Consider the following 576,716-nt stretch of genomic DNA (forward strand, 5'->3'; position numbering starts at 1 on the left):
GGGAGCAGCTGCAACTGCATCCAGTTTCCCCTGGAGTCATCATCGCCTCCTCCCTCTGGTAGCCCGTCTCTGTGGTAAAAACACAAAGTGGATCACTGCCCATCCTAAAACCTTCAGTGGCTCCCTATCCCCCTTAGGATAGTGTCCAAATCAATTAACAGTGCTTATAACTAGAGTGACTGTATAATTTATTGTCCACACCAGACACTGTGGAGAGTGAAAGGGGCACTGGTGGTGAAAAGGCCAGGACAATGATTATAAAGCAAGACTGTCCATTTGATCAGGCTACTAACGAGGCCCTCCAGGACCCAAGCCCTCTCTGTGGGTGTCTGTCCCCACCCTCCAACTGCCAGGCTGTGGCAGTGAGGACTTTCCTCATCTCCTCAGTTGTTCTCTCACACCCCTGGCCTCCAGCCACGCTTTCCCACTGCCTCTGGCCTGAAAGCCCTGTTTGTTTTCAGGGTTCTCTGAAAACATCAAACTGTCGTTTTGTCTAGAAAGCGTGGATGTTGCTCATTTAATTGCCTCTCTTCTCTCTCTTAACTGCGTCCCATTTGTACCGAATCTCCAGCACCTGGCACAGTGCCCAGCACACAGTAGGCTTTTGTAGATTACAGCTTTGTTGAGATATAATTCACATACCGTACAGCTCCCTCATTCGGAGTATACCATTCAGTGGTTTTCAGTACATTCACACACATGTGCGACAATTACCACTGTCAATTTAGGACTTTTTTTTTTAAAGATTGCCACCTGAGCTAACAATTGTCGCCAATCTTTTTTTTTGTCTGTTTTTTCTCCCCAAATCCCCCCAGTACACAGTTGTATATTCTAGTTGTGAGTGCCTCTGGTTGTGGCACGTGGGATGCCGCCTCAGCATGGCCTGATGAGCAGTGCCATGTCCACGCCCAGGATCAAAACCAGTGAAACCCTGGGCCGCCAAAGCGGAGCGTGTGAACTTAACCACTCGGCCACGGGGCCAGCCCGGGACGTTCATCACAATGGTTAATTCTTTTTGTTGTTTTTTTAAACTTTCATTTCATTCTTAGAATTTTTTAAACTATTTTAAATATTTTTAAGCATATAATTCAGCAGCACTAAGCACATTGACAATATTCATTAAGTACATTGTGCAACCATCACCACCATCCGTCTCCAGAATTTTTCATCATTGCAAACTGAAATTCTGTACCCATTAAGCAACAATCCCTATTTCCCTCCCCCAAGCCCCTGGTAGTCTCTATTCTACTTTCTGTCTCTATGAATTTGAGTGCTCTAGGTACCACAAATAAGTGGAACCATACAGTATTTGTCCTTTTGTGTCTGGCTTATTTCACTTGGCATAATGTCCTCAAGTTTCATCTATGTTGTCAGAATCTCCTTCCTTTGTAGGAGTGAATACTAGTCCATTGAATGTGTCTGCCACGTTTAGTTCATCTGTTCATCTGTTGATGGACACTTGGGTTGTTTCCACTTTTTTGCTATTGTGAATAATGCTGCTGTGAACATGGGCCTACAAATATCTGTTTGAGTCTCTGCTTTCAATTTGTTTGGTTGTATACTCAGAAGTGAAATTGCTGGACACACAGGTTTTTAAAAAATATTTACTGTATGACTGAATGAATGGGAGTTGGGCAGGGACCAGATCTCAGAGAGCCTTAAGTGTGGCATTTGAGTTGGGACTTCGGGAAGCCTTGTGAGCATGGGAGTGCCACTTGTCTCACTCTATCTGATAATAGAATCTAGGGACGACCATGTGAAGTCAGAAGCCCAGGACATGCAAACATGCAGTGGAATTTCCAGTTGTGCCAACTCCTCATCAGCGCCATGACCCTGCTGAGCAGTACCTTCAAAATGAACTTGAGAAAGGAGGCACAGTGTCCTTGCTGACAGTTCAAAGAGTGCCGAGCAATGGCCATTGTTCTTGAAAAAGCAGACAAATTTTACTGTTCCTGACTCTCCTGTAACTTTATGGAGTTCAAATCAACTTGTGATTATCACCCAGCACTACAGTTTCCAGCAGAGACTGAGGATAGTCATCATTTATTCATTCAAAAATAATGTATCAACCGTCTATATTATGCTAGGTAGGAGTCGGCTGACCGTGGCTGCCCTGGCAAATAACTCAGCTGAATGAAGGCAGGTCAGACCCAACCACAAAGCTGTGGGACTGAATGGGATCCCACTGTGGGAGGTGGGAGGTAGCGCTGACTAGCAAAGACCACAGGCTTTGCAGTCAACAAAACCAGGGCTCAAATCACAACTTGCTGTTCACCAGCCATGGATGCTGGATAAGTTATCTGACCTCTTTGAACCTCATCATTTTCATTAATGAATGTCCTCACCAATACCTTCCATACTTACCAACACCTACCTGTAGTGGATATTTGCTGTTTGATCACCCATCTCCACACCCCTTCCTTCCAACCACGGCTCCCCAACTTCCCTTAAGGGCACCATCTTCCTTCCTCATCCCGTTCGTTTCCAATGGGCTCTGAGCTCTAGGGGTGGAGTGAGCATATTACCTAGGCCTGGCCAATCGTGCACCAAATCCCCCGCCATAGTGACTGGTCCTGAGTGGGAATGTGATCCAAACTGTTCAAATCATCATAATATACCTGGGTCTTGTGCAAGAACAGCTCTGTGCTTCAGCTGGACTTGGAGGCTCTGAGCCTGGGACCATCAAGGGTTACCATATGCAGCCTGAGAATGAAGCCAACACAGAGAACAGCTGAGCCAAGGGATGCAGAGAAACCAAGGCCCGTTGCCATTGTGTGCACTGGGACCAAGTCCCGTCTGAGGCCACTCTGAGTCCGGGCTTCTTGATTATGTGGGCTGATACCTTCCCTTTAGGCTTAAGCCAGTTTGAGTTGGATTTTCTGTCACTTGGAATAGGAAGCTTCCTAAGGGATGCATATCCACGTCTCTCACGTTCTCATCACACCACCTTAGTGAAGGGATTGCTCAGAGGGTATCACCAAGGATTTGTTGTGGTGGTGCTGGTACACGCTGGCACAGAGGACTAGTTGACACACACCTGCTTAATAAGTCAACATTCCTATCTCGAAATACTAACTCTGAGTCCTCCTTCAAAACTCACCACTGTCACCTCTACCTAGAAGCCTTCCCTGAACCCCCAGGCTGGGCCCGGTGATCTGGGCCCTCCACATTCTGTCATCACACTTGAGACTCCTACTTGTACTGTGTCTACTTGTTTGTCTCCCACACATTAGGAGGAAAAAACCTGCATATTAATCACTTATGTGTGCATGGCACAGCAGATAGATGAAGAATAAGTGACTGATGAATGAACAAAATTGATGAGAAAAATTCTCACGCATGCACACCGGATTCACATGACTCCACCATCGAATATATAAAGTATATGTTGCAGAGGATGTTAGTTGCCTCCTCAATATCCAACTTTGCATTCTGGCTTAGACATGGAACCGCAGTATGGCCAGATTTAAAAAAAGAAAGAAAGAAAACCTACATGTTCCAGCCTCCCCTGCAGAGGTGTGGCCTCAAGTTCTGGCTAACAAGATAAACAGGAGCTGTTGGGTCAGACTTCTGGGAAGACTTTTAAAGGGATGACAACCAGGTGTGGAGCTCCCTTTTGCCACTCACTTTGTTTGCCTTTCTGCTGTTTTTAGTGCAGATGTGATGGCTGGAGCCCCAGCAGCAGCTAAAATCATGAGGCATCTTTGAAGATAGAAGCTATGAGCTTAAGTCTGGCAGAGCAGAAGGAACCTAGGTCTCTGATGATGGGGGACAGACTACATCAGCTCCAGACTGCCCCCTTCCATTCCTTTTTTATATTAAAAAAGGAAAAAACCAATAAATCCTTTGTGTTTAAGGCACCATTACTTTGAGTACACTGTTGTATGTCACTGAACCTAATCCTAACTGGCGTCACCAAATTTTTATATTAATATTCATTGATAATAGATACTTCTTGTACTCTAATTATAAAGTGAAATTTTAAACTCTACGTTCAACGTTTTGAATAGTGCACGTGTGTCAGCTATTCTGGTGGCGTAACAGTAGGAGACACACATACAGACGAGAGGGGAGGGAGATCTTTTATAATTGGTCAAAAGGCAAGTCGCAGTTCACCACCTTCTCTGAAGAAAAGGTATTGTATTACTGATTTTATGGTATGGAAAACTGAGGTGGTTCATTTTAAAGCTAGAACTAAAGCTGATGTTTCCTTATGTTTAATTCCAGTCCCTTCCCTGGATCAACAGCAGGTGGGAGGGCCCCGGGTGATCAGGGTAGTTCCTCACGTCTTCCTGCCACGGAGCCCGAGTGGATCAAAAGGCCAAGAGAATAAGGAGACTTTTCTCCTTCAGAATAGCTCCTCGGCCCCTTGAAATGAATGAGCAGCTCCTTTAACAGACTTTTCCCCCGGCTCACATTCCCCATGGTTGGTGAGGCAGAAAATTCACAAGAACAAAGCTCTTGCCCTAAAAAGATCTTCTTTTCAATTTAGGGTCAATTCCACATTTGGGGCTTCCAGAAGAGTCACCTTTAAATTAAGAAAAAAAGGGGGCTGCTGCATATAAGCCAGGGAAATCACACACATGAATGTGCACAGCAGCCGCCCTCCCACCCCGCACCACACACATACCCTTCATGGGAAACTCATAATTACGGAGTTCCTCCAGCGGGCTCCTAAGAGGCAGGGGTGTGCCAGAAGGCACTGGACCTGGGAGTCCAAACAAGGGATTCATTTCCCTGCTGGCTGTGAGTCCTTCGGCAACTTCCAGGGGCCTCATCTAGTCCTTCTGAAAAATGGGCAAGCAGACTGCACTTTGCCTTCCTCACATAGCCGTTGTCTGGTGGAAAAGCTGTGCCATTTGTGAAGGCCCTCTGCATCCTCCCCTGTCCCCCAGGACAGGTGGCCTTGTCACTCCAGCCTGAACATGTGGTAGCACTCTGGCATATAATCTACCTGGGATCACCTTCTCCCCCGAGCTTTTCGGGACGTTTCAACATGCACTTGGGTTAATTAAAGTCAACATTCTTTACATTTCACCCCTTATAAAATGTCAGAAAGCTAGACTCCACATGGAGCCCAGTCTGGCTCGGCTAGGGGGCCATCGCTGAACCCTCGTTCCTCATCTATCAGTCTGGGGACAAGATTTGCATCTTGGGCTCTCTGGGATCAGCTGCTGCCTCTGAGCTGTGAGTGCTCACCAGGATGGGTAGAGGGGCAGCCAAGCACGCACTCTGCACCCAGGGGCCAGATCAAGGTGATCGAGTTTCTCTCTCCAGTCAGAAACTCCATCACCCCTGACTCCAGGGTAATAAACTCAATCTTGGGGCTTGAGCTGTAACACGGTTCATTTCTGGGCCAAATCCCTGAAGCTGAAGGGTTTATTTTTAAGGACAAGCAGTTTGCTGTTTTCAGCGTTTCTCATCAGAAATAGTGCAATTCAGCCTGATCTGCATTGGAAGCATAATTTATCATTTCACACAGATGGTTGACTAAGGGTGGGGAGGAGGTTTACTTTCCATTTTAGTTCAGCAAACATTTCCTGAGCCCCTGCGTGTGCCAGGCACAGAGCGAAGCTATGGGAAGCACAGATGAATAAGGCAAGCTCCTGGTCCTTGAGACACTCACGGCATCAGACAATCCTAGTTCAGAATCCTGGCTCTGCCATTTACTATGGGAGTCACACTGGGAAAATTACCTTACCTCTCTCTAGCTAAGGTTTGTCAACTTTGTTGATTTTTTCAAAAACCCAACTTTTGGGTCTGCTGATTTTCTCTATTGTTTTCTATTTTCCATTTCACTAATTTCCACTCTAATTTTTATGATTTCCTTTCTTCTGCTCTTTGGGTTTAGTTTACTTTTTTTCCCCAGTGTCTTAAAGTGAAAGGTTAGGTTATTGATTTGAGATCTCCCTTCCTTTTTAATAGGGTCACTCGCAGCTATGAATTTCCCTCCAAGCACTGCTTTACCTACATCCCATAAGGTTTCCTAACTTGTGTTTCTGTTTTCGTTCATCTCAAAGTATTTTCTAATTTCCCCTTTAATTTTTTCTTTAACTCGTTGGTTGTTTAGTAATGTGTTGTTTAATTTCCACATACTTGTGAATTTCCCAAAGTTCTTCCTGTTATTGACTTCTAATTTCATTCCAGGTGATTGAAGAACCTATTTTATATCATTTCAATCTTTTAAAATGTATTGAGGCTTATTTTATGGCCTAGCATATGACCTACTTTGGAGAATGTCCATGTGCACTTGAGAAGAATGACCTATTGTGCTGTTGTTGGGTGGAGTACTCTAGTGATGTCTGTTAGGTCTAGTCTGTTTAGAGTGTTGTTCAGGTCTTCTGTGTTCTTGTTCATCTTCTATCTAGCTGTTCTAGCCATTGTTAAAAGTGGGGTATTGAAGTTTCCAACTATTATCATTGAATTGTTACCTCTACCTCTTAGAACCTCTGTTTCCTTAGAGAAAAATTATTCCTGCCTTGCAGAGGCATGGGAATAAAGAATGCAGAGCATGGCAGCACAGGCTGCCACTCAGTGGATGTTGCTGCTGTGTCTCAGAACAACTTGACAGAGGTTAGGGCATTGGCAGTCAGGATTTCCTCCTAAAGCCACCTGGTGCTTTTGGGTTAAGCCAGCACAGCTTCAGTCTGAAAAACACAAACCCTTCCTAAAGAGAAAGATGAGGCTCAGAGCCTGTCTAGTCCTGTGCCTTATATTCAGGATATGCAGATCTCCTGTCCAAAAATTAAAAACTAAGTAGTTTGTAAGTCCTAACTTCTGATCCTTATCTTGCTAGCTGACATTTAAAATTCCTTCAAAGAACTTTCTTGTGATAATCCAGTCACTCATCCATCCATCCATTTTGCCTTCCTTCCTTCCCTGCTTCCTTCCTCCCAACTCAACAGATAGTTACTAAGTCACCTTCTCTGGGCCAGACCCTGCCCCAGGTACTGAGGATACTGAAATCAGACCTGCTGGAAAGGACTGAGCCTATCAAGGAAGACACCCTGACAGGTAAGCAGGTACACAACATGTAGGAATATAAATGCTAGAATAAGGGAAGGAACAAAAGGTTTGGAGGGCACAGAAGAGGGAAGGGACCTGCTGGTGGGGGAAGGAGAAGAGGAGATCAAGACGGCTTCCCAACAAACAAAACTGAAAAGAAGCCGTCAACAGTGGCTCAAGTTTCGTAACCCTCCCTGCCCCTGCAAAGCCTCTCAGGTAGGAGGGGGCCCATGGGAGGAAAATGAGGGAGACAAGAGGATGTTACACAAAGTGAGTCATCCAGCCTCAAATAACCGAGAACTGCAAAGACAAAAAGTGCTTGACTTGGAAGTTTGCCAGCTTCAGTGCTGCAAAAATAACCATGATGAATTCACATATTTCTGTGCAAGTATCGGTCCACCATAATGCTGAAATCTCAGCCATAGGAAATTGGAGCTTTGGGCCCCATATGTTCAAAATCATACTCATATTTTGGTCAAGATTTTCTTGAAGAAGCTAAAAGCTATATTTTCCTATTAAAACTGGTCCTAGTCTTCCATCCTGTCCTGGATGAAACCACGGAATGTTTCCTGCTCAGGGTTAAAAGTCACTAGGTACCGTTCTGTTTCTGGCTTCAGCCTCCACAGAAGAATTGTTGCTGTCCGGTAAGTTGATAGACTTTCCCCATAGTATGAAAAATAAGCTCATCAATAATATTTGTTGTACGCCCTCTATGTACACTGTAGGGAGAGAAAAGGAAGTGTATGCGGCGCAGAAATCCTTCACTGGAACTTTTGATCCACCTGAAAACATGAGGGGAAAAAGTCATGAAACACTTTTTAAAAATTAAGAGCTATCTACAGTACAAGGGTAAGACAAAGAGGAATGTGCTGGAAGGCTTCCTAGAGGGAGAACACAGACAGAAAAGCATGGGCTCCGGGACCAGACAGACTCAGACTCACAGACTTGGACTTACTCGCTCTCGGCCTTGGATTCCTTATCTGTGAATAAAAGGGGACATTGGCTCTTACGTGAGGCTGGGTGTAAAATATGTGGCTCATGGTTGATGTTCAAAAATGTGGTGTTGCCTTGCCCTGACGAAGGAAGTAGAAGTGACTGAGCTCCCTAAGGATGGGCGGGATCCTCGCAGGCAAAGGGAAGGCGGGAAGGTCCTCTTGCAGACAGCAGCAGCGCGCAATCCCACAGCAATGACACATGGGGTGGTGAAGATGAGTGCCTGCCTTCCAACTCTGGCTCCACTGCTGACGAGCCAGGTAGCCGTAAGCAAGTCACTAACCTCTTGGTGCCTCAGGTTTCTCATCTGTAAAATGGAAACGCTGATAGATCCTATCTTCTGGGGTTGTTAGGAGGATTGAGTTAAGATGAGCTAACACTTAGAACAATGCCTGGTGCCTAGCGAAGGGTCAGTGAATGTCAGCTGTTGCTATCATACATGGAGGGCAGCGAGGAGACCACGTTCAAGACAAATTGAGGAATAATGGAAATCGGAATAGGAAGGCTGGGACCAAATTTTAGAGGGCCCTAATTGCCCAAGTTAGTCTGGACTTAATTAAGGCAATAAAAGCCCATTGCAGGTTCTTGAATAGGGGTTGACATGGATTAATTATAAATTGAAAATGGTAGAACAAATGAGTTCCTGTCGTAGCTTTGAATTATACCAGAAAAGGTTGTTCCTGAACAGTGACTTGAGTCTCCTCCCACTTCTACCCCAAGATGGTATTCTTTGGAGAAGAGCTGAAGGCAAACGACAGATCACATATCTGCTCGTTTTTCCTCACTGATATCTCTCAATTCACAAGCCCATGAAGGCATGGGGTCAGCAGGGAGACTGGCACTTGGGGTGTCCAATCATCATTTTGGCTTTTCAAATAAGTAGCCACGAGCTACTTCCTGAAGTGACGAGCCTCCTTGTTTGGGCTGTCTGTCGAAGCCCACACATCCTGCCCTCACCCCCACCCGTACCCACCCACAGGCAGGCAAAGTCAACTGGGGATCATTCCACAGATCTCCAGCATCCTCTCAAAGGGCAATGCCATAATTCCTAGGATCAGCAGCTAAGTGGCAGGAAGATGAGTGGGTGTGAACATGCTACCCCACCTCACTTCATTCAGATCTGGGCTTTTAGAGACAGGCAGAATCAAAGGAAATGACTGAGCGAAAGCATTCCACGTTCCAGAGACGGTAATGAGAATGGCAATTAGCATAAATGCAATTTTGACATGTGTGGAAGTTCTTTGTACAGAGAACTCTCAAATGCTGGGCCCAGGGAAAGCGGGTGCAGTGGTCCTGTGAGTGCTTTGTGACAGGAGAAACCACTGGAGCACAAACTGTGTGGGGCCGACACGAGGAAAAAAAATCCTAACGCACATTTCTTGGCCTTCAGGATCCAGAAAAAAAGACCACAGATTCTGACAGATGTAACGGGAAACAATTCCTTTGAATCTGTGATTTGCTTAGCAGAAAAAAAGGAAGTCAGGTAATCCTTAAGTGACCCCAAGTGGTAAAAATACACCAGCATAAGGGTTTCGTTCTTTGTGGGTATTCACAGTGTGACATTAGCGCCACCTGGTGCACTGAACCGGGAAATGATAAACCACAGACCCACAGAGCTGGCGTAGGTAGGCCCTACTGCATTTGTTATTTTGTAGGAAAGTATTCTCTTGCTGCTGGATTGTGAGCCAACAGTGGGAAAATGAATAACAATTTATGGATGGAAACATATCACAGACTTTGTTATTACAACCAATAGAACTCACAGCAATATTTTAAGTGAACAGTATTTAATGATATGGGTATAGTCCAATGTCTCCAAATTGAGAGCCTTTAAGAGCCAAACAAAATACATCAAGCTTCCAGCCTGTGACTGCAGGTTAGCCAATTCGCTCCCAAATATGTCCTAAGAATTCTTGGGAGTGCCTGCCAAACCTGACTGCCACTAAGCCTGACTGTCACCTTTCTGAGCTTTGGTTTGGATGACTGCTCCAAAGAGTGTTCTGGTCCCCTGCTGCCATGATGGAACAAGCTCCCACAGGACAGAGTCCTAACCAACTCCCACACCCCTCAGCATCACTTGTTCAAACACGCAGAGCCCTCCCTTTAATATCTAAGTCAGACCGACATCCCTACTTGCTAACACCCGGGCGCAAACACTCGAGGATTTCAAGGGAAGAACGATGTAGAAAAGAAAAACCCAATGTCAGCGCTCTCATGTTCAGCTGACTCCATCGCCACTGGCCATCTCTCTGACTGCAGCCTGCATCCTGGCAATTCCTATCCTGATCAGGATTTCCCATGCTAGACTCTTCCTTGATACCTTGACCCGCCACAAAAAACTGGAAAGCCCTTAACATCCCGTTATTGCCCCAGAGAAACACCACCTCTGGCTGCCTCTTCAGAGTCCTTTGGCAGTAGCAAATATTTATCCTTCAACTGGGATTTAATTTAAGGAAACATATGGCTTATAGCCTTTTCTGGTGAACAGGGTGAATTACCTAGCTGGGGAACAAGATTTGAGGTAAAATAATGGGTTGAACCAAGGATTTCCAGAGGCCTATAAAGTGGCTCTGTCTAAAGCAGTGGAAATATTTTAAATAAAAACAAACTCACCTGGCTCCAAAATTTTGATATTTAAAAAATTTCTTTGCTGAGGAAAGTTAGTCCTGAGCTAACATCTGTGCCAATCTTGCCCTATTTTATATGTGGGTCACAGTCACAGCATAGCTGACAAGTGGTGTAGGTCCATGCCCGGGATCCAAACCTGTGAACTTGGGCCACCAAAGTGGAGCACGCTGAACTTAGCTACTAGGCCACAGGGCCGGCCCCCAAAATTTATTTTTTAAATAATCTTATTAGTTTCTTGAAAATGATATATGGTACCATTTTTATCAAAGTTTTTCTCTACAATAACCTCCACTGCATAGTGTAATAGCAAAGCCTCCAGCTTGAACCCAAACTGTATTTAACCTTAAGACGCGTCTCAGCTGGGGCATGTGCAGAGGGTAATGATGTGGAACAGGATCAAGAGACATCTAGAGCCAGGCTCAGCTCAAGGCGGCAGCTCTCAATCCTGCAGCACATCTGCATTTCCTGGGGTCCCCAGGCCCCACTCCAGAACAACGAACAGAATCTCTGGAGGTGGAGAGCAGATACTGGCATTTTCTTTTAAAGCTCCCCAGGTGATTGCAATGTGCAGGCGGGGTTGGGAACCACTTACCTGTGGGAAGGGTAGGAGGTGCTCGTTTCTGGTATAAACACAGTGGACCAGCACTGAAGACAGGCGGTTCTCGCATAGCAAGCAACTCTCTCAGACGTCCTTTTGAATCATCCTGCCTGAATCTTAGGGTAAAAGATGGCAGCGAGAACTAAAGCTCTAAGAGCCATTTCTCTATAACAGTGCTTCTTGATTTGTGGTTCAATGTCCACCTGCATCACGGTCTTCTGATGAATTTGTTAAAATGCAGATTCCCAGGTCCTGCCATAGACTGATGATCTCTGTGCATGATTTAGCTAAGCAGAAGTCAGTAAATATCACCGGGGTCAGATCCAGGCCTATCTGACTCCAGGTTCTTTCAAATTCCTCTCAACACTCTTGACCAGTAAGAGTAGAATCTCTGTCAGAAAAAACAGAACTCTAGGTGCTTTTAAATGAAAGGTAATTAAAGCAATAGATTGGAAAACAACAGCAAAAATCCCCCCTTCTACTCCTGCTTCCAAAGGAATCCTCTATCAATTAGTTTGGAGCAACAAAACCATATCCCTCCCTTTCCTTCCTGTTCTACATTTTTTCCCTTCTAACAAATATTCCTTTTTCCCCCAAATAGGGTCACTTGGAAAAAATCCTTAGTAGAAGCCAGCATCCATAGGGAAATAATACAATTACTATATAAGGGAACCTACCCCAGATCTCATTTTATATTTACCTATACATTTTTCCTATTTTACACATCTCATTCAAATTGCAATAAAGTGCATAGTTCCCTCTTAAGTCAGAAGAATAAGGTGAAAAATGTGACTAAATGGTTTTGCCCATTTAGAATTGGCTGGGAACCAACTTTTTTTCAATCTGGGCTGTTCTCAGTCACTGCCGCACACACTTCTACTCTAAAAAAACATGGAAATGAAAAAGAAAGAAGCCTTGTACATCATTTGCAACAAGTCTGGATCCTCATTTGTAGTACAATGCTGGGGGTGGGGCACGAGCGGCCGAGGGCATGGGGGTAAGGCGGTATGTACAAAGAAGTGCGTGTGGGATGTGAGACGACCTCCGCTCACCAGCACCAATTCACACACCCTAGGAAGAGACAGTATGAAAACAAACTTTAAAGGCAACAAGTATTATTCCACTTGTAAAATCAACTGTACAGAATTCTTCCTATATTGTTAGTGTGAAGATCAACCAGTACAATCCTTTCAGAAAGCAATCTGGTAACGACCCTGAAAAATGTTCATAAGGTTCATTTGTTTTAATTCGACAATCTAGCTTCTAGGAATCCAGTAGAAGGAAACAACCCAAAAGATAGAACAAAGATGTTCATAGGAACATTATATGTAACACACGAAAAATGTAAACAGTTAAATCCTATAAAATATGGTATGAGTGTCTATCTGCTGGACTTCTGCTGAACTCTTAACATAACCCTGAATGATGAGAATAATTCTTACCATTATCATCAACCAAGGAAGTACAGCTTAAGAGGCTCAGGACCCTGCCTTCCGTCATCCTGCTAGTGCGGGTTAGGGCCAGATTTGCATCCAGCCTTGTCGTGCTGAAGTTCACTTCCTCTCCAAGTCCCCTCAGCGCTCATGAGCAGTGAAAGCACAAGGGGCACACAAACCACAACACATTCAATGGATTATGCAGCCATCAAAGTGTTTATAACAAGAAAAAATATTTATGTTAAATGAAGACATAAAATTCTATATACACTATTATTGAAGCTGTATACCAAAAAATTTACAGAAAAAGAAATGAACCAAAATGTTATTTAGCAGTGACTTTCTCTGGGAGTGGGAATATAAGTCAAGAGTGGAGATTACTCTTAACCTGAAGTTTCCACTTCTGTTTATAATAGGAAAATACATATTAAGAATGAGGTACAGAAAGGCTTTGGCAATTGTCTAACTAATGCCCGTACTTAGAGGCCTTTAGAATCAGTTCTCTTCAGGAAGCATCCCCAGGCAAGGAAAGCATTTGGTCCTTTTACTTGGTTTCCTATACTCTCTCAGGTGGTTCTGTCCTAATGAGAGGCTCAAAGTACCTTCCAGATTAGCAGTACAGTGAATACATAAACCAGAGTTAGAGAAGCTCACTTCAGTTTGTTAAAATTTGAAAAAGCAAAAAAATCCCCCAAAAAACCACTTCAGTCACTATGAATGTATAACTCTAGCAACCAGAGCCTGAAGGAAGCTTTGAGGAGAATGCATGGCAAATGAAACACCACACAGGCAATAAGGAGGAATGTGCCAGGACTCCTAAGACCATAGGCCGTATCTGCCATGTGCTGAAGGTGGGGCGAGTCTTGGCATTTCTCTGTAGAGGGGAGGCTGACATAAGAGCTACAGGCATGAGACTTGTGAGTACACTTAGAAATTCTTACACTACAGAGTGCACAGAGCTGAAGCTGAGTCAGAAATACTTACATTTCATAGTTAATACTGAACATTTTCTGGACTTTTCAGTGCCTCTAGTGTCCTGTATTAGCTGGAGCAGAGACCTAGACATACAGTGGTTCAGATAAGATCAAGTTACTGTGCCAGACAGCCCAGAGACAGCTGGCAGCTCCTCTACAAAATCATCCAGGTTCCTTCTGTCCTGATGCTCTGCCAGTTCCTAATTATGACACTTTTCTAACGATGAACATGGCTCACTGACACCACATCCAAGTTCCAGCTTGAGGGAAGAGGGAAAGCACAGGGGTAGGACGTGCCCCAGAAGTTGCACACATCACTTCAACTTGTAGCCCACTGATCAGAACCTGGGAAAGACAGTCTCTAGCGAGGCAATCCAGTACCAACTAAAACTCAAGAGGTTCTATTTCTAAAAGGAGGAAGGGGGCAGGGGGAAATCAGATCTCTCATGGCTCAGTGCCCACAACTTAACCAGGCTTTAACAATTACTCACACCCTTAGCATTAATCCAGAGACCTGAAGGAATGGGTATCTGAAAGCAGGGATGAAGAGTGAAGGGAAAGATTACCAGTGACGTGAGTATAAAGAAAGGGCAACTCAGGTCTCCAGGCAACCCCTCTGCCGGTCTGGTTACATGTAGCTTCCTGTTTTAAAAACTCTGTTCCCTAGGTAATTCTAGTTGGGCAGTAACTTGAAGAGGAAAAACCAAATAACTGCTTCCAGAGTTTCCCAGTTCTATCCAGCATTCCTCTCTGGCCTACCCATTCGGACCTAAGGATCATCTTCCAAAGGGAGACCAAAGAGGAAAAGCTGAAAGTAGGAAACCCAAGTTCTAGTTCCAGTTCTACAAACCAGGCCGTGGGAACATGTATTCTTCTAAACTCAGCTTCTGCACCTAAAAAACAAGGACATGAACAAGATCAAGAGGATCTCTGCCAGCTCCAATATTGGTCTGAATCTCATTTTATCAATTAAAATCTCATTTCTAAAGCAGTGATGAATGTGTGTGAACACTGCAAAGGCTGTCGTCACAGAGCTTTGAGATTGGTATGGTAGTTCTAGGAGATCTCCCAAGAAAGTGGTCCAGACATAAGTGAAGGAATGGCATCCTTGTAATCATCTCACACAAACTAGGACGCACCACACTAAGTCATGGTTTTAACGGTATTGGTTTTTCCGTTTATATACGGAGTTTCACTCAAGATTTTGTTTAAAGAAAATATCTCAGTGCTAAAAGATTTGAAAATCATCATATAAGAAATTATAATAGCCTGCACTCTTAAGGAATCTCTAGGGCAAGAATAATTTTCCCAAAGAAACTACTTTATAAACTAAGAGTCAAAAGGCAGAAAATAACAACTCAATTGTATCTATTTAAATTCTTCCTTTTCCTTCTGGTATTTTAGGCAATAAGATTTGAGGAAATATATTCCAAAGAACTGTGTTTAATTTTAAGACCTAGAAGGACAACAAAATAGTTTTATCTTTATGGGTATACATCATCTGGAAAGAAAGGTTCTTAAAACAAGGTAAACCTTCAGCAACACAGCTTCACTGTCGCCATCACCAAATCAGTCATCAATCCTTCAACACAGAAACTTTCCGAACTCTCTAAAAAGATCCATGCTTCCAAACTAACCAGACTGTCCTACTTTGGGATCATCCAGTTTTCTTTCATGTCACGACTCTCCTCTAGCTTCAATATACACCTAGACAACCATAACCATCTCAAGATTATCTCCATTCAGGACCACTTCCTGTGAAAAACTCTACTCAGAATTTTCACTAGTGGTCCCACATAGGTCCTCTGCCAAGTTCACATATCCATAAACTTTACTTCATGAACCCACAGCTCTCTTGAAAAAGAACACTATCAAGTAACTTCAAAATAAGACACAAACCTTCATGAAAATATAGTCATCAGGTTTATTTTCATCAAGTTGCCATTTTATGAAGAATTCCTACGACTAATGTTTCTTGACATGCAAGAGTTAGCATTAATAGCTTAAGTTACTATAAATACTGCTGCTTGGAAGCAGTACAATATTTTTAGAGTTTTAAGACTACAGACTTTTATTATTCAAATCTTATTCAGTGTTGTTAAAATCAGAAGGTTCTGAACAGCTGGTTAGGAAGGTAGCCAAGATGCAGGAAAGATGTCTGTGCCTCCTTTTCAAGGGCAGCCAACTCTTGAACTGTAGGTGCCAAAATATCCACATGGCCTTTATAGTTTCCACCTGCATCACACACACAAATTATAAAGTAATGTAAATGACATGCTTGAAATAACTTGTCAGCAATACTTTGGCTCAATTATATCAGTTTAAACATTGCTTCTAACAATAAAAATGTACTACTGGGCAAGTTATCTCCAAAACTCTGGAGTTTTAAAATTGATAAATCAATACAAATAAATGATTAGGCCTCACTAACAGCTGTCCCAGTACCCCTACCAACTCCTCCCCTCTCTCTTCCATGGTTTGGAAACCACTACTTAAGCCTGAATCTCAAAAACAAATTTCAGAAATAAGCTAAGGAAATAGTAGGCTGGGTTACCACATGAATTAAGTCAAAGGCTCTCAATTCTTTATTAAAAATTACCATTATACTCGTTTCCTAAAAATTCCATAAATGTTCAATTACTTTCCTGACATTAACACAAACAGCTAAGCTGCTGCGCTTCACTCACATCCAGAGCACACAGTAAAAGAACGTGACACGATACGCATGGGCAAAGTGCTCTGACAGTATAAGGAGGGAATGCTTCAGATGCTAAAAATACACTGAACAATAAAATGAAATTACTCTCTTCTTAAACTGAAGCTCAAAAACAACACATTCAATTTAAAATAGAATCACAAGTAATTCAAAGCTTACCTCCAATGGCCCTTTTTTGACCATAGGTAACTTTCCCATCAAATTCATCCACGGGTACCTTTATATCTGGCTCGACCTGAGAAATGGTACAGTTCAGGTGTTCTTCTATCTCAGACAGCAACTAAGAAAGGGAGAGGAAATTAAAGTATTTTCAAATAAAATTTTCATTTTGACAAAGTTGCATTTTATCAGCATTAAACAAAACCAGGAAGGCTAGAATACTCAGTGTAAATGGAAGTTAGATTTCTGAAGAGATGAACTCACAAGCTACAATGTATAGGTAACATTATAATCAATTACTACTTTTTCCTCATAATCGAAAAATAGATAAAATCTGAGATTAACTTTTGTAGATAAATGCAGTCTATTTTGACCGATTTTAATAAGCATGTGGTCAGTCTTACCTGCATCTCATTGTACCATATGGTGCAGCCGCCATCATCCTTGAGTCTCGTGTTATAGCACCCTTTTCCACGGCTGCTACACACATGGTACCAAACCTGCATTAAAGAAGCAGAATATATTAACACATATGGCGATTGAAACATGCTGGATATCTTTATTCTCAACTAGTTTTTTAATATTTTCTGTCCTTAAGGCACAAGAAAAATAGATTACAGGTATGGTAGGTCATCCAATTACTACCACCATTCCATAGCGCATTAACTAGGTCTTCTGAAACAGTTCTTTCTGAGAACAATGCAGAAGTTTTCCAAAACGATGTCAATTATGGAAAGGAATTCTCAGATAAAAATAAGGATGGAAAAGTAAATACTGGAGAATGCTATATTCACAATTAGTATCAAAAATAAAGTTCAGGGGGCAGGCCCCATGGCCGAATGGTTAAGTTCGCACGCTCTGCTTCGGCGGCCCAGGGTTTCACCGGTTTGAATCCTGGGCACAGACATGGCACCACTCATCAGGCCATGCTGAGGTGGCGTCCCACATGGCACTACTAGAAGGACCCACAACTACAGCTGTGTATCGGGGGGCTTTGGGGAGAAAAAGGAAAAATAGAATCTTTAAAAATAAATAAATAAAGTTCAAATGTTTTCTATAGGATAATAAAACAAATAGAAAAAATTAAAATGAACAACTAGTTTGGGCAATGACTTTGTGGGAGTTCCTTATTCTTTTTTTTTTTTTTTTTTAAATATTTTATTTTTTCCTTTTTCTCCCCAAAGCCCCCCCGGTACATAGTTGCGTATTCTTCGTTGTGGGTTCTTCTAGTTGTGGCATGTGGGACGCTGCCTCAGCGTGGTCTGATGAGCAGTGCCATGTCCGCGCCCAGGATTTGAACCGACGAAACACTGGGCCGCCTGCAGCGGAGCGCGCGAACTTAACCACTCGGCCACGGGGCCAGCCCCGGAGTTCCTTATTCTTGCAACTTTTCTGTAAATTTGTACCAAACTAGATCAAAATAACAAGTTACTCCCACTTCCATAAAAAGTCTTCTACAGCATGATGCCGGAGAGGGTTTAAATATTTTTTGGTGAAAATAATTATATTAAAGCTATTAGGAAAAATTACATTGCGTATTTTTTCCTTTCTAAACTTTGTCCTAATATTTATTTATCAATTCAATGAATATAGAGAAAAAGATGCTATTAAAAAGTTCATTTATATTCCATATGCAGCTGAGTTCAATGTGAATGGAAAAATCAAACGGCCTTTATTTCCAACATCTAATAAGACAACATAAACAATGACTATAATACAGTATTGAAAAGATTACCTTCTCTTTTTCTGTTGCCACCAGGGAAATAGCCAGACCCATCCTGAAAGATTTTAAAAGTCTTTTTTAGACTTTATTCCTGAAGCACAGAAGCTTAAAAAGAAAAAAAGTTACATCAGTACCTTTCAGCTCTTCCCACTCTGCCAATTCGATGTACGTAGTTTTGCTTTTCATCCGGCAAGGTGACATTTATAACTGTAAATAAAAACAATTCTCATCAATCACTAAGAGTTTCTAAAATTTTCAAACATATTAGACGTTTGACATTCTAAATACTTCAAACATATTAGATGGTTTACTTTAAATTCCATAAAATTCAAACTGTAGGCATAAAAACTTGCTTCTTACCATAAGGAACACCATGGATATCAATTCCTCTGGCGGCTACATCTGTGCAAATCAAGAATCTTACATCTCCTTTCTAAAGAGAAAAGAGGAGAGAGAAAGGAATTTATTAGTACGTACACTAAAAAATAAACACAAATACTATCTTTCCACTAAATGAGACCTCTAATCACTAACGTGTTACTATCAGATTAGAGTTCCAGATAGTCATAATTCACCAGAACAAGTCTTGAATTTTTAAGTTATGATCTGCTGAAATATGACATTTAACTGAATAAATCAATGACTGGATTCATTTTTTTTCTTACATCAAAGATAGAAGATATTAAACTATTGCTAAAATTTGGCTTTATCTTTAGAAATCCTGACTGATAATTCAAAAGAAAGATAAAATAGAACAAAATGTAAAAACATATGGATTATCTTTACCCGTGTATTAACAGAGAGTGGGCCCCTGGTGCTCTCAACAAGGAAGTACAAAGTAGCCTTTAGATGTCATTTGTGCCCCAAGGCAGAGTAAAGGTAGAGATTCGGAGGAGGGGAGAGGGCATACTGACTTGTGCTCCAGCACAATGCCCAGGATAGAGAAGGGTGGCACGCATGCTGAAATGAGGCCATGTGATATTTTTTGTTAAGCCAAAGTCATTTTTTTTCCCCCAAAGATTGGCACCTGAGCTAACATCTGTTGCCAATCTTTCTTTTTTTTCTTCTTCTCCCCAAGGCCCCCCCAAGTACATAGTATATTCTAGTTGTAGGTCCTTCAGGTTGTGCTATGTGGGACACCCCCTCAGCATGGCCTGATGAGTGGTGCTAGGTCCACGTCCAGGGTCCGAACTGGTGAAACCCTGGGCCACCAAAGCAGAGTGCACAAACTTAACCACTCGGCCACAGGTCCAGCCCCCATATGATATGTTTTAACATCTCTGTCAATTATGCTCAGCATGGAAACACAATCCAAAGTTCCTAAGCCCAGGACTTCCCACCTTTGTTCATATTACAGCTCTGAGAGAAAATGATATTTGTACTCTACACTGAGGCGAACACACAGTGGTAAGTGGAAGAGGAAACTGCTTGGGGGTAGAGGTTACCGACTTCGAGTTCTCAATGGCTGAAGCCCCACCCACGTGCACCCAGAATTCTATAACTTGCTCACGTGCTGCAAGCACACAACTGAGATAGTCTGCCCCAAAGAATTAAAAATATATTCAATTCTACAAAACCATATTCTGATACCTGTCTTAAACTGATCTGCAAATTAAATTTTCTATTGGTATTACCACAAACTATTAAAAAAAAAAAGTTCCCAGACATGGTTTAACTATCCAATGACGCTTCTCCTAAAAATATCTACCAGAAAGAATTTAACTAAAACTTCCTTAAATTGAAAATTCTTATTACAGTAGTGTTGTGCTAATAGAGAACACTTAATTTACCATTTGACTGTTAAAGGTGACTAAGCCCTGCCAAGATGAGGATACACCATACGGTAGAAATATTTTGAAATTTCTAGGACAAGAATTGCTTATTAATACTAACTGGAATTGATTAAAACTACATACAATGCCCCTTTTAAGTATTAAGGAAATGCAGTTAACTAAATATCAGTACCTTAAACCTTTCCAAGTTTTGCTTCCTCTCATGAGGTTTCCTGTCACCATGAAGACAAACACATGAGAACTGGTGTCCTTTTTTATCAGGTCCTAGTGAAAAACACATTAAACAGTTAACCTTGGAAAACATTATGCCTAAGACTATGTAAAAAAAAACCAATAACATTCACACTACAATGGTACCATGTAATTCTATGGAAATCTATACCCCAACTTGCCATGAACCACGGTACACACAATTTCTGTCATAGCTGAAATGTCATTAAAATGACTCCATAAGCATTAAAATTGATTTGCTTTGAAGGACATTTGAAACCACCCTTCCTGATCTACAGGAGTAGATAAAGCAGTGTGCCAACTAAAATGCAGTGGGGCCAGCCCAGTGGCATAGTGGTTAAGTTTGCATACTCCACTTCGGCGGCCCAGGGTTCACAGGTTTGGATCCCAGGTATGAACCTACACACTCATCAAGCCATGCTGTTGTGGCATCCCACATACAAAATAGAGGAAGATCAGCACAGATGTTAGCTCAGGGCCAATCTTCCTCACCAAAAATAAACAAACAAATAATAAAATGCATTGTGAGGAAAATATATGTGTACCAGGAACCTCACCTATCCCAGGTAAAGTGAAGAACCAAAAAGTAGACAAAAGAGATCACTCTTAGAAGAACCAAAATGGGCATTATTAAGTTCATGCCCTTACTAAAAGGCCACATTCACAAGCCTGCTCTCCTCAAGATGTTCTAAGCAACTTAGTTATCTGCTTTCCTGGCCAAAGCAGATTAGAAGGAGCAAGTTAGAAGGATGGAGAGGTGTTAGAGGCAGGTGCAGTGGGAGCCAATCCTAAAAAAGAAACTTCAAGTGGATACAGTTGTAACAAAAAGCAGTGCAGTCTGGACCATTGGTTCAAAATTCTAAATTGTTCAAATTTTCCATATCCTTTTTGAGTTTTCTAGCTCCTTGCCATGTATTAATTATAAAAAGAGATATGTTAAAGTCTTCCCCACTACAAAAGCAGGATTTGTCTATTACCTTGTACATCCGTCAAATTTTACTTTATATATTTTTTCAACATTATTTTTTCAAACATATAACAAAAGAATTCTAACAATGAGTAACTATACAGTCATGCGTCGCTTAACAATGGGGATTTGTTCTGAGAAATGTATCATTAGGCAATTTTGTTTTTGTGCAAACATCATAGAGAGTAGTTACACAAATCTAGATGATAGAGCCTACTACAGACCTAGGCTATATGGTACTAATCTTATGGGACCACTATCATATTATGTGGTCCATCGTTGACCGAAATGTCATCACGCGACATGACTGCATTCTCACCACCTAAATTCTACCATTAATATTCACTGTACTTGCTTTACCACATATCTATCTATCCCTCTGTCAATTCATTTTTATACTTTTGATGCATTTCGAAAATATGGCAGATATCAGTACACAGTTTAGCATGCATATCATTATCATTAACTAGAGTACAGTATTTGTTTGGGTTTCTGTTTTCCTTTTGAGGTAAAAGTTACATACAAAGAAATGTACAAATCTTAAGTGTACATTTGCTGAGTTTTGACAAATGCATACACCTATGTGGCCCAAAGCCCTATCAAAACACAGAACATGAGTATCACCCCACATGGTATCTTCATGCCCTTTCCCAGTCAATCCCCACTCCTATCCTCCTAGGGACAACCACTGTTCTGGCTTTTTTTTACCTTCACAAATTAGTTGGTTAGTTTTGACTCTTCTAGAAATTGAAAAAAACGCAATCATATAGTATATACTCTTGTGTGAGAATTCTTTCATTCAGCATAATGTTTCCGAGATTCATCCAGTTATTCTATCAACAGTCCAATCCTTTTCATTGCTCTGTACAAGCATCTCACATTTTGTTTAGCCATTCTCCTATTGATGGCCACTTAGTGTATTTTCAGTTTTGGGTCATTATAAATAAAGCTGCTATGACCATCCTTGCACACAGCTTTTGTCAACAAATGCTTTCCCTTATCTTGGGCGAATATTCAGGAGTTGAACTGATAGGCCATAAGATAGCAATGTTTAATTTTATAAAAAACTGTAAGATCTTTTACCAAAGTGGCTATACACCAATAATGTATGAGTGCTCCAGTTGTTCCATATGCTCCACAAAATTTGGTGTATTTTTAATCTAGCCATTCTAATCAGGCTACAGTGGTACCACGTTGTGATTTTATTTTGCATTTCCCTAACAACTAATTATGTTGAGCATTTTTTCATGTTGGTTTATATATTTGATGTCAATATAAGGAGCATAAAATTAGAATCATTCTATCGTCATTGTAGATTATTTATTACATAGCAGCTATCTTTATTGTAGTTATACATACGTGTGTGTGTGTATATATATATACAGTAAATATTACAGTAATATTTTTGTATTAAAATATCTTGTATCTCTTATTAATAGAGCTAGACCAACTATGATTAATATTTTAGCAGATATATATAAATATTTTGTCATTCCCTTTCCTTTCAATCTTTCCATGTCACCAGGTTTTAGAAATGTTTCTTGTAAACAGCATATAGCTAGATTTTATCCAGTCTAAGAATCTATGCCTTTTAACAGAAGACTTCAGTTCACTGATACATGTTATAATTTACTCATGTACTCAGATTTTTCCACCAGCCACCTTACTCTGTAATTTCTAACCACTCTCCTTTTTCTAATTTTTTCTTCTTTTCTTAGCCTTTTTTAGATTAAGATTTTTTCCTCATTTACTGATTTAGAAGATATACATTCTATTATTTAATGCTCACACTTAAAATTTTAGCATTAAATAAGTTAATCAATAATTTTACCCTTCTTCGAAATGATATAAAGGCTTTAGAATGCTGTGATTCATGTTCACGGCAATGAAATCGTACCTAGGTGGAAACTCGTTCCTTGTTTTTCCTAGGGCTTGGAAAAGTGGTGGATAAACACAGATACTTAAATGCACCATAACTGCTTTAAATTCTGTGCATGCATTCTAGACTCCATCAACTTGAGACTAATAATCTATTAAATGAGGAAAGAAACACAATTTATTTCAAGCGAGGAAACATTACCTCCTCCTTGTTGCATAAAATACTGCTCCAAGTTATCACAGTCAATTTTGGTTCTACAAAAAATAATTGCTTGATCCATCTTGTGTTCCTTGATTGCCCGGACAGCATACTCCCCCTTCAGGATTTTAATAGCTTCAGACCACATCTCTTGAATACCAGATAACAACAACAAAAAAACAGAATTTCAATTTTAAATTGTCATAAACACACCTAATTACAGTCAAAGACTTACTGCTTAACTCACCTAAAAAAACTCTGCTTTAATACAAGTGTTATAGACAAGAATAAGAAATACTAAATAGGGTGAAATGGTGAGATAATCCATTTGCTCATTTATTTTTGTTTCTGTTAATGTTTTTTACGCCAGTTTATGGAGTAACAAAACACCTATAATCGTACCTCTTATGAGGGAAAAACACACATATACACACACACAAACAGAAATATATACAACAAAACTTTGTTCTTATCTCTCATGGAGGATTAATCATACTCTGCCTTGCTTACTAACTCATTAGTTCATTAACTTCCCTAAATGCTTAATAAATGTTTACTCAATTATTTAGCACCTTTAAAAATAATTAATGTACTTCCTAAATCAATCTAAACATCAGAAAGTTCATACTTCACTCTATGGAATAAAAACTGTACATCAAACTTAGTTAGTAATTTCTTTGTGACCATCCTCCAAATCTCTGTTTTTCATTATGAAGCTGGGCTATATTACTCCTCAACTATCTAATGCAAAATTTTAATTCTGTAATCCAACATATTTCTAAGGTCTCTCTGGTCACCTTTAATTGTATTATAAACCAAGCGAAACTTTTACAAGAAAAACATATGAAACAGTAAAAATTTTTATTTTACAAAATGCATTCACAAACAGCGGGATATCAATTTGAACTAGCAGTGTCTCTGTTCCTCTCCAATAATAAGGCTAGTAGAGCACACATCTCAGGGATTTGGAGCTGCACATAAAACTGAGTTCAAAGGAACTCTCTTTAATCAGGATTTCAGATAATTCACCTTTTAGATACTTGTCAAAAACCTACCAATGAATCCAGTCATGGACCAAATGCAGTCGAACCCTTGCCAATGATCCACTTAGGACATGTGATGTCAAGACATGCAGCATAACGGGTTTAAGATCTGTTCTAGGTTCTCCAAGCACTACCCTTACATCAGGCATTACATCTTCGTGTATCTCTGAAATATTTTGTACCTGAAACAAACCATCTCAGCTCTGCAGAGGAGTGTCTTCACTGAATCAGGATTTAATGTTAGGCTTTTAAAAAAACTGGTATATATTTAATGAAATGGAGTTTCAGTTTGGGAAGATGAAAAGTTCCAGAGATGGATGGTGGTGATGGTTGGACTGTAAGAATGTACTTAATGTCATTGAACTGTATGCTTAAAAATGGTTAAAAAGGTAAATTTTATGTTACGTATATTTTACTACACACAAAAAGAACCAATAAGCTATTTCAAGATCATTTCTGTATCTTTCACAAAGTTGTAGCTAAAGACATCTTTCTTTGTTACCCAATTCCCTGATATAAAGAATCTACATAACATTTCTCCTGGAATTCAGGGCCAATATAAAATCTGTTACCAAAGAAATTTGCTGGTTTCCTATGATTGATGAGAATTCTATAATCCAAAATATTTGTGACTTAGATGCTAAGAGACTATCTTAAATTCAGTGATTAAAATTCCTCTAAGTTGACTGCTATCAGCTTTTTCCCCATTTCTTTATTATCTTCGCTGCTTTTACTTTCAGATTTCCTATTCTAATTTTGTAGGTCACCTCAAATCCTTCATGAGGGTAAACAAGGGATAAATTCAATAAAACAAACCAATTCATTTTTAAAATCCTCCAACACATTTTATTGGTTGCTTTAACTTACCCGGACTGTTAGCACCAGGTCTTGTGTTATCTTTCGCATGTACTTCATCAGTCTTTCAAAAGGAAGGATAAGAAGAGGCAGGGAGTGGTTAAGCAAGGATTCAGAATAGGTGTCATTTTTTTTTTTTTTTTTTTTTTTTTAAAGATTTTATTTTTTCCTTTTTCTCCCCAAAGCCCCCCGGTACATAGTTGTGTATTCTTCGTTGTGGGTCCTTCTAGTTGTGGCATGTGGGACGCTGCCTCAGCGTGGTCTGATGAGCAGTGCCATGTCCGCGCCCAGGATTCGAACCAACGAAACACTGGGCCGCCTGCAGCGGAGCGCGCGAACTTAACCACTCGGCCACGGGGCCAGCCCCTAGGTGTCATTTTTTTTAAAGGGAGAGTTGTATCTAACTTTACACCACATCTCAGACATACGTCTTTATAATCTGTAGGCAAAATGATTCTTCCAATTCAGAAAAACCCTTTATTAACTGTAGATCTAAGCCTAATCAATTTTAAATGGAATAATAAAAATGCAAAGGTGGTTTTTAGTATATTGTGTATTTACAATCAACATATCCTTATTATGTAAAAAGAAATCTATTAACAGTGGGAAAAATGACAAGATGGACACATAAAATTGATTTTTAGGAAAATAATACACATCAAGAGGACACCAAAATACTACTAAAAATGGAAATCATTGTATCTTAAATTATATCTATATATCCAAATAATCCTATTTATTTATTAAAATTGTATCAAAGAAGATGATTACAAAAGTAACTTTATCTAGAGAGAAAAATAAACGATGAGTCCATCACTTACTCTGTGCCTTAAAGGCCTAAACTCTTCTGGTCAATGCGCAGGACTTCTTTTTCTTAGAGAGAACATCTGGTTGCTTTAGGCATCACTAAGAGCTCAAGGTGAGGCTAGTTTATGAATGCTTTATTCTACACAAATGTTAACATTATAAGGTACTTACTCTAATGTGGTTTTTTCCAAGCCTTTCCCAGAGTCTGTCAGTTTTAGGATTCACTGGGACAACAACATGGTGTACAGTATCTGGAACAGAATCTTCTCCTTTTAAATCAACCCACGTGGGAAAATGCATTATCTTCTCAGACAGTTTCTTTACATCAAAAGAATGTAAAGTAGCAGAGCAAACAATCACCTAAGAATAGAAAAATCAAAATTTAGATAAACATTTTATAATAATAATTCTACCATATGAAGACTGATGCGGGGCACAAGGATGCTAACCCTGGAATCTAAAGACAAGGTCGATCCCTGACTCTAGCAACAACTAGCGGTGTGACCCAGGGCAGGTTACTCTCTCTGAGCCCCTCACCACCACAGAAACACACCAGCTACTCCTCAAGGTCCTCCAAAAATTAAGTCAGATGAAAAGGTTTTTGAAGATCTAAAATCATGTTACTATTTATCTCCTTCTCTTAAAAACCTCTATTTCTCAAATTCTTCCTAAGAAAGAAGGACAAGAAAAAGAAGAATATTTTAAGAAATAATTTACTAAGGAAACAACTGTTTTTCAACAGGTCAAGATATTTTTCCTTCAAACAGTAAGTAGTACTCATAGTCTGGAATATAAGATCCAAACACTCTGTATAAAAAGAACTAATGGGCTGGCCGGGTGGCGCAGCAGTTAGGCGTGCACGTTCCGCTTTGGCGGCCCAGCGTTCACCATTTCAGATCCCAGGTGCAGACATGGCACCGCCTTGCAAGCCATGCTGTGGTAGGCGTCCCACATATAAAGTAAAGGAAGATGGGCATGGATGTTAGCTCAGGGCCAGTCTTGCTCAGCAAAAAGAGGAGGATTGGTAGCAGTTAGCTCAGGGCCAATCTTCCTAAAAAAAGAAAACTAAGAATTTTTTACCTATCGTCTTCTGTAACACCTAATTTCCTCAAATTCCCTTCTCCTTTATTTCTAAAAGCAACTTGTAAGACTGTTTCCTCTGTGTGTACTATTTAATCAGATAATGAAGAAAATGTTTCATATGGTAGTTAACTTAGTCATAAGACACTAAAACAAATTATAAATGTAAAACAAAAAATTATACGCATTAATACACAGCAATCATCTCCACGTATTTTAAGATGCTTCGGTCATTTCATACCTGAAGTCTCTTTCCATCAGAGGTGATCTGAGGAATCTGATTGTGAATCCTATTAATGAAATCGGAATAACCCTGAGAAAGAAGCCCATCCTGTATGAGAAACAAAGAAAACCATAAGTTTTTTCATCAGGATCTAAATCTTTCTTTTCTAAATCAAATATAAAATTTAAGGTATGGAAACTAATTCATATACATGTCCCGACATTTTCAAAATGATTGTTTTCTACTGGATATTTAAAGATGAGTTGTAAACTCACCTATTCCTCATTTAATTTAAACTCAACTTTAAATTCCACATGACTAAATTTTGAAAAAGCTGACAATAACCTAAAAGCCATACATTAGTATTCTAGAATGAATATGAGAGTTAATACTCCTACCACATGTCCTTATGAATATGATTTTAATGTGGAAAACAAAAACCCTTAGTGCTGAAAAACTACTTCAACCCATCTCGAAAATTATTTGGAAGTATGTCTCAAGAGCCTCAAACACATTAATGTCCTCCCATACAGTTCACATTTTGCAACTATGACACAATGAAATAATCTGTAACATGTAAAAAAACTTACGTACAAACAAAGACAGCCATTTGGAGTAAAAAAAACCCTACTTTATCTAAAAATAAGAGTGGTTAAAGCATGAAGTATCCATATAATAGACCATTAGACATCCTTTAAAAATTATTTACAAAGAATGATATGAAATACTCATGATACTACATTTAAAAAAAAATTTCCCAGATTCCACATAGCTTGATTTCAACAACACAAAGTAATATTTACATAAATGTAAGAAATAAATGAAAATATATCAAACTGGTAACAATGATTATTTCTGAGTACTGGAGCATGACTGAATTATATTTTTTCTTCATCATTTTACATATTTTATCTCCAAAAACATAAGTAAACATTTTTTTAAAGCATGACTATATTTCAACATACAGCTTCATCCAGGACCAGGAATCTAACTTGGGATAAGTTCAGCTTTCCAGTTGACACCAAATCATCTAGTCTTCCCGGAGTGCCAACGACTATATCTACCTGAAAAATATCAAAGAAACACCTATTGAAAACTGAAGAACTATTATAATCATCTTAAAATGGTAACCAACAGTGGTCTACTTACAATAAAAACATGCATATTGCAGTAGTCACAGTCAACTCTAAATTTGCAAAAAAGGAGTTACAGATAATGCTGTATTATCAAACTTGTATTTGGTCTGAAATTGTGAAGATTGTGGCAACTGATTCTGACACCCTTAACTGTTACATATAGATTAATATATAGAATTAGTATTTTCCAAACAAAAATCAGACAGATTTATAGGAACTCTGAAAATAAACCAGGATTCAAATCCCAGTTCCGCCATTACCTAGCTGTGTGACCTCAACTTATATAATCTCTTCATTTCAATTTTCGCATTTTCGAAATGGGTAATACCTTCTGCTTTGTAAGATGGCTGTGATAGTTAAGAGTTAGATACATAAAGCACTTGACACCTAGTACACTGGGTGCTAAATAAATTTGGTTATAATTCATAATACTGATGATCTGAGTATCCAGGAAAACAGTAATAATTACTGTTTGTCAAGTGCTATAATGAACAGGCACTGTGCTAACGTTTTACAAGTACTATATCATTTCATGTTACCACTAAAGAAAACACTACTATTATTATTCCTGCTTTTAAATGAGGAAGCTCAAGTTTAAAATACTAAAAAGTCATGAGCCAGCCCTGGCAGCCTAGTGTTAAAAGTTTGGCACACTCAGCTTCGGTGGCCCAGGTTTGGTTTCTAGGTGCAGATCTATTCCACTCATCTGTCAGTGGCCATGCTGTGGCAGTGGCTCACATACAAAAAGAGGAAGATAGACAACAGATGTTAGCTTAGAGCATATCTTCCTCAGCAAAAAAAGAAAAAAAATTATAGTCATAAGAACTTAGATGATACAGCCAGTAAGTACCCAAACTGGGATTCCAACTCAAAGTCTAAACATGAGAAAAGATCTAATTCAAAGAAGAACAAGTTTTACTTGACTTTTTATTATAAAAATTGTCAAACATACACAAAGAGAATAGTATAATGAACCCCTATGCCAGTACAAATAATTAACAACATTTTCCATTCTCACACACACACACACATATCTTTTAATAAAGCTCATAGGTATAGTGATTAGGAACACACACTTTGAAGTAAGCTCTACCCATAAGTTGTAAGATCTTGGGCAAGTTATTTAATATTTAGTATAAGCCAGTATAATGGGGAAGAGGACTGGTTCAGAGGGCTATTGTGAGAACTGAATAAGAAAATATATATAATGAATTTAGCAGGACCTGACCCATTTCTATAAAGTAGTTAATAAAGTATTTTAAACGTGTGTAGATGGATGTACGTGTATGAGCACAAAAAAGGTATTATACAAAATCATTCAATAAATTAGACAATTCAAAACTTCTCCTCTTTATCAATAGGCATGAAAAATCACTTTTATTCTTTCTTCCTTGTTTTCTCCACTCTCGACTAAAAATATAACTTTCTCCTAGCAAATTTATCCCTATAGTCTCATTATTTCAGTATCTCACCCCTCGAAAAAGTAGAGTACTGTGTTGAATGGACTTTTAATTTGATCCTGTAGGAGGCATTTATATTCCCATGAAAAATAAAAGACATTTCTGAAGCCATTGTTTCATTTGTATTGATAACTATAAGCAAGTCTCAGTTCAATCTAGAGAATATCATCCAAAAATATGAAGATACAATCCATTCAATGTATTAAGAATCTACTGTGTGCCAAGCACTGTGACAGGTACCATACACACCAATGAACAAAATGCCATCTGGGTCTATGTGTAATCTCTCTTTACTATAGGATTCTAACCCACCATGTGAGTTTCCTCCCGCCTCAATTTCAGTAGGTAAAGTCAGCATGAAAATAGATACAAGGTCTCTCAGGTTTCAAAAGAAGAGTCAGTTAAACTGGAAAAGCCTGAGAGAAACATTTATATGACTTGTCTAATAGCACCAACGACTCCTTCAGGCCTCAACTGTACATGTTGTCAAATTGTGCAACTTTAAAAGACTACAAAAATTAAATAGTTCTACTCTCTCATTCCAAAGCTGACTTCTGCCCCAGCATAAGACACAACACAGGGCTAAGGATTAGCTAGAAGATGATGGGAGATAATAGAAGTAGAAAATACAAGATGGAAACAAGAGCAGAAAGAGAACATACTAGATCTCCTGAGAAGAATGGAATTGAATCCTGCCAAGAAAGCTATGAAATAACACTGCCTTTACTTTGCTATTGGCTTCAGCCAGTACCAAATTTTAGATATGACTGATGAAAGCAGATATAATTCCCTAAAAGCTCTATAGCTGGAAAAAATGAATTAAGAAACTTAACTTATGGCAGAAAAGGATTTGGGTTTAAGGAACCAAGAATGGGAATGAACATATTAAATCTACAACCACTAAAATATAACACCCCAAATACAAACATATCAAACCAATATTACTATCTTAGAATAGCATAAACAAGTACAGTAATGTGATTCCTTGCTCAAAATAGGCCATACCAAATCAAATTGAAACCATTCAGCACAAAATTTCATAACAGGGGCACCAAGAGAACTGGAGGGGGGACATATTTGCTTGCCATGACTCAGTATCAAGTAGTTAAGATTAAATGAGAAAACACTTAGAGAAGGAAACAGAAGAGAAATATGTAAGGAAAAAGTCAGTTTGTACAAATAAAATATTTTATGAAGTCCCACCTATATTTAATTAGCTTCATAGAATTGATGAGCACAGTTAAGAATTTCTCAAACTTCTTCCCCAATAATGAGGATCCATCTTAGCTTTGTCCTTTATAACTGCATGCGTGAGCACAGCTTTAAGGCTTTCCCTGACACATATCTGAACTCAGCTCCCTCCTACTGGAACCCCCATCCTGTGGTCCTTCATCCTTCCCAAGGATCACTGCCAAAACTCCTACATTCTGTGCAATCTGCTCGGTGACGTTTTTATTCTTAACTTCTTCTTTCTCAATTATTCCCAAAAGAAATGACTCAATTCATGAAAGTGAGAAGGAAATTCTCAGACGCTCAAAAGGGAGAACAAAGGACCCTCATGTATGCTGGAATTTTACAGGAGGGGTTTGGAAGAGACTACTGTGCTGCATACTTTTGGGAAAAGAAAAGGCATACTTGCAAGATGTTTTTGAACAAATATATACTTTTTCACTTTGCTCTAATTTCAGCCTTATTTGATTTTTCTTGAAACACAACAGAACTATATTGCCAAAATGACAATCCACAATGTTACTTTTTAAAAATTAAAAGCACAGCTTACCCCATTATCCAAAACAGAGAGCTGATCCCGTGCTGCAACACCTCCAATTATCAGAAGCTCCCTGAAATAAACACCAGAATAATCAAGTAGAAAAAGATTAAAGTTTGCTTTATGGTTTGATTTGTATCCATTTCTTTTAGGTAGAAATCAAGGTTGAGTAAGTAATCGAGAAAGAATCTACAAGGAACGTTTGGAGAAGGATGGAAACAAAGCACTTCATTCCCAGTAGCCATATAAACGCTGCAACGGCGTAAAGTCACTGAGGAGAACGTGAAACTTCCAACACAGGAAACATTAGCCCTCATCTACATATCCTTCTATATTAGGATAATTCCAGGTGCTCCAAAATCTGGTTTCAATCTACCTTTCCGGACATATGTGGTCGTATGTGGATGAAATGTCTCCAAAAGAATATGTAAATACCAATTTTAAAAAGTTGCCTCCAGGTAGGATAACTAAAAACTGGGAGGGTAGGGTGAAAGGAGACTTACTTTTCACAGAATACCCTTTTGTGTAGTTTGAATTTTTCTCATTCCAAATACTTAAAAAAAAAATGCTTAGGTTAAAAAAGAACGCCTTATGCCAAGACAATTCAGTGGGGCTGAAGAACAGTCTTTTCAACAAATGGTGCTAGAACAAATGCATATGAACACACAAAAGAATGAAGTTAAACCTCTTCTTTATAGCATACACAAAAATTAACTCAAAATGAATCATAAGAGCTAAAACGATGAAACTCTTAGAAGAAAACAAAGGAGTAAATTGTCAGGACCTGGAGTTAGGCAAAATCTCCTTATAAATAACACCAAAAACAAAAGGGCCAAATGAAAAAAATAGATAAACTGGACTTCATCTAAATCTAAAACTTTTGTACTTCAAAGGACACTATCAAGAAAGTGAAAAGACAGCCCACAGAATGGGAGAAAATATTTGCAAATCATATATCAAACACATAATACTACATGTATATATATCTCAGAATATATAAAGAACTCTCACAACTCAACAATAAAAACACAACCCAATTGAAAAATGGGCAAAGAATTTGAAGAGACATTATAAATGGCCAATAAACACAAGACAAAATGTTCAACATCATTAGCTATTAGGGAAATGCAACTCAAAATCACAATAAGATACCACTCCACACCCATTAGGATGGCTACAATCAAAAAGATTAAGCACTGGTGAGGATGTGGAGAAAGTAGAACCCTCATACATTACTAGTAGGAATGTAAAATGGTGCTGTCACTTTGAAAAACAGTTGGGCAGTTCCTGAAAATATTAACCATGAAGCTACTAACTGATCCAGCAATTCCACTCCTAGGTACACACCCAGGAGAAATGAAAATGTATGCCCACACAGAAACCTGAACACTAACATTCACAGCACAGTAGCCAAAAAGTGGAAACCACCCAAATGTCCATCAACTAGTGAACAGACAAACAAAAATGCGGTATATACATACAGTAGAATACTTTTTGGCAATAAAAAGGTATTGATACACAGCACAACAAGGACAAAGCTTGAAAACATTATGCTAAACGAGAGAACCCAGTCACAAAAAAGCACTTATTGTCCAGCTCCATTTACATAAAATGTCCAAAAGAGGCAAATCTATAGACAGAAAATAAATCAGTGGTTGCCTAGGGATGGGAAGGCTGGGGGAAATGGGAGTGACTGCTAAGGAGTAGTGTTTCTTTTGAAGGTGGTGAAAATGTTCTAAAACTGGTTTTGATGATGGTCACACAACTCTGTGAACATAATAAAAACTAAAACTACCTGTACACTTGGCAGAGTGAATTGTATGATATGTGAATTATATTTCACTAAAAAGCTATTTACAAAAAGATTGTCTCCTTTTTATACATAGCAGACAAAATTACTTCCTGAGGCAGCCAAATAACTGTCAATCCAAAGTATCTACCAAGTCTCTTCCTTTAATAATTTTATTCTCATTTGACCAGTCATTTAAAAAATACTAGAAAACACTGTGAAAGCGAATGAAGTTACACAGAGTCTTCTAATTCCATGATTCTGATTAAAAATCAGCTTTATGATTGCCTACACCTTCATCTTAAGCAATGTAGACAGTAAAAATAAGCAAAACAAAAAGCTTTCTAGCCTATGAATGTGCATTACCTTGGCATACTCCCTAACCACCTACCAGTCCAGAGCCATCATGTTTCCTAAATCAGGTAATACTAAATGCCAGATTGGCCAGGTAACAATCACCTGGAAATGCTGGCCAGTGTCCTGTAAAAAAACAAACAAAAATGTTCTAATTCCCATTCCCTGGAAACTCTGATTTGGTATATCCAGAGTAGGAAACTAATAAATTCGTAATTTCAAGTAAGGTCCTCAAGCTCCCAGCTTCAGAAACCATGGTCCTAAATCTATCATTTCTTCTCCTACAATACTTTACTGCTATCCACCTTCCTAGTCAGATATATTTACCCCTATAAATTTAGCAGCAGACAAATACACATACACACAACAATCTATGCTTGGGTGCAAAGCACTATAGAGTTGAGGACTATAAAAGAACAGCCCCTGCATTGAGGAGTGTAATACTAAGTTAGGATGAGTAAAGCTATGCGTATTGAAAACAAAGAACACTAACACATGACAGTGTGTAAGGATTAAGGCGAGGCACACACAGTCAATGGTACAGGAGGAGGGAGAAAGGACTGGGCTGGTACAGCTAGGCTAGCTCCACAGAAGACCAGGACGAGAACTGGGTTTTCAAGGAAGGAGAAGGCTCGTTTGTACTGAATACCAAAATGAGTAACACACAATTTTACCATCTTAACAAATAAATTGATTTTATTATTCATTTTCCCTTCCAGCCTTTGTCCACAGGCATATTAATCTTTATACATAGTTATAGGACAAAAATGAATTCACATTAGCATTTTACATTCTTCCAGAATGCTCTCTTCTGAAGAGTTCCAAGTCTCTTATACTAAGCAGATGCCCTGGTTATGACCTTCTGTGGTGACTCTTCCGATCATATCCTCAAGGCCTTTTATCACACTTGTTTGGTTGTTTCTCTTCCTCCACACTATCCCCACACTCCCACACTTAATTCTATGAAAGCAAGACTATCTCATTGTTATATACCTGACCCCTAGCCTAAGACTTCACACACAGTATGTATTCAGGTAGTTACCGAATGAGTGACATGCACCAATCCTCAGAACAAAATTGGGAATTATTTTACCTAAAAAGTTTTATTAAGTATAACTTATCCCTGAATAAGTTTAACTTGTAAGAAAGATCAATGTCAAAAAGACAGGCCTGCATGATGTCAATAATTCAAAGTTTGTGAAATGAGATACTGTAGTGGTGATGGCTGCACAACCTTACGACCATACTAAACACCACTGAATGTACACTTTAAATGGTGAGTTTTATCGTATATGAATTATGTTTCAATAACAAAAGTAACTGAAAGCAAAATTAACAAAAATCAAGTGGCAAGTCAACTGACAGAGTAGTTTACTCATATACTATGACCTTCCGTAAATTAAAAGGGATTGCTACTGGGGCCGGCCCGGTGGTGCAGTGGTTAAGTTCACACACTCCACTTCGGCAGCCTGGGATTCACAGGTTTGGATCTCAGTGTTTATCAAGCCATGCTGTGGCAGGCATCCCACATAAAAGATAGAGGAAGATGGACACAGATGTTAGGGCCAAAAAGGAGGCCTGGTGGTGGACGTCAGCTCAGGGCTAATCCTCCGCACCAAAAAAGGGGGATTGCTACCGAGCAAGAAGTTCCACGAGATCATTTAACTCATGGTCTCCCTCCAGTGGCAGAAAAAGCCGTCCACCTAGTGACCAGTCTGAAGGCCCAAATGGAAGAAAGTCACCAGTGTGAGGTAGGCTAGAATCAACCTCACCCAGCTAAGTTTACCAACATGCTAGAAACAGAGTGACACATTTGCTATGAAAATAAAGTTATAAATCTAACACTGAGTGAAATGCTCCCTTTAAAAAATTAATTTTACTCTGATACTGTTTTGTATCAACATGACTCAACATGAGAGACACAGGAAAAAATCTCAATTTACTTTTTTTAATCAAATATCACTTAAATAGGAGTTTTATACAGAAACTAATTGCTACTATATATCAAAGTTAAATATATTTACACACTCACACAAGTATCTATACACATGGAATTTCTACTTCACTTTTTTCTACGTTACAGTTCTTTCAAACACCTCAAACCTAAAGACAACAGGCATTTGAGCACACAAGGAAGCCTTACCTCAGTTTAGGATTATCAATATATTTCTTAAACTGCTTGACGTTATTCAAAGTTTGTTCAGCTAACTCTCGGGAGGGTTCAACAATGAGAGCTTTTGGAGCGTTGGGGAGAAACTTTGTTTGTGCCACCTGTGCATTACCTTAAAAGAATAAAAAAGGTTAGAACATGTACAAATCACACCTCAAAATACCTTTATTGTAAAACATAAGCACAAATATTCCAATGTCAAAATTTTAAACAACAATTCTCAGAGTGTAAGAGAGAGTCAAACAAAATAAAATAAAGCTAAGAGTCCTAAAATGAACTAAGGCTTCTTTGAATCTACTTGCGTTAACTGCAATAGATTATATGCTTTGTGATAAAGCAAACAAGCTCTGAAATGTCCTTACTTTAAATAACTGAAATAGCTTAGGCAGCACAAAGGGAAGAGCATGAGCTCTTGAGTCAGGCCGCTTGGGTTTGAATTCAGCTCTGCCACTTACTTGCTCCGTGGCCTTGGGCAAGTTACTTCAAGTCCCTACCCCTCAAGTTCTTTGTCTGTAAAACAGGAAGAGGACTACCTTATAGGGTTGTTGTGAAGATTAAACAATCCACGTAAAGCACTTAACACAGTGCTGGGGCACACGTTTGAGAGATACTAGATACCATCCTCATCATCATAGATCAGGTTCCCCAAAGTGCCTAAACTGAAACCAAATATTTAGTTTATGAATTAGGTTTTGAAACTGAGTTTTACCGATGTGTTAAAGATGTGTGACCAAACCAGTAAGGGGAGTGCATGTAACTAAGCCCTACAAGAAGCCTCATTTACCAGAGTGTTCGCCAATACCCCATTCTTGAAACCCTTACCCGCTCAGGTGCAATACCTGTGTGCTGCGATTTGACAACGTAACTGTCCAATGCCTTGGAAAGAGCAACAAAACCATCTTTTGGTGGAAACTTAAACTCTTCTTCACCAAAGTTAAATTTTAGTTCAGCATTCTAGCATTGAATAAGGGAGAGATGAAAATTCTTAACCTGACAGCAAACTAAACAATACAAAATAATGCAGATCAAAGTAGCTTATAATCATTGCAAAATTTTTCTAATTACCTTCAAAACACAGGCAGGAAAGAGAGCTTGGTTCTTCATATGTTGTGGTATTTCAAATGCCAGACCAAGGTCTTTCCCTTTAAAAAAAAAAAAAGAAGAGAATTGCGACTACCAGAAAACAACTTACACATGCTCACACCACCAAACCCACCCACCCAACTGCAGTCACACTTTCCCTCCTGTTACCATGGATGAATTGTGCGGCCTCATGCCGACCTCTTTACTTTACTCCTGAAATTGTCTCCTCTCCCTGTCAACATTTCTAATTATCTGCTTCCTACTGGATCACTTCCATTAGAACTTCAATCAGACATTCCATGGCATACAAACATACTGTAATAGCGCCCATATGAAAACACAGATAAACCTCCTTGAACCCACATCTTCCTCCAATGACCTTCTATTTCTCTTCTCCTTTTTGTAGTAAAACGCCCTGATTTCCATTTTCATGGTGCGCACCTCATTTCATTCCATTCTCTGGACTGAGTCCCAAGCAGGCTCACTCCATTCACCCCTCACTCCACCGAAACAGCTCTTTGTCAAGCTCATTAATGCTCTCCACTTGCCAACCATTGGTTACTTGTCAGTCCTCATCTTTCTAGACTAGACTCATCAGCAGCACTGGACACGATGAGATTGTTCCTTCCTCCTTCAAACACTTTCTTCACCTGGATTGCAGGACCTCAGTCTCACTTGGTTCTCCTCCTCCTGGCTTTCCTCCTCATTCACTTCTGTTAGATTCTCCTTAATTTGCTGACCTCCAGCCACCAGAATACCGCAGACCTCAGATCTCACCCATTCTTTACTTAATCTCATTCCCTAGATGACCTCATCCAGTCCTACAGCTGTAACTATCATCTATGAGCCAATGACTCCCACAGATACACTGCCAATCCCGATCTCTCCCCTGAACTCCTGAGTTGCACACTGAACTACTTACTTGATTTCACCACTTGGATGTGTAAAAAGCATCTCAAACTTATTATGCCCTAAATAGAACTCCTAGCATCCAGGTGGTTCCCTGCCTAGTGCCACACCCACCCACTTGCCAGTCTGTTTTCAACACAGCAATCATAATGGTATTGTTAAACTAAAGAGAGATGATGCCAATTCTCTACTCAAATCCTAATGGCTCCCAATCTCACTCAAAATAAAAAGTCTGGGGGCCAGCCCTGTGGCCTAGTGCCCTGCAAACAGAGGAAGATGGGCACAGATGTTAGCTCAGAGCCACTCTTCCTCAAGCAAAAAGAGGAAGACTGGCAATAGATGTCAGCTCAGGGTGCCTCTTCTTCAGCAAAGAAAGAAAGAAAGTTTGTATCATGGCCTATAAGGCCCTATATGACCGGGGCTCACTACCTCACTGACCTAACATTCCATCATCCCTGCCATGTGCAGTGGGCTCCTCACTGTCACTCAAATACCCTAGGCACGCTTTCATCTCAGGGCCTTCGCACTCTGTTCCCTCTGCCTGAAATACTCTTCTAAGATATCTGCTTGGCCCACCACCCAACTCCTTTGGATTTCTACTCAAATGTCGCCTTATCAGAGAAGGCTTCTCTGACCATCCTGCATAAATTATCACACCCCCAGAGGCTCTCACTCTCTCCTCTCTCTTCTATAATGAGACAATCCATAGAAAGCTTACCATTTTTGGAGAATTTGATATGTCCTTTATCTATATCTAGATAGCATCCAATGGTATCATGCATAGTGAATTCCTAGAAAACCAGAAAGTCAAGTGCTGTTAATAAAAAGCAAAATTGTTAAGTTAAAAGTTCAAACACAGCTGCATAAAAAGTATGTGCTGTCTTTCAAAATAATTCCTTAAAGCTCTAATGTAGGTGTTAAAATGCCCATTACAACATATCATATATAATAGTAGAAGTATCTGGCAGGCTTATTAAAATCAACATGGTATCCAGACTTGTCCACACTACTATAGATTCAGGCTCACCAGAACAAGTGTACTTAGATTCACCAAGATTAAACATAAGAAATCAGAATAACATACGCATTAAAGTAAAAGCCAAAACTAAAATGAAGTGAAAACAGAAGACAAAGTAATATACTTCAGAGAGGCTAATAAATGGCATAAAAGAAAAATATTTATCTCATTTTGTAACATTTCTTCACTGAAGTCCAAATGTGAACTTTCTGTGGAAAATATTCAGAAAATCCACTTGCACTTAAGAATCATTTCTATACCCTCAGTCATGTCATGAGTGATCCTGTAAGCATGCAAGGAAACTTACTAATGCTATGAAGAAGTCAATAATACAACTTACCTCGCCATAATTATCAAATTGTTTATTATGGGATTTCTTTCCTGTTCCACCAAAGCCAAATCCAAACTTGTCAGTACCTAGATTTAAAAAGTAATTTACTTATGTAGCGAGAGTAAATGTAAAATTAAAAGCCCCATAAAAAGTTCACAAATTTACAATAATTTAAGCATCTAAGCAGTACTGTGTGGTGCCTATTTATGCATACTAACTTTGCTCTGACTTCACTCATATTGTTAACCTTATTCCTGCTGATTTTATACTGTTATAATACGTATTTTGGGGTACTTCAAATCTTTTTTGAAACAGGGTGGGGTATAGATAAATATTATTTCTAGGTCACTAAAATATAAACTTTGTACAGTTAAGTTGATTATTTTGCTCCCCATTATAGTAAAGAGTGATAAGTATAAACCAATCAGTTCCGTTTATTTTAGAAACACTTACCTAAGTCTAAGGAAGCCTGCATGGAAGACCACCCAACTCTGCATAACCCTTGGTCATGACAGGATACTTCATAGTAGTGTTTCCCTACAAGGGCAAAACACTTTGAGATTTACATAAATTACACATGTATGATGTACACAAATACATACTCATGTATGTTTCAAATGAGGAACTGCAGATCTTGTTGTAACATTAAAAAATCTTTTCTGATCCTTGATTTAAAGCTATTTAAAGAAAGTTCACGTATTAATACGTTACCTCAAAAGTTTATGCAAGTACAAATGCTTGCATTGGAATACCTTTCGTTAATCCTTTAGTAGCTCTACATCCATGCCATTCCTTTACTTCTCTGCTTTGGCAACAAAGACCGTCTGACCCAATTGCTGGATTTGAGAAAAACACAGAAAACCATGTCAGTACAGATTACATCAATCATGCATTCTGAAATAAGGGTTGTTCAGTCCGCTGAGATAATTCCTCACTTGCTGCGGTGTTCGAGACTGAGATTTGTTGAGCCATGAGTGACAGGTATACCTTCCCCAGGAGTAACTGCCCTTCTTCAGCTCCTGCAGGGCCTTGGCCACGTTGGGGACTAGTTTCTATAGTGTCACCTGCTAACTGGGACAAGATTTTACTGCAACAAATCTAGAAAGGAATCAACACAGCACCTAATCTGACTCGCCCTAAATAGTAGCTGCATGACCAACACAAATGTGTTTAGACAACTATTCTCTAGAGTCCTTTAAAGAAATGGATACTCAAGGATGACGCAGCACCGGCTCATCAATACTTGTAGCTCTGATTTTACGCTTAAATTAGAGCCTGAGTGAATAGTGTACTAAAAGGAAAACAGGAACTGTCTCTGGCTTGTTCCTCCATCCATGGATCCAGAAACCATAAAGGGAAAGCAGGAAAAAATATAAATAAATAAACCTATAGTTGTTATTTGCTAATACTAGGACTCCAAAAGATGAAGTTCTACATTATACCCCTGGGCAGTCACAGTGTTTACTGGTGCTTACTGGCATTAAGGAAAGGATTTGGCTTTTGTCTATACTGGAAAGAATGATAACTTCTCTCCTGGTTCACATCTGCAACTCATATTCAGCACCTGAATGTAAAACGAACTTTAGAAGAAAGCACCATATCACCCATTTCACTTCACTTATCAGAAATTAAAGTTTTTAATCAAAATATAAATTCTTACTCATAAGGGTACTACATTATATAAACTTTGAACTTCCTAAAAAGTTCTCCAGCAATGGCAAATCCTTAAAATTTTTATGTTCAAAATGCTTTATGCATATATAAATTTTCATAAAAATTAGGTATCATATGGTGGTGACAGCAGTTCGGGGTTTGCTTGTTTGTTTTTGGCATGATTCCTCATGCCCACTCTACGTTTCTCTGCATCCTGCTTTTCTTACTCATCAACAACCTCTGGTGAAAATTCCTCCAAGTCACCTCTACAGTTCTGACTCATTCCTGGTAATGGTTACACAACAGTCCTCGGATGCAGCCTAATCTTTGTTAACCATTCTCCCAGCACCAGCATTCACTTTGTCGGCAGTTTTCATCATTACAAATAAAGCTGCACAAACACCTCGCATACTGGTGCTTTCATTCCAATCAGGTAGACCTTCTAGGAATATATATATTTCTAACTGGTAACGAATGCCAAACTGCTTTCTAGAAAGGCAACATCCATAAGCTGGTTATCACTCTTTTGGATTCTTGCCAATCAGATGGGTATAAAACAACATCTCACTGTAACTATAGCTTCCACTTCCCTACTGCCTGTAAAGCTGACCTTTGCATCTTTACTGCCATGTGGACCTGCTCTTCTGTGAACTGCCTGTTCAGACCTTGTGCCCCTTTTCCTTACTGGCTTTTATCTCTCCCTTTCTAAAACAAGTAACATTTTATCTGCTAACTACACAAGAATCCCTCAGAGTACATAAGGATTCTTTATCTTTCGTCAACATTGCAAGTATTCTTTCTATATTTATTTTTGTCTATTGACTTCTATTTCTTTTCCACATATATTTTTGTTCAAGTTTAAACAAATACACTTTTCTTTTCCTTTACAATTTCTGAGCTTCCTATTTTGAGGTAGGAAAATTCCACCAGCCCCAAATTGTACATGTAGTTTTCTATTTTTTAAATTATACACACACACACACACACACACACATATTTATTTAAGTCCCAAATACATACAGAATTTGTTTCTAATTATGATATAAATCAACTTTATATTGCTTCAGATGGATCAATTGTGCCAGTGCCCTTACTGAATAAATCGTCCCTTCTCCCACTGAAATGAAATTTTTTCTTCTGACTATTAACTTCTCATATATACTGGGATTTATTTCCTTTATATTCCCTGACTTATCTGTCTATGCCTATGTCAGTACTAAACTGTTTAATTGTAGTGACTATATTCCAACATCTGGTAAATTAAATCTTCATTTACTATTCTTTTTCGTAATTTTCTTGATATTCTCAGCTATCACTAAAAACAAGTTTCTGAGGGGCTGGCCCGGTAGCACAGTGGTTAAGTTTGTGCATTCTGCTTCAGGAGCCCATGATTTGCGGGTTCAGATCCCGGGTGCAGACCTACACACTGCTCATCAAGTCATGCTGTGGAGATGTCCCACATACAAAACAGAGGAAGATTGGGAGAGATGTTACCTCAGGGACAATCTTCCTCAAGCAAAAAGAGGAAGACTGGCAGCAAATGTTAGTTCATTGCCAATCCTCCTCACCAAAAAAAAAAACATGTTTCTGAATTACAAATGAGCTGCCAAAATTAATCCACTTACCAAAAGCAGATCCTCTGTCATACGGATTCATTTGCCACTTGTTGAGCACTAAATAAATTAAAATGAGAAAAGTCACCCACAAACGTGAAATCAAAAACACTCGATAAAAAATAGAGCAAAGATTTAATATTTTATACAATACCTTAATGCCTCTAGATTCAAAATGGCTTTACACATTATTTGAAATGTACAAGTAAAAGTTGCTGTTTGTATTAAAGGCAAAACTGAAATTGAAAACTGAAACATGTCAAATATGATAATCACTGGCCCATCTGGGGCTAGACCCTTTGCTCCTCACTTGCTTCAGTGCACTTTGTATTAGATGGTACTCATCTATGTTCTGAAGTCAGACAAGGACAACACAAAGAAGGAAAATTACAGGCCAACATTGTTCATGAACGCACGTGCAAAAATCCTCAACAAAATATTGGCAAACCGAATACAGCAATACATCAAAAACATCATACACCATGATCAAATGGGATTTATACCAGGGATGCAGGGTTCAACATTCATAAGTCAATGTGATACACCACATGAACAAAATGAGGAATAAAAACCACGTGACAACCTCAACAGACACAGGGAAAGCATTTGACAAGATCCAACATGTATTTACGATAAAAACTCTCAATAAGGGCTGGCCCCGTGGCCGAGTGGCTAAGTTCGCACGCTCCACTGCAGGCGGCCCCGTGTTTCATTGGTTCGAATCCTGGGCGCGGACATGGCACTGCTCATCAAACCACGCTGAGGCAGCGTCCCACGTGCCACAACTAGAAGGACCCACAACGAAGAATATACAACTATGTACCAGGGAGCTTTGGGGAGAAAAAGGAAAAAAATAAAATTAAAAAAAAAAAAACTCTCAATAAAATGGGTATAGAAGGAATGTGCCTCAACATAATAAAGGTCACATATGACAAACGCAGAGCCAACATCACACTCAATGGGGAAAAACTGAACACCATCCCCCTGAGAACAGGAACAAGACAAGGAGGTCCACTCTCACTATTCTTATTCAACATAGTACTGGAGGTTTTGGCCAGAGCAATTAGGCAAGAGAAAGGAATAAAAGGAATCCAAATAGGGAGGGAAGAAGTGAAACTCTGTCTGCAGACGACATGATCTTATATAGAGAAAACCCTAAAGAATCCATAGGAAAACTATTAGAAATAATTAACTACAATAAAGTTGCGGGGTACAAAAACAACTTACAAAAATCAATTGCATTTCTGTACTCTAATAACAAACTTACAGAAAGCGAACTCAAGAACACAATTCCATTTACAACTGCAAAAAAAAATAAAGTACCTAGGAAAAAATTTAACTAAGGAGGCAAAAGACTTATACAATGAAAACTATAAGACATTATTGAAAGACACAGATAATGGCATAAAGAGACGGAAAGAGATTCCACGCCCATAGATTCGAAAAATAAACATAGTTAAAATGTCCATACTACCCAAAGCAATCTACAGATTCACTGCAATCCCAATCAGAATCCCAATGACATTCTTCACGGAAACAGAATAAAGAATCCTAAAATTTGTATGGGGCAACCAAAGACCCCGAATTGCTAAAGCAATACTGAGGAAAAAAAAAAAAAGAACAAAGCTGGAGGCATCACAACCCCTGACTTCAAAATGGACTACAAAGCCAGAGTGATCAAAACAGCATGGTACTGGTACAAAAACAGGCACACAGATCCATGGAACAGAACTGAAAGCCCAGAAATAAAACCACACATCTGCAGACAGCTAATCTTCGACAAAGGTGCCAACAACACACAATGGGGAAAAGACAGTTTCTTCAATAAATAGTGCTGGGAAAACTGGACAGCCACAAGCAAAAGAATGAAAGTAGACCATTATCTCACGCCATACACAAAAATAAATTCAAAATGGATCAAAGACTTGAAGGTAAGTCCTGAAACCATAAACCTCCTGGAAGATAAGATAGGTAGTACACTCTTTGACACTGAGCTTAAAGGATCTTTTCGAATACCATGTCTTCTCAGACAAGGGAAACAAAAGAAAACATAAACAAGTGGGACTTCATCAGACTAAAGAGCTTCTGCAAGGCAAAAGAAACTAGGATCAAAACCAAAAGACAGGGGCCAGCCTGGTGGTGCGGCGGTTAAGTTCGCATGTTCCGCTTCTCGGCGGCTCGGGGTTTGCTGGTTCAGATCTCGGGTGCGGACATGGCACCGCTTGGCAAAAAGTCATGCTGTGGTAGTTGTCCCACGTGTAAAGTAGAGGAAGATGGGCATGGATGTTAGCTCGGGGCTAGTCTTCCTCAGCAAAAAGAGGAGGATTGGCGGTGGTTAGCTCAGGGCTGATGTTCCTCAAAAAAAAAAAACAAGGAAGAAAAGAAAAAAAAAACAAAAGACAACCCACCAATTGGGAGAAAATTTTTGCACATCATATATCTGACAAGGGGTTAATCCATAATACATAAGGAATTCACACAACCGAACAATAAAAAAAACAAACAGCCCAATCAAAAAATGGGCAGAGGATATGAACAGACATTTTCCAAAGAAGAAGATAGACAGATGACCAATAAACACATGAAAAGACGTTCAGCATCACTAATCATCAGGGAAATGCAAATCAAAACTACACTAAGATACCACCTGATGCCTGTTAAAATGGCTATAATCACTAAAACTAAAAATAACAAATGTTGGAGAAAGTGTGGAGAGAAGGGAACCCTCATACACTGCTAGTGGGAATACAAACTGGTGCAGCCACTATGGAAAACAGTGTGGGGATTCCTCAAAAAACTATAAATAGAACTACCTTATGACCCAGCTATTCCACCACTGGGTATCTACCCAAACAACGTGAAATCAACAATCCAAAGTAACATATGCATCCCTATGTTCATCGCAGCACTATTCACAACAGCCAAGACATGGCAACTATCCGAGTGCCCAGTGACTGACAATTGAATAAAGAAGACGTGCTATACATACATATGCAATGGAATACTACTCAGCCAGAAAAAAAGACAAATTCATCCCATTTGCAACAACATGGAAAGACCTGGAGGGAATTATGCTTAGCGAAATAAGCCAGACTGAGAAAGACAAACATCAGATGATTTCACTCATGTGTGGAATAGAAACAAACACACGGACAAAGAAAAGAGTTCAGTGGTTACCAGGGGAAGGGGCCCGGGGGATGGGCACAGGGGGTGAAGGGGAGCACTTATGTGGTGACAGACAAGAAATAATGTCCAACTGAAACTTCACAATGACGTAAACTATTATGAACTCAATGAAATTAAAAAAAATTTTAAAAGTCACAAAATTTTTTCCTCCTTTTATGGGATCAGTATTCTCCTTTTCTAAAAATCTTAATAGTTTACGGACAACCAAGGAATCGTAATAGCTAAAGAGAACTCTACATGTTTTCAAGCCTAACTTCCCAGCCAAGGTAGAAATCTTTTCTGTATCATTTCTGGTCAAAAGATACCTATCATCTGCTTAAACACTCTGAATGATGGAGAAGTAACTTTCTCTTGAGGTTCTCTCTTCCACTGTGGGCTCGGTCTAGCTAGTAGGAAGTTAGGGTAATCTTCATGTCTTAAGAAATCTTCATCTAGATTATTACTAATTAGTCCTGATCCTACTTTAAAGAACAATTTTGTCTCCAGATCCCTTCAACGACTTCACAACTATCCCGTCTCCTTTTTCACTTGTTTCTCCATGTTTAAATATATAGTTTCTTTTTTTTCTCACAGGACATGATCTTGTTACCCTCTGGAAGCATTCTCTTTTATCATCTCTCATAAATGATGGTTTATGGTTGTTACAAGTCTGATACCATTTTTGAATACGCCAATAGTCTAAATAATTTATATCCATTATCTATCTCACAATTCATTTACAAACGAGTTCATTCCATGAACTACGTAACATTGTTACTTTCGAACTACCGAGAAAAATATGTTGATATGCCAGGTTCACTCCACTTACACTTGCAATTTTGTCACAATCCTGTTTTGTATCATGAAACAAAAGTGACTTAAAATATGGAGGAAATCTTGCTAAAATATAACAAAACCAGAGATTACTCAAGATAGAATGGAATTCTGAAACCATTTAATAAAGGTAACATAATTTAAAGATGCGAAAATTGAGGTAAGATTGTTTATTTTACAGACAGGACAAGAAACCCCAGCAAAGGACCAATCTCCATGTAGATAGGACTGAAAATCAGAAACTGACTTTAAAATTTACACTTTACATTTTAACTTCTTAGGCTCCTTCTTTCTTATAAGAAAATGCACGCCTCTTCTCCCTGTGGAAGGCAATTCTTTCACACCATCATGGATTTTCACTCCATCAATTATTCGTAAAATCCTTCTTTAATATCTTTATAAACCATTTTACCAACTTATCTTTAATTTAGACATTAAAAGCTATCAAGTTAAGAAAAACATTAAAATAAACATAATTTCCAAAATGTCAGTCCTATCTCAAAGGGAACGCTATCAGTATTTTCGGAGGGACAACCTTTTACCCTTCAGGCTTTAAATGACATTTAGCATCTCTGGTTTCCAGAGCACCAAATGCCAATGCCACCCTCCAGATACTGACAATAAAAATGCACACTCAAATCTCACACCTGTAAATGCCAGGGAAGAGAATTACTAATTTACACAAAAGGGAAATATTAATATGCAAAAATTACCTGAAGCACCAGTTTTAATTGTTGTTTTTCCTTTTTTGCCTTCCTGTTGGTCTTTCAGAGTTTCATAAACTATCTGAATAACTGGAATACTGAAAGCCTATCAAAGAAATAACAGTTCTCTAGATTAATATTCAGGTATTAATGACAGTTTATTAATCAATCTAAATTACAAAAGTTATGCATGCACATTAAATAATTACACATATTTCAGACTGCTGCTCCAATTTCATTTGCCCAAATCCAAAATACTAGTAAGATAATAGAGAGGTGACTGAATGAAGGAATTAGGAACCAGCTGACAACCCAAAATAATAAACAAGTGGAACCTGTACAATGAACCTAAACTAAAGAGGAAAAACATCACCCAGGCTGACAAACTGTTTCTCTAGTCTCTGCCAGCAGGAGATCAAACCTCTATTTGCAACCTCTTTATTACTAGAGCCACTGCATTAAAATTCAGAAGTGAGTACAAATACTAAACATACTGTAACTCTTTCTCCAAGACCAGTTTAAAACTATACTCTTAAAGCCATACTCCTGTAGATCTTACTGCAGAATTAGCTGGCAACAAAAATGCCCGTCTCAGTGGCAAGCAACCAATTCCTTACATTTTGGAGGTTGTTTTATTAAATATTTCAAAGTAAAACCTACAGTTCAAAGCTTCTTTAAAATCACCTCTCACAAAGTAAGTCAATTTCAATTTATTACTTACACCAGTTTTTCCGCTTCCTGTTTCTGCAGCCTGAATGGGGGAAAAAAGTTGATTTTACTGATTAAGTTGTCAATGTAAGCAGTCCAGTTAACAGGACAACATGTAGAAACCTCTAGTACTTGCTTAGCCATCTTTATTGTCACAGCTCCTCCAGATTACTCAGCTTCCTCAGTCAACTCCATTGCCATCTTGTCACTTCTCCCGCATTCGCTCAAGAACCTGTTCTCTCCTTTCTTTTCCCGTTGCTACCATTCAAATCTAAGACCTCATCATTCTAACCTAGATTATTACAAAAACATCCCAACAGTGTCTAATCTCTCAGAGCAGTACTACAGGCTGCTACCAAGTTAGTCTTCATAAAAACACAATTCTAACCAAGTAACATACGCATACTGAAAAATTTCCAATGATCCCCACTGCCGACAAATACTCAAATTCTTTAATATAACACTTAAGAACCCAAATAATCTGACCCACTATACATTTACTATCTCATCTCAAGTTACACCCCACCAGTCACACATATTTTATGCTTCTATCTAATTAAACTACTCTGGGATCATATTCTGCATTCTCCTATTCACTGTTTTTGTTGATGTGCTCTCTACCTAGAGAGCATTTTTCTTTCATCTTCCTTTGTCCAAAATCATCTTCCTCTAAGCAAAGTCCCTTATGGTCCCTCAAGCAGGATAACTGGACCCCCCTCTGCACCCTGCAGTACAGGTGCCACATTCTCTCTTATATGACATTTATCTGTGTACGTCCTACTGTGCTACTGGGTTTAAGCTTCTTAAGGGCAAAAACCGCACCTTATTCACCTTTGTGTCCCCCACAACTTCTACCTAATACTGTGTTATGTATCCTAGATGTCTGTGAATAAATAAAATTAATTTGGTGAAAATATCATTTTTAAGCCTATGGAGCTCTTCAAGTGGCTTACAAACAGCCCCAGAACCATGCCCCCAGCTCCCAACCACCTCATGAAATGTAAACATACCATAAGTACATCACCTCCTCCCAGGATCAGTGGGATAGACTCAGCCTGGATATCAGTTGGGAGACTAAAAGAATCATATTTTGAAGAATTTTAGTTAGTAAAAAACTAATTAAGTCACATTAAACTATAAACCTAAAAGACAATTTTATTTGGTAGATACTACCAATCTTTTTCAGCAAAAAATATCTCAAAGTTTAAAAAGGAAACTTTATGTAATTTAGAGAATCACAAGAAAAACTGAATTTCAGTTACTAAACTAGACCCAAAAATCTGCTAAAATCAGATAAAATTTGATAAAATCACTGACAAGTGTTTAAATTATAAAATGTTGTTACAATTTTTTTTGTCAAAGTTCAGCTTTATGTACTTACAGCCAATCCATCTCTTCCACAGCTTGTGCAATCTCAGGCATAACACCCATTTCTAAAAATAAAAATTTTAAAAATCATACATACTAAACTTAAATCATATTGCTCTTAAAATTACTGTTGCTAGAACAGGGAGAAGGCCCTGAAGCACAGCTCAGTCATATCGCACCTCCTGAGTGTGGCACCGTGAGAAAGGCTAAGTTTTAGAGAAAGACAAGTTCAAATCAAGCTCTCACTTACCAGCAACGTGACCTTGGACAAGCTAGAAACCTGTTTTCTCCACACAAAATGGCACTAATACTACCTCCCTTGTAAGAATATAGGAAGATTATAGATAATAAGATGTAATGCATCTGGCACACAGTTGTCACTTAACACCCAGTAGCCTCCAGTGCGTGTTTCCTTCCCAAGACTAGTGAAAAATCTGCCAGAGTTGGAGAGAGGGTTCTAGACCAGCACGTAGTTGTTTCACCTAGAGATAATACAGCAGGCATGTGCCTTGGCTAGTCAAGGACCATGGGAAAAGCCTCACCGAGAATGAGATGATAATGAGAGAAAATGAACAGGCAAGTGGAGAGAACCCACGTTTACTGGCAGCCGTAATCGAAACTAACTGAAAAGGGAGGGGCCAATGGTGAAAACTTGGGTAAGTGGATACGTCAGCTGAAGAAGTGCTGTTCTTAAGTGTTCACAGATCTAAATAATTCTACTTCAAAGCCAATCCTAAAGGAATAGATTGCGTTATTTCTGATTAGTTCTGTCTATCATTTCTCAAATGAACTGTAGAGGGTAGTTATGCATGGAGTAGTTAGTCTGATTACTTAAACCTCTTTTCCAAATAAGAAGTGATTTTTATTTGAAGTCTGCATGTATGAAAACGCAGATTTTATTATTGTTATCATTGCGAAAGTATACATCCCTCTTAAAGAAATTAACAATACTCAAATATTCCCAAGCCTCAGAGACAACCAATTTGGAAATTTTGTATTTTTTTTAATTGTTTGCAAAAAGGCATAAAACAAATCTAAAAATTGAATATATCCATTGCAAAGCAGCTTTTTCTTTGCATCGGGGAGAATGAGACTAGCAATAACAATAGATACAACACTAAAATTTTATATAGTAAACTAAATATAACTATATTAAACTATAGTTAATATAAACATTTATGACATGGGAAAGTATAAAAATCTTTTTCAAAAAGGAAGGCTCTCCTGCCTCTAAATCTCCCCAGGAAAATCCACAGGTTGAAAAACCAATCAAGATCTAAAGGAGTATGTCCAAGCAGACCCTTCTAAGAACCGCCCCCATCAGAGTCTAGCTGTATTCTCGCTCCTAAAATGCACCTGCTTGAAAAAATGGAGTGATGGTCTTAAATATGCTGCAGACAGAAGACTGCAAGCTGAAGTCGCTTGGGCAACTGCTATATTGCAAGGAGTAACCACAGACTGCTTTCAGCAAATTCCAGATAACTTCCTGTCCCATTCTGGTCATGTTCTCTGCATGTCTGTTTTGAAACCATGTTTTCTTTAAATATAACATTTTTAGCACTTATGGGAAAAATAGGAATATTCGTGTTCTTTAATTCTATCTTTGTCTTTATTTCATATCACAGACTCTTCTAGACCTTTACCCTAACATTCCTGAAATTTGTGCACGACTCCCAAAGAAGTGAACGGATAAAATAACAATCCTGAAGTGGCCTACACACCTTGGCTCTAAACTCTCGTTTTAGGAGAGAGCTGGGAAAAGAAAAACAGCTCTCTCTCTAAATAGATTTCCCCTTGCCTCCTGTTATAAGATGCAACTAAAACAATCAGAAATCCTTTCTGACAACTCAAGACTTGGAATTCCTAATGTTCTTAAAGAGGAGAGAACTGAAGGCAGCACAATACTATGTTATAATATCTTTAGTCATCTTAATAAGTTAAGAACATTAAAAGATAGTAGGCCTAACCTGATACATTTATTGCTATATAAATTTACCACGTTTAGGCTTGCTATGTAAGCTTTATTGCGGCTTAGTAAAACTGGATGTATAAAAGGAAGATGACAAAGGAAGAAGAAAAAACAACTGTTAGGTTAGAGAAGCCACCTAAAATTCCTGTTTGGAATAAAGGAGGGTATGAGACAGCAAATAATTTTCAAAATTTATGCTGGTCTAGCGTGTATGCGAATGAAAATGCTTTCCCTTTAGCTTCACTATTTAACGTTAATGTTGATACAACAGCGTTTAACAACAAATAAGCATCATCAGGTTTGTGCCTGGAACTTTTATTCGGGAACGGCCTGAAAAAGTGGACAGAGGCAGGACGGTCACCCTCCCCACGGCCCAGCCCCGCGCCCTGCTGCTCCCGGCCTGGCCAAGCCCCTACCCGAGCAGGCGCGGGCGGAAAACCGCTCCCAGCACCACCGCCACGTCAAGCAGGCGGGAGGCCTGGGCTCCGAGAGCAGCCAGGGCCATCACCGCAGCCCTGCCGCAGCCCGGGTGCCCTGGCAGGACCGCCGCGGGGAGACTGCGAGCAGAGAAAGAAGGGAAGGAGCCGGGGGGCCCGCGCCTGGAGAGAAAGGCCCTGCCCGCGACCCCGAGCGCGCCGCCCGGGCCTCTCGGCCCCCGCGGTCGCCCCGCAGCGCAGGGACCCACGGGACCGCTGCGGACAGGGCCCTCCTGCAGCGCGAGGCACCTGTCCGCCCTGCCCCGAAGGTCCCCGCCGCTGCCCGGGGGCCGCAGCATGGACCGAGCAGCCCGCACCAGCCCCGCTCCACGGACGCACCGGAGAAGGCCGCCATCTTCGCCCCGTCCTCCGCCGCTCGCTCGCTCGCTCGCTCGTTCGCCCGCCCTCCCTCCGCACTGACTCGCCGCGCCGTGCAGGGCGCGCTTCCGGCCCTCGGCCTGCGGCCTTCCGAGTCCGGGCAGGGCCCCAGCCCCGGGAGAACGGTTCCGGCCGAAGAAATGACCCGTCCTGGAAGACCGCTGCCCGGACCCAGTTCATTTGGACTTTAAGGGCCTTCCATCAGTAGCCACTACTGGTCATCGTTGACAATAACTAATAGTTACTATTTATTGAGTGCATGCTGTGTGTCGTCAGGACCACTTTTCCACACATAAAGAAGCAGACATTACATGATGAGGGTCACACAGTAGCCCAGGCCGATGTGACAGCACAACTGTGTCCTCTGGGCCCCTCGCTCAGTCCCCCAACCTCTGACACAAGCAGGGCTCTGTGGCTGTGAGTGCCCGGGAGAGAATGTCTGAATGCACTGCCCAGCAAGCCAGGACTAGTGAGCGCCTGCCACCCAACAGGCATTTACTAAATTTTTTTGATTGACTTAAGTAGCGATTTAGGTCTCCCTTCCGCGATGTTTGATGTAGCATTGATAATTTCAGGGTTATTTGACCTCCGTGAAGCTTTGACACCTTTCTCTTCGCACAGAGAGGGAGGAAAAAAATAAATGAACGATTAACCGTCCCAACAACCCCGTCAGGTAGTATTAGGATCTTTAGGTGAGGACACATATTCAGGAAAGTTAAATGACTTATCTAAAGCCATACAGCTACTGAACGCCAGTGTGTGATCTGAGCCACGTCTGCCCAGTTCCAGGGTTCATGCTGTACCGTCTGTAGCCTGCCACAGAACGACGACGCTGGGAAAGGTGAAACCCTCAGGCAAGATATTGTGGACAGAGTTAGAAGTAACTTCGGGAGCCATACTCCCAGGGTGTGAATTCTAGCTCTACCGTTTCCTGGCTGTGCCATCTTACGAAGTCTGGGCTTCGGTTTACTCATCTGTAAAACAGCCATGAATAATAGTCCCTATCTTGTAGGATTGTTCTGAGAATTAAATAAAATAGGTGAAGCACTGAAACAGTGCATAGTACATGGTAACAATATATATGTTAGCTGTATTGTTGCTGTTACATGTAACAGGATTCACCTGAAGCTCCAAGGGCTGAGAACAGTACCCTCAGACCTGCAGCCTCATACCTCCAGGGGGCACCATTCACATTAGATTCTATAGTCTCCCTATATTTTATATAAATTTATAGAAATGATACCCCTGAAAGCTATGCAACATAGCAGTTCTGAATAGATGCACGTACCCCACATTCTAAAGACAGGCACAAGATCACCTATTGTGCAGCACTCACAAAAGGGAAATCTGTAATCTGATTTTTGTACCTTTAGCCAATCCCCAGCTTGAACGTACAAAAGGTTTGAGGGTGCAAGTTAAAAGATTTCTCTGAAGAGAGCTGCTGAAGTGTCATGGCATTTCTGCTCTCTCAAGGGAGAAAGTGTTTCCAGGGGCCTGCCCAAAGAACTTTTGATCTCTGGAGTTTGGGAAGCGTAAGGCACGCTATGAGGAGCTGTGGCTAGAAAGCCCTGAGGCAGCATGGCAGGAAGAGACAGAGGGAGGGAGAAGGCTGCTGGGAGAGCAGACCGTGTTTCCAACAACTATGGGGGAAACGTGTGACCTCCCCCCCAGGCTAAGTGGACCCATGGAGAGTGAACTTGAAGCTATCTTCAAAGGGAATGTGCCCAAGAGAGCCGCCTGAAGAAGCCAAATGATGCAGCAGACAGACCCCCAAAGGACCCTGTTGTGTTCATGCTTTCTAACTGGAGGAGAGAGATCACTTGCCTCATGTGAGTTTCACTAGGAAGATACCAGCTAAAGAATCTCCAAGATACTCACAAAGAATACCCCATGAGTGAAAGAATCAACTTGGGACATGATTGAGCCAGACAACACCAGAATCAGATCACCACAGCACCAGGCAGATAGAGGTGGGCACTGCACACACATAAATACACACAGGGCCAGATTTTATTCCTCCCCAGGGTCAGAAACAACAGCTAATTGGAGAGGGGAGAGCAGAGAAGACACCGAGCACACCCTCCACCCCGTTGCCATGCTAGGGAGCGAGGAAGCTATAATTTTGGCTGAAGACGTGAATTTTGATCATTACACTGGACTTGATAGTTTAATTACAGAAATGAGGCTATCATTGTGGTGAAAGTAACCAGACAACTTTTCGTTATCTGAGAGTGACCAGAAAAGCTCAGGAAGATGCCAGAGACTCCATCTAGGTCAGGGAAAGAAATAGCCTGTAGAGAAGGTTTCAAGGTAACAGATAATGTTTTCTAATTATAACCTAAGTTTAGCTCATTTAATATACTGCTTTAATAAATAAAAGTACATAAGTGTGTGTGTGTGTTAATACCCTCAATAATGTGAATTGGGATAAAATGTGATTGGCTACCCTCCTTGGCAGGTAGGACAGGCTAGGCAGAGAAGTGGCAGGCAACCCTTTCACCAAACCAAGAGATAGAGGATGGATGCACCCAGCCCAGTATCCTGCTGGTCCACTCTTCTCAGAACAGGCTGATTATTAAATGGGTGCCTACCAACAGGGAGAAAGTCCTGGAATCCATGCCTGATCCCAGAAACCCAGCTACACAGTTAGGCGGGAGGGCAGCTACCACTAGGTGGCACCAAATGCAGCTGAGCCTGCTACAGTTTGAAGCGGACTTAAAACTCCCAGCTGGGACTTTCCCCTGCCATTTATTTCTATAACCTCACGTTTTATGTAATTGGATCTTTTGGACCCCACCAATCAGGTTATGGTGGAATTTTGCTATATTGTGCATGCACCCAGAGAGATTGTGCTGAGTATTTTCAAGTTAGCTGTGTTATAGCCCACTCCATACCACATGGTTTTGCAACTGCTAAGACAGGCCAAAGAAATATGCCCTTCAGGTACAGTGTAGCGAGGACGGTGTGGAGAGGAGTGGTCCTAGGGAGGACTCTGTAGACTGGCCACCCAAAAGCCACACACAGTCCCCTTCCCCTTGCCTTTCTCTGAAATCCAGGCTGGGATAAAGAAAAAAAACCAATCACCTTTCCAGACTTCTTTGCAGAGACAGAGAGCCATGAGATCCAGTTCTTCCTAGAGAGATGTAAATGGAAGTCCGAGGTAAGGAGTATTTAAAAGGAAAAGACCTGACCAGCATGTACTCGCTTTCCTCCTGGAACATGGACATGATGCCTGGAAAGGCAGCAATGAGTTATGAAGACAGAAGCTTCCTGCTAAAGCTATTGAAGCAGAAAATAGAAGGAGCTTGGATCCTTGAGGACGATAGTGAGCTAAGTTACCAGCCCGGGTCTATCTCCCTGTAGAACTCTGTGGTTTGAGAATTCCTTATGTAGTTAAGCCACCGTAAATTCTCTTTTGCTTGCTGCCCAATACATTCCTAACAGGTACAGAAAAGAAGGAGATGAGGGGCCAGCCCGGTGTCACAACAGTTAAGTGCGCACATTCCGCTTCGGCGGCCTGGGGTTTGCCGGTTCGTTTCCCGGGTGCAGACATGGCACCACTTGGCACACCATGCTGTGATAGGCGTCCCACATAGAAAGCAGAGGAAGATGGGCATGGATGCTAGCTCAGGGCCAGTCTCCCTCAGCAAAAAGAGGAGGATTGGCAACAGTTAGCTCAGGGCTAATCTTCCTCAAAAAAAAAAAAAAAGAAAGAAAGAAAAGAAGGAGATGAAACATTCACCATTATGGATTTGGTGTAATGAGTCACTCAGAAAAAAATTTTCAAATGTTCTAGAATCGAGCCATAAGCAACCTATTGTGGCTACAGGAGGAGGGGATATTTGAGCTGGGTCATGAAGGCACCATCAAAAATAATCCTTGAGGGGCCAGGCCCACTGCCAAGTGGTTAAGTTCATGCGCTCCGCTTCCACAGCCCAGGGTTTCACTGGTTCAGATCCTGGGCATGGACATGGCACTGCTCACCAAGTTGTGCTGTGGCAGCATCCTGCATGCCACAACTAGAAGGACCCACAACTAAAAATACACAACTATGTACCTGGGGGCTTTGGGGAGAAAAAGAAAAAATAAAATCTTAAAAAAAATAATAATCCTTGAATGTATGGTCATTTCCTCACAACCAAAAATGGAGATGAAATGTGCCATTACAAGGGAGGTAGTGACCCTGAATCCAGCCTAGGGAACAGAAGTCAAATCAGCTTGATTACTTCATCCTTTCATTGACACCCAACCCCTCCCCAGTCCCCATTCCAGCTCCTTCTGGGACCAGATAAAGCAAGCTGCCTAGTTCCTAAGGATCCAGCCGCCAGACAAGGAAGCAGGAAGAAAGAGAAATTATTTAAAAAAAATTTTTTTTTTAAAGATTGGCTCCTGAGCTCACTGTTGCCAATCTTTTCTTTTTTCTGCTTTTTCTCCCCAAATCCCCCCCAACACATAGTTGTATATTTTAGTTGTGGGTCTTTCTAGTTGTGGCATGTGGGATGCTACCGCAATGTGGCCTAACAAGCGGTGCCATATCCGTGCCCAGGATCTGAACCAGCAAAACCCTGGGCCACTGAAGCGGCGGGCGGCAAACTTAACCACTGGGCCACGGGGATGGCCCCTTGAAAGAGAAATTATTTTAATGTAAAAGAAGTTGATTAGAAAGTGCAATATCTTCATTACATAAATGCACCAAAGTCCTTGCTCACAATACATGATACAGACCCACCTATCATTCCACGCAAATAACCACAACTTCTCCCTCAAATGCTGCCTGGGAGGTTTGCCCTCAGATCTACATGTCAGGAGAAGAGAGGACTCAGAGTGCTCGCTCAGGATCCAGAATCCTGCACTGAGTGGACCTCATGTGGCAAACCTTCCATCAACAAACCCTCTCCTCTTTGATTCAGCTCTTAGTTGGGAAGGATCCTCAATCCACTCCCCTCAGGATGGCACACACCGGACCCTCCACCTCCAGCCTCCTGCTTACTTCCAGCTTATACCCTGGGCTCCTTTTACCCTCCAGCATATGGACCTGTGTAGAGTTCCTTGCATGCACCACATTGCCTCTCACACCACTGTGTATTTCCTTACGCTGTTTCTGTAAAAGGGGAAGAGCCTTCCCCTTTTAGTTTCAGTTATCAATTGCTGTGTAATAACCCCAAAACTAATATAACAACCAATCTATTTGCTCACGATTCTGTGAGTTAGGAGTCAGAGCAGGGCTTAGCTGGATGGTTCTTCTGTTCTCCATGGCCTTACCTGGCATTGTTCCCTCGGCTGCATTCAGCTGGTGTCTGGGTCAGGCTGGAAGGTCTGAGAAGACTCCATTCCCATGTGTGGTGTCACAGTGCTCCCATACATGGTCTCACTCTCTCCACGTGGCCAACTTGGACCTTCTCACAGCAGGATTAGCCCCAGAGAAGACAGACTTCCTACATGGTAGCTGGGTTCCAAGAGAATATGTCTGCAAAATGGAAAGCAGAAGCTGCATATCTCTTAAGTTTGCCTTAGAAGTAGCACAATGTCACTTCTGTTAAATTCTGTTGGTCAACACAAATCACAGGACCAGCCCAGATTCATGAGGAGGGGAAATAGGCTCTACCTCTTGAGGCAATGAACGGCAAAGAGTTTGCAGCCATCTACACTATACCACCTCTATCTTCTTGGCAAGTCCTAATTATTATTCAGATTCAGCTAAGCTAGCACCTTGCAGCAAATCCTGCTCAATGCCAATCCCCAGCTAGCAAATACTGCAACTTTACTCTGATCTCTTCTTTTCCTTAAATTTCTGACTCTTAGCTGGACATATGGGTGCCCAGAATAAAGACGCCACTTCCCAGCTCCCCTGGGACTTAGATATGGCATATGCCTGTGTTCTGGCCAGTGGCATGTAAACAGAAGCATCCTTAAGGGAGATAGTACATCCTTCTTCCTCTTCCTCCTTCCTGTAGGCTGAAATGAGGATGTGATGGCTGGGGTTTGAGCAACCATAATGAACCATGAGAAGACAACCATATACTGAGGATGGCAGAACAAAAAGAGAGAAGTAGCTTGAGTCCCTGACATGAAGGAGCACCATACTAGCCTAAATTGTGAGTCTAGATTTCTTATATGAGAGACAAATAAATATCTTCTTTGTTTTGGGTTTTCTGTCCCACATAGGTAAACCTAATTTATTTATATATATATATATATATATATATATATATATATATATATATATATATCCCCATTAGTTATCTCCTACTACAAAACAGGATTTTGCTACATTTCTGCTAGATTTTGCCCCAAAATCTAGAGACTTAAAACAATAAACATTTATTATCGCTCACAGCTTCTGTGGAGCAGCTTGGCTGGGTGCTTCCACTCAGAGCTGTTCTCGCTGTTGTGATCAAACTGCAGGCTGGGGTCACAGCCATCTGAAGGTTAGCTAGGGAAGCAGCTTATAAAGGTAGCTCGCTCTCGTGACCATGTGGAAGTTAGCCGGAGGCCTCCGTCCTTCTCCATGTGGATCTCTTCCTGTGCTGCTTGAATGTTCTCAGGATGTGGCTGCTGGCACCCCCACCCTACCCCACCCCACACCCTCTTGCCACCAAAACAAGTGATCCTAGAGGACAAAGCACTGTGAGTGATATCTTTTATGGCCCAGCCATCAGAGTCACGCACTGTCACTTCTGCATTATCTCCTTGGTCACAGAGGCCTATTCAGTGTGGAAACTCACACAAGTGTGGGTAACAGTGGACAAGGATCTTTTGGGGCCATCTGAGAGGCTGGCTACCACACCCCTCCTGCTTCCCCAACAGAACCCCTATTTGTTCAAGTAGCAGGTGGTGATGCCTCAATATCGGGAACAAGTATCTTCGTGCACCATCCTTGGGGATAAATCATGTTCCTTCTAGACCAGCCATTGTTGTCATTAAATTTGTTTGCTCAGCTTACCCTGTTTTTCACAATTTACCTGACTCAGAGAGCAGTCTGAAGACAGGGAGGCTCACGTTTAAACATCCTCTTTTTTCCCCCTGAATTTCCTACAGCTTCTGAGCTGAGCAACACTCATTGAATTTTATGCTTTTGTCAAAATAAGCTGTCAGAAACTGGTCCAGATCTATTAGGATGCAGCATCATTCTCACTGCCCCAGCATTCACCTTACGGAGCAGGGACCAGAGGGGGCCTGGCAAACAGACATAAATCCAGAGATCTATAATTCTCTATCCCCTGAAGAAGTGGCCATAAAGTCCATCACTCCAGATATATGGGGAGAGGGAGACAAAGGACAACCCGGATGAGTTTCAGAGGGACTGTAAAACAGAAAAAGAGATCTCACTAACTGTGTCGGTTTCATTATAAGCAAGCCAGGCAGGGACACAATTTACGGCTGGGTGCTGACTGGCCGGCAGGCGTAAATGTCACTCTCTCTCCCACGCCCGCCATCTTGAGTGCTCGTCAGCTCCTGTGAGTGATGCTGATGGCTCTTGGGGAAATGGTGCTGCCCTTGGAGTCTGAGCAAGAGAACATGGCCTGGAGGCTGTGGATATTTAAGAACAGACTGTACACCAGAAAAATGGTCTGAATCCAGCCACCCAGACTCTGCCAGGACCCCTGAGTTCCATTTCCCATGGAAGAGAGCCCTTTTGCATCTGCACACGGGGTTCAGGCTTGCTCTCTCAGTCTCCTTCCCAGTGTCCTTGCTTCACTGTACCTCCTTTCTGTCTATGAAACTGATCACAGGTTTTCTTGTTAACAAGGTTTGTGATTTTTATTTAAAGCCGACTGAAATAAGACAACTTGCTACATTTAAAAGGAGGGGGTGAAAAAAGGATGGTCAAGAATTCTTCAAAATGCGTGCAGAAAATAATTCTGATTATGGAAATTGATACTGCCTGGTTATAGGTTCCTATGATGTTACAATAATAAGACTGGGAATTCCTGAAGGCTTCTTCAAGTGTAGCTCTGAATAGTGATGTTCCAGTTACTACGGCTGCATAACAAATTACCCTGTAACATAGTGGCGTAAAAATCCATTCATGATGCTCACAGATTCTGTGGGTGGGGAAGCTATACAGGTCACAGCAGGAATGGCTTATCTCTGTTCCTGAATACTTACCACCTCAACTGAAAGACTCGAAGACTAGGCATTGGAGTCATTTGAAAGTTCCCTCACTCACATGACACAGTTGCTCATGTCGTTGAGACCCTAGATAGGGCTCTTGGGCAACTGTGGCCTGGGCTTTCCCACAACATGATGATTGTATTCCAAAGGCAGTATTCCAAGGGCCATACGGCCTTTAGTGACCAGGCTTCAGAAGCTAATCACTGTCATTTCCTCCGTGTTCTATTAAGTGAAGCAGTTAAAAGATCTGCCCAGGTTCAAGGGGAGGGGTCACAGAATAGTTACCACTGCTTCAAGGGGGAGTGTCAACATTTTGCTGTAAGAAAAGTATGTAGGACAGGGTATAAACTGGTGTGGCCCTGCATTAGTCAGTGTTCTCCAGAGAAACAGAACCAATAGGATGTGCATGTATAGAGAAAGAGATTTATTTTAAGAAATTGTCTCATACGATTATAGAGGCCAGCAAATTCAAAATCTATAGGGTGGGCTGTCAGACTGGAGAACTAGGAATTGCCGATACTGCAGTTGAAGTCCAAAGGCTGTCTGCTGGCAGACTTTCCTCTTGCTTGGGGGAGGTCAGCCTTTTGTTCTATCAAGGCCTTCAACTGATTGGATGAGGCTCACCAACATTCTAAAGGGCAATCTACTTTACTCAAAGTCCATCAATTTAAATGTTAATCTCATCCAAAATCATCCTCACAGAAACATCCAGAATAATGTTTGACCAAATAGCTGGACACTGTGGCCCAGACAAGTTGACACATAAAATTAACCATCGCAAGTCCAATCCTTGTCAGCTTGGTACCCAGTACTTCTCCTTAAACCATACTTAATCTCCAAATAAAGACAATAACAAGGTCATACTTCCACTTAACATGATACAACTACCCTGCATACAACTGAAAACTCACTAACCCTTTACCCATATGAGGATGCAAAATCCTTACATGATGTTTACTCTTCTCCTTGATATATTGTAACTTGAATATGATGTAAAGTTAATAGTACTTAAGTATTATTAACTTAAAATAAATACATCTCATGTCGCATGATAAAGGGATAAGAGAAGGAAATAAAGAGATTTGCTCTGTATGTGTATATATACACACACGCTTTCATAAAATAAGAAAGAAATACTCATGACAATTGTAGTCCATGTTTCTGAAAGTGGTCACATGGTCGTAGCTGGTATTTTCAACTGTCTTCTTCCATTCCCTTGCCCTTGTGCCTCATGCTGTCATCCCCACAACATCCTGCTGGTTACACAGACCAGTCCTGTTCAGTGTGGAGGGAACTACACAAGGGCATGGATACAAGGAGGCTGGAATTGTTGGAGGGCCATTTTGGAGAGAGGCTACCACACCTGGAAATAACAAATATTTCTCCATTCCTCAGATGTCAAGTTCAAATCATAAAATGGACAGAAATAAGGCTAAAGAGTTTGGACCTGGACTAGATCAAGGAGGACTGCATATGTCAGATTACCTATAGATCTGGTAGGTCAGTGGTTCTCACCCTTCAGTGTGCATCAGAATCACCTGGAGGGCTTGTTAAAATTCAGATATGGAGCCCTTCTCTCTGAGTTTCTGATTCTGGGGTTAGACCTATCATTTGCATTTTTCACAAGTCCCAGGTGATGCTGATGCTGCTGGTCTGGGGACTACAGTTTGAGAACCACTGTTGTGGGTGAAGCAGATTTTAAGCAAAACAGTGATGGGATCAGATTTTCATTTTATATAACTTGTTCTGGTGATTTTTGATGAATAGATTTGTGTAGTCACCATTAACAAGCTATCGCAGTAGTACATGTGAGATGTAGCTGAAACTTAAACTAGAGCAAAGAAAGTATGTTAGACAGGAAAGCACAGGTGTGAGAATACCATTAACCTGGTCATGGTTGGTGACTTGTTGGATTTGATTGGGGGTGGAGGCAGGGAAGTGTAGGAGAGGAAGACATTTCCTCTACCCTCTCTGGGTTTGTCTGGCCAGAGAACTAATTAAATTCACATGAGACAGAATAGCAGGAGAAAATTAAACAAAGTTTTATGAGGACCATGGCCCAGGGCCCTTCCTCCCGAAGGAAGAAAGGACACCGAAGAACCAGGGTGCACAGAGTTATATACCACCAAACAGGATGTTTCACATAGGACTGAAACGTCCCTTTTACAATAGTCGCGAGACTGCTCTGTCGGCACAGCAATTGATGGAAACAGCAGGTAGGTCTGCTGTCTTGGTGAACACAGCAGGGTGGCAGGTCTGTTGTCTCGAGCTGGGTGGTCACAGGTGAGCTGGGTGGTCAAAGGCGAGTGCAGCAATCAGTTGCTAGCCCTAAGGAAACCTGCTTATCCTTAAGGAAATGCCAATGGCATGGGGGGGGGGGGTGCGAGTTTGCACCTTTATCTTAAGGCCATTTGTTCTTGCCATAGTAAATGTTTTAAAGCACATATACACTGTGTGCTCAATGGCCACAGTCAGGCCCTTTTGGAAAAAAGCAAAGTCAGGCCAAATTAGGTTTACACCAAATGGCTTCCTCATGTACTCCAATATATCCTATTGCTTGCCATTTCTATTTGTCAATGTATAGATGGGGGAGGCTCAGGCAAGCTGAGCAACTCGCCAAAATGGCTGAAACCACCACCCCAACCATCATATCCAGCTAAAGACAAAGGAGGATGTTGGGGATGGGGGGAGTCAGTGACAGGAGGTTACCAGACAAGCACAATAAACAAATGCAGATTTAAGTCCCTGCCTTCCCCATTGATTAAGAGTTTCTAGAGATAAGGTCATCTCCTCTTCTTCCTGGTACAGAGAGGGAGATATCTTTACAGATGGAGATTTCCTTTACAATATAAATATCTCTTACAAAGGGCAAGTAAATTCTACTTTTCAGTTGCTTTCCTGTCTGCAAAGTAACCAGCCTCAAATAATCATCATGCCAAAGAGACATATCGTGGGGTGGCCAATTCCAGGCCCCATAGAAGGTACTGTGGAAGTGGAGAAAACAAGAGACAAAGAAAGGCATTAGTACAACTCCCAAGTTTCTAGTATGGATAACTGGGTGAATGGTGTTAGCATCAATTGAGAAAAACCTTAAAGGAGGGGCAGAGGTTGGCAGATTGTGGCTATGCTGAATTTAGTTTGAATGCAGGACTTTCCACTGGAGATGACCAGCAAATAGTTGGCTATAAGAGTCTGAAGTCTGGAGGAGGTACTTTGATAAAGATACAGATTTGAGAATCATCAGTAAACAGGGAGTGAGCCTGGGAATTGATGAGCTCACCCAGCAGGTGTAGTGAGAGAAGAGCAGGGAGCTAGGACGGAGTCCTGGAGAAACGCTCCTCACCCTTTACTGTGCATGGAAATCACCTGGGGATTCTGTTAAAATATGGATCCTGATTAAGCAGGTCTGGGGTGGGGCCTGAGATTCTGCATCTCTAACAAGTTCCCAGTGATGTGAAAGCTGCTGATCTGAGCCCACTTTTGTAGGAATAAGGCTCTAGAGAACCCCAACACTAGATGGGGGCAGAGCAATGCAGAGGACAGGAAGAAAGTCCTGAGGAGACAGCTGAAGTCAGAGAACTATACGGACAATTCAAGGGCATGTTATCACAGAAGCCAAGAGAATAGACGTTCCACAAGTTTCAGTAATTGTTAGTGTTAAATGTGCAGGGGAGGGAAAAAAATCTCTTCCCTCTACCCATCTTAGGTTCATTGCCTGGGGCTTTGTAAACAAGACCTACCAAAGACAGATTAGCAAGAGAAAAGCGGTTAATTAACATGTGCATCATGCACACACATAGGAGCACTCAGAGATGGGTAACAAAGGGATGGTTAGAACTTGGGCTTATACAGCATCTTAACAAAAGAGCAATACACTTTTAGAATAGTGACAAGACAAAGGAAGAGGACTTTGAGTTTCTAGTGGGGCAAATTGTGGGGAGGTAAATATATGAGGGAACAAATGGAAGATAAGGGCTAGGTAGCAAAGTCTGATGCAGATTCCTCCAGTGCGCTCTCTGGGCTGACCAGGGTGTAGAGTTGTCTCCAGTAATTAACTTCTGTCCTTCATGGTAGAGAGAAGGGGGGCATCTTTGCAAATTTATGTCCTGCTTTTAGGCGAATAGCGGGAGGGCAAAGACCTTTTCTTGGCTTGGCTCCTTCTCAGTTGCCTTCACCTGAAAATAATCCTTAGGCCAAAGTGACCTATTTTGGGGGTGGCATATTCTGGTTCCTACAAATGTTTGGACAGTTTGGTGGGGAGTGGAATTAGAAGGCAAGGTGCAGTGGTTAAAGGGCTGAATGGAAAGTGACTACTTTGTGAGCTTAGACTGCTATTGTGAGGATGAGGTGAGGAGACGTTGGGTAAAAATTAGGAATGGATGTCACATGAGGGGTTGGCTTTATTATTTAATCATGAAGGAAACCTGAATGTGGTTACAGGCTGAGAAGAAGTAGCCAATAAGGAGGGGGACACAGAAGGGATGAGGATGCTCAAAGCTTAAGCCCAGCCTCACAGAAGGGAAAAGGAATTAAGATGGGCAAAGGGAATGGTTTTGATCAGGAGAAAGAGAAAACCCATCTCTTCAGGCAGTGGGCATTAGCCCCCCAGACCTGGAAGTCTGCAGTGATGGCGGCGTCTAGATATGTACCTCGATTCATGTCTCATGGTCCAAAATCCAATCCTAGACAGGCAGAGACTTGCCCTCAGGTCAGGATGATCACTTGGGACCGGCTTAAATTAATTCATACCTACAGTCAAGTTTGAGGATCGCTGGCTTAAACAATACGTTATAAATGAGATCCTGAAAAATTTCCTCCAAACAAATGATGATGGGGTATAACACAGACGCTGCTTGTTACTGTATGTTAATGTTGAGGCAGAAAAATGGTATTAACATCCAAAGGAAGAAAAATGTCAAGAGAAAGATGACTGAAGTTTTGAACAAAGATTCCTGGACTGCTCTCTTGGAGGGCTTTTGAGAGGCTGGGGCTGCTGCCGGAGGGGGATGTGTGGTCCCTCTCTCCAACTCTGTCTCCACCAGGCCTCTCCCTCCAGTAGGTTAGCCTGGCCTTCATGGCAGCTCAGGAATCCAACAGGGAGGAAACAGAAGCCGCTAGGACTTAAAGTGTGAGCTCAGATGTAAGAGCAGTCACTCACCCTCAGGCCCGGCACAGATTCACGGGAAGGGGACATACAAGCTCCATGCATTTACCCACCACAAGGGACCATTCCCCTAGGGAAGGACTGGAAGGTCCTTGGCCTAGACCCCCTTTTTATTTATTGGTTCTGATTGAAAGCTGACAGAGTTCTATACCCGCTCCCCTCCCACTCTACCCTCTACCCCTAGTTTTTATGAGACATCTTGCCTAAAAAATGCTAGCGCCAACTGAATATGTGCTATGCCCTAATCACTTGTTTGGGAGAAAATTTTCAGCTGCCCATTTGTACTTAATTGATTAGGCCACCCACTGATCTTTAAATTGAAGTAGATGTGAATTACTCTGGGGAGCTCTTTCAAATGCAGATTCCTAGGTCAAGCCCTCAAGAGTTTTGGTTGCTCTCATCTGTGGTGGAGCCCAGCAATGTACATTTAAACAAGTTCTGATGCAGGTAGGCCTCCCTGGGTCACATATGGAGACAGATTATTTTAGAATAGATTGTTCTTTTAGGGCTCGCCAACTTGGTCATGTTGATTTCATGGCTTTATTCTTATATGTCAATTTTATTTCTCACTTCTTGAACTGTCAAAGATAAAGCTGGACACTAGTTAAGGTGGTCAGGACAGATTTCAATCAGTGATATACTACTGCAATAGGGAAGAGGGTCCAGCATGAACTGAGCTCAACTTCCATTTGCACAGAGGTGACTGGGTATCTTAAAGGGAAAATGAGGCAGTAGGGAGGGGGGACCAGTGGGGTCTTGAGCAGAGTCCGGGAAGTGAAAAATTACAAACAGTTGGCCAGTTTAAATGCCCATTAGGCCAGCTGTGTCAGGTATGTGGCAATTACAGAAGTTAGGATTCTATCCTCCTACAGAGACTAGGCGACAGAGGGCCCATCTTTCCTAAGGATTATATTTCAAAGGAATGGCTTTCAGGTCCTAGAGAAAGACACCCCTGAGTTACAGGAGATACATATACATCTCAAAGGGACAGAGGAAGGATTCCACAATTGTAAGCCCTTTTTAGTAAATGTTCTAAGAAAGGGCATTTGGGGCCTATGTCAGGTGTTGGCTAGAACAAACAGTAAATTCTTCTGGCAGCCTGGAGCTTTCTCAGGCAGGCACTTTACACAGGGTTAGGGCCATCCTGGGGATGCATCTTGAGCTGTTAGAAACTATGTTAGTGTTCAAGTCTTTTAACGTAGGGAGTTAGGAATGGATGAAATCATTTTGTACTGAGAATCTGTGGTTTCTAATAGGCCAAGGTTGAGGCCTGGTTGAGAAGATGGCTCAGAAGATCCCGGCTAGAGTTTGGTCAAGGACAGAGTCTTTGTCAGAACTATGCCTTACTTTAGGTCCCCCCAAACCCCATTCTTAGATCAGGAAACCGAGGCACAGAGAGATTAAATAATTTGTATGAGGCAACAGAACTAGTCACTAACAAAGCTGTGATTCAAAACAAGGGCTTTGTTCCAGACTCTAGAGTCGATGCCAGAGGCAAGAGAAGGAACTGGAAGACAGTACAAGTCAAGATCTATGGGGGTAGAAAAAATGATGTTCTAGAAATGTGCACCCACTCCAGAACGACTGAGTTTTCTCTCTTAGGTTCAATGTAAATTCTAAAGCAATTTCTAGCATAGAGGTACATTTGGCTTCCACAAACTCCTTTCTTACTTGGCGACTTAAGTTTGGTAAAGATTTGTGTCCTCCTTAAATCCCTTAATTTTTCTTTTAGTTAATCCCTTCAGGGCTTAAGTTGCAAAGCTTCTTTTTTAACCATTAATCTCATGTTTGTATCAGAATATAACAATGTAAGCTTTATTTTTTTTATTTTTATTTTTTTTTTAACAATTTAAGCTTTAAAAACTTTAAGAGTTTAACATTGGGTATATACTTTTATCTAAAGAGAAACCTAAAATGGTAAGGACTTCAACAGGAAACAGTTTATTGCATTAAATTCCACTGAAGAGCTAAAATCATTAAAATTGAGAGACATTTAATAATTCCACTATAAATGGTCCTTAATCCTTGGTGTTTAATTTAGCTTTTCCAGAGTGTCTGATCCTGATGTTTTAATAGCTTCCACATTTTCAGTTAGTACTTTGCCCTTTCAAAACACGTTATTAATTCCTCATCAGCTTCATTGCATCCTTGTTCTGTTGGTTAATATTTCCATTGTAGTTTTTCATTAGAGGAAACTCAAGGGTAAACTGAAGGACTTGGCCATAATTTCACTACAACAATAGGAAAAAAAATCGTAGCTCATGAATGGTTTGTTTATTGAGAGAAATTTTCCTTGAGCTTGTATTATTTTGCTGGAGAAAATAAACTATTTTTTAAATCTTTCTTTTAAGCAAAAAGGGTTAATCTATAATAGCATCAACATAACCATGAATAATTCATGCATTCAGTAAAAATGTATTCAGGGCCTACGTTCAAGCTGGGTTTACAGAGATTAAAAAGCCATTGTCCCTGTCCTCAAAGAATTACAGTATTTTGGTTTTGGAGCTGCCTTTTAAATTTTTGAATTATTGGTGTTATTTGAGACTTCCTAGGCATCCCCAGTCTGTGGACATGAACGGTAGTCATCATCGGAACAGGAAACACTGTAATTTCACTGGTCTTGCTCCCAGCTGGTGACACAAGACTCTCAGTCATTTGTAAAATTCCCTACAAATACTTCTGGAGACCCCCAGAGGTATCTAATTCATGTTGGCAAACAAGTCCATTCCTTTTGGATGCTGCCAGCCATCTCCCTTTGGAGCCATTGCTGATCTGCTCTCTGTGGTCTGTGCAACTGAGCTGCATGGTTGTTCGTGGGGAGAGTGACTTCCCCCTTTGTATTTTCCTCTGGGAGGTTCAGAGTGTTTCATTTCAGGCAACTTGTCAGACAAGACATCCTGAAAGACTCCCACGACCCCCAAGAGTGCTAACTAAAAGATACAAACAGAACTGCAACTTTTAAAATGAATGGGTGATTTTGTCAGAAGGTAAAGGAAACCCTGAGTCCTGGCAACAGGCAGGAGAATCCACAGAGGAAGTAAGCACTGAAGTCACCAGCTGCTTTGGGGACTGAGCTCTGATTTCAGGGCTGACGATAGAGATGTGGTGGGCCGGGGGCAGGGGTCCAGCCCGGGGCCTGTGAAGGGAGGAGAGCTGGATCACTGATGACCCCATATAAAATCAGGACCCATGAAGAGCTACATACTTAAAATAAAATCTCATAAAATGGAAGCAGACAGCAAATCAACGTGTCTGGTCAGCCTGGAATCTGAGTGGATAGAAGTCTCCTTTGAGAATTTGCAACCACGGCCTGACCCTCTTGTGAGTGTGGGCCTGAATTTACATTACTGGTAACATCTGAGAGAATTTAGGTTCTTAAAGTAAATCATGGTCTCACAGGAACCTTGCAAAAGTGAAGGGAAGTCTTCCCGGGGGGAAGGTACCCTCTCACCCAGGCCTCAAGAAACTGCTCACAGATTGGATTCCAAAGCATATGAGCAAACAATAAGACACACAGACGTGCGCGTGCGTGTGCACACACACACATCCACCCACCCACACACACACTCTATAAACAAGCCACCATGAGCAAGAACCAGCAGGAAAAACATCTTTAAAGATTTCAGGTATTAGAAATATCAGGTAGAGAATATAAATTATGTTTGATGTGTTTCTAAAAGTAGGAATGAAAACATGAGTAAGAAGTAAGAAACTAACACAATGACCAGAATAACTAAAAAAGAACTTCTAGAAATAAGATGTATATAATAATCCATATTAAAAACTTGATGGAAAGATTAAACATAGACTAAGCTGAAAAGTGAACTGGAAGAGAGATTTGAGAAATTATACTGAAAACAGAACAGAAACTGAAAGAGATATAAAGTATGTGAGGGAGGTTGTGACATAGGAGGCTATGAAAGTTCATAGTGTGTCTAAAGAGAAGGGCGTAGAGGCAATATTTGAAGATGTAATGATGGAGAATTTCCTATAAGTGATCAAAACAAATGATGGGAGCAGGGGAAAAATAATATTCCAAACTTCTGAAATTACTCTTTATAAGACAAAGTGAGGTTGGAAGAGAGTATGGTGTGTGTGCGCACAGTGTATCTATGGATGCATATGTGAGTGTGTGTGTCATTTAGCTTAATGATTATTGTACCAACTTATTCCAATGGGAGAATTTTTCTCCTTATCCAGATTTATATTTGCTTATTTATTCTGTTCTTCCCTACCTCACATGGATAGTCTTCTTTATTTCCTTTAGTCTATTCTATGGTTTGGAAGACATATACTGTATCACTTTCTTTTCAAGAAAATAGATAATTAACAGTATATTTATCTATCAACGTCTGAAGTTATTTAGTATCTCAATCCCGCTCCCAAATCAGAAGGGACTTTATCTCACTAGTCATTAGAATCCTTTCTCTCATATCCCTGTTTGTGCTGTCTAAAATGGTAGATATACTTTTTTTCCCTTTCCCTTTATTATTTGTTTTTCATTAATTTTTTAAATTGTGGTCATAACAGCTTATAACATAGTGAGATTTCGGTTGTACATAATTGTTTGCCATACACCATATAAGTGTGCCCCTTCACCCCTTGTGACTACTCTCTACCCCCTTCCCCTGGTGACCTCTAATTTATTCTCTTTGTCTGTAAGTTTGTTTATATTCCACATATAGGTGAAATCATATGGTGTTTCTCTTTCTCTGCCTGGCTTATTTTGCTTAACATGATGCCATTAAGGTTCATCCATGTGCTTGTGAATGGGACAATTTTGTCTTTTTTATGCCTGAGTAGTATTCCATTGTATATATATACCACATCTTGTTTATCCATTCACCAGTCAGTGGGCACTTGGGTTGCTTCCACATCTTGACTATTGTGAATAATGCTCAAATGAACACGGGGTGCATAAGTCTCTTTTAATTGTTGATTTCCAGTTGTTTGGGTGAATACCCAGTAGTGAGCTACCTGGGTCATATGGTATTTCTATTTTTAATTTTTGAGAAGTCTCCATACTGTTTTCCACAGTGGCTGCACCAGTTTGCATTCCCACTACCTTTATTATTAACATTTTCACATGTAGCAAAGTTGACAGAATTTTACAGCGAGCACTCATGTGCTAGCTGCCACGATTCTATCAATATGTTTCCATATTTGCTTTATCACATCTTTTCATTTAGTCACCCTCAATCTATCCATTAGTCCATCTTATTTTTTGCTGTTTCAAAGTACACTAAGGTTATCTACTTTTGTTTTTAAACAAAATAAAACCAAAGAGCTATTCTTATTTATAATCAGTAATTGATTAGTTTACCAAATGTATTTTTTACCAATTTATTCACTCACCTCTTGCAGTTGCTGCTCATTTTTGCACTTGTCACTGGTGCCTCTGGTAAGGCTAGTCCCCAGTTTATTGTTCTAAATGATTTGTGAGTGAGGAAAATGGGGGAAAATAACCTGTGTGAATTTTGTAGCAAATTAGAGTAAATGACCTTTAAGTAAGCGGCTGGAGATTTCTTCTTAGCTAATACCCTGCATGAACTTTATGACATCTCTTTGGCTGCCAAGAGATATTATGGCAGTCTTAGAATATTTATGGAAGGATTGACTGGGATTCTCCAGGCTTTCTGGAGGAAATAGAATTTCCTGAGTTGCTCGCAATATTATTTTATTATTACAATTAAAATTTATATGCTTCATAAAGAGCTAGTTTACCATTCAATCAAGTACAAATGTATGACACCTATAACAGGTAGCGTTTAAATGTCCAACTTGAATTTTATTATGCAATTTCAAATTTAAAACGGAAGCAACTTCATATGATCCACTAATCTCTTTGGTCTCTAATATGCAGAAGCATAAAAGGGTTAAATGTTGAATCATTAATGGCTTTTGGTTTAATGGGCTTTTTAGCTGATAGAAGCTAAAAAGCTGAGCTCCTACAAAATGAATTTATCAGTTAATGATAGCTCTACATGGAAGAATTAAAAGGGGAAAAAATGAGTCTTTTATGTGAGATATTGTTAAATAATTTCTGTCTGATAAGGTAGAAATGTCTATGGCCATTAGCAATATGAATGAGAATTTTATTTTAGTTTAGTTGAGGCATACTTGGTATGCTATGAGGATAGAAAGAAATGGGAAAATTTTTCTGGATTTTTCCTTCCTTTCATCAAAGCTTATAAAAACATCAGATTACTTCTCGTTAAAATGTATATATCACAGTACCTTCTCTATGACTAATCTGAACACTAGACAAAAGCTGTGTTTCAATTCTGGCTTCACCACTACCAATGTGTAACCTTGTTTGGGTCACAAGGATTTAAAGCCTCACTTTCCACATATACAGAGATATGAACCCTTTCCTTGAAGCACTGTAGAGAGGAGCAGAGATAAGGTATAACAAAGTATCTGTACAGTGCTGGAGCGGAGTAGACACACAAAATGTAGCTATTATTATTATTATGAAGCCTATTTTGGAATTGTCTCAATTTTTATTTCAGTCTTATTTCCTTAAGCAGTTCACAGAGTTACCGTTTGTGTTAGTTATTTGGAAAACATAATTTTTCTCTTAGAATGGCTTACTCACGACTTAAAATCTCTTCAAGCCAGACCTGGACATTCAGCTAAATTAAGAAGTCAGTTAGATGACCATTATAGTACATGGCAACCAAACTCTTAGCTATACTTAATTTTCCTCCAATAGAAGAGGTTGATAATACTCCCATTCTAGATGTTGGTACTTCCGGTCATCGAAAATAGTTCATTTCCACTTTCAACCATCTAAGTGCTCCATCCATATTCCCTGGGACGTGCTGTGGTGTGAAGAAAGGAGCACAGGATCAAGACCTGAAGAACTGTGTTTGAATTTTGGCTCTGTTGTGATCTTGGATTTCTCTAAGTTTCAGTTTTCTTATCTGTGAAATGGAGATCTGAGTCTCTCTCCTGAGTTTCTCTCTGTCCATCTCAGCAGTGGCTAAGGATGAAAAGAGCTTAGTAAGTCATGAATACTGTCAATGTATTAGTGTAATAATACTATCAATGTATTATTAACTAATAACAACTCCGAAGCAACACTGCAGAGATCCATATACTACAGGTTCTAAATCTGCAAAATTCACTTGTAGAAATGTCAAGTGAAGTGTGGTTTCAATGTATTGAAACACAACTCAAATTAGCTTAAGGGGAACACACTGGTTCACTTAACTATGCAGGTAGAAGCACACAGACATCACTGGCTTTGGGCATGCTAATGTCAAATGAAGTCTCTGTCTCTCCTGTGTTTTTCTCAATGTGTGGTTTCATTTTCTTACCATTGCAGACAGGCTTTTCCTATAAAGCGAATAAGATGCTTGCTGACAAGCCCCAATTTGTATTTTTCAAAATCTATGATCCAAAAAAGAAATGTGACTTTTTTCTTTGCTTCCATGGAAAACCTCCTCTGAAATCCCAGGGAAGCATTCTCAACCCAATGTTTGAAGTCAGGGGAATGGAGCTCTTCGAGTGGGAAGACTTGGATCAAGGAAGCAGAGTTTGGGGATTGGCAGACCCACAGGAATTACACAACTTGGGTGAAGGAATAGCAGTTGGAACAGTTCTCCAAAGGAAGCAAAAGGCCTGGGCGGACAAAAATGATAGCTGTCATTGTAAGTACGAAGGAGGAGAGGAGAAGAGAATGATGACGAAGAGTCTGGCTGTCCTTATGAAATGCCCAAGGTCTCTTCATTAAATCAGTCACTCTTCTGTTTAAGATTAGTGTGACCATCACCTCAGTTTGCCCAGGACAGTCCTATTTCATAATTCCTAGCATAATTATTAACATCTCTTTTTATTCTCAAAAGTGTCTCAGTTTGGACAATTAACTATATAGTCACTGTAGATAAGACCAATTAGCAATTTGGCTTAAGCCACCCAACCTGTCTTAAATGAGCCTGTTCTTTTGACTCAGCTGAACTTTGACTTGAACTCTGATCCCTGCTTTGCTTTTTCTCTTCCAAACCCAGTGTCTGATATTCTACAGTTAGAGTTCTTCTCATGTCATACATATTCTTCCCACCTTCTTCCCTTTTATCGGTCGCATCACATTCTTGCTTTCCTGGAACACTTCCAGATTTTAAATAATGGTGAAGAAGGCTTCATAACCTGCCCATCTGCATCTCTTGGAGTAGAATTTTCCTTCCAGGAATTGCTCCAAGTTAAATGTACAGTCACTCTTCCAGTAATGCTGTGTAGCCTACTCCTTTTTTATTTCTTTAGAATATAAGCTCCCCAGGGTCAGCCAGGCATGGACTTATGTTTCCTGTTCTGTTGTACAAACTATGGTAAATAGGGTAAGGGTGAGGATGGATAAAGAAATTAACATAGTGTGATGACGGTAAAAGTAGAAACAATTCTTGGTGATGTATTTGCAGTTGTCCCCTTCACATACCAGGGGAGAAGAAAGCATCCTTTGCCAGCTTGGCCAGCCACCTCCTGGCTGTGCTTGTGCTGATCAGGTGGAGGTGATGAGGAGAATGGATGAAGCAGAAAGCAATTCCAATTTCTATCAGAGAAAGGATGAGATAGGGAAGGGAGTAAAGAGCCAAGGAAACTTGGTGTGCAGAAATTGGAGGGGGCAGTACTGAGGCCCTATACCACTCCAGAGGCCAGTCTTCACATTGCATTCCAAGTGAATGGTGCTCCTACCTCTCTACATTCTACAGCATGCGATGTGAGATGTCTACCCTGGGGCTGTGCAACTTGTCAGCTCTGGTGGGATGGGGAGAGGAGATGTCTGCATCTGCAACTAAGGATTGGATAAAAACACATGGCTGCTATGAAGAGAAGTACTTTGGGGATACAATGTATACAACTATTTTTGGGAAATTTTTTGTTTATTCAACAAATAATATATATTTTGTCCTCTGCTCTGTGCCAGGCACATGTATAAACTCTGGGGATGTAACAGGGATGTATATAGCATCTATGTATATAGTAGAGCGCTCTGTTCTGGTAGAACCTACATTTTACTGACTGAGGACAGACAATAAACTCATATAATAAATATAAACTATAAAGCATTTTTGGTGATGATCTAAAGTCTAATGGGAAAAAAATAGAGCTGGTAAGGGAGATCTGGAGTTGGGCAAGGTGGTTGCAAATTTAAAAATGAGCAGTCAGGTTAAGCTTCAGAGAGAAGGTGACATCTGAGCAAAAATTTGATGACGAGGGAGAGACCCAGACAAATACCTGGTAGAAAATCTTCCACGCAGAGGGCACAACTCATGCAAAGTCCCTGAAGTGGATGTGTGTCTGGTGTATTCAGAAACGGCAAAGCCACTTGTAGCTGAAGGTAGTGGGGGGAAGCAGGAGGTGAGTAAGAGGGAGCAGGCAGGTGATGGAGCGCTTGCTTTGAGGTCATTGAACTTTGAGAGAAATGGGAGCCCTCAGATGCTTCCCAGTGGAGGCTTTTAATTGCATTAATTGCCTAATGCATCTTGACAGATATTATGCAATATAATTCCTGCAAGAAATCTTCAGTATTTGTGTTTCTTTTGAATGTAACACAGTGCTAATTCCTTGTACACTGTACATTCAATCAGGTTACAACAGGCTCTGCTTATAGTACAGGGCTTCCCACATAAAGGCACTTGCTCAATGAATGAATGGACAAGTGAATGAACAAACGAGGCTGACATTTTAGCTCCCTCCACTGAGGTCCTCAACCTATCATTTCAACCTTACTGCCCCACACCTTTTCTTAACTTGGGTTCTATTCAGCTGCCTGCTCTTTCAACTAGATATTTGTCTTTGTCTTTGCTCACTCCATTTGCCCCCAATTGAAATGCTCTACCCAACCTTCTCCACTTGATTCAAATTCTACCTGTTGTTAAAGACCCAGGACAAGCTCCACTTTCTCCAGGAAGCCCCTTCAGACCCTCTGGCCTTCTGCGCCTTTTCTGAGCTCCTATAGCATCATTCCTCTGATACCTTTCATTGGCTTAATCTGTTGCATTGGATAACTTTTTAGCGTTTGTTTAAAAAACCATTATTTGTACTCCTTCTGCGCTCTAGGCAACGAATACATAATTTAGCATTTCCTTCCCAAGTCCAGTCAACTCTACCTCCTTCCCTGCGAAACAAAAGCGGCCGCGGCTAAGGAAGCTTGTCCTTTGCGAGATGCCGTAGTGACCCTGCCTCAGCCGCTCGGTCCCGGGCCAACATGGCGGCCTCCGAGTCAGCGCCTGCTGTGGTTCCAGGCGCTGCGGAGGGCGAGGAGGAGACGATTCTCTATGACTTGTTGGTCAACACCGAGTGGCCCCCGGAGACAGAAGTACAGGTGAACCAGGCCCCTCCAGAGCTGCAGCCAGCTTGGCGCGGCCGTTGCCCCGGCAGAGCCACGTAGCAGGAGCCACGCAGGGGAGTGGAGCCGGGTGGGCGGGGGAGCAGGGCTCTGCAGCTTCTGCGGTCACCCTGGCAACGGCACCGCGGGCTCGCCCGGGTCTGGGTCCCCTAAGAGAAGGGTCCCAAGATTCCTCCTGGGCTCCGAATTCGGTTTTCGGGGGTCGGAACCCCGGGCTCTGGGACACGTACCTTCCCACCTTGGTTGTCAGTTTCACCGCTCTTTACTTGGAGGGGAGGCACAGCGTTGGACGGGAAGGTCTTTTTTATTTCTAGACTCTTCGGTGGTCCCTTTCCGTGGGCCGACAGGGCTGGCCAGGGCTGATTCTCATCTGCGGTGGGAGAATTTTCCAGGTCCCTATAGGCGTCTCAGCATCTGGGGGGCTGCCGCAGGGTACGGCATCTAACGTTTACTCCTACTTGGGGCTGAGTTGCGCCAGTTCTTGTATATTTCAGTCAACAAGCATTTAATAAGTGTTTGTGTGTGTCCATCTGTATCCCAGATTCTGTGCCAGGCGCTGGGCATACAGAGGCGAATAACTTTCGTGGTGCTTGTAGTCTAGAGGGGAGACGAGCCAGCGAACAGTTCTCATAACCTGGTGGAATATGCGCTATAATAGCGGTGCGAGCAGAACGCCTTGGGTGTGAAGAGTAAGGAGCTACTGACCGGGGTTGAGTTCTCTGTTAGAGAAGGGTTTGTAACCTGAAGTGGACCTTGAGGTTATCAGTTGTTCCGTAGAGAGGGCCTCTTAGGCACGAGGTGAAGAGTAGGAACCAGGAATCCACATTTATTCAACAGATTTATTGAGGGCCTAACATGTGCCAGTCGCTGTTTTAGACTCAGAGGATGCAGCAAGATCGAAAAGGACTTTTATTAAAGATCACGGAATCCTGCCCATACGAAATCTTTTTTACAGCATCTTTCCTGAGTGTTGCTTTACTGGAGAAACTACTCATTCTCCTAGAAAGTTAGTAGTTTTTCTTTAACCTCCTCACTGCAATTTCTGCTTGTCTTGAATAATATATTTGGTAGGCTGGCAGAGATCTGCATATATTATCTTTTTTCAAGTGTTAGTTTCTGTTTGTCTTGAACAATGTGAATATTTTGTAGGTTATGCAGCTAGGTAGCTGTTGCTGCTGCTGTTGGTTGATAAGGATATGTTTCCACCGGTTAGCACTCACTGGTTAATTACAATAATGTTTCCGAATGCTTAACATTATAAATTGATTTGTGAAAAAACAAGGCCTGGGGCCTGCCCAGTGGCATAGTGGTTAAGTTTGTGCGCTCTGCTCCGCTGCCACGGTTTTGTGGGCTTGGGTCCCAAGTGTGGAGCTACATACTGCTCATCAAGCCATGCTGTGGCAGCATCCAACGTACAGAATAGAAGAAGATTGGGACAGATGTTAGCTCACAGCCAATCTTCCTCTCCAAAAAAAACCCATATATATATTTATACATATATCTCACAACATCAACTTATGTTGAAATCTCATAGCTCTTGTTTGGTTCTACTGATTTCAAGTGTTGAACTACAAGCTCTTGGGGGGCAGCTACATCTGATTCATCTTTGTATCCCTTCCCAGGACCAAATTGTGTCTTACACGAAGTGTATAATCAATTTATGTTTGTTGAATGAAGTAACTTTCCTGTGCTTTTAAGCCCTATCTGTCTGCACTTACGGCGTGTGCATTGTTCCTTTCTTAACAGCGCATTAGTACATCTTACTCATTATTTGTAGTGCCTAGTATTGTTTAGCCTACACAATGTTTCCTCTGTACTTAAGGAACTATTTAATGTAGCAATTATATATCAGTGTGTGTGTTAGTAGCATTTTCTCTGTGGATATACAACAAATATTCAATAAATTTACCTCAAGACCTGACTTTAGTAATCTGTGATTACTTTTCCTGTAAGCAAAGCTTGTTTTAAGCCCACCCAAGTAGGCTGTGCTGAACCGGCAGCCAGTGTGGTCTTTGCCCTTGGCTTCTCTTGTCTTTGGAGTGGTGTTTTGATTTGGAAGCAGTTTCCAGCTTCAGTCTTTGTCCTCCCCTCTAACATCATCCTGACAAGTGCCTGTGACCGTGCCATGCTCACTTTTACACCCGCCGTTCTCAGTCCTGCTTCTGCTTGTTTTGTTTGTATCTGTAAGTAGTTTTTAAATACTGGTAACTTGTACCCAATACTCTGAGTTTTAGCAAAGAAATATAACTTTATGTATTGTATAAGTATTACTAGAAAATTCTCATATGAAAGTTTTTTTGTTTTTTGTTTCCAATCGTAGCCTAGAGGCAGCCGGAAACATGGTGCGTCCTTTCTCATCACAAAAGCAATTAGAGGTAAGTGTAGCTTATTTATTTTTCTGCGTATACTGATATAGTTAGCAGATAATTTTTTCCCGTTTCATTCATAACTGTATTGTTGTAGAACGTTTAGGAATTTTAGAATGTGTTCTTTAACCTTCTAATTTACAGCCTGATAAATATGTATATATTTTAATTATAGATATGATATGTATCTATACATATGTGGGTGTATATATACAGAAATATACACATACATATGTATGTATATGTATATAAACACACACACATTTTTAATGCAGCTTAGAAGTAAAGTATGGCCTGAGTTTAACTATTTTGGATGTGTTCTAGAAGAAATGAAGAAAATCAAACCCAGTATGAGTCTCAGAGTCTGTGGATATTGAAGATGAAAAGACTGCCACTACATTTTAAGAGGTTTACGTGATGTTTCAGATACATCTGGTCAGAGTTACTCAAATTACAAATTTGATTAACTGGGCATTCATTTAACTCCTGATGGATTTGACATAGAGCTCCAGGATCTGAGAGAGTATTGAGCACTGGCCACATTAAGCTGGTGTTGTGAGGGCTTTAAGTATATAAATTCATGTCATCTTTTACCAGATCGGCAAGGTAGGTACTGTTACAAGTTTATGTTTATAGATGAGGAAACTTACCCAAAGGCATTCATTTGGAATGTGAGTGCATGTCTTTCTGCTCCAAAGCCCATCTTTATTATACTGGTGAATTTGAACTACTTATAAAGACAAGATTCGGTTTCAAAGGAATTGAGTATTTAAAATTAAGTATAATTTTATCTTTTGATAAAGATAAAATAATTTTATATTCTGATATAGGAAGCCCTTGTATATTCAATTTTCATTGTCACAAATGCTTTGAAATTTTGAAAATTTAGAAAATGTACCCAAGTAATAAAATTTGTTAGAAAATTTAGACAATATAAATAACCACAAATTAGAATAAATTATTCCTCATTTTACCACCCAGAGATCATCTGTTATCCTTCAGACTTTTTTCCATTGATATATACCTAACTGTGTACACGTGTTCACACATACGTATACGTTTTAAGTGAGATTATATGAAATGTTATTTGTCAATAGTGTGCTAGAGATTTTGTTTCTATGAACTTTCCCATTTTAGGTATTATTATTATTTTTTAAATCTGTGCCATATAATGTAAAATGGTATCTTAATTTTTATACAAAATACTTTGATTTTAAAGGGTGATTACTATGGCTTCTTTATGGTTTATTAAAGCCACTTAAGTGAAACTTAGCACCACTTTTACTTTTTGTACTGTTAGGAAATCCTTCAAAGTTTTGAATACCACAAACTTGGGACTTAATATGAACAAATATATGATCTGGTAAGAGTTGTAGTGTATATTAGATTGTATTTCTTCTCTTATTTTGAATTATATTCTCCATGGTTTGTTTTGTAATGACTGTCTACAGTATATTTTAGATTTATTGTCAATAAATCTAATTTGAAAATGATTCCTAAAGAGTAGTTGATTCATATTTGGCTTTGCTATTTCTTTTTGTTACAGATCATTTATTATTTTTATGCCAATACTTCTGGTACAGGTGAGTCATCACTTCTTCAGAGAAACAGTATGAACTTCAAGTACAAACACTATTATCCTGTTTATGATTTAAGTTTTCTGAATTGAATGCCAGATTGTGATATAGATGCTGACTGGTGAACCCAGTCTATAAAATAGGCATTTCAAGCATTTGGCACAGACCTTGACAGGGTGTCTCAGGGTAATTTTTGTCCCTTTGGTCATTACTAAGAATATCTCATGACGCCTTCTCCTTTCTCTGGTGAGTGTCCTCGGCCTTATCTTGAATGCTCACACGATGGGTCTGTAGCTTGTGTATCTTTTTCAGAACGTTTTTGTTCTTGTTGTTGTGTCAGCTCTTGTGGTCAACGTTCAGTTGCTGTACATCAGGGAAGGTTCTCTTGGTTTCGGTTCTTGGGTACTTTTTAATTCTTTTGAGTGTTAAGTATGTTTTTAGGCATGCTGCTAATTTTCAGCCTTAAAAGGAACAAAGAAATGATTATTCTGACAAAGGATATAATTCTGCTTTTAGAGATGTGTGTAAGAATTGTTTTATAGAATTATTTACCACAGATTGCTTTTTCCTTAAAGACATCTAGTCTGAAAATTCCAGAGATAATATATATTGTTCTGTAAAAGAGACCTTTGGCTCTTCTCCAAGATTAGCTTCACTGTTTTTCTGCTTTTTCTCTGTGTGTTTGTGTGTGTGTGTGTGTGTGTATGTGTCCATTAAATTTACTGATTTAATTTTATCTTGTATTTTGGGAGTGTGGGGTGTGATAGAGTAGAGAGAGAGAGGAGAGAGAGGAGAGAGAAGGGAGAGGAGTTTGAGAGGGAGGGCTGTTTTCCTGAGCTCACTGGGCCCCAGCTTGCAGTTCTGAACCCCCTGGGATAGGATGGGCAGCAAATATGGCTGTTTAGGCTACTGCTTGGCAGTCAGGCCTTTTGTTGTTTATTGAGAAGGAGGACTCAGCAAGAGCTCCTTCTGGGACAAGCCTTGTCTGGTGTGTGAGCACGTTAAGATGAGGCATCACGAGCTGCCTTTCTCCTGAGAAGTCCCTTTCCTTGAGTTGACCCCATTGATTGGTGTACAGCCTGTGAACGCACGATGAGGTGATTCTCTGTCTTCCCCATGATATGTTATTTTCAAAAAGATTGTAGTTAAATTTTGGCTCTTGAGTTTATGGTAATTAAGCCTAAAGGTTTTGGGGTCAATATTTGTTTCAATTGGACTTTTCTTTTAAAGTTGTTTTCTTTTAATTAGGAAATATAAATAGACTGAGAATTGTAGACAATAGTACAATAAACCTGTTATGACTTATATCTATAGCTGAATTAAAGTTGTTGCTCTTCTGCCATATTTGCTTCAGGTAGCCCTCTCTGTTTTTATACAGCTCAGGGTCCCCCATCCCACCGTAGGCTTCCCCTCCCACTATCCTTTTCCTGCCCCTCCCCCTCCAGAGGAAATTATCATCCCCATGTTGATGGTATCATTCATGTGCCTGTTTCATATCTTTATTATATTATTTCTGTAACTATCTCATGGTATTAAATATTTTGTATTTTAAAAAATGAACATAATATACTAAATGTATATTACAAATATTTTTTATCCTGTTTTCTGTTTTCTAATTTTCATAATGTATTTTTTCTTTTTCATATATTTTTATCTAATTCTTTTCTTTATCCTTCTTTTTCATCTGTTTTCTTGATTTCTTTGTGCGTTACTCCTCTAATTTGTTTTGTCTGCTGATTCGCTTATAGGAGATCATTTCCTCATGTCCTTTGTGGATGATGTTACTGTGAGCTTATGCTTGGGAATGCTTGCATTGCATGAGTAAAGTGAAATTGCAGTCCAATCTTACACATATTAAAGGCTTAGCGTTTTGATTTTTCATAGGGGATTTCCTTCCCGTCCCCCACAGACCAGAATTCCAGACGGAGATGAGGCTCCTCACAGTCTCCCTGGGCCCATGGTGGGGTTCATGCACTTCTCCTTTCCTTGATAGCACAGTCGTTTGAGGGTCCTGGCCGTTGCAGGAGTCTCACTGCCACCTCCTGTCCTTTCTGTGGCCCACAGCTCATTTCCTGTCTCAGGTGTTAACTCCTGTTTTGAGTTGTTGTCCCTCCCTTTGTTGTGTGCCCAATTCTAACTTTCAGTTCTCTCTTCATTTCTAGTACTTGGAGAGTTCTTTCTTTCTTGTGAGTTTAGCTATACCTAGGATTTGTTTTTGTTCGAGGTGAGCCAGAATTTCTAGGTGTGCAAGCAGGAAGGGTTTCTTGTAAGCTCACTCTGCTATGTTACTGGCACCCTCGATGTCTTTTCCTTAGAAAGGTCATAAAATTTATACCTTTGAACATAGCAACATGTTTTTCTGGAAATAGAAAAGTGTATGTGGTCAAATTTCAGGTATCCAGTTGGTAACTTTTGGTTTTGTGTTTGCCAATATTCAAATTTTATATTCCAGTGGAAACAAAAGTCCATATCTCTCACTATAGATCTATGTGCTGGTGATAATATTAACCTATGTATATGTGGCTTTCCTGATTAGATTCTAAGTTGGCTGATGTGTTGTGGTTTCAGCCCTGCACCTTTTTTGCTCCCTGACGGACTGGTTCGCTTGGTTAATAAACAGATAAACTGGCATTTGGTACTTGCAAGGTAAGGATGTATAAAATTCAGATAATGTTTCTCTACCTGGATTAGCACTTAATTTTATTATGGATGTTAATTTTGGGGTCCTGAAGCTTGCAGTCTTGGTTTTTATTGTATATAAATTCCCTTTGTCACATGTGATTAGTGTTGTTTAAACATGTTAATTCACCTGTATTGAATCATTTTGTATGCTTTTGTACCTTTATACTCATGAAATTGTAAGGTCAAAAGTAGGATAACTAAAGATGTGAAAAAATTTTTAAAATGATTTTAACTTCTTAAAATAATTCCATCTGTGTTGAAGATTGCTACAAATATTCATATAGAATTTTTTTATCTCTTTCTCCCTAATGAAAGCAACGGAAAACTTTTGGCTGCTGTTCAAGATCAGTGTGTGGAGATCAGGTAATTGTTAATATTATTCATATTCAGAATTTCCCTTGAGAAAAATTTTACTTGATTTGTGGGAATTAAGATTTTTAAAGGGGATATATTTATAGGGATTTTTCTATTAACTCACATAATTTTGTGAGGTGTCAAACACCAATTTATGCCAATTAAAGGGTGAAGGATACTTTATCAGAGTAGCATGTTCTACTTCCTCAGATCACTCTGCTTTGTCCTGACAAATTTTACTTTCTCAGAAGACAAGGCGTATCTTCCAGAACTCTGGAAATCACTTTTGTTTGACTAGTTGCTGCTGAGTCAACTAAGCACGTGCTCAGGAAGATGTAAAAAAAGCAGGGGCTGCTTTGCTCTGTTGATATACAGCTGTAGATGGAATGTGAGTCTGCAAAAGACCAAGGTTGCCTGTTACTTGAGACCAGTGATATTCTCTCTCCTCTTGAGACATTCAGTGGTACACATACATGTCTAGAAGATTTCTCTCAGCTTTCCATGTAGTTCCATGTAGTTTATTTTTAAGTTATACGTCAGTTGTGAAAGAAATAGCAACAATAGCAGCTAACTCAGGAAAACTAGTTCAATTTTTGGGAAATTAGCAACAGCAGACTAAAATGTGTTGCACCTCTAAAATTGGGGGCTACTCCTTTCTCTGGCCAAGGCCTAACTCTTGGTTCTCAAAAAATAAGCAATAATGCAGAAACGTTGAGATGTCCAGATGCCAGTCAAAAGGTTTTTCTGCTGCTTCATTATTCTTGACTAAAAATAGTATTAATAAGCTTTTAGTTGTTATCACGCTGGTTTTAGCTTTCTGTTTGTGAAATTTCTTTCTTTTTCTGTTTATCCAAACAGAGCTGGACCCTTCAACTTTCTGGGGAGTCGACAGAGGGTTTGCCCCCATTGGGGTATTGACTTCAGAGGGGGAGGCTTCGTGATCCCTCTTGAAACCATCAGGGTAGAATTAATTGGCAATAATGCCAGCCTTTCAGAACTACATTACTTAATTTGGCATGGCTTTCAGGCTTTCATAGGCAGGTCCCTCATTTTTAGCACCATCAGTAAGTGTCAGGTTGGCACAATATTTGAGCTTGAATTGTTCATAGGAGTGGGCTAGCACTTCCTATTCTATTTGTTGCAGTAATGTAAAATGTATCTTTTTGAGAAATGTGCTCACAATATGACTTCTTCATAAACAGTAGTCAATAGTCAAAGTTTCCATCTTTTTCCCATGAAATGAGAACATGAATGGGATGATTTTAGGTATTAGGATCAGAATGTGCATGTGGGCATGGGATTGATATTTAGGTCTGTGGCGGAGGGTTTGACCGAGGGTTTCTGGTACTTGTTAATAAAAATTTTGATGAGAAGAATAAAAAGAAAAATTATTTGCTTGTATAAAAAGATTTGCTATTGGATTGTTAGAGTGTAAAATACTATTTGTGAAACTTACATCCAGCTCTTTAGGAATGCATTCATGCATTTGAGATTAAGTGGTGAGGGGAGATTTCTGGGCAACAGAAGTGATACTCATCAAGATCTTATTTATCTGGTCTGTAATTTGCAAAGGCTTTATAATATTAGTATAACTAAAGACTCTTATGTGGTGAAGAGTCAGTTCCACCATGAAGCCTTTCAGGAACAACCTCCCTATGGATGCCCCCTCCCCTCATTGCTTAGGTGCCAATCCTTTATGTTCTTGTATTAATCAGCGCATTATTATCCTTAATGGTAAGAAGGTGATGCGAACAGTTTTGGGTACTATTTTAAATGCTTTACATATGTTAACTCATTTAATCCTTGTGAGGTAGGTTTTGCTATTTTTCTTCATTTTAGAAATGAGGAATCTGTCACAATATGGTTAAATAACTAGCCCAAGGATGTGAAATCAGCCTTCCGAGCTTCAGTGTTCGTGCTCTTAACTACGAATCTGTACTACCTTTTGATCATGTTGTTTAGCCATATGTGCTTGTATGTGGGTTTCCCCAGTATATTTAGGGCCACTGCTTTGCACAATTCCAGAGTATACCGTTTACCTAAAACGCCATGTGAATGGCTTTTAGAGTCTGCAGCTCCAAATATATTGTGTTCCTTGGAGGCAGGGGCTGTCCTTTTTTCCTAGCAGTCTGTATTTCCTTGAACTTCATAGGTGCTTAGTTTATGTTTGATGAATAAGTGGGGTGTTTGCAAGTGGGATGGGGAAGCGGGTGCTGGGAGGGCATTACAGGGTATAGCCCACTGACTTGCTCAAGTTGGTACTCATTTGCTTTCGTTGAATGAATATAGACACACAGAGTTAGTTTGCATTAACCTGAAATGAAGTGTCTTTGAGCAAAGATGTGGAACGGTCATGAAAGAAAAATGGCAAGGTAGATCCCCAAAGCAAACCCTATGAATAGTGGCTGTGCCTGAATTTTTAAAACATTTTTTCTCACTATTCCATATGTGTCTTTTCTACTACAGTGAAGAACGTATACAATGCAGGATTGGCTCCAGTAGTAACAGTAGTAAGCATCCAGAATTCAGTAAATATTTGTTGATTGGATTAGAAAATGAAAGATAATGCTAGTGTCTGGGGCCATTAGTCGATATTAGGAAGCAGTTATAAATAGGAAATGGAAAAAAAAAAAAGATAGGAAATGGTTTTTGAGGAAAAGAAAGGAAAAGCTGAGACACACTTGAGTTTTAAGAGACAGCTCTGCCTTTTGCGAGACAGTGCTAGGGCTGCTGTTCTCCAACCTTATTTTGTAATGAGTGGCAAAGGCCTCTGGTCATTTGCTCTAATATGGTGTACTTACCCTGCTGGTGTGTGGGGCTTGCATGGATAAAAAAATGACTTGTGAATTCCTACTTTAATTTGCAATTTGGCAGTAGTTAGGGATTATAAGTGGTGAATATGTTTCCTTTTTTCCTAAATAATAAAGTAATAATTTCTTATGATTATGGGCTGTTATAAATATGGGAACTAATGAGAAACCATCACAGAATACAACAAAAAGCATTAAAATAAGGGACTCTTATACAAAAGGCACCTTTCCAAATTTGCTTAATTATCTTAAGTGAATAAATTCTATAAAGTTTTGACAAAACCAAATTTATATCTCCCTCCCTCCCCTCCCCCAGCAAAAAGAGCAGCTGTTATTTGTGATTATATTAAGGATGAAAGTAATGAACGTTTACTTAGGTCTAGTTCTTGCTAATTTCTACATAATGTCTCATTTAATCCTTTCCCTAAGCTATGAAATTGCTATTACCCATCCTATTTTATTGAAAGGAAAATGGAACTCACGTTGAATATTTTGTCCAGGTTGCATGCATAGAGCTGAAATCAGGTCAGCTTTACTTCAAAGCCCATCTTTTTTCTGCTCTATTCTGCTTGGAGGCTGAACAGTCCAATTTCTTGAGGAAATTTATTTTTATATTTATAATTGGCTTTTGTCATAATATTTTAATAAATGGCTAGAAATATTGAAGTCTTTAAAATTTGTTGTAAAAGTAATGCTTAGTCATTTTACAAATATTATAAAATACAGTTAAGTATTTCAGAAAGAAGAACTACAAACTACCTGTAATTCCACTATCCAGAGTTGTGTATTATTAACATTTTGATATGTGTTCTTTGAAACTTTGCTCTGTGTGTGTGTGTAATATATTTATATATATGTAGAAGGATGATACTGTACATTCTATTTAATACCTTTTTTCTTCATAAGTTTTGGAAATTAATATATTGTGAACATCTTTCCATGCCACAGATAGTAATTCCATATTTCATTGAGTGCATATAGCAAAATCTAATAACCTCCTTATACTGGGTGTATTTTTCTCTTTCATAAATTAGGCTGCATTAATTTCCTTGATATCTGCGTATATCTGTAATGATTTCCCAGGGATAACTTTGTAGAAATTGAATTGCTGGATCAAATGTGTGGACATTAAAGCATTGGATAATTGTTACTAAATTATTTTTTAGAAGGTTTACTTATTTTCATTTTTGAATATAAAATAATTATACTGTGCTGGTATGTATTTTAAGATCACAGATTTTAAATAGGTCACTGATATGGATATGGTTACCTATTAAAGCTATTTGATTTATTAAAACAAGACTTTTACCTAAGTGATTAAACTTTGTGATATGGAATAGACCAGTGATTGTTAACCAGGATTAATCTGTGGAGCTTTAAAAAATATTTTTGCTTGGGCCCCATCCCAGATTTATTGAATCAGAACCTTTGGGGATGGGGCCCAGGCATCTCTGTTGTATTAAAAGAGCATGTTTAAACTCACTTATGCTTGTATCGCTATATTCCTAGTTTAGCTCCATTTCTGGTGATATAGGAAGATTGGAAGGAAACATTGTCACCAGTGAAAGCTTCTTATTTGAGGCACAAAACCATCTTTGTGAGAGAAGGAATGATTTAGTGTTGTGTAGAAAAGTTGTCCAGTCTCTAGTGTTTGTGGTGTTTTATGGTACTACACAGTAGTGTTGTTATAGTAAAGCTGTTGTCTTAATTAATTTTACACATTTTGCAGGTCTGCAAAAGATGAGTTTACATCTATTATTGGGAAATGTCAAGGTAAGAGTTTCCAAAATATTTAAAAAATGAAAATTTCAAATCTGCAACTGTTAACAATATTTCTTAAAAGTCAGAATAGATATTAAATATTTATTAATAAGTATTATTATAACTTTATTAAAATAATTTTAAAACATCTTAAATTGATTTCTCTTATTGCCTTAAATGTTTTGCTTTGAGATGTGCATTTTGGAGATATTTGAAATTGAAACTGTTTTAAGAAGTCTAAGCCAGTTTGGGGATAAAGTATTTGCAAGTGTCTATAGTCTTTTATTTTGAATTCGATGTGGGAAAAAATATTTAGGTATAAGTCAAGAGTTGGTCAGATACAGACTGGTAAAAAAAGTCTGGGATTTGATCATTGTTTTTTATATTCAGCAAACATTTACTGACTATCATTTATCTATGTGAACCATTTTAGTGGATACCAGGAGTATGATTGTGAGCAAAAAGGCATGGTCCGTTATCTCATGAGGCATGTAGACACTCAAATATATAGATATAAACTTTGACATATCCCATGAAGGAAAAATGCAAAGCACGGTGAGAGTTTAACCAGGGGTGTGAGATGAGATTGTTGAGAAAAAGTGGCTTTTGAAAAGCAACGTTAAGAATGAGTAGAGGTTAGGAGAAGATGAGTGAGTGATCTGCAGGAGCAGTATTTGAAAAGTCAGGGGAACCTTACAGGGGGAAAATAAGAGGGCGCTATTAGGTAGATACATCAATTGTTATGTTTTGTTTAGAGGACCTGCAGTTCCATCTGTCTGACTTTGTGTTAGTTTAATAGTGTAGTAGTTGTAGGAATCGTAATGATGATAATCATGGTCATTGTGATGCTGACAAACATTTATAGCGTCCTTACTGTGTGCCAGGCACTGTATTTAGTGCTTCACATGCATTTCCTCTTTTAATTGGAAGAACATGGTATATGTGTTTTATCTTAAAGCAGCAGTAGGATAAAATAAATCATTGACAGTGAAAGAGAGCAAGGAGAAGGGAGGCATCGATGGTTTTGAAGTCTACAAAATGGTGGTAATGCAGAGGATTCTGCCAACTCCCCCGTGGAAACACTGGTCTTCAGCTCCTTGTCAAATGCACCATTAGGGGCCTAAGGCCAGTTTCCTTATCATTTTTCTCATTCTCAGCTATCTAGATGTGTTCAGAAGATTAAGGATCAAATATTTTAAAAATGTTTTGAGTTCCCATGTGAATGGTGATAGTGATTTTATTAGTATGTCAGAATCATTATGGGCATAATTTTATAGGCTGGGGTGGGAAACAATTATATGAGCTAATATATGTAAAGCTCTTAGCATAATGTCTGACACCTACGAAGTATTTAGGCAACATTAAGCTATTGGTATTAGTGCTTCTACTACTAGTACTGTTATGCTGCCTATAAATCTTTCCATTGTTTGCCGTGGACCTTGGAGTACAGTTCATATTCTCTAATTCAGGACATAAGCCTTTCACAGTCTGCCTGTCTGTCCTGTAGTAGCCCTCTGCCTTACAGCCTGTCTAGTACAAAGCAGCTTCACTTTTCCACCCCCAGCGTGCTTTTCATGCCTTGGTACAGATACTCCTTTTGCCTGAAAGCTCCCGCCTTTCTGTTTAATTAATTAGTCCTGCATATTTGACTTCAAGCATTAGCTCTTTTGGGAAACCCTTCCTCTCTGTCCTCTCCCCATCGTTTGTATATCTTAATGTCTCCTTGGGACTTGTTTGTCCCTGTATCACCACACTTGGCCTAATCTACTTCCTTTTTAATTGTTGGTTTGCTTGTCTGATTCCCACTTAACTGTGAACTTTTTGAAGACAGGGCTCCTGTCTTACTCAACTTTTTTTTTTGTCCCTAGTGGCTAGCATGGTGTCTGACACATAGTAGGTCACAATTTTTGACCCTGTTGAGTGGGTAATGGCACTTGGGAACTATTAAAATTATTTTTATGAATGAATCTGTGAACAAAATATATTTGCCTATTTCTTGTAAGTTAGTTTTATAAATGATGTGTGTATATATATCTATTATGTATATTATATATATCATACATACATGTAAATTTATGGATAATTGTCATGATATTCATGTTTTTTTATTGTAATATACACAAATGTGTATGCATATGGTCAATGGAACAATAAACTTGGATAAGAAGCCCTGTTTGCTTAGTGTCCTTCTAAGAATAATAGAAGGGAGTAGTAGAGTTTGTGAATTTCTGAAGCTTGGGGCTCTAGCATTTTCTGAATTTACTTCCTATAGTTTCCTCATCAGTGCTTATTAAAGTAGACCAGACCTGGCTTAAATAATGTAAAACGATCAAGAAGTTCCCAGAAGAATAATTTGGGGATATTCAACTGCCTCTTTCCCAGTGTTGCCCTTTGGGTGAGGGCTTGGGAAGTCTGAAGTGTGCTCAGAATGTTGGAGCGATTCAGACATATAGGGTCCTATTTAGCTTTGACATTGGACACCTGCTCTGAGGCATTAAGTAACCTGAGAAGTCTACAAGTTGACATGAAAATGGAACACTTACCCCTTCTGTATTTCACACAAATTATAATATTTGTTTGCATTTTTAGTGCGTATAGTTAATGTAGCAGCATAGATGAGATAATAGTGCTTTGAGACCTAATGTGTTATTTTGTTGGCTTCTGAATGTGTGAATTTATGACCTTAATGCTGCATTAATGGCTTCTTTCCATTTCATATAATGTGAGGTAATGATCATTTGCTTATTATCTGACTCATCTTTATGGGCATAAGTCTCATATGCCAAATGATATTTCATGTGGATGCTTGGAGAAAAGGAGCCAGATTGTTGTTAATGCATTTTTGAAACTACATATTGCAGAGTCTGCAAATTGAAATAGGAGCTATTTGGTTCCACTCTGATATTTTTCAATTATTGTTTTATAAAATATATGCCATTCGAGAATGTTTTAAATGTGGCTTGCAGCTTGTTTTGGCTCTTTTTTGCCAGGCCGTAAATAGTAATGCGGTCTTGTTTTTTCTATCTTGAATAGTGACCTAAAAATAGCACCTGGAATTAGACTTTTTAGAGCTATACTATGTTAATCAACAGATTTTTCTCTTATTTCTGATTTTGAGATACTATAAACCAGAGCTTCCTAATGCTAAGTAGCAGCTTGCCTGTGGTAGCCGTGCTGAGATCCCATCAGCCCTTCAGTGGCCTGGTGGGCCCTGTGATAATCCGAGCTCAGACAGGTTGCCTCTGCTTTCCAGCAACTTCATCAATTTACTGTTAGGTGCATACAAACATGATTTTCCATGTGTGTCTTGACATGAAAAAGGTTAGGAAGCATAGACTATTTGAAGCACTTAGATATGAAATGACATTTCATTCTCGAAGTGTGATTCAGGAGCCTCAGATTATATGAGAACTATTTCTCCCTTTTTGTATTTGTATTTTTATTATTATTATTATCATTTTTTTTGCTGAGGAAGATTTGCTCTAAGCTAACATCTACTGCCAATCTTCCTCTGTATTGTATGTGAGCCTGCCATCACAGAATGGCCACTGACAGTGGTGTATTTTGCGCCCAGGAACTGAACCTGGGCCACTGAAGTGCAGCGTGTTGAACTTAACCACTAGGTCACTGGTGCTGGCCTCCTTTTTGTTTTATCTTTAGAGAAAAAATTTTATCGTTGCAAAAATAATATACATTCTTTCTTTTTTTTTTTTTTTGAGGCAGATTAGCCCTGAGCTAACATCTGCTGCCAATCCTCCTCTTTTTTGCTGAGGAAGGCTGGCCCTGAGCTAACATCCATGCCCATATTCCTCCACTTTATATGTGGGAGGCCTACCACAGCATGGCTTGCCAAGTTGTGCCATGTCCGCACCCGGGATCCGAACCAACAAACCCCGGGCTGCTGAAGCGGAACATGCGCAGTTAACCCCTGCGCCACCGGGCCAACCCCAATAATACACATTCTTAGTAGAAACTAAGAATGAGCAAAAAGTAGAAAATAAAAATAAATACACCATCCAGAGATAAGTACCATTAATCTTTTATGATCTGTTCTTTCAGATATTTTTCTGTAAGTACCTGTCAACTATTATAGATATGTTCTATGAAAGTAAAATGTTTTATAATATGCTTTCTTCACTTAAGAATAGGCTTTTAAGTCTTTCAGGTTGAAGTTTAAGAAGAACTTTACAAAATATCTTTTTTGTTCTTTTTTACTGGGTAACATACTGGTGTTAGGACATAGGTCTCCCAATTAGCCAAATCATTTAGAAAGTGCCTGTAAATTTGATCTCTGAGCAGGAAGCAAGTCTCTGTTTTACTTGATACCACAAGCAACGTAGAACCATCATTAGGCCTTTGTGCAGATAATTTTGTGTAACATAGGTAGCAGATTATTGTGTCTATGTTCATGGGGATATTGGTTTGTAGATTTTTTTTTGTAATTATTTCTGATTTGGTGTTGGAGTAGTGCTGGACTCAAAACATGAATTGGCAAGTGTTCCTTTCTTTTTTGTTTTCTGTAAGAGTTTGTGTAGAATTGGAACTATTTCTTCCTTAAATGTTTGATAGAATTCACCAGTAAAATTTGGAGATTTCTTTGTGAGTAGGTTTTTAATTCCTAATTAAGTTTTTAGAATAGATATAAAGCCTTTTAAATTTTCAGTTTCCTCTTGCTTCAGTTTTAGTTTTTCATGGAGTTTTCCTCTAAGTTGTAGAATATGTTGACTTAAAGTTGTTTATAATATTATTATGTCTTCAGTGTTCCCTTATTACTGTCTGTTGGATCTGTACTGATGTCCTCTCTTTTGTTCTTGATGTTGGTAATTTGTGTTTTCTCTCTTTTCTCTTGATCAGTCAGCCAGAGTTTTATCAATTTATTAATTTATTCTTCAGTAAAAAACTTTAGATTTTGATTTTTCTTTCTATTTTTTTTTTTGATTTTTGCTTTTATCTTTATTATTTCCTACTAGGTTTAATTTGCTCTTATTTTTCCAGATGAAAGATGAAAGTTTAGATCATTGACTTTAAACCTTTTTTCTTTTCTTCTATAAGCCTTTAAGCCTGTTCTAATATAAGCATCTTTTCATTACTGGTATCTAATTTAATTCTATTGTGGTCAGAGAACATTTACTAATGATTTTAACCTTTTAAATTTATCGAGACTTGATTTATGGTTCAGCATGTGGTCTGTCTTCATGAATCAAATTCTTTTAAAGTAATTTAATTAAAAGAATTTAAAAGAATTTGATTCTTTTAAAAGAATTTGATTCTTGGGTATGGTGCAGTTATTGAGTATAGTGTTTTATAAATGTCAGCTACATTGAGTTGGGTGTCAGAGCTGTTCAAATTTTTATATCCTTATTGATTTTCTCTCTAGTTGTACTGAGTTTTATTCTGGGGGCTAGTTGATTTCTTTGTGCATCAGCTTAAATTTTTAAGGCTTATTTTTTTTTGAATTGAAGTATAATTGACATACGATATCATATTAATTTTTTGTGTTGTAAGATATGGTTTAGAACAGCTTTTACTTTAGGGTTAGATTAGTCCTACTTTAAGGTGAGGCCTTTCTGGGATCTCTTAATGCTCAGAGTGTTCAGTGAAGTCTCTCCACTGTGACTGGGTGGAACTCAGACATTTCCAAATCCTCTCTAAGCTCTGGTAGTTGTTTTTCCCCCCGATACGTATCCTCTCCTTGGCATTGTGAAATCTTTCCGTGTGTGTGCAGCTTTGTGTTCTGCCAAAGACCGAAGGGTTCCTCTCTGCAGGTTTTTAAAGCTCCTTTTCAGCCTCACTTCTCTCTGCCATGCTGCCTTGCAAATTCTAGTCAGCTCAGTAGCTCCAAACACCAATCTTTATCGCCTCACTTCAGTGAGACTTCCGGGTCCTGTCTGCGGTCCTTCATGAGGCGTGGTCCAGAAAGTGTTTACTGGCAGACAGCAAGGGTGGTGCTGGGCCTCATCTCATTTGTTTCCCTTCTCCCGGTGATCACAATGTCGCACGGCCTGTAGAGTAATGTATGAAAACAGTTCTTTGACAAATTTTTCTTTTATGGTGGGAGGCCTAGTATGAAACTAGTTAAGTACTCTGTTTTTTTTTTAATTGCAAAAGCAGTACATACTTGCAAAGAATTCAAACAATACAAACATAGAAAAAGTAAAAAAAGAAGTCCATCCTTTCTCTTAATTTGCGTTCTATGTAGGAACTTATATTAATGATTTAATATAAAACCTTCTATGCCTATATGAACCTGTGTATACATGGACTGACTGTTTTTCTTTAACAAAACGAGATCATCCGATATAGTTTGGTTTCCACCTCGCTCCCACACTTACTGCCTTGATGAAGTCTTTCCCAGTCATTGTGTATAGCTGTGTTTCAATCTTTTCAAGGTAGCCGCAGCATTCCATCGTAAGAAGGTGAACTGCGTTTTATCTGTCTACTTGCCCTCTTGATGGAAATTTAGGTTGTTTACTGTGGCTTGTTTTCTTCCTTTCTCTTACTCATCTTTGTCCTCTTCTCCCTCTAAGCGCTGGAAGAGACATGCTGTTTGTCTTTGGGTGTAGTATTTAAAATGTGATAGCTACTGCTGTAATTCCTTCCAGAAACTTTTACCTGTTTATACAACCATGAAAAGGGTATGATTGAAGACTTTTCTTTTCTTCGTTGTCAGCACCGTGTGTTACCTATTTTAAAAATATTCATGAGGTTCACAGACAAAGGGAAAAAAGCATCTCATTTTCCATTTGCATACCTTTGGTTATTAGGCAGAACATATGTTAACTGGGTATTTTCATTTTTTTGTGACTTGTTAGATCATATCCTTTTGCCTGTATTCTTCTTAGACTACTTGACTTTTTCTTACTGGTTTGTAGTATTTCTATATAGTGAGTATTAACCCTTTGTCATATATGTTGCAAATATTTTTACCCGGTTGATTTGTCTTTTAAATTTGTTACAGTGTCTTTTTCCCCGTGTCTTTTTTTTTCCAGTGTCTTTTTTTTGGTAACAGCATTTGTCATTTTTTTCCCTTTATAATTTTATGGCTTCTTATCTTCTTAGACTGTTTTTATTCTAGGATTGTAAAATTTGTCTCATGCGTTCTACCGACACTATTATTTCAAATATTTAAATATTTAGCTTCTCTGCATGTCTTTCTAGCTCTGCTAGTTTGCTCTTGCTCACTGGTTCTTGATTTAAAAGTGAAAGAATGTATGTGAGAGATTGTTCATTGAACCCTTCATTTTGCAAATGAGGAAACTACACCTTGGCATCTCCCCAAGGTCACACTCAGTTGTTTCATGGCAGCTGAGAATAAAACCTTGTGTTTCTTAATTTTTAAGTCTATTCCCATTTCCATTTCTAATTTGGATAAATGAGCACTGGCTCAAAGTGTTTTCCTTTAGCACTTGAGTGCCTGTTGTGTGCCACCAAAGTATTAGGCACTGGTGATAAAGTTATGGAAACAGCACCTGACATTTTGAAACTTATAGTTTAATGACTAGGGCAGAGAATAAATAAACAAATATGTAATTCTTATGTGGGATAAGACTGTCAAGGAAATGGAATCATTGGAATGGTGGAGAATAATGGGGCCTTGAGGCTACTTAGGATGATCAGAGAATACATCCTAAAGAAGTGACATTTAAACTGAGACCTGAAAGGGGAAAAGGAGCAGAGAAGGGTTCAGGGAAAGACTTCCAGGCAGAGGAAACAGCATTGACCAAAGCTCTGAGCTGGAAAATAGCCTGGCAACTAGGCAGGTTGAAGGGGCTGCCGTTGCTGCAAGCTGTGCGCTACCGGGTATAAATAGTTTCACCGTGAACTGGCAGTTGATAAACTGCTGGTTAACTTTACCACCAGCCTTTTTGAATACTTTTCAGACAACTCCATTGACATTTGCTTTGTAAAAATCTGTACTGTTCATTTCTCTTCAAAACCACACAGGCAGCTGGAAAAATCCAGTGATAAAGTCTTTATTTGCACATTGTTATGTGAAATCTTATCTTGTAATGAAACCATATCTTTGTCCGGGTCAAAACACATTCTGAGTTTTCTGGAGCTACTGATTATAACTAGAAGTAGTAGTAAAAACAAATCCCCTTCAGATAGAACTTATTTCAGACAGATACAGAATGTGGTGCATAAATCTCTTTATCCTATCAAGATGAAGTAAGAGGAAAACAGTAAAATGGGAAATGTTGCTGTGTTTCTGTAGCACATGAATATTTTTCAGGGCATTAAGTTGTCCTCTTGCTGGTGTTACATAACATCTGTGTGTATGTGGGTCTTGTGTTCTTGTGTTGTTTATCATTTTGTGCCTTTGTTTATTTCCAAGTTTGATTTTTTTTTTGCTATCTGAAGACAGAGAACTAATCTTTTTCTTTATTTTATTCTCATTTTTGAAAACTCGCTTTTCCAGAGTACATAAATATCTTGTTAGGCTTTAATAAAATCCACTAGACCCTCCTGTGGTCAAGGGCCTCTCTTGGATTTTTTGGTATGTTTTATACCTGTAGATAATAGTCAGAATGGTGAAACTCATTACATCTGGTATACTTTCCCCATTACAGAACATATGTACACATATTACAGAGAGAAGAAGGAAGTCTGAAGTACCTCTTTTAGGTGGAGAGATGTTATATAATTCATGTTTAATTGTTGCGTAGTCCTTGAGGGATGGTAAACTCTTCCCATTACCTTACCCTGTTAATATAGACTTTCCTGAGAAATTCAGGCTTCACTCATTAGTGAAACATTAATCGCTTTTTGTTTCAGAAAACATCAGAAACCTCCAGCAAACCTAACACAGTTTACAGTTTCACAGCCCCTTTTTCTTTTGTAGCTGATAGCCTTTCTCCTTATTGTAGTACTGAAAAATTCAGAACAGAAAAAAATATAGGGGCTGGCCCCGTGGCCGAGTGGCATTGTTGAATAAGACATTGTCTCTGATTCCAAGAAGCTCAGAGTGTTGTGGGGCAAATAGTCATGTAAACAACATAATATGATGTGAGGAATGCTCTGAAAGACTTTCGTGCAGCATATTTGGGGGCAGAGATAGGAGAGGAGTAGGTTTTGAAGAATCTCAAGGAAGGAGGAGGTAACAGTTTGTTACCACAGAGTGTTGTAATAAACAAGAAGCCTCTTGATAATGTTGGAGATGAACATTCTAGGTAGAGGCAGCAATGTGTATGAAAGACACACAGACTCCAGTATGCATGGTTTGCTTATTTGCCAGGTAGTTGTTTTATTGGTGGGTTATTAGATGTGTGCTGGAGGAAGTGATGGGAGGTGAAACTGCAAAGCTATGACGGAGCCATTTGTGAAGAGCCTTCCATGTATTTGGAGGAGTTTAGACTTGATGTTGTTGGAAATGGAGAACCATCAGGGCTTTTAAAGCAGCAGCAGGATGAGATCTGTGCATTTTTCTATTTTAGAAAGATGTCTTTGAATAGTACTGAGGAAGGACTAGGAGGGAAGAGCCTGAAGGTAGGAAGGAAGACTAGTTAGGAGGCCGTTGTGAGAGTCTAAGCAAGAGATGGTGAAGCCTGAACTTGGGATATTAGCGGAGGAACAGAGAAAGCCATAAATTTTGGAAACTTTCTGAGGCAGTCCTAGGGCTGGATCCACGCTCCGACTGAGAGGCACTGTGCTGCGATGGGCCGCGCACTGTGCGAGGTGGGACACTTCGGCTCTGGGCTTTGTTCTGCTCTGATCACAGTTTCATCTTGAGTCCCCTACTCATTTGGAATTCTTGTTGGTAAAGGGAGGTCACTGTTCCTACCTGTCTCTTCAGTTCTGGGATTCTAATAAGGGGAAACTGAAGCAAACAAAACATCAGAAACCTCCAGCAAACCTAACACAGTTTACAGTTTCACAGCCCCTTTTTCTTTTGTAGCTGATAGCCTTTCTCCTTATTGTAGTACTGAAAAATTCAGAACAGAAAAAAATATAGGGGCTGGCCCCGTGGCCGAGTGGTTCTCATGCTCTGCTTCCCGTGGCCCAGGGTTTCGCTGGTTCGGATCCTGGGCGTGGACATGGCACCGCTCGTCAGGCCACGTTGAGGCGGCTTCCCATGTGCCACAACTAGAAGGATCTGCAACTAAAGAAATACACACCTATGTGCTGGGGGGATTTGGGGAGAAAAAGAAAGAAAGAAAAAATATAGGTGTTGGATTATTAACGTCTTATAATTGTGTGATTGACTAAGAACAGTTCTTGATTCACCTGCCTAATATATTATTACATACTTACATGTATATGTGTGTGTGTATCTATCTATCTATCTATATGTATTTCTCTTTCTAATACTGTGTCAGTATAATCCCGCTTTGTATTTCCTTGGCATCTATATTTGCTATATTTAAAAGATCTCAGTTGAAATTTTCTTTTTTTGCTTATAGGAGAGCTGAAGTCATTAGATTGGACTTATTTTCTGCCCATTCTCTTTGCCTTTGATCTCTCTTAATTTCCTAAGTATTGTGAAGTATATGATTCCTGAGCCTTTACCAGACTAGGGCATGCTTAGCATTCAGCAGACCCCTGGTGTCAGTGGGCTCTGCTCTCACAGAAGTGGGGCAGAGCTGGCTGTGGTTTATACTTCCCACTCTTACTTGAAATGGGTTTCTAGGAACCGTTCTTTGCTATTGAACTGAAGCATTAGAGATCCTTAGAAGATGATGTAATGCAGTCGAATACGTACTTTAGTTAACTGTTTTTATAATACATTGTTAGAAGCACTTCTTTTCTTTTCATTCTAGTTCCAAAAGACCCAAAACCCCAGTGGAGGCGTGTCGCGTGGAGTTATGATTGTACCCTGCTGGCCTATGCGGAAAGCACAGGAACTGTGAGGGTGTTTGATCTCATGGGAAGTGAACTCTTTGTTATTGTCCCAGTACGTACATACCTTCAACTGATACTGTATTTTTTCGAATGCCTGTCATGTATAGGTACCTGAATGAATGAATATGATGAGAGAGGAAATAGAAATGTAAATCAGAATCATAAGTTGTGAACTTAAGATGCTCAGAATCTAGTTAGAGATCTGTATGTGAAGTAGTTATCTTTGTATTTCCTAGTGCACTATGCAGATGTAATCCACCATTATTAAAACATGGTAGTAAGTAAGTTCTAAATCGAGGTACGGAAAGCTGCTAAAAGGTTCCAGTGAGGGAAAGAAGTCAGTGAGCTGTTGCAAGAGGAACAGCTTCAAGCGAAGTTAGAATTTGTTAGCCTAAAGGTGTTAGATATTGAAAGGGAGAGTGGAGAAAAAAATGAATGATACTAATAACTTGTATTTATGTAGTGCTTTGTACTTTGTTAATGACTTTGGTATATATTCTTGTATAATGCTCACCATACCCTTTGAATAGATTGGGTAGATGTTACTCTCATTTTACAGTTTAGAAAACTGTAATTGAGAGGGAGTGAAATGACTTTTCCAGTGGCAGTCCAGTTAGTGTCTCTTAGAAATCCAGTGCTTTTTACTTCCTATCCTCCTTCCTCAAATGAACAAATATAGGGGCAGGTAGAACAGATTCTGGCTGCATCTTAGAATCACCTGGGAAGCTTTATACAGAAAAGAAAAACAAAAACAAAACAAATTACCAGATTGCCCAGGCTCCACCCACAGAGTCTGACTTAGTTGATCTGAGTGGGCCCTGGGCATTAATATTGTTTCAAGGTTTTTTAGCTGATTCTTATGAGAAGCTAGGGATGAGAACCAGTGATGTAGAGAATGATTTTTGTTCAGACATAATGAGTGGAGAAACGTGAAAAAATACATTGAGCTCGTATTGTGGAGTCTTGGAGAACCAAAGTAAGAAGTTTGGATTACTGTTTTCTTGACTAGCACTGTGTAATAGAAATGTGAGCTATATAAGTGATCGCATGTGTGGTTTAAAATTTTCTAGTAGCTGCATTAAGAAGAGCTAATCATAGCTTGCTTGCTTCTTCAGGATACAGATCAGTTCCAGGGCTGTCTTATTTAAAGTGCACCTGGCAAGGCCAATGTCTCGGACATCCTCCAATTACCTATACATATGATAACTTCTATCTAGTCTCTTTTTAGTAACTTAATCTCTCCTCTTCTCTAGGCATCTATTTTAGCAGGTGATTTGAGCTATGCCATTGCTGGCTTGATATTTTTGGAATATAAAGCAAGTGCGCAGTGGTCTGCAGAACTCTTGGTCATCAATTACCGAGGAGAACTTAGAAGTTACCTTGTAAGGTAAAAGTATGCTTTATTTGGGAAGTCCTATTTGAAATAATGTTTATTTCTCTGGTTTAGTGTCAGATTTTGGTGTTTCTTTTTTTTCCTTCAGCATTTTATTATGAAAAATTACAAATATAATAGGAAGGTTAAAAGAATTGTATAGTATATTCACTCATACCTCCACTTAAATTCTGTAATTAGTGTTTTACTATTCTTGCTATATCACATTTCTGTCCGTTCCTCTATCCAGCGTTTAATCAGTCTTCCTTTTTTAATATATTTGTCAGTACTTAAATACTTCAGCATGCATATCATTAATTAAAGTTCATTATTTGCTTATAGTTTTCTTTCTTTTGAGATAAAATTTGCATACAATGCAGTGCACAGTTCTTAAGTATACCAGCCAGTGAGTTATGACAAATACATACACTTGTGCAATTCATACCCCTATCAGGAGACAGAAATGACTATCGTGCTAGAAAGTTCCCTCATGCTTCTTCTCAGTAAATCTCTGTCCACACTCACCCCCAGAGGAATTGCTGTTTATAATTTTTTTCATCACAGATTAGTTTTGGCTGTTCTAGTAATTGACATTAATGGACTCATATAGTGTGTGCTATTTTGTTGAAGTCTTCTTTTGTTTAGCATATTTTGAGATTTGTCCATATTTTACATGTATCAGTAGTTAATTCCTTTTTATTGCTGATTAGTATTTCATTGTATGAATATCTCATGTGTCTTAGTCTGGGTTGCTATAACAGATGTAATAAACTGGGTGGTTTATCAACAACAGAAATTTATTTCTCGCAGTTCTAGGAGGCTGGAAGTCTGAGATTAGGGTGCCAGCATGGTCAGGTTCTGGCGAGAGCCCTCTTCTGGGTTGCAGACTGCCAACTTCTTATATCCTCACATGGTGGAAAGAGAGCTAGCTAGCTGTCTGGCCTTTTCTTATAAGGGCGCTAAACTCGTTCATGAGGGCTCCATCCTTATGACCTAATATCTCCCAAAGACCCCACCTCCAGATACCATCACATTGGCATTAGGGTTTTAACATATGAATTTTGAGGAGACACATTCAATCCATGGAGGTAACAAACATTCGTTCCATAGCACTCATGATTTGTTTATCCATACTTCTGTTGATGGACCTCTAAGTCTTCAGTTTTTTCGGTTTTTTTTTTTTTTGAGTAAGATTAGCCCTGAGCTATCAGCTGCCAATCCTCCTCTTTTTTGCTGACGAAGATTGGCCCTGAGCTAACATCTGTGCCTGTCCTCCTCTATTTTTGTATATGTGGGACACCTGCCACAGCATAGCTTGATAAGCTGTGCGTAGGTTCACGCCTGGGAGCTGAACTGGCAAACCCCGGGCTGCCGAAGTGGAGTGTGCGAACTTAACCGCTGTGCCACTGGGCCAGCCCCTAAGTTTCCAGTTTTGGGCTATTGTGAATAAAGCTGGTATGACCATTCTTTTACAAGTCTTTATGGATATGCATTTTCATTTCTCTTGGGTCAATGTCTTTGAGTGGAGTTGCTGAGTCATAGGGTAGATACACTTTATTTTTATAAGAAACTGCCAGACCATTTCCCAAAGTGGTTATATCGTTCATATTCCTTCTAATAAGCTATCAGGGTTCCGGTTGTTTTACATCCTCAGCAATATTTGGTGGTGTCTGTCTTTTTAATTTAATTTTAGTGGATATTTAGTGGTATGTGATTGTGATTTAATAGTATTTATTTCTTATTTACCTTCTTAAATTTAGTGTTGGAACAAATCAGAGCTATCAAGAGAGTCACTGTTTCAGCTTCAGTAGTCATTATCCTCATGGAATCAGCACAGCTATTTACCATCCTGGTCACAGGTGAGCATCCATTCGTTCTCATATTTGGTGGAGTATTAAGTGGATGTAGAAATCTTACCACAGTTTCAGAGACAAAAAATTGTCCATTTTGATTTTTATTGTGGCTTCTTCATTTCCTCCTCTTGTGTGTAGTTATGTTAAATATCTGTAGTATCATTGTAGTCATCTTCTGAAGATTCCTGCTCATCTGTCTGGCTGACTGGACTTCCCTGAGCCAGGTGGGGCACTGGGAATATTCACCGAAGAATTTCTTCTTCTCTCTTAACTCTCTGAATCTTAATTTTCTCATCTCTTAATTGAGTATGATATGTAACTTCTAGCATTGTTGAGAGAATTCATAAAATATTGCGTATAAAGTGCCCTTGCATAGAAGGGTCTCAGTGGAAGTTACTTTCCTTTTTTGTGAGTTAGGGCTACATTGATACTTGCATAGTTGCTTCCTACAACTCTATCCCATTCTTTTTTTTTCAAAGATTTTTTATTTTTATTTTTCCTTTTTCTCCCCAAAGTTCCCCGCTACATAGTTGTATATTTTTAGTTGTGGGTCCTTCTAGTTGTGGCATGTGGGATGCTGCCTCAGCATAGCTTGATGAGCAGTGCCATGTCCGCACCCAGGATCCTAACCAGTGAAACCCTGGGCCGCCAAAGCGGAGTGGGCCAACCTAACCACTCAGCCACAGGGCCGGTCCCTATCCCATTCTTCAGATATGCCACCTCTCTAGGTGTTTGCCATCTCCACTGAGGGTTACTTGGAACCTTGAGCGTTTTCTACTCCCAGTGATTTCTCTTTTTTTAATTTTGTTAGTGAGAATGAAATTTGCATATATTTTATAAGTTAGCCAAGCTACCTTTTTGGTTCTCTAAATGGGAAGAATATCAAATTGTGAAGTCAGACAAACCTAGCTTGAGTTCTGAATTTTGAGATTTACTCTGTTCCTGTTGGCAAGTCCTTAAACTCTCTGACCCTCAGTGTACTTAGGTCTTTTTGACTGAAAATGTATGCATATTTTGTATTCTGTTCAGTTGTAGGTTTGTCCTTGTATTTGTACAGAATTTTATTCTTATGAAATTTTTATATTAGAAAAGAACACGTGTCCACAGCCACACCATACCCCCACCCACTGAAGTCCCCTTTGTGCTCTTCCTTGAGCCTATGCTGGCCCCTGGAGATACCCACTGTCCTGAATTTTGTGTTTATCGTTCTCTTGCTTTCTTTATAGTTTTACCGCTTACTCATATTCAGTTTTGCTGTTTGACTTTATGTAAATGGAGTCACACAAAAGACTCAGAAGAATTGCTTTGGGATGCATGTTTCTCCAGTTCACTCATTTTTAACTACTATTAGCATATTTTGTTTTATGAATATATTGTAGCATATTTATTCATTCTCCTGTAGATGGAAATTTGGTTTGTTTCCAGTTTTCTGATTATAAAAATAGTACTGTGGCAGAAATTATTGCGCACTCCTCTGATGCATTGTTCAGGAGTTTCTATAGGATATCTATAACTAGGAGTGGAGTCGCTGAATTGTCGGGTAAGTACATCTTCAACTTTACTAGGTAATACAGATGTTTTCCGGAGTGGTTCTACCAAATTACAGTCCTGTCAGCAGTGTATGAAAGTTTCTGTTGTTTCACATTCTTGTGAGCACTCTTGATGAAGTCAGATTTTTAAATATTTGCTGATCTGGTAGGTATAAAAGAATATCTCATTGTGGTTTTAATTTGCATTTCCCTGAGCAGTTTTTCGTGTTATTGGGCATTCATGCTTCGTCATCTGTGAAATGCTTTTTTATATCATTTCTTACGTTTTTTGGGTCTTTGGTCTTGACATTCTGTATGTGACCTGGATATTAATCCTGAGTCGATTGCATGCATGGTGAACATCATCTCCCAGCACATGACTTGTCTTTTTTTCCTTTGTAATTTACCTTTCAGGACTTATATTTGCATGTAGTTCCAAATGTTAAATAGTTTGAAAAACTGACTCTGCCACCCAATTCTTGCTTTCCAAAGATAACCATTTTTAGCTCTTTTAGTTGATTCCTTTGGATGTTATCATATATATAAATAAAATGCCTATGTTGTTACTTCTTGATTTCCCATTTTACATGCTACCTATTGACATGCCTTTATGGGAGATGAGGATTTATTTAGATTTCTCAGTCCACCACACATGTATACACACAGCCTTCTCTCGTTCTCCTGTTAATTTATATCATAATTTTATAGGATGAATATCATTATGGTTATGTAGATGCTATTCACAAGTGAGACAAGAAGCTTCTGTGGTGTTACCTTATTGCTTTTCCATTCTTATTTATTCATTCATTCACACAGCATTTATTCATTTCCTGTCCTGAGCCACGTACTGTTCCAGATGCTTGTGGTAATATCTTCCTTATGGAACTTACTTCTAGAGGTGGTAACAGACAACCAACAATGAACGTAAAGTATTTGAAGAACTGACAAGTGCTATAGGAAAAAATTGATCATGGGTTGGAGGACAGAGAGTGGCAGGGTGGGAGAGTAGGGTGTGGGTTGTAATTTTAAGTAGGGTAGCAAGTTACTCTCATTGAGAATGTGACATTTGCGTGAAGACCTGTATGTGCTCCAAGATCTGTACGAGATGAGGGTGTTAGTTATTTGAATATCTGGGAAAAGAGTATTTTATGAAGAGGGAATAGCCAAAGCAAAATGATTTGGGAGTGTAGTGGGCATTTTCTCGAAACAGCAAGGACGCCAGTTGGCTGAAGCAGACTGAGGAGTAGAGTAACAGCCAATGCCTGAGAGAGAGTGGTGAGAGCTAATCCTGCAAGGGCTTAGTGGGCTATGTAAGCCTAACTGGTGACTTCTTACCTTTATGTATTTGTTCTTCTGGTTAATAATCCTATTTTTTTTTAGTTTGCCAAGTTTTTAAGTATACTTACTATAGATTTAACCCTAAACTCATCCCCATTAGTGTAGATCTCTTTTTTAGTACATCATATACCTTAGGTATTCTCTAAGTTTCATCTTCTTGAAGAAGTATTTTTCAGAACTTTCTGACCTGCCCCCATTTGGCTTTGCACCTGCTGCATAGCCGTTTTCTTATAATTTCACCTCACTGTCATCCTGAGGATTGCTTTCATATTTCTCTTTTGCTGCATCATCTATTTCTTGGATCCCATGTTTATTTTTCTTTTTGCTTTATTTCACTGTTTTGGTGAACTTCTGTAACTTCCTGAGGAAGAATACATGAGAACCATATTTTTTGAGACCTTCTATGTCTGAAAATGGCTTTATTCTGTCTTCATGCTTAATTGGTAATTTGCCTGGATAAAATTGTAGGCTGGAAATAATTTTCCCTTAGAATTTTGAAGGTATTGCTCCATTGTCCTCTAGCTTTAGTATTGGTCTTGAGAATTCTAATGTCACTCTAGTATAAAACCCATTTTTCTTTTTTCTTTTTTTCTTTTCTTGTCCCCCTTCTCTCTGCAAGCTTTTATTTTTTATCCCCCAAGGTTCTCAAATTTGACCATCTTATGTTTTGGATACTTCAATTTGGATACTCACTTTTTGGAAAATTCATTAAATTACTCCTTTTTTTATTTTTGAGGAAGATTAGCCCTGAGCTAACTACTGCCAGTCCTCCTCTTTTTTGCTGAGGAAGCCTGGCCCTGAGCTAACATCCATGCCCATCTTCCTCTACTTTATATGTGGGACGCCTACCACAGCGTGGCATGCCACACGGTGCCATGTCCACACCCAGGATCTGAACTGGCGAACCACCGGCCGCCGAGAAGCAGAACGTGTGAACTAAACCACTGCGCCACCGGGCCGGCCCTAAATTACTTCTGAGCTGTTTCCTCCCCTCTGTTTTCTCTTTTCTCTCTGGAAAGTCTGTTATCTAGATACAGAATCTCCTGGACTCACTTTTAATTTTCTCAGTCTCTCTCTTTTTTCCTTTTTGTTTTTGTTAAAAAAGAGAAGTAGAAGATTATTTGAGTTTTTCCTATATAAATATATATATTTAATGAAGAAAGTTTGAAGCGTTTTTGAGATCTATTATAAATATAGTGAATTAATGATACATGTGATCCTATTTAGGAAAAAAGTCTGTGTTCTGGTTAATTTTTTCTGATATATTTTCTATTTTATTAATTCTTCTGTTCCTCATCTCTCTTTTAAACTAGTGTTTTTTGTTTCAATTGTTATATTTCTCGTTTCCAGAAGTTCTCTGTAGTTTTTTTTTGAGGAAGATTAGCCCTGAGCTAACATCTGCTGCCAATCCTCCTCTTTTTTTGCTGAAGAAGACTGGCCCTGAGCTAATATCCGTACCCATCTTCCTCTACTTTGTACGTGGGACGCCTGCCATGGCATAGCTTGACAAGCAGTGTGTCTGGCCACGCCCAGGATCCAAACTGGCAAACCCCAGGTCACCAAAGCGGAATGTGTGAACTTAGCTGCTGTGCTACTGGGCCAGCCCCTCTGTGTAGTTATTTTTAAGAATCTCTCTTAAGAGGGGAGAAAAGGTGGGCTGGCCCCGTGGCCGAGTGGTTAAGTTCACGCGCTCCGCTTCAGCAGCCCAGGGTTTTGCTTGTTTGGATCCTGGGTGTGGACATGGCAGCACTCCTCAGGCCCTGCTGAGACGGTGTCCTACATAGCGCAACCAGAAGCACTCACAACTAGGATATACAACTGTGTACTGGGAGGCTTATATTGAAACATTTCATTATATTTAAGCAAGGTTTTGCTCTTTGCTCTTTTAAGGACTTTTTTGATTTATTTAACTTGATTTTGTTTTTTTAAAGCATAGATATTAATACCTTACTTTCTTAGCACATATATACACTAAAAAAATTTTAATCTATTGCCCCTTAAAAAGTGTGTGTGTTTTGTCAGAGGAATTGTCTCTATTAGCAAGATTGATGAAGTAGAAAGTCTATTCTATCTTTAGCTGGCCTGCTTTCCATTACTTTCTTATTTACTGTGGCTTACTGAGTGTGACACACCATGTTATGTGTTGTGGGAGACGTAAAGATGGAGAGCAACCCTGACCTCAAGATCTCATATGCTTGAATGGGAAATAATATACACATATATTATATATGTATTTATATATCTAACATATGTAATGTCTAATATACATTTTTCTCTCTTTAAATATTTGTGTGCATATATATGTGTGTGTATATATTATATATGTGTATGTATATGTGTGTATACGTGTGTGTGAATGCAAGCTAGAAAGAAGTAAGGGCCTTAAAAGGGTGCAGATATAGTGATGTGGGGGTCCAGATAAAGGAGGTTATTACTTGAAGGATCAGGGAAGTATGGCAGGTGGCTTAACTTAAACTTGCTTTGGAGAGTGGATATGATCTGTCTGTGATGGGCATCTCAGACAAAGTAGCAGTGTGAACAGTGACAAGTGGAAGGAGATCTCAGTGTATTTTTGGGAAATTGAAAGTGGTGTAGCTTGACTGACACTGTAGAGTGTGTGTGGGAAGGGATGAGAGGTGATGGTCGTGGTGGGAGATAGGGCGTTGGAAAGGCAGGTTGAGGTCAGATAATTGGGAGCATTAAGTGACAGCCTATTCTTTAGGGAACTCAATTTATTTTTATTTTTATTTTTTGCTGTGGAAGATTAGCCCTGAGCTAACATCTGTGCCAGTTTTTCTCTACTTTATATGTAGGTCACCACCACAGCATGGCTGATGAGTGGTGTGGGTCCATGCCTGGGATCTGAACCCATGAATCCGGGCTGCCAAAGTGGAGGGTGCTGAACTTAACCACTATCCCACAGGGACAGCCCTGGGAGCTTAAATTTTTGAGATGAGGAAATATAATCAGTTATGCTTTGAGGAATGTTGATTCATTTGGGAGATACTAGAGGCTGAGTGATTCATAGATAGTAAATGTACTAGTTCAGGCCACATGCAACAGGGTCCTATTCATTTTCTTATGTAGAATTGTTATTCTATGTTTGTGCCACATTTTGGGCACTACTTATATATATATATGTATCACATTTCATTAATTTTCTTTTTCTATTTTGAAGAATAGGTCCTATTTCTCCAATTAGAATTTCAGATACTTGAAGACAAAGAATGTGTAGTGTAGGTCTTTGTAAAAGCCACAGCATCTAGTATAAGAGCTCTCTTGTTAATTGATACCTCTCCCTCTGTGGGCTCCTTGACTAAGTAATTCTCATTTTCCAAGTGGAGAAGAAAAATTATTATGTTTCTTTCTTTTGATTTTTCTCTGCCTCTTTTATTCTCTTGCATTTTATATTCTTGTCCATCACCCACATTTCTGTTTTATTTTTCTTTCCCCTTTTAAAAGAAGTGTATTTTATGTTTGAATCCTTTGCTGACTACTCCATTGTCTTGATTTATTACAGAGGTCAATATTTGATTTCTTTTTTCCTAGCAGTATTTCAAGAGAGTGAGTGGCGTTCACTTGGGACCATAGGTTTGAAATTATCACGCATTAAATAGTTATTACATGGTAACAATTTGTCATCAAGCAGACTACATTTATTACTTTTAATGCGGTCACTTTTGGGCCCAGGATCTAAGCAAATGAAGGTATTTTTGGGGGGTGGTCTCTAAGTAAAAATTTTGGAAAGGTAAATATATTATCAAGCCACAGAAGGAGGGCCGCTTCTTGGTTCTGCAGTCATATACAGTTCTCGATAGCAGTCAACTTGGAGATGGATGACTGCATTAAGGTTTCTGAATAAAAATTGTTATAAAGCAAGGAGTATGTGTAAGTGTCCTGTTGTGCATGACAATAATATTGCTAGGTTGTTTGTATTTTCCGTTATATGGTCTTTTTTAAATGAAAGAAGCTGAAATATTCATCACTTTTTTATTTATTTTCGGTTACTCTAGTAATGTGAGCCTGTGATATTTATCATCCACAAGGATTTTATGAATGTGAAATAAATCAGCCAGAGTGTAGTTGGGATAAATTGATAATATACAAACTCAGGGCTCTATGAAATTCATTGTTTTGCCTGATGCTGCGAGCACTGTTGAAGAAGAGAAATTGAGGTGGTAAATTGGGTAATATGAAACAAAAATTAATTGAGAAGTTTTGGGATAAGCTCTGCTGATTTTGACTGTTTTCTTTTTCGCATATCCTAACTCACAGCCTAGTGAACATATTTTATCCTCCCCGGACTTTCCCATATTCCAGTTCTGCTCCTCTTCTTACACCCACCCCAACACTTCCCTGCCTTCTCTTTTCTTTTTTTGGTGAGGAAGATTCTCTCTAAGCTAACATCCATTGCCAATCTTCCTCCTTTTTGGCTTGAGGAAGATTAGCCCTGAGCTAACATCTGTGCCAATCTTCCTCTATTTTGTTTGCGGGATGCCATCACCACATGGCTTTACGAGTAGTTTGTGTCTGTGCCTGGGATCTAAACTGTGCTGCCAAGATGGAGCACACTGGACTTAACCACTACACCATGGGCTGGGCCCTGCCTTCCCTTTTTTGTTCTTAGTATTCTCTTTGTTCTGTTAATTTTGGCTTAGATTGTACCCTGTTTCCAGCAAAGAGGAATCTCTTACTTCCTCTGTGTTCTTAGAGGGGACGGCATTAAACTTTCAGTACAGGTGGGTACCATGCTTGGTGGGTGGTGGACAGATGTAGTACCTGCCTTCTGGGAGTGTGCAGTCCGTTTGGGGAGTCATCACAAATAAGGGCACTTAATGTGAATTAAGTTCAAATACAATACTTTATCTGTTGTATTTACTTTTACGATTTTTTTCCTTCTTCTTCTCCCAGAGTCCCCCAGTACATAGTTGCATATTTTAGTCGTAGGTCTTTCTAGTTCCTCTCTGTGGGACACCGCTTCAGCATGGCTTGAAGAGCGATGCTAGGTTTGTGCCTGAGATCCGAAGTGTCGAAACCCTGGGCCACTGAAGTGGAGTGCGTGAACTTAACAACTTGGCCTTGGGGCTAGCCCCTTTTGTATATATTTTTAAATGACACAAGTGCTTTCAACAGTATTTAGCTTTCTAAAAAAAATTTTTATTTTTAAAAATTGTTTTACTTTTTAAATTTTTTAGTTGAGTTCATAATGGTTTACATCATTGTGAAATTTAAGTTGGACATTATTTCTTGTCTGTCACCACATAGATGCTCCCCTTCACCCCCTGTGCCCACCACACATCCCCCTTCCCCTGGTGACCACTGAAGTGTTTTGCTTGTCCATGTGCTTGTTTCTATTCCACATACAAGTGAAACCATTTGATGTTTGTCTTTCTCAGTCTGGCTTATTTCGCTAACCATAATTCCCTCCAGGTCTTTCCATGTTGTTGCAAAAATGATGAATTTGTCTTTTTTTCTGGCTGAGTAGTATTCCATTGTGTGTGTGTGTGTGTGTGTGTGTGTATGTATATATATACACACACCCCACATCTTCTTTATCCAATCATCAGTCTATGGGCACTTGGATAGTTTCCGTGTCTTGGCTATTGTGAATAGTGCTGCGATGAACATAGGGGTACATATGTTACTTTGGATTGTTGATTTCACGTTGTTTGGGTAGATACCCAGCAGTGGGATAGCTGGGTCATAAGGTAGTTCTATTTATAGTTTTTTGAGGAATCTCCACACTGTTTTCCATAGTGGCTGCACCAGTTCGCATTCCCACCAGCAGTGTATGAGGGTTCCCTTCTCTCCACACCCTCTCCAACATTTGTTATTTTTAGTCTTAGTGATTATAGCCACTTTAACAGGCATCAGGTGATATCTTAGTATAGTTTTGATTTGCATTTCCCTGATGATTAGTGATGTTGAACTTCTTTTCATGTCTTTATTGGCCATCTGTATATCATCTTTGGAGAAATGTCTGTCTATATCCTCTGCCCATTTTTTTGATCGAGTTGTTTGTTTTTTTATTGTTCAGTTGTGTGAATACCTTATATATTATAGAGATTAACCCCTTATTGGATATGTGATTTGCAAAAATTTTCTCCAGTTGGCAAGTTGTCTTTTGGTTTTGATCCTAGTTTCTTTTGCCTTGCAGAAGCTCTTTAGTCGGATGAAGTCCCACTTGTTTATGTTTTCTTTTGTTTCCTTTGTCTGAGAAGATGTGGTATTTGAAAAGATCCTTTTAAGCTCAGTGTCAAAGAGTGTGCTACCTATCTTATCTTCCAGGAGGTTTATAGTTTCAGGACTTATACCTTCAAGTCTTTGATCCATTTTGAATTTATTTTTGTGTATGGCGTGAGGTAATGGTCTACTTTCATTCTTTTGCATATGGCTGTCCAGTTTTCCCAGCACCATTTATTGAAGAAACTGTCTTTTCCCCATTGTATGTTGTTGTCACCTTTGTCGAAGATTAGCTGTCTGCAGATGTGTGGTTTTATTTCTGGGCTTTCAGTTCTGTTCCGTGGGTCTGTGTGCCTGTTTTTGTACCAGTACCATGCTGTTTTGATCACTGTGGCTTTGTAGTCCATTTTGAAGTCAGGGGTTGTGATGCCTCCAGCTTTGTTCTTTTTTTTTTTTCTCAGTATTGCTTTAGCAATTCGTGGTCTTTGGTTGCCCCATACGAATTTTAGGATTCTTTATTCTATTTCCGTGAAGAATGTCATTGGGATTCTGATTGGGATTGCACTGAATCTGTAGATTGCTTTGGGTAGTATGGACGTTTTAACTATGTTTATTTTTCGAATCCATGGGTGTAGAATCTCTTTCCATCTCTTTATGCCATTATCTGTTTCTTTCAATAATATCTTATTGTTTTCATTATATAAGTCTTTCGCCTCCTTAGTTAAATTTTTTCCTAGATACTTTATTTTTTTTTGCAATTGTAAATGGAATTGTGTTCTTGAGTTTGCTTTCTGTAAGTTTATTAGAATACAGAAATGCGATTGATTTTTGCAAGTTGGTTTTGTACCCCGCAACTTTACTGTAGTTGTTAATTATTTCTGATAGTTTTCCTATGGATTCTTTAGGGTTTTCTCTATTTAAGATCATGTTGTCTGCAAACGGAGTTTCACTTCTTCCCTCCCTATTTGGATTCCTTTTATTCCTTTCTCTTGCCTAATTGCTCTGGCCAAAACCTCCAGTACTATGTTGAATAAGAGTAGTGAGAGTGGACCTCCTTGTCTTGTTGCTGTTCTCAGAGGGATGGCGTTCAGCTTTTCCCCATTGAGTATGATGTTGGCTGTGGGTTTGTCATATATGGCCTTTAATTATGTTGAGGTAATTTCCTTCTATCCCCATTTTGTTAAAGAATTTTTATCATTAATTGCTGTTGGATCTTATCAAATGCTTTCTCTGCATCTATTGAGGTGATCTTGTGGTTTTTATTCCTCATTTTGTTAATGTGCTGTATGACATTGATTGATTTGTGGATGTTGAACCATCCCTGTGTCCCTGGAATAAATCCCACTTAATAATGATGTATGATCTTTTTGATGTATTGCTGTATTCTAGTTGCCAATATTTTGTTGAGGATTTTTGCTCTATGTTCATCAGTGATACTGGCCTGTAGTTTTCCCTTTTTGTATTGTCCTTGTCAGGCTTTGGTATCAGTGATGTTGGCCTTGTAGAATGTGTTAGGAAGCTTCCGTCTTCCCTAATTTTTTCGAATAGCTTGGGAAGGATGAGTGTTAAATCCTCTCTGAAAGTTTGGTAGAATTCCCCAGGGAAGCCGTCTGGTCCTGGGCTTTTATTCTTTGGGCTGGTTTTGGTTACTGTTTCAACCTCTTTCCTTGTGATTGGCCTATTCAGATTCTCTATGTCTTCTTGATTCAGCTTTGGGAGGTTGTAAGAGTCTAAGAATTTATCCATTTCCTCTAGATTGTCCATTTTGTTGGCATATGGTTTTTCATAGTATTCTCTTAGAATCCGTTGTATTTCTGTGGTATCCATTGTTATTTCTCCTCTTTCATTTCTAATTTTATTTATCTGAGCTTTCTCTCTTTTTTTCTTTGTAAGTCTGGCTAGGGGCTTCTCAGTTTTATTTATCTTCTCAAAGAACCAGCTCTTTGTTTCATTGATCCTTTGTACTGCCTTTTTTGTTTCAATAGCATTTATTTCTGCTCTGATTTTTATTATTTCTCTCCTTCTGCTGGCTTTGGCCCTTGTTTGTTCTTCTTTTTCTAATTCAATTAGGTGTAGTTTGAGATTGCTTATTTGGGATTTTTCTTGTTTGTTAAAGTGAGCCTGTGTTGCGATGAATTTCCCTCTTAATACAGCCTTAATGCAGCCTTTTGCTGCATCCCATATGAGTTGGTATGGTATGTTTTCATTTTCATTTGTCTGCAGATATTTTTTGATTTCTCCTTTAATTTCTTCAATGATCCATTGATTGTTCAATAGCATGTTGTTCAGTTTCCACATCTTTGTCCTTTCTCAATTTTTTTCTTGTAGTTAATTTCTAACTTTATAGCATTGTGATTGGAAGAGATGCTTGTTATTATTTCAACCTTCTTAAATTTATTGAGGCTTGCCTTGTTTCCCAATGTATGGTCTATTCTTGAGAATTTTCCATGCACACTTGAAAAGAATTTCCATTCTGCTGTTTTTGGATGGGGTATTCTATATAAGTCTAAGTCCATCTTATCTAGCTTTTCATTTAATGCCACTGTTTCCTTGTTGATTTTCTGTCTGGATGATCTGTCCATTGATGTGAGTGGAGTGTTGAGATCCCCTACTATTATTGTGTTATTATTAATGTCTTCTTTTAGGTTTGTTAATAGTTGCTTTATGTAGTTTGTTGTTCCTGTGTTGGGTGCATACATATTTATAAATGTTTTCTTCTTGATGGAATGTCCCTTTGATCATTATATACTGCCCCTCTTTGTCTCTCTTTACCTGTCTTATCTTGAAGTCTACTTTGTCTGATACAAATATTGCCACACCTGCTTTCTTCTTTTTGCCATTAGCTTGGCGTATCTTCTTCCATCCCTTCACTCTGATCCTGTGTTTGTCATTGGAGCTGAGATGTGTTTCTTGGAGGCAGCATATTGTTGGCTCTTGTTCTTTAATCCATCTTGCCACTCTGTGTCTTTTTATTGGAGAATTCAATCCATTTCTGTTTAGGGTGATTATTGATACATGAGAGCTTAATGCTGCCATTTTATCACTCATTTTCTCCTTCTCCTGCCTTTCTTTTGTTTCTCAGCCTGTGTATTTTGGTCTACCAATTGAGTTATGTAGTTTTTTATGTTGTGTTTCCTTATTTTCTCCTTATTATCTGTGTCTCTCTTCTGCTTTTTTATTTAGTGCTTTCCCTGAGGTTAGTATTCAAGATCTCGTGGATAAGATAGTCCCTTTTCTGATGGCCTCTAATTTCCTTTGACTAAACCAATTCAGTCCCTTTCCTCTTCCCCTCCTAAGTTGTTTTTCTCATGTCTTACTCTGTGTTACGAGTTTGTGATTAAAATGACAAGATTATCTTTGTTTTTGGTGTTTTCCTTCCCTTTGTCTTTAATGCTATACTTGAGTATTTGCTATCCTATTATGATTCTGTCTGCCTATTTAACTCCTTACTCCATGCTTTGTAACCCCTTTCTACCTTTTTTGTTTTCTCAAATATGTGGGCCCTCTTGAGGATTTCTTGTTGGGGGTGTCTTGTGGCTACGAACTCCCTTAGCTTATGTCTGTCTGGGAAAGTTTTTATTTCTCCATCATATCTGAAGGATATTTTTGCTGGATAGAGTATTCTTGGCTCAAAATTTTTGTCCTTCAATGATTTAAATATGTCATTCCAGTCTCTCCTATCCTGTAAGGTTTCTGCAGAGAAATCTGCTGAAAGTCTGATGGGGGTTCCTTTGTAGGTTATTTTCTTTTTCCTTGCTGTCCTTAATATTTTTTCTTTGTCATTCAGTTTTGCCAGTTTCACTACTATATGCCTTGCAGTAGGTCTTTTTACATTGACGTAGTTAGGAGATCTGGTAGCCTGTTCCACATGGATTTCCTTCCTAGGTTTGGGAAGTTCTCTGCTATTTTTTCTTTGAACAAGCTTTCTACTCCATTCTCTTTCTGTTATTCTTCTGGAATACCTATAATTCTCATGTTGCGTTTCCTAATTGAGTCGGTTATTTCTTGGAGATTTCTTCATTTCTTTTTATTCTTAGTTCTTTCTCCTCCTCTATCTGGAGCATTTCAGCATGTCTGTCTTTGATTGTGCCGACACGCTTCTCCATGGTGTCTGCTCGAGCATTCAGGGAACCCATATTTTGTTTTACTTCTTCCATTGTGTCTTTCATCTCTAATATTTCTGATTGATTCTTCTTTATAGTTTCAATCTCTTTTGTGAAGTAGCTCCTGAACTTGCTGAATTATTTCTCTACATTCTCTTTTATCTCGTTGAGTTTTTTGATGATAGGTATTCTGAATTCTTTGTCATTTAGATTACATGTTTCTGTGTCCTCAGGACTGATTTCTGGGTACTTGTCATTTTCTCTCTGGTCTGGAGATCTAATATAGTGTTTGATATTGCTAGAGGGAGGTCTGTTCTTTTGCTTCCTAGTGTTATTTGGTTGCAGTTACCACCTATTGCCACTGGGTAGGGGTCAAGAACCATGTATTCTGAGCCCTCTGCTTTCAGCCAAAATCCCAGGGGCTGTAGCCACGCTGAGCAGGTGGCTGGGAGGGGCACTTTCTGCTGCATGTTCTTGGTGCTTTCTGCTTCCACTCTCCTGGGGTGTTGACTGGAAAAGGTCACCCCCTGCAAAAGCTTTCACCCTGGTAGAGGGCTTCCCTCTAGGCTGCAAGGGTCCTTGGGAGTTCTTGATGTTCCTGGGAATGACCGTCCCCTCCTCCATTCCTTCCCTCTCAGAGGCCTCCTTTGTTCCTGGATCACAGTCTTTAAGGGGAGGGAGCGAAGTTCTCTCTTACCCCATTCCACTTCCTCCAACGGGAGGTCCAGTCTCTCCCCCTTCTGTCATATGGCTGTGTGGGTCTCTCCAGCATTTTTTGTGTTGTGTTGGGATGTACTCCATTGGATTATGGACATTTTTTTTGTTGTATATAGGAGTGGAAAGATTTCTGTGAGACCTCACTCTGCCATGATGCTCATGTCACCTCTTTGTTTTTTTTAAGATTTTGTTCCTAATTTCATTGTAAGTTTCTACAAGCAAAATCTGCCTTATTCAACTTTGAATGTCCAGCAGTTCCTTGATAACTACACAAAGATAATTAGTGTTTGAAGGTAACTTCTTCTAGACCCTAATTTACATCTCAACGAAGACAAAAGATAGAAAACATGCATTCTTTTTGGGCCCTTTTCCACCCATGCTCAGAATCCTGGATGACTCTTTGATACTGACTTGAACTGTGTAATTCCATGATTTTTAGTAAATGTATAGAGTTTTACAACCACTACTACAATAAAGTTTTAGAATATTTCCATTACTCCTAAAAATCTCACATGCCTGTGAGTTTTATGGAATGTAAATCATACTTCTGTAAAACTGTGATAAATAAAGGGATAAATAGGAAGAAACAAAGGCCCTTTAAACAGGCTTTCATTTGAACGCTTTTATCTTTACGTTAAAAAAGATACTGAGGTTTATGTTAAGAAAGGCACTCATGGTTCATACAGTCTATGGAGAAGAACTGTGATTGATAAATACTGTATGTCATGGTTGTACAAAGGGAGAATCCAAACATCTGAATGATTAAAAAAATTTTTATTTCTCTTAGTCAGCTGTGCTTTAGGCCAAATACAGATTCGACAGAAAGAACTTGAGACGACATTTATGGGAAATAATAAACTATGGTGTCTGATCACCTTAAAGTAGATTACAATCAGATTACAAACTACTCTGGCTGAAGAGTAGTTAAGTAGTTGCATTCCAAGCATGCACTCATAGGGCCTGCTACTATTCTGGGGAAGGCTCAGAAGATGGAATAGGACATGCCTTTAGAAAGCTGTTCATTTTAGGGGAGACTGAGGAATGCCTTTAAGTAATGGCATCCTGAAATGTTAAAGGGCTGTGCTTTATGTATACATACTGATTTGATCATCTCATGTGGGTTTCTGATTTCCCCTAAACAAAATCTTAAGCTTTTAAATATGTGAGTTCTTTACCCTCATGGAATAAAGGGATTATTCCAAATAAGTAGCTAGTACTTAGTGGGGAATCAGAAATGCTTGTTGTGTGAATGAGCTCTCAGGTGACATGATGATAACTTCACTGGCATGAAATGGAAGGCAAACAATCTTGGGCATGGAGTGGGAAGGGGATGCAGTAGAGGATACAGAAAGGACACAGTGTCTTCTTAACACATCACCCTTGTCTAGGGAAAAGTAGCTTGGCCCCACAAATATTTAAATTTGATCCAGTGGAGAAGATAGTGTTGAGAGTTTCCTACCTTAAAGGTTTACCCAGGGGCAAAGGCAAATTTTGTTCTCCTCCTATGAGGTGTAAGTTCCATCTACACTTATGATATGCTTTCCGAAGCTAATCAGTGAACTTTCACAGCCATTACATTGCCATAAAATTGCCTGTCTTTCTCCCTGGTTCCTAAGGTCATATATATTCTGTGAAAATCAGAGTATTGATATGTGCAAAGATACACTATATTGACAGCTGGAGGAGCAGTTAGGTATAAATTGCATTAAGAAATTTTTCAGCAGTCCTAACTAGATAAGATTAATAATTTTGTGAAGGATTGCTTCTAGAAAAGGAATGAGTGCTGTAGTCATGAGCATTGCTGATTATCTCCCACTGCAGTGAGAGAGTGCATTTGGCCTTTGATAATGTAGGGGCTATTGGCATTTGAGAGATTAATGTGCAGCCTTGTACCTGGGAACTATGAATGTCAGTAGTCTAGTTGACCTTATATTAATGAGTTTTTCATTTTGCCTCTCAATTTCTCATTCCTCCAGTGTGAGAAAATTCTTCTTTCCATAAGCTCACGTTGGTTTTTTGGAGAGAAATGAAGAGGCACTGTTGTCTGTGGAGAAAGCTGCATTGTCTTGGTAGAGGTGACAGCCCTTAGGTGTGAATTAAGGGACTTGCTGAGCTCACAGACTTAGTTTTTTGGTTTCACAGGCATTTATTTCTGGGGAGGCAGGGAAGTGGAGAGTCATGGCTACACCCTGTCATCTGTTTTTGTCCAGAATGTGTTCCTGATAGGTAGATAAGTGATTCAGTAGTATCTTGGTTCTTAGCAGCCTCAAGGTGGCTATCTTTCAAGTAGAAGACAATGCCTTATAAGCTTGACCCTTTTTTGCCTAGTGTTGAAAAGGATAAATTATTGGAAATCAGCTTTGACCCCTCCATCACTCCTACGTTTGGAGAATCTTTGATAGGAGGGGCTAGTTCTCATCAAGGTACGGTTACATTTAAATGCACTTTGAAGACCTTTATAAATTTTTGAATCTCTTCAGCTGGTAAATCAGTCAACCAACCAATCAATCTCTTTCTCTCTTTCCGAGTGTTTTGGATGTAGTTTAACTTGATATGGTGACTTTATATGTCAGTGAATTTTATTAATCATAGGCAAGATATTTTGTACTTTGGTTATACTTTTTCTTTTTCCTCCTGTCTATAAGAACTATTCCACAATCCCTCTGCAAAGATTTATGGAAATACAGTTTTAAGAAGTAACTGGGGCCAGATTGAATTTCTTCTATTTGGAATGGTGCTAACTGTTGTGGATCCCTCTTGGGAATAGAGAGCTGAAAGAAGACTGTTGAGTTACTTCTAGCCTATTTTATAGGAATGATGCTTAATTATGTTTTATAGAAAAATAGAAAATTTCAAAAAGTTATATCTTTGTCGTAACCAAATGAATACTGGATTAGGAGGCAGATCTGAATTCTTTTCTTGGTTGTGCTACTTATTAGCTGTGTAACCTCGAGGCAAGGCATTCTTTCTGGACCACATTTTGCTGGCACTGCACTGGGCACAGACAGTAGATGGTGTTTTAGCAAGCTGCTCGGCTCCTAAGGAGGTCTAGGGTAGACTAGTAGGTGGTGTTTAACAGAGATGATTGTGGTAGGGAGTTTGGTGGCAGGCATCCTGGGAAGACCACTGTCAGGGGTACCTGGAAGGCACCAGTTAGCAGGGTTCAATAGAGAGGGGAGCTAGGGTTCAAAGGCAAGACTCTTTTCCTGGGAGAACAAGTTTGAGAAGGACTTCAAAAATTAAACTACTGGTATTAGAATAGAAGGTGAGAGTTTGGTTTCAGAACCTGGGCAGTTCTGAAATCAAGATACAACGTAGACATGGAATGGGGCAGAAAGGTGGATGCTGAACATGTGCTCTTACCATGAAGTTGCTTAAGTCCACCATAAGGATTGGGGGGGAGCCAAGTCTTCAGCTGATGATCATTGGTATCAGCTGTGGGGTGAGGGAAGGAACCAGGGGTGAGAACAGTTAAGAAATCTGAATTAATTTATTCGTTAGTATTTTTATTGATATTCTCTTTGCCAGGCTAGTGGTTCTGAACAAGGTGTGGACAACAGAATCACCGATTGAGAATTTTTTAAAAATATGCATACCTAGGCTGTACTCTCAAAGGCTTGATCAGGTGTGGGATGGGATCCTAGCATCTGTTTTGGTAAGAGGTTCTGTAGGGGATTCTGACATGAACCCCTGCCGCCCTGCACCCCCCCCCCCCCCCCCACCATGCTTTCCCCATTCCTTGAGAACCCTTGTGCCAAGGTTCTGGGAAATTAAATAAAATAAATAAGCTATCCTTGCCTTTGAAGTTGCCCTAATGAAGGATAGGAATAAATTTCATTTTACAGGCCGCCTCCCTTCTGTTGGTTGTAGCTGCCTAGAGTACTGTGGGGCCAGGTCTGAGCCCATCAGGAGCTGACTGGTGTGTAACACAGGTATAGAAGTAGCAGAGCTGGCTGTTTTTCTTCTCTTTCTATGCATGTTGGTGTGTGTGTGTGTTTATTCTGTCTCTATAAATGTTCCTTGGAAGCCTATGGCTTGCCGGTCAAACTGCTAAGGCATGGGCAGGGTGTATGGATGACAAAAATGAGTGAAAAACAAGTTCATGCATCAAGATTTGATGCTTAGAAAGAAACGGTTTTCTACAACTTAGCATTTCTTTATCTCGGTCCATAGTCTGGCTTTGTAGACCAAGAAAACAGAATTTGTCAACTTGCAGAGAGTGTTACCACCCTCAGGAGCTAACCAAGCTCGAAAGATTGACGTAAAAAAAAGCTCCACATAAATATAATCAACTGATCTTTGGCAAAGGAGCAAAGGCAATAGAGGAGCAAAGATAGTCTTTTCAACAAATAGTGCTAGAGCAACTGGGCATCCACATGCAAAAAAAAATCTAGATAAGCCCTTACACCCTTCACAGTTATTAACTCAAAATGGGTCACAGACTTAAATGTAAAACACACAACTATAAAACTCCTGGCAGGTTACATAGGCGAGAACCTAGATGACCTTGGGTATGGTGGTGACTTTTTAGATATAATGCCAAAGGCATAAACTCTGAAAGAAATAATTGATAAGCTGGACTTCATTAAAATTAAAAACTGCTGCTCTGCAAGTGACAATGTCAAGAGAATGTGAAGATAAGCCACAGACTGGGAGAAAATATTCACAAAAGACACATGTGACACGCGATAAAGGACTGTTGCCCAAAATAGACAAAGAACTCTTAAAACTCAACAGTAAGAAAACAAACAACTCAATTAACAGATGGACCGAAGACCTTAACAGACACCTCACCAAAGAAGATATACAGATGGCAAATAAGCATATGAAAAGATGCCCTGCATCATATGTCATCAGGGAAATGCAAATGAAAACAACAATGAAATACCCCTACACACCTATTAGAACGGCCAAAATCCAGAGCTGTAATTGACAAATAAAATTGTAAGATATTTAAAGTGTATAACGTGGTGAGTTGATATATGTATACATTGTGAAAGGATTCCCTCATCGAGTAAATTAAAACGTCACCTCACACATTTACTTCGTGCCATTAGAACTTTTATGCTCAAATTCTACTTTTCATGAACTTCTAATTGACATATGTATTCGTTCTTTATATATATGTTAGCTAAAGAATGTGTGTCTACATATGTTAAAAACACCACGGATGCAATACTGCCAACACTCCTGTACTCTAGTTTGATGTGGGACAAGTAACAAGGGCATGCACTCAATCCGTAAGAGCACGTTTATTCAAGAGCATCTGCCCTTCCAAAACCTGTGTCTGTCATTTTGTAGCCCAGATGACAGTTAAGGGTCACCGCTATGGTCTTGGCAGCCCGGAAATTACTCCTTTCTGATGTTATTTTTTATTCTACTTACTCTGTGTCTCCCCAAAATGTGGCAGGTATGTGTGTGATGGTTTTAGGTAGTATGTACATAAGTCGTTTTTCTTTTCTTCTTTTTTTTTTTTGAGGAAGATTAACCTGAGCTAACGTCTGCTGACAATCTTCCTCTTTTTTTCGCTGAGGAAGACTGGCCCTGAGCTAGCATCTGTGCCCATCTTCCTCTACTTTATATCTGGGACGCCTGCCACAGAATGGCTTGCCAAACAGTGCCATGTCTGCAGCCGGGATCCAAACTGACGAACCTTGGGCCACCAAAGCGGAATGTGTGAACTTAACCACTGCGCCACTGGGCCGGCCCCCCGTATATAAGTTGTTTTTATTTAATTTTAATTTTAATTTGTGTAAAAAATCCATGATGTCACAGAGAGTAGTGATTACAACAAAGCTAAATTGAAAAGAAAATTGTGTTGACTTTAAATAAATGAATAAAGAAAAAGATGTTATGAATAATAGTTTTTTTTTCTTTTTCTTTTTTTCTGGTGAGGAAGATTGGCCCTGAGCTAATATCTGTTGCCAATTTTCCTCTTTTTGCTTGAGGAAGATTGGCCCTGAGCTAACATCTGTGCCCATCTTCTTCCATTTTGCGTTTGGGTGGCTGCCACAGCATGGCTTGAGAGGTCTGTGCCCGGGATCTGAACCTGTGAACTCTGGGCTGCTGAAGTGGAGCATGCCAAACTTAACCACTATGCCACTGGGCCAGCCCCTAAATAATAGTTTTTGTATGCGAAAAATCATTTGAAAGTGGTACACCAGTGTCTGAAGTTTGGGACATACTTCCTGCCTTAATTTTTTTTCGAGTGTTCATTGCTAGAATATAGAAGTACAATTGATTTATGTATATTGATCTTGTATCCTGCAACCTTGCTGAACTTGATTAATTCTAGTAGATTTTTGGTGGAATTCCTTGGCCGTTTTTTTCCTTTCCTACTCTGTATATTCTTTATAGGCGACCTTAACCAAACTCTTAAATGCATATGTGATATCTCCGAAATTTGTATCCTATAAGTTACTCCTGGGCCACAGAGCTATTTTATCCATCTGCATACAGAACACCCTTTCCTGGATAGCTCACAAGTACCTCATACTCATTATATTCTAACTGCATTAGTCATTTTTTACCTCCAAATCTGCATTTTCTTCTGTATTCCCAAATCTCTATACAGAGCATTTCCACCAGGCCAAAATCTGAGATTCACCTTAGATAACTCTCTTAACTTATTCTTATGAATCTTTAAGACTTATTGATTCTTCTTCTCTAATATATCTCAAGTCTATCTCCTCGTCTCCATTTCTGCTGCCGTCCTTATAGTTCGGACACTTATCACTTTTTTATCCAATTTGTTATCAAATGTGTTCCCTCCTTCCTGTCTGATCCTCCTTTACTTTGTTTTCTAATATGTTTCTAGCAAGGAATACAGATCTTAAAATGCAAGTCTGATTATCTAATTAAAAAATCCTTCTCTAATTTCCTTAGCCATTGGGATAGAGATATAACTCCTTAGTTCAGTATTAGAGACATTTTCTAGTTTGGCCTTTAACCTATCTAGCCGCCTGTCACACCCCCTCATGCTTCTTTGCTATAGACCCACCATTGGCACACTTTTTCTGTAAGAGGCTGGATGGTATCTGTTGGAACTACTCAACTCTTCCATTGTAGTATGAAAGCAGCCATAGACAATAGGTAAATGAATGAATGACTGTGTTCCAATAAAGCTTTATTTACAAACATAAGAGGTGGACCAGATTTGGTCCATGGGCTGTAGTTTGCTGACCCCTCCTCTAGATGACTCTAGACGTTTGTGAATTCTTGCATTTCTCAAAATGTCCTTGTTCCTTAAGGTCTTTATACTTGTTTTCTCCTCTGCCTGGAACATTGTTCTTGGTTTTTTCCATCTGTCTATCTGCTATATAATGTTTGATTGGGCTGACCCTTTAGACTCCATCTTTATGCTGCTAAGAAAGAATACATTCATTTTGTTCAATAGGTAATAGTTTATTAGGCTGTGGCCTCCCTGAGGGCCAGCACCCTGTCTTAGTGCTGTATCGTCAGTGCTCAGCGCCATGCTTTGCATGGAGCATCTCAGTAAATTTTGATTCAATTGTTAATGTTTATTTGGCTTGGCCAAAACATATAACGAAGGGAAAAAGCAACACTGATATGCACTGGAATGTAAACTTATGAGGGCAGGACTTTATCTGTGTTACTTCTAGCTCTATTTTTATTACTTAGAACAGGGTCTGGCACATAGGGTGCTCAGTAAATATTTGTTGAGTAAATGAGTGAAAGCCTGACTTTGGAAGAATTAAAATTTAAGAGCTCAGGTTGAACAGTTGCATGGATAGAAGTCCTGAGACAGGTTTTTTCCAACTTTTCTTGGGTAAAATTACAGTCTTCTTATTAACCCACAAGACTAAATTTCTTGAGGCAGAAAAGTCAGTTCCCTTATACAGTATTTCCTACACTGCTGGCACAGTACCTTGCAAATGTCAGGCACTCCCTAAATAGATATTGAATTGACCTGAAGTTAAGATTGTAATAGAGGAAATTAACTTTATAGAGCCTTCACTGATTACCATTACTTACATATACTGAATCCCAGTCTTCGCTTTCTTTAAGAGGGTGTCATAACTGCTCTTGTGTTGATGGAGAAACTGAAGCTCCTAGAGGTTAAGAAACTTTTCTAAGATAGCATGACTGTTAAGTAGTAAACTCATGTCATCTGATACCAATGCTCAGTAGGCTTTTCTCTGTACCAGGGGTTGGCAGACTATGGCCTGTGGGCCAAATATGGCCTGTTTTTGTATGACCGATAAGCCAAGAATGGATTTTACACTTTTTTAAATGTTTGAAAAAAAAATCAAAAGAATATTTTATGACTCATGGAAATTAATGAAATTCACATTTTGGTGTCCATAAATAAAGTTTTATTAGAACATAGCCACACGCTCTCTCTCTTTTTAGCATAGTGTCTGTGCTTTTCTGCACTTTGACAGAAACTCGTTATGAAAGAGACCATATGGCCCATGGAGCCTAAAATATTTATTGTCTGGCCCTTTACGGAAAGTGTTTCCGACTTCTGTTCTCTGCCAGCCAACCCTCTACCTGAGTGTGCGTCCAGTTCTGCTTGGCAGGCGTAAAGTAAGGAGTATTGGACTCTATAGATTTTCCTATACCTCTTGATTCTAAATTATGAATTGTATTTTAAGCGCTTTATAACCAGCTGCCACTCAATTTTAAAAACATTAAATGCCAATTATCAAATTGCCAGGAAAATGAAATGACTTTTTTACTGAACTCACCAGTCTCTAATAGTGCTTTTTCCATCCAAGAAAAATTCTCATGTTTTGTCTTTAACAATTAACCTTTCAATATAATCAGTTTCCTGTGATCATCCTTAAGCATGTGTTGACTAAAGAGTGTGATGCTTCATAATCTGATTTATAGTGACCCGTGTTCTCTAGAGCTCAGATTATAGATTCAAGCACAGTGTAAAGCTGTGCATTCTCGAAGTGTGGTCCCTATGCCAGTAGCATCAGAATCACCGGGAGAGGTTGCTAGAAATGCAGATTCTTGGACTCGACTCTAGACCTCCTGAGTCAGACCCCTGGAGGAGGGGCTCAGCAATCTGTGGTTTTACAAGTCCTCTTGGTGATTCTAACGCGTACTTATGTTTGAGAACATTGATGTAAAGAGTCACTATTTTGTATGTTTTCTTCTTATAAGCTCTTGATCTGATAATAAAGATAACTAGAATTTTAAATATTGAGCTAGTAAGATTTTTGTAGTCACGAATGCTTAAGATATACTAACATGAATTAAAATTGGGAAAATTTCAATTATCCCAAGAGATGAATGGCTTCTAGTTGTGTGGCAGTTAGGTAACATTTTCTTGAGCCCTTATTTGCAGGCATGATCGTAAGCATTTTTAAATTTTGGGACGTGTATTTTTCTTCTTGCTTGCTTTCTTCTTCTCTTGTATTTTTTTTCTTCCTTGCTGGTTGTATGCCGCAAGCCCATTGGTCATTAGGCAGAGTATAATAATAGTATCTTGCTCTATTATTTCAAACCAGCTTCCTCAGCTTTAAAGAGTTTTAGCCACTAGATGGCAGATTCTTCCAACAATTGCTAGATTGGAGAACATTCTTAATAAACCATTTATAATTCCTGGAGTGCATTTGTAGTGTCACGTCTAGCTCTCCCAGTGCATCAGTAGTATCATGTCTGGTGTGATCCTTTGGGGCAGGCATTCTGTCCCTACCTTCCTTTCCTCAGATGGCCTTGACCACCCCCTTATTACTGCCTTTGGTCTGCTCTGGCCTTTGCCTTTCCCCCTGCTCATTTAATTCACGGCTCCTTGGGGTTTTTGCCACATCAGTCACAGTTTGTTTTTGTTGTCTGATACCTATGTTCCTGCTTTGAGTTTTAGACTCTTCGAATGTCAGAGCTGGAAAAGAGTTTCATCGGTCATTTGGCTCATCCTCTTCATTTCTCAGGTGGGAGAACTGAAGCCTGGAGAGGTTAAGCCAAGGACAAGGACTGTGTCTTATTTATCTTTATGCCCCTGTACTTCTTCGCACATAGTGCACAGACAGACGTTTCCTGAGTGAAACGACTGGTACATGCTGTGAAGGGTGCACACACCATCTCTGTGCCTGGGTGGCTCAAGTTTAACAGTGGAGGCAGGCTTTAAACAACTGTGATAGGACAGAAGGAAGAAGGTGATGAGTGCCCAGGAACGAGCAAGGTAAGCCATTTGCATTGTTAAGGGCCCCCTGGAGCTTCTGTCCTGCTCCTCCTGCTTGTCTTTTATAGGCTGGTAACACTCACTGCATTTCTTATCATTCTCCGAACACACCGTTTACAAACTCGTCTCGGTGCTCTTGTATATCAAGTTCCCTTGGCTCAGAATGCTGTTTACCTGACCTCTTTACCTGTCTGGGAAGTTGTTTAAAGGATAAACCTTCCGCTGGTGTTACCCTGTGAAGGCTTCCTTGGCCTCTTCCTCCATGCAGTTAATCTGTCCTTTAGGCGTTTTTGCCCCTAACTCAAAGACCCTTGAAGAGGTTCTTTGCAGCAGTGGTCTGTGTTGGCTTGTCCTTTCCCCCGGAGTGGACTCTACTCATTTTCATTCCTGTGTATGACTATATGTCCAAGGCCATCTGAGGAAATGAAGGTAGGGATAGAAAACATGCCCCTTAGCGTGACACCGTAGGTGATACTGATGCACTGGGAGAGCTAACTATGACACTATGAATTCATTCCAGGAAGAACTATAAATGGTTTACTACGAAGGTTCTTTAGGGGCCGGCTCCGTGGCCGAGTGGTTAAGTTCACGCGCTCCGCTTCTGCGGCCCAGGGTTTTGCCAGTTCGGATCCTGGGCGCTGGCATGGCACTGCTCATCAGGCCATGCTGAGGCAGCATCCCACATGCCACAACTAGAAGGACCCACAACTAAAAATACACAACTATGTACCCGGGGGCTTTGGGGAGAAAAAGGAAAAATAAAAAATCTTTTTTAAAAAAAGAAGGTTCTTTAGTTGTCTAGCACATTCCTCATTGCTTAGCACACAGTTTGCGTTTAGTAAATATTGATGGGATGAAGGGAATTTCTTAAGATTATATAGTTACTTTGTTGCAAAGGTATTTGAACCTGATACCTCTGATTCCTAGACCCGTGATTTTCCTCTTTTCCACAAAATTTTGAGGTTGAAGATTATTGGGAAAATTAATCTCTCTCTCGTTTTTGTTAAGGAGAAGTAAAGTTTTAACTCCCACACATCATGAGCTTTAGTCTAGAAAATTTAATTGGTACTGTAGAAATTCTGTTTTGCTTTGTATCTTTATAGAATAATTTAAAAACACTTGTTTGCTTCAAAATGTGATTCTTGAAGTGAACACTTAACAGCTGAATATCCTGCATATTTAAGGAGGTAATGATTACCACTGTGTGTAAATATTCTGGGTGGGGGAAGTTACTGCAACAGAAAGGAGCATTCATGATATGTTATTTTCTACATTATTGTCTGTGGACTTGATCTTTCCTAAAATCCAAAAATCCTTTCAGTAGTAAATCACAGAATGCTTAAGATATACCCATTAATGTATAAACAGCCTGAAAATGTCACAAAGCAAATTATATGCTAATTTCATTTTCAGTATTTGACAAGACTTGTGGGTTGATGCTAAGTGTTAAAGCCGATTCACTGAATTTCTTTTCGTGGACTTCATTAACTGTAAAAATTTTTGTACATCATTTGAGATACTGTATCTTGATGTTCCCCTTTTTAAGTTAAAAAAAAAAGAGAGAGACAAGTACAGAGTATGATGTAATGAACACCTAAGTACTACTACCCAGAATTAACAAATATTAAGATTGTCTTTTTTTTTTTTTTCCTGAAGAAGATTAACCTTGAGTAACATCTGTTGCCAATCTTGCTCTTTTTTTGCTTGAGGAAGATTAGCCCTGAGCTAGCATCTGTTGTTGGTCTTCCTCCACTTTATATGTGTGTCACCGCCACAGCATGGCTAACGAGTGGTGTAGGTTGGTGCCTGGAATCCAAACCTGCACACCCAAACTGCTGAAGCAGAGTGTGCTGAACTTAACCAACAGGCCACAGGGCCAGCCCCAAGGTTGTCTTTTTTAATTAAGATATGTGAGTGTGTACATACACACAAATATATAAATGTGAGAGAGAGACAATAGTACAAACAAAATTTCCTCCCTCCATTTCTTTGTCTTACTTCTCCTTTCTGGAGGCGACTGCTCTCATATTGGTATGTGACTTTCCAATATGTGTTTTTGTATTTGTTCCTTGTATACTGTATATATTTCTCTGAACAATTTATTGAATTTATTTATGCATACCTTTTAAACATTTAAAATATTTCTAATTTTCTTGCATTATAAATATTGCTGCACAAAATGTTCTTTTCCCAGAGATAAATATTCCTGTGTTAGACTTTTTCCAGAGTTCTCTTAGAATGCAGTTTGTGGGATTGTTGGGTTTGTGCATCTATTAGATGTTGTCATGTCAGTCTCCAAAATGATTGCTCCAATCTCACCAGTAGTTTGTAGGAGTTACTGTGTCCCTAAACATTCTAGAGTGTGCGTGGCATAAATCTATGCTGTTTTGGTCTGCATTATTGGCTTTTGGATTCCTCCTTTTGTGACTTGCTTATTCTCTGTCTAGTTTCCGTTTGGGCTGGTTTGTGGGGAACTTTATAGATTCTGTCTGCTAATACTGTTAGTTTTACGTGTTGTAAATAACTTCCCCTGGTGTGTGGTTTGTCTTTTCACTTTGTGGATAGAAGTTTAAGATTTTAATGTGGTCAAATTTGAAGGAGAATGTCTTAATGACAGTAGAGTAGGGTGGTATTTGCAGGTCAAGATGCACAAAGCACAGCTCATAAAGGGAAAGATTATCAGTGTGAGTCAAGTTGACTCTTCTCAAAGCTCTCCTATCCTGTACGAATTTTATGTTTGTCTAGTTCCGTTACGTCAGTTTGTTCAGTTCTTTGAAAAATTCTGTTGGGATTTTATTTGAAATTGCATTCAATTTATAGATTAAGAAGAATTGACATCATTAAGATATTGAGAGTCTGTCAAAGAACATGATATTTCTCTCTCTTTATTCATGTCTTTTATGTCTTTGACAAACATTTTGAAATTTTCTTCCTGATGCTTCCCTTTACTGAATTCTCAGCTTAGCATTGTCTAGTGCCCTCTTTCTTGGTTTGTGACCCCTTTCCCCCATTTCTCCCATCTCTGTTGCCATGCCCCTTCCCTTCTCCCTGCCTCATCTTATATCTTACCACTCAGATCAGCAAGAATAAGGACGGGCAGGGGAAGAGGAGTCTCTCTAGCACTTTTCACTCTGTGCGCCTTAAGGAGAAAGATGGAGCTTAAATTCATGAGTCACTCAGGAAACATTTATTGCATATACTGTGCTGTGCCGCAGACTTCTCCCCTCTTTTCCTGCTGACTATTTTCATTTCAGTTACATGGTTTTACCAGTGGAACTTGATTCCTCTTCACTTTGGCTGGTGTTGCCCAGGAAGCCTATTCTGACACTGCGTTCGTGATGGAGGTTTATTTATGAGGCCAGGTATCACTCTCAACCTGCTTTCCTTTTCTTAGTCACTTGTAGATTAGCCCTAGTCTCATATGAGTCCTGTAAAACAGTAAGGTAATGGGCCAAATTAACATCTTGAATTGGGGTTGATACCCCTTGGCATGTGTAACTGAAGATAACCCTTCAGTAAATGGAGACTGGGTTATTGTCTTCAGATAGGGCTGTCATCTTTTGCACGAGTTAATTCCAGACTCCCAGCTGTTCTTCCCTTTTATTTGCCCATAATTAGAGAGCAAGCATTCTGAATGCAGAGAGCATACTTGTGCATCTCCATGGACTTAGGGCTCTGCACATTGTCTGACACACAGTAGCTACCAGTTACCCATGTTGTGAATACGTTGATCAAGTTGTCTCTGTTCCTCCCGTTTAAACACACATAAGCACACATGCCTGCTTGCATGTGTGAACACGTGTGCATTCTTGTAGTTGGAGCGTCAGTGTCCCAAAGCTGCCATACCATCTGGTGGGAACAAGACTTGATTAGTTCCATCATTCTGCCTCTTTATCCACCTACCCTTCAGTCTGGCATGAGTGGAGGAAAGGTTGTTTGGAAGCAGATATTGAATCATTTTTGTTATTAATGGAGCTTATCATGTTGTAGCCAATTTGATCTATGCATGGCCATGATATTTATCAGAATTCATAGAGAGGAAATGTATTCTAGTATCAAGACCAGGAGATAATAAACTGAAATCTCAGTTAGCTCTGTATCTCTTTCATTAGTCAGGCAACTTAAAGTTTTATATGTATATTTTTTAATCTTATAATTAGATAAGACACCCATCCTCTCCATGACATAGTAATGCAAATGAAATAATAATGCTCAATCCCTTGAGAAAAGAATTATACTGTTAATAGAAATATATATGTTGCACATTGAACAGAGGAAAACTATTTTAGTTATCAGGATCTGTTGTATCCTGAGAATTGTCAATTAGTTTTTATTTTTATGATAATTATAGGTTACTGATTTTTAAAGGTGAGTTTGATGAATCACATGATTTCTGTTTGAAAAAATGTTGTGATTAAATTTGGAAATGTAAATATTAAAATTTACCTGTTTTGTTCTATTTATTCAGAGGACTTTTTCCTAACAAATTGAGTTTTGAAAAAAAAATTACTTATGAGAAGTTTGAAGCATGTTCATAGAGAGAATAGTATACTGACTCCCTTGTTTCTGTCATTCAGTTTAACGATCAGCTCATGGCCAATCTCATTTCATCTCTATCCCCAGCCATTCCTTCACCCACCTGTTCCTGCATTATTTTGAAGTAAATCCTGGACAGCATACTATTTCATCTAAATATTTCAGTGTGTATTTCTAAAAAATAAGGACTCTAAAAAACATAAACATGAAACCGTTATCACATCTGAAGATAATTAACAGTGATTTGTCAATATCCTCACATATCCAGACTGTGTTCTCTTTTAATCTGCTCTCCATTTTCTCCTGTCTTTTGCTCTTTTGCTCTGAGTGAGTGTATGTGTGCATGCATATGCATGTGACTGTGACTGTGTTCTGAAGAAACCGGGTCATTTTTTCTGTAGTTTCCTACTGTCTAGATTTTTTAGATTTCCCATTGTTTAGATCGCATCTTTGTAGTGTTGTTTTAAAGTGTTTTTCTTTTATCAGCTGTAGTGTCTTCAGATTGGTAGTTAGATCCGGAAGAATAATGTGATTTTATCTGCACTAGATATACCCTTTTTTTGGAAATTATTTTGGTGGAAAAGAATCATTTGAGCAGAACGGGTGCTCTAGGCAAGTAATACTCATATTTCTAGCTTGACTGTGGACCCAACTCTCTTTTGCCCTGGTGAACAGGGTCAATTATGTGTTAGCTCTGAGGATTGGCCTAGGGTAGAAACAGCACAAATGGGTTGCTGTAAGGCATCTTCTCAAAATTTGTTACTCCGATGTGCTGTGATGTACAATTGTTAGAGCCATATGGAAAAGCAGTGGGAGAAAGGCTTTGAGTGAAGGCTCAAGTTCTGTTTCTGTGAATAAACCACATTTATATTACACTATGAATTTTGAGATTTTGAATTAGGCTAAGCTCCATGGCTAAACGTAGAGGGATTTTATGCAGTTTTGAAAGTTTTACGTCTGGCTGTATGTGGTAGAGATGAGGTTTTTGTTGTTGTTTTTAACTTAGTTCAGAAACAGGTGTTAGAAAGCAAGTGGTCAAATGAGAAGAGAGCAGTTGGTGGAATTAATCTGACCGGTCATCTGAGTTCTAGGGCTGGGAAGGAAACAGGTGTATATTAGTTTCCTATGGCCTAACAGTTTAGACCATCGTGCTTAAACAAACTTATTATCTTATAGTTCTGGAGGTGGGAAGTCTGAAATGGGTCTCACTGAGCTAAAGTCAACAGATTTTCATTGATTTTAATCAATCAAACACAGCAGAGCTGTGTTGTTTCTGGAGCTCAGGGGGAGAATCTGTTTTCTTGCCTTTTCCTGCTTCTAGAGGCTGCCCCGCTTCCTTGGCTCGTGGCCCCTTCTGCCTTCAAAGCCAGCAGTGGCCAGTTGAGTCTCTCTCACGTCACATCACTCTGACACTGACTCTCTGCCTCCCTCTTCCACTTTTAAGGACCCTTGTGGTGATACTGGGCCACCTGGATAATCTTGGATAATCTCCCTGTTTTAAGGTCGTTGATTAGCAACCTTAAATCCATGTAACATACATGTTCATAGGTTCCAGAGATTAAGACATGGATATCTGTTGGGGGGTCCATTATTCTGCCTGTCACACAAGGCGAGCAGAATTCACAGGGGACAGGCGTTGCTTTCTGCACTAATACAGTTCTTTACAACTACCCTTGAGCATACACTTCTACTGGTCTTGAAGGGGAAATATTGAGAGCTCCTGGTGTTACATCATGAGGTACTTATATTTATAATTATATAACTTTAAAACTTAACATTGGCTAACATAACCATATAACTGAGTCAATCTGTTGATATGCTAGCTCTAAGGAACCTTATGAAGTGTTGTTTTCTTTCACCTTTTGCTTTCTATGCAGAGACTGAAAGTTTTTATCTTTTTGCTTTTCTATGAGCGTGGCCTAGAAAAAGGTAAATACTAATATATGTGGTGAACTGCATCCTCTTTTTGACAAAATAGGAGCCCGATGATGACAGATTTAATATACATATTGACGTAAAGGGAGTTTGATATAGTTTTGTGTCATTTGGACAGTGGTAGATTGTGTGTGGGGAGCATTATGTGGACATGACTGGTGAAACCTCTCTTTTGAAGTCTTTTTCTCTCTCTTAGGCAGCAGGAAATTTCCAAAGCATGGGGGAGGGACTTTTCAAAAAATTCAGACATTAGGAAGTCTGTGGCTTCTCTCTTCTGTTACTCTTACCACCTTATTGTCATTGGGAACAAGAAATAATTCACTGGTAATTGTAGTATTCCCTTTAATATAACAGAATTTCTACTTTCAAACTTTTTTCTTTTTCAGACAGGGATTACGATATCTCTTATACAGTTTCCTGCCAGATTTACAGAATATAATTTTAAAAACATAACTTTAAAAGCCATGATCGTTTGGGTTCCATTATTAATCAGCTTAGTTTGTACAGTGGTTGCATAGTCTTTGACTTTCGGTATATGTTAGGCTCTTTGCTCTGTTGGTAACTGACCTCTAATTGCTGATGAAGTATAGCAAACAGGAAAGTGAGCCTGTCCTAATGTGCAGCTATCCTCCTGCAGTCTTGTTTCAATATCGTGATTACTGCACAGTTGTGTTCCCTCCGCAGTGTTCCCAGTTGTCATTTCCTCCTCACATCTGTAATCGTGCCCTCACTGCATCCACTGCACTGCTGTAGTTAATCTACTTGTATCTGGGGGAGGCGACCCATCTGTTTATTAAAGTTTATTGGTGTGGATGCTCTCAGTTTCTTTGATATTCAATGGTCAACTTTAAAGCACTTTTTCTCATTTCTAAGTTCCTGTCTGGGTTTTAGGTGCTTGAATACTTAAGCCTTGCCTCTGTGTGAGTGAAGGTGAAATTCTAGTTGAAAAACCATCTCATTTCTTTTTGATTGTTTCCTCTAAAATATTTTACCCTCTAGGTTGGTATATAGTAATTTGACTGTAGTTGTCCTTGTGAAGGTGACTGTTTCTGCTCTCTTTGTTTTAATGTAGTTCATAAATGCAATTTATTAATTTTTTATTTTTCTCTTTTAGACTTTTACTGGTTGGTGGTTGTGAAACTGCTGAAGTGGGCACATCAAAAGCTTCTAGCTCTGGCCTTTCTGCCTGGAGAGTTCTTTCAGGATCACCGTATTATAAGCAGGTTACTAATGGTGGAGACAGGGTCACTGCAGTAAGTATTGGTTATGGCATTTCACTTTGCTAAGAGGTCTCAGACAGGGAATCTCTTTGTAAGATATAGAGAAGGAAATCATTTGTTTTAAATGAGGAAGGTGACTTCTTGCTAGCAAAATTTTAGTATTTCTTTCAAATATCTAGTGTATCCAAAGCATATTGTATTTAACTTGGTCTCATTTTTAGTAACAATATTTGCACATATTAGAAAAGCAACCTAACAGTCCTGTTACTCGCATTTGCTTATTTAGACATTAACATTTATCAAGCACTTTTTATGTGCTGGCAACTGTTCTGAGTGCTGTTACGTTTATTAGTTCGTTTAACTCTCAGTAACCCTTTGAGGTAGATATTGTTGCTAGCCGGAGTCTATTGATGAGGGAAGGCAAGTGTAATTAAGTAACTTGCTCTGGGTCACCCAGCTAGCAAGGGGCAGAATTAGGGTATAAACTCTGGCAGAAGTTCCCCTGTTAACAACCGTGGTATACTTCCTTCCATTTTGTTACATATTTGTGTGGACTCTTCATCCATCCATTCACTTATTCGTTCTGTAATCGAGCTTCTCTTTTGTATCAGGCACTCCTTTATGCTGTGTCAGTCAGTATAGGCTAGGCTTTGATGTAATAATAAAACAGTCACATAAATAAATGGAAAATCCTGACATTTCTGTAGGTGACAACGTAAAAATTTATTCCTTATTTGTGGCAGATCCTACTGTTGCTACCATGAATCCCTGGACAGCTTGTTCCAAATGATGATTAAAGCATCAGTGGAGGCTAGTGACCTCTTGAGGTCTCACTATGTCAATTTATGGCTTTAGGGAGGGGAAGAGAGGGCTAAAGGTACAACTTTTTACTGTCTTACACCAGAACCAACATTGCTTTTGCTCACAGTTCGTTTGTTGTAACAATCATGTGGCCCCTCCTACCTTCAAGGGACCTGGAAAGTAGTTTTCTCTGTGTCCAGAAAGGTGAGAAAAACTACATAAAGGTGAATACTAATTGTGTCTACTGTATTGGCCATTCTGTAACATTATATATCTTCGTTTCTTGTGTAAACTGCATGAAAACAAGTACTTGCTCATAATTATGCACCTGTGCTTAGCACACTGCCTGATTTGTAACGGGCACTCAAAGAATTTTTTTTGAGTGAGGGAAGAAACCAAGAAATTAAAGAGAAACATAACACAAGTGAATGTGCTATGCTGTTTCTTCCTATAATGAATGTTTTTGTCCATTATTTCTGTCTTAAAACATATTGATTTAAAAATAATTCTCTAAAACAATGAATGGTTAAAGGTTTTGAGGTTGAAAAGGAAATAATGAAGTACTTTTGAAAAGAAATCATTAGCGATTATAGAAAGCTTCCACTATTTTTTTCCTTTAGCTTTTAGCATATACTCAAATATGAGATTGTGAACTTAACCCAACAAAGTAGTTTTTTCAAAAAATTAGGTCGATTTATTAGTTTATAGGGCACCAGACCTTAAAACAGTTTGTATTTGTAGATAGAGTTATATAGTACTGAGCTCTGTGCTTTTTCTTCCATTCATTATCCATCTATTCATTCTAGCACCCATTTATTCTCTCTGCAGGACCCAGTGAGGAGTCCAGTTTGAGTAGTATTAGCCACATGTCTCAGATAAGGAGCCTAAGGCCTTTTGAGATCTCAACAACTGAAAATAGGGACACAAGTGGAACCAGATCTTCTAGCTCCTTCCCCCACTCCCCAGAGGGAGTTATATTCATGTTATTGGCACTGTCAAATTCATGCTATGATGTTTACCCCATCATTTCTTAAAAAAAGAAGTGAGGTAGGAGTTGCTGATGCACATTCGACATACTATTTCATATTTGCAGGAATTTAGTCGTGTCTCTCTAATTTAGTTCGTACCCAGCTTGTAGTTTTGTATGTGAGATATATCAGGGCAGATCTTGGAAAGAGTTTGAACAATTTTATCTCTTGACTCTGTCTAAGTGTGAAGTATGCAGCTTATTTTTAAATGGTTCAGTCAAAGACTAATTTTAAAAAAAGTATGTATACATACACACAGATACAGCAAATGTGGCAAAAGTTTAATCATTGGTGAACCCAGCTGAAAGGTATACCGGTGTTTCATGTAAAATCGTTTCAGCTTTTCAGTAGCTATGAAATTTGTCATAATATTTAAAGGTTGAGGGAAAAAAAGAAAAAGTAGCTAAATGTGGAGGATACAAGGAGATAAAGTGGGCCAACTCTGGAGTCTGTTTCAGGACACTGTACTCAAGTGTATTTGTGACAGAGTGGGCTGGGGAAGGGAAAGTCGCAGAGTACTGTCGCATATCATGAAGTCTTTTTTTCACCTTGACTTCCTTGAATTCTCTTGTGTTTTCACTTTGCTCCTTACCGAAGTATTGGAATCTGCTCTGCTATATACGGTTCTTCCCTCTCTGGCCTGAAGCTTTCGTGTTGGAGTCTCTTAAAAGAAAATTGCTTGTGCTCCAGCAGAATAAGTGGGGGAAAATATTGAATTGCAAATTGAATGCTCTGCTGTCTGATTCACTTCTTGAAATGCTGCAAGCATATTTTAATTACGTTAGTAGCTTTTAAATGTGTCTTGCAGCTAAACTTATGATCATTCTACATAGCCTTGCGCTAGCTCAAAGCAATTCGAAGTTATAGGATTACTTCCTTTTGTCAGGTGGAAGATATTGTCCTCCTTGAACCTCCTCTTGTTGTTTGTTTAAGGTTGCTATTGCGTTGGGGTGGATATTGACTGAAAAATGCTGCTGACGTATATGTATCTAGTCTCTCACAAGGCTGCTAGGTTGTAAAAGAGACTATGGAAAATCCAATATATGCATTGACCAAAGTTTCCAAATTAAAATGTGAGATAGTTTTATTTATTCATTTGTTCAACATTGAACCACAGCTCCAGGTATTAGGAATATAAAGGTAGCAGCCCTCAAGGGGTTTACTGTATTGGAAGAGACAGCGGTGTTCACAAATAAGGGCAATAAGCTTAACAGATACCAAGTTAGAGTTCAGTAGCTGGGAGAAAGGAGAGAACCTGAGCTCAGGAGTCGGAAGCCTGGGACTGGAATTCTAGCTCTTCACCTACTACTTGTGTATGAAGGCTTTTACCAGGGTCAGATGAGGTCCTCTATGTGAAGGCAGTTGATAAACGGTGAAACGATCTACAGTGTTAATCATTAGTATCTATTTGTATTTTTAAGGTTAAAATTTTAGAAAAAGTATAAAAATGAACAAAACTGACTACACTTTATGTTATTGATGCTGCTGCTTTTTAGACTGTTGTTGTGGAAAGAACACAAGCTTTTTGGAATCCTTTTTTTCTGAGGAATCCTCTTTCCCTGAGAAAATAGAGGTAATCTGAAGAGTACTTCCGTAAGGTCCTGCCTGCGTCTGTGCCTGCACACCATGTCTTTTCGCTGGCTGTGGATGAAGTGTCCTTGCACAGCTAAGCCGCCCGTCCGTGCGTCCACTAGATCTCGCACTTGCTTGTTGAAGGGTATTTGTCCTACATCATGAATTTTGCTGTCTATTAGATTTATCAGCAGACAATATTCTATTTTTTTCCATCGTAAAACTCTTTACTTTTGGGGGGATTTCGACCCCACTAAGTCCTACTCCCACCCCATTTCCTTCCCTTTGTCCAGCATATTCCACAGTTGTCTATACTTGTTTCCAGTTCCTCTCTTTCCGTTCTCTTTGGAATTCAGTTCAATGGGGATTTACCTCCATCATTTCTTATTTTACCTCCATCATTATCTTATTGATGTTATAGTGCCTCCAATATTTTTACCAGCTTATCAGTTTTATTGGTATTCTTTGGTTCCTACTAATTGCTCATATAAAAATCAGTTTATTTTCCTCTCCTTTCTCCTCCCTTTTTAAGTTGTGTTATTTCTACTTTGTCAAAACACAGAATATTTACACATTAGTTTAACCTGGTCCTCACCTCTCTTTAGTCTTAGATGTCCATTTATACATTTTTAAATGCTCCCTGTCACTTCTTTTGTTGAAATTTTCCCAGTCATCTCTTGCTTGGATGAAATTATCCTCTGGTAGATGTTTTGAGAAAGGCTCATAGGTGAAGAGTTCCTTAGGTTCTTATATGTTGAAAGTTGTTTTTCCATAGCCTGCATATTTGAAGCGAAAATGTGTCTGGGTATAAAATCCTTGGTTTACCCTTTCTTTCACCAAACTTTAAAAAACCACTACTCTCTTATTACTTTACTTTGTATGTGGAATTTGAAAAATCTAATGTAACTCAAATTGTTTCCCCTTTGTATATTATTTGGCTATTTTACTTGGAGGCCTTGAAGATTTTTTAATCTTTGAAATCTAATAGCTTTCTAGGATATTTCTTGGAGTTGATTATTCTGAGTTAGTTTTCCCAGTTACCCACTGGCTCTTTTAATGTATAGATTCAGATCTTTTTCTATTTCTGGAAAGTTCTCACGGGTTACAGTTTTTGGCAGTGGTTATAGCTAGACCTCAGACCCCTTTGCTAGCTTCCCTCGTCTGTCTTCCCTTGGCCCTGCAGTATTTTTTCAGTCTGCTTTTGCTTGCCTTGTGGTCGGCCTGGGTGGGGTGGGTGGGGATATGGGGTTGGCAACAGAAGTGGAGGTGACACCCTGGGATTTGGTGATTTTTCTCTTTCTACTTGGAGTTATTTTGAAGTTTGGTTATCCTCTATCTTTAAGTTAAGCTGAGGGTGTGGTTTTCATATAGATTTATTTTTTCCTTCTTGTTCTGTCTAGTTTTGGAGGAAATGTTAGGACATATGGAGTTAGGCCATCACTGCTGTCTTCAGCTACTCAAAAGTTTTGGTAGGAAAATTTTTAACCTCAACAAAACAATATCCTCCTTTGCCTTTTTCTTTTAAATTAAGGTAAATTATTGTAACATGAAATTAACCATTAACCATTTTAAAGTGTACAATTCATCGGCATTTAGTACATTCACAATGTTGTGCAACCATCACCACTCTGTTAGTTCCAAGACATTTTTTCCATCACCCCAAAGAGGAAACCCCATGCCCATTAAGCAGTCACTCCCTATTCTCCTCTCCCCCTAACTCCCGGCAACCACTAGTATACCTTCTGTTTCTATGGCTTTACCTATTCTGAATGTTTCATAGAAGTGGAATCATATAGTACATGACCTTTTATATTTGGATTCTTTCATTTAGCATCATATTTTTGAAGTTCTTTTAAGTTGTAGCATATATCAGTACTTCATTCCTTTTTATGACTGAATGCTATTCCATGGTATGGATATAACTACATTTTGTTTATCCATTCTTTAGTTAAAGGACATTTAGGTTGTTTCCACTTTTTGGCTTTTGTGAATAGTGTTGCTATGAACATCCTTGTACAAGTATTTGTTTGAATACTTGTTTTCAATTCTTTTCGTAAAAACCTAGGATGGAATTGCTGGGTCATATAGTAAATCTATGTTTAACTTTTTGAGGAACTACCAAACTATTTTCCACAGCAGCTGTACCATTTTATGTTCCTACTAGCAAAGTTTCAGGGTTCCAAATTCTCTACATCTTCAACAACACTTGTTATTTTCCTTTTTATTTTTTATTATACTCATTGCCCCCTCTTGCTTTTGTAAGTGTATTTCTTAAATCTAGAGATAAAAATAGTCTTGTGTTAGATTATTTCAAACAGTGGTTTTTAAATGATGACCTTTTTTTCTGGTAGTTTCCAAGTATAGGGTAGGGTCAATTCCATAATGTATGAAATTTCTGTTGGAAGCTTTGACCTTTTCCGTGGTGACGTTCGGATAAAATGGTAACCTGGGACAAGCTCATTTGAGAAGAGCTTGAAGTGGATTCTAATTTGAATAGATTGTATTGGACGTGTTATTTGTGTATTTAAAAAGCATTTGATTGTGGCTATATTTTGTAAAATTTACTACCTGGTGGATTTTTTTTTCCTTCAAATAAAAACAGCCTCACCAAGATCTTTGACACTTATTGATGATTTTCTTAACCATTTCTTAAAATACTAGGTTTGCTTTAGTTTTTATATCATGATAAAAGGACTTTTTACAATGAGGAAGCATTCCATTAATCTTTCTTTGTATGATCTGCATTTATTTTGTAGGTACCAAAGACACTGGGATTATTAAGGATGTTAAGTGTCAAGTTTTATAGTCATCAGGGACAAGAACAGGTAATGCCAATCGGCTTAACTTTGTGTTTCTTAAACATTTGCTCAGAGTACCTTTAAGGGCAAAATGGAATGAAGCTTGAATGTTACAGAGCTTCATCTGGGTGTGCTCGTAGATACTGTGTGGGTATATGCAGTAGTAAGAATTCATGGAGCTGTGCGCTGAAAATTTGTGTATTTTTACTATGTATCATTCTTATCTCAATAAAGAAAATTAAAAAAAAAATTTAAAGAATGAACCCAGTCCTCTTGGGTCTGGGAAGGTAGCCCAACGAAATCTTCTGGAAATATTATATATCTTGGAAGTTTCTAATTTTATCTTGTGAGTTTTGTATCCTTGTCATAATATATCCTTTTCGTTTGTTTTAAAATTTAAAAAAATTTCTCCCTAAATCTGAGATTACTGATGCATCAAGAGGAAATGAGCCACATTGATCCTGGGCTTCAACTACCATTATTATACTCTTTTGTTCCTCAGTGGGAAAGACATGAATCCATGGCAAGGACATTTGACGGTTTCGTCCTGAGTATAAGGGATCCGCTTAGGAAGTGCCTCTGAGGGAGATGGTTATATTTGCTCTCTCTGTATGGCTCTCACAAGAGCTTGACCTACTTGGGAACATCAAATCATACTCTTTCCAGTTTTGGGGAGAATCAAAAACCTAATTTTTCCATTTCTTCAGTTTCGTAACTAAACCGAGAGAAACTGTAAGAAATATAGAAATTGTAAGAAATATAATGAGCGTTCTATTGTTGCATTTGTATTTAATATATTTTAAATTTGGAGTTCTACTTAATTCTCTTCCACTGACTTCAACTAAATCATGTGTTCTGGTTTGATTTGGCAGTCTATCTGGAGACTTGAGCAATAGCACTGCTCTATATGTCTACAAAGTCATTTTCATTTTTTTTTTTTTAAAGATTTTATTTTTCCTTTTTCTCCCCAAAGCCCCCCGGTACATAGTTGTGTACTTTTAGTTGTGGGTCCTTCTAGTTGTGGCATGTGGGATGCCGCCTCAGCGTGGCTCGATGAGCAGCGCCATGTCCGCGCCCAGGATTCGAACTGGTGAAATCCTGGGCCGCCAAAGTGGAGTGCGCAGACTTAACCACTCAGCCACGGGGCGGGCCCAGTCATTTTCATTTTTAATCCGTTGTATGTCTACACTGTTTTCCAGTTAGCATTCTCTTAGTCATTTCGTGGAGTTGTCTTCATTTTGTAGACTGACAAACATATGCAAGACTAAATGACTTGGCCTCTGCCATGTACTTTGTTCTTTCTAATTTACTATGTTGCCTCTTTTGGTCTTTCTGTTACCGTATTAATGCTTGAGAGCATTACTTTGCTTTTCTCTATGTATGTTTTCCCCATTATCCTTAATACTATCTAAATAATAACTTTATCTTTAACAAATTTTAAAGGGTTCACTGCTTTTTTAAAAATCCTGTTGACTATAGTTAAGCAATAATGTGGAGTTTCAGTATTCATTTATTCTTTTAGTCAGTCAACAAGCACTTATTTTGAGCCAGGCGTGGTGTTAGAGCTGAGAATAAATAGATGACTAAAATGCAGTGCACTTCCTCCGAGTGCCCACGGTGTAGCAGGGGGACAGATAGAGAAGCAACTGTAAACAGAACAGTATTACACATTTTGTAACCTCCTCTGGAACGTAATACAAAGTGCCGTGGAGGTGCCGAAGAGGGAGCATTTACTTCTAGATTTGGAAGTATGAGTTCCTCAGTTCCTCAAGCAGAAAGGGAAAGGCTGGGCGTTGCCAGCCTGAGAGCAGCGTGTGCAAAGTCCTGGAGGCATCGGAGGATACTGCGGGAGCACTCCAGTTTGCTGGGGTGTAGGATCCAGAGACACTCGTTTTTTGTTGATTGTTGTCACATATTTAGAACAAGAATTGTTTGGGGATTGATATCCATGCTTCCATTTGTGCCATATCCTTCACATATTAGATACTGTTTTTATTAGTTGGTTTGCTATATTAATAGGCAAATCTAGCTCTGTTGAATCAGTATAAAATGACCATCTTCCTTTGACTCTTTCTTACCCCTGGGCACTCCAGAAGGTGTGTCACCTTCACTCACTGCTGTTGGTTATTCTCTTGTGTGGAACTTGGCTCTCTCTCGTTCTCATCAGTGTCCTCTGTGATTGAGCAGAAGGAGGGGGAAGGAAGCAACTCATTTCCTAATGGTTAGATCTTTCTTTGTGACATATTGTACCAGAATCTTTAACTGTTTGGACTTTTTAAAAATACTATGAAATTAGTATTCTAAAATCAATGCCCTACAATAAAATATCTGAATGTTATGTGTGTTATCTTATGTGTACCCAATGCTTCCTGGCCCTAGCAGTAATTATGGGGTATAGATTCTGTAGTGCCATAATTTTAGAGCTGAAGGGCCTCATAGAGATGATCTAATAACCTCTTATTATTGTGAACACTTTGTAGCTTACAAGTGTTTTCACGTGCTCTCACAGGAAGCTTGCATGACTGGCATTATGCTGCCTGTTTTATTGATGAAGAAATTAAAGTCTCAAGAGAAATGGCTTACCAAACTCCCCTCGACAGTGTCAGAGATGGCTTTGGGCTTGAGTTAGCAGGTGATCTGGTACCTTTTTTTACTACCTCTTGTTGGCTTTTGTCTAAGCGCTTAGTTGGACAATTGAAGAAACAGAAACCAGGATATAGGGTACTTAAAAGTAGCCAGGTTACAAATTATTTATTATCTTAGAAAGAACCTTCTTTTTTACTACTCAAATTTGGCAACAATTATATTTCTCTTTTAAAATGTGTATCTCTTAAGTGCTACTATTTTCTAAAAAGGGATCTACTTTCCTATATAGGAGCCATATGGCTAATATTTAGGTCATTTTGTTCTCTTCACTTTTCAGACTATAAGGCAGCAACACTGATTGGACAGTATTAGAGGGAATATATATGATATAACACAGCTCAGGCAGTGATTGTCACTTTGTGGGCACTCGATAAGTGATAGCGGTGGCTGCTGTTCTGTTAATTTCTTTATATCCATAATCACAGAGCTAATAATTAGTGGTCTATGGGTTCTTTTTAAATTATGGTTTAGTATACCCAAAACTTACATGATTCAACATAACCAACTCCTGGTTGTTTGGCATATGATATCTTTCAAAGAGTATATTGATAATAAAAATTACTTACTTTCTTTTATAAAGGGTATTGGCTTAGAAAAAGTGTTTTTCCAGAGGCTGTTTTCTGTCCTACATTCTTGTGCAGTGTTTTTTTTTGCCTCATGCGGTTAACCACGTTTTTGAGGATGTCTTTCTCTTGATTTGAGAATGGATTTCTATTACTTATTTATTTTGAGGGGTCAGACTTCTAAACCACAGTGGGCTAGAATGAACCCTAAACTCCTTGAGGGCCGAGATTTATGCTTGTTTTGCTCATTGCTGGCTCCTCCTACTGTACTGCAGTGCCTGGCGGGTAATATGTAGCATAAGGATGTAATATTCAGTAAATAATTGTTGAATGTTGGAAGAGCAGTGTTTACAAATTCATCTTTTAGTGAGTTGATATTTTTTCTTTAAGAATATGTATTAATCCAGAACATTTTGAGTGTATGCACTAGAGTTTGATACTTTCATTTTAATACCACTTGTACATTTGAAAGATATAATGAAATAGGAAACCACTCATTTTTAATTATTCTATATAGATGTAGGCAGTTGAAGAAACTGAGACAATTTAAACTAATTTCGGTACAAAGATCTGATATTTAACATTAAAAAAATCTCTGTTTTAGAAAGGGCAGTTCAGAAGTTTTATTGCGGTGTTTGGAGAGAAGGCACAATTCCTACTCTAAATATCGCTGCCAGTAGGAGAAGCCTTTAATTAGTGTTTTTAATTAACAAAAGATAAATGGACATTTGAGCTGGTGCTTTAATATAAATGAGAAATAGAGATGGAAGTTAAAGTCATGTTCCTATTATTAATGTAAATAGTATTTTGTTAGTTATCACATTGCTACACGAAAGATTCAAGGAAGCAAGAGGAAAGTATCTTTTGAAAAGTTTTGGGAAGAGATTTGAGACAAGAAGGTAAATAGAATCGATAATGTGGTCAATTAAAAGGGCCACAAGTGAATTACTGGTGTAGGCAGACCGTCTGCTGCGAAAGCTCTTCCTCAGCCGTCTTCCTGTGGCCCGTGCTGTCTACCCAGTGACGCTAACTTACCAAGTAATTATTTAGCTAGGCTGCTTTTCAGTGTAGTTAAAACCTCATGCAACAGAGTAGACTGAAGCACATACTAAGTGATATTCACCTTTTTCTTTTTTTTTTTCCTCATCTTCATTGAGGTATAATTGTAAGATATTTAAAGTGTATGTGATGATTTGCTGTACATATACATTGTGAAAGGATTTTCCCCCATTGAGTTAATTAACACAGTTATCACCTCACAAATTTACCTTTTTTTGTGTGTGAGGACATTTAAGTCCTGCTCTCAGCAAATTTCAGTTACACAATACAGTATTATCAACTGGAGTCACCATGTTATACATTAGATCTTCAGATCTTATTCGTCTTGTAACTGAAAGTTTATACTCTTTTACTAACCTCTCTCTATTTTCTCTGTTTCTATGAGTTTGCCTTTTTTTTTTTTAAGGTTCCACATATAAGTGACATCATGCAGTAGTTGTCTTTCTGCGTCTGGCTTATTTCATTTAGCACTAGGTTCATCCATGTTGTCGCAAATGACAGGATTTCTTTCTTTTTTTAAGGCTGAATAATATTTCACTGTGTGTGTGTATCACATTTTCTTTATCCATTCATCCATTGATTGACACTTAGGTGTTTTTCATACTTTGGATATTGTGAATAATGCTGCAATAAACATGGAAGTACAGGGGTCTCTTTAGATTATGGTTTCATTTCCTTTGGATATGTACTCAGAAGAGGGAATGCTGGATCGTGTGGTAGTTCTGTTTTTCATTTCTTCAGGAACCTCCACACTGTTTTCCATAGTGGCCGTACCAGTTTACATTCCTACCACCAGCACACAGGGTTCCCTTTTCTCCACGTCCTTGCCAGCATGTGTTATCTGTTTTCTTTTTGATAATAGCCATCCTAACAGGTATGAGGTGATACCGCACTGTGATTTTGATTTGCATTTTCCTGATGATTAGTGATGTTGAGCACCTTTTCATGTACCTGTTGGCCATTTGTGTGTGTTCTTTGGGAAAATGTCTGTTCAGGTCCTTTCCACGTTTTTTGAGTCAGTTGCTTTGTTGCTATTGAGTTACAAGTTCCTTGTATGTTTTGGATATTAACCCTTTATCAGATCTGTGGTTTCCAAATATTTGCTGCCATTCCATAGGTTGCCTTTTCATTTTGTTGGTGGTTTTTCTTTGCTGCGCAGAAGGTTTTTGGTTTGATCTACTCCCACTTGTTTATTTTTGCTTTTGTTTCCTTTGTTTTTGGTGTCAAATCAAAAATATCGTTGCTAAGACCAATGTCAAGGAGCTTCCCCCCCTGTATTTTCTTATAGGAGTTTTAAGGTTTCAGGTCTTATGTTCAAGTCTTTCATCCATTTAAAGTTGATTTTTGTATATGGTATAAGTTAGGGGCCCAGTTTTATTCTTTTGCCTGTGGCCATCCGGTTTTCTCAGCATTATTTGTTGAAGAAAGTATCCTTTCCCTGTTGTATATTCTTGGCTCCTTTGTTGTAAATTAATCAACCATGTATGCATGGGTTTATTTCTGGCCTCTCTATTCTGTTTCATTGATCTGTGTTCCTGTTTTTATGCCAATACCATACTGTCTTAATTATTATATCTTTGTAATATATTTTGGAATCAGGAAGTGTGATGCTTCTAGCTTTGTTCTTCTTTCTCAGGATTGCTCTGGCTACTTGGGGTCTTTTGTGGTACCATATAAATTTTGGAATTTTTTTCTATTTCTGTGAAAAATGGCATTAGAATTTTGGTAGGAATTGCATTGAATCTACAGATCACTTTGGATGGCATGAACTTTTTTTTTGTTTTTTATTTTGCTGAGGAAGATTAGCCCTGAGCTAACATTGTGCCAGTCTTCCTCCACTTTATATGTGCATCACTGCCACAGCATGGCTGACGAGTGGTATAGGTCCATGCCTGGGATCCGAACCCGTGAATCGGGGTTGCTGAAGTGGAGTGTGCTGAGCTTAACCACTACATCATGGGGCCAGGTCTCATGGACATTTTAACAATATTAATTCTTTCAATCCATGAACATGGAAAATCTTTCTACTTATTTGTGTCTTCTTCAATTTCTTTCATCAGTGTTTTAAATTTTTAGTGTACAGTTCTCTCACCTCTGTGGTTAAATTTATTCCTAAGTGTTTTATTCTTTTTGATCCTGTAGTAAATGGGACCGTTTTCTTAATTTCTTTTTCTGATAGTTTGCTGTTAGTGTATAGAAATGCAACTGATTTTTGTATTTTAATTTTGTATCCTGCAGCTTTGCTGAATTTGTTTATTGGTTCAAACAGTTTTCTGCTGGATCCTTTAGGGTTTTCTGTATATATCATATCATCTGTAAATAGAGATAGTTTTACTTCTGCCTTCCCAATTTGTATGCCTTTTGTTTCTTTTTCTTAACTAATTCCTCTGGCTAGGATTTCCAATACAATGTTGAATAAAAGTGGCAAAAGTGGGCACCTTGTCTTATTCCTGCTTTTAGAGGAAAAGCTTTCTACTTTTCACTGCTGAGTTACATATTCTTGGCCAACGTTCCAGCTGTTGTAATGATGATTAAAATAAAAATGATATTCATAGTTGAGGAATGTGAAAGAAATTCACAGACACATTTTAACCAAAGTGAAAATTATAGCTGCACCTAAATTTTATTGCTTTAGAATTGCTTAATTCAAATGGAGAAGAGAACAAGATTATTACTCGTTTATGCTGAGAAATCTTAATGCAATATGAGGAATTATGATTTGAATGTTTGAGATTTACTTTTATTCTGATGTACACTTGATGGAAAAGCCATTTCCTTCTATTTCCAAAGCACACCCTCTGGAATTGCCTCTCTTGCCAACCAGCAGATTCAGACTTCTAAATACTGCAGACTCTGCTCGCAGAATTTAGCATGGAATTCCTAACTGTGGCTTTAGATCTTGTGTCACAGTTACTGTCAGGGTAATAAATTATTCCCTGGGCCAGAAATACCCTGCATGCTTTAGACACTCAGAAATGTTTCTCCAAATAAAAAGCACAGTTTTTATTTCAGAAGGAAAACACCGTGTTTCTAAAGGAACATAGGTGGCTTGTCTGTTGTTGACTGGCTGCAATTCTGTTGCTGCTAGTAACGGCCTGTTCTCACTGTGCCTGTATGTGAAAGACAGCAGATAACTTGGGACTTTAAAGAAATGTATACTTAATGTGTGTACATGTAATATCTGGGATTTGATTTAAAATACTCCAGGGGAAGGAAATCCCTGAGGGCATTGTGGTGATTGGGGAAGAATATACGAAACAACCTTGAAATGTTGGTATTTATTTAGGCTGGTTATTGGGTCCATGGGTATTCATGATACTATAATTTGTACTTTTCTGTGTGTGTGTGTGAATGCAAATTTCTACAACAAAATGCTTAAAGAAAGAAAAGGTAAGTTTGCAGTGTGGATATCATGGTATCAGATGACACTAAGGGGATCAAGAACCTGTCACGTTAAAAGCAAGTGATAACATTTTAATGAATATATTTATCACTTAAGTGTCTAGGAGGGAAGGAGGGAAAGAGGGAGGGAGGGATTAAAAAAAGAAAATATAGCATATTCGTTCATTATTTTCCTGTTAAATTATTCACATTTTTCAGTATATGTTTTTTGTTAGTTTTTTGTTAAAGAATTTCTAAACGTCTTACTTGCTTTCAGAGCACTTTTAGTGGAGTTCTTTAGTAAAGCATTTGTAATACCTGGGAGTTACCATACAGATCACACATGACTAATTATTTAGGTGACAAAAACAATAAACTATACTTGAGTGTAATTTCTACCGAGAAGCATGCCTCAAACTGCTAGAAATCTAGGCCATGGCCCAGGTGAGGGCAGTGCTCATGGTGCAGTGGAAGTGACATGGACTGGGATGGAAGACTGCATCTAGTTCAGGTTCTGCTATCTACACTTGAATGACTGGGCAAGAATCTTAACCCTTTGGGTCTTCAGTTTCTTCTTCTGTAAGCTCTACTGGATGGATGGAGAGTTCTTTTAGCTAATAAAAATCTGTGCTTCTGAGGCCCACCTTATGCAAGACCGTGGAGCTTGTTGGCTTTAGAGTTGTGAAAGGAAGATGCCACTCCTCCATCTTCTACCCCTTCCCCCTCCATCACGGAGGAAGGGATGTGGTATACTTAACACTTTGCTTGAAATGCTTTTTCTTCTGTTGTTTCTCTTTCCCAGGCATTTGTATTTTAATCTTTCTTGCAGTTAATTGGCATTCTGGGATAAACGTGTTATATCCAGTTAAAGAGATTTTAGTCCTCAGTGAGGAGATTAGAGGATGCTAATCTTTTCATCTATCGCTCATCCAACAGTGTTCCTCACTTCTTAAAATTATTCTGTTTATTTTTGATGGTTAATGTGCCTTATCATTTTAGACCTGAGGCCTTAAACTCTCATGTCTACAGGGGCCAGGTAAATAATATGGTGAATTGAGCCAGGTGTCAATTCTGTTTTTTTAGTATGGTCATATTGAGTTTTCAGTTCTGTAGCTGATGTTTGACCTTAATCTTGGGGCCGTAAAAGGGAGTGGTGGGGGCTCTGGCTAACTGGAAAGCTTATGACATTTCTGAGGGTGCATATGCTGCCTAGTCCCATGTGATTATTGCCATTTGGGAATGGTGGGCCCTGTGTCACCAGATTTTCTAAATGTTCAGGAGAAATATGGTTGTGGGCTGCCATTTTCGGATCTCTCTTTTATTCTTTGTGGGTTAAGTACCTTAGACGTTGTCCTTAATAAGTGCTTGAATGGGTAAAGGTCCACTGAGTGTTTGTTCGATTCTTCTGGTTCTGTTGTAGGTGATAGGCAGGTGCCGCCTCTGCTTGTGTGGTTTCTCTAATTGTGGTAACCCAGCAAACCTGGTATTCTTGTCGGAAAGGATTGAGAGATTATTTGGACAAGTAGAACTTGAAAGATAAGGCTTTCTCTCTGTGTTCTGAGGTTGGCTATGTAAAATCAGTATATTACAAAGTTTCTCTTCTCTATGACAACAGTTAGATTCCTTAAATTGGATAATTTGCAAACAAATCTGGAAAATCTTCAACATTCAACAATGTTCTTTAATTTAAGGAATGCATTTTCTTCCTTGCCTTCTTCTGTTCCCATCACCCTTAGACTCTCCTTTCTTCCATCTCTCTCTTCCTCTCTCTCCCTTTCCTTCTCGTCTTAAAGCATGAATTTGTGGCCTATCTGTGATGTATGGAATATTCCAAGCATTGTGTACATACAGAATCTTGCAAAGATGTGGACTTAAAATTCAAGAAATTCACAATTTAGTCATCATCAACCCATAAAAGTTATTTAGAACTTGTGGAAATTGATGTGTGATATAAAGGAATATTTTGATAATGCTCGTATATTTGGGTTTGGGGTTATATGTAACTTATAACACTATAAAATAGGTTTTAAAAAAACTCTTTAAGGATAAGAGTCCTCTTTCTATATGCTGGAGCACAGTTATATGTTATGGAGCTGTTGGAACTCTTAATCATGAGAGATCATTTATGACATAGCACCTCTAAAGAATATTATTAAATTCTGGAAGTTATTTCTATTTGGCTGCACGTATCTTGCTCTGACATTAATGTAATATAATTATTGTATAGGATGGAATCTTTAAGATGACCCTTTCTCCGGATGGGACCCTCCTTGCAGCCATTCACTTCTCAGGGAAACTAAGCATCTGGGCCATTCCATCTCTGAAGCAGCAAGGGGAGTGGAATCAAAGTGAGCAGGTATGTCTCTTGATTATGATTATTTTTAGAATGATTCTCTCTTAAAGGTGAGTACGGACCATACTAATTTCATTTTGTTGATATTTTGCTGTAGTGCATAGCTATTATTTCTTCTTATTTCAAAGTGATAGTTAAAGTATAATATTATCAGTATAGTAGGGCAAATTAAGACTAGAGTACTAATTTTAATTTGTAGTGCAGTATACTCTCTATACTGAGTGTAATCTGTCCATCAAACTCTCCATTTTTTCCCTTTTCTCATTGTAAAAATACAGGATGGAGATGTTAATTTTTCAGCAAAGGTCACCAAATATAATCAAGGCTTTGGAGGGTCAGTATTCTAAAAGGGTTGCAATTCTTTCCAAATCTTGCGATGCTAGTAATATTGGGCTTACTCAAAGTTTGAAGGGAGTTGTCTTCTCTTCACTCAGAAGGTAAACAGTGTAGATATAGCCAAAGATAGAACTGTTAATTTTTTTAGTGTCTTGAAATGACAGGTTTTAAGAATGAAATGATTTAATTGTTTAGTAATAGATAGAATCAGAGTCTATTAAATTTAAAATCATGATGGGCAAATAAGGTTTGTTCCTATAATGCCACATATTGTGATACAGTAAGCATTTAAAGAAAAACCTTCTTAATTAAATAGAGCTTATGTTATAAATCTTTTACTCTTCCTCTGATGTTTTTGCATTTCGGGACTTGAAGAGTTACTTTGCTTTCTCTCACTTTCCCCTTCCCATTCTACAGGAGGAGTGTCTTGTCACCAGCTTTGTGGATAGTTTTGTAATTCTAAGATTGAAGTATATTCCCTTAATGATCTGAATGGATCAATGTCTTTTTTCAGAATTCTTTTTAGTTTCATTTCATCAGTTAAACTGCACTATTAAAAGCATTCTTAATCAGCAAACAGCATTTTGTTTTTTTTTAGAAAAGCAGAGGAAAAGAGAATGTGGCTTCATGTTTTCTATCCTTTTCACAGCCTGAAGTTTATTTTGGCTGTCCTTCAATTTTTTCTCTCATACACAAGTTTAGGAAGATTTTTTCCCCCTAATTTCTACTTACCTTGAATTTAATTTGGTTTCTACATCTCTACCACTCTCTCTCACTTCTGGATCTAGATTTGTTCTAAATAGAAGAGATATTCCTCGGTCTTCAACCTCAATAGCTAAATACAAGGATATTCTTTCTCTATTTTGTATGTGGGATGCCACCACAGCGTGCCTTGACGAGTGGTGTGTAGGTCCACACCCGGGATCTGAACCTGCAAATTGTGGGCCACAGAAGCGGAGCATGGGGACTCAGACACCACACCATTGAGCCGGTCCCACGATTTTTCTTAAATGGTGAAAACTTTGAATATTAAAGGCATTTTCCCTTCTGGCTTTATGTTTTCTTAAATTATCTTCATTCACCTAATAGAAATATTGATCAAGTTCTGAAGCACACTTAATATTTCATTTTGTGAGTATCCTAGAATGTCATACATAGAGTATAAGGGCTATTTGAGCAAAACCCATGAGTATGCTCTTTGGTTTACTGAAACTCTGGATACCGTTTTTTTTTGCCTGCAAAGGTAAATTGTGTCTGTTTTAGTCTTTATTGACTTAGGCTCAACTTTTTAACTAGTTGGACACTTTTTGTCATTAGTTCCAGTCAGTGTTGTTATAATTCATTACTGTTTAGCTCATTGATGTTATTCATTAATTAGATTTTTATAGTGATTCTATTTAAAAAACTTAACAATTGTTTTGAAATCTTGAAACTCGGGAATGAAGAGTATGGATATCTCAGTAGTTTGGAATAGGCAGTCAGAAAAGTAAGGGATGGAAAGGGAGGGAATTCAGAAATGGCAACAGAGGTGCATGGTGGGCAGAGATGAGTTCAGGCCAGAAGTTTGTCCCTAGTGTTGTCCGAGTGTGAGTCTTTTGAACAGAAGCCCTCTGGGAGTTTAGAAGGGCAGGTCGTCAGGAATTGGTGCAGCCTGATTTTTCCGTTGCACCTCAAAGAGCTTGCACCTCCCCTCCTGTGCCTCTAATCCAGTGCCCCCTGAACAGGCTGCAGACAGACCATTTCGTAATGCAGCTTAATTCCCAAGCTAGTTGTATCTTTTATTACAAAGTTACAAATTTTTAGCATTATATTTCAGTTTCTTCTGATTTGGTTGGCATAAATTATTTACCTTGAATGCCTGAGCAAACTGGAAAAAATAGGTTTTTGGGCTCACAAAACTGAAAACCATGGACTTGATTGCCATCACCAAGGACGTTTTGCAGTAGTGGAATCCTTAGCTGAGGGAAGAGTGGCTTAGTCATAGTTCCTGAACCGAATCCTGCTGCCATAGCCCTTCCCACTGCTGCTCAGCACACCGCCTCGTTCCAGAGTTCGTCCCCTCACCAGCCTGTGGCTGCCAAGCTCTCCCTTGGCTTTGTGCTGCTCAGCACATGGAACAGAACAGGCTCTGCCCTCAGAGATGCCTGCCAGATTTAGCCTCAAAAGACGTTTTTGTCCAAAGTTGAGAACACAGAGAACATTTAATTTTATCCATTCTTATCTTTAAAATTCTAAGATTATGGTAAAAATGGAAACTTCTTTGTGGACCTGCTGGCTTTCCTAGTCTGATCGTTATGCTGCTTTACACTGCTTCCTGAGCCTTCCTCTCCCTGCTCCCTGCTTTTGTCTAACCCTTTCTTCTGTGCTTTCTGAAACTTCATTCCATCATAAACAACTCCTATGAGGCTTCACCGTTTTCACTGGTTTCTTTCACTCTGGTCTCTTTCAGTGCGCTTATTTCAGGCTTCTATAGCTCGGTAGGATCCAGGTGCATGTATACAATATTCTTGCAGCTTGTACAAAATTTACTTTAATAACAACGTATTATTATTTATTAAGCACTCATCTTGTCCCGGGGTTATTCAGCGAGTAAGCAGTAGAGCTGAGATTTGATTTCATATCTCTTTGACTCTGATGTCCATGCTCTTTCCATGACTGTGGGAAAATAAATACATTTTTGAAAAGGTGGAAAAAACCATATTTATTAGGCTTTATATATCTGATGGCCTTTAAAAGAACAGAGACAAATCCTTTTTTTCAGTAACTGTAACACAGATTTCTTTAGCCCTCTCAGATGTGTTGAACTCTTGAGCTAGTTAGTATGTACCAGGTACTGGAATACATAGTTGAGATAGCCTCTGATTGGTAAATCCTTAATTTTATAATAGATATTTACAGTACTTATGACATGGTGGGACGTGAGGTGAGGGTGGTAACTCTTTGTCCACCAAAAGGAATTTGAACAACTGTACTTTGCTTGAGTCTTTCACCTATGTCTTGGAGATTAATGACATTGGATCAGGCATTTTAGATTTGGACTTTAATATACGAAGGGAGTCATTAAAATCTAGCATACTAGAGTAAGTGCTATAAAGCTTGTATGTAAGAGTACTGTAAAGAGAGGGTTGTTAGTATATTCGTAACAATAATCATAAAATAAAGTTCAACTATTTATTGAATCTCTACCAAGTGCTAGAGTAGAAAATGCAATAAGTCACAGTCCTTGCCCTTAGGATGTTCATAGTCTTACAAGGGAAATTACAAACAAATCAATATAAAATAACATGCTAGTATTATGAAAAGATAAGCTCAGAGGAAAGGCACATAAATTCAGTTGGTAGTGTCGGCAAGAAGGATGGTGGGGAATAAATAGCATTTGTATAGTAAGGCTTGGCTATCCACAAAGCAATTTTCATCCATTTCATTTGCTTCATAGCAGCCCTGTTAAAGAAAAAATGTTTTGTACTCGTTTTAATAGATGGAAATAGTGCTAAAAGATCTTAGATCACTAAATGCTAGAATCAGGCTTCTGTTTTGTCCCAGGTCCTTTGACTTCATAGGTTAAGCTCTTTTCAGAGTATCTTCTTATAGCGCTTACATTTAGAAATACTGATTTTTATCTGGGCAGGTCAGGTACTAGCTGTGAAATTAATGGAAAACTAGGGGGAGAGAGGCTGTGCAGCTTATATGAATGACACCTCCTGGAGTTGTGCGCTTCATTAGGTAGAGATACTGGAAATGTGAAAATATTAAGTAAGAGGTATCTTGTCATTTACCAGATATATTGGTGGTTTGTATCCTCATCACTGGGTGAGAAACACTTGAACAGCTGCTCTTTTCTCGTTCGTTTAGCAATAGTCCAGTGACCTTGGGTCAGCCAGGTAGCACAGGGCTTTGCCTGTCTTTACAACTGCTTTAGGAAATGAATGGACAAGCCAATTCATTTAAAATAGATTATATAGTAATATATAGTCAGCTTATAATTTTAGTTTAAATATTGCCTGAGAAGAAACTAATGTTACCATTGCCTTATACAAACTTAAACCCTTTTGCCAAATTGTGAATTCAGCTCATCTGTGGCTTTCTTCATGTAATTCGCTGCTTTATTAGTTTTCATAATGTGCTTTGTGTGATTGAGTATTTTCTCTGTAAAATCTAATGATTAAAGATAGTTGTGGAAGTGCCTATTCTGATTTACTTCTATCCGGTTTTGAGTTGATTAAATACTTCAGCTTTCATTGTCAATATGAAAATCCATCTGGCTAGAAATCTGTGAGTATTAGGTTTTTTTCATGTCTGGAATATAGTAAAATTGCTAAAGTGATTTTCATTTCAAACATTTCCCATATGTTATGTTTATATATTTACATCTCATTTTTTGCCTTAATTTTTCCCTGAGGAAGTTTTATTACTTGCCTATTTGTACTTCGTTAGATGTAGTAGACACAAAACTTGTCTTTTCCACTTTAATTTTATTTTCTCTTTGACACATAGTAGGTACTGGGCTAATTTTGTTAGATGGATGAATCAGTGAAGGATAAGGGAGAAGATTACAGTTCATGTGATTAATCTTGGTATAGTCCACAGCTGTTTCCACAGCTTCCCTGTGGACTGTGAGCTCCTTTAGAAAAGGCACTGAATATACCTTCCTCCATTGGCTCTAACACAGGGCTTGGCATATGAAATACTGCTAAATGTTTGTGGACTAAATAAACATTTGAAACGTTGCTTTTATGCTGTCAGAGGCAGGGGCTTCGTTATATTTAGCTTCTAGCTGTAAAAACAAAAAATCAACAAATAAAATCCTTAAATCTGAAGAAAATTTTGTTTTAGCCATAATAGCCTTTCTGTGCAGAATCTTTAACTATCTTCTTAGGACATCCTCTTCTAGGCTACATGACAGTATAAAGCAAGGGCACTTTAGGCTGTTTTCAGACATGTGGTAGCCTGCCATACAAAGAGGAGTGACATGGAGGTTGCTTCTTAGGATATGTCAACATGGACCCCTGGTGTGCTCTCCTTAGGTCATGGGAGCTTGGTGATACTGCCCTCACAGCATCAGCCTACAGACTGTATCAGATGTTGTAAAGCATGGCCAACTCACAGTTGTCCTCACACATAGAGAGCCTGGAGTCCAAGGTTGGGTTTTGTTCATGTCGTGTTCTCTGACTGGAATGTCTCCTCCACTCCTTTTCCATATCTAAACCTTATCCAGTATAATACTATCAGGCTTTCTGTGTGCCTCTTGATCTCCCTTCGTCTTTCTCAAGCCCATATCTGGAGTGATCTCTTCATCCTTTGAAGACACCTAGCACTTGTATCTATATCTCTTTTGGGGCAGTTGTCAAATTAGACCTGGGGTTATACTCATTTATATCCATTTCTTTGCCCTCTACCTGCTTGGGTGTGGGGTCTGTAATGTCCGATGTTTTCCTCCTCTCTCTCACAGCGCAAGTGCACAGTATTCGTTGACCAGGAAACCACACTTTTGAGAAGGTGTAGGGAGACCTATGTCAGCTAATTTTCATATTGGAACTCAGTGATTTAAACAATTGATTAATTCATTTACTCATTTAACGTTTAGCTACTGTGACATGTGGGCGTTATGATGGATCTGAGAATACAAGGTTGACTGTTATAGAGTTCTGGAAACAGAAGAAAAAGTTCTTCACCTTGTGTTTAAAACTGAATTTGCAAGAGACACCCATTGTTTAAGCAATCTACATGCAACAGTCTAGTCCCAAAGTGTCTGGAGACTGACTCTAGTAGACTGTTACAGTTTGCTCATGGTGCTGTTTCTCGTCATTAGCTTTGATGAAGACAAGAACACTTTGAATTCTCAAAGTACTTATGCTAATGAGATGATTTCTTTTAAGATTTTTTTCTCAAGATTTTTTGTTATATTTCATTGTGATCTATACATTCTTAAATTTGCCCAAGGCTGAATCATAATTATGGTGCTGGTTGTTTGCTGGGCTTGAAGTTTTAAAGTGTTATTCCATACTCCCCTTGTGTTTTCCAGAATGTGAGTAGGGAGACACACTTATCATCATACAAATGAATGGTGGTGTGCACATGGTGCTGCCGGAGCATGTACAGCTGGTAATTCAGAGGCATTGAAAACTTCTAAAATTCCTAATAAATGACCAAATAAGATTTGTTTGGTTGATTATTTTAAGTAATATGTACCTTATTGTATTCTAATTCTTTGAAAGTTAATCTTCTTTTTATGATTATGTAAACTAGAACAATCCATTTCTTCGCTTAGTATGTAAATAGCCTTTTACTGTAATTTTTTTGGGATAAAGTTTAAAGAATTATATCTTCTGTTCTCAGAGACTACTCTGAGTGACTAATAGTAGCGGAGAGCAGGAAGTTCTTTCAGGTTGTTGGAAGAAATATCAATTTTAATAGTCTAAAGTGTTAGCCGCTGATAAATTGGTAATAAAACATATATGTTTATTGTGTTACACTAGATGAAAAAGCACATTTTGACTTAAGTATAGCATCACTTTTTTTAGGCTTAAGTTTTCAGATAAATATTCAAATGATTTTTTGCTGGTCTCTTTCCTGTCCTATTGTAATTCTGAAGATTGAGTAATTAACAGTGAGCCAAGAGGGTGTCTGGTAGTGGCTTAATCTCAATTGCTTTTTTAAAGGTATTTGAGAGAGATTGATGTGTCTTTATGTTCTCAAAGGTGAATGTGATATTATGTTCCATGAGATTAGAGAATGAATGGATTCAGTCTGAGGATTGCATGGTTATGTTTTTTTGTTTAGTAAATTTTTAGTCATAGAAAGTTAGACCTGAAGATAACTTGGAGGGTGCAGAGTCCAGTCTCAGAGCTGCAGAAACCAAGGCCTGGATGGGTTGCTCAGCTCACAGGCGGTCGGGGTGGGACTCGTGTTCAGGCTGGTGTTGGTTCACAGCAGCAGAGTTGTTCTCCGGCCAGTGTGAAAATGTGTATGTGTGTGTGGAATTTGTTGTTGGTGTATCTTGCTTTCATTTGTATTAATCCTGTACTTGCTGTCTGATTCTTATGCACAGTTTTTTCTTCATTAAATATTGAATCACCGTACTTGCATGTACACATTGTAAGTGTAAGAATAATTGCTTTTCGTGATTATGGACAGGAGTAGATTTCATCTGGGTATAACTAAGAGATCAAAGGAAATAATCATCTCTATATTTTGTTATTTTAAAACATCCCTAGTTCTTGATGACGTACTTGTGATTTTCTCACATTGTTTACTCACGAAGTCATGTGTGTATTTTTTATCTTTAGCCAGGCTATGATGACCTTAATCCTGATTGGAGACTCTCTACTGAGAAGAGAAAAAAAATCAAAGGTGAGTTGTATGAAATATGATAATTAAAACCTTAAGAGACTCTCACTGTATAATGAAAATGCTCTTTAGTTGATATAATACATGTAGGGGAGGAAAAAATCATTTTCTTTCTACCCTCCTAGGTTCTCTTGCTGGGGCCCTATAAAATTAGATTGACAAGAGTCAGATTAACAACAGAAAAACAAACAAGTTTATTAGCATGTACATCGAGCTTACACTTAGGAGTACTCAGAGATGAGTAACTCAGAGGGTTGGTTGGAACTTGGACTTATATAGCATCTTAGCAAAGAAACAATAAAGGATTCGAGAAGTGACAAGACAAAGGAAGAGAACTTTGAGTTTCTCAAATTCCTTCAGCTTAAAATATTTCTTATGTCTAAGTGGCATATTTTGGGGTGACATATCCTGATCCACTTCACAAGTTTAAGAGGAAATCAGCATTGAAACTATTATATATCTGTCTTATATTTTTAAAAAGATTATATGTCTCTCATACATTTGTCTGAAAAGTGATATATGAATGCTTTCAAAAACCTTTTATAACCTTCTTAATATGTACACTTTATACACACCTACCTTTCGACTTATATTGAAAATGGTGACATATCTGTATATTCTTTGTTTTTTGAGAGGAGAGACCTTAATATATTTATCTCCGCATCCCTAGAATTTTGGACTTTGGCAAATTGTTGGCACTCAGGTGTTTATTAAATAAATTACCATTTTGTAAAAATTTGAGTGATGACTTAAATTTTATTTTTTCTTATTATTTAACATATCGTTAGGGCCCAAATAGGGTTTTTATTTTTTAATTTTTTTGAGGAAGATTGGCCCTGGGCTAACATCCACTGTCAATCCTTCACTTTTTTGCTGAGGAAGATTGGCCCTGAGCTAACATCTTCCTCTACTTTATATGTGGGACACCTGCCACAGCATGGCTTGGTAAGTGGTGCATAGGTCTGCTCACAGGATCCGAACTGGCAAATCCCAGGCTACCAAAGCGGAGTGCGTGAACTTAACTGCTATGCCACCAGGCCGGCCCCTTAAGTAATGGTTTTTAAATTGATTATTGGACTAAATGTATTGTATTTAAACCATGTTGACAGATGCATTTGATTTATCTTTCTGCATTAGATAAAGAGTCCTTTTACCCACTGATAGACGTCAATTGGTGGGCAGACACTGCAGTGACTTTGGCTCGCTGCTCTGGTGCTTTGACTGTTTCATCAGTGAAAACTTTGAAGAATTTACTGGGGAAATCTTGTGAATGGTTTGAACCATCACCTCAAGTCACTGCTACCCATGATGGGGGATTTTTAAGTTTGGAGGTAATCTTTTCTCTTTGAAAGCAGCCAATGTGTTTGAAAGTACATGTGTATTTTACCTGTTAATCCTGGAGTGAAAGTTACCTTTAGCAGTCGGGCTTTCAGACTCAGAACTTTGTGAAGTTGTTAGATGTTTTTAAAAAGGGGCAGGTGGGAGAGCTATTCTCAGTAAAGCAAATAAATACCTTCATGTTCATTTTCTGAATAGATGAAAAAAATCAACGTTTTATTTTTTCACAGCAAGTAAAAAATATCAAAAAGTGAATAAATTAACACTCTCAACTCCTTTATATCTGTAAAATACTTACCAGGCATGTATTTTTGAGACCACATTAATGACCTACTGAAAAAGAGGCTTTAATTTTGGAGATTTGGAGCCAATAACGTCATGGCGTATTTCTGGAGCTGTAGATGTATATAATGTTTTCTGTTGGGTTCCTTTGAATTCCATTCTTGGTCTTAATCACATGGCTGATGTAATGAATCAAACCAGAGAAGAATTAAACAATATTTTTCTCATTAACTCTAAAATCTTGTCTTTAGTTCCTCACTTTTAATTTCACATCTCCTTTTTCAATTTAGTGTGAGATTAAACTTGCCCCCAAACGATCTCGTCTGGAGACTAGGGGTGGAGAAGAAGATGAAGGGGAGGAGGATTCGGACTCTGATCAGGAAGTATCTGCCAAGGCTCGCTACTTTGGTTACATAAAACAGGGCCTGTACTTAGTGACTGAGATGGAGCGGTTTGCACCACTGCGGAAACGCCCACGAACCATCACCAAAAACTACCGCCTCGTGAGTTTGCGCTCCACAACTCCAGAGGAGCTTTATCAGAGGAAGGTGAGGAAGTATCATAGGACTGTCAGAATTCATAGGCATCCAGATGTTTTTTTATTTTACTGAGAAAAAAATAATTTTTTGATAAAGGAAGAAATTTAAAGGGGGATTGTTCTATCATCGACATGTTAGCAATATCAGTATTATAAAGCTTTTGAAAATAATGCTGATCTTCGTGCCTGAGTAATTGAAATAAAAACAGTGGATCAAAGATGAATTCACTTAGAGTGATTGTCCACTTTGTGGCTTAGCCTGGGTTTTGCTACCCTTCATGTGGCTGTCAGCTCTCACCTTATCAGTGTTTAAGTACAGCTGTCTGCTCAGACTACAAATGCTGAGGGAAGAAATGCAGACCTATTTTCTAGTCAGGGGTTTGCTTGGGAAACAGATTTGACCAACACTGTGTTTTATGGTTACTTGTGCTGTTTCTGCAGGGTTATGGGCGGAGCCCCGGCCTAGGAGTCGCAGTGCTGTCCCTGTTGCACTGCTTGTCCTGATATTGCCAACGTTTTACTCTGTAAACACAGTCAATTTCACCTACTGTCTTTCATCTTTCTGTTAAAGTGCTAAAAGAAATTCCTGATCTATCTGCCTCTCAAAGTGTTGTGAGCCTCTGCCACCACAGTGCACACGAGGACAGTTAGAAATGTGTAACAAGCTGTATAGGTCGAGGGATTATCATCACTCACAACGTCATCATAGTGACTCTGTGGACAGTTCAGCAATGTAACATTCCTATTTCCATTTCCTTGTCCAAAGATTGAAAGTGAAGAGTACGAGGAAGCCTTGTCTCTGGCTCAGACCTATGGCCTGGATACTGATCTAGTGTATCAGAGGCAGTGGAGGAAGTCGGCGGTCAACATTGCTTCAATTCAGAATTACTTGGTATGTTTAAATATTTTGGTAATGTGGTAAAATTCAAATTTATGGAATATCTTTTGGTTATAGGACTTCATATTAGAGTACTTTACGTTGCTGACTTTTCTGTAGCTAATGAAGTGTTTTATTCAACCAGGAAAAATTATCTTATTATCAGGTTCTGTTGGCCCTGCAGCTAGACTTTGCTGCTGAAGACATATGACCAAAATACTCACTGATGAACCAGTCGACTGCCTGGTCTCCACCTTATCCTTTCTCTTACTCTACCTCAGTTCTCTCTCTCTCAACCTACATCAGTCAGGGTCCCATCAGGAGCCAGAAATCACACAGTCACTTGAACAAGGACAGTTTTAATAGGGAGAATTATTTTCTAGTAATGAGACATTAACTAGAAAAGGATGAAGAGAACTCTTAGGGATAACCTAGGACTGAAGGGACATAAGCAAGGAGGGAACAAACTTGGAAGATAGGCCTCCTTCCCTGGGCTGGGATTCAGACTTCACTGGACAAAGTGTGGTTGCAGCGAATTGGATGGAGAGTTCTCTGGGATGCCTCGGGCTGGGGCTGGTTCGTAGTTGCCGAGATTGTCAGGCAGGGAAAGGTGGGATAGACAGGGAAGTTGGATGCCTGTTGCTAGGGTGCCAGTGAGCCAAGGTTGGGAGTCGGAAAACCCCAGGGACTGGTAAGCAGGAAACCCCCACCAGCATGTATGCAGCTCAGGTCTGGTAGATAAGGAACCATGGCCAGGACTGAAAAGAAAAAACACCCACTGTAGTGCCGGCAGGCCTAGTCTGGGAAGCTTTTCCCTCAGGTGTCTAGGAGATTCACTGGGAAGGAGTCTACTCATGGGAGTGCAACTGAAACTCGGTGGGAAGTTGTCCTGGGTGGGAGGAAGGGGGGAACTAAGCACCACTGGATGTCCCCTACATGCGTTGCTGGCTGTCAAGTCATAGAAGCAACAAGAAAAGAACCAGAGAACGTGAGGACTAGAACCCAGAGCCTCTTCGTCTGCAGTGGCCCTGCAGCGCCCTCTGTTGACAAAGCTCAATATCATGTCAGCTGCAAAGGGGAAATGCTATCTATCCCATAGGTGCCTCTGAAGAGTACTTTTGAAGCTGAGAGGTGATAAATGGATAACTGACATATCAAGCTTGCAAGATACCCCATTGTTTGCTTAAATCTTACAGTTGGATCTGTTCTGCTACCTGCTACCACAGTTGAAGTTGCTATGCAGCCTGTTTATTTGAATCCTTGGCACCTTTGTGAGAAGTAGTTGGACTCATGGCATGCTTTTAAAGGTTGTGACTTCTCTTCTGTCCTTTAGAAAGGAAAATACCTTTGCATTTAGGAAGATTCTAAGAGATGTTGGGAAAATTTCACGATACTTGTTTTCCCCCAAATTTTATGTACGTGAGTAATTAAAAATAAACAAAAACATAATCTGAAAAAATTGTATGTTAGAAGTTGATCATTCAACCAAGTAAGTAAGATGTCACAGATGAGAGAGCATGAGAGGGAATGAAAAAAAATGGAAGAGGACAAAGCTACTTGCATTTTCTTTAGAATAGCAGAACACCAAACCTGTGTTATCTTTCTTCTTTTGTGACTCAGGACAGTGAGCTTATGGGTTCATGTGTACCCATGTAATGGCTTTTTCTGGGACACAATAAAGGACAATTTTTGTCCCTGAAGGAGCTGACAGGTGTTAGAGCAAGTACGTTTTTTATTGGGGGAAATGCTCAGTTCGGCTAAATAAACAGGCAGGAGTGAAAGCGCTGTGCTAGGGGTGTGAAGGGCACAGGAGCGACATAGACATGGCCTTGCTTTGAGGGAGCTTTTAATCTGTCTGAGAAGACAAGCTTCGCGCCTGACATATCTATACACATACAAGATTTCAGATAAAGGCTGGGGGAACCCAGTGAAGGTGGCAATCATTATAGACTCTGGTTATGGAAAGCTTCATATAATGAAGGTGTTTTGAGCAGGGATTTGGAAGGATTCAAAGTAGGCCTTCTAGAGTTGGAAGAGAGGAAGGCATTCTTAATGGGATAAATGGTATTGGCAAATTAAAAGAAAACGAGCCATGAGGCCACTGACTAAATCTGTCTTACTTGTTGCTGTATCTTCATGTCTAGTTCAGTGCCCCGTAAATATTTCTTGGATGAGTAAATGAGCTCTGTAAGTACACTTCTCTGCTGGATCTGATATTTGATGATGGTGAGCATTGGGAAATACGATTAGAAAGATACATTGATTTGGGTTCTGGAGGATGTTGAAAGCTTGTGATGACTTAGGCTTTTACCTTTAGGGTAATGGGGGCTTGTTGTGGAGTTCTGACTGTGGAGGTGGAGAGGAAGGTGGCGTAGAAGATGAACTGGAGTGGAAGGAGGGTGGTGGTGGGAAACCCTTCCAAGGGCAAGGGACTCCTGCAGTGTTACGTGTTGATGATTAGACTAGTATGGAGGCCATAGATATGGAAGAGGGGAAATAAGTTGAGACATTTGAAGAAAGAATTGATATTTTGGAATATGTAGGGGAACATAGGATATAAGTCAGATTTTACTTTAAATTTGTAACCATAATGACTCTTTCTAAGACAAAGGCTAGCCAGGGATTGTGAATGGAGTTGGGAGGGAGGACTAGGCCTTGGGTCTTTCCGAAGAACGGCACAGCAGGACTTTTCATGATTAAATTATCATCTGCGCTTTGTGATGCATCTCATGGTCAAGTAAATGCAGAATCTTGATGTGCCATGCCTCATTAGTTTTGTTTCAATATCAAGCTTGCTTGTTACAGCGGGATAAATCTTATCTTGCCTTTCTGCCTTATTTTCTACTCTATTGTATAGCCCAAATGCAAACTACAGAGCAACTACAAAAGTTTGGAGAGATCTTTCTGTGTTTCCAAAAGAGCGTACTGAGCTTTGCGTTCCAGTGTGGCTCATTAGAAGGAGAAAGAGAGCAGTTGGAATCCCATTCCCTACGTCCAGTTCTAATCACCATTAAGGAACTGGCTTTTCTCTGTTGAGCTTCTCTAGCCTGTGGGCAGCTTCTTGGGTAGCTGTGCTCCCTCAGGTTTAGCCTTATAATTCCAGAAGACAGTTGTCAGGGGCTATCAGATGTCATGGATTCTTAAATGCCTCTGTTTTTTCTTTTCTTTGTATCCAGAGTAAAATAAAGAAACGATCCTGGGTTCTTCATGAGTGTTTGGAAAGAGTCCCTGAAAATGTGGATGCTGCGAAAGAACTGCTTCAGTATGGGTTGAAAGGCACAGACCTGGAGGCTCTTCTAGCAATAGGGAAAGGAGCAGACGACGGCAGGTTGGTTACAGAAAGGTTTCGACTCGAAAGTAAAGGTGGCTTTGTGAGAACTTTTAAGCTGAGACATTGGAAAGAGTAAACTTCTCTTGATTTAGGTTATTGTGTAACGAAGCAGTTGCTTTTCATCAATGCTTTCTTATCTCAGGTCACAGCTTTCTTTCCTTTAAATTAAATATGTTTACATGTGATAGCTTGATGCTAAGGAAAGAGCAATCAGTATGACCATTTATTGGATGCTGGCCATTTCTAAGCTGTGGGTTTAGGGCACTTACCTGGGTGTGCTTCATAGTCACATGAGCGCCTGAGGCAGGTCTGAGCTTCAGTCACTTTCTTTATCTGTAGCATCATACCCTTCACAGAATTACTTTGAGTGATTAAATTATTTATCATGTGAAAGTACCTCACAAACTTTTAAGCAGCTTAGAAAACCTCAGTTAATAATAAAGTTAATTGACAAGAGTCATTGCTCATCAGACATTTGAAACTTTTTCTTGAGGTATAAATGTGATCGTATATCTGATAAATAATGTGAATGAGACTGACATTTGTTATCATTTTAAGACCTTGAATAGAAGTGATTCAAATTGTAAACTCTGGGCAATGTTTTCTTCATGCTTGTTTCACACTGGGTGAGTATAACACGTTTTCCTACGTACTTTTCATTTTCTTGATTTTTAAAATTTCTCTATATGATGGTTACCGATGACTTGAAGACTTTTTGCCCAGCCTGTGGATAGAATGAGTGAATCACTTTGCTTACAATAGCAAAAGCTTTCTTTCAAATAATTGGTTGTTTCTGTCACTGTGGAAATCAACTTAATAAAATCAAAGTAGGGGAAAGCATCTATTCACTACCTGAAATTTAAAAAATTAACATAGATTTGGGTTTCCGTTTTTCCTTGTAGATTTACATTACCTGGTGAAAGAGACATTGACGGTATTGCCTATGAGGAGCTTTCATCACCTAATGAAGAGCCTGCCAAAAGGAAAAGGGAGAAAGATGTCAAGAAGAGACGAGAACTACTTAAATTAGTGAACTTTTCAAAGTAAATGACTTATTACTGTTCATTTGGTAATTTCTTTAAAATACCTAGTCATTTAAGTATGTTCTTTACTAGTGGTAATTGCTCTAAATTATATTGGCAACTTAAAGCAAATCCCTTTTAATATTCATTTACCCTTGTGCTTTTGTGTACTGTTCCATGATTTTTGAGCTCAGTGGAATGTTGATCATTTTTCTTCTGTTTTAACTCTTAGAGAAATGTGCTTTTATGTAAATATGAGTGGCCTAATATAGTTATTCAAAACAGGTTAACACTGGAACAAAAGGAACTTTGCCGTTGTAGATTGAAATTATTAACTTACTTAGATCGGCTTGCAACATATGAGGTAAGGAGTAATTTTAATCAATCCAATTGTGTTCATTTGGTCTGTCATTATAAGTGCTAATGTCTGATATTAATATCTAATATCTGATAATCTTGGTCTTTAGAACTCTTTATGTGGGGAAAATTCGTTTTGTATGCAAGCAGTTTCTCTTGTATACCAGCTTTGGTAAAAGTTAGAGATCGTGAAAGGCCAGAGGTTGTTTTGTTAGTCCAGGGAATAGAAATGCTTTAGCCGTTTCAGAGCATCTGTGTTTCCTAGATTTATGATCCTTTTCATTTACTTTTATTTTACATTTTGATTTTAAGGTTATGGCATATAGCTGTCTATAGTACAGTATTTCAGTATACACTGGATTTTAATAACCCTAATATAAATATTTCTGACGCATTTTATTTTAGTGATTTGTTAATAAGTTGAATTTAATTGCTTAACTTTGATCCTATTTATGGCCTCAATCTGTGTCACACCTCCCTTCTGTGGGCATACCTCACTTAGCGCTTGGTATGGGCATATAGTAACGCACTCGTAAATGTCACATCTGATAATGTGATGCCTATCCCCAGAATAATGGAGGTATTTAGAACTTCTGATGCCTGCAGGCAGATAAAAGCATTTGATTACGCATCTGATAATATAATAAAAATGTTTTCAAACAAAACATTAGTGGCAAAAGAGGTCTATTTCTATGGTTATTAGAAAACATGATGATGAGTATATCATCTCATGCAAATAAGTTACAAAAAATTGATAATAGTTTTATCTATAGGTACAACTAGTTTGCTGTTGTGTGGTCATATTATTTTAAAGCATATCCTTTTGTTATGTCTGAGTTCCGTGATATTTTGAGGTAATATATAAAAGCACGTTGTGAACTGCAGAAGTCACGTACAGCTATAATTTATTATTTTTTATACCTAGCCTTAGGTTCACTGATGATGAGGTCTTAAAAAGCAGAAGTCCCATTAGATGTTTGGAGTTTGACTATCCCGTTAATTTTCTTTCATTATTTTTTAGTTATTGAATTGCTATTTCTTATTTGACAGTAATAAGTACATGTATTATTACATGGTAATAGTGACATTTAAATTATTTCAGCCCATTTTTGTAGAGAATCAAACTAAGCTTTTGAAAAGTAGGTGAAGTTGATGAATTTAGCTGTTAAAACTTAGAAACGAAGATGTTCAGATATAATGGGTAACCAGCTAGATAGTGGTGGAGATAAGCATTGCATTTTACTCATAGGACATGACTCACTTTATTAATTCTGTAATAAATGAGATAAAAATGGATTCATTTAAATTTTACATGAGCGCCTACTGTATGCTAGATATTGAGAGATGAACAAGGAGCAGTCTTCATGGAGTTCTCATTATATTGGCAATAAGTGATAATAATGAAGATATGAAGAATTGATGAGGCAGCATAATGGGGAAAAACATTAAATATTTCCTGGGGATGTCTGAGAAGACTCTACATAGGAAGTGATATTTCAACTAATCCTTAAAAAAAGAAAGGCCGACTTGGGGGCTAGGGGAGTACTACATGGGGGACGTGAGAATGGAAGCTCCATAAAAGGAGGGACTTTGTCCTGTTTACTCAGTACTCCCAGAGCTCAAGATGACACCTGGCTCCTTGAGGAGCTTGGTTGAAGGAACCCATAGGTAGGAGAATACCTTAAGAAAAACCAACACATTTGTTGGGGACTTACTTCTTGTCAGCCAATGTCTTATGTGTTTCATCCAGATTATTTCCCAACAATTCTTTGAGCAAGTACTATATCCTCTCAATTTTATGGATATGAAAACTGAGGCTTAGAGAAGGTAAATAATTTGTCTAAATAAATAGGAAGCAAGAACTCACAGCTAGGTCTCTCTGATTCAGTAGCCTGTGCTGATAACCAGTGAGCTGTATAAAGAAAGACCTGTGGGTGTGAAAGAAGACTGAACACTCCTGAAAACGTGAGCTAGTCAGGGTAGCTGGCCTAGAGAGGGTTGGGGAGGGAAGGGCGCAGAATAAAGGTGGGAGAGATGGTTGGAATAGTTTGTGGCCATATTTTGAAAGGTCTTTCATGCAGTGTAAGGAGTTGAATTGAATTGGAATTTTTGTTAGAGGTTGAGTGAGTTTAGGGAAAAATGAGAAGTGGGAAAGTGGAGACTGGTTGTGGGCAGCCCTTTCAAGAAGTTTTATTGTTAAGGGGAGTGGAGGAGATGGTGGTAGCTAGAGGAGTATATGAGATTAAGAGATAGGAGGAAGGAATTCCTTAATAGAAACAAGAAGCATTGTTTGTATGCTAATTGGAATGAACCAGTAATGGACGAGGAGGAATTTACTGAACAGAAGAAAGAGGCGATAATTGCATGGTTATAGAAATGGAAGAAACGGCATCTGGAGTGTGAGTGGAGTTTGGGGCTTTTTTAGGAGCACATATTTGTAACTGAAGGAAGGAAAATCACATTGTTATAGTTACAGGTAGATATATAGTTTTGGTGGGTTGGCAAATGAGGGACTTCTTATCTAACAGTCAATTAAAAAAGAATCTGTAAAGCAAGGTTTTCAGCAGACAGTGGGGCAGGGGCATAGGGTGTTGGAGGTCTGGACAGAGTTAGAGTTTTGGAAAAGTTCCTGACAGAATTGGAAAGAGAACTTGTTAGGGAAATATAGTAGCATTGAGGGACAGAATTAAGCATTGAATTTTGTTGTTTTGAATTTATCAACTTTTAAGCTTTTTATTATGAAAAATTTCAAACCTTCGTAAAAGTATAGAGAATAGTATGATGAACTCTGATGTACTCACTGCCCAGCTTCAGCCATTTTCAACATTTCGCCAGTTTGGTGTCTTTTATTTTCCACCTTCCCACTGCTGCCTTTTCTTTCACTTAACTATTTTAAAGCAAATCCCAGCGAGCTTATCATTTTACCCATAAATACTTAAATATGTATCTCTAACTGATAAGGACTTACAAAAACATAACCACAATAACACTGTTATTTCTAACAAAATTAGTAGTAATTCCCTAATAGCATCTGATACCTCCACTCATGTTCAGATTTCCCAGGTTGCTTCACAAATCCTTTTTAGTTAGGTTGTTTTTTGGTTCATTTGAATCAGAATCCAAAAAAGGCTGAGATCTGGAAATTAAAATGAGAACTGTCAGGTTGGTTTTGTGATATTTCTCCAGTGACTTCCAGTAACTTGTATTCAGGGTTCAGAGTTGAATTTGACGAGAGCTGAGGTTGTCCCATGATAAGGGAAAGAGGCAAGGGATTAAAGAAATCCCTTTGTAATGTTGGACCAGGGACTTTAAGCTCCTTAGAAGGGAAAAGAGACTTTGAGGGGAGAGAGAAGGTGAAAAAAGAAGTCGAGTCAGTGGATTGGGTGTCTTGGCGAGGTAGAGAAATTGTTGGAAGGCCGTGTACTGGGTGAACGGGGAGAACAGGAGCCGCTGGTCACAAGTCCCGTGCTTGCCATTGCTATCCCAGAGAGTGCCTCCTTGGTGATGAGAGAGATCCAGAGTGTGGTCATGGGATGTGTAACAAATGAAATACAGGAAATGATCATTGTGGTTGAGAAGTCAAGAAACTGAGAACATTTTTGAAATGCTCTCTTCCTTTGGTTGCCATGAATATGCAATTCAATTCTGTTTTTCCCCTTACTTCTCTTGCTCCTACTCTTTCTACTTTTCAGATGTAGATTCCCTTTTCCTTGGTCCTCGATTAAATGATGTTGCTTCTCAGGCTCCTTTCATTTGATTCTACATAATCTCCCTTGGAATCATATTCACTTCTGTATTAATAACGCTACGTCATATAGCTAACTCATAGCTTATTCCAGAACTCCTGACCTTGTATTCACCTGGCTTCTGGGGAGCTCCTGTTAGCAGTGCTATAGTTCCAAAGTCAACATGTTTGCAAGTGAACTTCTCACTGTCCACCCTCCCTCTCTCACCTCCTCTGAACATGCTCATTCTTCCCTCTTTCCTATCTCAGTAAATTGATTCAGTTAGCAAACGTTTAGTGGTTATTTTTTATGTGAAAGGCAGTATGCTAGGTATCTGGGGTTCAGCATTAAACATGACAGACATGAGCCCTAAGTCATACACCGCAGTGGGAAGACTTACACTTGCAATTGCTGTGGCTAAGTCTTATTTGTCTTTCATGTTTCAGCTTCCATGCCACTTCTGGGAAGCCTTCGCTGTCCTCTTAGAACTAGGTCTCGCATCCCTCCCATGTGTTTCCCTTTAGCTCTTCCTATTGGCTTGTTTGTCTTCCCTGCTAGATTTTAAGCTATTTGGAGAGCAGGGACAGTGTCTTGTTCCTTGTATCCCCGCTGCCCATCACAGTGCCCCGAGCACATAGTGGACACTCAGTAACTATTCGAGTGAATGAATGATTCAGTCTACATTTTACGTGGGTCGCTCCAGCAGCAGTAAAGCTAATGGGAAGTTCTCATACAGATGTGGCAGGCGCTCAGAATGCCAGCCTTGTATCGCTGTTGCTTATTTGTTTTTACAGGTGTTGGATTTTGGTTGTCCTGCTGTAATTAGTTCAATTTTTACTGCCTATTTCATTTGCTTCTGGACTTTTTTTTTTTAAATTAACAGCATTTATAAATGTGGCCATTTTCAAAGTAAAGGTGAGAATGCAGGTATAGTACTTTAGTTAGCAGTTGATAATTTAATTAATTCAGGCCTTATTTATTTAGGTAGGCAGAGTTTGTAAAGGTTTTTAATATTTTCTTGTCACCCATGTTTGAAAGCTTTTTCATTAAATCACCATCTCCCCTCAGGAAATCCTAGGAGTGCCTCATGCATCTGAGCAGAGATATGATGCTGAATTCTTTAAGAAGTTCAGGAATCAGAATATTGTTCTCTCAGCAAGAACTTATGCTCGGGTAATTTCTTTTTCGTAAATAAAATAATTATAGTTATTAACACTCCCTAAATCTTTGAGCTGAAGTTAATGTAGTATTGCATGCATGCATATATAAATTTCCTTGTTGTGTTGTAATATTAATAAATGTAGAGAAATTAGAATCATATTTAAAAAAATTTTATTCATAATTGTTTTAAGAATAAATAATTTTTATAGCATTATATTGAGAAAAGTGATCCAGATTAGGAAAAATCAGAAATATTTCAAAGCACTTCATATCAGAAATGCATAAAAAATTAATTTTAAGTTTTTTGAATGTTGTCATACCAAATCACCCCTTTGTTTCTGAGGTTCCCGTTAGAAATTTATCCCTTGCCTTTTGTACAGGAAAGTAATGTACGAGCCCTGGAAATCCTGTTTACTTATCACGGATCTGACCTGCTTCCTCATCGCCTTGCGATTCTCTCCAACTTCCCAGAGACCACTTCTCCACACGAATATTCTGTTTTGCTGCCCGAAGCTTGGTATGTGACTATGTTAACTGAATTTTACCTTCTTTCTAATAAAAACTATTTTTGTTTCATACTGAACACCTTAAATTAAAAACAAATAATTTTAATGTAATCTATGTAAACTTTTTTTCTGATTATAAAATTATTTCTAACTTATTTTTAAATAATCCTGAAACGAGTGTGTATCTAGCAAAATGAGATTAATTTAAGGAACATGAACTTTCCTTTTTGTTGAAAGCTATCTGCTCAATATGTACTATTTTATGGTTACAAACAGTTTTTAGGGTAATAATAGCTGTTTGAATTAGTTGTATCTTTTAGAGACTGAAGTGTAGTTCTGACAATATTAAGTAGTAGATCCAGGGGACCCGGGAATGTCTGAATCCTGCTTTTCTCAACGATGCTTTTTCTCTATGAAATTCCAGAGGCACAAAGACAAATGGGAAATCAAAGTATCACTTTACTAGTAGGTAGACTAATGCTCCTTATCTCAGTTCAAGGCTATTTGATGATTGGGCTGTAACTTGTGACAAATTCTAAGCCCAGTGGAACCATTAAGTCCTAGTTGTACCACTCAGTGGGTTTCCAGAGGCCAGAACATCTTTTCTTGAGAATGCAGAAAAGAGAGTCTATTTGCCTTAGTGCATAACTCAAGGATGGGTAGGCCATCAGGCCCTGGCCTGAATGGCACCTGGGAGCAGAGAGGACTGCGGAGCGTACCCTGCTTAAAGTGTCCACTTGGGAGACCTTTTACATCCAGTGAAGTAGCCCATTAGTAAATGTGGCGCAGTCGTTAATTGCATGATTTATCCTTTCTGAATTTGAGTTTACTCATCTTTAAAATGAGTTGATAGTCCCTGTCTTGCTTACTCATATTGCATATTTTTAGTATCAGGTAAATTGTTATATATGACATCTGCTTGTAAATTTTAAAATACTGTGAGGGATTATGACAGTTCTGATTGAAATCATTGTTACATACTTGAGCTACCGGCAACTTGCTGTGTTAAGGGACGTTACTGGAACTGGGGGGTCATTTGGCTTCCTTGTTCCACGCCTGTCACTTCCACCTAATATCATAGCTGTAGGCTTAGGTGTTGATGATGATGGCCAACATTTGTAGGCTAATTACCATGCATTTCGCACATACTTAGACTTGGGCTCCAAATGCTTTTGGTATTAGCCCTGTTACTACAGAAACCTGAGATTTACAAAGGTTTGATAGTATATTAAATTTTATATAAGTGCAGCTAGGATTTAAGCCTATGTTTATTTAGAGTTGTAGGTCAGTAAGCTCTAAAAATATGTTGTAAACTCCTTATTCCACTCTTAGTACTAAAGAAGTCTTTGTTATGATGAGAATGAACAAAAAGAAAAAGCCTGGGATGCCCTTTTCCATTTTCAGTTTCTTTTAGATCTGAATAGTCTGTAAATGTATTTTATAAATATTTCAGAATATAATTCATTTATTGGTTTTTGCCTGTTTGCAAAATGGATCTAATCTGAACGGAAATGACTTTTTTTAGTGTGAATTGTTAGTATAGAGAAAAGGGCTACTGTCTTACAGTTTGTTTTAAAGGTAATTTCTCCTTAGATTTGGATGCATTGATTGCTAGTCTTCCCATGATTGCTTAGGCAAACACTTGATTTTAACCTGAAATTTCAGAATTGATTTGTAAAGTAGTTTTACAGTGTTCAACCTTGTCTTATCTTTGAATGCCCTGTGGGTTTCCTAATGGGACCTGCCGTAACAGATTTAAATTGCGATAAATACTTTTCGTATTTAGACCATATTGCAGCAGAGGGAAATTAGAAGATAACATTATTTTGAGTTTTTGTTGTGGTATATGGAAAGACTATGATTTCTAATGAGTCCTTAAATTATATTCATTTTAAACACATTGGGAAAATAGAGATTTCTTTTGTTGTTGTTACTTTGTTTTTCAAGAAACTCTTTCACATTGAGAATATTTTTGCTATAGTTAGAGTGAGAAAAAACAATAGGTTTGAATAGTAACGTCTCTATCTCCTTATAATTTTATGTGACTATGAAGCAAAACCACAATTATGTTTCAGGCGTAGCCTTTTCTATGAGGTCTTCCATAAGTTATTCCTTTCCCTATATTCTCATAATTCCTTGTTCTTGTAGTGTAACACTTTTCACATTGGCAGTCACTTTTATTTCTGCCTTTCTCCTTGTTCCCTTCTCTAACAATCACCCAGCCTTAAACCTACTCACTCTAAAGGCAGAGAGGACAGTCTCTTTCTTAGTTTTGGATTCCCAAAGCCAAGGGTTGTGCTCTTGTAGTGGGTTCTCAGAAGATGTTTGCAAACTGGATAAATTAGGTCCATCTTGTGCCCATTTAAAAAAGAGATTATAGGGGCCTGCCCACTGGCCTGGGGTTCGCTGGTTTGGATCCCGGGTGTGGACATGGCACCGCTTGGCAAGCCATGCTGTGGTAGGTGTCCTACATATAAAATAGAGGAATATGGGCACGGATGTTAGCTCAGGGCCAGTCTTCCTCAGCAAAAAGAGGAGGATTGGCAGCAGTAAGCTCAGGGCTAATCTTCCTCAAAAAAAAAAAAAAAAAAAGAAGAGAGATTATAGGATGTCCTGAGGGAGCACAGCAGAACAGATGGACTTTCACGTGTTACCATGGGAGGCACCCAGGTTAGTATTTCACCATGGCTCTGGTGGCCCTACAGACAGAACTGCTCTTTTAGCCCATAGTTAAAGCCTGCACTCTTTTACTCTGTTTGAAGTTTTACTCTCATGGACATATAGATCAATAAGTTATAGAAATTATTTCCTTTTTGAGGAAATGTGTTCTTCTTTGAATGCTTGGTATTCATTTTCAAATCACTTGGAACAATTAGGTCAGGTGAACACAAAGTGTCTGATTTGTTGGAACGTGAATGCATTTCTCCGTTTACCTGCTCACTGTCTGCTGAGCACTCTCCATGTGCCTGGCACTGTGGTAGGAATTTCGAAATGAATAAAACACTGTTCCTCTTCAGCAGGAGTTGTCTGATATGCTTTACAAACTAACAGAAATTCCTGCTTACAGCATAGCATCCTGCTTGCAAACTGAGGAACAAAGAAGAGTTGAAAAGACTCTAAATAAATTTGCAGCCTTTTCTGCTTTCTTTTTTTCCCCTCAGTTGCAGTGTTTGAAAACTAGTAAAATAATCTTGCTGCTTCCTCATTTAGTGCCTTGAATTGCTGTGGAACTTTCTGGGTGCCTGCCTTGTTTTTCTGTGAGAGTATCCATCGCTCAGCGGCAGAGCTGTGGTTCATCCTGCTTTATCTTACCTTCAGCCCTCGACTTGTATTTTGCAAGTAATAATGGCTTTTTAATTATCTGTCGAATTGATTTGAAACAAGTCACTAAACTCTAAATGCATGGCTCCCAAAACGCAGAATAGCTGGGTGTGTCTGCACAGTCTTCAGTTTGCTGTTAAGACAATTGCGTACAGTCCCCTGTACTCTCCACTGCTGCCACACGGGCCTCTTACTGTCCCTTGAACATGCCATGCCTGCTTCCACCATCGAGTTTTTGAGGTTAGTGTGCCCCTGCCTGGTGTGCCCTTTTCCAAAATGTTTCATGTGATGGGCCTCTTACTTCATGCAGTCTCTACTCAAAGGCTGCCTCTTCAGCAGGCCTCCCCTGCCACTCTTTATATCGCCTTCAGTCCCTCCTCACTCTTTTGCCCTTATGTCCGAGTTTACCGTTCTTCATAACACTTACTCCTAGCATATTATATGGTTATTTGTCTTCTCCACTTTCTCTGACCTTCCTTGGCAATCCTATTTACAACTTTACCCTCACTTGAAATCCTCCTTTCCTGCTTTATTTTCTTCTAGGCATTTATCACTATCTACCTTACTGTGGGTTTTCTTTATTGACTGTTTGCCCGTCAGCCGCAGTAGGACAAGGATTTTAGTGTGTCTTGTTCCCTTCCTTACCCCCTGCCCTTAGAATGGTGCCTGGCATGTTGTAGGCACTCAGACAATAATTGGTGAATGAATGGATAAGTGAATGCATCAATATGAAATCCGTAAGGGAAAGACTCTGTGTCTCGTTCACTCATGTGGCCTCAGTGCCTAGAAGAGTGCTTCGTACAGGGCAGAAACTCAGTAAGTCATTTTGAATGAGTGAGTGTAATGGAAGGGCAGGTAGGGTTTTACATTTTAGAGTTCAAGCTATATAATGTTTTAGAAAGCAATAGGAAGTTATACGAACAAGTTGACCTTTACCTACTCTGTTTTGAGGTCCCATTGGCAAAGCTTTTGCCTTGGCATTTAACCAGTTTCATACCAAATTTTATGATTATGATTGCTGGGAAACGTCTGTGGTATGTGTTATTTTTGTGTTTTATATTGTCACTTTAAATCATCATGTGTATTTGACAGTGATGAAATGTGACCAAGTTTTCTAAAACTTTGAAATTACCTTTTATGTCATAGGTGATACATCTTTTTATTAGCTGCCTGTCCTTAGTTTGTCATTGCTATAAAATGTTTACACTTTATGTTCTTGTTGACTGCTTTAGTTTTAAAGTACAAAGGTGATATTTCTTACCATCTTTATTAGCTTCCACAATTTTTGATATTTTTTCATAAAAAGGAATATATATTTTTTGACTTTTAGTATTTTTGATGCTTATAACACATTGTAGAAAGATTATTTAGATTCATCATTTATGCCTCTTTGCCAATGGTAAAACCTTTCCAGAACGATGAGAACAATCTAGTGTTTTGAACAGTTGTCTTTGGAACAGCTGTCTGTTTAATAGTGTGGCACAGGGGTGAGAGAGTGACTCTAGAGCCGAGTTGCTGAGATTCGTGATCTTGGAAAAGCTTCTCAACTGCACCTCAGTTTTCTCACCTGTAAAATGGGGATGATTATAGCACTCACTTCATAGTGTTGTGAGAGTGATTAATGAGTTAATGTGTATAAAACACTGAGCACAATGCTTGCACCAAGTAAGTGCTGCTTTACTGTTAGCAATTATTGTTAATGCCGAACCCCATGCTATGGCCTTGGCCTTATTACTTATATATGTCATATTCTTATTGTTTTAAACTTCTTATTGTAGTAATTTTATAGCTACAGAAAAGTTGCAGAGATAACACAGAGTTCCTGTATACCCTTCACCTGGCTTTCCCTTCCTTCTTACATAATCATAGCACATTTGTCAAAACTAAGACATTACCACTGGAGTAGTAAGTTCTGCATATAATGTGACACATGCATTCCTAAAAATCACCGCACTGTGCAAAATTGCACGGTGAAAACCAGAAGGCTTGTGGGAAAGATGGGGTTAGGGTCCAGCACTCAAAACCTTTGTTCAGTGGAACAAAGTTGGGTACTTAAAAAAAAATCGTACCATAGTTTTACATATGTTAAATGTTAAGAAATATTAACATGTTAAACGCATAAATATTAAAACATGCCACTTTACCTTGAAAAAGACCTGAAAAATGCTTCGCTTGTGCCTGAGTTTGGAAGACTTGCAGCTTGTGCTTACTGGGAAGTGGAAGGAAAGGGTGACTAGAAGTCCGATGGAAAGTTGTAACACCGGATGTGGTGGGAGTGGGTTCTAACGCACTCGGTGAACCGAGGTTGCTGGCAGACTTGGGGAGTGTGTGTCCATGCGCAAGTACTCTGACATGGCTTGGTTCAGCTGAGTGTAGTTTTCTGTGTTCACCTAATGTTTCCTGTGAATGAAATTGTGCATCAGCAAATGCAAAATTTGTGTTATGCTCAAGTGGTTCCCAATTTATCAATTCATTAGAACAAATTTGCATTCTCAAAACATTAATAGCAGAACTGAATGTACAATACTATTAACTACGCTACATATTTTTTTGGATTTAACTGATTTTTCTACTAATATCCTTTTTCTATTTTACTGTCCGATCCAGGATACCACATTGCATTAAGCTTCATTTACTTTTCATATATGGTTAAATAAACTGTCGTTCAGTATCTGTGAGTTAAGAAATTCTTTGACACATGTATTTACTAAACAATGAAAGTTGATACTCATATTTATATTCCTGGATTATCTCCAGAATCAACAAGGAAAGATTGAATTATATTTAGTGTGTTTTGGGGTGTTGCAATATTTAAAATATTTTATAGTATAAGTGGCAAAACTGTGTTGATGAAAATAGAATATCTGAAACATCTCATTCTTTTCATCAGCCTAGGAGAGCCGTTACTATAGTAACTTGGCAGTTTGTTTGTTTGTGAATATCTCAGCTTACTTAGATTATTTGATGACTGAAAGTTTAACTGTGAAAAGCATGCTGTAGCATGCAGATGGACAGTACTTGTGGGAACCATGAAAATGTGTTTTAGGTGTTTCCATTTTCTTTTCTCAATTTGTGATTGTATAAATTATTTGTTGGCTAACTTCTAATCATTCTCTACCTTTAGTTCCACAGTAATTTATGTGACATATCATTAAGGCTAAAACTCAAAAGTGGTTGAGTGAAAAATTTTATATCATGAGTTGTTTAGATCACTTAGCATGTCAACCTCACCTTATGTCAGTGATACCTGGTCCCATATTCAGAAACTGCTATTGTCCCAGAGCATAAAAAGCACTTTCACCTGCCTTCATTTAGAACAAGCTTGCAAAACAGTATGATAAATGGGATGACGAACCAATTGGCAGAAGTATTCCTCCTTGTCACCTGCAGACCCAGGGCCTCTTTGTGCTGTGCACACTTTAACTCATGTGTTTGTCCCTGGCATTTTATTCCCTTGCCAACCCTAAATCATCCCTGCTTTTTTTAGGCCTTTGTCCCTTTGGTGCTCCCTGACCCGCTTGATAAAGCAACACAAACTCCAGGGTCCCCAGGAATTTTCCCATTCCCTTTTTTTGTTTTTTTGTGAGAAAAATTGGCCTTGAGCTGACATCTGTGCCAGTCTTCCTATGCTTTGTATATGGGACACCACCACAGCATGGTTCGATGAGTGGTGTGTAGGTCCACACCTGGAATCTGAACCTGTGAACTCAGGGCTGCCGAAGCAGAGTTTGTGAACTTATCTGCTACGCCACCAGGCCAGCCCCCCCCCCCCCCCCCCCCCGTTCCCATTTTTCACTGGGCAGTGACATCAGATAAATAAGTTTTACATCCTCTGCTCCTCACTGATAAGTCTTTGTCACTCAGCCAAAACTAGAAGGCCTTTGGATGACCAATTTGGAGGATATTTTTCTGTTTCCAAAGGCTGCTAGTATCCTGTGGCAAGTTTTTTCTTTTTATGACCAGACCAACACATATCTCATAGTAAATTGCTGTGAATATAGTGACAATGCATTGATGGTTAGTAACTGTTGAATGAGTAAATGCTTGCGATGTGAAGAGATTTGGAAGACACAGGGGCTGGTGTGGCAGAGTAAAATGAGATGCACTCAAAAGCCATTCTTTTGAAACAATCTGGAAAAGAAACCTTTCTTGGACTTTTCAGACCACAAGCAAAATGATACACTAGTTATGTTCTCCTGCAGTCCTTTTTGGAGTGAATATATATGTCTTTTGTGTGTTTATAAATCATGTTTTTGACTCTGTGTTAAACATAGGAACCAGTAGGACCATTTGGCTTTGATACAATTTTTATTTTATTAAAAATATTTTTAAAATCCTTTTTATCTATTTATTTGTATATAAAATACACGACACAATTTCTCATCTTAACCGTTTTTCAGTGTACAGTTCAGTAGTCTTAAGTACATTTGTGTTGTTGTGCCACCAATTTCCAAAACTCTTTTTGTCTTGTGAAACAAACCCCGTACCCGTTAAACAACAGCTCCTCATTTTTCCCTCCCCCAGTGTGACGACCACCATTCTACTTTCTCTCTCTATGCATTTGACTACTGTAGGGGTCTCGTGTAAGTGGAATCATACAATATGCGTCTTTTTGTGACTGGTTTATTTCGCTTAGCATAAAGTCCTCAGGGCATGATACACTTTTAGTGAAATTAGTATTACAATGAAATAAGATGTAGAGTGGCTTGCCACCTGTGGGTCATGTTTCTATTTATGCTGCTAAAGTATTTCTTAAATAGAGTAAAGGATGAAGATGAAGTCTGATTCTAGACGGGAGGCGACATCACCATTGTTGCCTGACTCCTTGTAGAGCACCTCGTCTTCATGCTTTGGTGCTAAAAAAGGCATCAAAACTGAAGGGAACTTTTGATATCTCTTTTATTACTTTGTTTTTTAAATCTTGGATTTAAATAGCCAAACGTGGAGACTTTTTCTGTTATTAAAACAACATAAAATTTATGTCATAAAAGCAAACATCAAAGTGCATTTTAGTAAAAGTCCCATTAGGACAAATTTGATTTAGGTCAAGTTGATTTACCTTATAACTTAATTGTTAGTAGAGAATTTACCTTTAAAAAGGTCAGATGGCATTATTTCTGTTCTTCATAACTGAAAGGTAGCTTAGAGTTTACTTTTTACTACACTTTCACTTTCAAATTGGTGATGTTTTGATATTTTACATTAATTTGTGTTTTTTTCAGAGGTGAAATAATTTGAACTATCTTTTTCATTGAAGTCAAATTTGACTCTAGGCAGCTTTCAATTCAGAAGGTCGATTATTGTTTGGTTGAAGACAGTACCAAATCAATTATTGTTGGTTTAGTTTCATAGTTTTAAGGATATTCTGGAAGTTTTTCTCCCATAAGAAGCATATTAATGTTTCATGAAAAGCCAATGTTGATTTTTGAATTTTAACTTTTTTTAGTGAAATTTATAATTAATCATGAGTACCTGTGATTTAAAAATTGAAGCGTTTTTAAATTGTTTTATCTTAGTTTATTTTCAGTGAAAGAACACTTTAAAGAAGAAGAATGAGTCATATAAAATTTAGTGTTATTTTGATAAAAATTTAGGGATTATTTATGTTCCATATAAAGGCATTATATTAGATTAAATAGGTGGGTACAATATGAGTCAGATCAGGTCCCTGTCCACAGACAAATTAAAATCTTTTAGGGAAGATCAGATAGGGTAGGTATAGATATAACTACCATAAAATTAAAATCTGTGTCATAGGAGGAGTATAGATAGGTTGAGAGATGGGAAAGTTTACTTTCTGTTACAAGGGAGGCCAATCAGGAAAGCCTTCTTGGAAGAGGTAAAGTTTGATCCAGACCTTGAAGGTTGAGTCTGTTTTTGATGTTGGGAAGTTTGAATAGGAAGGCGCTGTCTGAATAAATATTTAACCAGAAATTGTTCCACCTACTCAGTCTTCACTTATATCATTTAGTCACAGAATCCAAAAGATGTTCCCAGTTAATTTGTTAGTTGACAATGAATTGGTGCAGAAGATTTCCAATAAACAATTATGAACCTCTTTTTACTTGCATTTTTATGTAGCCTGGTCTTGTTAATAAAGATTTCTTTTTTTTTCCCTGAAATTTTTAAAAAAGCGATTTTTATTGGGCATTCTATTCCTGCCTTAATTTTGTTGTTGTAAGGAAATATCATCTAAACTGTAGCCTAGATGATGAAATAATTATGGAAAGATGGGGGCATTGCATTCACTTTTTTGATTCTCATGGGAGACATAAAAGTGTTTCTTCTCCCTTTAAAATTGAAAAGTTGATTAGCTGGTTAATCAAAATTCAATTCCCACATGTTCAGTTTATTTCTGAACTGCTGTGAGCAAAAACGAATGCATTAGTTTGTATTTTAGGCTTGGAATAAGCATTTGGCCTTCTGCGGTGACTGTCAGTAGGGAGGAGTACAGAGAATACTTTACAAAATGGCATATGTTGGCCATTTCTGAATCCAGGAACTACCTGGTGTTTGGATCAGGAAAGAAAGGTCTGATAGCCTTGACTGTCTTGGGGCAGGGTTGGGGCTGGCAATGGGATAATTGTTTGCGTGTCTCCTGGCACTGTGGGCACGTTAGATCTTGACTCTATTAGTTCCTGTCTTTCTGTTTATTTAAAGCAACAAAATGGACTTAGGGCGATTTCTTGAAGACGGTAGAAACAATTATTATTTCAGAGTAATTTTTATGGACCTTGGGAAGTATGTTGATGTTGATATTTGTTGTGTATTTGATACTCTGAGAAGTACTAAAGAAATGAAGGTGTACTGATTGATTACTTCATTTCCTCTTTTATTCAACAAACCTTTCATGATTGAGTATGAAATGCTTTTTAAAATTTATGAATGTTTTATGTCTCACATATAATTCTCATCACATGTTTGTGAGATAAGCAAAAGGGCTTATTATCCTGCTTTCAGGGCAAAAAAATTGAGAGGCATTTGTGAAATATGTCATGAAATGGGGATTTACATTTAAAATAATGTGAATTATATTATCATTTTAGTGTGTATGTAACTATTATCAAGTGTTTTTAACGTGGCTTAATACAGTTTAAAGTTTCTGGTTTTATTTGAAATTAAGAAGTCTTTGAGAGGGTACTTTTTCTTTTAAACTAATTCGTTCCCCCGAAAATCTGTTACTTGGTTCAGCATTACCTACTGATACCAAATGACACTCTTTTCATAGAGATGAGATTTTTCTTTCATTATTCATTTTCTTCCAAACTTTAAATACCTTGACCAATAATTTCAGAACATGTGATCCTTAAGTAGATTATTATATCTTCTGAATGGTTGAATTACCTCAGGGAAATAGTCCCTATAATTCTTTTTGATCACACACTGTCTTTTCCAGTCAAGATTTCATTAATATGTAAATACTTGTCTGTAACAGCAGTGAATCTCTTTATCACACTATATATAATTAACATATAAATAACTCTGTGAGGCGCTTTTCCCAATTTCTGATAGAGGCAAGCCTGTTTAAATATTGTATTTGTAATAAGGAAAATTCTATTAAGAATCAAATTCATATTTTGTAGACAAACCATATGCATTATTTTAAGAAATGTTTTGACCTCAATGTGTACCAATTTCATTTACTTCTAAAAGTATAGATGCTATATGTAAGAAATGTGAAAAAAGACCCATGACGGACATAAGCGTTGGGATTGCATGACATGGTCTGACACATACTTGATATGGAGAAGCCATAGTATGGCACCCTGGAAAGAGCAAAGGCTTTTAGTCAGAAATATGAGCATAAATCTTAGTCTTGATACTTGCTAGCTGTGTAACTAGGGGAAGTCACTTAGCTTCTCTGAACTTAAGTTTCTTCACGTGTGAAATGAGGAAATTGAACAGTTAGGTGATGATTAAGTAACCTAAGAGATATATCACCTAGCACAGTTCCCAGCTTGTAATTGGCATTCAGTTTACAGCGAGGGTTGTGTGTGGTCATAGAGTATATGGCTGTAGCAGTGGCAGCAGCAGCAGTTTTTTGGAACATGTTGATAGGAATGTCATATTATAGATATCTTTTAGTTTCAACTACATCAAGTAGACTTGCAAAAGACTGATAAATAAAATGCAAAATTATAATAGGGAATATTCCTCTTTGATGGCACCAATGCTTTGATTTCTCATCTGGGACAGCACCCCTTCCGTGGTATCAGCTACCTAAGATTCCAAATTATTAATTAAAAAGCTACTTAGTGAGCATTGTCTCAAATACAGTTGAAGTTTCTTATTTAAATTTTTAATGAATTATAGATACAGGGTAATGAATGAATCATAAATGTGTAATTTGATGAATTTTCAGAAAGTGAACAAGATTAAGAAACAAATGTTGCAAGCATCCGTTGTGTCCTCTCATTTTACTCTCTTCTAGTCACCTCACCCCAGAGAACCACTCCCCTGACTTCTAACAGCACAGCTTAGTTTTGCCTGTTAAATAAGTGAGATGGCTTATGAGGGCTGTTTTCCCTAAGCTCTGGAAAAGTGTAAAGAACTATTCTTACCTCTCAAAAGAGATCAGATTTCTCATGTCCTTCAATTGAATGCTCCTCTTACTTTTCTAATGCTGGATGTACATTAACATTTTGTTTTTTTATGTTTAAAGTGTGTTTCTTATAGACAGACTATAGTTGAGTGTTGCTGTTTAATCTGGCAATCTCTGCCTTTTAATTGGCATGCTTATTAGACCATTTATATTTAATGTGTAGTTCAATATGGTTCAGTTTAAAGCTAACATTTTAGTATTTGTTTACTATTTGTCCCATTTATTCCTTGTTTCCCTTTTCTTCTCTTCCTGCCTGCTTTTGAATTTTTATAATTCCATTTAATCTCTTTTATTGGATTAATAGTTTTACTTTCTTTTTCTTTCTCTTTTTTTTAGTGTTTGCTCTAGGGTTTATAGTATACATCTTTAACTTATGATAGTCTACCTTCAGATAATATAGTAGCACTTCATGTATAATGTAGAACTTTACACAGTATTTTTCCATTTTCCTTCTCTGGCTTTTGTACTATTGCTGTCATACATTTAACTTTTACGTCTACTATGAACTCCACAATAACATTTTTATAATTTTTTCTTTAAACAGTGATTTTGTTTTAAATTAAAAGTATGTTTTATATTTACTCATTTATTTGCCATTTCCAGTGCTCTTCATTACTTTGTGTAGATACAGATTTCTCTCTGGTATCAAGTTTCTTTTGTCTGAAAGACTTTCTTTAGCATTTCTTATAGTGCTAGTCTGCTGGTGATGAATTCTTTCTGCTTTTGTATGTCTGAAGAAGTCTTTATTTTTGAAAATAGTTTTCCATAGTATAAATCTAGTCTGCCAGTCTTTATTACTCTAGTACTTTAGAAGTTTGCTTCACTGTCTTCTGGCTTGAATTGCTCTTGATGATAAGTCTGTCGTCATTCTTATCTTTGTTTCTCTATGTGATGTGTCTTATTTGGATGCTTTTAAGATTTTCCCTATAGCTAGTTTTGAGCTATTTGATTATGGTGTGCTTTGATGTGGTTTCTTCATGTTTATTTTGTGGTTTTCTCTGTATTTATTTTGATGTTGCTATTGACTTTCTTGAATCTATGCCAAATTTAGGAAATTCATGCTTATTATTTTTTCAAATATTTTTTCTCTCCCCATTCCTATGCCCAGGATGCACACTCTTTTTTGGGACTCCACTTACTTGTATGTTAGCCACTTGATCTTTTCTCACAGTCCATTTTTTTCAGTCTTTTTTTCCCTGTGTTTCATTTTGGATAATTTCTATTACAGTATCTTTATAAATTTACTAATCTTTTCTTCTACAGTGTCTGCTTTTAATTCCATAAATGTGTTTTTCATCTCAGCTACTGACTTTTTCATTCCCAGGAGTTAGATTTGGGTCTTTTTTATTTTTTATGTCTCTCCTTATCATGTTATTGGTGGTGTTTCTTGGTCTGTTTTAAGAAATTGATTTTTCTCCTGGTTATGGAGCATAAATTCCTGCTTTTTTGTATACCTGGTATTTTTATTGGGTGCCAGATGTTTAGGTTTGTTCACCTCTTTAGTTGAGTTCCTATCCCTGTTGTTCTAGAACATACTTTGTCCTTTCTTATAATATATTTATTTAATCACACTGTATGAGTTCCACCAGCCACCTTGCTCTGTATACTGTAAGTTTAGCTTCTCTGTGTAGTTGATCTAAGTGGATTTCTGAATTTATAGTGGATTAAAGGCTTTCCTTAATCTGACCATTATAGAAAGTGATCTAGACATGTAGGCATAGGGATATTTATTTGATATTGTTTCTTTTTTGATAATCTGGAGCCTGTTTTTATTCTAGGCTCATTTCCTTTACCTCTTCATCTACTTCCTGCCTTTGGTTTTATGAATGAGTGTTTATTAAATTGAGATCCATTTCCTGCAAAAATTCTCCAATGTTTTGCTTTCTTTCTCTTTCTATAATCTCTAGTTTAACTTTGAATCTCATCAGCAATGCGGATGTGTTAGAAGTACTTGGACTGCAGATAACCTAGGCCATTATCTTCCCAGGTACAGCCTGTGAAATTCACAGCAGGACCTCTCACTTTTCATTTTTGGGATTTTCATTTCTTCACTTGTGATTGTATGACCATCTGCAGTGTTATTTGGCCTAGACTCAGAGAACTCATGATGAAAAGTCTGTAAATAGACTTTTACCACAGCATCTCAGAGCAAATGACCTTTTTTGCTTCTGTGTTTATTAAAAGCTTAGGACATTCCATATTTCTTTGTGCTCATGCATGCTCATCCACACAGGGAAGATCACCTGCAGTGTACAATATTGCAGTGTTTCTGACAGCACAGGTGTAAGACAGGGAGTTGTACAGTCTGTTTTAGAAATTTTAAATCAGAAACATTTGAAAAAACCTCAGGTCCATCCTCTAAATCTTTAGCCACAGGGAAAGCGTATTGATCTTGAGCTGTAAATAACCCAATGGTTTTGGGGTACTTTTTGTTTTTTCAGTTATTTTTTTTCATCTTCATCTATCCATTCTTCAGTCCGTCTAGCCTGCCATCCACTAAGTATTTCGTGAGGTTTAAGTGAATGCTAGGTATTGCACTAAGGCTATAAAAATGATGGAAACTTTGAAGGCGCTTATAGTTTACTAAAGGAGCACACAAATAAATAATTATAATTCAGTGTGATGACAGCAGTAACAGAAATACACACAAGGTTTGGTAATATGGAAAAAAGTCTGGTAAGCTTCATCTGGGAACATCACAGAAGTTTTCATTTTTTTTTTCCTCTAATGAACACTAGATTGATACAGTTAAAGGCAATGTTATAAATATACATGTTATAAATATTCTATCCATTTAGACGAGGTTAAAGTGCTCATTTGTAATTTTTATGTTTCTTTTTAGCTATCTTATATCCACGTTTTTTCTTCCTATTGCCATTCCACAACTTGGTTTTTGAAATATAATTTTTTTCTTTCTTTGAAGAGTTTTTCAACAGAGTAACACAGTGCTTCCAATTATTTATTCATATTATTTATGTTTTCTTTAAGAAGCTTGCTAATTAACTGTCTGACTGAATCATTTTGCTGAGGTCGCTCTCTGAGTTAGGTGCTGAGGATGTGAAGCGCCTCTGCTCTGAAAGATGTGTATTCAGGTCATTATGTTAGCAGAGGATGAACGCTGGAAGAGTTAGCTACACAGTCTTAGATCTGGGTCTTCCTCTTAAGTTGGCGTTTATATATTTCGTTTATTGTTCAGGTAAGTCTTACAGCTTACTTAAATCTTATCTTTGTAGTTCTTAAGAGTTTTTTGTTTGTTTTTGAGAGCTTCGATTTTAGAATTAAGAGAATACCAATGGATCTGTTTCTCCTGATCATTATTCATTTATTCGTTCATTCAGTGAGTCAGTGATGATTTTTAAGCTCATATAGTTTACTTACCTGCAAATTTATAGTTGTAATATGTAATTTATGGCGTGTTTGAGGATTAAATTAAATAATGCATTTATATAAATTTGTTAAAATGATTATTTATATTTTATTGCTGAGCATGTAATACAACTGGGAGTTGTGATGGATGCTAAGGAGTATTTACAAGAAAAGAATATTTACTTTTAGTGGGGATACAAAATATGTACTAGGAACTTAACAAAGTAATAGATAAGAACTCTGGGAAAACATGAGAATATACCACCTTTATTATCATAAAGTTAAATAGGAGTAAATGCCAGATGAATTGTCCAGTTATAAGTAGTGAGGATTTAGAACAGGAAGAAAGCAGTCTGGCCTGGAACGATCATAGAAATGTCTGTGAGAAGTGGGACTTTGAGCTGGAAAAGGGGAGATTCAGTTAAGTAGGACATCATAGTGTCTGAGAACACAGACTCTGGAACCAGACTGCCTGGGGTCACATCCCAGGTGTAACTTTTTGGCTGTGTGACTTTGTATAAGTTAGTTAACATTTCTGTTTCCTCCATCTCCTCTACTGTAAAATGGGAAGAATAATGTTGTTTATCTATCAGGACTGCTCAATACACACACACACACACACACAACATTAGTTAGAGCTTTATATTTATGCTCACACATAGTAAGGACTATATAAGTGTCAGCCGTAGGCTGGGCAAAGTTGGATAGCTTTATAGATAGCATGTGAAATTCCCATTCACCACAGGCCTAGCGGCAGGAATAATGCAAGGACTTTGAAGGGTAACAATAAGGAAATCAATCTTTCTGTGGCTTGGGGTCTGCATTGTCTGTACCGTTTTTTTGATAAAAGGGGAGATAAAAATATTCTTTTCCTTCCTAATCCTTTTATTCAAATTCCGTCAGCACTACAACCTTGTATAGGGTCAGGATTTATAATGTACACAGATACAATTCATGAACATTTTGGTAAGTTTCATTAATTTTGTAGTTGATAACTTCAGATGTCATATACTTTTATCTTTGACCTGGCAGATTTTTCTGGTTTAATTAATGGACCAAAGGAGTTTTGTCATGATCTTGTTGTCTTTAAGTAGTGTGAAATAAGGGCCTCACTATTATTCTCTCTACTGGTTCTCTGTCGGTTTAGGTAACAGAGAATAGGGAGTGAAATTGACTGGATTTCCCTCATATTACTTCCCTTTTGGTAGTTGTGGGCACGTACTTTTGGGCCTCCCCAGTATGAGGATAGTCCCCATTAATCCTTAATTGACTCTTAGACCTTAGATTTTTCATCATCACGTTTAATATGTATTCTCACTCGCTGAATGAAATACTGGCCACCGAGAATCTATAGTTTAGTTAATTACTATAAGTGAAAGTTGTAATTCACCAATTTTAAGTTGAGCCCCTGTTTTCCATAGGTGCAATATTATAAATATGAAAATCATCACAAAAATAAAGAAAAAATAAAACATGCATTTATAAATATGTATATAACACCAAATGCTGAATGTAAAAATTATTACATAAATATTTTATTTTATTTTTTTTTTATGTTTCCCATTTTAACTTACTCTTGTTAAAGTATAAGTGGCCACTGAAATTGGGTTTAAGAATGCCTTTTTTTTTCCCTAGTAACTTTTCTTGTAGCAAGCATGGGTATTCTTCATTATTCTGATGACCTTCAGTGTCTCTTCTTCAAAATCAGTCATCTGTCCAGGAGGCAGGTGATAATGGTGGTGGTCTAGGGGGTCAATTTTCATATCATTGACATTTCTATTTATCCATCCCTCCTTGTTTTGTTGACATCAAACACCTTTGTAAAAAGCAGCCTTTCTCAGTTATTTAACTTTCTGGAAAATTCTTCAGTAGCTCTTTATTAGAGTTTATGACTTTCCCTTAAACTTTAATGATTTTACAAATTAGTTCTCCTCAGAAATAATCAAATCATCCTTCATTCATGGTCAAAAATCTATTTTCAAACTTGGTTTTAAGCATTTGAGAGAGAGAAGATGGCTTGTGGAAATTGTTGCTTATTTCTACCCCATAAATCAGCTCATCACTGTTTCTTATTACTGTTGGTTGCATTGGCCTGGTGCCATGTACAAAGGATGGTATCAGTGGAGTTTATTGCATTTGTTAGGTATTTGTAAATATAATCTTTGATGTTATTAATATGGTGTTACTATTTATCATAAAGTAGTCTTAAAATGCCAGCCAGTCACATGTATCCTTTATTTCGCTAATCATGAAAAACCTTGCTAGTATTAATAACAATGCTTTTTTTGACAGTTAAATACTGCTGGTTTCGTTTGAAGGTAACATTTTTCTGTCAGCAGGAAAGCAATGAATATAACAAGTTCTATTATTTTCAACTATTCTCTCACCAATTACTTCTCACACTAAATATAAATGTTTTATTTCAAAGAAATCTTATCAAGAATACACTGACAAAAAGTTATTTTATTCATGTTCTATGTGTTGGAAACAAAAGTCTTGTTTTCATTTTGGACAGGTAAAATTACCAAATTTACTAAATAGATGATGCAGCTGGGTCCTAGAGATTAAGCTAGTTGTGGGAGGAGGAGAATCAAACGGTGGGTGGTGGTTTCACCCTTGTCTCTTTTACATGTGGGTAACATCTGAGAATATTAGTAAGTTTGAAGATATCTTAGTCTCTGCTCTATTTTCTAAGTCATTTATTAATAAACTCAAACCCACTGGTCCTGAAGAGAACTTTGAATGATACCTTTAGAGAGCTTTTTTCCGCTTGGTGTTCTGAGGGATAAATAGCTTTCTGATTGTTTTCCCGTTGAGTTTCAGATCACTTTGGCTTGTTCAGTGATGGTCCCCACAGGGTAGTTATACATATAGGCCCAAATTGTTATTATTTTTTGGCCTTTATTTGCTAGAACATTTTCTTCTATGCTAAATAATAGAAATAAGTATAACTCCACATTTTAAAACCCAGTGCCTAAAAGGTGGCAATTAGTCATGATACACTGTCTATTTAGCCTTTTGTTTCCAACACATAGAATATGAATAAAATAACTTTTTGTCAGTGTATTCTTGATAAAATTTCTTTGAAATAAAACATTTATATTTAGTGTGAGAAGTAATTGGTGAGAGAATAGTTGAAAATAATAGAACTTGTTATATTCATTGCTTTCCTGCTGACAGATAAATGTTACCTTCAGATGAAACCAGCAAAGTTTATTGTTTGGAATAAAACAATGAATAGGGTTCTAATATAAAGAATCCTAAAATTAAGCAAAAGCGGCTGTTATTTTGTAAAGAGATAATTTAAGTTTACCATGTACTTCCTTTTTTTAGCAGGGATGATGCATTTAGATTTTAAGACTTCCCAAGCAAAGTGGAAACAATAGGGGAAAAAGATGAAATAAAGTATATGTAAAGGTTGTTTTGTGTTTGCAGAACTTTGGATTCAAAGTGTAAGTTTTGCAGCTAACCAAACTTTTTATAGTTCTTTGGAACGAGCACTACGTTTTCTAGGTCTTTTTGAACACAATTTCACCTAACCCATTTAGGGATTAATTTACATGACTGATATTTTTCTTGTGAACAGAATTAATGAAAAACATTTTCCCGGAATTTTATTAAGCATTCTGTCATTCTGCTTTCCTAATGAAAGAATAAGTAGCTAAAATTTGGGCATTTTTAAAAAGGTAATGACAGAACTAATCAATTATTTTGAAGTGTAGAGAATGGTGAAATTTAGGGAAATATGTATTCTGAAATATTTTTTCCACTGAAGTATAATGACATGTCCAAGTATCTAGATTGTAAATGGATACCGTTACTAGTATAGTTTGCTCTTCTGTCAGTTTAATTATCTATATTAGGAAAGCATTCTTCTTTCACTCAGATCTGTAGCTTCCATATAAATCTACCTCCTTGATGTATCTGATTTTTATGAACAGACTGTCCCCTTTCATCACTCTATTCCAATTTTGAACTTTTGTGACACTCATCAGATCACTTAGAAAACTTTGTTTTGCTGTCAGTTAATTCAACTGACACATATTAGTTTAGCGTCTGCTAAATGCCAGATAGTATTTTAGGTGCTGAGGGTGTGGCAATAGACAAAACAAACGCAAATTCTCTAGTCAAGGAATTTATATTCTGACTGGGGAGGAAGTCCTATCTATTTCTTAAATGCTGTTGTTTGAAGCATGATAAAGACTTTATGGTGGTTTTTTTTTCTTCTTTTTTTCCTGAGGAAGATTAGCCTTGAGCTAAGATCTGTGCCAGTCTTCCTCTACTTTATATGTGGGTCACTGCCATAGCATGGCTGACGAGTGATCTAGGTCCATGCCTGGGATCTGAAGCTGAGTGTGCTGAACTTAACCACTGTGCTCTGGGACCGGTCCCCTCGTGGTGTTTTTACAGCAAGCATTTTAAACTCCTAAAATTTGCTTTAAAATAATGTGCTTTGTAGAAACATCCTGTAAGAAAATGAAAGAGCAGGAAGGTTTTTTGTTTTTATGGTGATCAGGCCTAAGATCAAGCCATATTTGGTGAAAGTTATTTTCATGAGATTAGTAATCTACTGTTGTTGAGGTTGGTTTTATATCTTAGTTTGATGCATCCTTTAACTGTGCATGTAAATGGTCTTATTGGCTCGTCTGAATTAAGTTTGGGGAAGGCTCCAATTGCCCTCTACCTGCTATGCACAAATCTTACCTGGTGGATCTGAGTATGAAGCAGGGGAATATGGGAAATGAGGATGGATTTGTGCTTGGGGGCTAGAGTGTAGCCCCTGTGTCCTTTCTGGAGGCAGTATAGTACGCTAGCTACGAGTGTAAGCTTTGGATTCTAACTGTCGGGTTGTGTTCAAAGCCTGGCTCTGTCGTTAATTAGCTTTGCGAGGAGGGGCAAGTTAACTTAGGCGTCAGTTGTCTCAGTGTAATATGAGGAAGCTAATATCACCTACGACATTGGATTGGTAGGACTGAATGAGACATGTATGTTAAAAGCATTTCACACTGTCTGGTCCAGAGGAGGAGATCAGTAAATGTTAAAAGATTGTTGTTGTTGCTGATCATCATCGTTGATATACTATTGCTAATACTGTTGTTACTGCAGTCATGTGTTGCTTAATGACAGGGGTATGTTCCGAGAAATGCATTGTTAGATGATTTTCTTGTTCTGTCAATATCATAGTGTACTTACACACACCTAGATGGCATAGCCTACTACACATCTAGGCTATATGGTACTACTGTTGTGGGACGGCCGTTGTAGATGCAGTCTGTTGTCGACCAGAACGTCGTTATGTGGCTAATGATTGTATATCAGTGGTGTTCAGCACATTGATGAACATTTAGTTGTGCTTTGCCTTGAAATTGCAGCAAAAATACTTTATTATCCGAGGACTCTTCAGGCCTACCTTTTGGAGTGGACCTCTGAGCAGAACTTGTCTTTAATATGTGTTTTGATAAAAAATAGGTATGTTTTCTTAACCATTTCTGTTCAGTGAAACTTAACAAAGTTTTACAACTTTCTGGTATTTAAATACCAAATAAATATTATTTTTCTGAGGGCCCCATGCCATTACTAATCATTTTAGTAATAACCCTTGTATCTAAAATGTACTTTGTATAGAAAATACAAATCTGAACTTGTGATGCATTTTTCTAAAATTTTTTAAAACATTGTGTGTAGCTTATGGAACCATGTCTGCTTTAGTTAGAAAAGGCAGTCATAGTTTGCTAGGTTTATTTTCTTCCCTGTTCCTCAATTCATTGCTACAATTTGTTCTTATGTTGGAGGAGTGAGCATTCTCATCATCATTTTATCCAAATGTTCTCTTGTTTACTTTTCATTTCAGTGGTCTGTGATAAAATATTAGTTATTGACATGGAAGAAAATAAAAAATTTTTTACTTGGTAAAAAATGAAATATGTGATTGTGGCATCCATTCTAAATAATCATCTGCGTGATTCAGAAATTTTAAAATATGAACTGAAATGCCTTCAAAAATGTGTCTCTGGTACATATTTGTTAGGACATTACATGCTAGCTGAAAAGTGGGTAAAATACTGTGTTTTAAAAATATGGTATAATACATTTCTTATTGAATATATCTAATGGAGAACTTTGACTTTGGATAATTTGCACCAATAATAATAACTACAAGGGGGGTGCTGTTGATCGATGACTCGGCACTTCCCATTCCCAGACCTTTGAGCTCCCATCTTCTGCTCTAACCCCCCGTGGTCTCCTGTGACCTTTTCCTTGAGGATTGTTCTCTTCACCAACGTAATTTTTAAACATTTTGAAGTGTTTCTTGTGTAAGGCATGTCTTATAACCTAGTAAGATAAGAAAGTGCAGAATATAGCCTCATAATATAAAAAAGTACAATCTTTTCTCTGGGGCTATGATAAATTTTAGGAAAATGCTACTACTGATGCTCAGAAATATGAGAAGAAATGTTTTTTGAATCATGAAAGCAAAGCAATTGAAATTTGTTTTTAAAATTTTTGTCTTTATTGTTAATTTATAATGTTTCAGTTGTTTTCACGGACTTATGGAATATTAGAGCCAAAGGGGCTCTTAGAAATAATATCTGAAGTGCTTCACTTTAGAAAGTCTCGTGCCAAACACTGTCTAACTAGTTAAACGACAGGTGTGTTTGTGTCTCCCTTGCCTCCCGGTTCGTAGGGCATTGCTCTGCTCTGTTACCGTATTGTCTTCACCTCACTTTTCCTTTTCAATTTCTTCTTAATTCCATCCAGTCAGACCTTATCTTTGCCTCTTTTAGATTCTCTTGCTGTCATCTTTTAGTGATATTTTTACCTTACAAAATCATTTTTCCACTCTTGCTATTACCTGTCCTATAGGTCTGTGCCGTCTAATATGGTAGCTGCTACCTGCACATGGCTATTTAAATTTTAATTAAAATTAAATAAAATTAAAGTTCTCTTTCTTAGTATCAGTGCCACATTTCAAGTACTTAGTACATGTACACATAGCTAGAGTTACCGTATTGGATAGCAGTTATAGAACATTTCTGTGACCCCAGGAAATTAGATTGTAAGCTTTTTGAGGGCAAGGGACCATTTATGTTGGTATTAAGAACATAAAACGTGGGCTCTTGATAAATGTTTTAGAATGTGTGAATGAACACATACCCATAATGTCCTTTAGTTCCTTGCCAAAATTTTGTTTTGAATTCTTTTCGTTCTTTTTTTTTTTGAGGAAGATTAGCCCTGAGCTAACTTCTGCCAATCCTTCTCTTTTTGCTGAGGAAGACTGGCTCTGAACTAACATCCATGCCCACCTTCCTCTACTTTATGCGTGGGATGCTTATCACAGCATGGCTTTTTGCCAAGTGGTGCCATGTCTTCACCTGGGATCTGAACTGGCGAACCTTGGGCCGCAGAGAAGCAGAACATGGGAACTTAACCGCTGTGCCACCGGGCTGGGCCCTTGAATTCTTTTCTTTTTAAACCATTTTATGATCAAGGAGAAATCAGCAAGTTGCTGGTTTTTATTTATGTATTGTATAGGATATGTATTATGTACCACTTCACATACCATAAGTAGAAATCCTGGGGATTTAAGGTTATAGAGATACTTTTTGCATCGTGTTCCTTGTATAGCCAGTCATTGAGTAATGTGTATTTTAAATGCTTATGTATTTTTTTTTTAATTTAAGTTATAATGGCGACTCCCTGATGATCATTCCTTGGCATGAACGTAAACACCGAGATAAAGATTGGTGCGAGGAGTTGGAGTGCAGGTAAGAATGAACCAGCCCGGGGGGGTGTCTTCATTTCTCTGTGGGATGGATGAATAGAAGGCCTGTGCAGGTGATGTGTGCTGTTTGGTCACTTACTTGATGGTGGTCCCTGATTTAGGGAGTTTGAGTGAAGTTTTTTCAAAAACTTGACTCCATTATGTTAAAATTTTTTAATGGAAAAATATTAAATGCTACAGAGGAATTATTCTAAATATGATCCTGATACAAGAAATCTTCATTTTGAGATATTCGCTTTCAATCTTTGCCATATAAAGGTAGATTTTTCATATTTGTTATTATGGTATGCATGCGGTTTTGTTCTTGATTCAGTTTTAATTTTCAGTTTTATAAGACTTAACCTTGGAAAGAAGGTGGGGGCATCCAGTACTGCAGAGGAGGGTAGGAGATGAGGTGTGGGGCTGAAAGTTCATGTGAGCAGCATTGTGTCCCTTTATCCCGCACTCCTCAAAGTCAGGCAAATACTCCTTCACTGTCTCTTCTTCCATATTTTCCCTACCTGAAATCAGAGGAGTTTTTGGATTCATGAATTGAGCCAGAGAACCTCCAGATCGAGCCAGGAAGTCTCCAGATTCCTGGACATTAGGCACAGCATAGGTTGGGGGTGGAGTGATGGGGTTGAGAATCTGGGCATTTTGTGAAAATCTGTTTCTTGTGTGTTGGAGCTCTGATTCCCTTCCCCCTCGGTGCTCCCAGAATGCAGGCATGTTCCCCAAGTAGAAGTTTGGAGAATTCTTTTCTGGAGAAGTAATAGCCTCAGAGAAGAGGCCTCGGGATATTGAGACACACTCCCAAAAGTTGGTGCACTATCAGGTCACAGTGAGGCCAAGAGATGAACAGGTCCTGCCGCACCTACCTGGCTTCCTGGACATCTGAGGATTGCCTACTGCAGGCAGAACAAATGGATAGGAAAGGCCAAACAAGCAGAAAATGGAACTGAAAGAGACCACGCAAAAAGAAGAAAACTTAAGAAATTATAATTCCTGTTGCCCAGGGGATAAGAGAAGATACTGAACTTGTGAAATTACAATAGGATTTTATAAAATAAGAACATAGAGCTAAAAGAAATTTGGGAAATTAAGAAAAAAGATGATAGTTGGTATTTAAAAATTGGATAGAAGATAAAAGTAAAGAACTTTCCTAGAAATTAGAATAAAAATATAGAGTTAGACAATAAGAGAGCAAATATGAAAAACAAGTCTAATGTTCAAATTATATATATTCTTGTAGGTGATGATGGAAAATAGAGGGGAGGGAATTATAAGAAATAATTCAAGCTTATTACTTATAATTGAAAGTTTGAGTTTCAGATTGAAATGTCCACTCCACAAAACCATACTATCATGAACCTTCCAGAATATCAGAGTAGTAGTTTTCCAAAGTGAAAAACATGTCACATAATAGGAATTTGGAATCAGAATGTCATCAGACATCTCCAGAACATCACTTGAAGCTAGAAGACAATGGAGCAATCCTTTCAAACTTTTGAGAGAAAGTATTTTTTATCTAGATTTCTCTATCTAATTAAAGTCATCAGTCAAGTGTGAGGATACTCATGTAAGGACTCATAAAATTTACCACTGGTGTTCCTTTTTCTTTTCAGGAAGCCATTATGAGATGTGGTTTATTAAAATGAGTGAGTAAATTGAGAGAAGAGAAAGCATTGGATTTAGAAATGGCTCTACCATAGGTAACCATAAAGGAAAGGCCCAGGATGACAGCTGTGCTCTGGTTGGGGAGAGAGAGCAGCTGGTACAGACTGTGGAGGGGTGCGGATGGCTTGAGAGCCAGGTCTCTCAAAAAAATTGTAAAAATGGGACTGATATGTTATCTGCTATATTTAACTGTTTGGAAGAGACTTTTATGTTTTGCTATTGATAGGCCTTTTAGAGAATTTGGCAAAAAAGAACAATGGATGCATATAAGTAAGTGGGAGGGATGAGGGGATAACAGCCAGTTATTAAGTCAGAAAATAAAAAGTTTTTCCAGAAGAGGAATAATTATAATATACTACTTGGCTCAGGAGTAGATAGTTTTCACAAAAGCATAATAATATAAATAATTAGTAGTTTAATACAACTTGTGATATATCCATAATGGGAGGAAGAGGTGTAGGGGAAATGGATAGTTGTGGTTTAAGACCACTAAATAATGTCTAAAGGAGATAAATCAGGAAATAGTCACAAACACAGATTTAGACACACAGAAGAAAAGCCAGGAAGAAAACTGAAAGACTTGAACATGGTGTAGAGGGTGGCAAGGACGTGGGCAGTGGGATTGTGTGTGGGATTGTTGGCTTGTTATTTGATATGTCTTTTCATTCTTTCAGATTTTTAAAAGTATGTACTTATCTGTTTGATGAATGATAAATAAAAGCCTAACTGGTAGTGTGATCATTACCAGTGAAATTTGGAAGCTTTCTTCACATCAGCAGTAATGTTGGCAGTTGCCCTTAATATCACTATATTAACGTTGGTTTATAACATTATATAAATTTCACCTGAACCATATCATTATAATTTGACTTCTGTATAGACCACATTGTATTCACCACCAGAAGTCTAGTTTTCATCGATCACTGTAAAAATGTCCCCCTTTACCCCTCTACCCTTCTCCCCACCTCTCTTTCTCTATAGTAACTGCCAATTTGTTCTCTGTATCTATGTGTTTGTTTTTTTATATTCCACATAAGAGTGAAATCATATGGTATTTGTCTTTGTCTGACTTATTTTGCTTAGCATAATACCTTCAAGGTCCATCGATATTGTCGCAAATGGCAAGATTTCATCATTTTTATGACCGAGTAGTATTCCATTGTGTATATATACACACACACCACATCTTCTTTATCTTTTCATTTGATGATTGGCACTTAGGTTGTTTCCATGTCTTGGCTATTATATTATAAATAGTGCTGCAGTGAACATAGAGGTACCTGTATCTTTCCAAGTTAGTGTTTTTGTATTCTTTGGATAAATACTCAGAAGTGAGATACTTGGATTATATGGTAGTTCTATTCTTAATCTTTTGAGGAATCTCCATACTGTTTTCTATAGCGGCTGCACTGATTTACATTCTTATATCAGCAGTACATGAGGGTTCCCTTTTCCCCACATCCTCTCTAACACTTATTATTTCTTGTTGTTAGTAATAGCCATTCCGATGGGTGTCAGATGATATCTCATTGTGGTTTTGATTTGCATTTCCCTGATAATTAGTGATGTTGAACATCTTTTCATGTGCGTGTTGGTCATCTGTGTATCTTCTTTGGAAAAATGTTCACATTCTCTGCCCATTTTTTAAATTGAGTTATTTGTTTTTTTGTTGTTGAGTTGTATGATTCTTTATATATTTTGGATATAACCCCTTAATAGATATATGATTTCGAATATCTTCTCCTAATTGTTAGGTTTTCTTTTGTTTTGTTGATGGTTTCCTTTGCTGTGTAGAAGTTTTAGTCCCATTTGTTTATTTTTTTCTTTTGCTTCTCTTGCCTAAGGAGACATATTCAAAACGATACTGCTAAGACTGATGTCAAATATTGTACTACCTATCTTTTCTTCTAGAAGTTTTATGGTTTCAGGTCTTGCATTCAAGTCTTTAATCTATTTTGAGTTAATTTTTGTGCATGGTGTAAGATAATGGTCTATTTTCATTCTTTTGCATGTAGATGTCCAGTTTTCCCAGCAACATTTATTGAAAAGACTTTCCTTTCTCCATTGTATGTTCTTGGCTCCTTTGTCGAAAATTAGCTGCCCATAGATGTGTGGGTTTATTTCTGGGCTCTGGATTCTATTCTAATGATCTGTGTGTCTGTTTTGATGCCAGTACCATGCTATTTTGATTATTATAGTTTTGTGGTATAGTTTGAAGTGAGGGAGTCTGATACCTCCAGCTTTGTTCTTTTTTCTCAGGATTTCTTTGACTATTTGGTGCCTTTTGTTGTTCCATATAAATTTTAGGATTCTTTTTTCTATTTCTGTGAAAAATGTCATTGGGATTTTGATAGGGATTGCACTGAACCTGTAGATTGCTTTAGGGAATACAGGTGTTTTAACTGTAGTAGTCCTTCTAATCCATGAGCATGGAATGTCTGTCCATTTGTTTGTCGTCTTCGATTTCATTCAACAGTGTCTTACAGTTTTCAGTGTATAGGTCTTTCATTCCTTGGTTGAATTTATTCTTAGATATTTTATTCTTTTTGTTGCTATTGTAAATGAGATTGTTTTCTTCATTTTTCTCTCTGCTAATTTGTTGTTAGTGTGTGGAAACATAACTGATTTTTGTATGTTGACTTTGTACCCTGCAACTTTAGTGTATTTATTATTTCTGATAGTTTTTTGGTAGATTCTTTAGGGTTTTCTATGTATAAAATCATGTCTTCTGCCAATAGTAACAGTTTTACTTCTTTTCCAATTTGGATCCCTTTTATTTCTTTTTCTTGCCTAATTGCTCTGGCTGGGACTTCTAATAGTGTGTTTTAATAAGAGTGGTGAGACTGGGCATGCTTGTCTTGTCCCGTTCTTAAAGGGATAGCTTTCAGTTTTTTACCATTGAATATGATGTTAGCTGTGGATTTGTCATATATAGCCTTTATTATGTTGAGGTACTTTCCTTCTGTACCCATTTTATTTGGAGTTTTTATTGTAACTGGATGCTATGTGTTGTTGAATGCTTTCTCTGCATCTATTGAGATGATCAAGTGATTTTTATTCTTCATTTTGTTAATGTGGTGTCTCATGTTGAGTGATTTGCAGATGTTCAACCATCCTTGCATCCCTGGAATAAATCCCACTCGATTGTGGTATATGATTCTTTCAGTGTATTGTTGTATTTTATTTGCTAATATTTTGTTGAGAATTTTGACATCTTTGTTTATCAGTGATATTGGCTCATAATTTTCTTTTTTTGTGTTGTCCTTGTCTGGTTTTGATTTCAGTATAATGTTGCCTTCATAAGATGAATTAGGAAGCATCCCTTGCTCTTCAATTTTTCAGAAGAGTTGTACAGCATAGACATTAAATGTCTTTTGAATATTTGGTAGAATTCACTAGAGAAGTCATCTGGTTCTGTACTTTTAATTTTGGGGAGGTTTTTGATTACTGTTCCAATTTTCTTACTAGTGACTGGTATATTCAGATTCTCTATTTCTTCTTGACTCAGTTTTGGAAGGTTATATGATTCTAGGAATTTATCTGTTTCTTCTAGGTTATCCAGTTTGTTGGCATATACTTTTTCATAGTATTCTCTTAATAATTCTTTGTATGTATGTGGTATCCATTATAATTTCTCCTCTTTTGTTTCTGATTTAATTTATTGAGTCTTCTCTCTCTTTTGCTTAGTGAGTCTAGCCAAAGGTTTTTCAATTTTGGTTATCTTCTCAAAGAACCAGCTCTTAGTTTCATTGGTCTTTTCTATTTTCTTTTTGTCTGTATTTTCATCCTGATTTTTATTTCTTTCCTTCTGCTGATTTTGGGTTTCTTTTGTTCTTTTTCTAGTTCCTTTAGGTGTAATGTTAGATTGTTTATTTGAGACTTCTTTTTTGTTTCTTGAGGTAGGCCTGTATTACTATTAACTTCCCTTTTAGAGGCACTTTTGCTGAATCCCATAGATTTTGGGATGTGGGTTTTTATTTTCACTTGTGTCCAAGTGTTTTTTGAGTTCTCCTTTGATTTCTTTCTTCATTCAGTAGTTGTTTCAGTAGTATGTTGTTTGATTTTCAGATATTCCTGGCTTTTCCATCTTTCTTCTTGTAATTGCATTTCTAATTTCATACTGTTGTGGTTGGAAAAGATGCTTGATGTGATTTCAGTTCTTAAATTTATTGAGACTTGTTTTGTTTCCCAGCATATGGTCTATCATTGATACTGTCCCATGTGCACTTGAGAAGACTCTATTCTGTTGCTTTTGGGTGGAATGTTTTGTGTGTATATCTATTAAGTCCATCTGGTCTAATGTTTCATTTAAGACCGATGTTTCCTGCCTTGCTTTCTGTCTGCATGATCTATACATTGATGTAAGTAGGTTATTAATGTCCCCTGCTATTACCATGTTGCTATCAGTTTCTCCTTTTAGGTCTTTTAATAATTGCTTCTTATATTTTGGTGCTCCTATGTTTGGTACATATATATATTAAGAAATGTTATATCTTCTTGATGTATTATTCTTTTTATCATTATAAAATATCTACCTTTGTCTCCTGTTATGTTTTTGGCTGTGAAGAGTATTTTGTCTGATATAAGTATGGCTACACCTGCTTTCTTTTGGTTGTCATTTTCTTGTAGGATCATCTTTCATCCCTTCACTTTGAGCCTATGTTTGTCTTTAGAGTTGAGATAGGTTTCCTAGAGGCAGTATGTTGTTGGGTCTTATTTTTTAATGTATTTAGCCATTCTGGGTCTTTTGATGGTGAATTCAATCTATTTACATTTAGAGTGATTATTGATGTATTAAGACTTAAAAACTGCCATGTTATCTTTCGTTTTCCAGGTGCTCTATATTTCCATTTTTTCCCCTTGTGTTATGTCTGCCATTTCAGTTTGGTTGTTTACTTGATGTTTTTCTGTTTCCTCTTTTTTTATATTTTGTGTCAATGCCCTGAATTTTTATTTTTTGGTTATCATGAGGTTTGTATAAAAGGTCTCATAGATAAGATAGTCTCTTTTTCTGCTGATAGCATCTTATCTTTATTTGCCTATACAAGTTCTGTTGTTTTTCTTTTCCCCTGCTATGTGGGGTTTTTTTTTTTTGGTGAGGAAGATTGGCCCTGAGCTAACATCTGTTGCCAATCCTCCTCTTTTTGCTTGAGGAAGATTGTCCTTGAGCTAATATCAGTGCCACTCCTCCTCCACTTTGTATATACGATGCCGCCACAGCATCACTTGATGAGCAATGTGTAGTGCACACCTGGGATCCAAACCCACAAATCCTGGGCCACCAAAGTGGAGCACGTGAACTCAAACGTTATGCTGCTGGTCCGGGCCCCTCCCCTTCTTTGTTTTTGTTGTTCCAAATTATGTTTTTATGTTGTGAGTTTGTTACCAAGTTGAAGTGCTTATAGTTATTTTTAATGCTTTCTTTCCCTTACCTTTGTGTTATAATTAAGTGTTTACCATCCTATTCTGATACAGAGTTGCAGTATTCTGATTCTGTCTGTCTATTTATCACCTTGTTCAAAGTTTTGTATACCTATGTCTTTTCATTTCAGGTAGGAGAGCTCCTTGCAACTTTTCTTGTAAGTCCATTGGTGATGAACTCCCTCAGCTTTTGTCTTGGAAAGCCTTTATTTCTCCTCATATCTGAAGGATAACTTTGCTGGATAAAGTATTCTTGGCTGACAGTTATCTGTCTTCCATTTTTTGAATATATCATACCACTGTCTCCTGGCCTGTAGAGTTTCTGTTGAGAAATCTGCTGATAAGCTTAGTGGTTGTTCCCTTGTAGGTTATTGTTTTTTTTTTTCTCCCCCTGGCTGCTTTTAATATTCTTTCTCTGTCATTGAATTTTGACAGTCTTATTATCATGTGTCTTGGAGAAAGTCTTTTTTTGTGTATGTGAGGAAGATTGGCCCTGAGCTAACAACTGTTGCCAATCTTCCTCTCTTTTTTGCTTGAGGAGGATTGTTCCTGAGCTAACATCTGTGCCAGCCTTCCTCTGTTTTATATGGGATGCCGCCATAGCATGGCTTGACGAGTGGTGCTAGGTCTGCACCCATGACCCAAACCTGTGAACCCTGGGCCACCTATGTGGAGCATGCAAATTTAACTACTATGCCACCAGGCTGACCCTGAAGAAGATCTTTTTACATTGAGATAATTAGGTGTTCTCTTAGCTTCATGGATTTCTATAGACAGTTCTTTCCCCAGGTTTGGGAATTTCTCAGCTATTATTTCTTTAAATAAGCTCTCGGCTCCCTTGTCTCTCTCTTCCCCTTCTGGGATACCCATTATTCTCATGTTGCCCTTTCTAATGGAGTTAGATAATTCCTGTAGAATTTCATTTCTAAAAAAACCTTAGTTCTTTCTCCTCTTCTCCCTGCATCATTTCTAGATTTCTATCTTTGAGCTCACTAATTCTCTCTTCCATATGGTCTGCTCGATTTCTGGTGCTTTCTACTTTATTCTTCATCTCATTTATTGAGTTCTTTAGCTACAGAACTTCTGTTTGCTTCTTTTATAGAGTTTTAATTTCTTAGGTAAAGTATTTCTTCTGTTTATTAATTTTATTCCTGAGCTTGTTGGACTGCCTTTCTGAATCTTCTTGTAGATTGTTGAGTTTTTTCATAACAGCTAATTTGAATTCCTTATCAGTTAGATCACAATCTTTCATGACTTTATATTTGGTTTTTGGAGAACTGTTATTTTTATTTTTTTGATGCTATGTTAACATGGCTCTTCTTGGTGCTTGATGAGTTATTCCTCTGTTGGCACATTGTCATAGGGAATACCTTTTTTATTTAGCTATTGCTTTGTTTCTTTTGATCCTGATTATTCAACTGATTGGAGATTAGAGGCCTGCCTTTTTTTGTTTTTTTTTTCAGAAGGTAACGCTATATCAACAGTTTTTGGTTTCTCTTACCTGAGCTGCCTCTTGCTGTATTTGGTGGTTGGCACTTTCCACCCTCCACTACCTCTATTCGGAGTGTTGCCAGAACTCTCGTCATCACTGTCTGCAATTCTAGGGGTCACTGATGCCTTGCTGTTGCTGGTATGGCTGCAGGCATTGGCTTTGTTGCTGGGGGTATAGGGATGGCTGATGCCTCTCTTGTGTCTGGGATCGCCTGGATCAGAACCACTGCCAGTGTGATGGGAGAAGGGAGAGAGGTGGGAGTGAGTTGGGTTGTTGGGTACCATCTCCACTGTTGCTTGTTTCCTTGTGGCTGCATGCACTGCTCTGTTTGCAAGGCTAGAGTCACATGCATGCCTCTGCTGCTGTTACCAGGCTCTGAGTTGTGGCGTGGGGCTCCACTTTTGTGGCTACTGTGCTCCACATGGGTGTGGGCACTGCCGTGACCAGGACGCTGGAGTTATTTGTGTGCCTCCTCTGCTGCCCACCAGATTCTCTGTGGCTGGGTGGCTGGGCGCTGCTCTGCTTTTCCCCCCGTTCGCCTCCTCTTTGTGCTCCGATCCACCAACTTCATATGTACTGATGTTCTGGTGTGTTGGGCAGTGTAGCCTTTGTTGGGTTATGAATGTTTTATTTGCTGTAGGTTGAAGAGGAGAGACAAGTGGATCCTCTCACACTGCCAGGATGATGACATTGCCTTCCCTTAGTTTTGTTTCTTTCAGTTTTGATATCTGAGTTAATAGAATATGTAACTCTTAGTTACCTTTTTCACTTCAGTGAGTTTTAGTGTGATAGCAATTGAATATCCTGCTGTGTTTTTGCTATTATTTGATTTTAAAATATTATTTTTAATTTTTATTAAAGTTGTATATATTTGCAAATAGATTATAGAGTTAAAGTTTCTGCAAAACTTGTTTAACAAAAAAATGAGCAAACACCAAAACCCATAGTCCTTTGTTTTGCTTCTTCCATATCCTGCCCTCTGGAAGGAACTACTTAAATTATTTTAAATGATTGTTTTGGTCTTTACTCCACTCTCTGAGTAAGATAATTGCATAGCTACTTCTTGATGTTTTAGCTCCAGGCGTTAGCTGTGGACTTCATAGAAGGGAAGATAATGGTTTAGTCTCTTTTTACTCCAACTATCCCGATCCTCCTTGAGTATTTACCTTGCCCCTGCTTCCTTTTAAAAATATTTTACTGTTGTTTCAGTGGTGTTTCAGGAGAAAGTGTAGCTTAGTGCTTTGTATGTGTCAGCCATATTTAACTAGAAGTCCTCATTTACCAATTGTAATGAGCGATTGAAAAGGTAGCTACGTTTGAAAAGGTGGGAGTTGATGCCGGTGGATATGGAGGCAGGGAAAGGTGTGATGATGCTGTTGACTGCATGCCTCTCACTTTAAGATGGTGCCTTTGACAGAGTCCACTGTCCTGTTTGTCTGATACTTCCTGGTTCTTCTTAGCCTGTGCCTTTTAATGATTCTAACAAGTAGATAAGTGGAATGAGGACATTTCTTCTCAGACTGGGCACAGCAAGCTAAAATGTAAGAAAACTTGCTGTGCTGGAACTCATAAAACTATAAAAATGAAAAGCCTGGAAAAGTTTGACAGAAGAAAAGGTGCTTCTGAAGATGATACAAATTTTCAGTAGTACAGGCCGTATCTTGTTGCCTTTTCTTTTAATTAATGTCTTTCCTCTGTTAGATTCAAGAATATTGAAGGAAGAAAAACATGCAGTATCTATTCTTATGAAGCACATAATCTGGCAGGAAAGATGCTGCCACTGTCAAGTACTAACGTGACGAGCGCTGTGAGAGAAAAGTGCAGGGTTCCCTGGGAGCATGTGATAGGGCAGCCTCAACTTGGTGGAGGTCAAGGAGGCTGCTCCCGGGGCAGTGATGTGAAATCCTAGATTTGAAGGATGAGTAAGATTTAACTCAGTGGAGGATGAGTTTGGTGAATGAGAGGAGTGAGCATTCTAAGCAGAGCGAAGAGCACGTTGGAAGGTTCAAGGCAAGGCCCCCTTCAAGGACTGAAAATAAGATCTGTATTGTCGAAGTATACAGAACAAAAGTGAGACCGACACCAGGGTGAGGCTAGAATGTTTTAAGGCAGATTACAAGCTATAAAAGTGTGGGCATCGAGATGACATAATTAGGTTTCTGTTTTTAAAAAGATAGCTATATTACCTGAGGATATCATGAATTTAGTTTTGATCTTGTTGCATTTGAAATCCTTGTGAAATATCTAAGAGTAAATAGCAGGAAGATTTTGAAGATTTTGGAGCTTGTAAGTGAAGTCTGGGTTGGGGGTAAAAATATGGTAGTTTTTGTAATGTCTGTGGTAATTTATATGTAGAGCTGAAGGGGAGACCTAGACGCATAGAGTGAGACGAGAGCTGCGCTCAGCATTTGGAAGAGCTAGTATTTACTGGTCGGCTAGAAGAGGATATTCTAGCAAGAGGACTGAAAAAAGAGCAACCAGAAAGATGAGAGAAATGTTGATGCTATATGGCATACTGGAATGAAAGACAAGCATGTTTCTGGAAGGAGAATGTGGTTAAATTCTCTCAAATGGTACTGAGGGAAGAGAAGTACTGAAAAATGTATCAAAGGAGGGCCTGGCCCCAGGGTCAAGTGGTTAAGTTTATGCACTCCACTTTGGTGGCCCAGGTTCATGGGTTTGGATCCTGGGTGCAGACCTACTCTACTCACCAGCCATGCTGTGGCAATGACCCACATACAAAATAGAGGAAGTTTGGCACAAATGTTAGCTCAGATCTAATCTTCCTCCAAAAAAAAAAAAGAGGAGGACTGGCAGTGGATGTTAACTCAGGGTGAATGTTCCTCAGCAAAAAAAAAAAAAATACATATATATACGTATATATATATACATGTGTATATATATATACGTATATATATCTCAAAGTTGCTTGTGGCTATTTTTCTCTGCTGAAATGGGTTAACCCTTTTTTTCTTTTTCTTGTTTTGGTGAGGAAGATTGGCCCTGAGCTAACATCCATTGCCAGTCCTTCTCTTTTTGCTTGAGGAAGATTGCTGCTGAGCTAACATTTGTGCCAGTCTTCCTCTATTTTGAATGTGGGAAACCACCACAGCATGGCTTGATGAGTGGTGTGCAGGTCTGTGCCTGGGATCCAAACCTGTGAACCCTGGGTCGCTGAAGTGGAGCATGTCAACTTAACCACTATGCCACTGGGCCGGCCCCTGGGTCACCTTTTCTAAGGGGAATATAAGGGGGAGGTGCTGGGATTTTTGTGTGGCAGTGATGGGGAAAAGTCACTGGTCAGAATGTCCATGACAGTAGTGAGACTGTGAGTAAAGGACTGCCAGTCGTAAGCACAGCAGCTTGTGTAAGACGTGGGTAAAATGCCCAAATATTTATGGGGTTTGTGTCTGGTCATGTGTTACAGCCACTAGTAATTCTAATAAAAATAATACCTATAAATAGAAATTAAGCACCTGCTCTGTGCCAGACAGTGTACTTTCTTAATGTGATTTTGAATATTTTTGCATAGTATTATTCCCATTTTTATATGAATAACACAAATCTTAGTCTAGTTTTAGCTAAGTAATTTATGCAGGGTTTCACAGCTTTTAGTGATGGAATTGTGCGTCAGCTTCAGTTATGATTCCAAAGCCCCTTGCCTTATAATAGTAACAATTATGGCATCTGTCATTTACTATTGACTTACTTTAAATAAATGAATGTCCCTAATGGGACACAGCATTTTCCCATATGTCTATCCAAGAAATCTTAGTTTAAATTTTTTCTGTTTAGTCCTTAACCATGGAAGGGAATTGGCCAGGATCATCCTCATAAAAACTCATAATCTGTGATCCGTGTGACATTATCCTTGTGTCTGTTCCTCTAGATGTTGTTTCTCTTTCACTCCTGATGGTGAATGGTGTAGAGCTGTTCCGTATTTTGCAAATGTCAGTGCAGTGCTATGTTACTGACACCTAGTAAAGGGATATTAACAACATAAATCAGGTGTATTTTCTCTTACTTTTATGAACATGTGAAACAAGATTTCTTAATTTATATTTGAATTGGAATCTCCTGGGAGTGTTTTCCTAAGCTATCCTGGCTGGCCATCACTGGTCGTTTTGATTTAGTAGGTCTGTGGCAGGCACCAGCCACGTGCATTTTGTAAAAGCTTCCCAGGGTGATTTTGATTTTGTTAATACTTATTTGATTGATTTGTGGCGTAGTTGTTTTGATTTATTGTCCCATTCTGAATTTTTAAATTGGGAAACTAATAGGAAAATAAATTAAACATCCTAAAAAATGTCTCATTTGTCTTCTAAGTGTGCACATATATACAAGAAAACAAACACACCCCTCAAGACGTACGTACATACTCCCTGTCTCTTCAACCACTCTCTCCCTGTCTCTGTCCCTGTCTCTCTCTCTCTCTCTCTTTCTCTTTCATAAAATTATAACTTTTCCCAGCATTTCAGTAAGTTGTTAATTGTTCTTTTTGTGCTTTGCAGAATGGTGGTTGAACCAAGTCTCCAAGATGAAAGTGAATTCTTATATGCTGCCCAGCCCGAGTTGCTGAGGTTCAGGACAAGCCAGCTTGCAGTGGAGAAGGTTATGGACTGGTATCAGAGCAGAGCAGAGGAAATAGAGCATTATGCCCGACAGGTGAGGGGAGAATGACATCTGCTCAGCGAGGCAGCGGGGCTGCGTGGGATCCTTAGGATTCAGTGCATGTAGAGGCTGCTCACAGTGTTGCCAGGAATCATGTCTATGGTTTGCAAGGGATGAAATGAATATTTCTTATTACTTTTGTTCATTTATCCTTTGCCTCAGAAGCTTTTGTCTCTTTTTTTTGATTCTTAAAGAGCAACTACATACAAGAAAAGTTCAAAATCTTTTTTTAAAATGTAAGCTGCAAAATATGGTATATACTGTCCTAGATTTTCTGTATATTTTTAATAGGCTTAATACCCTGTTCATTTAAAAGATTGCATCAACCTAGAAATGCTTGGCTAGTCCTCTGTCATATTGCAGTATTGTAGTTGATTGTTATTTTGCTTTTCAGGAGCCCCTTTCAAGGCTCTGTTTCTGGTGTCTTCCTTTAATTCCAAGCCTGATTTTCCTCAGTCTCCATATGCCTTTACTGAGATGCATCAGAGAGGGGGTGTGGAAGAGCGAGATGAGGATTGTACTGAAGCTTAGGATACCTCAATACTAATCTTGACTCTTCCACAAACAGACCTGATAACTCTGGACCTGCTACCTACCTTTTCTGTACCTTGGTTTTCTCATGGAGTTAGTTCTTGTACCAGAGTCTGTGAAAACAAAGCAAGTATACAGGGGATGACATTAAAAATTCTGCTAATTGAGTGCTCTGCCACTGTAAGGAATAGTTGTCTTCATCTTAGAGAACAGAAGTTGTTAATTCAAAGCCAAGAATGGCAGAATGCTCTTTGAAATCTCATTCAGGGTCTGGCCAATGGATGGCTTTTTCTTTCTGCTCACAGTCTTGGCTTTGGACCACCTGTCCTACCATCAGTTTTTCGTTGATGGAAAGGGTGATTCCAGGGGGTCTGATGAGCAGCAATACCGTGGGAAGGAATATGTCCCCTTTGTTTAAATTTCTGCTTAGTGTGTTTCCACAACCCTGTATCTCCAGTTGATAGTCTTCTTGAATTCCTATTTAATCTAATTTCTATTTTCAGTATTCGTAGAATTGAAGATGAATTGTTTGCTGGAGTTGATGGCAATCTTATAAACCACACTTTTTGGAGGATGGTCAAGAATATTTGTGATTGGCTATCTAGGTTTTTGAAGATGGCTGAGGACCATAGCACATTTGAAAATGTTTAGAATCCTAAGCTATCAGCATGAAAAGAATCTTTGGTGATGATCTAGTCAAATTCTCTCAGTTATAGATAGTTAAATTTCCCAGAAAGGAAAGTGAGCGACTTGCTCAGCGACACACAGTGGCAGAGCCAGACAAAACCCAGGTCTCTGGATAATCTTTCCTATAGGGTCCCTATAAAAATGGACTATTACACAAATCTTAATGACTGAGAGTAAGATGAATTAATCTAAAAAAAGCGGTTCTCGATTTTCAGACCCATAGTATCTTTTTTTGTAGCAAATATTTTGTAATGCTTCCTTATTATCCTGATGTGAAAATCATAGACAATTCTTATTTACAAAAATAATTTCCAAAATGGTTAATGTTATGACTTTACTTCAATATGTAGAATAAATAAAATATGTAAATGCTTGATCATGACTACACTAGGAAGTAGTCAGTGAGAAATCACGTTGAATAAGACAACTGAAATAGACAGATTTAGGTATGTTGTATTGTTGAGTCAAATACCACAAATTGTTGTCTTGGATGCAAACAACTCATGGTAAAATTTTGAACAAAACAAAGTAAAATCTTCCCTTGATTATACAGTACCTGCATTCCAAGAAAATTCAGTGTAAATTAAACCATACAAAATAGAATTTTGTGCAAATGTTAAATGAAGTTGAGATCTGTCTGGACTCTGATCATTGTAACTTGGTTTTCAGGACATTTGAAAGGTCGGCAGGAATTAGGATGAGTTGGTTTTGCGGAACTGCCCTGCACACAGCATGATGTCTGGCATTCCTGGCTTCCACCCACTTAATGTCAGTAGATGCCACTAATTCCTGTGATGGATGAAATGCTTCCTCAGAGTGTCAGAATGCCTCTTGGTGGACAGCTCTGCCGTTGAGAACTGTAGTCTTAGCAATATCACGCCTCTGGAAATGACCAGTTCATATTGGTCACCTTAAAGAAAGTCATTATTACTTTGCCATTACAGAAGAAACTCACTTGGTAATAATTGATGAAGAAAGCTCTTAAGTGAGCCAATGAAACACATTTTTGTACAGGCAAATGTAGGTTGTGTAATCATGCATCTAGACATCTTTTAAGACTCCAGTGGCATCATGTGATTTACCGAAATTTTACAAATGCATGTAGTTTACTATTTATTGTCTCTGGCTAACAAGACAAAGGATCCTGCTTTATGGACCAGTTTTGTCTGAGCACTTTGTGGTTTTTTAGCTGAACTTCTAGATATAGCTTCTTGAGAGTAAGGAGAAAAGTGTATGTACATGTGTATTTATATATACATTAAAAAAAACTGATTTCTAGGTTGTTCTGTCAAATGAGCCAAGAATGAGAATTAAAAAAATTTCTCATGCCTTTAAAAAGTCCTGGGCAACCAGCCTCATGCATTTCAAGAGATCAGTAATGACTCCTCAATGTTTAGTGTTTAAATATTTTGTAACCCAAATTTTAATCATCATTCAGGTCTTTAAGAATAGCTGTAACAAAAAAAGAAAAAGGGCCATACTTGTATGCGAAATAAATTATCAATTTTCTTTACACTAATCTGTTCTTGTTTATTTACTTTATATACATTTTTTAGAGGCGTTTAGGTTTTAGGTATTTTTAGAAAGTACAGAGAGTTTCCATATTCCCCCTCTCACCTCCACCCCACCCGCTAGTTGTCCCACACACTAGTTGTCCCTATTATTATTAACAGCTTACATTTGAGTGGTACCTTTCTTATAGTTAATGAACCAAGATGTTCTTCAGTAGGTGAATGGATAAATAAACTGTGGCATATCCATACAATAGAATATTATCCAGTGCTAAAAAAGAAGTAAGCTATGGAGGCATGTTAAATGCATATTGCTAAGTGAAAGAAGACAACCTGAAAAGGCTATGTACTGTATGATTCCAACTATATGACATTTTGGAAAAGACAAAACAATAGAGACAGCACAAAGATCAGTGGTTGCCCGGGGTTGGTGGGGGAGGGATGAATAGGTGGAGAATGAGGATTTTTAAGACAGTGAGAGTACTCTGTACAGTACCATAACGATGAATACATGTTATACATTGTCCAAACCCATAGAATGTACACCACCAAGAGTGAGCTCTAATGTGAGCTGTGGACTTCAAGTGATTATGATGTGTCATTGTAGGTTCATTGACCGTAACAAATGTACCACTCTGGTGGGGGACGTTGATAATACAGGAGTTTGTGCATATGTGGGGGCGCTCTATGGGAGATCTCTGTACTTTCTGCTCATTCTGCTGTGAACCTAAAACAGCTCTAAAAAATAGTCTATTAAAAAAAAAACTATTCTAGTAATAATTCCTAGACATCTTGAATTCTTTTTTGAGTAATTAGGAATAATTGTGAAGAAAGAAAAGTGATTTGGGGGTGCTTTATTTAGCTTATTTGTGGTCCTTCTTTTATCTCTTTCATTTATTTAAAAATACTTATAACAAAGGTATTGTTCTTTAGCTTCATTTTAGATATCGATGTTTCATGTGCCTTATGCTACAATCAAAGTGATAGCTGTCATGGTTTTATCTTTTACACTTTTAGAGGTTTAACTGATGTGAGACTTTTTCCTTAGTGTCTACAAATGCCTTTAGCAAAACTTGTTTGTTGATGTAAGAATAATGTATAGTGGTGAATTTATCCACTGAGGGCTCAGAATCTGTGGTATAATTCTCTAGGTTGTATTAGAGCTTGTTTTCGTTTAAGGTGTCAGTAATTTGATTTTAAAACATTTCTACTTCAGTAACTTTTAGGAAGGTAACAAATTCAAAGTTGGTATTAGAAAAATGAATCTGGGTCACAAAATTAGTAGTGTATTACACGCTGATAATGTATATGTGTTCAAACTATTACTTGCACAAGGTTATGTTTTGCGCATTGTTTTCTTCATGCTTTCTGAAAATTCATCTGGGGGAGGGTTTTTTTTTAATTGGTATACTGGTAGATGTATTCTTCCAGATGTGAACTGTATTGTTATTACTAGATATTAAGTTAAAAACATTTATCTGTTGAAGTATTAGCAGATCCCTCCTGTTTGCCTCATGCCTTACCTGCCTCTAGCTTTTCCCTTTGTAGTTACTGTGCCACTCTTTCCAGCTGCAAATGCGTTTCTTCTTTTTTCACCTTGTCTTCACTGGTGAGTCCCTGCGTCTTTGAAGGGCTTTGGGCGCTCCTCGAATATTGCTTCGCATTTTTTCTGTGCATCGCCTGGCTATCCTCTCCTCCTGTCTTCTACCCCACCACCTCCTCATCCTTCTCAGAAAAGATTTTGCTTTGTATTTCATTGGAAAATTTGAGAATTCCCTTCCATTTGTCCTTACTTTTTCCAGTTTTTCCCAGGGGAAGACATCTTTCTTCTTGCGTTCAAGCTACTTGTTTTCTTTACCTGTACTCTGGATTCCACACTCCCATGCTCAGAGTTGTTCTCTCGGTCATTTCTTCGCTGTCTCCTGTAGCTTCAACCTCTCCTTTTCTACTGTGTCTATTACCTTTTTTCCTTTTTTTTTTTCATAAAGTTCAAATCACTCCTATTTTATAAATACAAAAAACATAAATCAGAGCCATATTCTCCCTGGCTTCTGTTATAGTTGTCTTCTTTCCATCATAGCTCGGCTCAGAAATAGTCTCTTTGCTCTTCATAATCACTTTCTCAGCGTTTGCTTACTCCTCGTTCCCTGGAGCCTGGCTGCTCTTACTACTCTCCTGCAGCTGCATCAGTGAGGCTCCCAGTAAGACATTACCACCTCTTAACGTCAGAGTCCCCTCCTTTGTTATTTAACAGCACTGTCCTTCGACACCACTGCTTCCTCTTTCCTGCAGTCTCCTCTGCTTAGCCTTCTGTCGTACCATTTTCACTTCTTCTTTCTTCTTGTCTTAGCCATTCATGTTAGTCTCCTCCGTGTGGCTCATGTTCTTTGGCTTACCCCTTATATATTGCTGTCCCCCATTCCAGTAATTGTGGTGCTCCTAACTAGTCTGCCTGTTTTCAGTCCGGTCCATTTCCAATTCATCATTCACATTTCATTCGTCATTCAATAAATACTTACTAATATTCTTTCTGAAGCATGTAAACCTATTTATGACATGCTTCAGTTGAAAATCCTTTGGTAGTGGTTCCGTTTCAGGATAAACTGCAAATTCCTTAGCTCAGCAAGCAGCAGTCTTCATTATCTGGCTCCTCCCCCCTGCTCTAGCCGTGCTTCTCATCTCTTCACCTCGTACCTTCTTTTCAGTCTTCTGGAACCAATTGTACTTTCACCACACATTGTGCATCTCTGCCTTCCATGCTGTGCTCCTGTCTCTCTTCCTTCTTCACCTACTAATATCCATTCATTCTTGAAAGTGCATTGTATGTGTTCCCCGCTCTGGGAGACTGCGACACTCTCAGGTTGGGCTACGTGCCCTTTTCTTTGAGATCCCAGTCATCCACAGCACTTACCTCGCTCTACTTCAACTGTGGATTTATCGGATTGTGTTTCACTACGAGATGGAGAGATCTTTGAAGGAAGACGCTTCGTCCCATTTATTTTTATATTCCTAACACTTAGAATGGTGCTGAATTCATAGTAAGTTCTCAATAAAGTTATTAGTCTAGGAGTAGGGGAGTAAGTAAGGAGCGGTACGAGGCACTATGGGTTAAGGCCACATTAGATGATATTGCCCTCAGTCAGAATATGTCATTTCATAAACCTGATCAAGTGATAGGAGTCAAATTGCTGTGTGCTGAGCATCTATGGGGAAATCATTCTTCATTTTAGTCTAAGTGAGGTCTAAATATTTTAATTGAGACAGAAAAAGTGTCCATCAGAGTTAGGCGTTCGCCAAGAATTTACTGAATGCCTTTTGTGTGAGAGGCACTGTGGAAGGTAGGTACTGAACACGAATATAAAAGCCAAACATTCTTTTTGGAGCAGAGTGGTATAGTGAAAATAGGATTAATTTGGCAATAGCACTCACTAGCTATGTGGGTTTTTTTCTGCTTGTTAATGTGAGAATTAAATAGACAAACTATATGTAAAACTTCTCTGTAAACTGCAGTGCTGTGTGAACTTAAGATGGTTGTCTTCCTCTGAGTATCTTTATCTTCAGTATTTCTTGCTGATGGTTTGATTCTTTTGATACAGTTTAAGGCTGATATATTTGATAAAGAACTCTAATGTTTTTGTACTGAATAAAACATGTATGTTACTGATAATGTGATTTTATAGAAAATGATTACAAGAATTAGATTCTGTATTGGAGGCTTTTATTTTAGACTATATGGAAAAGATATAATAATCAGAGACTTACTATGACTTTTCCATTTTAGGTTGACTGTGCTTTGTCACTTATTCGACTTGGAATGGAGCGGAGCATTCCTGGGTTGCTGGCTCTGTGTGATAATTTGGTTACTCTGGAAGCATTGGTTTATGAAGCCGGCTGTGACTTAACCCTAACCTTGAAAGAACTCCAGCAGATGAAAGACATTGAAAAACTAAGATTACTGATGAATAGTGTAGGTTTTATTTTGACTTTCTTTTTAAGCATTCCTTATGTACTGTGATTAATGTGTGTCTCAAAGCCAAAGATGAAATGTCCTCCAAGCCTGAGAACTTAGTAAATAAAGGAAGGTTTCTTGACTTCAAACAAAAACCAAATCAGGTGCTGGCCCCATGGCCGAGTGGTTAAGTTCGCGCGCTCCGCTTTGGTGGCCCAGGGTTTCACAGGTTCAGATCCTGGGCGTGGACATGGCATTGCTCATCAGGCCATGCTGAGGCGGCATCCCACATGCCACAGCTCGAAGGCCTCACAACTAAAAGTATACAACTATCTACTGGGAGGATTTGGGGAGAAAAAGCAAAAAAAAAAAAAAGAAAAATTGGCAAGTTGTTAGCTCAGGTGCCGATCTTAGAAAGAAAAAAAAAATCAAATTTTATGAATAAATTACTGAAGGCATCTAAATCCATTTTGGCTGTTTTTGTACCTTGCTTGCTCTTTATTCATACTCATCTGTATATAATTTTTTTCCTTCCAGCTAGGCATATTTCTAAACTAGTTGTCATTCTAGTAATCATGTTTCTAATCCTTCACTGCGTTAGAATTCCCAACCACTTATATATTTCAAGGTCTTAGAGAAAGAAAGTGCTGGAGTTCAAAGGGCTGGTTGAGTGTCTGTGTGAAGACAGCATCTTGGCTTGAGGGTTGCTATGTTTTAGAGAATTTGCCCAGCCATTCTTAGATTTTTCCTTGGGTCATCCTGGAGAGAAAGTACACTTCTCAAAGTTAGAACCTGGGTTCTACTAAGTGAGACACATTGAGATGAGAATGATGGGCCAAGGAGGTCCAATACTCTTTTTAGTCTTTTGCTCTTTGGCAGCCTGATGTGAATGGGCCGTATAAGGGATGGAGTCACAGCTGCCTGACATGTTTTCTCCCTCGATTCTTCCCTCTCTCTCATTCTGTCTTTTTCATCTCCTTTTCTCTTTCCTTCTCTTTCTCATCATCTTTCTCCCTCTTATCAATCCCCCTTTTCTCTCTCCCTCTGTCACTATCTTCCCTTTCTCTTATTTCTTTCTTTTCCTGATAATCCAACCCATGAAAATTAATCTACGTTACATGTAACTCCTCTTAAGAGATTTAAGTATATCTCCTGGGGTAATTAGGAGAAGAGATTGTATAATCTCAGGGATAATGAGTAAAATTATGTGTGTCATTTAGAGTTTTGTGAAGGTAGATATAAAGGGGCAAAATGAAACAGAGGAAGAGGAAAAGGAAGGGAGAGAATCTGGGATTTTATACATGAGACTATTCTCAAGTGGCTTCTTTCTATAACTTCTTCATGCTTCTCTCTCTTTCTCTGCTTTTTTCTGTTTCACACTTTCTGTTGGCCTATGGTCTCTGACTCTCTTTACACACACACACCCCCCCCCCCCCCCCACTTTTGGGGTGGACCCTCTCTTTGTTCTGGAAGACCTCATGAGCGAGTAGTAGTAGCAGCGTTTGTCTTCCAGAGCTGGGCCTGGGCTGTGAGAGACCCCAGAGTGATCATGGTGCTCAGGAGTCTGTTGTGCTGTTAGCTGTCCTAGCCCCAGGCAGAAGGGGACTCTCCAGCTGCCTGTCAGTCTCCATGTGAGGGGTGAACTGGAGTATCTGTTTTAGAAAGTGTTGGGCTTTCACTGTTTAACGTCAGTCTGATTATCTGTGAGCTTTAGAACTTGTTGTCTGGTATAATCAAATATTTAATGTGTGTGTGTTTGTTTTGGTTAATTATATTTTCAGTGTTCTGAGGACAAGTATGTGACAAGCGCCTACCAGTGGATGGTTCCCTTTCTCCATCGTTGTGAGAAGCAGTCTCCCGGTGTGGCTAATGAGCTGTTAAAAGAATACTTGGTAACTTTAGCTAAAGGAGACTTAAAATTTCCCCTCAAGATATTTCAGCATTCCAAACCAGATGTAAGTAAAAGCTCTAATTCTTAAAAATCTTTACATAATTGGGTTTTATTTCTCAATTTTTTATGATAGGTTTTGCAAGTAATTTCCCTTTAAACAGGAAAAGAGATGGTTGTCTTTTTTTTCTTTAAAAGTGTTTCAACAGTTCTGTCCAAAAAGTTTTTTAGAAGTTTATAAAACTATATGTTTATTTTGATTGATTTACTCCAAAGTTTGTTGACTGTCTACAATATTTTGGAAACTGGCAATACCAAAATGTCTTAATAGTTGATAGGTATTGAATTCTTACTATGAGCAGGTGCTTTACAAGTGTTAACTCATTTAATCCTTACAACAGTCCTATGAGGTAGATATTTTTATTATATGAATATTATAGGATAAGAAAATTGTGATATAGAGTGGTTGGGCAAGCCTAGGATCACACAGTAAGGAGTGGAACTTGAGCTCAAACATAGGTGTTCTAATTTCAGAGCTGTGTTCTTAACCATTATGCTTTACTATAACACCCCAATAGAAGAAGAAAAGATTTCTGCCCTTGAGGACCTTCAAAATATTTATGAAATTTTTAGGCTCTCATAGGAGATCTTGTAATTATTCTTAACTTATATCTGCTTAAGACTACTGTATTTATAGCTCTGTATTTCTGTAGGGTTCAAATAGTTGTTTAGATTTGCTGGTGGTAAGTCGTTTGTTAAGTGAAACATACTGTTGCCAAGTAAATAACCTCTTAATTTAGCTATAGATCTAATTGCTGTTTCAAGACATAGTGGCTTCCTTTCCTTTGGAGGGGACTCAAGCACGATGGCATAGTCACTTGAGGCGCTGACTTTGTAGTGAGATTCAAAGCATTAGAATGGGATTCAGCAGAAGCCGTTTAAGAGGCCTCTTCTAGTCCTAGATTCTAACTCAGTGTACTTTCTTGTCCTGACCTTTGTTAGCCATCTGAAGTCCTCTAAGGTGTATGGTCACAGACCAGGGTAATCACGGTAAAAAGAAAAGCTTTACTTAGTTAACCTTACACATTTTGTTTCCAGAAAGGTTGTCTGTCAGAAATATATCTGTTCATTGGCTATGTAAAATTTTCCATCTTCTCATAAGCAGTTTCTGCTTAGTATTCTGATTTTAAATTTGGGGTGGTTTACTGTGAGCCAAGGGTGGCTTGCTTATGACAGCAGAATACTATGTGAGAAGCCGGATGGATTGAATATGAATGTTTTATGAGGAAGAAAGAAGTGACTCTAAATTCTTTCCAGTAATCTTGTTTGTGATACTTCTTCCTTACAGACTCTTGTAAACCTTTTGTATATAGTCAGCTTTTTGTTGTTTTTACTTGGCAATTTAACAGGTGCCTTTTGAATAAAACATAGCCATTTGCCTTTGTTGAAATGTGTAAACATCAAAGCAGAGAACAGTGGTGTTTCTGGGCTCTTCTTTTCCAATCCAGGCTATATAATTCTATCGGTGTTATCTTTCCACAACGCAAATTTGATCACGTCATGATCTATGGAAAATCTCCAGTGGCTTACCCTTGCCTGAAGGGTGAACGCTGGGCTCTGTAGAGTGGCTTGGAAGGTTCTTGGCGGTCTGCCTCTAGTCTGCCTCTTCAGCCTCATTTCCCTCCATGAATGCAATAGTTCATTCACCTCTTCACCCTACCAAGTTCTTCCATGCCTCTTTGTGTTGTTATAGGCTAATTCCTTTGTCTGGGCTGGTCAGCCCCCCTTTCGTTCATTTAACGCATACCTACTTATCCTTCAAGATCCTGCTCTCTAAGAGTCTCTCTGTGAAACCTTCCAGGACTTACCTGTACTGTGACAGGGCTTGTACCTGCCTCTGTGATAACCCGAATCACACTGTGCTGTAATTATTTGTTTGCATGTTTGCCTCTCCCTCCCTTTGTTTCCTATACGTGTCCTCTATGTCTCATGTGTCTCTCTGTTACCGGGGGCCTTGTAGAGAGCAAGTGCTCAGTAAATTTTGGCGGAGCAGATGAATGAATGATTGAAACTGGGTTTCATTATGATGCTTTAGATCACTTGATTACATTTGTTTGCTTTACCAGTGTTGTGCTTGGAACATTGTTTTTATTTTATTTTACTTGACTGTTTACAAAAAGAATGTCCTTTGGATCTGCCATGAATCATGCACAAAGTATTTTTAATAATATAACAGCAGCAATGATTTCTGTATCAGACAGCTTAGACTAAGTTATGCTGCATTAACAAATGACCTCTAAATCTTAGCAGCTTACAACAGCAAACATTCATTTCTCACGAGTGTCATATAGGCTGTGGTTGGGCTTCTGCTCTGTTCCATGTCTTATTCATTCTAGGACTCAGGCGGAAAGAGCAGTCCCCTTTTCTAACTTGTGGCATAGGAAAAGGGACAAAGTAGAACCACACAGTGACTCTTAAAGCTTAGCTCAAAGTGTCTCAAGTTACATCCTCTCACATTTCACAGGCAAAAGGAAACTTGTGGCCAAACTCATGTTACCGGGGCAGGGAAGAATAATCCTCTCTTAGGAAGCGGGGAGCGGATAATTGGGAACAATGTTACAAGTACGAATTTGTCTTTTTAACTGTCCCATGTGCTTCAAACTCTTCCTCTCTTTTAAACATCCTGATTTTAAGCCATTGCTCTTTGCTTGAATCCCCCTTTTGAAGGTGTTACTTGTTAAGAAACTTGGGCAGGTCTGGATAGAGATGATTTGGGAATAAAATATTCTTCCTTCTCATATTGTTCTCTGTCTTCTATACTAGTATCTTTTGAATGTATCTGTGCATCAGAACTTTGCGGATTTAAAAAAAGTATATAATTTTTTAGGCCCAACCTAGATATAATTGATTAGAATTTGCAGGGTAGGTTTCTGGAATATACATTTGACAATTTATCCAGTGATTCTGATGGAAAGCCAGTTATATGTGTTGCAAATAATTCCCACTCTTGCTTTGCTATTCCCACCATTCTCTTAATGGTGAAGATCACTGTATCTGACAGGGGATTGAGCTGTTTCAGGTTTCAAAAAGACTGTCCTATTTCTAGCTCCCCTATTCGTGGGGTGTAGTCCTTCAGGGGTCTGAACTGGAAGCATTGGATGCTTAGTAGGCCCTTCCTCTGGTAGAGCCTGGACTTCGATGGGATAAATCGAAACATCTGCTTAACACTTTAAACTGTTGGCTGCAGTTTCCTGCTTGCCTACTTTTGGCCCAGACTCCTTAGGAAATTGAAAAATGCCTCTAGAATTGTGCTGTTCCGTATGGTATCCCCTAACCATGTGTGGCTATATAAAGTAAAATATAATAAAATTAAAAATTCAGTTACGCAGTCTCACTAGTGTTCTATGTTATTCCCAGTATTTTGCATTTAGAAACAGTGCTACAGTGAATAACCCTGTTCACATTTGTTTTTGTATAATTGGCGTATCTTCAGGGTATGTTCCTACAAGGGGATTCCGGGTCTAAAGGCAGGGTTGTATTGGTATTGTCAAATTTCTTTCCACTGCAGTTGTTCCAGTTTACATTTCTACCAGCAAAGTATGAGCATACCCGTTTCTCCCCAACTTTGCAGACAGAATTTGGTGTCATATTTAAAATTTTGCCCGTGTGATAGGTGAAAAATGGTATTGCAGTTTGTTTTAATTTGCACTTCTCTGGTTCTGAGTGAATTTGAACATTTTCTCATAGTTTGAGAGGCATTATCTTTTTTGTGAATTGTCCATTCCTGCCTTTTATTCATTTTCACTTGGATTTTTGTTCCTTTGTGCCTTAACTTTTAGAAATTCATATGTTAGTATAATTCACCCTTTTTCTGTGGTATATATTGTGAATATTTTTTGGTTGGTAGGTTGTCTTTTGATTTTGTTTGTGGTGTATTGTGTCAAGCAAAATTTCTGTGTTTTGTTTTTGTGTAGTCAAGTTGATCCATCTTTTTTTTTTTTATTGCTTTTGTATTTTGAGCCATGGTGAGAATGCCTTTTCCTACTACATGATTAAAAAAGAAATCACACATGCTTTCTTCTAGTACTTGTATGGTTTTATTTTTATGTTTTGGTCCCTAATCTCTTTGGAGTTTATTCTTTTGTATGGTGTGAGATGTGGATCTAAATTCATAATTTCCCAAATAGCTACCTGGTTGTCCCAGCACCATTTATTAAAACATTTATCTTTACCTGAGTGATCTGAGATGCTACCTTTGTCATATAGTGCATTTCCATTTGTTTTGGGTCTCATTCTAGAGTTTCTATGTTGTTTTACTGGTTTGTTTGTCCATGCTCTAGTACTACGCTCTCTTAATTATAGAGTGTTTTTAAAGTCTGGTAAGGGTAGTGTTCTCTCATGATTTTTTTTTCCAGTTTCTTCTTTCTGTTTGGCCATTTTTGTATGTTTGTTTTTCTATCTGAACTTTGGTATAATGTTTAGTCACCCTCTTCAAGAATAGGGATATCATTCCATTTGTTCACGTCTTTCTCAGTGTCTTTCAGGAGTGTTTAAAATTTTTCCCCATGGAGGTTTCACACATTTCTTGTTGAATTTATTCCTAAGAATTTAATTTTCTCTCTTTATGATATAAATGGAAATTTCTTTACCCTCGTTTCCTCTAACTGCTCTGTTTACTGTTTGTGTGTATAAAAGCTATTGCTTTTGTATGATAATTTTGTGTTCTGCTACTTCACTAATTTCTTTTATTGCTTGATTCTCTGGGGTTTTCCATGCATCCTCTCTTGTCATCTGTTGTTCTTTTTCTAGATGTCTGTACTGCATAATTTGGAGATTTTTTAAAGAAAATTATGACTTTCTTACATTTTACCTTGATATGCAATATGAAAGATAATCTGCTGCTCGTGGTGGGAAGACTTCTTTCACTGACATCTTAGCAAGTCCTACATGGGCTTTCTTCTATTAGCTTGAGCTGGGGCAAATGATGGTTTTATAGTCACCACTAGGAAGGTAGGACAGCAGTGGTGGAAATAGAGGAAATATGTCTTAGACTATATGAAGTTAGACATCTTGTAGAGAGTCTAACAGGACAAGAATGAAAAATGTCTTAAAAATTTGATCATTACGATTCATGTATGCAATAGATTCTGTTAGGAAAGATTTGCTGAGTGGCGTAGGAAGAGAACAAATAGGTACCATAGGAATACAGAGAGGAAAAAGGATCTATGTATGAGAGTAGTATGAGGATTTATTCATTGGACCAGCATTTATTGAGCATATGCAAGATGCTATAGAAATCTGGGAAAGTCCAATCAAAGTCAAAGCCAAGTGGAGGTAAACTTGGCTTCATTTCACACTGAAGGACAGCTAACGAGTTTTCAGCAGAGGATTTTGAACATAGATGATCAGATATGGACTCTAGAACATTTAACTTTCAAGCGACTCTTTAATGTCTCGGGGAGGGAAAGACAGGAAGCAGGAAGAATAAGGAAAATATCAAGGACTTTGGCTTCTGTTTTAGCTGATTTCCCAAATTGTTCCCTGACCGAAACTGGTTTCAGTTTTTTCTTCTTCCTCAGACACTTGCTTACTGTATGTGCTTCGTTTCTTACCAGAGTTTCCTCTGTCTCTTCCGTTCTTCCCGCATGTGCAGTTCTTCGGCAGGGTTGGGATTGCCTGTGTTGTCAGCTTAGGCCCTGGAGCCGCTTGCCTGCATTTGAATCCTGGCTGGACCACGACCAGCTCTGTGCCTTGAGCAAGCTGTTTGTCCTCTCAGTGCCTCAGTTTTCCCTTTATGTAAAATAGAAATAGTGCTATACTAACCTTACAGGATTTTTTTTGAGGATTTATGAATGAATGCATGTGAAGCACCTAGAAACAGTACCTGGCAACAATAAGAAATTAGGAAAAGTTAGCTATTTTAATTAATTTTTAATAATGCTTTTATTGTGCCCTGCTTGTCCCTGTTTCACCAGTTTGTCACTTGGCAGCCTTGGTTGACTCTTTGTCAAATGTTGATGTCAAATTAATGCTATATATTTTTCTGAATACCTTGAAGAAATGTGTGTAAATACTTTAACCCAACTACTTTAGAAAACTTTATTTCCCTGGTAACCTTGAATGTTTATTCTTCCCGTCCATTGATATGATTTTTCTACAGAGAAAATGCCTTTGTTTGGCAGCTTCTCTTCATCACTTTCCTGTCTGTTTTGTGAGTTTCTACTAAAATGTTGAAAAACAATAGATCTTTATTATGGAAATTATCTTCAACTTATTTTGTTGTTGAAAAGAGCTCTAAGAAAATAGTTTCAAAGTTCCATTTTTGTTTCTGTGCTGGTAATAATGTCAGCATTCTACATGTATTAATTCATTTAATCCTCACAACAATGCTGTTAGGAAGATGTTAATTTCCAAGTTTTATAGATGAGAAAAACAAGGCACAAATCTGTTATTTTTATATCCCAGAAAATACTCTAAAAATGGGAATCTGTGATTTACAGTGGGAAATGGTGTATCCAGTATAGAAAGTGACCTAAAGTAACCATCTTTCTGCATCAGAAATATGGAGTATATTCTGTGATTTGAGTATTACTGCATTACAATGCAACTTCTTTTGAATAGAATGTCAGTACTGTTTAAAGTGACTAATATATAATGCATACTGAAAAATAGTAGGTTCAAACATCTCTGAATGTTAGTTAAGGAATTTTATATATTTTTGTAATTGAAAAACATAAAATTTGGCTTTAGGGTTAGAAATGTTGCTTTTAATGAATTGCCCTTTTAATTCAGTGTGTTTCTTCTATATACTTTGTCTTGAATGGGTCATAAATTGAAGAATCTGTTTTCAGCAGATGCAAAGCTTATGGGTACAAATTATCTTTTCTAGCTGGTTCTGTAATTAAAATGTGATTTCATTTAGAATTATTAAGGACCCCAAAAGTCTGTAAGTGAAAGAAAAATCAAGATTTGTTTCTGCAGCTGATTAATTGAGCTATTTAATATTCTACTGACAGTGGTACTGGGATATGAAAAACTGTAAATCTATTGACATTTAGTACAGTATGCTTTATTTCTTCTAGCTGCAGCAAAAAATTATTCCTGATCAGGACCAACTGATGGCAGTAGCGCTAGAGTGCATCTATACCTGTGAGCGAAGTGACCAGCTCTCTCTCTGCTATGACATATTGGAATGTCTGCCACAGAGAGGATATGGGTAAGAATCCACTGTGTGACAGTCTTAGTGTTGTGTCTTTATTCTAATGGTTCAAATGAAAACGTTGCTTCCCTGAAAATTCATTATAGAGAATTCTGGGAATATAAAAAAATGTAAAGAAGAAATTGAAATCATCCGCAAACCTGTTGCCTAGAGATAAACTTTTGTTTTTCTAACAGTGTACAGGAAGTCACTGTACTTTTCTCAGTGTTGATAATTAATTATCCATTAAAAAACAGACAAAAATACCACTACCTCAACAACAAAAAGTACCTTAAGTGAATAGACAGTGATATCTCTTCATTTTAAGCTGTGTTTCTAATTAAGCATTCTTCCTATTTATGCGCTAGTTGTATTTCTTCTCTGAATTGTTTGTTCTTGGCCCTTGCCTGTAGCAATCCTTTTAAGTAGTAATGTATGAATATAAATCATTTATCTTTTCTTTCAGTTTTATTGAGATATCATTAATATACAGCACTATATAGGTTTAAGGCGGATAGCATATTGACTTGACGTATATATTCTGAAATGATTACCTGGATGAGTTTAGTTAACATCCATCATCTCATACAGATCTGATAAAGGAGAAAAAAAGTATTTTTTCCTTATAATGAGAACTTTTAGGATTTACTCTTAGCAGCTTTTAAATATAACTTACATCAGTTGTTAACTATAGTCATCACGTTGTACATTACATCCCCAGTACTTATTTATCTTATAATTGGAAGTTTGTACCTTTTGACCACGTCCTCCAATTCCTTCTCTCCCCACCCTCTGCCTTTAGTAACCATAAATCTGATCTCTTTTTCTATGAGTTTGGTGTGTTTTCTTTTTTAAATTAGATTCCACATATAAGTGAGATCATACAATGTTTGTCTTTCTCTGTCTGACTTATTTCACTTAGCATAATGCCCTCAAGATCCATCCATGTTGTTGTAAATGGCAGAGTTTTCTTCTTTTTTATGGCTGAATAGTATTCCATATATAACATGTATTCCATAATAGTATTTCATATATATGTATTTCATATATGTATGTATGTATATACATACGTGTACATATGCCACCTTTTCTTTATCCATTCATCTGTTGGTGGGCACTTAGGTTGTTTCTATGTCTTGGCTGTTGTAAATAATGCTGCAGTGAACATGGGGGTGCAGATAGCTTGTTGAGCTATTGATTTCGTTTCCTTTGGATATATACCCAGAAGTGGAATTGCTGGATCAAATATTAGTTCTATTTTTAATTTTTTGAGGAATGAGTATATATATATAGTTCTTATCTCAGCTTGTATTTAAGTAGAAATTTATGTAACTTTCTTTTGGATCATTTAGTTGTATGCCAATCAGATTTGTATTTTCTCTTTGGAAGTCAGGAAACAATCATCCTTTTAATCAGTCTTTTAAAATCTGGTACATATTATAAATTTCACATCTGGAGAAGTTAATAACGTCACATGAAAGAGCACTGAATGAAAAATTAGTGGACCTGTTTCTAAGCTTTTGTGACTTCAGCTGAGTCACTTAATTTCTCTGGTCGTTAGTTTCCTTGTTTGCAAAAGCAGATCTTTAGACAAGAAGGCCTCCTTATGCTCTGTTTTCTTTTTCCTTTGCTCTGTCTTTTTCTCGTCTCCTTCTCTTTTCCTTCCAAGCAAATTTTTATTTTTTGTGAAATGAATGATAGAAATCACCAGTTTTGCAACCCGCTTGAAATAATTGTATCATGCAGTTATTAATGGTACTAGATTCAGGTTAAAGATTGATGGGAAAAGGATATTTGCATGGTACCAAAGTATTACCCTAACATCTATGTTTTACTTTTTTGTAATTTCAAAGAGGAAATTTACCTTTATGTAGTCGAAGTCTGACTGCCATGACCTTTAATGAGGTTATCAAATAGGGCATCACTAACAGTCAGACAGCCTGGCATTATGTGCCTCGTGGTGAGAGGCAGTATGAAGTAGAATGGTTTACTCTGAATCTAATCAATCCTTTTAGCCGAACTTTTAGTTTACTGTAAATGTAGGGAAATGGGGAACAAGTTAAATAACAGCATGAAGAAAAAGCCAGATAAATACAGGTTGTGAGATACTCTACAAGTAACCTGGTCTTTCATTTTGAAAACTCAGTGTCATAGAGAAGAACAGATTGGTGGGGATGGGGAGGTGCTGTTCTAAAATCATGGAGTCCAGGGGGACATAATCCCCTTTTAATGTTTAATTACGAAGTAACATACGAACTAGTTGAAATTAGGGAATTGGAAGACTTGTAATAGGTAAACAGCTGCTGGCTGCCCCTCCTTCCCCATCCTTGGATACTTACTTGTCTTCTAAAAGCATGCACTCATTAGAGATAATGTTTTTCTTCTTGCCTTTGCCTGCCTGCTTTAAAATATTATGCTCTCGTTGCTATGTGTTGATTTTGCAATTTTAGATGATTATTCACTTCCTTTTATGGAAATCTACCTTTCTCCCATACCTACTTCTGCTACCATTTTTTTGGTGTAGTTAAAGCAGTATTTCTATCAGTATGATTATGTAAATATTGTTTATACAGAGCTGGGTATGATCATATTTCCTTTTTATGCATTTTTTTTGTTTTTCCTGGATTGGATAATTTCCTTTTTTGTTGTTTTCTTTATTTCCATTTATCTCCCTCACTCTTCTGACGGAAGTGTAAAATTCTTTCCATGATCACAAATATCTAATAATTTCTTTTTTCCTTTTTCACTCCCTCTCTCTCTTCCTTTTGAAACCTCTTTCTTGGAATTGTCTTTTCTCTTGCCTCAGTATGGATTAACTGTTCTCTGTTCTGCCGCACGGCTGTCATACTGGGGCTTTTGTTTGCCTCTCTCTTGGGCTGTAGTTGCATTTCTGGGATTTCTTATCTTCTCCTTTCTTTACTTATTCACCTCATTTGATTCCCTTATTTCAAGACAATCTTGAATAGCTTCCTGTCAAAGATTGCTTGGGAGGCATTTTTATCTAAGACTGTCACCTGTCTGAAAAATAGCATAATTGCACCGTTGTGCTTGATAGAAGGCTTGGCTGTGTGTGGAATTCTATGTTTATAGTCCTTTTCCTTGTGAATCTTGAAGGCATCACTCTTGTCGTCTCCTTCTAGTATTGAGAAGTCCAGTGCCATTCTGAATCTCTGCTTCATATATGTTTTTTTTTCCTTCTTGGAATATTTCAGTACTTCCTCTTCATGTCGAATGTTCTGAAATATTTATTTAGAGTCTAAATTCACCCTGTTCTTCATTTAAATAGTGTGTTCCATTGTGGAAAGTCACGTCCTTCAGACCTTTGGAAAATTCTGTTATATTTTTCCCTTGATAAGTTTCCTTGATCAGTTTATTTGCATTTTTGTCTTAAAAAATTTCTTTGCACTTCCTTTTTTGTTTACTGCCTTTTTTATTCTTTTTCCACTTTTTGATCTTTTGTTAAATGATCCAGAAGATTTCTTCAGTTTTATCTTCTAATCCATCTTTTGAATTTTAAAATTTATTTTGGCTTTCTTATTTAAATTTCAAAAACCTTTTCTTGTTCACTTTAAAACAAAGTAGCATTCTAGTCTTGTTTTACAGATGCATAAATACCCTAATATTCCCTGCGTTACCATCACCCCCACCGTGATTTCTGATTTCTCATCTTCTGTTTGCATCTCTGCCTTTGCCGTTAGGGACTTTCCTCCATGTCTAGTGATCCTTGACCATTAATTTATGTCTAAGACACAAAAAGCTGATGGGAAGCCTTGTGACAAGCTGAAGCCTTTCTTCATAGGAGTGCTTGGGAAATTGCCTCATGTGAGCAGCTAGATTGTCAGTCTTGTTTTAGTTTTGATTTTTGGGGATAGTATCGTCTTAGATTTTATTGTGTTGTGGGAATGTTAGGCAGTTTGTAGGTCCTGACCATTCATCTCTCCACATCAAGGGTGTAAGTACTGACCACCAGGAAGGAGAGAAGCTATTGCCTTGTTAATGGCAAAGCTGAGTGCAGACTATAGTAGTGCTTAATGCTGTCCTGCCTCAGTCTGGGTTTAGGGAGTCTTCATGGAGGGGAAGGCATCACAGAGTGGACTCAGCGTCTATTTATTACTCAACCTGTACAGTTATGACCTCAGGCTACTTCACGTCCGTAGTAAAGAGCCGCAGGATACAGCAGGTGTGCCTCTGGGACCTGTGGGCCTCTGAGAGCCAGGGGGCTTCAGTAGGCAGCAAGCGGCCAAATGGATCGTATTAACAGATTTTGTAGCAAAATGTCGTTACTCATCATTTAAAAACCTCAACCCAATGGATATCAGGGTGTAAGTAGTCAGATTGCTCTTCCCAGAGGCTGGCAAGATTTAGAGTCCTCTCCTTAACGTCTACCTCAGGGGGCAGAAGTGGTGGGGGGTTCTTCCCTTAAATGGCTCCTCTGTCAGCTTGAGGACTTCTTTGTTGTCCCAGAGTCAACTAGGTAAAATCATTGACTTCCACCTGATGTAATTTTTAAAAATAAATATATTAGACTTTGTTTTTCAGTAAGATCAAGTGAGCATAAATATCAATTAGAGCTTATCTATTAATTTTTAAATGGTAATTTGCCTACCATGAGGAGATAGTCATGGTATCAATACAGTGATGTGATTAAAAGAACATTTTCTATGTGGGCATTACAGTTAGGGAACTAGTATATTTGTTTTCAAAGAGTGTATAGGCTAAGAAATATCTCTTTTGTGTATGTGGGGCTGAAAGCTTTTTTGATTTCAGATTAATGATTGCTAATCTATCAGATTCTTTTGTAAACACAAAAAATAGCTCAATACACTTTTTGTTCTTCTACTTCTTTCTTTTTTTTGTTTGTTTTGTTTTTTATTTTTTAATGTTTCTTTCTGGTGAGGGAGATTGGCCCTGAGCTAACATCTTTTGCCAATCTTCCACTTTTTTTTTCCTCCTCAAAGCCCCAGTACGTAGTTGTATATCCTAGTTGCAAGTCATTCCAGTTCTTCTCGGTGGGATGTTGCCACAGCATGGCTTAATGAGGAGTGTGTAGGTCCGCAGCCAGGATCGCAACCGACAAACCCTGGGCCGCTGAAGTGGAGTATGCAAACTTAACCACTTGGCCACGGCGCTGGCCCCTACTTATTTCTTAATGACTGTATTTCACAATTAGAATTATCTAAATAATTTGTAATGGTAAATTAGCCTAGGATTAAAATAAAGGGCTTCAGAATATTTTGCCCTTCTCTGTGTTCTTCATGCTAAGTTTGTCAATTTTTCTTCTCCTGGTGATTAGTTTATTTTTAGTGCTTAAATGATTGTTATTTACCAAATGGTAAACTATGTATTTTTTCTCCATTTAGGAAATGAATGATCACTTATTTAATCTAATTAAATTTTGTGTATCTTACCTAGGCAGCATATTCTATCTGGCTAAAAAAAATCTTTAGCCATTATGTTTGTGAATGTTAATTCACAAAGGAAGAACACTGTATTCTTAAAAATCAATGACAAATGTTTATTGTAGAGCTACAGAATGGTAATTTAAAAAATATTCTTCCTGTATAAGTAGGTTAATGGAAGTTATCTCTGACAAATGATCTTTTGAAGGACTTCAAGTGGAATGTACCCTAATTTATCACTCTAGTCCAAGGCCTAAAACTTGGTTTACACAGATAGTATAATCTTTGTAAATTGCACTGAATAATTGCCAAATAGATTGATAGTTTTAAAAATGTTCAAGTTAAGTCATTTTTAATTTTCAAAGTCCTGAAAAGGTTTTTATTTGGTCTTCTTATTAATAAAACTCTAAGATCTCGCTAGAATTCAGTTGCATCGTTGGTTGGAAGACGCCTGAGTGCCAGGTGCAGTGGCTCTCGGTTGAGAGGGTTCCCTCCATGGTTGGGACACAGAGTTGTATAGGGTGGAAGAGGGCTTTCATAACACTTGCTAAGCTTTTCTGCAGAATCTCTGCATTCACTAGTATGTGTCATGCTAGATCTACCCTACTAGGTACATTTTTATTAGTTTATGATCTTTTTCATGATAATGTTTCTCCTAGTCCCCTGTCCACTTGCTTTCTCAGAGTTTGCTTTTTTCGCCAGTACCTACTAGGGATTGTATATATATAATGGCTGTACTTCTCCCGTGTTCCTTAGCATTACAGTGGATGCAGAGGGAGTGATGACATGGAACAAGTCTCCTGAGTATGTAGAATCCTAATGGAAACTTCCTAGGGGATCACAAGTGGTATAGGCAGGTCTAGGAGAAAGCCAATGCGCAGGGCCATGCTTCCTAATCTGTTTTATTGGTTAAAAGAACAGAAATAAATGATGGTTTTACCTTTACCTCTTCTTAAAAAAAAAGACTATAATTGATTTATAATTCTTTTTTGCCTTTTAGCAGAAGTGAACTAAAAGTTCTTTGGAAAATAGTTGCCCATATCTTGCTAATCGGTAAAACAGAATATTATTCTATTCCACTATTTTTTTATCTTAATCTCTTGAGTCATGAAAGATGCTGAGTGAGTAGGAGATAAGACTGAAATTTTACCTGGGCAGTGTAATATTGTTATTTATTAAGTACAAGGCAAACATCGTTTTTTTTTTTTTTTTCCAATTAAGTGAGTTTTTTATTTTATGTAAAAAGCTGCTATTAAAACTTAATTTTTATTTTTTTCTCTTTAATCCTTTAGTCATGAGACAGAGGTAACCACAGCTCTTCATGACTTGGTGGACCAACTGGAACAAATTCTCAGGTGAGAAAAACGACAGTCTGTTGGCTCTACGTTGGTTAAGGGGGTCTGTCCAAGAAATATTACCTTAAATATGTCAAATAGTCTTTTCCAGTTTGATCTCATATTTGTTTGATTCTCTTGGGAGTAAATTTTCTTAATAATGAATGTACTTCTAGCTTATGTTAGCAGAATGCTGGAGTAATAAGAACAGGGACTTTGAAGACTCATAGATCTGTGTTCAAATTTACATGTTGCCACTTACTAGCTGTGTGGTCTTTGAGCCTAGGGTTTTCTTATGGATAGTATCTAACTCATGAGATTGTGGGATTAATGTTAGATTAAGCATTTAAAGTGCCTCACATCTAGTAGGTAAACAAGAAATATTAGTTCCTATGGCAATTATTGTATTTATCAGCAAACATTGTTTATTACACTCCTGGCTTTTCTTTTTTGGGGCACAATATATCTGATTGATTATCTGGATTATATCAGTGACTCTGTAGTAACAGTCTTTACTGTCAAAATGAAACATTAAACCATCTCTTTTGGAGGCTTAAATTTCCTTATTTGCCATTTAGAAAGTCTAATAATTTGTTTACTAGTATTTATTTTTATATGTGTATATCATTGTGCTTGTGTGTAGTTTTTAAATATTTGTGTTAAAGATAAAATTTTAGGAGTAATAAATTTTGTTCTTCCAACATATAATTATAGAAACTATTGGTAATAACATCACTTTATAGTGATAATATGTATAGTAAAGTATAATAATTTGGAATCTACTAATTAGAAATTTTATTAATTCAAGTTAGGGGACTTTATAAAAATATTTCAAATTGTATTTTAGGAATAGAATGTTTTTATGTACCATAATATGTGAGTTTAATGAAGAATTAACTCTTCAATTTTCTCAGGACCTCTATTTATTGTTACTTAGCCTGATTCTTGTTACCCTATGTTCTGAAAGTTATAGTTGTTTTTTTCTTGAAAAATGTTTAATAAATCAAGCTTTTCCTATTATATGTGGGCTTGTATCTCTCCTTGCCCCCAGCCTTTCTGAAAATTGAGGGTAGTTTGACTAAAGCTTAGTGGGTTAAGTCAATATAGATTCACTCCTTACAAATCTGCATGGTTACCTTTGTTTCTATAATGAAATTGCAAAGAGCAATCTTGGAGAGATACAGTAAAATAAACATAGTTTATTTCACCTCATGTTTCTGGGTGTAACCGTGGATGGTCCTGATAGTCACATTATGCTCTCCATAGCTCGAGGAAACAGTGACACCCTGTAGGTTTCTGGGTGGATCTGATACCCAGATCCTTCACTGTTCAGCTTAATTTACTGACCTTTTAAAAGAAGAACTTTTTATTCATGTTCCACCTCCTAGCCGTTAATAGTTGATAAATGTTTTAGTGTACATAATGTCAGGTGACATGACCCTGAAACCTATATTTATGAAGACTTATTGAATTCTATCCAGCCTCTCTGTAAACCCAGTAGTAGTTAATTCATGTATCTGGGACTTAGTGAGACAGACTAGGTGTATATATGATGCTGGTGATTATGGAATGGTATACATCAAGAAGATTCAAATGAGACCAGGGAAATTTGTGACATATCTTGTATTTGTATGGAATGGATTCTTGAGGGAGGTTGAGCCTTATGTGTCTATGGTTCTCCAAATCTAAACTTCTTTGCTTATTGCTTTTCTAGCAGCCTTGCTTATAACAAAATACTCAATAGGATTGTTAAGAGTTAAATCTGGGTATTGAAATGATAGATTTGGCTTATTTTACTTACTTGATGCTCTTAGAGTGCAGGAAAATTGTTAAAAAGATTTTGAGATAAAGGTGTCATGCTTTTTAAAAAAATGTTACTTATTCCGAGTATATTGTAATAAAAGTCAGTAGGGGAAATAAGATTTGAAATATAACGATTAGTTTTTTTTTTGCTGAGAATTAATGTAATATGTAAAATTGGGTTATTCTGTGTGCTGTTTTTTGTTTTGTTTTGTTTTGTTTTTTAAATACTAAACACCTAAGTGCTACTTGTATTTTTAAGATTGTTAGACTTTTTTTGTTTGCTAGCCAGACTAAAAAATTCTTCTTTCACTTATAGTGTGTCAGAGCTTTTGGAGAAACATGGACTTGAGAAACCAATTTCATTTGTTAAAAGCACTCAGTCTAGCTCCGAAGAGGCACGCAAGCTGATGGTTAGATTGACTCGGCACACTGGTCGGAAGTGAGTAACAAAATTAATTGATACTTGTATATGATTAAATATAAGGACTGCTTTTTTTCTTTTCCTGACTTCATTGAGTTTATAATTGACCAACAATCAATTACACATATTTAAAGTGTAGAATTTTATGTTTTGATATTTGTATCAAATATATCATATATGTATTTGATATATGTATGCCCATGAGACCATCACTACAATCAAGATAATGAAGATATCCATCACCCCTAAAAGCTTTCTCTTGCCTGTTTATAATCCCCTCCCTCCTGCTTCCCCCCATCACACCCTCATCCCCTCCCGAGGCTACCACTTATCTGTTTTCTTGTCCCCATATGTTTCTTTGCATTTCTTAGAATTTTGTGTAGAAGGAATCATAAGTACATACCTTTTTAAAAATTTTGTTTTGGCTTCTTTCATTCAGCATAATTATTTTGTGGTTCGTCTATGTTGTATTATGGATCAGTAGTTTATTTTATTTGCTGAATAGTATTCCACTGTTTGGATTTATTCATACTTCGTTTATCTGTTCACCTGTTGATGGACATTTAATTTGTTTTGAGTGTTGGCTTTTACAAATAAAGCTGCTATGAATATTCATGTACCAGTCTTTCTATAGACATGCTTTCATTTCTTTTGGATAAATACGAGTGGAATGGCAGGATCATATATTAAGTGGATGGTTAACTTTTTAAAAAACTGCCAAACTGTCTTCCAAAGTATTTATACCATTTGATTTTCTAACCAGTCTTATAGGAAAGTTCCAGTTGCACTACATTCTCATCAACACTTGGTATTGTTGGTCTTTTTAAGTTTAGTTATTTTAGTAGATATGTAGTGGTATATAATTTTGGTTTTAATTGCTTTCTCTAGTGAATAATAATGTTGAGCATCTTTTTATGTGCTAATTTGTCATCTATCTGTCTTCTTTGATCATTTTTAAAATTGGTTGTTTTCTTACCGATTTTGAAAGTTTTCTTATATGTTCAGGATATAAGTCCCTTATTAGATGGTCCTTTATTTAATAGTCCTTTATTGACTGCTTTGTAAAGATTTTCAGCTGTCTGTGCCTTATCTTTTTATTCTCTTACCTGTGTCTTTTGAAGAGTATGCTTTTCAAATTTTGATGAAGTCCAGTTTATCAACTTGTTCTTTGTTGATTGTGCTTTTGATATCATGTTAAGAAAATCTAACACAGATTTCTTCCTACTATTTCTAGAAAAATTTTATAGTTTTATATTTCACAATTAGGTCCATGGCCCATTTTGAGAGTTCATTGTTGTTTGTTGTTCAAGGAATAGATCAATTTTTTTTTCATATCTAAATATTCTAGCACATAGTGTTCAAAAGACTATACTTTTTGTACTGAATTGCATTTGCATCTTTGTTGAAAATCAGTTTTCTGTATATGTGGGGGCCTATTTTTGGATTCTTTGTTCTGCTCTATTGACCTATGTGTCTATCTTTCCTCTAATATCATATGCACTGATTATTGTAGATTTATAGTAAGTCTTAAAATTTGATAGTATTAGTCTCCCAACTTTTTCTTTTTCAAAGTTCTTTTTTCTAGGTTCTTTGCATTTTCATATGAATTTTAGGATCAACTTGTCAATTTCTACAACCACCTTTGGGATTTTGATAGAGGTGGTATTGAATCTGTAGAAATTGGGAGAGAATTGCTGTCTTAAATCACTGTTAAGTCTTCCAATCCATGAACACAGGATGTCTTTCCATTTACCTTAGGTCTTCTTCAGTTTCTTTCAGTGATCTTTGTAGTTTTCAGTGTACAAGTCTTCTACTTATTTTCTTAAGTTTATTCCTAAGTATTTTACTCTTTTTGGTGTTACTGTAAATGGAATTGTTTTCTTAATTACATTTTTGGATTGTTCATTTCTAGTGTTTAGAAATACAATTGAATTTTGATGTATTGATCTTGTATCTTGCAACCTTGCTGGACTCATTTACTGGCTGCAATAGATTTTTTTTCAGATTCCATAGGATTTTCTCTACACAAGATCATGTCATCTGTGAATAGAGACAGCTTTACTTCTTTTTTTCCCAACGCATGTGCCTTTTATTTATTTTCCTCTCTTTCTTTTTATTGATGTTAGCATGATGTATTGTTTGGTATATAGCATGGTATACCTTTTACTTTTAATTAATTTGTGTTTTTGTATTTGAAGTGCATTTCTTTCAGGCAGCATATAAGTTGGGTCTTTCTGTCAAGATCTGAGCTGGAGAGAGCTGAGTTGCCAGGTGCCCTTTAGTTATGCTGGGATTGTAAGGGAGTTAGCACCCATCAGACTTGCCCTCAAACAGTAACAGCCATGAGATGATAGGTGAATAAATTTGCACCTCCCAGATGACTCCAGCAATACTGAGCCCCAGTTGACAGTGGTAAACTGCTTATGTAATGTAACCAGTGTTGGCTTGTTCAAGGAACTCTCCTTCCTAAGAAATCCTCTAACATTTTGTATCTGCTTTTCTCTCTCTCTCTCTCTGGCTCTTTCAACAGTGTATTATAGTTCTTGACATATGTGCCTTATGTTACCTTCTAGATCATAAGTTTCTCCAGGGAAAGTGTTATAGTCACCATATGTTTAATATGGGACCTAACATTTCAGTGGCCCTCTCTCAATAATTCTTAAGTGAATAACTTAGAACTAGGTTTTGACAACTTGAGTTTTAAGATTTCTTTACAACTATAAGTGAATGGTCAGTATTTCCCATCATGCTGACTCTATCGTAGAGCCTACTCTTCAATAAGAAAGCCTAGCTGTCGCTGCTAGGTTACCTGCTGTCTTTCCATTGAGCCCCTCAAAACTTCTGAAGTCCTTGAAGATAATTTCTGCTTATGGCTTTCTACTTACTGTGAATATATAAGAGAATATGGCCTCTTTTTGCAAAGTAGCCAACTTGAAATGAATCTTCATTGTTTCATATATGCTTTCGTGGCTTGGCCTTGAGCACATATAGAATATTCTTATGCATATTCTAACTGGTGGCAGATTTTGTTGAATCTGTCACAAATCAAGTTTTACCATCTTTACCATTTCTCCCTGGGAAATATACCTCCATTCCAAAGCTGTAACTGATATATCATGTTTGTATTCAGGGATCTCTGTTAATTTGCAAACCTCTTGTATAGTGCCTTCAAGTTCTACTCTTGTTTCTTATTTCCTGAATGTATTCTGAAAAGGCCATTGTAAATAATGTCTTATAATATGTTTTAATTAGAACCTGTACTTAATGGCAGCCATGTGTGAGAAAACATTAATACCATCTGTCCTGGTGTTCATGGCTTCCAGAAAAACAGCTGGACCATGAGAACTTGAATTCAACCAGGCAATGCCTAGGTCTGATTTCATCAAGCTGGAGCAAGGTGGACACTCACTTCCTCCAACATTTTGCTACTTCTCTGCTTGCAGGCCAGCTCTGAAAGAGCACTTCAATTCTTTGAAGCCCACCCAAAGAGATCACATACCAAGGTCTAACTAAGAGAAACATTTCAGGGATTATTCTGGAAGACTTACAAATATATCAGTTTGTTTTGTGTCTTTATATGCTGGGGAAAAAATGTGTTTTTTAATGCTTTATTGCATATGAGATAGAAGTAATTGTTTATTTTGTGTAATAAATATAAAATGCTATAAGCAAATGAAGCATGCTTATTTAAAACTTTTAGGTGAAAAAATTCCTGAAGACTAGAATTTTCACAGAAATGATCTCAAATACTTACTTTTTCCACAGCAATACTTTTATACACAGTCTATTTGCCGTGTTTTTAATGCATAAAAAAGAAAGAGATGCATGGAAAGGAAACATCCAGTTGGTGTTTGACAAACACAAAACAAAATCTACGCTTTTTGAGCAATGAGCTTTGTGATTATGTAGAACTTCAAGAGTAGAAAGTAAACATGAATGATGATTCCAAACTCATATATATTCAACAAAGATGGACTTTAAGAGTGGCAGAGAGAATTACTAGTGTCCCTCCTACTAGACAATGTTAGTGATCATGTATGTGACTATAGAAAAGCCAACAAAATGTGCTTGTAACTTCCAGATTCATTCATTCACATTTGTTGAATACTATTTTATAGCAGAAAAATGGTCTGGGAGGGTCTTTTCAGACATTTTAGTGTACGTTAACCTCACAGTATACAAAAAGGGAATCTGCAGTTCAGAGAAATTAAGAAATGTATTCAAATTTGTGCAGGTAATTGCCCTTGTTTTTATAGTTACGAACATCTTGCTTCAATGCCTATGTTTTATCAAAATTAATCTCATCCACTACTAATCACTCTCTGACATGGGCTTTAAGTGAGGAAACTGAAATTCAGGAATATTAAGTAACTTGCCTCACGATCATGCAGCTAATATGTGACTGTGGGTGAAATTGTTAACAAAACCCTTTTCCCTGCTGCAGGAGAGTCTCGGCTGTTGATTCTCAGCTCGGTAACCCTGGATACCAACATGAAATGGTGTTTGATCAGCTAGATTGCATAGGCCTCACTGCGTGTGTGAAACTAATCCCAGATTGGGAAATTGCCTCTGACCTGGGGGAACTGTGGAAGGACTAGAAAACCTGTTAGGGGCTTTGTGCTTTGGGCTTTCCTGAGTGTGGTCATGGCTGTGCTTGAGGGGACCCTGAAAACTGTGCCTTTGGAATTGTTACAAAAGATATTGGCTCATGTGCGATGTGAAGCTTCTTCCTAAGCCAGACAGGGCAACTCCTGCAACTACCCTGTGAGGCTCTGTCTTCTTGTACCTGGGCTGTCACCTGGGAACAACGTAACCCCTTCAGTGCTCTATCCGTTGCTCTGTGGACTGCTGCGGGGACTCCCAATGGAAGGAACAACTGAGGCTCCCCTGCTGGCGACCTGTGGCTCGCAGCCTCTAGACTGATGCCATGTGTGGCCTGTGGTTGCCTTATGGGTCTACATGGGTAGATGAAGTTAAGAAGGTACCCTGCCGAGGATTGCAGAGTGATGAAGACGGAACTTGAAACAAATTCTCCTGTCTCCAAGTGCTTTTTCTGCTATATTCCAGCTGCTTTATCTTACCGTGCTTTCTTTTACCCTAGAAACTCGTAGTGTGTCTACCTTCGCCACTGTCATTTAATATGATTCCAGTTTTGTCTCTAGGCAGCCTGTGAAAGAGACAGCTTTGGCAGTATCTCTAGCATTGATGTATAGCTGCCCAACTTTTCTGTCTATCTTTAATCTAGGTTTTTTTCCTGGAAATTCAAATGAGATATATTCCTATTGATCATTTGGAACTTGTGTGGCATATAGAATGGTAGTAGAATTTTTTTTTTACTTTTGGCCAGTTGAAGAAGGTTTCAAGGAATTATTTTCTATTTCTTTTTTTTCTAGGCAGCCTCCTGTCAGTGAGTCTCATTGGAGAATGTTGCTGCAAGACATGTTAACTATGCAGCAGAATGTTTACACGTGTCTGGATGCTGATGCTTGCTATGAGGTAACTCTATGTATGTAAATTAGTTTTTTCATTTAGAAATTTTGGTTTTTACAGTTTGTTTATTGGACACAAAAGTGATGATCATAAACTTCACCGTAAGTAATACTATTGAATAATAGTTGGTAATTGAGTAGTGCTTTATAGTTTGAGTACTTTCATACCTAACCTCCTGTCTTCTCCATCTTTGTTTGTTACAATACCATTTATTTAGTGGGTTAATCCTCAGCTAGGAAACTGAATCATCCTTGACTCATTCACTTCCACAGTTTTGCTGATCACTAAAAGTTGTTTAACGTACCTGAGAAAAGTCTTTCAAATCTATCCTGTGTTCATCTCTGTTCAATTGCAGTAGTCCTCTACTTGTCCCTGCTTCCCTACCTCAGAAGAGATCTGTGCTTCTCAGCATGGCATAGAAAGCCTCAGCAGGTTCCAGCCTCCCTATTCCCTCTAACCTTTGACTCTCTCCACCGTGTGTCCTGTGCTCCAGTAGTTCATCAGATCTCTCATGAATCCCTCCACGCATCATGCTGTTTCATGTTTCTGTGACTTTGCATACATTGTTCCCTTTGCCTGGATACATTCCTCTTTCCTTTATTTGAAAATTGCTGATAATTTTCAGGACTCAGCTCACTAACTGCCCTCCAGGATCCTTCCTTTGTCCTGTCATGTCCTGTCATGTAGCTTGTCTCTATTACAGCCTTTCTTTCAAATGCAGTTACTTGTTTCTGTGTGCGTTTCTTCCATTTGGTCATGAGCTCCGAGGTAGGCGTTATCACATCACGTTTATCCTCATCTCCCCCAGTGCGTGTTATGATGTCTGGAACATAAAGTATACTTAAGAAATGGTTGTTAATTGACTAGAAGGGTACCAAGGGGGATTTAATCATCATTTTGAAAGGTATGTGTATTACTACCAAATTACTCATGGTTTGTATGGAAAAATGATCCAGCTAACCCACTTTTAATGAGATACAGTCTAAAAGAGGGTTTCCATTTTAATATTCCTGTAAAAGAAACCAGACACAGAAGTGTATAGAGTCTTTCTTGTGTTGCTCTGCTATGACATTATAAAGCAGGACCACTGATAAAATGAGAGTTAGAAAAATAGGTCTCTATTTTTTGAAACTGGTTGATATTTTAATTCAAGGTGATTTTAGCAAAAGAACACTAATATAGACTGTTGAGAAGTGAGTGGTTTTATATTTGAACTTTAGGTTTTTAAATGCTTGGATGAGTTTAAAGTTTACGTTGATGATTACAGTCTCAGACCATGTACAGCTGCCAGTAACTTCGCCTTTTGTATCTAAAGTGAAACTTGAAGTCCAATTTCAGGAGAAAATAATCTGTATGCACATGGGTTCCAAAACCTATCATTAGTATGTGTGGAGTGCTTTTGAGTTGTAATGGCATTATTTTGGTGTCTCCTGTTTCTGATTCTGATTGAAAAATTGGCAATATGTATATTATACTTGAACTAGCTTCTGTGTAATCTGTCATAACAACTTGACATATTAAATTTTGTTATATTTTAACTCCTTTTTATTAGGCTTTGATATTTTAGTGACCCCTGGCCATTAGTCTCTCTCCTTTGAGAAAACAGTTGAAAGCATATGATAACAGTTTTGAAATGGTTCTAGAAGAAGGTAATTTAGATTTGGCAAACTTACATTTTTACGTATTATTTTAATATATCTTGTTATACTATGTTGTCTTACTGACTTTTGGCCATATTATTAGGTTTTTCTGTCCTTAGAAAATAATTGGAAAGCTCAGTGATACAATTTTGAAAATGTTAAAAATTTCTATAAAGCTTGTAGAGCAGAAATCTGTACCGTTCGTTTTAGCAAAACCTTTTAAACTTTAGAGTGAGTGAATTGTATTTTTCAGTATTGAGCATTGACTCTCTATGGCTTACTTGAGAAAAACAAAGGAGTAGAGAAACTGTTACATCGAAGTCATTTGGGTCACTTGGAGAAGGCCATTTTCTCCTGTCAGATGTGGTGATTAGGGTTGCTTATTGATAATTTGCTTTCTGTCATAATAAGTATTTTATAGCAGATCTCTCATAGATATTGGTGATTTTATTCTCATCAGTCATTTTAATACAGTCTTGTCTAAAAATACCTTCCCCAAACACCTAGAAACTAGTGAAAATAAGGGGATCTTATGAAAATCAGATAGTCTTCTTAGTTATAAGGAAACTTTTCCTTCTCCATGAAATCTTCCCTTTTTTTGTGAGGAAGATTGGCCCTGAGCTAACATCTGTTGCCAATCTTCCTCTTTTTGAGGCTTGAGGAGGATTGTCACTGAGCTAACATCTGTGCCAATCTTCCTTCATTTCGTGTGTGGGATGCTGCCACAGCGTGGCTTGATGAGTGGTCTGTGGGTCCATGCCTGCAATCTGAACCAACGAACCTCAGGCTGCCAAAGCAGAGTGTGCAAACTTAACCACTATGCCACCGGGCTGGCCTCTGAAATCTTTTTTCGTCTCTTGCTTCTATTTCTGTGCTATCCTCATCCAACAGTGGCATGATAGGGAAGAGCATTCTTGGGGAAGTTCTTGTATTAGTTATATATTGACGTTATTAGTGCAGGTTTAAAAGGATCTCTTTGTGTAAGACTTTTCTGGAGTAAGTAAATAATCTCAATTATAAATTTTATGTTAATTATGCTATTAGTTGCCTAGTGGAATACAGTGATATTTGCACAAATACCTTCCATCAGTGGCTCTTGTTTTATTTAAATAGTTTTTAATTTGCAGATTGGAAAAAACCTCAATGTTATATGATATGTGGTACTTTTAATGACTAGATATAAGTATAACATTTGTAGCTTGGCTATTTAGTTTATAAGACTGAATTCATATACTTTAAGCAGTCATGAATCATATGTATCATATTCAAAGATTTTCTTTTAAAAAATTGAAATGGTTATAGTTTAAGTAGAGTGGGCCCTGTCGAGTGTGGGACAGTATGTCTAATGGATCTTGCTTTTAATGAGTATGAACTTGAGATATTTTACTCAAGTATTCATTGTAACACTTTAAAATATTATGCTTAATATTGATTTGTTCGGTTAATTGTTTCTTCTTCCTAAAAGATGGATTTTTTTTAATTGAGGTGAAATTTACATAACATAAAATTAACCATCTTAAAGTGTACTTCATTGTCACTTAGTACATTCATAGTGTCATGCAACCTCCATCTCTAGGATGGATGTATTTTCAATTTATTTCATTTGGATATCAGAGCCTTCATTTTACTGAGAACCGAATCCTCCCTTTTTAAGCACTAATGCCAGTTTCTTCTTTTTCCCAGATATTTACAGAAAGCCTTCTGTGTTCCAGTCGCCTTGAAAATATCCACCTGGCTGGGCAAATGATGCACTGCAGTGCGTGTTCAATGAATCCACCGGCTAGTGTAGCCCATAAAGGGAGAACCCAGTACAGGGTCAGTTACCAAAAAAGTATTGACTTGGTTTTGGCTGCCAGCAGAGAGTACTTCAATTCTTCTGCCAGCCTCACCGACAGCTGCATGGGTCTGGCCAGGTAGAGTACCTATATTCTTCCATAGACGGGGCAAGTCAGAAGACTCAAACTCCACTGTTGGTCTTCTTCTTTACAAAATATACTGTCGCAAGTACAGATTCACTATACCGTATGGGGCACAGTTATTTAGGGCTTGAAAATAGAAAGAAAACTTAATTATGCTATGAATATTCATCAACTTCTTTGTGACCCATGTTCTCCAGCATGCTTTCCCACAGTCGTTCTTTCTGATTATGTGCAAGACTGTACCTCTCTTCTGTTGGAAGCGATTCATGTGATAGCCTGCAAATTCAAGTTCTGGAAATTTTCAGCACGATTAGGGGATGTCTGTATCTTTTATGTGTCTTCTGCTCTGTTTAGGGACAGGAGACCTGATTAGATGATAAAGCTCAGAAGTTTCTTCCAGGTAGAAATTTCTGGAGTGTGAATTCAGTTCCTCTCTTGGGCTGTCATACTGGAAATTTAGTGTTCATCTTTTTACTCTTGACTCTTAGGAGTTTTTTTGAATATGGAACATTTGCCCTTTGCCTGTCTTAAATGTTTTAATTGTGTTGCCAAGTTTTTATTATATATGATTTATCTTTCAAGTTGTTATTCAGAATTTTTTTAAAGTTTGGTTGTTATTCTTTTCTCTTATGTTTTCTGTCTTTTGTGTCATCTTTTGAAAGACCTTTAATTCCCAAGAGCATTAAAATATTTTTTCATAATGTTTTTACTACTTTGATGATTTTATTTTTGCATTAAAATTTTAGGCCCATTTGGAATTTGTTTTGATGTAATGATTATTGTAGCTTTTTAGATTTATTTTTTCCCCCGAATGACTACTAGTAGTTTCAACTTGAGCAAAACTTCAAGGTAACTTTTTTTCCCCAGTGAGATCTTACCACAGAGAGAATCATGTTTCCTCAAACCATGTTATTGAACTTGACAAAGTAGTTTAAAATAGTAAATTTTTTTCTTTTTTCCCGAGAGGTGTATTTCTATTTCAGATGATGAAAATATCAAATAGAATAGCCTTTGAAATTGGGAGTTGTGTTTGACCTAAATCTTTTTGGCAGATGTTCTCAGAGATTACTTTAAAAACTATGCTTCCTGTATTTCCCCTTCATTCCACCCTTTTTTCTCCCACAAGGACACACCCTAATTTTAAAAAGATGTCAAATGGGTGTAATCTGGCACCAAACTGATTGCAACCTGTGAACCCAGATGTATTTAAATGTTCACAGTTATATTGACTATAGACAATAGTCCATACATTCTTATTCATTAAATTGTTATCTAACTAGTATTTTTTGATTGAGGAAGCAATGCAACCACGAGATAAAATATTCAAACAGTCTAAAAAGGATATTTATTGATGGTGTCTCTCTCCTCATTTTAATTTCCCTAACTTTATCCCTCAGCAATGTTTTTTATCACTTTCCTGTGTATTCTTCTAAAATATCTTATTGTGTTACCCTCTTCTTTCTTAAATCACAAATAAGTGCTTACTACTTGTACATACCTTTCTGTATCTTGTTTTTTTCATTTATGTCTATGTTGAGGGTTTTTCCACATGAGTACATATAGATTTGTTTCATTCCTTTTTGATGGTTGTAGAATATTCTGCTGCTTGACATCTATAGAATTGATTTCATTAGTTCCTGATTTAGTATTTCTTTTATTTTAAAAACGATGTGGTATTGAATGTCCATAATTATGTCTGGGCATGTGTGAACCTATCTGTAGTGTGGGTTCCTAGAACCGGAATTCCTGGCTTCAAAGGTAAGTGCGGTTAGAATTTTGGTAGATACGCATAGAGGTTATACTTGAATCAGCAGTATTTGTTAGTGCTCATCTGATTTAAATCGTACACTTCTGCAAGAGCAAGCTAGGCCTGTCTCTATCACTTAGTCATTTAGGTGCTTACAGTGGCCTGGATATTTTCATCTGGTGAGCCATGATTTTAGCATTCAGTAGCCCTCCTGGCCTGATCTCTACCTCTCGTTTTCGTCTCATGTCCTAATGTTGCTTTACGTGCACCTTTCAGAAAATGTTTATTCGTTAATTACAGTATTTATTACATACCTTTCTCTGGATTTTTAAAAATTTGATTAAAACATTCCATAGGTGTCATAAATTCTTAGATTAGGAAACCGCAGTCTCCTGTGTTTGTCTCAGTACTGCATCACCAACTGCTTTTTCTCTTTTTGATCACAAAACTCTCTTGTGCAGTTTCTTAGGTTACTCTGTTTTCCTTTGGAGGACAAAATTGTGACTGAATCAAGATATTACTATTTTTCCTAGAAGAATAAAGGAAATTATCTGAATTCTGTTTTTTAATTCTTTCTAATATGAAATTACTTTTGGAGTCAACAATAAAAAGGGCACTAAACACAGAGTTGACAGAGCTTGCTTCATTTTGTGGTACCGTTATGTACTATCTGTGTAACCCTGCGCAGATCCCTTCACCTCTCTGAGCTGTAATTTTAGCTTCCTTAAAAAGCAGATGATGATATTTGCCTATCTCACAGGCTTGCTGTGAGGATTAAGTAAGATAACAGAAAGCGCCTGGCAGAATACCTGGAATGTAGTAGGTTTTTGATAAGTATGTGTTGGATCTCATGTTATTGAATGTAGAATGGTGGCTTAGTGAACATAGGTTACTTCTTTTTAAAAATTTATCTTATTTCTCCTAGGTGTTGTTTACAGCTGATAACAGATAGACCCACAGCCATTCAAGAGGAGCTAGATCTTATCCAAGCCCTTGGATGTCTTGAGGAATTTGGGGTAAAGATCCTCCCTTTGCAAGGTGTGTTTTCAGCTTAGTATTACACTCTTATTAACTTATTTTGCATTAATTTACTAGTATTTCTTTTTAGTTTTTTAAACTAACGAGGACCTTTGGTTATTTAATCCCTTAGCCATAGATCCTGGCCTCTGCCCCATTTTTCAACTGAAATCTTAAGTGGAAACCCAAAAGAAAAAATAAAGCCAACATTTTATCATAAATTGGCAGTTTTAAATTCACAGTTATGACATTAAGAGAAATAGCATTAGTAACAGCAGTGAGGCTATTAAATAACAACAAAAAACTTGGGGATTATAGATGAGAGTTTAAAATTTACATCAGTATGGTATGCAGTTTATTTCTGTGTTTTGTTTCAGTTGCATAGATTTAAAAGTAGCTGTAAATAATAATAGTTTCTTTTTATGCTTACTGCAGAATATTTTTAAATTAAGAATTAATTACTGTTTTTTTAAAGAAATAATAATAGGAAGTTCTTGCTTAAATTACTAAAATATTTTAAATTGCTCAAGTTCTTCTGCCTAAATGTAAAAGTCAGATAAGTACCACCCGAAACAAGCATGCTGTTATGCAGTCACTTGTCATCATCTCCTTTGTGCTTTGAGGACAGTGCGCATCTCCCGGTGCCCTGAACCTTACCTCACAAGTGGGAGGTAGATTTTCTGTTGCTTCAAACCCTGGACCTCAGTGCCTAACTGTAGTCGGTAGCCTGGTTGTTAGCAGTGTGCTTGGCTGGCTTCCGTGTAATCTTCTATCTTTATTCTTAACTCTGGACGTATTTGGAATTGGGTGTAGGGAAGGTATAGCTGAGTTCCTTCCATCTCTCTGGTTTTTGATAAATTTTCACCAGAATTGTCTCTTGTCTCACAATTGTCTCAACTCCCAGATCCTTCGGACAATGGTGACCTTTTACAGGTTCCTTGGTGTCTTTGTTCTTTGTAGTGTTTTAAGTCAGATGGATCTTGGGGAATGTGAGCCAGTAGAGGCTTTCTCGTGTTTTCGTGTGGGTTTCCATTGCAGTTTTACTAAAAATTAAAGTTGTACTTGTCAGACAAATTTATTATATTTGAAAAGGTCACTGTTACCTTGAATAAATATTTTGGAAATAATTCGTGTGTGTTTATAAATATCCTGCAGCATCTTAAACAAGTATATTTAAAGTGATTGTTAAATCACTAGAAAATTCTATTTGTTTGTACTATTCATGTAATTTTTGAGCCCAAAGCTTCTTAAAATTGTGAAGATTAATCAGAGTTACTAAGAAGCATTTTCAGTTTATTTTCAAATGTCAAGTCATTAACTGCCTCCCCCCAAACACTTATATTTTTTTTCTGTTTTATTTTTTATTGAGATTATGATAGTTTACAGCCTTGGAGATTTCAGTTGTACATTATTATTTGTCAGTCATATTGTAGGTGCACCACTTCACCCTTTGTGCCCACTCCTCATCCCTTTTCCCCTGGTGTAACCCCTAATCTATTCTCTTTGTCCACGTGTTTAACTTCCACATATGAGTGGAGTCATACAGAGATTGTCTTTCTCTATCTGGCTTATTTCACTTAACATAATACCCTCAAGGTCCAGCCACGTTGTTGTGAATGGGACTATTTTAGCCTTTTTATGGCTGAGTAGTATTCCATTCTATACATAAAACATATCTTCTTTATCCAGTCATCGGTTGATGGGCACTTAGGTTGCTTCCACATCTTGGCTATTGTGAATAATGCTGCAGTGAACATAGGGGCATGTGAGTCTCTCTGAATTGCTGATTTCAAGTTCTTTGGATAGATACCCACTAGTGGGATGGCTGGGTCATATGGTATTTCTCTTTAATTTTTTGAGAAATATCCATACTGTTTTCCATAGTGGCTGCACCAGTTTGCATTCCCACCAGCAGTGTACGAGGGTTCCTTTTTCTTTACAACCTCTCCAATATTTGTTATTTTTTGTTTTGGTTATTTTAGCCATTCTAACGGGTGTAAGGTGATATCTTAGTGTAGTTTTGAGTTGCATCTTCCTGATGATCAGTGATGCTGAGCATCTTTTCATGTGCCTATTGGCCATCCATATATCTTCTTTGAGAAAAGTCTGTTCATATCCCCTGCCCATTTTTTGATCAGGTTGTTTGATTTTTTGTTGTTGAGTTGTGTGAGTTCTTTATATATTATGGAGATTAACCCTTTGTCAGATATATGATTTGCAAATATTTTTTCCCAGTTGGTGGTTTGTGTTTTTGTTTCCATCCTGTTTTCCCTTGCCTTGAAGAAGCTCTTTAGTACGATGAAGTCCCATTTCTTTATTCTTTCTATTGTTTCCCTTGTCTGAGAAGACATGGTGTCTGAAAAGATCCTTTTAAGACTAACCAAACACTTACATTTTTAACTGAAGTTTTCAAGCACAGGAGAGTACAGAGCACTAGGAAACTTTTGTCCTTCTGATATCTCTTGTTAGGCCAAGTTGTTATAGCTTTGACTTTGTGTGTGTGTGTTTTAGCTGGTTATTTAATCCAAGCAGGTTAATATAATATGCTAATTTTTCTTGCAGTCCACCACATGCTATTGAATTTTGAAACATTAAATTGAGCTCTGATTTTCTGTGGTGCTCAATTAGCAGTATTTTTATTTATATATTTATTTTTTGGTGAGGAAGATTCACTCTGAGCTAAATCCGTTGCCAACTTTCCTCTTTTCTTTTTTTGCTTAAGGAAGATTAGCCCTGAGCTAACGTCTGTGGCAATCTTCCTCTATTTTGTACATGGGATGCCTCCACAGCATGGCTGGTGAGTGGAGTAGGTCCATGCCCAGGATCTGAACCTGTGAACCCCGGGCCACTGAAATGGATCACATGGAACTTTAACCACTTGGCCATGGGGCCAGCTTCCAATTAGCGGTATTTTTGCTGGCTGTATTTGCACTTCAGCTGCTGGGTTTGAATATCTGCAACCAAACCTAGTATCCTGCTGTAGTTTCTGAAAAATTTTCTGCGTGAAGAGTGTTTTAAGATAGACATTTACTTTCATGTCTTGACAGCTTTCTGGCTTCATAGATTGGTTTGGAGTTTCCTGTTAGAATGACTGTGAGAAAATCTTCTGGATGTGGACAGGGAGTATTGTCTTTGTATACTGTTTGTTGTATTTATCTTACAGATGCAATTTAGGCTTAAGCTGCTTCTGTATTCATCAGTAATACTGGACAAAGTCACTTGAGGTTTAAACATTTATGACCCAAGTGTTTTTACTGTAGTCAGTGTCTAATAGTTTGTTTTGTCCCTTGCTTTGTTTTGAAGCCTTCTTTGCCTGCTCTCCAGGAGTTGCTGTTTCTCATCAGGTGAAGGCTGGTGGTGCAGCTGCATTATGATTAATGAGTTAGTAGAAGCTAGGAGCAGAAATATCGCGTACAAATGATTCCTTATCTCTGAGTCTCCTATGAAGTGTGTGTGTGTGTGTGTGTGTGTACATATGTGTGCTTTTCTATGTCACTTGGGTGTTTGTGTAAATTATATAACTTTCTCATGAGCAGATGTAGGATATTTCAGTTGACCCCGTATCTTTCTATAACAGGATGTTCTCCAGACCTGCAGTGTTGTGCTTAGTGCAGCCTGGAGCCAGTTTTGCTGCTTATTGCTGGGTAACTGGACAAGTGTCTTAATCTTTCTTTGTGTTTAAGTTTTCTCATTTACAAAATGGGAATATTCATAAGCACCTTATGGAATTGGTTATACAGATTAAATCTCTGTATTTAGAGTACCTGGGATATAGTAGGAGCTCTACGAGTATCAGCTGTCATTTTTGTCATTTTACTTGAAGGTACTTTCTAAATGATGGTCGAGTTAGAGTGATCTTACCTCCTTCTCATCCCTCCCTCCCCCCACCTGTCTTCATTCTCCTCTTTTCACTCCCCTTTTCCATTCAAAGAACGTTAATTTAAGCTCTTACTCTGTTCCAGAAACTGAAATGATGAAGGGAATAAGCACACTTCCTGACTCTGAGGGACTGACACACAGAACTAGACAGAGTCACACCCAGTGTCATGTATGAATTCAAATTCTGATTTGGCCACTTTGAGCTGTGTGGCAACTTAATGTATTTGAACTTCGCCTTCCTCAGGTGGAGATAGTAATAAAATATTCCCTAGACAGTTCTCAAAGTTATATCCTGAAACTTTGAGAATCCTTGCGGTAGAGGATCTCATACTTCATAAGCATTTCTGTGAATATGCCAGTAGTTATAATAATAATAATAACTAACACTTATTGAGTGATTTTTATGTTCTAAATGCACTTTATATGTATTCATTAATTCTCAAAAGTACCCTGTGAGGTAGTGACTAGTATTGTTTCCTGTTTCCAGATGATGAAATCAAGGCATAGTGAGATTAAGTAGCTTACTTAGGGTCACACAGCTAGTTAGAGGTGGGGCTAGAATTCAAGTCTAGTAGTCTGGCTCGAGAACCTGTGTTTGTAAATGGTAGATGACACTACTGATGAAGAAGTGTGAAAGTAAAGATTGTTTGAGAAGGAAGCTCTGGCTTGTGCTCTCGCTCCTCAGCTGAGTGACTGACTTCTGCATATTATCACCTTCTTTGCCTATACAATTCAGACTTGTACTTCAGCAAACATCACAAGTAACTCTATATGTTGTGCACCTTTGATACAATTCATGAGTGACTAAAATTGATATTTTTCATTTTTCATTTGCTCATCATGCACTGTCCCTGCCTTATAAGGTTGTGGTCAGTGTTTGGCAGGTGAGTAGCTGGTCAATAAATGCTTCTTAAGTCTGAGACCTCTGCGTGTCTGTATTTTATAGTTTTTTTTTTAACACTTGAAATAATTTTTGAGATCCACTGGAAAATGAAAGATCCTCAACTATTAGAAGATACGTACATGCGTATGTTTTTCATGTTCATTCATTCTGTTTTGAAAAGGAATTTTAGGAGTCAAAGACCCCATCCCTTCATAGAAAGATAATAACATCTAAGGCTTGAATTTATTTAACTGTGAAATCACATTTTGAAATAGAATTTAGCGTGTCCCATGATAAGCAGTAAAAGAGAACTGATGTAGTGATTGTCCAGAGGCTCAAAAAATAGGTTAAGGGGCCCGCTCCGTGGCCGAGTGGTTAAGTTTGCGCTCTCCGCTGCGGTGGCCCAAGGTTCGGATCCTGGGTGCGGACATGGCACCGCTCGTCAGGCCACGTTGAGGCGGTGTCCCACATCCCACAACTAGAAGGACCTGCAACTAGGATATACAACTATGTACAGGGGGGGTTTGGGGAGATAAAGCAGAAAAAAAAAAAAGATTGGCAACGGTTGTTAGCCCAGGTGCCCATCTTTAAAGAAAAAAAAAATAGGTTAAATATCATTTGAACATGACAATTGCACTCTCTTATAATTCTCCTCTCCAAATTTATTTTTTATTATTATTTTTTGGTGAGGAAGATTAGCCCTTAGCTAATATCTATTGCCAATATTCCTTGTTTTGCTTAATGAAGATTGTCACTGAGCTAACACCTGTGCCAGTCTTCCTCTGTTTTGTATGTGGGGTGCCGCCATGGCATAGCTTGATGAGCAGTGTGTAGGTCCGTGCCTGGGATCCAAACCCATGAACCCTAGGCTGCTGAAGTGGAGCAGGTGAACTTAACTGCTACACCACTGGGCCAGACCCCTACAAATTTATTTAAGGTACCTGAAATATTAATACTATGACTTGCTTAGGGCCGGAAGCAAAGAGCCAAACTTGAGTGTTCCGTTAAATGGAAGTTTAGAGAAAATGATGATCCATTGCTATGTGTGGTTTCAGTTTTCCACTTTGATTTTTTCAGTAGAAAGAGAGTGGTAGTAGTAAGGAAATCAGCTTACTAGAGTTTCTAAAACTAGAGCTTCTCTAAGAATACAAGGACTCATCAAATAAGGCCATAAAAGCGTCTATGAAAACCCCAGGTTTTTACATATGTAGAATGACGGTAATATCTGTGACAACTGTTGTCTTGAAAATCAAATTAGAAACGTTTAGAAAGTACCTTTGTCATAGTTATTGAATATGACATATTGAAGTAATGTTACACATTTTCTTAAAACACATAGTAGGAGAAAAACCCATAAAGTAGTAGCAGATGTCAAGGGAAAAACCTAAGTTTCTGATTGAAAAAGTTATGGACAAATTTGAAGTACATTGCATCAGTTAGCGTTTGCTAGACCGTGCTGTAGTAAACTAAAATCTCAGGGGCGTATGGTAACAAGTTTATTCCTTGCTCACAGTCATGCCTGCCCCACCCCTCCGTGAAACATGGCATTCTCACGGCAGAGGGCAAAGATCAGTGGTGTAGCCTCCTGATGACTCCTAAGCATTTGCTCAGAAGTAGCACATGTCACTTCCACTCACATTCATTGCCCGTGGAAGTCACACGGCCAAGCCTAATGTCGGTGAGGCAGGTGTTTGTGATATGAATAATTGCAGTAGATACTGGGAACACTACAGTCTACAGAAGCTGTACTCAGAGATAGATATGGGTTGTCATGATTGTGAAGTAAGTAACCAGTCTACATCTACCTTACATTTTATAATAAAGGCTGTATTTTATAGTAAAAGCCACAACAGGATTACTATACCGGCAGTTATGTAAATAGCCATCCTAAAGTAGTTCAATATACACTAAAGTATTAGGAATAAAAAGACATGACATTTGCAGCTTATTGTCAGAAGGTTCAGAGAAAATAGATGTGTGTGTATGTGTATGTATTTGCATATATGTATGAATGTGGGGGAAGGAAGGTGCGCATACAGTATTGCACATGTGCATGTGTGAATGAAGCAACTTATTAACAACTGGTCGATCTTGGCAAAAATTATAGAGGAATTTCTTGTACCGTTCTTGCAACCTTTCTGTAAGTTTGAAATTAAGTAATAATAAAAACTTAGCGAAAAAGAGCCCATTCCGAAGAAAAACCACCACCTCTCTCCTTTATCTCTCCAACTCTTGGGCCCCTCCCACCTACTAGAAGTAATTTTAGGAGAACACAGGATATATGGGAGATAGCCGTGGATTTAGAAATGGATAAAGGAGTGAAGTTGTGAAAAACATTTAACGAGCTGGGTTGAATTCTGGTTTTTTCACTTTTCACTGACCTTGGCCAAAGGACATAACCTGTCTGCACTTTAGTTTCTTCCCCTGAGGGTCATAGTACTTGCTTTGTAGGGTTCATCTACATAAAGCACCTACAACAGTGCCTGGGACGTAGGTCATATTCATTTAATATCGCTGCTGTCGTTATAGTAGTTATTGTTGTATTTATTGGGGCCCAGCCTCCAGGGTAGTACCTGCTTCTTAAGTGTTGATGTCTCTACCCTAAATAGATACCATTTCTTTCTAGCATGTTCATATGGTCTTTAAATAAAGGGCTTTTTTCTCCCCTTATTTTAAGTGTTCTTAATTACCTCATAGGATGAATTGGTATGATCAGACATGTTTTATTTTCCTAACATCTAGCTTAAGTGAGAGGATTGGATCTGTTGTTTTTGGAGAAAGGTTAATAAATTAGAACAGTAAGCACTTTGGGGGCTCCTCCCCTCCAAACTGGGGTGACGTGGTGGAGATAGAAAATGGATATTTGGAACGTGGAACGGATTTTGGGGAGCTGAGGGGAACTAGTGTAACAAGAAGGTTGTGAAGTTTTCAAGCAGAAATATTATCGTCTTTAAAATTTTCCTAAGTCCTGACGTGGTACTTGAAAAGGTGACACTTTTTCCTAGCTTTGGAATGCCAGTTCATTTGCTGTTTCAGAAGTTTGGTGACAAAGAAGAGATCCATGTTATACATTTTTCAGTAGCAACAATAATTTTAATTTTTTTTAAAAAATTTTTTTAAAAATTAAAAAGATTTTGTCTTAATTCTTATTGACCTGAGGACTAACACAGTTTTCATTTTGTTTGGTTGCCTTAAATTAGGAAGATCTGACACTCTTTTGTGGTTACGTGTCTTTAGTATGTCTTTCTTTTGTAGTGCGATTGTGCTCTGATCGGATCGGCCTCATCAAGGAGTGTATTTGCCAGTCCCCCACATGCTACAAACAATCCGCCAAGCTTCTGGGCCTTGCTGAGTTGCTGAGAGTAGCAGGTGAGTTTTGAATGCTAAGCTGCGGAGTAAGGTTTCTGTGTTAATCTCAATTATTCTAGGTGAACCTCAGAATATGTGCTTACAGGTATTAGAAGAGCTGCTTTTGGGCTCTTATAACCAGAAAGCTTAAATATAGAACAAGCCAGCCCTGCCAGTCCACCTTCAATGTCCAAATTTGATGTAATACTTTTGAACCTGAACAATTTTTTAGAAAAATTTGTGCATTTACTATTTGGTGGGATTTTCACGCATATTATCTCATTTCATCTTCTATTAAATAGTGATGATGATGTATTCTTCCCACTTTACGAGGGAAATTGAGGATAGGAGAAGTTAAGTATCTTGTGCAGCAGGGTTAAACAGCAGACTGTGGCTTTCAGGGAAGGTCTTTCGGCCTCTACATTTCATGTTTCTTTAACCACACTGCTCTACTCACCAGAGTCTTTTTTTTTCTCACAGTTTTTTTTAAAGATTTTTAAATTTTTCCTTCTTCTCCCCAAAGCCCCCTAGTACGTAGTTGTATATATTTTCTAGTTGTGGCTCTTTCTAGTTGTGGCATGTGGGATGCTGCCTCAGCATGGCTTGATGAGCAGTGCTAGGTCTGTGCCCAGGATCCGAACTGGCGAAACCCTGGGCTGCCGAAGCGGGGCACGCCAACTTAACCACTCGGCCACCGGGCGGGCCCCTACCGGAGTCTTTTAATACTTTTCTTTAGTATTTTTGACTTATGCTGATCTCCACAAGAACAGTTGTTGGCCATTTTACTTCATAAGCAGTGGTTTGAAGTTGTGCTTGTCTAAGCCACATATTATGGGCTCAAAAGTAAAGGGGATTTGTGTTGTTTGAGCTTTAAAAATATGTATATATTTAGTATACTTAGTGGACACATTTATTGATGTTTTAAAATCTTAATTATCTGACTTTTGTTCTTACAGTGTATAGTTTTAGTAAATTTTAGTGTATTAGTTGTCCTTTTCTAGTCTGAAAGCATAGCATTAGCATTGTTACCTTTGAACTTGCATCGGCCTTGGAAAAGTGCTGACCCTGTGATTGGGGTCGTTCATGCATCGTGAGGCATCTTGGATGACTGGGGAGAAACTGGGTGTGGGGTCAGGAGACTGGTTCAGTCTTCTGTGTATGTATGGGTTCAGTTCTATCCATTTGCTCAATGACTTGAGCTCCAGTTTCTGAATCTGGAGACTAGGAATGATACTCCCTTGTTTCACCTACCAAGTTATCAGAGACCCAAATGAGTTAATGCATATAAAAGCACTTTGTAAACTTTGAAGCACTCTGACCATCAGGGAAGAATTTCATGAGGATCTAGTCCAGAGAAACTAATGAAGCAGTCAGGGATGCCATCTGCATTTTCCATGCACCTACTAGGATTGATTGCCATTTTTGTCCTTGTGACGTGTTGACATAGAAATAGGAATATCAGTGATCCTGGCAAACAATATTAATTTTTAATGGGGTGAACATTTCTTTTTCAGTCATACAGAGCGCATTTATGTAGAACATGTAGTGTTTAGACCTCTTTTCCTTTATTGCAGCTATTTTAGTTCTAATATTTGGAACCATCCCAACTTGGCCACTTCTATTTCAGAAACTTCCAAGTGGAATCTGTATTACAACTTCAGCGCAGTATCATCAAAAGATAAGACTAGTATCTACGTTTCATTCAGCATATTTTTATTGTGGGCCACCTGCATGCACAATAAAAACAGCTAACATGTATCAGTGACTCCCATGTGCCAGCACCCTTCTGTACTCTTTTTACGTATTAACTCTTTGACTATGCACAACCACCTCTTGTTAGCCACGTTTTACGGATGAGGAAATAGAAGGCTAGAGAGGTGAAGTAATATCACTGTGTTAGCTACTTTGGATGCCAAGTTCTGTTGCACACAGCTGCTGCCGTCTGGGGATTTAGAATCTTAAAGCACTGAGGAAGCAAATAATTATGCTGCAACAGAGGATATGATGGCAGTACCTGGCTTCTGTAAACAGGTGTTATAGAACTTGAAGAAAGACAGTGCTAATATTTTGCCGGGGCGGGGGTCAGATATTAAGAAAGGGATCACAAGGCAGGTGACATGTATCTAAAACTTGTAGGCTGTTTTGGTTATCTCTTGCTGCTTTAGAAACCACCCAAAAACTTAGTGGCTTAAAACAACAACAGTCATTTATTTTTGTGTGTCCCAGTTCTGGAGGTTCACTGGGCCTAGTGAGGTAGTTCAGGGTCTTTTATGAAATTGCAGTCAGATAGTGGCTAGGAACGGGCTCTACTCAAAGGCTGCTTTATTCACATGTCTGGCATCTGGGCTGAGAAGACTCCAATAGCTGGGGGATGGAATAGCTAGGGCTCTATCTCTTCTCTGTGTGGTTTCTCCTTGTGGTCTTTCTTATGGTGGCCTCAGACTTCTTACACGGTGGCTGAAGGCTCCCAGACTCAGTGTCCCAAGAGAAACTAGCAAAAACTTCATGGAATTTGAAATTTGGAAATGCCTTGGAATTTGGGCAGTTTCATTTCTATTGTGTGTTATTCAATGAGCAGTCGCATAACCCCTATCAACATCAAGGGAAATATTTATACATTATACCTGAAGGCTTCACTGGGCCTAGGTGATCTGCTTTTGAGCTGGCTTACTCACATGGCTGTTGGAAAATACCTCAGTTCCTCCCTGGCTGATGGTAAGAGCCCTCAGTTCCTTGCCACATGGACCTCTCCATAAGGCTTCTTGAGTGTCCTTTCGACATGGCAACTCCTAGAGTTTCTCCTAGTGCCATTGATCCGCAAGAGAGCAAGGAGGACTCTGTAATGCCTTTTATGACCTAGTCTTGGAAGTAGCACAGCATCGTTTCCACCTTAATCTCTTTGTTAGAAGTAAATGACTAACCAATGCCCACTGAAGGGGAGAGGCATGAAGCTTCACCTTTAGAAGGGAGTTTCAAAGAATTTGTGGATATAGTTTAAATTATATTTCATGTACTCAAAGGCTTGTCATGCCACAAGCCTTTGACTTTAGTCTCTTGAAACTAAACATATGAATCATTTTCTTTAATAGCTTTCTAGTCTGTTCGTACTCCTGGCACTTCTTCCTAAGAGTTTTGTTTTGTTTTGTTTTGTTTGTAATATTTTTCTAGACATCATTCTTTTTAGAGTGTTTTTTTTTTTTCACTTGCGTTTTTCTTTTTAACCAACTGCTTAGATTGGAACTTTGTAGAATTAAAAGCAGTTAAATATTTGAACTTTGGACTTTAAGATGAGTATTTGACCCATCTTCATATGAAAGTTTATGTTAACAACAGTAACTCTCATTTTATGCTTTTATTCATATCTAAGTTACTTCCTACTGCATCCCTTACACCAGAGATGTGAGTCTCCTTTTGAATGAGAGGAAACAGGAATAAAGAAATAGTTTATTGAAGATGTCTCAGTTCAGAAGTTTCTTACTTTGAATCCTTTGCTCTTATCGTGTTTCCACCTTTTTTGACGTTGGGCGTGGTCATCAATGGGCTCTTACTTAGAATCGGCTGATTAGCGGCTTTAATGACATCTGCAACATACCGTCACAACCTCGCCAAGTTGTCACATGAAAAAATCACACCTGGCCCTTTCGTTTTTCATGTCGATATTCTGAATAAATGCAAACATGTCAAGAATATTATCTAGGAAATAGGTTTTATATTAATTGTGATATGTGCATTTAGTACTGAAGAACATTTACATATTGTTCTATTTCCAGTGTTATGTGTTAGTACTACTAAAACATGAAATGTGTTGTTCTAATAATAATAATATGAATCTTAGCGCCATAACATCTCTTGATTTAAGAATCTTTTTAGACTAGCTTGGGCCAGTTTTTCTCTTGGATTTTATTCAAACCTTTGAAGCACGGAAAGAAGATTGATGGGGACATATTTTAAAAGTTTCATTCCGCCCTTTTTGTGATATGTTTACTTTTTCTTCCAAACCATATTATAGCTTAAGAATGCAGAGATGTACATATTTCCTCTTTTTCCCTGGGAATATTGAAAGTAGTTTTAACGTTTCATTACTTCATTAAAATGTAAAAGACTTTTTACTTTTTAGCCTAAATATAAAAATTGTATTTGTATTATAGCTTTGAATTATTTGTCCTATAATTGAAAATTACTTTCTGAATTGAATCTATGCCCATTTCATCATGGATACATTTTTTTGAGCCCCTCTTATGTGTAAGACTTGGTCCTGGGTACTGAGAATTCAACAAGAAAGCAATGCCTGTCCTCCAAGAGCTTAAATTCTGATAGAGGATGTGGCTGATTAAAAAGATAACCCCAATAAATTGGTATCCGGAGAAAGAGAGGAGGGGCACCTAAACCATGTATTTTATGTGAAAAAAGTGTGGAGATGCCAAAGAAGGAAGTGACATCTAAGCTGACGTCTAAGAATATTCTCGGGAAGGTAATTTAAGATATTTTTGTTAACATAAGCTGAAATTTGGTATATGTCTTAGAGTCTAGATGGTCACTGTGGTAAATGAAAGAGTAGTACTGTCAGTTGTCAAATGACAAAATGAAGACCATTTAGTAATGAGTTTGAGGTCATTTATTCAAGGGAAGCCAATCCATGGATTGTGGGAGTGCAGAGCCTCACAAGCAGTGGAGCATTGTTCCCAAGGGATTTTGGACGAGAGCGAGTTTTATAGAGCATTAGGAGAGACAGCCGGGAAACAGAGCGTGATTGGCCCGGAGATCAGGGATTTCCTTATGAAGTGAGCAAGTCCTATTTTCGAGGGTCAGGTAAGCTAGCTGAAGCTGAGTTGGAGGATTGTGATTGGTGTATGCTAGGTTTCCTTGACACATGTTTCCTGTAAGTGCAGGCTAAGTTAGGTTTAGATTTCTGACTTGGGCTGGGCCACTGGGGTGGCCTCCATTTTGTGGGTCCTGATACATGAATTAACTTTATCACAATGAAACTATAAAATTTACATACATTTTACGTTGTATTTAAGGTTTTTTTTCCCCTTATATTTGTCATGTATTAATTATAATTAGAACATTCTAATGCAAAATATAACAAAAGAAATAGCAAAAAAGTTTAAAGAGTCCTTGTTGTGGAGCCGGCCCGGTGTAGCAGCAGTTCAGTGCGCACATTCCACTCCGGCGGCCCAGGGTTCGCCTGTTCAGATCCTGGGTGCAGACCTACACATGGTTTGTCAAGCCGTGCTGTGGCAGGCGTCCCACATAAAATAGAGGAAGATGAGCACAGATGTTAGTCTCAGAGCCAGTCTTCCTCAGCAAAAAGAAGAGGATTGGCAGCAGATGTTAGCTCAGAGCTAATCTTCCTCAAAAACAAAACAAAACAAAAAACTAGTCTAAAGAGTCCCTCTTAGGTGGAAAACTTCCTTTACCCACTTAGGTTGGAGTGGTTCATCTGGGGCTGATATTAATCATTGATCACTTAGGAGACTGAGAGCTAATTCCATGATTTAATAAGTAGATTGGAAGGTCAAAGTTGCTGTGACCTTTTGTCCTATAATCTTTTAAAATCAGTCTAATCTCTGTTTTTGAATTTTTCAATTAATTTGAAAGACAGTGTTAATGAGCTCTTTTATCAATTGGTGCTGTCAAAATTATTAAGTTGTTTGCGTGTGTTTACAGATGAAGACCCAGAAGAAAGGCGTGGACAGGTTCTTATCCTTCTAGTAGAGCAAGCACTTCGTTTCCATGACTACAAGGCAGCCAATGTGCATTGCCAGGAGCTGATGGCCACAGGTGAAGCAGACAAACTACTTAGTACTTTGCTCATGTCCTCTTTACATGATGAATAGTGGAAAAGGTCTGGAAATCAGTTGGCCTGATTGGTAAACCAGTCACATTGTGTTTGTGAGGCTTGAGAAACATTACGTGAGCACTGATAAGCATGTATGCCATGTGGTTATATAGTAAAATAAATACTTTAATGGGCTCAGAGGTTATATTTTATCTGAGATTTTGATTGCTTTCCATTTGCTATTAAAAACATGCTCATAATTTTAATAACAGTTTTGATGTAAAGTATTTTAGTGCCTTTTTATGTGTTTGTTATATAAAAGAAGATGTAAATTTTTCAAGTATCTATAATTTGTGACTATATAGTCAATATTTACATTCTTTATTTTATTTTTAAAGATAACATAGTACTTTTCAAACTAATATTGAGAAATTCGGAGATAGTTCGCAACCCTAAAATTGTCCATATTGAAGTTCTAATTCAGGTCTCTGGAGGATAAGCAGATTTTATTATGAATAATTTCTCCATTAAAGCACACATTCCTCAGTGGGGTAGGAAGTGATGTCGTCTTATCTTAGGCTCCGTCCTAAATGATCCACGTTTTATAGCTGTGCCTGAACATATGAAAGCCCAAGCACAGCTTTTTACCCACTTTCTGTGCCTTCATGGCGAGTGGTTAAAAATGCAGTGCTTCACCTCATGGTGACTCACGGAGCTGCGCACTTATGATGTATGTGCTTTCCCTGTGTACACTGTGAAAGAAAAATTATCCTGATACTTGGTAAAAACAGTACGGAAGGCTTTATTCAGGACTGCTGCAGTGGGGGGAGATCAGGCTCAACTCCGAGTACAGGAAAGACGGCTGGGGATTTACAGCTGAGGAGTGGAGTGAGGGGTCAGTGGAGGAAAAATGACTGTGATGAGGCATCGAGTGAAGGAGGATTCTTGCTGAAGGCGGGCCAGGGTGGTCACATATCAAGGGCGATCAGTTATCAAAGGTGGGAGATTCTCTCTAAACTGACTTAGCAGCATCTTGCTAAACCTGGGCTGTCCAGGCTCGCCAAGGCCTGGCCCGAGGAGTGGGCCTACTTGTGAAGAGGGCTCAGAGGAGCCTGACTAAACTTTGGTCAAGGAGAGAGTCTTTGTCAATACATCAGTGAAAATGTTTGAAACTCTCGGAAAAAACTCAATGCTTCATAACCTCAGCATTAGAAAATTAGGTTCATAAAAGAGCTGTGTTCTGTAGTATTAACCTAGTGGTTTTGCAGCATTAAATTCAGAATAATTATGGTATTCTGGAAAATCATGGTTGTATTAATCTAAAATCATTTATTTAGAAAGCTTTGTAATAATTTTATTCCTGTAAGGATGGTACCTGAGTTAATTTTAACTTTATGTATGTAGAGAAATTATTCTGGGCTGAGGCCTTTGTACTTAGGAAAAAGGACCTACTTTCCAGCAAGAACTTCTTCAAATATGAATAGAAGTATATTTTAAGAATTCAGAGTATAACCTTGTATAGGAAAAAGATTCTCCACTGGGAGTCGGGGGCTGCCTGTATTTTTAGCACTATCCTTGGGTCTCTCCATCTATAAAGTGAATGATTCTGTATAGCTGTCTATAATAATTTCTTTTTCTAGCACTTTGCAGTTTATAAAGTGCTTTTAAGTACAGGTTGTTTTAAAATATAGGTTGTTTAATCCTCCCATAACCCAACAAGGACGGCATTATTGTTATTGTCTCTTTGAGCAGTAAAGGAAGTGAGGTACTTGGAACTTTCTCAAGCTCACACAAGTGCTAAATAGCATGGTTGGGCCATGCCCTCAGTCTTCTGAATTCAGATATCTAGCTTTTTACTGAAATCAAAGCTCAGTAGATTATTTGTACTCATTGTCAAGTAATCTAAAATTTAAGAGAGTTTATCAGATGAACTTGTCTGGAGTAGTGCTGAACTTTCTGCATAATAAACCCACCTGATCTCTCTTTTCTACTTTAGATACTTGTGTATTTCACTTACATAGTAATATGCATCACTGATGACCAATTCTGCTTTGGTAACACAAGACCTAAGCAGAAAGCCACTGCATTTCTCATCTTAGGTGGAAGATATTTCTTCTTGTGAAACTCAGTTTGTTTTTTCTTGCCAATTTTGCAGGTTATTCAAAAAGTTGGGATGTTTGTAGCCAGTTAGGACAATCAGAAGGGTATCACGACTTGGCCATTCGTCAAGAACTCATGGCTTTTGCTTTGACACATTGCCCTCCTAGCAGCATCGAACTTCTTTTGGCAGCTAGCAGCTCTCTGCAGACAGAGGTAAGTGCTCCCAATAAAGTAAATCCTGAATTGTATGAAGTATATTTTGTTGGGTGTGTGGGTCTGAGATTTGTGGTCATTTTTTAAGATTTTCTGAGAATTTTATTTTATGGAAGGAAAATAGCTTGTCACTCCTGTGAAAAGGGACTTGAAGATATTAGGATATGAAACAGTGTTGTTGGCTTTATGACAGGAGGAAAGGGTACAAAGCAGGTGTGAGAAAAACAGAAAGTAATATTAGAACATAAATTATTGAACATAATGGGGAAAGTCAGCATTGTCAAGAATAAAACATACAAAGAGTGGTCATGTGAAATATATTTGAAACCGTATGAGTTAAAACCATTGGTGGCATTATCCCTTTAGTGTCCTTTGGAAATGGCAGGGGAGTGGGCTTTGGTTAGGGAATGCTAAATTTCATAAAATTCACAGGATAGATCTACTCTTGTTGCAAACACTTAAATGTATGAAGAGCTTTTGAAATTCATATTTTCATCTCATAGTCATTCATTACGTTGTATATGAAGTTTTTCACAGTTGATTCCCTCTTCTGAAACTGTTGTGTCCTTGTGAAACTGTTCATGAAGTCCTGAAGTAAGCTTGTTACTAAGAAATATTCATAGCAATTTTTTCCTCAAAAGAGTACTTTTTAAATTTCAAGCCTAGATTGTGAGGAGAGGCAAATTTAAGAACACAATTCCTTTATAATATGTTCTTTTTTTTCAGATTCTTTATCAAAAAGTGAATTTCCAAATCCATCCAGAAGAAGGGGAGGGTGTCAGTGCTTCACTATTGACTAGTAAAGCGCCACAAGAGGTAAGTTAGGAGGAGAGGGAGGGAGGAGTTTGAAAGGTGGTTGTGAGTGGAATGAAATGGAGTCGCCTAACCTTGAGTACGAGAGGGGTTGTGTGTGTGTGTGTGTGTGTGTGTGTGTGTGTAGAGACATTTTCTTCTAAGTTTCTTTTGTGTGTAAAATATAACATTCCTATAGAAAATACACAAAAGAAAAATCACCCATGAAACCACCACATGGATAAAAAATTGTACGTGACCAGCCTTCCACAAGTCAGCCCACACTCTCTCCCAATTTAATTTCTAACTCTTCTCTCTCCTTACAGAGATCCTGACTAATGCTAATAACTAGATGCTTGTGTTGTTTGTTCTTGTTTTAAATAATTTTAAAACCTATCATGCCCCTCCCAATGTGATAGTTTAATTTTACCTATTTTTGTGATTTATAGAAATAGTTACACTCAATATTATGTTTGTGAGATTCATCCATGCTATTATATGTGTTGTAGTTTATTCATTGTTATTGCTGTCTAGAAATTAATTGCGATACACATATCTTACTATTTATCCATTCTAATATTGATTGACATTGGTTTGTTTTCAATTTTGGCTACTAAAAACAATGCAATGTCATCATTTTGCAGATGTCTCTGGCGCACATGTGCAAACTTTTCTTTCGGGTGTCTACCCACCTAGCTCTGGAAGTGTACGTTATCAGTTATGTGTACCTTCAACCTCTGTTGATAGGCTCAAATGATCTTCCCAAGAGGTTTAACCAATTGCTCTCTCAACAGCAGTGTTTGGGATTGCCATTTACTCCAGGCCAGCACCTTGGCAGTGATAGTTTTCTAAATTTTACCTGTTCTCTTAAGTGTTTAATGATAACTAATTGTGATTTTGATTTGCATCTTTCTGATTACTAATGAAGATGGAAATACCTCAGGAGAGATCCTCTGTTTTGAGGTACTATGATTCCTCCTGGAAGAGAAACGAGAAAGTATATACCCACTGACACCTTTCTTCTGTTGGTCAGTGTTTTTACTACATGGAATGTAACTTTTCACGACTATTTCTAGCAAGATAGAATTGATATTTTTTTAGGTCGAAGAAAGTAGCTATTTCTGATATTCTAACTAGATACATTAAGAGAGGATAATCCTCTTTATAGATTGATTTCCACAGGATTCCTTTAAATAATAAGCTTCACTTTCAAAGTGTAAGATGTCATTCATTTTTCTAGTAACTATTTTGGAAGACGTCTGTTGTGATAAACGAGCTACACCTAATCTTTTTTTTTTGTTTTTTTGCTTTTAAATTGGCTGTATCCATCTTACCAAACTCATCTGTAGTTGCGCACTATATAGTTACTTTTACAGCTCTGATACAAGGCATTTGTTGTGGAATCTCTTGATGAAACTAGAGCAAAGATTATTTAGCTTTTGCCTATAGTGGAGTATGTACAACTGCTCCATTTCCATAACTCTTTCTTTTACATAAAAATTCAATTTGACAAGCATATTGAGTATACGCATGTATTCCCAGTTCAGTGCTAAGTGATCTGAGAGTCTCAAAGAAGTTTGTAATGTGACTTTTCGCCCTTAAGGAGTTTTCTCCATCCCTCCTGCAATGGTGACTCCAGGACAGCACTGACCAATAGGATTTTCTGGTGAGGGAAGTGTTCTCTAGCTCCACTGACCAGTATGGTAGCCACTAATCACATCTAGCCATTGAGTACTTGAAATCTGGGTAGTACAACTAAGGAGTGAAATTTTAAGTTTTGTTTAATTTTAATTAAGTTAAAATTTTAATAGCCACATGACGCTACTGGCTTCCAGATTGGGCGTAACAGTTCTGGGAGATCAGATACTCATGGAGGATTGTGTTCTGCCATCAGCACCGCAGACAGTGGGCCTTCTTGTTGCACTCCCTCTGCGTGGAATCCACAGCATTTCCCAGGGGCCTGGAGTGGCGTGGATACGTTTTGTCCTTTGGCTGGTTTTGACTTGTAGTTGTGCTGATAAGTTGTTATTTGATTTTCCCTCACTGGATGTGAAAGCAAGTTAAATTCGGTGGTGTTTTCTCCATGGGATTCAGAATTCTTATACTGGCCAGTGGTTACTAAATGTTCTGTATAGTCTTAGGAAGAGTTGGCAAATTTTACCATCTTTCAAGGTCCAGTTAAATAAAGACCTGCTTTTCATGAGATCTTCTTTATTCAAGTTTTGTATATTTTGAGCCTCTGATCCTTCCCAACTTATCCAGCTGCATCTCTCACTCTGTCTGTCTCTCCAGCCTCATTTCTTTTCATGCCTTCCAAACATGTGCTGTGTTCCAGTCACGCTGAACTTAGCACCGGTCTCTGAGTAGGCTCTTTCACCCCTCTGGTGTTATTTAGTTAGAGTTTTCTTTCTGCCTATGCTGCCCTTCTTGTCTTGTGCCCGGGTTATCTTTCTTACCCCTTGATCCTATCTAGTATCATTTTCTTTGCCAGGTTTTCCTTGAGTCCTCATTGCTCCTCCTCCTCTGTCTCCCGAGTGTTGTCACATCATTGTGTCAGCACTCGTGTGGTGTGGTGTGGCAATGTGTGGTAACTGGAAGTATGTCGTTTATCTTTGTACTCCCTCAATAGAGGGCTTGTCACATAGTGAATGCCTTGTAAATGTTTGATAAATCTCAGTGGGAAACTCTCACTGCATAAAGATTAGTCTGTGGTAAAAATGAATTAGAAAGTAAATTTTAGCCTAAAAATACAAGGCATTTCCGTTTAAATCATATGTGTGTGCTGTAGTGGCTATTGAGGTCCTGTTACGTGTTGGCCAGTGTAAGGGTATATCATTTCTTTGTTCAGTATAAAATTACAGAGTGTGTCTGCTGAGTTCAGCTCCATAAGCTTATTCCGAATCCCCATCCTTCTTTATAAAAATCCATGAAAAGCCTTCTGTGACTTTCGGGTTTCCTATTTTCTGTTTCTATAATGAGTTAGGAAGTGTCGACCTGGCCCCTTGGTGGCTTCTGTGGAGTAGGACATGCTGTGTTACCACAGTGGGCGTATATTGCTCCATTAGAGTCTCTTTAGTAAATGGAAGCCACCAGCAGTCCTTTACATGTTCCACTTAGCGAGGAAAAGGAATTCTTCCAAAATGATTGTCTTTTTTTCTCCCTTTTTTTTTTTAAGCTCCTTAAAAGCTTCCCTGTCTTCCTTTGTCCTCTTTCAGCAAGTTGTAATAGATCTAGATCTCATGAAGTGCTAATCCAGACCCTCAGCGAGCGCATTACGGCCTTGATTCACGAAGCACATTTCAGAATGCTATAGCTACTATTATTAGACTAAAATATAGTGCTTAGCTGTGAGATGCCGTGTGTTACACATTAACAGTAGATATAATAACCACGTTAAATTATAACTCATAAATGAGAGCTGACTGTATGTGTAATCTGCTTAATGCTCAAGACTTTCATTACTCAGTTGTGAAAATAATGATTTTTATTTATATTTCCAAGCAAAGTAAAGATGTAATTGCTGTGCAGTAGCATTTGCATTAGTACAAGTGGAGCCTACAAGTTTGACGATATTGGCTGTTGTCCCTGTGAACAAGATACTTGTTTATAAATAGAACAAAATGCGTAATTTGTGAATAACTACCGAAATTAAAGTTTTCCAGTTTCTTATTAATGTTACTTATTATGGTTTTTAGATATAACAGTATTCCACCACTTAGAGTATATTAACATTTTGTTTAGCTAGTATTAGTTATATCACTTAGCCGATGGTGTTTTCCCCAGATGAATCTAATTAGAGTTGGAAATGGATTATATACAAGGTTCCCATTAAAAAATCATTTTCTCTGTGGGAAATCTTGTTATAAACATTTTAAGGGGCTACAGATTTATACAACTGGACTAATTAATGTTTAGAACTTGGCCATGGGCTAAACGTAAAGCTTTTTCGAATTTATAAAAGGATCATTTAGAAATATTGAGATAAAAGTGAGCAAAATGGCAATTGTATTTCAATATCGTGAATAACCCTTTCTTTTTCTGTTCACCAGTTGATGGACATTTGGGTTGTTTCTACTTTTTATCTATCATGAATAACGTTGCTATGAACATTGGTGTACAAGTCTTTGTATGGAAATATGTTTTGATTTCTCGTGTAGGTACAAAGGAATGGAACTGCTGCATTGTATGGCGTATGTGTGTGTGTTTGAAGAAACTGCCAAATTGTTTTCCAAAGTGGCTGCACCATTTTACTTTCCCACCAGGAAGGTTTAAGGTTCCATTTTCTTCACCTGCTTGCTAATACTTGTTATTGACTGGCTTTTTGATTAAAGCCATTCTTATGGATGTGTGTGGTGTCTCATTATTGTTTTGGTATGCATTTCCAAATAACTAATAATAAGCATCTTTTCATGTGCTTATTGGTCATTTCTGTAGTTTCTTTGGTGAAATGGCTACAAATACTTTACTCATTTTTTAACTGTGTTATTTGTCTTCTTCTTATTGAGCTGTAAGAGTTTTTTGTTTGTTTGTTTGTTTGTTTTTTTGGAGGAAGATTAGCCCTCAGCTAACTACTGCCAGTCCTCCTCTTTTTGCTGAGGAAGCCTGGCTCTGAGCTAACATCCGTGCCCATCTTCCTCTAGTTTCTACGTGGGACGCCTACCACAGCATGGCTGCCAAGCAGTGCCATGTCCGCACCCGGGATCCGAACCAGCGAACCCCGGGCCGCCGAGAAGTGGAATGTGCGAACTTAACCGCTGCGCCACCGGGCCAGCCCCCAAGAGTTTTTTTTTTTTTAACCTCTGAATACAAGTCCTTTATCAGATGTCTGATTTGAAAATGTTTTTCTCTCAGTGTGTGACTTGACTTTTTACTTTCTTCATGGTGGCTTTTGAAGTTCAAAAGTTTTTAATGTTGCTGAAGTCCAGTTCACTAATATTTTCTTTTATTGCTTATGCTTTTGGTGTTGTATCTCAGATATCTGTGCCTGACTCAAGGTTGTGAAGATTCACTCCTATGCTTTTTTCTAAGAGTTTTGTTTATATATTTATTGATAAATAAGTAATAAGAAGCAGCTACTTTTTGTACGAGGTAAGTATAGGCTTGAGGAATATCCTCATTCAAACAGAAGAATTTAGAGCTTTACCTCATACCCAAAATTAACTCAATAGGATCATATTTGTTTTGTTTTCTTTTATGTGATAGCTTGTTCTTTTGTAAAGGATTTTAAATCTCATATTTAGTATGCAGAAAGACAACTTAATATTTTGAAGTTTTAAATGAAATAATTTCACCTGAAGTGGATTTTTCTTACAATTATTGCTTTTGGTAACGTCTTTTGGGATTTTCGTTCAAGCCATTTCATTCGGTTTAATTTTTATTTCCCCAGCCCCTATCTAAGGATTCTGTAGTTTTGTGGTTTGCCTCCATCTAACCCCGTGGTGCTTCAGTCCAAAACCACATCCTATAGTAACTTTTCACGTGGGACTCCTTCCCACTGATAATGTTGAGGATGTGAGAAATACACACATGGAACCAGTGAGGGATTTGGCCCAATTCCTTTGGGCCCTGTCTTTGTTCTCTGCCTCCCTAGGCCTACAGCTTTATAAAAATACGTAGCCCCAGGCAGTAAGCCTGGCCAATGTTTCCTTCTTACAGGGGATCCTTTGGATTCACGGTTCTCTGGAAGGGAGCATCTGGCAGCCATTGCCAGCATCTGACTTTTGAGCCCAAAAATATTGAACTTTATTGACCTTGAGTGTCTTTGACTCTTTTTTCTATTATTCTCAGTATTTTGGAGCACAGTGAGCATTTTGAAAGATGAATTCATAGCTTCATCTTGACTGGAATTTATAGTATTTTCTTTAATTACAAAAATAGTGCAGACTTTTATTTTAACAATCCATTTGAGGGCAGATAGGAGTTCAGATAATCAACATTATCTGGCATACTTTATTTCTTGGAAGTAAAAAAAAAGGAGATATGAAACATTTATTTTATTTATTTATTTTTTGTGGGGAAGATTGGCCCTGAGCTAACATCTGTTGCCATTCTTCTGCTTTTTGCTTGAGGAAGATTGTCACAGAGCTAACATCTGTGCCAGTCTTACTCTACTTTATATAGGATGCTGCCACAGCATGGCTTGACGAGCAGTGCTCGGTCCTCGCCTGGGATCCAAATCAGCAAACCCCAGGCCGCTGAAGCGGAGCATGCAAACCCAACCACTATGCCAACGGGCCAGCCCCAAAATGTGAAATGTTTATGATAAAATGGTACTGTTTGTTAACTTTTGATATAAGATACATGGATATTTATTCTTAACTTTGGCCTTTCTGCCTTTTTCAGATATAAAAATAATTGTATCAATAATACGTTAATATATAAGTTCTCTTTCTTCCCTCTCAGTTCTTTCTCTCCACTCATTCCATGAATCCCCTTGCTCAGAGGTGAACATTTTGACCTTTACGTATATCCTTCCACAGTTTTTCTAAGTGTAGACAGATTTTCTGTACAGCTCTCCTTTGTCTCCTGGAGGATTATTATTTTGTTTTTAAGCTAAAATGAATTCATACTGCATATATTATTTTGAAGCTTGCTTTATTCATGTAACGTTCTGTGTCATGGATGTCTGCCCCTGTTGTTACATAGACACCATATATGTGGTGATGGGTGGTGGTCATTGGAAGCATGTACCATGGTTTATTTATCTTTCCTTTGTTTTTAGACATTTAAATTGTGCCAAGTTTTCCTCTATTTTAGGTTGAACGGCACTGAGCAGTTCACATGTACACATGTACACATCTTTGCATGCTCATGCTAGTATTGCTCTGGGATAAAATGGTAGAAATGGGCTTCCGGGATAGATAGTTTCCTGTTTACTTATGATTTATTCTCCATAACTTTGTGTAAGTGCTGATTAAACAATTGGACGTGGAAAAAGAAAATAAAAATGTACTGCATATGTCTCTGTTTTTCATAACTATAGATCTCTTAATCTGGGTCCTGGATTGGTAGGAGAGCCAAGAAGGGGTTAGTCCCTAAAACTCCTGAAATAGTGTGGCATATTTGGTGTCTCTGTGTGTCTGTTTATGACTTTGTCTGTTCATGTGTGTATACATGCATGTGCCTTCACTTTTCTGAGGAAAGGACTTATAGCTTTCATCAGAAATGTATAGAGGTCCATGACTCCCAAAGGTAAGAGCGTCTAAATTGTAGCCTGGCCTGTTAATTAGCAGATGAACTGAATGAAGTAGAGTCAGACTTTAGAGTGGTTTATTCCATGGGGTATTTTTGTACTGCTTCTTGTCACGGATACTTCTAAATGTGGCATCACTGGTAATAAAGATTGCATTCTTAATATTTTGAGTTCAGGATGAAATTGGCTATCAATAAGGGTCAGGTGCAGGGAAGTACTTTGGATTACCTAAAGATTGTTGGAGGAGAAAGGATAGTGGTTGAGCTCGGTTTGAGCCGTTTGTAATCCTTACCTAGTTTGTGTGTACCACCAGCTCAGTTTACAGTAGATAAACAGGTTTCCCAGGAATTAACGTTTATATTATCAGACACTAGAGAAAGCAGTTCCTAAACAGATTATTCGTTTTAGTAGTTGATCAACAAGAATCCTTTCTGTAAGCCAAGCTTGACATGTGGAACTATCTGTGTTCTTGTGACCCTGTTTGGTAATGATGTCTCTTGTAGGATTTGAAAAATATTATTAGTGCTTAGTAAGTTAACCTTTGAGCTGTGAAGCACACTTGACGTTAATGAGATTTCATGTTAAATTTTATGCTGGGAGTTGTTGATTTGGTTTTGGGGATTAATCTATTTCTGCTGTTATATACTCTAAATTAATTAACAGTGTGCATCTATGAATTTAAAAAATGCCAACAGAAATCATCTCAGGAGTAAATTTTGCCTAACCATTTTTTTTTCTTCCCCTATTACATATAGTTGAAAGAAAACTATTTTTCTCTTTAATGACTCTGGTTACACTATAATCTTGGTAGACTGCCTCCAAATTAAATGCTTCTTCTGTGGTTCAAATGAGCCTTTTATTTTACTTTCTCTTTTGTAATTCTCATTAGGGGGATGTCTTACAGAAAATCCTTTTATCACATCCATTTCTGAGCGTGTGGATTTCATTTATCTCCTGAAACAAACTTTTAAGTTTCATATGTTTTAAATTTGTTATCTTGAGTTAGCCCATCCATATGAACAGCAAGAAAGTTTAGGTTCATTTGATGAAGTGAAGTAATTGTTTTGTAGCCTGTGTTTTTTGCTATCTTTCAATTTTCCTCTGACTGAAGTTGTATTCTGTTTAAGTGCCGTATTTCTTACCATGTTTATATTTTTAGTTCTATACTTGGATTAGTTGATGACATTCAAATCATTCAGTACACCCTCTCAATTAAGAAGATTCTAAAGATGAACAGGAATGGAAAATGTGACATGAAATCTTATTTGAATAACATTTAGCTACTGTAGGCACATCATATTAGGCTTTAGAAAGTATATCTTCAAATATTTAAATAGTGCAGTAAAACTAGACTGCTTACACATATCTACAGATACAAATTACACATTAGGGAGTTTCACATGCTCTGAGGATATAGCAATGAATAAATATAGTCATTGCCCTTGAAAAGCTCCTGTCTAGTTGAGAAGACAAAGAGACAAACAAAATCATAATATCAATATATTCTGGCAAGTGCATTAAGAGTGTGCATATAATGCTATGAGTGCATTGGAGAGGGGTATTACACTGTCTTAACAGGATTTTACTTACAGCAAAAATATTACATGTCAAGGAAAATATGGAACATCCTTATGACCTTGGAGTAGGCAAAGACTTCCTAAATATAATAGAAAAGATACTAATCATAAAATGAAAAAACAGATATCTTGGACTAATTTAAAATTCAGAACTTCTGTTAATCAAAAGACACCATTAAGACAATGAAAAGATAATCTGTAGAGTAGTAGAAAATTTTCACAACCTATATATCTAGTAAGCGGTGTGCATCCAGAATATACGAAGAACTCCTACAAATGAATAAGGAAGACAGTTAACTAACAGAAGAATGGGAAAAAGATTTGAACAGACACGTCACAAAAGAGGATACTCAAATGGCCAACAAATACATGAAAAGGTACACAACTTCATTAGTCACTGGAGAGATCAAATTAAAATGAGAAAGAGGTACCATGACATACTCACTAGTACTGCTAAAAGGAAAAAGACATGTAATACCATGTGTTGGCATGGATGTGGAGCAACTAGAACTCTTGTAGTTGCTGGTTAGAATATAAATTGGTATAACCATTTTAGAAAATGTTTGGCACTGTTTACTAAGTCTGGACCTATGCATACTCTGTGTCTTAGTAATTCCACTACTGGGTGTATACCCAGAAAGGCATGTGTTCACCAAAAGATAATTACTAGCATGTTCAGAGCAGCTCTATTGGTATTAGCTCCAAATTGAAGAGTACCCAAATGCTCATCAATAGAAGAAAGGATAAATAAGTTCTGACATAGTCACACAACGTAGTACTTTTGCATTAGCAGTGTAATAGCGTTACACTAATGAGTTAGACAATAACTACTTGCAAGAATATGAATAAATTTATGTTGAGTAAAAGAAATCATACACAAAAGAGAACATAATTCCATTTATATAAAATATAAAAATAGGCAAAATAAATTTATGCTTCTAGAAGTCAGGATAATGTTTATCTCGGCAGTGGTGGTGGCTGGAAGTGAGCGCAAGACAGATATCTTGGATTCTGGTGATGGTATATTTCTTAGTCTTAGTGCTGGTTCCCTGGGTGTGTTAAAATGCATCAAACTGTACCCACAGAGGAGAGGGTGCATAACGTTCCTGATTGCTGAAATTGAGAGAAAGAACTGAGAATGTAAGGCCCCTAGATGGCCTCTTGGTTATGCCTATCAATAGAAAGGGTGCATTCTGCTCTAGCCTGTGTTCCTTGAGGTTAACACATGTGGGCTGTTTTATTTATTTGTTTTGGTACTAAGCCTTTAAAATCCAGTGTGTTTTACATTTGCAGCACATCTCAGTTTGGAATAGTCATGTTTCAAGTGTGCTGTTGCCCCACATGACTGGTGGCTACTGTGTTGGACAGCACAGGTTTGAGGCAGTTCTGGAAGTTTGTTCCGCTCAGTTTCCCACTACTGGGCTGATCTGGTGATTTTGGTTAGATGTGTCTGCTCTGTAGACTCAGCTCCTCCTTGGAAACTTTGCTCTAAGATAGAGATTTGCATAAAGATTGCAGCTTCAGTGTGACTGTAGATTGAAGCCATATTCTTCACTCCAGAATAAAGATGATAATGCTCATTTTTCTGATTTCTGCTCACATTCTTTATTATTTTTAAAAAATAAATCAAGTTTCAGTTGTAGGGTAACAGAAAACATTCTAGCTATTATGAGCAGAAGGAGATTTTTTATGGAGAATTGGGGTCTTACGAAATCATTGAAAGGACTGGAGGAGCAGGCTTTAGGTGTTAATTTGTAAGAGTAACTACTAGAACAGTGTTGCAGAACTTGCCTGCTAAGGGAGCTGCAATCTGCCATACGCAGCTGGAAAATCAGAAAGCTACTCCTTATCACTTGGCTCCAATGCCACGCTGATTCTGCCAAGATACCAGCCAGCAAAATGGTGCTTCATACCTGTCCTTTAACCCCATGAAACTGGGGTCTGGGCACTGGGGCTTATATTACCACTGCAGCAAAAAAGCAACTAGGACTATAAAAAAAAAAGAATGAAAAAAAGTTAAGTTTACTGCCTGCCAGTAGAAATCACGGAAATAACACAAGTATGGTCTCTGGTATAGTTCTGCCTCCCAAATTCCATGCAGTGGCTACACCTGTTTGAAGAAAACTAGGTCACGTGTGCAAAGCCAGCTATAGGGAGTCTGGGAAATGTAGTCTTGAGCTTTTCCACTTCTAGACAGTCTGTAAGGGGGTCAGAATGGAGTTGAGTGAACCAAGCTGCAGTATCTGCCACAATCTGAAACCCAGGAGAGGTGCTGTTTTTTATTGGCACCTAAACTCCAAACAATTATTTTTAGCATGGTTGCCTTTATAAATACACAAGCAGTTTAACATGATTTTTTTAATTAGCCTGTCTTCTGTTTTTTCTATGTTGTTTTCATAATTAAGTTATAATACATAATATTGCATTGATAGTTTATACTTTTCTCAATGTCCATAAAGCCCATAGGAAACACAATTTTTTTAATGGAGACCTATTTCACATATTAATTGTATAAGTTTAAGGTGTACAACATATTGATTTGATACATTTATATTGCAATAGCATTGCCACTGTAGAGTTAGCAAACACCTCCTTTGTGTCACATGATTATCATTTCTTCTAATGTTGGGACACAAATTTTTATTTTCATGTAAAAGCATAGTTTAGAAAATCTTATGAGAAACCTTAACCAACACCAAACTGGGCAAGTTGTAAGCTTTGGTTAATATAGCTTAAATACATTGCCCTTTAGAAGTCAGAATACAATTCAGAATGATTTTCTAGAAATTATCAAGCATCCTAACATGAAGTATTCATTTTCTGTTGCTGCTATAACATATTACCACAAATTTAGCAGCTTAAAACAGTGCGAATTGATTATTTTATAATCTCCATAGGACAGAAATCTGGCAGGCTCGGGTGCGTCTCTGCTCAGAGCCTCACATGGCCAAACCAAGGGGCTGACAGGTCGGTGTTCTTTTTGGAGGTCCTAGAAGAGAGTCTGTTTCCATGCTCATTCATGTTGTTGACGGAATTTAATTCCTTGTGGTGGTAGGACTGGAGTCCCCATTGCCTTGCTGCCTGTCACCTGAAGGCTGTTCTCAGCTTCTAGATGCTTCCTGCATTCTTTGACTTGTGGTCTCCTTCCTCCATCCTCAAAGCCAGCAGCGATGGGTTGAGTCCCCTCAGGCCTCAGATCTCTCCGGCTTCTTCCCCTGTTGCGTCTCCCTGACCCTCTTTCTCTGACCCTGGCTGGGAAAGAGTCTCTGCTTTAAAGGCTCACGTGATTAGGTTAGTCTCACTCGGATAATTCAAGATAATCTCCTCACCTCAAGCTCTGTGTCCTTAATCACTCCTGCAAAGCCCCTTTGCCATGTAATGTAACATATTTTCAGGTTCCAGGGATTAGGATGTGGGCATCTTTGAGGGCTCGTAATTCTACCTACCATGTACGGCAACTATCAGGTTGGTCTAAAACAGTGCCTTTAAGTATTTGTTGTGTGATGATGTCTTGGTAATCACTGAGTGAGTACATGATTTGTCCTTTTTTCTTTCTTGAATAACTTATTAGTGAATGATGTGCTGTAGACCTAAATAGCCTAAATAAGCTATCCTTCTATGAGTGGCAAGAGAGCTATTGAAATCGGAAGACTAGGCCTTAATTTTTCTTTCATTTAACTGGGATACTTTAGAAAAAATAAGTAGAAGTAGATAGACACTAAACCAAGAACTTTATTTTTGTAGAACAAATAATATTTTTCTTTGATCAAAAGCAGATGTGGTCGCTGTCATTTTTATTTAAAAGAATGCTAATGTATTGGTGTTTTTCCTCCACATGGACTCTCTCAGGTTGGTAAATGGAAAGTTAGAGTTTTGGCTGATTGCTTCAGGATTGGCAGGAGCTTCCATGTTATAAACCTTTTAAACACTGTTAATCATTCACTTGTTTAGATGAAACAAAATGGCTTTCAGCATTTAAAGGTGTATCATCTGAATCTCTGCCTCTGTCTGGGTAGCAGTAGCATTGTTCAAATGGATAATTTATTTCTTAATTAATCTAAATAATAAATACTCTGTCTTGTCAAAGAAATGAACATGAGTATTTCATGGGTAGGATATTAGATTGATAAAACAATAAAGAACCCATTATTGGCTTTATAAATGTTTCTGAAAGGGACTATTTGACTAATGTACTGTGATGTTTTTTCCTTTACCAAATTTTCTTTTGTAAATGGTTCAAGGAGATACAGTATGCCAAGAGTGCTTTGTTTCACATTTTTTTGTTACTCGCAAAGATGGATTTTTTATCTATCTTCATGTCTAATAGTTTTCAGTAGTCCCATTGTCGCTCTCTGTTCTTGTGACAATGCACATTTTTGCACTTGCCATTTTGTTTTTTAACACAGGATGAAGTAAGCGTTCCAGGCAGCAACTCAGCTGACCTATTGCACTGGACCACAGCTGCCACCATGAAAGTGCTTTCCAACACCACGACGACCACCAAGGCTGTGCTGCAGGCTGTCAGTGACGGGCAGTGGTGGAAGAAGTCTTTAACTTACCTTCGACCCCTGCAAGTAAGCAAGTGTCTTTCTTTTTAAAATCAGTTGTGTAGGGGGCCGGCTCCGTGGCCTAGTAGTTAAGTTTGCGTGCTCCGCTGTGGCGGCCCAGGGTTCGGATCCTGAGCCCGGACATGGCACTGCTCGTTAGGCCACGTTGAGGTGGTGTCCCATGTCCCACAACTGCAACCTAGATATACAACTATGTACAGGGTGGGGGTTGGGGAGATAAAGCAGAAAAAAAAAAAAGATTGATAACAGTTGTTAGCTCAGTTGCCAATCTTTAAAAAAAAATAAATAAATAAAATCAGTTGTGTAGTTTTTAGCAACTCATTAGCACTGCTCTTCAGTTGTTAAGAAATCTAGGCTTCCCATCAGATATAGAATGAGTAATTTATTTTATAGAATGTAATATAGTCCCATAGAGTAGTTGCAAAAGACACTGATATAGATTCAGGTATGGTCTGGCTTATATGTCAGAATTAAAGTTTAGTGGGATGAAAAGAAAAATAATTTTATCAATGCTTACTCTCTTGTGCTGTGTTTCTACAGGCCAGTAGTTGAGAAAAAGTGCTAGGCACTATCTTGGGGGCTGTCTTAGTTCTTTTAGGCTGCTATAACAAAAATACCATGGATTCGATGGCTTAAGCAACAGACATTTATCTCTCTCAGTTCTGGAGGCTGGGAAGTCGAAGACCAAAGCGCTGGCAGATTTAGTGTCTGGTGAGAACCTGCTTCCTGGTTCATCGACACCATCTTATCACTGTCTTCACATGATGGGAGGGGTGAGGGAGCTCTCCGGAGTCTCTTTCATAAGGGAGTTGATTCCATTCATGAGGGCTCTGCCCTCAGGACCTAATCTCCTACCAAAGGCCCTTCTTCTTAATACCGTCACATTGGACTTAGGGTTTCAACATATGGATTTTGGTGGGGGGACACATTCAGTCTTTAGTAGGTAAAGAGAACAGTTTAACAGATTTCTTTCAGCCACTTTGGAAGTAGAGGTCAGGACAAGCAGCGGAGCAATTGAGTTTGCGTTCTGTGATGTTTTAACCCATCGTTTCCCTACTGCCTTCAATTCCCAAACTGTGATCCTTTAGTCTCACATTGGAAAATGGAGGTGAAAAACAAGCACGTGCTTTCTTATAAGTTCACCCCAAATACCGGCTATTTCTCTCATTCCTTCATTCATTCTGCCAATACTTACAGGCATTTTCTATGGGTCAAATACTGTGCTAATCACTGGGAATAGAGTTAGGAAACACTTCTGTCTAATTCCCTTCTCCTCTGGAACCTATATTGTAGTAGGAGAGACAAAGAAACCAACAAATAAAATATTTATGTAATAATGTAGTGGCAGGTGGTAAGGAGTACTGTGAAGATAAGTTAAGCAAGGTAAGGGAATCCTCATGATAACTGAGGGAGTGAAGTTCTGATTTAGATAGGGAAGGTAGGTTTCTCAGAAGAGGAATCACTGAGCAGAAACCTGATTGAGCCCAGTAGAACAAGTGCAAAGCCCTTGTTGAGAGAATGTGCTTGACATCTTTGTAGAACACAAAGGAGGCCAATGTAGTATGCGCTGAGTGAACAATGGGAAGAATGGTAGGAGATGAGATCAGAGAGGTGGCGAAGAGGTCAACTATATAAAGCCTCGTATGGACTATGGTAGGGACCACAGGTTTTATTCTGAGTAAGATGGAAAGCTGTTGGAAAATTTAGGCAATGCAATGTGTGATCCACCTTTACTTTTAAGAGACCATTTCACTGCTGTCTAGAAAGCTGGCTGTAGTGTAGCAAAAAGACTGATCTCTATTCCGGTAGTCCAGGTGAAAGACAGTGGTGGTTTGGACAAGGGTAGCCACGAAGGAAGTGGGAAGTGGTTGCTTTGGGGATGTATTTTGTGGACCTGCTGATGGTCTAAGTATGGGATATGCAGGAAAGAGGAGAAGTAAGGATGATAGCCCAGACGGTTGGGTAAATGAAGATACCATTGACTGAGGTGCTATGTGCTTGACTTTGGGGTAAGTCTGTACATCTCTTATCATTGCATGTATCATACTGGATCATGATTACAGTTACTTTTCTGTCTCACATGTTGGGCTTTTTGAGGGTGTATGTCTTAGATAAAGTATTTAACACTGTGCCTAGTATATAATTTTCATTAACTATCAGTTGTAATTTTTATCATCATTTGCAGCAGCAGCTTCATTGTTTCCCTGGGCTATGCTTGGCTTAAAGTAAGCGCTCAGTAAACTTTGGAGGGATGGGTGAATATCTTTTACTTGGCTCTTCCAATAAGGAGCTTTACAGTCTATCTGAGGAAGGCACAACATAATTAACCATACTAGAGATACTAAAGTATTACTAATGAGGATTGCTGATGACAAGTCTTAAAGGCATTTGTGTGGATTGTAGTTGTGGAGGAGGTGGGGATAATGAAAGGGACACAGTTATATCTTGCTTCTGTCTGGTAGGGTTTCAGCAGGTGGGGTCTGAGGTGGGCCTGGAAGGAGAGGTGGAATCTAACTGGGCAGTCAGCATGGACAGGCCCCTCATAATGGAAGAAAGGTGTAGAGGCCAGTGGGATGCATAAAGTAGATTGTTTTGGTTGGAGCGGCGAGTTAGTCTTTAACATTAATTAACATTTGATAAGCTTAAATGTTATTCTGCTTAGTTTAGGCTTGATACTGTTGACTGTTTGCATTGTTCACAGGTACTAAAGGTTTTTTGAGCCAGTGAGCAGTATACAAAATGATGTTTTAGGAAGGTTATTCTGACTATAATATAGAAAACTCACCATGTGTATAACAGTGATTGCATCAGCATTTCTGATTCATTCATGTCAGAGTGCCCAGGAAAATCAAAAGGCGCAGCAGGATGAGGTTGGAGTGCTTCTTAGAATGTGGTTATTATTCTTACATTCTCTGCAGGGTGCCTATGTCACTCTGACTCTCTCTTTAGATCACACAACGCACATTGATCAGTTTCTCCTGAAATGAGTTCTTCCTTCCTTCCTTCTTCCCTCCCTCCCTCCCTCGCTGCCTTTTCAGCTCTCTTTCTTTTTATCCACTCTTCTTCACTTTGTTCTCTTTAGGGGCGAGAATTTGGTGGTGCTTATCGAATTAGAGCTGTAGCCAATGAAGATCTAGAAAAACAAGGCTGTCATCCTTTTTATGAATCTGTCATCTCCAATCCCTTTGTCGCAGAGGTAAGGACAGTGTGCCTAAGAACATAGATTTAATCGTCACGTTGTTGTGGGCATTTTAGTATAAACAAAAACTAAAATTTTCCTGAAAATGTACTTCTTTGGCTTTGTTTTTACTCAGGTTATTCATTGGTTTTGTGTGATTTGTTTCTTATACATTACCACATATTATGAGATTAAAATCTATTTAAAGTTTCACATAAAGTAATATGCTTTAGTAAGTGAGAAGTTATAATTCAAGTCACCAGAAGATATAAAATCCCATAATTGTGTTTTCTAAGAATATCTTCATGGACAAAAAGACACCCTACTCAATGATGTAACTGCTTCTTTTATCTAGTCTGAAGTAACCTATGACACCTATCAGCATGTCCCAGTGGAAAGCTTCGCAGAAGTATTGCTGAGAACTGGAAAACTGGCAGAGACTAAAACTGAAGCGGAAGAAGTATTTCCAACAACAGAAGGTATGAAAGAAGGTTCTAGTCCATTGACAGGGTGTAACATATTAGGAGAAAAATAATTAAAAGTGTATGAATGAATGAGAGCTAAGAAAAACAAAAATAAATTTTTCAGTAATTTTGAATAGCTTAACTTGACACCATCATTTATTTGAAATATGTATTCAATACTTTGTTTTCCAGATACTTACTAATATTAAGGATTTAAAAGGATAAATATGATACAATTTCTATCTTTAAATTTTTAATTATGTAAAGTAATTCTTATAGTGAATAGTATAAGTACTCAATAAATATTTCTTTCTTTTTGCTTGTATGTGTTAGTTAGGAACTCTTAAGTATTTACTTCATAGAATGCAGATGTCTACTTGATCTTAAGAATTTTCTGTGTGGTGGCATATCTTTACATGTAGAATTTTTTGAGCAGAATTAAATGTATGCAAGTTTACCAAAGGCACCTTGCCATTTGTCCTTTTTTCTCTTTAGCCTCCTTACTTCTTTTCAAGATTCTAGGGTCATTTCCTTGACTATTTTCTTTCAATTCCCACTGTCTCTGCTCTGCCATCCTTAGTGAATACCTCATGACTTAAGGGCTGCTGAAGCTCCAGCTATCTTATCTATATCCCAGGCATCAGTAAGGAGGAAAGGAGGGGGAAGGAAGGGGAGGGAAAAAAGTTTTCTGTCAACAACTTCCACTTACATATTCCTGGCCCCCTCTAACTGCCAGTAAACCTGGCTGATGCTGTCTTTTACCTCAGCACATGGCTGTGTGGAATAAAATTTGGGAAGATGTATACAGAGAATAGAATTGCCATTTTCCCAGAAACCTGATATGATAACTTGTTTTTGGATAATCTTTTCCTTCATTTAATATTTATATGTAGTTGGGAAAAGGGAAAGTGAATACCACTTCTCCATCCAATGTGCGGGCCCCTTGAATACTGGAGGTTTATTAAGTGTACCCTTTTTCTTCACTTCTGAGGTGCATGTTTTTCTACTTGTTATCACTTCTAAAACCAGAGTGTATCTCACAGTCGATGAGTACATTTATGTTTCTTTTTTCCTCCAAAAAGCTATTGTTAAATTCTTGGTATGTCTTATAAATTATACTGAATATATATGAAGAGTGTAGTTGCATTGCTGTTTCCTCTTTTAACTTTTCTTTATTACTTCTTGCTTTGCTTTTCTTTTTAAAAAAATGTCTTTATTTGTTTTCAATTCCATAGACATTTATTTGTAGCCAGCATTCAGTTTGTCTACTGTGAGACGGGCCCTGTGTCAACTGCTATTAATACACCATCTTATTTAATCTTCATGACAAACCACCTGGTATTTATCATCAGTCCTATTTTACAGATAAAGAACCATGTCTCATGGACATGAAATCATTTTTTCTGGGTTACGTAGCCAAGAATTGGTAGAACTTAATTCAAATTCAGCTTTATTCAATCATTGAAGGTGGATAGTACTCCTCCCATTGTACCAGTCTCTGCAAGAAGTGAGGCAAAAAATGTAGGAAGAGCATTAAACAAATCAACAAATAAAAACGTCAGTGGTGTTGTTTAGTTTGATATTTTCTGTTCAAAATTTGTCAGTATGTTGAAGGTATAATTTTTGCAAGATGGAGTTTGTGAATAGGAGAGAAAATTATCCTGAAGAATAAAAGCACCTCAAAATGGAATTATTATTTGTTCCTCTTTCATTTCACCACACATGACATTCCCATACTCGTAGTAAAGGGTAAAATTCTGAAGGTGTAACACACAGGAATGAGAGGTGTCATCTGTTTCACCCATTTGTTTCTCAAACCTGCTTCTGAATAAATTGTCTTTAATTATTTACTCATGGATCAAATTATGATTGATTATTGGGTTGGTTTGTTCAGATAGACTCAAAGACCTTAGGAAAATACTGGGTTAGCTGTGGAAGTATCACCTGTTGATTGGCGTAATAATGGACTGAAGTAGTAAACAGGAAGTTTGGAAACAGTGATTCATATAATATTTTTATTTATCAGTTAGCTTGCAAGTTGCATATAGTGAATTGAGTACCTCTCATACAGAAGATATGCCTCACACGAAGGCAGAATCGTGGACTCATGGTAAAGGTCTAAAGATGGTAAAAACTCTGCCTAGAGTAGACCCTCTCAGACTGATTTCCCAGTTTATTAAGGCTTCTGATATTTTCCAGAGCTGTTTTTGGAGAAAGCCTCAGGCCCTTGTGAGACACAGGTTTCTGGGTTATTAGGCCTCCTCTTTTCATAGGGTCCTTAGAGTACTTGACCATCTTTGCTGTAGTCGGTAACTAAACTATGAGGCATCAAAATGATCTTGAAACGTGAAGCAAATAGAGAAGTTTTCTTGAGGAGCAGTGTAGAGTAGAGGAACCATACTTGATGAGGAGCCAGGGGATCCCCCTCCAGTTCCCTTTCTCACCATGTATGCATTAGTCATTGAAGGTAGGTCCTTGAACTACCTATGTGTCAGATACTGTCCTAGTACTTGGAATATAAAGTTGAGGGAGACACTGTCCCTGTCTTCAAAGGACTTACAGTCGAGGTGAGGAGACAGACAAATTTGTGCGTGATAAGGACTGTGCCAGGCACACACAAGAGGCGTTGGGATTATAAACGTCTGACAGCTGAGTGAAAAGGTGTTTGAAGAGGGTTCCTGGAGCAGATGATATTTGACCTGGGTTTTGAAGGATGAGTAAGAGTAATGTAGATGAAAAGAGGGGGGGGAATTGAGAGGGAGGTGGGTTGGGAGAGGGAGAACTGGGCGTGTTTTAGGAAGAGGCATTAAAATTCACAGAAGCAAAGGTGATAAACATCATGGCTTTTCAGGGATTCGTAAATTATTCTAATAACTGGAGAGGAGTTTATGTGGGCAACCAGTGAAGAAATGAGGCAGTAGTAGGCTGCGAGGAAATGCAAGGCCTATGTGCTAAGTTAAACGTTTTAAATGAACCCTCTACTGAAAGCGACAGGCGTTCAAGCTGAAGAATATTATTCAGGTTTTCTTTACTTCCATTTCCTCATCAACGAGATGGACATAACAGCCTCTGTGGTCCATCACTGGCCTGCTGCTCTCCAGTGATGAGGATGGGGCCCTCTCTTGTGCACCTTTTCTTAGACTAGTCCTTGGCCTGCATTAACTTCCTTGCCATCATCTTGCATTTTGGTTGATCCAGTTATTATTCCCCCTTGTTTTCAAGGCCTGCTGCTGTCATTCTCCATCCTGGGGACACATTAGGGAATTTTTAAGAAATACTGAAGTCTGGGATCCACTGTGGACCATTTATTTCAGAATCTCTGAAGTGGGGCCCATGCAGCAAATATCTTTTAGAGTTCCTCAGGCAATTCATTTGTGAAACTATGGTTAAGACCCTGTGGAAGTTTCACTGAAGGTGTTAGATTCTCCCCAACTATCATATGTCTGTTCTTCAAACTCTGACACACTGGCTTCCTGAGCCTCTCACCTGGTGTCCTGGCAAGGCCACCTATACCTTTTATGTCTGTGTCTAGTCTCTTCAACTTGAGGGTCAAACTCTGAGTGCCTTATCTATTTCTAACACTATTACTAGGGCTGTGAGGGTTTTCTCTATGCTGGGTGCAAAATCAGTGTCTCTTCATAATGATGAGAGTCAGCATGGTGTGTACATAACAGACATTGGGACAGACACTGAGGATCTCTGCTCTTGGTGACTCTCCTCGAGTTCCCAGGGGCGGGTGTGCTGTTATTTTAGCGGTGTAGGTGAGATTTTAGCAGGTCTGTAGGGATGTTCTTTCTGCCCCTGTGTCTCTTCAAGTTGTCTTTCATGACATTCAGATTTTAATATCCCACCAAAGGAAAGAATCCATGTCCATTAAAGTATTTTTTAAAAACTCAAATATTTTTGAATTGAATGGGAAAAACATTCGAGAGCACCTACTGTGTGTATTAAGCATGGAAGTTTTTAAAATGTAGAACTGGTTTTAATAATAATCATTCTTTACGTTTGAGTTTGTAATTTAAGTATTTTCATAAATACTATCACACTTCTATCTCTTGATGATGCTAATGTATCTGAAACAGATATTTTTGGCTATTTTATAATATCAAATATTTGTCAGAAACTCAGCAGAATTGAGGAATGATATAGGTTAAATGACTCAAATTAAAAATTGTAAAAATGTGACTACCAACTTTGGTTCAGAAGTAGGTCATAGTACAAATTAAACTTCCCAACGTGATCTGACTTTTCAGAATTTTTTAATAAAGTTGATGAAAACATTTTATGGAGACTAGCTGAATAAAATTGATCATTATTTATTTAGCTAAATGAATGATTTAATGGCTGATGATTTCCAAATCAATAATATGGTCCTCTGTGAATTTGGTTCTGGAATTAAATTTATCATAGAGTGCTTTCCAGAGGCACTTGTTTTGCACGGAATTAGTACTTGGAGGCTTAGGCATAGATTTAATCTGATTTTGCTCTATAACTTGTTTAGAAAATGCATCGTAGTCAAGGTTTGAAAACAGGCACTGCAAATTGAATTCATACACACTACTAAATGTAGGGCAGGTCTTTTATTTTATTTATTTATTTTTTAATATATCTTGAATGTTAATCTGGAATCACTGTGACTCAGTCTGCAGCCAGCATGACATATACCAGTGGAATAGTGGAATCAGTCTACTTCAGATTCTCACTTACATAATTTTGTCAAATGTTGCTTCAGATGGTCTGCTGATCCAAACACTGAGAAGCTTCCTATATGTGGGATTTGATTTCCACTTTGTAAGAATCCTTGAGGCTCAGTGAGGGCTGCCAAGGAAGTTTATATGCCCAGGGGTGGAGTGGGGACTGATGTCCCCCCCTTCCCCATCAGTTTGCTTTAACGATTCACTTGTTAGTCAGGAGTGGCTCTGAGCTGGGCACTTGGGTTGTAGAGATTCATGATCTGTGATCCAGTTGTGGGAGAAAAAGATGTTCTGAGTTAACACATGAGTGTTACATGTGTGTGTAACGTGAGTAGCACAGTAACACAGTTGTGTTAGGGATCAGGGAAGAGAGAAAATCCCTTTCCTTGCAACGTGGGGACGTGTGGGATGGTGACATACTGCACCCTGGCCATGTTCCTAGTCTTGGAGCAACTGGGAGTTCGTGGACTTTGTGTGGCCAGAAACTCAGCTGCCTGAGTGCTGGAGACGAGGCATATATAACTCGTCCAGAAGTACCTTTCTGGGAAATAAATAACTGACAGCTTGAGCATTTGCCACGGTTATCAGAGAGGGCTTTTTCTCTTTCCTTCCTCTAATGTTTTATTAAGAAAATTTTTAACTGCACAGAAAAGTTGAGAAAATTCTACAGTGAATTCCTATATACCCTCCACCTAGATTCTACAGTTAATATTTTACCATACTTGATATAAATATTTCTCTCCACCCCCTCTCCATCTACCAAATTCAACTTATTTTTTGACGCAGATAGTGGTGAAATAACCTGACTAATACCCACACTGAGCAATCAAAGAGGAGAAGAGGATCTGGTGACACCCACGCAGAGGGGGATCATTTGAGGAACAGATGCTGGGGAACATGGTGACCCTGAAGCCAAAGTGCCTAGTACTACAGAGAAATTTGAGAGAAGAGACGAATGGATTTGGTGACCTTTGAAGGTGTATCAGTTGGGACACAGGCATGGAAGCCAGCTTCTAGGGACTTGAGGAAAGAATGGGTGTCAAGGTAATGGATGCAGTAGGGGACAACCACTCATTTAAGAAGTTTAGTGATGCAAACAAGGAGGGGACTATTGAATTTGTTAGAGTAGAGAGCTCTCAAGGGAAGAACTTTTTTTCCTAAGACTGGAGTGATTTGTTTATATGCTGGCACAGGGCAAATAGAAAAGAAGGACTTTTTGTAATTCTAAATCCCCTCTTGTAAACTGAAGACAATAGATAACTTCTTCCATAGAGTTGTTGTGAGGAGTAACTAATTCAAATAATTGTAGAGTGCTCAGTGAGCAGAAGCTGAAGAACAGTAAGGATGGTGGCAGAAGTGCATCAGGTGGGACTGTTTAAGTCTGCTGTTTTCTTTTTACTGAAATTACCTGCTTAAATGCAGTTGTTAATTCATTAATAATTATAATCTATATAAAATAGAAGTAATTGCTTCTATTACCGCTGTGGCAGTTATTAATGGAAGAACCTATTATCTATCATTTTTAAGGGGAAATCAAAATGTGTCCTAATCAAAGAAAATCATTTGTTTCCTCAAGCCTGTCGTTCATAGAGGGGGGAGGGGAACTTCCTAGGTGCTTTCTGTATACTAGAGAGATGCGCACTTTGCATACTTTACCTCATTTAATGCTAACTTACATGCGAGGAAAATTAAGGCTCAAATCCAAAATCAAAAATGCTTTGAAAACCAGAAGGACTTTTTGTAACTTATTTGGCATCAGAACCTGAACTAAACTGACATGAGGTTATTTATAATCTTTGCTTATGCCATTTACTCTGAGCATTCAGATGTGTTGCGGTGGAAATGTTAATGTCTTTGATTGTTGGGTGTTCTCAGACCATGCTGAGGGTATCATGTAATATGCGACATATGTACAGCATAACTTCCTGAAAGTCCAAAACATTCTGAATTCCAGGACACAGAGTCATGCAGTAAATCAGTGGTGGATCTGAGTTTTGGCCCCAGAACTTTCTGGTTCTGAAGATGGTTTCCTTCCCTCTGTATTATCCTGTCTGATTTTGTAGGGCAGAGATTCATTGTATATTTACAGATGTTGTTTTAGTTGTTGTTCAAAAGCATGAGCAAAAGCCTTTGTTGTGGTTTTTGTGGGAAGGAGTAGGCAATCTTGAACAAGCATATGATGAATAGTTTGGGTAACTTTGGTGGACTTTGGGCTATAGGAGTGTTCTCTGGTGGTCCAGTAATTGGCCCTGGGGTGATTAAGGTAGAGAAATACTGCTTCTGGAGTGTAAAAGCCAGAGAGAGGAGGTGGTTCAGAGTGCAGTCATGCGCTACGTAAGACATTTTGGTTAATGACAGACCGCAGATACAATGGTGATCCTGTAAGATTAGTACCATGTAGCCTAGGTGTGGAGTAGGCTATACCATCTAGGTTTGTGTTAGTACACTCTGATGTTTGCCCACCAATACATTTCTCAGAATGAAGAAGATGGAACGCTTCCTAACTCATTTTATGAGGCCAACATCACCCTGATACCAAAACCAGGCAAGGACAGCACAAAGAAGAAAAATTACAGGCCAATATTGCTGATGAACCTAGATGCAAAAATCCTCCACAAAATATTGGCAAACTGAATACAGCAGTACATTAAAGGATCATACACCATGATCAAGTGGGATTTATACCAGGCACGCAGGGATGGTTGTGCATCCGCAAATCAATCAATGCGATGCACCATATTAACCGAATGAGGAATAAAAATCACATGATTGTCTCAATAGATGCAGAGAAAGCATTTGGCAAGATCCAACATCCATTTATGATAAAAACTCTCAATAAAATGGGTATAGAAGGAAAGTACTTCAACATAATAAAGGCCATAGTTGACAAACCCACAGCCAACTTCATACTCAATGGGGAAAAATTGGGTCATCCCCCTGAGAACAGGAACAAGACAAGAGTGCCTGCTCTTGCTACTTCTATCTACGTAGTACTGGAGGTTTTGCCCAGGGCAATTATGCAAGAAAAAGAAATAAGAGGTATCCAAATAGGAGAGGAAGAAGTGAAACTCTCGCTGTTTGTGGACGACATGATCCTTTGTATAGAAAACCCTAAAGAATCCATCAGGGGACTATTAGAAATAATCAACAACTACAGCAAAGTTGCAGGGTACAAATTCAGCTTACAAAAATCGGTTGCATTTCTATACGCTAATAAAGAACTAGCAGAAAGAGAACTCGAGAATACAACCCCATTTGTAATTGCAACAAAAAGAATAAAATAATCTAGGAATAAATTTAACCATGGAGGTGGAAGACCTGTGCACTGAAAAGTATAAGGCATTATTGAAAGAAATTGATGATGACATAAAGAAATGGAAAGATATTCCATACACAAGGATTGGAAGAATAAACATAGTTAAAATGTCCATATTACCAAAAGCAATCTACAGATTCAGTGCAATCCCAATCAGAATCCCAATGACATTCTTCCCAGAAATAGAACAAAGAATCCTAAAGTTCATCTGGAACAACAAAAGACCCTGAATAGCCAAAGCAATCCTGAGAAAAAAGAGCAAAGCTGGAGGCATCACAATCCCTGACTTCAAAATATACTACAAAGCTATAGTAATCACAGCAGCATGGTACTGGCACAGAAACAGATACACAGATCAATGGAACAGAATTGAAAGCCCAGAAATAAAACGATGCATCCGTGGACAGCTAATCTTTGGCAAAGAAGCCAAGAACATACAGTGGAGAAAGGAAAGTCTCTTCAATAAATGGTGTTGGGAAAACTAGACTGCCACATGCAAAAGAATAAAAGTAGACATTATCTTACACCATACACAAAAATTAACTCAAAATGGATTAAGATTTGAATGTAAGACCTGAAACCATGGAACTTCTACAAGATAATATAGGCAGAGCACTCTGACGTCAGTCTTAGCAGCATCTTTTCCAATTCCACGTCTACTCAGGCGTGGGAAATAAACAATCAAAAATAAACAAATGGGACTACATCAGACTAAAGACCTTCTGCTAGGCAAAGGAGACCATGAACAAAATGAAAAGACAACCCAACAACTGGGAGAAAATATTTGCGAATCATATGTCCGACAAGGGGTTAATTTCCAAAGTATATAAAGAATTCACACAACTCAACAAGAAATAAACAACCTGATCAAAAAATGGGCAGAGGATATGCATGAATATTTTTCCAAGAAGATATACAAATGGCCAACAGGCACATGAAAAGATGTTCAACATCACTAATTATTAGGGAAATGCAAATCAAAACTATATTGAGATATCACCTTAAACCTGTCAGAATGGCTATAATTACCAAGACAAAAAATAACAAGTGTTGAAGAGGATGTGGAGAAAAAGGAACCCCCTACACTGCTGGGGAGAATGCAAACTGGTGCAGCCACTATGGAAAACAGTATGGAGACTTCTCAAAAAATTAAAAATAGAAACACCATATGATCCAGCCTCCCCACTACTGGGTATTTATCCAAAGAACTTGGAATCAACAATTCAAAGAGACTTATGCACCCCTGTGTTCATCGCAGCATTATTTACAATAGCCAAGACATGGAAGCAACCCAAGTGCCCATCAACTGATGAATGGATAAAGAAGATGTGGTATATATGTACAATGGAATGCTAGTCAGCCATAAAAAAGACAAAATCATCCCATTTGCAACAACATGAATGGACACTGAGGGTAATTCGTTAAGCGAAATAAGCCAGACAGAGAAAGATAAACACCATATGATTTCACTCATATGTGCGAGATAAACACATGGATAAAGAAAACAGATTAGTGGTTACCAAAGGGGAACGGGGTGAGGGGGGTGGTGAAAGGAGTTAAGGGGCACATTTATATGGTGATGGATAAAAATTGGACTGTTGGTGGTGAGGACGATGCAGTCTTTAAAGAAACATAAATAATATACGCCTGAAGTTATGCAATGCTGTAAACCGTTATGACCTCAGTAAAATAATTGCGGGGAAAAAAAGGATGTATCCCAGTAGTTAAGGGAAGCCCGACCCATTGGCTTTGAATTGGTGCTTTGCGTATCAGAGGCTTGCTTACAGGCAGGTTGTTTGCTATCTGTAGGAATTAGCTGGCCCTGGGAGGGGCAGTCTCTCCAGGATTAGCAAGACACCCAAGATGTCAAAGCAACATAACATACAGAGGATTTAAAAAAAATTAATACATTTGTGTAGATGAAATAAAGTCTATGCATATGTTATTCACTAGGAACAAACATTTGCATTTTAGGATGATTCACTGCTTGGTCAAAATAACGATGATGCTCCTTTGGATTCCTCTCGGGGGGTGATTTTTGTCGCTGCTTTGAGCTCATGGAAGTTAACCATTTGTTTTCCCTTTCTGCTATAAGCTTTATATTCAATTATATATGTTCAAGAAATGCTAGTGACCATCTTGTGAACCGAATCTATGAAATAATGTAATTATTTAAAAAATAAACCTACTGGAACATATGTATTCAGATGAAGATTCTCCCCTTCAAAGATGTGCATTTATTCCAACTGTCATCATTGCTCTTTTTTCTTGTTTTTGTTTTTTGTTAGGTTGTTTTTGTTTTGGAATTTCCTTCAGGGTCTGTAGCATATTCTTTGGAATATCTTCAGTGGTAGCATAGTTTCATCCCTTGAGTGTCTTTTGGTTTTGGAAACAGCCAAATGCACATTAAATGAAATGAATGAGTGAGTTGATGTTATGATAAAAAAAAAATTAGATGTGACTGGCAGCTGGTCCGCAAAGGGACTGATTTTCTCACGTAGGCCTTAGAGTGGCCTCCACCACTCCTCTAGGAGGAGGTCCTCCAATGGCTGGAGCAGCAGCCACACACCTGAAGTAAGGCTCCTGAGGGACTCCTTTGAAGAGGCTGGGCAGATTTTGATGAGTGGATTGGGATATGCTTGCTTGGAAGTTGCCTTCCTTTGTGTGTAAGGAAGGGCAATATCTGAAGAAAATTAACGTGAGAGTGGAAAAAAACTAGATGAGGTTGCAATTGTAGGTCACCTTCTAAGAGACTATATAAGAAAGAAAATGAACAGGGAAGAACTACTAGTATATGAAATAATTGGATATTTCTTCTTGAAAATAACTGTCCTGAAGGACTGTTGGGCAGGTATTGCGTGATAGAATACATAAGGCAGACATAAGTCAAAATGACAGCCCTGGTTTGTGTGTGTGTGTGCCTGTGTGTGTGTGTGTGTATGTATGTATGTAGTATGTAATTTCTAGACTTGTAAGTAAATCTTTCTCAAATAGTCCAGATTTTTCAGCAGATTAAGTTTACATGCTTATATGCTTTTTCTTGCTTTATCTTCTGGTGTCCAAATGTATAGCTTAACCCCTTCATTCTTCAGTTTTAATAGTCTTCTGGGGTACATTTAGCAATCTTATACCTCTTCTTGGCTCTCATAATTATTTGCCCAAAATTTGTGGATCTTTTGCGTTGTATTTTTAAATTATTTATTCAGAGACTTCCTCTTGCCTTAGCGTGTTTATTTGCAAAGGGCAGGGACTCTGATTTTTATCTTAGGGCAATGTCTGTTTCAGACAAAGTTCTCATTGATAAGTTGATATGTGAATTTGGAAATGGGCCTTGAAATGAGTAGCTTTTGATTAGAAGACATCTCTAACATGATACGGTTCCTTGGGAGGCCTGAGGCTGACTGGTGGACCAATTTGGTTCATAAGTTTGGAGAACACATAGGAAATGAGTATTTAGAGAACCAGTATTCTCTCTGTAGACCCAGTCGAGAAAGCTCTGTTGTTTCCTCCATGAATCATCCACAGGAGATTTTGAATTCTAGGTCACACTCTCAGACTTCACCCACTTATGTGTTGCTCCTTACCCCACCACCGTCTCCACTGCCCAGACTGTCAGCTACGCCAGATTCTACAAATGACTTAAATTTTAGTCCAAGTAAGACACAATTAGGAAGGTAAATCTTCTGGAAAAAAATTGTATAGTATATTTGCAAAGTCAAATATCATTTCCTTTGGGTTATCCACAAACTGTTGTCGTTCATTAGTGCAGATCATGAGAGTCTGTGTTCTTTAAAAATAAAGGATTTATGTTGTGATTACATGTGACTACCTGGTATTTGTCCCTAAGACCTAAATGAATGAAATGCCTCCTTGTTAATACAAACTGCATGTAAACACAGACTTTTTTGGCAATGTACTCTCTCTTATTAAAGCTATGACATTGACAGATTGTTGCTCATGTGAAATTTTATTATGAAAATGTTGTTAATGGTTGGAATATTTTAAGATTTATAATCAAAGCAAATCAAATCTTTTTTTGTGGAGTGTGATGAAGAGGGGTGTTCTTGGAAGAAACAAAACCGTATTATCATCACTGTAGTAGTTAAATAATTTATCCTATATTTGCACTCACAGAGCTATTTTGTTGGTCTGATCTTCAGTACTCACATGGTCATCATCCACATTCCCTGTTATCGATATGCATAATTTTATTGCATGGCCTGGATCTTTAAAACCAAAAGATAAGCTGTAAGAAACTGTCCTCACTGATCTATCTGTACTTACACTTTGCAGCTGCATTAGCAGGATTTCATTATGTTTAAGTACCAAACAGCGTAATTCCTCTAAGTTAAGGCAAGGTTATGATTTACCATAGTTTCTTGTGATCTGTATTTCACTGGTACTAATAAGACTTTCATAAAGGGCCTTAAAGAGTCTTCTGAAGCTAATTATCTGTTGAAATTATATAGGACTAAAAACATGGGACTTAGTAACTATGAATGTCGTATGAATCCTCAAGTAAAATAATGTGATTTTTTTCCTGCATTTAGTTCTCTTGCAGCTAGCAAGTGATGCTTTACCAAATGACATGACCCTGGCTCTCGCTTATCTCCTTGCCTTACCACAGGTAAGTTTACCCCTACCAGGAAAAAAGGACTTAAAAATGAAGAAACTAAAAATCTCTATCAGGGATTTTCATCAGTAGAACTGTTTATTTTGTATACGTATATACTTACGTACATGCATACATACATGTACACTTATATATATGTATGTATGTTTGTATGTTTCATTGCCTTCTGATAGCTCTTGGGTGGTGAAAAGACTGATTAGTATTCAGAGAATAAATCCTACAATGTTAGCCAAAATGTTGATTTTAAATCTGCTTTTACATGCATGGGATGTGCCTTTCTAGTGTCTTCTAAATTTTAATGTAGTCATATTAAACTACATGTAGTCATGTAGTTGATATGATGGAAACTTTGAACCAAAATTCTACAGTAACGACTAGAAATGTAAGGGTTTGTGATGATCTTGTTAATTTCCTTTCAGCTGAGTTCATTCTATCCTTTTCCCTCCCAGGTGTTAGATGCGAACAAGTGCTTTGAAAAGCAGTCCCACTCCGCTTTATCTCTCCAGCTGGCAACGTATTACTATAGCCTGCAGATCTATGCCAGATTAGCTCCGTGTTTCAGGGACCAGTGCCATCCTCTTTACAGAGTGAGTCCTCGTGGTTTCCATTTTATTAATGCACAGAGTTAAAGCTTTTCTGTAATAGTTGGAACACGTGTTTACCTCTTTGGAGAGGCTGATCCACTTTGTATCCAGAATGCATTCCCAGTGGCTGACAGCCCTTGCCTTTTTCTGTGTTAGATGTAGTTGCTTTTCCAGGCATCAGTAAGAGGTAGAGTTTCTGATATTTATTGCGAATGATGATTCTTCCTCTAACTTTTCTTTCATTTGCTTTGTTTTACAAAGTTCTTGGGAAAGGCTAAAGTAATAGGAGAGGCGAAATGGAGAATTGGCTTTTTAATTCACTGCCCAAAAGGAATATGGTTTTGTCTAATTTAGGACAGTAGGCAAGTAATTCTTTGAACAATGCTATACTTTTATTTATTTTCAAGTCAGAGATATGAAAGTAGTAATGATACAGATGAAATGTTGAAATATATTAGACCTACTTGCCACCAAGCTTCAGACGACTTTTATATAACTTTCTGTTTAATTTCTGAGCATAAGCACCTAAGTATGCCTCAAGTTACATGTGCCTTTTTTTTTTTTTCCCTGAGGAAGATTCGCCCTGAGCTAACATCTGTTGCTAGTCTTCCTATTTTTGCTTGAGGAAGATTCACCCTGAGCTAACATCTGTGCCAATGTTCCCTATTTTGTTTGTGGGATGCTGCCACAGCATGACTTGACGAATGGTATAGGTCTGTGCTGGGGAACCAAACCTGGGCTGCCGAAGCAGAGTGCACCAAACTTAACCTCTAGGCGACAGGGCTGGCCCCTACATGTACCTTCTTTTGTGCACACCAAGATATTATGGATGCCACTGGAAAATCAAAGCCCTCCAGGTTTGCTTGAATAGACCAGTTTTAACTGTCAGCATTGGGAAATTATCTACTTTTTGTACTGGATCATTTTAAGAGATTTACCACTTTAAGAATAGATAAGCAAATAAATCAGACTTTCAGTTGCACTATATATACAAATCCAAGGTCCAGATTTTATCGAGGCAGGATTCTTCCTCTCCTGACCCAAAGCAGACTGTGAAGAAATAATTTCATATGTGTATCAAAGTTCGAGGTGCCTTAGCCATGTGAAACACATCCAAGAAACTGTAAGTGGGTGAAAAATTCTTGTGGCAAAATCTATGGCTTTCATTCATCAATTTTTATTTAAAAAGAAGAAGGGAAGTGGGGGCACCATCTCAGCACAGGTTAATATCCCAGGGCAGCATCATTATTAGGTGTGTATTATTCTTAGGCATCGTTCTGTTATGATGACATTTGGCCAACAAAGAGGAATGTTTTATTTTTAGCCAGTTAATGTAAAGTATACTTTATTTGGGGAATTATGAATTTTGCTTTTGATAGCCACTGCTGCTTTGTACAGCTACTTTAGTATACTCTAGTGATTGTCCTTTGTTTTGTTTTTATATCTCTGGTGTGTTTTTATGTGAGATTAGAAATTGACCTACTGTGTTATGAATTGAGGAAATGAAGTGATTATGTTGGTGAAAGTGTGGCAGGTTTATTTTTGGAACAGTGTATTTAACATCCTTCTTATTATATTCAGTTGGATGGCTGGTAAAGAGTGTTTATGGCATGCTTGCTGATATCTGCTTCTAGATACCCTTATCCTTTTATTAGTTCTGTGTATGACCACAGGTACCAAATAATTTGCTCCAAAACTCCAAATATGTTGAAACATGGTGAAGCTTTCTTTGACCAGAAAGCATTGCGCCTTGTTACAAACTTGGATTTTTTTTCCCAACAAGTCAAGTGTGTCCTCAAACTGTGTTTGACTGAGGTTTCTAATTGGATACCGTTGCAATGGGATCCAAGTGCTGAGATGGGATCTCTCTCTTTCGCTTCCACGTGTCCAGTCTGTATTAAGGTCTTACTATGTGCCCACTACTGTGCTTTGGTTTCATGAACACAGAGGATGGACAGGCCTCTCACTCAGTCAGCTGGTCTATGACGACTGCCGTGAGCACCTCGGGGGTGCCACCGTCTCCTAGCCTTCTGTCTGACCACAGTGAACTCACCACTAACTGTAAATCCATGTAAGACGGTGACACAGACGTGGATTAGAGGAGCTGTGAACAAGAGGCCTGAAAACGATACAAGACAGACTACAAGTTAAAACTTTTAAGAAAGCCAAGGTCTTGCTGCAAGCCACAGTTTGGCCTGTAATCTTCAGTTTCATTTCCTCAAAACCAAAGTAGTCTTCCTGGAGGAAAATTCTAGTATAAAAAACAACATATTTTTCCTCATCTCTCTGATAGTAAATCACTTTGTATCAAAAATTGTCTCAAATCATGTACTGTTTGTGAGAGAGATAAGTTAGGAGAAAACCATTAAATTCCATCCCAGCTTTTGTATCTGGCCATCACTGTTTCCTAACTTAGATACCACAGGCACTTTATAAGAAACCCTGTTTAAGGTTTCCACAACTAAAGCATGCAAAGAGATAAAGTAGAACATTGAAAGATAAGGTTTAGAAGTAAAAGTGTGTCCATCTTGCTTTCTTCTGTGTCCCAACAGTTCTTTTCACTTGATAGAAAGTGTGAGTTTTTTGTTTCCATGTCTTATATTTTGTGTTTCCTTTCATCGATTCAGCATTTATTGAGTGCCTACTATGAAGGACATAGAACGTGGCATTGGAGTATGAAGAATAACGAGGCTTGATTCCTGCCCTTTTTTACCCTTTACCTCAATTTCTGTTGCTTCCTTCCAAGTGTGTCAACCCACTGTCACTGCCCTTTAACTCTTGGTCTTGTTCCTGTCATCATGTCCTGTCAATCTGTCCCTCCCTTTGAAGATGTCCCTTTGCAGCTCTCCTGTCTTGCCCTAGCCCTTGGCCTCTGATTCTGGTTGTTAGACTATTCACCTGCTGTGTGGTGTGGTTCCTGACACCTGTTCCCATTCTCTTTCTGGGCCCAGCTGCCTTATGCTGTTCGGAGTCTTTGCTTCAGGAAGCAGCATTGTATCCTAGTGGAAATAGAAACCAGTAAACTCCATGTGGCCTAGTGGTGGTTCCTCAACACATGGTATCTAACTTCTCAGCTGCTCCTGACAGAAACAGATGTGCCCTCCAATAGCATTAAGATGGCATGTGGCAGATCATGAGCCAGCTAGCTGTCCAGGGACTTCTTGGCAACTCTGTGGAAAGCATTTGGTTGTTAGTCTGAAAGCTGAAATGAAGAGTTAGAAAGTGTCCAGGGTTTTTTTTTCACTTCAAGATGCATAGACATCCTGAAACTCTTCCAGACAGACGTGTTAAGAGGGAGGAGGGGAGAGTTTAGCACCTCTCAAGTTCTTTTCTCCTGTCTACTCCATGTCCTCACCTTAATTCACTCTTTCATAGTTTTTCCTCAAAATGCTGTAATAGCCTCTTAAACATCACCCTATCTTTATTTTTGTTGCTTTTGTATCTTTTTCCAAGCATCTGTCAGAGTAGGCTGTCTAAAATGGAGGTCTAGCATCCTTCCTTCTGACTGAAATCTCTCAGTGATTCCCTATTGCCCCAGCAAGGTCTGCCCGTCCCTCATCATCTGGCCTCTGGCTGTTTTTCTCCGACTTCATCTTCCTTTGCTCCAGCCATACCAAGCCACTGAAATTTCTCCAGCACCCTGCATGTTCTCTGTTTCCTTGTCTTCAGATGGGTCTTCAGGCTTGTCGGATCTTTGCCAGTAATGTTTTCCCTCTCCGTGTCTTTGCTCAGCTACTTGGTTCAGGTGTTACCTCACCCAGGCTTGGTTCCTGCCACCTGCCACCATTCTGTGGTGCCCCAAGCTGTGTTGGGTGCTACTTCTTGTGCTTTTGTACCGCCCTGTACTCATGTCAGTCATAGCACTTACACTCTGTTCTTTCGAATTTGTATACTTTTCATCTCACTAGATGAGCTATTTGAGGCCGGTGTCTGTGTTGTATTTATTGGATTCCCCAGTGCTTAGAGCAGGGCCTGCGTATAAAGGGTAGGAAACAAAGTTCACTGGGTAGGTTACTAAAAATTAATGAATGTTCTTCAGTACATATGAAATAATTGAATTATGTGTGTGTGTTCATCAAATATTTATTGGGTGACTACCTTATGCCAGGCAGTGTTCCAGAGCCTGGAGAAACAGTAGTGAACAAAGTATTTTGAGCAAACTCCTGCCCCTTTGGGACTTACATTCTATTGGGGGAAGGGGCACCATAAACAAAATAAATAAAGGAAACATAGACTATGTTAGATGGTGATAAGAGCTATGAAAAATGAGTATGTGTCTGTGTGTGTGTGTGTGAAGAGTACAATTTAAACAGACCCAGAGAATGCCTCCGTTGAGAAGGTGACCTTTGAATACAGACAAAAGGATGAGTGCAGCACCGTGCAGATGTGTAAGGGAAGAGCATCCAGGCAGGGAATGGCAGTAACAAAGTGTTGAAGTGTCACGGTGCCTGTCATAGGTACTGTGATAGTGTTTCACAGAGTACTTGAGATAGTGTTGAAATTTTACTCTATATAATTCAGGGCGTAGAAGAGTTAGTCATATGATTCCTGAGGAAAAAGATAGAAATGCAGTCTGTGGCCAGACTTCATTGTGACCGGGTAGAGTCTCTTTCATCTGGCTAAGAAGGTGTCAGGGAGGGATGTGGCAGCAACAGTCAGCTTAGGGGCTTGTTTATGGGACTTGGCAATGAACAGTCGAAAGATCAGACTAACTCTAAAAAGACATTGGCTGTACCTTTCACATTCATTCTGCCATTTGATCCTTTGAACAACCCCATTTTGCAGAAGAGGAATCTTCTTGGCAGAAGATAAGACTCAGAGCAATTTGGTTACTTACTCAGGGTGGCTCTGGTAGACAGTGACATCCTGTCACTTAGCGCTTCTGCTTCCAGGTTTTACCTGCCTTTTATGCTTGGACATGCTGCTGCTCTAGCTGTGTTTCAGAAGCCAGTCACTGTGTTGGGACCTGAGTGATCACTGGCATTCGGGTTTAAGGAGTCGTTCCCAGCAGGACGTTTTCATGTGTTCTGCTGTGGCCACTGGGTGAAATCTAAGCTCCTATATATAAGAGGGAAGACCCTCAGGGAACTGGCTGGTTCTTCCATACCCTGTCAGCCATGATCCTGACACTAGCTGTCTTGAAGTTTATGTTCTAGCTGTTCAGAATTTATATTTCTCTCACTTTAACATCCTTTCTCACACCTCTGTGCCTGTGCAGATAGAATCCCCTGCCTGAAATACCTCCTTATTCTTCCCACCATCTGCAGATAAGTCTAAGCTCAAAAGAGCCTCGGGTGAAGCCCTGTCTGGCTCCTCGGCAGACGTTGGCCTCCTCCGTCCCTCTCTGCTCTTGTGCAGACGCCCTTTGGAGCAGTTCTTTCGGGGCCGTGTAACTAACGCACATCTGTCTGTTCTCCACGTGGTGATCTTATTTGAGGACAGGAATCCCATCTACTTCTGAATCCCCAGGACCTCAACCGCTGTAGTTCCTCGGGACTTTTTACTGCCGTGTGAATCAGTTCAGGAATCATTTCAACTGCTGTGGGTTAGGACAGCCTTCAGGCTTCAGTTTTGCCAGTTGAGTCGTGGCTCTTGGATTTGAGGGAATCACGGGTGGGCACAATGGCTGGATGTTTTAAGTACATGGGAGTCTTCCACTGACTACCTGATGGCTCCTTATTTGAGTCTCTGCAGCATCTTCATCTGCATAAAACAGCACTGTTGAGTTTGGAATTAAATATGGCAAACTCCCGATGAATCACCCTGGAATTGAAATCAAAGTGGTTTCAATTTGTTGCCTACACATAACAACACTCAGTGAAGCTTAGCTTTCACTCAGCTGTCAGTTCAACTTGTTTCTATTACCACGGTCTTTTCACATTTTCTCTTTCCACCTCCTGTAATTCTGAGCTGCGGGAATGATAATTTAGGTAGATTGCTAGGTTTGAATAAAAGTATTGATATAATTTGTGGAGTTATTTCTGACAAAAGCCCTGTGCATCTTGAAGGGAAGCACCATCCTGAGCCAGGCGGCACAGGCTCCTGGAGCTTGGCACCTCTCCGAGACTCTCTTTGCTGTGGTCCCCCTTGCCTTTATTTTTCTTTTTAGTGATACACAATGATGATTGGCAAATGGTCAGTGGGAGAGAATCTTTTCTTCTAGTATTTGTCCTAGTAAAACAATACACACATGGCCAAAAAATTCAAACAGTGAAAATGGTGTACAATAAAAAGTCAGTGTTCCATTTTGTATCCTTCCAGAAATAGTTTATGGATATATATATTTACCTAATAGTTTTTATACAAATGTGAGTAAGCTATACACATCGTTCTGTACCTTGATCTTTTTTCGCTTGTCTCTTACATTTATAATTTTAGTAAATGCCTCTTGAAGTGTGACTTCTAGCATTCTTTTGAAAAAGTTTCAGAAGATAAAACCAGTTAAAAATGGAAACATGTCTTTTAGTTTTATATGCTAGAGAAGCAAACCCAGCAGGGGATGAAATTCAAAACTTTATGGTAAACTATTTCTAAAATGTGTTTTTTTAAGCTACTAATTGAAAATACTAAGTAGAAAATTATCTCAAGCAAATAACAACCCTAGAGGGGAAACACACCACCTGTTTAAAACTTTCCAAACAATATTACCAAGAAATAGAGGCTATTAAACCAGAATGGATTTATTACCTTTACTAGTAAGCAGTAGATTAAGTCATGGAGCATTCTGTTGTCATGAATATTTATGCATATTTTGTTTTTACAGAGACTTGACCATATTATCTAAAGAAATCATATTATTCACCCCCCTGAAGAACTGCACTGCCAAGTTTTGGGGAAAAAATAGAATAATTTAACTCAACACACTTTCTTTTTTAAATTTTTATGGCTTTTTATGTTATTAGTTTTCACAGCCTGTGATGTTTTGCAATATCACTTTGAATACTGAATCTGGAAGATTTTGGAGCTACCTAAAAAGCCCTTCAGAAGGTTCTTAGAGGCTAAAAGCTTTCATACCCATGGATCGTGTCATTGAACTGAGCTGGGAAGAAGTGGGAGAGAAGTTTGAATGTACTCTACACAAAAAGCTTAGAGATTTTAGGTGTGAGGTTGCTAGGCGAGAGGCCAGAAGGCTGGACTCGCTTCCTCCCTGCAAGATGACAGCCAAAGATGCCCGAAGCGCAGATAGGCATCTGTAAAACAGGAACAGCAGCCTCCAGTGCACATCCCTGGATTGGATGATGGTCAAATGAAATTCATGTTCAAGTGCTTTAGAAACTTTAATGTTGTACCCTTTGGGGGTGAATGAATGTAGGTGTGAAATGAAGTGTTGGAAGTGAGTAGAGGATGCTCTGGAATATTTTGAAAGAAATTGTGATAAGCTCAGGGGAAGAATTCTTATTAAAATTTAAATTGAATATTGGAAGTAATCATGACCAGTAAAGTTCCTTGAGGAAGGGATAGAAAGTAGTAGTGATAATCGGAAGAAAATAATTTGCATAGAGAACTAGAACTCACAACATGCTCCTCCATCTAGTCTCATTTAATCTTTATGAGGGCACTATAGAGAAGAAATTGCTTCAATTTTAATAATGGAAAACCTGAAGCTCAGGAGGAAAGGACCAATAATCCAGGTTATTTCATGCCAGTTCCTGTTTTTTTTCCCCATAGCTGATTTTCCTTTTTCTTGGAAGCCTTTGTGAGTTGTTTCTTCTCATTGGTATTATGTTTTACACAGTAAATTAAAGTATTGAAAATCTTCCTATACTCTTAAATATCTGATGATCCATAAACTTGAAGACACTTAGAAACCTATCATCAAGGAATTAATAGAATGCCCCTATTCACCATTTTATTAGGACAGAATTTTTTTTTTTGAGTTCATAATAATTTACATCAATGTGAGATTTCAGTTGTACATTATTTCTTGTCTGTCACCACATAAGTGCTCCCCTTCCCCCCCAGTGCCCCTCCCCCCGACTTCCTCTGGTAACCACTGAACTGTTTTCTTTGTCCCAGTACTTGTTTATATTCCACATATGAGTGAAATCATCTGGTGTTTGTAGGACAGAATTTTAAATGGAGGTGTATGTATATCAAGGGATTGAACGGGAAATAGTATTCTTTTTATTATTATTATTATTATTTTGGTGAGGAAGATTAGGCCTGAGCTAACATCCATGGCCAATTCTCTTTTTGCTGATGAAGATTGCCCCTGAGCTAATATCTGTGTCCATCTTCCTCTACTTTGTGTGTGGGACACCTGCCACTGCATGGCTTGATAAGTGGTGCTAGGTCCACATGTGGGATCTGACCCTGCAAATCTGAGGCTGCAGAAGTGGAGCATGCAAACTTAACCACTACCCCACCAGGCAGGCCCAGGAAATAGTATTCTTGCTCATGATTCTGAAACTCTCTCTGTTAACATTAGAGAAGAAGAAATGAAAGGCTTAGAAATACAGCTCACATCAGATATCTAGTTGAACACCTACCTTTGTGTGTCCTCTATGGTCGTTTGTATTTATACACATGTGTGTGTATGTATCAAAGGGATGAGAGGAAGAATATGTGTGAGAAAAAGTCAAGTGGATGTAATATAGAATGACAGCATTAAATCCATCATTAAAAGTCAATCATTTGTAAAGGGACTCTAATGCCAAGTCTTATTTACATTTGGTAGGAGCTGGGTATACACTGGTCTCATCAAGACCCTTATCATTTTAAGAGATACCCCTCCCTGCATACCAAAAATAAAAGGTAGGTTCTTGGGAGCCGTTATGCTTGGGAGTCAGATCCCCACCCTGCCCCTTACATTGAATGGCCTTAGTCAAGTCGCTCACCTCCTGTACGCATCTGTAAAGCAGAAGATACTAGTAGATGCCTGTCGCATAGGATTGTTAGTATTAAGTGAGATTCAGTTCATGTATGTTTAGCACTGTGCCTGTTTCGTCCCGAAGACTGAAATATTAAGTATTTGTTCTTAAATATTTCTTTGAAAAGTGAACACATTTGATGTACAGAGAATATGAAATAAAAATTATTCACAGAGGGACTAGACAATTTCTACTTTATAAAGGAAAAGAAATTAAAGTTGTTTATACCACGTAGGAATCTATTGGCTATAGCTTGTTGATCTGAAATTATATTTTTAACAAAGGAATCTGTTCTGAATATTTAGTGGAGGCATAAATGAGCTGAGATGTAGAACTTCTCTAATTCCACACCTGGAGGGATTTATAAGGGTTTATTTTATGTTTGAATTCTTACACGTTCGTAGGATTTTAGTCCTAGAAAGATGATCATCTAGTGATGCTCCTTTGTTTTACATCTGAAGAAACTGAGACCCCAGGGTCAAGAGAGGGGATTAATTGCCGCCTCCATGGAGTTCCCAGCATTCTGAATGTGTGAGCCTGTAGTGGTGCTTGTATTCAGATGCCTTCTGTGAGTTGTGTATGCGGACGTCTTTGTCAATCACTCCTTTTTAATTCCTTGAGAGTAAGCTCTGGGTCCAATTTGCTTTCATATAATAATGGAGAAAAAAGTACTTTCAAATACCTTGCTTTATTGACGCTTTACAACAAACCCTGAGGAGTGCTTATTAACTCTTACAGGTGGAGAAACCGAGATATGAAGTAACTTGCCCCAAGTTGCTTCTCACTAAGTAAGGGAGCTGGAATATAAATCAGTAGTACTGACAGAAAGCTACTGCTGCTGTTCAACATGTCTCCCTTTTACCCCACACTTGATTTTTTTTTTAACTTTTTCTGGTTTTTTGCAGGGAAGGATTCACCCTGAGCTAACATCTGTTGTGAATCTTGCTCCTTTTTTTTTTTTTTTTTTTTAACTTCCCAAAACCCCAGTTCGTGGTTGTATGTCCTCATTGTTAAGTTCTTCTCGTTCTTCTTTGTGCGCCGCTCCCACAGCATGGCAACTGACAGGTGGTGTGCTTCTGCGACCAGGAAACAAACCTGGGCCGCTGAAGTGATGAGAATGCCGAACTTTAACCACTAGGCATGGCTGGCTTACACGTGATTTGTGCAGGAGACTCTACTGTGCTCTGGAAAAGACAAATTCACAAAGTATACATGGTTTCTGCCCTCCGGAAGCTATAATTTAATATTTATAAGAAAATGCTATGTAAAGTAAATTATATAACAGAGGTATATAGTCAAAGTGTGATTGGTGTATGTCTTTGAGTAAATTCCATAATCCCTTTCATGTTTGCAGCTCCTGCTTCGTACCAAGCCCTTGTTTGTGTATTTTATATATATTGTCTCTTAGGTTTCTCAAAACCATGCAAAGCTACATATCATTATTGCCATTTTATAGATGAGACAATCAAGTTCAGAGTTGTTAAGTAACTTCGCAAAGTCATCCAGCTGGTGACTTCTCTCTATCCATGCTTATTTCACTATGCCATGTCATTTTCTTCATTGGCAAAAGGAGAGAATGGATTCTTTTTGCCACCTATGAAAATGAAAATTGTACGTGGAGACTTGAAACTTTCTGTAGGATAAAGAAAATCCTATGTAAATATTAGCATTAATAATTATACTCATTATTGCCATGTGCTACCATTTTGGAGCTTTAATTTGTATTTGGTCTTGGGATTTGTTTCATAAATAGTATTAGAACACAGAATAGAAATGAGGAGGTTATACTATTGAGGTCTACTGAAAAGTTTGTAGGCTACTCTCCCAGTACAGGTACTAAATCCTTGAGATGCCAGAAAACAAGTAAAATTGTGGAGCAAAAGCCATGAGAAACCCTTGGGAGAATGAAGGTAGTTGATTGCCTGAGTAGGGAGTGGGGAACAGCAGCCTGGTAGGGAGCAGCAGGGAGTCACACACGCAGATAGGCTGGATGGTTATAGCCTATCTGCTATAACCATCCAGCAGGGAGTCACACACGCAGATAGCCTGGATGGTTGGGCATTTTCAGGCTGAGGGCTTCAGTCTGAAACTACAGGGTCAGAGTATATATGAAGAAAAGCCTTCTGCGTTGTTTTGGTGAACATGGATTTGCCGTTGGAGTGCAAAACTGGGGCCCAAGGAGCCCTGTGAAAGAACAATTAGCAGAAGATCTCTCCTGCCACCCTGAAACCCTGATTGTTGCACATTTGCTCCCACTTGCTCTACCTCTAGGCAGAAAAGTGGTAATCAGATGAGATGTGAGAAGCTCAGGCGCCAACAGTGCACACGCAGGATGCAGAGCAGGCGTGGATGGGCTGGCTGGCCCCTGAGCAACATGCCCATACCAGATAACTTCAGACATGGCTGTGCCCCTGGCAGGTGATTCAGGGTGGTGCCTCAACGGCTTCAGTCAATAAGTAGAAAGGGGGTTGAGTTGAATGTCAGCTGTAGAGTCACTGAGATCTGAGGTATGGGATCTCTTCTGCCTAAATCCATTGCCAGAAATACCATCCATTTGTAGCTGATTCCCAAATCACTTGTAATTGCAATTAGATTTGCTTTATTCACTCCGTCTTTCTATATGATCTTAGCCACCTAGCCTTAGCACATACTCTACTCTTTACTGGAATTTGCCTCCCTGTCTTTTGCTGCCTTTTTTACTACTGATACCTGAGTAGTTAGCCTAGACATTAACTCTCCCAAGACGACTTCTTGAGACTTGCCCACATCCCGCTCCTCTGTACTCCCATAGCACCCTGTGCTTACTTGCATCACACCATTTTACAATTGTTTGCTTGATTGTCTCTCCTAATAGACTGCATTCCTGAAAGGAAAGGTCACATCTTTTTAGTACATCACCTGGTACATAAGAGGTGCACAAAAAATATTTCTTGAATGAAAGATGGTCTTGTAGCTTACTTTGAAGAGTTAGTTTTCAAACCCAAGTCTTTTGACTTGATACACTAAGTCTTTTTTGAGGCTAAGACTCAGTGTATGCATAGAAATAGGGAAAAAAATTAAGTATAAGAAAGCTGACTTTTTCTGAGATCTACCTGTTGGAGTCCAAGAAGATTTCTTTAATTCGTTTTTATCAGTACTCCCCAGTTGTTCCTTAATAGGATCAAGAGAGAGAATGTCAGGCTGGCGTTGGTAATGTAGACTCGACATTGACAAATCTCCTGTGTAGCTCGGAATAATGGCTCATACATTAGAACTGCTGACAGCTTACTATAATTGGGTACCTTTCTGAAAACCAAAGATAGATTCTGGAGTTTTTTCCTAATTTGTTTATATTAAAATATATCTATGTCTTCCCAGAAATTGGGAGTGATTGAGTTACTGTTGTTCAAGTGTTAGGCTCCCTGTTAAGTAATTCCAAAATCATGGCTGAGCTGCTCTTGCTTCGCTGACACCCAGACCAACTTTAATATGAATAAATGTGGCCAGTTAATCATTTAGTCTCCTTTCCTGTCAGCTGTTTGGTTCTGGGTTTTGTTCTATTTGAATAGTTTTATTGTTGTTAGAGAAGCAGCTGAGAATTATAGAACAATATCCCATTGAGCCCCAGGTTGAGCAGAGTAAATCTTGGTTGGATGCTTTCTTACATGACTAGAAGAGTTTATGACTTCAGGAACAGGGACGGGTTTTTCCCTAACTTACCCTTGCAGAAGACACTTTTCTACTTAGCTGTCTAGGCGTTTATAGTGTTGTTATTGAACTGCAACTTTGTTCTTAAGAACACTTAGATGGTGGTCCAAAGAAAATTTATCCAGGGGCAATGATGATTAAAATTACTTCCAGGGTGAATTATTACAAGTGATTAGATAATTGAGGAACAAATCTGATGTAGGATGATGGTAGTTGAAAAAGCAAGTATATATTGTTTTTTAAGTGGCTGGAGATTTTTGAGCTTGAAGAAGAGAGCAGGAGTCCAGAAACCTGCTTCTAGACTCAGTTCTGTGTCCTGTCTTTGTGACCTGCAAAATGTACCATCTCTGCAGTTGACTTCTCAAGTTGGTTGTGAGCCTTGATTAAAGGGCAACAGTGCGAAGGGCCAAACAGGTACCCAATGGACGTGGTCTTCTTCTTGTTACACTTCTTTTCGTTATTGTTACTCTTTTTGTTACTCACAGGCGGATCCCAAAGAGCTAATCAAGATGGTCACCAGACATGTGACTCGATATGGATGTGAATCCTGGCCCGAGGATCTCGCCTCACTCACCAAGCAGTTACACTACTACAACGAACGCCTGCTGGATTCCACTGAGGCTGAGATCCTTCAGGGCCTGCGGAAGGGGGTGGACGTGCAGCGGTTTACTGCTGATGACCAGTATAAAAGGGAAACTATCCTTGGTCTGGCAGAGTAAGCGATACCTTTGTCTCATAAAGAGATGGAGTTCAAATATGAAAGAACAAGTTGAATTATCAGGACTATTAATCACAGTCCTTTGAAGATTTACAATCATGGTTGCTATAAACAGGGCTTCCTCTTCTTCTTCTGATTGTATGAAGGATGTGTGTGTCTTCCCAAAGGGATCAGTAGATGCAGACTACATTTTGAGCCTGCAGATTTAAATAGTAAGGACAGGAATTATTTAAAGAAAAAAAGTTTCCCATGATTTTGATATCCCAATACAAGATGGTTACCATGTTAGAAGTGGTAAGATCTGATCAGGGGTGAAAAGTGTGATGCTTATTAGAGAAATTTAAAAACAAGATTAGCTTTTATTCCTGGCTGGAATCTCACTTTTCAAACTACATGGCAGTTTAATTTCTTCAGTATGTTAAAAATTAGATACAGTTGACCTAATACCAGAGGAAAGACCCAGTGTTGTGGGTTCATGGCACCTTTATCTGCCCTGGGTTTCTGGAGAAAGAAAAGCTCATTGGAACTAGCAGTCTCTCTTGTCAGAGGCCAGTAGCAGCTGCCACTTTGTCCCCTTCACTTAGCCCTTTGGAGAGAAGAGCAGGCCCCGTGTGAGATGGCAGTCCTGTGTAAGGCCCAGCGGGAAGAGTTCCTTTCTTGGTATGGAATTCCCCTGGGTTGTAATACTGGTCTCTGTTTTTTTAGATACAATGGGTTCAGATCAAATGAGAATTACTTACGTGTCAGAAGGTGGGAAAGTGAAAAAAACAAAAAGGAAAAGTAAACACCCCAAATTCTTTTTAGAATAAGGCAAGAAAGAGAGAGATCAAAGAAAGACAGTAGGAACAACCCGTAGCAAGATTCAGTTAAGAAGGGAAATATGAATCTTTTTCTCTTCCCCTCTATTCTCCTGGAGGTTCATAATTTCATAGAGTCATTTAATGTCCACTTTGAAAGTGACTGAAGGATCATTTAATCCAACCTCCTCACTTTTGGAAGAGGAATCTGAGAGCCAAAGAACTTGAAAGAGTTCTTCAAGCTCACACAGCCAGGGTGGAACCTGGGCTTCCTATTTCCCAGTCCAGTAGGCTTTCTCTTTGGGCATTTCGTAATCCTTGGTGACATGCTTATGATTTCTTAGAAGAGGGTTATTGTGCAGAATAAAAGTTTATAAGATAAGGCACACCTTACATCATCAATTACATTTTGCTAGTATTTTTGCCCTTTATTTTCTTTTTTAAGTATCTAGCTAGCATATGCTATTTGAAGTATATCCTAAAGGACAAATTCATGCTTTTGATAAATATATAATAGAATCTTCTCCACAATCTGTTGCTTAGAAAAATAGAGCAGTCTTTGGATGGCTTGTTTAAAATGTCTCCAAATGTCCCTGGGTTTTCTGAGTTAGCAGTTCTGTTTGGAGATGGGATTTTAGTGTCTCACATACAAGAATCATTGAAGGACCTGCATCCTCCTGTTTGCAGCTCTACCTTCAGTTGTACACAACAGGACCATTCTGCATTTGTTTATTAATCGTATATTCGTTTTAATGTCAGTTTTCTGTGAGTGCATTATATCTGTCCTTTATTGTCTATATATCTTAGATAATACATTCTTGATGGTTAGTCAGGGTAACTTTGAAGAGGGCATAACATAGTTTGATTCCTTCCCACCTTTATCAAGTGATAAAGGTATCCATAGTATGTGAGCATGTGCTTGGTGTCAGGAAATGTGCTAGACTACTGTAATAGAAAGGATGAATTGCTAATGGTCCCCATTCTCAAATAATTCTCATTCCATCATGTGGAAGTAGATACTCAATAAATACTTTAAGAAATAGTTTTAAGTGACAATGACCTAATAATCTATGTTGGCTTCTTTTTTTATAGTCCATGAGCAAAGAATGGTTTTTCCATTTTTAAAAGTTTGTGGAAAAACGAGAATTGAAAAAAACAGGGAAAAGAAGAATATACTACCAAGACTATATGGCAGCAAAGCCTAAAAGATTTACTCTCTGGCCCTTTACAGAAAACGTTTGCCAGCCCGTGGCTAATCAAACATACAAATGTCCTGGTTTCCTTCGCTAGGGTAAATATAGTCTTAGCAGTATTACTTCGTAATAACAGATATTTCATCCCTGCGTCTGTGATTTTGCCCACCATTCCTCCAACCAAGAATTCCATCGTACATTTCTCTGCTTCTGAGAAATATGGATCCTGCAATAGCCTTTCCAAAATGGCCTTAATGTGGGTCTTCTGGACAAGAATTCCTCATATGCCTAGAGATCCTCAAATCTGGTGACACCATTCCCTGGTTTAAACCTTCCACTGGCTCTCCAGTTGAAGCTGGTCATTCTTTCCTCTCTGTTCTCACGGTATTTTGTAATCTTCTCTTTTAGCACTGCCGCCCTTGTATTTAATTACTAGTTCATGTTTCATATTCTCCACTGAAGTGCAAGTTCCTCAAGAAATATCTTGTTTGTTTCTATATCCTAAGCAGCTAGCATAATACCTGGCGCAGTGTAGAAAGCATAAAAGTTTCTTGAGTGACTAACTGTGAATTCTCTAATATCTACCCATAGGGCAGGGATGCATTTCCTTTGCACTGTTTTTTGACTCTAGGCTCTAGTGTCTAGAGCAGGATTTTTTTGACCTCAGTACATTTTGGACTGGAGAATTCTTTGTTGTGGGAGGGCTGTCCTGTGCATTGTAGGGTGTGCAGCAGCATCCCTGATTTTTACCCACTAGATGCCAGTAGCACTCTCCTCCTCCTCTTCCACTGTGACAATCAAAAATGTCTCCAGACATTGTGAAATGTCTCCTGGGGGACAAAATCACCCTCAGTTGAGAACCACTGGTCTAGACGATTCCTTGGTCAGTTGCAATGCACCACAGTGAAAAAGGAGCATTAAAATTCCTTGGAGGTACTTTTCCTGAATTACTGTGAAATGTCTTATTAAGGACTGTGCTGACCGCACCCCTCTCAGCTGGAGAGCAATCCTAATGAACATTTTCTTTGCTGATTAAAGTAATGTGTTTCTCTTCTTTCCCTTCCCTTTGGCTAATGGACATTCTTGAAGAACACTTGAGGAAAACGTCTACAGCATTGCTCTTTCTCTGGCACAGCGTTACAGTGTCTCCCGTTGGGAGGTTTTTATGACCCATTTGGAGTTCCTGTTCACTGACAGTGGGTAAGCACACAATTCTTATGTAAGTTTATTTCCATGTCTTTCTTTTTAGAGTCTATCTTAGCAGAATCTTGAAGTTGTAAAGTACAATTTCACTTTTCCTTTTGAGCTATACTGGACTAGTATCTTTGTACCTTCTCTCTATACATCTCTGATACACAAATATTCTAACAATAGTCTATTAGTTTTTGTTTTTAGTAATAACAGTCCTGAGTTAGATACTTTAATATTCATTCGTTTATTCAAAGGTGTTTTTTTGAGAATCTGTTGTGTGCTAGAACAGTGGTAAGTGCTGGGGTTACAGTAGACTGGCATGTTGAGAAAAGACTTTAGGCAGGCCAGTCTGGACACATAGAGACCAGTTAGGGAGCTCCTGTAGTAATAAACTGTGTGACAAGTCACCATGGCTTGGAGCAGGGTTTTGAAAGTACAGAAGGAGAGATGAGAATGGGTTTCAGAGATATCTAGAAGGTGAAACAGATACTACTAAATAAATTGATTAATAAAGATAAGCAAGACATGAAGGTGAGTGAAAGGAGAAGAGTTCAGAATCATCTTCAGGATTTTACTTGGTCTCCCTGTTGGATGGTGATGTCATTCAGTGAGACAGGGAAGACTAGTTAAGGACAAGGTATTTTGAGGGGAGGGTAGAAAAAGATAAAGGAATGGAGGTGTTACAGGTACAGAAATGCCCAAGAGGAAAGGTCCAGCAGGCGGTGGATCTTAAAGATCCGGAATTCTCAAGAGAAGGTGGAGCTGGAAATGCTCATTTGGGAGTCGTACACACATACATGACAAACAAGGTATGTTGTGGATGTGCTTTGGGAAATAATCCAGAATGAGAAAGGAGAAGGACTTAAAATAGACCTGGAGGGCTTCCCACAGTTAATGGTAGAGGAAGAGCTGCCAGCAAAAGGGACAAAAACAGAGCACCAAAGAGAAGCAGGAGGAAAAGCAAGAGAATCTTGTGCTGGGGAAGCTTTGGGAAGAAAGAATTTAAAAAAGAGGAGGGAGTATTGAATGGGGTCAAATCCTGCTGAACGGTCAAGAAATGCTTATATTTAGCATCTTTAACTTTTATTAATCACTTTGAAATGTTAACATCTACAGTTTCAGTATTTATGGAACTGCTGCATGAGTGACAGTGCTGTCCATGATAAGTATTGCGCTGACCTCACCATTTTTGAGGCACAGTAATAGGTTCAAATAAATGTTTCTTATGATATGCATATTGGCTTCTTAAAAAATACCTCGACATTTTGTTAAATATCTTTTTCCTTTCATTGAATGTTACATAAAAGGATGTCATATCCGTACAAACAGGATGCTTTGTTGGCCTCTGAATATATTATAAGTTATCAGGCAATGGAATAATGTGCAAGACTGTTCGCAGCATAGCGTTAGACCTGATAGCAGTGTGATTATGCAGATGCAGAGCAATTACTAAAGCAGGAAATCACTGCCTCCTGGCATCCTTACTTGTGAGTGACAAAACACCTCATATTGATTTAGCAAGCAGCATTTGCTGCTCCCTGTTCTTTACTTAAACGACGACGGTAGTTTACCTTACTGTTCAATCAAACTTGGTAACACAGCTATTAGAAGTCAGCCTTGTTAATACAATAGAAATTGCCCAACATTTACTTGTGGAGTCAATGCCAATGGGAAGTTAATAGGTCAGAATTACAAGGAAAATAATGTTCTTTGCCTTAGGGTTTGTTTTCCTTTAAAAAGTCATTTTCCCCCCAAAGTTGATTTCCCTACAATTTTACATTCTTGAACGAGCAAGTTAGAGCTGTGGGGAGGTGAATAGACTATAACACATTTACCTTTCTCTGAAATGAAACAGAAGATACACTGAGTCTATGCCTGAGGGTAGCTGTTGCTCATAGTCAGCCTTGTGTCCAGATTGCCACATTGTAAAGAATTCTGGATTCCGGCCTTCTCTTCCGTCTCCTCCTCCCTGAAAGAAGTCTGGCTTGGCTGCTGAGTTAGTTGTGAGAATGGTTAGTGTATGGAGAGGGGATTTAAGGTAGCTTAGCTTTTCAAAAGTATGCCATGATTAAGCTTATAAAAAGTTGAAAATTAGGTAAAAATTCGGGACTAGGAAAAATCTGTATTAGAGTAGGAAGGTTGAATATAGATACTTAAGTCACAGGTCTTACATGGTTGTTAAAATTGAGCCATACAGTTGGTTTTGATCTTTCTTTTATCCTGAGGGGAAAAAAGATCATGACCAAGACTATGATTTGTGTTGCATGTAAGAGGAAACCTACGAGTCCTAAAAATGGAAGAGCTAATTACTGTCATTACCAAAGTGGAAGTAATTCCCTCCAGACACATGCAACCTTCCTTTCCATATTGTGATCCTTCAGGCCACTTTTCCCCAAAATAGTCACAAAACATAAGCAAGAAGATGCATTTGGGTCTGTTTCTGTCCAGTGGAAAGTGCTCAGACTTTGAATCATGCAAATCTGGGTTCACACCCTGCCTCTGCGACTTCCTACTAATGTGTTCTTGGTGGACAAGACGTTTTATCCCTCTTTGCCTAAACTTCCTTCTCTATAACGTGAGTATTTTTATTCCATTTTGTAGAACTGCTGTGAGATTTAAGAGATTTATACACAGTACCTGACATGTAGTAGGTGCTCCAAAAAAAAAGTAGCTGTTAATTCTGGATATAGGGCAGATTTACTGAATCCGTCCTATGAGCACTGTTAGCCCAATATTGCACATCTGATTTTTGAACAATTACTTTTCAGGTCAATATGGATATTAATGATAAGATTTCTGCTTTCTGAGAATTAAATGAGATGACATAGTGCTTAGTGTATAATAAGCACTCAATAAAAGATGCCTGTTACTATTTCTGTGCTGTAGTGTCTCTTAAAATATTTCTTGTTAGAGAGAGAATAATGTGAGACTGTATACATCAGACAGAATTGAGATTTTATGAGAAATTAAAAGGCTTCAGGGGTCAGGGTTGTCTTTATGGAGGACACAAAGCCTGTTCACATGGCCTTCAGTGTCACCACTCTGTTCATGTAAAACGTTCTGCAGAGAAACTCACCGAGTATTCATGTGACAAGAAATAGACTCTGAGATACACATTATTGATCCTCTTATCAACAGTCTAGATGACCTTGAAGAGTTAAATTCCATTTTTCAGTTTGCAAAGTCACTTGGCCAAATGTTGGCAAAACTGAAAAATGCCATGACCATGTTGACCACGTTTTCCCTGTGTAATCATGTATTCAGCTGTCAGGCAGCACTGCAGATCAAGCCTGCCACGTCAAACTCATTCTGAGGCATTTGTGTAGTAAATACCTGGGATTTGTTTTCCTCAGGTCAGAGTAGTTGTAACTTAGAGGGTAGAATTGTCTCTTTGCCCGGGAATCAGTGGCAGAGCCTTGTTCACTTGTGATCACAGTAATTAATTTGGATTCATATATCTTCAAACTTTGAGGATTAGTCTTTGGAAGAAATGCCTGTCAGTTACTGCATCTGAACTGTGGGAGCGCGTATCCTTTCCCTTTGCTCTCTCTTCCGCCTTTCCCAGCAGCCCCCTCCCTTCTCCCACTTCCACTCTTCTTCCTCTCCCCTTCTAAGTATTCCTTTCAGTCAGCTATGGAATTGTATTATCACTCAATCGCAGACTGAGCAAAGAAAAATGCACTTAAATTAATGTGGTTTTTTATACGAGTATAAGTCCTTTCAATATATGCTGTTCTTGAATTACATTTTTGGGTGATTGACAAGTTGAAGCCAGAACAGAACACCTTAATCATGGGATTAGTACTAATAATTTATTCCTTGTGCATTGGGTAAAACGAATGCTAGTTTCTTCCTGTGGTTAATCTCTGAAAGTTAAATATGCACTATATATATAAGCTGTTTTATAGCTAAAACTTTGTTTGAGAAAAAGCACTTAAACAGTTTTTAAGGGTAATCATTAATTTGATCAGTGAAAAGTCCACAGTGGTTACATGGTATTTCTTCCTGCTCTGTTAAATGTGGGTTCTTTGGAATTGTTTTCCAAGCAGAGATTTCATTTCTTATTCCAAAGGAAAGATTACAGCTTCTTTCAATGGAAACTATTAAAATGGGTTATTGATTACTGGAGTCTATGAAAGATCTCAGCACATTGTAATTTACTGAAAAGGGAGATTTTGGTATTTATCATGTGTCAGTAAAGGTATTCCAGTATCTCTTTTGACAAGATAATTGGGTAAAATTGCGCATCAGGCAAACTGAATCATAGGCACGGAAGAATTAAGTGGGTGGGCAAGGGGGAAAGTAGTGTTGATTGAGAGAGACTATATCCAGAATCAAGTCAAACACAGATGAGCTAAAGCTGTTATGGTGTAGTCATTGTCCATTTTGTAGATGAGTCTGCTTTGAATACCCTGTTTATCAGGGTGTTAGGAATGAAGTATGACAGGAGAACTCTTTTATTGCTGCTGGGGAGAGAACTAATGTCTGCATTATAGAAAGAATCCTGTTTTCAAAGTAGTTGTTAGTGTGGGCACCTGACCTCGTCAGTTGGTGGCTGCTTTGTGATTAGGTGAACAAAACGCACACTGAGTCCAGACAGATCTGGGAGCTTGGTCTTAGGCAAGTCACTTAACCTCTCTGGGGGCAGCTTCTCATCTACAATTTTGCTAATTACCTGGATTTAACTTGCCTCGCATAGTAATCAGCATAATGAGTGCAAGTTTGCTTTCCCTTCTCCATTGGGCATGTTGTTCTGCCTACAAATCTTTGTCAATAAGACTCATCTTAATGGGATTACACAGTTTCTTATTTACTTCTTCACTACATTATTTTCAGACTTCATTTTGCAGATCATGAAGGAATATCAGAAATTCTGTGAGTCGCTTTCATGTAGCACTGTGTGTATAGTATCTGTCAGAGATGACATTGCATATTTTGAATAGTGATAGTATCAAGAGCATTTTCCAACCAGCCATCCATTTATACTACTGTTTCTTATGCAGACGTTGTGCTTTCTTGTCTTGATCCTTGTGTTTACATTATTTTTGCTTCATTCCTTCCTGCAATGCCAAGGTCAAGTACTTCTTTGTTAAGCCTTCTGTTATCATTCATATCTACCTCCTCTGAAGTCACAGCTTTAGGGACCCTTAATTGGAATATACTTGCCTATGTACTTGCATAGCCTACTCTTAATTGGAATATACTTGCATGCCCTTTGTCAGCCCATCCCATTATTTTGCATGGTTGTTTAACTCTAAGTATTTGTAACTCAACTAGGTTTTCAAATCACTAGATGAAAGCTCTGTGTTGTAAATCTTTATACCCTCCCCAGTGCTGAGCACAGTGCCTTGTCCATAGAGGACACCTGAATCTTTGTTCATTCACCCATCAATTTGGCACTCATAAGATGTGTTGAATGTTTCTTTTATAGCACACACTGGTGCTTGGAACTGAGAAACTAAAGATAAAGAAGATGTGGTCTCATCTTTGCCACAAGTGGTACATAGCCTAGTGAGGGAGACAGGTAATGAAAAGTTAAAGCATGTTCTGAGTACCAGACTAGAAGGATATTCAGAGGAGGCGACCAGGGACATTTTTATAGACAGGAATATTTTTGTAAATATTTTTGTAAATGTTTGAATTATGTCTTAATAGAAAAATAGGATTTCTCTTGAAGTGGAAATTAAAAGGGCATTTTTAAATTACTTGATAACTTTGACTTTATAGATTTTTGCTCTTATCCCAGGTGTTACCATACTCTCATAGAAATTTTTTTTGAGGAAGATTACCCCTGAGCTAACTACTGCCAATCCTCCTCTTTTTGCTGAGGAAGACTGGCCGTGAGCTAACATCCAAGCCCATCTTCCTCTACTTTATACATGGGACGCCCACCACAGCATGGCTTTTGCCAAGCGGTGCCATGTCTGCACCCGGGATCCGAACCAGCGAACACTGGGCCACCGAGAAGCGGAACATGGGCACTTAACTGCTGCACCACTGGGCTGGCCCCTCACTCTCATAGAAATTTTAAGACATAATTTATATTAATTTTATCTATGTAACGAAAAGCATGATAAACAGGGTATCATATTTCAGAGAGGTTGCTTTTAAACTATATGAAACCTAACTTTGATACTGCCAGAGGTCTCACTCACTGCCCCCAGATACTGTCACTGCTCCTGTTGAAAGCCCTGGAAATTGGGCATTTCTCTTAGTGCCAAGGGCTGCCTGAAAGACTCTTAAAATAGAAAGTTGGAAGCTCATCCTCATGGAGCATCAGGATTACACTGGGATAGAGGCACTGTGTTCTGTCCAGGGAGAGGCACAAGACCAAACCTGTGCCCTCTTCCCCTTCACCCAAAAAATACAAACTGATCAACCAAACAGAACTCCTTTAAGATTTTTTTAACAGTTTAACCCTGAATGACATTTTTTATTACATTATAAAGATATCTAAGTCAAGATGAAAATATTAAGACATGATATTTTATTCAAATAGCATTCATTACTACAGATAATTCAAGTGAAAGTGCAAGTATTTATTCTTTCCTGTTTTAATTTTATTTGAACATAGTACCACGTTTGGGTCTATTGAATATCAGGTTCAAGGCTATTGGATGTAAAACTTATGCCTAAAAGTTGGGATTATTTCTTCCCCTCACCATTTCCTATATTCCTGAAAGAATAGATTGTTTACATTTTTGTAATGAAGCTCAGATTTTAAATTTTTCCTGTGACGCGAGTAAATAATGCATAGTGGAAGCGGACAGATCTGGGGTCATTCCCTAGCTGTTAGCATTGGGCAACTCTCCTCGCTGCAGGAATGCGAAGTAATACCTACTTTACAGGTTTCTCTAGACCCACGTGAGATAGTGTGAAAATTGTATAGTACAGTAGTAGGCATTTAACTCATTTGTTTCCCTTTGTATGAACTAACTGCATCCTGGTGGCTTACTGTCTTTGATTAGATAGGAAGAAGGGACTAATAAGAAGTAGCTTTTCTTCCTGAGTTAAAACAAAGAAGCATGTTGATTAATAAACGCGCCAAATCTTAACACAATTTCTTTGTCTCAATTTCAGTTTGTCCACAGTAGAAATTGAAAATCGAGTCCAAGCCCTTCATCTCTTTGAGACTTTGAAGACTGATCCTGAAGCCTTCCACAAGCACATGGTCAAGTATATTTACCCCACTCTTGGTGGCTTTGACCATGAAAGGCTGCTGTATTATTTCACTCTTCTCGAAAACTGTGGCTGTGCAGATTTTGGGAAATATGCCATTAAACCAGAAACCCACATTCGGCTGCTGAAGAAATTTAAGGTAGTTGCATCAGGTAAGATGATTGTTTTCCTGCTTGAACTCATTGTTTAAATTAAATCCCGGGATTAATTTTCTGCACACAGTCGTGTTCATGCATTGTGGCTGGCGCAGGTCTGAAACCACAGGATTTTGATGCTAATTGACTTTAGTTAGTATCTTTCCAAATCCTTCACTTACTGCTGAGGGAATGAAATACCAGAGAACTGAGAAACCTATTGAAAGTCACACAGCAACTTATAGGAGACTTGGTAGTACTAAAAGTTTTTCACAAATGCTCTAGAGGTTTGTTTTTCCCCCTACTCCCATTGGGTATATGTTATCTATATAAATGACAAGGCTGAGACACTTTGCAATAGGCAATTTGGCACAATTTCACTTTATTGGAGCCTATATATTTAAAGTATGTCTAGAACCCTTAATTAAGATCCTTTGAATCCTTGATAAATTGTGGAAATCTTTTGAATGGTGTCTATGTTTTTTTATGTTCATAACTAAGAAATTAAACACATTGATATCTCTCAAATCTGTATGATCCTTATAATTTACAAGGCGTTTTCAAATCTGTGTTTATTGATATTCAAAATGATTCCGAAAATTTACTTCAGTTTATCAGTGGTTTACTGAGTAATCAGGTTAGACCCTGGACTAGACACAGAGGATGAGCAGTAAGATTCCATTCTTGCCTTCAAGTAGTTGATGGGATGCCAGATAAATAGCAAATGAATGTAATTTGGTTTGGTGAGTGCACTGATGGAAGAAAACAGAGGTGCCATGGAGGGATTGAAGAAGCAAGGAGATAGTGCCATTTCCAGTGCACAAATGAGGGAAGTGAGGCACACAGACGTTAAATGACCTGTCTAGGATTGCACAGTTGATTAAGTTGCAGCTGGACTAGAACTCAGATCTCCTGGTCTCTCTAACTGACAAACTAAACTATCTACCCTAACTAATTGGTAGAGAAATCTTTTCCTTCAGCCGTCCAGAGGGCTGCGTGTGTGTTTGAAAGCTCCCGTATGTTTACGTTGGAATGAGCTACTCTCTTTTTTTCCTTTCCTTTCTAATAGGTCTTAATTACAAAAAGCTAACAGACGAGAATGTGAATCCTCTGGAAGCGCTGGAGCCAGTTCTTTCAAGTCAAAATATCTTATCTATTTCCAAACTTGTTCCCAAAATCCCTGAGAAGGATGGACGGATGCTTTCCCCAAGCTCTCTGTACACCATCTGGCTACAGAAGTTGTTCTGGACTGGAGACCCTCACCTCATTAAACAAGCCCCAGAGTCCTCACCGGAGTGGCTGCATGCCTATGATGTCTGCATGAAGTACTTTGATCGCCTGCAGCCGGGTGACCTCATCACTGTGGTGGATGCAATTACATTTTCTCCAAAAGCTGTGACCAAGGTAACCAAAAAGAGTTTAAAGTAGATTAAATGCTTTAGAAGAAATGAAATTGCTCGTAACATTCTGTAGATTTTTTTTAATGTCCTTTCTTGAAATGGAGAATACTTACATGTTTGGCATTTTAATGTTTTGCTAAGCATGAGGTATTATAATTGGGAAATCATTTTCCTCTATCACAGATGTGCAAGTAGTCTAAATCAGACTTGACTTTCTCATTTACACATACGTTTTGTACATGTTAAAGTTCTCATAATATGTCATTTTATAGTAAATCCTCCGTCCTGTTCTTTCCACTTGACGAGTGGAAGGAACCTCCAGTGCCCAGCCCACATTACCTGCATTGAGAGGCAGGCTAACAACTTCGCTGTGGTTAAATTGAGCCCTTAGAAGGTTTCACATGAATACCATGTAGTATATGGCTTGGTGATAGCATTATCCATGGGAGTCTAGGTTGCATTTTCCAATGTCTACTCTATGCTCCAGTCTGAGCCCTTTAACTGGATTCTAATTCCTGCCTCCATCCTTCAACAATGTCTGGTTTCACGCAGAGTAGATAATGTAGGTCGTTCTCCTCCCCTTCTTGCCCTCTCACCCAGAATTAGTGTTAAACAAGTGTGAATTGCTCACTGCTTGGACGGAGGGCATTGTCTCTCCTAGAGAAATCTCCCAGCCTCTGGTCTCAGCTGCTGAGCTGCGTTGCCTTTGCAACTTCCTTTGCATCTTTTCCTGCCCAGCAGATTTCCCCCAAGGTGTCAAGTCTGCCCAGTACCCCATCCCAAGTATTTTTATTATAACTAATGTGATCCTGAAAATTGAGCGTAAAGGCTAAGAATTCAAGTCATTCGTTTGGAGGTTGGCACAGGTAGAGGTTCAAACATCTATGGGGTAGCTAGTTTTAACTAGCTCACTAGATTAATAGCTGCAGATAACCAAGGACTTTGTTTCCTTATTATTTTAACTTGTCATTTAGTTAATAACTTGGTTTTAAATTTTACATCCACTGCTATAAAAAGGAGACAATGATTTTTGTGTGTGTGTATCCAGTTTTTTTTTTATTGTGGTCATAATAGCTTATAACATTGTGAAGTTTCAGTTGTACATTAATATTTGTCATACACCATATAAGTGTGCTCCTTCAGCCCTTATGCCCACCCTCCACCCCCCGTCCCCCTGGTAACCTCTAATTTGTTCTCTTTGTCCGTAAGTGTGTTTATATTCCACGTATGAGTGAAATCCTCCGGTGTTTGTCTTTGCCTGGCTTATTTTGCTTAATGTAATGCCTCAAGGTCCATCCATGTAGCTGTGAATGGGATGATTTTGTCTTTTTGATGGCCGAGTAGTATTCCATTGTATATATACCACATATTCTTTATCTAATCATCAGTCGATGGACCCTTGGATTGCTTCCATGTCTTGGCTATTGTGAATAATGCTGCAATGAACATAGGGGTGCCTAAGTCTCTTTATATTGTTGATTTCAAGTTCTTTGGATAAATACCCAGTAGTGGGATAGCTGGGTCATCTGGTATTTCTATTTTTAATTTTTTGGAAATCTCCATACTGTTTTCCACAGTGGCTGCACCAGTTTGCATTACCACCAGCAGTGAATTAGGGTTCCCTTTTCTCTGCAACTTCTCCAACATTTGTTGTTTTTTGTCTTGGTGATTATAGCCATTCTAATGGGCATAAGATGATATCTAAGTGTAGTTTTAATTTGCGTTTCCCTGATGATTAGTGATGTTGAGTATCTTTTCATGTGCCTATTGCCCATGTGTATATCTTCTTTGGAAAAATATCTGTTCATATCCTCTGACCATTTTTTGATTGGGTTTTTTGTTTTTTTGTGGTTCATTTGTGTGAGTTCTTTATATATTATGGAGATTAACCCCTTGTCACATATGTGATTTGCAAATATTTTCTCCCAGTTGGTGGCTTGTTTTTCCTTTTGCCCTTAATATTTTTTCTTTGTCATTGACTTTTGCCAGCTTTACTCCTATATGCCTTACAGTAGGTCTTTTTACATTAACGTAGTTGGGAGTTCTGGTAGAATCTTTCACATGGATTTCCATCTCCTTCCCCAGGGTTGGAAAATTCTCTGCTCTTATTTCTTTGAACAAGCTTTCTGCTCCATTCTCCTCTTCTCCCTCTACAATACTTAGAATCCTTACGTTGCATTTCCTAATTGAGTCAGCCATTCCTCTGAGAGCTTCTTCGTTTCTTTTTAGTCCTACTTCTCTCTTCTCCCTCTGAAGCATTTCTATAGTATTGTCTTCTAAATTGCTAATTTGGTCTTCCATATTGTCAGTTTTATTGTTTAGGGAGTCCAGATTTTTCTTTATCTCATCCATTGTGTTTTTCATCTCCAACAATTCTGATTGGTTCTTCTTTATAGTTTCGGTTTCTTTTGTGAAGAAGTTCCTGAATTCATTAATTTGTCTTTGTGTTTTCTTGTAATTTGTTGAGTTTTTTTATGATAGCTATTTTGAATTCTTTGTCATTTAGGTTATGTATTTCTTTGTCTTTAGGGTTGGTTTCTGGGTACTTATCATTCTCCTTCTGGCCTGGAGATTTAATGTACTTTCTCATACTGCTTGATGGTGTAGATTTTTGCCTCTGCATGGTGTTATTATCTGGTCCCCACTGCCACATGCCTCCACTGGGTTGGGATCAGGTGCTGTGAATTCTGGGCCCAGTGTGATCAGGTACTCCCCAGCTCTGGCCACTGACTGCGTTTCTTTCTGTGCGACCTCTGGCCAATGGCAGATCTGGAGCACTGGGCAGGGGGAGGGGTGCTTTCCTTCACCTCTGCTTCCCCTGCCTCTTCTCACTCTGTGCGGAGCTCTGGGCGATTGCAGGACTGGAGTGCCAGGTGGGGTAAGGAACACTTTCTTATACCTGCATGCCTCCCCCAACTGCTGCCTCTCACTCCGCCTGGTGCTCTAGGCGCTCACAGGGCTCCACCATCCGCTGCTTCTCTCTCCATGTCATGCTCTGGATGATTGTGGGGCTGGAGCACTGGCAGGGATGGATGGGGCGCCTCTCCTCAGCTGCGCACCTTCCCCAGCCAGCCCCTCTCTCTTTGTGCCGCGCTCTGGGTGATTGTGGGCTGGAGCACTGACGGGGACGGGGAGCTTCTCCTCAGCTGCTCACCACCCCTAGCCAGCACCTCTCTCTCTGCACACCTCCTGCGGATCAGCTTCCACTTCCTCTGGAGTATCCAGCCCCACCACCACCTTCAGATGTATGGCTGCGTGGGTCTCTCAGACGTCTTTTGTGTTTTGTGTATGTCCTCTGTTGGTGTATGAATGTCCTTTTGGTTGTATTTTAGGGGGGAGAGTCCAAGGGAAGAGCTCACTGTGCCTTGGTGCTGATGTCACTTCCAGACACCAAAATTTTCAGAAAGACTTCTAGAAAACTTTAACCTTGGGAAACTCCATTAGCTAAATTAAATTCACTGGGATTTGAATAAGGGAAGAAAAGTTGAGATAGAAAGGGTCTTTCTTCATGTTCTTTTTCAGATATGCCCAGTAGCTATTCTTTGTATCTAGGGTCTTTTTTTCATATTGGCTGCTCTTACGGAGTTTCAAATCCAGAGGGGCAGGCAGAAGGGGATCCACGAGAAGTGCTTACTAAGGGTGGGCGTTGGCATGAGGCATTCATATGAATGTTAAGAAGTCCTCACCCACAGGAACATAACGTGCAAAGGCAGAATCCCCAGGCAAACTCTGCTGCCCGACAAGCTGCCAGTATCCTCAGATTCCCAGCATGCTGTGCGCACCGTCCCCATTTTTGCTGTGTTTAAGGAAGAAAATAAGGATGATTTTAAGGGGAGGTAGCATGATATATTTGAAAAGAGCACAAGGTTGGAGTCATGTAAACCTGGCTTTGAAATCTGAACGTGCCACTTATCAGCTCCGAGGTTTAGCCTCAGGAATCTCTGTTCCATTTTGCCTCCTTAGGGCAGAGGCTGTGGCTGAGTAATCTGTGAAGCAGATAATGTTATTACCCTGAGTTTAATAGGTGAGGAAACTGAGGTTCAACAACTGTAACTTGGTAATAGAGGAGCCACCAATGAACTCGAGGAGACTTATCCCAGGGACTTTGCTCTTAGCCACTGAACTGTTCTGTCTCTAGGAAGTCATGAAAGAAGCTGCTAGAGTCAAGGGACGTGAAGCCATGCTAGGAATGTGGGAGAGCACTGGGACCAAAGAGCCCAAGCGTTTTCAGTACAACTGGAACAGCCCGTCATACAATGTGTCCAGAGCACAACTGAGTCTAAAGGGGGAGGTTAGACACTTCCCACACTGGCAAAGTGTGGGAAAAGACAAGAAGAGTCCAGCAAACGTTCGTTTCTAATCTCCAAGAAGGAGAAGAGGTTCAAAGTCTAAGTATTAACAACGCAGGAGGTATGTTTTGGAAGGAAGGGACTGAACCAAGTGGGGAGTTGAAATCCAAGGAAATGGCTTCAGAGCTGGGTGGGCCCTGTGAACTGGCTGAAGGAGCTAGACAACAAACACACCAGCCAGGAGGGTGGAGGGACTTCACTCTGAGGCTGTTTCCCTCCCCACAGGCTGAAGGAGGCTTTAAGTGTTTTATATGAAGGCAGGAACAAAGCCCAGCACGGCCAGCCAAGGCCATATGCTAAATGTGAGCACGAATATGGAGTAGACAGCTCCAGACTTTGCAACAGCAATTACTTACTCATGCTTAAACTTGAGTTGGGTGTAGAGTCCACTCAGCATTCGGATACTTAAGATGTTTTACGGCAGACAATTTTCAATTATAGCACTTTCTTATCATCTTAGTTTCTTAATCTTGTACCTTTAAAATATCTGCCAACCACCTGAAAATGTATGACACACTTGTTTGTGCACATATGTGCATTTTTCCTGAGGAAAAGATACAGTGTCCCAATAAGGATTGAGTCAGTTAATTAGGGCATTGCATTCTCTTGGTTCAGATGGTATAATCCTCAGCAAGATAGTTTTTTATTGTAAACTCTCTCAACAGGTGGTTTTCTACTGAGTTAGGGAAGCTATAGAAAAGTGAGACAGATACATTTAAAATTAATTTTACATCCTTAGTCTAGCTTTATATTTTTCCCCATTTTATTAATTGCAAACTTTTAATTTTCCATCAGACAGGAAAAGTATAAAGTTTAGATACAATGTATGTTTGAAATCACACAGTGCTGTCCTAGGGAGAGAGAGTATAAAATTCGAATTGAAATACAGTCTGCACATGTCAGAGGACACATTTGGAAAAGGAAATGCCGCTGGATTTGGCCAAATTTGCAAAGCACCAGATGTTCCCACAGCTTGTACATGATGTTAAAGATGTGAAATAAGTGTATACTACTCCTATATAGTGTGCAGTTTTCACATGTGTGCCCACATGTAATTAAGAACCAAACTTTTGGAAAGAACTGGTGAACTAATTCTAGAGTGTGTAAAAAGAACAGTAAACAATTGTTCAGATACTAGAATTCAGATGGGAATATCCTCAAAGCATGAATTTAGTTTAGTACACATTCCATGATAAAATAAACCAGAGTAGAATCTTTGACCTCATGATAACAGTCATTCAGTTGCCATTTGCATTAGCAGAATTCTTAGAAGTTCTGGAGAGAATATTCACAAGATGGTATTATGTCATGTAGGCAGAGATTAAATCTGCCTGACATTTGAGGTGATGACTATGCAGAAGGGAAAAGAATACAAACAATACAAAAGAAGGGAAAAGTGCATTTGCTCTAAATCAAAATTGTCTCATTTTGCTCAAGTCAGGTTAGTGTTGCTGTCCTGTTGCTTTTCCAATTCAGTGATTAGAAACATTTTTGTAGAAGGGACAGGGAGCAAGTTAGTGAGTTAGAAATCAAGGAAAATGATCAAAGAAGTGGAAGTTTGGGTCAAAACAGTATCTGCTTGGTTCAGATATGATGTGATTAGGTAAGGGCGAGCTTATATGTAATCTCAGCCTTCATGTTTTATACTTCCCTCATGCTTTGAAATTCTGGTATAGCTGCATCCATAAATAAGGACGTGGAAAATACTCCTCTTACTTAGGAAATGCTACCCAGAAGTTTGTCAGGCTCCTTCTTTAAAAGCTCCAGGTGATCACTGAGTTAGAAGAGGTCTTTTGGTATCCTGCCTGGGGCTTCTCAACTTGGAATTGGATAGATATTAACCACCCTCTCCCACCCACCATGGGCCCACTGTTGCAGGTCCCACCATTTATTTTTGATGGGAACATGCTATCTCCTTCAGGTTAGAACAGAAAAGTGAGAACCACTTATCTAGTCTGTCCTCTGACTTTCAAGCATCATTTCTATTGATAACTAAGCCACTACCCCTAATATATATATATATATATATATATATATATATATATGGCATCTTTCTTTGGGCTCCTTATAGTTCCCACTTTTTGGTTCTGCCTTCAAGAGCCATGAAAACCATGTAAGGGCATCTCTTTTTCATATTATCACAGTTCAAATTCTCGAAGTAAGCTACTCTTCTTCCTTATCTTGTTTTCTTCCTTATCCTGTTGTCCAGACTATTTGACATAAAAATCTGGAAGAATAAATTTATCTTAAAAACCATGATGTGACCTGAAAATAAAATTTATTTCATTAAGTCTTGTCTCAATCAAAAGGCTCCATTGTAGCTATAATTTTAGGGTCTTCACAGTGCTAATATTTTTAAACTAAGGATGGCAGCGCATTTTTCACCATAATGAGCAATTGGTGTCTGAAACCTACGTAAAAATGTTCAGGTAGTGCATATTATTACCTGATTGCGTGACTTGCTGTGTGACTGTCTGGTGCATAACTTAAATGCATGTTATGTAGATTCAGACTGAATCACTAAGTATTTAGGCATTAGCTGTGTGCCATACACAATATTAGTTGCATTGGCGACATTAAGATATAAAAGACATTCCTGTACGAAATTTTAAATGAAATTTTTTTTCTTCTGCAATAAAATTATTATAATTGAGAATTACACTCCTCATGAAATTAGAAATTCTTTGAGGGGTAGGGATGGTGGCTTTTATCTCTAATTCTTCAGCTCCTAGCACAGTATAAAGTAGGTGCTCCTTAAGTGATTATTTAGATAATTAATTATTATCACAGATTGGTGACTTAAATCTTTTGATCTTTAGATGCCTTAACATTCTTTTTTTTTTATTTTTTTATTTTTATTGAGTTAATGATATGTTACAATCTTATGAAATTTCAGTTGTATATTATTGTCTGTCATTCGTGTTGTAGGTGCACCCCTTCACCCTTTGTGCCCACTCCCCACCCCCCCTTTCCCCTGGTAGCCACTAATCTGTTCTCTTTGTCTACATGTTTAAATTCCTCATATGAGTGGAGTCATGCAGAGATTATCCTTCTCTAACTGGCTTATTTCACGTAACATAATTCCCTCAAGGTCCAACCATGTTAGTGCAAATGGAATGATTTTGTTCTGTTTTACAGCTGAGTAGTATTCCATTGTATATATGTACCACATCTTCTTTATCCAATCATCTGTTGATGGGCACTTAGGTTGCTTCCATGTCTTGGCTATTGTAAATAATGTTGCAATGAACATTGGGGTGCATGGGACTTTTGGAATTGGTGACTTCAAGCTCTTTGGATAGATACCCAGTAGTGGAATAGCTGGGTCGTATGGTAGTTCTATTTTGAAATTTTGAGGAATCTCCATACTGTTTTCCATAGTGGCTGCACCAGTTTGCATTCCCACCAGCAGTGCATGAGGGTTCCTTTTTTTCCACAACCTCTCCAACATTTGTTACTATTAGATTTAGATATTTTTGTCATTCTAATGGGTGTAAGGTGATATCTTAGTGTAGTCTTGATTTGCATTTCCCTGATGATCAACGATGATGAGCATCTTTTCATGTGCCTATTGGCCATCCGTGTATCTTCTTTGGAGAAATGTCTGTTCATGTCTCCAGCCCATTTTTTTGATCAGGTTGTTTGATTTTTTTGTTGTTGAGTTGTGAGAGTTGTTTATATATTATGGATATTAAGCCTTTGTCAGACACATGACTTGCAAATATTTTTTCCCAGTTAGTGGGTTTTTTGTTTCCATTCTGTTTTCCCTTGCCTCGAAGAAGCTCTTTAGTCTGATGAAGTCCCATTTGTTTATTCTTTCTATTGTTTCCCTTCTCTGAGAAGACATGGTGTCCGAAAAGATCCTTTTAATACTGATGTCAAAGAGTGTACTGCCTACGTTTTCTTCTAGAAGGCTTATGGTTTCAGGTCTCACCTTTAGGTCTTTAATCCATTTTGAGTTTATTTTGGTGAATGGTGAAAAAGAATGGTCAATTTTCATTCTTTTACATATGGCTTTCCAGTTTTCCCGGCACCATTTTTTGAAAAGACTTTCTTTTCTCCATTGTATGCCCTCAGCTCGCTTGTCGAAGATAAGCTGTCCATAGATGTGTGGTTTTATTTCTGGGCTTTCAATTCTGTTCCATTGATCTGTGCACCTGTTTTTGTACCAGTACCATGCTGTTTTGATTACTGTAGCTTTGTAGTAAGTTTTGAAGTCAGGGATTGTGATGCCTCCCGTTTTGTTCTTTTTTCTCAGGATTGCTTTAGAAATTCGGGGTCTTTTGTTGCCCCATATGAATTTTAGGATTCTTTGTTCTAATTCTGTAAAGAATGTCATTGGGATTCTGATTGGGATAGCGTTGAATCTGTAGATTGCTTTAGGTAGAATGGACATTTTAACTATGTTTATTCTTCCAATCCATGTACATGGAATGTCTTTCCATCTCCTTATGTTGTCATCCAATTCTCTCAGAAAGGCCTTGTAGTTTTAATTATATAGGTCCTTCACGTCCTTAGTTAAATTTACCCTGAGGTATTTTATTCTTTTTGTTGCAATTGTGAATGGTATTGTCTTCTTGAGTTCTTTTTCTGTTAGCTCGTTATTAGAATATAGAAATGCTACTGATTTATGCAAATTGATTTCATACCCTGCAACTTTGCTGTAGTTGTTGATTACTTCTAAGAGTTTTCCAATGGATTCTTTGGGGTTTTCTATATATAAGATCATGTCATGTGCAAACAGTGAGAGTTTCCCTTCTTCCCTCCCTATTTGGATTCCTTTTATTCCTTTTTCTTGCCTGATTGCTCTGGCCAGGACCTCCAGTACTATGTTAAATAAGAGTGGTGATAGAGGGCATCCTTGTCTCGTTCCTGTTTTCAGGGGGATGGCGCTCAGTTTTTGCCCATTGAGTATGATGTTGGCTGTGGGTTTGTCATATATGGCCTTTATTGTGTTGAGGTAGTTCCCTTCTGTGCCCATTTTGTTCAAAGTTTTTATCATAAATGGCTGTTGGATCTTGTCAAATGCCTTCTCTGCATCTATCGAGATGATCATGTGGTTTTTATTCCTCAGTTTGTTGATGTGGTGTATCACATTGATTGATTTGCAGATGTTGAACCATCCCTGTGTCCCTGGTATGAATCCCACCTGATCATGATGTATGATCCTTTTGATGAATTGGTGAATTCTGGTTGCCAAAATTTGTTTAGAACTTTTGCATCTATGTTCATCAGTGATATTGGCCTGTAGTTCTCCTTTTTTCGTGGCGTCCTTGTCAGGCTTTGGTATCAGCGTGATGTTGGCCTCACAGAATGTGTTAGGAGTGTTCCATCCTCCCTAATTTTTTGGAATAGCTTGAAAAGGATAGGTATTAAATCCTCTCTGAAAGTTTGGTAGAATTCCCCAGGGAAGCCATCTGGTCCTGTGGTTTTATTCTTTGGGATGTTTTTGATTGCTGTTTCAATCTCTTTCCTTGTGATTGGTCTGTTCAAATTGTCTGCTTCTTCTTGAGTGAGCTTTGGGAGATTGTAGGAGTCCAAGAATTTATCCATTTCCTCTAGCTTATCCATTCTGTTAGCATAGAGTTTTTCGTCGTATTCTCTTATAATCCGTTGTATTTCTGCAGAGTCTGTTGTTATTTCTCCTCTTTCATTTCTGATTTTGTTTATTTGAGCTTTCTCCCATTTTTTCTTTGTACGTCTGGCTAGGGGTTTGTCAATTTTATTTATCTTCTCAAAGAACCAGCTCTTTGTTTCATTGATCCTTTCTACCACCTTTTTCGTTTCAATAGTATTTATTTCTGCTCTGATTTTTATTATTTCTCTCCTTCTGCTGACTTTGGACTTTATTTGTTCTTCTTTCTCTAGTTCAGTTAGGTGTAGTTTAAGATTGCTTACTTGGGACTTTTCTTGTTTGTTAAGATGTGCCTGTATTGCCATGAATTGTCCTCTTGATACAACTCTTGCTGTATCCCATATGTGTTGGTATGGCATGTTATCATATTCATTTGTTTCTAGGTAGTTTTTGATTTCTTCTTTAATTTCTTCAATGATCCATTGCTTGTTCAGTAGCGTATTGTTTAGTCTCCACAATCTTGTGCCTTTCTCAGCTTTTTTCTTGTAATTAATTTCTAGCCTAATCCCACAACTAGAAGGACATGCAACTAAGATATACAACTGTGTACAGGGGATGTTTGGGGAGATAAAGCAGAAAAAAAAAAAAAAAAAGATTGGCAACAGTTGTTAGCTCAGGTGCCAATCTTTAAAAAAAAAAAAATTTCTAGTCTTATAGCATTATGATCAGAGAAGATGCTTGTTATTATTTCAATTTTTTTGAATTTGTAGAGGCTTGCCTGGTTTCCCAACACATGGTCTATCCTTGAGAATGTTCCATGTGCACCTGAGGAGAATGTGAATTCTGCTGTTTTAGGATGAAGTGATCTATATATGTCTATTAAGTCCAATTGTTTTAATTTTTCGTTTAGCTCCACTATTTCCTTGTTGATTTTCTGTCTGGATGATCTGTCCATTTATGTGAGAGGGATGTTGAGGTCCCCTACTATTATTGTGTTGTTTTTAACATCTTCCTTTAGGTCTGTTAATAGTTGCTTTATGAACGGGTGCATAGATATTTATAAGCATTATTTCTTCTTGATGAAGTGTCCCTTTGATCATTATATATTGTCCCTCTGTGTCTCTCTTTACCTGCCTTATTTTGAAATCCGTTTTGTCTGATATAAGAATTGCAACACCTGCCTTCTTTTTCTTGCTATTGGCTTCAAGTATTGTCCTCCATCCCTTCTCTCTGAGCCTGTGTTTGTCCTTGGGGCTGAGGTGTGTTTCCTGGAGGCAACAAATTCTTGGATTCTTTAATCCATTTTGCCGCTCTGTGTCTTTGTATTGGAGAGTTCAATCCATTTACATTGAGAGTGATTATTGATGCATGTGGACTTCATGCTGTCAATCTGTCGCTCGTTATCTGGTTTTCCTGCATTACCTTTGTTTCTCGTCCTGTGTGCTTTAGCCTACTCATTGACTACTGCAATTTCTTATGCTGGGTTTTTTAGATTTTTCCTTATTCATGTTTTGTGATTCTGTTCTGTTTTTTAGTTTAGTGGCTACCCTGAAGTTTATGTTTAGAATCTCATGTATAATGTAGTCTATTCTCTGGTGGTCTCTTACTTACTTGGCCTAGAATGATTTTGTCCCTTTGCTCATCCCCTCCTAAATTATTATTTTCATTTCTTATTCCAACTCGTATTATGAGTTTGTAGTTAGAGTGATAAGATTGTCTTTGCTTCGGTAGTTTACTTACCTTTATCCTAATGCTATAGTTGAATATTTGCTATCCTATTCTGGTTCTAGCTATCTGTCTCCCTACTCTGTGGTTGGTGACCCCTTTCTCCCTTTTTTCTTTTTTCAGGTATGAGAGCCATCTTGAGGATTTCTTGTAGTGGAGGACTTTTGGTTACAAATTCCCTTAACTTTTGTTTTCTGGAAAAGATTTAATTTCTCCCTCATATCTGAAGGATATTCTTGCTGGATACAGTATTCTTGGCTGAAGATTTTTATCTTTTAAAGCTTTGAATATGTCACTCCATTCTTTCCTAGCTTGTAAGGTTTCTGTAGAGAAATCCGCTGAAAGTCTGATAGGAGTTCCTTTGTAGGTTATTCTCTTCTTTCTTGCTGCCCTGAGTATTCTTTCTTTGTCTTTCATTTTTGCCATTTGTACTACTATATGCCTTGCAGTGGGTCTTTTTATATTGACAAATCTAGGAGATCTGAAAGCTTCCTCTACACACATTTCTTCCTCAATCCCTAGATTTGGGAAGTTCGCATCTATAATTTCATTAAGCACACTTTCTGCTCCAATTTCCTTTTCCACGTTCTCAAGAATTCCTATGATCCTTAAATTCTTTCTCCTCATTGAATCTGCTATCTCTTGGAGATTTTCTTCATTCTTTTTAATTGTTAGTTCTCTTTTTTCCTCTGTCTGGAGCCATTCAGCCTGTCTATCTTCGATTATGCTAATTTGCTCCTCTGTGATGTCTACACGGGCATTCAGGGAATCCGTATTCTGTTTTATGTGGTCCATTGTGTTTTTCATCTCTAGTAATTCTGTTTGATTCTTCTTTATAATTTCAATCTCTTTTGTGAAGTAACTCCAGAACTCGTTGGCTTTTTTCTGTATCTTTCTCTCTACCTCATAGAGTTTTTTGATGATAGCTACTCTGAACTCATTTTCACTTAGTTTACCTATTTCCAAGTCCTCAGGACTTAATTCTGTGTTTTTATTGTTTTCCTTCTGGTCTGGAGCTTTTATAAATTGCTGGATGGTAGAGGAGCGGTTTTTGCTCATGATGGTAGAATTCGATTGCAGTTACAGCCTGTCGCCACTAGATGGGGGTCGAGAGCTGCGCGTTCTGAGCCCTCCGCCTTCGGGCAAGATGGTGGCGCCCAGCACGGTTTGCCGGGGGGGAGGGGCAGTTTCTCTCTCACGCTGGTCTGGATTCGGATCAGCTCTGTTCTCTGGTCTCCCAGGGCCCTGGCCTGATGGCGTCCTCGCATACGGAAGCTTTCCTCCATCAGCTGGTTTCCACTGCACCGGTGGCAGGAGTCCTGGATGATCCCCTGGTCGCGGGGCCCCTCCACCGCTCCTTCCCTCACCCGTGGCAGCGATCCCATACTCTAGGGGAGGGAGTGAAGTTCTCTCCTACCACGTTCCACCTCCTCCGAGGGCAGCTCCAGCCTGTCCGTTCTCTGTCTTTTTACTCTGTGGGTCTCTGACAGTCTCGGCATTAGGGGTCATTGGTTGAAATTCAGTTTTTCTGTTTCTTTGGTTTTATTTTGGAGGGGAGAGAGTCCTGGGTCAGCTCACCCTGCCATTTTGCTCCACCTTGCCCTAGATGCCTTAACATTCTTAAAAATTATTGAGGACCCTAAAGAACTTTTGTTTATTAAGATTGCATCCATTGATATCTATCAAATTAGAAATTAAAACCAAGAAATTTTAGAAATATTTATTTCCTTTAAAACTAGCAATAATGTACCCATTATAGATTGACATGAATAGCATATTTTAAGGGGAAATGACTGTATTTCTGAAAAAAAATTAATGAAAGAGTGACATCGTTTTACATTTACATGTCTGGCTTAATAGAACACAGCTGGATTCTCATATGTGTTGCCACATTCAGTCTTTGTTGTTTTGGCTGAAGTTAAGAAAATCTAGTCTTAGACAGATATGAGATTGGAAAGGGAGGAATGCTTAATAGCTGATTATTTTCGTTTGTTTGATACTACTCTGAAAATTAACAAGTGATAGATATTTAAAGACTAGTTGCAATGTGGAGTCTGAAACCATATCTTTGAACTTTTTGTCCTCTATTACATTAAAACCATTGGTCTAGATTGCACTTTGAATGGATCTTTTACCCCTGTATAGTTTGTAATAAAATGTCTTAGGTATTTGGAACATAGTGGTCCACTGACTTATGCAGATCGTCCAAATGTTGATACATTGCATTATACCATATCAACAAAATCACATGCATTAAGATGATCACTCATCTCAGCAGATGAGTTGTTTAGTATTGGGAAGCTGTCATGCTCACAGTGGTGGATACAAGTTTTCCAAAATTTTAATTTTTTCTTGAAAGCTCAAATTTTATCATTGGCAACAAATACTGTGAGTTGTTTTCCTTGAAGTGACAGGCTCACTTTGTTCACTTTGGAGAAAATATCTGCCACATTTCCAAGTCTGAATAACCATAGTTTGTTTGTTAGTTGTTCTTTCAAGCAAAAGTGATGATCCATGCAAAAGGCAGCTACTTCAGCTTGTAATTCAGACAATCATGCAAATGCTTTCTCCTTATTATGCTTCAGTATACAGGGAAGTGCCTTATGTATAAACCCATTTTTCATACAATATTAAAAACATATGCACTCAATGGTTAACATTTAATAAAATAATAAATTTTACTCCTTCATCAAGTGCGTTCTTAAGTGAAAATGCCAGTGAAGAACACAATTGAGTCTTAATATAGTTTGGTGCCACTCCCTTGATTTGTTCTAAGTGCCCACAGTGTTAGCCACTATTGCTTTTTTACCATTGTCCAAATGTCAATACAGTGAAAGGAGATAATGCCTTAGTGTCATAAAAATAATTTTGACTTTGCAGACCCTTTGGAAGAGTCTTGGACTCTTGTGGTTTGTGGACCACACTTTGAGAACCACTGTCATAGGTTATTGTTTCCAAAACCACAGCCCTCTTTGATGCCTATGTGAAAGATCATTTCAACTTCCTAAGTATTTATAATATAAATAAGAATAATGAAGATATCTTCTGGTAAGTACATAAGGGACTGTCTTAAAATTTCAGTTCCTTAAAATAGAATCACTTCTAATCAGCTTTCCTGGTGTAGAAGTCTTAGAAATAATTTGAAAATATAAGATGGAATGTGTGCATGGTAATGTCATTATACAACACTTTGAATTTATGAACTGTGCAACATATTTTTTCTTTCTACCAATTTTAGCCTTTATAATTTTTTTAGCTAATACATTTATCTTTTATCGTTACTCAAACTCAGCAGGGAGTTCTCTGGGAGAGACATATAAGAAAGGAGAAGGGGCTCAGAATAAGGGTGCACCTCCTCAGGGACTCTCCTTAAAAATTGTGCGCTCAGCTCTATTCCCAGGCCAGGATATCAGATCAGAGAAGAGTGATTTTTCCAGCGCCTATTTGCAGTAGGGTTTGAGGGTGATGCTTAGTCATAGTTCCTCCCCTCCTTCACTCACACCCACTTTTACAATTCAGAAAGATGAAAATAAACATCGAGAATAAATAGATATTAATAACTGTTGTTGAAAGGGCTAGAATTGATCTAGAGGCCAATAATCTCTCTTTCACTTTTACACTTGTTTGAAACTTGACTAGTTAGGGCTGCTCCAGAAAGTAATTCTGTAAAGAAGCCAAGCATGAGTAGATGGTGTGGACAGGCAGGTTGCAGACAAGGAACAGCTACACTGCACATGGCTTTTAGTCAGTTCTCATCCTGTGGGGGAGAGTATGGAGGAGCGGGAGAGAGATGCCAGACGTGTTCCTCCTATAGTTTGTCTGTTGACTGGTGTGAAAGTTTTCTCCTCATCCTGGAATGATGAGGAGTGGGCAGTGGCCTTTTTGTTCCCTATAAGCCTTAACTTATTAGGCTTAATAACAAAATCTCTTGCCAATGAGGGGAGAAAGGAGTCCAGAGTCTGTCAGGATGTGATCCTGGTGCTCCCACTTCATGAGGCCAGTCTTCTCATACCTACAAGTCTTTTGTTTTTTTTCCTCCTGAGGTTGGTAGTGGCAATTCAGCTTCTTCTTCCAGAGAGCTCTGAAATAGGTCAGAAGAGCACACTCTTCTAATTCCCTATAGACTAGGCCAAAATTCATTCTACTCCAGTTCCCATTTCAACTGAATTGATGATTAAAACTCATCAGAAGTTAAACAATGAACTTAAATGAGAGTAGAAAATATACCAAGTCTTCCAGGTCAGCAACTTTAAAATGGCCCAAATTTAAATTCCCATTATTAAATTCTCAGAGAGAAATTGACATCCTAAAAATCAAGTCCTCTTGCCCTTGCAGTTAAAGTTCAATTACATCAAAATACAAAATTCATAAGTTAACGAAAGCGAAGTCCATAGTGTATCTTTCCTGGTTCTGCTCTGTCTCAGCCAGAGAGGTCTGGTGTCGGTGTCTGGGTGATCCCAGGTTCCTTCAGCAGAATACACCTCCTTTCACTTGAGCAGTGTAACTTCTGCAGCAAATCTGAGGTTAAATTAATCGCACCTCAAGTTTTTCATGCATCTTATTTTAAAAACTCTAAAAGAACAATAGAAAAAATAAAATTCTATCAGCATCAGCCCCATAACCATGCAATTTCAAAAACTTGGGCAAATTTCAACCCCTGAAACAGCCAGCCAAGTGAAACAAGTTTCCTTGAATCCTGTTCTTAGTTTGGTTCCAACACACATTCCTAGAATGTTGGCTCGGTGGTGTGGAGGGAAGGAGAGTACACAGAGAAAACCTTACTGGGTTTAGCTGTGCAGGATATCAGGTCAAGCCAGTTGTCCAGAGCTTGGCTGGGAAGGTCTCCCATCAACAGGTTAACTGTGGCGTATGTTTGCTGTGGAGGAAGGAAAATCCATCCATCCATACTGTCTCCTCTCTGAGACTGACTTATTTTACAGGTCCGTGTCTGTAGTCACTGCCTTGTCCATTTCCCCATTGAAGCCCTGTGTTGTTCTCACTTAAGTATCACAGTGGCTGCTGTCACTGCCTTTTTGCTGTGGAATCCCACTTGTCTCAGAAACCTGTTTCCTTGGGAGGTTTGCCACTCATGCCCATGTGTGTTTCAGCTGAAAACCACCCTCAGTAGATCTCGCAACTGAAGGCAGTGTAGATGTTTTTGAAATCTGTGCTGCTAAGGACCTGGAGAGGACCACTACCTTTGTTTGGTGTTCATCCCTGAATTTTATGCTTGTGCTACTTCCGTGGGAATAGAAATATTTCTGTCATGTCTTTGGGGTTTGATTGGGAAAGAGCTGTAAATAACATCCCATCTTCCCAAGTTACCATCAGTTAAGAGAGAACAATCAGATAGATGGAAATCAAAATACCAGCTTTATTGTTGGTAGAATTGGGGTGGCGAATGTGGCTTGATTCTCCACATCAGCTTTCCTCGTGCTACAACCTGTGCCAGATCTTCAGACAACCCTGCCAAACTCACAGTTTAGGTCTGCAGAGCGTATGTGCCTTCTCAGAACGGCTGCCTCCCATCTTGATTTCTGTTCATGGGACCTGGAGAAGTGGCTTCTAGATCACTGCTGCCAGTGGAACTAGAATGGGAACCACATGTGGAATTTGGAGTTTTCTAGAGCCATGTTAAGAAAAGTAAAACAAAATAGGTGAAATTGTCGTAAGTATCATTTCAACATGTAATCAATATAAAAATATTATTGAGATTCCTTACATTCTTTTTTTTTAATATATACCCTTTGACATCCACTGTATACTTACAGCATATATCAGTTTCAGACGAGTGACATTTCAGATGCTCAGTAGCCACGTGAATGTGTTGGACAAATGTGCTTTTCTCAAACCGGAGTCTGGGCCTGACCCACAAATGTTTACCACTGGAAGGACAAAGGCAGAAGAAAAGTGTGTTCTCCTCACAGTCAGGCACTTCTCAAAAAGAAAGGGAAAGGACTGGCTATCCATAATCAACTTGTTATCCACGTGTCATTACATGTCACTCCTCCTCCCCGAGGAGTGAAAGGATGAAGAGAGAAGCAGAACTTACCTTCTTGGGCTCCGTAGGAGAACTTCCTGCGTTATGGGCCAAGGTAGAACTCCAAAGGGGGAGGAAATGGTTCCTCCCACACATACCCAAATGGATGTCAAGCTAACAGTAAATTATAAGACCTTGGAAATTATCTATCATCTACAGAAATCACTGTCCATGCTATATAATAATGGTGATAATAGCTACCATTTATTGTTCACAATTACATACCAGGCACTGGCTCGACACTTTACCTTATCTCTAGTAATCATCACAACAGCCCTGCAACATAGGTATTTTATCTCAGTTTAGAAATGGGTAAACTGAAGGTTGGAGGTTAAGTAATTTGTTCAAGGTCAGAAGCCAGTTAGGAGCTGAGCCAGAATTCTGTGCCCAGTCTTATCTGCTCAGTGTTAGAGGTCTTTAGCAAATGATAATCCTTTTCTTCTTTAGGTAGGAGCCCACTATTTTCTGAGGCAACCTATGCGTTTATTGTGTACGTTTGTCATTCTCTTATATGCACCCCACATCCGCCTGTTTGATCTGTCCTCCTTTCTATAACAACAGAGAAATGGAGGCACTTCCCCCTCACCATGGCTGCTCTTTGGGTAATGGAGTAAATTATACCATCCATCCCCCAACGGTTTATATACCCGTTTCTTCTTGATTCCTCGGATAATCTGGATTCCATGTGTTTCAACTTTAATCACCTTCTCCTTGGCACAGTTTATTTTATATGTGTTCTTCCTTAAAAAAAAAATCCCTCTGTGTATTAGTTTTCTAGTGCTGTTGTAACTAATTACAACAAACCTAGTGGCTTAAACACAAATTTGCTGTCTTAGACTTGTGTAGGTTAGAAGTCAGACAGGGCTTCACTGGGCTAAAATCAAGATGTCAGTGGGGCTGCATTGCTTTCTGGAGGCTCCAGGGGAGAATCCATTTCTTTGCCTTTTCCAGTGTCTAGAGGCTGCCCTCATTCCTTGACTCGAGACCTCTTTCCTCCATCTTCAAAGCCAGTAACATTACATCTCTCACACCCTTCTGTCTGCACATCTTTCTCTCTGATGAAAGCCTGGAAAGGTTCTTACTTTTAAGGATTTGCGTGATGACGTTAGTGCCTATGTGGGTAATCCAGGATAACCTCCTCATCTCAGGTCCATGCCGCTAATCACATCTGCGGTCTCTGCCAAGTAAGGTAGCATATTCAGAGATTTCAAGGATTAGGATGTAGACATCTTTGGGAACTGTAATTCTGCCTATCTATATCTTTACATATAAAAAGGTTTTAGAGACTTTATTGGCTTTCTAAGGCTTTATAAGAAGGTTTTATAAAAAGCACTAAAGTTAAAAACCAAAATGGAAAAATGGTAAAAATCATTGAAAAATATTTAACTGAAAGTTGAAATCTACTCTCTTAATACAACAAATTTTTGTTTATCTGTGAGTAAATGGATTTTAGTTTATTCAAGATTTAACATTTTTACTTTAAAGCCAAATAAACTACATGCATCTCTAATTACTCATGTGTGTATATGTGTGTGTGTATATTGATCTTTATTGGAGTATATATTACAGCAATGAATGAAGTTCTTTTGATCATCATGATTTTCTAAATTGAGAGGATGTATATCTAATACACATTTGTCTTAGAAGACACTGCATTTCTGAAGCTCCTGTTCCTAAGGGGAAAGTGGCATACTCATATATCTTTTGGGACTTTCGTTTTTTAGAGCAGTTTTAGGTTTACAGCAAAATTGAGAGGAAGATACAGAGATTTCCCATACACTTGCTGCCCCTGTACATGCATAGCCTCCTCCATTATCAACATCCCTCACCAGAAGATATATTTGTTACAATTGATGAACCTATATTGAGACATCATAATCACCTAAAGTTGTAGTCTACCTTAAGATTCACTCTTGGTGTTGTATGTTCTGTGGGTGTGGACAAATGTGTAATGACATGTATCCATCTATCCATCATTAAAATATCATACAGAGTATTTTAACTGTGCTAAACATCCTCTGTGCTCTGCCTATTCACTCTCTACCCCCAAACCCTGGCAATTACTGATCTTTTTACTGTCTCCCTAGTTTTGCCTTTTCTGGAATGTTATATAGTTGGAATCACACACTATGTGGTCTTTTCAGATTGGTTTTTTTCACTTAGTAATATGCATTTAATGTTTCTCTATGTCTTGTCATGACTTGATTAGGTTTATTTCTTTTTAGTGCTGAATAATAATCCATTGTCTGGACGTACCACAGTTTATCCATTCACCTACTAAAGAACATCTTGGGCACTTCCAAATTTTGGCAATTATGAACCCACCTGCTATAAACCTTCATGTGCAGGTTTTATGAAATAAGTTTTCAGCTCCTTTGGGTAAATACCAAGGAGTGCATTTACTGGATTGTATGGTAAGAGTATGCTTAGTTTTGTAAGAAACCCCTAAACTGTCTTCCAAGGTGATTGTACCATTTTTCATTCCCACCAGCAATGAATGAAAGTTCCTGTTGGATCACATCCTCACCGGCATTTGATGTTGTCACTGTTCCAGATTTTGGGTGTTCTAATAGTTCTAATAGGTGTATACTAGTATCTCACTGTTGTTTTAATTTGCATTTCCCTAAGGATATATGATTTGGAGCATCTTTTTATATGCTTATTTGCCATCTGTTTATCTTCTTTGGCCAGGTTTCTATTACAGTCTTTGGCCCATTTTTTAATCAGGTTTTTTTTAAATTGTTTTAAGAGTTCTTTGTGTATTTTGTAGAACAGTCCTTTATTAAATGTGTCTTTTACAAATATTTTCTCCCAGACTGTGGCTTGTCTCTCATTCTCATTATGTTGTCTTTTGCAGCCCCAAGTTTTTAATTTTAGTGAAGTCTAGCCATCAATTATTTTCTTTCACAGATCATGCCTTTGGTATTGTATCTAAAAACTCATAGCCATACCCAAGGGTGTCTAGATTTTCTCTTATGTAATCTTCTAGGAGTTTTATAATTTTGTGTTTTAGATTTAGGTCATGGTTCATTTTGAGTTAGTTTTTGTGAAGGATATAAACTCTTTGTCTGGATTCATTTTTTTGCATGTGGATGTCCAGTTGTTTTAGCACCATTTATTGAAAAGAAGAATTTTGCTCCATTGTTTTTCCTTTGCTCCTTTGTCAAAACTCAGTTGGCTGTGTTTATGTGGGGCATCCTCATTTGTTAGCCATTTTTCCCCCTAAATTTTATGATGTTCATTGTTGCAATTTTGTAACCATACTAAACTTGACTATGAAAGTGTTATAAAAATTACTTAGTGTTATGGGGTGACTAGATGTTAACTCATAATTTTCTTTTTCTTAATCTCATAATAAGTATTTTGCCCATTGATCTCTGGTTTTGGCAGTCATCATTTGATGCCTTTGATTATGAACTGAATGAGTTTTATTGACTCCACATGCATTTAGAAAATGTTTATGTGAGCCTTTTTTCATTGCTGTTGTTCTAAGTGCTGTAAACAAATAAGAGACTGCCAAGCTCTTTGCCCTTGAGAAGCTCACAGTTGATTGGAGCAAGTGTATGTATGCATATCAAATGACTTAAAATTTAATATAAGAAGTACTGTTTAAGGATCTTAACAAGTGCTGTGTGTACAAAGGAAGACATAATCAGTAAATATTTATTGGATGCCTGTTATGTTCCAAGCACATATTTGCTAATAACGATACCCAATAATGACTATTTCAGAGTTTTTAAATGTGCAATGTATACTACTCTCACCTGACTTTCAGCTAGCCTGTGTGTGTTATTATAGTTGTCAACATTATCCTTCCATTCCTGTACTTGAATGTCTTTGCCTTTAAGGAATTGTTTTCTTCTTTTTTCCAAGGTGAGAGTTTAGTTTGATAAGCATATCCTATCTGAAAAAAATGCAAAAAGCAGTAGCTTAGGAGATAAGCATAGAAGAGCAAATCTAAAAAGGAATTGTTTTTCCCAATATGACTGTCAAAGGCACAGAATAAATGGAAACAGATAGAATACTTGAAAGATAGAGAAAACATACTTGATATAACATAACATAATTTACTCATAAATAAATAAGATATAGACAGTCGAGAAAAATGATCTTCTGTTAGAAGACTCCAAAGAAGGGAAAGGCTTCCCATTAAAGGTTTTGCGGTATTTACACTTCCAAAGTTGATTATTTGTTTTACTTGCCCTTTTTCCATTTATTAAAAGTAAAAAATCCATACGTTTCTAGAGAAATCAATCTCATTTTCCCTTTTGGCAGAGCATTTTCATGTTTTCAAGTATGCATCATTGGTTAATTCGTTCATTCACTGAACAAATATTTATTGAGTGCTGGGGAAGAGAGTTGATAAGATGGCCCTTAATGATCCTTACCTTCCAATGTTTAATCCCTTATGTAATCCTGTCTGCTAGAGACTGGCTGGACTTATTGATTTACCTCTAATAACAGAATATAGCAAAAATGAGGGGATGCCACTTACAAAATTAGATTACAAGAAGCCTAGGGCGTCGTTCTTGGGCTTTCTCTCTCTCTCTCTCGGGTCACTCACTCTTGGTTTCCATAGCTGCCATGTTGTGAAGAGCCCCACATGGCAAGAGACCAAGGCTGCTAACAACCATGTGAGCAAGTCTGGAAGAGGATCTCCTCCTGCCACCCAACCAAGTCATCAGATGAAACCACAATCTTGGCCAGTGGTTTGATTGTTACCTCATGAGAGAGCTTAATCCAAAGGCACCACCTAAGCCACACCCAGATATATGATTCACAGAAACTATGAGATAATAAATGTTTGAAGCTTCTGAATTTGGGTAATTTGTTATATACCAGTGGAAAATCACGATCAGTGCCTGCTACATATCAGAAATTGTTCTCAGTTCTAGGTATATAGCACTAAGCAGAATAGACAAACAACTCTGACCTTGGGGACCAGACACTAGGGAAAGGTGGAAACTAGACAATAAACAAAAATGATTAAGTTCAGACACGTGAAATGGTAATGAATACAAGTGAAAAATAAACCTGGGAAGGACTCAGGAGTGCAGGACAGCAGGACTGTTGCAATTTAAAGTAAGATGGTCAAAGAAGACCTCACTGAGAAAGTAACATCTGAGCAAAGACCTTAAGGAAGTAAGTCAGCAACAAGCTACTTGGTTGTCCAAGGTAAGATGGATTAGGAGGTGAAAGTCCTCACAGGGAACGTGCTGGGACTGTTTGAGGAACAGCAAGGAGGCCAGTGTGGCTGGAGTGGAATGAGAGAGGAGAGCAATGGGAAACGAGATCTGGTCAAAGAGGTGATAGGAGACACAGGGCCAGCTTGTATGAATGAGAAGCCATTGGAGAGTTTTGATTGGATCTGGCATTTTAACAGGATCACCTTGTGGCTGTATTGAACATACTGTAGGACATAATGGTAGAAGCAATGAGACCACTTAGAAAGCAAGTCCAGTTTTCCAAGTAAAAGATAAGGATGGTTTGGATTAGAGTAGTATCAGTGAAAATGGTGAGAAATGGTTAAATTCTGGATTTATCTGGATAGGTCCAAAGGGATTTGCTGATGGATTTGGTGTGGGATGTGAGAAAAAACTAATAATCCAGGATGGTAACAAGATTGTTGGTCTGAACAGCTATAAAGGGGGAGTTTCCATTTACTAAGATTGGGAAGGAGCAGCTTTTAGGGGTAGGATCATGAGTTTGTTTTTTGACATAGTAAAATTGATATGACTTTTTGTAAGATGTCACCATTGGGTGATGGGTACATAGGACCTCTCTGTAGTATTTTGCAATGTCTTATGAGCCTGTAATTATCTCAAAATAGTTTTTAAAAAAAATATTGATGTGGCTTTTAAATATCCATGTCAAGCTGTTGATAGGCAGTTGTATGTATGAGTATGGCGTTCAACAGAGAAGTCTGGGCTGCAGAAATACATTTCAGCATTGTCAATGTATAGAGAGGAATAAGAGCCAGGTGCCTGGATAAAATTCCCAAGGGAGTGAGGAGGTAGAAAAGAAATGAGGATAGAGAATGAGGCCCCAGAGCACTCCAGTATTGAGAGTCGAGGATGAGGAGGAACCAGCAAAGAGTGACAAGCAGACTTTTAAGATTTTTTATAGCAATATTTTTATTCATTGATGGAAAAGACAGTAATGAATGAAAAAGAATGGTGATATAGGAAGGAAAGGGGAGAATTTCTGTTGTAATTGGTGAGAGTGGGTGGGACCCAGAGCCCAGATGGAACGATTGGCCTTGGTTAAGATCCCTATCTGTTTCCCATGTCGCAGGAGGGAGGCAGAGCTGATGGGCACAGATGCAGGAAGGTGGGTAGATGTGGTAGGAGATGGAGGGCATTAGCTTCTGGCTGCTTCTATTTTCTCAGTCAATGAGGAGGCACAGAAAGAAATCAGCTGAGTGTGAGTATAAAGAAGGAAGTGTGGAGATTTGAGAGAGGAGAGGGTATAGAGCTGTCTTCTAGGAGAGTGGGAAAGTAGATAGATGGGGAAACGCAGTCAGATTGCTGGGCTTCCTAGGGCATCCTAATGAGCACCTCTCCCCGTTTTGCATTGTAGCCCTCCTTAGGAACTCTCAAAGTGTCAGCAAGTCCTCGACGGTCCTGGGAACCTGCATGCTTTGGACAAACCTACCTCCCCTCCAATGCCTTGGCTTTTCCTATAGTTTACCCTGCTGTTTGTCCTCCTCTTGCCAGGTGTCTGTTTTTATCCTTAATAAGATTTACCTGTTCATGATATATGCATTAGAATTTCTCCTTTTCAATTCAGCAATTTCTATATTATGAAATATAAACATTATGTTTCTTTACCTAAGTGACTTAATACCAGTAGTGATTTGAACCATGAGTGGGCAATAGTAAATGTTAAGGTAAATGTTTGCTCCTTGGTTAATGCTGCTGCTGCTGCTTTTGTTGTTGTTGAGCCCTGTGCTAGTCCTATGGGGAGAACCAAAGGAAATTTGAGATGTAATCCCTGTTTCCAGTGGGCTTACAATCTAGGAACATAAGGCAAATGTTCATAAAAACAGAGCAAGGAATACAAGGCAGCATGAAAGTGAACACTGAATTTGAGTGTAATGATTTTCCCATATGTTAGGTCATTTGATATGCACAGATATCTTGTGGGTGGTTAATAAGCAAGTATTATCATCTCCAGTCTGGAGGTCAGATTCCTAAAGGATGATTGTCCAAAGTTTAATAAGTGCCCAGTCCCATTTTCACACCCAGATCTCCGGATTCCAAATGTGTTGTTGATTGCACGACAGTCTTCTGCTTTAGGAGTTGAAAAGAGAAGAAGGGTCCCTGTAGCTGAAGTAGGTAATGTCCAGGACATAATTAAGTATTTTTCAGGTTTGTGAGCCCATAAGAAGTCTGTCTTACCTTTAGTAAGTTGGAGAGTTTGTTTGGTCCAAATGGGCCATACATTATGAAAAGTCCCCAAAAGACTAACAGTGGTGTTTGGGTGTAATGTGGAGAGGAAGCCAGAAGCCAGTGAATACTTGTGAATGGCAGCCTGGACTGGAGATGGGAAGAGAAGTAGCATTTCAGTGCCTGGTATGTGCCACATGCTGTGCATGCGTGATCTCATTAACTCTTCATAACAACCTTGCGGGGTGGATGCCGCCACCCCTGGTTTATGGATCAGGAAGCTTACGTTCAGAGAAGTTAAGGAACTTGCCCCAGACTGCTAGCCTATAACTGACAGAACCAGGATTTGAACGTAAGTCTGTCATATTCTGAAACTTTGATCTAAATGTGATATTTGTACAAAAACTGTAGCCCTATTTTACAAGTTCATTTTCACTTCTTCACTGTTCTTTAAATAATCTGACTTAGAGCTGATAACGTTACATCTGTAGAGGCTAGCAGGGCAGCTGGGGGACAGTCATTAGAAATACAAAACTAAGGTGGTTCTGTGGGGGTAGCAACTACAAATGGCTCCGTGAGTAAAGTATTTGAAAGTGTGAATTGACGTGACCTGGGGATCAGCCTGGACTTTCCTAGTACTTCATAGATCTTATCTATAAATACATACCTGGCTCAGAATGGAAGTGGGCATCGGGCTTGGGGTTAGCAGTGAGAGCGAGCTCAGAGACTGAAAGGACGATCACGTGTTTGTCTTCCCTGGGGCAAATATAACAGTGTGCCCCATGCTTTAGAATTATGTGATCATTTGGTTCTTTCATGCTGTGAGGAACCCCCACACTCTGGTTGCTTCAGTTAATAGAGCATTATAGTAAGAATAGCAAGGTGTCAACACTGAGAATATGAGTGAAAGGAAACCATTTCAGTGAGCAAGACCTCCCAAACAATTGACGAGTCATGACATGAAGGTGTGTGAACCTGCTCACTATGGCCCCCCCATACACACACACTCTCACACTCATTCCCACACAAGCTCACATTGAAATTTCCCCAGAAAGGAATCTCTTTGGTTGTGTGTAACTATCCAGTATGGAGCAGACTTGTAGCACAGAGCTCTGGGCCACGCCACAGGTCGTTGTCCAGCCTCTGAATGGCTGCCTTCGGCTGCACACTAGTCCTAGGGCTCATCAGCTATGGTCAGATTATGAAGAGGTCTGTTGCCAAGCAGATAGCTTATTTGTAATGGGCCCTTTCTGGCTGCTTCTCAACGGAGGATTGTGGATAGAGCATTCTCTCTGAATATTGTGACCTGTAGAAGTCTAAGAATTGACCCTTAAATGTCTGTCAATGATAAGGGGAATTAATGTTTCCTTCCAAAAGTCTATTATAGCCCCCCAGGTGGCACCTAAATACTGGCCTAGATTAACCAGTTTCCTCCATTTACCTCTTCACGTTCAGCCTTCAAAACAGATGCTAACGAGAAAGAAGAGAATATTTATTGTAATGTTACTCTGTGAATTGTCCTGGCAGCTCTGGGAGGTAAATACTTTTATCACCATTTTAACAGAAAGAAAATAAAAGCTTGAAGAAGTTAAATGACTGCTCCAGTGTCTTACGAGCTGGAAGTGACCAAGTCAGAACTCACGTATGGGCCTGCTCCCAGTAGCTTGCTTTCCACTCTCTCCCTTGCCTGAAAATTTTGGCTGCAGAAGCCCATCTGGGATGATCATGATTATTAGCCTGACTGGCAAGCTGAAAACTCATTCTCTGTGCTTGGAAAATTATTTCAAATTGGCCAAGGTAATAATTTAGTAAGAGAGATTGAAAAGTGGCCAAAAGACCATGTGCGCAGTCCAATCATAAATAATAATGCCTCTGCTCCCAAGGTGGAGTCTGGCGGGACGCTGAGCGGTAGTATGTTTCTGCAGCCTTTATGGGCGTCTTCATGAATAAGTGCAAGAAGGAGAAGGCTCGCCTTCCTGAGAAGCATGTGGGCTCTAAACCGACAGGAGGTGGAAATCTTGGGAAGACAGAGGAATAAATAAACAATCTCAGAATAATGTGCAGCAAATACCAAAGCATATTTTAACATGAAAAAAGCAGTAGAAAAAAGGAGTCTGAAAATAACTTCCCTACTGAAATGCTCTTTTCTCTGGCCGACTTCACATTCTGAGTTGTTCGTTGTTCCACCGCAACTCTTCAGTGACGTGGGCTCCTTTTACTCCCCCATATCCATTTTATCCATAAAAGATAAGATACTCCTTATCTTTTAGCTGCTATTTTATCAATACTTTCACCAGCCTGTGTGGCAAAGGAATTTGTAATGAAAAACCGTGCCCTCTCCTCTCAGCCTGTGCCTACTGCCTTTTCAAGTCTCGGTACCCAAGGGAAGATCCTTGTCTAATTGCAGTCATCTCAGGATGCCAGTTGTTTTTGCCCACTTGACAACCAGGGGGAACTCTTCATAGATGAAGATGGTAAACAAATAAATTAATGAAAGATGGATAATTGATGTGATAGATGACTAATGATGTGGAAGAAGGAAGGTAGAATGGTTAATAGTTGAGTCAATGAGACTAGGAAGATCGCCAGGAAAGGCCCTATGGTAGAGGAGAGATTTGAGCTGAATGCTAATAAGTGAGGATATTGGCCATGTACCACAGAAGGAAAGGTTAGAAAAGGAGGAACATTCCAGACAGATTTAACAGTGTAAGGCATGAAATAACCTGGTACCTTCAGTTAACCACAAGAAATATAGTATAAATGAAAGTGTAGGGATGAGGCTAAGGAGGTAAGGAAGGGCCCAGTAATGAAAGCTCTTGTACACCTGGCACAAGGGTATAGACTTCATCCTGGGCATGGATCTGTTAGACATAAATTTTAAGCCAGGTAGTGACACTGTCAGATTTTCTCTTTAGAAAGATCACTTTGGTGAGGATTGGACAAAGGACCAGAAGGCACCAGCCTGGAGACAGGGAGACTCCAGAGTGAAGGCCATTGCAGTGTCTTGTAGGAGATGATGATGGATCAGCTAAGGCATCGACAGCAGACTCACACGATTGTTACTATAGTACAGGCATCTGTGCCGTATTTGTTTTAATAATGCATTTCTATAAACATTCTTCAAGGAAATTCCACATTTAACCATTTTACCTCTGAATCACCTAGCAAAGTTCCTTAATCATAATATAACCAGTTTTTTGTCCAGTAAACATGGTCTGATGAGGGATTTTTAATGCTGCCCTAGTGTGTAAAAGACTATGAGGGATTGATGCCACTGACCAGGAGGAGAACAGAGCAAAATAATTTTAAGTTACCAGTGACCCAGGACAATCTGGAAAATATCATACGGTAATATTGTGGCCCCTCAGTGTATTGAATTGAATTGAATCTTGCTAGATCTTAGACACATTGTAAGCTCTTTTAATGGTAGCTTGGTGATGGAGGGAGAGACAGGTTTATAGTCAGAACTTCCTGAGTTCCCATCCAGCTTGACCTTGGGAAAAATTGCTCTATCTTTTGAGTTTTCTCCTCTGTATAATGGGGAATGATAGTCTCTACTATGTAAATATAGATTAATTTGAGAATGTTTTTAGACACAAGTAAAGTCCAATTCAATTGGCTTAACTGACCAGAAAATGTACTGGTTCGTGTAACTCAAAGGTCCAGAGGTGGGGCTGACTTCAGGGTTGGCTGATTGAGCAGCGGGTGGTCATCAAGGTCATCCATCCAGCTGTCTGTGGTGTTAGCTTCATCTTAAGGTTCTTTGCTTTAGTACGGTGACCGGCAGTAACTGGGGCTACGTTGCTTCCTAATTCACATCCGGCCAGGCAAAGTGAGAGTGCTCCCCAAACCAAACAAAAATTCTAAGCTTTATGCTGATGAGATCACCCCCTGAACCAATCCCTGTGGCCCCTGGATTTTCATATTTAGACTTGGTTTTGCTACAGATTTGTTGATCTACTTAAAATGATCTTGATAACAGTTTGTGTTGTATATCATATGCATGCATATGATATGAGAAGATTTTTAAGTGGAAAATGTGAATGAATGCTTTCAGATTTTGTCGAAACCTGTATATGTACAACAACAGTGGATAGTAGTATTGGTTACTGATTGCAGTAACATTTCATCTCATTTCTGACATTCTTCATGTTTCTCTCTATTGAGATAAAGGTGACCTTAAGCTATTGAAAAACACAAATATATTAGCTATGTCACTGCTGAAAGTGAATAGTAAAAAAGATAGGCCCATTTACACTTTGCCAAAGAACAATAATATTTCCGTGGTTATTGTACAAGGCAAAAGGCCAAGATAAAGTGGCTTCTGTGTCCTGCATCATTCATTTTTATTATATAAGCAGTTGTTAGCTAAAGCAAAAGAAAAAAATTATGTTGATTTTTTTTGTTAAGTGTATAATTGAATGTGATAAAACATGCATTCCTATTTTTGTGTTTGACTATCTAATTAACTTTTTTTGTGTGTGTGAGGAACATTTGCCCTGAGCTAACATCCGTTGCCAATCTTCCTCCTTTTTTTGCTTGAGGAAGATTAGCCCTGAGCTAACTTCTATGCCAGTCTTCCTCTACTTTCTATGTGGGATGCCTCCACAGCATGGCTGATGAGCGGAGTAGGTCTGCACCTGGCATCCAAACCTGCGAACCAGGTCGCCAAAGCCAAGCACGTGAAACTTTAACCATTCGGCCATGGGCTTGGCCCCCTAATTAATTATCTTAAAGCAAATTTTTTAAAACCTCTCAATTTTCATTTTCTGCTGATAATATTTAAGATACTGTTTCATAATGTTTTGTATTTACAATTTTAAAACAGTGCTTAAAATGCTGTACTAAGCACTAGGAATAAAAAGTGAAGACATGAGTCCTGCTTTGATGGACCTCATAATCTGGTAAGGAAAGTAGACATAGAAATAAAGCATATGGGCAGCGTTCAGTGGCAGCTCAGAGAGAGATGACCTGTTATGCTATCAGTAAAACATAACATGATTTTTTTTCTTAATGAAGTCAGTTAAATCTAGCTTAGATAATTTGATACCTCATTTGTAGCCCCAGTGTCTGCTGGCCCCTGCAAGTCATCTTGTCATGATGGGAGCAGATTTGCAGGTGTTTTACAAACTGAGTTATAACCCACTAGTGAGTCCTGTAATTAAAGAGTTGTGATCAGCTTTAAAAACAAACAAGAACACTAGACTGTAGGTTAAAATAGAAAATATCAAAATGTATCTCCCCAGAGTGGGGGTTGTGTTGTTTCATGAAACTTTTGTTCGCTTTGAATATATGCATATATGTATATACATATATTGTGATATGGAGTTTTGATATACAATATTTCTTAATATGGGTCTTGGACAAAGAAGTTTAGAAGCTGCTGGGTCAACTGACAGGCCCTGGCTACATACATCAGGGGAAGTGCGTACTCTGGCAGCTAACTCAAGACAGAATGTTGGTGTCCTAGTTCTTTTACATAGATTGTTTAAATCCGAAACTGCCATCTTCTCTCACCCCACCGCCCCAACCTGTCTAGGCTATGCAGTGACCTCCTTACTGTCCCTCAGCCTCCAGCCTCAGTTGCCACCTCTAGCCATATCCCACATTCACCACCAGCCAATTGATTGGGTCCCTCAGAAGCTTGAAGTCCCCAGAGATTGCAGTATTGGGTCATACTCTTCCATTGCCATTAGAGTCAACCAAGAGAAGCTTGTGCAAAGCACAGGTTTCCTTCCACCAATGCTAGTGCCTTCCCCAACCCCACAGATTAAATCAGTCAGTCTAACAAAGACTCAGGAATTTGCATGTTTGTAGTAGCACCCGGTTGATTTCAATGCAGGTGGTCTAAAAATCACACTTCAGGAAAACAGTGCTCCAGAGCAGTGGACTTTCAACTTTTCTATGCGTGTACCTGAGAGAATTTAAAATAACTTGGGTATCTTCTCACACACTTGATGTACACTTAGTCCATTTGGGCTGCTATAACAAAATGCCACACACTGGGTGGCTTATAAACAACAGAAATTTGTTGCTCACAATTCTGGAGGCTGGAAGTCCAAGAGAAAGGCGCCAGCGTGGTGGTGGAGATCTGGTGAGGGCCCTCTTCCTGGTTCGTAGTCGGCACGTTCTTGCTGTGTGTCCTCAAGTGGTGGAAGGGGCTAAAGATCTCTCTGGAACCTCTTTTATAAGGCACTAATCCTGTTCCTCTCAAAGGCCCTACCTACCGATACCATCACCTTTTGGGGTTAAAATTTCAACATACGAATTTTAGAGAGACACATGCATTCAGACCATAGCACTTGATATCTAAAATTTTTTTCATAATTTTAGATAGTTACAAAGGATGATGTAGTTTCCAATATTTTAAATATTGACATTGAAAGTAAAACTCTTACATAGCTGTATGTGTATCCAGGGTAATCTGTATTAGCATAGCAGTTTGATATCTGCCTCTGTCCCTTTAAAAAAAAGTACAAAAACAAGCACACCTTGAACAGTTAGAAAAGTTACATCTTTCCTTTTTCTCAGACTGTTTCTACTGTTTCTTTTGTCAAAGAGAAATAAAGCCAGACTCCAGTTAAGGTGGTAAGGACAGATTTTATTTAGTATTAACTACTGCAGGAGGGAAGAGAGGCCGCAGAAACTGAGTTCAACTTTGTGACTGCCTAAATGCCGGGGTGTGCTAATGCAGAGGCCCTGGAGTGCAGTGGGGGTCCCCATGACGAGGCCATCTGGTCCAATGGACTCTTATCTGGAAGAGAAGCAAACTTCTCTGTTTTTCTAACGGAAGATTGTTGTGCATGTTGGAGACAGGTGCCCACTGCGGTTAAGCCCTTACCCTCCCACGGGGATTGGGAGCAAGAGCTTTCTCCTTGAATGTTTGCTTTTCAGAGAGAGAGCTCCCTGGTCCTTGAGGAGATAGTTTTGGGTGGGAGAATACTTAGATCTCAGAGAGGCTGGAGAAGGATTTATAATCACAAGCTTTCTAAAATTACTGCTCTAAGAGGGGGTGCAGGGGGCTATTGGCCCATCACCAGGTTTTGGTGGAACAAACAGTAAGTTCTACTGGCAGCATCGAGCTTTCCAGGCAGGCGTTTTAAGAGGAACTGTGGTCATCACAGAGACACGGCCTTAAACTGCTAGAAGGCAAGCTAATTTGGTCTCTTAGTGAAGGAGTCTGGACAGAGCCATTTTGTGCCGAGAGTTTCTGCAGTTTACTTTCATCTAATTTTATCAAATACAGTGGTTTTATGCTTAAAAGTTGTTTCTCTGCATCAAAATTATTATATAAGTAGAAATTAACATTTAAAGTTTTTCTTGTGACCATAGGTCTCTAAGATTTTTTGAAAAATTATTCTGTATTGAGTTATTGTTTCAATTATTGCAATACACATTTGATCAGAACAACATAGATGTGTTAAAATTTTTGATAAATAAGTATTAATTATAAAAATAAGATTGTGTTTAAAATATACATCTTAATGAGGTGGGTAGGGCTTTAAACATTGTTTTTAATTAGTTTATGTACCCTTGGATGACTGTTACTTGTTGCTAGATTGAGATTGCAGTCAACGTCAATTCTTTCCATTTTACATTTGTGTAGATATGAATATGAAACACCTGGTTCACGTAAGTGCGTCAGGAAGGAATTTTGTCATGGCAGTGCCACTCAATTCTTTGAATACCCTCCAAGTTATCAACCAAAAATCATATAGCGATCTATTATTAAAAATTATTTTTAATGATTTATCAACTGACTCAATTAGATCCTTCATAAATTTTGTTGAAAACAAAGAATGGGAAACCTTGTGATGTGCAAAAAGAAATTTGTTATCCAGTCCTTGGAGTCCTGTCACACATGGCGTTTTTAATTTTCCCTTTGTTTGGTGTTCTGGAGCTTTTTAGACAAGGTGTCAGAGTCAGACTGAGGAAGGAGGCGAGGCTGCCTGTCTTGTGTAAGTGGAGGAAGGCCCATCGTGAAAGGGAAGTTGAGAGAACAGGCTTGACACCCTGACCTCAGGCACGTTCTCAAGAAGATCAGTTTTGGAAAGAGCATTTAGCGAGGGTGAAAATTGAGAAACTGACTTCTTTAAAACTATCTGCACCCGGTAGCCTTCGAAAGGGCCGTGTGTGCTGGTGGCACATATACCCCAGTCTGAAGACCATTGACCTAAAGAAGACTATGTAAGTTTCCCCAGCGCCCCTTTACATCTTGTCTCCTGCAGGACGGTCCCTTGCCTGAACACTCACAGACCTTCCGTTTACGCCCCCAAGGACTTTTCCTTACCCCCAGAACAGTGACCTTCCAGATTTGGCCTGGGAGTGAGACCGGAAAAGGAAGAGTGTCTGAGTTTTCTTGGCAGTGGGTTTGAGGAGGAGCTATGAAGGATCAAACTCCTGGGGTATTTTGGTTCTTTTAAAAAAAAATTCTTCCTGGTTTCCCAAATATTCTGTTAGCCACTGCTCTGCATCCACTCCTCCACTCCCCTGAGGCTTCCTGAGGTCGTGAGCCGCTGTTTTTGGTGAGAGTCTATTATGTCCCTCAGGTGTTTGGGAGCACAATAAAAGGTTGAGAGTCACAGCCATAGAACACTGTTTCTTATACAAGCCTTTTTTTAAGTCCTTATGCTGCTCTCTCTGCCTGAAATCTACTCCACCACCTTCTTCCCCCTGAACTCTTGCTTATCCTTCAAGTCCTGGCTCAGGTGTCACCTCCTTAGTAAAAACTTTCTTGGGGCCGACCCAGTGGCGTAGTGGTTAAGTTCGCATGCTCTGCTTCAGCGGCCCAAGGTTTGCAGGTTCAGATCCCAGGGGTGGACCTACACACCGCTCATCAAGCCATGCTGTGGCGGCGTCTCACATACAAAACAGAGGAAGATTGGCATGGATGTTAGCTCAGGGCCAATGTTCCTCAAGAAAAAGAGGAAGATTGGCAACAGATGTTAGCTCAGGGCCAATCTTCCTCACCAAAACCAAAAAACTTTCTTGCCTTTCTAAGACAGATTTTTTTTTCTTGGTGCACCCACATAATTAGTTTATACTTCTGTCACATTTTATAAACATTTATTTTTGTGTTTGGCTTTCCCATGAGGGTGTGTGTTCTTCAAAGATAGGGATTGTGTCTTAATTTACCTTTATATCCCCTCTGCCAAGACCATGCCTAGCATATGGTAAATATTGAAGCTTGTGCTTGAAAAGGAGGAGGGAGAGATGGAAGAAAAGTAGTGTGAGATTTTAAATGGGAACATGGGAACCTAAAAAGAGTGAATATCTGTCTGTCCTTTATTAGTCAGGGAAATTTTTTTCAATCTCTCAAATTAACTGTGATGTTTAAAAAAATATGCAAATAAGATAATTCTGCTCTTGATTTTCCCATTATTTCATATAGTTGCTATTAGCAATGTAAACTGTGTAAACCCTGATTTTTCCACCTGACTCTGTAGGTAGCAACGGGATTTTTCTCAAGCCACCTGCCATTTTCTAAATATCAGCCTTATCTTCAAAGTCACTCTATGTTCATTTTAAAAAGAAAAAAAAGTGTCTGCTTAGTAAGAGTTATCAGCTTTAAAGTACTTGCACATGATGAAAGTCGTCTTGGTGCATTTTGAATCAAGCTACTACTTGCAAATGATAGTAGTGATTGTGTCACTCATGTGCTTAAGATCCTTCCTTTCATGCCTTCCAGGCCCAAAGGTGATAAAGACGGGTCCCACCAGCTTGGCCCACAGGCCCTTCTTCTTCCTCGTTCTCTGACTGGCCTCTGCTTGGCTGTACATTCCAGCCAAGCCCATTCACTCCCAGGTTCCCCACTTGCTCATTTGGCCTGGTGACCTCTGGGAATTCTTCCTTTCCTGCCTTAATGCCTTCTCACTCTTGAGGACTCTCTTTAGAAATAGCCTCCTTTGAGAAACCCCTGACCTCCCAGCCCAGTGGGGTCAAAGTACCCCTTCTAAGGCCCTCCGTAGCATCTCACATCTACCCTATTGCACTTTTATAATGATCGTGCTTCTTTGTCGTGTCTTTTATCTCTCTGTATTTCCAGGTAGGCTTTAACGTACCCAGGGGCAGGGACCTGATCTAATTTTGTCTGTGTCGCCAGCACCCAGCCCAAGGCAAATGTACAGCATACTTTCACTGGATGTGTATTGAATGAATAAACTGAAAGTCATCGCTCGTTTAGTGTCCTCGTGCCTCTTCCTGGGTGACTTCTGATCACCACGGACTGGCATTGTCCTGATGGCATACGTCTGCTTCCAATTTTTTTGTTTTAAGTCCTTTAAAATGTCCTTTTGCAATTTTAGCCTCCTAGGGCCCTCTTACAGGAACAGGATCCTGCAGAGTCACCAGTAAATTAGAGACTTCGGGTACATTTCTAGGAACATGTTGAGAACAAGTCATTTCATTGCGCTTTTAAAGGTTCTTTTTTCTCCTGTATATTGATCAGAGTTGTTTAGTAATTTAGCAACTATTTTCTGTTTGTCTGCAATGTTCTTAACGTTATATTGGCTGCTGGGGTTACTTAGATTTGAAAAGCCCAGGTTCTACCCTGAAGGATCTCATTGTTTACTGAGGGAGATGCACAAGTAACCAAAAGGTTTTAAGGTGGTGTGATACATTCTCTGATACAGGTAGGCACAGAGTGTCTTAGGCACGCACGGGAGTGGTTTGTAACACGAGGAGAACGTGATGTCAGGGACGCTTCCAGAGGAGTGGGCTCTGAATTGATTCTGGAAAGACTGGCAAAAGGAGGCTTGAGAAAGGATGACATTTTTTTCTCAGATACCTGTACTTTCATATTTTTATTTGATGTAAAAGTCTGTTATAGTGTGTTTTTAAATGGGGAGCCAATAAGACATTTCCATGTAATTGTCTTCAGTGAACAAGCTGCCTTCAGTGCCTTCTGAATTCCTGTAGTTCAGATTCCGTAGCTAGCCTGGCACTGCCCTCAAGAGCACTTAGAATTTATTCTCAGTTCATCTTTCCCGCTGTAGCTTTTTAATATGACAGATCAGGAGATCGGTAAACCGTGGCCCACAGGTCAGATTCAGCCTACAGCCTGTTTTCGTACAGCCCTTACCTAAGACTGGTTTTCACATCTTTTTAAAGGATAATAAAAACTAACCAACCAACCAAACAAACAGAAAGATATGCAACAGAGGCCATATGTGACCTGCAAAGCCTAACATATTTTCTGTCTGGCCCTTCACACACCTGCTGTATCCAAATTACAATGCTCACTAGTGATTACATGTATATCATAAGCTTTCCCACTTCTGCAACTCTGCTTTTGCTCTTCTGTCTCTGTGAAATGTTGTCATTCATCCATTTCTTCATCTATTCATTCAATAGGTATGGCATTTGTTACTTATGAGCCACCATCCTGGGCTCTGGGAATAAGCAAATTGGGGACAGACAGTAAGCAAATAGAAACACAACATATTAGATATGAAGAAAAAATGATGCAGGGTAAGGAGAAAGAGACCAGTTAAGGATGCAGGGAGTGCTGGCTTTATAGAGTGGTTAGGGAGGGCCTCTCTGATGGCAATGTTTGTGCCGAGTCCTTAGGGAAGCACAGGAACAAGAACCATGAGGATACCTGGGAGAACATTTCAAGCAGAGGGACCAACAGTGGAAAGGCTCTGAGGGACTGCAAGGAGGTCAGTGTGTTTGGAGAGGATGAGAGTGTGGAGAAAGGGAGGGTATAGGGTCAGACAGGTAGAGTGAGGTGAAGAGCAAATTATATAGGGCCAAATTGGGCATTGAAGCCTAGGTTTTATTCTTAGTGAATTGGGAAGCCCATAAACAGATTTGAACAGAGGCCTGACATAATCAGATTCATGTTTTAAGAATATCACTCTGCTACTAGGTAATGCTGGAGTAACAAATTAACCCCAGAATCACAGTGGCTTAAGGCAACAAAGGTTAATAATATTCCTTCATGCTCCTAATCCAATAAGAGACTGCAAAGGGATCTATACCACAATGTCACTTAGGATCCAGGCTGATGGAAGCTCTACCATTTTCTGTTGGGTCATTTGGGACCTATACCCTCCTCAACTGCCATGGCTGGGGAAAAAAGGGAGACTGGATAATGATACCTATAGATTACTTATTGATCCAAAGAGGTGCAGATTGGCAGGGCCTAAAAAGGCCCCAGCATGGCTCAGAGGTCTGTGGTGCCTCCATCAAAATGGGTTAAGACTTAATTTTGTATTCTTGAGGGCAAGTGAGTGTAATATTTTTAATATTATTAGAAAAATATAACCCTTGCATACCTAACACAGTGCCTTTCACATATCAGCATTCAAGAAATACTTGGTGAGTAAATGAGTAAAAACAGTGTTGTTATAGAAACTCTGGACAGTTGAGAAGAACAGAATTGTCATAATCCCAACACTTTAACCTAATAGTCACTAATATTGTGTATGTGTGTGTGTATATATATATATTCTTTCGTCTTCAGCCATATGCACAATGTGGTTCAGATTTTAGTATGAGCATGGTATGGACAGTTTCATAATTTCTGATTGCTAAAATTTAACATTTTATGATAAATATTTTCCAAATCGCCATATTGTTTTTATAATTCTAATGTTAATGACTACATAATATTCTATCTAGTAATTTATCATAAGCTAGGTACTATTTCCCTTATTATTAGACAGATTGCTTTTGAAGTTGTATTTTTATAGTCTTATTCCAGTTAAAATCTTCATGCCTGTACTTTTTTCTTCTTTCGAATTATTTCCTTCTAATAAATTATCAGAACTGGGAGTTATGGTTGTAGAAATGACTCCTCCTTTTTGCACTGGGACCAGTAATCTATTTGAATACTCATCACAACACCACCTGCTTTTGGGTATTAGCATTTTAAAAAAATCTATATTTGCTAACTTAATAGTGCAAGTGGTACCTTACTGTTTTTGTTTTCTTCACATAAGAAGAACTAGTATGAGAAAAGTCTTATTCATTGGTTAAAGTTGTATGTATTAAAATTCCACTTTTGTTCCCTCTACCTCACTAATGCCTTGTTAAATACGCCATACACAGTTAAGCGCTGCGTGAGGACGTTTTGGTCAATGATGTATGTACGTGTATATGACAGTGGTCCCATAAGATTAGTACCATAGAGCCTAGATGTGTAGTAGGCTGTGCCATCTAGGTTTGTGTAAGTGCACTCTATGATGTTCACACAATGACAGAATTGCCTAATGACACTTTTCTCAGAACGTATCCTCATTGTTAAGTGACGCGTAACTGTACAATAATGTAGGGCTGGTTTGTTTCACTGTTGTTTAATACCTTGTTTTTTAAAGCTATCTGTGGAAGCACGTAAAGAGATGACTAGAAAGGCTATTAAGACAGTCAAACATTTTATTGAGAAGCCAAAGAAAAGAAATTCAGAAGAAGACATTCAAGAAGTTAGTGATTCTAGAGTGACCTATGCTGATGCTTTGAATCATCTGGAGAAATCGCTTGCTCACCTGGAAACCCTCAACCACAGCTTCATCATTTCTCTGAAGAATAGTGAACAGGTAATGAAATGAGCACTTGCATATGTTCAGTCACTCAGATAACATCAGTATATTCTTTCATTTATCCTTTAAAGCTGGGTTAGTTGTTTTGATTGGGTTTTCAGTCTTGCAGATACCTTGAAAATGGTCCTCAAACCTCTGTCCTTTAGCCTCTTCATTATCACTTGATTGTCAATTCAGTTCTCACTTCTTCAGAAAGGATTTTAGGCCACTTAACATAATCGATAACCTGGGGGAGGTGAGAGATGTGGAGGGGGAGGGGTGGGAGAAGAGGGGCCTGCGTTGAACCCAGGATGGGTGCTAGGGTGAAGGGAGAGGTCCCTAAAGCTGAGAAATGATGAAAAGATGATGGTTTGCCAGCTCCACTTCCAGCTGGTAGGTGTCTTGCTCTCCAACTGAATAAGGAAGATTTTTTTCCCCTAATTTTTAGGAAAATTCTGAAATAGCCACCCATGCCTACTTTGGCACATTATGTTTTGTATGTTCTCATCTTGTTTTTATGTTGCATGTTTCCAACATACTTTATTATCGATGTGAATGTTTTGCCTAGTAGAATTGTTCCTAGTTGATTTCTAGTTGAGACCTTCATGGTGTCTCTAAAAGCGCTCTGTGAGAGACGGGAGCCCCTGACCTGAGGGGGTCTGAGGACCAGTGCGTAAGGCTGCGTGGAGAAACCCACGGTAGCTTCGGCACTTTTGTTCTATATTGTCACACACAACACAGTCGTGGGATTTTTAGATGTTCCTTTCCATAACTGAACAGTCGACAAATCAATAAGTAAATTGTTTTCATATAGGTGGAGACAATGTTTAGATATATAAATCATATTCCATTTGCCCCTTTAATGCTATGGTAAATGATCCTGTGAGTGGCTGCTAACCTCCTCTTTTATTTTTCTTAGACCTTACATGTTTATTGAATTATGTTCTTACTTGTAAAAAAATATGCCTGAATAGAAAGATCACTCAGCGGAGAGGAGTTCAGATAATGAAACAAATGGAAGTCTCCAAAATTTGTATGAGACACATAAATGCACACCCCTCATGGAAAAGATAATGGGAAGAATTCAAGTTTGAAAGCAGTTTTATTTCATTTTGTATTTTTCAATGCCTATTAGCCTGTCTAATGAATAACATTAAATAATGGCATGAGCAATATAGAAGCCTTTGCAGGGAACAAATTGGCTTTACCAGTCTGGATTTTATCCTGCTGACATTTACAGTCTGATAGTCCGTAATTATAAGAACGAGGGTAAACTCTGAATCTTCAAGTAAAAGGGATTTATACTTATTCGTATAAAAATTTTAAAATACTTCTTATTTATTTTTTTAATCAGATATATTATATGTAAATCTGGAGAATTGTCATCACTCTCCTGGGAACATGGTCTGTCTTTCAATGAGTAGAGAGCAGAAAGAGTTGGTAACAAAAACAGCCATTTGTTTCAACTAGGCTGTGATTTAAAAACACCAAATGGCTACTTGCGAATGCTGTTCAGTCAGACTGTGGATGGCCTGTAATGGACTCTTATGGTTCCTAAATTGGATGTTATTTGATTTTATTTTGGCACCTTTCATAGCAAACTCTGGAAATAACCTTCATCCTTGTACATTTGTCCCTTTTAAGTTTGAGCCTTGATTGTAACCTCTTTAGTAATATCCCCAGTGAAAGAACATCTGATATACTCAAGACAGTTGGTGCAGTCTGAATTAGAGGCCTTCATCTTGTGGAGCCTCTGTTCCCCCCCGTCTCGGTAGGGACGCTAGTAATTACCCTACCGAACTCACGCACATTTCTTTTTTAATAGAAAGTTTCACAATGGGGAGAACAGTAAACGACCTCTCATGTGCCCAACTCTCAGATTCAACAATTATCGAAACGTGAGCAATCCTATTTCATGCATACCCTACCTGCCCTCACCCCGCTCCAGTGGATTATTTTACAGGAAATCCCAGTCATCTTTTCAATTTATCTATAAATGCTTCCATATCTATTTCTGAAAGGTCCCTTTAAACATAATCAATACAACATTACCACAATTGAAAAAACTAATAGTAATTTTTTAATATCATCAAATGTCTGGTCAATGTTTAGATTTTCACATGGTTCTTTTGAAAGACCAAACAGTATATTCAGGATTACTTGCGAAATGATAAAGAACTTGGAAAGTGTTATTAATGTTAAGTGACCGTATTTGGTATAATGAAAAAAAATAGTTTGTGTCCTATTTCTTGAATTATTTGTTGTCGCATTAGTTTTTACAGATATTATTGAAGAGGGACAGGCAGTGTGACACGGTGGATGGGGAAAGGAGACTTGTATTCTAATCCTAGCTCCCTTAATGACAGGGTGTGTGACTTTGGGCATATATTTCCACGTGACATCTTTGGTCTTCAATTTTCTTTTTGATAAAATGGAGCTAATTATAACTCCTTGCAGAATTGTTCTAAGCATTAAATTAAATAACATACGTACAATACCTGGGTTTACATACTAGATGTTCAGTCAGTTATAACTGTTATGTGGTTGTAGCACAAGGATAATAATAGAGAAACTTGCCCTTAATGAGCATTACTTTGTAAGGACTCACTTTTTTATTATCTCATTTAATGTTCACAATACCCTCTATTCACAAGAACCTGTTGTCCTCATCCTCACTTTACAGATACTGATATTTGAGATCACAAAGGACCACTGAGTAATAAATGGTAAAACAAGCATTTGCACTCAAGCTTGGTGACCCTGGAGCCCAAGCTCTTAATGAACACTACATGTTCTTCAGTGTGGTTTGTGGTTGGAATGTATTTGCTTTGAGAAGTGTTTAAATATGCTTCGCTATGTACATGTAGGCATTTAATTTCTCTTGGATATTTAGGTGTTGAATACCATGTTTTTGCAGGAGACGCTGCAGAAATACAGTAAGATCTATGATCTGTCCCGATCAGAAAAAGGGAAACTTCATGATCAAGCTGTGGCCATGTGTTTAGATGGTCAGCCTCTAAGAATGATTCAGCAGCTGCTAGAGGTGGCTGTGGGCCCTCTTGACATTTCACCCAAGGATATAGTACAGAGTGCAATAATGAAAATAATTTCTGCATTGAGGTAAGCTATAAAATAGTCATTGAGGAAAACCTGAGGTGATATTTTGCCAATAATAGTGCTTGTTTTATGGTTGTTATGAAGATAAAATATCATCATGCATGTAGAAGCATTTTATAAACTATGAAGTACTTTACAGAAGTGGAGAAGGAGATTTTTATTAGATTTCCCAAATTCTTGTGTCTTGAGAACAGAGAACCAAGAAAATGTTTGATCATTGGTATTGTGTGTAATATGTCAAGAAACTAGCTAACTTCTGGTTAGACACCTCCTCCCCCTAAATTATTCTTGAAATAAGGGAAAGGCCAAAATGGCATGTGAAGCAGCTAAGTGTCAGACTGTCATGTGACTTCAATGTGGATTTTTTCAGCTCTTGCCTTTTCTAATTCCCCTTCTGTGTAGCAGTGGGAAAATGGTTCTCAGAAGATCCTTTTGAAGTACAGAAGGCAAGGTTAATCATATACTGAAGAAGTTAGACATCTGTTAAGTGTCTTAGGACATTATTTACCTGCAATTAATGGCATAGAACTGGCAATTGAGAAATTCCAGCTTTATGTCGATCTGCTGGTCTTTGTAGGAATGCATCCAAGAGGATTAGAAAGGGGGGGAAAGTTAAGCTAAGAAAATAATAAAGCATCAAGTGCTTTCTGTGAATAATGCAATTAGGCTAAAAGATTTAGTTGTGTTTAATTTATTCTCCTTTTAAGCATTCTTTGTAATTCTGTATTGCTCTTGAGGAACTTTTTGATTAAATGCATGTCAGTTTTCAGCAGCTGAACCGAAATCAAATGAGCCTTTATCAATTTAGTTACCCAACCTCATACAGCTTTCACCTTAATGCTCTGAGGTATCTGGTAATTTTATATATAGAGAGAGAAGTAAAGTATCATAACGTTTCTAAGAAATAACAAATGCCAAATTAATAAAGCTTTGTTCTATTATTAACATTATGTTTTGTTGGTGGTGGTTATACGAATGACTTTCCTCTTTCAGATAATGACAGATACTTGTTTGGCACATTTTGTACCTTTTGATTCATAGTTATCTTTTTATTGTTTCTTAAATCAAGATTTAGATGAAGCTCACAAGAATGAACATTTTGAAAAATTAGTCCATTGATGAATTTAGTTGATTTCCGAAACATTGCACATTTTCATTAATAATTGAAATAAAATATGACATGATATTTTTACATTTATAAAATTCTGACAGAATTTACACTTCTCTCTCCTTCCCTGCCCCAAGTTCTAATACTAAAGATTTGGTTCTGGTCTAATAAATAGTATACTTAGCACGCAGAAGACATTGAATAAATGTGAACTCAATCTCAGCAGTGGAAGGAGAGGGAACATCAGGAGTTCAGCTACCTCTTTTTCAAAGGAAAAGAAATTTCTGTTGACAATGTTCATAACGTTTACTTTAGGAAGTTAGGAAAATTTAGTGGGCATAAAATAACAAAGGCATGAAAGTAACTGAATCCAGCAGTTGATTTCAATCATATCGCTTACATTATTCAGAAAACTTACCTAAAACTTCTTTTTCCTTTGTTGCATTTTCAAAATTCGCTGGAGTTCTAGACATCACATTTGTGAAATGAGCATAGTCCTAGTACCTGTCTCATGGGCTGTTGGGATTATTAAATGACAGAATGTATGTAAAGCGCTTAACGGTGCCTGATACCTGGAAAGTACCATGTAAAAATTAGTATCTTGAAGAAAAGGTCAACTGGAGAATTTAGATGATTATTTCATATTTAATGTCTAAAATAACTCATGTATTTGATGTTCATTGAATGTTTTTTGAATGACAGCATGCGAATAGGTTTTGTTATTCTATTGATAAGAAAAGAAGGATATATTAGAGTGTGAGCTCCTTAAGGACAGAAAATGTTTCATTTCCGTATCCTCAGCCTATAGTAGCGGGCACAGTACATTTGTTGACTACGTAGCCCCCGATGGCTGTGAGCTGGCCGTATGCTATGTCGGGGTCCAACTAGGTTCATCTGAGCGTAAATGCCAAGCTTATTTCTGAGGCTTGAGTAACCCTCTTCTGAATCGGCTCTTCTCTCTTTCCCTTCATAGTGGAGGCAGTGCTGACCTCGGTGGGCCAGGGGACCCACTCCAGGTCCTCGAAGGTGTTGTTGCAGCTGTCCGTGCGAGTGTGGACAAAGGGTAAGACGGGAACAACTCTGTGTATCTCATTAATGGCTTTCCTCAGAGTCTTGGAATTACTTTTAATATCCCTATTTATGAAGCTCCCAAGGCTAAGCAACATTTCTAGGCGTTTCTGAAGAAAGAGCCGAGGATTTTCTGTATAACTGAAGAGTGGCTGTGCACGTGGAGACTTGGATTCCCCAGCTGTATGCTTGCCTGTCAGCTCTAGCAGGGCATTCACCTCTCCCTGAGCCCCGTGTGCCTTGCAGAGCACGCTCTTGTCTTAGCCCCTTCCTAGGGGGGCCGGGGAGGGGAACTGCTTCGAGCTTCTTGGGGGAGAAGGGATTCACATCCCCAAGAGGGTAACTGTGCTGATTTGCTTGGAAAATCCTAGAGTGTATATATTATGCTGTTTTTTACACAGCTTCTTATGTCTTCTGTCTTTTCTGAGTGCTGAGAGTGTACGGGCTTCATTAAGTCTATAAAGGCACGTTTCTGATGCCATTTTTTGAAAGACTTTTCTCATTGCGGTGCAAGGGTAGCAATAGGAATAATAGCAAGAGCAAATTAACAGTTGTGTACTTCCCAGAATTTACAAAGATCTTCATATGTCTAATAGCCAGGTCAGCCTGTAAGGCCTCACCCCAATTTTCTCTTTTTAATAGAAAATATTATATAATAATAATAAAGATGTGTTTGAGAAAATTCAGCATACTTCCATTCAGTAATATAATTGTTTTTATTTGCATATTACCTTCTAGTTATTGTTCAGTACACATACATTTTTGTATAGTTTTAATCAAAATCTATGAACACTTTTATTTTCTTTTATTTACTTGCTATTATAACTCTTTCTATTTATCTTTGTAGATTTAATGATTATTATTATTTTTATTATTATTAGGTGAGGAATATTGGCCCTGAGCTAACATCTGTTGCTGATCTTCCTCTTTTTGCTTGAGGAAGATGGTTGCTGAGCTAAAACATCTGTGCCAGTCTTCCTCTATTTTGTATGTGGGATGCTGCCACAGCAGGGCTTGATGAGTGGTGTGTAGGTCTGTGCCTGGGATCCGAACCTGTGAACCCTCTGCCAAAGTGGAGCATGCGAACTTAACCACTACACCACCAGGCCAGCCCCTAATGATTATTATTTTTGATGGCTGTATATGTTGTTGCCATTTTCAGATGAGGATAGAAAGCCTCAGAGAGAGAAATTGACTTTTCCCAGAGTCATAGACCTGGAAATAGACCCAGGATTCCACTCTGGCTCTAAATCGTAGTTCATCTCCCAGATGCCTTTATAGTTTATTTCCACACATTGCTGTGTGCCCACGGTCTGAGTGAAAGAATAAAGGATACGCCATAGAGGTGAATGGGGAAAAGCATTGCAAGCAAGACCCTCTGCTTGCTCTGCCTTTTCCCTTGCACAGTTCTCTAAACCCCTCTCCTGTGGTCTTTAAGTAGTAAGGCAGCTACAGCAGTGGCTAATTTAGGCCTCTTATTCTAAAGAGAAATTTATTTATTTTCTGCTCATTTACTGTGGGCCATGCTCTGTCCTAAGTCATGAGGAATTAGATATTCGTAAGAAATAACCTCCAACCCCAAGGAGCTCAGAGTCTTGCAGGAGAGACCAGCTTGCCCATAGCCCTACTTACTATACTATGGAATAGTAAGTTCTATGCAGAAAGCAAGGTGGAGGGAGTGGTTTATTCTGCCTAGGGAAGTCAGGGCAGAATACACAAGGGGTGACCTTGGCTCTGGCCTATGAAGTAAGAGTCTGTTAGAAGGAGGAGGTGGGTAAGGGTATTCCAGGCTGAGGTAACTGCCTGAGCAGCTGCAGATGCATCAGATAGCAGAGCAGGCAGAGAGATGCTGCATGGGAAACACTCAGCCACTTTCTAGAGGATACGTCTAACTGCTGCTGTTCTAATCACAGCCGTCAGTTCTCAGGCAGCGGCTCCCTGGTGAGCTGCTGTCGGCAGGGCCGCTGCTTTCAGGTGATGCTGACCTGGCCCCTGGCCCCATGTGATGAAAGGGATCTTAACAAGCACTGCGTTAATCCCCTTGCAGTAGGGTCCCTCAGTCTTGTCCCACTGGAGACATCTCAAGGAGATTAGAAGGCAGTGTTTTTCTTAGTGAAGTTCCAGCCAAATATACAGAAGAATGCAACTTGGGTCTCTTGAATGCAGACTGTTTTTTTAAGCTTTGGTTTCCAAAGGGAAGACATTGGGGAATGGAGAACCAGAATAAGATCCTACTTCTTATTCCAGAGACACAGAATAACAAAAGCTTCTTAACAAAAAAAAGAGAGAGAGAAACTTCAGTGAAAAAAAGAACAAAAGGAAGAAAGACAAAGTCATAACGTTTATTTCCGGCAAGTGTTTTTTGAATCCACAGGGTTAAATCTGATACCCTTGGCTTCAATTCCCCTTTTCAACAGTGTGCCTGGCAGAGTCACACGGGGGAGACTGTTTTCCAGATAGTTCCCATGGAGTGACGTGGGGATTCAGGCCCTTTTAAAGTAACCCTCTCAGGTCACTCACTCATTACTTGGCCTGACAAGATTGCCTACCCTCTAGGGGGCCATGTGAGGCCTCTGTGCCCCTCCCCCTCCCTCTTGGTGACATAACAAGCCTCCCTCAATCCCAGCTCTGTGACTTGAACATCCACTGCCCTCGGTGGATGCGTTTAGATTGTCAGCCACCTCTCTTCGTACACATTGTCAGCTATCTTTCAAACACACACACGCACACACACACTCTCACGTGCTCTCTTAGGTTAGGCATACACCATCCCATAATATTCCTGGCAGGGACATTGCATAGAAAAGTAAGAATTTGGATGTGTGTATTAATGGCTACCACCAAGTGTTTGGTTTTGTGTTTACGTTTTAGACAGTTTATGCCATTATCAGCATGTCCTCCTTGCCTTTTTTTATTGGTATGGATATCACTTGCCTTTTAACTGCGGCTCCTGCCTCGCCCGTAAAGGCCCTTTTCTCTCTTCTTTTACCTGTGCAGAATGTAAGTCACATAAAACAGCACCATCTAGACAGGCCACCAGTGGCGCCTCCAGCCGCTTGCAAGGACAGCCTTCCTTTTCAGTTTGATCACATTCTTGCCTCCAGACATCAGGGTTAAGTATTCTAGGGATTTGAAAGAGTGTCAAAAACCTGTTATAATGTCTACAATTAAAGATGAGATTAAGGTAATTAATAATTCAGAGACTCATGCATATTAAGTTTATTTTATGCATGTGTATGCTGTCTCCCATTATTTAAGTATGCCTATAATATCATGTTTTGAGAATATAATCTATATTTCTAGTTTGCGTAAGAATTAGTTCGTTAGTTTGCTTAAGAAAAATATTTTTTAATTCAATAACTAAAATAATAATGTTCTAAAATAATATATTCATTAAACCTGAAATTAAGAAAATACCATCACACATTTAAGAAACAAAAAACTTATGAACACCTGTTCCTCTGTGCCAAGACCTTGGAAAGGGCTGTTCAGCAGCTCCATCCTCCAGACAACCCTGTCATACAGACACTATTACAGATTAGGAATGAAGCTCAGATGAAGCTTACCTCCCCGACGTAAGGATGTGCTGTGAATTTCTCTACCATATTTCATTGCCTTCTGATGTTACAGAGCCAGCAATGGACAGTAAGGTGTGCTTCCAGAACATCACTGTGCATAGGACTTGCCTGGGATCTTATTAAAATATAGATTTTACTTGAGTAGATCTGGGTAGGGCCTACAATTCTGCCTTTCTAACCAGCTCCCAAGTGCCAGCTAGTCCGTGGACTGACCTTTGAGTAGAAAGGTGTTAAGGCCTTACTACCAGCAGCTTTCCTACCTCTTCCAGCTGCTTCTCTCTGCCTTCGCCTTACTTCCTTTTCTACTCCCTGTCTTCACACACCTTTAAAAAATTTTCCTAACAGGAATGACCCACAAGCATGAATCAGTATATTAGTGATTCTCAAGAGGATGTACAGAATTAAATCCACTCAGAAAACAGAAAGTTAATGAGGAATTCTTCTGTGCACTCTTCAAAAAGGAAAAAAGGTTTCCTTCAAAACTATTGAGTATTTAAGGAGTTTTCGTTTGTGTATTTAAAGAGCTACTTAATCACAGTAGCAGCTTCCGCTGTCTTAAAGCTTCAAGTATATCGAACAGTGTCAGATCATTCAGACTTCATTGAACTCTGGTATTACTTTAGGATTTCACATTACTTTTAAAGCACAGAAAAGACAAAGAAAGAAAAAAAGAAAGAAACCCACTAGAGCAAATTGAATCTGATTTCTTCTTACTCTTCATGCTCTGTGAGGCAAAGTAAATCATCAGATGTTCTCTAAGCACACACAGTGTATGAGCATTATGTTCTGTAACACTGAACCCTGCTGGAAGTTGTGGTCACCAACCAGGGTGGCAGTTCCACTCTACCTCTGCAGGGTTTCTTGGGACCACGTCAGACTGTGTTTATGACTTCACAGCCGCCATGTCTGTCTTGTTACAATAAGATGTGTCCATGCTTTTACTGAGAAAGGGACCTCACGAAGATATTCTGGATTAGCATATATTTGAGAGCAGTCACAAAGTGCTTACTAGTCTGTATCAAAAGCTAAGATTTGAAATAGGAATTGTTTGCACACCAAAATTATTGCCTTTCTAGAAATTTTTAAAAATATAACTTGATTATGATAATTATTTGAAAAAAATCACACTTGTTATACTACTGCAATGCCATTAATACATTATGCATTCATTTGTTTGCAGTTCTGTCTTACTCCTTGCCAGTTGTCCCAGTTATTTCTTGGGAGCTGATAAGTAGAAGACATTATTTTGGGAAATATCTGCCCTTCCAGCTCCATTTGTAGCAAGGAAAGTGTGCACGGTGTGTGGATCAGTTCATTAACTGAGTTAAGGGGTCTATGTAGACTCTGAGCATTTGTGTCTCTCGCTGTTGGCTCACTTACATTTCCTTGCTTGCCCCTCCCTTCCTCTTCTCCCTCTCCTTTCCTTAATCTAGCCTAGCATCGTACAGAGGAGAGCTTGCGAACTCATTTCCTGCTGAGGCCAGGCAGGTAATGGAAATGAGCAAAGTGGACTGGGGTTAGGAAGGTTGGGAGCAGTGGAGGCTGAAGGGAACTCGAGAGCCTGCGCAGGCCTTGTCAAAAGGAGGCAGCCGCAACTGTGTCCTTATCTTCCAACTTTTAAAGGGGAACTGGGAAATTCTGGTTGTGTGTAAAATTTTTTAAATTTTGAAACATTGGCATATACGTGCAAGCCAACACAAAAATTTCTCTGCCAGTTTATAACTTCTGTATAGAAGATTGGACAAATTGACCTTATGTTCCCTTCAGGCGTTCAAATTTTCTATGACATTTGTATTTATAAGAAATTGCAAAGGTTTGTGTTTTTCTTGTTTGAAAAAGCCTTTCCTTCCCCCATTCTCAAGAATAATTTTATTTCATGTAGTGCACCATGATTTATAGATTACTTTTCATATTTACTGTCTCTTTTAGTATACCTTAAACCATTTAAATTTAAGGTTGGGTTATCTGTGTATGTTATCTATATATGTATGTATGTATGTATGGTTATCTATGTATATATGTTGCAGGCAGAAGCTCAAAACTCTTTTACCAAGGATTACCTAATATTATTCTCAAGCTCTCTTTTTGCTTTAATTTAATAATTGCCTTTATTTGGTTGACATTTCTCTTCCATTCTTTTATATTTTGTGAATGTCCTCTCATGCTCCGTTACATAATAGAAGATCACATTCTCAAATTAATCTTCTAATGAACATATTTTTGTCGTCATTGTCGTGCTGTTATTCTTTCTGTTAATAGAGCTACTTGTATATTTCAGATGACTCCTTATCTTTTGGGCCAAAACCGATTATGTGAATGTGTGCATGTTTCCTTTAGTAGTTACTACTATAAGTATTGTACTAAATTACCCTGTGCAGTATAATGACCTCCTCCACAGAAAGTCCTTGTTATAGGGAAAAGGTGGAAGCAAATATCTATGTATTTACAGTGACACTATGAGAGATTTTTCCCTTTTTATCTATGGTATAACTTTTAAAAATCATCTGTATAACTTTTATAATAAGTAAATATGTTTTGAAATAATGTTCTCTTTTTATTCCTAAGCTTACTAAATCTTCTCCTTGCCTTCATAAAATACTGTAAAAATGGAATCACTTTCCATCTTCCCATTCTGGTTTTTTACGTTATGAAAGCCATAATTGGTTATTTTTCACCCACCTATTTATTTTGAAAAATTTTGAAACACAGAAAAGTTGCAAGGATAGAAAAAATAAGACCTATGCACTCTTCCCCTTGATTTACCAATTGTTAACTTTTTATCAGAATTCTTGTAGTCTCTCTGTTTTCCTCTCTCTGTCTCTGTGTATATATGTCTATTTGCTGAATCCTGAGAGTGACTTTGAATTTTAAAAACTCAAGCTGAGATCAGAATGTAAACTATTTTGCAGCTAAGAACTTCAGGAGCCAGTGTCTAGTCAGCGTCCTCGGCAGAGTTTCCTAAGAGCTACCTTTCCTTTCTCTGTAGGCTCACTGAGCACCAATATTCACATGGAAATAGAGTGAAGCTCACCTAGAACATGGTGCTTCTAGAACACAGTGTTTCTGTTTTAGGAATGTGTTCTCATAATTTTATTATGTATTTGGACTATCAACCAAGAGTTAGAGCAGATCCCTCCAAAATATCAAATTTTATCAACCGCACAGTAAGTTCTAATGTAAAAGGAATCTAACTCCATTTAATGACTTGGGCAGCATTGTAATAATAATCTTTCTATAGCACATCAGTATCTGAATGATTTTGATCTACTGCCGCAGTGTTCTGGAATATGCCCCCATTTGGTTCAGTAGCATTGTGTAGTAATTGACAAGGCAGTGAGATAGTCCAAGTTCAGATATTGGCTCCAGTAGTGCTGTGAACTTGGACAAGTTATTAAACCTCTCTATGATTGTCTCCTCATTACAAATTGGAATTGGTAACAGAATACATAAGAAAGATAGTTTTGAAGTGATATAGTTCACGGCACATAGTAAGCTTTCATAAGTTGTTATTATTAATATTGTTTTCATTCCTGTTCACCATATTGAGGTCTTGGGTTATTGTTATAACTTCCAGGGGTCATCATGACTCCAGCTTCTTCCTGTTTTAGCTCATCCTACTCTCCCACAACATGGCACTTGGGTGACAGGGTCAAAAAATCAGCTTCATATTATGTGAAATTGGCTTAGACTCAAGGCCAAAAATGTGTTTTAAATTCTTTTCCTCCTGACTTATATTTGATTTGACTGCTGCAGGCCTGAGCCGGCCCCAGCCTGCACATTTCTTTAATCACTCACATGATTATCATGTTTCACTTCTCAGAAATCCTCCGTCATTCCCATTCCATACAAACAAGACCAAATGTCCTCAATATTAATGGTTGCCACTAACTGAAGTACTTAGCTGTGTGCCAGATAGTGTATTATGTACCTTAAATGTATTATTTTATTTTTTGTGTTTGTTTAATTCTCAACAACCCCGTGAGTAAGGGGTTGTTATCCATCTCAAATTTACAAATAAGGAAAATGAGGCTCAGAACAGTTATGTGACTTCTTGGTCAATGTAACACTGTCTGGGAGCTGAATCTGGGTCTGACAACTGTAAGTCCTGTTTCAAAGCATGAAACTGCACTACCTTTTCAGCCTTGTGTGCAGGCACTTGGCGTCCAGGTGAGGAGACCTGTCCTACCTTAACTCTCCCCTCTAACTTACCAGCCACACATCCTTGCTTTAGTCTCTCTGTGGACATGCAATGTGCTGTGAAATCTTTCGCCTTTTTTCTTACTGTTCTCTTTGTCTGGATTATATTTTCCCCACCTTTAATTTATATACATCCCATTTATCCTTTATGATCCTGTTCAGATGCCTTGTCCTCTTTGAAGCCTTCCCTGATTCAACTCATTCTTCCTCCAAAACAATTGTTCAAATTTATATTATATTGGCAATTTGGAGAATAGTCACTTTTAAAGAGTTTCTGTTCCATTGTGTTATTAGTTCTCTGAAGCAGAGACCATATAATTTTTCATCTCTGTATCATCAAGTACAAACTAGTGCTCTGATGATGGTGATAATAATAATGATGATGATTATGATGTTGATGGTTACTATTTATTGAGTACTTGCTCTGTGTCACATACTATGCCCTGTGCTTTATATACATTATCTTGGTTTCACGGACTCCAAGAGACACACTTTCAGGACCTTTGTCTACTTAACTATAAAATGGGAATGATGACATTCATGATTTTTTTTCCCATCACCATATATATGCACCTCTTTACTCCTTTTGCCCACACCCCCACCCCCTTCCCTTCCAGTGCACACTAATCTGTTCTCTTTGTCCCTGTGTTTATCTTTCGCATATGAGTGAAATCATATGGTATTTGTCTGTCTCTGTCTGGCTTATTTCACTTAACGTGATAACCCTCAAGGTCCATCCATGTTGTTGCAAGTGGGACAGTTTTGTGTTTTTTGTGACTGAATAGTATTCCATTTGTGTGTGTGTGTGTGTGTGTATGTGTGTATACACTACACATACCACATCTTCTTTATCCATTCATCAGTCAGTAGGCACTTGGGTTGCTTCCACATCCTGGGTCTTATGAATAGTGCTGCAGTGAACATAGGGGGGCATGAATCTCTTTGTATTGTTGATTTCAAGTTCTTTGGGTAAATACCCAGTAGTGGGATAGCTGGATCATGTGGTATTTCCCTTTGTACTGTTTTGAGAAATCTCCATACTGGTTACCATAGTGGCTGCACGAGTTTGTATTCCCACCATCAGTGTGTGTGAGGGTTCCCTTTTCTCCATGACATTCATGATTTTTGTCCAGAGTTGTTAGGAAAGGATGAGGCCAGGAATCACAGGTCCATCAGATTCCCAAAAAAATGCTCTTTCCACCACATGATACAGTCTGTTTACTTTGCACATAGTATATATCCAGGAAATATTTGTGGCATTCTACCTTTTTGTACTCCAATTTACCATTTCTAATACTCCTTAAGAAGGACACTCATAGGTAAAACTAACAAATGACTTCATAAATTTAGGAAATGCTTAAGCCAGTTGTCCACAATGTTTTGTAATTTCTTTTTTCCTAAATACAAATAGTGTATTCTGTTTTTTAATTTAAATTGCCATAAAATTGTGTTGGCAACTATATTATGGAATGCATACTAAGAGATCTACTTGGTGACATTGTAGAATTCTTTTCTTCTCAGGAGTTTAAAAAACTTTCTTGTGGTCTTATTAAACAATGGAATTTGGTCTAGATGATTTATTTCTGGAAGCCTCTTAAGGATCTGGTTACAACAAAACCTGTGTAACTCAGTACTTTAGCATGGATCTCCAGGGCCTTCTGGGAGCGAGGCTGCTCTCTGAGGAACCCCTCAACAGTCGTTGATGATAATTCATTGCCATCATCATCAAATAAGTTGTTTTCCTGAGATAGTCCATTTGCAGTTACAAGAGAAGAGATTCTAATACTGGACAGAAAGTTGTACAAAATGTCCCCTTCCCTGACTCCTTTTAGACTTCACCTTTCTTTAATAACCAAGCGTTCCTATTTTATCTTTGGAGTAGTATAAAATTTGGTACTCTTAACTGCGTGTTGAAAATCTATCACAGAGAAAAGCGGTAGAAGGAACATGGGCTTTGGGGCCATATTGCAGTATTATAGATGTTGGGGGCATATCATATCACTTCCATGAAGCCTATTTCCTCATCTGTAAAATGGGATTTACATGCAGAGCATGGTGACTATGGTTAACAATACTATATTGCGTATCTGAAAGTTACTAGAAAGTAGGTCTTAACAGTTCTCATCTTAAGAAAAAAAAATTTTGTAACTGTCTCAAGGTGGTGGGTGTTAACTAAACTTGTAATCATTTCACAGTACATACATCTATCAAATCATTATGTTGTACACTTAAACTAATAATATATGGCAATTATATCTCAATAAAGATGGAAGATAATTTTTAAATAAAGTGGAATTTTTAATATCTACTTTGCATAGTTATTATCAACTAGTGATAGTTTATATAAAATTACTAGAATGATGTCTGGCATTATTAGCATCATTAATAAAAATAAGCCATGCTACTTATTAAACTTGTGTAAGAAATAGAGTAGCTAAGGATATGTTAATTAATGATTACTTTTTATCTGCTTTATGTAACTCATTTTAATATGATACTGTTTTAAAATTACATTCCTTTTACATAGTTTTATATACCTGATATGGTTTACTATAAGCCATTTAAAACCTAAATTTTTCCTCTCAATAGGAAAAAAATAAAGTCACTCAACAAACAAGTGTATATAGGTTAATCACCACATCCGGTTCCTGGAAGAAGAAAGGACTTAGGCGTTTTTCGCTAACCCTTGATTCTGGCCTGCAGGGAAGAGCTGGTTTCCTCTGAGGACCTGCTGGAGTGGCTGCGGCCTTTCTGTGCTGATGACGCCCTGCCCGTGAGGCCCCGCATTCACGTGCTGCAGATCTTGGAACAGTCGTTTCACCTGAATGAGGAGGACGGCAAGCTCCTCGTGTTCTTTAGAACAGAAGCCATTCTCAAAGCCGCTTGGCCCCAGAGACAGGTAAGGGAACATCTGACTTGTTACTGAATATTTTCCCTATTAACAATGATTAGAGGTCATTTCTTGATTACTTTAAACTACTTTCAAGTGAATAATCAGCTTGCTAATGCAAACGTTCCGATATGTTCATCAGTCCAGCTATCTAGTGGTTACGACAGTTTGTTTTTATTTTTCCGTATGTTTGAATATGCATATGCCTAGTAGATGATATCTCGCTCACCTAATGTGTGTATCATTTTTCTCTTCATAGGATATAGTCAGGATTTTTCACAGCATCATTTAATTATGGTGGCTCACCCTTCCCTGGAGAAATACAGATCTAAATGGAAATGCAGTGTGCAGTTGAGCTAATTCATTTCTTTCATGCTCTGCCCAGGCGCTCAGATACCCTCTCTTCTGTACCCAGATAGACATAATGTAGCAGACACACAAGAGCGTGGTTTCTCCATACCATCCTTCTCCAGTCCATCTTCTCTGGAACCTTTCCTCATCATTTCAAACCTAATTGAACCTAGAATTCCACACATTTGAGCTTTAATTATTTTTTTATTATTATTATTAAAACTTTTGTCTCCCCACTACCATGAAAACTTGGAAGCCCTGGGGGATGTGCTTATCGTCTTTTGAATCCCTGTAAGTATGTTGTGCATATACTCAGAGCTCAACTGCTTGTTGATTGAATAAGTTGGAATGCTAATTCCTAAGTCAGGAATAAGCTGGCTGTCGAAGTTTGGCTCAAATTCTAAACTGATGCGTCCTAAAGACATAGTATCTAAGAGTCTGTAACCTCCATCAAGTGCTTTAGCATGCAGAATAGAGCATAGAAAATAAAAGTTAGAAAATAAGACTTCCCAGATAATCTAATTTGCAAAAAAGAGTTTCCTGGAAGTCTGACTCCAACTTGATTTACCTTCTGATTTTAAAGTTTTATTTTATAATTTATATTTATATCCTTATTACTACATTTAAATAACAATGAATTCCATTTTTTAAAAATGAATCAAATGTTAATATCTTGAGATTCATCTCAGAGCATTTTCATAATTACCTTACATATTCTTATTTCCTTCTATGAGATAAATAGGTAAATATTATCTATTTTTCAGAGTTAGAGAATTTGAGATTCTAAAAAGACTTATGAAGATTCTCTAATATTGCCAAACTGCTGAAATGAATTGTATTAAAAGTTGCTAATATCTGAATAATACTCTCTCTGAGGCACTATGACCTTTCCAACCTACTTAGTTTCAACATTTTGCCTTGAATTGCATCAAGAGACCACTGACAACCTTTTTAAAGAGCAGTCTATGAACACAAATGCACTAGGCTATAAAATATATTCCAGGTACCTGGCAAGGTGTGCTTGTTTTCAGCCAACATGAAGGTTCACGTAGCATCCCTGAGGTCAGCTCTAAGTTAGGTCACGTCGTTTTTGCCACATGGACCTTTAGATTCTGATTCATCCTGAAGCGAATGAATGCTCCTACTATTATGTACTTTACTGACAGAAGTTCCATTTTCCAAGTTCTCAACCTTGCTCAATTTCATCTTTCTTGATGGCTGGAGCCTGGCAGGATGTTGAGGCTGGTTTCTCTGGTTGGAGCCTCACTTCATGTTATGTCAGATCTATATACCGAAAATATTGTGAAACAACGTGGAAAAGGGGAAAACATCCATCTTATCTGTCATGTTGAAACATTAGAATGTACGCTTTGATATTTGGACCTAAATGCTTCAGGTATAATAAGTATAACCACTGTTTCTTCTTTTGAGTTTTTCTCAGTGTTACAATTACTCAAAAAACAAGTTGCAGCTTTTATGTGATTTCAGTGATTTCTGGATATTCCTGAGATTTTAATTTCTTTGTAGCTTCACTTTTTCCAAAACTAGGATTTAAGGTGGCTTAGCCTTTGTTCCGATTCCTTTTCCATGCACTTTTCTAAGCCAACTTGACTTTATTTCACTGAGTGCAAATGGTTGTCTGCTGTTTCCGGGGTCCCCGTGTCGCTCCTCATTTCCCCACTGTCTCCTCTGGTGCTGCAGGCTGTTTCAGGCTCTCCAGGAAACATCTCTCCAAGACGTCTCTTAACTCTAGTAAAAGTTGCCTCATGTCCCCCTCACTCTTTATTTTCTCCCCCTTTCCATTTCCCCTTGTATAAAAACAGTTTCCCTGTTCTTGGAAGTTAATGATCTGAGTTTCTTAAAGTATTTGGAAGTGGAACGAAGAAAACTACCATAGTGGCTTAATTATGCTATTCATTTATAGTCTTCTCAAAAAAGAAATTAAATCAGTGAGGGGCTGGCCTGGTGGCACAGTGGTTAAATTTCCACATTCCACCTCCATGGCCTGGGGTTTACCAGTTCAGATCTTGGGTGCAGACCTACATACCACTTGTCAAGCCATGCTGTGGCAGGCGTCCCACATATAAAGTAGATGAAGATGGGCACAGATGTTAGCTCAGGGCCAGTCTTCCTCAGCAAAACGAGGAGGATTGGCAGCAGATGTTAGCTCAGGGCTAATCTTCCTCAAGAAAAGAAGAGAAACAAAGAAAATTAAATCAGTGGGTGTCTCTTCCTCCTTCTTTAAAAATTAAGCAATCTGTGTCAGCCTAGCAGTGCCGATTCAAGTTTATTTTGAACGGCAAGCGAATGTGGTGGGGAACTCTGGGTTATAATTGTGAATAACTGCTTGCTACATGGAAAATGAATGCAGACAACTTGTGGCTTCAGAATGGAAACAGCAATAAGTTCTGGAATGTTACAGAACTCTGCCCATAGTATAAATTTGAGGTCATCTCCATTATTATTTTTAAAAAACTGTGTTACCTTTCACTAGAGCGGTAGAAGGATCAGGATGCCAGTGGACAAATCATATGCAGGCGTCTTCATCCTCCCTCCACTCTTGTTTCATAATCTTGGAGAAGATTCTTAAACTGTGAGCCTTGGCTACTTGGCGTGTACAATGGAACCTTGAACTGGCGGAGACAGGGATGGTTTGCTTACCTCATCTGTCACTTCTTCCACACACGTTCAACTGTCTTCTTCCTCCATATCCCAGACACCTGGAAGACCCCAAAATGTTGATTGCACGGGCTCTCATTTTCCTTTCTCCCTACCCTCTTCTCCATTCTCAAAGGTAATATTAAGGGTAGAGATGGATTCTTATAGAGTAAAGATAAGAATAGATAATGATATTGCAATGTTCAATTACCAGAAAATGTGGGACTGCTACCATCGCTGTGGCTGGTAATCCTCTTAGGCAGACTTTGCATACATCAAAGAGGGACTTAATATTTAATTATCCTCGAGGTGCCCAAAGTAGTGGCCCCACAAATCAATGTGTTGCTGGGAAACCAGCCAGCTCTTGCAAAATTAAACACAGAGTCTGTGGAGCCTGCTACCTCACTGCTTCTCAGAGAGACAGCAATTTCTAGTTTTCTAATGATTAGTTAACAGAATTAAAAATTCAGAGGCCCTCATTTTTTCAACAGCTTGAGAGGCCTTCTTTTCCATGCCAGAAATGTGCCCCAGCATGGAAGGGGGAGTGGAGGGAGGGAGAGGACAGAGAGTCGAGGGGGAGGGGAGGAGTGTATTGTGTTAATTCCCTTGGTACAATTTATCTGAGTTTTTCAGATTTTGTAATTTTCTAGTTAATTGGTGCATGAAAAATATGGGTCAAAATACTGATGTTTTCTTAAAAAATTCCATACCCCATCACCTCAGGGTTTTTATCTGTTTTTATGTAAAAAAAGAATGTGTGGCTTAGAGGTTTGCTTTTTTAAAATTTCAGTCTGTCTGGATTTGTGGTTGTAAGTGATCACCAGGAAGAATTAGTTTAAGACAACTTCTAATCTCATTACAAATTCACATATTTTGCCTGTTTTGAAACATCAAGGACTTATTAACCCTTCTGATCAGAGGCCACTTTGGCTTCATTTTCCAAAACATTAACAAAATATGCACTTTTTTTTTTTTAAAGATTGGCACCTGAGCTAACAACCGTTGCCAGTCTTTTTTGTTTTTTCTTCTTTTTCTCCCCAAATCCCCACAGTACATAGTTGTGTATTTCAGTTGTGGGTCCTAATTGTGGCGGGTGGGATGCCGCCTCAGCGTGGCCTGATGAGCGGTGCCATGTCCTCTCCCAGGATCTGAACCAGCGAAACCCTGGGCCACTGAAATGGAGTGTGCGAACGTAACCATTCGGCCATGGGGCCAGCCTCAAATATGCACTCCTTTGTCAGACAGAGCTCAGATAAAGAACAGCAGAAAAAGTTCAGTATGCAAAGCTATATTTGGATTCTTACAAAGAATTTACTGTTACCTTAAATGTCTTCAAAGCTAAGACTCACTGCCATAAGTGATTTGCTTAATCAAATATAGGATAATATTTGATGTTGAAAATATATTTGCATACATGCTTATAATATATCCCTAATAGCCATGAAATCACAGATTCCTAGAACTAGAGGAGACTTTCAAAAGCATCCCAGTTCAGTAGTCACATTTTATAGAAAGAGATATGGATGTCTAGAAAGAGGAAGTTACTTTCTTAGATTTTAGCTTAAATGTCACTATTTCCAAAATGACTGCATCTAACTTAGCCACCTAGTCACAATCTATTTTATCACCATTTTCATTCTCTTCTCATCACTTCCCACTATCTGCTAATTTCTTCTTACCTGTCCTTCTATCTATCTGTCTGTCTATTATATGATGTCCTTCTTCTTCCGCTAGAATATAAATTCCATGAGAACAGGGGTCTTACAGACACTCAGTAAACATTTCTTGAATAGGTGATTATTAAATCTTTAAAAACTGTCCAAGGTCAGCTTTAAAATGCAGGGCCAGGACTCCTGACTTTCAGTCTGATGTTCTTGCCATGAATGATGAAGAATTAGACCACGCTGCTTCCCTCTTACATGCAAACACAACGATTTGCTTGGAATAATGGAAAGGCTGCCTTACAGAGTGGCCGGGTGCTTATGATTGGATATTGTTTTCTACTAAATTGCCATACTTTGCTGACAGTAATTTTCTGGACCAGCCAGTTGCTTCTCATGTGGAAGCAAACAAGTCATAAGCATCTTTGTCCAGAGAGGAACAAGAGATCTGAAATGTCAGAACAGAGTGCAATGTGCCTTTTTTCTGAGATGATTAATGTTGAGAGAGCATCCATATTACTGGTTCTGCAAATATTTGGAGACCTTGAGGTCTCTCTTCATGAATAATGGGTTGTTTCTTTTAAAGATTTGCCCTCTCATCTCTGGCGTCATTGGGAGAACAGGGGACTGTGGAATGCATATTGAGTGCACATTACTCTGTATTTTAGATGAGGTCACATGGCCTATTTAAGGTTACACAACTTGTGAATCATAGAACTGGAGTTCAAACGCAGTTCTGTCTGATTCCAAAGCCTGTGTTCTTCGCTCCGTACCTCACTTCTTCCCATCTGCTGGTCTTTTCCTCTTTCTTCTCTGACTTTACATGGATTGAACGTGAGTAGACTTGAGAAATCAGGGTTTGATTCAGAGAACAGAAAGCATTGCTTCATCTCTTAGCATTTTTCACTGTCTCAATACATAGCATTGTATATGTTAACTGCTGCTCAATGAAAATATTCTGAAAAACGCCATGCGTAATAACTTTTGTTCAAACAGAACATTCAGTGAAATATTCATTGAAGATTCTTCAAGCGTAGATTATGAACCATTCACCATGCTACACTCTGGGGATAGAAAAAGAGACAAAGCAATTAGTAGTCAAGTGTTTGGGCTCCTCGCCACACAGACCTACATTCACATCCCAGTTTCACCACTCACTAGCTCTGCAACCTTGGAAAAGTTACTAAACCTCTCAAAACCTCGGTTTCCTCATCTATAGATAGAAATAATATATAGATGTTGTGAGGGCTAAATAGGATGATACATGTAAAGCTCTCACTCCAGTCCAGGTGAATGGACCCTGTTCATGTGTAGACTCCAGTCTGGTGGAGAACATAGATATGTAAACAAGAAAGTAAATGCCCTAAATGCCTAGGCACTGTGGTAGAAGTCTGCACAGTGCATAAGGATTGAGGGAGGGCATGTAGTCGTTCTTCTGGAGGCAGTGAGGAAAGACTGCTCTGAGGAGGTGATTCTTGAACTGAATTCAGCACAGCTGGGTGTATGGTGTGAAGGCGAGAGATGGAACTCGAAAGAAGCAGGCCAGACTGTGAAGAGCCCCCAGTTTACTGTTGGGTTTAACCTTGCTCTTGCTAAGGCACACGGAAGAGAGATGCCAAGAAGTGATGTGATCACACCTGTGTTTTAGGAGAAGCCTTGTGACCTGTGCATGAACAGTGAACTAGAGGGGTACCAGTTAGGGGACAAAAGCAATGGTCAAGTTGCCTGAACTTGGCCCTGAACTTGAGAGCATCTGTGAAGATAAAAGAAGGTAGAAAAGTAAGCTGAAGGAGTTGATACCAGTGGACTTGGTGACTGCTTTGGAAGTAGGGAATGGAAACAAGTTTGGTGCCCCTCTGATTTTTGCTTAAGTTACTAGGGCGGAAGCGGTGCTCCTTAACTTGCGAGGAGATACAGGAGGACAAGCCAGTTTTGTGGAGAAAGACACTAAGTTCAGAGCTGTCAGTCATATGTTTTAATGCTGAACAACACTTTTTTGGAGGGGTGTGGTGACATAGGGAGGCTCTGTCCCCTTCACACAGGCAGACCTTCTTCGTAGCTTTCTGTGTTTCTTAGTTCACTGCAGCCACTTCCTAGCAAGTGCACTTGAGTGTAGTAAATGTCACTGGATGGCGACTGCTTTCCCTCCATCCCGGGGCACCCTCCTCCCGCTGTCAGTGCACGCCCAGACCGGCTTTGTTAGTAGTGGGATAATCATATCCAAGTGCCGTTTGCTTAGAGGCATGATAGCCTCAGCCGTCACGCTCCTAATGTTTTGTGTAACAGTGTTGTCTCTTCCTTCCTTTCGTGGATTAGAGAGAAAAATTGAAGAAAAAGGGGCACGGAAGATGGCAGGAAAAATACAAGTGTTTGAACGTAGGAGATTGGTGGGAATATGAGGTAGCTGGGCATAACTTCTCTTATATTTTTTTAATTTTGAAATAATTTCAGATTTACCAGAAAAATTGCATAAATTATACAAAGAATTCTATGTACTCTCATGCAGATTCATCAGATAGTAACATCTCAGATAACAACAACTAACATTGATACAATACCATTATCTAATTTACAGATGATTCAGATTTTGTCACTTGTCCCACTAGTGTCTTTTTTCTGGTCCACATCTAATCCAGATCACATGTGCACTTAGTTGTCTTGTCTCTTTAGTGTCCTTTAATCTAGAACAGTTCCCTCATTCTTTTTTTTTCCTTTCATGACCTTGACATTTTTTAAAAAGCACTGGCCAATTATTTTGTAAAATGTCACTGAATTTGACTTTGATTTTTGTTCATATATTCAAGTTTTGCATTTTTGGTAAGAATACCACAGAAGTGATGTTATGTGTCCTTCTCAGTGCATTGTATCAGGAGATATGTGTTGTTGATTTGTGCTGTTACTAGTAGTGTAAACTTTGATCACTTCATTGAGGTGGTGTCAACCATATTTCTTCTCCCTCGAATTGTCATTTTCCCCTTTGTAATTAATAAATATCTGTGGGGAGGTACTTAGAGATTGTGCAAACATTCTGTTTCTCATCATACTTTCACCTGCTCATTTTAGCATGCATTGATGATTATTGCCTGAGATAGTTACCACTGTGTTGTTTGCCAGATGATTTTTTTTCTGTCATTTGTTCTCTTGTTTTATATGCATTTATTCATTTATTTATTTACATCACTACAAGGTCGGGATTCTCATTTTGTTCTATGGTTGTAATCCATTACTACCATCTTTATTTTTTGCTTAAATTAGCCCAGATTTGGCCATTGGGAGTTCCCTTCAAGTTTTCTCCTGTATCCTTTTGACATGTGCCCATCATTGTTTGAACCACAAGATGTTCGAGACTTCTGTTGCACTTTCCCTGCCCAGCTCTGTATTCAGTCATTGACTTTAAGGAGCCTTGATTCTTTTAATAAAGAATGGTATTTAGAAACCAAGACTTGTGTGCTAGATGTACTCATTGCTACTGTCATGTTATAGCTTCTAGATTCTGTAAGTGGACAGAACACATGTGTGTCTACGTCTATTTCTATATCTATATTCACTTTAAAAACCATAAGTTCATGTTGACACCTCCAATTCTAATCCAGTTCCACACAGTTTATTCTAGTCTTCTTATTTGTAGACTCCTTTCTCTGCCAGTGAGAGACTTGACTCTCCTTATCCACAATATATTTATTTGCTTAATCCTAGAGTACACATAAAATAGTTTTGGAAATTCCAACTCACTTACTAGCTAGAATATTTGTGTAGAATATTTGTTTAGCCTTGGAGTAATAGTACTGAAAAATATTCTTTTTCCAGGTTACTTGTCTCTCACTTTCTCTCTCTCACACACCCCCCCCCCCACACACACACACGTACCACCTTCAGTGTGATTATCTTATTCACTTATAGTACAGTTAGATTCATTTTATTTCTCTTTGTATGGTCTGCCCCATTTTTGTTTATTTCAGTTTTGTATCTACTTTTTGAATATGTGAAACATTTACATGGAATGTGAGAGATCATTTGGTGTTTTTTCTTTTATCTTATGATATTTTGAAGTTTGGACATTCTTGGCCTATAATTGTGCTGAATGTATGGATTTTATGTAGTTTTAATTCTTCTTTTTAATTGTTCTTTTTATTTTGGAGGATGCATAGATATCCTATATATAGAATGTGTAGGAAGCCTCATAATGCAGTAGCCGCCATTTTCTTCTGCTATGCAGATGTCTCTTTGGATAACTTCTAACTAGAATAAAAAAATAGAGTCAAAATAAAAACTCTGAACATTACAGCAGAAATCAGTTTTTGCTTAAGCTGAGAAGATGCTATGTGTACTGTTAGTTTTTGTGTTTTTTAGAGCCTTCCAATGTCCTATGGCCTGAGCATTAGAGTTTGGTCTAATAACCCTCTGCCATAGGTATTCTTATCATCCCATTCAACACATGAGGAAATAGTCTCAGAGTAGTAAAGAAATCTCTATAGTATCTCAGTGCTAAAATGTGCCAGTGATGTATGATAATGAACTGCCAATACTAGTAGCCACCATAGCAGCTCAGTGTTAACTCAGTGTTAGATACCTATAAAGGTGTGTGTATCTGTATGTGTATTATATTGTATTATGTAATGTTATATTATTCTCAAAGTAACCTGATAGGTTAGGTGTTATTACCTTATTTTTACATATGAAAACGCTGAGGCTCGGAGAGGTATTTTTAAATGGTCACAGAGCTATTAAGTGGCTTACACTAAATGATACACTGCAGTGAAAAGATCTCCAGCTCTGTGAATTGTTCTATTAATACTTCATCAATTTTAACTAAAAAACAAAGTTTGGCCTTAAAAAATTAGCTTCCATAGCAGTTCTTTAAAGCAAACATACATATATCCATAGGAGCTCATATGGCATGATTGGTTGTTTATCCTAGAGAAAAAATTTGTAAGACAAAATCTTTCCTCCCCTTATTTTAACACAAAGTATTTTCCCCTTTCATATGCCTCATTTAAAAATGTTTCATAAAATATTATATTTAGCCATATGAAAATATGTGTTATGTGTTGAAGTTACAATAGCACTTATGGGAAGTGATTATGGGATGTTTTATTGTATAATTTCTGTGTTTAGAGATATAATAAAAATAAGTAGAATGCTGTAAAACATGGCTCAGAATTGCAGTTGCTAGCCTTTTCTGTATGTTTCTATGTGTTTATTTTATGCACCCACACGTACAGCTTCCAAACATCTGGAAACCCCTTGGGAACATAAATTATTGTTCTTTCATTGGGTTCCCCTCATCCTAAGGGTGTGTTTGCTATGCCCTAGGAGAGACTTTTTATGGCAGTTGAGAACCATTTATTCTTGAGCAGTTCACAAATAGGCACTCATTTTCCAAATATGCCTCAGGAGAGAAGCAGAGACTAAGTTTGTGCTCATCACCAGACCTAGAGGCAAAGGCAGGAAAGACTCAGTCTCTCACTTTTGTTCCTTATGAGGTCACCCTTCCTGTGGTGGGTATTCTCCCCTTCGCGTGGGCTAAGGAAGCTTGTGTGAGCCTTCGGGCTGTCTCCACAACACTTTTGGCCTTTATTACAAGCAATGCAAGATCAAGTACTGATAAAATTCTCTGAATAACTGCATTTATTCTTTAGTTCTCTGCCATACAAATGGGAAAATCTGCCAGAAAAATAGCTACCCTACTTTTAATATTTAAACTTTAGTACTATTTGCACAATTTTATATTTTCTATGTAATAAATACTCAGAAATGTGCGTGATCATAATTTATGTTCTGTTTTATATTTTCTTGTCTAATAATAATACATTACTATAATTAATAGTAATAATACTGTTTATTGAGTACTTACTGGGTGCCAGGTACTGGTCTAAATACTGCGTAGATCGGTGGGGTAGTGTCACAGCTTATGACTATGTCCAACAGGTAGCCCGACAGTTTATGACTTTTTGGTCTTCTAAGCGTTTGGCTTCCCTTCACCTGAGATCTTGGTTAGATCCAGTGGACATAACAGGCAGCATTGGCCACCTGAAACCTTATAAAAGGAGTAGCTTTAACAGACAGAGGTCTCATGTTCCTAGAAGTCAGCTCTGTTGCCTTTTTGTGTTTCTATAGATCTATTGAAGTGTGGAGTTTGGGTTTTTTGTTTTGTATTTTGAAGCTCTGCGTACAGAGGCAGTTCCGTCTCACTTTATTGTGTGCATGAAAGGAATTGCACAGTTACTTTGCGACTTTAAATCAGGTCATCATGGGAGTCCCTTAGAGCCCGTCTAACAGCTCATCAGCTTACATGGAAGATGGGAATATAGTGATTAATATTACTACTATCAATTCTAATTCTTTACATGTTGGTAATTATTTTCTATTCATAAGGTACTTTTATATGCATTAATGTCTATTTCATATTCACAAATATCTGAAGGTAAAATAAGCTGCTGTCAATGCCTGTAGGAAAATGCAGATTTCAGGAGATATGCCTCAACTTAAGATATTTGTATCGATTTAAGATACTTTCAGCAGCCACAGAGAAAGTTAAGAGTAAAGCTCTTCTCATCTGAGAATAGGTGATTCAGTCTGCTTTTGCAAGGACAGGGACTCTGTGGCTGATAAAGAGACTGTAGCTACTTGACAAATTGCCTTACAGCAAGAGCTATAAAGTCACCTAATTCAATGAGGAGAGAAACATCTCTTTCAAAAGGGAGAGAGACAAAAGGGAGAGAGATATTCTTATGTTTGAGTCACATTTGAATTTTGCCCTTTAAATCCTATGATGTTTAGTTAGTGGTGTCAGTATGGGGTTGTCGCTAACTATATGGTGCCTGGAAAATACTGGGCATTTTCACCCCCTGCTCACTGGGGAAGAGACAGAGGGGTTAAAAGAGGTATGTTACTTTCTTTTTCACTGGGGAAAAGGACAGAATAAAGCAAAGTGTAGGAAACATATGGCAGTTTCTCTCAAATTTGTTTTCACTGATCTGTTGAAGGCAGTGCTTAAGAGTCATTTCAAGTCCTATATTTACTGCACAAATAAATGAGATTTTAAAAAGAGATACAAGTTATCCCATAATTTGGTTATCCTAAAACAGCTGTATTTCTTTGTTTTCTTTTTCTGTCCTGTCTGGTCTGTAGACATAATTCTTATTAGAAGAAATCATAGCACACATCTAGCTTTCTGCTTTTTTATATATAGCATATTATGTAGACAATAATATAAATAATATCTATCACTTATTGTGTGTCTACCATGTACCAGTCTTTGCTAGCTATTTTTTTCACATTCTCTTATTTAATATTCACAGCCATCGTATGACTATGTGTTATCTTTATCCTACAGACGAGGAAATTAAGCCTCAAAACTGTCCGGTAATGTCTCCAAAATACACATTTTTCTGTGTTACTTTGACTTTATCAGCACTCTTTTGAAAGCTGCACATTTAGTCAAATTGCTCTTGATCGTTTATTTTACAGTCTCGTCAGTAAGGCGTGCTGGAGCAGTCGATAGCCACCGAAAGTTAACTTTTCCTCCATGTTGAAATATGTTCTACAGTCATTTCATATTGTCGCTGTTTGGGCACATACGTCAGTTCTTTGTACTTCTCATACTTTATGAAATATACTTGAATGCTTCAAGTAAATATTTTAATGTGGACTGCACTACTTCCTAGAAAACAGAGAATCGGATTCTTTCCTAGTTCCATATTCATGCTCGGCCAGGTGCCTTGTTTTCAGGTATTTGAGGGAATTTAAATTCCCGCGATATTAATGCTATCACACACTCTCACAACTTCTCTAAACCTATGGACCCATTTGCTATAACTTGTATCATCTCAGAGCAATACTTCCCTCCCTAATTTTTTTTTCAGATAATTTGTCAGCTTTATGACGTAGTGATTTTCTTCAACTTAAGGTTGTTTAATTTTTTTAACCATGAATGAACACCTTTACTAGCTGTGATAGGAAAATGTACCGGGCCCAAACCATCTTTTAGAAAGTAGATAACATCCTTGTTTTTGTTACAGTATCTATGCAAGAAATGTACGTTGATCGTTTGCTGTGCTCCATGTTCTGTGCTGACCAGTAGGATTTAGTTATAGCTGACTATTTCAACACTGAAAATTTGGAGACATTTTTATTAAAATTAAGAACAAAACAAGAGTGCCCAGTATCATTATTATTTTTTAGCATCCTAGTCAATGTAGTTGACTTGTCTTGTAAGACAAGAAATAGAAAGAGAAGCTGTAACTTTTTAAAAAGCCAAAATTACCATTTTTTGTAGATTTTGTCATTCCAATTTGTAGAAAACCCAAGAAAAATACTGAAAATGACCAGAATGAATAAGCAGAATTTATTATAAGGGCTAAAATAAATGATAAAAGAATACATAAAATAATATATGTGAAAATAACTCTCATAAGTCACTGTTATGGGGAGTAGTAAATTTGAGTCTAGTTATGAAGACTTATCTTTTTTAGCTTAGTATGTCATCATTTTCTTAAATTTTAAAGTAAATACTACTCTTCAAAGGAAGAAGTATTAACTCTTTCATCATCTAAAATGATGTTTGGGAACCTGCATTTATGGTACTCTTTTCTAAAGAGCAGAGTTTGGCAGTAAGTCAGGCTAGTTTTGGACTCTTTCTCAGTAGGATGTGTTTTAAACATCTCAAAAAACTGTTGCGAGACAATTCTCCATGGCTCCCTCACGTTTCAAGCAAGTCTTATGAGCTGGGGCACTTGCCTAGCTCTAGCCCAATGTTTTCTCTTATGTTTTTTTTTTTCTAAAAGCTTTATCATTTTATGTTTTACATTTAAATATTATCCACTGTGAGTAATTTTTGTGTAAAGTATGAGGTTTAGGTTGAGGTTTCCTTCTTTCTTTCTTTTTGCCTATGGATATCCGATTCCTCCAGCACTGTTTGTTGAAAACGCTATCTGTCCTCTGTTGAAATGCTTTTGCCCTTGATGAGAAATCAGTTGGGCATATTCATTTCTGAGTTCTCTGTCCTATACCATTAATTTTTGTGTCTATCCTTCTACCAGTACCACACTACCTTTCTTACTGTAATTAAATAATAAGCCTTAATATCGAGCAGTTATTTCTCCCACTGTATTCTTCTTTGTCAAGATTGTTTTAGATATTCTCGGGCATATGTCTTTCCATATACATTTTATAAAAGCTTGTCTAAATCTACAAAAATCCTCGCTTGGATTTTAGTAGGCATTGCATTAAACCTGTAGATCAGTTTGGGGAGAATTGACATCTTTACTATGTAGAGTCTTCCTGTCCATGAACATGGTGTATCTCTTCATTTATTTAGATCTTCTTTGATTTTTGTCATGAGCATTTTAGGATTTTTATGGTATAGATTCTGTGCATGTAAAAATTTCATTTTCTTTGAGGCAATTATAAATGGTATTATGTTTTTATTGTCAGTTTTCACAGGTTCATTATTAATATATAGAAATGTGATTGATTTTTGTGTGTTGATTTTGTATCCTGTGACTGCTCATTTATTTACTAGTTCTAGGTTTATGGTTTTGGGGTTTTTTAAAAATAGTTTTCTTGAAATTTTCTGTGTAGATAACCAGGTTATCTGCAAATGCTATTTTATTTTTTTTTCTTTTCAATCTGTATGCTTTTCATTTCTTTTTCTTGTCTTAGTGCAGTGGCTAGAACTTCCAGTATGATGCTGAATAAGAGTGGTAGGAGTGGACATCCTTGCTTTGGAGTATAATATGGAAACATCACTTCCATTTGGGTCTCTTTACCTTCCCACTTTAAATATCATTTAATTGAGTATCAGTTGGTGTTTTAATCTTTGTTCTAATCATCAAATATAATTTAGAAAACTCACATGAAAAAGGACAGTCCGTTGTATTTACTCATATTTCTGCTCTTCCCATTCTTTGTTCTTCCTTTTGATGCTCCTTAGTTCCTTCTTTTATCATTTCCTTTCTGTTTGAAGAATTTCCTTTTTAGCCAGTCTTTAAGATGACAGCTGTTAGTGACAGATTCTTTTAGTTTTCCTTATCTGAGAATGTTTTTGTTTCCTCCTTTTTCCTAAAGGATAGTTTTGCTGTATATAGAATTTTCAGCTGGCATTTCTTTTAACATTTGAAAAATATTGTGCCATTTCTTTCTGGCCTCCATAGTCTCAGATGAGAAATCCAGTTATTCAGATTATTATTCTCCCTGTAGGTAATGTGTTGATCTCTGGCTGCTTTCAAGATTTTTTTCTTTTTCTTTAGTTTTCAGAGTTTAATTATGATGTGTCTTGGCATGGATTTCTTTGGGTTTACCCTGTTTGGGGTTAGTTCAGCTTCTTGAATCTGTCAGTTTGTATCTTCCATCAAATTTGGGAAGTTTTTAGATATTATTTCTTAAAATATTCTTTCAGCACGACCCTCTTTCTCCTTTCCTTCTGGAACTCTAATGAAAATGACCTTACCTGGGCTATCTTCTGTTTCTAGGTCAGGAGTCAGGAAACCCTGGGTCTGAGTGTCCTTTGGTTGCATGAGAGGACACAAGACACCCCGCTACTGTGCTGTTCCTCCAGTCCTGGGGTACCAAACTAGTGTGCTCTCTTTTTACTACTTTTAAGAGTTCTCCTTTGCTTATCTCTTTCATTATTTCCATAGTTTATAGTTGTGCTTAGCAGAGAGAAGTAGGAAAAAATGGATCAGTCATTTTGTCCGGGCTGGAAGTCCCTTGCATATGTTTATCTTTCTCTATACAAAAATTCATTTGCGTTTTGGTTACCAGATATTACTTTAAAGCCTTATATGACATAATGAACAAGATAAGCTTAGATTATCTTGGTAAATTTACATGAATTTAGATATTTTAATATGTGGACACAAATCCTAGATTAGCACTTGTATATCAAAGTATATAATGATCAAAGTGTATTCTTTATCATGTATTAAAAATACATGTACTCAAGTCCATTTTTAGGCCCTTTTTCTTCTCTCATATAAGGTAAAGCTTTTGTGGTTACAGTGGTAGAGAATTTAAAACTGTTTTCTTAAGAGCTGACTTAATTTTGAAATCCCTTATAATATGAGACAGTGTGCAAGTGTGCATACACGAAATGGATAATTGTATAAGTTACTATATTTTTGACATTTGTATTTTAAACATGGGTGTCAATGCTCTGAAAAGTAAATTGCTAATAATCGAAATGATTGGTGAGCATTCAGGAGAAAATTGTTTCCTGACAAAGACACACTCTTAAAAAGTCTGTGTACATGTGAAAAAGCTGTTATACAAAGAAATTTATGACCAAACACATTTTAAAAATGGAAACTATTATTTGCACACTAATATAAACAGAAACATATAAAGGTTTAATTTATAGTTTCTTTCCTCTTTCCTTCCCTATGATACAATTCATGTCCTAACAATTTATAAGCTGTTACAGTTTCTGAAAAGAAAGAAATCTAAATGATATTGAAAACATGAATCACTTTTTCCTAATCTCTTCCTTTTCATGGTATGCATCAACTAACTTGTATAGATTCTGCATTTCATGTAAAGGAATCTTTACGTGTTAATTATACTGCAGTTAATTATAGAAACTGGAATATTGACACAGCTAGGAACATTAGAGAATATCGTTTGCTTGTTTTTAAATATTTTTTTAAACACAAAACCTTTCCTACTAATAGACTCTGTAAAAACTCAGATTATAACTCAGAAGGAAAAGAGCAGTCATTCACTAACACTTTTCCCCTCTGTAGACCTCCGGGCACCTCCTCAGAACTTCTGAGACGTTTTTTGGAGGCCATTTTCAGATAAGGATAAAATGAAAATTAGAAATGCACTTAGGATAATTTAAACTAAAAATTGGGCTAATGTTGAGTATGGTGAACTAGTATAACTTCACATAAAAGAATTCGGCATTTAACATGTATTAAATACCAATAAGCCAGTTCCATGGAAATCTACTTATTTGAATTTCTTTTGGTAAGGGACATTAAGAATCTTCCTGTGATTTGTTCCAAACAATTTTTAACATAAATGTTTGAAATTAGGTAAGGCACAGAGCTTTTGAAGGTATTTGGGGGGGGCAGGTAATGGGGGGGATGTTGTTGAATCTTTCCTCAATACATTGTAAAAATTTTCAAGAGTGATTAATCAAAATAATCACATTTGAATTCTTCTGTAAACCTTTGCCACCACTCTGAAGCATGTATTTCCACTTCCAGGTGGACATAGCTGACATTGAGAATGAAGAGAACCGCTACTCTCTCTTCATCGAACTCCTGGAATCAAGTCACCAAGAGGTTGAATTTCAGCACTTGGTTTTGCTCTTGCAAGCTTGGCCACCTATGAAATGTGAATATGTGTAAGTATTAACATAAAATTAGATTTCTTTTGTCTGGAATTTAGTTTTCAAGATTCAGTACATTCAAAAGAGCCAATAAAAGAAATATAGAAAATCAATATTAGCCTGTAGAGGAAATTAAAATTGTGCTTTTGAAATATTGCAGTTTCTTTTCATTTCTCCTTGCCCCTAAATCCAAATATTTGATTCAAAAATATCAAACAATGCTCGATAGTAACATCTGATATATGATGTCAACAAAATAATTTTGGTTCCACTGTTTTCACCAGGAAATTTTTTGACTCTCTCTTAACACAGCTTACGATGCTAACTTGAAAATCCGTATGGAATAAATTGATAATTCCCATTTGTTGAGAACACACAATGTTATGTGCAATTTGCCTATATTATCAATCCACACAAACCTACAGGGGAAGGTGATATTATCTAATTTTATAGGTGAGGGAGTTGAAGCTCAGAAGTTCACTTGAGGCAACACATACATAGCTATTGAATGGAGGAGGCAGAGTTCTAACCAACTACTGGCTACTTTCACAGCCATGTTGCTTCCTCCACGGCATGCTGAGCTTTCAGCTGCCACTCATAGCTGCATAGAGTGATCATGCAGTCCTTGTGCTATCAGCCAAGGATTCCTTTGGAAGAACGTTCCAGATTTCCTCTGAGTACATATGCTGTCTGTCATGAACTGCTGCTCCTCGTCGGCAAAAAATAGGGGCACCAGTGCCTCTGTTCCCAATGTCTGCTTGCTCCAGGATTCGTCTTGTTCTTCCCACACTCCGTGAGCACTTATGCATCGTGGGCCAGTGCACATCTCTGCACCTCAGAAGTGAAAGAAGTGTGTTTTCCTGAAAATAAATTATTCTCTGAGCAGTTTAAGACTGCCAAAGAACATGTGGAAAATCCTCTTTACCTTAGCCCTAGGATGAGACTGTTGGGCAGTTCTGAAGCAAGGCAAGGAGAGTGGTGCTTTTGTTTTGTGTTTTAACCAAGGGTTTTCAGAAAGGAAAAAACGTTTCTTAGATCTCTGTCATTTGTGGCAGAGATGGTATGCTGACATGTAACTTTTAAGAATAGGTTCTTACCTTCACTGTTTGAAGCTCTACAGTACAGGTTCTCACATCAGAAAACCTTCAGTTTTACCTGTGACAGTGCATTGAAACAGCATTTCCATATGGTTCCCAACTCTCTTGGCAGAGCTGCCTCAGCACCTAGGAGGGCTTGTTAAAAACAGAGTCCCACGCTTGACTCACCGAATCCAATTCTCTGCACTGTGGCCTGGGAATCAGTTTCAAAACAAACTTGTAGGTGATGATAATGTGAAGTAGATGTGGGACCCACTCATTAGATTGTCATAATGCTTTCTTTTTTTAAGAACTTATTAGAGTTGAACTGTAGATTTCTTCATACCCTCAAAATGGAGCTCTTAGTCTAAAGAGGATTTTTCTAATTCAAAAGATGACACCTAGTAGATTAGTTAACTATACTTTTACAGTTTCTTTTACTTTTAGAACACTGACCATTTCAGATCACTCACCCACAAGAGACAAAATCAGTTTCACTTAAAACATTTATTACATTTAAAACATTTAATGCATTTATAGACCAAAAATGTCTTAATTTTTAAAGGTATATTCTTATCTTTGTAGTCACATATGAAATGAAATTTGTAAATTGCTAACCTGTGTTTTACAAACCTCCTTTGTGAAATCGTTAGAATCAGAACAAAGCATTACCAGTCTACTTAACCCCTCTTACCAGCCCTGTCTCCTCTACCTGAGGGATAAACTAGAGGATAAGCCAAATAGTCTGTTTCTGCTTCTTTCCTGGCTCAGATTGGTGTATACCTAACAGGAGAATGTATTGTGGGATCCTTAAAAACAGGTTCTTAAAAGTACTTTTGAGTATCTTTTTTCTTCAGACAATCTAACGTATGACTTCAGCACTTGCAAAATAACAAAAAAAACCCCAAATGGGGGTGGGGAGGGAAAGGCAAGAAAGAGGAAAGGATAGTGTGACAATGATTGAATGTTGCATAAAGTTAAAAACTAAGAAGTTTCCTTGATCCACGTGACTGCTAATTTCCTAATACCAACATTGGTTTTTTAGTTTTAACCCTTGTAGGAGAATGCATGGAAAGTATAATAGATGTGTACTTATGGAAGATTCATAATTTTCATCCAGTGTGTCACAACTGGCTAGTGAAAAACACATTTCAATAAGTGTTGTCAAAGCCACATTACCCGAGGGGGCACGTTGTGCCGGCAGACCAGGTTCTCTACTGCAATGAGGCAGCCTGTTAGAGAGAAACGCAGGAGAGCTGAATTCAGACTTGGGAAGCGGAAAGCAGACGCTGAGTCCTGAGCGTAAGAAGACTCCTCAGTCAACCAGACGCTCCCACAGCTTTGTTTGTTCCATGAAGTAAGCAGACTTCTTTGTCCTCGCAGGTTGTTAGTTTGAGCTGAGACACAAAGGCTTTGCAAAAGGCTAGTATTGTGAGTCCCCTTGTCACTGCTGCACTTGACATTTTTCTCAGGGAACGAGGAATGAAATTCTTTTCAAGGGAAAGACGTTCCTTAGGGATTTAGTGTCTGGAATCTAGAGTTGTGCTAATGAGACAACAGACTCTTAATAAATAGTAAAATTATTTAAAAATATTATAAGTAAAATCAGTACCCTGTTCTTGGAACCATGGAGTGAATGTACCTTTAACTTGTTTCTTGCAGTGTAAATTGTGATGTTTTTATGAAACATGGGGTAGTGACATCCAGAGAAGGGAAACAAAATGCAAACTTTTGCATGCTTTTACGTTTTGGAAATAAGAAACTCTATGAAGTTGGGGCCGGTCCCCTGGCCGAGTGGTTAAGTTCACACACTCCGCTTTGGAGGCCCCAGAGTTTCACCAGTTCGGATCCTAGGCACGGGCATGGCACCGCTCATCAGGCCATGTTGAGGCGGCATCCCACATGCCACAACTAGAAGGACCCACAACTAAAAAATATACAACTATGTACTGGGGGCATGTGGGGAGAAAAAAAGCAGAGGGGGAAAAAAAAGATTGGCAACTTGTTAGCTCAGGTGCTAATCTTTAAAAAAAAAAAAAAGTATTTGAAATGCAATGTGTGATCACCATATGCTTGTGTGTTCTTTCTCAGTCTGTGCTCCAAGCTGATCTCTGCTGTGCCCTGCCCTTATTGTCATTTAGTGCTGCCTGACCCCAGAATCATAGTCAGAGTCATATCCATAATTACATGGTGAACAAAAGCCCCTTATTTAGATAGTAAATAGTAAGATGTGCCTGCTATTAAGAGGGATACTTCACAATTACAAACATCATTCATTAAATAAAGCAGCCTCGGAAGAGAAACATTGAATTGCCTTGAGTGGCTTCCCCAGAATCATATAAGTAGGCTGAGAGTGTTTAAGTAACTTCCCTGGGTCACCCAAGTAGTAAATCAAGGAGCCAGAATGTGAGCCCGAGTTCTCTGACTTCAAAGCAGCCTGTGCTCATCAGCATCCGCCCACTGCCTCCATGCCACCGGCCTCTTATCAATACCACGGGAATCTCCCTTTTCTCCATAAGATGTTATCTTTTCTACAAGATAGACTTGAAGGAACATATCATCTAGATTATGATTGCAATTTTCCCAAAGCATTTTTTGTTCAAAAAGTGGGGTTTCTTTTCTATTTTAAAATTTCTAATCACAATTGTTATAACTTTAATCATTTCCAGTGCCTTGCATTTTTCTCTCTTAGAACTAGCACAACCAGTAATCCGTGGGTGAGACTAGCTACAGTGATGCTAACCAGATGTACAGTGGAGAACAAGGAAGGACTGGGGAATGAAGTTTTGAAAATCTGTCGCTCTTTGTATAATACCAAGCAGATGCTCCCCGCAGAGGTGAGTGGATATGTCAAGTGGCTTTCCTGGGGAGTACCCCTTTCCTTATCCAGACTCTTTATTATAAGCAGTATCAGTGACTGTACTTGAGGAACATTTAGCTTAAGTTATCAGTAGGTAAAGACCCATAATTTGTAACAGATCAAATGAAGAAAAGCAATGCTGAAAGGATGCTTTGAGGTAGTTTCCTCTTGTGGGAGCTCTGAAGCAGGATTCCTCTTACATGTCCCAGAGTGTAATCCAGTTTTCAGTTCCTTTCGGGTGCCCTTTTATGTCTAGCTCAAGCTTATGTTCCAGGGGTCAGGGTAGCTCATGTGTTGTCTCTGTCTGAACCAGGCCACTTGGTAACGTAGTAGTAGCTTTAGCTCTCCTCTTGGCAGGTAACCAGCCACTCTGATTTCTACGTACTCTCTGACATCATTGTAATAAGATTGCATAACCACAATAGCTGTTCTCTGTAAACATGGTAAAAACTCAGCCACCTCCATTTTGACCTTTGTTCTCTTTGATCCCATAATTTGACCATCACAGGAGTATTTCTGTAGTATATATGTATAAATTTGTACATTCTAAAATAAGCACATGTTAATTACAGCCCCCTGCCCTGGATCCAACCTCAGCAGTATATTGTTTGACCAATTTGCATGTCTTAAATATAAGCATTTGGATAATGGCACTAAATTGATTAATTGGTTTTCAAGTTTTTACCACATAGGAGATAAACTTGAAATAAAATTGTAAATATGATTCTTTGAATCCTCATTGTAATCACTCAAGGAAAATATTCTTATTATGAATGCACATTTAATGAATTGTTTTCTAAATGAGGGACTGGCTAAGTGTTTTTTGATTGAATTTTAAAATATTTTATCCATTTAAAGAAGTCTTCCAAACACCATAATGACAAAATTCTTCTATAAAATATTTAAAGTACCAACAACAAAAATAACTTCCCCTTACCCCAGTCATATGTGATTTGCTTGTATCAGCTGCTTATTTACCTGTGATTTGCTCTGCTCTACTGGGAGCCCCTGGAGGGTGGGGATGATAGCTGTATCAGCTGTTTCACCCATGGCCAGATTCAACATACTGCACAGAGTGGAGACTCAACAGAGTTTATGACCCCCATCAGGTAGCATGTAAATAACGTGGGCTTCATCTTTGCTTTAGCATAAGCTGAGAGCAAGCCTTGTTAGATGAGGACCAAATGCCAGAAGTGTCCTCCTATCAGTTCTATTCTATTGCGTCTAGGTTAGGAAAACATTATTTAGGATCTCTTGGTACTATATAGCAAGCTGGTGGCAATGGCAATAACTGACATTTATTAGCACTCTTGGGCTTTCACTTCCATTGTCTCATTTAACCTTCACCCCACCACCGCCTTCACCACCACTTTCAACTAAGGAGGTTCCTTGATCTCCATTGGATAGCTGATGAAGTAGAGGCTTTAGGGGCAAGGATCTTGCTCCACGTCTTTCAGGCTCAGATCATGGTGGATCAGGCCCTCAAACCAAGTCTCTATGCTCAAAGGCTTGAAAAATAAATACTTCCAAATGAACCACTCTTACTACACTTGAGGTGTATGTGTATTGAATAACTGTCTTATGTAGTTGTATAAGTTTTACTGTCAATTTTTCCCTTTTTTTATGGTATTTCCTTCAAAAATGGCATATAGAATCTGGGGTCTAGATTATCAATGTCTTAGATTTGAGAGTGTTAGGGTCTCTATCATTGCCTAGAAAAGTTTATTTGTTTTTTAAAATATCCTTGTTGCTTTGGGTTTACCATAGTCAGTTCTAAGGCAAGGAATGTAAGTTGGCTGAGGACGTGGCCGCTGCATCTTGGACCCTGACATCATACCATTAGCTACATAATCACGGGTTGAACAGTTCCGTATATTATCCTTTAGCCACCTAGGCATGGGTGATAGATGTACCTGAGAGTCCATAGCAGTGGTAAGTCCTGTCAACATTACATTTAAAGTTTAGGGGAACCTTCCAGGACATAGAAGGAAAAGAATATTCTTCTTTTTAGTGACTAGTATATAATAAGTTATACTTTCTGTTTCCTATGGGGAAAAAAAATGAGTTGGCGGTTACATGAGAAGTTAAATAGCTGTAATGACTCATCTCCCTCATATGCTTCTACAGCCAGGTTGAGTACTTTGACAAATAAAGTAAGTTTGTTTACAGTGGTCTTGTTTGATCTCAGAATCATCTGGCCAGTGATTCTAGGTATTTTAAGGACATCAGAATAGGTGGTGCCTTAAGCATGCAGCTGTTAGAGTGCTCCCTATACCACACCGCAGAAAGGGACTTACCTGCCTCTCTTCCTTATTAAGACCGGGGCACCTGGAGGCAGGGGACATCAGACATCATACGTAGTACAGAAGGAGCCCTAGTGATGCATGAAATTGTACTGTTCTGTCCCAGACTGGGCCACAGCATGGTCTGTGACCAGGAGAAAAGCGCCAGACTCATTGGACCTCTGTGTTCTGGTCTCCGAAACAAGGGGTTAGATTGGATGGTCCCCGAGAGGGTGCTGGCTCTGTCTATTCCACAAGGGCTTCAGGCCTGAGAGGAGAATGAGCTGAGGCTGTCTGTTTACTACTTCATCCATAGCGTGTAATTCACTACCTTTCATAGGTCCGCAATTCTCCTGGGGTGAGGAGAAAGGTACTGGGTTGAACCCCATTTTAAAGTAAGTTCCAGTTTGATGAGAAGATAATTATCATCAAATGAGTTCTGTCGCCATGGTGATCCTTCTTCATTTTTGTTATGTTGCCTCAGTTTCTGTCTTTTAATTGGGTCCATTTATAGATTTTTCCTTAGGATGCCATGACTAAAGCAGCTTTTCAGATGGTGTGTACTATTTTTATTGATTGCTAAATGTGTGCAAATGTAAATTAAAATTGTTACAAAGGAAGGAACATCATTATTACAAAATGGAAATATCTTAAGTTTATTTTACCATATATACCACACAGTCTAATTTCAGAGCTCCATGATACTTAGTATCGCTGTAGCAGTAAAAGTATCCCTGACTCCCTTTTTTTATTCCAGTACCTTCGGGTGCCCTATGCCATGGTTTGTGAAGAGCGTTTGCCTCATTGTCTATGACAGGGTACCTAAAGGGACTTACTGTCTCCTTCATCCTCATTTCCCACTGCCCCTAAGTTCCCATATTTAGAGATTTTTTTTTTCCTTTGTAACTCTTTAGAAAGCCTTTTTGTAATTGCCTGCTCTTCCTCGTGGTACTTGTTGCTCATGGCCGCGATGGTTTTTCTGATGGAAAATATTACCAGAAAGGTAAAATCACTGTTCCTCACAGGCCATGTGTCTCACAGTCTTGAAAGCTATGAATCCTTCTTCTCAGCTTGTATCCATGGCAATATATGAAGCAGTCTCAGGAGTGGGGGATATGTAGAATAAGAAATTGGCATAAAACAGGTTCTTGGCATTTACAGATATAAAATTCTAAGTTCCAGCTATTTGTGACTGACCTTGATGGTCCATGATTTCGCTGAGGCACAGCATGAACCAGAGTCACAGATGCTATGGGGCGGGTGTGGGTGTTGGACACCCAGCTAATGAATGAGCCCCACTAAGCCCCAGCTTCTGAATCTCATTGTCATTGTTCTCTCTCATGGTTGAGGCACTATTGATAATGTTGAGAGCTTGAGTTTGAGAATCAGATGACACCCATTCCTGTACACTTTGTGCCCCATGCTCCCGCGGCAGGCCCTGCAAGATCTTTGGGTGCAAGATACCCCAGGACCTGCAGGAGGGTTGTGTGAGGACAGAAGGACCATTGGTGGACTAGTCCTGCTTCTCTGACAACCATCAGTACAGGCCATGCCGCAGGGCATCACCATTAATCGCAGTCCACAGAGAGGACAAACACCTGCCTGGCTCTGGGCCCAGGCCCACCTGCTCCTCTTCATTCAGGGCCTCTCATTGTTATTCACTGTCCTGATGGCCAGGCAGGTTTGTGCTGTGAAGGTGTATGTTTTGAGGTGTTTTCTGGTTCTCTTTGCTACTGCAACCTGTCTCACAGCTCCCAAATCCCTTTATAAATCTAGTAAACTGTCCTCTTGCAACACGGGGAAAAATACCTGACAAGCAGAGTATAGTATTTAAATACAGAGTATTTAGCCAATAACTGTTAGCTAAGAGAGAAAAAGTACTCAGTGGCTCACATGAAATGAATTCCTCCATTCTTGAATCTCCTTGCCTGGCCATGGTTCGTCTATCCACTATGCCTGTTCGGAGGGGTATACAGGTTATTTCAGAAATTTATATCAAGGCTGAGGTCAGCCAAGGGATAGGCTTGATCTAAATATCATAAAATTTCTGAGAAATACCTGTTTAAAAATTACCGATAACTTATTGAATAAACAAATATGCGTGTTAAGAGAGGGAATTATATACAAATATTTGTAGGTATAGTATGTAGCAAGCAAGTTTGGAATATAGAACAGGAAAAATGTTTTTGCACTCCAGTGAGGCAGATACACAAATGAATAATTACAGTAATGCAAGATGACAGTGTAGGAAATGTTTGTGAAGTATAGTTGGAATCTGAGAGTGCCAAACCTGGGAAATCAGAGGTGCCTTCACAGGAGATGGGGTTTTCCTGTGCCTTTTTAAGCTGAGACTTAAAAAACAAATTGAGGCTAATCAGACAGAGAAACAGCAGAGGTTACATTGTATGCAAAGACCCAGAGGTCTCAGAGAGCCCAGAATTCTGCAGCCAGAGCCAGTAGTTATGTGTTAAATTAAAGTAAAATTGAATAAAATTAGAAATGCATCACCTCAGTTGTACTCGCCACATGTCAAATGTACACTTTCCACCTGTGGCTCGTGGCTGCCATGTTGGGCAGCACAGATTCAGCACTTTGTGTCGTGGCCGGAAGGGCTCCTGGGCAGCGCTGTCTGATGAGTGTGCAGGTGCGGGAGCGAGCTGTACCGTTCCAGGAGGAGGGCAAAGGAAACTAGTTGGAATGTGGCAGCTGGGCCAGATTGTCATGCACGGGAGTTTATATTTCATCCTCCCAAATATTTTCTGTAGGTTTTGGCATCCCAGATTAAAAATCTGCATTTCTTTTTGGCCCAGATCCTGTGTGCTGTGTGTGCTTTAAGGCACACTGCCCTTTTCTGAATTAGAATCCATAATGTTTGAAGGACATGTTTTGCAAAACTGTTACCCTGCTGACGTTGACCGTTTTCACACAAGTTGGTGTAGCTTGACCGTCCATCTGAAATTTGGAGGCTTTGCTGATTTCCAGCAGAGACTTGCTGTGTGAAAGCTAAAAAACTACAGTGAGTGGAATCCCAGAGAGACCTTTGTCCTGAGCTGTAATAGGAGCTCCTTTGTGTCGTCCTTATTTTATTGTTGCTTTATAGTGATGTAATGGAGTTATGAAACATCCTCAATTTGAGCTGTCCCTTTCCAATAGGCTACTGTTGGAGTAGCACAAGAGAAGGATGAGCCACGGAGGCAGAGTCTCAGTTCTTTCAAAAACCACCCTTGTGTACAATGAGGGTGCACTCCTTGTCTGCTCCTTGGTCCACGTGTTCTCTTCTTTATGTTACAGCTCAAGTCAGGACACCGAGGGAGCACATAACTCAGCAGGGATAGCGTGCTAATTTATTTTCTACTCTTTTATACTTTTGTGGTGAAGGATTATCATTGGTTATCTTGTATAAAAGCCTGCTGTCTTGATGATAGGCTCGGGCAGATGATAAGGGCTAAGAATAAAATTCAAATACATCTGTGGAGATCCAGATACATTTTCGTTTTTCTGGACCACAGATAGTTTTCCTGAGATTCAGTATCTTAAGTATATCAGGCATTCAGTTCACCTGGACATTAGAATTATAATCAGGTTTTTAAATATTTAAATTGCTGATTTCCTTTGTTGCCATGGATGATAACTAGATATTGTTGATAATATTAACAATTGATAATAGGGTATTTTGTTTGTTAAGCATCTAGCTTATGCTGAGCATTGTACATTATTCATTAACACTATTGTGACCAAAAAAATCACTGCAAAGTTGATATAATTACTTCCATTTTACTTATGAGAAACTAGGGCTCTGAGAGTTTAGGAAAATAAATTACAGTCTTATATCCATCCAATGGGATACTGCATAGCCATTAAAAGCGGTGTCATAGATGAAAATCTGATAGCGTGGAAAGATGTTTACAGTACACCATGAAGTGAGTGAAGCAGGTACCAAAAACCAAATCTCTGTGGTCCCATGTGTGCTTTATAGACACACACTCGTGAAAAAGATGTGGAAAGAGACAGCCAGACTAGCTGAGGGCTGCGAAGTGCTCCCTTGCTCTGTCACTCATGTCATTGCACTTGTGGTTGCAGTGTGTGAAGGAGCTGTGCTCGCTGCTGCTTGACCAGTCCCTCCTGCTGCCGGCCCTGAAGCTCCTCCTCGAGAGCGCAGATGAGGATCTTCACGCTGCGGCGCTGGAGCAGATCGCTGCTGTCGCTGAGGTATGCCCACTGGGCTCTGGTCTTGTTTACGTTTCCGAGAAATGAACTAGGATTGTCATTCTCAAAAATAATAGCCGTGGTTTGTTTAAGACTATTTATCTACAGTATTCTCTGACCACAACGCTATTACTGTTTTGTTTAGGAAGTAGATACTCATTTATCTTACAAAGATTTACTGAACTCTTCCTGTGAACCAGACTCTGTGTTTAGGTGCTGAGAATACAAATCCAAATAACAAGCAGTTTCTCTAGAGAAGCAGTTTATTAGTCTCTTTAAGAAGATGTCAAAGCAGCCTAGGACCAGTGGACTAGTCCCTGCCACTTGAAATTTGGGTTGAAGGAACTCCTAGTGTCGGGCAGGTTTTCTGTGCCTGGATGTATGTGCTTGCTTATCTGCTAATTAAAGGTGAGAAAGTGGCTGCAAGAAGTGTTTACTGGCACCATCTGAAATCTCAAGATCTTATTTCCTCTGGCAACCTCAGTCGCCATTGAAGCAGTGTCTTGGCTTGAGGAGTGATGTTCTAAAGTCATTCCAGCCCTTCAGGCTGGTTGTCCTGTTATGATTAAGGAAGAAACTTTCACTTCCCTTTTTAAATTTTATGCTTTAGGATTAGATAGCTCAAGGTTGTGTTTTAATGAATTCGAGTTGTATGATCCTTACTGAAACGCTTCTATAGGGAGATCATTCTTTCATTTGAAGTATTTGTGTGTGTGAGTGTGTACATAATTTTACATTCTGTGTGTGTGTGTATATGTCTGTGTGTGTATGTGTGTATATCTTTCTTTTTTGAGGGAGATTGGCCCTGAGCTAACATCTGTTGCCAATCTTCCTCTTTTTTTTTTCTCCCCAAAGCCCCAGTACATGGTTGTATATCCTAGTTGTAAGTCCTTCTAGTTCTTCTCTGTGGATGTCACCACAGCATGACATGATGAGCAGTGTGTAGGTCCGCACCCAGGATCCAAACTGGTGAACCCCGAGCCGCTGAAGCAGAGCATGTGAACTTAACCACTATGCAAATGGGCTGCCCCGTATGTTTTTTGTTGCTTTTTTTTTTTTTTGACAAAAATGTAAGAGGATGTCTTCTAGGGATCGGAGAGGGGAGGAGAATCCTGGAGCAGAGGTACATCCTTGCCGTACAAGACAGTAAAGAGATTGATGAAAATATGTCATTGATAGAAAATTTTGTTAATGACAAAGGATACAGAAAGTTATGTATATGGTTATAGAAAGTAGAAAATAATTGCATTTTTGAAGCAGTCATAATGAAAAAATGAGAAAAATCTAATGCCTTTATTCACTTAGATGTATTTTCAAAATAATATAAAGCTTCTGTAAAGATTTTGTGAGCACCCTTCGTTGTCACTGATAATTGATCATACCACGGGCCTCTTTGGAACTGGACTGAAGTAGGGAATTGAGGGGACTTGTCTCTTGGTAGCCTCCCTGTCTGTCTGTGCTGAAATGAAAGCTGCGTAATGTTGGGAATTTACAAGAAACTAAGAATTACAGTGAGATTTTTTTCTTAGCCTATTTTTTATTATAAATCTAAGAAATCAGGAAGAAAAAACTAAAGAAAATCAGGGTGCATATTTTCAGTGCTTTTTTTTCTCCCCACCAATGTACATTATATTAGTATCTCTGCTTAGGTATTGCCACTAAACTTTGCCATGGGCCTCATCGAGAATGAAGCAGTGGTGTATGATGCACTGCCTTTCTGTATTCATCCTGCGTAGGGTTCTCCTGGTGCACTCCTCAATTCCACAGGCGAGTATATCAGTTTTCATTTTAAGGATTCTTTCTCTCAAATGCCTCTGTCAGAACTGCAGCTAGAGCCGGGCTCCCTAACTGCTAACTAGCCTTGCTCCTCCCCACCCACACACACACTGACTATCAAAGTAAGAAACCAGATGGGAACATTACAACACCCAAGTAGTTTTTGAATGGCGCTAATTTACCTCCATGACACTTTCGTCTGCACGTTTGATGTGCAGCGTTGTGCTGAAACCCTGTGGTTTTGAACAGCCCTGCAGACTGTGGGTGGTTTGCCTGGATTGTGATGATAGCACCCAAAACCTCTGTGGCCTTCAGGTGCAAAAATCAAAGCCAGAGGTGAAAATTGCTGAGATGAGTCACTTACCTTGCACTGAGACCTTGCTTTTAGCAATTCAGTAATGAGACTTAATTGTAACTTCTCTGCACTAATTTGGGAATTCACATTAGGCTAGTCCACTGTGACCTTAAAATGTGTTCACAAAAATGCTGAGTATTGTCAGACCTTTTGCATTCTCCAGAGAGCTAAAGTTTTGCAGAGTTTTCCAGTTTTTAAATATTTTTTAGCTTTTTATTTTGAGATAATTTTAAATTCACAATTAGTTATAGGAAATAATATAGTGAGATCTCTTAGACCCTTCTTCCAGTCTCCCCCAGTGGTAACATCTGGCTTAACTACAGTGTAGTATTATAACCAGGACATTGACATAATATTGGTACCTTACTCAGATCTCACCAGTTTTACATGCACTCACTTGTGTGTGTGTAAAGTTCTGTGCAATATTGTCACACGTAGATTCATGTCTCCGTCACTGCGATCAGGATACAGAGCAGTTCCATCACAAGGATCCCTTGTGCTACCTGTTATTGCCACAGCCACCATCTCCCTCCCCCCCGCCCCCCCCAGCAAACAGTGGCAACTACGACTCTGTTCTCCATCGCCATAATTTTCTCCTTTCAAGAATGCTATATAAATGAAATAAAAAATTACTGTAGTCTGTCATTGCTCTCCCAGTACCATTAAAAGCTCATGTCACACCTTTCTAAGGGAAGAGTTTCAGTAGGCATTTTTGCAGGACACCTGCCTAACTATTTTATTTTACTTTTTAGTTTTAGTTTTTTAAAGGTTTTACTTTTCCTTTTTCTTCCCAAAGCCCCCCGGTACATGGTTGTATATTTTTAGTTGTGGGTCCTTCTAGTCGTGGCATGTGGGACACCACCTCAGCATGGCCTGATGAGCGGTGCCGTGTCTGCGCCCAGGATCCCAACCGACGAAACCCTGGGCCACTGAAGTGGAGCGTGCAAACAACCACTCAGCCACGGGGCTGACCCCTGTCTAACTATTTTAAATCGTACTTAGTGTGAAAAATAGAAAACATTTGCTTTCTTTTTTCGCTTTTATTTTGCTATTCACTCTGTCCTTTTGTCAGGAGCCTGAGTTCAATAACTTCGGTTTCTCTCTTATTGGTTGTTGACAGTAGTTCCTGCTGACATCACAAGAAAAAACTTCCAGCAAGGGGCCTCCTCTGATAGGCCTCACTCCTGCACAGTGCGTGGATCCAGCTGGAAAACTTCCCACTTGCTTGCTGATACCATGTGTTATTCCGCTATTCGTTATAAGACACTGACAGCTTTATAGGTGTTTACAGTTAAAAGGATGATGCTTAAGTGCTGATGCCAGAGATTGTACTGACTTTTCCTCCAGTGGCAGTACTCATTTCTTTCTCTAAGCTTTTCTGAAATTGCAGACCTCCGGTGTTTAGCGTGTAACCTTTTACAAATGGCCAACCGCCTCTTTCCAGAAATAGAAATGGAAAATCCTTCTTAGAGATTATATTGTAGATGAATAATTAAAACCCTCGTATGGTATAGACTGCTGGATCATCCTCCATCAGCCTCAGGGAGATTTAGAGCTTATTCTCTCGAAGAAGGATATTCCTACTGGTGGGTTGGAATCTAATCTCTGGAATATTTCTACCAGGTGGAATTCTCTTCACTCATTGCATCAAAGTAAGCAGATATGTATTTATAATAATTTTGTGGACTGAAAAACTGCCCGTTTTGTAATTCCAGATTGTGGTGGCTTCTGCTCTTGATTTCTGCCTCCTTTTTAGTACTGCTCAGTGCCTCTCTCCCACCCCACATCCCGGGACTGTCCTGGACTATGGTCCTTATTAAAAGAATAATTCATGGGGTTATAAAGGAGTCTTTAAGAGCTTTAGCACCTAATTAAGGGTTTCTCCCTGATGCTAAGAATAACTACCATCTTTCAAGTACCACCTTTTTGCCAGGCATTATAATGGGCATGTCCTCACTATCTTCTTAATAATCCTGTGAGAAGATAACATTCTGGTTTCACAGATGAAAACAATGAGACTCAGAGGTCATACAGCTAATAAGCAGCCAGAGCTGAAATTTAAACCCTAGATCCAAGGTTCAAAGTCTATGCTCAATCATACTGCTTCTTTTAATGTAACTAGGCAGGCTATGTTATATTGGAAAAGGGTTATCTCTACAAAGAAATGAAATTGTTGTAAGCATCTTGAATCCTGCCAAGTTAGCACTGGAAGAGACTAGAGCAGAGCTGCTCTAACAACTTGCCCAGTATAGGGCTTCCTTTTTCAAACCCATGAAGTCGACCACTGCTGGGGGTAGAGAGCTTACCACCTCCCAGGTGCTCTGTGCTGTGTTCTGATAGATCTCATGGTGAGAGAGCCCCTTTAGAATGAAGGCCACACCCTTCACCTTGAGCCTGTTGATCTGAGTCCTGCCCTGTGGAGTTGCTCACAATTCATTGCTTCCATGTGGCAGCCCTTCGCGTCTTTAGTAAACGTGGTTCTTAGCCTCTTTAACCTTGCCTGAAGGCACTGGACCTGCCAGTTTTCCTTACAATGACCAGTGTGTAGGCTGGAAGGAGAGCCTTAAAGATTCTCAGAAAAGCCTGTTTGGATTGACATACTTATACAAAACCAAGAAGCCTTCCTTTCTTTGCCCCCGGTTTAACTCCATCCAGGTTTCCAGCTCCTTCCTCCCAGGGAGTCCCTTCCACCCTGCAGGCTCCCTCACTGTTGCCTTCTCCGTGCCCGTTGGGCTACACACTTCCCTCCCGCCTTGGCCTGCGTTGGTAACGGGATCAGGCTGGTGCTAACACCCTTGTTTGGTGTCTGCAGAGTCCTTTGGTTTTAGCCCTCACGTCATCTGGTTTTCTTCTGAGTGTGTCCACACTGGGTTAGGCTGAAGTGATCCAGTCGTGCAAAGAAGAATCAAGTGAGTGCTTTCCTCTAAGTCTTACAAATGCCGATTGGTCGTAAATTGACCTCTTTTTACAATCACTGTTCTTTTGACTCTTTTAGAACCAGGTTCTTTTTCTCAGAACTTGGAGCATATCTACTTATTTCTAAATACCATTTTAACCTGAACATACCTAGATATGCCACTTTCTCCCATCATCATTCATCCTCAGCCTGTGGTGGGTCTTCTTGATGAAGGAAGCTCTGCAGCCGCCTATCTCACAGAATTCTCAGATGGATGCCTCTAGTGACAGACAGCTCACTCCCTGTAAGTTAACCTGTTTGATTTCTAGAGAGTGCTGATGGTTGGTTGACTTATTTAGTGTGAGCAGACATATTAAGCACCTGTTGTGCACAGCCTAGTAGTGTGTGCAGGAGTGAGGAGTGGGTAGAATGTTTGTAAAGATGAAATAAAGTATCACCCCTGTGTTTAAAGACATTATCTCATGAGAGACTGACATATGAGATAATAACACAAGGAGTTAAAGTAGGAAGGGGGTAAGTGCAAAGTGTGGAACGAGGCAAACTCAGGGCCCCAAAATGGGCCTTTCGGTTATGATCATCGATGTGATCAGGCTTGGATTCCAAAGACTCTCTCCCATTGTTAGATCGCACGTCAGATGCTTTGTCCTCTCTTTGGTTTCAGAAGAGCTATGCTGTTAATCCCACGCCAGCAGTGGGATTGATGGTATGCTGGGAAACGGAATGTGAGCATCATTCAAATAAGTGTAGAATACAAAAAATTACCTGCAGGCATTTTTCTTATTCCAAGTATACACTTGTGTTGCCCTTTTATTTTTCTGTCCTTGTAGCTGATATATTTAATAACTTTTATTAGTAAGAGTATATGTAAAAATGAGACAAATATCCTTCCCCAAGGTAAACAGTGAAATAATATTAAATAATCTTCTTTAAAGTAATTGAAATGAGGCCCTGCATACATTCTGCTACTGGAATTTCAGCTTACCTCATTACTGTAATTACTCTTAGCTTTGTATAGATCCATGAAATCAAAGACTTTAATTCAGAGAAGGTTCATTACCTATTGTTGAGACAGGAATTAAGCAGATAACATTTTAATGACTTGGAAGACAGTAGTGCTTTGTGCTCTAATAGATTTCTTTCCCAAGATCTGCAGAGTTTCATTTATTCTCAAAAATTAATCACTTCCCAAAAAAAAGAAAATCACTGACAGAGATGGCAAGCATTTTACTCATTTTGTGATATATGTAAGCTCTTCTCCTGCTAGAAAGGCCTTTATTCCTGACTCGTTTGACTATAAGTCTAACTTCCTATATTCTTCCATTCTCTATTTTGTCCCAAATATGCACAGAAGAGTTGAGCAGTATTTTGCTTGCACATGAGAATTAGAAAGTTTACTCTGGCCGTTCTGTGCCTCTTGCAAAGAGCTGGAACCAGGTAGGAAGTCAGAGAAAGGAAATAAATTAAAGTCAGCCACTTACATTTCCTCACCACTTGATTACAGGAAGCTAAACCAAAACTTCTCCCCAGACTTTGCCCTGGCCACTGCCCAAGCCCAGTGCAGGTCAGTGCTCTCTGACTCTCCCTCTTCAGGGAACCCCCAAGTGGGCCAGGGTCCAAGGCGGAAGCATTGTGCGTCACTTCTCTGATTCTCTCCTTATGCTGTCTCAGCCAGGATAGTAGGTAGAGAGCTCTGTGCCTGTCCCTGCCCCTTACCCCCACCTGCCAGGACATGGGCAGCTGTCCAAAAGGCTGGGTGCATCCAACGGGAGACCGATTTTAAAGATGTCGTTGCACTGGGAAGGAACAGGCAGGATGGGGTGAGAGGAGTGGCAGCTACAGGCGTGGATAGAACCCCTGTCTCTTCCTCGAGCTGGAAAAATCCATCATTTCTTTCTAGGAGTCTTTCGGGCCCCCAAAGGGAGGGTTGGTGAGTAAACAGAAAGAATAATAAAGGTGTCCTAGCCTTGAAGACTTATTCAGGTCAACAGAGAAAGTATTACCCTGCAGTGTGTGGATTCTGAGCCTTTTATCCACGTATTTTATCAAACATTTGCCTGTAGCAGCCTCACACACACTCTGTTCCCTCCTGAAGGGTTAGGTGGAGGGATTCTTTCTTTTTAAAGTGAACTAAAATAACAACATGCACAGTAACTCAGATACCTTGTGTGTATATGTGAGAAAGAGCGTGTGTGTGTGTGCGTGTGCGTGCATGCGTGTGCACACACGCACGGAGGCAGCAGCGTGCAGTGAAAGGATATGAGTTGTGGAGTTAGTCAGTCATTCATGTATTCATTTCAGAGACCTTGCTGAGCTCCTAGCATGTGGCCACCACTGTTCTGGGCCTGGGGGGTGCCGGGGTGGACAGAGGAGACAGGCTCTCCATCCTGGAGGAGCTCCTGTTCTGGACGGGAACAAACAATAAGCCAGTAGACTAGTCAGAGATGAGGGCTCCTCGTCCAGCTCACCATTTAGCAGGCATATGGCATTCGATGCATGACTTTGAGCTCGCTGGACCCCAGCTTCTTCATCTATCAACTGTGATTATAACTATCTTAAAGGGATATTTTAAGGCTTCAAGAGAAAGTGCCCGCTGGCATGTGGGGAGTGCTCAGTCAGGGGTAGACACTGTTATGGTCAGGGCAGCGCCTTTTCAGGGTTAAGGTTCTTGTCTGCTACATATGAAGTGAAAGAGCAAGGAGGGAGGTTGGAAGGGAAGAGGACATGCAGAACTCGTGGGCACGCCCAGCGGGGAGGATTGAAAGCTTGTGCCCCTGTCAGCAGAAAAGCTAGTGTTTCATACCAGGCGCTCTTCCTATCATCCAGCCTCTAAAAACAAAAATAAACAAACAAAAAATGCTAAATTGAGTTCAGCCTAAGTGTTGGGCCAAAGGTGGATGTGCATCTAAGTGCTGAGAAAATGAGAGGCCAAGAAAGATGCCTGCGGTCTGCAGAGTGTCGCTTCGGTTCTGGAGTCTGGCATTACTTGGCTTCTGGGCAGAGGTTGTCATGTACTTGTGCAGTTTACAAAAATGTGACAAAGTTCCAAAGTGTCGGTTCATTCAGCCATTCACCAAATATTGGTTAAACTGGATGCTGAAATAGAAGGATGATAAAAGCTCTGTGCCCTCAAGAAGCTCCCAGTCTGATGGGGTAGGCAGACATACAAGTTACCATAATACATCATGAAGAGGCCAATGTAAGATGTCTTGGAGTCTGGAGGAAGGAGAATCAGCTTGGACAAGGGAGTTCGAGGAAATGTCCCCAGGAAGGTGGCATTGTTGCTGATGCGTGTGTTGGTTTTGAAAGATCCCTAGGTTGTAGGAAAGGTAGATGCTATCTGATATGGGCAACGACTCTCCTTCTCAGCACTTTTGTTTTAATTCTTGCAGCCAGTAGACACAGCTGACCTGCTCATCCTCAGTGGCCTTGCCTCCTTGTCACAGAACATGCGGGAAGAGCGCATTGTATGCAGTTGTATAATATGGTTGATCTAAACGTTAGTTAATTGGCTTTGAAGTGCCACGTTATTTCTGAGGTTCCTACAACCAAAATTGTTAAGAGTGCACAGTGACATTCAGAAGAACCTATCATGAAGCTGTTTTATGACACCCTAATGTAGATGAGAAGCTCTGAATTTTGATCTGTGATTACTGTTGACTTGATTCCTTATAAAAATATGGACAATAATAGAAAAATATAAGCTAAGTGTCTAAACCATGGAAAACCATATATAGACTAAGAAGATAAGACCAGGGAGAAAGTTCAGAGACCATTCAAGCTGAAAGATCCCATAAAACCAGAGGCCATATAAGATCTGGTCCCCAAAGCTGTATAAAAAACATGTTTTGAAAAGGTAAATTTGGTCCTAAGCTTTCTAGAGACTTCAGCAAGAACAACTTAAACGTCTCCCGTCGGTTATCCTATTTAGATCAGTGGGGTTGACGGATATATTTTCTCAATGGAGTAGAAAAAAAATTTCCTGTTCTGAAAAGAATTTTTTCCCTGAAGATCTACGTACAGGAGAGGTTTGGGGTGAAAGAATATGGACCATGAAGAAGAACAAATGAAATAATAAATGTGGTTGTTAAAGCCCAGGCTTGGAAGTTATGACTGACCTCAGTTCAAATTCTGGCTCCACGACTCACTGACCAAGATGTTAAGCAAAATGTTCTTACCCCTCAGTTTCCTAATCTGTGAAATCGAGAGGTAAAAGCGCCAACTTCATCAGGTTCAAAGGGAAGGAGGACTCAGTGAATTAAGACGGGCGCAATGTGTAGCACACTTTCTGGCTCTCAGGGTTTGGTAGCAGTTGCAATGACTCGGGGGGGTTCTTGGTGCGTGCCTGTGTCTTATGTTATCCCCTGTGTGTGATCTCAGACACGCTCATGTCGTACGTGTGCGTATGGAGCAGGCCCTGGTAACCCGGGTAAAGGTGTTGGTGACAACAACAAAAGGCAGTGGGTAGCAGAGCCACGGAGAGTGGGGTGAGGCTGCTGGTGAGAAGGACTAAGCAATGCCCCACTCATGTTTTGCCTGTCTTATTTCTTGAAGGTGAATGATTCAAATTGTGATCAAGAGCTTCTTTCCCTGCTCCTGGATGCCAAGTTGTTGGTGAAGTGTATCTCCACTCCCTTCTATCTGCATGTCATTGAGCACCTCTTGGCCAGCCCCCAGCAGGGGCGCTGGGATGTGGAGCAGCTGGCCAGACACCTGCGGGAGGCCGGCCATGAAGCCGAAGCCGGGTCGCTCCTTCTGGCCGTGAGGGGGACGCATCGGGCCTTGAGAACGTTCAGCACAGCCCTCAGCGCGGGGCAGCACTGGCTCTGAGCAGCCTGCCCGGGGCCCGTGCGCCATCACCTGCTTCTCAACTTCCTGGCGGAAAAGAGCATCCAGAGCTGAATGCTGTTCCAGAGGCACAATGTGTACCTGCTGATTGTTCTCAGTGGTTCCAACAAATTGCAAATAAAGCTGTATATAAAGGACAAGCAAGCTGCCATTTTTTAAACTTTTTTTTCTTTCTTATAGTGGCTAGCTAACATACTTTCTTATTGACTAAGAGAAACTTAACTCTTCCTCTTTCTTATGAACTATCTTCTGGATAGAATACAGTTAACAAAGTGTCTAAAAGTACAGTGCAGACAGTTGGATGTGGTGATGGGAAGGGAGAGCCTGTGAGGAATGGTTAGTGAGGGGCCTAGGATGGAGGAAGGATGGACCTGGATTGCAGTCTCAGGCTGGTTCTGGGACTCTGGGTGAAGCACTCCACCTCTCTGAAGCTTAATCTGTCGTCTGTGAAATGAGGGCTGTATTATTTATCTCACAAGGTTGTTGAGTAGGATGTGAGGTTGTGTGTGTGAGGCTCTGTCACATATATAGTGGAGGCCCAAGAAATTTGATGTATGGCATGTGGGGCAGCCTAGTGTCCGCATTTCCTCCCATACTCCCACCAATGCCATGCACACACCTGGTTGGATGCACTCTCTCTCTAAGAATAACATCGCTTCACCTTACACTCCGTCATCATCATCGTCATTGGCTTCACCTCATTTCTACTCCTATGGGTAGAAGTACAGAGTTCTCTGACAAGAAGAAATTGTCATCATCCATGGAGGAGACTTATTGGCATACTACCTCGTTCCCCTGACTTCTGACCAGTTGTCTACCCTAGGACTGAGTTCCTTGCCCGAACCTTCAGCAGCACCTGGCATTTGGGAATGGTTTGCACGAGCCTTTGAGATACATCCGAGGAAAGGGATCAGCATATTTCTCCCAAATTACATAGCATCTGTCCAGACTGACCCATGAGGCCAAAAAGGTCTTCCTAGTACTCTGATGGCACCAGCTGTACCAGATGGCATTAATCAAGCCACTGCTGGGAAGCCTGCCTACTGCTAATGGGTTTTCTCTCACCTTACAGCTAACTTCCAACATTTTGGGTGATTGAAAACATAAAGCGAGCGGTAGTCGGAGATAACATCGTCCATTTTGATGGAATCCATCCAGAGATGTTTTTCTTCAAATTGCAGAATTATGGGCCTTAGACATCAGTATAACACCTGACTTTATAGATTACTAACCTGAGGCTGAGGGGCTGAAGTGACTCACTCAAGGACAATAGTGAATTGTGGGTCTCACATTTCCAGCTCCCCGCTCCAAAATGCTTACGAGGAAGGGATTCCCCCATATAAACTATTGCTCTGATCTGACTTATGTCCTCGCTTATCAGAAACCAAATTTGCAAGGTTTTAGCAGTTTCTATGGAAAAAAAAGATAAAGGAATTCATTCTAGATTCATACCAATTGCATAAAAACTTCAAAGACTGAGTTGGAGTTTGTGTTGGCATTTAGAATGTTAACCATAAATGTTAGCTAAAGAAGTAAGATAACATGTTGTCTTTCTTAATGTAAAAAGCTCCTAACAGTTACCCCAGACCTTTCTCTTGAAAACAAAGCAGACTGAGAAAGGGCCGCACTGGCCCTCACTCACACTCAGATTTTATAGCTTTGCTTGCCTGGAAAGTGGACCCAAGGGTGAGCAGAGTAGGGAGGGAGCCTTTGGTGTCAGATGGCCTAGGTGTGCGTGCTAGGATGAACCTTCGGGCTTCATCTCCCTGAGCCCCATTTTCTCATGCATAAGGAGAGTTAATAATGCCTTTCCAGATCCTTGCAGTTCAACAAGAAAATGCTGTTGCATCACTGCCACCGTGTGCTCTGTGCCCTACTGGATCCCCACTCTGCCAAGGGACTCCACTGTCTCTTCATGGTGCTGGGCCCTGCCTCAGCTGAAGAAATTCTCCCCTGAACATATACCCCAAGCTTTAAATGCATTAATTCATTTAATTCTCATGATAACCTTTTAAGGAAACAAGGTACAGAGAGGATAAGTAATTTGCTCAAAGACACAAAGCTAGTCAGTTAATGGAACCATGATGCAGTCTTAGGTAGCCTGACTCAGAACCTAGCCCTTGGCCACAAGGCTGTATTAACTTTAGTCGTCATAGCTCTTCAGGTCCCTCTGCTGAGGAACTTGGATGAATTTCCTGGAGGGCGTTTGAATGACACTGTGCTATATTTTCCATCCCTCACTTCCATTCGTGAACTGATAATATCATGGCGAAAGGGGGCTATGAAGTGTCCTTTGAGTCTTTCCAACTGCATACTGATGTCCTGGCCTTTCAAAAGGTGGGACACACTTCGTCTTCTCTCTGTTCAAGAGCTCTAATATTAAAAATATACAAACTCTCCTACTTCTTGCAGAATACCTAGGGGCTTTCATTCAAACCTTCCCTAGGAGGCCAGATTTCCCAGAAGGTACACGTAGATTTGAACACCATTAACGTTCTCTGTAAACAATTACTATTATTGTTATTATTATTATGGCATCACCTAGCTTACTAAATGAGGACACTAGCTTCACCTAACATACGAAAATGAGGACAAGTCAAGGACTTCTAAACTGTTAATACCCACTTTGAAGGTCATCAGGACCAGTGGTTAACAGTCACGCCTGCGTGTTAGAATCACCTGAGGACAGAACTGACCGCATACTGACAAGGAGTCTCCCACCCCAACTCTGACCAGTTAACTCAGAATATCTAGGGGTGGGGCCCCAAGTAGTGCTAAACCACAGCCAGTCCAGGGAATCGGGTTTATGTCATTGGCTTCTCATCTCTTGTTGGCTATGTCTCTGCCCACTGCCTTTCATTCAGAAGCAAACAAGAGAAGTGAAAGGACCTAACCCTGGCCCCATTTCCCATGCCAATCCAGCTCTGGAAGGGTCCGCTGGGAAAGGAGGAGGCTGGAGTTCCTGGTTTGGGAGTGACCTGTCAATGCCTGTTCTCTCCCCAGCCCTCACTCTTGAGGGTGAGTGGGAGCTGGCTTTAAAGGAAGGGAGCAATTTAAAAGAGAAATGAAAAAGGCCCATCTCTTGCTTAACCTGCAGCTAAATTTAGATCTGGAGTTGAAGGTGTTCCCTGAGTCAGCTGCGTTCCCAGTGTCTGAGCAGCAGCATCCCTGCAGTATGTTAAGTCCCTCACCTTGAAAACTGGGTCTTATCTTTTTGGAAAGGAAACGCATTATGATCAACGTAGCAGGAGAGCATTCAAATACAGGTTTGCCCTATTCTTTGGAGAGAGGCTGCATTTTTCTCCATACTCTCATTTAGCTCCAACAGCTGGGGATTCAGTATCTCTTAATAACTCATTATAAACTGAAGATGGCTTATAAAATAAGAAAAAAGGAAAATGGACTAAGGGGTGTTCCAGGGCTTGAAAGGAAGGAAAAGAAGCTTCTTGTCTGAGTACCCACACATTGGGTTTTCTCTCCAGTGGCGGTGGGAGGTATGAGAAGCAAGGCTTGGTTTCCGGTTATCCAAATGAATCCAGAGTTCTTAGACTTGAGGCTAACGCTGCAAACTTGAGAGCTGTAGTGTTGAAACCTGCTCACAGCTCTGAGACAGGAATGATGCACATCAAACTATTAAGAGTAAAATGAAAAACATCTCCAATTTTCATGGTGGTGTTAAACTACTGGAGTGTGAGTTTCTCCTCCCTATGGCTCTCAGAGTTCTGGAAGGGTGCATCAGGGCACAAGAAGCAGATTTCAGAGACCAAAGCCGTCAACAATGGTCAGGTGGTAAGGTAAGCTGTAGGATATGTAATTCAGATGGGCCCAGAGGGGTTTTAGAGGTGGGGTTATCCTGACGCTTAACTAGCCAAAGGGAAGGGGCCAGAATGAAATTTTCACTCTGCTCTGGGTAACCCTTGGCCTGGCTGATGAAATTCATGTCTTGACAAGCAGCACGCCTGTTGCTGAGGCAGCGCAGTTTAAGAGAAAGCGCTGGCTTGGAGTCAGGGGTCTGGGTCTGAGAGCCAGCCTGGCTAATTTGTGACTCTGGGCAACTTCACTTCTTGGATTTCTCTGTATCAGTTTTCTGTCTACACCTCTCCATTGTTGCGAGGCACAAATTCAATAGGGGAGGGCTTCCTCCAGGTCCTTAGGGATGGGGAGGGTAGGGATGTCAGGATGAGGGCAGTGGCTGGAGGAGAGGGAAGCTGTGCAGAAGACAGATCACAAGAGTTGAGCATCTCCTCAGGTGGGGCCAGGTTGTGGTCTCTAAGATCCTCAGCTGACTCCCCTAATCTCCCTCTGGTGCTCTCTTTGGCACTGGGATTGTCAAGGAGTCACCACTGTGCCTGAGCTGGGCTGAAGGCAAGAGATCAGGATGCTCCAAATTCTCTTTCTGAGAGGAGGTAGGTAGCCACTTGGTTTGCAAATCAGGAGACTTAAACAGGCATCCACATGCCTGAGGAAAGAGGCCATGGCTGAGCTGGATGAACCTCTCCTGCCCTTCAAGTGCCCCCTTCCTGGGGCGGAGCTGCAGGCCACAGGCTGAATGGCCCAGGCTCAGGAGTGGCAGCACACAGATTCTGCCCGTTTCTCTCTTAGAAAAGAGATTGACTTTCTCTTCTGGATACTTGAAGTTCTCTTCAACACTACTGGCTATAGCTCAGCCTTCTCCATACCATGCTGGCTTCCCTCATCTCCCTTTGTCCAAGTTAATTCTCCTATTCACAACTTCTCCCCAGGAGATGGGAAAAGGCATCCTCCTGGCATCTGGTAGATTCGCTTGTAGCCCATTGTTTACAACTCCTTTGCTTTAGCCGGAAGACATTTTGCTCTTTGCTAGTTCTAGCAATAAAAAAGTATATAAGATCCAATTTATTGAGCATCTATATATGTGCAAGGCCTCTTATATACATTAACAGTTAGCCGTGAACCACTCCAGCAGGGAAAGTAGATGTTATCCCCCATTTACACATGAGAAAACCAACTCAGAGGGCTTGATTTGCCTAAGGTTCCCCTGAGAGAGAGGATCAGGATTTGAACTCACGTCAAACTGATTCCGAAGCCCAACTGTTGCATGACGCCATACTCCTCGAGAACTCTGGCTTTATGTGCCCTGCTAATAGTCTCAGTGGCCACACACTTTGATAAGGGGGGTTGACTACAGCCAGAGGGTCATCAGCCAATCGTCTCCTTGTGTAGAAGAGATGATGCTCTGATGGGCAAAAGAGAAGTTCTCTGAACCCTTTCATGTTAACTTGTTACTAAAGTGGAAGTTTCTATCATCCCAAGCTGGAGAAGGGATGTTCCATTTAGAAAAAAGACCTAATTCCAGGTAACCCCACACAGTTGGGAGAAAGCGCACTTTGCCCCTTACTTAGAAACTTCTGTCAGAGCTCAATCAGTGTGCCAGTTTGTCTTTCCAAACTCTCCCTGGCTAGAAGATGAGAAGAGATCCCTTTGTGAGGGAGTAGAAAAGAGACTTGTGGACTGGAGGAATCCTTGGGGGTCACCTGGTCCAGCCTCCCACCCGCCCCCGACGAGACTCCTTGCTTCAGTGCCTCTGGCAGGTTCTCCAGCCTCTGCCTGAAGGCTGCCTCACAAAGCAGCTTGTCCCCAGGGCGGCAGCTTTAGTTGTTTGAAAGTGCCATCTTTTGTGATCTGTGACTTGTCTCCTCCCAGCCACAGGGTGCCTCCTGAGCCTGCCGCTGCATTCCACAGGCATGCCCAAGCTTTGCAGGAGATCTTGCACTGATGCTCACTTGAGCATCACTGAGCCCTCCCTTTCTCACCTTCACCCCGTGTGTTGGGCCGAGTTCCTGAATGCTTCTTTAAGCTGCCCTCCGCTCCAGTGGACACTGAGGCCCCATCTTCACCTAGATCCCACACTGTTCCACCTAGTCTCCTTACCTGCAGTCTCTCTACTCCAGGGTTCTCTCCGTGCAACCCCCAGAGCCATCTTTCCAAAATGATGTCTAACCTTGTCATCCCCCAACTTAAAGCCCTCCAATGGCTCTTCCTGGTCGACAAGATAAGCTCCTTAGCATCATAATCAAAGCCTTTTACATCGTGTTTGGTTGGGTGGCTATTTTTTATGTCACATGCAACATCCTTTATAGGTAATCTTCACAATAAACTTATTGCTAGATATTTCTTTTTTTAATGCAGTTTATGGAGCATGGTGAGTGAGGCTCACAGGTTAAATAATATTGCCAAATCACATAGCCAGTAGGCGCCAGAATTGAGATCTGAACCTCGTGGTCTCTGAGGCTCAAACTCCTACTCTATATCCAGGTCCCAAGCAGTGGATGTGTGTGTGTGTGTGTGTGTTTAGTTGTGGTAAAAAACATATACCATAAAATTTACCATCTTAACTATTTCTAAGTGTACATTTCAGCAGTGTTAAGTATACTCACATTGTTGTGCATCCAATCTCCAGAATTTTTTCATCTTGCAAAACTGAAACTTTATACCCACTAAACAACAACTCCCCCTTCCCCCTCCTCCCAGCCCCTGGCAACTGCCATTCTACTTTCTGTTTCTATAGATTTGACTATTTTGGAACCTCACGTGAGTGGAATCACACACTATTTGCTTTTTAGTGACTGGCTTGTTTCGCTCAGCATGATATCCTCAAGGTTCATCTATGTTTTGGCATATTTCAAAATTTCTCTCTTTTTTAAGGCTGAATGATATTCCGTGGTATGTATATGCATACGATGAGCAGGGTTTGGTTTTGTTGTCTTGTTTTTTGAGCAGTGGTCAGCATCATAACGTCTTGTTCATAATCTTCAAATCTTCCAAATCGTAAAATTGTTGTAGGACAAGCTCTGGAAGGGGAAACATCCCGGGCTCTGCGTGGCATATGCCCCAGTGAAGCAGGATTAAATCCAGGAAAGAGAGCTGAGCTGGTGAACTCGCAGAGCATCAGCAGTGGGCGTTCCCACCACGAATGGAGTCCTGGGAGCACAAACCTGCAGGGTGGCAGATTCTTCAGGGCGGCTGCTGCTGCAGACCTGGGTCTTCAAGCCTCCCCTGAAAAGGTGGCCTCTAACCTGCAGGCCCATTCCAAGTTAGAGAGGCAAAAGGATGGAAGAGAGAGGAGGGGGCAGCTGAGGCTGAGGACGTGGACTCGCCGGGGGAACAAGGAAACTGACTAACGCTCAGGAGCCGAGGGGCCTTCCTGCTCCCGGGGTCCCAGTGAAGAGACTGGCTGTTGGCTGGGAGAGTCTTGGGGGTTTTCCTCCATCATGTTAAGGAAGTAAGAGTCTTTTTAAAAAATTAAAGGTTGTGGGGCTGGCCCCGTGGCCGAGTGGTTAAGTTCGCGCGCTCCGCTGCAGGCTGCCCAGTGTTTCGTCGGTTCGAGTCCTGGGCGCAGACATGGCACTGCTCGTCGGACCACGCTGAGGCGGCGTCCCACATGCCACAACTAGAGGAACCCACAACGAAGAATACACAACTATGTACCGGGGGGCTTTGGGGAGAAAAAGGGAAAAAATAAAATCTTAAAAAAATAAAAAATAATAAAAAAAAATTAAAGGTTGTGTTGGGTTTTTTTCATTAGAAATAGTTGTATATTGAATTTATCAAATGTATTTCAACATGAGATAATCTTATTTTCTTCTTTAACTAATTGGAGAGATGAATTAAATTAATAACTCTCCTAATATTAAACTTTGCATTTCTTGCATATTCCCAATTTCTTGCATTTCTTAAATAAGATCTCGGGGATTATGGCATATCATTTGTTTACTAAACCCCTGGAGACAACCATAGTATTTTATCCAAAAGTTTCACATGTTTTCATAGTGGATGAGACTGGTTGTGTGCACATATGTGCCCTCTTTGTCAGCTTCTGAGATTTTTAGATTAGCTAAATCTAGCTTTATAAAATGAAAAGCATTTTCAATCCTTTAAAAACACTGATCCAGTGTGAGTATTAACTGTATCTTGAAAGTCTGAAAGAACTCATTCAAAACCGTTTGGACTTAGTATCGTTTATGGAGTTAATTCTTTGATAACATTTTTGGGGTTCTTTTTTATGGTAATTGGTCTCTTCACATTTTCTACTTCTTGATTCAGTTGGGGGTGATCAGTATTTCTCTCAAAATCCTCCGTTTCTTGAGATTAAAAAAAAAAGTAGCATAAAAAGATAAAAAGGTATTCATCCTCAATCTCTGTATCTTTGGTTGTATACAATTTATCATTTCTAATTTTGTGCATTAAAATTTTCTCTTCTTTTTTGCTTAGGCAAACTGAAGTTTGTCAGGTTAGTTGTTTTTTTAAGGCAGTGGAAAAGGTCACCTTTGGTCGTTATCTTCAGAGTTTCGATTTGTCATGTTCCCCTTCATTTCTAACAGTCTGCAGCTGCAGGTTTTGAAAATGTTATTTAGGAGTTTTGTTTCTGTGACTTACGTTGACATCCTCGTCACTGACTTCCTAGTATCTGGTGTTTTCCCCCTACTCTGAGAGCACCTCGTTACAGGCTCCTTGTCCAGTTACTGACCTGCCACTGTGAGGGGCTTCTGCCATGGCCTCCCCTCACCTTCAGCACTCAGTCTTCCAGTTCAAGGAGGAAGAAAGGTTCTGGCAGCATCTTCCACCACTTCCTGGGAGGTGGGGTGGGGAGCTGAGAGTCAGTCCTTCGTGGGCTCCTTCAGTCTGGTCTCATCTGCTCTATAACTAGCCACTATTCCTCAAAGTCTGCGGCAGGTGGACGGTGCCCTTCCCAGGTTTGAGTCCGGGGGAAGCTCCCTTCCATTGTTATCCTTGTTCACTGTAGGAGTAAGTGCCTGGGATGGGGCTGGGGCAGGCACCCACACTCATCCTGCCAAAACACCATCTCTCCTGGAACCCTACGCATCATCTCCTTTCATTCTTACAACTCTGTGGGATAAGTATCATTAGTCCCCAACTTACAGATGAGGAAACTGAGGCATGAAGAGGTTAAGTCGCCCAGCTTGTGAGTAGTAGAGCCCTCTGCACCTAAACCCAGCTCCTGGTTCCCCAGAGGTGGTGATGCTGCCGGTGTTCCCTGCAGGTGAAGGCTGCCTGCAGGGTGTTTCAGGGCCGTGGGAAGGCAGCCCCCTCGCTACCCCCAGGCTCGCTTTCCTCCCTCCTTGTTCCTGATGACTCTTCCCTGGCGCAGGACCAATGAGATGGAAGGTCCGGCAAGAGAAGGTACAGTGATTGGCACCCACACCAAGCTAGGGTCTCGACAGCCTCAGACAGTGTGGCAGGTGGGAGAAATGTGGATGCTGTCGACAGAGGACAACTCAGAACAATGTTTGAGGTGATTGTTTGCTCTCATAACCAACCACAGAAAAGTCAGGGTGCAGGGCGCCTCTGGGAACACTGGATCAAGGAAATCGTTTGCCTACATGAGTCCCTCTCTTAGTCTTTACTAACCATCTCTGCATTTCTGTGCCTGCTAGTTTCACTGTCTGTTCCTACAGGTGGGCCTTCTCCACACGTCAGGGCTCATGGCCACTTGTAGCCCTGGGTGGGCTTAGTCTTAATGGCTTGGCCACAAAAGAGGAAAGGGAGCCTTGCCTGCTCCCTCCCACCAATAGGTAGGTCCTGGGACAGACTCTGGTTGGGTCAGCGCTGCAGTGAAGTGAGCTGTTACCAGCAGAAGCAGGAGAGGAGTTGGGGAGCTGGGGCCCTGGCAGTGACCCTAATTTCGATCTCCTTTAGATAGCAACAGGGAAGACAAGGAACAGGTACGACCTGAAGCCTAGAGAGGAGGAATGGGAGGTCTGTGCAGCAGAGACACAATTTCCTCAAGTTCAAATGTTTGCTGAGTGGCAGCCTGGTGTAGTCGGAAGAGCGGATCCAGGTAGCCGTCCGAGCTCTGCCATTTTCTAGCTGTGTAGCCCCAGGCATGGGCCTCTGCGTCTGCTGCTGGCATCGGGAGGCTTCTCTCACCCTGTGACCTTTCTCACTTTCAGACTTGCTGAAAGGGAGAGAGAAGCAACCCCAGCCCCTTGGCCTTGTGTTCCTTTCAGGAACACCTGCAGGAGTTGCCATGGCAACGGGATCCTGCATCCCTGCTCTTCTCTGCCCCAGGCTTATTAGCTCCTCGCTCGCTGTCCGTTAGCCACGGTGCTGCAGGTTGTTTGCGGCCAGAGAGTTTACCAGAAAAGGGTAATTGCTGTATGAGTTCAGGACTCTTGGTCCTGGAGGAGGCCTGGAGCTGGTCTGTCCCAAGGGACTGAAGTCACGGGATCGGTGCTGTTGCTCAGGCCCTCAGTTTATGGATGACTTTGCAGAGTGAGGTGTGGTGAGGTCCTGGCCATCTCCTAGCCTCCCGTGGGCGCTGTTCCCACTGTGGCCCGAGCATCTGTACTAGGAGTGGGAGTACCCATGTTCTTCTTCCCTTACAGCATTCTTCACAGTTTACAAGGCACATTCCTAGCTTTGGATTCCCAAAACAATCTTATCCTCGTATTATAGATGAGGAAACAAAGGTGAAGACAGGTTACATGCCCAGGGTCACCTTCATATCAGTGCAAAGTTGGGAATGGGACCTGGGTATTTTCCCTCCAGATCCTGTCCTCTTTCCAGTGTGTTCCTGGTTTCCCCCTCTCCCAGGTATCATGACCATACTTTGGCTTATCCGAGTGACACTTGCAGACCAGCTCTTATCTCTAGGGTCAAAAAATGGACTTGATTCAGCTTTCTGTGAAATAGTTAGATGTTTTGCTTCTGACAGAAAAAAAAAGGCACCTACCTTTCATTGCCAGTTCCACGTGGTTCCTAGTTAGCATCATATGACCCCTGGGAGGGGAATCCTGGGTAGAGATGAGATGGTCCAGTAAGCAGAGGCAAGTGAGGAGGATCATGCTATGAAGATGCTCAGAACAGGTGTGGGAGCTGCAGACAGCTGGCAGCCAGGGAGCACCGTGCCTGGATCTGTGTGTGCAGGTTTGTCTGGTTTAGAGGGTCGAGAAGGCTTCCTCCTGAAGGTGTGCTATAATTCTACACTCTAATCAGTGGGTAGAATTTCTTTCCGCTAATAGATTGAGCAACGTCGCCTGGTGCGTCCATGCTGATTTGGACTTGGAATTGAACCTTCATTACCACTTGGTCCAGGGTTAATGGCGAGGAGGGCGGGGGAATGTGGAGCTGGACATGAGCTAACTGTGCCCCCAGACAGCATACGCTCAAGGAGGAAAAAGGCCTTAGGACGTTATTTCCTAGAATGGGTATGGGTTAGAGCAAAGTCCTTAACCTGGCGATCCACTGACTCCATGGGTTGCCTGGATGGGCTTCAGGGGGATCCAAGAAATCCCTGAAATTACATGCAAAATTGTACAGTATATTGTGTGTGTGTGTATGTCTGTGTGTGTGTATGTGTAAGAGAGAGTGGCGGGGGTGGGACGTCCATGGCTTTCTCTGGATTCTCAAAAATCCAGAAAGGTTAAGCGACACTGAAATAAGAACCTTTGTGTAGGTGACATAAGGGTCTGGATTCATGACATAGAAGCACCAGAAATTAGAGCCTGTGCACAGTCAGTGAACTTGAACTCATTGCACAAGCCAGGCTAGCTTTACACACAGACAACTGGAGGAAAACATAAACAAACTTGGCAAAACCAGCCCCAGAGCCTGTGCCCAGTGACCTGTCACCCGCCCTGTCGGAGAGGTCCATTCCCCTACCTGCCTTTAGGGAGGGGCCTCGGATGGGGGAGCCAGGGCCCCACACAGCTACTGTTCTGGTTGCAGCACAAACAGTGACATCTTTCTCAGCATCACTGCCCTCCCGTGGAGAAGAACCTTCTCTTTCCTGGGCTGGCTCAGTTCAAGGAAACAAAAAGAACTCAGAAGGCAACATTTTTTGGGCAGAAAATGGTTGCTTTTTATGCTTGTCAAGCATCTAGTGAGATTCAAAATAAAACCCACCGCTGTGAAAGAGAATATGAAATAAGAGGAGCTTTTATTACCCTGGGTTCTGCCTTGTTCGAGACACTTACCTTTCCATTGTGAAACATAAACCTTCTGTGTGTGTTGGCACCAGGAAACGCCCAGCGAGGAGACGCTGTTGATTTCTTCTCCTGGACCATCTGGGCAACCAGGCCGGGATCTGTAGGAATGCTTACGCGATAGAAAGAGAGCAGAGAAATGGGCTGAAACTTTTTCCACAGTCAGTTTTATGCATGTCTGGCAATTACTCCTGCAGGAAGAAGAAGGAAGATTTACTACATCTGGAAATGCAGAGGCCTGCGAATATTGTGCCGTAAAATGCAGCATCCGGAGCACAGCCCGTCCTGAAAGTGGGTGGCACTGCTTTCTGGAGCCCTGGCGGGACAGCATCTGCTCCCCGGTTCTGAAATGGGGCGTCTGGTCCCCTCTAGGCCATGGGGAAATGGCACCAGCTCCCTGGGACAATCAGATGGGGTGGGGGGAGGGAGGCGTCCTCAGCTGCAAGGGCGGCGGTCGTGGGAGCTCTGCACCGAGGTGGGTTAGGTGGGAAGCAGGGCGCCTCTCACTTGACAGAAGTCCTCAGAGCTCCTCTTTCCCAACACGTTCCCTGCCAGCTCCTCCGACAAATGAGGGCTTACTTACTTGAAGAAAAATAGAATCTCTTGTGAGAGATATAGGAAGGGGAACTAGCAGACATTTACTGAGGCCCCACTATGTGCCAGTCCAACTTACGTATTTTTCTCTAGAACTTTATTTTTGGAGGTAAAGAATTTTAATTCTTATTTATAGGTGGAAATGGAGCATCAGAAAGACCAAGTGCTTGGGGCTGGCCCAGTGGTGCAGTGGTTAAGTGTGCACGTTCTGCTTCTCGGGGGCCTGGGGTTTGCCGCTTCGGATCCCAGGTGCAGACATGGCACCACTTGGCATGCCATGCTGTGGTAGGCGTCCCACATATAAAGTAGAGGAAGATGGGCATGGATGTTAACTCAGGGCCAGTCTTCCTCAGCAAAAGAGGAGGATTGGCAGTAGTTATCTCAGGGCTAATCTTCCTCAAAAGAAAAAGAAAAAGACCAAGTGCTTGCCTAAGGAGTTCAGCTAATTAAGTGACACAGTCTGAAATCTAGTGCTCTTTTGCTATTTAGTATTCGAATATTTTAGAAATTTAATTACTCTTCAGCAGCAAATTTGTAATGTCTTAGAGCTCTGGCAATGTCCTCAGGAAGCACCCTATTCAACATCCTTTCCGTGTGGGGGTCCCTGAGAGGTGATACAGCAGCTTCTGCTGACACGTTTCTCCAGCTCCATCCTGAGATGAGTGGGTCGTGGAAAATCGCCTATGGCCCCAGACCTGACACACTCACGGGGTCTGTGGGTGAAGTGCTAGAAGCCACAGGAACCGACAGGAATAAATGCAGGGCCAGCTTGGTGACTCGCTTCTGGTGGGTTTTAAGGGCAAGAGGATCCTTTGCTGGGACAGGGCTGGGCCCAGGTCCTACTCACAGGAGGGACGAAAGCTTTGCTGGGTACAGTAGTTGCCCAACAAACTCTCAGTGAATTGAATGACGCAAGAAAGTAGTAGGTACACTGCAGATGAGAATGAAATGAGTTTGCGTCTCTGGACACCAGAAACGACCTCTCCCAGCTGGAGCTCTCTGCAGAACACTGAGGCAGCTTGCTGGAAGTCACAGCTGAGAAGCAGACCCCAGACCACAGCAAGGAAAAAAAGAGCCCCAGCGAGGAAGAGAGAGGAGAGCTACCCTGCCCAGCCTCAGCATCCTTCTCCCACAGAGGCCCCGTGAACAGCCCCGCCCGGCACCCTTGCTCCAAGCCCAGCAGTGAGCTGGGGATACAATGTCATGAAACTTATTTCCGTCTGTCAACTTCCTTAATTAGGTGGGGAATTTCATCAACTGTCTCTGGACCTAGGGAGTACCCAATATACCATTTTTCAAACTTGGAATAAACCAAAAGTATGCCAACTTGCAAGCTGATTCACTAGCCCGGCCTTGATGCTTTAAAATAATCATTACGGCTGAATGAGGAGTTTGAGTAATACTCTGCGCACTGCATGCCAGAGCTGGTGTGATATGCTTCACAGCACTTTATTCTATCCAGGCTTCAGTGCCAGCATCAAATACTGCAATCTGTACGAAATGCGGCTAGCCCCAAGAGTCCTTTCTTGCCAAGCTCCTAAAGTCTTAATGATAACAAACATCAGTACAGCATGTTTTAGTTTATAAAATGCATTTATGGACATTATCTCATTTAATTTATGACTTACAACCTCCCTGCAATTCACAGCCTCTCTATAAAGAAGTATCCTCATTTTATGCAGAAGTTGGCCAAGAAGTAGAGAGGTTAAATGAATTTCCCAAGTCACACCATTGGTATCTGACCAAATAAATCCTTGAGTTTGGGTCTCCTCACTTCACACTCCAGCCCTATGTTCACCTGTAGAACAGTGCTGGCAGGTGTTAGTGCAAATGTTAGTTGAATACTTCTAGTGGCGGGGAGCTCACTCTCAGAGAATCTCATTGACTGTTGAACAGCTCTGACTGAAGGGTGAGGCAAAATCTGCCTCCACGTAAAACTCATTCATGGGACCTGGTTCTCCGTGCAAGAGCAGCCAGAGTGTGTCTGCTCTCCTACAGCCAGCCTTCAGAAGGGACAGGTCCACACTGTGAGCGGCTATCTCAAACCACATCCTCCAGCTCATCCTTCTCCATCTTGCTAAAAAAAGTATTCTTTCCAGTGTTTTGGTAAAACAAGCTAAACTCTGCCCATAGCACGTTTCTTAGGTGAGCTGGGCACATCAGCGTCGCTGACGGAACTCACGCCTCTGTGTGATCCCCGTGGATAGATTTCTGCCAAGAATTGACATCAAGCTAACAGCTGAAGTTCCTGAATTTTTGCCTGCTCTCCCTTTTGAAAATCATTCTCCATTTTTTTTCTTACCTGAGGTGGCTCTGAAGACCCTGGCAAGTTCCTTCAGTGTCTAACCTGTGTGAGCCTAGAAACTCCCTTTAATGGTGTCTCCTGTTCTCTCTCCCGGCTGGTTGTGGATCTCAACCCCACCTTCTGTCTGCCTTTGCTTCCGTAAGGCCCATCCTCATTGGCGAGGATGGAAGTGAAAGGAGGAGTTGCTCGCTCTTGGTGGCCCCTCAAGTGTGTGCCGATTGGCCCCTGGCTTGGAAGGAAATACTCTTCTGGCTGCAAACAGCTAACAGGCTCCTTTGTTAGAAAAGTTGGTTGTAAGGGACACAGACACTCTCCCGTGTGATTCAGAAGAGGGCCGCCGAGAAAAGTTAGGTCCTGTGGAGCCGAGGAAGAGCTGGTGGGCAGGCCTCAGGAACGGTGGCCCTGGGGCACATGATTATTTGGGCTCAGCGACAGACTCACCCACTTTCTACATCTCTTCATCAGATTCTCACCTTCTGGAGCTAGGGTCTGCCTTGGTCCCTTTAGGAGGCAGTTTCCTTCTGAAGGGGTCGGGCCCCGCTGGGGGTGCGTCTCCAGCGTAGGTGCCTGGTTGAAGTCAGCTGCTGTTCTGTGAGCCCCGGCTCACTGCCTGGCAGCCTGTTGAGTGCCTTCAGTCTGTGTGAAGTTGACACCAAAGGAAGACTCTCCTTGTGCTCTATGAGCCTGGGAAAATTCCAGATTTTGACACTGTCTCTTCTGGCTGTCACACAAAGTTTGTATCTTCTGATGGGAGTCTGGATGTTATCTGAAAGCCAATATAGGAGGAAACTGAGACTCCAAGAGGTCACCTAACTTCCCCGGCGTCTTGTCAGCTGGAGGAACTAGACGTGAACCCAGACCTCTCTGACTCTGGCTCCTTCGTTCTTTCCCCGGTAAGGGCGCATGCCCTCTGAGCTCCCATGTCCCCCCAGCTGCCCGCCCCTGGGCAGAGGAAGGTAAATTCCGTCTTCCTCTCACAGACAGTTGGCCATGAGCCGCTCTGAGCTGTGTGCTAGGAACTTCATGGGCTTTGCTCGGAGAAAGCCTGTGCCCCAGGCCCGCCTCCAGCAATGCCCGGTGAACAGGCTTGGAACCCTAGGGGTAAAGTTTGTGACTCTGACCTTACCGTTAGCCCTAAAGGAACAAGGGCCCTGAGTCTCAGAAGGTCCAGAAGGCTTCCTGGAGCAGGTGAGGTTTGGGGCAGATTGACTCTAACTTGCTGACTAGGATGCATCCGGGCAAACGACCACCAGCTACAAACCAAGATGCTGCTTCCAGGTCCATCATCCATGCTCAGGAGACTGGAGTGATGGACAGCAAAGGTTTGGGTCTAAGAAGGTTTTCTCTTTCCTAAAATGAGAAGATAAGCAATGGATTCTCCCTTAGTCATTTTATCTGATTGCTGTGAATTTAATTAAGAAATCTCTAAGCTGTGAATTTAGATAAAGAAAGAAATCTCAAATCTCTAGGCTACAGGTTCTTTCTTTTTTCTTTTGGTGAGGAAGATTGTTGCTAACAGCTGTGCCAGTCTTCCCCTAGGTTGTAAGTGGGGTGCCTGCCACAGCATGGCTTGATGAGCCGTGTGTAGGTCCACACCCAGGATCCTCACCATGAACTCCAGGCCACTGAAGCAGCGTATACAAACTTAACCACTATGCCACCAGGCTGGCCCCAAAGTTCTATTATTTCTAGTTCCTTCTTTTCTCTGTATTTCTCACCGGTTGTGATGAGGCCAGGGTTTCAGACTTTTCTCCTTCTAGTCAAGGCAGGAGTTCGTGTGAGCCGCAGCCTCAGCTACTGCCCTTCGTGGAACTGCAGAGGCATGGCTGTCAGGTGGGGAGCTGACTGGGGAGGGTTTCCTTCCACTTGTGACGCTAGGCCTGGGGGGTCACACACATCAAGCATCGTCTCCCTGGGCTAACCCTGTTTAGCTTTCGAGGCTCGGGTGGGTCCCTTAGTCCAGTGAGCCCCCAGTGATGACTGCGGTCCACCCTCACCTGAGCACGCCCCCATCCTGCACTCCCCAGGGGCCACCTTGGACCTGGCATGCCTCCCCTCCCCTTACCTCTTCATCTTGCTCTCCAGAATCCAGGTCAGGCTTCACCTCCTCCTGGGGGCTTGGGGACAGCCCCAGACTGGGTTTAGGGCTCTGCCACCCATGCTCCCCCCGACCTGTTTTTGCAGCAGGGACCCTGGTAATCATTGACAACTGTCTCTCCCCACTAGACGGGGCCCCCTCTGGGGCAGGTCCTGGCTCTGACTGTGCTGTGGGTCCCCGGAGTACACCGAGCAGGGAACAGAGCCTTGCAGTGAGGTGTCTGGCTGCACTCATGAGCGGGGTGTTCAGGTTAGTGTTCAGCTGCTCTCCTGCCGTGTCATCTGTTCGTCTCGTCTCCCCAGCCTGGTTTCCAGGGGCCCAGAGAGTGTGTCTGAGGGTTCTCAGTGTCCTGCCTGCCCTCGGCCCAGAGCTGGGCACCGGGAGGTGCTCGGTTTTTCAGTTGAAGTTTGGAGTCTGAAAACACACCTTCGCCTCTGCCTTTCTCATTCTGTTCCAAAATTGGTCTTTAGCCTAGCTTCAAACCAGAGGTAAAATCTGCCAGGTTTTTCCTGATCTGAGCCTGCTGTCTTGTATTTAAACTTGACAGGAGACCCAGGAAATGAATTGTTTGCTGCTAATTCACTCACAAAGTGATGCGGTAATGATGTCTCTCAACATCCCCAGCAACTGCGGTGTGTTTGGGGCTCTGGAAACGGGAGCGATGAGTCCGGGCGGCCCCAGAGCTGCCTCCGCTGAGTGGAAAGAGGGCAGATGACTCAGATACATTCAGTCCAGGAATCGATGGGGCGCAGGCCAGAGCTGGATAGGGCCTTCGTTGTCCAGCCTCTTCTTTCCAAGCAGGTTTCCCAGAAACCAGTGCGGTCAGCCCCGGGGGAACATCTCTGCAGGGAGTGGGCTGCACAGCGTCCGTTCAGAGGAATGTGCCCCTTTGCTTGAGGACAAACCTGCCATCCAGGGACTTCTCCGGCCTGTCCACTCTGTCTTTCAGGGCGGCACTGGATGGTGGGTTTCCTTGTGCCCAGAGGACTAATCTTTAGATGCTCGAAGAAGTTCCCTGTGAGTCTTCTCGGTTCCTAAATGCACACAGTGACAAGGGATAGCACTGACAGGCTTGGCAGGCCAGGCTCTGGAGGGACAGGCACACCCTGCCTGACCTAGGGGAGCTGCACAGGCCGGCATTGTACTACAAGTCGGGAGGAGGCAGGCTCCTCAACAGAGGTGACGTCCGAGAGTCATGTCCCCTCCTCTGAGGACCCCTGTCCCTCTGAACACACAGTGAGTGGGTCACCACACCTTCTCATCCCAGGGGCTTCCAACACCACATGGGGCTGCCTGCTGGGCCTGGCCCACCGGGAAAGGCCAGCCCTGTGCTTCTGCTCTGCCACGTGGCTGTGTGCTCTGTGAAGGACCACGTCCCTCCATTTCCTGGGTTCCCGCTGCATCCTGGGCTCTGGTCCGCATTCTCCCGGCAGGGGCGTCCTCACTGAGAGGGCAGGTCCTCACTCCCCTGTCAGCTCCTCTGATCCCCTCAGAGGGAGCAGCTCCCAGATGGCTTCCACTCATCCATTTCTGACTGGGGATGTTGGGTTTTCATTTAGTTATCTCTCTAAATTACCTGTATCATGGGTCTACCTTCTGCCGTGCATCATCACAAGGTCTCCCCTGTCTTATAGAAGATGTGCATCACATTTTATTCTGAAATTGGATGTAATTCAACATGCCTTCTGTGGCCATACTCAAATACATATTACATTTAACTAACATCTTAAGTGATTACTGTGTTCTAGACTAAGCTTTAAACACTGTAGCCCATTTAATCCTCACCACAACTCTATGAACCAGGGAACTATTAGTATTCCATTGCACAAACGGGGAAACTGAAGCACAGGGAGGTTAAGTAACTTGCGTCAGGTCACACAGCTTGTGAGAGGTGCAGCTGAGATTCAGACCAGGGAGCCGGGTTCCTGAGTTTGAGATCCTAACCGTTACTTTCTACCAATCCAAGATGGCAGAGAAATTTGTCTGTTTTATTCATTCCCAGCACTTCGAACAGTATCTAGCTCATCAGAGATACTCAATAATTATTTGTCGAATGAGTGAATAGATGGCTGAATAAATGAATGAGCGGCGTCTCCAGCTTGGGGCGTCTCAGTAAGTGTTCGCCTAACGTTTAGACCAGTGCTTCTCAAGCTTCAGTGTGTGTCAATCCCCTGGAGGGCTTCTTAAGAGTCCCTACCCCCAGAATTTCTGATCCAGTAGGTCAGCCCTGAGAATATGCGTTTCTAAAGTTGCTGGGTGCTGCTGATGCTGCTGGTTGGGGGATCCCCTTTTGAGAAGCACTGGCTTCGAGTAAAATCCCATCCTGCCTTCACGGCAGGAGTGGGGGCTGTAGTACCCCATGCCCTGAGAAGGCAGAAGCCAGTTACCCAGTGCCCAGTAGTCTGCCTCAGTGCAGGCAGAGGCTGGCCCTGGACTCGGACACCTGTCTGCGCATCATGTGGCTGCACCAGGTGCGCCTCTGGCAGCAGCGTGACCAGCAGCCTCGGCTGGTCTGAGTCCTGGCAGCACCCAGTCTCAACGGGAATGCCGGATGCAGAGTGAGATTAATTTATAACTAAAGCTTCCATTTATAAAGCACCTGCTGTACACTAAGCATGGACACCCACACATATACTCACACACATAGATACACGTATATCTATGCATTTTTGCTATGACAGTACATACGTGACACTGAAATACCATGGGTTCTTCCAAATTGCATAATAAAAATCACCCTACTTATAGGAAAATAGAATTAAAGTTGGACCACTCAAAATCTAGTGGCCAGAAAGCTGAGGAAACCATAGAAATTATTAATAAAAACACCAGCAGAACATTCAGCTGTAACTTCACTGGTATTTTCACCCAGGAACACAAGCGGTGCATTCTTTGCCGCCTTAAACTTGGGATGTGTCCATCCTCCAGTGAGATTCGGTTCTGGAGCCTGTTTCTTTCCAAATTTAAAATCCACATGAAGTGCCGCTTCTTCATTAACGCACCGCTTTGATGCAGGGAGTCATGTACACTCACAGCTCCACCGGATAGCTTAACCCCATGGACAGCTTCACGGTTCTGGTCGCCTCTAAGCCAGCCACTTTGCAGTGAAGAAGGACACTTCTGCAAATTGTCGGATTTTCTCTGAAGGCCTTGCTATATTGCTATGGCCTTCTCTTGAATTGTGAGAGAGCTTGTCCCCATCGTTTCGAAACTCCCATGTGCTAAAAACAAATTTTGTGAACCAACGCGACCTCCTGCATTGTAGCAGATGGAATGGTTCTGAGTTGGCAAAATCTGGGTTTGAACCCCGAGCTGGCTGACTGCAAAGTCCTGCACTTTCTCCTTTTCTGCTACCTTTATTAGATGATGAATGTGTGAAAGCAAAGCCAACAGCTGTGTGCAGCTGTGCTGTGTAGAGAGCAGCGGGCAGCGTGGCCGCACAGTGCACCTCTGCCTTGGACGGGGCTCTGGGGAGCTGGGCTGCATCCTGCCCTCCTGTCTGCCCGCAGCACCTGCACCCAGAGCTCACCCAGAACAGTTGCTTAGTACAGGTTTTATGAGCGGAATCATATTGAGTTAGTAGTAATAAAAGCAAGTCAAAGATAGGAGTTACTCCTGTAGTAAACGGATGTTATATTTTTGTTAACCAGGTAGGGAGGTTGCAGAGCTGTTGGGGACAGTGACATTATTTTTTTCTGAGGAAGATTTGCCCTGAGCTAACATCCGTGCCAGTCTTCCTCTATTTTTTAGTATGTGGGTCACCAGCACAGCATGGCCACTAATAGTGGTGTAGGTCTGCGCCCAGGAACTGAACCCGGGCCCCCAAAGCAGAGCACACTGAACTTAACCACTAGGCCACTGGCCCAAAGGAGTGACATTTTTGACACTTCGATCTGTGGCAGGCTTTCCAGGATGAGTTGTGGAAATTACCTTGATGTTTGTGGCTCAGGAAAGTCTGCAAAGGCAGCTGACACATGGGCAATGAGGAGCTGGGGCAGAGGGACACTCCTGGGATGCAGTCCCACAGCACAATTTGTGGAACGTGTGTTTCACTGTGACTTCGTGTGTGCACCTGTGTAGGAGAGTGACGAGGAGAGGGCCCTGGGGCCAGGCCACAGAAGAGACAACAGCCTGACCAAGGATGGCTGGAGGAGTGTAGCCACCACTGGCAAACCTCTGAAGGGCTGCCGAGGAAGCAGGCATGGTCCTTGTGGCCCCAAGGGCAGGATGAGGCCCCTCTGGGATGGAGTGTTGGTCCAATGACCTTGTCTTACCCTTCTTCTTAAGTCGTTGGGGCTTGTCCCAACTTTCATCCTCCTCTTGAAGTTCAGTTGACTCTCCTATTGAAGCATGAGGCCTCAGGTTGTGAGGCCCTGTGGTACGAAGGCAGTGATGGGTCTGGGCTCAGAGTCAAAGTCCAGACCCCAGATCCACAGACACTCATTTACCATGTGACCATGGGCTCCCCAGGCCTCAGATTTCCCATTTGTAAAATAAGGGCAATAACTGACTTCACAGCATTGTTGTAGCCTAAATGAGATGAGGAATTCTAGAAGGGTGTCGAGCACGTGGCCAAGCCCTCTGGGAGGCACACAAGGTAGACAACAGCAGTGGTCTTCCGGAAGCTTCCAACCTATTTGGGGTGACAAGACACAATTTGAAAATAGAAAGTCATCACGTCCCCTTTTCAACATGCTGATGAAGGAGCATAGAGAATAATGTCTAGATAGTTGGTTTCCTCCTGAGAACTACTGCTAAAAAATTACCTGTTGACAGGAAGCAGGATGAATATTTGGGTACCCCTTTTCTCAACCCCTACTCTTAAAACCTATTAGAAGAATGGAGACATGGCTCTTCTAAAGTTTCAACGTTTTCTTTGTTCTCATCTGTGTGCCAGATGTGGATTTGAAAAGTAAAACCAAGATGCTTTTAAGAGGCCTGGAGAGTGGGTGTTTATTTCAGTCTGCGGGTGCTCCTCGCGCTCCCCCTCCCTCATGCTCTTCAGATAGATGGATCAGGTTTGAGAGGGAAAAGACAGGAAGCGTTTACAGCCAGCAACCGGGGCCTACCCTCCTCCCCCTCCCCAGCTATGGGATGTAGCGGTGGGAATAAACCTGTATTTAGTGTTTTTAGCAAGGCCCTGCAAGATGACTCACGCAGGAAGGGTGCCAATCAGCAGAGCTGGCAGATGTCTCTTCAGGATGGTAGGTGGCCAGGGAAGCGTCCCTCAACTGCTTGCCTGTCAGCCTTGCCGAGGCGAGCATTTTTAGCTCTTCAAAAAATTGTCCCTCTGTGGCAGTAGCAGCTAAGTGCTCCTGACGTCATCTGCAGGAGCCTTATTTGGCTTTAATGGGGATGCATTTCTGGCTGAGAAATGCACATGCCTGTCGTCGGATATGACATTCCTTCTGCCGAGCTCAGCCCACACACCTGTGCCTCTCAGCAAAGCCAGCTGTGCCTGTCCAGGTAGAGGCTGGCAAGCAGCAGGGCTGTGTGGCTCTCGCTGGTTCTGTCCCCTCCTCCCTGCTGTGTGTCTCTGGGTCCTCTGATTTCTAGCACATTTGCAAGCATCTAGAGGCTGGGCTGCTGAGGACGGTTACCTCCAGCACATGTGCCCCCAGCCTTTTCTGAATATTAGCTTTGCTGAAGCAGATGTCCCCCCGCACATGGTTGGAGATGAATGATTATTCCGTATTCAGTGATTGTAGGTGATTCCGAATTTATTCTCTGACATGAATTTCATGATTGTAAATGTCACAGCCTCACACTGTTTTTAAATATGTTCATGACTTCAGAGTCAATGGGAATTTGAATTTCAAGAGCTCGTCATTTCTCTTTCCAGGAAGAGAAAAATCTGAAAACTTGCAGATGTAATAACATCTGCTGGGTTTATGTGGTGCCTGACTCAGTCACTCCAGTTCTGACTCTGATCCCACTTCTGATCACCAACTCAGACTCTGCACCCAGTGCCAATATGTGTGTGTGGTTTTTCCCACACCACCAAGCAATTCTCAGACACCAGCTGGGTGTCCTACAATTCAACTCGATTCTGACATTATCTACCTGCAGATAGTGTCAGATGCCACAGGTTAAGGGCTCGCTCCTACAAGACTGCCCCCGCCTCCCCACTTCAGCCGCATGCCTACGCTTGTGTTGTCACCTGTGCTTCTGACCTACTGGCTATAGATTGGAGGTTCCCATGACCTCCTCCTTGGGTTCAATTAATTTGCTAGAACAGCTCACAAAGTTCAGAGAAACATTTTACTTCTAGATTACCAGTTTATTATAAAAGGATATGACTCGAGCCAGCCCTAATGGCCTAGTGGCTAAAGTTCGGCATGCTCTGCTTTGGTAGCCCGGGTTTGCTTCCTGGATGTGGAACCACACCACTCGTCTGTCAGTAGCCATGCTATGGCAGCAGCTCACATAGAAAAACTAGAAGGACCTACAACTAGAATATACAGCTATGTACTGGGGCTTTGGGGGAGAAAAAAAAAAAGAGGAAGATTGGCAACAGATGTTAGCTCAGGACAAATCTTTCCCAGCAAAAAAAAAAAGCCTATAACTACTCAGGAATAGCGGGATGGAAGAGGTGGATAGGGCAAGGTATGGGGCAAGGGCGTGGAGTTTGCTGCCCTCTCCAAGTGTACCACTCTCTCCAGACCTCTGCGTCTTCACCAACCTGGAAGCTTTCTGAACGCAGTCCTTTGGGATTTTCACTGAGGCTTCATTATACAGGCGGGATTGATTAAATCATTGGCGGTTGGCAGTCATTCCACCTCTAGCCCTGCCTCCCTTCCCGGAGGTCAGGGGGTGGGACTGAAAGTTCCAACCTCTAATCACATGATTGGCTCCTCAGGCAACCAGAAGTTCCAAAGTCACCTTATTACCATAACAGACAACACCTTATTCCTCTCATCACTTAGGAAACTCCAAGGGTTTTAGGTCTGAGCCACAAATGAGGATGAAGACCAAATATGTATTTGTTATAAATCACAAGATTAGAGTCACATTGGATGTGAACTCTTCTCCAGCACCCACTACCACTTTCTTGTTGCAGGGAGGGGATAATCCGGTACAAGGAACACTAGTTTTGAGTTCTTGCCTCTCCACTTGGCCTGAGTACACAAAGGGTCCCTATTATAAAAAAATCAGTTTTGCTGACAATTGACAATATGTTAACATGATACAAAAAATATCTTTGTTCTGCTTTGCATATCTATCAAAATGAGTCTAGCTTTCATAAAACCTGCTGCAAACCCTTTCCCCTGCTTCTGTTTAAGCGTTAATTGAAATAATTTAAAACAGAGTGACATCATCTCAGGCCTCTAGAATGTGGAGCTCAAAACAGATGAAGGGGAAAGTGCCCTCACCCGGCTGGAATGGAGTGGAAGGAACAGTGGAGTCAGGAGGCCTGGGCTTCCATCCAAGCTCCGTCACTCGGACGGTACATCCTGGACGAGACCTTGGGTCTCTCTGAGCCTCACTGTTGCCAGCTGTAAAGTGAGAGCCGGGACCGCTGCCTTGTTGGCCACCAGGATTAATTGAACCAGGGTGTGTGAAGGCACTGAGCTCAGAGAAGACACTCCACAAACACACGCTGAGTTTGAAGAGAGAAAAGCTCGTAACAGAGGGTTGTGTCAACTCAAAACTCAGAATTGTGGAGACTTATGGAGGGAGAGCGAGAGGGATGGGAAGAGGAAGGGTGGGAGGGAGAAGGGGAGAGAGGGACAGGGAGAGGGGAGGATGGAAAAGAGAGACAATTCATCCAGAAAACCCCGAGAGAGATGTTTCCTCCACAAAAATAGTTTGCACAGAAATGAGACCGTTTCAGATTGCACCAGAAGTAACAGTTCACCTTTATTGAATGCTCACCAAATGCCGGACGCAGTACGTGTCCTCTGGAGAAGAACCCCCAGTCTCCTGTCTAGGGTCGGGGTAAGCCTGGGTGCAAGTGTGGAGTCAAGGGCTTCCCTGAGAAATGTTTGATTTTCAACCTTAATATGAATGAATTATACCATTTGATGCTCAAAACAACCCTAGTTAGTAGGAGTATAAAATGCATTTTGTATACATTTTCGCTTTCTTTCTGGGTTCTCATGACTACCTTTTAGGTCACAGTTAAAAGTTAACGGACGGAGGCGTCTGCCCTGAGGATCCCACCTGGCGTTACCACCTAGGATTATATAGGATTTCTGCTGAATTTGACATTGGATCGGTGAAGACACTCCTGAAATACAAAAATAATAATCCTTCCTATCTGAATAGTGTTTTTTATATTTATCAAATGTTTTCTGTACAAAATTGTAGGTAACCTTGAACAAGACCCTATGGGGTAGGCATTCTTGCCATTTGCTGATGAGAAGCCTGAGCCCCACTGAGATTAAATGACTAGTTGAAGGTCACCAAATAGTAACACTCTGTAATCCTGGGAAATTTGGTGTCCTTTCCCCTTCCACTGTGTTCCAGTGACTACCACTGAATTACAGACCATGCCAAACACGGTTGTCCACCACCTACCCCTGTTTTGTGCTCACGGATCCTGTGGGTCTGGATTTGGACAGATCGTAGCGGGAAGGACTGTTTCTGCTCCGTGTTGTCTGGGGCCCAGCTGGGAAGACTGGAAGCCTGGAGTGACTTGACAGCTGGAAGGGAGAATTACTTAAAAGTTTGTCACTCGCTTGTGTCTTGGTGAAGCTGGCTGTTGGCTTGAACTCAGCGGGGGCTGTTGGTCAGGCACTTACCTGTGTCCTCTCCATGTGGCTCCTTGGGCTTCCTCACAGCATGGTGATTGGTTTCCAACAGCAAGTGTCCCAAAATGCAGCAGGCAAAAGTCACATCACCTTCACGACCTTGCCTCAGAAGTCACATGACATCATCTTTCACCATAGCCACAAACATGCCCAGATTCATGCGGAGGGAAAGTAGAGTCACCTTTCTGTGGGAAGAATGTCAAAGGCACAGTATAAGGAGAGCAGGAGGCATGGAAGATGCTATTGTGGTTGTCTTTGTAAAATATAAGCCGTCACACACTGTTGGAGGAAGCAGGTTTGTTGATATCGGGGGCTGCCTTGGGAGAGTTTTCTGGGAGGATAAGTGCCACCAGTCTCCTTGGAGCCTCCCTCATGCCTTCTCTGTTCCGATGAAGGACCGTTTGGAGAATGGGGGATCCCGGCTCTGTTTGCCAGGGCGCCGTGTCTCCTATGTTTTAGATTCGTGAGTGGGGCTAACCAGTGTTGCAGGCAGCAGGATTTTCTGGGTTCAAAAATATCTTATTCCTGACAAATTTCACAGATGATTTGAGGTGGCTTTCCATACAGCACACAGACACTTGTGCGCACACATGCATACACACACACCCCACACAGAAAATCAAAAACCAAATATACCAGCAGAAAGTAAAAAACAGCAACTCACATTGAAATCACATGTATTGTCTTAAAATCGCACTCATGTGATTGAGCACCACGTAGATTTGAGCTTCCTGGAAGTCAAGGCCGAAGGGCCAGGAGTCTGTGTGCAGTTGGAGCCTGTTAACTGCTCTGTGCGGTTCTCCATTCTGCATTGTCTTTCCAAGCACGGCAGGCAGCTGTCTACCCCTCACTTTCTGGTAGTTTTCAAAAGCTTCTTACTTTTTAAAAAGATGATAAGGGGCTGTGCTTGTGACATTTCAGAGGAAAAAAGTAAATTGGGGAGGCGCGGCTGGGGTCGTTGTCAGGCTGGGGTCAAAGCCTCCTGTGAGAGGCAGGGCATCCCTCACTGTCTCGTGCTTGCACTGGCCTCTCAGGAGATCCGTGCCAGGGCACTGGAGCAGAAACACCACCCACCTCCTACCCTCTGAGAACAGACGGAAAATCAGCACGAAGATGAAGATGTGAAAACTAAGTTTGACATCTCAAAGGCAAAAGGGAGAAAACAAAAGGCTACCTTTTCTTTCTCTTTTTCCTCCAAGGAAAAGGTGAATTCTTTGAGTGACTTCTTTGTTTCACACTGAACTAACTAATGTGGCTTAATTATCCTCCCCTTTATTCTACACAGCTTCTGAATTCTCTTTATTATTTGACTGAGTCCATTTCAGCAACCTTGGAAAAGTGATACATTCTGAGTCTAAAGAAATTAGCCGTGAAATAAGCATCTCCTGAATATTGGTGATTGTCTTTTTCTTTTTTGCTCTATTGATTTATTTATTCTTGCTCTGAAGACACAAAGTTCTGCGGGCTAAGTCCTGAGGTCTGAGTTTAGAGGAGAACCAGTGGCCTGGCATTCTCTCGAAGGTGTGTCTACTTCTAGATCCTGTGCTCTTCGTCAGTATGCCAGCTGTTCCCAAGGATGAATAGGACAGTGTTTGGAAAGCACAGAACACAGGTTCTGGTGCAGAGTCAAAGGCTCCATGGATTCTAATCATTATTCTTTTCATAGGCAAATCTGATTACATCATCCTTCTGCTTAAAATGCTTCACAGACCCCCTTCCAAAGGTTGTAACTCCACCTTCACCACCTTGCAGCATCTGGACCCTGCTTACCTCTCCAGAACGTTCCTGGGGCTCCTCCCTCAAGCCTCATTGAACCTCTTTCAGATTATAGAAGGTTCTGGCTCTTCTGCTCCTCAAGGAGAGAAATAGCACCTGCTGTTTCCTCTGCCTGAGCTTTTCTTCCCTTCGCTCACCCTCCACTTGTCTAACAGCTGCCACCCTCCTGTCTAAACCCAGGTGTGACCTCCTCCAGTCCCAAATCTGGGTTAGGTCGCCAGCCTATGCTCTCCCCTGGGGCCCCGCCCTTTCCTTGTAGTGGCACTTGTCGGACAACTCCATGATTCCTGCTTTTTGTGTGCTGTGGGTAGTGCTGTTGGTGGTGGTGGCAGACACTGAGTCCTAAGACTTATTTTGGAATCTTGATGAATAGAAGCTAGAAAACCTGCCATGTTGAGGCTGTGAGCACATTTCTACCTCTCAGGAGTAGAGAAGTGAATTTCCCTGGGCAAAGATGATGCTTTTGTTCCGAAGAGAAATCTCTTGAGAGGCTCATTAGTTACATAAATGTAAAGTTAAGACCCTCCTCCATTTGCTCTTGGGGAAAACTGAACGAGCCATTAACCTGAATGCAGATGTTTTATTCAGAAAAGTTTTTCTGCTTGGAATTGTCAATTTCAGGGTATTGTTGGGCCAGAGCTTTGTTCTAAGAAGCTCGTGCATTTTTCTCACGTCTCATGATGTTCCTTGGCTCTACTTCAGTATGAAATGGACTTTGGTGCAAGAGTTGCTTGACCTGGAGAGGTGAGTGTTCTAAGTCACAGTAGTTTTTAGCAGACAATCAGGACTAAGATGCTGAGTTTCACAGAAAGACAGGCGAATATTATCTCCATCTATTACTAGAGAGGAGGCCATAAACAACTTGAGTTGATCATTAATATACTAAGTATGATGCTATTTAACATTGAGATATGTAAGATGTCTACACTAGGGGTTGGCAAATTATGACTCATAGGCCAAATCCAGCCCACTACCTCTTCTTGTAAATAAAGTTTTATTGGAACACGGCCCCACTGATTCATTGCATATTGCCTATGGCTGCTTCCATGCTACCATGCTGCTACACTTGAGTAGTTGCAGCAAAGCCTATATGACCCACAAAGCCAAAAGTATTTACTATGTAGCCCTTTCCAAAGACAGTTTGCCACCCCCTGGTCTATACCACCGTGTTCTGATGTGACTGTCTTGTTGGGGTTCATGTTTGTGGGTGGCTATGGGGTCCCTCCTGAAGGAGAAGACATGCCTACTGGCAGCCAGAGGACTTGCCCAGGCTGCAAATGATGCCAGGAAAGGCAGGTCGTGGGATAGAGGGAAGAGGGGTCTTCCTCCTCTCTGTGGGCCTAACCCATTGCTTTTAGACTGTGTCTCACTTCAGGCCCCTGTTACGGATCCCGGGAAGGACAGAGTTGCTGCTTGTTCACTCTGAGAATGGCTGCTCGTTCCGGTACTTTCTCTCTTGAACCCGCAAGGCCTGTGTGTGTGGTCTCTCTACAGGCTCCATGTGTTTCTATAGCCGGAAGCAATGGGAGGGGGTTTTAAAGTCTCTTTGAAAGAAGGGTTTCTTCTGCTTGGAGTGCGAGCAGAAAGCATGACTCTACTACCCAGGATCATGATGTTTCCATACTTTCTGGATAATTATAGATTTCCCTCCACCCCCCACACTCACACCTCTTTGCACCCTCCACCCTGACCCCATCCTACTTCTCACCCATCTGTTCACTCATAAAGAAGGGCAAGAAAGGCCACTGCAACTCTAGCTCCGCCAGAGACCCCAAGCGTGGGTGTTCCATCACTGCCGAATGACCAGGTGCCACGAACAGAAGCACCTCAGGCCCAAGACTGTGTCACAAACGCAGCCAGCTCGTCTGCCTGGCGTGCTGTCAGAGTTCCATGAAAAGGACAATTATTATTAATTTCACACTCACTCTGCTTCCCCAGGAATGGATAAGCAAAATGTAGACGAGCTTTAAATCTTCCTTAATGAAATCTAAGTCCTAAGCCAGACTTTCTGAGGCCACCTGAAGGAGCAAACGTCACTGTCCCTTCCTTAACTTGAAAATGTCACCTTAAGATCTCGATTGTGTAAGAGCTCCTGATGGAGAAATCTTTTATGATTATACTTTATGCTGACAACAGCTCTAAATTAGAGGGTGCAGCTGACTGAAATGAGCTTAATTTTCCATACAAATGTGGGCTCTTGGAAAGAAATCACTTTTTTCAGGTCTAAAATCTATTTTATCTCCCCTAATTAGGAGAATATATAAAGCAAGGGCGGGGAATAACATTCAATTTCCCATAAAGAGCAAACCTAGTAGTTTATAAGATCGTACTTCCCAAACAAGCTCTGCCCATTAGAGGGGATCATACATAATTCAGGACCCACTTGTTACTGTGTGTATCATGCAAATTCTCTCAAATTACATTTAGAAAAAATGAGGTTCATCTTCCAGCTTTAAATAGACTATTAGAAAAAGGGGTAGATCTAAAAGCCATAAAGAAGCAAATGATTTAAGTCATGTCAGTATGAGTGTGGGATCAGGAGACTTGGATGAAAGAGTGAAAGCCCCCAATTCTGAGCCCCATATAGCTCGAGTCCAACAGGTAACAAACTGTTCCCATCTCCTTTTGTCTGCTCTGCTAAGATGTCTCTCCCCTCAGAAGTGAGGATCCTTCCATGCTGGGGGCTACTTGTTTCTGAGATCGTCTGAGTGTTGACCTTCTGGGAAATTCTCTTTTGGACCCTAGAGGTGGGGGTGTGTGTGTGTGTGTCTGTCTGTCTGTCTGTTTGTGGTGTGTGTGTGTGTGTGTGTGTGAGAGAGAGAGAGACAGAGAGATAGAGAGAGAGAGACAGAGAGAGAGAAAGAGGGTCTTAGTTCATTCTGGCTCCTATAACAACGTATCATACTGGGTAGCTTATAAACAGCAGAAATTTATTTCTGCCAGTTCTGGAGGCTGGATGTCTGAGATCATCGTGTGGTTCTGGGTGAGAGCCCTCTTCCTGGTTGTAGACTGCTGACTTCTCCTTGTATCCTCATGTGGCAGAAAGAGGGCCAAAGAATTCTCTTTTAGAAAAGCATTAATCCCATTCCTGAGAACTTCACCCTCATGACCTAAATTACCTCCCAAAGACCTCACCTCATAATAGCATCATACGGGGGATTAGGTGAATTTTGGGGGGACGTAAACATTCAGTGACAGAGGAGCGGGGAGAAACGTGTGTGAGGATGTGCGCAGTAAAGAGAGAGTAGCAGAAGGTGGTGTGGAGGTGGGGTTGCCTCACTGTCCCCTGGAGGGCTGGCTCAACGCACACACAGATCCTGTTGACAAGTCTGAAGGTTGGCCCCTTCCAGTCCATCCTCTGTGTCCCTAAAGAGCCATCATTCAAACAGGAAGATTTTTCTCCCTGGAAATGGAAATAACTTCGTAGTTTCACTCTCAGTTGTGAAAGCTGTATGTGCTAACTTTTTAAATTTTAGCCAATACTTAAATACACAAACACAATATTTCTACCAAAAAATGGGATCAGACAAGCCATACTGTTTTGTAACCCACTAAGTGCAAATCTGATTGTCCTGTCCCTTCAAACCCTTCAGCAGCGCCCCATTGGCTTAGGAGCAAAGCACAGCTGCTCAGTGTAGCCCTCCACCACCTTCATGGTACAGGCCAGTCCCAATTTTCTAATCTTATCGCTCAAAGCTGCCAGACATACATGCTGTTCCAGCCTAATTATTGGATGGCAAACTTTCTTGGTCGGGCAGCCTGGTTTCCCAGCTTGACACCTTTGCTAATGCTGCTCTTTCTACCTGGATAGCCTCCTTGCAACTCTGAATATTCAGCTATTTCCCATCTCTTAAGACTATCTCACGTGGCACCCCCTGCATGAAGTCTTCCTCGTTCCACTGGCCAATCCCCACCCCACCACATCATCCTGAACAGAGCTCTGTCTTTCTCCTGGGAAGTCTCACCGTGTATGTGCAGGGGAGTTAATGTACCAATGAGGTTCTGCCTCGTCTGATTTCTTGACTAGGCTGCAAAATTCTCCAGGGCAGGATGTGTTTCTGGTTTTTATTTTTAGACCCATAAGCGCCAGAACAAGGGCTTGTGCATGGAATAGGCCTTAACATCTGTTCAACTGATTGGGGAGACAACCTTGAATTTAAATATATCGCAATTTCAAAACACATGATGGATTATATTTCTTCAGAGAAAGATGGTTGACTTTTTCAATAAGTTAAATTACTTGTTGTTGTGAAAATGTTATGTGCTTTCCTATTGTAGATGGTTTAGAAAATAGAGCAAACTATAAAGGGTGATTTTTGAAAATCCATAACTTCACCACCCAGGGGCAACTATGGTTACAATTAGATAATTTCCTTCCAGTCATTTGTGTGTGTGTATGTAGCTTTTTATGTTCCCTTTTTTCTTAAAATCATCTCAAAAAAGAGCTCCAATTATTAAGTTTGTGGGGTTGCTGACTTTGTTTAAAGAGACTTATAGAGCAGTTTTAGGTTTACAGCAAAATTGAGCAGAAGGTACAGAGATTTCCCACAGACTCCCTGCCCCACACATGCACAGCCTCCCCCACTGTCAACATCCCCCACCAGAGTGTTGCATTTTTTACAATCAATGAACCTACAGCGACACGTTATTATCATCCGAAGTCCACAGTTTACATTAGGGTTCACTCTTGGTGGTGTACGTTGTGTGAGTTTGGACATATATATAATGACGTGTCCATCCTTATAGTATCATACAGAGTAGTTTCACTGCCCTAAAAATCCTCTGTGCTCTGCCTGTTCTTTCCTACCTCCAACCCCTGGCAACCAGTGATCCTTTTACTGTCTCCATAGTTTTGCCTTTTCCAGAACGCCGTATGGTTGGGATCATCCAGTATGTAGCCTTTTCAAATTGGCTTCTTTTACTTAGTTATATACGCTTAAGTTTCTTCTATGTCTTTTCATGGTTTGAAAGCTCATTTCTGTGTAGCGCTGAATAGTATTCCGTTGTCTGGATGGACCACAGTTTATTTATCCGTTCACCTACTGGAGGACATCTTGGTGGCTTCCAGGTTTTGGCAATTATGAATAAAACTCTTATAAACATCCATGTGGAGGTTTTGTGTGGACGTGAGTTTTCAACTCCTTTGGGTAAATATCAAGGAGGAGTATCTGAAGTATGATTGTTTACTTCATGCTTACATAGTTAAAGAAGAAAATAATTCATGCTTTTCATATACAGTATTTGGTGACCTTCAAAAAACGTTCATATACATCTTCTTGTTTGAACTTCATTGCAGACTGTGAAATGGACAACATGGGGAAACTGAGGCCCAGAGAGTGAAGTAGTGTACTCAGAGTCTCAGAGCTAGGAAGAGGCAGAGACATAACTCAAATCCAGTTCTTTGGGCTCCATATGCAGCGGACACCATTTGGGGAAAGCTGCTTCTCGGTAATGGACGACACAGGAGATACGAACAAGGCAGTCTGGTTTCCTTCCTCACTTGCTCAAAGGCAAGAAGTCAGATTTCAGCCTGCTAAAAGAAAATTGCATATCAGGAAACTGGAAAGGTCTTCGGAAGCCACTCACTTAAAAAATATTTTTAAAAATATATGTATTGAACACCTGAAGACATTACTACTGCTTAGAGATTATGTGCCAGGCACTGCACAGTGTTGTGAATCCAGAGATTAGTTAGACCTAGTCAGGGTATAAGCAGCTCAAAATGTAATTCAGTGGAGTCCTTGTTTGAACACCCCTTAGTATAAAAAGGATTTGAGTATACTCCTAATATATGTATTTTATTTATTATAAATTATATGCATCATACTATAGTATATATTATTTTCAGTATTAAGCAAAATAAAAAATATAAAGTTTAAAAGGATGAGATAACAAGTAAATATACATAAATGTTCTAGTATTTTCTTCTGGCACTCCAGTGACTCATGGAGCCCACATGCCCACTTTGAAGCCGACTTGTCTAGAGATTAAGAGGACACAGAAGTCAGCACAGGACACAGTGTGCTAAGAGGAGGGGTGGCCACCCTAGGATGGGTAGGGGTGAGGGGAATGGGGTAGGAAAGATGTCAAGAAGAGATGGTCCCTGCGCTCTTGCTGTGTTCCAGGGTCAGAAAGGCAGCCTGGCGTAGCAGAAAGGTGGAGAGTGCACAATCCACTGCCCTTTTTGAGCCTTGTTTGCTCATCTGCACAGTGGAGGACACGGGACCCACCTCAAAGGGTTGCTGTAAAGGTGATGTGAACAGCTTTGCCAAAGCGCTCCCTCGGCTGTCAGGCACTCTGCAGGGGCTGTCTTCTCACTTTCAGGGATTCCGTACCTGTCCGGTGGCCATCTGTGCCCTGTGCTGTATAAAAGGTGAATGTTTGCTGAAGGCAGGGAACCCGACCAGAAGCAAATTTTCCTAATCAGACAGCAGTGTCTGACCCCAGATGTCCATCAAGATATGGATGAATAAATAAATGAAATATGATATATCTATATAATGGAATATTATCAAGCCATAAAAGCAAATGAAGTTCTGATATATGCTACAACATGGATGAACTTTGAAAACATTATGCTAAGTAAAAGAAGATAGTTACGAAAAGTCACATATGGTGTGATTGCATTCGTATGAAATATCCAGAATAGGCAAATCCATAGAGATGGAAAGGAGATGAGTGGTTGGCAGGGGTTGAGGAGAGCGGAGAATAGGGAGTGACTGCTTAATGGGTATAGGGTCTCCTTTTTGGATTTTTTCTTTTGGGGTAATGAAATGTTCTGGAACTAGATAGGGGTGGTGGTTGCACGACATTGTAAATGTACAAAATGTCACTAGTTGTAAGTTTATGTTATGTGTGTCCACATTATTATGTGTATGTTACGTGTTATATCATGCATGTGCAGCACACACACAGAAAGAAATGTCTGCATGCTTGCTGTGTGAGGTGCTTGAGGACACGGCATGCCTCTGCTCTTGGAGAATGTGTGGTCTCGATTAATGAAGCAATCAGTGCCGAAAGTGAACGCATTCAAAGGACTGGTGAGATTACAGAAAAACTTATGAGAGCTGTCTTAGCTCCAGCTGCTATAACAAAATACCAGAGGCTGCCAGGCTTAAACAACAAACATTTATTTCTCACAGTCTGTTGGCGGAGAGCCTGGGATCCAGAGGCGAGGACGGTTGGGTTCTTGGTGAAGGCCCTTTTCCTGGTTTGCAGACAGCTGCCTTCTTGCTGGGTCCTCAGATGACAGAGAGCAGATGATCTGGCTCTCTGGCCTCCTCTTATAAGAGCACTAACCCCCTTTATGAGGGCTCCACCCACATGACCTAGTCACCTCCCAAAGGCCTCACCTCCAAATACCATCAGATTGGTGATCAGGGTTTAAACATAAGAATTTTGGCAGACTCAAACATTCAGTCTATAAAAGAGCTCAAAGGAGGCAGGGCGCAGTTTTGCCTGGTGAACTTTGCCCAACAAACCATGCAGGTCCTGAGCAAGGCTCTGCAAATGTGATAAGAAAGTGATAGGAAGGAGTCTGAGTAGGAGAGGGGTTTTATTTTAGAGAAGGTAGGGCATGCCAGGGCCCGGAGGAGGGGAGGGGTTTGAGTGGGCATGGGGTTGGCGGTGTGTTGTGATGGGGTGGGGTGGGGGGAACAGCTGGAGCGAGGCACAGAGAAAACCTCCTGTCTGGCCAGTGTGAGAGGATGTGAAATGCCTCGCAGGACGGTGGTATCCGCCAGGGATGCTCACGGATATGGAGGTGGAGGCCTTGATGATGAGACTCTGAGCCTCCTTTCCTGACAGATGACTGTCTTGGGCCCCATTCTTCATGGCACTGCAGTCTGACAGTAAAAGGAGGAGCACAGTGACCCTTGGAATTTGCTCCTGAAGAATTTCCTCTGAGCTACTCCCGCTGCCAGCTCTGACGGGGAAGCTTGGTGGTTGAGTGATCAATAAGCCAGGCAAGGCCATGTGCAACAGGGGAGTATAAAGGAGGTAATTAAACAAACTTCTCATGCAAGCACCCTGACGGGGATTAATTGAGATTTAAATAATTAAGCCTCATGGGTAAGTTAGAAGAGAAATACAGATGAAGAAGAGCTTTGCTGATGGTACCGAGGCGTGACTGGTGCAGCTAGGGGAGACGCAGTGTGTGCACCGGTGCAGAGTGAGCCGAGGGGAGGCAATGCCTGCCCTCGGGTGCTCCATGCCCACCTAGCTCCTCTTCAAGGGTCCAGCTCTGTGTCCTGAGAACCGGGGATCCCCACATTGCCCTGACCCCTCTGTCTCCACAGTCTCTTTTCAGTCTATGCTCTTCTTAACTCCAACAGTTCCCTATTTCATCATCTTTCCACTAAATTCCTGCAATTGTGTCCTGCCAGTCACCCACTCTGGGCTCTTTCCAGCTTTGCGAGAATTTAATTTCCTGCAAACAGCCCCAGTGGCAGCTCCAAGCTTTGCCTCAGTGTGGCATTCATGGCCCTCTCCAATGTGACATTTCTGATTTACTTCCACTTCTCCCTTAGACCTTGGGTTCCTGGAAAAGTGAGCTCCCTGATCCCATATTTCCCCTACAGCTTCCTGCCTCTGTGCCTTTGCACACCCTGGAATGACTTTTTCCCTTTCCAGGCCATATTCTAGTTCAATTATGTCTCCTCCATGAAGCACAACTCTGCTCTCCCCAACCAGAAATGATTGTGTCCTACTTTGTATAATGATTATTTATGTGTGCATGTTAGAGGAAGTCACTGAGAGGATGTGACCCCCGGTTGACCCGTGAGCTGGATCCAGGCAGTTGGAGACTCCTCACCCCCTCCCCTGTACTTGGAATATATGTTCCATACACTGTTCCCATAGCCGGAGCCCTTTCAAGAACGCAACCCTGAGACGGTAATGTGTTGTTGAGACCATGTGGATTGTATAGGTGACTGAATCCCGTTAAGACCTCTCTATAAACTTTTAAGATTCCCGCAGGTGGGTGTGGAGATTTACTCTTCTTGCAGCCGTCCAAGACAGGCCTTGTAGGTAAGTTCCCTTGCTAATAAAGCCTGCCACCTACCGATCTGGAGCGGTCTGCCTCTTTCTTCTGTCTCTTCTGCCCTCCACGCACAGGGGCCAGTTTCGAATTTCACCTGGGAAGCTCCCAACGTTTCGAACCAACAGTGTGTCTCATCTCTTCTCAGATTCCCAGCTTCCTGGACAAGAGACTCTTTAATTTGATGCCCTAAACTGTGAGGGTCACGCAATTGCTGTGTCAAGGGGAGGGACGGGGTGTAATCCCTTAGCCAAACCCCAGAGAACCAATGTGTGGTGGAACTTAGAATTTTTCAGATTTTGGAAAGATATTATGGTGGACCTATATCATGTCACAGCTCCAGTGGGTCTGGGATAGTACCCTGTAGTCAAAGGCATTAATATTTCTGCTTCAGGGGCCAGCCCTGTGGCCGAGTGGTTCAGTTCGTGTGCCCTGCTTCAGTGGCCCGGGGTTTTGCCGGTTAGGACCCTGGGTATGGACCTAGCACTGCTCATCAAGCCACGCTGAGGTTGGGCATCCCACATAGCAAAACTAGAAGGACCTACAACCAGAATATACAACTATATACTGGGGGGTTTTGGGGAGAAGAAGGAAAAAAAACAAAAAGAGGATTGGCAACACATGTTAGCTCAGGTGCCAATAAAAAAATATTTCTGCTGCAAAAGTGGGAAGATTCATATTGAAAGGGATAATTAAAGAAAATATTTAGCTTCAATTAAGTTCAGGTCAGGTTTTGACCAACTAAGTTGGGGAAAAACTCAGTTTTCTGAGCTTTTGTTCATACTGGAACTGAGGATAAGGGGTCGTGGACCCGCACTCCCTTAGGAATTCCCTTAGGTGTCCCCAGGGATGCTGCTGGAGAGAAAAAAGAGCTTGTGTGCTCACCTTCCCAGGCAGACTGGAGAGTAATTCAGGCTTAGCTCGTATCACATAGATCCGTCTGTAAGAAGAGAGGGTTTAGCTGAACGGAGAATGGCAATTGTGAAGGTATATATGAAGCTTCAGCGGCCTCAGAAAATCCTTCTGGAATCACCGAATGTTGTTCCTGTGCACACTGGTGTGTGTGTGGGGGGGTGTCCAGGAGCCACGGGCGATTGCTGCAGCCCCAGCATGTGACTTGAACACCGTCTTAGGAGGACTGAACCTTCAGACTTTGAGGCACTTCCCCTTCAACACCACATTTATGATCTCCTTAGTCTGATGATCCAGCCATCGCACTGTGAAGAGCAAGCCGTCTGCAAAGGTTAGATAAAAGGGTAGGTGTGGGTGATTAAAAGAGAAAATACAAGTCCCTGGGTAAGACAGTAGAGATGTCGACGTGGCTCTTCAAAGAAGAACAGCCTTAATATCTAGGAATCCTTGCTGGGCCTGGGTAACCTAGATACCACCTCTCAAAGAAAATATAGATCTGTTTCCTAGCTGGGCCTCAGTAGCTTTCAAGTCACAGCCTCTTGGATTTATTGCAGGTCATTAACTGCTGTGCTACGACACAGGGAAGAAGTGAGAAGATTAAAGTAACAGCCAGGGCCGTTGAGAAATAATTTGGCCCGTCTTTGTTGCTGGGAGTGTGTTGTTAAACCATTATCACCTGTTAATTTTCAGTGTAACTTTGGGGAGGAAAATTATTAATCAAGTGGCAGGGATTTGTCAATTAATTTTGTAGAGTCGGTCAGATTTTAAGTGGCTAAGAATTTGAGATGCGTTTCTTAGGGAAATTAGAATTCGGGTGGGCAAGGCTCTGAGTCAGGGCCTGCTATATAATTTATAGTCCGATGTAAAATGAAAATGCAGGGCCCCTTGTTCAAAAGTTGGTGAGTTTCTAGATGGTGAAATTGCAGAGCATTACGCAAAGCGCTGGGCCCCTCTGAGCGCAGAGCCCTGTGTGGGTGCATGGATCACACGCCTGTGAAGCCGGCCCTGTAGCTGGGCCTTCTGAGACTGCAGAGGGAGTGTGATGTAGTGGAAAAATCAAGAAGCCGTGTTCTAGCCAGACAAGCCTGTGATCACTTCTCAGGGTTGCATTTTACTGTGGTTTGACCCTGGACACAGAGGAGTGAGCCTCTCTTTCCTCCTCTGTAAAGGGGAGCTAGAAGTCTGAGTCCTGGAGGGACAGTGTAATGACAAAAAGAAATAAGTCTGTAGAGTTCAGCAGAGTATGTGGCGTCTCATAAGAACGCAATAAATCTTAGCTCCACAGAGTGTTGCTGGTGCCCTGCCATGTGCTTTCACTCGTCCCTTTTCAGTACCTACCGGCTGACTTCCAAATGCAGCACCTGCATTTCTAGGCTGGTGGATTCTCTTTCTGTTGCCAGAGAGTTAATCATCACCACCATCCTTTGTCGTCTCTCAGCCATGTTCTAAGGGAAGCTGGTGTCTCAATGCCCCAGCTCCCAAGCTCCTTGGGTGGGATAACTCTGGAGTTGTATATCTTCATGGGCTCCCGAGCTCCCCCAGAGGGATGAAGCTCCACTCGCCCCAGAGGGGGCTGGCTTGCTAGCACCGTCCTATTTGGCCACCGCCCCCTCTCTACAGTCCTCCCCACTCCTCTACCTTTACCTGGTCCCAAGGTCTGCTTCTGGGGGAGCCTAATCTCTGACAAGGTCCCACCCTTGCTCCTTCCCTTAGTGAAAGGGGTGGAGAAGGTGCTAGAAAGCCAACAACAGGGGTGTTGGCCCCACTGGTCCCCTCAGCTAAATCAGTGTTGGAAGGGCCATGAGAAAGGTCTGTGTCTGATCTATACCATAATAACCAAAGGGAAAACTGAGAAGGACTGAGACTGGTCCAACAGCCACAATGACTCAGAGACCCCAGGGCCAGGACTACAGCCTGCTGTGCCCCAGGCTGCCTGAGGGGCATCAGCTCTGGGCTGTTCCCAGGGGACTCCGTCGGTGGGGGACTCCATGTCTGCTGTAAAGTGCAGAACTGGAGCTCAGCATCCAGAGTGTCATCACCCCCATTACACCCTCTCCTGCTTTTGGCCAGAGAGAGGGCATTTGGGTCCTGTCATTCCACAGTAGGATCCAAAGAAAAACCCAGGACTTTCCTCCTTCTGGCTTTGGTCCCGGCAGGTTCAGGCTGAGGCTGTTCTGCTTAGAGTCTCTGGGCCAGAAGCAGGCCAACTCTGGATATTTGGTGGGAGGCCGTTCTCCAAGCATTTCAGTGTTTACCATGCAGCAGATATTTGAGAACAGAGGGTTTAAGATTTGTTTTCAGATTCTTTATTTTAAATCTCTCTTTACTCGCTCAGTCTTATTTGCTGTTCTTGGAATGGTTTTGGAAAGCTCTGGTTTTTGTCTTTGTTTCTTGGTCCTCTTGGTTCCTTTGGTAACATTCCTGGTCCTCCTCCTCCTTTTTCTTTCTCCACCTCCTGGTGGGAAGCAGGCATAAGAGCCTCAGTCTGCCCTTAGAGCAGAAGATCTAAACCACTGTTATGCCATAGGCCCCTTTGGTGGTCTGATGGAGCCCATGGACCGCCTCTCAAAGTCATGTTTCTTAATGCACAAAGTAAAACACGTAGGATTACAAGAAGTAAAACATAATTAAATAATGTTTTATTATATTGATATATAAAAAACTTTTAAACCTTTAGTTTGTGATCTAGTACTATACGGGCTTTCTATTAACAAATTTAATAACACAATCTGGTAAAGACATGATAGCTTCCATAAGTTTGAAGTAGCAATAGGCATAAAAATATTTTGATAAGTCTGCAACAACTGTAATATGCTATAAAAATATCTGTGTGTCTATTGGTAATAAAGTTGCAGTACCATTTATACTACTCCGGTTCATTGCTTACTTTCATAACTGAAAGAAATGCTAACTTTCAGTTAGAGACAAATGAAAATGAAGATGTAACTTTTTTTCCCATTCATGCTCTTTAAATGCCTGAATTCTATCCTCTAATCCCTGTTACAAACATCTGTCTTAGAGTTTGAAGCACACCCCGGACATGCCCCCCGCTGTTTTCACCTTTGCCAGCGGTGAGGAGGGGCATTGGCCCCACGGCAGAACTGTGGCTGACCGGACGGCGTCGCCGGGCGTTTCCCATCCCCATCGCCTGAGCACAGACCTGATCGTTCTTGGTCATGGCAACTGCGGTGAATTGCAGACTCTCGGACTCTAGCTACAGAAAGGATTTAAACATTTTGGCTAAAATGCACTGAGAGATAAAAGGTCTTTTATGCTTGTTCTTTAGGATGTCAAACCAGGCCACTGTCCCAGAATGCAATTCCACTAAAAATGAAGATTGCCCATGAGGAAAACCCAACTCTCACACCGGTAGACATATGGGCTGGCTGGAAATTGACAAATAATTGTGTTTCGTTCCCATTTGGCTTTCTTTCAAGACTGAAGATGAATTAGATATTGAGCAAAATTACTGGCTGAGTGAAACATAGATGTTCTCAAAGCCAAGAAAGAATAAAAGAGTTTGAGAAAAGCAGTGAATAGGCCATTGGAGAGTGACAGATGGCATCCTGTTGGGGGACAGGTCATACGCAGACGGAAAGCCTCAGTCCCAGAAATGCCAAGTGTGGAAACAAGGCCCCCCACGCTTGGATAGGAAGGAAGCTGAGGGGCCGCTGGTGTCACTCGCCCACACATTTTGTTCATGTGGTTGTCCACATTCCTGCCCAGGTCCCCCTCCTCTCTTCTCTTTCCCGGGATTCATCCTTCATCCATGTAGGGCATGTTGACAGGTGGAAAGCCAAAAGAGAATAAACCAGGGTCCCTGCCCTCAAAGAGTGTAATGCAAAGGACACATTTCGGGTCCAAATCCTAAATCTTCCACTTCCCATCTGGGGACTTTCAAGGAGCCATAAAGCTCACTGAGCCTCGCTTTACTTCCCTGAAAGATAAGAATAAAGCAGCCTTCTACTTCAGAGAGTGGTTTGAGAATCCCCCCATCCTTCCTTAGCCCTCTGATGCACCTGGAGAGGAGAGAGCACGGTTTTGCATGGGACAGGCAGGGGCACGTTTCTTCTCTCTCTAAACATCAATCTCTCTGGCTGTAAAATGGGGAGAAAAATATCCACACTGTAGGTGTGTGGTGGGGATTAAATGTGACAAAAATTGTTTACCACCCATCACTCTGGCACGGAACAGGCACTCAGTAATTAAAATGAAAGAGGGACTGTGTTACTGTTAACCTCTGCTGAGCGCCTTGATCTCCTTCCCTCTTGTGAGTGTAAGAGGCGCAGGCTGGAGGGGTTGGCTGATGGCCTGCCCTCTCACACCTCCCCCCTTGAGGGCCCGAATTTGGTTTTAAGCATTTTTGGTCATCAGACCTCTAGAAACAGTGGCACCCCCCACCCTTCTCCATGGGTAACTGGTAGAGGCAAACACTACTGTGGGCCTGGGAGTCACAGACGGCCTGCGTTCCTGTCCCAGCGCTACCACTTCCTGGCTGGTGACCTTTTTGTGAGTTTCCTCATCCATAGAAGGGGCAGCGATTTCTGTTGGCAGATGTGTGTGGATGAGACGTGTGAGGGGATGAAACACTAGGGGCCCAGCAGGTGCTCAGTCCTGCGGCTATTAAGGCTTCTGCAGAGCCTCTGCAGGGCAGCCTACATTTGCGACCAAGGTCCCTTTGTTTACTGTGTCCCAGCCCTTACCACACCAAATGCACGTATAGTCAAAGTGACCAGCAGCAGCTCTGCCAAACCGTATGGAAATGGATTCCTAAAAACCCAGTGGGTTTTGCTATTGATATTAGTATTATTTTCATTGCCAATAATGAAACATGGTGGGTAAGAGCACCACCAACTTTAACGTGGATTTCAGTAACAGCTCTGATACCAGCTTCAAGACCTTGGGCAGGTTATTTACCCTGAGTTCCAAGCTCCTCGTCTGTAAAGCATGGATAATAAGAGTCTCCATCCCATAGGATGATTGTGGAGAAGAAAGGAGGGAATGCACGTGACATACTTAGAGCCGCTCACATTAAGTGCTTAACACGTTAGTTACTCACGCTCATCATATTCTTATGGCTGTCTGAGACTTTAGAGAACTCAACCTAGCGTATAACATTATTTTTGTAATGAAACTACGTTTTAGTTACCCCACCTTCCACAGGAAGCAGGGCTGGAGGCTTGTCCTGGGCTCTCAAACCTCATTCGCAAGAAGGGCCTTCGGGCCCACTTGTACACCTGCTCCCAGTGGCTGATGGAACCTTCCAGTTTACCTTCAGCCTAAACAAGCAGGACAGGGATGAGCCTCATGGAGCAGGGTCCCCCCTGCTTGCAGTTCCTTTTAACCTTGAGCCCTTCCCCTGGGTTTAGGGCACCCCACACACCGTGCGTGTTGAGCCTGGACCCCAGGGCACTCCCAGAGGAAGGATAGTTTTAGAGAAACTTCACTGGACGCCACGCCCCCCTCGCACTGCCTGGGTGCACCTGCCTCCCCCTGATAGAGAGCAAATGCTCCAAGGCTGGGGGAGGAGCGAGGGCTGGGGTCCTGCAAAAAGATGACACACCTGGAGGCAGGTGGGAGCCAGCATGGCCCAGGAAGCTCTCAGTTGTTACCTCTTTAACAAATACTGAATATTTACTCTGCCCAGGCACTGTTCCACGTATTTTACAAGCACTAACTGAATTAATCCTTGAAACCGCCGTATGAGGTAAATGGTATTTTTATCCCCATTGATTGAGGAGGAAACAGAGGCCCAGAGAGGTCAGATAACTGGTCCAAGGTTCATCAGTGGGTCAGGGCCGGGCCGGGAGTCCCACCCACACTGCCCATGTTGGGTATTTTAAAGGAAGAGAAGGTTGCATTTACCATCTGTCCCCCGCAGTAGAAGCACCTTCACACCCACATCCAGAGGAAGAAGTCATGAATAGTGGCCTCATCTCCACTTCCCAGGGATGATGGAGGTCACGCCGCACGTCCCACAGCCAGGACTGCAGCCCAGATCTCCTGACCAGATCTCTGTACAGCACCCAGGGTGAGTAGCTATCTGAGCCTCTATTTCTCAAGCCATAAAATGGGGTGATGGCATTGCCTACTATGCAGGACTGGGGTGAGATCGACTGTGGCAGCACGTGTGTGAACGAGCTTTGTACCCAGAGACACTGTGTATGGAGGTACATTGTGAGCGTTTTTATAAGTGGCAGGGATTCCGTGCCAGGCGATCCCGACTCCTTCAGCTACTCGCCATGCTTGGCCACACCTCGGCCCACGGAAGGTGAGACCCTGTCCCTCTGTCCTCTTCCGTCTCCTGCCCCCGGGTTGGGCCAGGAGCACAGAGGACTTCTCTCTGCTGAGTCTGAAGCCCCTCTGTGATGAGAGTTACTTTCTGAGTCTGCTGTGGGTTCTTCGTCGTGCCTCCCCTCTCTGAGCCCTGCAGCTAGCATACCTCACGCCCTGTCTCTCTGTTTTTCTGGAACCCTGACTCCAAACCATGTGTACTCCCACTTCCTCTCTGTTTTAGTTGTTTACTGCTGCTTAGCAAACTACCCCGGAATGCAATGGCTGAAAGCAGCCATGTTTATTCTTTCTCAGGGTCCTGTGGGTCAGGAACTCGGACAGGGCAGGGTGGGGATGGCTCATCTCTGTCCCATGCCATGTCTGCCGGGACTGGAACAACCCAGACAGCCTCTTTGCTTGTCCGGCACCTGGCTGGGAAGGCTGGAAGGCTGGGCTGGGCTGGGCTGGGACGCTGTGTCTCTCTGTAGTCTCCGTGGCCACTCTGTTCGGTCTCTCCATGTAGTCCCTCCAGCAGGGCAGCCAGACTTGGCACATGGCGGCTCAGGCCTCCCCAGAGCACAAGAGCAGAGCCAACAGGTCTTCCTGAGACTTAGGCCTGGAACTGGCAGAGCTTCTATTGGTTAAATGGAGTCACAGGGCCAGCCCAGATACAGTGTGGAGGGAGGGTGCTGAATAAGGAGTGCATATGGGGAGTGGTGGCTCACGGGGCATCTTTGGAGACCAGCCACTGCCTCTCCATGTCCATTAACAATGGTTAAGAATAAACCTGCATGCCTGTGTCTAACCCACACGGAAACCTCTCAAGAGTTTCCACAGTGAACTTCATTGAAAAACTCGTGCTCGCCCCAGCTGCCACTGAAATTCCTGATTAATGACTGTCACAGGCCCGGGATGCAGCGGTAACGCAAGACGAGGTGATCAATGTTCTCTGCCTCCGCCCTGGAAGGCCCCCACTGCTCGGCTGACGGTGTGGAGATAGGCTTTCTGAGAGCGAGAGCAGTGAATGACAAGGGCGAGTCAATAACAAATTGCCTCTTTTCCCTGTTAATAAAGCCTGTTCCTGATTAATCCAGGAGAGAGTCTGCTGGCAGAGCTCTGCGTCATGCCTCTCCCCCAGTACAGCCAGGCCCTGTTTCTGGAAGGGCTTTCTGGGTGCAGAGCACAATATTGAAACCCCGCAAGGGAAAGGCCTGTGTGCCGGGGCACTCTGTGTTTTTTTTTCTTTTTATTGAGTTAATGATAGGTCACAATCTTGTGTGATTTCAGTTGTACATTAATGTTTGTCATTCGTATTGTAGGTGTACCACTTCACCCTTTGTGCCCACCCCCCACCCCACCTTTCCCCTGGTAGCCACTAATCTGTTCTCTTTGTCCGCATTTTTAAATTCCTCATATGAGTGGAGTCATACAGAGATTATCCTTCTCTAACTGGCTTATTTCACTTAACATAATTCCCTCAAGGTCCATCCATGTTATTGCAAATGGAATGATTTTGTTCTGTTTTGCAGCTGAGTAGTATTCCATTGTATATATATACCACAACTTCTTTATCCATTCATCTGTTGATGGGCACTTAGGTTGCTTCCACGTCTTGGCTATTGTAAATAATGCTGCAGTGAACATTGGGGTGCATAGGACTTTTGGAATTGGTGACTTCAAGCTCTTTGGATAGATACCAAAGAGTGGAATGGCTGGATCGTATGGTAGTTCTATTTTGAATTTTTTGAGGAATCTCCATACTGTTTTCCATAGTGGCTGCACCAGCTTGCATTCCCACCAGCAGTGTATGAGGGTTCCATCCTCTCCACAACCTCTCCAACATTTGTTACTATTAGATTTAGATACTTTTGTCATTCTAATGGGTGTAAGGTGATATCTTAGTGTAGTTTTGATTTGCATTTCCCTGATGATCAGCGATGATGAGCATCTTTTCATGTGCCTATTGGCCATCCATATATCTTCTTTGGAGAAATGTCTGTTCATGTCTCCAGCCCATTTTTTGATCAGGTTGTTTGATTTTTTTGTTGTTGAGTTGTGAGAGTTCTTTATATATTGTGGATATTAAGCCTTTGTCAGATATATGACTTGCAAATATTTTTTCCCAGTTAGTGGGTTGTTTTTTTGTTTCAATCCTGTTTTCATTTGCGTTGAAGAAGCTCTTTAGTCTGATGAAGTCCCATTTGTTTATTCTTTCTATTGTTTCCCTTCTCTGAGAAGACATGGTGTCCGAAAAGATCCTTTTAATACTGATGTCAAAGAGTGTACTGCCTACGTTTTCTTCTAGAAGGCTTATGGTTTCAGGTCTCACCTTTAGGTCTTTGATCCATTTTGAGTTTATTTTGGTGAATGGTGAAAAAGAATGGTCAATTTTCATTCTTTTACATATGGCTTTCCAGTTTTCCCAGCACCATTTGTTGAAAAGACTTTCTTTTCTCCATTGTATGCCCTCAGCTCCTTTGTCGAAGATAAGCTGTCCATAGATGTGTGGTTTTATTTCTGGGCTTTCAATTCTGTTCCATTGATCTGTGCACCTGTTTTTGTACCAGTACCATGCTGTTTTGATTACTGTAGCTTTGTAGTAAGTTTTGAAGTCAGGGATTGTGATGCCTCCCGTTTTGTTCTTTTTTCTCAGGATTGCTTTAGCAATTCAGAGTCTTTTGTTGCCCCATATAAATTTTAGGATTCCTTGTTCTAATTCTGTAAAGAATGTCATTGGGATTCTGATTGGGATAGCGTTGAATCTGTAGATTGCTTTAGGTAGAATGGACATTTTAACTATGTTTATTCTTCCAATCCATGTACATGGAATGTCTTTCCATCTCCTTATGTTGTCATCCAATTCTCTCAGAAAGGCCTTGTAATTTTCATTATATAGGTCCTTCACTTCCTTAGTTAAATTTACCACGAGGTATTTTATTCTTTTTGTTGTGATTGTGAATGGTATTGTCTTCTTGAGTTCTTTTTCTGTTAGCTCGTTATTAGAATATAGAAATGCTACTGATTTATGCAAATTGATTTCATACCCTGCAACTTTGCTGTAGTTGTTGATTACTTCTAAGAGTTTTCCAATGGATTCTTTGGGGTTTTCTATATATAAGATCATGTCATCTGCAAACAGCGAGAGTTTCACTTCTTCCCTCCCTATTTGGATTCCTTTTATTCCTTTTTCTTGCCTGATTGCTCTGGCCAGGACCTCCAGTACTATGTTAAATAAGAGTGGTGATAGAGGGCATCCTTGTCTCATTCCTGTTTTCAGGGGGATGGCGCTCAGTTTTTGCCCATTGAGTATGATGTTGGCTGTGGGTTTGTCATATATGGCCTTTATTATGTTGAGGTAGTTCCCTTCTATGCCCATTTTGTTCAAAGTTTTTAGCATAAATGGCTGTTGGATCTTGTCAAATGCTTTCTCTGCATCTATTGAGATGACCATGGGGTTTTTATTCCTCAGTTTGTTGATGTGGTGTATCACGTTGACTGATTTGTGGATGTTGAACCATCCCTGTGTCCCTGGTATGAATCCCACTTGGTCATGATGTATGATCCTTTTGATGAATTGCTGAATTCTGGTGGCCAAAATTTAGTTTAGAATTTTTGCATCTATGTTCATCAGTGATATTGCCCTGTAGTTCTCTTTTTTCATGCTGTCCTTGTCAGGCTTTGGTATCAGTGTGATGTTGGCCTCATAGAAAGTGTTAGGAAGTGTTCCATCCTCCCTAATTTTTTGGAATAGCTTGAAAAGGATAGGTATTAAATCCTCTCTGAAAGTTTGTTAGAATTCCCCAGGGAAGCCATCTGGTCCTGGGGTTTTATTCTTTGGGATGTTTTGATTGCTGTTTCAATCTCTTTCCTTGTGATTGGTCTGTTCAAATTGTCTGCTTCTTCTTGAGTGAGCTTTGGGAGATTGTAGGAGTCCAAGAATTTATCCATTTCCTCTAGCTTATCCATTCTGTTGGCACAGAGTTTTTCGTAGTATTCTCTTATAATCCGTTGTATTTCTGCAGAGTCTGTTGTTATTTCTCGTCTTTCATTTCTGATTTTGTTTATTTGAACTTTCTTTCGTTTTTTTCTTTGTAAGTCTGGCTAGGGGTTTGTCAATTTTATTTATCTTCTCAAAGAACCAGCTCTTTGTTTCATTGATCCTTTCTGCTGCCTTTTTCGTTTCAATAGTATTTATTTCTGCTCTGATTTTTATTATCTCTCTCCTTCTGCTGACTTTGGGCTTTATTTATTCTTCTTTCTCTAGTTCAGTTAGGTGTAGTTTAAGATTGCTTATTTGGGATTTTTCTTGTTTGTTAAGATGTGCCTGTATTGCCATGAATTTTCCTCTTAATACAGCTTTTGCTGTATCCCATATGTGTTGGTATGGCATGTTGTCATTTTCATTTGTTTCCAGGTATTTTTTGATTTCTTCTTTAATTTCTTCAATGATCCATTGCTTGTTCAGTAGTGTATTGTTTAGTCTCCACATCTTTGTGCCTTTCTCAGCTTTTTTCTTGTAATTAATTTCTAGCCTTATAGCATTATGATCTGAGAAGATGCTTGTTATTATTTCAATTTTTTTAAATTTGTAGAGGCTTGCCTTGTTTCCCAACATATGGTCTGTCCTTGAGAATGTTCCATGTGCACTTGAGAAGAATGTGTATTCTGCTTTTTTTAGGATGAAGTGATCTATATATGTCTATTAAGTGCAATTGTTTTAGTTTTTTGTTTAGCTCCACTATTTCCTTGTTGATTTTCTGTCTGGATGACCTGTCCATTGATGTGAGTGGGGTGTTGAGGTCCCCTACTATTATTATGTTGTTTTTAACATCTTCCTTTAGGTCTGGTAATAGTTGCTTTATGAACCTTGGTGCTCCTATGTTGGGTGCATAGATATTTATAAGCATTATTTCTTCTTGATGAAGTGTCCCTTTGATCATTATATATTGTCCCTGTGTGTCTCTCTTTACCTATCTTATGTTGAAATCCACTTTGTCTGATATAAGAATTGCAACACCTCCTTTTTTTCCTTGCTATTAGCTTGAAGAATTGTCCTCCACCCCTTCACTCTGAGCTTGTGTTTGTCCTTGGGGCTGAGGTGTGTTTCCTGGAGGCAACAAATTATTGGATCTTGTTCTTTAATCCATTTTGCCACTCTGTCTTTTTATTGGAGAGTTCAATCCGTTTACATTGAGAGTGATTATTGATGCATGTGGACTTCATGCTGTCAATCTGTCGCTCGTTATCTGGTTTTCCTGTGTTTCTTTTCCTGTGTGCTTTAGACTACCCATTTAATACTGCAATTTCTTATTCTGGGTTTCTTAGATTTTTCCTTATTTATGTTTTGTGGCTCTGTTCTGTTTTTTAGTTTAGTGGCTACCCTTAACTTTGTATTTAGAATCTCGTGTATAATATAGTCTATTCTCTGGTGGTCTCTTACTTACTTGGCCTAGACTGATTTAGTCCCTTTACTCTTCCCTTCCTAAATTATTATTTTCACTTCTTATTCCAAGTTGTGTTATGAGTTTGTAGTTAGAGTGATAAGATCATCTTTGCTTTGGTAGTTTCCTTACCTTTATCCTAATGCTATAGTAGAATATTTGCTATCCTATACTGGTTCTATCCATCGGTCTCCCTAACCTGTGGATTGTGACCCCTTTCTCCCTTTTTTCTTTTTTTAGGTATTAGAGCCTTCTTGAGGATTTTTTGTAGTGGAGGACTTTTGGTTACAAATTCCCTTAACTTTTGTTTTCTGGAAAAGATTTAATTTCTCCCTCATATCTGAAGGATATTCTTGCTGGATAGAGTATTCTTGGCTGAATATTTTTATCTTTTAAAGTTTTGAATATGTCACTCCATTCTCTCCTAGCTTGTAAAGTTTCTGTAGAGAAATCCGCTGAAAGTCTGATAGGAGCTCCTTTGTAGGTTATTCTCTTCTTTCTTGCTGCCCTGAGTATTCTTTCTTTGTCTTTCATTTTTGCCATTTGTACTACTATATGCCTTGCAGTAGGTCTTTTTACATTGACAAATCTAGGAGATCTGAAAACTTCCTCTACACACATTTCTCCCTCAATCCCTAGATTTGGGGAGTTCGCATCTATAATTTCATTAAGCACACTTTCTGCTCCATTTTCCTTTTCCACGTTCTCGGGAATTCCTATGATCCTTAAATTCTTTCTCCTCATTGAATCTGCTATCTCTCTAATACTTTCCTCATTCCTTTTAATCCTTAATTCTCTTTCTTCCTCTGTCTGGAGCCATTCAGCCTGTCTATCTTTGATTATGCTAATTTTCTCTTCTATGGTGTCTACACGGGCATTCAGGGAACCCATATTCTGTTTTATGTGGTCCATTGTGTTTTTCATCTCTAGGAATTCTGTTTGATTCTTCTTTATAATTTCAGTCTCTTTTGTGAAGTAACTCCAGAATTCATTGGCTTGTTTCTCTATCTTTCTCTCTACCTCATTGAGTTTTTTGAGTATAGCTGCTCTGAACTCATTTTCACTTAGTTTACCTATTTCCAAGTCCTCAGGACTTAATTCTGTGTTTTCATTGTTTTCCTTCTGGTCTGGGGCTTTTATAAATTGCTGGATGGTAGAGGAGCGGTTTTTTCGCATGCTGGTAGAATTTGGTTGCAGTTACAGCCTGTCGCCACTAGATGGGGGTCGAGAGCCATGCGTGCTGAGCACTCCACTTTTGGGCAAGATGGCAGCGCCCAGTGCACTTTGCTGGGAGGAAGGGGTGGTTTTTCTCGCATGCCAATCTGGATTCAGATCAGTCCTGTTCTCTGGTCTCCCGAGGCCCTGGGTTTATGGGGTCCCCATGCACGGAAGCTTTCCCCCATCAGTGGGTTTCCACTGTACCAGCAGCAGGCGTCCTGGATGATCCCCTGGTTGTGCAGCCCCTCCCCAGACCCGTACAGCTATCTCAGACTCTAGGGGAGGGAGCGATGTTCTCTTCTATCCCGTTCGAGCTCCTCCGAGGCTGGCAGCAGGGTCTCCGTCCTCTGTCTTTTGATACTGTAGGTCTCTGAGTCCTGGCATTAGTTTCATTAGCTGAAATTCAGGGGTTTTTTTCCAGTCCTTTGTTGTACTTTGGAGGGGAGAGAGTCCCAGGTCAGCTCACCCTGCCATTTTGCTCCGCCCCTCTCCAGATTTGATTTGCCTGCTCATAGAGTTTTCATTCCGAGAACAGGTTCATTTCCCAGGTTTGCACCAAGTAACCAAGCCCCGGGCTCCTCCTCCACCACCCTTGCTGCTCCTGGCCCACTCGCTCCCGACACTGCTCGGGGCACTCTGTGTTTTTGAGAGCATGGGGTCAGCTGGGGCAAATCTGGGACAGGCCAAGGGAGGGACCTCTGGGGAAGAGGAGAGGAGGGGGCAAGTCACAGTCTGTGGCCCCAGGGGAGCGTTTCCCAGACTGTGTTCCTGGTGACACCAGCCCTGAGGCTGGAAGAGGTACTACTCCCAGAACAATGAGTCTAGGAAAAGCACACACTCTAAGGCTTTTCTTAGAGCATATCTGCGCCTCAGCATACCAAAGGCTCTGAGAGGCCTGCAGTTAGGGGACGCATCTAACTCTGCTCAGACAAGGACTCCCAGACGTCTTAATAGATCCTCCTTTTCTTCTTCAGCATAAGTTTCAAGACCAGCCTCCCGAGGAGCGCACTTTGCAAGGGATTCCTTCCTCAGGGAAGCCCGGGGGGGCCCAGCCCAGCGGTCAGCCACAGAGGGAAGAGCTGGGCCCTGAACAGGAGAGAGTCAGGGTCTATGCAATGTAGGGCCTGGGTGGTTGGGTCAGGGCAGGAGCCAGTGCGCGTTCCAGAAATTGGCCAGGAGTGACCACGGCTTCATCTCCTGTCTGCGAGGGTGGTCAGCCTGCTTTCAAGTGTGGAGCTGTCTTGAGCAGGCTCTGCTGCCCCCGTGAGTGTGGTACTGGGTGGGGGCAGCTTCTTTTCCCAGACCTCCAAGCTCTGAGTGGCTGTTTGTCAACCAACCCTGCCTGGCTCTAGGGCGCCACAGTTGCCACGTGTGGCCTGATACATGTTGCAGAGGGGCGTGACTTCCTGAGTCTAATTTATGGAGTGTGGCATGGAAAATTGGGTCTTGTTAGCATCAGAGGGGGAAGAGAAAAAAAATAAAGTAAGAGAGTCAATGATAGAAAGAAAGAGAGAAGGATTACTCAACTTTTCCAAATCTCCTTTGCTAGAGTGGCCAAGTGAGTTTCACACAGATATTTAATGTGATGCTTTTCTTTTCATATGAAGGAACCCAACCTATATGTGTATTAAATTAAGAAGTTCCTGAAAGGTAGCTGGTTTAATTGCATCTTTTAAAAAATCTTGAGATTTTTCACCTGCAAATGTGATGTAATAATCCTTCTACTGCTTACTTTCTGCTGAGAGGTTCAAATGAAAATAGAGTATGAAAGTATTTTGTAAGCTGTGAAGTGCTGCACACATGTAAGTTATCAATACCTGCTTGTTACTACTGATGCCCTTTGTCAAGGACTGAATGTGTCACCCCAAAATTCCTATTAGAAACCTTAAGCCCAAATGTGACTGTATTTGGGCATAGGGCCTATGAGGAGGTGATAAAGGTTAGATGATGTCACAAGGGTGGGGCTCTAATCTGATAGGGCTGCTATCTTATAAGACAAGGAAGGAACACCAGAGATCTCTCTCTCCATGAACACTCAGAGGAAAGGCCATGTGAGGGTGCAGTGACAAGGTGACCATCTGCAAGCCAGGAAGAGAGCTCTCACCAGGAACCAAAAGAGCCAGTACCTTGATCTTGGACTTCTTAGCCTCCAACACTGTGGATAATAAATTTCTATTGTTTAAGCAACTTACAATATTGTAATTTTGTACAATTTGTACAAAATTGGTCTATGGTATTTTGTTATGGCAGGCTGAACTGACTGACACCCTTTCAAAAGAGATTTTCCTCTTGAGCCCTTGCTGGGGTTGACGCCCTCATTCATGAAGAGCAGAACCATCATTCCAGCGGACTCTGAAAAACCCAAAGGCAGCTAATTACTCTTTTAAATACCAAAGATCACACACCAGCCTGTCTTTGCAGCTCCCTGTGGCTATTACCCTCATAACCTCTGGTTGCAAAAACTTGGTTTGTTCTCTAGATGCATAACGTTGCATGTGAGAAGATGCTATTTAATCTGCTTTTCAAATATCACAAAGGAGTGAAAATTAGCTGTTGGCCTTGAAGTATCTGTATGTGGAATGTGACTTAGCTAAGGAGCAGCTTTGGCCAAGGTCCCCTCAGTGGCGACTTTTAGGGTCACTCACTGAGGCCCTAGGTTGGTAGCCCTATTAAAAATTACTGTAAAATTTTTTTGCACATCTGCTATGAGCCTGACAAAGTATTGGGCACTTTACATATCCTATTTTGCTTAATTGAATGTAATCAAATCTTCCCGCACAATACCACTTATGAAGTAAATTTGCCTAAATCATCAAACCTAATCTCTACTGTATATTTTAGCATCTAACTTCCGAGATAAATGTTCTCATGTCATAGGCATTTTTTTCTAGGGATTAACACCATTTTGCCAAGGTGTATACAGTGGCAGAACTGGGTTTAGATACTGGATATCTCTGATTCTGGAATGAAATCAATTATTTATTCATTAGAAGTCTATCTATTGGGTATATGGCTACCAATACTAAATTTCTGGCAGCGGGCTAGGCACAGCAGTATACAGCTCACTAAGACAGAACCAAATGGGAATATACACTTTCTAATTAAAAATTTTTACTTTTACTAGTAGTAGACTGTGAATAAATAAAAAGCTATTAGTGCTACTCTGCTTACATTATAGGCATTATAAGTGTATATATATGCTGTTCCTGGCTCCATTCCTCCCAAAGGCAGCAACCTCCAACCCTTTCAGCTACTTCTGGTATTTATCATTGTGTTTCTAAATAACAACATATTTATTCTTCTATTTGTTTTTATTTATTTTTATTAAGTATAACACAAATACAAAAACCTATATAAAACTGATGTATAGCATACTGAACTATTAGAAGAAGAACACCCTTGTAACCACCTCTCTTGTCAAGAGATAGAAGTTGAAGCCACCCCAGATGCCTTCCACATGCCAGCTCCCAGACACAGCCCCATTCTCCCTGCAAACTATTCACTATCTTAACTGTTGGGCCATCACTTCTTTATTTTGCTGAATAGTTTTATCACGCAAATGTTTACTTTATTTGTGAAGGTGGTATATTTTTAAGTCTCTTTTAATCCACAGGCGTCTATTATGGCCTGAATTATGTCTACCCCTCACCCCAAGTTCATATGTTCAAGTCCCAACCTCCAGTACATCAGAATGTGACTATATTTGGAGATAGGCTCTTTAAAGAGGTAATTAAGTTGAAATGAGGTCTTTATGGTGGATCCTAATCCAGTATGACTGGGGGCCTTATAAGAAGAGAAGATTAGCAAACAGACATGTATAGAGGGAAGACCTTGTGAGGACGCAGAGAGGAAAAAACAGACATCTATAAGCCAAGGAGAGAGGCCTCAGAAGAAACCAACTCTACCAACGCTGTGATCTTGGACTTCTAGCCTCCAGATCTACAAGAAAATAAATTTCTGTTGTTTAAGCCCCCCAGTCTATCCTGCTTTGTTATAGCAGCCCTAGCAAACTGATTCAGTCCCTCTCCCTTTTTTTTCTTTCTTGTTAATTTATTTGTGGAAGATTCTAGATTATTTGTCCTGTTGGGTTTCCCACAGTTGAGATTTTGCTGATTGCATTTCCACAATATAGTTTAATATGTTTCTCCATCCCTTATATTTCCTGTAAATTGATACTTGGATATTAGAATGTAATCCTATTTAGCTTTCTTCTGCTGGGGGGGGGGGGTGCAAAACTGTTTCATAGGTAGTGTTGTGTCCTTTCACCAAGAGACACATAATGTCCAAAAAGAGAGATCTTTTTGTGATGTTAGCAGCCGTTAATGCTCAATGCCTATTCATTAGATATAAAATGGTAATATTTTGATTTTATCTTTCTTCTTCATTTATTTGTTGAAATACTTGTATAAAGAGAATATTTGTCTCATATAGCTACACCAGAGTTACAGTTTGTAAAAATGTTGAGGGTGGCGGGGGCAGGACAAATGCTTGCTTCTTTCCCTTTATTTAGTAGTTTGTGAAATAAAGAGTTGGTTTCAAAGAATCCTCCAAAGATGATGAATTTTGGAGAGAGGAGGCGATCCTTACAAACTTGTGCATTTAAAAATGTTCCATTTTCCTGCATTTGTTTTCCTTATTGATGCTTAAGTTGTCCAATCTTGGGCCAGGGAGAACCTCTTCTACTTGGCTCCTGTGTCCTTTTGATACACCCCGGTAATCGTGGACAGCTTTCTCTCTAGCTGATAGGTAGGATCTTTCCGACTCATCTTGAGTCTTTGCTCACCCAGACCTGGAATCAGACATTTCCCCCAAGATGACGTGGTTTGATTTTGTTTTTAGTGAGAAATAACATTTCAAAACTATATTGTGCTTGTTAGACATGCTTGTGATTACTGGGTTGGCCATTGTTTCTAGGCCTTTTCACTGTCTATACACAAACGTGAGTTCTTACTGATCTATCTCCTCCAGTTCAAATTTAGAACAACGAGGTACTTAACCATATGTGGGGACCTGGATTTGGCCACCCCAAGATATGTCTCTTTGGCATGATGATTATTTGAGGCTGGTTACTTTGCAGACAGGAAAGCAACTGAAAAGTAGAATTTACATACCCTTTGTAACAGACATTTACATTGTAAAGGAACTCTCCATCTGTAAAGATATCTCCCTCTGTACCAGGAAGAAGGGGAGATGACCTTGTCTCTAGAAACTCTTAATTAATGGGGAAGGCAAGGACTTAAATCTGCATTTGTTTATTGTGCTTGTCTGGTAACCTCCTGTAACTGACTTCCCTCCCCCTCCCAACATTGGCATTTCTTTAAGGATTAAGCATCTTTCCTTAGGCTAGGAACTGATTGCTGCGCTCACCTGTGACCACCCAGCTCAAGACAACAGACTTTCTTCCTGCTGCGTCCCCCAAGATAGCAGACCCACTACCTGCTGTGTCCATCAAGTGCTGTGCTGACAGGGCAATCTTGTGACTATTGTGGGAGGGACATTTCAATCATATGTGAAACATCCTGTTGGGGGGTATATAACCACTCTGTGCACTCCACTTCTTTGGTGCCCTTTCTTCCATCGGGAAGGAAGGCCCCGGGCCATGGTCCTCATAAAGTTTTGTTTAATTTTCTCTTGCTATTCTGTCTCATGTGAATTTAATTCGTTCTCCGGCCAGACGAACCCAGAGAGGATAGAGGAAATGTCTTCCTCCCCTACACATATCTATGTTATGTATGTATCTTCTTTTATTCCACACAGAAAATCTTGGTTCCCAAGGCCCCCAGGGATGAAAAGAATTGGAATATCATATGGTTACTCATTTCCTTATCCTACATTCACACAAAACAGTCTTAAAATAACAATATCATCACCATCAATATGATTACTAAAAATAGATTTTAAACATTTTGCATATGCTCTTGTCTCCCTATTTCTCTCAGTTCTACTGTATCTACATTTTCAGAGCAAGCAGCCAAAAATTACTGTGTTCTCTTCTTTATTCCCTCATTTAGTCTTAATTCTCCATGCTCCGAATGAGTCTTTATGTCAGTGTCGAGTCAGTCATTTTAGTTGTCTGAACCTCATTCTCTAGTAGGTTTGTTTGGAAGGGCTCAAGGGCCCTGACATTTCCTGAATTCTTGTATGTGGAGGTCGGTTTGTCTTCAGTCTTTGTACTCGAAAGTTAGTTTGACTGAATATGAAATCCTTGGCTCAGGGCAGGCCCTGTGGCCGCATGGTTTAGTTCACGGGCTCCTCTTTGGTGGCCCAGGGTTTCCCTGGGTCAGATCCTGTGTGCGGACCTAGCACCACTCATCAAGCCATATTTGGGTGATGTCCCACATAGCACAACCGGAAGGACCTACAACTAGAATATACAACTATATGCTGGGGGGCTTTGGGGAGAAGAAGAAGAAGAAAAAGAAAGATTGGCAAGAGATGTGAGCTGAGGGCCAATCTTAAAAAAAAAAAAAAATCCTTGTATTCTTTTTTCCTTGAGGATCTCAAATACGTTCCTCCATTTACTTTTGGCATTCAGTATTTCTGTCAAAATTTCTGATGACATTATGATTTCCATGCCCTTAGAATTCAGCTGTTTGTCTGTTTTCTTGGGTTACTGCAGGATGCCTGGTTATGGCCATTCTGACCTGTCGCAACAAATCAGCACTCTGAGCTTGCTAGTGAAAACTTGTTGTTTAATCGTTCTCGGGTCTACCAGTTGCCCCGCTGCTTCCTTCTGCACAGATGCTGATAGCATGCAGGTCTTGTACCTATCTGTGGTTTGTTCTTACCTGCTCATAGCTTAGAGTTCATGGGGCTACCTTGTCACCCAGTTTTGTTGTAGAGGTTGTATATGGGTTTTAGTTTTTGCTACCTTAGTTTCTCTACGTATTTTTAGAGGAGTGATTTGGGGAGATTAAAAAAACATACTGATCTCATGCCATCTTCCCAGAATCCTATACTATATGTCATGCATATTTCATGGTTTGTCATTTTAAGACATTACCTATTGATTTCCAAATATAGTAGACAGGAATTTAGCTTTCTTACAATCCAATGCCTGCTCACTTACTTTCTCTCTCTCCATTCTTCCAATATAGTTATTTCCCAATAAAGTCAGTATTTATTACTGTAACCATATTCAAATAATATGTTGTGTTCATGTTTCTTTTCTTATACATATTTTTGAGATTTTTTCCCCCTAGAAATTGTTGTGAGATCACTATATTTTTGTTTTTTTATATATGTATTTTCTGCTTCCAACATTATCTGTTTCCTTCAAATTCTTTATTTTAGTCCCTTTCTTTCATGCTAGAAGCTTCCCTCAAATTTCTGTTTACGTCTGGTCATCTGTTCATATTTAAGAGTGGACTTAAAAGTGAAATGGACATTTCTCTGTGTGTTTGTGTTGGAGAGAGGGCTTGTCAATGAGTGGAACTGTTGTAAACTCACCTTTTCATTGGGGGACCCTGACTGTCATGATTAGGTCTTTTCTCTTGAGTTGATCACATTCCCCAGAGAAGTGCTCCCTAATCTCCTGCATGGGAGGTATGTCCTTGGACAGAGAAAGGAGTCAGAGGATTCCACTCTTTGGTGTGTAGACTCCCACATAATGCCCCTGTTTACAGCCTCTCTCCCTTACTCTGGCAAATAGGTTGTAACTTCTCTGGTTGTCAGTTTCTTTGGACTAACATTGCCCTTTTTCTTGCTGTTCATCTTCGTACATTTATATATGAGTACTTAAGAGACACTACTCCCAATTAGTATATTAAAATTAGTAGAGCTTTTATTTCTTTTTTAAGAAAAATTACAAATAGAAGTTCTAATGTTTTCTTCCCATACCCTAATAAATTCTCTTACATACCACCCCACTGGGGTTTGTGCATCTGATCCAGAGAATGAGTGTCTGGAAGGGAAGGCTTCTTAGAGTGAGGCAGTGGCAACTTCCTTCTCTGTGTAGACTTCCACCTTCCTTCCTTTTCTTGAGCCTTATGCCTCTCACCTGCCTTCAGTGGGCCTGGGGCCTCCATGTCCTGAGCTCCCAGATTGCTTCCCATAGATATTTGTCTCTATAGTCTCCTTGGGTGTAGCTTCCCTTAGCCTCTCCTCCAGCTTCAGAAATTAATTAATTTCTCTTATTTCCAATGGTATCCTTTACTAGTCCCTTTGTCTCTGTGGATTTACACTTTTTAAATTCTTTTACTGTCATTTTAATGACCTTTTGCAGGGAATAGGTCTTAAAGCATGTGTTCCAACTGCCAGAAATGCATTTAACAATGAACATAAACAGAAAAGCATTTAACATTTAAACAACTTAAGTGTTTAGAAAACCTCACATCAACATAGCACCTCTTATTTCCAAAGCACTTTAGGACATTGTTCTTCATTAGAGTGTCCCACGAGGTAAGTAGCAGAGAGATGGTTATCCTCCGTTAGCAGTGGCAAGGCTGAGACACGGAGTAGTTATGGGATACAGCAGTGGGACTGGGTCAGAACGAAAATGTATGACTCCCAGTTGTTGCTGTTGTTTTAACCTATACACTGGCCATGAACCCAAGGATTATTTTGCACTTGTTCAAGAACGGTAATTCTGTGAAATTCAAGCACATTCTCTCTTATTGACAGGCACTAAAGACTGTAATATACAGAGGGGACCTCATTTTATATTAGCAGAGGCTTTTAGTTGAATACAGAAATGTAAACATGAGTCTCCTAATGTGTTTTTAATAGTCTCTATTTCTGGACATTAGCCGAAGTTTACATGTTTAGCATTAACAGATTTGCAGCACAGGCCAATTCCTTCTTTAACAATTCTTCTAAAGATTTGAACTTAACCCCAACTGCTCCTTTATTTCCATGTTCCTGTGAATTGATTCTCCTGTCTGTGCATTCTGAAGCCCGTGTGGAGGGGTAGTTTCTAGGTTTTCATTGATTGAATTACCTTGGTCAGTGTGTGGGTTGATATTATATTCTACCCTAACCTCACTTGGCTGCCTGGATGTTGACTTAAAAACCCTTTCTTAGACGTTGACTGAAAAGGAATGACTATCTCCTTCCTGCTCATTATTCATTGGTTATATTTTCAGCCCGACAGGCTGTAGGCAATGAATTATGGACTTCAGAACTATGAACTCCACACCGGTAGATATAAGCTCATCCTTTCCCTTGCAATAGCTTTTGTGGTCAGTAGTAATATCTTTGTGCTTGTCCTATATCAAGCCCAGCCAAGTTCACTGCCTTCATAACCACCCTTACTTCCTCTCTCTGGGGTTGTCTCACTCCAACTTGGTCATTCAACTTTTCCTGGACCAGGTAAATTTAGAGATTAGAAGGATGTACGAAACTCTTTATCTGTTTTCTTGAGTTCAACATTAAGTTCTCATTGCTGAGTCAATAATGGAAAGCAAAATGATGTCATCAAAAGCACAGAAGATTTTTGGCTAGATAAACTTGGGTATGTATTCTATATCCATCCTTACAAGCTCTGTGAGCTTAGATAATTCATTTATCTTCTGTGAGCTTCAGTGTGCTCAAAAAGTGAGAATGATTATACCCTCATTGTTGAGTGGTCAAAAAGTTAAATGAGGTAAATTAAAAATGCCTAGCATACAATTTCGTATAAAGTTAAACATACTCTTACTATATGAGCCAGCAATTTGACTCCTCAGAAGCTTCCCAAGAGAAATAAAAACATGTGTTACACAAAGAATTATATACAAATATTGATAACAGCCTTATTAATAATAGCTGCAACTGGAAACAACCCAAAGGTCCACCAGTGGGCAAAAGAATAAGCAAATTATGGTATATTCAAACAATGAAATTCTACTCAGCAATAAAAAGAATGAACTGTTGGTACATGCATCATTATGGATGATTCTCAAAAGCATTATGCTGAGAGAAAGGAGCCAGACACAAAAGACTGCCTACTGTGTGACTCCGTGTGAAACTCCAAAAAAGACAGACCTAATTAATAGTGACAAAAAGCAAATCAATGGCAACCTGGGGCCAGGGGAGGGGGTAGGGATTGACTGGCAAGGGCACAAGGGAATCATTTCTTGATAGAAATGTTTCCAGATCTTGACTGTAGCGGTAGTTACATGGGTGTACACATTTGTCAAAATTCACCAAACTGTACGGTTAAAATGTGTGCATTTTATTGTATGTAAATGACACTTTAATAAAGTAGATTTAAAAAAATGTCTGACACGGTCCCTGACATGCAGTAAGTGCTTAAAGAGTGTTGCTTCCCTTCTCTCTTTGGTGCTCAGGGAGAACAGCATTGCCTGCTCCCTGCTCTTGGACTCACAGTCCTATGTGTGGGACAGAAAATATGTTTTCAGTGCCTTTCCCTTGTTCCTGTGACCTTTCAGTACACCACAGCTGTCTAGTCCATTTGGGCTGCTATAAAAGAATACTATGGAGTGGGTTGCTTAAACAACAGAATTGTATTTTCTTACCTTTCTGGAGGCTAGGAAGTCCAAGATCAAGGTTCCTGCCAGTTCATTTTTCTCATAAGAGCTCTCTTTCTAGCTTGCAGATGGCTGCCTTCTATGGAGCAGGTACTGCTCCAAAATTCAGGACAGAGTTCACAGTCATGACTTCACATGGCCTTTCTTTTGTGGAGAAAGAAATCTCTCTTTTTATCTCCTTTTAAGACCACCAATCCCATTAGATTAAGACTTCATCCTTACGACCTCATTTAACCTTAATTACCTCCAAAGTTCTATCTCCAAATAAAGTCATATGAGGGGTTAGTGCTTCAACATATCCATTGTGTGTGTGTGTGTGTGTGTGTGTGTGTGTGTGTGTGCGAGCACGTAGCATACCCTATGCCTGAAATTTTTTCCCCCTGGAATTATAGAAGGATGCTTTCCCTGCCTGTGGCAAGTTGGACATGCTGGGAGCCTGTAGGAGCAGCCCTCAAAGAAGTACTTCTGGAAGTTGTTGTATAAATACCCAAGCTCCCTTGCCCCTTAGGTGGATAGTTCTGAGGGATGAGTTATGTATCATTTCTCAGAGTTTTCCCTTGGGATGAAGCTCCAGTCGCCTCCTACTACCTGGCTTAATATCGTACTTTTTACTGACTGCCTCACTTTCCTGTATCAGTAGCTTGCCCCCATTCCAGTATTCCCTCTACCTGTCAAATAAACCATGTGAACTTGAATCCTGGTCTCAGGGTCTGAATCTGGGAGAACCTAAAAAAAGAGTGATACAGGTTTGTACAGGTAACTGTAATTCAAAGTGGACTGGAAAAAATGGTCCAGCAAATGCTCATACATCAATCTGTGGGAGGAGGGGTTAATTGTGGAGGAGTGATTCTGACGTGGTAATTGGAGAAGGTTCTTAGAAGAGGTGGGGTTTAAACTGGGCCTTAAAGAATGCATACAACTTTTACAGGGAACTCTTAAGGGACACAGAGAGAAAAAGAAGGAAGGGAGGGAAGGAAAAAGAGGGAGACTGAGAGATAGATAGATAGAGAAAGAGAGAGAGACAAACAGAGAGAGAGAGACAGAGAAGGAATCACAAAAAGGAGATTGAGTGTAATATCTGTTGAGCACCTAGGCCGAGGCAGACACTGTGCTGAGAGTTGGTCATACAGAGCTGAGTGACCCCCAGTTCTGTCCTCAAGGACGTCATAGGCTAGTAGGGGAGTGAGATGACTAATAGATGATGTATTTGTCTCATTGCTCTGATTTGATGCATCATTTCCTAAGGGTTGTGGGTTTCCAGAGGCTTCCCAGAGTCAAGTGTCCTAAGAGAGGCTGCACTGTGGAACGCCCTCACACCAAGGCTCCAACAAGAGGAAAAACTGAGCTTTTGAAAAACTCTCCTCAGGCACAGCTCCAAAATGCAGGACTGAGTCCACAGTCTTGTTTTAATGGCTTTAGCTAAATTCATGTTCACTACTTGATTTAGAGCTTGCAGTGTTAATATTTTGTACATTGGGCCAATTCTCTGGTGATTTTAATATTTCATTTATCGACTGATTTAACTTTTAATAGTATCCAAAGCCATCTCATTAGATTACAGAGCTGAAAGAGTGCTGGTGTAATAGCCATCCCATCGTTCGAGTAAATTCAATTTGGACGGATGTAGCCCAAGGCAAAAGGCAATCGTCACTGCTGAAATATTTTGCCATCTTCTATTCCAAACAAGTCTTACCTTTTCCATGTGCATGACTTAGATGTGACAGACAAGTCTCCAAAGAGCTTGGAGGATGAGGGGAGAAATGATCTGGACATGGCCAGTGGTCATCATCACATGACGCTGTACAGGTGTGCTGTGTCTCTGTCACAGCTATATTCAGGGAGTTCTTAGAAGACTGTGGTTGTGCCTGATTAGTCTCTGAACCCCTAGTGCCTTGCAAAGTTTTTGATACAAGGAAGAGACTTACTGAATGTTGCATTAAACTGGACCTGAATTTTTGTTTCCAGGCTCTGGAGAGTTCTGTCCTTGGTGCTGAACTGTGTAACAGTTTTTAAATGATGTCTTTGATGGAGCTATAGAAGACACTCTCTGACCCTCTAAGGGTAGTAAGCTGGGAGGGACCATAAAAACATTGGATGACTGAATCAGGATAGTATCAAAAAGATTTTGCTATGCTGAGACATCCTCGATCTAATAAAAAATGTAGCAGATAAACGATCCTGTATCGTTGTTTGTTCCTGGAAAGCAGAGACTGCCTTTTATTCCTGTATCTCTGGAGTGTAGAAGAGTGCTGAGTACAGGTTAGATGGACAAAGAATACTTCCTGAAAGAATGCATAATTATGAGTCCTACATTCCTTCTAGAAGTCAGTTTCCCACAAGTACACAGTGAGGGAGATAGGAAAGGCATGGCTTAGATGCTGCATGGGAGAAAAACATTTAAGATCTTGAGTTGCTAATCAGTTCGATAATAATAGACTTATATGATCCTCAAAACAGCCAGCTTTTCTTTTGGCTATATGATGTAAGTAAGTTATGCACATCATGGAGGTGATCGTCTTGCTCTGATAAGACCAAATCTGAGCTGCTTCTTTCAGTTCTGGGACCTGTGCCAGGCTCTCTGTACTAAAGTCTTGAAAGAAAACTCTCAGGTGAGAAAGGACAGCTTCTCTGTAGATGTAGAAACATTAGTTTGATTATTCACTTAACTTAAAAATATCTATTGAAATATTTAAAAAATATTTCTCTGTGCTAGACATCTCAATGATACAGAGGAATGTAAGACATGGCCCTTCTTCCCAAGGAACTTACAATATTATAGTGGGGTAAGGTAAAAGGAGATTGTTCAAAGTGAAGACATTTAGGAAAAAGATAGGGCAGGGTAGGGCAAAGAGTAAGTGCTTCATGTATGCCTTTTGAATGACTAGAATAAGACTTCTCAAACTTTAATGTATGTAAGAACCACCTGCCAGAGAATCAGTAGGTTTGGGAATCTGGATTTTAAGATGTTCCTGAGGTGATAATGATGATGTTGAATGTGGACCTCACTTTTAGGGTGAGGCATCAGTGAAGTTTTTCAGAAAAAGCTTGACATGTGTGTTAGTCAAGGTTCTCCAGAGAAACAGAACCAATAAGGTATTTATATTTATTTATTTATTATGAGGAATTGGCTCATGAGTTTATGGAGTCTGAGAAGTCCTTCCATCTGCTGTCAGCAAGCTGGAGATCCAGGAAAGCCAAAAGTGTAATTTTAATCGAAAGGCCTGAGAATCAGGAGAGCTGATGGTATAAACCCCAGTCCAAGGGCAAGAGGAGACCAACGTCCCAGCTCAAGCAGCAGACAGGAGGGGAACAAGTCCTCCTCCCTCCCATTTTGTTCTGTTCCGTCCCTCAACGTATTGGATGGTGCCCACCTGCACTGGGGAGGGCAATCTGCTTTACTGTGTCCACTGATCTAAATCTCATCCAGAAACACCCTCATAGACACACCCACAAATAATGTTTAATCTGGGTACCCCATGGCCCAGTGAAGTTTACACAAAAAATTAATCATTACAACATGTGAGAGGAGACAGGGAGGACACTGTGGATTTATGGTCAACAGGACTGAAGGTTCAGAGGGAGGCTTAAGTGCTGGCTGTGTTGGGAGCAGTCACATAGGAGACTAATTTGCTTCCTCCTCACTGATGATCAGGGTGATTCTCTTGACTGGCTGACTGGCAGCCCTCCCTCCCTACATCCCTCCCTCTCTCCCTCCCTCCCTTCCTTCTTTCCCCTCTTCTTTCCTTCCTTCCTTCTCCCCTTCCTTCCTTCCACTCTTCCTTCCTTCCTCCTTTCCTTTCTTCCTTCCTTCCTCTCAGTGTTCCACTTGCAACCCTCCAAAAGCTATAAACTTTGACAAACAGGACCCCTTCCCCAAGTAGGCTGACTGGGTTTTGGTTCAAGGCCCATGAATTTTCTGGTCGAGCAGAGGGCCAGAGAAAGGTAGATACAAGGAAGACACTTTGAAGCTGGTCACTGCGTTATTCTTTTCCTCTTTCTGAGTATTCCAAATTAGTCTGATGTGAAGACAAAAATTAGTCATGTGGGAGGGAGGGAGCAGAGAGCTATCCTTGGGTAGTTACAGCCCCTAATCAAACCAACTTATTCTTGAATGTTGGAAAGAGCTTGTGGTAAGAGCAGTGGAAGATCATTTCAAATCCATGGGCTTTATAATGGACTCACAGATCCTCTCTCTCTTCATTAAACATGTGAGAGTCTGTACTCTGGACACCACAGAGTTGCAAATCTGAATAAGAGGTCTGCCCTATAAGATCTCACTGTTGGCTAGGGGAATTCAGGCAAGAGCAGAAACAACTGCATTATCAGGTAGAAACTGCCCAGCATGGCTCAGCACCTGACACTTCTTAAATATTGTTGAATGAATGTATGAATACCACTTGATTCCCCCATCCCTCAAGCTTTGAGTAATAGGGATGGGAGCACACCAGCAGGAGGAGAGTGTCTACTGTTTGGGGATGCTGTCCTGAACGACTTGCCTGGACCAGCTCCTCCCACCTCACCACCTTCCTGTAGAAGTCCAGACCACTCCCGTCACCACTTGTTCTCCTAGCTCCTCCCGCGCTTGATGTTCATTATTTTGCCATTTCAGTTTTGAACTTGAGTCTTCTCTCATGATTCTGGGTTTTTACTTCTTGTCACCTTGGGTAATGGCCCTCAAAACACCTGTGACCCTCCCCCTTAAGAATTGCCCTAACTGCGGTTAGGACGTACATGTGCTGCTGATCGAGGTGGTTAAGGGGAAGCAGAACTCACCTCCTCCTGTGGAAGGGACATTTGAGCTTGGTCTTGAAGGGCAGATCGTTTCACCTTGTAAGAGCATGAGGTGGCCTCAAAGCCACAGAGAGGCATCCCCTGGGAGGGCTGGAGGATGCCTCAACAATCTCCACTCTTAGAGACGGATTGTATACTCAGCACCCATCTGATTAGTCACAAAGACTTGGGTTCACTCTTCTTGAACCTAATTTTACCTCCACCCTCTATCATCTTACAGGGAGATGAGTTTCTACAAGGAGTCTGCCTGCTGTAAAAAGGACAATCTCTAAGCCCTTTTCTCTAAGCCCACCCCACCTGATTTGAATCAATATTAAGATTGGATGAAGAAATCTGTGTTTCTCCATCCACGATTTACTTGCAGTCATGATTTGAGGCTCAACTCAAACGTCACCCCTTCAAAAACCCATACCTGCCCTGGTCCCATCCCAAACTCAGATGGGATGAAAATCTTAACCTTTTTTTTTTTTTTTACTATATGTATTACTATGCTCTATATGTATTATTAATTTATATATACTTATATATTACTACATAGTCACACACCACATGACAATGTTTCAGTCAGCGACAGACCGCATAAATGATGGTGGTCCCATAAGCTTAGTATCTTACAGCCTAGATGGTACAGCAGGCTATACCATCTAGATTTGTGTACTTATGCTCTACGATGTTCACGCAACAACAAAATCGCCTAACAATGTGCATCTCAGAATGTATCTCTGTCGTTAAATGACATGGTATTAATCTTATGGGACCACAGTGGTGTATGCGGTCTGTTGTTGACCAAAACTTTGTTATGCAGCACATGACTATACTATAATTTACATATGAATCATTATATATAAATTTAAATATGTAAGTAATTTATATATGTATTATCTTATGTAATATATATGAAAATAGAAAATTTAAAGGTTTGTGGTAAATATGACATAGACAATATTCTAAATTGTATTACAAAATCTTTTTTAAAGTAAGATTGAGATTGGGTATGCTCATTATTTTTGAAACTTTAACACTAGATGATACAGCAAGATATCGAAGTTCTAAGTTCAGTTTTTAAAAGTTCTAAGTTTCAGTTTTAATGGCTGTCAGGACTGAAAAGGATTCCTCACAAGGACGTGTCGATCCAAATGGAAGAAAGGCATTGGTGGCTGTGTTTACTAAATTGTGATTCTCATTTGTCAATGCCATCTACCAATTATGCAAAGGTTTTTGTTGAAATTGGGCTACCCGTCTTCCTGATGTCAGGCAGTTATTCTTGCAAACTAATTGGAAGATATTTCATTTTTAAACAAATGGGTCCAAACCCGTTGAAACTTCATTTGGAAGATTATAAGCAGGCTAGAGACTTGTGTTTAAGTGTGCATATGTGAACACTATTATAGATGATAACCAAGTATCTTGGCCAGAAAATCACACACAGTGATAGAAATGTTTTAAAAATGCTCTTCTACAACCGAATTTCTTCAGAAAAGCAGTTACTTCATCACTCACTGTTTACCTTGAAGGGTCAGATTAAATGTGTTTATTTAAAAAGAATACCTGTGGCACACTGTCGAGGGCCACTTATCATCACAGAAAAGGTCACTAAATTTGATACCCTGTCTCTTTGTAAAGGAAAAATGCATAACCCATCTTCTAGTTTAGTAAGTATTTCAAGTACGTTGTGTATTACAAAAGTTCATGGTCATACCTTATATCATTATGAAGTTTTGTGAAAATTCAACTATTCAAATATTCCTTTCCCCTTGTATGTAATCACATTAATGTGATTATATATTCCATATCCCATGTCACACACTAGGTGCACCTCTACTGATATTTCTTTGCTGCAATAGCCTGGCCATAATGACACCGTGAATGAATTTCATGCATGATGCTATTTCTGTAACTCACTCTTGAATTGAATCTTTTTTCAATTCTACTGGTTATGTTTCTACAGCATTCCTGTAAAACACAGTTGCTATTACAGAATTAATTGTTGAGACTGTATCTTCTCCAATACAACTTTCCTTTCCCCACGCATATAAAGTAGTTCTGTAAGTGTCATTCCAGGTACTACGTCAGGGCCCCCAGAATGTGCACTGCACAGTGTCAGGGGCACACGCCACATAGACTGCAATGTGCATGATGCCTTCTGGAGCATGCAGTGCACAACCTGCACAACTGTGTGAGGCACTGGAATAAAACACTTCATATCCAAATCCATAGAAGGGCACGTGTTGGAAACATCTGCACTTTACTCTAACTGCCTGGCAAAACATTTATACTACATAATGTGTTCTAATAGTCATTTACCCCAAACTTTCCCACACAAATTTTTTGCGTGTGTTCCAAATTTATTTCTGACAGAGAATGCAATTTAATTTATTGCCATATTGCCACAGTATAGCTGTGTGTAATTTTAGCCATGTTATCGTTGCGGGAAGAATGAGAAATTTAAAAAAATCCCATATTGTGGATGCTTTGCACGTTTAAAGCCAAATGTATGTGTGTTTAGGCTATATGGAGTATCTTTATAATAGCGTCTGGAAATTCTTTTCCTCCTTCCACCTCTTTCTCCCATGTCTCACTCTCGATGAAGATAACTGTGTTGGTTTCTGCCGTATTGGGATGGTAGTAAATAGATACTAGGTAGGTCACAAACAACAAGTTTTTATTGTGGGTGAAGTGGCTGATCACCTACAAGAACCAGGACAGAGAGCTCAGGGGATAAACCCTCAGATGGACCCACAGACCCACCGATGCAAACACAGCCCCTTCTCTGCACCTGCCTCGCTCTGTTGACTGCTCCCGAGTGTCACAGGTGCCCGGTGACATGGAATCTTCCTGTCTGTGGGTGGGTGGCAGGCAGTCCTTGGACTCAGACCCTGGGGATTCTGCAAGGAGAGTTGGAGGGTGTTCACGAAGCACTGGGAGGCTCTTAGGAGATAGAGCTTAGGCAATCAAGGACTGTTTCTGAGGATCCGGCACCACCAAGGTCTTGCTCTGTGTTGTCGTCTTTTGGTTGTTTTGCAGAGAGCTTTTCTGCAGCCACTGGAATGGCTTCAATGAGGACCATTAATGATGGCATTGGGAGCCCCAGAGACTGGGTCTGGTTGTCAGCTGTGGCCCAGAGACTCGCGTTGGTAAGGATGTTAATTGCCTAATTTGTCTTTGTCTCAATTTGATCAGCTGGTAAATGGGGAAGCAATATTGTGTCTTGTTTTAAAGGGCAAGTTGATGTTGAAAAAGCAAAGTATTGAACGTGGGGCTTGGAAAACCTTTGGGTTAAGGGCAGCCATCAGGCTTGTGTGTCTGAGCTGAGCTGTTGTTTTTTAAACAAAGGCTCTCAGGAATGTCTGGGTCCACAGAACTGATAGATCTAAAGAATAGGCCACAAGCTCGGTGTCTCCATAGGCCTCTTGACATCCTGACCTGGTGCCTGAAGGCACACTTGAGATGCTTCTAGTGGGAGGTGTAAGCAGCGCTTCCCATGGTGGCAGGTGCTCGTGCTGAGCCAGGGCGGGCGGCTCAGGGCTAGGGAGGCCCAGCAGTCATTCCCCGCTTTCCCTCCAGAACAGACATCAGCATTCTCCCACAAGGTCTCAAAGACACTGTCAGCCACTGTGATCTTCTGACGGCGGTGGGCATGGAGATCAGCGGTCAGGTGGAAGAACCAACCCCGTGGTAACGCCAAGCTTTCAAGGGAAGATTAAACTCCCATGTCAGGGCCTGGGGGGAGGTGACCATATGGCCACCGGCTGGACAACAGGCCACGTTCATCAGGGGAGTAGGAGGGGTGTTAATGTGCACAGGCAAGGTCCACCTCACCCCGTGCCTCTGGGAGTAGGGGGAGGCAGTGGCAGAGAGGACAGGGCAGGGTTGGGAACAGGGCTGTGGCTCCTTCGATCCTGTTCACGGACAGCTGGAGAAGCTACTGGGCAGGGGCTGCGTGCCTGGTTCCCAGTCAGACTCTGGTCAGGAGATGACGGCCTGAAAAAGTAAACTTTGAAATATGCTCATTGTAGAAAATTAGGAACATACAGAAAAGTTAAGAGAAAAAAAAATTCTACTCTCCAAACTAGAGACAACTATAAACATTTTAACAGTGTCTTTGTGGTCTTTTTAAAAAAAATCTCATTTTGAAAACACGGGTGAAGTAATATTGTAGACAGTTCTGCATTTTGCTGGGGTTTTTTTTCATGTTACAGCATGAACATTTCTTCACTTTACTAAAACCCTTTGTAAAACAACTTTAATGGCCTCATAATATCCTGATGAAATGGAAGCACTGTGTGTCGGTCAGGATCCAGCAGAAAATGGAAACTGCTCTTAGTATGTCAAGAGAAAGAATTGCCAACAGGGAATTGGTTACACAGGGGAGGGAAGAACCCAGAAGCCCAGCAGGGGATTGAGGGGACAGCCCAGAACTCAGCCTCAGCGGAAATCCGCCTCTCTGGCTGGGCGAGCAGTGGGAGGAGGTGCTGTTACCACTGTCTAGAGCCCAGACCGAGGGTGGGAGCTAAAGCAGGTCTAGAAATGCCACGTCGCTGCTGGGGCCTCAGAGGAGATGCAGTCACATCCAGAGATGCCACAGGAAGCAGAGAGAGCGGGGGAAATGCCCCGGGTCCTCCCTCTTCCTGCTTTCCACTCCTGCACCAGTGTCTCTCATTGGCTGAATCTGACAACGGCCCATTCCTTGCTCTGAACCTTCAGTGGCTCCCCATTACCCACAGTATAAAAAGTGAACAACTTGGTCTGCTAAAAAAAGGCCCTTCCCAGGCTGACTGCAACTTAAATATCTGTTATCATCTCCGTCACTGTCCCTGACTCCCCATCAAAAACCCGAGCTCTAGGCACGCCAGGCTTTTCATTATCTCCATGTCTCTGTACATGCTGTTCCTGTCCTGGAATGCCCTTCTTATCCTTGTCCATAGAATGAGATCCATTCATCCTCCTGGACCTGGCTCACTCATTCTCTGTCTAGGGAGCCCTCCCTCACCCCTTCTCTCGGGGCAGACGTGGTTGGCTCTTCCTTGGTGCTGGCTTCACACCCTCCTGTGGGGCATTCTTGGGGATATGTCTGTCTGTCCTCCGGTAGACTGCGCACTCCTTCACGGAGGGGGGCCCATCAAGTTCCTTTTTGCAGCTTACCTCTGTGTGCCCCTAGTATGGAGTGAGCACTCTGGAGATCAGAGCTGAATGGCTGAAATGCCATTTTCCTAGATCTGTAGCTATTGACCTGGAGGGCAAAGTGAGAAAAACAAAGGGCAGAGTAATGTGCATGAAATGCCCTTGTTTTAATCAAAACAAATACTGACACCTCCTATGTCAGACTATGAGCCTGGAGGTGAGTATGAACGGGTGCACGCCAGGCTGTCTCCATTGCTCGCCTTATGGAGGGTGAGCCGCAGAGGCTGTAGGAAAGATTATTTTTTACTGTGGATTTTAGTAATTTTTAAAAATTATAGGCACACATTACTTTTATAATTTTTGAGAAGGAATTTAAATAAAAGGATTAGATAATATAAAAAGAAAATTATGGTTTCTTCCTTAGAAATTGGCCAGGTCCACCATCGCCTTGTTCCACTCCTTCTGGAACCTTTCTGGGACCTGGAGTCTGTGATGGGAGTCCATGGGCTCTCATGTTCCTTCTCTCTGCTTCGATTAGTGTCCGTTCTGGAGGAGAGCACTGCGGAGAGAGCCGATGGGAGCATTTCAGAACCTTGGACACGGAAGGGTTTGGCTGGCTGAAGGGAGCTTGGCACAGTCTTTGGGCCCAATAGTCCCCAAATTCTAAGCTCAAAAAGCTCTTATTCCTTGACTGCCAGGCTGTGAGATGCTTGGCTTAGCTTCCATTACAAACGTCCTGAGCCATGCAGACTCTTAATAAGAAAATTGATTCAGCCCCAGGCTTCATCCCTGAGGTGCATTTTTTTTTTTTCCAAGACAGGAAGTTCATGGCTCTGCAATATCTGACTTAGATGTTTTGCAAACGTATTCTTTGACAAGGCTTAATTAAAGGGGATCGCACCTGTATGGGAACACTTTACAATTTCCATAACAAACACTATTATTACCAGGAGCAATGTATTTTTTTGTTCTATTGATGTCTTTTATGGTGATGTCATAAAAATAAGATTATGATTTCTCATTACGAGGCAGCTGGAGGAGAAGATGCATTTTGACCAGAGAGGGGAATATGTTCTTTCCAAACAGTTACCTTAATAGCCAACGAGGGCCGGACTGGACGTGAATGGGAGGTCCAGGCAAATGACTATTTTATGGGCCTTACTTTATAGCAGCTTCCTTTGTATGTTTTAAAATGAGATTCATCAAATATGAAACTGATTTTTCAGTTTGGCTGGAAAGGAAGGATCCATAGATTGTATATCTTTCTGGAACTATTATTAAAAATTACAATCACTTACTGAGTCTCTTAATTTAGTAGCAAGAAGCTGGCTTACTATTTTTTAAAAAGCCATTATAATTAAATAACACTTTACATTAATAAAGTATTATGAGAATCATCCATTTTTTTAAAAATATTTTGTATTATAAGAACAATACATTTTCACTGTAATAAATTGGGAAAATGGTCTTTCTCTATACTTAAAAAAAGCCAGGTTTGACTACTCATATGATGAGCATTTCCCACATATCTCTAATTATTGTTTTAAACACCATTTTATTTATTTTTATTTTTATTTTTTTCCAGCTTTATGGAGGTATAATTGACAAATAAAAGTTGTATATATTTATGGTGTACATGTGATGTTTTGATATATGTACACGTTGTGAAATGATTACCACAATCGAGCTATTAGCATTTCCATCACCTCACAGAGTTGCCATTTGTGTGTGTGTGTGTGGTGTGTGTTGGGGCGGTGAGAACACTTAAGATCCACTCGCTCGCTCGGCAAAGTTCAGGTACACAATACAGCATTGTTGACTGTAGTCACCGTGCTGTATGTTAGATCCCGGAACTTATTCATCCTGTGTAACTGGGCTTTTTACCCTTTGACCAGCATCTCCCTATTTCTCTCACCCTCTAATCCCTGGGAAACACCGTTTAAAATGATTTAATAATATTTAACCTTTGGTGGTAACACAATTTATTTAACCAATTCTATAACATTGGACATTTAATGTTTTTCAAGTTTTTCATTGTGTAAATAACACTGTGATGAACTTCCTCGTAGAAAATCTTTGTCAGTATCATCTCCTAGATTAATCTGCTGATTAGTCTCCTAGAGTCAACTCTGCAAGTGAAATTACTGGGTCATGGCGTTTAAACATATTGCCAACTAGCTTTCGAGAAAGTTTGTACCAGTTTATCCTTCATTTAGGAACATACAGCCAGCCCTGGTGGTCTGGTGGTTAAGATTCGGTGCTCTCAACGCCATGGCCTGGGATCCTTTCCGGTCAGGGAACTACATCACCCATCTGTCGCTTGTCATACTGTGGTGACTGTGTGTTGCTGTGATGCCACTGGGATTTCAAATACCAGCAGGGTGACCCCTGTTGGACAGATTTCAGTGGAGCTTCCAGACTAAGACCGACTTGGAAGAAGGAACTGGCCACTCACGTCTGAAAAAGTTGGGCATGAAAACCCTATGAACAGCAGCAGAGCACCGTCTGAAGGTGAGAGGATGGCGCAGAAAGACCGGACAGGGTTCCGCTCTGCTGTACACAGGGGCGCTAGAAGTCGGAATCGACTTGATGGCGTTAACAACAAACAGGTACATATGAAGTATATCTTGAATAGGTTTGCCAAAATTTTCTAGGCAGAAATACAAGAGTGCCTTCTTATTTCAGTTTAATTTCCTTGATTGCTGGCAGTAATTGAGGTTGTGGAGCTGGTGGCCCAGCTCATGGAGGGCCTTGAATGTCCCCGGTGCCGGGGATGAACACTTTGCTGTGTCTCAGTAACTTTAACCCCCAGGAACATTTTAGAATAATTCCATTTAAATTCGGCACTTTGGGTAAAAATACAGTGCTGTGGCCATGGAATCCATCTTGCTTCTTCCTCCGCCATCAGAATTACCCGTCGTGACTCACTGGATCTAAAAGGGATTAGACGTCCTATGATTTCAATGTGACTCTTAAGAAATAATCACGTCAGATGCAAAGCCGTGAAGCCTGAAGTAGACTTTTTTCCTATTTTTTTTTAAAGCTGACTTCATATAGAGTCAATTACCCTGAGCAGATTATGTTTTCAGTTCAGACTAATTATCCGTGAATTGGATACATCGGAGGAAGTTCCGACTGCGTTCACAGACCGGGAGCACTGAGCCCGGCCAGGGAAGGACGTGGCTGCAAAAACAGGGAACTTCAAAGACACAGCTTAAAGGCCAGAGCAAAACAAAGACTTGTAACATGTTTGCAGAATGAAATAGGGGGGATAAAAAGCAAAAGCAGTTAATTCATTTCTTGGGGAACTAAATTGTGAATCTTTGCTCCCAACTCTCTAGGTCTCTTCCTTTGTTTCAGGTCCAGTACTCATTGTGTTTTGCCTACCTAATTAATTAGAACGTGCAATTTCCTTACTTTGCCAAGGGTGCATAATTTATCATGCTGGGCTCCTGAAACCATCTTAGGTAAGTTTTTTGAAATGTATGCGAATTGACTTGCCGCCAGCTATGCAAGAAGTTCCTACGGGAAACATTGAAAATGTACTTTACTTGGTAATCTTAAAAATCAGGGCTAGGTGAGCATTTTCTGACAGGCAATTCAACAGAGAAGCAGTATGTGGTGCATTCAAAATTTTGTGGGATCAAGTTCACATCTTGCTACCGTGACAAAGGCCTCGGTGTCCCCATTTCTAAAGAAGGTGCGGGTCATTGAACCAGATGGCCTCTTAGGGAGCTCTTATGGCATGTGTCCCTGTCACAAGGCGGCCCAGGCTTATTCTCCTCCCTGAGTCCTTGTTTCTGCAAAGCTGATGTTCTATGGCCCAACAGACAGCCTGGACCCAGGCATAGGACACCAAAACAGGGGCCCCCCAAAAATGAAGAAAGTTCTGATTTCATGGACTTATCCAGAATCTTTCAACCATAGAAATCTAGGAAAAGGCTATTTAGACTTTATCACAGCTTAAGTTTTATTTGTGCTAGGGTTTGGAGTGTGTTTTGAATTACAGTGTGGGTGAGGATGGGGAGCGGGGTTTGGAATCTTTTTCAGCTCTCAGGGCCTCTAATGGACTTAGCTGGGCGCTATGTGAGTGAGGGCGTCCTGTGCAGCACTGTGAAAACCGTTTGGGATACCTTTTATCCACTGCTCCAGAGCTCCCACACAAAAGCCTTTTTGCTTCCTGTGGCTTTTCCAAATAAGGAGTGGGGATTTTGTCAGTGTAAACATCAATGTCAATGTGCATCTGCGTGTCAGGCACCTCAGTTCCCTAGCCAGAGGGGTTTTCCAGCCTCAGGTGGGTGTCCTCCAATGCTGGAAACATAGTGAGACGAGGCCGTGTTTTCCTGTTTTAATTACTTTTCTGTTTGGAGCATAATTTCAAAGATGTCTTGTTAATTTTCAACTGGGAGGTTTGGGGGTAAATGTAAAAGGATGTTCCCTCCATTTCTCTTTGGGTTTTTACAGCTCGCTCCAGTCAGATGACTGTCTGCAGTTGTTCCATTGGAAACACCTGGCCGTGCACGGATGCTGGGATCAGCCCGTCACATTCCGTTGTGGTCCATATGCAAATGTCCTATGTGAAGGTTATTGCATACTTTACATGGATGGAAGCCAAGCTGAGCTGGCGAAATCTTTATGGAGCCGAGTGATTCACCCACAGAGGTCAGAGTTACCTGTATCTAGGTGATTCGGCTTCCAGGTAGAGAGCTGAAATTAGGGACTCACAACTTTTCTCTTCCCAGAAGATGAAAATGGTGATGTCACCTCTCAAACAGGCTTAAAGTGACAGGTGCACAGGTAGGAAAGGGCAGTGAGAGGAGGGGCCGAGGCCTGGACTTGGCATGCTGAGCCTCCATCATTGGGGCCAGAGGTCACAGGTCGGAGGCCTGCCTGCCATCTCCTGCCCACGGACACATGTTTTCGGCCTGTTGGAATGTTTAAAAATTTTGACTCAGTTGATGACCTTTGAAAAGGTAGTGATTTCACATAAAAATCTGATTTTTAGTTTCTTTTGAAAAAAAAAAAGAATTCCCGGCAACACTGAGCCTGCGTGTCCTCATAGCAACAACTGCTGGCGCTGTGTGTGGGCTACGGTCAGTGCACCCGCTGCAGCCTCCTCTCTCTGTGTTCACCCCTCCCTCCCTGCACCCCAACAGTGCTTATTCCATTTCTTGTCTGTCCCATGGGTCTCTGAGCTGTGGACCCAGCTCTAAACCAGCGCTCTACACACCAGTCTGGGCAAGTCTCAGGTCTCCGCCCCCCAGGTCTCAGCTTCCCCATATGTGAAATGAGGAATTGGGGTAGAGAGGGTCCACAATCTCTCCCAACTCTCGTATTTTGTGATTCTGGGATAATGAGGAATTTTAAAATAGTTACTTCCGGTGTATATTAAAAAGCAGTTACATTTCTTTGACCTTGAAAACTTCTAAAATTCATGAAGCACTACAAAGTCATTTGTAACCTGATGTAGTGAGACCAAGCCTTCCAGTAGCGTAAAACATTTGGGGAGGATGCAGTGGGTCTTCTTACCGTGGGGTTAGTCTCCCCGTTCAAACCAGACAGGAGGCCGCAGGGACAAGGTCGCGGCAGGTGGACACCTTTGCTCTGTGCTTGCCTGGCACTGGCCGTGTGAACTCAGCTTAGCTGATGCAGCCATGTCCACAGTGTGGGCCTGTCTGTTGGCCTGAACCCAGACAGTGCCTCTCCTATCCCAGTCAGTTTCTGGGATGAGAAGAATACTTGAGCAGGAGTTAACCAGTCTGGATTCTTGTCTTGAATCTGTCACGGACTCGTTGCTGGGTCCTGCTCACATCCCCTCTCAGTTTCCACCTCTGTAAGGTTGGAAGCACTTTCTTCCCACTCTAACATCCTATGGGACCTCAAGGCCATCCTTTCTTCTGTAGGAAACATTGAGGGAAGACTACAGACACTGCAGGTCCCCACTGCAGACAGCTTGGCAGTGTGTTGAGGACAGTGCGGAGAGCCTGCGGGGTCATCAGTAAGCCCTGGCCACTGGTCTCAAGAAATTTTCCATCCAGTGGGAGAGAGACAAACATATACTTAAGACTACCATTGGAAAGGAAGTAAGTGTCTTTTGTCTCCTTTTCTCCACTTTTAAAGGTTTTTCCTGTTCAACATCTGGGCCTTTACAGAGAAACAGAAAGAAATAATATAAAAAGAAATCCAGAAAAATAGTAAATTAGGATAAATTTCCCCTGTCAGATTGACTTTTCTAAAGCGCAGCTCCTAGGACGTACTCAAACATCCATTGTCCCTGTGGAGTCTAGTATCCACTTCAAACTCTGGCTCTTTCCCCTTTGGCTCCAACATGGCCTGACTGCCTTCTGCAGCTCCAATGAGAGAACCTCTCCGCCCACGTCCTCCCCGGAGTGAACTTTTCCTAGTCCTCCTCTACCTGCTCAGCCCACCTCTCCTTCCGCACAGACCGGGGACAGCCTCCAGGACCCCACTTATGTCGTGTGGCTCACCCTGCTGACATCTCCCCTGAGCACGTTCTTTCTCCTCTCGGCTCCCTTGCACTTGACTCACTCGTTGCTCTTGGGCACGTGCTGCCCGTTCTCAAGGATTTCCCCTCTCTGTGTTTTGTTTCTCAGACTCTAGGGCAACCTAGTCAACCAGGGTTAGTACCTTGAGCCCCTGCCGCAGGAGCTTTGGATGAGTGGGGGCTCAGTGTATATTTGTTGTGTGAGTAAATGAAGGCGTGACTGAATGAAAGAAAAGCTAAAGGGGACTGGTGTTACCTGTGCCAATGGCACACCGGCTTTAATATGGTACAACTTCTCTCCTTGCCTTCATCAGTTTCTCACTGGCTGGCATATCCTTTTGTTATCACCTGCTGGTGAGCCATCCTTAATCCAAAGCACGCAGGACTGGCCAGAGTCCTTCCCAGGCTGAAAGCGAGCCGATTTTCAAGGTTGTCCTTTTTGATGTCTCCTCAGAGGGTGGCCAGCCGATGGGTAGTTTGAGGACATCTACTCTTTTCTACCATTAGGTGTGCTGCTGTAGGGGAGAGCCAGCTGGTCCTCTTGTCTTCCTCAGCTGTAATATCGGCAGGCAAACATGGTTAGTCTGACCAATTAGGGACAAAGGGCGGACTGAAGAGGGAGAAACCCTGACCACGCACATCGCGTTAAAAAGCCCTACAGTTGATCTTCTCTGCTTCTTGCTGTGTGACCAATATTGCCTATAAGTTACTCTGATACCTACTTTAATGAATAGACAAGAACAATGTCTAGTAACTGTATTAGTTAGAATTCTCTGGAGAAACAGAATCAACAGGAAAGCTGATGATTTAGTCCCAGTCTGAAGACTGAAAGACTTGAGACCTAGGAGGGGCTGAGTTTCCATTTCAGTTTGAGTCTGAAGGCAGGAAAAAAATGAAGTCCCAGCTCAAAAGCCATCAGGCAGGAGTTTCTTTGCTCTGATTTTTTGTTTTCTTCAAGCCTTCAACTGATTGGATGAGACCCACCCACGCTAGGAAGAGCAATCTGCTTTACTCACTCTTCTGATTTAAGAGTTAATTTCATCCAAAAACACCCTCTCAGAAATAGAATAATGCTTGATCAAATATCTAGGCACCCTGTATCCCAGTCAAATTGACACACAAAATTAACCTTCACAGTGAGCAAATCCATAGGTTTTTACATAATGGATAGTTTTAAAGTGGTTTATAGTACTTGAGCATGATTTGTTCTGTTGCACACTGTCTAAATGTTCTGCAATTTTATCTTCACCGTGAATGAACCAACTTCTCAGACCTCTGAAAAGGGTGAGAGAAAGGGGGGAAGGACGAGTGGCAAGGGTTGAGGGGCACGACACCTCCATAAGGAGTTCCTCCCCTGTGTGTCAGAATGTAAATCAGCTCGTCTTGTGACGAGCGCTGGAAGATGGAGGGCACACTGCTTCCGTGAGCCTGGAAGCTGCCTTTCGCCTTAAGGAAACAGAACTGAAGAAGCGTGAGGGACTTCCAGTAGATAATTTAGAGAGAGCAAGATAGAGTTCATCTCAGGCCCTCTGGGCTATTTCTAACACTGGCTTTGCTGAGAATAAACCACTTGAATGATTTATTATTTACTATGCTAGATATTTTATCTACACTTTATTGTTCAACCTAACTGGAAAACTTACTGTCTTCATTTTTGTTCCCATTTTACAGATGTTAAAACTGAGGCTCAGAGACATTAAGCTAGATGTTCCAGTTCACAGAGCTGGTAAGTGCAGAGCGGAGACTGACAGGCTGATCATTCTGACCCCAAAACCCCTGCTGTCCTGCCTCATGGTTCTCACCTTTGTGAGAACAAACTGGTTTTTACACCTGTGATTTTGTTGTGATGGATGAAAATGGTTTGATGATTCTGTATGTTGTGTTGGTAAAAGCAGGCTCTACCTGTGTCAAACATCTGTTCTTTCTTCATCACAGCATTATTCTGAGACAGAATAAAAAATGCAAGAGAGGCAGACAATTTTAGCCCACAACAATTTTCAGTTTTAGAACACTTTTGCAAATGGTGCTGAAGGAGAATCTATTCCATGTGGAATAGACTAGGACATTTTGTTCCTTCAAAACAAATGTGGGGAAAAAAAAGAACAAAAACCCAGCTTTTATTTAAAAACTGTTAAAAGGCTGCTGCTGTGTACCCAGTCGTCCTGTTTGGGTCCCCACGCTGTGCCCTGCACAGGACCACGCCCTGGGCGGATAGCGAGGAAAGAGGACAGGCCCTCATCTTGTGGGCGATGGACTTAGGGAGCTCGGTTGTAGGAAGCAGAGACCACTGAAATGCTCTAGGATGATGGGGTTTGGAAAGAAAGTGCAGTTCCACCAGGTCCCACCTGGAGGAGGGGGCAATGGGAAATGCCCTGCTGGTCCCCCGCTCAGGACCGTTCCCCACATGTCTGCTCCGTTCTTTACATATCTACTTTCCTATTAGTTAGTTGCCATGCCCACCACAGAGAGACTCATGTAAATGAAAATAATCCAAAGGATAAAGAACTCCTCAAATGTTGGAGAAACGTCCATCAACTGTCTGTGTGGCTTTGGCCATGTCTGGTTGCTCCTCTTCCATTCTTACACAGACCTACGTTTGAATCCTGCCTCCAGGACTTCCCAGCTGACTTGGACAAGTTCCTGTCACTCTTCTCAGTGCCCTCGGCTATAAGGTGGAGATGAAGGCTTCTAACACATATACTTGCTGGCAGGAGTAAATGAAAGAATGTATGCAGAGGCCTCAGGAGGTACCTAACGAATAGGAGCTCTTATGATTTTGTAGCTCTAAGTTTGAGGAAGTGTGCTGTTGGGTCCAGGGTGCTGGCTGGGTTGGCTGAGGCAAACCCTGGTCCCCTGGGCTTGGTCTGGTGGGGTCTCCACCCAGGGAAGCTGGTAGAGGAGGGAGCAGGGGAGCGTAAGGGCATAACCGAGGAGGGGTGCTGGGAGCCAGACTGGGTATGGAGCTGGGATGCCATAAGCAGAGTGGAGCTGAATTAAAGGCCCGGAGAGAGTGGAAGTGACCTTCCGGCTGTGATCTTGGTGAGTCGAGTCAGCTCTCACCTCATTCAGAACATGAAATGAGCTAGTGCTGGTGGAAGGTCCATTAGCACAGTGGCCAAATCACTCCTGTATCCCTAGCCCCCAGCGCGATGCTCAGCTTGTGACAGTGACTCCACAGACATTTGTTGTGTGAATGAATTAGTGGATGGACGGCAGAGTGGGTAAAGGCTGGCATACAGATCACTGTGAGAGCCAATAGAACTGAGTGGAGCATGAGAAACTATAGGATATAGAGTCATGGGTGGTGCTAGACTCAGGACACAGCAGAGGACTCAGGGTCAGAACTGGGTAAATTGGTCTGATGAAACCACCACCACCGCCACCCCCAACTTCTCAATAGCTACTATTTTTGAGCACTTTTTTGGAGAGGCCAGATTCTATATTAATTTTGTTTTATTAATTATTGCAGTCTACCTGTGAGATAGATATCATTATCTTCACCTCACAGATGTGGAAATTGAGGCTTGGAGGTTAAAAAAAACCTTTCTGGGGGTGAGTGGAAGAGTTGTGATTCAAACCCAGATGTTCCTGACTCCGAACTATGCCCTTAGCTGCAATGTTGTACCACCCACCAAAATGCATCCTCCCCAAGTGGACAAAAACGGCCAGCCTTCCAGGTGGGAGACAAAGTCTCAAAGAGTTTGAGCTGCCTGACTCATCTGGTCAGAGGCAGGCCTGTACAGACTCAGGGCGCTGAGGGCAGTCATCTGGCAGGTGAAGTTGGACAGTTTGGGCTCTGATACACGAGCGAGAGAGCCCTGACCATAACGACATAGGATGGGGCAGAGGGAGAGGCCCCTGGGTCCACAGAGCATCTCTCCAGTGAGGAAATCTGTAGAAGGATGTGGCTGCATTGTGAGCAGCTCTCTCAGAATGGGATTCTTGGGTAGTGCCTTTGGATGGAGAGGTCATGGGACAGAAGAGGGCATGGGTGTCAGGAAAGTCAGTGGACTGTTGACTGTGCTTGAGTTAGAGGCACTGGATACACTGGACAGTTCTTATAGTATCCTAGGAAGTAAATCAATAAATATGGCATGTGATCTCTCTCTCTCTCTCTCTCTCTCCTATCTAATCTATTTAGGCTGAGGATCTCAATGAAGAGTGAGGAGGTCCGTAAACAACCTGAGAGGACTTATTCCCGAGCAAACCAACTTGAACAGAAATCCCTTGGAGATACCGCCTTGGAACTCCCAGAAGTAACTTTGGAGACTCAGGGCGAATGGTGAAGATTCAGCAATCATACAGGTAAGGACGGCATGCTAGTCAAAATCCTAAATTAAAGTCAACATGATCCCATTGCTACCCAGAGGCCAGCGACACCTGGGAATATTTGGGTTCACGAGGAAAATGGTTTTTGCTTTGCTTGGTTGAAGTAGGGACTGTGGGCAGGATGTGAAAACATCAGAGAGACTGAGATAATTCAGGGGGGAAAAGTCAGTCATGCTTGCATGACAGTCCTTTTCCATGTGAAGGATTAGAGGTGTCTTTGAATTCTTTGGCGTCCTTCACACCAAGAGGTGGGGTTTATCTCTCAACCCTTTGAATCTGAGTGGGATTCGTGACCAATAGGATGGAAGTGATGCTATTAAATACCTTAAAAAATTGCAAGCTTATACTTCCCGGCTCTTTGAACCCTCTGAGAGCTCTGAGTCCCCATGCAAGAAATCTGACTACTTGAAGACCATCGTGTAGGAGAGCTACATCAAGACTCTTCAGTCCAGCTGTGCCCAGCCTGCCAGCCATCCCCACCGGGTGCTAGACATGGGAGTGAAGCCTTTTGGTCCTCCAGACCAGCCCTCCACCAGATGAATTCCTCTGAGTGGTTTCAGTTGACGCCATATGGAGCAGGAGACATAGTCAGGTGAGCCTGCCCGAGTTCTTGACTGGTAAAATTGCGAGATATAATATAATAAAGTAGTTGCCTTTTTTTTATGCCACTGAGTTATGGAGTAATTTGTTATGATACCTGGTGATAGATAACCGAACAATCATCCTTCAGATCTCTTTTTTGCCCAAATTGAGGACAGCTTCAAGTGTTGGTCATGAGAACAGTGTTTCTGGAGAGGAACAGGAGAGGTGAATGGCACAGGAGAACGTTTAGGGGTCGTGTTGCTCTGAAGTTGAATCTCTATGAACTGAGGCCTTATTCTCATCAGTTCAGATCTAAGAAGTTATCTCTAGGTGGATGTGAGCCCTTTGGGTTTAAAAAGATTGGATTGACTATGATGGTTCAAGACTTCTGGAGGAGAAAGGGCCGCCCTCTTCCACCTGAGATCCTACCTACTCTCCTCGTGCTGAAGGAGAAGGCCTGTTCTCCTGTTTGGCTGGGGCATTGCTGGGGTGTCCATGCTGCGATGGGCCTGGCTTCTGGGCAGAAGGTCTGGCTCACAGGGCGAGCGTCTAGCTTACTCTCCTTGGCTTCCTCATCTTCTGTGAACCTCTAGGGTGGGACTGAGCTCTTCTGTTCTTTATTCTATACGAAGTCAAACAGTGGAAAGAACAGAGCCCCTGCTTAGCCAATGTAACAGCTACAAAAAACCATGCCATGTTTGTTTGAATTATTGTAAACATCACTCTTTCCGACGTCTTTGGCTGCATACTCTGTACCTGGCCCTTGGAGCTAGGGACTAGCTCTACAGAGATGACTAAGACACCGTCCTGTTCTCAAAGAGCTCACTGCCTGTTAGAGGGTTAAGCCGTGCCAAGAGGAGAATTGCAACACGGGGAGTGAGTGCCACCTGGAGGACCACGCCCAGGGCAGCAGAAGCCTGGGGAGGACGGACAGGAGCAGCTGCTGAGAACTTCTCGGGAAGGGATTGGACACATCAGATAAAATAGGAGCTAGAGCTCTTTCATAGTGACAAAAGCTTCAGAAATGGAGCATGTCCTAAGCCAGGCTGTGCTGCTTCAGAGGTCATGGCAGGGGTGACGGGGACATGTCTAGGTTAGCAGTGGGCACAGGGAAGGTCCTGTGTCCTGGGGACTGTGTGTGGAGCGGAGGAACGAAGGCAGTCCTGATAGATCCCACCAGGGGCCTCAGAGACGAGTAGTGGCTTCTGCTTGATTTCTTAGGGACCTGAAGGCGACGCTGATGATGGCGAGGATGATGTCTTTATTGAGTACTTACTCCATGCCTAAATATTCTCTCTTTTACATTCCCAAACATTTATGAGGGAGGAAATATCAGGCCCATTTTATAGATGAGGAAACTGAGGTTCAGAGAAGTTAACTGTTTTGATTTAGGGCACACAACTAGTTAGTAGCCTAACTAGGTTTCTCATTTCATCCTGGTCCTGTTCCATTTCACATTAATTTCACATTTCCTCTTTTTCAGAAGAATCAAACTCAGGGTTAAAGCCCCTGAGGTTAATCTGGTCCTTTGTTGTTTCACAGTTTCACAGTCAGATTACCCAGGATTTGGAGGGGATTCTGAAGTCAGCTAGTTCAACTACAACTTAAAACTTTATTGCATTTTTTCTACTTGAGAGGAGATTAGAAAAAGGATTCTAGAAATGACCTTCACTTCTATTTGGTTTTCTATTGTGCAGAGTTGATCTGCATAACAAATTTCAGTACATTTTCCTTTTTTCACTCTTTATATGATACACATTTTCTCATGTCTCACTCCACCTTCAGTAGGATTGAAATTTATTGGTATACAAAATTATATATTCTCTTTGATCCCAATTTTGTTATGTGGCCAAGGAGACCAGAAGGAAATACATCCAAATGTTAAAAGTCATAATCTCTGGGTTATAGAATAAGTACTCATTTTTATGTCTGTGTTTATATATTTTTTCTGTATGGTCCAAATTTTTGCAATGAAAAGCCCATTATTTGGAAAAGTTTCAGCACAGCCTGGCAGTCTGCCGCTCAGATCTGGAGTCTTTAAATGCTGTCTCCACCCAGGAGGTCCAGGGTATGGGTTTTCTTCCCTGGAAGAGGGTGGGTGAAATTGACAGAGATCAAAGCCCTCCTTGTCTGTAATTCACACCACAAGCCTCCAAACATCTTCGTGAGTGCCCAGTGGAAGTGTTATTTTCCTCATCCTGTCTCTCAGAGATGTTGGAAAAGATTAAAGAGGCAAAGTCAACAAATTTCTTTGAACTTTCTAGAAGAAAGAACGGCTGTAGAATGAAGCATTATTTATTTCTAGCAGCAAAAGAAGGTGCTTTTAAGGAGAATGTGTTATGCCAGCTTTATTGATATTCCCATTAGTGTTCATACTAGTAATACTGTGGGACCCTTGCTAAGCCAGTTCCCTCCCAGCCACCGTACAGAAACGGCCCATCTGAGCTCCTTACTCCTCTGTCTGAGAGCTTTTCAGGGCTCCCTACTGCCTGAAGGACAAAATTCAGTTCTGTGTTCAGGAATGCAAATTATCTACTGACACTCTACTCTGAGCATTGAGCCTCAGCAAGGTCACCTATATCTCAGGGCCTTTGCATATCCTTGGCCCTTTGTCCAAAATGTCTTTTCCCCTCTTGTACACCTTGAAAACTCCTAGACAATCTTCAAAACCATGGTCCAGAGCCCTCCTCTATGAAGCCTTCCCATCTCTTCACCTCCTGAGTGTGCCACACGGTCAATACTCTATCAGTGCCTCCCACCTGCTCCCGCTGTCTCATGAAACACAACGGGCTGCGTTGACTTGCTTACCTTCTGTGTTCCAACAGAACTAGGAACCCTTGAGGGAAGGGGTAATGTCTTACTCATCACTGTATCCCAGTGTCTGGCAATTGACTGACGCAGAGGACTCACACCAAAGAAGTTTGTTGAACCGAATGGTTGGATTGCATATAGGAGGACCAGCAGGCTCCTAGCAGTGTAAGCCTCAAAACAACATAAAGAGGAGATAAACATCTCGGCTGAAAATATAGAAATTTCTCTGTGTAATTTATAGTTTGGCTGCACAGCATAAACAGGATTGTTTTGTTTCATCCTTGCTTATTTGAATTATGATGCAACAACCCTGGCAGTTCCTGTTAAAAGCTCTGAGCAGTTGTGAAATGTCGCTCCGTTCCTCAAGGAAACAGCAACTGAGTAAAGCTGAAGTTACAAGTGAGACACTGGGATGTACAACCATGGGCACAGTCATTGGTCTCATAAATCAGTACTGAGGGGCAGCCAGAAATGTTCAACCAGCCTGCTTGATGGGGAGGGGCCTTTTGAAGGAAGGTGGCTGGGGACAGCTCAACTGTGAACTTGGCCAACAATGAGGAAGGAATCGGATAATCTGATGCTGCAGTGAAACAGTCTGCTCAGATATGGAGGCCACTTCAGACGGGACTCTGGCTTACTGGACAACCAAGAATTGACCTCTGACAGTATTGGAAAGTGACTTATGTTTCTTCACCAGGTCCCATCCCCTTCTCTCCCTTGTCATACGTTTCATGCAAAGTCCCACTCCAAGTCTGATGTTGGGAGAGAGATTTTCACAAAAATTATATATATTCTCACTTCCTTATATTTGCAAAATTTCAGTCTCCTCCACCTTAGCCTGGTTAAAATAGTGCATCATCAAGAGAGAGAAGGCACATTGGCCTGCATTGTTCTCCCTTGATCCTGAGAAATTCTAGATCCTGTTTTGCTCAACAGACTTCATTTTTTGATGTTTTAAATATTCCATGACCAGACTCCTGGGCATCCCACGCCAAACCTCAACAGATGAAGCAAATACACTCATATTTTCAGCTTTTGCTGTCGGTCTGGAATGGAGGGGAGAGACTATAATAGGCTTTAAGCTCCAACGGCCCGCACGTCTAACAGAGGTGGTTGTTAGGATAGAGCGGCTGTTTACGAAGAGGACTGCCTGGCTGTTCAAGTCACTGTGCCTCAAAGAGCTGATAGAGACTGAGGGCAGAGGGGGCACATTTATAATTCTGTATCTTTAAATGCCTCTCTGTATTTTTAAAGTAAGACACACTTTTTTTGTCTGAGAAACCTCAATTAGCACAAATTTCTACAAAGTAAAATGTAAAATACTCATTGTTCCCAGTTTTTACCAACCAACTCCGTTCCTCAGAGGTATTCACTAGCAGGTTTTCTGTGTATCCTTCCAGGCATTTTCTATGCATGTGCCTGTGGATGGCAATTTTTTGGGTCCATAAATGGCATCACACTATGCCTAGTATATCAGGATCCCAAGTGGAAACACATGGCACACTTGAATTAGGGTAATTTGAAGAGAGTTCAGTTAGTTGCAAAGGGATTAGTTACAAGGGGATGAGTGATACATTGGGGGACCACAGAAGATGGAGCAGGAACCTGGGGACAGCAGAGATGTCCCTAGCCCTAAGGCTGAAAGAATGAGGGGAGGAAGAGTTACTGAAATGAGAAGGAGAAATGAGAAGACACATCGTGTCTGTCTAGCAGAAGGTGGCTTTTTGGTTAGGGACACACAGCCAGCAGGAGGCAGCCTTGCTGTGTGGAAGCCAGAGGGTAAATCATTGGCACCCCCATCTCCTCCACTCCCTCTGATATGCTTCTGGGGCTCCCAGGGGCGGGTGCCAACTGGAAGCCAGAGGGCAGCTCTGTTTTGTGGGCCATACAGTGGTCTCCAGGGGCAAAGCACAGGGTGCAGAAGAGTGGAGGGTGGGTCTGTCTCCAGCACATGTGCTGTCCTGCAACTTCCTTTCTTCATTTAACTATTTATTGTGAATACATTGTCATTTTAAAAATGACTTTATGGTATTCAACTGTATAGGTCTGCTGTGAATTGTTTATTTGGTTGCCTACCAAAAAACATTTAGGTTGTATCAGATTTTTTGCTGTTCCCAATAATGGCACGAGGAACAATTTTGTACATAAATTTTTTGTAGTTGTACCAGTTTATAAACAAAATATATTCCTTAAAGTAGAATTTGAAGGTTTGAAGAGTATGTGTATTTTAAATGTATATAGCTTCCACCAAGTTACCCAAACCTATGTTCCACCATCAGCTTCTCACTGCACCCTCACCAACACTGGGTGTTGTCCATCCCTTAAATCCTTGCCATTCTCGTAGGTAAAAAAGGGTGTATTGGACTTCTTTCACAGTGAGTTCAGTTGACCATCTTTAGATGTTTGTTGACCACTTCAACGTGTGTGTGTGTGTGCCTGTGCACACACACTGCTTGGAATCTGCTACTTGGTTTTTTGTTGTGGGCTTAAGGTTTTCTGTCTTAGCTTGTAAGAGCTCTTGTCTATTAAAGAAATTTACCCTGCATCTGTCATATGAGCTGCAAACCTTTCTCCACACAGATCTTTGTCTTTTGATTTCATGGTTGTTTTTAGATTTTTCCTCTATGGCTATTTTAAAGTTATTTTACCAAATCTAATTTGTTGATATTTTTCTTTATGACTTCTTGTTTTCATAGCTTGCTTAAAAAAGATTTTCTTCGTTCTGAGAGTATAAACATGTTCTTTCCTTTCCTTTATGTTTTCTTCTTTCTTCCTTTTTTCCTTCTTTTTTCTTTCTTCCTTCTTTCTTTCCTTCCTTCCTTCCTTTCTTTATTTTTCTTTCTTTCTTCCTTCCTTTCTTTCTTTTCTTTCTTTCTTTCTTTCTTTCTTTGTTTATATCTTCAATCCAAGTGGAATTAATTTTTATGTAACATGAGATAGGAATCCAGTGTAGTTTTATCAAATGACTGGCCAGTTGTCCCTACACTGTTGGTTGAATCATCTTCTTTTATCACTGGTTTGAAATGGCTCCTTTAACGCTGCACAAGTTTATATATGGACTTGCATTGATTTCCGAGCTCTTTGAGCTATTCTGTTTCTCTGTCTATTCCTGAAACAGTCGGAAATTGTTTTGATTATCGCAGCTTTATAAAATACTTTAGTATGTGGTGTTAGTCTTCTTCATTCTCTGCTAGAGATTTTTCTGATTTTCCCAGGGTTTTTCAAGTGTTTTATTTCCAATAAACTATAAAATCATTATGTATAGTTCTAAATATATCTTGTTGAAATTTTGACTAACACCAGCAAGTTATTTTAGAGAGATAGGTACAAAGATATTCATAGCAGCATAGTGTGTAAAGGGAAAACAATTGGAAGCCTGAATGCATATTAACAAGATGATGCATTAAAACACATAAAATGCATCAGTGGAAATGTACGTACTGTCGAGATCTGCATCAATATGGGTGACTCTCCCAAGCATAATATTAAGTAAAAAAAAGGCATGTCACAGAGGAAAACAATGTTATACAATGTATGTATGTATCTACCTGGGTGTGTGTGTAACATAAAAATGTATATTTTGCTTAGTAATACATATTTAAGCCGTAAAAGTGAAAAGAAAGGCAAGGCAATGATAAGCAAAATACAGCACTGTGGTCCCTCGCATGGGAACAGAGAAGGGCTACAACCGAGGTGGACTCAGGTGCCTTCGCCTCTGTTAATATTGTTTTATTTCCTGAAGCTCAGATACAGGAGAGTTTGTTATATTATTCTTTATGCTTTTTTGGCATGTCTTGTATGTTGATAATTCTTTTTTAATTAAAAAGGTCTACTGAATACATAAAATAAGTCATTAGTAAAATGGAAAGACATACTCCTTCTCAGATGAAGGATCTCAGTGTCAGAGTATTTTCAATTCTCTGTGACTCCTACTTAGACAGTACACTTATCATTTCACCTACCACTTTGTATCGAGACTGTTTATTTATGTAATTATATGTTTATAAACCCATAAATACAAAGGCAAGTTTGAAACAGAAATCTATTTTCCTGATTATTTGAAGAGGAGCTCCCTCTCGATAGCAGAAATCATAAAGAATCAAGTGGATTTGATTAGATAAAATTTTTTTAAGGATCTTCGGTACAACCAAAACCAAAACATCATAAAAAATTCAACAGACAAATGAGAAATTAGAAAAATATTTACAGTAAGGTGGTAAAGAATTTGCAAACTTAATATATAAAGTCGTTCACAGTAATCCATAAGAAAACTCTAAAACTCAAATAAACACAATGGGCAAAAGACCAGAACAGGAAATTCACTCAAGAATAAATACAAATGGCCAATAACCAAATAAGGCAAACTTAGCCTTACTCAAGTTAATTAAAACAACAGGATGAGTATTTGTTTAACCTGTTAAATAAGCAAAGATTAAAGAGAAGATAAAAATATTGGTGAGAGCCATGAGGCAGGTCTCTCCTGCACTACCAGTGGGGGTTTCATCAGGTGAAACTTTTGGAACATAATGAGAAAATATCTCCAGAGCCTTAAAACAAATAACTGTGAGAAACAGTAATCCCTTCTAGAGATGCATTCTGACAAAGTAGGCTGAAAGATTCAAATATTCATTTGTGTGGATATCCATCTCGTTTGCATGTTTATTTACTCTGCAAACTCTTCGAGAACGGGGATTGAATCAATACACTTCACTTTTTCCTTGACAATGTTGTCATCACACCTTGGTTGCTCTAACTGTCACCTCCAGCTGACGAAGACACCGAGTATTGTTCTATCCTTCAGAAGCAGAAGGATGATAGATGCTCATTTCTTGTTTGGGAAGAAATCAGTCCCCTTAAACACTCAGGAGATGTCCATGTCCTCCCTCTAGTGTAACTTGAAGGTGTACGGTGTCCTGGTCCTGCTTGGCGTTCTTCTCAGGAGCATACCCACAATCTGCTCTGGTTTGAAGCTGGGTTTCTCAGCCTCAGAACTACTGGCTTTGGGCTGGATAATTCTTTGTTGTGGGGGAGTGTCTTGTGCATTGCAGGGTGTGGAGCAGCATCCCTGGCTCTACTCACTAAAAGCAGTCATGGCAAACAGAAATGTCTCTGGACATTTCTCAATGTCCCCTGGAGAAGGAGCAAATTGTCTCTGGTTGAGAACCACTGGTTTAACGAGTTAGTCTTACTAGGAGCGTAGGTCTCTTCTTCCTCTGGGTTGGGAACATAAAGGCTTCTTTTCAATGAGTGTTGATCTTACATTATAAGAAGGGCATGTGGGATGGAATTACATTGGAGCGGCCAACTGGCAAATGCTGTCTGCTGCACCCACTCCGCCACTAACCCATTGTGTGGTCTTGCGACAGTCGTATTCCTCCCTGGGCCTCAACTTCTTCATCTGCCAAAATGAAGAATTTGAGCTAGCATTGGTGGCTTTTAAAGCATACAGCAGAGGCTCTGGAGGGGCTGCTACCAGACAAAGGGAGCAGGCTAGGAAGATACCCCTCCGTCTTCTTCCAAGGAAGCTTCACTTTTATCTGCTTCACGTTTTGGTCTTTCAAGTCAGCGCACAACACTGACTTGAAACAATGTAATCACGGGTAGGTCTGAGGAAGTGCAGCACTGAGAAATGTTCTAATGACACCTGTTCTGTGATGGCTGTGTGGGCCCTGAGGACAAGGGAACCGCCTCGTGTGAAGGGAGATAGAATTTTCCATGGCAGGGAATTGGTGGTCCTAGTGCAGAGCCATTAGCCCTAGGTCAGGAAAACTTGATTGGCCTTTGGCATGGCCCAGACGAATGGGCCTAGACTGGGAGGCTCAGGGGAGCCGGAGACTGTGTCTGCTCTTGTTGGAACTGGCCTGACACATGAAACTGGCATGGAGCCAACAAGGCCCAGGTGACGTTGATTCTCACTGGCAACAGCAGCAAGGAGCCGACAGCAGGGGCAGCAGCTGTGGAGTCTTCTAGCCTAAATGTGGATGTGTTCGAGTTTTATTCTTGTGACGAGAGGGGCCAGGATGGACCCTAGGTGCACAAAAAGAACTGATCAAGACCCAGTGAGGAACCTCAGCGTAGACAACTGAGGAAAGAGCTGTGCCTGATGGGGGCTGGAGTTGAAGGACGAGAAAGACTTATTGTAGAGCCTTTCTTCCCAGTCCTTTGATTTCCCCAGAATGGGAAATTTACAGAAATAACTAGGACACTGCACTGCAAGTCGGCCCGTGGGGGACAGCAAGTCAGGAGATGATGGGCTCCACTTTTAAAAATGAATTGATTTTTTAAAAAAAGGGTATTGCCAGGGCCCACTGCAAGCCTGACATCTTCGCCATGGAGGTCTTCACAAAAGGTGGTGCACCTGGCCAGGAGTGCTTTTCCTCATTGACTTCATAAAAGGAGTCCCAGGTATGTCTGGGTCAAGAACCAGATAACTCCAACTCCTTCTCCACACACAACCCCTGCTTCTGTGTCATAATACTTATCTTCTTTCAGTTTTTACAAACATTCACAAGGCCAAACACGGGTCTGTCTTTGCTCTCTTTCATCAATGTTTTATGTCGATGCTATCAGAGAGGAAAAACATCCTTGAAAATTTATTATTTTTCTCTCCTTCAACATGACTGAAGATTTTACAGAGATGAAGTGAGAGAAATCTCCTGGCTTTTAATCCTTTGAAATTTGAAAAGTAGTTTTAATGGCGTCATTTGCCATCTTTGCTATCTCTTTTCCAGATCCATTTTTTTTAGCCTAACTGACACCATGATAAGATCTGCAGTTCCCACAGTGAGCGTGACTTCAGAGCTCAGTGATCTGAAAGATGGAGATGTTTCAGAAAAAGAACTCATTAGCATGACTCCAGAGGCTCTGGAGGTAATCATTTCAGGATGGAGTGTGGAGAACAACATTGGGCTTTTGTCATGAGTGAAGGAATCTCTTCTCTGGGCAGCTCGACAATTTCCAAAGCAGCTCCACCACTGGGCATGGTAATCAGGAGTCATTTTAGGGAGCCCTGAGCATCCTGCTACAAGAGTTTTGACAAGTCGGACATAAAGAAGCTAAATGTGTGTGTCCCCATGTTCTTTTCTCATCGGTAGATAAGGAGATGTGTTCAGAATTTTCAGGAGCCAGGAACAGGCACCCTTTCTCAGGTGTGGTCTCTGGAAGGGGCTGCCAGGGCAGTTCAGCATGTTGTTCAGAAAAGAGAGTCGGAGGAGGAATGACTAGTCTTCCTCCTTCTCCTACTGACCACTGCTATTACAGAATACAACTAACCAGAACTGCCATGGAAGAGACATTGGGGTCCAAAAGATGAACACGACGTTATTTCTGCCCAGGAAAAGAGACTGGATTCAGGCTTACACAGTGAGCTTTGGATTCTTCAAAAATTATTATTCGGATCCTGTTAAAGATGGTAAGGAAGACCTTATTCAAAGGACTACTGCAATGGCGTTTTGCAATAGGGCAGAGAGATTGGGCTCAACTCTGAATACAGTAAGGAAATGTAGGAATTTATAGCCAAGGAGTAGGGTGGGGGGTAAGTGGATGGGAGATTACCAAGAGGGTATGGCATTCTTGATAACGAACCTAATAGGATTCTTGCTAAAGGCAGGCCAGGGTGATCAGATATCGATTGGGGGAGATTCTCATTCAACTGACTTAGCAGGATTCTCACTCTTGAGGACAAGGCCCAGGGATGGTTCTAATGGATAAAGGGCTTAGAGGAGCCAGTCTAAAGTTTGGTTAAGGAGAGTCTTTCTCAGGACTCACCACTTCTGCCTCTCATCCCTATGTGGGTGGAGGCCCTCAGTAGAGATTTAGGCCCAGGACCTTCCAAGGAAGCATGTACTGGCCACTTATCTTCCTCCATGTCTCCAGAATTTGCATCTTCCTTCCCACTTTGGATGCCTCCTTAATTGTGGCTGCCATTTAATTCAGCATCTATGAAGGTGCCAACCATGACAGATGTCTTACCCACATTAGCTCATTTATGCTCACTGCAGTCTGGACTAAGACTAGGAAAGTAGCTGTTTCAAATCAGAAAAAATATAAGAAAACAGAGGTCCAGAGAGTTTAGGTGACACCCAGCCTGTAAATGGCAGAGCAATACTTCAGATCCAGGTCTTTTTTACTTCCAAAGTCTGTCAACTTCAGATCATTCTGCCTCATTCTGAATCTATGTTCACAATCAACATATGCATATCCTGGATTCTAGGAGTGATTCTAGAAATGACCAATGTGCTTGTCAAATTCAGGAACTTGGAAGCTGAATCCACTTCTCTTTCTTCTCCTTCCCTGCTCTCCCTTCTGCTGCTTAGAGGAGATAGGACAAATAAAAGATAGTTTTGTGTTCTATATCTTATATATTAGTCTGCTGGGGCTGCCATAACAAAATACCACAGACTGGGCGGCTTAAACAGCAGAAATTTATTTTCTCACAGTTTTGGAGGCTGGAAGACCTCCTCCAAGACCGAGCTGTTGGCAGGGTTGGCTTCTTCAGCGGCCTCTCCCCTTGACTTGCAGATGGCTGTCTCCTCACTGTGTCCTCACCTGGTCTTCCCTCTGTGCATGCTCACTCCTGGGGTCTCCCTCTTCCTATAAGGACACCAGTCATAACGGGGTAGGGCCTACGCATATGACCTCATTTAACCTTAATTACCTCCTTAAAGACCCTATCTCCAAGTACATATTCTGAGATGTACCGGGCGTTAGCACTTCAACATTTGAATTTTGTGTGGGCGGGGGGGGGGGCACAATTCAGTCCATAACACCTTATATATTTAAAAAATCAGTTGTGAAAGATGCAAAGATGGGAAAGATAGTGTCCTTCATCCTCCAGGAGCCTACAGGTTAGGTGGAGATACCTAAAGATGTGCAGGCACAGTGAGCCATTTCGGAGCTCAGAAGAGAGTCAGGTAACCAAGGGCTATAGTGGTTATGGAAGCCTTCTGGGAGGAGGCAACATACATGGGCCTTGAAAGATGCATACACATTTCTGGAAACCCAAAGGGGAGATCCTGCCTAAAAATTAAATCGATGTGAGGAGTCAGCTCTGTCTAATGTAAGTTCATAAGCATTTCCTGGGCATCTAATCTCTGCCAGGCATTAAGCTGAGGGTTGGGAGTACAGACAGGGATTTGCCCCTGAGTTGCCCGTACTCCAGGAGAGGGGTGATTTTAGAGCAATTAGAGGATTGATAATGCATGAGATAGGGAAGTCTGCAGAACAGCTCAGCCATTTGAAGTTGGCTCGTGGGGAATAGTTGTGCTTCCCACAAGCCATGTGGGGCTGCATCACTCAGGGACCCAACCTTGGGGGGGGGGGGGCACTGCTTGTGCCTGTAACCTTGGCTCCATCTCTATCTTCCTGAAGCCCTCCTTTTGCTTAAGCCTAGTGTCTGTTCCCTGTCCACATTGTTTTGATTGAATACTTAGCTTCCATTTGCTCTTTGGTTTGCATAGAGTTCAGATTTTGAGTTCCATGTGGCAGGACCTTGTCTTTTGTATTTTACTATTTGCAAAGTTCCCTCTGCGTGTGTGATGCTCTTTGTAAGCATGGATGTTAATCAGAGTTTGGGTTCTGGCCACTACAAATTTTGACCTGACAATGTCTGAATCCTGAAAACATTTGAAACCAGAATGCAAACCCATTGTCCTCACAACTCTGTATAATTCCCATTAATTGCTCTAATATGCTGGCTCCTCTTTTTGATTGCATGCCCTTTAGAAGAAAATCATTGATACATTAATTACAGCTTTCATCCGGAGGTTCGGGCATTTCTAAACATTTATTTGAATTTCATGCCAAAATGGGGGATAATTGCATAGAAAAGGATCATGCTGGGTCAGATACAGAGATGGGGTTTTCAAATATCCGTCCTCCGGGATAAATAGCCCAGTTGGCAGCCAGGCATCTCATCGCTCTGTGCAGCTTGACCGAGTCCATTTTCTGTGTAGTGATAACACAGGATAATAGATGATACTCGGAGAGGTAACCTTCAAGCTCAATGGCTAAGACATCCTTTCTGGTCCAAAATTGTGGCTGGTGAGATTGTCAAGCATTTCTTGGAGAAATGCTAAAGGATGCCATCAACCGGGGCAGCAGTAACACAGCTTTGTTCTTCTACAGAGAATCCCAGAATCCCAGCAGGACCTAGTCCTTCGATGTAGGGTGACAGCAATGATAACTAGAACTGTGGATGACCCAACTAAATTTTAGCAGACAGAGCCTTGCTGGCGCTGCTCTCTTTGTGAAAGTCTGGAGGGTGCTTCCTGGGGTCTTGGCCGTCCATCTTAGAGGGGCCGATGGTCACTGTCTAGCTTCATCCTGGCCCCTGGCTTTCTTCCTCTTCCCTCCCAGGCCCCTCTGACCCGTGTATATTTTTGCAAGTTTAATCACGTAACACTTTTCTTTAAGATTTTCTCATTTTCCCCTGTGAAACCACAGAGGGGAATTACAAACTGAGGGTTTAGTGATGTACACAGAAAGGAGTTTTGCAAACAAAAGCTTTCCATAAACAAACACTGAGATTGCTTCCTCCTGGATTGTCACCACCCACCTACCTGGAAGGGAGTTGGAAGACAGCCTTCCAGAGCTCTCTGACCCGGCTCCTGGCTGGAGCTGGGTTCTCCCACTTGGTGAAATGCCCTCAGGAGCTGCACTCACCACCAAACAGGTGAATGGAGCTCTGCACTGGGAGACAGACTGTGGGTTCTTGCCCCAACCACTGTGTCCCACGTGACCTTGCAGATGTCAGCCCAAATGGCCTCGTCTTTGTCAACACACAGCACATTTTAATGCAATCACCTACATTGATACAGACTCCAGTCACCACTTAGAACTACCATTTGTCAAATACTTACTATGTGCCAAACATTGGGTTAGACAATTCACATATATGACTTAATTTAATCTTTGCAACAACTTTGAAAATTAGTAATTATGAGGATCGGAGAAGTAGCTTGCCCAAACTCATAAAGTTAATCAGAAAACCCCAAACCCAGGATATAGTTTGGACTCCAGAGCTTTTGTTCTTTTCCCCACACCAGGCTGCCTTTCAGTGATCATCTTAGACCTAGTTGAGTTCAAATGTGTGTGTGTGTGGGTGTGTGTGTGTGCACATACCTGTGTGCAAGTATGTGTGTGTATGCAGTCTTTTACACCAGGGGTGTGAGTTTCATGTCTCTGGTCCCAAATCCCCAGGACACAGTTTTATCATTTTATCCCAATCTCTGGGCCATTCTTTTCAGCCTTTCTCAGAAGCGAGTATTCATGGTTTTACTCTGTTTGTATTTTCTGCATAGATGAGAACAGTGTGAGATTTTACACTTGCTACAGAATCATGGAGCCCACTTCATATGTCATAAATTATGTAGCTGATTTCTTAATACTTTTGAGATTTCTGTATTGTGTTTGCCAGTTGTACTATTTTTACTTTCTGGGCAGTCAGGGGAGGGGGCATATGCCTCCTTTATCTGTCACTGAGGCTGTCTCCAGCATTATCTCACTTAATCCTTCCAGCAACCTCTGAGATAAGGATTATGACCATCTCCCCAGTTTTACAGCTGAAAACACTGAGGCTCAGAGAGGTTATGATATTGGTCTCAAATCACCCATCGAGAAAGCAGCAGACCTGGGATGTCCCGGACCTCCTCCTGCTGCCCCAGCCAGCCGCACGCACTCCCTCACCTGCCGGCCAGCCCTTGGAGGCTGGGATGCCTGCAGGCCCCTTGAGCAGGAAAGACGTGGCCCTCCCTGGGAAATCTAGGATCAGAGTGGTACGTAGGGCTAGCAGACCCTGTGTGTTCCACTTCCCTTTTTTCAATAAAATAAGGTCTTCATACAGACAGCCTGATGTAGTCCACCAAGTTCATCAAACCAAGAGCTCTCTCTGTGCTGCTCTCACTAAAGGGAATTGTCACTTATGCACAGACGGTGGCAGTGAGACTTGAGCTGCATGGGGACCCTGGTGGAGAAGAGCTGTGCTCCCAAGAACATCACAAGGAAGAGGGAGATTTGCACCCCAAATCCACACCCTTTACAGCCACTTCATGCTTTTTCAAAGTGAGCTGTTAGGTCTTATTTCATCTTGATGCCTACAGGTATCCTTTTATGGATGAGGGAACAGGCCCCGAGAGATTGGGTGACTCATTCAGCATTACTCAGCAAGTGTGGGGTCCTGGGAACTGACTCTTGATTAGGCATTTGTTTGATGTGTTAAGTGGCCAGGCTTCTACACGGAGTCCCACCATCCTTCTCCATCATCCTAGTTCATGATGAAAAGTACGTACTCTCCCTTCTTGCTGTGACTCTAGTCACTGACTCTAGTCACTGGAAAGGTCTTCTTTATATTGAGCTGAAACTCCCCCTCTCATCCTAATTCAGCTCCCCAGAGCTTCACAGCATAATTTCTCAGCCCCATCCCTCCCTTACCTAGAGCCAACATCTCTAATTTCTTCAGTCTGTTCTTATAGGAAAAAGTCTAGGCGTGTCTCAGTCCTGATCGCCTTCTCTACATGACTTCTTGGATGCTATATCATTAAAATGAAAATTCAATACCCTAGGTTGGCTGTAATCAGGTCAGTGCACGGGAAGATTCTGCTGGTTGTGTGGGGCCCCTGGCGCTCTGGGTGAGACAGTCTCTGCAGAACATGCCCATCCATCCCATGTGGGTCCTGATAATGTTCTTTGCGGGTTCTGGAGGCGCCTGTCTTTACTCCTCATGATGGATGGGTAAGCTCTGAGAGAATGGGCATTGTGTCTCATGCTTCTCTGCTACTCCCCCACCCTACACCTGTGAGCTTCGTCAACAATAGGAGCATTTACTGAATGTCAGTTGTGCACAAGGTTTGATACCAGGCTGTAAGATATGATAGACAGAAAGATGTTGTCCTAATAAGAATAATTCCCTATATCTGTTGAGCACATTTGAGTTTACAAGCTGTTTCCATATCCTGCATCTCACAACGACTCATGTTCCTCAGCCGGATGTAGTAGTGAAAGCAGCATCGACCCCAGTCTGGAGACAGAGTTTGCAAGGGTCAGAAAAATCAGGGGATGCTCAAAACAGGGGACAAACAGAAAGCGTTTGAGACATGGAGGTTCAGAGGCCAATGGAAAGACAGATATTGCTCAAACACAGACGCTGGAAGGGGACACTTAAGCTGGGGTTTGAAGCAAGGACTTCGGGAACAGGAGTTGTAAAGAGCAAGAGCGAAGGGGTCAGAGGGAATCCTCAGGGATTGGGGGAGGGGGCGCTGCTTAAAACAGATGCTGGCCTTCCAAGTCTGTTTTTATGTGTCCCCTGAGTGTGGCCTGTGGGTCAGCCAAGAGTCAGGGGTGCACTGGATGACAATATGAGGATATTAACCACCTTTTACACATGAGGAAAGGCTGAGATTTCTGGCCAGTTGTCAGAGTAGTGATCAATGAAGCCAAAATCAAATTCTGGCTCTGACCCCCTAATCCCAGCCTCTTTCTATTACCCCACGCCAAGTCTGCTTCAAGGACTGCATCTCTTCTCCCAACCACAATGACCTAGGTTAGGATAAACGGTGTATGCATCAAATGCTCTATGTTGTCAGGCCGTGCTTGAGAATTAGGAACTTAAGCCCAGTGTCCCGTATACAGCTCAGCCTGTTAAAACGTCAGCCACCGCCTACTCAGTGATCTGTGGGTTTTGATTTTTTTGTTTTCATTCAAAGCAGCAGCTAAAGATTCTTAAAAATTTGTGTGTATTTTTTGTCAGATAATAAATTCTAGGGTTTCTCAACCTTGACACTATTGACACTTTGGGCCGGACAATTCTTTGCTTTGGGGGCTTTTCTCTGCACTGTAGGATGTTTAGCAACACCCCTGGTCTCTGCCTACTAGATGCCAGTAAGAAGCAAACAATGGCAATTGTCCTCCAGGGGACAAAATTTTCTCCTATCCCCTCCATTGAGAATCACTGATCTATTCACATGATTTTCAACTTAAAAGATATCAAAAGATAAGAACAGTCTCTTTCTCTCTCTCTTCTACCCAACCACCCAGCTCTCCTCCAACAATTGTTTTTAATTGCCCTGCTTGGGGTTTTGGGTTTTTACAATGAAACCACACTTGTCATTGCTGCCTGCACATAGGCCTTGCATGTGGAAAGCTGAAGGGAGCAAAGGGAGCAGAAAAGGTGAGTGATTTCTGCGAGATTGGCTGCCCGAGGGACCTGCCACTTAGTGCTGAGGCCAACTACTTTAGGCTGGGCTTGTAAACGCTGCCAAATGTCAGCAAAAAGAGAAGTAGGAGGAGGGTCTTTAGTTCCTTGCCTTCAAGGACTGTGAAGTCTACTCTGTCTTGAAAAATAAAGGAAAACAGACCACCATAAAAACCTACTCTTCACTAAGTGGTTTGTTCTTTCTTCCTTCTTACTTTGGGCTCACCCAGCCTTCTGCAACGGCTTTCACTGTCTCTCCAGCCCGTCTGTAGTTAGTGTCTTCTGTTTGCAAAGTGTTTTTCCAGGTCACAAAGGAAAAATGCATGCACATTATTATTCTCTCATTTAGCCTTGATAAATGCCAGCACTTCCATTTGGCAGATGAAGACATGGAGTCTCTTAAGAGTCAATATTTCCTTTTTATTTTAATCAAAAAAATTAAATGTGTCTTGAACTTAGAGAAAAGTTACAAGCGCAGCGCAAAGCACTCGTCTTCCTGAACCATTTGAGCGTAGGTTGCTGATCTGATGCCGCATCACACCCAGTTGCTTTAGTGTCTTGTGTGTTTCCTGCAGACAAGGACAGTTCCACGTAATCACAATATGCACACAAGATCCTGAAATTAACATCAATGCTTTCCTATCGTCAATCCTCAATCCCGTTTAAGCTTTGCCAGTTTCCCCCGTGATGTCGTTTAGAACAAATGCATCTAGTTTAGAGTCACGTGATGTATCTACTTGTCACGTCTCCTTGGTCGCCTTCAATCTGTCTGGAACAGTTCCTCAGTTTTTCTTGACTTTCATGACCCTGACACTTTTGAAGATTTCAGGCCAGTTAGTTTGTTGGCTGTCCCTCAGTTTAGGTTTGTCTAATCTTTCCTCATCACTAGATTCACGTTTTGCATCTTCGGGAGGAATACGACAGAGATGATGCTGTGTTTTTCTGAGATGAATTTCTTCAAGCATTTTATGTGTGCAAAGTGTTCCTCTTAATGGAGAATGGTATTCGTAAATGAAGATTTGGGTGGTAGTTGTGCTCATTGCTACTATGTAGAACATTTATATCTATAGATAAAAAGTAAATATAGCTGGGGCTGGCCCCGTGGCCGAGTGGTTAAGTTCGCGCACTCCGCTGCAGGCGGCCCAGTGTTTCGTTGGTTCAAATCCTGGGCGCGGACATGGCACTGCTCATCAAACCACGCTGAGGCAGCGTCCCACATACCACAACTAGAAGGACCCACAACGAAGAATATACAACTGTGTACTGGAGGGGCTTTGGGGAGAAAAAGGAAAAAATAAAAAATCTTTAAAAAAAAAAAAAGTAAATATAGTTATGAATGTGTGTAGCATATGTGTTTGTATGTGCACATGTACACATACATGCACACATCCCCCAGCTCCGTCCACCGAGAGGATCTAGGAGGAGTATCACCCCAATGGCATTTATATACTGTGTCCCATAATTTCAGGACCATTTTAGGCTTTAATAATGTCAGAAGCGTAAATGCTATATACTTACAAAAATCGTTATTTGAAAGCTTAATTATTTAAATCTCTACTACACTTATTTAATTTTGAACTCTTTGAATTATAAGTGTTTAGTCTTTTGGTCAGTGTTTTCCATGTTTGGAAGGACTGAGAATATGAAAACTTTGTAGTTCAAAAGTCACCAACTAAACGCATGTAAAAGAAAGGTAAATAGTGAATCTTTCAAAGTGAGTGTTTTGTAAGTTTGCATCATTTACACCCTGAAGTTATTAAAGCTTAAAACTATGCCCACATTTTGGGACATGCTCAGTATTGAAAACCATAAATTCACACAATAGTTATAATTCCAATCTAGCAGAAAAAGTTCATTCTAGTTTTCTTCCTTTCCATATTTGTAACTCCCTTCTCTAAAAGTGAGAAGTCTGACTGCAATTATGGTCATGTATTTTCTTATTCTGTCTGCCCCGTGTGGAACCCACCCTTGCCATCTCCTGCACACGGTCTCCCCATCCCGCCCAGCCTGCGCTCTGCCCTGGCTCGGGCTCTGATTTCCTGCTCTTGGCTGTCTCTCACCATCCCTGATCTGTCCTGGCTGTATGGATGCTTTCCTCCCTCTTCTCTGACTCCCAGTGAGGCACTGTGGCTCCATCATCCCTGGAACCTCGACCTTGCTCAGCCCCACCCAATGACTTTAGGACTGAATTGTTCAGCAAGGGAAGAGGAGAGGAAGATGAACAGGAAAAGGCAGAGGAAGGGCCTGTGAGGTTGCAGCTCAGCCACTGCACTGCCCCCTCTCTCTGGGAAGCCACTGGTGTTCTTACCTCGGGCTGACTCTTCCTGGTCCTTCAGCGCTAGATAACCCTGCCCATCCCGTCTTCTTTCTTGAAACTCTTTCCTATTTTGGCTTCTAAAGCTCCACTCTCTTGGCATATCTTCCATCATGCCTCCACTGGGTCCTGCTAAAACTTTGGACTGCTCTTTTCCTCTGCTCACCCCTGAAATAACGGTGCTTGCTTATGATTCATCCTTGGTTTCCTTCTCTTTTCATTCTACACCGTTGCTTCAAGTGGTCTTATCCCAAGACCACACAGCTAGCAGTGCATGAACGTCACTTACCCGGTGCCAGGTGTAATGTATGACACATCCCAAAGCCAGGAGCTGTGTCTAGTTAAAGAGTTAAACAACTGCCTTTGGCTTTAAACGGGGCTTTAACAAGCCTCTCAACATCTTAGCGGACATTCTGAATCTTCAAGGGTGATAATCCCAGTCCCAAATTTATTTGGCCTCCAAAAAATTTTCTTTTGTTTGTGCTTTTGGGGTCTCTATTGACATTTGATAAAAACATTGGTGTTCAGTGGAGCACAGGGCAGAAAGTGCTGCTTTAAAGTGTAAAGGGTGCTCTTGAAGACATATCCACAAGTACACTTGGCATGTCACACTCAGCTGGACCAATCTGGAGGCTCCTTAGAAGAAGGATCACAAGTTTGTGTCTGTGTCGGTCTGAAAGATACGTTCTGAGTCTTTCATGAATCTGAGATGTATTCGTGAATTGTGAATCTGAATCTGAGATGCTGATGGTGAACACTCTCAACATCTGTTCCCTTACTCTGGGTATAGCACACATATATCGTAATGGCTTTGAGCCCAGGTTATGCCACTTACTCTGTATATGTGAGTTACTTCTGTGCCCTGAGCCTCAGTTTCCTCATCTGGGAAGAGGGCATGAGAAAAGTCCTACTTCAAAATGTGGGTGTGAGAAGGAAGGCTCTTTCGTGTGTGTTATCCTCTCATTTGAGGCTAAGAATAACCCTATAACACGGGCTTTCTGATTGCCCCCCATATTTCCTTAGGAGCCTGGCGCTCTGGGAGTGTCTCCCAGACACACGTGGACAGTGGTGGAACTGCACTTGAACCCAAGTTTCAGAAACCAGCAGATGTGGCCTCCAGACCGCCCTGTAACACTAACTGATACCCTTGGGCATCTCTGAGCAAATGTTTCCACACCTATGAAATGGGGTGACAATACCTAGCATAAGGTTTGTGGAAATGATGGAAAGAGAAGGTGTGTAAAGAGCTAAGCACAGAGGTGACCATATGTTGTAATTCAGTAGACACCATGTAGAATACTTCTAAAGAGGGTGTGCATTGAATCAAAGAGTCTGATGTCAAGGGGATTGACCTCCCTGACACGGCCATTATCTAGCCTGGTTTGGGGACATCACTCCCCAACCCCACCATAAGGCCTCCAAAATCCAGCAACTAGCCTTTTTTTTTTTTTAATTGTGAGGAGACAAGTAAAGCTGCCTCATTTGTTGCTTCAGATTTGGAGTTGGACTCAGAGAGAAGAGATGTCTGCTCTTTCTGCTCCTTCTCTGTCTTTCATTCTCTAACTGGTCTCGAGGCAACTGTGCAGCCTGGGAAGGCTTAGAGGACACCAGATGCAGCCTGGGCACCTTCCTCTCAATAACTAGACCCTGAGATGCTCCCAGGTATGCAGGGAAAAGGACACTAGGCCTCTTTCCGAGGACCCAAGCCTTCAGAGAGTTTTTTCTGAGGAGTTTAATCTAGACTAACTCAATCGTGGGTTTCTTTTACCTCTCTGAGCTGGTGCTGCCTTCCAGGAAATTAGGTGAGGAATATTTTAAACCTACAAAGGACCTTATAAAAATTCCTGCCCACCCCTCCCATTTTGTTCATAAACCAGGGCTCAGAGAAGGGAAGGGACTTGTCCAAGGTCAGACCGTGACTGGGAGGGAGAGTTGGGGTGAGAATCTGGGGCCACTGCTTTCCCTCCAACCCTGCCCCCCAGACGCCATATTAACTTCTTGACTTTCTATTTCATGTGTAGTGTCTTAGTCCATTCGGGCTCCTGTAACAGAATACCATAGACTGGGTTGCTTAAACAACAAATATTTATTTCTCATGGTTCTGGAGGCTGAAAGATCAAGATCGAGGCACCAGCAGATTCAGTCTGGTGAGGGTCTGCGTCCTGTTCCTAGAGAGCCAAGATCTTGCTGTGTCCTCACGTGGCAGAAGGGACGAGGGAGCTCTCGGGGGCATCTTTTATGAGGACACTTATCTTCATTTATAGCAGCTCCACCCTCACGACCTAGTCACCTCCCACAGGCCTGCCTCCCAGTTCCATTACAGTAGGGCTTAGGTTTGCACATATGGCTTTTGGGGTGACACAGACATCCAGACCACAGCAGTTAGTATTTCCTTATTTTACCTTTGCTTTCTCAGATTTCAACAGATCTCTTGGTTACTCAAATGTAGACATCCAGACGAGAGAAACATGGCATGCCCCTAAAAAATGTTAAAATCAGTGGACGTTTCTAAACATTTTAATTGTACTTACCAAGAGCTGTAAATGACAAAATTTCTGGCCTCGTGTAAGCTATTGACATTTCATAATAAAAACGTCCCATCCCTTCTTTTAATGTATTATAATGGAATATAAAAACCATAGTGATTTTATACTCACCATTATTCATTTAAAAAATTACAATATGTGGATAAACTATATTTTAAGTTGCAAATTTACATTGTTCCCTTTTCTCCTTGACTTTATATTTCCATTTCTCTTCCCCTTCAGAGCTTTAAATTAACATAACATATTTTTACACTTAAAAGTCTTTTATTAATCACCCTATCATATATCCCTTTAACAAAAATATGTACATAATTTGAAATATAATTTGTAGATTCCCTTAATTAGGCTCTCAAGTGTTAACATTTTTTTCTGCATTGAATTACTATTATAATTATTTTTAATATTTTATATATATTGCAAATTTTTATACTTATTAACTAAACATAAAAGGTAACTTTTATTGGAAGTTACTTCTTTGTGAGATGGGTCAGGTGGTTATAGTGCACGGTGGCGTCCACCGGCTCTGGACACCAGTTGTTGCCATGTCTCCTTGTTCTGCACTCCCAGGCAACACAGCATGGGAAGATTCCAGATGAGGAGAGGCACCTCTTTCTTTTGTAAAGTGGGAGGAGGATGGCTGTGAAAGGAGAGATGGGAGATGGGAGCCACCGTGACGTCAGCCTCTACCATGGGTGTATTCTTGGGCAGAATTTGAGGTAAGAGTATTTAGAAGTCCAGGATTGGGAAACTGATTCCATTGACATTCTCCACGCTCTAGAAATTTGGGGAGTTTCTAGTATCTCTCGAGGGATCATACCTCAGCTTGAAAATGTGGTAGTCCAAGTGAGCACATGGTATGGTCTTGGTCCGTAAGTGGCCCAGTGAAGAGACAGGTGCTGTCTTTCTTGCTTGCTTTTTCCAACTCATTATCTAGCAGTCTTCCTTTTCCTCACAACTTTGTATAACGGGATTGCTTAGTTGCTGGGAGTATTTTAAGAGCCAGTCTCTGTGCTGAGCGCTAGAGAGACAAAGATGAGTAAAACCAGGCCTCTGCCCTCCAGACGCTCCAAGTCAAGATGGGAGAGGAGAGCAGTCCACCGTCTCTATGATACAGCAACCAGGGTCTTACAGGAGGCACAGGAGATGAGAGAACATTTACAACCGGGGGACAAGAAAGAAAGCTTTCATGAGAAAGAGTTCATTTTAATTGGCTCTTGGAAAAGTAGATAGGGCTTGAACATTCTGCGAGGGTAGGAGAAGAAAGCTTCTAGAAAGAGACAGGGACAAAATAAATCTGAGTTGCACCTTAATTGGTGTCTGCCATCTGTCAATCAGTGACTTGATAAAAGTCCCACGGTGACTTTCAGGATGGTGTCAAGTGATATGTGACAAAATACTTGAGACAAAGATAGGTGCTGTAATTGCAATACATATATTAAAGCAATTAACTTAATTATGGTGATCGTGTAAGACTGTATCTGGCTCCAAAGAGCAATCGTCTGCAGCGTAGAATAAGAGCAGCTTCCTCCTGGCTGCTTACTTTGTGCTTCTAAGATGTACGACAACTCTAGGAGGCCCTTGGAGGACTTGCTCTCTTGCCCCGGGACCACAGCTGGTAAGTGGCAGAGCTGGAAGTCACAACCAAGTGTGTCCAGCTCAGACTCCTGTGCTCCTGCCAGCGGTCTGTAACCGCTCTCTTTCTCTTCTCTTGCGCCTCCATGAGATCCCAGTGTGGCTGTGAATGCCCACACATTGCACCTGGCAGGCTTCCCTTCACACATTCTCTTCAAGTGGCTGACTGATGAGTGGCTGGTTCTGCAGCTGTTATCACAGTGGTTGTGACTGGCTGAGGGTGGCTACTTGGAGAACAGAAAGCCCAACAAGAGGCCACTCCCCCTGGGACAGGAGGATGTGGGATGTGTTCAATTTTCAGCCACTAAATAATCATTGAGCGCATCCTCGATAATTCATTCTACTATTCGTTCATTCAACAAACATTTATTGAGGCTCCGTTATTTGCAAGACTCTGCTAGGTACTGGAAACATGGAGAGAAAAGGCCCAACACATGCCCTGAGGGGCTTTTGTGCCAGGGGGTGGGGGAAGGTGAGAATTCAGACAAGTGGACCCTTAACACGACCAAGTGGAGGCAAACCAGGACTGGGCAGGCCCAGAGGAGCCCCAGCCCCTCCTCACATTTGTCAGTCCTTAACACCTTCATTCATCCCTTGTCTCATTTCATCTTTACCAGCCTGTGGTCAGCCTTATGATCTCTGTTTAAAGACACGAGAATTGAGGCTCAGGTTATAGGACTTGCCTGAGTACACATGGTAAAGGTGGACGCCCTAAGGGAACCCGGATCCAGACGCCAGGGGTGGGGTCTGTCGGGAAGCCACACTGCCATCAGCCATGTTTGCACAAACTCTTCTCATCCATGCTGGCCCGGAGACTGGCCACCACTGTCACTGAAGCTTCACGACCTCTGATCAGCAGTTCCGATATTTTTCTGATCTGAACTGAGTCATCTTTATCCCATTTCATGTGCGTCTTCATACCATATGCTTTGCTGCAGAATTGCTAATATTTGATGGTGGGGTGCTGCCTAAGACCTAGCCGGGGTTACATGATAGACATTATGTGTACTCCGTCCCTTTCTAAAACCTGGAAAACTTTGAATTTTGAAGCCCCAAATGTTTTGGATAAAAGATTGTGTGCGTACAGCAGAGATAAAGTCTAGCTAAAAAAAAAAGATTTTTTTTTAAAAGAATATATAAAATGTACTGGGAAATGGGAAGCAAGGTCACAGAGAACTCGTTGTAGAAGAAAGCTAGAATTTTTGGATAATTCACAGATGATGCAACAGAGGTGCAGTGAAGAGAGGGAACTGGCCTGAGGCCACACATGGGGATTAGAATTGTAGGTGGGGACTAAAATCCATGTCTGCGGGCCTCAGGCCAGGGCTCCTAAGGCCTCCAGCTGTGTGGCCGGGGCTGGGGCTGCCAGGAGCAGACAGCCGGAGGAGCACATCCCCAGCGCCTCCGGGCTTGACATGCACACGTGGATAAAGCTTTGTTCCAGTTTTTGTCTGTCTCTCCTTGTCGGCTCCCCAGGTATCTGCCGGCTGCCTGGCCCTGTCACCAGCTTGTTTACAAGCCTCCCCCGCCCCCTCGCTCAGTGCAAGGCCAGCCTTGCGGTCCCACGTCGGGAGGCAGCAGACACTTGTCTCCATCACCACAGCAGCCCCAGAGGAGTGCGCGCCTCTCCTCAGGCTCTCCACGCGCGCTGCCCGCCATGGTTGGGAATTCAGCACCATTTCAGAGAGAAAATGGCCTTGGGATTCTTGTTGTAGATCCACAGGCCCCTGGTGCTGACACGCTGGGGGAGTGCTGTTTCCAGCCCCTAGGAAGCCGCCACAGCCAGCAAACCTCCCCCCCAACTCAGAGCTCAGAAGGGCTCTCAGGGGGCTGGCCACAGAGTGGGTGTTCACCAGGCTTTGGCTCACTGAGTTGGGCACTGACTGAGCAGCAGGGATGCCCCTGGCTGTAGGAGATGGGAGGGAGCCCCAAAGGCAAGGCCCCAGAGAGGACAATGATAAACGAGATGCATGAAGCACCCCAAGCAGGTGGTAGGCCTGGCAGGAGGGAGTGGTGTGGCCCTGCAGGTGGCTGAAGGGTGGGACACCTGAGCTCTTGGCAGACAGGTGCCTGGCATCTTGGAGCCGTGGTGCAGGTCGCAGGGCTGCAGCTGCAGGGGTGGAGTTCTGGATGCAACTGGCATATGAGGTGGTGGCCCAGGTTTGGCGAGAGGGTCAGCTGTAAGAACAGCTTACAATTCCCAAGACAGCACATCCCCTCTTCACTTGTGGCTTCCAGCCCTGCCTGCAAAGCCCTTCACCTGGCCAACTCCTGCTCCTCCTGTGGAGTCAGCTTAGCTGTTACCTCCTTTAAGATGGCTTCTCAGCCTCGACCTCCTCCTGGCTGGGTTGAGGGCTTCTCCTCTGCGTCACCTTCTCTCTGCTGTACACTGATCACAGCGCCTTATGATCACCTGTAATTGCCCCAGGCAGAGCTCGTTGAGGGAGGAACAGTGTCTCGTCTGACTGAGCCCTAATGTGCAGAGAGTAGTGAGTCAGTGTAAGACCCGGGGTGTGTGTGGAAGGAAGAGATCAGAGCAGACCAGCGCCGAGCTGCTGGGCTCAGGAATAAGGAAGATGCTGCAGTGCTGAACTCTGTCCCAGGTCAGAGCAGGGCCAGTGCCTGGTAACAGTGGTGGCCTCTGATTCTTGAGCCGGGTCACCTTCCATCTGGCCGGGGACTGGAGAGGAGTTAGGACTTGCTGTAGGAGTGAGGCTGCAGGCGGTCCTCAGGGAGAGAGGAGGGAGCAAGAGCCTGATGCCCTCGTGCTTCCTAATGCTGGAAACTTCGCTGCGGTGGAACTCCTGGCCTTGGAGAGAAGGTGGGGGCTGGGCTGCTGGAGAAGGTGGGCATGCTTTGAGGTGCATGGAGAGCAAAGATGGGCCTGGGCATGTCCCCTGCACAAGGGACTTCAAGAGCAGGGAGAAAGCATTAGGCTTGAATGGACAGGACATGGAACTGAATGGAGGGCCTGCTTTGCTGGCTCACCTCCTCAGCCCCTCATTTCATCCTGGGTGCCAACTTATTCCTTTCCCAGCTCTCGGCCCATCTTACCACCAGGAGTTCTTGGAGATTTAGAGTTCCAAAAGGGCAGGGACAATGTCTGTCTTCCTCCTTGCTCTGTCCCCACTACTGGGCAGGGTACTTGGCACATGGAAGACTCCAGTAGCCATTTCTTGGACACAAGATTAAAGAATAATGGTCAGCTATTGACTGCCTACTATGAGCCAGGCACCATGCTCATCATCTTACATAGATTGTCTAATTTAGACTGTACAAAATGCTTTGAGATCAATATTCCCATTTTTACAGTTGAGGAAACTAGGACAGAGAGGTTAGGTAACTTCCCCAATGTCACACAGCTAGAAGTAGCAGAGCTAGGATGGCAACCTGGGTCTTCTTACTTACTTCTCTCCTAGTGCACACAGGGCTACCCCACCTGCACCTTCCCCGGCACCTTCCACCTGTCCCTGGTCTGCCTCAGCCCCCACCAATCTGTTAGCACGTATCGTTGCTAAGGCGGGTCTAGGCTTAGAACCTGCACCGTCCTCGTCTCCTCCTTCCTTGTTCTCTCTATTTAGGCAATAAGATGACTCCTTCTCCTCTGCCTTCATCTGTTTCTCAATCTCTCTCAATGGTACTGCCAGGCCCTGGGGAGACCCTGACTGCTTCGCCTCTGGACTCCACGGCCCATGGGAGCTCCTGCTTCATTCAGTCCATCCTGCTCAACACACTCACCTCCTCCAAGCACCTCCCTTCTCAGAAAGCCAGAGTGCAGACTCCCCACTGCCCGACCAGCGCTCAGAGCTCCCAGCAGCAGGCCTCAGCTGCTCCCCGGCCCACACCCACCTGACCAGTCGAGAGGTCTTTCTGGAGCCCTTTGCTGTGGTTCTGTGCTTTTGCCCTTCCTTCTTGGCATTGCCTCCAAGACCCTGGCCCTTCAAGGCCCGGTCACCTCCTGGTGACCCCTCCCTAACGCTCCTAGTGTGAAGCTGGTCGTGAGTTCAATCCATCTTCGCTCAGCACTTTCTAGGTTAGAGTAAGTACAGAATGGGCTGGAATAACTCTTTTTCCGTGCCTTGGACTGACTCCAACTCTCTTCTGCACAGCTAATTAAAAGTGAACTAAAAATAAACCCGCTGTCAGTATTAAAGTGGCAAAAAATAAAATAAATAAAATAAAAATAGAATGATTTCTCCATTTCCACACAGTAGCAGCAGCTTCTTGTTATTCCAGAGGGAAGCTTTTTTCTGTCGGTCTTCAAATGACTCCCATTTTAATTGCGTCAGGAGCCGAGAGAACACAGGAATGTTCGGAGCGTGTGTTTGTTGGGTCGAAGTGCTAATCCTCCCAAATTCTATAATTATGCTCGTACCGTGGTTAAATGAGATTTCTCTGAGTTAGATTTATGATGAAAGTTTTTAAAGTTTTTTAGAAAGTTTAAGATTTACGTGAATCGGAATAAGACATTTTAGTTAAGATAGATTTTTAGCTCATTCAAATGAAGCCTTGAGAACTAAAATAAAAATTGGCCATAAAAAGATACTGAATCCAGCTTCCTCCCCAGGATGTGGAGCTGGAGAGAGTATGGGTACCACCCTTGCGATGAAAAAGAGCTGGACTTACTTCAACTTCACGACCATTTGTGAAACCCCCAGAGGCTGAGGTTGCAGAGGTGAACTGGTGGGACATCTAAGGAGGGAGTGCCTTCAGAGAGACAGGTGGACACGCGCTCACCTGGGCTCCACACAACATGAGTGAGAGGAACTCGGCGAGAACACTCGACAAACTGGTGAAGGCTGCGTGTGGGCTGAGGAGACAGAGAGACGCTGCTGGGGCTGCTGAAATTGGGGGTCTGCACCTTCTTGCAGACTTTTTCCACAAGCCCTATGAGGCCCACCTATTCTGCGAGGGACCCACGTAGAAGATCCGAGTGAGGGGAACAGCAGCCATGTGGGAGGGATGAGAAACTCTGCCCCTCCCTTCCCTCCATCTCCACTATGGAACAATAAGCCTCCTTTGGGGCCAAGGAAGGGCCCCTCTGCTGTCCTTGGGCTTGGTGGATACTCAGGGCAGCAGCTGGAAGAAGGGCGTGGGGAGGACCACTCCTCCCGAGGGAGGGAAGGGTCGAGTGCCAAGCCACAAGTGCAGAGGGGAGGAGGCAGGAGCACGTGGAAGACCACACTCCAGGAAGGCAGGGAGGAAGGGCCCTAGTCAGAATGACAGAGATGGCACCTGCCCGCCTCCATCCCCACCACCAACCTAAGGAGATGTCGATGACAAATAACAGCAGGATGCTAGTGGGAGAGGGACAGGAGGGGAACAAGAATATGGAAGGAGGCACTTCCTGAGACACAGCGCAAAGGGAAGACCAAAACTCAGAACCAGACAGACGTTGCTCTGGGAGACCCTCGACACAAGCTGTCTCTGAGACTGTGGTATGCGGAGGGTAACCATAGCAACAATAAATTTCCAACCCAGCCCAGCACACGACTAGATGAATGCAAACCTTCACACTAGAGACTTGCCAAAGGAAAGATGTGTCCATTTCCAGACATAAAAGCTGTTTACCTCAGTCTCTCCTGTCCTGAGCATCATGTCTTGCTTTCAACAAAAAATCATGAGGTATTTGAAAAGGCAAGAAAAAGCAACACAATCCCAGAAAACAGAGCAATCATCAGAACCCAAGACAGATATGACAAAGATGTAGGAACTATCTGACAGGGCGGTTTAAATAACTATGATTAATATGTTAAAGGCCCAGATGGTTTCACTGGTGAATGACACCAAACATTTAAGAAAGAAATAATATCAATTCTGCACAAGTTCTTCCAGAAAATATGAAAGGGAACACTTCCAAACTTACTTTTATAAGGTTAGCATCACCCTAATACTAAAACCAAACAGACATTACACACAAATATTCCTCATGAACATAGATGCAACCATCCTAAGAAAATATTAATAAATCAAAGTCATCAATATATAAAAGGGTAATACATCATGACCAAGTGGCACTCATCTCAAGAACGCAATGTTGCTTTCACATTTGGAATTCAATCAGTGTAATTCACTTATTAACAGACTAAAGAAGAAAAACTATACGATCATCTGAATAGAGACATAGAAAACATCTGGCAAAATTTATCACCTATTTATGATATAAACTTCAGCAATTTAGGAACAGAAGGGAACTTTCTTCACCTAATAAAGAGTGTCAGGGGATCCTAGGATCAAATGCAAGCTGTGACAAGTCAATCTAACTGTATACAAATGTATGAGACAACCTCAGTGGAGGTGGTGGGGAATAAAGGAGCTGACCTGAGAAACTTTGGAAAACAGCGGTTTCCCTGGATATTGAAAGGCTAAAGACAAGAGAACTGCTCATAAACACTGTACTCTAATTGGCAAGTTGTTTCTCACGGGGTATGGTGAGCAGTTCTGAAACTACATATCTTCTAGGCTTAGACCAATAAGTACATCAACTGTAGATAATGGGAATAGGAGTTCTCATTGTTAGAGACAGAAGATACAGATAAGAAAGAGGGACCGAGGTTAGAATGAACCGAGTTGCTGGATTAAATTTGGGAATATCAACATGAACTTCTGTTTAGTTTGATGTGTGAGGGTGTATGTGTGTTTGTACAGCTAGATAGGCACAGAAATTAATACAAGTATGTGTATATTGTTATAGAAAAAATTATTCTGAAGTCTGTTAAAAATGGTAAGGAAAACTTTATTCAGGATTCTTGCAACAGGGGTTGCAATAGGGGAGAGAGATGGGGCTCAACTCCGAACACCGCAAAGACAGCCGGGGATTTATAGCCAACGAGCAGAGCGAGGGGATCAGTGGATGAAAAATTACCATGAGGAGACATCAGGGCTAGGGAATTCTTGCTAAACTGGCCTAACAGGGTTCTTGCTAAAGGCAGGTCAAGGACTTAGACCTCAAGAGTGGGGGATGAGGAACTTGATCAGACACCAAGGGTGATCAGATATCAAGGGGTGGGGATTGACTTAGCAGGATCCTTTGCTAAGACTGGGCTGGACAGGCCAAAGGTCAGAATGGGGCGAAGGTTGAAGCCTCAGGGAGAGGGCTCAGAGGGGCCCAGCTAAAGTCTTTGTCGGCATCCTGGATGACTCTAGGCACATCTATTCCCTGGCTTTGCTGAGCGAGCCTTGAAGCAGTGACACCCAGTGGCAAGGAGCACACCCAACTCCTAGATATTGGTTTTTTAAATACTACTCTCCAAAAAATGGAGCCAGTGTTCCTTAGAGAAGTGGCTGATTCTAGGACTGGGGCAGGGGGAAGAAACTAATACACTGATACAAAATATGACTGAGTAAATAAATAGGGGAGAGGAGACAAATCTTCCTTACAGAGGAGTTCCAAGTAATATAAATGTATAAATAATAAATATGTACAATAAATGAATAAATGTATAGAGAATAAAGGAAATAAAACTCACTGGTAGAACAACACGGTTAAAATAACTGCAGTTGAGGGGCTGGCCCCGTGGCCGAGTGGTTAAGTCCGTGCGCTCCGCTGCAGGCGGCCCAGTGTTTCGTTGGTTCGAATCCTGGGCACGGACATGGCGCTGCTCATCAAACCGCGCTGGGGCAGCGTCCCACATGCTACAACTAGAAGGACCCACAACGAAGAATATACAACTATGTACTGGGGGGCTTTGGGGAGAAAAAGGAAAAAATAAAATCTTTAAAAAAATAAAATAAAAAAAAAAATAAAATAACTGCAGTTGAGATCAATTGATAAATTCTAAAATTGGTGGGTGAAACTTTAAAGAGAAAGGGGACATTTGCATAGGCCCAAAATATGTCCCCACACATCGACTAATTACTGTGGTGGTTTTAACATATGGCTACAAATTCTTTGACATGCCCTCTCTGGAAGGCAGAGCTTAACACCTCTCCCCTTAACGTGGGCTGGACTTAGTGACTTGCTTTTAGCAAATAGAGAACTGAAAAGGAAATCAGACAGCACCTGCACCAAGTGATTAAGGTTACATTCAGCACTCATAAGTCGCATCGATGTCATGTGTCCCCAGTATGATGTGATGAGGGCCCCCCAACTTGTGGTATGCTTCCCCCAAATCCAGAAGCCCAGTCTAATCAACAATATCACACATGCAACATCATCTCCTGGACTGGATTCTGGAAAGAACGAAGGACATTTGTGGAGGAACTGGGGAAATTCTAATAAAGTCTGTAGTTTAATTAATAGTATTATACCAATTTTTGTTTTGATAAATGGACCAAGCTTTCATAACATTAGAGGAAGCTGGCTGAAGGGTATGTGGAAAACTCTGGACTGCCTCTTCAAATCTTCCATAAATGTAAAATTATTTCCAAATAAAAAGTTCAAAAAAAGATATTCTAGTCTTATAGGGAAAATATAGTGGATATTATAGATAACTGATATGGCCAACGGCCAGAGATGTTTCTGGAGCAGAGTACACATTTCAGAACCGGAAAACGGACTCAAGCCCCTCACTTCCACCCCTTGTTTTCTTTTCCTGGGAAGGTCACTCAGTGCCTCTGAGCCTCAATTTGCTCATCTCCAAAAAGGGCACAGTAGAATCCCATCCACAGAGCTATGGAGGGCATCAGATCCAAGTGATGGATTCGATTCAAGATTAGGTTCAAATGTGAGAGGCCAAGGTGACAGCAAGTATGACTGTCCTGCAATTATCCACCACGTTCAAGTTTTGAATTTTCCAAAGGCAGTTTGTGCCCCTCTCACTGGATCCTGCTGCCCCAGTGTGGGGTGGGCAGGGCTGCGTCACTGCCCCTCACACAGTGAATGCTGACACGTGGCAGGTTAGTGCCAAACTTGTTTAATGAATTACTATGCCTTAATCCCCATAGTAATTATAGTAATCTATTATTTTCTGCCTGGTACTGAAAACGATTTAACAAGGAGAACCCCCACTTCATGGGTAAGGCTAGAAGGTCTCTAAAGACTTCCATTCTCCTGCAGTACCCAGTCCTTCAGTAAGGTGGAGCCAAGCCCTGGATTCTCCAGAACTGCCAGCGTTTTCTGTCGCAGTAACCCTGATCATTCCTCTGACCTCAGGCTCTTATTGTAAGATGGGGACTCAGTTGACACAGCTCTGGTGTAATGAAGAATGATCACAACAAGGAGACCTGGGCAGCCAGGGGGACTCTGGTGACCCACTCAGCTGAGCCCGCACGCTTACAAGGAGGTAATGAAAAGCGCTCCTGCTCCATAATGTCCGCTCCATGCTGGGAGCTTTACACTTACTTGTAAGATAATGTAACTGTAGTTACGTTATCTTACACTACTATCTTGTAGTAGTGATAACTGGCCAACGGGAATTCTGCAGGAGTTGGTGCGTGTCTGTTCCCATCTTTGTCCCTACCCTTAACCCCTCCTAGGGTGTTGTCATCACCAGTTATTGTGTCAGATCCCAAGAACTCCTTTCTCCTCTTCATCAAAACTTCCAATGCCTCAGGGCCTTAGTCTCAGCCGCCCGTGTTACTGAGACCGGGGTCCTAGAAACCATTCCAGACCATTCAAACCATGCTGAGAAGGGCTGAATGCTTGAGCTGGCCCAGTGTTGGAAAAGACTCAGGCTTTGGAATGGAGGATCCAGGGTTTCTGGCTGTGCCACGCTGGAAAAGCTACTTAACCTTTCTGAGCTTCTGTGCCCTCCTCTGTTACTGGATTAATATAGTTGTTCACCACAGTGCAATGAGATTAACTGAGAGAATGCACGTGCAGTGGTAGAGGGCAATGCCCGGCACAGAGCGGGCCCTCTTGAAACAGTCCTTCTCTCTTCCCCACCCCAGAGATTTGAAAAAACTGGAAATATCAATCCCTTTCTCTGAAACCCACCTCTGGCGGGTTTCAGGCCTTTGGATCTGATGTTGGGAAAGGTGTTTTTGAGCAGGAGGTGTGGGAAGGACTTCTCCATGCTCTCAGATAACAAAAAGAAACACAAGGGGGGACAGCTCCAGTGGACAGCCGCGTTCCTACTGGTTAGGAAAATGCCCACAACCATACAGAGGCTGGTTTCCCTCTCTGTGCTTTCCCAGTATTTGCTCCTGTTCTGGAATGCTTCTGCTCCGACTGTTTCCCTGCCGGACTGTGAGCTCAGGATCAGGTCCTATTGCATTTTCAGCCCTGGCACAGGCCTGCCCCAGTGTGGTGGTCAATTAGTGCTCCCTGGATTGATGTGTCTAACTGGAATGCTTCACGAAAGTTGGAAAATACACGATTGAGGTTTTGATAGTTATTTTGGGAGAAGATCATATTTAGGAATTGATCAGTCTTTGCTAATTGGGAAGAATGGGTTCTTTCCGTTGAAATCTGATTTCAATACGTCATCTCTTACAGTGCTCCAACTAACATGTGACATTTCATTGTTACGTGCTCGCCTTTCCCCAGTGATGTTTTGATGCTAGCAAATGCATTTATGTTTTATTTCCCACAGAAGGCTGAATGTTGAAAGCAAAACATAGGTCAGATGTATCTCATATGGGAAGCGTCCTGCAGTCCTTCGGTGAAGATAATTGCTAGATTGAATAGAAGATGGGCGATAGGGTAACTCCTTGCCTCTTTATAGTTATTTACAGTTTAGAAGATGAGGTCATCTCACTAAAACCCCCACAACAACTCTGTGAGTTAGGCAGGGCAGAGATGATCACACCCACTGTGCAGATGGGGAAACTGAGTCCTAGGGAAGTAAAGGGATTTGCTGGAGATCCGAGTCAGGACAAAAGGCCCTGTGTTCTGATTCATAGGTTAGTTTTATTTTTCCATGTTCTCCATGGCCACACTAGAAATAAGCCTTGCCTTTCTAGTTATTTTGTGAAATCTTCATTCTACACTCCGCTGAGCCCCTTGTTAGCATGTTTCACTGAAGATTGCATTTATTCTTTTCTCTTATGAGAAACCTCATTCATACAGTTTTGCTGTTCATTCTTCTGTATGTGTAACATCAATAGGCTTGAATATAGCTGAAATAATGGGACTGTGGGGCTTCTGAGCTGAGAGTTTATTGTCAAGTCAGCTGTCACCAATTCCTCATCAATGTGGGGAACTCAACCGTGCAAAGACCTTTCTTCCCCCTTACCTGCAAATCATGCAGCATCAGCATATTAACAGGTTGTCTTACAGAATGCTAATTTTGCCATTTGAAATCTAAATTCAGTCATGTGTGGCTTAACAAGGGGCGGACGTTCTAAGAAATGCATCTTTAGGGGATTTCGTTGTTGTGTGACCATCGCAGAGTGCACTTACACAAACCTAGATGGTATAGCCTACTGCACACCTAAGCTATATGGTGCTAAGCTTACGGGACCACCGTCGTACATGTGGTCCATCATTGACTGGAATGTTGTTATGCGGCACATGACCGTAATCAGAAACATGACTGAGGAATTGCCTAAATTTTATGTAGTAGGAAGGGAAAGTTTTTAATTTTCTCTCTGTTCAGCCTAATCCTTTATTAGAAAAAGCCTGTGTGAGAATGTCTCAGTTTCCTTGTCTGTGACTTTCATTCATTGATTCATTGTTTACCCATCCATCCAATTACCATTCATTGTTCGCCTGCTCTGTACCAGGCACTCAGGATGCACTGGGAATAGAAAGGTTAACAAAAGGAGGCTGCCTGCATGTCTCAGAGGAAGACGTGCTGGGGGCTTTTTATAATCACAGAGATTAAAAAAGAGGTGATGTGAACAGGACCCAGGTGGCCCAGTGTGGGTGGGGTCAGAGGTATCCTCTGGAGGTGAGACATTGAGTTGAGTGCCAAAGGAAGGCCACCAGTACCCGGCAGAGCTAGACCTAGAACCCAGGTTTTCTAACTCTTGGGGAATTTTTAAATCCTCAATATCACCAAGGCCTCCTGAGCAAAAAATCTTAGAGTCATGTGAGTAAGGGGTGCAGGGCGGGGTTGAGTTTTCTGGCATAGGGAGCTGTCCGTACAAAGGCACAGAGGCCTGCCTGATGACTTGTGGGCACCTGATGCTGTCTGAAGTTGCCGAGGTTTAGGTGATCTCAGCAAGGGATGAGCGTGGAGAGCTGGGTAGAGGCCAGAGCCAGGAGAGTGTTGGCCTGAGTCAACAAGGGTGGACCTTAGCCTGTATGTCATGGGGAGATATTAAAGGGCTTTTAGCAGGAGTGTGACATGCTGATACCTGATTTTGAGAAAGCTCATTCAGGCAGCTGTGCAGACAGAGGGAAGGAGGGAGAAGATGCTTCACATGTAAGATAAAGCAGGCCGGGACAGACGCAGGGCTCATGCAGACACATTCCTTGACTAGGGGTCCTGGCGAGGCAGAAGCTGCAGGACCTGGAGCCAGACCACATGTGTGGGGGCCCAAGGTGCACAGGGAGGTTATGTCTGGTTTTGCTGCCTATAGACGGTGACCTTGTGCAGTGCGCTCGTTTTCTGTGAACCCCCAACTCCTCATCTATCAGACGATTCTAGCAATCCCCGATCTGCCTCCTCACAGGTTAGAGATGAGCCGGTGAAGGAGCGAGCAGGGTTGCTGTCTCAATGGTAAAGTGCTGTCAAACACGATTTGTTATTATCATTGAACTTGGGCATTGGCAAACTTGTGGCCCGAAGACCAAATCTGGCTTGCTGCTTGTTTTTGTAAATAAAGTTTTATTGGAACACAGCCGCACCCGTTTGTTTATGTGTTGTCTGGGCTGCTTTCATGCTATGATGCAGAGTTGAACAGTTGAGACAGAAACTGTGTGGCCCTAAAACAGTTACTATCTGGCCCTTTACTGAAAAAGTTTGCTGGCTTCTGGTTTAAGCCATGGGTTATGGTTTTGTCAAATCTGATTATTAATTGACATGAGAAGATTCCAGAATCTCTTCCATTCATTGATTTGACTGCTCTCGGGCAGGAGGTCGGGGTTCCTGTGGGTGTCTAGCTTCTCTTGGACCTGACCTGGAAGGATTTCCCGTGAAGGAAGGGCTACAGTCAGGTTCACAGCCCTGCCAAGCTCCTCTCTTGTGGAAAACAGGCAGTGCATTCGCTAGAGATATGTAGTTGGTTTCAGTCCTGGTCATCCCCTCGGAAGAAATGCAGACGAGACCAAAGCCAGTGTGCTTCCTGTGAATCCCCGCATAAAACATCTGCTTCCTCTCCCTTCCATTCTTTCCTGGTAGTTATTTTAGCCTGACAGTTGTTGATTTCACTTGTTTCCCAATTTCCTGGAGTAATTTTGTTTCTCTACTTTCCTCTCACTAATTTTCTTTCTTCTACTCCAATTAACAATGGGTGTAATCACAAGTAGAAACCAAACTAAATGATGGTCATTATTGCTGCACTACTCAGCTCCAGCCAGCACGAGACATTGTCACTTCTTTGGTTCAAACTATTCTTGACTCCCCTTTGTCTTTTCCCACTCTGAGGGCGGCAATTACACGTTTATAGACAGAACCCAGGAAAAAGGCCCCAGCCTCCCAGGTTTGCCTCCCTCCTTGTCATTCCTTTTCTTACAAAAGAAACCAATTTGGACCAAGTTTTTATGTGAGGCCTCCAGCAATTCTCGGCTCCAGAAATATCAGGAGGACTTAGAAGCTGCATGTGCTACTAAATATTGTCTGTGTTTAAAGCAAATAGAGAACCATGCGAAGCACAAGCACAAATCATCGTCATTTCTCACTTCACGTTCACTCGCTGAAATAAAGTCTGTTCCAAAGCTCGCTATGGAACATGCGCCCTCAACCCTGAAAGTAGTCCCACCTTCCCAGGCCTTATTTCCATTTAGTACCAAAGAGCAAAAGAAAAAAATAGAACATGGGTGCTGGCAGAGCCCTTGGAAGCCACGTAGTCAACGCTTCTCACTGCACAGATGGTGGAGGCCCAGATGTGCCGGCTCATTCATCTATATTTGCGGAACTACCACTGGACCGTGCTGGACATCCTGGATCTCTTCATGTGCTTGGTGTTTGTACCTTCATCTGAGGTACAATCAGAGAATACTTAATACTGCTGTCCCGAGCTAAGTACCAGAGCCGATGCTCCTCCCACGTCTAAGCCGCTGGGCTCTTTCTGTGTCTCAGACTTTCCCTTCCTTCCGGCCCACCCCAGGCATTTAGCCTGGGTTGTTTCCCTTTCAACAGCCACTCTCACCCTTGAGGATTCCTCCGCTGCCTACAAGTGGGCTGCCGCACATCAGCCGTCTGGCCCTCCTGCCCCACAGCTGCTTCTGTTGTAAGGGTTGTTATGGGAAAAGACGCAGATGTAAGGAACAGATGTTGGAGAGCAAAAAGACTCCAGAATCTCAGAATTTGCACAGTTGTTTGCCCTGATCTGTGGCTCCTGTTTCCCTCCACAGACAGACCCAGATGTCCACATGGACACCTGCCCCCTTCCTTGATTCTCGAGGAGATTCTTGAACCTCCCACCATGGAGACTCAGCTCTGCCTTCCGTCAGACAGACCCCTCTGTTCTCACCCAGGCCTAGAGCACGGTCAAGGTGAGACCACAGGTGTGGACCAGCGCTCCCAAAGGCGGTAAAATATGTCTCCACTCAGGGAACATGAGCTGGCTCAGACTGGCTTGAGCAAAGAGCGACGTGGCCACTAAGGGGTTTGCCTAATTCAGAGGGGAATTCCCGCAGAAGGATTTTGGGTAGGAGAGGACGTGATCAAAGCTAAGCTTCGGGAAATTTAATTTGTATGTTAGATTGGAGGGGATTAGGTATAGAGAGGAGAGCTTAATTAGGAGTATTTCAAGGAAAAGAAAGTGATAAAAGGGAAATAAAGACTTTGACACAAGACTTGACTGGATTTACCTCCAGATGAGGCAGGGACAACCTCAGCATCCTGGCATTAGGCACTGGGATGGAGGCCTTCAGAGTCACTGTCAAAATGAGGCAGGGACAACTGGCATTTATTAGTAGAGAGTGAAGTCTGAGGGGAAGCAGCCTTGTGAAGGGTCTCCCACCCCACAGGCAAGGGCGGGGCTCATAAAGGCGGAAACCTCAGAGTTTGACAGGGAAGGTGTGTCTGGTTTCAACAGCCCTTGGCTTGTGGTTGGCTGCTTGTCATGAGGCTGGTGCAGGTCTGCGCTGAGTCTGGAAAGCATAGGTTCACCATCGGGCTGTTTTTGGTTTGTTCTCACCAGTTTTCCTGGAAGCTTTTGCTCTGATTCCTTCCTCGGAGCCCTGAATGCTTGCTGTCTTACCCTCCTAGGGTTCAAGGTCATGCATGGGCACATGCTCGAGACTCCGTGAAGATTTCCTTTATCGAAACAAACCAACTACAGACCTTGGACTAATCAGAGATCCCTAACTGGTTGTGAATTTGGGCTCTGTGTGACCCTGGGCAAGTCACCCTAACCTCTTTGAGCCTCAATTTTCGCATCTGTATAATACTTACCTTGTTGGTGTGTGGTGAGGATTAATGAGATAAGGAATGTGCCTGCCACATAGTAGGCACACAGTGAATGGGGGCAATGAGTGTGATATTGCAGCGGGAAACACAATCCGTGACCATCAAGGCCTCCTTTGCTGTGGGAATCCTGCTCCTTGCAGGTGCTTCAAGCTCCAGGAAGCCTTCCAAAGGCCTTGAGCTGGCTCAGCCTGCAGGGGCAGCACGGAGGGATGGGCACTGGCCAGTTAAGCCCTTCCTGCTTGCAGCTCGCTGCTCTCTTCTCTCTCTGTGGATCTGCCTTTCTCCACAGACACTGAGAAGATGGATCACCTTCTCGAAGAGGCATCCCTCACATCACCACCTGCCTGACCCGTTACAAGATTTAAGCTGTCACTTAATTTGTTCCCCATTAAGTGCAGACACGTCCTCACCTCCTCACCCTTAGCAGAGCTTGGAGGAGGGGCTGGGAAGGAAGCTAGGAAGTCAGGAGATGATAGATTCCAGGCCTGCCCTGTCTGAGTTCCCCTGACTCTCAGAAGCTGCAGGGAGAAACTGGTTTCCAGGAGCGACGGGGCATCTGAGCTGGGGCTGGACCATGCCAGAGGCTCAGGGAGGGGGCCGACTGGATGTGGAGGCTGTGAGCAGAGCTCAGCTCTCCGCTTCAGTGGATTTGTTTTAAAGTCACAGCTTTCTGGAAACCCTTTACCTCATGTTAGCTTGCCCTAAAATGCTTATCTTAAAAGTTCTGGCCTGTGCACAGAATATTGAACTGTGCTGCAGCCCCCTGACTCCTGGCACGGGATTGGAAGAAATCAACCTTTGAAATTCCTGGAGCCCTTAATCTTCTTTGACCCACGGATTAGCCTGTGAAAAATCATTTGTAAACTATTTCTTTAAATCCTTCCCTGGCTTATTTCTATGGGGATTTTGAATCATAGAATGTTTCTGAGCTGAAGGCACTTAAGAGGTTGGTAGCACAGGACGCTGAGACTCACCTTTCATTGTCTCTCTTTCCAACCTGTTTGTTCATTCAGTGTGAGCTTCAGCAGCCCTGATGCCGCGTGCACTGTGTGCCCTGTGCTTTCATTACATCATCTTGTTTCATCCTCAGCATGGCCTCCTGAGACTGGTATTATTGTTTCCATTTTACAGATTAGGAAGCTAAGTTTCAGCGAAGATAAGTCACTTGTCTAAAGACACCTGGCTGGTCAGAATCAGGGTCTGTATCCAAATTTATGTCTTCTGCTTCCACTATTTCTGTTTTCACAAGAGGTCAGTCAGTCACCACTACAAATACTTATTCTTAGTGTCTTCTGTGGAACCAGGAGCCAAAGCAGAGGTGGATTTACCCCTAGGCCAATGAGGATAAAGCTTCTGGGGCCCCTCATCATACATTCACATGGTCATCTCCTTTTGTAAAATTTGCAGAAGTAAGATATTCTATCTGTGATCGGTTAAGACCATTATCTCGGGGCCAGCCCGGTGGCGCAGAGGTTAAGTTCACATGCTCTGCTTTGGTGGCCCCAGGTTCCCAGGTTTGGATCTCAGGTGCGGATCTATGCACTGCTTGTCAAGCCATGCTGTGGCAGGTGTCCCACATAAAACAGAGGAAGATGGGCACAGATGTTAGCTCAGGGCCAGTCTTCCTCAGCAAAAAGAGGAAGCTTGGCAACAGACGTTAGCTCACGGCTAATCTTCCTCCAAAAAAAAAAAAAAAAGACTATTGTCTCTTTCCACTCTGGTTTCCACACTGGTTTCTACTCCACACACTTCCCCTCAGGTCAGGCGGCATGGAGTGGCTGTGGACCTTTCTAGCATTGGCCAAAGGAGATTTGATTGGGGGTGCATTGGCTTAGGCTCAGTGGGATATATTCCCATGGTCCCTGTCACTTTCGGGGGTAGTTAAATTACTGCTGCTTGTGCTGGGGGAGCAGGACTTCCAGCGATCCTCCTCGAGTCACTGTGCTGACTCACCTGGTACCAGGACACTAACGTTTAGGGTCTGAGGTCATATTGCAGTGTGAACGTGTCCCACAGCACCAGGCATCAGGCCTGTGTGGGTGGTGCAGGAGAAACAAGGTGTGAAACATGCAGAAGCAGAAACCAGTCTGTGGGAAGTTTTAGTCACGTGATGTGCAAAGCTCTAAACGGGATGTGTCGTTGTTCTCCAGTGGTTAAATGAGCATTCTCTCCTGTTGAGAATATAGTCAGTCGATAATGTGTATAATTATAAATTGATCGTTCTTCTGTTATTTGACAGGAATCACGTGAAACAGAATTTCTCAGGATACCTGTATTTGTAGCATACAAATCTGCAAGAGTACCACAATGAGCAAGGATGTCTGTGCATAAAGTCACATGTTTTATGTGTCCCAACTACTACTAATAAAAAACTAATTTTAATCAATGTTGTTGTTGCAGGAAGGATTGAAATTTTTAATTGTCTTTATATAAATAGGTATAGCAAATCATTGTTATATGAAAAGAAGATCAAAGAGTATGCAGCCATGAAATGTAGAAAAAAGGATTATAAAGGTGTGGCAGGCAGGTTAAGATAAAAAGACTGTGTTGTTTTTTAGATCTTGCAGTATTTATCATATTTTTCTGCTTTTTAAAATTTGCAATTTGGAGTAATTTATTTCCAATTCCAAATAATTATTCATTTTTAACCTCATTTTTATTTATTTTGTATTATTTTCCTAATAAAGGGCCCTCAAGCTATGAAAGTTCCAGGTTTCAGATAACATCTCCTCCTGGCCGGAAAGCAAGTTTCTAAATTGTAAAGTGCGGTGCATATGTTGGTAGCAGTGGTGCTAGGCCCGCAGGTGGAGACAGGGCGGGGATCGTCGGACGGGGAGAGAGGGAGAAGAGTAAGACTTAGTCCCTACTCCCATGGCAGTTGGAAATGAGGTGACAGGCCAAAGTGGGGCGGACCATTAGGAGACTCTGTGACTGGTGCCGTCACAGAAGGAGACACAAAGTTGTGTGGGACCAGGGACTGAGCAACACCCTCAAGTCCCACTACTGTCCTCTTGTGGCCCAAGTGCCAGCCTTTTACCATGAGGGATCCTGCGTGCAGATCTCTGTGGGTCCAGAGACTCTGTGGCCGTGGAGGAAGCGGAGGGATTGCAACTCTCACCACAGAGAAGAAAAAAGCAGCTTTGTGAATCTGAGCTCCACAAAAATACTAATAATTCTGTCCCTTTGCTGTTGACCTTTGGAGCCATCAAATTGGTACTTTGTGTTTCCCCTCACCCGATAAGGCCTCCTGTATTGTGGGCCCCTGTCAAATTCTGCTCTTCTAGAACCTTCCTTGTTTGCTCAGCCCACAAGGATCTCCCTCAGCCACTCCAATTGTATTTCCTACCAAGGCCCCTCCTCAGACACCTGGTGTCTCCTACCACTCGCCAGCTGTGTGCTCTTGGGGAACTCACAACCTCTCTGGAACTCAGTTTCTAGATCTGTAAGATAGGAACGGATGGTGTTCAATAGGCCTGCCCTCTCTTCCTGAAGACTTGCTGTGAGTACCCAATGTACAGCGGGGAGGAAGCATTTGGTGAGCTGTAAGTTATAACGGTGGTCGCTGTGTGCTGATTCCCTGTCCTTATGTCACATCCTCTCAGTTAAGTCTGGAATGGGCACCATGTTAATGATCTTGGGACCCCCTGCAGCTCCTTGCACAGAGCACGTGCTCAACCAAGATTCGGGGGTGACGAGGTGGAATGTGCCTCAGTTTCGGGAGTCAGACCTGGGCTGGAATTTGTGTTGTCTTATTATCTTTGCAACCTTGAGGAACTTACTTAATTTTGCAGGGTTTCCATTTCTTCATTATAAAATGGGAAGGAAAAAGAATTACTTCAGAGAAAAATTGAGCAAATTAATGAGAAAATGTGTATAAAGTGCCTAGTACACCTCCTAACACGTCATCTAGTGAATGGTTTTTGTTCTTCCCAGAGTGTTTGGAAAACCTTACAAACATACTTACTAGTATTTATTTCACATGATGACTCTGATGGGCACCAAAAATGAATGTGACTCAAGGTCACTGGTAATCAAGGACATGGAAATTCAACCAGAAATGAGATATCATTTTAAAAAAATGCAACATACTGGAAAAATCTAAAATATTGGTACTATCAAGTGTTAGGGCATAGAGAAGGAGCTCCTCTCATTTATTGCTGGTGGGAGTACAGATTGAATTCTTGGAGAGCAAATTCACAACTTCTATTTAAATTTAAGATATGCATACACTTTTAACCCAGCAATCCAACCTCTCAGTATTTACCCTAAGGAAACATTTACATATGTAAATTATGAAACATTTACAAGAGTTTTCACTGCAGCATTGTGAAAAACTAGGAAAGAACAAAACCCTAAATACTCATCAGCAGGGGAATGCAATCTATGGTTCAAGCGTCCTATGAAATACTGTAAATCGATTTAGAAAAATAATGAATTAAATCTATTTATGCTGACGTGGAAGGATCTTGGAGTAATGTTATTAAGTGAAAACGTAAACTATAGAACAATGTAGCATTTTTGCTAAAAAGAAAAACCCAGAAAACAAACTTTTTGTTTTCATATATGTTTATGTGAATGGAAAGGGAAAAAGTTGGTTGGAAAAAAATCACAGGGGGGAGTAATGTCTTCCCTGGAGGAAGGGCTGGTTTTACAGGGGCCTGTAGTATTTTGCTAAATCAGCTTTGTCCGAATTTTTAACAAGTAAATGTATTCATGCATTACTTGTGTAAAGAAAAAAATAATGACCAGGGCGTAGTTTGTTGGCACGAATGAGTTCAGCATCTAATTATTGAGATGAGCTGCATATAGGCTAGACTGTGGAAGCTGTTTTGCGTGTAGGAGACATTCATTATAGTGGGGTTTTCTTTGCTCGTTGTTAAGGCCAGAGTCCAGGAGAAGAGTAAGGGCCGGATACACAGTACCAGTCTAACCACTGCATGACTGGCCATGCAGGGGTCTGCTTCTAGATTCTTCTGGTTGAGGTCTCCTTGGCCTTTCAAGAGGTCTTCCTGGGCAGGATTGAGGATAATCGCAGGCCAGCTTTCTGTCCTAGGACCCCCATCTAGTCACACATATTGTGCCATGGGGTCTCTGCATACACGTGCTGGATCACGGCAGCAGCCACTCTTCTCTCTAAGGTTTCACCTCGGCAGCTAGTCAGCCAAAGTCCATGCCTTTCAGATTTCTCAGGCATGAGTGAGTTGTGTCCCACAAACTCTGGGGATATGAGCAAGCTCTCCTGGTGGTCTTGGAGCCCTTCTCACAGGCTTGCAGTTTGGAGAGAAGGCAGGACTACAGAATACTGCCGGCCTCTCCAGAATCCTCTCTCCAGCTTTCCCTCTCGTCCTTTATCCAACTGCAGGTATAGACTGAAGGTGGGAAGTTAGCCAAGAATCTTCCACCTCACTGTGCACTGTGGGAGAGTTGGCATTCCCTGCCTTGGGGCCTTAGCCAAAGCTAAGATTGAAGGGGCTCCTTGTAATATCCACTAAGAATGCAGGGCAGCTTGACTACGACTTGGATCACAGACTGGGGAAACTTCAAGATTATGAGCCTTAAATACTTCTCTTCAAAAATGAGAACACCGAGGCCCAGAGATGCTAAACAACTTGGCCAAGCTCACATAGCTGTTTAGTGACAGAGCGGACAGTTAATTAGATGAGATCACTGGTTGGTAAGAACCCTTGTGGCTCTCAATCTCATGTCAATTATCATAAATTCTAAACATGAGCTTCTTTATACTGTCTGATTGCCAGTGATTGGTATATTGACATGGAAACTATAAATTCTATGAAAACATTTTGAGAATATATATTCTTTTATATTTGTAATCAAATGATGGACTGGAGGCTTAGTGGCGGATCTGAGACTCAAAACTAGGTTTTTGAGGCAATGGAAGTAACAAAGGAGAGCAAGCTGTGGTCCCTGCCCTGGGGATCTGACGTCATACCTGGAGAGGCCAGTGTGGTGCATGCAGTCTCCAGCAGTGTATCTCAATTAGGGGATATCGGCACTGTCTGCAGACGTTTTTGGTTGTCATACTGGGAGTGGAGAGGGTGCTGTTGGCATCTCATGGGTAGAGTCCAAGGATGCTGCTAAACATCCTACAACACACAGAATAGTGCTCACAGCAAAGTTATCTGACCCAAAATGTCAGTAGTGCTGAGGCTGGGCAGTCCTTCTAGAGCATGAAATGCTAAAGCTGTATTAATGACTGTACATCAGAAATTCAGAGGTGGAAAAGGTCAAGGCATGAGCTGGGGTCCTAGCTGTAACTACTGCCCCCCAACACACACACACACACACACACACACACGCACACCACTGTCTCTCTGACCTTACCTGCCATCCTGGCAGAGAGAGGGGTTCCCACACTTGTTCCATCCTCCTTCTTGGCAGTGACACCTAGAGAGGAATCCACCAAAGGCCAGGGTCGGGGGAAGGAAGTCCTGTGTTGGGGCAATTCATCAGTGTCCACAGTAGAGACTTCCTTAACTGGACTTACCCTGCTCAAACCCCTCCCGGTCACTCCCCTGCTGGAAGAGCTCCAGTGCCCAGCTTTGTGCATGATGCGGCCCACAGAATTCTCCCTCTGACCCTCTCTACCCTTCCCTTCCTACTGCTGTCCCCTGACCACGCCAGGCTCCACCACTCTGAACGAGCTGTTCCAGAACATGGCCTGTTCCTTTTCACTGTAAGACCTTCCATGGGATTTTTTGGGGAAAAAAATTGTGCTTAAAAATCTCAACTTCCCCACGTTCCCAGAAGATGATTTTTTTGAAGACAACAGACAGATGCTTAAATTAATTAAGAGCAGAAACAGCATGACAAGGAGTTTCCTCCCTGGTGAGCTGTGGAGGCTGTGAGCCTGAGTTTTTTCTTCCATGCTAAAGAGGTTGCCTTTCCGAAGACTAAATTACTAACATTTTTTTGAAGAATGGATCATTTTGAGCCACATTCTTCTTGAATTCTGAGCTCTCATTTGAGAAATGCTGCGAATATTGGACTTGAGAGTCTGAGTTGAAGGCATCTAGGAGGTCCCCTTTCCTCCCCCACCCCTCCCCCACCCCTCCCCCTGCTGGCCTGTCCCCTTTATCTGACAGGTAACATGGGAAGGACCCTGGCCGGAACCTCTCAGGCAGTCAGTGGCAGAGCTGGGCTGGAGGGTAGGGCTGCCTCTGCCCACTTGCTCTCCACCCTTAGCTCTTGGGTCTTGGCAGAGTCACTAACCCTCTCTGATCTTCTTCATCCTATACCTGCGAAACTCAGTGGAAATAGATTGCAAGTCACTCCTTTCACTCAGTGTGGCATTCATTCCTGGGTGGCCTCTGTGAATACAAAGGTCTGCTCCCTCTGTCCTTTCTTTCTTTTATTTTTTAAAATAGAAATTTGTATATATTCAAGGTATACAACATGATGGTTTGATATACATATACATAGTGAAATGATTATGACAGTCAAGCTAATTAACACATCAACTCATCATAGAGTTGCCTTTTTTTGGTGATGAGAGCACCTGAAATCTACCCTCTAGGCAAATTTCTAGTATTTAGTACATTATTATTGTTATTATTATTTTTTAAAGGTATGCTTTTTGGTGAGGAAGATTGGCCCTGAGCTAACATCCGTTGCCAATCTTCTTCCTTTTTTTTCTTTTCTCCCCAAAACTGCAGTACATAATTTTATATCCTAGTTGTAAGCCATTCCAGCTCTACTATGTGGGATGCCACCACAGCATGGCCTGATGAGCGGTGTGTAGATCCGCACCCAGGATCTGAACCCGCAAATTCCAAGTCGCCAGAGCAGAGCACGCGAACTTAACCACTTGGCCACAGAGCCGGCCCCCAGTACAGTATTATTAACAACAGTCATCTTCCTTTCTTATGGACTCTGCTTTCCCACCTCCCACCTGCTCTGTGCTGCGTCACCTGATGGGACCTAACTAGGACACACAGGAACACTAACAACACCAGGATATTTTGACCAGACCCTGTCAGCCCTTCTTGTGTACTTCATCTTGCAACACACACAGGACTGTACTTCCAAGGCCCTGTAATATGTTTCTTCAAATTCCTGTATGTCTCCCAAGAGTTTGCTGAAATTACTCTAGTTCAACTTCTGTATTTTACCTCATTTTTTCCCCCTGTCTAATCCCAAGGTCTCTATTTTCTTTTGTTACTAACAAGCTCCATCTATAAAGTGAGGATAATGATGGTGAACCAGGCTGAAGGCAGAGTCTGTACTGGACGACCATTTTCAGCTTATTTCGGTCTAAGATTTATAATTCAATTACAGTTCGAAGGGTAGTCACAGCTTGGGGAGAAGGTGCCTTGAGGAGAATTGGTAGCTGCACCTTCCTAGTGGGACCTTCTTCCTCAGGCCAGTCTCACCTCCTGTTTCTTAGAGAGTTTTTAAGTTCTCAACAAGCTTTAAAAGCAGTATTTTAAAATCCACAACCCTTTATTAAGAATCTTTTCGGAGCTGAGTAAAAATCAACGAGCATTCATTTGCTCATTCAGCAGATGTTTCCTGAGCCCTGTGTTGTACCGGGCTCTGGGGCTACAGATCTGAACCAGACAAAATGGTGTCTTCCTATAGCCTACAGACTAATAAACGAAGAAAGTCATTTACTCCATGTGTCAGTTATTATTCTAGTGTTGGAAGTTTAGTGCTAAATAAAACAGATGAGCTCCTTGCTGTTATGGAGGTTACATTCTAGGAAATAAAGAGAAAATTAACAAATGGGAAGATACATAAAAAAAGAAAGCACCAGCTAGTGATAAGGACCTACTTCAGGACTGTAGATTGGGGAAGCCTTGCTTGTCCTTAGGCTGACACTAGAGAGTCAAGAAGGAGTGAGCATGGAGGAAGAGTGTTCCAGGTGGAGGAAACTTCAAAGGCCTTAAAATGGACAGAGCTGGTTGGGCTTGAGGATAGAAAAGCTACGGCTTAGAGAGTCAGATGATGTCAGAGGAACGTGGTGTACCAAATTATGCAGGGTGTCATAGGCCAGGTCATGGAATTTGACTATTATTCCAGGGCAATGGAAAACTGTTCGAAAATTTTAAGCAGGGAACCGACACAATCTGATTTATGTTTGAAAAAGATAAAAATGCTCTAGCTTTATCTAATTTTGGAATTAAAGTTTTTTTGCTTCATAAAATGAGTTGGGAGCTTTCTAAACAGTTTGGAAGCATAGTTCTCAAATATTGGTATATGTCAGAATCCTCGTGAAAGTTAATAAAGAATACAGACACCTAGACTTGTTGAGGTATGGCTGGGTCTGGGCTTCTGTTTGTTTCACCAATTTCCTAGGTGATTCTTATTCATATCAAAGTTTGAAAATCACTAGGTTAGAAAACAATGTAATTGTCTGTTATTTATAGGTTAAATAAAGTACAACTGTGAGCTCATCAGTTCCTGATGAGGTTTTCAATGGTAGCCCTTTAATCATCTTTCAGGTTTCTTCTGTGATAACTGATCTATTCAACAGAACTATAAAACAACTGCACTCATGAATATAAAAGCAAACATTCTAAATATTAGTCAATGGATTCCAGCAATGTATCAAAAGAACATCACGTGATGATGAGACCGAGTTACTTCCCAGCAAGCTAAGGTTCAACGTCAATGAAATATGTAAACATTACCCATTATATCAACAAGCTGAAGGGGAAACCCTGCATGGTCATAATAATAAATGTTGGGAAGGCAATTGATAAAATTCAACAGCAGTTCCTAAAAACAATTCAAAAAATAGGAAACAAGTGAAACTACATAAGTATGATACAGACTAAACACAACAGCAATGTCAACAACTGAAAATTGGTAGTAGACTTATTCTAAATGGAAAAACCATTTGAATTAAAACCAGGAACTATATAGCTTGCCTGCTATTCCCTTCATTTATTTGACATAGTCAGGGAGATTTTAGTGAATGCAAAAACACAAGAAAAGAAGATAACTGCTACAAAAATTTGGAAAGAAGAAATAAAACTATATTTTTGAGCTTACTATATATTTTGTTTGAAAACCCAAAAGGCTCTAGTAAAATTACTACAATTATTAAGAGAATGTGATAAGTTGGCTGGATATAGGAGCTATCTACAAAAATTAATGATGCTTTTCTCCTTTGATACAGAAAAAAATTAATTTACAATATGGAAATAGCTAAAGTACTTAAGAGTAAATAAAGCAAGAAAGGCCGGAAATCTATATGAAGAAAACTACAGTAATCTCTTTTAAAGATGTAAGATCAGTCTAAACCAAAAGTATATGTGATTCTTGGATAGGAAGACTTCCTATCACAAACTTGTTAATTACCCTAAATTAGTATTAAACGTTAAGGCCACGCCAATTATAGTCTCCAAGTTTTGGGCCATGGGATTGAGAAAACGGTCATAAATTTTATATGTAAGAATAAGAGCCTGAGAGCAAATATGCTTGAGAAGTGTGAGAAAGAACAGGGAGTGGAGATTCGCCTTTTGTGAGATACCATTACCTCATAAAGACACTGCAATCAGGTCAGAATGGGGCTCGTTTATAAATGGAAAAATACGTTAATGGGACACAAAATAGAGAACTTAAAAATATGCCCATTTTACAACTGAGACTTTAATATTGAATAAATGGTGCTGGAACAACCAGCTATTCATCTGAAAGAAAATAAAAATATGGGGCCAGCCTGGTGGTGTAGTGGCTACATTCGCATGCCTGGGGTTCTCGCGTTTGGATCCTGGATGCGGACCTACACACTGCTCATCAAGCCATGCTGTGGTGGTGTCCCACATACGAAGTAAAGGAAGATTGACACAGATGTTAGCTCAGGGACAATTTTTCTCAAGGAATAAGAGGAGGATAGGCCACAGATGTTATCTCAGAGTCAATCTTCCTGGCCAAAAAAAAAAAAGATGTCCATCTTAAGCTGTATTTTATCCTATGTCATATATAAAAATACATTCCAGATGAATTAAAGAGTTAAATGCAGACAGGTCTAGAAAACTACATGTACAATATAGGAGTTGGGAATATCCTCTTAATTAAAATTGCAAACCCCAAAGCTATATAGAATGTGACTGTATTTGAATATATGAAAATTAAAATTTTGTGCATACAAAAAAACTCCACAAAGTCAATTATCAAAGATATGCTTTGATAATTTTTTATCACAGATAGTGATCAAAGCGTGAATATTTTTAAGATCCAAAAATTTATTACAAGTTGACAAGAAGGCAAACAACCATTAATGAGCAAAATGCATAAATTGTCAATTCAGAGAAAAGCAGATACCAGTGGGGGGTAAACATTAAGTGATAGTTAAATGAACACTCAGTTAAGGAAATGGAAATTCAAATCACAAGGAGATATAATTTTACACTCAGTGGCAAAAATTAAAGGGAAATATAAAACCGACGGTTGGCAGGTATGAGAGGAAAATAGTACTTTCAGTTTTAACTTGGAGATTTGAAAATGCACAGCCTTTTCATAAAGCAATGGACAGCATCTATTAAAATTACAACGACACAGGGGGCTGGCCCCGTGGCCGAGTGGTTAAGTTCGCGCGCTCCGCTGCAGGCGGCCCAGTGTTTCGTTGGTTCCAATCCTGGGCGCGGACATGGCACTGCTCATCAGACCACGCTGAGGCAGCGTCCCACATGCCACAACTAGAAGAACCCACAACGGAGAATACACAACTATGTACCGGGGGGCTTTGGGGAGAAAAAGGAAAAAATAAAATCTTTAAAAAAAAAAAAATTACAACGACACATATTCTTGGACCTACTCCTGGTGACCTTTCTTACAGAGATTATATTCCCAAGATGTAAGGACTCATGAAGAAGGATGATTCATGTGGCATTATTCACAGTGGCAAAGCAAAACAAAATAAAACTGGAAATAAACTGGTAAACACTCACCAATAAGGGAATAAGTGAATGAATTGCAGTGCGTGCTTACCATGGAATCTTAGGCCGTCCTTAAAGGAACAAGTTAGCTAGTTGGAGGTCCTCACACCAAGTATTGTTAAGTGAGAAAAGCAAGCTGCAGTGAAATATATATATTAGGGTTCCATTTTGTAACTCAAACTGAAAAAAATGCCTTTCATATGCATAGAGCTATATGTATATGCACAAATATATCTATAGGATTGAATTAACACAGAAGAATAACAGGATGCAAACAAGGAGAAACATGCTTATCAACACGGGCTACGATGTTTGGGGAGTAGGCCTAAGTGATGTAGGGAGAGGGGAAAGATGGGTGACTCATACAAGAAAGGAACAGAACAAAGGCTGATTAAAAAGCATATATATAATCTCATTCACATAAAATTCTGTACATATGTGTATGTGTACACATAATTAAACAAAAAGATTTCAAAAATCAAAGGCATTCTAACAATATTAGGAAGATCACTCCAGGTGATATGAGATGGATAGAGTATGCAAGAATGGAAGCAAGCAGGGTATTATGAGGCCACCCAGTAACCCAGGCAAGAGGTGATATTGGCTGGGACTCAGAAGTAGTGGTACAGATGGGAGAAGTGAACAGACTTGGGATGTGTCTTGGAAGTTACAGAGGATGGTCTTCTGATGGACTGGACATAGAGGGAGGTGAAAGATAGAGATGTGACTGGAGGATGAATTTTGTTTTTTGCTTTAGCATTTTGATGGGTAGTGGATCCATTTTACTGATAGGAAAGACCACGTAAGGAATGGGTTGGTTGGGGAGGAAATAAAGAGTTCCCTTTGCGGGTATGTTAAAAGTTTGAGATGCTCATTATAAATCTAATTGGAAAGGTTAAGTGAGTAGCAGGACGTAAACTCTAGAATTGAAGATGACTGGCCTTCTCTTAGGTTAGTGGGATTGTAGTGGTTGAATTAATTAAGGCAATCAACAACAGATGCAGATCCTACTAGTGGCCAGCCCTGGAGATGATGTAATATTATATGCTCCTCTGTGTTCATTCCCTTTTGTGGTTGCCCCTTCTAGAGCACTCATCATGAGTGATAATTATTTATACCTTGGTCTCTCCCACTGGCCTCTGCTCCTCCAGGGTCACTATCTTATTTATCTCTGCTCTGTGAGCTTTTTGTATAGCATCTGGTGCAGGGTAAGCCCTGGGTAAGTGGTAGTTGATTTTAATCTATTAATGACTTTAAACTCATCTTTCTGCCTCAGACTTCCATAGTTTCAGAATCTATTGTTAGTAGGATTGTAATGCTCTCTCCCCCACCCATGCCAACAAGTTTTGTTTTAGATATCTCAAAATAAAGGAGACAGCATTTAGCAGTCATTTTACCCATAAAAGCCACTTCTCATGTCCTAGCTCTGAGGACTCTAGGTCAAGATGAGCAAACTCTGTAGTCTCTTTTTGTTCCCAATCTACCGCTTTCACCCTTGTTGTCAGGAACGGAGTCCTTTCTCTGTTTTTCCCTCCATCTCAAACTCCCTCTGTGCTTTGATTCACTTTGAACTTCTGCCCCGCCGCTCTTATTTTCAGGGCCAACCTCTCCCCCAGAGCCTGTGCTCTTCCTCTGGAATCCTCTTCTTCTGTTGTCTCTGCTCTTGCTTTCATCTTCAACCCCTCCTTCAGCCTTCACTCTCCCATTCTGAAGAAAGCTTCTTTCAACTCTGCTACCCTCTGCAGGTCCTGTTGCATCTTTTCTCACCTGTCATCACCATGCTTCTTAAAGGAATAGTTTGTGTTTGCTTCCATTTATTCCTCATTTCACCCTTTGCAATATGTTTTCCTCACTCACAAATTCTTTGCTCTAGCTCTTGAAAATGTTATTGAGAACTTCATAACTTTCAAGTTAAGTCTTGCTCTCATTATCTTCAACTACTTTGGGATATTAACACTGTTGGCCCTCTTTCCCTTTGGAAACTGCAATAGTGTAGTAGTTTGAAAAAGACTGGACTTGTAGGTTAAACAAAATGGAGTTCACTTCTTGGTTCTACAATAATAGCTGTCTGACCTTGGATAGCTTCCTTAACCTTTCTAAGTCTTGACTTCCTTATCTGTAACGTGGGGAGATAATTGTAAAGACTATATAGAATTGTCATGAGGTTAAAATCAGATGATATATTCACAATTTGCCTCGCACAGAGGCCCTCAGGGCACATCATTGCCTAAACAATCCCTCTTGATTTCCGTGTCTCCGCACAATCCTGGTTCTGTTCCCAGCTCTCTGATGAAAGCCCTTTACCTCTGTCTATCCTTCAATAAAGATGTCCCCAGGGACAGTGGATGAAGAGATATAAAGGAAGTACTCTGACCATTTAACAAGGATCAGATAGGTGGCTGTGAATACAGAACTTTTGATGAATAAGACCTTGAATTTGGCTTAATTATTTACTGCATGTATAATTATAACCAGGAAAAAAACCCACAAAAACAAATTTTCTGCCATTTCAACATTATACTTCAAGTCATGTTCTTTTACAATATCTCTAATGATATTGCAACAATGTCCGTATCAGGACTTTGATTGTCGAGAACACATTTGATCTATTGCCAATTGGACTATTTGCTTATTGTGCATTCAGAATGAATGTAAATTGTCTTATGTTTTTTGAAAGGAATTAGACATGGCTTGATACATTACTGAAATCACTACCATTTCATTAAACTATATGTTTTGAACTGGACTATTCTGTGGCTTATTGAAATGCAGGAAGCGCATTCTTTTATGCGCGTAAACACAGTTGATGGACAAACTCACAGCACTCAAAGGCTGAAACTTTTTGCATGAAATGCTTTCCTATATATGCATGAAATTCTGTGCAAAATGACTAAAAGTCAGGTGTATTTAAATAAAGAGGAGAAAACCAGGCAAAACAATTGAAAAACAACTTTTTATTTCAGGGAAAGAAGAGAGTTTTTATCTGATTCTTAGAAACTAAGGTTGTCTTTTTTGGATAGGTGTATAAATTATTATGTGTAGAAATAACTTTCAACCTTGCACATTTAGGAGCAAAGTTTAGGAATACTCTTGCGTAGCAACTGACGTTGTTAATTAATTAATTAATTCTCTGATTAAGAAAGGAAGATAAAAGGTAACCCCATCCTTTTATTCATATATCAAGGTGAAATGCTCAAGCTTCGCAATACCAAAACTATGGTATGATTTTTTTTAATATTTAAAACAATAACAACAACAATAATAAAACAGGCCAATGCTTTGGAAAATAATCATACTTGTCATCTAATAATCTGAAGGACCCAAGAGGGAGCCAAAATTGCATATTAATTTTACTGTCTCATGGTTGCCTTGGTCTGGTGTAGGTATGAGCAGAAGATGTTGTATCAGTATGAAGCCACACAATCTGCTCACAGGAAATGGGCTTAAATTCTGTTTCTGCCATTCATCAACCACGTGCAATCCGGTTGGTTATTCATTCTTTTGGAGCTACACTGTATTTTCATCTATAAAATAGAGAGAGTTATAGCTCCTGCTCTACCAGTTTCACAGGATTGTTTTGAGTATCAAATAAGAAGGTGGATGTGAAAGTTTCTTGTAACATTGTGCTTTACCATACAATACAGGGGGTTAGCACTGATACTGGGAAATCAGGCTGAGCTGGGCCAGGGCTCAAAGGTCGCTTCCATTTGGGGATCAGTGTGACTGACTACTTGGATTGGCTGAGTTTACTTTCACAGTGGTGTACCTCATTTCAGCTGTCAGGCCAGGGAAGATACCTGAGATCTAGAACGTGTGCCTGAGGAGGGCCCCTGCTGCCTCCCTTTCTCCCCTGGAGCGGCACTGGAGTGTGTGGGTCCCAGTAGCTCACATGGAGGAAGGGCTCCTCTGAGTCAGAAGCTTCCCAAACCAAGGGCTTTTGCTCTTTTTTTTTTTTTTTTCTGGCTGGAGAGAAGTGTGCACATCACCTCATCTCAGCTGGGCCAAAAATATACTTCCTGGGTTTATAATTCCTCGCTAGGCTGATTAGTGTTGGAACACAGTCCTCTCTGAATTTCTTGGTATTCCTGCATGTTTCAGGCCTTCTGTGCAATAGAAATGGACCAACTATAAAGACACGGAATGCCTCCTCTCCTCCAGAGCAATTTGCTCCCATTTTAAGGGTAATCAAGTCTAGAGACACCTTTTCATCTCCCCCAGAGATAGCTGCTTATATCCTGGTTAGAGACCTTCCCCTCTTCTCCCATGACGGGATTTGTTTGCTTTTCAGAGGAAAATGTAAGATTTCTCTCTCTCTTTCTCCTTTCTTTTTCTCTCTCTGGAAGGGAGCATGGGAAGATGTGCCAGCAGTTCCTATATAAGCTCTGAGTTTCGTAATTTTGGGGATCTTCTCCTGTGGTGCACACTGCTGCCCGTGCAGGGACATCTGGCCCTCATTGCAGGTGAGGTGACATCTTATATCCTTCACAGTTTGGGCCTTAACAATTACTTCCTGCATTATTTATTGAGCTTAACAACTACATAGACCTTCGGCTTGGGCTCTGGAAGGATTGGTATTCTCTATAGTTCAAGTTTAGGAATCTTTGGCTGAGAGATGGAGACATTTTTTTTTTTTTTAGTAGGCTTTAAGAAGAAATAAGCAAATCTTTTTCTGATGGGTATTTACTACACCTAGGGAGTAACTTGAAGCTGATGATACTCTTCTTATTCGTTAGTCTGGGAGGGCTTGACATCTCCATTGTAGAATTTCTTTGGAGATAGGTTACCATGTGTGTTTGTGTTGGCTGGATACTGGTTAAAAGAGTGGTTATTCATAGTTTCTTGTTTATGTCCATAAACCTTTGGGAAAACAAGGGACAAGATTTTTACTTGCCGGCATCTGTGACATTTGTCACTAACCAAAGTTCATTATTGATGGTACTTTAACATTCACCCAGCTGTTGGTGCATTACGGAGAATAGCGTTCTAAAAGCCAAACCTGCACCAGAACTGGACGCCAGATCTGACTGTCATTCATTAATTAGATGGCCTTGGGAAAATCCCTTCAATTTGCTAATCCTGTTTCTTGTCTTAAATTAAATTGAGATGATGGAACTGCTTAACAGGAGTTTTATGAGGATCAAATGGGCCAGTGGGTGAGATATGCTTTTTAAGATTATGAGGTGGCAATAGCTAGGCCCATATGAAGGTGGGGTTTTTAAAAATTTTAATGAAAATTTTTTTTGGCTACTAGAATAATTTAAATATCTGATTGAGTGATGTACTCCTTCCTGCCATACTTCAGGGCAGGGAGTGAAAATAATACAGTGTGCCTGACTTCACACATTTTCTATCCTCTTTGTAAGTTTCAGGAAGGCATTTAAGTATTATGACGGAAAGTGAAATCACGTTACACAGGTTAGAAAGTAGCCCCTAATGGAGGTATCTACCTTGAGAATCTGTGGGCATCCAGAGTGATTTCTGAGGCACATTTATATCAATGAGATAGTGCCCTCCTGGAAGGTACATGAGAAAGGGGATTTTGGGCTCTGGTCAAGCTCCTGGGTACCTAAATGCACTGCATACCTGGGGTACTTCCAGGAGGAGTAAATGAACCTGGCAGAGAACCCTGGGAGAGAGAGGTTGTGTCATGGACTTGGGTTGGCATTGAGGAACCGTGACAGAGAACCGGAAGTGCATCAAGATTTCCCTACTGAGTTAACTCCAAAGGAATGAATCTTGGGTAGAATCCTGTAGCATAGCGCAGCGGTGGACTCTGCAGTCTAGAGTGACGGAACTGGGGGAGTCACTGTGATCTAAGGAACCCAGGAGGTAGGAGATGACAGGCCCCATGGAGACCCTTCACTGGCAATAGTTGTTTGGAGTTGCCATTGCTGAGGGCTGTTACTTGGTGTGATCACCTCCCTTGATTGTCATTGCTGTTGGGAGTGGCCTTTTGGAGTCCTAATTCTTGGAAAGTATTATTGGAAAATAGGCAAAGTGTCAGTGGGAGAGCCAGTGTTGGAGCATCTGTTGCACAGGGACATCCTACTAAGCTGGAGGAACTAAATACTGTCATTTCAAACTTCTTATTTTGTTTTTGGCACTTTTCAAGCGTTATTTTGTAAATCTTCTTGACAGCATATAGTTCAGGTATTATTATCTGCATTTGACAGAGGTGGGAATCGACCCTGGGAAAGCTTACGTAACTTGACTGAAGTCACACATACAGTAAATTGTGGAGCTGTGATTTGACTTCGATTGAATACCAAAACCCAAGCCGTCTTCATTTTCAACACATTTTGTTACTTAATATTCTTCAGCCTTTATTACCATCCCAGTGACACTCATGCTTGAGATCTGGATTTGAGTAGAGATATTTTTTGTCTTCAGTGCACTCTCTACTGAAGGGAAAGAATCACAATTTCCCACCAGAAAATCTGATGAGATTGGAAGCTCAGAGACTCTGGGTTAGGGCCGAAGCTGCTAACAGCGACCCTTTATGTTGTCTATCACTAATTTTGGCAAAATATATAGCTCACAAGGAAAAAAAAAGCTTTCATAAGAAAAAAGACTTCAACAAGAAAAAAAAGTCTCCTTCTCCTTCAAATAAACAGCATAAGTTAAAAAATCAGAAAGTCAAAAGATGGGAAATTATACAATATGCTTGGGTTTAAAAATCATAAATAAATAAGACAAATATTAAAAGAGAAAATCAAAAACATTGATAGAATTGGCTTCCTACCTATAAGACAGCATGTAACTGAATGAGTCTCAGCATCCACTACTGGCTTTTAAGTGGAATTACCCACTATGTGGGAAAAAAGATCATGGCGACACTCAGTGGCTGGCCTTAGATAGTTGGCTCACCTAGTGTATCCTGATAATTTAGATTTAAAAGTAGTTCAAATTCTATGAAGATGAAAATCAGCACATGTATTACATATGCCCTTGGAAGAAAGCAAAGTGAAATGATAAATTGTCCTGTGTCCTGCTTGGCATCATGTCCAGGGGCCCCCTAGGGTGGCTGAGAATTCCTGACTGGCTTAACGTCTGCCTTAATGATGACAAAGAAGGACTGAATAGTGTTTAATGATGTTTTAAGTAGATTCTAAGTGAGGCTCATGACCGACGTCAAGTAGTAGAGGAAATACAAATGAATGTCAGAAACAGAACGATAACCACAAACCTCCTCCTGCTGCAGCCAGGATTAATAAGACTCAGAAAGCTCAGGAGGCCTGCTGGCGTGTGTGAGCATGGAAGTATTTGCTGGCCTGTCCCAAGTACTGTCGTTGGCTGGAGGTGCCTAACCAGGTGGCTTCTTTGTCCATCTGAGTTTGCAAAGAAGGTACTTGGAAAGCTGGAAAAGACATTTAAAAGATTGTATTTTTTTTTATTTCACATAAAAATTAATGTTTATTTTATTAAAGTGACCTATGCCCGTAGTTAAAAATCAAATAGAGCTACAAGACATAGGGAAAACCAGCAGCCCACAGCCCCAACCCTGTCACCATACACCGCTGCCCTCCTCCCCAGAAGCAAGTGCACTGCCAGCTCGGAAGTGGAATTTTTCTCCTTAAAAGATTGTATTTTTAATTATATACAAATAGATACTTATTAAAGGAAGGTTTTTGCTTTTCATAAGAACAAAGAAATAATTGGCTTTAGTCTCATCACCAAACAATCACCTTTGACCTTATCATGTGGATTCTTCCTATCTAATCTATCCTGGTGTATGTTTTATTTTTTAAAGCATGGTTGTAATCATATTGTGTATATAATTTATATAATATTTCTTCTTTTATTATTATTTAGCAAGCATTTTCCTTTTTAAAACCATCTTCATAATTATATATTTTAATAGCTATGTAATAACTCCTTGAGCAGATGTACCATAGTAAACCATGTCTGTATTATGTAGTTATTTTTTCTAATGTTTCAGTCTCATAAAAAAATGCCATGATGAACATCTTTGTGTGTAAAACTTACTCCCTGGCTTCTAAAGGATTCCTTTGGATTAATTTCCAAGCAGAATTTCTTGGTAGGAGAATATGATAAATTCATGATACATGCTGACAATTTGTTTCCCAAAAAGACTCTGCGATTTGGTCTATTACAAAATATGCTTGTTAGCATCAGGTATTCTTATTTTTGAACTCCGTTAATTTAAATTTAAAAAGTATATATTTATTTCATTTAAATTTATTGGACTGCTGTTAAAATGGAATAGTTTCCCAAGTTGGTTGTCAAAGATGTTTCCTAATATTTTTGCTTTTTTCATGTTCTTTGCCCGTTTATCTTGAATTGGCTTCAAACTGGTCTCCTTGACTCTGGTCTAACCATCTTTCAATCTGTCCCCTACATGTTGCTAGAATTATTCCTAAATCAATACCCTCATCACGTCACCTCTTCCCCAAATCTTTCCAAGGCTCTCCATGTCTACTGAAGTAGAGTAAATTCTTTACCCTCCATGGAAAGCCACCACAGTGTGGTCCAAGCTGCCACACTGCCTGGTCCTGCACAACTGCTGGGTAAATAGGGATTTCTAGTCTCCTGAGACTTGTGCAGTACGAGACTCATCTAGGGTCCCACATTTTCTCAAATTCTAGCAGGAAGGCAGCCAAATTTTCTCTGATAAGAAAATCTAGATGAAAGAAATACCACAACCAAGTTCCACCTCTTACCTTCGCATTCCTAATGGGAAAGCAGTGCAGTGACACACTCTGTCATCGAGTTCCATCTTCCTGGGCTGCAATCCTGCCTCTGCCACTCATTTGGCTGTGGGCTGGGGCAGCCATTTAGCCTCTCTGGCAATAACGCCCACCTCTCAGGGTTGTTTGAGGATGAAATGAAATGATAAGGTGCATTGTGTACACTAGGTTGTCAGGAAATGAATAACTCTTCTCAATCAAGAATCTTCTCCTTTAAAGTATAAAGTATCTAAAGTAGTTAAATTCATAGAAGCAAAGAATAAGAGTGGTGGTTGCCAGGGGCTTGGGGGAGGGGAGCAAGGAAGAGTTGCTAATGAATGGATATAAAGTTTTAAGTTATGCAAGATGAGTAAGTTCTGGAGCTCTGCTGTACAGCACTGTGCCTCTAGATAACAATGCTATCCTGTCCACTTAAAAATCTGTGAGCCTGGATCTCACGCTGTGCTCTTACCACAATAAAATAAAATTTTAAAGAGTTTAGTTCTCAGGATTTTATTTTTATAAACATGAAAACCTCAGACTTGCCAAAATTCATAGCATGGGTTGTAGCACGGAAAAGTATAACCATGTGTAACTGTTGTCAGTTTTGGTGTGAAGGTCCTCCTTGACTGGCCGGCAGTGCCCTGGGGTTCCCAGGAGAATCCAGATCCCAGTTATCTTATTAGTATCATTTTACTGTTGAAAGCATAAACTTCATCAGGCAATCAAGGCTGGTATTTGTCACTCATTTTGATCTGTAAAAACATTTTTGAAAGTAATAAATGTAATAAAGATAGTGGTATCTCCTCGCTCAGTTTGGAAAGCAACACATTCCTGAATGCCAGTTTGGGGAAACTCTCAAGAATTCTTGTTTAAAATGTTGAAATAAATAAAAAATCAGGAAAATCTAATGACAAAAATATGGAAAAGATGAATCGTGAACAAAACCTTTTCCTTATCTCTAAGCGAATATTATTTTAAAAAAAAACTCTCAGAAACAGTAAATTGTTTGTATATATTTGCAGATCTACAAGTCTCGTCTTTTGAAAATTTGGCATCAAATCAGAAATACAAATAAAAAGGAGTAGAGAAGCCAATGCTATGCTAAATGAACTGGATAGTAAAGAAACTACGTTATGCTTTGAAGGAGACGAAGTTTATTAGTGACCAGAGGCCAGGAATCTAATTTGTGATGATAATTCGAGATTGTACATACGAACCCTTGGCTCTGAGACACTCTCCTAAATGCTATAGATTCCAGTGGCCTAAAAATAATTTAAAGTATGTCCCAATTTTTTATGGCATTTAAAAAATAGATGTCTGAAAACAACTGGAAATTTCTCAAGTTGATTTATCTTTCATGAGTCACAAGAGTAAAGCCGGTTTTCTGATAGCATGTGCTGCATTTATCTTTTGGGAGTAGGCGTGCCTTCTAATTAAAACTAATCCAGTCATGAACTTGAAATATCAGGGGCTTTAAGGTGATTTGCTTCTTGACAGCCAAGACTATCTTGCCATAAATATTTTGCCCGTGGTTGGTTAGAATCTAATTCAAAAAAGTGACAAAGTGGCAGTGACTTCTGGGAAGCTGGAATCTTGGGTCCTCTAAGAAGAGCTTGGAGATCTCTTGGTGGGGCTCAGGCTTGGAGAGGGAGGTGTGGGGTCTCCGTTCCCTCACACTCAAGAAACCAGGGCTTTGGGAAACCAGACCGTGGAGTCCACACGAGTGCCTCATCTTTAAAGGGAGAAAAACCTTCCCCAGTCCGTCCATATAAAATAGCAGCACAACTCACCCCAACTTTCATTCCTCTCCCTGATGACTTCTTCGGAGCATTGATAACCGGGTGACTCAACAAACAACTTATTTATCTGTTGTCCCCACATTAGAAAGGAAGCTTTGGGGGTACAAGAAATTGTTGGTTTTGTTTGCTGCTGTATTCAGAGTACTTAGAACTGTACCTGTGCAATGTAAATGCTCCTGAGCACTTGTTGCAACAATGAGTCAATGAACACAATGGTACAAACCAACTCAAACCATGCTCACTCATTGACACTTTCTCTGCTCATTCGAAAGACACTGAATACAGAATCAGCTCCTTCTACCTAGACTGTCCTCCCTCCCTCCCTTTACCAACATTCACATCTGAAAAGCCCAGGTAAAGCACTGCATCTCCCAAATGCCCACCTTTACCTTGACTCTGGAGATTAATGTCTTCCTGCTCTGAACAGTTTGAGTATTGTTTAATTCTTTATACTATATTAGGCTGTATAATATATAGCATTAACTATAATTTGATTTAACATTGTATTATGTTGTATTACTATATTATATTAATATTATATTGTAATATAACTATGTTTGTAATATAACTAGGTAGATTTTCTCCTGTTAGGCTCTGAGCTCCATGAGGTTAAGAAGTGAATTGTAATCGTCTTTTTAATCTCCTAAAATGTCCAACATCTTGCATCGTATAGAGTAGATAGTCAAGAAATGATTTTGGAAATGATAGTTGATGATGAAGAAAGACCTGGAGAATGGACAGTTCAATAGCAGAGATTCCCCAATGATTCTTCCATCGACTTTGTTCTCCTCATAAAGATATCAAGTTTCCCAGGAAATTCACGGTACATTATATAGCCTATTTTATTTGAACAGCCTTGAGACAACGGCCTCTAAAATGCTGTCTTCTCCCCAGCCCCACCCAGTTCGGAGGGCGCTGTGCTCTGCTGGAATCAGGCACACTTGTGCTCGCATGTTCCCATCCTTTGTCAGCTTCATGATGCGTCATTCAACCTCTCTGCATCTTACTTACTCTGTCTGTAAAATGGGGAGAGAACTCTTACCTCGCTAGGCCTTTTTGAAGGTTAAGTGAGAAAATGATTGTCCAGTGCCCATGTGTGTCTGGCACACAGTGGGCTCTCAGCAAGCAGGGACCCAGATCACCATGGGAGCCATTCCAAATGCTTTGCACACTTCTTGTCTTCATAGAACATTTTTGTCTGAAAGGGAAAAGGAAATGCAGTTTATTTATTATGCTTCACCATTGTTTACTTAATATTCATCACCAGCTCCCTCACAATTTCTTTCTAACTTTTCTGATAGACAGATTACCTGAGAGCAGCTGAACCCAAAGAAGGCAGGCAGGACATAAACCTTCGAAAATCATCAGAGTCGATTTACCTTTTAACACTTGCTCTCGTCTATGTTAGACTCTGAGGCGCTGTACTTGGGCTTCTATGTATGTTCTTTCTCATTACAGAACCTGTGTTCCTGCCCTCTGAGAAGTGGTGTCTCCCATCTTCTTTAAGACATTGGCTCATTTTTATGCCTATTTGCAGGGCTGGGTTAAGTAGCAGAAAGAGTGGTTTCATGTACTGAACACTGGCTAGTCTGGAATTACCCAGAAGTACATCCCGGGGTTGCCGGCTTTTGGTTTTTCAATTAAGCTGAAGAGCTTTACTTTCAGATACAAATAATACTGGGTTAAAGCTGACAGCTATTATTGGGCAGACATCCTGCTTCAAGGAACTGATAAGAAAGGTTTCATCCCAGCCTGGTTTAAGCCAGTATGGTGCCTAATCTCATGCCAATTTCACTGCCCACGTGTAAATAGGCCCTGATATTAGTGACTCGCTGTTTGATCCCTAAAAACATTTTTAAAGTAATAAAACTTGTAAAAAGAAGAAAGAGAACGGATTCCTCACTCTCAGTTTGGCAAGCAAGTTGTATACAAGCGTTGCCTCAGAGGTAGTAATAACTATAGTAAAACTGGCTAACATGAACATTTTACAATTTGATAAGTTCTCACAGTTCTAAAACTGGCTAACATGCACATTTTACAATTTGATAAGTTCTCACAGTTCTTATTTATCATTTACTTCATTATCCACTTTATACCATGTGCATCATTGGCCCTGTTTTCTGCATGTGAAATTTGTGGCTCTAGGAATATAAGTCATTTGCTGGAACACGCAGGCAGTAAATGCTGGAAATGAGGTATGAACCTAGGTCTTCTGGCTTCCAACCCAGTGATTTAATGAATAGAGAAAAATGATTTTAAATGATTACATCTGTGTCTCAGCTCAAGCAGTCCTGTATCTGCCTACTTGGCAATGACCAGGTAAGTTTGTAAGCGGGTGCCTCTGAAGTGCTTCAAAATAATTGGCTGTCTTACATTAATGACTCCTTGGCAACTGTATTTACAAGATTCATTTGCAAGCCTCATTCCCACTGAGCGAGAAGGTAACCTTTGGTGGAACCCCTCTGAGGACCATCACAGAGGTGGAATTCCTGCAGCCCTGAATGAATGGGCATTCACTAGTTGCCACAGCTGGCTGGTAGGGGTGTAGGAAGGTTACGTGACTCTGGGAGGGCCACCCAGTGGACTTGTGGAGTTGTGGCGGCAAAGATCCCTCTCGCTCCTCCTCCAGGTCCAGCGCCTGAGCGTTCATTGTGTGCTTGTCTGAACATTAATTAGGACTGATTCCATGATTGCCAGCGTGCTGTGACTCTCTGGAAAGACGATCAGATTTGGAGAAATTCAGCCTGCTCGTTGGAAATGACCCCCATCACAGTACCTTCTTCTCACTGTCCTCTTGTGAATGAAGGTGTATTGCACTTCAAGAGGATGTGAGGGTGAAATTTTAATTGAATAAAAGACAGGACACTCTCAGGGATGGTTCCCATAGCAACTGCAGTATGTGTGTATTTAATATATGCATTGGAAGAGAAAAGCAGCTCATCTTAGTGTGCACGTCTAGAATGTGGAACTGGGAAAGGAAGGGACTTCAAATCCCCCCGAGCAGACTGATACTGAATTTACTGCCTTCCTTGACTTGTACATTTTCTCTTCGATATGCAGTAACCAAATGCATCCATTGGTCTCCTTTCTCTCCTTTGCTTCACGTAGGCTAGGTGCCACCTCGCCCAAGGACACTCTGAGGACAAAGCCACTGGCTTGTAAGAGTCAAGGTCCTGTAACAGATCTCCAGCACACCAGCATTTGCTTCTGGAACGAGTTCCGCTGCCCAATCCCTGAGACCCGGGAGACCGGGGGCTTTGTTGGCAGACAGCCTGGGCTCAGTCCTGGCTTTCACTCACTAGCTCTATAAACTTGGACAATCCCCTTAACTAACCAGAACCTCTGTTTCCTTTTTTGTTTGTTTGTTTTTATTTTTTAAATCCATCAAAGGGAGGATAAAGCACCTCACCCAGTGCAGTATCACATCTGAGGGAAAGTTAGAATAAAAGGGAATAGAATCAGCACTTCTTTCTTTCCCAGGGGCCTGCGGGAAAGTAGCAAATCTACCTGATTGGAGTTACACTGTTGAATCAGAAGTCATTCTGACCTGGAAGGTTGCATGTTTGCTGACTACGGGTAGCGTGTAAAGAATGGCCCATCAATTAGAGAGGAGTCTTTATGGATGGGAGAAATGAGGAGAAAGGAACAGTGGAGCAAAGGCAAGATGAATTAGGGCTGCCTCTCTGTTACACACGTGTCTCTTCTGTGGGCACATGGAGGCTGAGGTCAGCCACTTCTGACTCACCTGGAGGGCCCAAGACCAGGCTCAGAGGGTGGTGCTTGGTCAGGGCCGGGCAAACGTTGAACTGAGTGGAATCTGACCTAGTTCATTGGCAGAAGAGCAAGTTTGTGCGCCAAACTAGAGAGAGAAGAGAAGCGACATATAATTTATTGAAGCATTTGGCATCATATTATTTTCATAAACAAAAATGTGAAAGTGCCGTTATAGGATCAGAAACTCAGATTCATATATTCAAATATGTACAGGCTTTTAAAAAAATCTCTGTATTGTTATTTTTCCTGTTGTTGTCTGGATAAGAATCTTTCTGAAAATTCCTGTGTGTCTCTGCTGGGTGAGTTGGGATGGAGTGGAGGAATCTTAACTTTGCACAGTGCTGCCAGAGAGACAATCGAGGGAGTGGCCGCAGCTCTTTTCCTCTGAGCCCTTGAAGCCTTCTGTACCTGGTTTACCTAAGGAGTGACTTTCTCATCATATCAGCATCTGCTTCTCTGCCCTTTGGAAGGCAGAGGGAGCTCTGGGGTCCCCAGCAGACTGCTGCTTCCCACAATATTAAATTCAGCCCTGTCAATTCAAGGTTGTGAATGTTGTTCCCAGCACCCGAGGGTGTCTGTCATCTTGAAGAAGCAACAAAATCTTCCGACAGCCCAGAGCAATTATTTTGGAAGTATTTCCCTCTGGGCTGTGACATGGGCAGGTGGACAAGGCAGGAGCAGATGTCCTCTGATTTGGAGGGGGAACTTGACCTTGGAGGGCAGCACTGCAGTGTGGTGACACATACCGTCTGGCATTGAGACTGTCTGTATTGAAATCTAGACTCCATGCATTTGCTCTGTGACCCTGGATAAGTTACTCCACCCCTCTGGGCCTCCATTTCTTCATTTGTAGATTGGAATCACAATAGCTCTTAGCTGAGAGAGTCATTAAGATTAAACAAACTAATGCATAGAAAAGTCTTAAAATCGTGCCTGGCACATAGTACATAAACACAAATATTAGCAGCTATTGTCATTATCAGTGTCTTGATGATTCCAGCCATGACTGAGTTCCCAGTGGGGCCTCTTCTGTCTTCTCTAGATTCACATTCACTTGATACTTACTGGAGATCTACTCCATGCCAAGCACTGTGACAGTGACTTACACACTGTCTTTTTTCAATCTCAGAAGAGACCAGCAGACACTGTCACTGTCAGATGAATCTGAGCTGACATCTAGGGGGACCTGGTGGCAGCCAGACTTGAGACAATGCTGTGCATGTACTTGTGTGGGGTGGGAGAGGGGAGCATGATGTGGTGGGCCTTGGGCTGCCAGGCTGGGCATTAGAAGAAGAGAAGTTCCATGGGTGGCACAGCTCAGCCCTGAGCCATTGAGGAACAGCACAATGCCGGGGAATGACCCGTCCAGTCTAATGTCAGGTAAGGCTGGGGCCTTACCCAGCCTTCAGGTAAGTTCTGCATTTGCTGAGCAATAGCGCCAGGGTGCTGGGTAAGATGGGGGTTGGGACCTCTTTGGCATGATGTCATAGGATGCTGAGCTGTCATAAGGCTGGGTATTTTTTTTTTAAAGATTGGCACCTGAGCCAACATCTGTTGCCATTCTTCGTCTTATTTTTCCTTCTTCTTCTCCCCAAAGCCCCCTATGACAAAGTCGTATATTCTAGTTGTGAGTGCCTCTGTTTGTGCAATGTGGGACACTGCCTCAGCATGGCTTGATGAGTCGTGCTATGTCCGTGCCCAGGAGCTGAACCGGCGAAACCCCGGGCCACCGAAATGGAGCGTGTGAACTTAAGCACTCGGCCATGGGGCTGGCCCCGAAGGTGGGTGTCTCTGATCCAGACTTAGAACAGATGCAGCAACCCATGGCAGGAATGGCAGTTTCCAGACCTGGCTGCTTCTCAGAATCTCCTGGAGCTTGTTAAAAATGCAGATTCTGGGGCTGGTCCTGTGGCCGAGTGGTTGGGTTTGTACTTCAGAGACTTGGGGTTTCGACAGTTTGGATCCTGGGTGCGGACATGGCACTGCTCATCAAGCCATGCTGAGGCGGCGTCCCAAATAGCACAACCAGAAGGACCTGCGACTGGAATATGCAACTATGTACTGGGGGGCTTTGGGAAGAAGAAGAAGGAAAAAAGAAAAAAGAAGATAGGCAACAGATGTTGGCTCAGGTGCCCATCTTTAAAAAAATAATGCAGATTCCTCTACCACACATCTGGCTCACTTAATGAAAATCTCTGGGAGCAGGAACTGGAACCATACGGTCTTGACAAACTCTCCAGGCATTGTGCAGCGAGCCAGCCCTGGGCTCCAAGGATGGGAGTGTGGTTGTTCCTGGGGTCGCCCACCAGGGAATGAGCTGAGGATAGAGCAGCTGCCTGCCGAGAGGTTACCTGGTACCTGTGATAATGAAGGGGCTTCAGCCTGTGCTGAGAGTAGGTTAAGGGAGACAAGGAAGAAAGCCTCGTCCTGGCAGAGTCCAGCATCTGGATGGGACGGGAAGCAGGGTGAGGTGGGGAAGACAAGACAGGAAAAGGAGTAGCCTTCAGCATCAGGACTACTGCTACTGGGGGCACAGGCACGCCTGGCAGGTCGACTTCCCCAGAATCGGGGGAGGTGGCAATTTGGCTTCTCCCATGCTTCTTCCAGGAACATTGTTAGACGGGAATTGAGCAGCATCCACCACATCCAAGGCCCCTCGCTCTAGGAGGAGGTGGCCAGAATCCCATATGTCCTGGACTCCGCCCTCACCAAACTCTGTCCTGGCATCTGTAGGGCGAGCTGTCTGGTCTTTGAGCTGCTTCAGGCTGAAGATTCCCACTGGGCATTGAGAGTGTCAGAGGAATTCAGCAGGAATATCATTCCACCTCCTCATCTTTGATCTCTATTTCCACTACTGGGAACAATCCCTTCGCCATCTCTCAGTAGTTGAAGCTTCCACTTTCTCTCAGGTTCACTTTAAATGGTGGTCTCATAGGTTGCCAATTTTTTTGTGGCCATCAGTTTCAAGTTTAAGGCAATTCGATCCAGTTAAACACATACTGATTGAGTGCGCATTATGAACTAATCCTGAGTCTGGTGCTGGCAGGTGATACAAAAATTAGGACAAGTTCTCAGTTCTTAGGGGGCTCAGTGCAGGGAAAGAAAAAGGCAGGAAAACTAATGTCCTTCACCATGCCTAGTACTAAGATAGGGTAAATTCCGATTTCCAAAATGGCCTAAGTTATAGTCAGTTCTGTGTGTGTTTTATCTCCTCCACCTGACTAATCTTTCTAGCGTGCTAGGGACATGTCGTATTCATTTTTGTCTTCCCACCCTCTGAAAGAGTGGATGAAACATGCTCGGTCTTCAGTAGATATTCATTGATCTGGTTTGAATTGACTTCTACATAAAACTATGTTTTAATAAATATGATTATTTGATTTGATTTAAAAGATTTTTTTTATTTAAAAGGTGGTTTTATGTTTTATATAAGGTCAGGCTATTGGTAAGACAGATTTAGGAGAGTTTGAGTTCTCTTTCATTTTATTTCTGTCAGTGACTGGGTTTTTTAATAAACAAGCTGACTGCAAGGAGTAAAGATAAAATATAGTTTGAACATTTTTAGACAACTCTGAATTAGAAGAGTTTGCCAGCACTTTGAAGGGGCAAATTGTGACACAAAATTATTTGGACCAATTAGAAGACTGGTAAAATTCAATGGGATGATTTTCATTAGGGTGAAGTGTCATTCTAGAAAGAAGTACTGTCTCCAAATTCTGAGTGAGAGGGGAATGGCCAGAGACTGTCTTAGAAAATGACAGAGTTTTGGACGAGCTGGAAAGCAGGAATGAAAAGTCCTCAGGTTTTCCTCTTCTCTTCCCTACTGATGTTTTCACCTGGAATAATTTCCCTTCAGTGTGGGATAAATGAAAAAGTGTGGGGCAGATCTGAGTTAAAATATAGGTCCAGGGTGCACTCAACTGTGACCTTGGGCAATTTAACTCTCATATGTGAAATGGGGAGGTTGGTACATTCTTTGCAGTTACGTTCTTGCTCCAAGTGGGCATCCAGTGAGATGATAACATACAGTGCCCTGCAAGATCCTTGCATGCACTGTGTACTCAGTAAATGGCCACCGCCCTTACAGCTCCCTTCCCTGAGATAACTGTGGGGAGCTTAGTGGCAAATAAGAAATCAGGAATGGGTTCTCACAAACATTATAAAATTATCTCTTTTGATGACTTTGTGAGCAATGTTATTGGCTTCCTCAGAAATGGAGCTTGGAGCCATGAACGTGGAACCAGTCATGTGCCGGATGTTGGTAGCTGTGGTTTCTGGTGAAGGGGGCAGAAATGGCGCTGAGATGCTGGGTAGAAGCTGAGGCTTGTCTGGAATGGTGCATTGTTGTGGTTTGCATCTTCCTCTCCCTCCCCCTGCCAGACCCCATGGCCAAATTGGTGATTGGCGGGGTCCTTTGCCACCTGCAAATGGCTCACCCAGAAGCCTTTGCAGCTCCTCACTCAAGCCTCATGGGTTAAGGACTCTGGTGTGGGACATGCATAATGTCCGGGGCTCCTGGGATTGTTTAGAGCAATGAAAATACTCAGATTCAGGGCTGACTCTACACAAGCCTGGATGCTGTTCCTGCTGGGGGCAGCCCTGGACCATTGCCTGAAAAACGAAGACATCCCATGTACTTTTTTGAAGTACTGTTGGGTCCAACATAGACTGACCATGTATTTTAATCATCCAAAGCAGGACACTTTTGAGGCATCATTCCAAGTCGTGCTGTGATGACAGCCATAACTAAGGCCGTCCTGGGCAAAGCAGGATGTGCGGTCACCCTTGTCAGATGGCCTGGGCAGAGGCGGGTTTACATCAAATAGTGCTGTCTGGAATTATTTTCATTGTCCTCGCAAGGACTTCAGCACATAACTGAATATCCTTCCTGTTTTGGTGACTTCTTTTAGCTACAATTAAGAGTCTAATTCCCTGAAGTCTCTATTATGAGAAAGACCCACTAGGACTCACGAGGAATAACATAAATACTCTCATTTTTGTAATGATTTACAGCTTACAGAGCATTTTCATGCACATTATGTCACCAGTCTGGACCTCCTCCCTATCCCGCACACCTCCAAGCTGCAGCCTGCTGCCTGTGAAATATAATATGTACATCAAGCTCTGCAGGGTCTGCCTGTTTGATGCCTACTTCTCCTCCTCCTGGAAGCCTTCCCTGATCTCAGCTCACCATCCCCACCCTCTCAGAGAAGCCGTGTGCTTGCCTACCTTGCTGACTAGACAGGGTGTCTTTGAGTGATGGACTGGGACTAATTCTTCTCTATATTCTGAGAGCCAACTCAGAGGAGAACTCAGAATATTTGCTGAATGAATCAGTCTGACCAGAACAGTGCTTCTCAAACTTTAATGTATGCTAGTCACCTGGAGAGCTTGGCACAAGGAAGATTCTCACATAGCAGGTCTAGGGTGTGACCTGAGATTCTGCGTCTCTACCAAGCACCGAGGTGATGCTGATTCTGCTGGTCCTTGGACCACACTCTGAGTAGCCAGTACTCAAATGCTAGTACTTAAACTTGGCTGCACAAGGTAATCACCCAGGGAAGTTCTAAATCCATCCATGCCTGGACCACACCTCCACCCTTTCTGATTTAACGGATACGGGTGCACCTGGGCATCAGGCGTTTTAAAAGTTTCCCAGGTATTTCTAGTGTACAGTGAAGTTTGAGAACTGTGGCGCTGGAGGGAAATTTGCCATGGCTGTGCAACTTTCAAAGCAAAAGGTGTGGTTCCCTATAAAGCTAGGAAGAAGAGTATTAAGGGTACCTTTCATTTTTAGAGTTCACAAAGAACTTTAAGATCATAGCCATTATTTCATTAGTTCTTTACAGCCTGTGAGGAAGGCTTTTTTCACAGAAGCAGACTCAGCAAGGTGATCCCTATAGAGCAGAGACATGAATCAGGCTTTTCCTTTTTATTCCAAATTTAATTGTTTTTCTGAGGTCGATAGAGAAAGCCCAGGGTTATTGGTCAAGTCCCAGCCCTGACAGTTCAGCTGGGGGTCACTTGACTTGGACCTCACATTTCTTCTGTGTCCCCATCCCCTTTCCCAGGCACACCTCGCCCAGGCTGACCTCGGGCAGTCGGTCCTGTCAGCTCCTTGGTGTCATGTCGAGGTGGATGGATGAACACACTTCTCTGCCCTTCTCTTCGCACACTCATGCTTCAAGGCCAGGCTCAGATCTCCCTGATTCCCATGGGCAGGTTTAATCCCTCCCATGTCCACCTCTCTGTCACCAGTGGCTGTTTCTTCATTTGCTTCTTCTAGCCTGTGAGCTCTTCAAATTCATGACCCATGTCTTATTTTCTTGTGCTCCCTACACACATTACAGGGTCCTATACAAGATGTACTTGGTAAATATGTTGAATAAAAAAGGATGATAAAATACCTTAATCTACTTGAGAGAGATGTTTTAAGATGATAAGGACTTGGAAGATAAAAAAATACTTCGGAGGGGCCAGCCCAGTCACATAGGTGTTAAATTAACGCACTCCACTTTGGTGGCCCAGAGTTCGCAGGCCCGGATGCCGGGCATGGACCTAGCACCACTGGTCAAGCCAAGATGTGGCGTCATCGCACATAAAACAGAGGAAGATTGGCACAGATGTTAGCTCAGTGACAATCTTCCTCAAGTAAAAAGAGGAAAAAACTTTGGAAAGTCAAAAGCATGATATTCATGTAAGATATTATTAATAATATTAATATTGTATTTATTAATTTTATCTTATTTTAACCTTCCAAGATGCAAACTTGCCTATGCATTTTGTGCCTGAAATTTTCAATTAACAAGTATCCTTGCTGTTTTAACCATTTAAGAATAGATGAGAAAAAAGGTTGTTTGAAATTAGTCACATGATAGGGAATAAGAGAAAAAAGAAAAGTTACTCATATTCTCACCAGCTAAATACATACTGGTAAAATTTTGATGTATTTCTTTGTCTGTTTTATGCACATAGCATCTTTTAAAACAGAGCTGTAATGATGCTATCTGTGTATAATTTGATGCCTTTCTTTGTCACTTAGAATTATAGCATGCTCATTCCCTGCTACTATTACTACTTTTACAAGCATCCTTTTAAGTGGCTGTGTAATATTGTTTCAAGTGTATGCACCACAGTTTACATATGTATCTCTCAGCTATTGGACATTTAGGTTTAAGTATACATTTAGGTATTCAGTTTTCATCCATGTTGGATGATGCTGTAGCAATGACTTGCAATAAAGACTTTGGATTATCTCTCTGGGGCTCAATGTCCGGAGGAGTAATCCTGCAAATTGATGCTATTCATTCTACCACCAGCAATGTATGCGAGTGACCATTTCTTTTTTTTTAAAGATTTTATTTTTTCCTTTTTCTCCCCAAAGCCCCCCGGTACATAGTTGTGTATTCTTCGTTGTGGGTTCTTCTAGTTGTGGCATGCGGGACGCTGCCTCAGCGTGGTCCGATGAGCAGTGCCATGTCCACGCCCAGGATTCGAACTAACGAAACACTGGGCCGCCTGCAGCGGAGCGCGCGAACTTAACCACTCGGCCACGGGGCCAGCCCCGCGAGTGACCATTTCTTCATCCTGTTTCCAGAATTGAGTATAGTAAAATTTTAAATTGTAGTGAATTCACTAAGTGAAAAACGTTCTTTCACATGAATTTGCATTTCTTTGTTTACTAGGGAGTTTGAATAAGTATCAAATGTTTAGCATGGCCTTAGAGGTTCTTCTGAGCTTTAAAAGGATTTTCTTTGATATAAACTTCCCAGGCAACTATCACATGCTTCTTTTTACTCTAAGGGTGTGTGGTTCTATAATATATGAACACCAATATGCTAATAGACATTCAGTGAGAACCAGCTCTTCTTAATGTGGAAGATAGCGTCTACCCCTCTCACAGATGCTCAGAATTTTTTCCTACCATATATATTTAAAATTGTGTTCTTTTAAAAATGATATAAATATTACAATTGATTTGGTAAATAGAAAAATGGCTACAGATTCATATTTTGCATGGTTGGAGTCATGTTACACACATGGTTTTATTGTCATTTGTTTCTAAGTTGTATATTACTTGGTGATATTTCTAATGAGTATTTCAAGGGAGGCAGGCTGTTGCATTGAATATATCTGCAACATTTTAGCTTTATTCTTTTATTGCTGGCATTTATACTGATTACTGATTCATATTTTATTTGATTATTTGGTACATGTGGCTTTATTGCTTTTCTGAGATTATTTTCTTAAACTCACAGAAGTGAGTTTACTGGTCAAATAGATAAAACATTTATATGTCACATGTTTAACATTTTTCCTAGAGTCTTGCAAATTTGCTATTTCACCAGGAATGGGAGTTTACCAGATTGAGCAGTTTCATGGACATTGTGAGCTAAAATTTGAAAAGTTGTTGCAAATTTAATAGGCAGAAATTTTTAACTTATGTTTTAAATTTGCACTTATTTTAATAACCTGATAGGCTGAACATTTAAAAAAATCTGTGTTTGCCAATTGTATTTCTGCTTTTGTGAATTAGCTCTTCAGCTTTGTTTGTTTGGCTTGTTTACTTAACTAGTAGCTTAATCTCCTTGCTTTATTTTCTTTAAAAAAAGCACAACACCTTCACTCGTTGCCCCCAGCCCCCCACCTGCTGTCTCTGGCAACCACCAGTCTGTTCTCTGTATCTGTGAGTTTGTTTTCTTTTAGATTCCACATATAAGTGAGATCATACAGTATTTGCCTTTTTCTGTCTGACTTATTTCACTTAGCATAATGCCCTCAAAGTCCACCCATGTTGTTGCAAATGACAGGATTTCCTTCTTTTTATGACTAAATAAGATTCCATATATATATGTATATATATATATATATTTATGTATACGTATATACCACACTTTCTTTATCCATTCATCCGTTGATAAACTCTTAGGTTGTTTCCATTGGCTGTTGTAAAGAATGCTGCAGTGAACATGGGGTGCAGATAGCTTTTCAAGATAGTGATTTTGTTTTGGACAAATATCCAGAAGTCGGATTGCTAGATCACATTGTAGTTCTATTTTTAATTTTTTGAAGAACTTCCACACTGTTTTCCATAGTGGCCGCACTAATCTACATTGCCACCAGTGGTGTATGAGGGTTCCCTTCTCTCCACTGCCTCCCCAACACCTGTTATCCCCTGTCTTCTTGGCAATAGCCATTCTAACAGGTGTGAGGTGATAGCTCATTGTGGTTCTGATTTGCATTTCTCTCCTGATTAGTGATGTTGAGCACCTTTTCGTGTACCTGTTGGCTATCTGATGTCTTCTTTGGAATGTCTAGTCAGATCCTCTGCTCATTTTTTAATTGAGTCGTTTGATTTTTTTCCTCTTGAGTTGTATGAGTTCTTGATATATTTTGAATATTAACCCCTTATCAGATATATGATTTGTAAATATTTTCTCCCATTATGTGTGTTGTCTTTTCATTTTGTTAATGGTTTCCTTGCTGTACAGAAGCTTTTTAGTTGGAGGTAGTCCAGCTCATCTGTTTTTGCTTTTGTTACCTTTGCTTTTGTTGTCAAATCCAAAAAAATCATCACCAAGACCGATGTCAAGGAGCTTACTGTCTATGTTTTCTTCTAAGGAGTTTTATGGTTTCAGTTCTTACGTTCAAGTCTTTAATCCATTTTGAGTTGATTTTTGTGTGTGGTGTAGGATGGGGCTCCATCCATTTGTATGTGACTGTCCAATTTTCCAGACACCATTTATTGAAGAGACTATCCTTTCCCCCTTTGCTATTCATATAATTTTCTTCTGTTAACATTCTTAGTGGTCATTGGGAATAATGAGAGAGGGATTTAAAATAATTAATTGATATTTTTCCCCACAGATTCCACTTGAATCAAGAGGGAAATATCATCAAGTCATCTTGAAAAGTAGTGTTTTACTTAAGATGAAACTGACCCCCATTGACTAGTGTCCATTGCCCTAGCACTTTTGGTAGATGGCTCCATTTGGATTACATTATGTCATACATTTTAAAGTGGACTTATGTGGATGAGTAGCTACTGTCCCTCCAGTTAAGAGGAATCTTTTCTTACGAATGGACACGAGCCTCAGTGATCCCACCACATTTAGTATGTTAGGGACAAAATCAGGAAAAGAATTGGTGGAATCTCTGGAGTAAAGTTTCTTGTCTATTCACCTCATCCTGGGGGTGGGGGAGGGAGATATATTATTTGGTTCCTTACCATGTTTTCAGAGTTATGGTGTGTACCAAAACCTCAGGCCCGAAGCTTTCTTCAGAACAATGGTAGACTAGTTTGGACAAATACTAATATTTTCCTCTGTGGGTTGGCCCATTACATTCTAATGGGAATTGAGGGTGGGAGGGAGGCCAGTAGGAGGGGAAAGAGAGAGGAGGCTAGGAAACCCACCTCAAAATTCATCCAAATTTGAATATAGGGGTAAGAGATCAACTAGGTAAGAAATGCATAGAAAATAGAGAAAAGGAAAACATACCAAAACGTATTTAAAAATTTCCCTACTGGTAGGTATATGAGTGGATTGCTGTTTTTAGCCGTAGGCATAAAATAAAATCTTTGTGTGGTAAGATTATGGATAGTATGGCTTTCTTCCGTTCATGCTTTCCAAGTTTTTATAATTAGCTGTTCTTACTTTAATTATCAAGTAAAATTGTTGTGTTAAAGCTATTAGTATGAGTGCTTCCTTTTTTTGGTATTTGATGTTTTAACAAAGCATTATACCCTAATGCATTTATTTCTACATTCTTATTTATATGGATAATAAACTTCACAAAAGATATGAGTATAATGTCTAAGATAGGTTCCAATTCTATAGTTTATGATCTTATGAGATATGTATATATTTGTCATAAAAGGAAATATATGTCACTATCAAGTCATGCTATGTCAGTGCAATGCAGCCCTTAATGAATGTCAATCTGGTGGTTCAGAACAAAATAGTTAAAAAATTATTTTTAATTAAAAAAAAGAAGAAAGTCCATTATCTTATGGAACTCACTGAGAGAAATCAACAGCACAATTCTGAGCATATAAGTGCTGTTAGTTGAAATCACTGCTTTAATAATCTTGAATTTTGAGCACTTAGGCAGCTGCACAATTGATATTTGTTAAGTGAATATGTTCTAACTAAGGAATCAGAATATTCCTTTGTTTGTAAAATTTTGTTTCATTTAAAATGCAAGAGTTCCTTTGAAGGATATGACGTTTTATGGGCCAAGTTATTATTATTTGTTTAAATCTGAATTTGCTAGGATTAAAAAAATAACTGACTGACTATCTGAAATCTTGTGATACCTAATTTTAGATCTATATTTATAGAACGATTAGGACACTGCCTTGCCGGGAGACAAGGAGATAAACTAATGGATTTCTGAAAGTCTTTTCTGTGTTTATTTCAGGTATTTCAGAATTTAGAATTAAAAACAATAGAAATACATCAACTAAAGCCTATGATGTTTTATCTTATGGAATTTGAGGACTCCTGTATTGTTGAAATAATGCTATTTCCAGAGTACATTTTTTGTATGTGTGGATAAATGAAAGATTCTTATTTTATTGAGCAAATTTCATATTAGGTTTTCCTAGTGTTGAAATAGCTGCCTTTCCTACACATTGCTCTAGAGGAAGAATCTTTGATTGTCTGAACATTGAAGTTATTGCCAAATTCAAGGAAATATACTGAAGTTACAAGCTATGGTGTATTTTCTGCAAATGAAGCAGGTTATTATCAATGTCTTTAAAAGTGCCTGAAAACTGTTACTGTGAAATATAAGAAAAGTCTTGATATGAAATACTTCTGTTAGATTCTTTTAAAACGTCAGGAAATGATGGGAATTGAAGAGACTACTGGAATGTGTTATGTATAAAAAAGTTATTTTCTTTCCATTGGTTGAAGGTGTAATGTGAGCCGCTTTATACAGTATATCCTCAGAGGAGGGGGGCTCAGTGTGTTAGATTAATTTTTCTTTTAAAGATTTTATTTATTTATTTATTTTTATTTTTCTTCTTCTCCCCAAAGCCCCCCAGTACATAGTTGTGTATTTTAGTTGTGGGTCCTTCTAGTTGTGGCGTGTGGGACGCTGCCTCAGCGTGGCCTGATGGCTGGTGCCATGTCCACGCCCAGGATCCGAACCGGTGAAACCCCAGGCCACTGAGGCAGAGCGTGCGAACTTAACCACTCAGCCATGGGGCGGTCCCTAGATTAATTTTTTAACAACATTCTACTTGGTAGTGTTAAATGTATTCTCTCTCCTAACTGTTGTGAATTTAATGGGCCATTCTGTATGTTGGCAGGAGATATTATTATGGGAATTACAATGGAACATTCCAATCCATATCTTTTTAGTTAGAGAGTTGAAAATAGCTTTTTACCCCCCAATTACGCTGCCCCAAGATGTACCTGTGAGAAATTTAAACCTCTGAAAATGAGCAATTTCATTTTGCCTTGGGATATTTGTAAGATAACTCCCAGCTAAAATACACACTCAAAGTAGTATCTTGTTAATAAAGTGATTAACATCCACAATTTACATGTGAATTCTACCCAAATGTATGATGTTTAAAAGGATCATTAATTACTTCAGCTACTCATGTGACTGTGGCTATAGTTTCAGTTATATCTACCCAGAGAATATCATAGAAGAGTGTGTGGTTAATATCAAAAACTGCTTTTAGATCACCAGTAGGCTTGAGATTTCTAAGTGTGCCCTGCTACATGATATGTGAAAACACTAATTTTCACACACTATTTCAGAATTAGTACAATTCTTAGCTGCATTTGATTTTTTCTTGGGAGAAGAAGATTAGCCCTGAGCTAACATCTGTGCCCATTTTCCCCTATTTTATATGTGGGACGCCTGCCACAGCATGGCTTGATAAGCGGCGTAGGTCCACGCCCGGGGTTCTGAAAGGGCAAACCTCAGGCTGCCAAAATGGAGCATGCGAACTTAACTGCTGCCCCACCAGGCCAGCCCCTGCATTTGATCTTTTGTATTAAAGTGGTCTCAAATTAAAGTATAAGGGATTCAGAAGTTCAAAATGGCAGTTATTCATATAATATTAACAAACATTCATCGAACATCTTTATTGGTCACCCCACTAGCTCCTAGCCGTGTAAATGAGCAATTACAGTTCCAAGTTCTCTGACACAGGTATATAGAAACAGTTCCCGTCCTCCATAGATTTCTGAATTGAAACTGCAATTGTCATTTCTGTAGTCTAACCTCTCGGGGACTCAGAGAGAAACAATTTATCCTTGTGATACACCCTCCTCCAAAATCTTGCCCTATCTTGCTTTTTACTTGGACTGACCTCGTCTGTCTTATTCTGCCTTATGCCACTAGAATGTTCCTTTTCATCCCCTCTGTTTTTGCAGCAGTGGCATATGTTTCTAGTGCTCCATTTCCCATGTTATCCTACTTTTTTCAGGCTGTCTCAAGCATGTTTAAAAATTTGGCATGTTCCTGAAGTTGTCCCCTTTTGTCCTTTATCGTGTGTAGGACTTAGAGTGTTTCCCGCATGAGACTGTCTCATCTTTCCTTTTTCTTTCTCTTTCTCTTTTGATTATAGGATCAAAATCTATTTTCAAACCTACATCTTGTTCTCCTGTTTCTGATGTTCCCTTTCCAAACACTAGTTTTCTGCAGATATATCGACCCTGAAGCCTCCCGGCCTCTTGCTGGGCTTCTACCTCTGCCTCCAACGAAGGTGATCCTTTCACTTGTAACAGTCCAGACATAGAGCTTTTTGATCTCACTCTTAATACTTTAATTTACAATAAGTTCATGAAGATTTTCCACCATCATAAATCACAAAGGATGACATGTCCCTGATATTATAGGGACCCCACTCATCTGTTATCCATTTGTTCATAGAGTCTACCCGCCACTGTGACTCATCTCACAGTCTAGGTCTCTTACTCATCCAGCCACTTGGATGAAGGCAGGAAAAGGAAATTCCGTACCAGTGCACCTGACCTTTTGCACAGTGTCTATTATTAATCAGTGTTTTGAACGGAAACTGACCATTTCAGTGATCAAGTCCACCCCCTTGGGAGTGAGGGATGGAGGTGGAGTGGGGAGCATGGGGAAAAGTATAGAGAGAAAGACAGAATTAGTGCTGGACTAAAACTAGAACAGAGGTCTGACTTCGAATCCAGTGTTCCATTTATGGTACTTAGAGATGGACTCTATCTCTGAAAAGTTTACTTATGGGGACTTTGAAATTCTGCTTCAGCTCATCTATTTCCCAGTTAAGTCAATGGTGTCCAGAAAACTTACACCCTTTAATGTATTCATTTGTTTTATTGCTGACTTGAAATTTTTCTTATTTCACCTTCCAATGATTTAGTCTATTGGCTAAAGTGCAAAGGCCTCACCTTGAAGGAGTTGTGAACCATGGGGAAGTGGCAAGGTCTTAGCGTCCAGAGGGAGGTAATGAACAGAGCTAAGTCTAGGAAGAACAGGAGGCGGGGATCAACGTCAGGGAGTGGAGTTAAGGGATCAAACTGGAGAGAAGACGAGGAGTGAAAGAAAATCAGGCACAGACAGGGGGCTTGGGCAGAGGGTCCTGAGTGGCTGACTAGACCATCAGCTTCTCGGGCATGATGTGTCTGGGGTCTGCCTCTTAAAGAACATGAGGTGGCACATGCCCTTGGAAACACCAGGTATATGGCGAAATGTTTAAGCTCAGTGAATCATAGATTCCGATGCTAGAAGGTGTCATAGACTATCACTGTCATGATGCCAGGAGCACTGGAAAGTCATCAGAACTTTCTGAGAAGGGACTTCCAGTGCCTCCTTCAATGTTTAATGTCCCTTTCTAAGAGTAAAGTCTTTCTTATCACAAACCTACAATGGTGTTTTGTGTCCACTTCCCTAAAGATGGAGAAAGTTGAGCTGCATCCTCTGTATAGAGAATTTGTCAGCCATTAATTCTCTCCCTCAAACTTTTCTTTATTCTGCAAAATAATCCTAATGCTTTTAACTTTTCTTCATTGATTATATTTTTTGTTGACAAAATGTTCTGTAGTTTGGGTAATAGAGGGGAGCTTATATTTGTTGAACCCTTATTACATGCCTGGTGGTGTTTTAGTTACATCATATGTGTTAGTGAATATGAGACAAGTTACTGTGTCCATTTTATAAACAAAGAAATTGGGTCAAACTCTTGCCGTGGATGAAGATGTACAGTCTAAAATGTGAGATTGGCAAGGAGCAAATCTCTAATCTCTAGATTTATTTTAGAATTTTTAAACTAGTTTTTGTTTTTATTGAAGTAATTCTTGCACATAGATTAAAATCAAATAAGGCTAAAAGGATGGACATAATGATTGCCAACCTTGCATAGCAGGACTTGTATGTGTCAAATACTGTTCTAAATGCTTTTAACATATTAGCTTATTTAATATTCATGACAACTTACTGTTATTATCTCCGTCTTGCAGATGGGCGAATGAAGTACAAAGTGGTTTGTTTTGAAGCCTGAGGTCAAGAGCTTGTAAGTGGTACAGCTGAGATGTAAATGCTATAGACTGGATGGGTGTGTCCCCTAAAATTCATATGTTGAAACCTAATCCCCAATATGATGATGTTTGGAGGTTGGGCCTTTGGGAGGTGATTAGCTCATGAGGGCAGATGGGATTAGCGTCCTTATAAAAGAGCTCCCAGAGAGCTCCCTTCCCCCCTCAGTCATTTGAGGATACAGCAAAAGGACAGCCAACCTTCTATGAACCAGAAAGTAGGTTCTCACCAGACACCGAACACACCAGTGCCTTGATCTTGGATTTCCCAGCTTCCAGAACTGTGAGAATAAATTGCTGCTGTTGATAAGCCATCCAGTCCATAGCAGCCAAAGCAGACTAAGACAGAAATCACAGGCAGTTTGGTACAAGAGTCTATTTTCCTGCTCTTCTGCTTACAATGGAAGCGGTAGCCCCTACCCAACTCCTCCCACCCCTGCTTCTTCTCAGAGACAACTACGCTTAACTCTTCTTGATATTTCTTCCAATATCTACCCTGTAGGTATACCTCAAGATACTGCAGGTTCAGTTCCAGACCACTGCAATAAAGCAAATACTGTAGTAAAGAGAGTCACATGAATTTTTTGGTTTCCCAGTGAATGTAAAAGTTATGTTTAGACGGTACTCTAGTGTATTAAGTGTGCAATAGCATTATATTTTAAAAAACATTCTACGTACCTTAATTAAAAACTACTTTATTGCTAAAAAATGCTAACCATTATCTGAGCTTTCAGCGAGTTGTAATCTTTGCCGGCGGAGGGTCTTGCCTTGATGTTGATGGCTGCTGACTGATCAGGGTAGTGGTTGCTGAAGGTTGGGGCGGCTGTGGCAATTTCCTAAAATAAGACAACAATGAAGTTTGCTGCATCGATTGACTTCCTTTCACGAATGATTTCTCTGTAGCATGTGATGCTGTTTAATAGCATTTTACTCACAGTAGAACTTGCAAAATTGGAGTCAATCCTCTTAAACCCTGCCACTGCTTTATCAAATAAGTTTATGTAATATTCTAAATCCATTGTTGTCATTTCAATGATCTTCACAGCATCTTCACCAGGAGTAGATTTCATCTCAAGAAACCACTTTCTTTGTTCACCCATAAGCAGCAACTTCTCACCCATTAAAGTTTTATCATGAGGTTACAGCAATTCAGTCACATCTTCAGACTCCACTTCTAATTCTAATTCTCTTGTTATTTCTACCACATCTGCAGTTACTTCCTCCACTGAAGTCTGGAACCCCTTAAAGTCATCCATGAGGGTCGGAATCAACTTCTTCCAAACTCTTGTTAATGTTGGTATTTTGATCTCTTCTCATGAATCACCAATGTCCTTAATGGCATCTAGAATGGTGAATCCTTTCCAGAATATTTTCAATTTATTTTGTCCAGATCCATCAGAGGAATCACTATCTATGGCAGCTATAGTCTTATGAAATGTATTTCTTAAAGAATAAGATTTGAGAGTTGGAATTACTCCTTGATCCATGGACCGCAGAATGGATGTTGTGTTAAGAGGCATGAAAACAACATTAATCTCATTGTACGTCTCCATCTGAGCTCTTGGATGACCAGGTGCATTGCCAATGAGGGATAATGTTTAGAAAGGAATCTTTCTTTCTGAGCAGTGGCTCTCAACATTGGGCTTAAAGTATTCAGAAAACCATGTGGTAAACAGATATGCTCTCATCCAGGCTTTGTTGTTCCCTTCATAGAGCACAGGCAGAGTAGATTTAGCATAATTCTTAAGGGCCCTAGGGTTTTTGGAATGGTAAATGAGCACTGGCTTCAATTTAAAGTGCTCAGCTGCATTAGCCCCTAACAAGAGAGTCAGCCTGCCCTTTGAAGCTCTGAAGCCAGGCATTGACTTCTCCTCTCTATCTATGAAAGTCCTAGATGGCATCTTCTTCCTGTAGAAGGCTGTTTCATCTACGTTGACAATCTGTTGTTTAGTGTATCCCCCTTCATTAATGATCTCAGCTAGATCTTCTGGATAGCTTTCTGCAGCTTCTGAATCAGCACTTGCTGCTTCACCTTGCACTTTTATGTTATGGAGGTGGCATCTTTCCTTAATCCTTATGAACCAACCTCTGCTAGCTTCAAACATTTCTTCTATAGCTTCCTCACCTCTCTCAGCTTTCATAGAATTGAGGAGATTTAGGGCCTTCTCTGCATTAGACTTTGGCTTAAGGGAGTGTGGCTGGTTTGATTTTTCTATTCAGATCACTAAAACTTTCCCCATATCAACAATAAGGCTCTTTTGCTTTCTTATTATTTGTATGTTCACTGAAGTAGCACTTCTAATTTCCTTTAAGAATTTTTCCTTTGCGTTCACAGGTTGGCTAACTGTTTGGTGCAAGGGGCCTAGATTTCAGCCTATCTTGACTTTCAACTTGTCCTCCTGACTAAGCGTAACCATCTCTAGCTTTTGTTGTAAAGTGACAGATGTGTGACACTTCCTTTCATTTAAACGCTTCGAGGCCATTGTAGGGTTATTAACTGGCCTAATTTCAATATTGTTTCTCAGAGAATAGGGAGGCCTGAGGAAAGGGAGAGAGACCGGGGAATGGCCAGTCGGTGGAGTAGTCAGATCACACACAACATTTCTTGATTAAGTTTGCTATCTTATATGGGTGCTGTTCGTGGTACCCTAAAACAATTACAATAGTAACATCAAAGATGACTGATCATAGATCACCATCATACAATAATAATACAATAATAATGAAATACATTTATACAATGAAATACAATAATAATGAAATACAATATACAATACAATAATAATGAAAATACAGTACAATAATACATGAATACAATAATACAATACATAATACAATATACAATACAATACAATAATACAATACAATAACAATGAAAACATTTTAAATACAATAATTTGTAGACAATAATACAATAATAATATATTACAATACAATACAATAATAATGAAATACAATACATACAATACAATAATAATGAAAACATTTTAAATATTGCAAGAATTACCAAAATGTGACACAGAGACATGAAGTGAGCAAATGCTGTTAGAAAATTGGTGCCAATAGACTTGCTCAATGCAGGGTTGCCACACACCCTCAATTTGCAAAAAATGCAATATCTGCAAAGGGTAATAGCGTAAAGCACAATACAATGAGGTACGCCTGTATGTCTAAATAATGTATTTACACTGCCATTTGTTAATTTATCAGTTTGAGACGTGACCTGTTGCGTTCCCCTATGTAACGTGAGGATTTAGCTCATGTACATCCCTTCTCTTCTTTCCTACTCTCATCCTCTCAATCTTGTTGTCTCACAATTTTGAATCGATCATCATTTACCTTATTGTAGCTATGTAAATTTTGATTATTTATGAACTAAGGTATTTATAATTACTATAATTATTACATTTTCTTTCTCACTTAATTTTTATTTTCCTTGAATAAATAATTGCCTCGTTTTTTATTTGCTTGGTTGTTGATGTGTCTATTCTTATTTTTTTCACGTATTCAATCCAATGTCATATTTTTTCCAGATGTTCAAATATATCAGAAAACTCATCAAATCTATGTTTTTCCTAAAGCTCTCTCTCCTGAAATCCCCACTCTCCTCTTCCGGAGGTGACCAGCTGTTCTCCAGCTCTGCTGCACAGCACTCACCTGGGGCTGTGGAGAGTACTTGTTCTTCCTCTCTGGCTTTCTCTTCTTGATTTACTCCCTTGCTATACCATAGAACGGTTCTAGGTATCGATTACTGCGTAGTCAACCACCCCCAAACTCACTGGCTAACAACAATGCATTATCACCTCCATTCTGTGGGTTAACCACGTCTTCTGCTCCACATGGGAGTCACTGGGGTGCTGGGATATCTGCAGTCATCCTCGGGCTTGAGTGTTCTGCAAAGTGACAGTGGCTCACTCACGCAGTTGGCAGTCGATGCTGCCTGTTGGCGTGGAGCTCAGCTTGAGCAGTCAAACAGGGAGACTACACATGGCCTCTCCATGCTGTGAAAAGCCCAAGAGCTTCTGGTTTATCAAAAACATGATTTTGCAGAGTTTAAAGAAGTCTTAGTATAATTGTTTTTACATTCCCTCTTTTTGCAGTTGGGGATAGTTAAGCACTTAAAGAACAAGTGGTTCTCTTCAATTATCTCCTGTTATCCTTCTACCAGACACATTATACTCCCACTCGTAACTTCCCAAATGTCCATATTCTATCATGCCTCTACACCTCTGCTTATGCTAATCCCTCCACCTAGAACTCCTTTCCTTCTCTTCTCCTCTTATCAAAATTCTATCTATCCCTTTAACACTCAGCCTAGAGATCATCTCCTCCGTGAGATCTTCCCTGGTCCTCCCAAGGCAGAATGATTCTCTTCTTTTTCTCTTGAATTTTTTAAACCTCTTGCGGGGCATGTGTCACCGTATAACTTATGGTAAAGCTCATTCTCTTCGTGTCTACCTTCTCCCTTGGAATGTGGGCTTTGGGAGGGGGGCAAGAATTGTGTCTTTATTCATCTTTGAAAACCTCACTGATCCTACCTAGTGAGGCTTTGCACATATAATGATTAATCAATATTTATTGAATTCAATCAAATTTTGCATTAGTAGAGACTAACTAGTCTCCAAGAATTTTATCTATGTGCATATTAGAACTATAAAGAAAGATTTAAAGGACTGAGATTGCTTTCCTAGGTAGAGAGAAAAAAATCAATACAGTGCTGGCTTTGAGCGTAGCTGGCACATAGTAGGGAGACAACTAACACTTCTTATATTGAGTGACATGACAGAGACCACACCTAGTCATCAGAAGAATCAAGTCTCTGGGTGCCCTCTTTTTCTATTAGATACACTCCCTCCCATTTATAGCTTTTCCTCTGTACTCCAGTAAAACCCAGGCACTGCAACATTGCATTTCAGAGATGCTCTCTCCAGCACTCTTCTCCCTTTCTCCCCACTCCAGCCCCAATATAACCCCTGATATCCTTATGGGAAGGCTCCTCTTTAATCTCGCTTTGTACACAACTCTCAGGGTACCAGGAGGGAGTTCAGATTGCAGAATTTGAATATGAGGTGCATGGAGGTACATGGAAAGCTGCTTTCTGCTGAATTCCGTTAGTCACAGCCAAGGTTGGGGGAGAAAGTTTTCATTTTTGTGAGTCACTGTTTATCTGTCTATAAATTTAGTAATGAAATGCTTATGCCACAGGGATGTGAAGAAATTTCATTTTTGCTTATAAAATCCTTGGGGCACGTTTGGATACAGAGTGCAATAACACTATAAAATATTGCCCTGATATTGCTATCTCCAGGCCAGGAACTCATTTCTGCATTATGAGAAGCAAAGAAGATTTATGGGAAAGATAAAGAGATAGCCTTTTTAGAGTATTTAAATGAGGTTTTTCTTTAAATAGTCACTGTCTGCCAGTGTCTTGTTGTTTGGGACGGAGAAGGAATATTTGTCAATAGCTTTAGAAACTTTCTACTCATTGGTGGTCAGGGCAAAACTTCAGGTGGAGTAAAAACAGCTACAACTTATTAAGCATCACTACAAGACCACTTTCTACTATCATTATCTTAAATTTTCAATAGATCTTTGCAGAGTAGGTGTTATTAGTACTTTATAAATAAGGAAAATGACATTCAGAGAGATTGAGCAAATTTCCTCTAGTCGCACAGCAAGTAGTGGCAGAGCTAGAATTCACAACCAGATCCTTATGACTCCAACAGCTTCTGCTTTCTCCATTACCAGACCAAGTAACATAGATCCCTACTATTCATAATCTGACCCACCTTCCTATCCTCAAAGACATCTGACAACTCCTCATTGTTTTCAGGAAAAAAATTTTTAATTAAATACAGATGGGGAAGGATGCTCCCAGCACGTGGTATAGATGTGATGAAAGCTACTCCTGGCCTAGGCTTAAGTGCTTTGGGAAAAAGGGTAGCCCAGTAATTTCCAAAGAGACAACCTCAGGAGCTAAGTGTGGGTGTCCCTTGTTTACATAAAACTCTTCAGGTAATGGGGTCACCCTCTCTCTTGTCCCTGTGGAAACACTGATAAATGAGAGTAAATGCATGAAAAAGCTACGAACCTACAAGGGCAAACCGAATAAGAAAGGAGAGATCAGCATAAAAAATATTTCAAAAAGTCTGGAGGCACAAAGCAGATGGAGGAGTGCTAACTGCCTTCGCAGAGTGTAGGAAGCCGCTAACACTGCAGAAAAGATTGCTAACAAGAGGCAGCCTTTGGAAGAACTGGCACCGGAGTGGGCCAGGGGGAAGCCCACGGAGGCAAACAGGGACAAGCTGAAAGACTCCTGGTCAGACCTCGGTGCCTCTTCTCACCTCCGAGCATCCAGGCAACAACCACCCCAGCCCACACGACCCCAGGAGGAGGCTGGAGACTTCTCTTCTGAAGAAACTAGACCATGAAGACTCTGTGTTTGGAGACAACAGACAGAGTTAAGGCAAGGAGGAAGCCAAGGGCTGACACAAGAAGCAATACGTGCCCTCTTGTCCTGCCCTGCTCTTAAAACACCAGCAGCGTGGCATACGCACCATCGCCAAGCAAAAGGATTATTATGGGGAGGAAACTGAAGGCCCCTGGGGAAAAGACTTCCGAGTACTGACTTTGGGCAATTTCCCGGCAAAAGGGA

General features: G+C 40.3%; 2 protein-coding genes and 2 long non-coding RNA genes across 6 annotated transcripts; 2 read left to right on the forward strand and 2 right to left on the reverse strand.

Annotated features, from left to right (window-relative positions):
* Positions 1-15,544: 15,544 nt before the first annotated feature.
* DDX1 (DEAD-box helicase 1) lies at positions 15,545-57,712 on the reverse strand. 3 transcript variants are annotated; one of them, XM_070574393.1, is made up of 26 exons: positions 57,457-57,712; positions 49,385-49,436; positions 49,014-49,077; positions 48,017-48,046; positions 47,305-47,401; positions 42,605-42,652; positions 40,079-40,162; positions 39,780-39,863; positions 39,336-39,412; positions 38,696-38,768; positions 37,051-37,127; positions 36,825-36,939; positions 35,959-36,097; positions 31,685-31,745; positions 28,274-28,372; positions 27,327-27,416; positions 26,177-26,365; positions 25,211-25,262; positions 23,304-23,450; positions 20,198-20,289; positions 18,593-18,665; positions 18,367-18,439; positions 18,245-18,287; positions 16,914-17,009; positions 16,510-16,630; positions 15,545-15,869 (listed from the first exon to the last, which is right to left on the reverse strand). In XM_070574393.1, exons 1-26 carry the CDS (start codon positions 57,461-57,463, stop codon positions 15,739-15,741), a joined length of 2,214 nt encoding a protein of 737 aa, XP_070430494.1. In that variant the 5' UTR covers positions 57,464-57,712; the 3' UTR covers positions 15,545-15,738. The 3 variants fall into 3 exon arrangements, with proteins under 3 accessions (XP_070430494.1, XP_008537932.1, XP_070430495.1); XM_008539710.2 differs by lacking the exon at positions 57,457-57,712 and adding an exon at positions 52,156-52,529; XM_070574394.1 differs by lacking the exon at positions 57,457-57,712 and adding an exon at positions 52,156-52,198 and having other exon boundaries at positions 42,605-46,911.
* On the forward strand, positions 23,445-26,000 carry LOC139075822 (uncharacterized). The gene is made up of 2 exons (XR_011526696.1): positions 23,445-25,319; positions 25,569-26,000. It is a non-coding gene; the product is annotated as an uncharacterized lncRNA (long non-coding RNA).
* Positions 57,713-75,633: 17,921 nt separating the features above from the next.
* On the forward strand, positions 75,634-407,410 carry NBAS (NBAS subunit of NRZ tethering complex). Its single transcript, XM_070574395.1, has 52 exons — positions 75,634-75,800; positions 78,145-78,199; positions 79,737-79,773; positions 82,336-82,413; positions 82,765-82,812; positions 87,343-87,386; positions 98,132-98,265; positions 99,467-99,600; positions 101,346-101,444; positions 133,050-133,188; positions 139,313-139,381; positions 149,231-149,359; positions 156,979-157,042; positions 158,177-158,370; positions 158,950-159,207; positions 159,964-160,089; positions 163,251-163,402; positions 164,308-164,448; positions 164,713-164,791; positions 169,578-169,682; positions 170,051-170,187; positions 193,148-193,231; positions 206,329-206,482; positions 212,999-213,184; positions 214,948-215,121; positions 222,137-222,270; positions 228,944-229,006; positions 231,105-231,227; positions 236,603-236,705; positions 240,023-240,252; positions 242,931-243,043; positions 251,040-251,153; positions 256,803-256,916; positions 259,070-259,227; positions 259,954-260,043; positions 273,195-273,362; positions 276,439-276,552; positions 276,890-277,013; positions 289,559-289,635; positions 290,091-290,228; positions 303,268-303,497; positions 306,580-306,690; positions 313,762-314,012; positions 315,064-315,398; positions 353,791-354,009; positions 356,909-357,111; positions 359,190-359,279; positions 369,763-369,958; positions 386,829-386,968; positions 390,722-390,866; positions 397,252-397,380; positions 406,977-407,410. Exons 1-52 carry the CDS (start codon positions 75,684-75,686, stop codon positions 407,250-407,252), a joined length of 7,125 nt encoding a protein of 2,374 aa, XP_070430496.1. The 5' UTR covers positions 75,634-75,683; the 3' UTR covers positions 407,253-407,410.
* LOC139075823 (uncharacterized) lies at positions 332,394-337,778 on the reverse strand. The gene is made up of 4 exons (XR_011526698.1): positions 337,579-337,778; positions 336,848-336,987; positions 332,813-332,928; positions 332,394-332,666 (listed from the first exon to the last, which is right to left on the reverse strand). It is a non-coding gene; the product is annotated as an uncharacterized lncRNA (long non-coding RNA).
* Positions 407,411-576,716: the final 169,306 nt, after the last annotated feature.

The sequence above is a fragment of the Equus przewalskii genome, chromosome 14 (genome assembly GCF_037783145.1).
Source record: "Equus przewalskii isolate Varuska chromosome 14, EquPr2, whole genome shotgun sequence".
Classification (NCBI taxonomy): domain Eukaryota; kingdom Metazoa; phylum Chordata; class Mammalia; order Perissodactyla; family Equidae; genus Equus; species Equus przewalskii.

Bases quoted from the DNA above. Each gene is read 5' to 3' on its own strand.
- DDX1 (XM_008539710.2), bottom strand. The intron at 40,163-42,604 runs GTAAGTGGATTA...TCTCAAATCCAG, and splicing joins TGACAGAGGATCTGCTTTTG to CAATTGGGTCAGACGGTCTT. The intron at 39,864-40,078 runs GTATTCCAATGC...TTGCCCTTGTAG, and splicing joins TACTAAAGGATTAACGAAAG to GGAAACACTACTATGAAGTA.
- NBAS (XM_070574395.1), top strand. From the start codon at position 75,684: ATGGCGGCCTCCGAGTCAGCGCCTGCTGTGGTTCCAGGCGCTGCGGAG. The intron at 101,445-133,049 runs GTGAGCATCCAT...TTTCTCTTTTAG, and splicing joins ATTTACCATCCTGGTCACAG to ACTTTTACTGGTTGGTGGTT. The intron at 193,232-206,328 runs GTAAGAATGAAC...TGTGCTTTGCAG, and splicing joins TGCGAGGAGTTGGAGTGCAG to AATGGTGGTTGAACCAAGTC.